Genomic DNA, 576,716 nt, shown 5'->3' with positions numbered 1-576,716 from the left:
TGTCCGTTGCTCAAGGAGTAGTGCACTCAGTGTTTGCTCTTGCACTCTTATTGTGCTCTCCCGGGTACGTTTTAGTCTAGCCGCTATCCGAATCAATTTACCGCGAATAGTAGCCTTATGGACCGCCCAGGTAATGGTTGGGGACGTATCACCCGGCCTATTTTCCTGGAAAAACTGTTTAATATCTAGTTCAATTTCCCCCAGGACCCCAGGGTCATTAAGTAAAGCCGCGTTAAGCCGCCACGGAGAAGGACCCTGAGTGGACCACAAAGCCGAAAACGGCACTAATACCGGTGAATGATCGGACCAAGAAGTCGCCAGAATCTGTGCAGAGCACACGCATGAGGCAAGGGCAGAGCTGGCAAACACGTGATCTATGCGAGAGTAGGTACCATGGACATGAGAAAAATGTGTGTAGTCTCTCTGAGTCGGTTTATATTCCCTCCACAGGTCCAGCAAATCCCAGTCGTGAAGAAGTCGGGCCAATTTGGAACCGCTCTTCGGTGCATGTCTATACCTGGGCACGCCCCGGACGGACTTGTCCAGTGTATTCTCTAGAGGGAGGTTGCTATTCCCCCTTAGGATCACCCTGCCCTGCACTTTGGGAAGCAACGTGAGCAGAATATCCTGAAAAAATGCTATCTGACCTGTGTTAGGGGTATAATAAGAGACACAAGAGACCAGTTGATCATGAACAAGGCCCACCACCATGAGGTACCGACCCTTTCTATCCCCAACCACCGTGACCGGAGTAAATTGGACCCCACGAGAAAAACAGATAGCTACTCCCCGCTTCTTGTCCTGACCCGAGGATAGATAAAATTGGGGATAATGAGCCGAGAGGTATTTAGGCGCAGAAGTTTTAGAAAAATGAGTTTCCTGCAACAGCAAAATGTCCGCTTTCTGGCGTTGGTATTGTAGGAAGGCCTTGGTGCGCTTCAGTGGAGAATTAAAGCCCTGCACATTATGTGATATCAGTGTGAATCTAGAGGAACCCGGGGGTGACATGGTGGTTTGGCAGTGCACTCTTACCTGGTCGCAGCGTAATAAGTCCCAGCTTGGCAAAATTCAACATCCCTCCGTCCGGGGAGTCTGGGAGCAGCAGCACGGGGCTAGCACACAGAGCCTGGGTCCAAGAGAAGGAAAAAGAAAGTTAGAGAAAGAATAGGAGAGGGCAGGAGGATTTACCCCCCATGCCGATAAGGCACTAATGCAATACACAATAGAAAGTACTTGGGAATTGTGTTCCCCCAGTTCCCAAACCTGAGGCATGTGTCGTGAGGTTGCCCCCATCACAAGAGGAGGGCAAGTTCACAGGAGTGGCACACGGTAACATCCCGATCAACAATCCGAAAAACATATAAAGGCAGGGAGTCAAGGCGGCGCCGCCGGGATTGACAGGGAAGGGAATCAACATTTCAACGAACATAAGTCAGGTAAAATAGAAAAGCTTGGACAAGCAAAAGTAATCCTGGCTACATTTCAGGTCTTGCGCCCCTACCTGCCCCCTTGCTGCCCAGCGGAGGGGGTGCCTCGATGTGACCACACCGGGGATAGCGGGCGATCAGGCTGGGCAGCCGATGGTGACTGTGGAGAACGCGGTTCTCTGGACAAGATGCCTAGTTTCAGAAGCAAATCCTCTCCGGCATGGAAAATGGTGAATGAGTGGTTCTTGCCGTTGAAAGTAAATGACAGCCGAAAGGGGAAGGACCAACGATATTTGATATGATTGTCCATCAAACATTGAAGCAAAGGCTTAAGAGTGCGGCTCTTCTGCACTGTGGAAGGGGCAAGGTCCGTGAACAGCTGTATTGGGGAGCCAAGCAGAGTGAGGTCCCGGCGGTTCCTGGCCGCTGACATCATCTTCTCCTTAACTTTGTAGTAGTGCGGCTTTAAAATGATGTCACGGGGAAGACCATCCGGCCGCGGTGCAGTCAGGGCCCTCTGCACCCTGTCCACTTCCATTTGATGTGGAGAAATGTCCGGAATCAAGTCTCTCATAAGGTCCTGGACTGCCGTTTCCAGGTCTTGGTGCGTCTCAGGAAGACCCCTTATGCGCACATTATAACGGCCCGATCCGTTTTCCAGATCCTCAATTTTGAAATAGGCCTCCTCCAACCGTTCATGAAGCTCAGGCACTAATTTAGTATTCTGATTGACCTGGAGCAGAGAGCCATCCACCTTGCTTTTAATAGTGTCAAGTCTTGCCCCAAAACTCTGAAGATCCTGTTTGATATCAGTCGTGATGATGGAACATGCTTTGGACAGTTCCTGCTGGAGCATTGTGGAAAACCTTGCTAATAACACTGCATCACCCGAAAAGGGGCCTGGGGGGGGGGGCGCCAGATTATCTCCCGTGGGGCTAGGCTGGCTGGACAGTGAATCCGCCATTTCAGCCATGTTCCGGTCCATCGAGGAGCCCGGGGAGCCTGACATTTTCGGGGGCGGTGGGAGGGTAGCTGGTAACTCACCCCGGCGCCCGGAGATCTCCCGGATGCCCCCGATGCCTGTGAGGAGAAGGGGTCACCCAAGTCCTCCACTGAGGGGGAATCGGCTGCCAAGTTGGGAGATGCTGGAGTGGGAGGCCGTTCCAGGGCCGCGTCCCGACCGCACGGAGTGCTCTGCTTGCCCCTTGCCATCTTTGGGGAGGGAGTTTTCCCGGAGGAGATAGGCCGCAGTCCATCCCTCTGGTTGCCGCGCTTGTAGGGCCTTTTCCTGGGCAGTCCACCCGATCCCCGCCGCATGACCACCTCACGAACCTTCCGGGAGAGAGCCCAGCCACCACTTAGACTCCCGCCGCTGTATTTAGCTGGATTGTCTGTGGTGATGTGCGGAGCGCGACTAGAAAATGTCCGTTCTCGTGCCCGCGCTCATGCGCACTGTACATGCCCCCTTTCAATGTAGTGACCAGCATACATGCCCCTCAATGTAGTGACCAGCATGCCCCCTTTCAATGCAGCGTGCGTGCCCCCTTCAAAGCAGACAGTACTGTACTGGGCTAGTGGGCTGGCAAGTGGCAATGGATGGAGAATGGTGCTGGATGGTAGAGTGCTGGGTGAGGTTCATGCATGGCTGCACTGTGCACAGTGGTGGGTATGGGAGGGGGGGGGGTGTCCGTTGCTGACACCAGTGTTGCCATCTGCAGCCTTTGCAGTCAATGCATAAGTCGTGGTAAGCCCAACACTCACCTAGGGACAACCGCCTTAAGAAGGCACCTGAAATCCCATCACCAAGCCCAGTGGGAGCAAAACTGTCAGAACCCATAAAGCCACACTCCATGCTCTCACCGTCCAGCCTCTTCTCCTTCTCCTCCTCCTTCTACTTCTCCTCACAGTTGTCTAACACTCAACCTTCCATGATGCTGTCGTCACGTTGTTCTGGAAAAAGGCAGGCTTCTGTGGCTCAAATGTTGGAGCGTAAAAAAAAAGATGTCCGTTCAACCCATGTGAGCTCATGTTTGCGGCCTAAACAGCCCGCCACCAACTTGTGTATACTGTGAACGCCTACTGTACCTCTAGCCATCATATACTACGTTCTTTACTGTTAGTTCAACCCATGTGAGCTCATGTTTGTAATGCCGAGACTGCAGCAGAAGAGGGAGCAGGATGAGCCAGAGACGTTTCTTGGTTTTGAAGGTGTCTACTCCACTGCAGCTCGTGCTTTGCACTTAGATGCCTGATCATGCAGGTTGTGCTCAGGTTGAGAAGGTTTATGCCTCACTTCAGGCTCTGATTGCACAGGGTGCAAACCACTCGTGTCCTGTCATCAGCACATTTTCTAAAGAACTTCCACGCTAGAGAACTCCTTTGAGCTGACTTTGGTGCGCTCGTTCCCTTGCTGCGTTGGGCAGTAGCAGGCGTAGTGTCTAGGGCACGGGCGCTCCGCTTCTGCACCCTGCTCCCTCTTCTGCTGTGCTGGTGGCTCTGTGCGACCACCGCCTCTTCCTCCAAACTACTCAGGTCACCTGCATGATGTTCATTCCATGTGGGGTCGAGGACCTCATCGTCCTCCACATCATCTTCCACCCAGTCTTCACCCCTGCCCTCCTTGTCGGTCTCCACAATGCTGAACGCCGCAGCAGTTGGCACCTGCGTTTCAACATCATCGGAGACGTGCTGCGATGGTCCTTGCATGTACTCATCTTGAGAAATGAGTGGTTGGGCATCGCTGCACTCAATCTCTTCCACTTCTGGGGCAGGGCTAGGTGGATGGCCCTGGGAAACCCTGCTGACAGAGTCCTCAAAAAGAAGAAGAGACTGCTGTATGGCTTGGGGCTCAGACTGCTTGCCTGATTTGCAAGGGGGTGAGGTGAAAGACAGTTGGACATTGGCTGCAGGTGCCAACTCTGACCTTTCTGCAGTAGACTGGGTGGGAGACAATGTGAAGGAACTGGAGGCACTGTCAGCAGCAAACCAATCTACTATCGCCTCTCTGTGTTCTGGCCTCATCACTTCTAGAGGCGTATGATGCCCTACCAAATACTGATGCAGGTTTTGTCGCCTACTAACACTTGAGGAAGGTGTTTCACTTGTGCGTGTAGCTGGCACAGATCGACCACATCCTCTCCTTGCAACAGGAGCTCTACCAGCAGCACCACGACCCAGGCCACGGCCCCTATTTGACGGTCTCCTCATATTTTTGTAATTTATGATCTTGCCCTAGAAAGGTGTTTATTGAATAGCGGAACAAAACAACAACAGTATTGCACGGGTGTATATGTCAAATATGCAAACTATGCCGCAATTTAATGTTTTTTTACCCCAAAAGGGTGTATATTGAATAGCGGAATAGAAAAAAGGATAAAAAAACGGTGTATCTCACACGTACAAACACAGACTAGGCCCCGATTAAAATTTTTTGTACCCTAAAGGGAGGATGAGGAAGAGGAGTAGGAGGAGTTGGGGACAGGAGGCAAACTGAAGCGCCCTGCAATCCTTGGCGGTGGAAGGAGATGCAAAAAACAAATTTAAAAGGTGTATCTCACACGTACTGATACAGACTATGCCGTAATTTAATTTTCTTACACTCCAAAAGGGTGTATATTGAATAGCGGAATAGGAAAAATGTTATAATACGGTGTATCTCACACGTACAAACACAGACTAGGCCCCGATTACAATTTTTTGTACCCTAAAGGCAGGATGAGGAAGAGGAGTAGGAGGAGTTGGGAACAGGAGGCAAACTGAAGCGTCCTGCAATCCTCGGTGGTAGAAGGAGATGCGCCAAAAAAATTTAAAAAGGTGTATCTCACATGTACCGATACAGACTATCCCGCAATTTCATTTTTTACACTCAAACAGGGTGTATATTGAATAGCGGAATAGGACAAATTTTACAAAACGGTGTATCTCACACGTACAAACACCAACTAGGCCCCAATTACAATTTTTTGTACCCTAAAGGCAGGATGAGGAGTAGGAGGAGTTCGGAACAGGCAGGAGGCAGACTGAAGCACCCTCAAATCCTCGGCAGTATGAGATGCATCCCAAAAATTGGAAAGGTGTATCTCACACGTACCGACACAGACTATCCCGCAATTTAATTGTTTATACCCAAAGGTTTTGATTAAATAGCGGAATAGAAAATATGATCAAAAAAAGTGTATGTGGGGCATGGTCTGACCGCGCGGGTTGATGGCTGCTTGTTAGGAGAGCTCCCGCCGCCACGAGCCTACTACGCTTCTTAGCAGGGTCAGCTCACCTCCGATCGTGCCGGTAAGGATGTCCTCCACACCCCGGTCCTCTTCTGTCACTCGCTCCCGCTCCCCGAGAGATTCGGGCACCAGGCTCAGCCCCAGCATACCGGAGCTGTTCCGCTCCCAGACAGCAAACATGGCGCCGACGGGCCGCACCTCTCCTACCGCCACCGCCACGGCTCCATCTGCTCGATCCTATGCCGCTGTCACCTCAGGGGACCCTGATCCCGGCCCAGCTATACCACCACCGCCCAGACAACTCTGCATGGACGACCTCCGCGCCATTGCAGCAGACATAAAGGACACGCTGGGGGCCGCCATATTGGACCTGAAGGCAGACATTCACTCCCTCACTGGCAGGGTGCAGGAGACGGAGCGGGTGAATGCTCTGCAGGACTCAGCCATAAATGACTTGTATTACAGAGCTGACGCGCACACTGCCCAAATGAGGGACATGCAACGCCATATGGAGGACCTGGATAATCGTGGCAGACGCCACAACCTCCGGCTTAGAGGGGTGCCTGAATCGATAGAGGGGGACCTCTTGACCCCCACCATTACATCGCTGTTCAACTCACTCCTGGACAGGCCTCCCCAATCCCCCATCGATATGGAACGTATACATAGGGCCCTACGTCCAAAAGGTAGGGAGGGTGACCCCCCGAGAGACATAGTGTGCTGCTTGGTTGACTATCGCCTGAAGGAGGATATCCTGAGGAAGGCCAGGAACAGGCCGCGTATTGAGTTGGAAGGGGCCACTGTCCAGATTTACCAGGACCTCTCCGGCATCACATTACAGCACCGCAGGGAGCTGAGACCACTGCTGGAAACCCTGCAAGCCAAAAACATTGTATATCGCTGGAAATTTCCATTTTGTCTTTCGGCCTCCGCTAAGGGTCGCACAGCACTTCTCCGAGTCCCCGAGGATTTACCACACTTTTGTTCTACCCTGGGCATCCCCTACATGCCCCTGCCTAACTGGTACGCTGAGTTCCGCCCTGTCTCTTCCTCACTGGTCGCCTCTGCTATGGAACCCATGGACGCCCAGGATGTTCGCTTCAGACGACATCGCTCCCCATCTGAGTCCCGTCCAGCTAAGGCTCCCACATCTTCAGCTCACACCAACAGCCCTACCAAACCTCCGAAGGACCGCCGAGCTAGGCTGGAGGCCTAACTCAGGCTCTTTGCCGCCTATGGCATACAGACCTTGATACCGACAGGCCTCGTTCACTCCCATTACTTCCCCTGGTTTCTGTGTTTCTCAAACTCCGATGCTGTTTTTCTTTTTTTTTTTTTTTCTCCTTCCCTAACTGTCTGATGAACTTTCTCCATTAAGTGTCGTTTTTTCCACAGCTTGGAGGACTACTACAGCAAAAGCCTGACTCTGTGCCGTCGTGTCGTGCCGACACCTTACAACCGTTGAACTATGTCCACCAACCTCTCACTTTCCGGCTTCTGGATCAGTAACGTATCATCGACTCCCTGTTCCCATGCCTTTCCTTTTTTTTTTGTGCCCGTCACCACTCTCCCCCTGTGATCCTCAATGCCCAGGACTCTACTTCCCTCTGACTGTGGGACCCACGTTTCTCCTGATTGTACGCAAATACTTGCATCGGGGCCTCTCCTCCATGTAGCCCCCCGATCTGCCTTTATGCATTGTACTGTCCTACATGATTTTTTTTTTTTTCTGGAAAAAGTTGCAGTATTCCTATATGTTTTCCTTAAACTTTACCATTTTGTCTGCAATGCGTGGTGCCTTCCACGGGGGTCGGACACGATCATCTCCACCATGGTGGGGTGTGTGCTCTTGCCCCCTTTGGGAGACCTTACAATATTAACAAGCTCTGTGGGCAATGTATGCTGGTTTGCACCGTGTTAACTTACTGCTCACCTGGTGGGACTGACCGCTGTCTGACGCTGATCGCCCCTCCGTTGCTTTAGGGACGGTGGCGGACTTGGGGCCGGGGGCATCAATTCCGTCCTTGCCTGACTATGCCTGTACATACAGCCAGGTGATGCACAAACAATGCTTTATCTTGTTTCTCCCTTCGCAGAGACACGGCATACTCCTCTCACACTGGTTAATCGAAGTGGACTCTGCTCAGGCCCCCGGGTAACCTCGACACTCTTTTTTTTTTCTTTTCTTTCAACGGGACCCTTCTTTCTTGTGTTTGGACGTTTCCTCCACGTTTTTGCTGTCTCGTACCCCTCCTGCGCCGGTTTATATGGGCCCCCGGCAGGGTCTCTGCGAGCCTCCCTTTCACTCTCCGTACCCTTGGGGTTCCCATTGTTACCCTCCTGCCGAATTGCTACGGTCTACATTGACGTCACCGGGAACATGATTGAGCTACTCCATCTTCACGGTGTGACAGGACAATGCATGGGAATTTATTGGGTTTGGTATTAGCTCTACAGTTTTTTCAGGGTTTTTTTTTTTTTTTTTTCTCTTTCAAGTTTTGATATTGTCTATTATTATTCTCTGTTGCATGGTTAAGCTGACGGTTAATTTTTCCCTCACCACCTCCCGTTCCTATCACGGTTCTACTAACCTGGCCTTTTTGCTCCACTACCCCACCGGCTATGTCCGCAGCACAGACCCCTCATCCGTCACGGAGCTACACCCAGAACGTTTAGAGCCACCTGCCCTTCCATGGATCAGGGGTCGCTTGCACCCACGACTACCCTCCCGTAGGCTGCTCATACAATTGATTTTACGCCTGGTATTTATGGATACCCTGTGGTGCCTTCCCCCTCACCTTTCCGTACTTATGTGCTGCACCTTCACCCTGTCCTCCACGCTTCTCATCCGCTGATCTCTGGCTCGTGGCTGGGCTCCCCCTATCTGAGTGCCTACCGTAGCCTCCTCTTCCCGCTAGGCCCTCGCCAACCCCCGCTAGTGGCCCAAGTGAACCTCCTTTTTCTGGTTCTATTCCACCCCCTCTTAATCTGCCACTACCCCCGTGATTACATCCCACTCCACTCCGTTCAGTCCCGGCCGGCCGGACTAGGTAGTGGTCACCCCACCCGCTCCTGACTCCTTCCTCCCCTCCCGCTGTCCCCCCTATCTCACCCTCCCTGTGCTGTACACTTCCTCTTTCCCTTTGTGTCCACTTTCCCTCTTCCCTACCCACAGCCTTCCAGACACCCGACCTTATGCATACCACACTGAAACTCTACTACCTTAATGTACGGGGCCTTAACATTCCTGAAAAGCGCTCTAAACTCGCCATCGCCTTGCGTAAGGCGAAAGCAGACATCGTGCTCCTTCAGGAAACACACTACAGGTCAGATAGTTTCCAAAAACTTCCGTCCTCAATCTATCTTGAAACTTTTCACGCTGCCTCTGCCGACTCCAAATCAAAGGGGGTCTCTATACTCCTCTCCAAACATTGCCAGTTCAGGGTCTCTGATTCCTTGGCTGACGACCAAGGTTGTTTCCTCTTCATCAAAGGAACGCTGCACGGACGCCCTCTTACACTGGCCAATATTTATGCCCCTAATAAAAATATAGTCCCCTTCTTCAGATCTACCCTCCAGCAACTTTCGGATTTCTGTTCCGGACAGATAATTCTGGGTGGGGACTTTAATGTCGCCTTGTCCCCGCTTGTTGACACGTCGGCGGGTTCCTCTTCTATGCCGTACGCTGCCCTGCGCTCCATCAAATCCCTACTTCTGAACCTTCTTCTCCATGACTCCTGGCGCACTTTACACCCGGACACCAAAGACTTTACCTTTTACTCGTCCCCTCATAACCGCTACTCCCACATTGACTACCTCTTCGTTTCCCAGGACCTCCTATCATCCCTCCACTCTGCCTCCATAGAGCCGATGTATCTTTCGGATCACAATCCACTTTGTGTTACCCTGGCATTCCCCACCCATTCACACACCTCGCGGGCGTGGCGTTTAGATAGTTCCCTTCTTTCGGATGCTGCCTGCGTCTCGGCACTTACAGATCGCCTTACCCATTACTTTGCTGAAAATAGGTCCTCGGACACTTCCGTTACCACACTCTAGGCTGCACACAAGTGCGTCATTCGGGGGGAACTCATAGCATTGGCATCTAAACGTAGAAAGGAACGAACGGCGCAAACTGAGTCCCTCCTTCTTAGAATTAACTCTCTCGAGGGAGCCCACAAGCGTTCCCTGGCATCATCTACCCTCGCAGACCTCACCCTAGCCCGAACTGAGCTGCTGGAGATCCTAGGGCGGTCGGTCCGCCGCAAATTTGCCCTTTCTCGGGTTTTTTTCTACGAGCATGCTAATAAATCGGGCAGGCTCTTGGCGAGAGCCCTTCAGAAAAAAAGGGCTGCTAATACAATTCATTCTATCACCGACCCCTCCGGCAAATCTTTGGTCTCAAACCCGGATATTGCCGCCCAATTTGTTGACTACTACTCCAAACTGTACAATTTGCCGGGGACGGACTCCCCGGGATCCCAGCAGTCCAGACTTCTCGCTATTCGGCAGTTCTTAAGTCAACATTCCCCTTCTCCCCTTGCGGACGATGTGCTTGTGGCTCTGGATGCTCCCATTAAATCGCAGGAGGTCCTCCTGGCACTGAAGCAATCTAAGCCGGGCAAATCCCCGAGCCCGGATGGCCTCCCAGTAGGCTATTACAAGACCTTCCAGGATCTCCTGGTGCCACACATGGTGAACGCGTTCAACGCTTTCCCTGACATGGATTCCCTTGGTCCGGATTTCCTGGAGGCACACATTGCAGTTATCCCTAAACCGGACAGGGATGCCTCCCTAGTCCCCAATTATCGACCTATATCCCTCCTTAACGTGGACGTCAAATTGTATGCTAAAGTCCTAGCCAATCGCCTCCTCCCTTCTGTCCCTGGTGTTATCTCTCTTAACCAAGTTGGGTTCGTCCCCGGTCGAGAAGCAAGAGATAACACCACCAAAGCCCTTCATCTCCATCACTGGCTCACCACTACCAACACCCCTGGCTTTTTCCTCTCGTTCGACGCGGAGAAAGCGTTCGACAGGGTTGCCTGGGATTATATGACGGAAACTCTCAAGGCTCTGGGCTTGACAGGCCGATTTTTACAATATGTCTCGATCCTTTATTCTAATCCTACGGCCAGAGTTCGAGTGAATGGCACCCTCTCGGACGCCTTCTCCGTGTCGAATGGGACAAGACAGGGCTGTCCCCTGTCCCCCTTGATTTATATTCTCACCCTGGAACCTTTGCTACGCCAAATCCAGGAGGACCCAAACATCAAGGGAGTTTCTCTCCATGGGAAAAACTACAAACTAGCAGCATACGTGAATGATGTCCTTTTGTTCATCACTGAGCCCTTAGTGTCCATCCCCAATCTCCTCTTGGCCCTTACATGATTTCGCACTCTTTCCAACTTAAAAATTAATTACTCCAAATCCCGTGCCCTTAATATTTCCTTGCCCCCATCGCTCTTGCGACTCTGCCAAACCAACTTCCCCTTTCAATGGGACCCCCGTGCCATCACATACCTAGGTGTCAGACTACCCAGTAACCTTGCAGACTTGTACGCTCAGAACCACCTAGCAATTCTACAATCGGTCAAAAGTGACCTCTTGTCTTGGTCGCCGGGCTCTTTCTCTTGGTTTGGCAGGGTCGCAATCGTGAAAATGAACATCCTCCCCCGTCTACTCTACATCCTGCAAGCTCTCCCTATACATGTCCCCCCAGCCTTCTTTAAATCCTACCAACGTCTCTGCTCTGACTTTGTCTGGGGTTCCCAGAAATCGAGGCTTCGATGGGACACGCTTACCCGCCCCAAATTAGAGGGAGGAGCGGGACTACCTCACCTGCTCAAATATTACTGGGCATGCCACCTTTCTCGCATAATCGACTGGCACGCCCATGCGAAATCCAAAGATTGGGTAAACTTAGAGTCTGCGATTGCCACTCTACCTGCACGTAACCTCCCTTGGGTGACTCCCTCTAACACGCCAGGCCCGATCCTACTTCATCCTGTTACCGGAGCAACTCTACGCCTCTTCCAAGTGATTCGTAAAAAACTAGACCTCTCACCGAAGTTTAGCCCGCTCTTATCATTATGCTCTTCCCCTGATTTCCGTCCGGATCTTCCGTACGTCCCCTCCACTGGTCCTTCCTCTGAGATACCCTTTCAAGCACGCCACTTTTTCACGGATTCCCGACCCCTTTCTTACCAGGACCTCCGCCTTAAGTACCCTTCAGCCAATATTCCTTTCTATAGCTTCTTACAAATAAGACACTTCCTTCACAACACGCAGCCCGTAGGGGATTGGACCCGATCCCTCACAGCTTTTGAACGACTTTGTGATGTTCCGGGTCCGCATCGCCATTTAGTGTCGATACTTTACACCATGCTCTTCCCGACTGCCCACGCCCACACTGATTTACTCCGCTCTCGTTGGGAGGGGGACCTGGGGCTGACCCTCTCCTCGGAGGACTGGGATAACATATATTATCACATGCACAAGGGATCCTTGAACGTACTTGCCCAAGAAACGGGGTTCAAACTTTACACCAAATGGTACAGAACACCTGAACTACTACACAGGTTTTCGACAACCAACTCTCCCAATTGTTGGAGATGTGGCTTGCATAGAGGCTCCCTTCTGCATGTATGGTGGGAGTGTCCCCTCATCCAGCCATTCTGCGCGGAGGTACACTCCATAATTCCCCGCATTACTACCTACACACCTGACTTTACCCCGGCGCAATATTTGCTTCACCACACCTCTTTATCCTTCTCCAGCTACAAAAAATCCCTTACTTTACACCTCATAAACGCAGCCAGGATGTGTGTACCCTGCCGCTGGTTATCCACCGCCCCTCCCACAGTCGCCCAATGGCTGAATCGAGTGAAAAGGGTTGCAGAGATGGAAGACATTGTTGCCCAGGCCAAAGACACCACTGACAAATACTACAAATCGTGGGCACCTTGGATACATTTTACGACCCTACCAGAATTTCAGAGTCTTAGTGCTGCCCCATAACCCGACACCACCGCCTGCTGCTTGCTTCCCTAAATCGGTATTTGGTATTCTCCCCTCAGGGTTAGCTGCTACAATTTTCTATATTTCACTGTCAGCTCCTCTGTAACCCTTTATTCCTTCACACCCCTTTTCAACCTCCCCCCACCCAGTTCTCCCTCCCTCAGTTCCCCCCTCCCATCTCCCCTCTCTCCTTTCCTCCCCCTCCTCCCTCTCCCCGCCCCTCACTGACAGACCCGTATCGCTTATGGGCCGCCAAGCTTTACCCTCACTGATGGTCCCTACCGGCCGGTTCTTGCCGATCAGCACTAGCTTGGGTACTATACCTGAATGGTGACTGCCCCCTGTGCTCTGACACAGCAAGTTCCCCGTTGGGGGTGTCGGTACACAGGTGGCACCGCCGCCGCCCGCATTTGCTCTAATACCCACTGCCTCCATGTTCCTGCGGAGGTTGTCGCTGCTGTGGCCCAGGGGACAAACCCTTAGCCCCAATCAGTACTACAGTCACCCACATGACTTCAGTACGATTGTGGTCGTACCATTGCAAACTCATAACCGTCATGTATGTTTCTGTGGTTTTGTAAGCGACCGAGTTCGGGTCTGTTTCACCCCGTCTCGTCTAGCACCATGTTCTTCTAACTCATGTTATTGTTCCTTCATTCAATGTGTGCTTTCCGACTGTCCGATTATCTGATGTTTTGTACATTTGCTTTACTGAGATTTCAATAAAATGTTTTTCCCTGCCTTCCTTCCCCTCCCCATGTTGTCCTTTCCCCCCCGTCCCCCCTAGACCTAACCTCATATTAGTGCTTTTGGGGCAACTCCCCATATTCTACACTTAGGGGTGATTTTCGTGCTCAAATTTTGCTATCTTTTGTTTTTTGTTATGAGGGTGCCGGGCTGGTGCCCTATGGCCGGAGAGGCTTTAATGTGCCTCCTCCTGTCAGACGTTAGATGATTTCATCTGGCCTCCCTCAGGGAATGTGTCCTGACTAGTTCAGGACGCATCCTTACACGTGATGCGGCTTTCTCATCCCTTGGCAAGTCTATGGACTTGCTACTTTCTTCTTCCTCTGGTGTCTTCTTTTTTCTCTTTTTCTCCCTTTACTGGTGTCTTTTTCTTCCCCTTAGGTTCCTGCGGTCCTTCTGGTTCCCTGTTGCTCCTGACAAGCCTGCTGACGCTGTGAATAGTCTCCTCCGAGGATGCTCTCGGGATCCCGCCGGATCACCTACACCAGCGTGCCTCCTCCCCGCGCAACATGCAGCCTAATGTGAGTACGGTCTCTTCTCTACAGGTGGCATCACACAACACCCAGGGCTTAAATTCACCTGTTAAGCATAGAAAGGCATTTCAACATTACCATTCTCAAGGATTGGGGGTCCTCCTGCTTCAGGAGACTCACTTCCCGGAATCCTACCAACCGACATATGTCCACCATAGATACCCCTTGTTTTACCTAGCCAATGCCCCCTCCAAACAGAGAGGGGTGGCCATATTTTTTGCTAAATCCCTTCCCTTCTCGCACCTGCACACCGTAAGGGACCCTCAGGGTCGATTTATTCTGGCCACATACAAGGAGTGTTATACACATTTATTTCTTACTATGCCCCTAACAAAGGTCAGGCGAAATTCCTCTCTGAGATGTTTCTCCTTCTCTCTCCCCACTTCGAGGGCCGCGTTCTCATTGGAGGGGATTCTAACTTAGCCCTCGACTGCTCCCTTGATAAATCCCAATCCTCCGGTGGTAAGCTTCGCCGACCATCGAAGCAAAGCCTTCGGGTGGCTAGATCGCTCCATGCATTGGGTCTGATAGATATTTGGCAGGAGTTGAACCCATCTACTCGAGATTACACACATTTCTCGGCCCCTCATGAAACGTTTGCGCGGATTGACCACATTTTCATCCCCACGACTGATATCCCTTCTGCCTAGAAGTCTAAAATTAGAGACGTCCCTTGGTCGGACCATTCCATGGTCACACTTCAGCTCTCCTGCTCTCTATTTCCCTGAGGCCCCTCTCCATGGAGAATTAATGAATCTATTCTGAGCGATCCGGCTAGATGCTCCATGATAGACACTGCACTTCGCGAATACTTCACGCTTAATGATCTCCCAGACACGTCCCCTACTACCTTATGGGGGGCCCACAAGGCTGTCCTGCGAGGCTACCTCATCCAGCTGGGGGCGAAAATTAAAAAGGAAAGACTAGTTGATGTCACCCACTTGGAGTCAGAATATACTCGCCTCCGTAGAGCCCACAAGCGCTCCCCTAATCCTTCCTCTTGCCAAACTGGATGCGATTAAATTGTCACTTAACCTGGCCCTAACTTCCAGGGCCGAAAAGGCCTTGCGCTGGAAAGGGGCTCGCGCTTATGCTTTTAGAGATAAAATGGGTACGAAATTGGCATCGAAGCTCTCCCCTCAGTTTCGGGCGATTTCCATGCCCAAAATAAAATCCCCCTCTGGTGTTCTTTCGAGCAACCCTACATCCATCATGGATTCCTTCCACTCCTTCTATTCCCGACTTTATGCGGCCCCCACCCCCCATAAGGGGGACGATCCTGACTCGTTCCTAGATAACGTGCCTCTCCCCCGCCTCACGGATACGCATATATCCCTTTTGGAATCCCCTGTTGACGAACGGGAGGTGCTGGAAGTGATCAAGTCTCTTCGACCCAATTCCACCCCAGGTCCTGACGGTTTTTCCAATTCCTATTATAAGACATTTGCGTCGTTCCTGTCTCCTTATCTGGTCAGGTTCTTCAATGCCCACAGGGGCGGAGCTCGCCTGGATGAAGCCGCTAATAAAGCTTACATTTCAGTTATCCCCAAGCCGGGGAAGGATCCCTCCGATGTGGGCAATTACAGACCTATATCTCTCATTAATAATGATCTCAAGATATTGACCAAAATTTATGCTAATCGCTTATCCAGCTTTATTGCCAAATACATTCATAAGGATCAGGTGGGGTTCATTCCGGGTAGGCAGGGACCTGACCAGATAAGGAGGGTAGTTGATGTCATCTCTCTGCTAAATTCAGGGTGGGACGGCGGCCCTTCCCAACCTGGTTTTCTCCTGTCATTGGACCTACAAAAAGCCTTTGACTCCTTTTCATGGCCGTTCCTCTTCCGTACCCTCGAACAATGGGGTTTTGGTCCCTCTTTCATTACTACACTACGAGCCCTTTACTCCCAGCCGGCAGCTCAGGTCAGAATGCAGGGATACTACTCTGCAGACATTCAGATCCAGAGGGGAACGAGACAGGGATGCCCCCTCTCCCCGCTCCTTTTCGCTGTAGCCCTTGAATCTCTTGCTTCGGCGATCCGTCTTCACCCTGATATACATGGCATACAGTGCGGGTCCAAGTTCCACAAATGCGCGTTGTTCGTGGATGATATAATGCTCTTTGTTAAGGCCCCTATTGATCTCTCTTCCCAATATTGTTTCCCTCTTGGACACCTTTGGGGCGGCTTCTGGCTTGCGAGTAAACATAACTAAGTCACTGGCCCTTAATATCACTCTCCCTGGGCCACTGGTGGATCGTCTGAAAGACCATTTCCCCTTCTCCTGGCAATCAAATTATATTCCTTACCTTGGAGTCTCCTTGACTCCCACCATAGATAAAATCTATTCGACCAACTATCCGCCCCTGATACAACGACTAAAACGGGATCTCTCTGACTGGTCTCGCTGTCACATTTCCTGGTTAGGGAGAATCAATGCAGTTAAGATGACCCTCTTGCCACGTATTCTTTATTTTTTCCGGTCGCTCCCAATCCCGGTGCGGAAATCCCACATCCAAAACTTACAAGGACACATCTTTAAATGTATCTGGGGAGCGAAGGGATATAGAATTAATAGACTTACGCTTCTACGCTCCCGGAAACAGGGGGGCTTAGGAGTTCCGGACCTTTGGAAATATTATCTGGCAGCACAGTTGACTCAGTTTTCCGTCATTTATTCCAGAGGGGGGAAGCCTGACTGGTACTTTATGGAACGCCAAGCAGTCCCTCGACACACCATTGACTACCTGCTTTGGAGACCTGCTCAAGCCCGCCCCCCAGTGCTGGCCCCTACCCTTTCACATTCTTTATCCATCTGTGATCGCATACACAAAACACATAAAGTCACTTCGCCTTGGGCTCCCCTCACTCACCTATTCCATAATCCGGCCTTTACTCCAGGTGAAGACATAGGGGCATTTAAATGGTGGACTGACAAAGGCATGTACAGAATTGGCCACTTTTTGGATAGCTCGGGTCCTATCACTCTTTCTCATTGTACCACAAAGTTGAAGATGCCGCCTGTAGAGAAATTCCGTCTTACCCAAATTTCACACTTTATTAACTCTCTTAGGTCCAAATTCTCTGAACCCCTACGGGTAACGCCTTATGAACAGTGGTGTGCTCAAATTTCTGATGTCAAGGGGGGAATCTCCCTCATTTACGCTCTACTGAACGATGCACAAACCAAATCTGCCTATATGTTTAAATGGGAGCAGGACCTCAAATTAGACTGGGACCTCTCTAACTGGCACGCTAATGTTGGGCGCTCTTTCCGGGGTATTCATAATATTGGTCTCATGGAAGCTAATCTTAAAGTTCTCTTGAGGTGGTACATGGTGCCGGCCAGATTGGCCACCATCTTTCCCTACCTGCTTCCGGGGATGTGACCTGGCTGCCACCATTCTCCACATCTTTTGGGAATGCCCCAAACTAAGGTAGTTTTGGCAGCGCATTTACGGTATTGTTCGTCGGATTTCTGGTCTCACGGTGCATCCATCCCCTGCTCAAGCCCTGTTGAGCCAACGCATCCCTAAGCTCCCTAAACACACCCAATCCCTCATATTCTACATCTTCCTCGGTGCCAAGATGGCGATAGCCAGGCAGTGGAAGATGCCTTTGGTTCCACTCCACTTGGCTAAGTGTAAGATTTCGTGGATAATGGCACAGGAGAAGATGTATAGTATCCTGGACGACTCCAGAGAGAAGTTTGAAAGTATCTGGGAACCCTGGGCAGCATACATGAATGTTAGTATTTGATGTTTTCTTTGCACTGGACTGTGGGGTAACAATTATTTCCTTTTCCCTCCCATTACCCTTTTACCAATATGTCTCACAGTGTCTTCAGGAACTGGTCCGCAGGAACCTCCGTCCCCCCTTTTTGCATTCCCTTCTCTTTTCTTTCTTCTTTCTTCGTATGCTGTCTGCCTTCTTTCTTCTCTCTTTTTCTTTTTCCTATTCTTTGCCTGTTCAACTCTTGGTTTTACTGTACTTATAGCCAACTGTTGACAATCCAAATTGTTTAGGACTCTAGGAAGTGATTTGGAGACTATGTTTTTTTATTTCGGTGGAGCTTTCATCGTACCTTTACACACCTGAAGTTGGGGCCCCGTGCCTCTTTCATCTAGGGTTGGTAGATGGCATTCTTGTAGGTTGTTCTCCCTTGCAGTTTATTTTTTTTTTTTTGGGTCACTATACGATTTTGCAGTTCACACGTGGTGTGCCTCCTCCGAGACACAGTTTGCTCCCTTTAGGGGTGTCTTGGGTGGGGGCTCCCTACGGTTTTGGGGGCTATCCCCTGCACTTACTAGATGGTGACCACTTTTTGTTCTCTTATAGCATGTAGGTTTGTCTACTTTTCTCATGACTTAACCCTAGATGTTTTCATAGCATTGAGGGCTGGGTATCCACCTGCTACAGTTGACCTCCATTTTTCAACCATTATTTGTTGTAAAATAGCCTTCACTATTGTATCACTTCCATTGTTATTTGTCTTTGTTACTCTCTAATAAAAATGTATTGAAATTAAAAACTTGGAAAGGTGGATCTCACACGTACCAACACAAACTATCCCGCAATTTAATTGATCCCCAAAGGTTTTTATTGAATAGCGGAATAGGAAATATGATCAAAAAAAGTGTATGTATCTCACACGTACAGAAGCACACTAGGCCCCAATTACTATTGTTTGTACCCCTAAAAGGCTGAATGAGGAGTAGGAGGAGTATGGAACAGGCAGCACCCTGAAATCTTAAGAAGTATGAGATGAACCCCAAAAACTTGGAAAGGTGGATCTCACACGTACCAACACAGACTATCCCGCAATTTAATTGATCCCCAAAGGTTTTTATTGAATAGCGGAATAGGAAATATGATCAAAAAAAGTGTATGTATCTCACACGTACAGAAGCACACTAGGCCCCAATTACTATTGTTTGTACCCCTAAAAGGCTGAATGAGGAGTAGGAGGAGTATGGAACAGGCAGCACCCTCAAATCTTCAGAAGTATGAGATGAACCCCAAAAAGATTGTGTTCACTGCAGCCCACACACAGCAAAATGGATATGGACCACTGACACCTGCCTATCTCCTATCCCAACCCACACAGCAATATCGATTGTAGTTTGTAGAACACACTGTCTGACCCTAAAAATCAGCAGACTCTGTCTCTAAAAGGATTGCTAAGATCGTAGATCGGTCACTGCAAACCCCACCCCACACAGCAATATCGATTGTAGTTTGTAGAACACACTGTCTGACCCTAAAAATCAGCAGACTCTGTCCCTAAAAGGATTGCTAAGATCGTAGATCGGTCACTGCAAACCCCACCCCACACAGCAATATCGATTGTAGTTTGTAGAACGCACTGTCTGGCCCTAAAAATCAGCAGACTCTGTCCCTAAAAGGATTGCTAAGATCGTAGATCGGTCACTGCAAACCCCACCCCACACAACAATATTGATTGTAGTTTGTAGAACACACTGACCCTAAAAATCAGCAGACTCTCTCCCTAAAATGCCTACAACTCGCCCTGCCTAACACACTCCGACCTGTCCCTCAATTCTATCCGGACACAAATGTTTTTTTTTTTTTCCTGTCTGTCCCTAATCAGCAGGCAGCACGTTGATGTGTGCTCTCTCCCTGAACTAAACAGCAGAATGACGCCGCAGCGGCGCTGCCTCAAACTTATAAAGACTTGGTCACATGCTTCAGACGGCCAATCACAGCTACTGATACATTTGTAGGCATGGCTGGGATGGCTTAGGCACACCAGTTAAACGCTTGTTGATTGGCTGTTGAAAGCCCGCCATGAAAAAGCGCGCCAAAGAATGCAAAACCCGGAAATAAAACGACCGAACACGGATTTTTACCCGAATATACAGTAAAGTTTTTGGGTCCGTGTTCGGGTAACAAAAATCCAATTATTCGGTACGAACACGAATAATACAGTCCGTGTTCGCTCAACCCTAGATATGGGACCTACATCTCTCTCTCTCTGAAAATATGTCATTTTCTAGGTTCTTCAAAGTAGCCACCTTTTGCTTTGAATACTGCTTTGCACACTCTTGGCATTCTCTTGATGAGCTTCAAGAGGTAGTCACCTGAAATGGTCTTCCAACTGTCTTGAAGGAGTTCCCAGAGATGCTTAGCACTTGTTGGCCCTTTTGCCTTCACTCTACGATCCAGCTCACCCCAAACCATCTAAATTGGCTTCAGGTCCGGTGACTGTGGAGGCCAGGTCATCTGGCGCAGCACCCCATCACTCTCCTTCTTGGTCAAACAGCCCTTACAAAGCCTGGAGGTGTGTTTGGGGTCATTGTCCTGTTGAAAAATAAATGATGGTCCAACTAAACGCAAACCTGATGGAATAGCATGCCGCTGCAAGATGCTGTGGTAGCCATGCTGGTTCAGTATGCCTTCAATTTTGAATAAATCCCCAACAGTGTCACCAGCAAAGCACCCCCACACCATCACACCTCCTCCATGCTTCACAGTAGGAACCAGGCATGTAGAGTCCATCCGTTCACCTTTTCTGCGTCGCACAAAGACATAGTGGTTGGAACCAAAGATCTCAAATTTGGACTCATCAGACCAAAGAACAGATTTCCACTGGTCTAATGTCCATTCCTTGTGTTCTTTAGCCCAAACAAGTCTCTTCTGCCACTCGTTTTCCTGTACTTAGTTGCTTTTTTCTTGCTATAATACAAATTCTAACCAGGGCCGTCTTTATTCTTAATTGGACCCTGGGCAAAAATTTTCTTGGGCCCTCTTGAATCCACTTATCAACTATTTGGGGACTCAAGGGGCAGCTGCTTTGGGCCCCACAACAATGACTAGACCTGGGGCAGCTTCCCCTTTTGCCCTGTGTTAAAGACAGCCCTGATTCTAACAATCTATTCAGTAGGATTCGCTTCATCCACAGTTGGGATGAGGGGGGATCTCCATCTCCGCAGCACGGTCAGTCTAGCTGCAAGAAGGAAATTGGTGACTACATTCCTTAGAGGGTGGGGTACTTTGTTTATCTCCAGGTTTAGCAATGCCAAGCCTGGGTCAGGGATCATGGGGATTTTCATAATTTGACTTAGGAGATGAAATAAAGTGCGCCAGAATTGAATCATCTGTCTGCATGCCCATAATAGGTGGTGTAGAGTTCCCACCTGTGCACAACCTCTCCAACATAAGTTAGATGTGTGGGGATAAAATGTAGATATCCTAAAGGGGGTCAGGTACCATCTATGGGTTATTTTGTACATCATTTCCCAGTGGTTGGCATTTCTCGTGTATTTGTAAATGGAGGAAGCGGCCTCCCTCCACTGGTCTATAGAATAAGTCACCCTCAAGTCTTCCTCCCATGCATGCATGGTGTTGGACTTGACAAAGTCTAGTTTGCTACCTAGTATTGAGTCGGCAAGGGAAATACCACCCCTCACCTCCCCCACTCGTTGGAGATATTGTAAGAGTTTGGAGGGAATTTTGTAGGTTGTGGGCGTGGAAGGGCGCATGAGGGAAGTTATTCGCATATATGCAAACAATTCGCCGTCTGGCAGGTTCAATTCATTTTGGAGTGAGGCAAAGGATTTAACTCGACTAGTGGAGAACAATTGCCGAAGCCAGTGAATGCCTCGTGCATGCCAGTTAAGCAGGGAGAGATCTGGTGTAAGAACATTACACACTGCTAGTGGTATGGGAACATCACTCAGAGGGCCCATTTGTCGGTGTTGAAGGACGTGTTTCCACACGTTCAGGGTTGCCATGACTGTGAAGGGGATGTTCCCCAATGTAGTGGAGGGCATAGCCTGCGATACCAGGAGAGCCAATAGGTCTTTCCCAGGAGTCGCCCCCGTCTCCAAAGATGGCCATCGGTTAGGTTGGATTGGGAGAAACCAGTATCTGATTTGTGCTAGCAAGGAAGCAATATAATAATCCTGGATAACTACGTGTCCCAAGCCTCCTGCTTTCCTGTGTTTAATTAGTTTGGCAAAAGCACACCGGGATCTTCTGTTGTTCCACAGGAATGCGTTTACCATAGATTGTGTTTTGCGGAAAAAGTGGATTGGGATAGGAATAGGGAGGGTTCTAAACAAATATAATAGCTTAGGAAGGACTACCATCTTGAAGGCTGCCAGTCTACCCAGCCACAAGAACTCAGATTTAGATATTGCCGCTAGGGCGGAAGGGAGAGACTGTAGAAAAGGGGCAAATTTGATCTATAGAGGCCATGTGCATTACTTGTAAGTGTAATGCCTAGATATTTAATACCATCATTCTGCCAGCTGAAGGGGAACCTGCTCGATAGTGATCTTCTAGTGGGAATCGCAACACCTAAATCCAAAATATAGGACTTAGCGGAATTCACCTTGTAGTATGACACAACTTGAAATGTGGATAACGACTCGGAGACAGCCGGCAAGGAGGAGGCCACATTGGACAACATCAATAGAATGTCATCAGCAAAAAGACTGATAACGTGCTGAGAACGATCCACCTCCACCCCTGAGATGGCTGGGTGCGTGCGGATGGATGCCGCCAGCGGTTCCACTGCCAGGTTAAATATTAGCGGGGATAATTGACACCCCTGTCTGGTGCCATTGGAAATCTTGAATGGTTGCGAGAGCAAACCATCCACATACACCCTAGCCGAAGGGCCGGAGTATAGGGCCATGATTGCAGAAAGTATGCTACCCTGGAAGCCAAACCTCCAAAGCACCTCGTACAGATATCCTCAGTGCACCCAGGTCAAACGCCTCCAAAAGCTAGGAGCAGAGAAGGTTGGTTTGACCGGGTGGCATGGTGGATGACGTTCAGCACCCGCCTAGTTGCATCAGAGGTCTGTCTGCCTTTTGTAAATCCGGAGTGATCCGGGTGCAGCAGTGTAGGCAGAATATCCACTAATCGCATAGCAATTAATTTGGCATAGATCTTCAAATGGATATTGAGCAGGGATATTGGCCTAAAGTTTTGCGGGACAAATCCGGAGACTTCCCCGGTTTTCGGGAGAGTGATAACCAGAGCATTCAACATTTCCTGGGGAAAAGAAGAGGAGGCAGCCGCAGCACCGAACACATCTAATAGGAAGGGAGCCAGGATATCGCTAAATTGCCTATAATATTCCCCACAAAAACCATCGGGCCCTGGCACCTTGTTGTGAGGGAGAGATCTAATAACCGATTGAATTTCAGGAATAGAAAATGGGGAGTTGAGAAGATAAAGTTGCTTTGTGGACAGCTTAGGCAAGGAAACTGCATCTAAAAACTCTGCTATGGCTCTAGGGGAAGGTTGCTGAGTGGATGGGTCATCCCTTAAGTTATATAGTGCACCATAGTAGGAGCTAAAAGCATCTGCTATTTCCTATAGATTAAAGAGCTTAGCGCCCGTAACCGGGTGCATGATATGGGGGTATCTTGAATTTGGTCCTATGGCCCCGTAGCCTACTGGCGAGGAGCTTTCCTGCTTTATTACCACTTGTGTAGTAATGCATTCTAGTTTTCCTAAGGGCCCTTTCATGTATCTCCAAGAGCAAGGCTCGTAAGTCTGACCTTAGAGATAGTAATTTGGAGCCCAGGGATGGGGAAGGGTCTGACTTGTTTACAGCCTCAAGTGTATGGATCTCAGAGAGCAATGCGTCGATGCGCCGCTGCCTCCTCCTCTTAACCCTGGCTCCCTGCTGTATAAAAATACCCCTTATAAAAAAAAACTTGTGTGCATTCCAGAGAGTGTGAGGATCAGACACTGAGCCTGAATTCAATTGGAAGAAGTCCTTTAGGTGCTGTTCCAGAATAGGCCTAGTTTCAGGGTTTTGGAGTAGGGCTGCATTGGTTTTCCAAACATAGGTGGTCTGGGGGGCTAAGGAGTCTGCAAGTGACAATAACACAGGGGCATGATCTGACCAGGTGATGCCTTTCATGGTCACGTCCTGAATCTTTTGTAGTAGCCACTGGTCAGAAAGAAACAGGTCAATCCTGGTATACGATCCATGGGGGGCAGAAAAGAAAGTATAGTCCCTCTCCGTAGGGTGCAGGCACCTCCATGAATCATACAGATGGTTGGTGTGTAAGAAAGGTTGCAAGGACGGTGTCGATTTGCGATGGGTAGACATAGAGTCAATATCAGGGTCCGGGAGTAGATTGAAGTCCCCACACATTACAAGCAGCCCCTGTTTAAGGGATTCCAGTCTCCTGGCAAGTTTGTGGAGGAAAGAAATTTGATGATGGTTCGGTGCATACACATTAACCAGTGTGTATCTAGTAGAGTTGATGTCGCAGACAAGGATGAGAAACCTGCCCACAGGGTCTTTAATTTCCTGGATGAGTTGGAATGCCAAAGTGTCCCTGATGACCACCATAACTCCACGCTTCTTTTTGGTAAATGATGCTGTAAAGATATGTGGGAATTTAGGATGGGAACACTGCGGAGCTTGTAGATCTGCAAAGTGGGTCTCCTGCACGCAAACCACATCCAATTTAAACTGTATAGCATCACGCCAAAGAGAGCGGCGTTTGGCTGGGTGATTCAGCCCCTTCGCATTGTAGGACAGGACGTTAACGGCCATGGTAAGTACGGGAGTGAAGCATGGTGTAGCTCAGCTTGCACAAGAATGTGTTACACAGCATGTAATCCGCTTGAGGCAGAGTTGTGGGTGAACGGCATAACAATAACAATTTGGTGGTCTTTGTAGGCATCAGCATGTGAATGGTTAAACCTCCAGAATCGACAAACTGAAACAAGTGATCAAGGGGGAGGGTAAACGTCAGGTAAGACTAAACAGAAGAATGGATATGACATCCAGAAGCAGAATCATGAGTCTCAGCATCAGTGGAGGGGGGTAACAGTTCACTGAACAGCGGCATAAATGTAAGGCACTAAGCCTGGGTTCCAAGATCGGTAACGTTGGAAGATCAAGGCACCTTTAATGGCGGTGGTTAGAGTGCGCACACTACAGGTAATGGATACACTCAGGTGGACGCTTAGGTGTTGCCCGCATCCGTGCTCCTAGGAGGTTCCGGTATGATGCCCCATTTTTTTCAGAAGCTGTAGGCCTGACTCCAAAGTGGTGTTATCTGAGTAAACTTTTTCAAGTGTATTTGTGTCATGCAACAATATTGCCTAGTTTGCTGAGTGAAGTCTGGTACACACAGCGCCTAACTCACTGGCCAATTTTTTAAACTGGTGTGCTACACCAATGCCACATACTGAAGTGGGGTGTTATTTAACAGTATAATTTCCTAAGAGTGTATTTTAGTCCTGCAAAAATGCGGCCTCTCGCTGTGTAAACAGTGCTACACACAGTGACAACAGTTACTGGCCAATTATTTGTAGAACTGGTGTAATAAACCTGTGCCCCCCTCCCCCCCTCCCAATGCCACATATTGAATTGAGGTGTTATGCAACAGTATACTTTTCTAAGATTGTATTTTAGAACTGCAAACATTTGGCCTCTTTTGCTGTGTTCACTCTGCTACACACAGTGACAACAGTTACTGGCCAATTATTTGTAGAACTGGCGGACTGACGGACCGGCAGATAGGGAGGAGAGGCAGGCAGAACTTGCATTGCAGAAGAGGTAGAAAGAAGACTGGAAATGTATCAGGAGCGAGCCATCAACCATTTACAGTCACATCTGGCACTCCCAGGACGCCGGAACATGGCTCTGCAGTGTGGGCTTTTATTAATGTGTCCGTTGCGGACACCAGTGTTGCCATCTGCAGCCTTTGCAGTCAACGCATAAGTCGCGGTAAGCCCAACACCCACCTAGGGACAACCGCCTTAAGAAGGCACCTGAAATCCCATCACCAAGCCCAGTGGGTGCAAAACTGTCAGAACCCACAAAGCCACACTCCATGCTCTCACCATCCAGCCTCTTCTCCTTTTCCTCCCTATCAACAGGAGTCAAGACAGGAATTATCCGCTCTGGGAAGGGGGAGGGGGCATGGGTAGGGAGGGGAGGGAGTGAGATAGAGTAGGGAGGCCCGCGGCGGAGGCAACAAGAGGGCCGCGGCCCTTGTACCACCTACGCCACGGGTCCCAACTCCCTTCAAAGGTTTCGTAGGATGGAGTTCTCAGAGCCAGGAGCCTTTCATATTGGTAGTTGAGCTGTACCTGTGAGATCACTTCGGACGGGTTGGGGGGTGAGGAGGTGCGCCAGTGTCTAGCAATGGCCAGCGTGGAGGCTAGTAGAATGTGGGAGACTAACGTGCGTTGTGCTGGTGGAAAAGCGTCAATCCCCAAGAGCAGCAGGGCAAGAGCAGAGTCCGGGTTTGTGTTAGTACCCGTGATTTGTGATACAATGGAAAAAATTTTGTGCCAGTAACTGGTGAGTGACTTACAAGTCCAAAAGATGTGGAAAATAGAACCCAGTTGTCCACAGTCCCTCCAGCAGCAGGGCGATAGAGACGAATAGAACCGGGCCAGTAATTGGGGGGTCCTGTACCATCTGGTCAGTAGTTTCTGGTAGGTTTCCCAGTGGTTAATACAGTGGGATGAGGCGTATGCCGACTTAAGTGCACAGGCCCACTGGTGTAAAGAGAATTCCTTGGCGAGGTCCGACTCCCAAGCAGTCATCAGGGGGGTCTTGGACAACTGGGTTTTTTGGTGTAGGAGAGAGTAGAAGAGGGTAATGCCTTTATTACGTGAGTTTGGGTTGGTCATGTGGTTCCAAGCTTGAGAGTCTAGTTTTATGTCAGGGGGAGGGTATTTGAGCAGAAAGGACGAGATTTGGGTGTAGGAGAAGAGGGCCTTAGCTGGAAGGTGATGATTCAGGGAGAGAGTTTTGTAGGGTATTAGACCTCTGCCAGCATAAAGCTGGTCGATCCACAAGATGTCTGCTGACCTAAAGAGGGTAAGGGACAAATGAGGGATGAGGATCTCTAACGTCCGTAGAGGAAGCCTAACTTTGGTGCTGTTAGTATTCGGAGTCGAGTGGAAGAGCAGGGAACGCCATGCCAGGATGGAGGCATGTGTAGGGGGAGAAAGATTAGTGAGGTTAAGTGGCTTCCAAGCATCCGCTAGGAGCAACAGTGAGAGGTCGGACGTATAGGAACAGGACGCTTCCAGGGAGGTCCAGCATGAGAGGTCTGGGTCTGCAAACCAGTGGGGCAGTTGTGCTAGAATCGAGGCTGTGTAGTAGTCCCCAATGTCAGGCAGGCCGAGACCTCCTGCACGTCTATGTAGTGTGAGATATTTAAGGGCACATCTGGCCTTTTTACTCTGCCACAAGAAGCGTTTCATGCAAGCAGTCAATTTGTTGAGTCGGTGAGCGGAAATAGGGATGGGAAGGGTCCTGAACAGGTACAGGACTTTGGGTAATAGGAGCATTTTAAAGGTGGCGACCCTGCCCACCCACGAAAGTTCATGTCTGGCCAGGGCCGCCAGATCCTTGTTGAGCTGGAGCAGCAGGCGATCCAAATTTAAGGAGGACATTTTGGGGATGGAAGGGGCTAGGGAGATTCCTAAATATGATATGCTGTGGTCAGTCCAAATGTAGGGGAGGGAGGAGGAGAGGTGTGACTTGGCATGAGGGTTGACACCCAAATTCAGAATGATCGATTTAGAAAAGTTCACCTTGTAAAAGGACACAGCACTGAACTGTTGGAGAAGGTCATGGGCGAAGGGGAGGGACACCGTTGGGCGAGTGAGGGAGAGGATGATATCATCCGCAAAGAGGTTAATGGTGTGGGAACGTTGGTTTAATTTAAAACCTGTGATGTGTGGATGCGACCGAACAGCTTCGGCAAGTGGTTCTATGGCCAAATTGAATATAGAAGGGGATAGGGGGCAGCCCTGACGGGTACCGTTTGTAATCCTGAACAATTTGGAGAGCATACCATTAGTAAGTACTTTGGCCGAGGGGCACGAGTACAACGCTAATATAGAGGAGAGGATGAGGCCTTGGAAACCAAATTTGTGAAGGGTTGCTTTTAGATAGCCCCAGTGAACCCTGTCGAACGCCTTCTCCGCATCAATAGAGAGAAGGAGAGAAGGCGTCCGACAGGACTTGGCGTGGTGGATAAGATTGATCATCCGGGGGGTGTGGCTTGGTCCCGATCCAAGATGGCTGCTTAGCTCCGAGCTCCTGCACCTCACGGCCCGATCTTCTCTCTTTGCTGCCCAAAATCACCCCTTACCCGCTACCTAACCATGGGGAGTACGTCACGGAGCTCTTCGGCTACCCGATCCCGGTCCTCGCGGGAACCGGAGTCCCAGCCCAGCCGGAATATACCCGAAATCTTCCGCACCCAGAACAGGGATCCTCAGCGGCCTACTACCTCTCCCTCCAGCCTACCTCGTTCCCGCTCGCCGAGTAGGGCCCCCCCGAGTGTTGATGCCTCACCGCCTGAAGCGAGCGCTCCCAGACCAGTGGCTTCCCTGTCGTTTGCTGACCTGCAGCTGGTGGCCACGGATATCAAAATGGACATTAAAGCCACCTTCTCTGCGGCCATTGCGGACCTCCGGAGTGACTTTCAGGCCATGGCCATGCGTGTGGATGAGGTGGAATCTACAACTGTCCGCCATGATGCCTCACTGTGTCATGTTCAGCAGGTCACGGAATCCCACGCAGTACTCTTGAGGGATTTGAATCGCCACGTGGAGGACCTGGATAATAGGGGTCGGCGAAAGAACTTGCGGGTTCGGGGTGTCCCGGAGAGTGTAGAACACCAGAACCTTCCACAAGCTGTGGCGGCCATATGCAACGATCTGCTGGGGAGACCCCCTGAAACGCCGGTCGTCCTGGAGCGGATCCACCGTGCCTTACGCCCTCGGGGCAGGGACAATGATCCACCTAGAGAAGTGGTCTGCTGCCTGGCGAACTTCCAGGTGAAGGAAGACGTTCTAAGGAATGCCAGAGTCCGACAACATCTTACATATAATGGCGCCGAAATTAAGATGTTCCAAGACCTCTCTAACATCACTTTGCAGCGACGGAGAGAACTGCGCCCCCTGCTGGAGGAGCTCCGCTCTAGAGCCATCGTCTACCGCTGGAAGTTTCCCTTCGGGCTCTCGGCCACCTCTCAGGGTCGCACCGCTCTGCTTCGGGTCCCGGAGGACCTGGAACACTTTTGCTCCATGCTGGACATCCCCTACGTCCACTTACCGGATTGGTACAGTGAATTTCGTCTCTCGCCACTTCACCGTGATGCTCCGATGGAGGGAGTGCATCCTGCAGGCAACTTCCACTTCAGCGTCGGCAGACGCAGAGCTCACCCGCCTTCTTCTCCTCCGGCTGAGGGAGCTGGCCCACCCCGCAATGGCAGTCCGATGGCTTCCCCTGACCACCGCCGAGCACGATACACGCCGTGATCTGTGCGGCGTCTTGGTGTGAGTACCTGATGTCCCCTGTGTCCGTTGCCCTGGATTCTCCTACGTTTCTCTGGCTGTAGCCTGGCTGCCTAATGTATGTTTCCATCACCCACGCACTGTGACTGCCCTTTACATAGCCTGGACACTGAGAAGCCGCTTTGATCGACGGGGCCCCCCGTCCACTTAATCCCCCCCCCCCCTCCTGAACGCTATGCTGAGCTGTACCCCTGTTGGTCTCTTCCATGGATTCATTGCTCCCTGGGGCGTTCGTCCCCCCCCCCGCCCTGCTTTATCTTCGACAGACGTTACATGTCGGTACTGTGGCGGTGGCCCTCCCCCCCCCCTCCTCTGCCAGACTCTGTCACCGTTCCCTGTGCTGTGCTTAGAGGGATTAGGTATATACTGTTTTGCACGATACCCTATGCAGTCACCTCCTGGGATTTGTACTTGCCTTCTGACTTTGCTTGCCCCGCAGCCTCCTGCTTTTTTGGACTTGGAGTTTCGCCCTGGGCACCTAGCACCACATCTTTCAGCATGCCTCTGCTCATACAGCGGCCCTCTCGGATGATACTGGCTGCTGATATCGCTGACTTTCCCTGGGTGTGATGCTGGTCATGTTTGCTCCGGAAGGATTTGCTTTTTCACTGTCATTGCGGTGTCGTGCACTGAGGGCTGCGGGCTGTGTCTTGCATTGCCATGCCGGCTGGCTCCCTCGGTGTATGACCCCTATTTGACAGTCTTTTGGGTGGCACTGTTCTGTAGTGATCGAGATCTTCTGGTGGGGTTGGAGGGGTGGGGTGGGGGATGTTGGTGGGGAGGGGGGGGGGGGCTGGGGGTCTCGAACTGGGCCTATTCTGTTGTTACCTTTTCATGATCCACTATGTCTCTTAACCCTCTGTCCTCCTGCCGTTCCCTTGGCGGTGTTGATGTTTCCACCGCCTGGGAATTGCCTGAGTGCAGACTAGCTCTGTGGAAGTGCCTTACTGGCTCCTTGGTGGGAAACAATTTTGTGATGTTGTGATTTTCATGCACACTAATGGTCTTATCTCTACAGGTGTTATGCTTTAAGGTTGGGGCACAGGCTTCTCTCTCCCTTGTTTTAGGGTGACATTAGGTACTCCATGGGTTTCTCCTTCCCTTCCCCCATCCCCTTTTGTCTAGACACTGATACACGGCTCACGGTTACTTTGGGTTGGGTTATGTTATTTTTTTGGCCAAATTTGTCCAGACTGTTGCATATTTTGCTGTGTTCTACCCCCTCCTCCGTTCTCTACCTCTGTACTCCTATATTTCGGGCTGCCCCCTCGCCCTTTCCTTATGGGACTGGGCTGTATGCCCCTGTATTTAGGCTTGTATGCCAGAACTGCTCCCCTGGTTTCCTTGCGTTTATAGGGCTCTTTTTTCAGCTTTCAGGGCCTTCCAGGTGCCTGGTGCTGACTCCCATTTTTGGATACTCTACCTTCCACACTCGCCAACGGCTGAGGTGATTTACCTCTCCCGAACTTGATCCGATATTTTTTCTCCCCTCCCTTCCCTAGTTGGGTAAGGTAGCAGGTCTACTTACACCCTCGGTTTTTGTCCCCTATCTGCTCCCCCCCCTCCCTGCTTGTTCCCCTCCCTTACCTCTTAGCCCTTTCTCTTTCCACTCTCTTCTCCCCCCCCCTCTTTTTTTTTTTTTTTCCTAGGGTTTTGGCTCCTACCAGTTGCTAACATGCCACGTGCCCCTTCGTTGGGCCCCGACGCCCAAACACTGAAAATAGTTTCCTTTAACGCTAAGGGTCTTAACACCCCACAGAAGCGGTCAACGGTTCTAACGTACATGCGCAGACTCAGAGCGGACGTGGTCTTTCTTCAGGAGACGCACTTTCGCTCTGATGCTATTCCCCGCTGCCACAACAAGTATTATCTTACCGTTTTTCATGCTACGTCGGCAGACTCTAAGACTAAGGGGGTTTCGATTCTGATTGCCAAGTCTGTTCCTTTCACCATCTCGGCCTCTTTAGCGGACCCCTTGGGTCGCTACCTCTTTTTGACTGGATCTATTCGTGACCAGCCTCTCACTCTGGTGAATGTTTATAGTCCGAATTGCTCCCAAGTTTCTTTTTTCCGTGCTGTGGTTGCTGAACTGATTCCCTTCCAGAAGGGCACTCTCATTTTTGGGGGTGATTTCAATGTCCCTTTGGACCCTCTGTTGGACACTTCCACGGGTTCCTCTTGCCTTCCCTACAAGGCTCTGAAACAAATTAAATTGGGCCTTCAGGAATTGTCCCTGCACGATTCTTGGCGCACTATGCATGCACGTGATAAAGATTTTACTTTTTTCTCCCCGCTGCACCGGAAGTATTCCAGGATAGATTATATCTTTCTATCCCAAAAGGATTTGATTTATCTTGTGGATGCTACAATTGAACCATCTATTATCTCCGATCATAACCCGATTACGATGACACTGTCTCTGCCTATCTCTGTCCCACGGGACAGAATCTGGAGGCTGGACGCCTCCCTGCTGACGGACCCTACCCGACTGTCCGAAATCCGCTCCTGCCTAGTGGATTACTTTCGCTGTAATTCGACTCCCGATACGTCTCTGGTCACTCAGTGGGCTGCACACAAGTGTGTGGTCCGAGGTAAACTCTTGGCGCTAGCCTCTGCGCTGCGGAAGCAGAGGGAGGCGACCATCTCTGAGTACTTGTCTCAAATCTCTGCCCTGGAGAGGGCTCACAAGAAGACGCTGGCTCAGGCCACGCATGACACTCTCATGGACACTAGAGAAAAGCTTCAGTTGGAGTTAGACAGGAGGACACGCAGGAGCTTTTTGCTTTCCCAGAAGCTTTTTTTATGAGCATGGCAATAAGAGTGGCCGCCTCCTTGCGAGAGCCTTGCATGCCCGGAAAGCCAAAACGGTCGTCCACCACCTTCGCTCGGATTCTGGCTCGCGTATCTCTAACAATAGGGATATAGCTGGCGCATTTGAGAGGTTCTATTGTCAGCTATATAACTTACCACGTGAGAAATCTCCCTCCTCTACCCCTGAATCGAGAGTGCGTGCTCTCGACGACTTCCTCTCCAGGAATCTGACTCAGGGGATTTCGTCGGATTCCAGGGCTTCTCTTGACACCCCCATCACCCTTCTTGAATGGACGTCGGCACTCAAGCAGCTTAAGCCAAACAGGAGTCCGGGCCCGGATGGCCTGTCTGCGGCTTACTATAAATCTTTTGCCGATGTTCTATCCACCCCATTTCTGGCGGCGTTTAATTCTCTTTCGGCTGATCAGCCCCTATCCCCATGTATGCTTGAAGCGCACATAGTTGTTATCCCGAAGGAGGGGAAGGACTCGACCGCTCCGTCCAATTATAGACCGATTTCGTTGTTGAACGTGGATATAAAAATCTTTGCTCGAATCATGGCTAACAGGTTGCTTCCTCTCCTCTCTAAAGGGATACATCTTGATCAAGTTGGCTTTATCCCTGGCCGGGAGGCCAGGGATAACACCATTAAAGCTATTAACCTTCACCACGTCCTTTCAATGTCTCGGCAGAGGGGGTTCCTCCTTTCCCTGGATGCCGAGAAGGCGTTTGACGGGGTGTCGTGGGACTATATGGAGGCTGCCCTTCGCGCTTGGGGGTTGGGCCCGCGCATGTTGTGCTTCCTTATGTCTCTCTACGCTAATCCGAGTGCCCGGGTCCGGGTAAACGACACCCTGTCAAATGCCTTCCCTGTCCGCAATGGAACTAGACAGGGGTGCCCTTTGTCCCCCCTACTTTTTGTTATGACATTGGAACCTTTCTTGAACAGTATTAGAAGTAATCCATCTATTCGTGGGGTCAAGTCTGCTTCCAAGGAATACAAGGTGGCCGCTTACGCAGACGATCTCTTGCTGTTTTTGACTGAACCTGTTACTACTCTGCCTTCGGTCATGCGGGAGTTTCGTCAATTTTCCTCTTTGTCTAACATGAAAATCAATTTTGCCAAATCTTTTGCACTGAATGTCTCCTTATCCCCTCAAGAGGTGCAAATGTGCAAGACCAACTTCCGCTTTGTTTGGAAGCAAGACTCCTTGACATATTTGGGCATACAGATTCCGGCTGATCTGCGTAATTTGTTCCTTCGGAACTTTCCCCCGATTCTCTCCAAAATTAAACAGGATCTCCTCGCTTGGACTCGTTTGCCTCTATCTTGGTTTGGGCGAGCTGCGGTCTTAAAAATGAATGTTCTACCCAGGCTGCTATATGTTCTCCAAACAGTTCCCGTGGCAATTCCGCGGTCCTTCTTTGGGGACTATAAACGTCTTGTGTCCGCGTTCTTATGGAATAATAAACATCCCCGTATACATTACAACCTCCTCTGCTTGCCCAAACACAAAGGAGGTATTGGTCTTCCTGACGCTCGGAATTATCACATGGCGTGTCACTTAACTAGAATCATTGATTGGAACGTTCATGAGCCGTATAAGGACTGGGTGTCCCTGGAAGGTGGCTTCACTACACTTGATTTGGCTACGTCCCCGTGGTTGAGTCCCACTCACTTGCCGCCCTCTCTTCGGCTTCACCCTTTGATCGGCCCTACTCTCCTATCTTTCCGCACAACGTGCAAAACGCATGGTGTTTCGAGGGCTCAGGGTCCGATGACCCCGCTCAAACTCAATCCTAACTTTCCCCCCGGCATGCACCAACATTACTTACTTGACCACTGGCCGCAGGCACGACTGCGCATTCACCATGTCAGCGACGGAGAGGAGGTCTTTTCGGCCTCTTCTATTGCTCAGAAAGCAAAGAAACCCCTTGTTCCACCTTGGTCCTATCTTTTGCTGGCCCACTATGTGCGAACATTCATTAGAAAGTTCCCCTGTCGGGATTCCCCGACCACGTTTGACGGGCTCTGTCAGCAGGAAGGCCCCCTCCGTAGGCTTATCTCCGTCACGCACTCTCTCCTGTTTGAGGACACGGGTCAGCTTGTTCGGACCCGCTGTGCTGCCTGGGAGAGGGAACTGGCCTGTTCGTTCTCTGAAGACGAATGGGAGCAGATCTTCTTGAAAAACCATAAATGTTCGCGGAACGTTACGACCCAAGAAAACGGTTATAAAATTGTTTCTCGGTGGTACCGCACCCCGACGCTCCTTCACAAGATTACACCTTCCATACCCTCCACTTGCTGGAGGTGTCTGGCGGACACTGGCTCTCTCCTCCATATTCTGTGGTCTTGCCCTCGATTGACGGCCTTTCTGGCGGAGGTCCACCGAATCATCAAACAGGTGACTACGGATGATCTGGACTTCTCACCGGCTCAATTCCTACTGCACCACTCCCCCTCCTCACATGCTTCCTACACAAAATCGCTTACTGTCCAGATGATCAACGCGGCGCGCCAATGCGTTCCTGTTCTGTGGAATTCAATGCAGGCACCTACGATTAAACAGTGGCTGCGTAGAATTGCTGTTATCGCGGAGATGGAGGAGCTCATCCATGTTGCCAATGACACCCCCACTAAACATCACAAGAAATGGGCATGCTGGGCTCACTTCACAACCACACCGGAATTTGCTACACTTAACGCTTAAGCTACGCTTATTTCTTTGGTGATACACCTTGGTTTGGTATCATATTTTGGGGCTACTTAGATGGTACATTGGTTTTCCGAATCGACACCCTCTTTCCCAATGTTTCTATTATTGTTGGCTATCATTACATACGAATTGGCATTAGCTCCCCCCCCCTTTTTTTTTTCTCTCTCTCTCTCTCTCCTCTCTTTCTCCTGTCTCCCCCTTCCTTTCCCCGCCTTCCCCTTCCCCCTCCTTGCCCTGCCTCCCTCCTTCTTCCTCCCTGCCCCCGACCTCCTTTAGGTGCTCTGACCTGTCTGGCTGGTCCACACGGCTCGCACCTTTCCTCAGCCCTTCCTGATGACCATTTTTTGTTCTTTCTTTTATTTTCTCCCTCTTTTTGATTCCCCCCTCCCTACCGTTGCTGTGCCTGGGCCGGTTGGGCCCGGAGCGCGCTCATGTGCAAGGTCATGACCCTTTTGGCTTAGAGTGCCTCACAGTGGTTCTCCTTTTCTTTTGTGTTCCTAAGCTGTACGGGTTTGTTACTGGTTTTCTGTACCCCCTCACATTGTTGGATATGGGGATTCTGGATCTGAACCTTCCCCTCTCGGGGTTTGGTATATCATTACAGGTTACACATTCTATGCCAGATTTGACAGATGCTCCTGGACCGATGCGCATAGCTTTGAGCTTGCGACGCCTTACGTTGGTCCTGGGTCTTATTGGCCTTTTTATGTCTGCAACTGTGGGTGGGGAACTCAATTGTTTTGATATATACTGTATATGTATATTTACTTGCATATGGTTGTCATTTTTGCTGTATTGTATCTTTATTATTCAATAAAACGTTTGGAAAAAAAAAAAAAAAAAAAAAAAAGATTGATCATCCGACGTGTGGCATCCGAGGGTTGGCGTCCTAACATAAAGCCGGACTGATCTAGGGCAATGAGGGAGGGGAGGACATGATGGAGTCTATTTGCCAGGAGTTTGGCGTAGATCTTTACATCCACATTAAGAAGGGATATTGGGTGGAAATTTGAGGGGGTATCTGGTGTTTTCCCCGGTTTCGGGATGGTCACCACATGGGCCAGCAGCATCTCCTCTGGAAAGGAACCCTTGGCAGCCGAGGATAGGAAAACAGCAAGGAGTTGGGGGGACAGAACGGGGAGATATGTTTTAAAGTACTCTGAAGGAAGGCCGTCTGGGCCCGGGGACTTACCATTGGGCAGGGAGCATATCACTTTAGCGACTTCCTCCGCAGTAAAAGGTTGGTTCAGGGAATCTAATTGGGATGGAGAGAGGGAGGGGAGGTGTAGGTTAGAGAGGAAATCAGCAATTTTTGTCTCAGTGGGTTGGGGGGTAGAGGGACAGGAGGAAAGATTGTAGAGGGAGCCATAGTAGTCCGAGAACGTGTCAGCAATGGCTTGGGGATTTGTTAGGGGAGTTTGGGTGTGGGGATGGGTGAGGGAAGAGATCTTCGATTTAGATCGCCTGGACTTTAGGCGATTAGCCAAAAGCTTACCAGCTCTATTATTGTTAGCGTAGTAGTCTAGCTTTAGTTTACGCATGTAGTGGTCATGTTGGGAGGACAAATGTTCCCTGAGGGATTGGCGAAGGGTGGCTATCTTGTCCGCTAAGGCTTGTGTTGGGGAGATTTGATTTTGGCCGTCCAGAGTGCGGATGTCCGCAAGGAGAGTGTCAAGCTTGGAGCGAAAGGCTTTACGGGAGCGGGCATTTAGTTGAAGGAGAATACCTCTGATAAAGGCCTTGTGGGCACACCAGTTATTAAAGGCAGTGGTATCAGAGGCTGAATTAAGGGAAAATAAGTGGTGTAGGTGTTGAGAAATTATTTGTTTAGTGGCAGGGTCCTGGAAAAGGGACGTGTTGCACCTCCATACTCTCGCCGTGGCAAAGGAGTTTCCATCTTCAGGAACAAAGAAATCGGGGCGTGATCCGACCATACAATGTCGTGAATGGTAGCTTTGGAAACTCTCTGCAACAAGATTTTATCAACCAAGAAAAAATCAAGGCGCGAGTAGGAGTTGTGACACGGGGAATAGTATGTGTAAGATCTGTCATTAGAGTTCAAGCATCGCCAAGCGTCATAAAGATCCTCCGACTCGAGGAGGCCCGCTAGAGAAGGGGAGCCTCTGCCTCGAGGGGAGGATGTATCGAGGCTGGGATTCACAGGTGCATTAAGGTCACCACAAACAATGAGATTACCATACCTAGGATTAGACACTTTTTTCAACAGTTTAACTAGAAAGCGTTTCTGTCTCACATTGGGAGCATAGGCAGACACAATGGTAAGAGGTAAGCTATTAATAATGCACTTCAAGATAATATACCGACCGTCCGGATCGATCGTGGAGTCCATAAGGGTAAAGGTGACAGTATCACAAACTGCGATCAGGACTCCTCTTTTCTTTTCGCTTGCAGAGGCAAGGAAGACATGAGGGAATGAAGGGTGGGAACAGTTCGGTGTCGCATGGATGTCAAAGTGGGTCTCCTGGGCCGTAAGAATATCCGCTTTCAGGTGGAGTGCCTCCTGCCATAGGGATCTCTGTTTGGCCGGGTGGTTGAGACCCCTGGCGTTAACCGAAACAACTTTTATACCCATGGCATCGGAGGAAAAGAAGTGTCAGAGTTCCGTAGAGATTGGTCTGGGAATGCAGGAGTGGAGTAGGTAGCAGGGAGCACGAATGAAAGCACTTTGAAGAGAAGGTGTTGGTCATCCAAGAATTGCAGAAGAGGGTGGAGTCAGGAACAAACAGCGGTTGACATGAGGTAGAGGTAAAAACAAACTGCAGCTTAAGCGTAGAAATGGGTATCCTGAGAAAGGTGATTTGTTGAGTACAGACATGCTCGACCAAAAAGGCGCTGGAGACCCCAACAAAAAAAAGGGTCAACAGCGAAAAAGTGAACAAAAACAAAAAAAAACGAAGAGCTTAAAAAAGCGGCCTCGGGAAGGCCAGGGCAGTGATTACTGCCAGGTGTGGAGGGGAACGGGTACATCAGCGAGTACCCGCTGTACGCTCAGGGGACAGTAGGTGCTAGAGAGAAAAGTAGAGCCTCCTTGGCCCCCTTGTGTTTCTTGGAGGACCTCTGGTGGGAAACCATGTGCCACTCTTGGCGAAGATGAGCCGGGGGTGAGGGGGCAGCCATGGCTTGCCCATCCTGTTCGTCTGGAAGGATATTCCAAAGTCGGAGCAGGCGGAAGCCCTCATCCAGGGTGTTGACATAATGTTTGGAGCCCTCGTGGGATATTTCCAGCTTGGCTGGATATTTCCAGCGATATATTACCTTGTGATTGCGCAAGGCCTTTGTAATGGATGAGAGGTTACGGCGTCTCTGCAGAGTGAATTGGGAAAGGTCGGGTAGAACTTGCAGGTTAGCAGCTTGGGGGGGGGGGGGGTAAATCTTTGCGTTGGCGAAAGGCTGAGAGTAGATTTTCTTTCACTTGGAAAAAATGAATGCGCAGCAGCACATCTCTAGGGGTTTCTGCAGGTAGGAAGGAGGGTTTAGGAACTCTATGAATCCTGTCGATAGTGAGATCAGCGTTTGTGAGGGACGGGATTACTGCCAGAAAAAGATCTTTGGCAGAGTGAGGGAGTTGTTGTGGCAGGATATGTTCAGGGATCCCACGTATCTTCAGGTTGTTCCTGCGAGACCTATCCTCCAAATCAGCAATCTTTGCCTGCATAGAGAAGATGACCTCATGGTGTGAGGAGTGTGAGTCCACTAGAGAGTTAAATGAAGATGTGACTTTGCTCATCTGAATTTCAACTTGGTTGACTCTATCGCCAAGATGTGCGATATCAGCCTTGCATTCCCTAAGGCATGATTGTGTATCCATATGGATGGAGGTGCGGAGTGTCCGCAGCATGTCCTTCATTAAGGACACAGAGAGTGGTTGGTCCGAGGATGGAAAGTCCTGAAAGGGGTCTGCAGAGGGGGCCGCATGAGTGTCCATGGGTGATGAATAGGCCTCATGTGGAGGGGGCTCAAACCTGGGCCTAGATTTGGCTGGGCTTCTGGAGGTAGAGGATGAGGGCTCCGAGGGAGGGGAGGAGGAGGGAGGTGGAGGACTTGCCTGGAAGTTGTGCTGCTGCTGCTCCCGATCCGATTCCACCTCGGATGGATGAGGGAGAAGTGCCGGAGGACGGGTCCCGGAGCCGGCGCCATTTTGGCTGCTTCCTCGCAGCATGGGGGGAAAGAATGCGGAGAGCTTCTTCACTGGCGGCGGATCTAGGCGGCGGCGCCGCATATCCGGAGCAGCGGTGAGGTGAGAAGGAGTGTAGCGGTCCGGTGGAGTGTGGCAGGCGGGTGCGGGAGGCTCGATGGCGGTAGATGTGTCCCTGAGCGGAGCGGAGCTCTAGCAGTGTGCGGCCATGATCGTCGGCGGTCGCCACGCCCCCCCCGCCAAACAAATTTAAAAAGGTGTATCTCACATGTACCGGTACAGACTATCCCGCAATTTAATTTTTTACACTCAAAGAGGGTGTATATTGAATAGCGGAATAGGACAAATTTTACAAAACGGTGTATCTCACACGTACAAACACAAACTAGGCCCCGATTACAATTTTTTCTACCCTAAAGGCAGGATGAGGAGTAGGAGGAGTTCGGAACAGGCAGGAGGCAGACTGAAGCACCCTCAAATCCTCGGCAGTATGAGATGCGCCCCAAAAATTGGAAAGGTGTATCTCACACGTACCGACACAGACTATCACGCAATTTAATTGTTTATACCCAAAGGTTTTGATTACATAGAGGAATAGAAAATATGATCCAAAAAAAAGTGTATGTATATCACACGTACACAACCACACTAGGCCCCAATTACTATTGTTTGTACCCCTAAAGGCAGGATGAGGAGTAGGAGGAGTATGGAACAGGCAGCACTCTCAAATCTTCAGAAGTATGAGATGAACCCCAAAAACTTGGAAAGGTGGATCTCTCTCACACGTACCAACACAGACTATCCCCCAATTTAACTGATCCCCAAAGGTTTTTGATTAAATAGCGGAATAGAGAATATGATCAAAAAAAGTGTATGTATATCACACGTACACAACCACACTAGGCCCCAATTACTATTGTTTGTACCCCTAAAAGGCTGGATGAGGAGTAGGGGGAGTATGGAACAGGCAGCACCCTCAAATCTTCAGAAGTATGAGATGAACCCCAAAAACCCCAAATATCATTCAGCTCTGCTGCAGGCCACAACTTAATTTTTTTTTAACCCAAGGCTGTATATTGAATAGTGGAATAGAAAAAAAGTGTATGATTTTTGAAACCACTCAATATTAGCACATGTGAACTGAACACAGCAGTGTATGATCAGTCACTCAGCACAGCACAGCTGAAGGAAAAAGGCTGCACACAGTGCCTGATAGAAAAATACTTTTCTCCCTCCTCCTCAGTGGGCAAAAAACATTGTGTTCACTGCACCCCAAAAAGATTGTGTTCACTGTACCCCAAAAAGATTGCGTTCACTGCACCCCAAAAAGATTGTGTTCACTGCACCCCAAAAAGATTGTGTTCACTGCAGCCAACACACAGCAAAATGGATGTGGACCACTGACACCTGCCTATCTCCTATCCCACACCACACAGCAATATCGATTGTAGTTTGTAGAACACACTTTCCCTAAAAATCAGCAGACTCTATCCCTAACAGGATTGATAAGATCGTAGATCAGGTGACTGCAAACCCCACCCCACACAGCAATATCGATTGTAGTTTGTAGAACACACTTTCCCTAAAAATCAGCAGACTCTCTCCCTAACAGGATTTATAAGATTGTAGATCGGGTGACTGCAAACCCCCCCCCCCCACACAGCAATGTCGATTGTAGTTTGTAGAACACACTGTCCCTAAAATCAGCAGACTCTCTCCCTAAAATGCCTACAACTTGCCCTGCCTAACACACTCCGACCTGTCCCTCAATTCTATGCGGACACAAATGAGTTTTGCCTGCCTTTCTGTCCCTAATCAGCAGCCAGCACGTTGATGTGTGCTCTCTCCCTGATCTAAACAGCAGAATGACGCCGCAGCGGTGCTGCCTCGAACTTATAAAGACTTGGTCACATGCTTCAGACGGCCAATCACAGCTACTGATACATTTGCAGGCATGGCTGGGATGGCTTAGGCACACCAGTTAAACGCTTGTTGATTGGCTGTTGAAAGCCCGCCATGAAAAGCGCGCCAAAGCATGTAAAACCCGGAAATAAAACGACCGAACACGGATTTTTACCCGAATATACAGTAAAGTGTTTGTGTCCGTGTTCGGGTAAAAAAATCCAATTATTCGGTACGAACACGAATAATACAGTCCGTGTTCGCTCAACACTAATCGGGAGTGGTATTAGTGTCGAAGAATTCTCGCAATTGGGCCTGTATGTGTGTGAGTGACTCAGGATCAGAGAGGAGAGAATTATTGCATCGCCATACAAAGGAAGAAGGGGTAGTGGGGCTAGTTAGATAGTGACATGAGAACCGCAGCGTGGTCGGACCACGTGATAGGGGATATAGAAGTGTCCAGCACAAGCGGTAACAATGTAGAGTCCACTAGGAACATGTCTATCCTAGTGTACGTATTATGGCAAGGTGAAAAAAAGTAATAGTCCCGCTCTTCCACGTGTTGGTAACGCCACACGTCATGGAGCCCCTCAGCATGTGCCAGAGAAGCTAGAGAAGGCAGTTTTGATGCGCCCCTGGAGGAGGAGTCCATGACATGGTCCATCACCAAGTTGTAATCACCGCACATGATCTGTCTACCCACTTTTAGTTTAGATACCTTCATACAAAGTTTACGTAAGAAGTAGTTGGTGTCTATTGGGGGCATACACGTTAACTAAGGTGTACGGACAATTATCTATGACACAAACAAGAATTATGTATCTGCCCTCTACGTCCTGCACCAGCTTGGAGTAGGAGAAGGATACAGAAGAACGAAGCGCCAGCATCACACCCCTCTTTTTCTCTGTAGAGGAGGCCTGGAAGTTGTGAGGATAGTCCGGGTGTGTGCAACGAGGACTGTGGTCTTGTTTAAAGTGCGTCTCTTGTACCGCTAGTACATCTGCCCTAGCTGTAGTCGCCTCCCGCCACATAGAGTAGCGATTCACAGGGTGATTTAGCCCCTTAGCGTTCAGAGAGAGAAGTTGAAGGGTCATGGTAGCATTGGGTAAAGGGTATGATTGAAGCAGGAGGTGTTGTGCAAAAGTTCAGGAGGCAGCTCCTCCGGGGATGGGTTGCGGCTGGGATGAATGTCATTCCAGTAACAGATGGAATGTGGGAAGGAGCAGATAAGAGAGAGTACCTGAGGGGCCAGTCGACGTGGGTCTTCGGACAGGATAGTAGCAGTGCATTGCAGGAGCACAAAGAGACGACTCCGGTCCACCCCTGGAGGAAGGCGAAGATGGTGACTCGAGCGAGTGTCAATGAAAGGTTCCAAACCAGGAATCACAGGATGTAACTGCAAAAAATTGGCAAAAACAAAAACGACACACAAAAAACAAGAAAAGAGTAGGGTAGGGTAAAAAATACTTGGCCTTTTACGACCAGGTGTACAACAGGCATTGCAAAGGCATCAGGGGTGAAAAGCACGGTGGTATGTGCTCATTCAGCAAATTGGGGTCTGATCCACAAAACGAGGGTAAGGAAAACTGCTGTCACTTGTGGCGTGATCTGGATCTAGAGGATCTTGACACGACGTTCCACTCGGGTTGAACATGCCGGGGCGGAAGTGTGGTGGTGTTGCGTTGGGGATCCTGAGGTTCTGGTACAATTCCCCATTGGCGGAGCAATCGGATCCCTTGATCCAGGGAAGTGATATGGGATGTAGTACCTTGGTGAGTCACGCAGAGTCTCGCAGGATATTTCCATTTATAAACAACTTTGTGGTTGCGGAGGGCCTTGGTGACGGTGTTCAAATTGCGCCTAAGTTGCAGAGTGTATAGAGAATAGTCTGGAAGAACCTGCAGTGATCCAATTTGGTCAGGTAGGCGATCTCTGCGCCTGAAAGCTTCCAGATTTTTTTCTTTGGCTTGAAAGAAATGGATCCTGAGCAGCACGTCTCTGGGCACTTCTTGTCGGAGGAAGGATGGCTTGGGGATGCAGTGAATCCGATCTATTGTTAAGTCCGCATTAGTGAGTTCCGGAACCGCTTTTTGAAAAAGGTCCCTCGCGAAAGACGGTAGTTGGTTAGGTAAAAGTGACTCCGGGACGCCACGGATCTTAAGATTGTTGCGTCTGGATCTGTCTTCCAGATCTGCAATTTTTGCTTGGATTTTGTGGATGTCTTCCTGATGGGAGACGTGAGAGTCCACTAATACATTATAGGAGGATGTGAATTCCTCCATCTTGTCTTCCAGATTGTGTACCCGGTCCCCCAAGCCATGCAGCTCTTTCTGGCAGTAGGAGATATATGCAGCAATGTTAGCCTGCATGGAGTTGTTAAGCATGGACATCATCTCCTTGAGCGTGGTGTCTGACACTGGCTGCCCTGTGGTGGTAATGGCAGCAAAGGGGTCTGGAGGCGGTATATAGGCCCAAGGCAGAGGGCTGGTGGATGATTGAGTGCTCACCTCCATGTCCGGTGTTTCATATGTCGCATGGCTGCTGTCCCATCTAGGCCTGGATTTCGCAGGGCTTTGCGTGGAGGGAGTGGATGGAGAGGAGTCCCCTGTGCAGGATGATCGCATCTGGGTCGGTGAGCCGTGCTGCCCGGGGCTCGCCTGATGCAGGTGCGGCCGCCGCTAGAGGGCTGGCGCGCTGCGGCAATGGCTGGGAGCCGGCACCATTTTTTTAAGACTGGGAGTCGCCGGCCGAAAGAAGTCCGAGAGTTTGCGGACTGTTGGGGCCTCGGTCTTCCGTCTTGCCATCTCTGGGGTGTGCGGGGAGTGATCACGCACTCGTTCCCGAAGAGCTGAGTTGTGAACAGCAGTTGTTGCGGGCCGTAGATCCGGAATTTGCCGGGTGGGATCAGGAGCTCCGGCTCTATGCGGCCATACTAGTTGGCGGTCGCCACGCCCCCCCCTCTGCCTGTCATGTTTTTTTTTTTTTTTTATAAATTTTATTGAAAATTTCTTCACAGTACAGTAACCACAATCAAAACAACATGTAATGAATGAAGGTACAGTCGTGTACAGACAGTCGCATTATTGCACCAATAATAAACCGAGAACAGGTAAATAGCAGTATTACTGCATGAAGGTGGGGGGGTGGTGGGGTGAAAAGTAGGGAACCTGGGGGGGGGGGGGGGGTAAAGACTACGGAGGACAGCCATAAGTAGTTTGAGGACACCTAGAGTAGAGATAAAATATGCAAATATTCAGATAGTAAAGTGGGACCATCAATTCAATAGTGCCATAGGTAACATTGGCAGATGGATGGACTGACAATAATAACTGATGTTACATTGAGCCCGTCCTTTTCAGCTTAGCAAGATGAACAGTATGGTACGCTGGCCGATTGTGAAGGTCCAGTTGTTCCTGATTTGTGAGCGTAGTAAGGATAAAAGCATTCCAGCGGTCGGAGAAGCGATTAAAAGAGGCAACACTCCCAACGTCCATGGACAATCTTTCATTATAGAGACACAGTTTTATGTGTGTGATTTTGGGGCACAAATGGGAGGTCCATTTGTTCAGTATGCATTTCCTGGCTATAAGGATGCAAAGTAAGATCCATTCCTTATGGGGGAGACCGGTGTCCGGGGGTCTGGAAAGAACTTGCGGGTCCCAATATCCGAAGAGCAAAAGGAAGGGATCCTTGGGTATGCGGACTTGCGTGACTCCAAAAATGAAAGAGAGAACGTGGTCCCAGAAGTTGGATATAGCCGTGCATTGCCAAAAGTGGTGGGCCAGGGTGGGGCGTGGAACTTTGCAGTGTGGGCATGTCGCACCCTGTGGGTTATGAGGATCCGTAGAGAACGGCATATAGGCACGGTGCAAAATGCGCAACTGAGTTTCCCTCCAAATTTCATTCGGTGTCAGGCAAAGAGTTGCAATAAGTCCTGTTCGAAGTCGGAGGAAAAGATCTGGATGTGGAAAGGCTGTACCCCAGTTCAGAACTGTTGAGTCAGATAGGGGGGGGGCGTGGACTTCAAAAGGATCGGTTTATATATGCCCGAAATAGTGTTTATATTGTCAGCAATAAAATTGTCTAGGATGGAGAGGCGGAAGCGATCAAAGTCAGAGCTACACGACTTGTGAATAAAGCTCAAGCATTGTCTGTAGTAGAAATGATGAGAAGGTGGCAGGGAGAAGGCTTTGGCTACAGCAGAAAAATCCAAGGGGGTGCCAGAGGTACTGTCACACAGATCCGAAAATTTTGTGAGGCCGTTGGTTTTCCAGAGGTAAAAGATACCAGAGTCCATGCCCAGTGAGAACATAGGGTTTCCCTGAATCGGGAGGTGCCGAGACATGTGGAGAGGAAGATGTAGAAGCTTTCTGAGTTCCCTCCATGCAATGGCCGTATCACGGAGCAGTACATTATGTTGGAGGACAGGGGCCAAGGTTTTCCATTTGCAGTGTAGCAAGGCAGATAGGGAGACAGGGTACACCATAGCGGCCTCCAATGTATACAAAGAGCAGTGGGTAGACTGAGTTAGCCAATCAATACATATCCTAAGTAAGCATGATAAGTTGTAAACTCTTATGTTGGGGAGACCAATTCACCCCTCTCTCCTGGGCAGCTGCAATTTCTTAAGAGATATCCGTGAACGCCTGCCTCTCCAAATAAAATGAGAGATAGCCTTGTTCAAAAGCTGAACATCTTTATGTTTAAGCAACAGAGGCAGGGTTTGCATTGGATAGAGCAGTTTAGCGAAGCTGACCATCTTGACCAGGTGACATCTGCCAAGGAGAGAGAGAGGCAATTCCATCCAGCTGCCCAATTCCTGTACAATTTTGGTTATCAACGGTGGAAAATTTAGTGTGTAAAGTGAGGAAGGGGTCTTACCAATTTTTATTCCTAAATAGGTTATGTGAGTTTTGGCTATAGAGAATATAGAAGTCTGTGGCCATTGACGGGTTGGACAACAGGTGAGAGGTAGTATTTCGCTTTTTTGATAATTAATGCAGAGACCCGCACATATTTTAAAAGTGTCAAAGATAGATTTTATAGTGGGTAGATCAGAAGCCGGATTGGACGTGAAAATAAGCACGTCATCAGCAAAAAGGGCCGTACGGAGGTCGTGCTCACCCACCTTGATGCCATGTAAAGGGGCTTGTTCTGCTAGGTATCGGGATAAAGGTTCCAAGGCTAAATTAAAGAGTAGGGGTGAGAGGGGGCAACCTTGTCTCGTACCTTTATGCAGGCTAAATTCCCCCGTGAGGAGACCCTCCACCACCAGTCTGGCTGTAGGTGCCTTATACATGGAATCAATCAAATGGGTGAAGACCCCAGAGAAGCCCATGTCGGAAAGGACCATCGACAACCAGTGAAAACCCACGTTGTCGAAGGCTTTCTCGGCATCCAGGGTGATGATTGCCAGGTCTTCCCCAGGGTGGAGCCGGGCCTGTTCCAAAACCACAAGATATTTAGCATGGCCGTTCTACCTTTCACAAAACCTGATTGTGAAAGGATTAAATGGATGGCCGAAGAGGGTAAAAGGTTAGCCAATCTGGTCGCCACTAGTTTTGACAAAATGTTTACATCCAAATTACATCCAAATTAAGTAGGGAAATTGGGCGGTAAGCACCTGGGTCAAGAGGGTCTTTACCTTTTTTAGCTAAGAGTTTAATTAAGGCTTGATTACCGGTCGGCAGATATTCGCCGCCTTCCCAAATGTTGGTGTAAACCTGATGTAGAGTGGGTTGGATCACTTCGCGAAAGGATTTGAAAAATTTGCCGGTAAAGCCGTCAGGGCCAGGGGCTTTATTAGAGGGCAGGGATTTTATGACCAAACTCAGTTCATCTGGTGAAATTGGAGCATTAAGAGTTTCCAGCTGTGAAGGGGTCACCTTAGGCAGCTTAGTGCGTTGCAAGAACTCGCGGGTGGTCGGGGGGTCAATGGGGTCTCTAGAGTAAAGCCTGGAATAGTATTCCAGCATTGCCTCACTGATCCGCTTAGGGGGAAGTTGAGGGAAATTCAGGAGGTGTGCGATGAGTTTCTCGAAAAATGGTTTGTCCGGTGTGTTCAGAGCATAAACATTGGATATTAACAACTCCGTGGAGCCAATCTGGATGTGAGCCGTACAAAAACGACCATGGTCGTCAGATGTGACTGACAAAACATTACAGGATAGATTTTTATGGATCAGTATAATGACCCCAGCCTTGCGACCTAGAGCTGCTGATCTCAGCACCTCACCCACCCAGAGCTTCCTAAGCCGGTGGAAGTCTGAGGGGGCGAGGTGTGTCTCTTGCAGTAGGGCAATGTCTGCATGCAGTCTGTGCAAGTGACGTAAAATTTTCATGCGCTTGAGAGGGGACCGGAGGCCCTTAACATTCCATGATATTAACTTCAGGGAGGGTAATCAGGGGAGAGAACTGGTTGCAGGAGTGGGAATGAACACGCCTTAGCTGGAAGCTCAGAGAGTAAGTATCTGACTCTAGATGGGGTAAGAGCAAAGATATGCAAATAAATTGGGCCAGGGCCTTCACCACAATTAGTGAGGGAAGCGAGGTAAAGGGTGAGATATAAGGAGAAGGGGTAGGGGAATACAAAAAAACAACATACAAAAACCAGTACTAACTTCTCTTTTTTCCACATGGGGTCACAATCGAGGGGGTCTCCCACTCACAACGGCCCACGCAGATGCACACAAAATCGCCCCAAGGGAGTCAAAGAGGATGACTTCTCCTGCTGTAAAAAAAAAAAAAAAAACACAGGGGGAGAAATAATGTGTGCCCTGGGAGGGATGGAGCGAGCGGCAGGGCCAACAACCCAGGGGGGAAAAGAAGCATGGCAAAACATAGCAATGTAATCACATGTAAATACATAGAGAAAATAAAACATGTTCCCTAGGGAGCGGAGTCCTGTAAAAAAAAAAAATGAATAAGGCATGGGAGTGAGGTAATTGAGGGTTTGATCAACAGTCAGGTGAGCGAGTACTCGCGTGAAAGGAGAATGAAGATGGAGGACAAAGTCCAACTACAGTACCTTTAGCTGCAGAACAGGCAGGTCCGAGTCCGAGACCTGGGAAAACATATGTAAAGCATACCACAAAATTACTGCGATTGAAGATTGAACATTGAAGATGCAGGAGAAAGTTCAACGGTGTTTAGTGCGGTAAGACGGATCAGCGAAGCGCTGGCGCTTCGGCGAGTCCTTTCGGGGGCTCCGTTGATCCATAGGTCGAGGGAAAGAGAGAGGCCTAGGGGTAAACTGTTGCTGATTGTCTGGATTCAAAGAGCGCAAATAATCTTCCGCCTCAGAGGGATCCTGGAATGACAGCTGCTCACCAGTAGATGATTTCAGATGCAGAATGGCGGGGTAGGCAAGGGTGAACTTTATGTGTTGTTGGAAAAGCTGGGAGCAGATTTGCTGAAAGGCTTTCCGTTTTTTTGACACTTCAATGGAGTAATCAGCAAATATTAAAACTTTGACCCCATCCACCTGAAGGGATTTGGATTGTCTGTATTTCTGCAGTAGCAAGTTCTTGTCAGCATAATTAAGAAATTTAGCAATGATGGGCCTAGGGGTCTTGCGGTCCTTAGAATGAGCCCCAATGCGGTGAGCTCGTTCTACCACATGAACACCGGTCAGACCAAGCGCCTCCGGGATGCGGCGGGAGCAGAAGTCAATCAGCTCTGAAGAAAGTAGCGATTCTGGGACTCCCACAAAACGCAAGTTGCTGCGTCTGGCTCGGTTTTCCAAGTCTTCAAGTTTCTGTGACAGGAATACATTCGTCTTTTCCTGCATTTGTTCTTGGGCCTGCATGTGATAAAGTTCATCCTCCAGGCTGGAAATACGCTGCTCAGCCTCGTTTAACCTGGTGACATGTTCCCGCAGCTCCTTCTTTATTTGCAGCATGCCAGACTGCACTGCTTTCTCCACAGTGCTTTGTATGGTAGGGGACAGGAGAGAGGCAACAGCCTGTGCGATCCGTTCAATGAACCCCGGATCGATGTGCGGAGTATGGGAGGAGGAGGGGCCGCCCACCTCCATGGCTGGCTCCGAGGCCTCTGCCGGCTGCTGTGAGGAAAGCGCGGCTTGGACAGCGGGCGGTTCCTGGGCTGCCCGCGGACCCGATTTCTCCAGGAAACGATCCATCATGGTGGCGGGTGAGTGCACGGCCGGGCTGCGGGTCCCCGATGGGTACAATAGCGGGCGAATGGCAGATTTTTAAGCCGGGCGCGGGAGCTGAGGTGGAGTGTGACTACTCCATGCGGCGCCGGAACCGAAAGCCATGTTTTTTAATTACCCTGTGACAAAAGTCTCTAGAGAATTGCAGTATATCTGGAAAAAAGGTATACAACACCTCACTTCAATCTGTGGTATTGGGGGGCCACAGTTTTATCACACCAGTTCTACAAATAATTGGCTAGTAACTGTTGTCACTGTGTGTAGCACAGTTAATACAGCAACAGAGGCCAAAAGTTTACAGGACTAAAATACACTCTTAGAAAAGTATACTGTTAAATAACATGCCACTTCAATATGTGGTATTGGGGGCCACTGGTCTATCACACCAGTTGTTCAAAAAATTGGCCAGGGAGTTTGGCACTGTGTATATCAGATTGAATGCAGCAAAAGAGGCAATATTGTTGCAGGACACAAATACACTCGTAAAAGTATACTCAGATAACACCCCACTGCAATATGTGGTATTGGGGGGGGGGGGGCAATTGGTCTATCACACCAGTTATAATACATTAAAAGTGCTTTTGTCACTGTTTGTAGTCAGGGCTAGCCTTAGGTGTTCAGGCGCCCTGTGCGAGCTAATCCTGTGCACCTTTTTTGCACTTTATTTGACTTTTCTTTTTTATGATCACTAATAACTTAGCCCCCCTTACATCAGAGAACCCCCGCACATCAGAGACCCCCCCACACAAAGTCCCCTTAATTTAGAGCCCCCCTACATCAGAGAGCCCCCCTCACATCAGCGACCCACCTCACATCAGAGACCCCCACACAGAGCCCCCTCACATCAGAGACCCCACACAAAGAGCCCCCCCCTAAGGCCGGCCCTGTTTTTAGTATTGCTGCAGCAACGCTCAGTCACCACACTTGTCACAATGCTGCACAGTGCACAATAATACCACTGATCCACTATAATATGCTTTCTACGAACTATATTATACCGTGGATTACCCTCCCCCCCCCTTATATGGTGCACTGCACAGCAATACCAAAAAAATTGCAGCCCTTTAAATGGCTTTTGTGGACATTAACAGAGTGATTTGTGTGACTGTTGCCGATCTCTAACTTCCCCTAAAGCACAGACTGGATACCTGTCCTTAAACTCAAAAGAGACTGTAGTAGACCTATACCAAAATATCAGTCCTGAAAAGGACTTTTGTGGACATTAACAGAGCGTTTTGTGTCACTGCTGCCGATCTCTAACTGCCCCTAAAGCACTGACTGGATACCTGCCCCTAACTTGAAAAAGATACTAGTAGACCTATACCGAAATACCAGCCCTGAAAAGGACTTTTTTGGATCTTAACAGAGCTATTTTTCCCTTACAATCTCTCCCTGATGCATGCAGCAGACCTCTCCCTACGCTGACAAAAAGCAGAATGTGAAATGGCCGCCTGCTCTGGTCTATTTATAGGATAGGAGGCATGTACATGTGCTGAAATGTTTCAATGGCTGTCCCGTTCCACCTGATGGCTGTGTCATGGGTCAAAATTCTCCCCAATGTAAACTAATATGGCCGCCACGAACAACACCATGTGTTCGAAAATTGGCGGGTAGCGAACAAGCAAAATTTGCCGCGAACCGACCGCCGGGCGAACCGCAAGGCCATCTCTAGTGGGCACCCCTCCAATCAGATATGGTCACCTCTGTTGTCATACAGGTACCTCTGCTGTGACATGGGCCATGTCACAGCAGAGGTACCTGTATGACAACAGAAGTGACCATATTTGATTGGAGGTGCCCACATCACATCAGCGTGCCATATTCACACCAGGCCAGCAGTCCTCAAATCACACCAAAAGTGTCCAGACCATATATGGAGCTAAGTGCCTGTAACAAAGCTGTATTAGTCCAGACAAGTAACTGTTATGATTGATCTGTTATGACCATAGACACACATGTTTTCAGCATGGCTCTTTATGATGGAACAGATGGCAGAGCAGGAGGATGACAGCAAAATGAAGAGTTTTTAATACAGTGGCCTGTGGGTGTCAAACTGGTGGCCCTGCAGCTGTTGCGGAACTACAAGTTCTATCATGCTTCTGCCTGTGGGAGTCATGCTTGTAACTGTCAGCCTCGCAATTCCTCATGGGACTTGTAGTTCTGTAACAGCTGGAGGGCCGCCTGTTTGACACCTGTACAAGGAACTACAGAACCCAGCACTGCCCTGCTTCCCTATACTGTATGCTGTAACTAGGATAGATTTACAAATCTTACAGAGCAGAAGATATGTATGTCTGCAGAAAGATGGTCTGTGGGTGGTACTACTTTGTTCCTCATTGGTTCTAAAATCATCCTAATAGAGACTATTGTATTAATAAACTCAGAATTCTGTAAAAAAAAAAAAAAAAAAAAAAACATATAAAAAAATTTGAAAAAAAATGTGTAGATATTAGTAAAAGGTGCTACACATGTCCAATGATAAAGGAAACATTTTCTACTTCAAACTTCTATAAAGGACTGTGTGCTGTCCGAGGTGATATTGTGATCATATTTGTATGTAGCTGATACTTTGTACATATTTTGTGTCATTTACCTATCAGGCAGCTTATGGCTTTATCTATGGACATCAATCTGCTGTTGATGATGGAAATAGATACAAATAGACTGGGCTGGGCTGATGGAATAAATACAATGTTTCGTTTATCTTGCTTCTTTTCTCTTGTAAGAATGTGTGAGCGCGGCATAAATGTTTATTCAGCTCTGCCACCTTGTGGTGATTCCTGGTAGAACAGTTGGGTATGTGTGCAGTACAAGGCGATGAATTGGGAATGTATAGAGGCAGAAAGTGGGGATGATCTCCGCAATAAATCTAGAATCAGGACGGTTCGATCCATTCCCCACAGTACTTCTCTACTAAATGTCATTATTATTAGTTTCCCACCCAAGAGCCGGACATAATTGGATTTATTTTCTTTATCAAGTAATATTTTATTGTGATAAATTGTATAATTAAAGTGCACTCTACAGGCAAACACTTTGTCTTCTTATCACACTCAGACTTGTAATACAGGTGAGTAGTAATGAGAGGAAATGTGATCACAGAACTTCATTCTCTCTCATCTCTTTTATTTCCAATCTATCTATGCTGATCGTCTACTCACCGCTAAACTCCTCCAACCAAATCCATCCCTCCTACGTCACATCACATTATAATTCATAGTTCAGGACATTATTTACTCTCTTGGCTATTAATAGACCACGCCTATAATGGATCAGAGTTGCTTCTTTTAAATCTCCCGCCGTTATTCGACTGGCCAATAGGAAGATTCAGCCGCATTATCCCGCTAAACTCGACATTGTAGAAGTTCTATTCATAGATTCGCTCATCTTCCTCCAAATCACATCACTCGTGTCGCCTTTCAGGTTCCAAATATTCAATCAATTATTTTCTATTCCCAAACACCTCCATCCTTTAATTCTGCTGAATAATTTCTGGAGATCAGAGATCATTGAATATTAAATACCAAACAAACATCCCCCATCTGAAAAGGAACACAGATCTCAGATCCCCCTTCACACTCCTTGGAAGAAAAATACATTTTATTATGGGAAGAAACCGCCCAGAACTGTGATTGGTGCAATTTTCACATTTTAAAATTTAAATTTCCCGCCGGAATTCTATGGAACGTTCCAATTATCTCAGATAGAATAATCCGACACTAAAATCTGATATCTTTTCCTCCGGGAACATCGATCAACCGTCCTCTGAATTGTCGGGCAGTTTATCTAACCAAGAATAATAAATACGTTAGAAATATTAGGTTCAGTTTCAACATAAACGATATATTCTCCTCACCCAGCAGCCAGCTCGGAAAATCGGCTCCATCACCCGGAGTGCGGACTCTACAATCAACTATAACAATGCATCAACTGCCCAACCAATGTAATTTGTAATATTGTTCTGTTCTTCCATAGCTTTGTTAAACGTAAAACAGATCGAACAATCAGATCGCAGAGTGTATGGGCAGCTAGACATCGCAGCACTCCATTTCTTAGTGAAAAGAAATGAGCGGCAGTTCCTATGGTTACACAATAAATGTGTAGAAATGAGTGTTGGGAGTTGTGAATGATCAGCCCTTTTTTACTCTAGTTTTAATATGGGGGAAATCTGTAACTGTTACATCTCTGAAAAAGGGAACATTAATTATCGGCCAGTTCCACGATCATATACAGATGATCTCAGGTCTCAGTGTCGGATTTGGCGGTATAATAGGGCTGAGTATTTCTCTGTAACGTTCTTCACAATTCAGGCGGCAAATTTAAAAAAAGAGCTATGTGAAATCTGGGCCAATCAGAGCCGTGGGCGTTTCCCTCTTAAGCCTCTACTTCATAGAAATCTATTCTGAGATCTTTCTCCGTTTCCCCCCTAGAAAATACTTGTTCAGTAGACTTTTCTTTGATCTCTATAGGAAACATTCTCTAGCAGGGCGGAGTCTGTATTGTAAAGTAAAAGAAAAGCTTGGAAGAAATGTGACATTTATATTTCTAACGTATTTATTATTCTTGGTTAGATAAACTGTCCGACAATTCAGAGGACGGATGATCGATGTTCCCGGAGGAAGAGATATCAGATTTTAGTGTCGGATTATTCTTTGTGAGATAATTGGAACGTTCCATAGAATTCCGGCGGGAAATCTGAATTTTAGAATGTAAAAATTGCACCAATCACAGTTCTGGACGTTTTCTTCTGATAATAAAATGTATTTTTCGTCCAAGCAGTGTAAAGGAGGATCTGAAATTTTTGTTGCTTTTCAGATGAGGGATGTTTGTTATTCAGCAGAATTAAAGGATGACGGAAAATGAAAACTAACCCCTATAAGGAGATCACATCGTTCCTTATACGATATAAACAATTAGAGGCTATATATATATATATATATATATATATATATATATATATATATATATATATATATATATATATATATATATATATATTTATTCTAATTTGAACAGACAGGTGTCATTATAGCACATTGTCCCCCCACCCGGATCACAATCTTAGGTGTATAAATATACGATCAGATCTCCTAAACATGTATGTCCGGCTCCTTCTTAGGCTCTGGGAAGATCTGTTGGATTTGGAAATAGAAAATAATTGATTCGGATTACTTGGCGCCAGACTTGTGTCAGTAATCATCGAGAATTTAACCGGTTTGGAAGAAATATTTGGAACCTGAAAAGCGACACAAGTGATGTGATTTTGAAGAAGATGAGCAGATCTATGAATAGAACTTCTACAATGTCGAGTTTAGCGGGATAATGCATCTGAATCTTCCTATCGTCCAGAAGGAGCACCTTTACTAATATATACACATTTATAGATGAATCAACATTAGCAGATTAAAAACTTAAAGTTTTAGTAATAAAGGAGCTAAGGAATAAAGGCATCCTCGTAGGGTGGTACTGTAAATGCAGTGCCGGTACAAGGTCATCCAGCGCCCAGGGCGAACATTTCAAATTGCGCCCCCCCCCCCCCCCCGGCCACGCATGACTAATCATCATCTTACCTATACCTGTTAGCCACACATATAGTGCAGAATTCAAGGTTTGGATAAATTACAAAGTTCAAGGGTTGGAAGCAAAAAAAATAGTGTGAGTGCAGGAGTCAGGAACGGGGTTATTTTTAAAATAATAAATTGGGACCTGCTTCTAGAGGAAAGTGCAGTGTGTGGCAAAAATTGGATGCGGCTTTCACTGTGCTGACTATTGGGTGTGGCAAGAGATGCAAGGGCTCAGTAGCAAATGACGCAGAGTTCAGACTTTTATGATTGTGGAAGGGGGGCATTCAGAAGGTCCAAAGGTTTTTAGGGTGGGGAGGGTCCACTTTAAAGTTTTTTTACTGTTTGTTCCGAATATCTACAATACTTTAGGGTGCATGAACTGGGGAGTGGTTCACTTAAAGAAATAATTACCTGAAAACCAAAAATGTAATATATTGCAGCTTACCAATCATTAAATGTGGTGGCTGCATTCGTTTTCTTTTCTTAGGCTTTTTTTCCACGGTTTTTCATCTGGTGCTCTGGCCAGTAGCACACCTGCTTTATTAGAGCGCTCCCACTCTGGATGAAGAAGCTCAGGCAGCCCAGCAGACAGCAGTGCTGTCAGTCTGGGGGGAGGGGAGTGTTAGATGAACTCGCAGATTTAGATACACTAACAAATTGAAGCCAAACTCCAGCTCCCACTTTATAATCATTTACTGTAACATTTGTTTTTCTTTTAGTATAAAGGTTTTACTTAAATATATGCTGACCTTTGTAAGCACCCCTGCCAGTGGTAAATGGTTTGTCATATCTCTGTAACTGCAAGTGAGCTTGTTCTTTTGAAAAACAGACTTGCTGGCTGGATCACCAGATAAAAACAAACGGAAGAAAGAAAGCCTAAAAAAGGAAAACAAATTCAGCCTTCACAACTAAGAATTGGTAACCTGCAATATAATGTTTACTAGTGTATTTAATGCCACTTTAATGTCTTCTTTACACTGGTGACCCTGTTGCTGGTGACAGGTTTGCTAGTGAGAGCAGAGAACATCATCACCTGACATTGCCACCATGCTGACAAACTGTGGAATGTCCTTTGTCAGTCTGGCTGATGAGGGATCGATGCTGTAGGATCGGGTCAGTAGTTTTCCTGTCCTCTCCTGTTGCTGGCTAGTTGACACCGATACCAGGATCACAATTGAGACAAAATATACTTTGAATTTGGTTTGCTAGGAGTTTAGTAATCCTGACAGTTTGATCTGTTACTACATTCCTTCTAGTTTCTAGACCAATTCACAACATAAATCACTAGCCTATGGAAAACCGGAGCCACCACTCCGCACTTCAGCACACCTCTGCTTTCTGCTCACCTGTTTGAAGTGAATCTGGGAAAGAGAATGAGGAGGTCACACAGGGAGCTCTGATTCCCAACAAGGACTCTATGGCATTTGCAGCTTGCTGAAATGTTTTTCTACAGCTAGAAACTCCCAAGATTTCTCCCCAGCACTGCCCCAGTCTGTACATGAAGAGCTCTGTGCTTCAGGACAACTCCTCCATCTTTGCTGAGATCCTGGGGCTATCAGAGCAATTCTGCACATTTCCTGTGCCTGCACGGAGCTGTAATGTAGAGGCAGGGGATGAATGAAGCAGGACACACAGGAGGGAGATCGGGGGATGAATGAAGCAGGACACACAGGAGGGACATCAGGAGAACTGACACTGCCATGTGCATGAAGAGCACAGAGAAAAGAAACTTACAATGGCCACCAATTCTCACTGTGCTCTATCACCACTATATCCATCTTTGCTGCCTGCAGCTACAAGTGTCAGTCACAGAATGGAATGGAGTTATTTTACACTTTGTGGAATACTGAAACATCTCAGTATATTCCCACCATATGAATCCATTTTACTTTCACTTTCACATTTAGCAAAGTAAAGGACAAGTTTACAGCACAGCCAGGTACAGTTTGGAAGGCAGAATAGATCTGGACTCACAGGTGCAGAAGACATCCATCCATCCATCCTGGCTGTCACATCTTCATTCTGCCATTTGCTGAGCTCTGATGTCTTCAGTGCTGGGCGAGTGGGCGGGAGTAATGATCGGGGCTGCAGTGTAGTGTCCTCTTCTTGCTCCGCCCCCCTGCAGAGAAGCTCTGCCTGTTACAGCCCCGATCTGGCCACACTGAGGAACTAAAGCCCGGGAGAAAGCTCCCTTCTCCCTTCTGTAAAGACATGTGAGTCCCCCCTGTACAGAGGAGGCAGCCACTGGGTGAGGGCGCATCTTTAGCCCTGTTTTTGGACTGGCAGTTGCAGCATTCAGAGGAGTGAAAGCCATTGTGTGAGTCTTCTTACTGGCAACCCAGCGCCCCTCCCATACTCCGCCCAGGGCACCCGCCCCCCCCTTGTACCGGCCCTGTGTAAATGCGAGCATAAAAAGGTGCCACATCCCAAATTGAATAGCAAAATTGATCAGTGAACTCTTATGGCCTGTTTAGGCACCAAACTACACAAAATGTCTTACAAATGATACATTTTATTGCATTTTGTTCTTGAAATAGAAAGAGCAAATAAAATACTTGCGGTATGATACAACCCAAATATTCATAGCCACATGACCTTATATATACAGACCAATAGCTTACATGCCCGTACTTCTTGAATTGTATATTTGTTTGCTCTCTGAGCAATCCAATTTGTATACATGCTATACTTTGAGAATGTATCTTCTCATTTCATTTTTTGTTTCCTTTACATCTTTAAAAAAAAAAAAAAAAAATCAAATACAAAATTAAAGTAATAATAATAATTAAAAAAAAAAAAAAAAAAAAAAAGATCACTTAAGACACATACTTTTTTCTTTATTTTAGTTGGAGTGGAAAGGGATAGGACCCCCTGACAGGTTTTTAATTCTGCTTGTGTCCCCATTGAGGGGGGTATTTACCCTCTCTATCTGTCCTGTTTACCATTTTCACTGAGCTTGAAAGTAAAAGAAAATCTCAAATGTTGGGTTATCACCGGAACAGTAGTAGAGTGGAATTCTTTCACACTGGACACTAGTTCTGGTGTGAATCAGGGATCCCCTCACTTTGCAAGGATTTCTTCTCACTCCCCGTTTAGCTATGGGACCAAAGATGGTAAAAATACATTTTTCATGGGGTTTATTATAACCCTCCCTTATTTTATATATTGAAATAAAATGGAAAAATAAATAAAAAATGATTATTATTATTAATAATAATAATAATAATAATAATAAAGACGATTAACACCAACCTCTGCCTTACTTACATCCTCTTTTTGCCCCGTGTGAAGGAATGTGTAGATTTTACCTCTGATTCTAGATACAAGGAAACATTCTACCTGAGTAGTCTATATAGCTGTGTAGTAATATGTGCTAATAAAGTTACTCAGAATATCCAGTGACAATATATTTGTAATGATGAGCAGAAAATGATACAAAGATGATGAGAACATGTAATGTTTAATGTACTGACACCTTCGAAATCTCTAACAATCTCTCCCATCACATCACACAGGGATCTGATGTCCCCGGCTGATGTTTTTGTTCCAGGCTCCTTCTACTCAGCTATAGACGAGCAGATTTGTGTGTTGGAGGGAAATGTTTCCTGATCTTCTCTCTTCACTCATGTAATGTGGAGATGATTTAGTTGGAGATGTGAGAAGATTGTTTTCTGATGGGAATGTGTGTAGAAAAGCAGGTAGAAGGAGGAATGGGACACACACTCATGAGGTTGGAGGTGTTTGCAGCCTCTGTGTTCAGCCTCCTGAGCAGATGATGAGAGCGGTAAGTGAGAGATCGATAAGTGACAGTCCAGTGAGCAGATCGGGTCCCCGATAAAGATCGGCCATCCTTCCATTTCATATTTAAATCGTTTATCTCTCTGACGGGGAAACACAAGAAGAGAGAGAAGATTCTCCAACACTGAAATAAGAATTAGTGGGCGTGTTTAAGGTGTAACCAATAGCAGCGCAGAAGACAAATTCTATATCAACCAATAGCGGCGCAGAACGTCTGTATATAAGGCAGAGCGCCATCCCAGAATGATGTTTCTATTATCTGTTTTAAAAACTCCCTGAGAATCATGACGGAGACTGAGAGCGCCCCAGCCGCCGCTCCTCCAGCGGAGCCCGCCGCCAAGAAGAAGGCGACTAAGAAGGCGGCAGCCGGAGGAGCCAAGAAAGGCAGCAAGAAGCCGTCCGGTCCCAGCGTGTCCGATCTCATCGTCACAGCCGTGGCCGCTTCCAAGGAGCGCAGCGGGGTCTCCCTGGCCGCCCTCAAGAAGCTCCTGGCCGCCGGAGGATACGATGTGGAGAAGAACAACAGCCGTCTGAAGATCGCCGTCAGGGCGCTGGTGACCAAGGGGAGCCTCGTCCAGGTGAAAGGACATGGAGCCTCCGGATCCTTCAAAATCAACAAGAAGCAGCAAGAGGGCGACAAGGCCAAGAAAACCGCCAAGAAGCCATTGGCTGCTGCTAAGAAGCCGGCCAAGTCCCCCAAGAAACCGGCGGCCAAATCACCCAAGAAGCCGGCGAAGTCCCCTAAGAAGAAGGCGGCCAGTAAAGCGGCCAAGAGCCCCAAAAAACCGGCAAAGGCTGCAGCTGCCAAGAAGGCGACAAAGAGCCCCAAGAAGCCCAAAGCTGCAGCCAAACCGAAAAAAGCCGCCAAGAGTCCGGCTAAGAAGGCGGCCAAAGCCAAGACAGCAGCCAAGCCCAAGAAGGCCGCTCCGAAGAAGAAATAAATCCCAGCAGCCGGAGATTTCCATCTACACCCCCCAAAGGCTCTTCTCAGAGCCACCCACCTCTGCATAACAGAGCCACACATACCTACCTACACCCCACCTCCTAACAGCTACACCTACCTACCTACACCCATCTCCTCCTATCAGAGCTACACCTACCTACCTACACCCATCTCCTCCTAACAGAGCCACACAAGATATTTCAGTATGTAATGCGGCCATTATGAACGTTCTAAGAAGAATCATTGTAATGATCGTGAGATCTCATCCTCCTCTATGGGCTGATCGATCCTCAGATCTCTAAGCACTATTCCTAGCGATTCTGTTTGGAATAAGAAATGACGTTTCTAGAAAATACAAGAATGTGTCTCCTGAGAGAATCCAAACATTGTTCAATCTGTTCCTAGGAAGTGATTTGTTTTGCCGTTAAATATTGTCCCAATGTATCTCTTAGGGAAGATATTGAGGAAGTGTGAATTGTTACTCTGTAATTGTTAGTAATGTTACAGATGAGTTCCATTGTATTTAGGGACCAATAAATCGGTAAAAGGATCTCCTTTATAGATGAGAAATGTGAATTTCTCTGGGGTCGGTTTAGAAATGTTACAGATGAGCTTTACTTCCACACTGAGGAGCGGAGAGAAAAGAGAAATGCAGTGAAGCTGATGGCCGGGAAAGTGTAGAAATGTAGTAGCGGGGATTGGCAGCATGTAGTAGGAGTGATGAGGTAGTATGGAGCTCTTTGTGAGGCGGATGTGGTGGCTCTGAAAAGAGCCTTTGTGCTGTGTACAGATAGTATGGTGGAGATAAGAATGTATTTAGGCCCTCTCTCCGCGGATGCGGCGTGCCAGCTGTATGTCTTTGGGCATGATGGTGACCCTCTTGGCGTGGATGGCGCAGAGGTTGGTGTCCTCGAAGAGTCCTACGAGATAAGCCTCGGAGGCTTCCTGCAGAGCCATGACGGCGGAGCTCTGGAAGCGCAGGTCGGTCTTGAAGTCCTGGGCGATCTCTCGGACGAGGCGCTGGAAGGGCAGCTTGCGGATGAGCAGCTCGGTGGATTTCTGGTAGCGGCGGATCTCCCGGAGAGCCACGGTGCCGGGCCTGTAGCGGTGAGGCTTCTTGACTCCGCCGGTAGCCGGGGCGCTCTTGCGGGCGGCTTTGGTGGCCAGCTGCTTGCGGGGAGCTTTCCCTCCGGTGGACTTACGAGCGGTCTGCTTGGTTCTTGCCTTGGCGGAGAAACTCTTCTAATCTCCAGACGGAACAGAAGTGTGAGAACACGGGCTGTGCGGCGTCTATTTATACAGACCGCGCTCCGCGTTTATTGGTTAGTGCTGACCACGCCTTCTTAGGTTTAATTGGACTATTTCTTAGAGCTCTAATCAGCCAATGACTGAGTTGTGTGATTCAGCTTTCAGTGGGGCGGGGCTTTCCCAGCAAGAGGTCACATGGGACAGATTAACCCGAACCTGCCCGGAAAGCTGTGCGCGCCATTCCTGAAATAGGAGACATTAGAAATATTGTGAAGATGAAATGCTTTGTGAAATCCACTAAAGGACAATTTTACTATAAACTGCCCAGGAAGGATCATCGGGAAATGTTTTATTGAATCGGAAATAATTTCTGGCTTTATAAAGTCGTTTTTTTCTTAGTGATCAGTAAGGTGTCAGAGTTTAGATTTGATTTTCAGGTAAAATCTCTAATGAAGGTTTCTATGAAACGTGTAATACTTCCTATCCCATCATATAGAAAGGTAAAGTTCTATGAGAAAAGTCATCTCACTATCATGTTCTGTATGTAGCAATGGGGGAGGGGATTCTGCATTCTGAGGACTTGGAATAAAAGAGAAGATATGGAAATGTTTTACATTATTCAATCATCTTCACATTCCATTTCTATTCATCTTCTTGATAATAAAGAATTGATGAGATTTCTCGGTTAAATGTCTCATCTGATGATCTCAGGTTTCAGTGTCGGATTTGGCGGTATAATAGGGCTGATTATTTCTCTGTAACGTTCTTTACAATTCAGGCGGCAAATTTAAAAAGGAGCAATTTGAAATCTGAGCCAATCACAGCTGTGGGCGTTTCCTTCTTCAGTCAATAATGTCTTTCTTATAAGGATTTTAAAGAAATGCATTCTGAAATCTTTAATCGTTCCCCCCCCCCCCCCCAAAAAAAAATACTTGTTCAGTAGACTTTTCATTAATTTCTATAGGAAACCTTCTCTAGAAGGGCGAATTCTGGATTGTGAAGTAAAAGAAAAGACTGGAAGAAATGAACATTTATATTTCTAACGTATTTATTATTCTTGGTTAGATAAACTGCCCGACAATTCAGAGGACGGTTGATGGATGTTCCCGAAGGAAGAGATGTCAAATTTTAGTGTCGGATTATTCTATTTGAGATAATTGCAACGTTCCATAGAATTTGAATTATATAATGTGAAAATTTCACCAATCACAGTTCTCTGTCTCTAATTCTGCTGAATATCTTCTGGAGATGAAAGGATGGAGGGAAATGTCAGCCAGTCCCTGTAAGGAGATCACATCCTTCCTTCACATTAAATACGATATAAACAAATATAATAACTAAATAAATATATAGCACGTTGTTCCCTCAGCCGGGTCACAATCTTAGGTGAGGAAATCTACAATCAGATCTCCTAAACATCTATATGCCGCACTCACACATTCTTACAATAAAACATCCTCCACAATCTCCCGCCTTACATTGTTACTTTATCTCAAATCACACGTTGGGAAGATCGCGGAGCTTTTATCCCACAACACAATGGAGGAGAGAAGCAAGAGAAACGATACATTGTATCTATTCAATCAGCCCAGCCAAATCTTTGTCTATTTGTATCTATTTCCATCACCAACAGCAGATCGATGTCCATAGATAAAGCCATAAGCTGCCTGATAGGTAAATGACACAAAATATGTACAAAGTATCAGCTACATACAAATCTGATCACAATATCACCTCAGACAGCACACAGTCCTTTATAAAAGTTAGAAATAGAAAAATGTTCCTACGTCATTCCACATGTTTAACACAATTACTAATATCTACACATTTATAGATGAATCATCATTAGCAGATTAAAAACTTAAAGTGTTAGTAATAAAGGAGCTAGGGAATAAAGGCCTCCTCACAGGGTGGTACTGTGAATGCGAGCATAAAAAGGTGCCACATCCCAAATATAATAGTAAATTGATCAGTGAACTCTTATGGACTTTTTAGGCACCAAACTACACAAAATGTTTTAAAAATTATACCTGTTGTTACATTTTGTTCTTAAAACTAGTGATCGACCGTTATAGTTTTTTTTTTTTTTTATTGCCGATACCGATAGTTTGGTCATCGCATATCGGTAAATATCAACCGATATTTTCGTACATTAAAATAAATAAAAAAAAAAAATATATATATATATATATACATATATGTTTTATTATTATTTTTTTTACAGGTACTCTTGTGGAGGGATCTGGGGGTCTAAAAGACCCCAAACCCCTCCTCTGCGCTTGGAAACATTCAAAACGCCACGTTTGGCTGTTTTATATGCTGTAATTTATTAGAATTTTGCGCAGAATGTGGGGAAGTCCCCTCCCCCTCCTTGTAATGGCAGGCTGTCCAATGACTTCATTGGAGAATTGTCTTCTTCTATAAAGGACTGTGTGCTGTCCGAGGTGATATTGTGATCAGATTTTTGTGTAGCTGATACTTTGTACATATTTTGTGTCATTTACCTATCAGGTAGCTTATGGCTTTATCTATGGACATCGATTTGCTGTTGGTGATGGAAATATATACAAATAGACAAAGATTTGGCTGGGCTGATTGAATAGATAAATGTTTCATTTTTCTTGTTTCTCTCCCCCATTGTGTTGTGGGATAAAAGCTCCGCGATCTTCCCAACGTGTGATTTGAGATAAAGTAACAATGTAAGGCGGAGGATGTTTTATTGTAAGAATGTGTGAGTTCGGCATATACATGTTTATTCAGCTCTGCCGCCTTGTGGTGATTCCTGGTAGAACAGTCGGGTGTGTGTGCATTACGAGGCGATGAATAGGGAATGTATAGAGGCAGAAAGTGGAGATAGATCTCCGCAATAAATCTAGAATCAGGATGGGAATAGAAGGAAGGTTCGATCCACTCCCCTCCCAGTCTAGGCGATCTACAGTACTTATCTAAAGATAATTTAAAGAGAAAAGTTTTCTATTTTCTAAAAATTAATTAACTTCCTAAATGACAAAACACATAAAGATCGGAGTAGAGCTCTGCTGTGATGTCTGTGGGTGGCTCTTAGAAGAGCCTTTGTGTGTTGTTGGGGTGATGGATGGGGGAAGGGTATTACTTGGCGCTGGTGTACTTGGTGACGGCCTTGGTGCCCTCGGAGACGGCGTGCTTGGCCAGCTCTCCGGGCAGGAGGAGGCGGACAGCCGTCTGTATCTCCCGGGAGGTGATGGTGGAGCGCTTGTTGTAATGAGCCAGGCGGGAAGCTTCGCCGGCGATGCGCTCGAAGATGTCATTGACGAAGGAGTTCATGATGCTCATGGCCTTGGAGGAGATGCCGGTGTCGGGGTGGACCTGCTTGAGCACCTTGTAGACGTAGATGGCATAACTCTCCTTCCTGCTCTTCCTCCGCTTCTTGCCGTCCTTCTTCTGGCTCTTGGTCACGGCTTTCTTGGAGCCCTTCTTGGGCGCCGGGGCGGACTTGGCTGGTTCAGGCATGATCAAGGATAAGAATGTTTCCTCCGCTCTGAGAAGAGAAAGTGTACTGGCGCCGCCCTCATGTGCTGCTTATATAGGCGGTCCTATGCAAATGAGCCTCCTCCCTCCTCACTCTTCTATTGGAGGACTCAGCCATGTGATGGGGAGTGACGTCATGCTTTCCTACCTCTTTTACCGATTGGTCTAGATACAAACCTAGAGGTTATTGGCTGGCTTCAAACGTGGCCAATCACAGGGCGAGACGTCATATCATTCAGAGTATAACAGGAAAGGGAGCGGCTCCAGCCATTCACATCTCTTTGAGAACTCCAATATCACAGAATCATGTCTGGCCGCGGTAAACAAGGAGGAAAGGTTCGGGCTAAGGCCAAGACCCGATCGTCCCGGGCTGGTCTGCAGTTCCCAGTCGGTCGTGTTCACCGCCTGCTCAGGAAGGGTAACTATGCCGAGCGGGTCGGGGCCGGAGCTCCCGTCTATCTCGCCGCTGTTCTCGAGTATCTCACCGCTGAAATCCTCGAGCTGGCCGGCAACGCCGCCCGCGACAACAAGAAGACCCGCATCATCCCCCGACACCTCCAGCTCGCCGTCCGCAACGACGAGGAGCTCAACAAGCTGCTCGGGGGCGTCACCATCGCCCAGGGAGGAGTCCTGCCCAACATCCAGGCCGTGCTGCTGCCCAAGAAGACCGAGAGCCACAAGGCCGCCAAGACCAAGTAATCCCCAACTCCTCTTCCTCACCAAACACAAAGGCTCTTCTCAGAGCCACCCACAACTACATACAAAGAGCCTCATACCTCATTCTGTGTCTTATAACAAATCACATCTATCACTCAGTAGGAAAAGTTTTTCATTCCTACAAATACCTCTAAAAAGCAAACAACTTGCTTATTAACCCTTCTAATACCGGGGACTTGTAGTGAGAACATTTCCTACATCTAAAGAGAGCCTTCCACTCATTATTGGAGAATCTCCTAAAGTTCTCATCTCCCTCCAGGAACTCCTCGTCATTCCCCATCCTTTATTCCTGCTGAATGGATTCTACAAATCAGCAATTACCAAACAAAACATCTTCCCAAGGATCTCCAATATCATTCAAGTCAGGATTCTCCTGTAAAGGAAGACAAAACGTTCAGAACTGTGATTGGCTCAAATTTCCCGCAGGAATAGCATGGAAAGTTACAATCCTCCCTGATTGGCTGATCTGACATAAAATCTCCCTTCCGGGGAAAATTCATCAACGGTCAGCCTCTGCTTCCAGGCAGTTTTATAAGCATTGAAATGTTACATTGTTTTAGGGTTTGATTTTACTACAGAATCCTCAGCCATTACTGGCGGATGAAAGGAACGCCCACAGCTCTGATTGGCTCAGATTTTAAATTTGCCCGCCTGAATTGTGGAGAACGTTACAGAGAAATAATCAGCCCTATTATACCGCCAAATCCGACATTTATCCGAGAAATATCAACACTTCATAGTTTTATTTTCACCGCTTAGTGAGGAATGACTACAAATGGAATCTGAAGATGAAAGAAAAGAGAACATATGAAAATGTTTTACATTATTTAAAGTCCTCAGAATCCCCCTCCCCCACACACAACATGAGAGGACTTCTCTCATAGATCTCTACCTTTCTATATGATGGGAAATAAAGGATTGCATGTTTCATTATCAGATCTGTGTAGAACTATATCTCCCCTCTGCCTGATATACAATTTGTACATATAGCAGATGCACAGATTTCTTCTTCCTGTATTACAATCGGAATGTTCACAAAAATTCTATTTCTAGAATCATCTCAGTATTAGTGATCTCCATTCTTTTCATAATGAAATATACATTTTTAGGTTCAGTTCCAGGATAAACTATGATCTATTCTCCTGACTCAGCAATCGGCTCCACCACCCTGAGTGCTGACTGTACAATCTCCTATAGATCTACTGACCGCCCAATAAGATTCCACATATAATATTGTCCTGTTCTAACATCTATTGTTCAATCTGCTTTATGTTTAGCAGAGTGTATGGGCAGCCAGACATCACTCCATTCAATTTCTTACTGAAACAATTAGCGGAAGTTCTTATTGTTACACGATAAATATATAGAAATTACATTTCTGAGTTATGAATCATCATCAGCCCTTTGTGTGAGAAGGTGGGTGGCCCTGAGAAGGACCTTTGTTGGGGTGAAGTGGGGTAAGCGGTGGGTGTCAGGGTTTAGCCTCCGAATCCGTAGAGAGTGCGGCCCTGGCGTTTTAGGGCATAGACGACATCCATGGCGGTGACGGTCTTCCTCTTGGCGTGCTCGGTGTAGGTGACGGCATCGCGGATGACATTCTCCAGGAAGACTTTGAGCACTCCGCGGGTCTCCTCATAGATGAGTCCGGAGATGCGCTTGACACCCCCTCTGCGGGCCAAACGTCGGATGGCGGGTTTGGTGATGCCCTGGATGTTGTCCCGGAGCACTTTCCTGTGGCGCTTAGCGCCTCCTTTCCCCAGACCCTTTCCTCCTTTACCGCGCCCAGACATGATGATTCTCTGCTACAAAGACAGACTGAGATCAGCTGTCTGCCCGCCCTCCTTATATACAGCCTGAGCGGACCAGATGGAAACCTTCCTGCGAAAGAGGCGGAGTCACACCATTCATACAAAATAAAGATAATCTTATTCATTTATAAGGCTCCTAATCATTATATTATATTCAGATACATTAATGTTGCATTACATACACAGCAATACATTTCCAGAAGATTCATGTATTCCTTCTTCTCATTTATTTTCGATTTATTCCTGGAGATTACACGAACAGGAAACTTAACACTTTATTACCAGAAACAAAGTAACCAGTTTCATGAAATTGTTCATAGTAATTTCATATAATTTAAATTTATAAATATTGTGAAAAGGAAACAAAGACACACATCTTCAGACATTTCACAGGCTGAGCGGACCTGATGGGAGACATGCTGAGAAGGGGGCGGGGTTCAGTCATTTATTACACTGCAGAGAAGTTAATTTATTTAGAAGCTTTTAAATGTTTTACTGAATAGAAACGGGTGTAATTTATCAGAAGCGCAATGTTTCCTTTATTGATCCACTGTACATTTTTTTCTGACATATCATGATGATGATATATATATATATATATATATATATATATATATATATATATATATATATATTTATTTATTTATTTATTTCCCTTACTTAGAAACATTGTCAATATTTTGCTATTTCTATTTACAAAACGGGACCGATAAAATAGAAACATTTGTTTTATTAATTCATTGTACATATGTATCTGGCAGTGTCATTATTACTACATATTTCTACCAACACTTTCACTTTTTTATTCTGGTTTTAATATGAGGGAAATCTGTAACTACTTCATCTCTGAAAGACAGAACACTAATTATCGACCAGTTCCACGATCATATACAGAAGTGTATATGTTAATTTTCTCGGATATATGTCTCATCTGATGATCTCAGTGTCGGATTTGGCGGTACAATAGAGCTGATTATTTCTCTGTAACGTTCTTCACAATTCAGGCGGCAAATTCAAAACAGAGCAATATAAAATCTGAGCCAATCAGAGATGTGGGCGTTTCCTTCTTTAGCCAGTAATGTCTTTCTTATAAGGATTTCAAAGAAATGTATTCTGAGATCTTTCTCCGTTTCCCCCCCAGAAAATACTTGTTCAGTAGACTTTTCTTTGATCTCTATAGGAAACATTCTCTAGCAGGGCGGATTCTGTATTGTGAAGTAAAAGAAAAAAGACTGGAAGAAATGTGACATTTATATTTCTAACGTATTTATTATTCATGGTTAGATAAACTGCCCGACAATTCAGAGGACGGTTGATCGATGTTCCCGGAGGAAGAGATATGAGATTTTAGTGTGGGATTATTCTATCTGAGATAATTGGAACGTTCCATAGAATTCCGGCGGGAAATATGAGTTATAAAATGCGAACATTGCACCAATCACAGTTCTGGGCGTTTTCTTCCGATAATAAAATGTATTTTTCCTTCCAAGGAGTGTGAAGGGGGATCTGAGATCTGTGTTCCTTTTCAGATGGGGGATGTTTGTTTGGTATTTAATATTCAATGATCTCTAATGCTGTTGAATATCTTCTGGAGATCAAAGGATGGAGGAAAATGACAGCCAGTCCCTGTAAGGAGACCACATCCTTCCTTCACACATAAATACGATATAAACAAATATAAATAAATAAATAAATATATAGCACGTTGTTCCCTCACCCGGATCACAATAGGAAACCTACAATCAGATCTCCTAAACATCTATATGCCGCACTCACACATTCTTACAATAAAACATCATCCACAATCTCCCGCCTTACATTGTTACTTTATCTCAAATCACACGTTGGGAAGATCACGGAGCTTTTATCCCACAACACAATGGGGGAGAGAAGCAAGAAAAACTAAACATTATATCTTTGTCTATTGGTATCTATTTCCATCATCAACAGCAGATCGATGTCCATAGATAAAGGCATAAACTGCCTGATAGGTAAATGACACAAAATATGTACAAAGTATCAGCTACATACAAATCTGATCACAATATCACCTCGGACAGCACACAGTCCTTTATAGAAGTTAGAAGTAGGAAATTGTCCAATAAAGTCATTTGACATGTTTACTAACATCTACATATCTGCATCTACATGCATTTCTTGTTTTGGATAAAATGTCACTTCTCCTGCAGTGAGATAGTCTTGCGGTCTCACTACTGCTTTATTTTTCTCTTGTTATTTTGAATTACCTTTTTATTCACAATAAAATATATTGAGGAGAAAAAAAAGGCCTGCATTCTTGCTTATAAGAAAAAACTGACCTGATGGAAGACTGATGGAAGGGGCGGGGTCACAGCCATTCAATGATCTGCAGAGAATTTAATTTACTTAGACACATTGTTAAAATGTTTCCGATTTCTATTTACAAATAAGAGACTGAAATGAAACAACTGTGTTTATTGATTCGTTGTATATATATTTATCTGGCAGTGTCATGATTACTACAGATTTCTACCAGCCCTTTCACTTTTTGTTTATTTTAGGATGTAGGGGGGAATCCGTAACGGCTACATGTCATGTCTGAAAGATGAAACATTAATTATCGGTCAGTTCCCCGATCATATACAGATCTGATAATGAAACATGTAATACTTTATTTCCCATCATATAGAAAGGTAGAGATCTATGAGAGGAGTCATCTCACTATCATGTTCTGTATGTAGCAGTGGAAGGGGGGGGGGGGGGGGGTTCTGCATTCTGAGATCATATGGAAATGCTTTACACTATTCAATAATCTTCCAATTTTATTTCTGTTTATTCCGTACTAATCAATTAATCTGCCTGAAAATAAAGTGTTACAGATATTTATTGGATACATATCTCATCTGATTATCTCAGTTCTCAGTGTGGGATTTGGTGTTATAATGGGACTGGTTATTTGTCTGTAACGTTTTTCACAATTCAAGCGGGAAGATTTGAAAATGGCTAATTCAGATCTGAGCCAATCAGAACTGTGAGCGGTTTCATTATCAGCCTTCATTGGTCAGCGATGTCTTTATGAGGAATCCAAAGAATTGTATTCGGAGATTTTTCTCGGTTTTCAGCCCAGAAAAGATTTGTTCCATAGACTTTTTATAGATCTCTATAACAAACTATCTCTATAACAGAGCAAATTCTGTATTCTGATGTGCAAAATCAAACCTTAAAACAGAACAATAATATTTCAACATATATATTTCCTGGAAGTGAAGGGACAGTCCCGGAAAGAGTGATATTTTCTATGAATAATTTTCAGTGTCGGATTAGCCGATCTGAGATGATTGAGCAGATACAATGTTTCACTTTTCTTGCTTCTATCCTCCATTGTGTTGTGGAATAAAAGCTCCTTTTCAAAAAAGTTTTTTTTCAGCAAAAACATGCCCCCCTTCTCCTGGGCACCCAGTTCTTCCATGACATATTTGGGCATTCAACTCACCTCCCAGTCCTGGGCAGCACCCTCAAATCTTCAGAAGTATGAGATGAACCCCAAAAACTTGGAAAGGTGGATCTCACACGTACCAACACAGACTATCCCCCAATTTAACTGATCCCCAAAGGTTTTTGATTAAATAGCGGAATAGAAAATATAATCCAAAAAAGTGTATGTATCTCACACGTACACAACCACACTAGGCCCCAATTACTATTGTTTGTACCCCTAAAAGGCTGGATGAGGAGTAGGGGGAGTATGGAACAGGCAGCACCCTCAAATCTTCAGAAGTATGAGATGAACCCCAAAAACTTGGAAAGGTGGATCTCACACGTACCAACACAGACTATCCCCCAATTTAACTCATCCCAAAAGGTTTTTGATTAAATAGCGGAATAGAAAATATGATCCAAAAAAGTGTATGTATCTCACACGTACACAACCACACTAGGCCCCAATTACTATTGTTTGTACCCCTAAAAGGCTGGATGAGGAGTAGGGGGAGTATGGAACAGGCAGCACCCTCAAATCTTCAGAAGTATGAGATGAACCCCAAAAACTTGGAAAGGTGGATCTCACACGTACCAACACAGACTATCCCCCAATTTAGGGGAAAAAATATATAATAGACAGATAGAGGGAGAGCCGAGACTCAGGAGGATTAGCACAATGTATTTTGGGGTGTCATTTTTGCTATGTGCATACTATGTGTTTGAAATATCTTATAAATCAGGGGTCTTCAAACTATGGCCATCAAGTTGTTTAGGAACTACAATTCCCATCATGCCTAGTCATGTCTGTGAATATCAGAGTTTTACAATGCTTCATGGGACATGTAGTTCCGCAACAGCTGGAGGGCCATCGTTTGAGGATCCCTGTTATAAATGAACAACTTTGTGTAAAAAAAATGCACTTTAATTTTCTTTTCATATTTTCCAAAAACTTGAAAAGAAATTACATGTTCAAAAGACTCATTATGCTTAACAGAATATACGTTTGGGTGTTTACTTTGCTAAATGGGGTAATTTTGTGGGCGTTTCATTTGCACTGGTGCTCAAGGGCCTTCTTTTTTTTTTAAACATAAATTTTTATTGAAAGTTTTTCAGATAATACAGTAATAACAAAGTATAGGGTAAGGCCGTGATTACATAAACAGAAGCATTAACATCAGCTTCAAATGTGCAAATACAGGAAAAATTGTCAATGAGCAAAAAAAGGCATGTTGAGAGCCCCTAACATAGGGAACCCCCAACCATAATTGCATTATAGGCATACCAGTAAGAGTAGTACCTCAATAAACCATGGGCGAGGGCGGACCTAGAACCCGAACGGAGTGGGAAGATGAAAAGAGGAGTACCTGTCCCCCCCAATGGGAACACACTGTGAACAGGTAGTCCCCAGCGTCGCTTACTGGACAAAGCGGGCTGCCACTACCCGCCCCCTCACTCTGGGGTCCAGGCCGCCAGCGTGTGGTGAGCCCATTACGAAGCAAATGGTGAGCACCATTTACTACTAGCAGACAATTGGAAACCTCAAAACATGCCAGACTTGTTGATTACAATGAGAATCGCCATCGCAGCCTGGAGGGAACTACATAAACACACAAATGTAGGAGATGCCCATTGTAAACAAAGACTACCTATCCGACTACTAGACATCTTGATCCCATGTCTATCTACCCTAAAATGGAAGGACAGTGACATCCACTGGATTGACGACCTCTTTAGCGACATCGACTGAAACCATTTACTTCCCTCACTCAACAATACCAAATCCCTCGTTCGGAACTATAGACTTACACTCGTATCTCCACGTTCCTGACTAAAAACCCACCAGCACCCATCACTATTCCATACCCAGTATACCAGTTCCTCACAACCCCTCCTGGGTCGATAAAAGGCATCACCTTCTTCTATAACATATTCCATGCCAAAAAAAACTTTTCAAAAATGAAATCCCATGATTAAGTGGGAGGGCGACCTCCAACGACCTTTCTCACCACAACAGTGGACCCACACCTTCCGGCACTCGTACGGGGTGTCGAAATGCACCAACCACTGGGAACTGTCGTAGAAAATTCTCTCCCGCTGGTACCTTACACCATATAGGCTGTCTCAATTCTACCCAGCACACTCCCCGCTCTGCTGGCGAGAGTGTGGCCAGGTTGGCAACTTATACCACATCTTGTGGACATGTAAAAACCTTACAAGCTTCTGGAACCAGGTCTTTGGCCTCATCTCCTCTGTAACACAATCGCCCATTAAGCTAAATCCGGCTTTGGCACTCAATACCCTGGCCATCGATCTGCTTCCTAGTAAGGTCAGATGGGTTGTTTCACACATTTTGCTGGCCGCTAGGGCCACCATTACTAGGAGATGGAAAAAAAAAAAGAAGCACCAAACCTATTGGAGGTTGTAGCCTCAGTGACACTCACATTTGAATTTAAGAAATCACTAGCATTACAGTCCCATTCTCTTAGGACACATACCAAACACTGGGAACCATGGATCACTTGGAATGATAAATGAGTGTTAATTGTTTCTGACTATATCTCTCGAATAACAATACCTTGTATTACTTGTTGTTTATGTAAATTTATTTTTTCTGTTGTGTCTTTTGACACCTTGAATGCATTTCTTGTATCTGCTGTTTATAACCAATAAAAATCTGTTTGGAAAAAAAAAAGAAGTAAGTGTCGGCCATAAAAGGCCCCAAAAATTAGCCCACATGGGTTTAACTGACAGCAAAGAACTTAGTATTTGATGGCTAGAGGTACAGTAGGCATTCACAGTATACAGAAGTAAGTGTCGGCCTGTATAGGCTCCAAAAAAATTAGCTCACATGGTTTGAACTGACAGCAAATAACTTAGTATTTGATGGCTAGAGGTACAGTAGGCATGCACAGTATACAGAAGTAAGTGTTGGCCTGTATAGGCTCCAAAAATTAGCTCACATGGGTTTAACTGACAGACCATTGTTAGACCATGTGTCTGTGGTCAGATGTATCTTGGCACCAACACTGTGTGCCAGAGATATATTCACTTGCCGCTGAACATGGCCATACAGCTCTGGAATGCCCTTTTGCGAGAAATATTTCCTGCTTGGGACCTCCCATTGTGTTGTTCCAATGGCCACAAATTTACAAAAGGCCTCCAAGTCCCACAGTTGATATGGCAGTAGTTTGCGGGCTATCAGTTCCGACAAGCCAGCAGTCAAACGTTGGGCAAGAGGGTTATCCGGCATCATTATTTATTTCCACTCCAACATTTGGACCACAGAAGCCTGCCTTTTTCCAGAACAACGTGATGACGGCATCATGGAAGGGGGAGTGGAGGGCAAATGTGAGGAGAGATGAGAAGGAGAAGGGGCTGGACGATGAGAGCCTGGAGTGTTGCTTTGTGGGTTCTGATGGTGTTGCTCCCACTGGGCTCGGTTATGGGAGTTCAGGTGCCTTCTTAAGGCGGTGGTCCCTAGGTGAGTGTTGGGCTTACCGCGACTTATGCATGGACTGCAAAGGCTGCAGATGACAACACTGTTGTCAGCAACGGACACATTAAAAAAAACCCACACTGCGGAGCCATGTGCCGGCGTCCTGCTAATGCCAGATGTGACTGTACATGGTTGATGGCTCACTCCTGATACATTTGCAGTCTGCTTTCTACCTCTTGTGCAATGCAAATTCTGCCTGCCTCTCCTCCCTATCTGCCGGCCCGTCTCCCCCTCTGAACTCCCTTCCTCTTTCTCTCTTGTGGACTCCCACGTGATGTCCATAGGCTCGTCATCATCCACGTCACCTTCCCCACTACTAACATTCAAGATCTCTGAGTAGGCAGCAACAGCGGGGACCAACCTCCTTGGGCTGATCTGGGTACTGTCGTCAGACTGCTGAGTGGTGGCTGTTGCTACCTCCTCTTCCTGATCCAATGCCAACAATGGCTGTGCATCGCAAACGTCTTGTGATGGATTGGAAAATAATTCCAGTGACTCAAGTGGAGGGTATGTGGTGGTGGTGTCTTTGGGGGTGCACACAGCAGAGCGTGAAGAGGGTGCAGATAGAGAGGATGAGGAGGGTGCAGAAGAGGAAGGCTGAGTGACCCACTCAACCAAGTCTGGTGCGTCCTTTGCCGTAATTGCACGCGCCTTTTGAAACTTCACAGTTAGGCTCCGGGCTATTGCTCCTGCCCTACCACTACCACCCCTGCGTACATCTCTGTCTCTTCCTCTGCCTGTCATGTTTTTTAATTACCCTGTGACAAAAGTCTCTAGAGAATTGCATTATATCTGGAAAAAGGTAGATAACACCCCACTTCAATATGTGGTATTGGGGTATCTATCACACCAGTTCTACAAATAATTGGCCAGTAACTGTTGTCACTTTGTGTAGCACAGTCAACACAGCAAGAGAGGACAATTTTTTGCAGGACTAAAGTACACTCTTAGAAAAGTATACTGTTAAAAAACACCCCACTTCAATATGTGGTATTGTGGGGCCACTGGTCTATCACACCAGTTGTTGAAAAAAATGGCCAGGGAGTTTATCGCTGTGTGTATCAGACTTAACTCAGCAAAAGAGGCAATATTGTTGCAGGACACAAATGCACTTGTAAAAGTATACTCAGATAACACCCCACTTCAATATGTGGTATTGGGGGGGCACTGGTCTATCACACCAGTTCTACAAATAATTGGCTAGGGAGTTTGTCACTGTGTGTAGTATTGCTGCAGCAATGCTCAGTCAGCACACCTGTCACAATGCTGCACAGTGCACAATACTACTACTAATCCACTATAATATGCTTTCTACAAAGTATATTATACTGTAGATTAACCCCCTCCCCCACCCCCTTTTTAGTGCACTGCACAGCAATACCAAAAAAATTGCAGCCCTTTAAATGACTGTTGTGGACATTAACAGAGCAATTTGTGTCACTGCTGACGATCTCTAACTGCCCCTACAGCACAGACTGGATACCTGCCCCCAATACTAAAGAGACTGTAATAGACCCTATACCGACATTGCAGCACTTTAAATGACTTTTGTGGACATTAACAGAGCGATTTGTGTCACTGCAGATGACGATCTCTAACTGCCCCTACAGCACAGACTGGATAACATGTCCCTATACTGAAGAAAGACTGGACCTATACCGATATACCAGCCCTGAAAAGGACTATTGTGGACATTAACATAGCAATTTGTGTGACTGCAGCCAATCTCTAACTACCCCTAAAGCAACCCCTGGATACCTGTCCCTAACCTGAAAAGAGACTGTAGAAGGCCTATACGGAAATACCAGCCCTGAAAAGGTCTTTTGTGGATCTTCACAGTGCTATATGTGTCTAGCAAACTCTCACTGATGAGCACAGCAGACCTCTCCCTACAGGTCTATTTATAGGGTAGGGGGACTGTCCATGTGCTGAAATGTTTCAATTGGCTGTCCTGTTCCACCTGACGGCTGTGTCATGGGTCAAAGTTCTCCCCAATGTAAACTAATATGGCCGTTGCAAACTACGCCATGTGTTTGCAAATTTGTCGGGTAGCGAACAAGCAAAATTTGCCGTGAACCGACCGCCGGGCGAACCGCAAGGCCATCTCTATTAAGTGGTTAATGTTAGCAGCAATATACTGTTTGAACCAATAATGTGTTAGTTTATAGACAATATATGAGCAGCAAACACCACTTGTTGAAGATTTCATTGCTTGGTGGGTGAACCTTCTCGAAAGGGGCAAACTTGATCTTTGGACACATTTGTGTGTTTGTGTGTGTGTGTGTGTGTGGGGGGGGGGGGGGGTTATTTTTGTATAATTTTCAGGTCATTAATCTCTTTTCTTGTGCTTTTCAGGGGTTTTATTGCTCTAGTTGACTAAATTCAAATGTCCATATTTACTCTGTAACACTTAAAACCCTAACTAAAAAACAAACAAAAAAAAAAAAAAACATAAATTATAATACATTTAAAAAAGAGCACTTTTGAGAGTGCGCATGCGCGGGAGCTCCGACATGGCGCCTTAGTCCGGAGCTCCGCGCCTCCCCGGTCTCCCGAGAGCCCCAGCACCGGCAGCTTCGCGCACTACGCCCCGCGACCGTTACATCTGACTGCCCCTTCCTCCGGCGGACCTTCATTGAATGTCGGCGGGCCGCCGTAGTGAGGTATCCCGCCGTCTTCTCTTCTCCTCACCAGAGCGGGACGCTCTCAAGATGGCGACCGCACCTCACATCTCCTCAGATGTCCGCAGCCAGCCGGAGGTAGGAAACTTTCCCATTGCTCCTATGGACTCCCCGGCACCATCTCCAGACCCCTGGCCATCTCCCTCCACCTCCACTTACTTCCATCAGGCCCCCCTGGCCTCTCCAGCTTCTACGGAGTCACTTATCAGCAGAACTCTGGAACAGGCCCCAGGGATCCCGGGGATGCAATCACCTGAGGCCCTGGCTTTGCCTCATTTACTAGGCCCTAACATGCCTGGTCACTTCCCAGACCTGTCTTTGCTAATGGCTAAGTTCTCAGAGATGCTAGCCTCTGGCCTGGCTCACAATGCCTCACAAATTACTGAATCCATTAAGGCAGAACTCCAGAACCTTGGGTCCAGAATAGATGCGATTGAGAGCACCGTGGATCAAACTGTCGCAAGGGCCAATCAGAACACTGCTAGCATCCAGACTATGCAGGATCAGCTTGACACCGCACTCAGTAAATTGGATGACCTGGAGAACAGGAGTAGACGTTTAAATTTCAGGGTCCGGGGGATCCCCGAAACCATCACGGATATCCCTGTCACTGTCAAAGCTTTTATTAAGGATCTTCTCCCAGACATCCCAGACCATCGCCTCGAGCTTGACCGAGCTCACAGGGCCCTTCAATTGCCCCGCAAAGATGGCCTGCCCAGGGACGTTATTGTCAAAACACATTTTTACGGTGTTAAGGAGGAACTTATGAGAAAGAGCAGGGGTAGAGAGGATTTGTCCATTCAAGGCCACAAGATCCAAATATTTGCAGACCTCTCCCCCTTTACCATTCAACGCCGTAGAGCATTGAAGCCGCTTACATTATCTCTATCTGCTAGGGCACTGAAATACTGGTGGTCCTTCCCGTTCCGTCTGAATTTCCACTTTCAGAACAAGACTTACAGTTTTACCAACTTCCAGGATGGCGAACACATGTTGATGCAAATGGGAATTATCGCTAGGGACCCTGTCCCCACCTCTTCTACCTCCAGGAGAGATTCTGCCAAGCGGCCTCCACCGATCAGCCCTGTCTCCCCGGTATGGAACAAGCAGCAAACAAAGCGCCACCGAGATGTCAAGCCTCCCTGATGCCTGCGGGGACCCTACTACTACTCTTCTTCCAGGCTATTGGAGTTTACTCCTCTCCGCCTGATTTGGGTTCCTCGACGATCCCTGCCTTTACTTTTTGACCCCTTTTTGGGTCCAAGTTTGGACTGTTTTCTACGATTTTTTTTTTTTTTTTTTTTTTTAGCAAACTAACTCTTTATATTTTGGGTCATGATTGGTGTTGACTTTCTGCTACGAAACTGGTAGCCCCTTTTTTTTTTTTTTTTTTTTTTTTTTTTTTTTTAAAGGGACTACTACTCATTACTTTTGAATGTCTTTAATGCTATATTGCTTATGGTTCCCTTCTCCTCCCTCCCACTACCTCTTAACTCTGCCCCTCCCTGTCCTCCCTCCTTCCCCGCCTCCCCCCTGTCCCTTCACCCATCCCTCTTCCCTTATTTTCTTTCACTCCCTATCCGCGGAGTCCTTCCCCACTTGTTTACCCTACTCCCATAATCCTCATGGTGTATGCTGAGCAGTTGATCCCGCATTTTTAATGGCGATATTGTAGTGCCTTGATGTTGCTTTTTTTCTTTTTTATAGGATTGCTGGGCTGGTGCTCTTTGACCGGGGAGGTATCATTGCGCCTCCTCCTGTTGGACGTAAGTTGGTTACCTCTTGCCTCCCACAGGAATGTGCCCTGACTGGCTCAGGGCGCATCCGTACGTCTGATGGGGGACTGTGGGCTTTGCCTGCTGTCGCCTCATCCCGGCGCAAGATCTTGCTCTTGCGTCTTTCTTCTCCTTTCACTGTCCTCCTCACTTTCTTTTTCTCCTTTCACTGGTATTTTTTTCTTTTCAGAGGGTTCCTGCGGTCCGATTGGTTTGCTCACGTCTCTTCTATTCCTGCCGCTCCTGTGCCTGACTTCTCCCAAGGGTTCCATTGGGAATCCACTACTACACTCCCCCCAGCGCATTCCATGACGGAACACCATGACGACTAACGTGAGTACGGTATCTTCTTTGCAGGTGGCATCACACAACACCCAGGGCTTAAATTCACCGGTTAAACGTAGGAAGGCATTCCAACATTATCACTCCCAGGGATTGGGGGTTCTCCTGCTTCAGGAGACTCACTTTCCGGAGTCTTATCAACCTACATATGTCCACCACAAATACCCCTTGTTTTATCTTGCCAATGCCCCCACTAAGCAGAGAGGGGTGGCCATATTCTTTGCTAAATCCCTCTCCTTCTCCCATCTGCACACAATTCGGGACCCCCACGGACGTTTCATTTTAGTTAAAGGTCACATTCAAGGGGAGTTATACACGTTTGTCTCCTATTATGCGCCCAACAGGGGTCAGTCGAAATTCTTCTCCGACATGTTCCTCATCCTGTCTCCTCACCTTGAGGGTCGAGTTCTCATTGGGGGGGATTCCAACTTAGCTCTTGATTGCACCCTTGATAAATCTAACTCCTCTGGTGGTAGGCTTCGCCGCCCCTCCAAGCAGAGTCTTCGAGTAGCTCGAACTCTTCACTCGTTAGGTTTGATTGACATCTGGCGGGAACTTAACCCTTCCTCCCGCGATTATACGCACTTCTCGGCGCCCCATCATACGTTTGCGCGTATAGATCACATATTCATCCCCACAACTGACGTCCCCTCTGCGCAGAAGTCTAAAATTAAGGATATCCCTTGGTCGGACCACTCCATGGTTTTGCTTCGGCTTTCCTGCTCCTTGCCTCCCCGAGGCCCTTCGCCTTGGAGAATCAACGAGTCCATCCTGAGCGACCCCGCTATTTGTTCCCAGGTAGAGGCGGCACTCCGCGACTACTTCACGCTCAATGATATTCCTGATACGTCCCCCTCTACCCTCTGGGGGGCCCATAAGGCGGTTATCAGGGGCTACCTCATTCAACTGGGGGCGAAAATTAAAAAAGAAAGACTGGTCGACATTGCCCGTTTGGAGAAGGAATATGATCATCTCCGTAGAGCCCATAAGAGATCCCCTAACCCTACCTCGTTGGCAGAACTTGATGCGGTTAAGCTATCATTGAACCTAGCCCTGACTTCTAGGGCAGAGAAGGCCCTTAGGTGGCAAAATGCTCGCTCTTATGCTTCCCGGGACAAATTGGGCACGCATTTAGCGCTGAGACTATCCCCCAAATTTCGAGCGATCTCCATGCCTAAGATTAAGTCCCCCTCTGGCGTTCTCTCGAGTAACCCCGATTCCATCATGGACTCCTTCCACTCCTTCTATTCACATCTCTATGCGGCCCCTGCCCCCCACAAGGGGAATGATCCTGAATCGTTCTTGAAAGATGTACCTCTTCCCCGCCTATCAGCTACACATAGATCCCTTATGGAAGCCCCTATTGATGAACAGGAGGTGTTGGATGTTATCAAGAACCTTCGGCCCAATTCTGCCCCAGGCCCTGACGGCTTTTCAAATTCTTATTACAAGACCTTTGTATCGGTCCTATCTCCTTATCTGGTCCGGTTCTTTAATGCCCTCAGGGGCGGAGCTAGCCTTGAAGAAGTTTCTAATAAAGCTTACATTTCGGTTATCCCCAAGCCTGGGAAGGACCCCTCAGAGGTGGGCAATTACAGGCCAATTTCGCTTATTAATAATGATCTCAAGATCCTGACCAAAATTTTCGCTAATCGTTTCTCCAGCTTTATTGCCAAATACATTCATAAGGATCAGGTGGGGTTCATTCCAGGTAGGCAGGGACCTGACCAGGTAAGGAGGGTGATTGATGTCATCTCTCTGTTAAACTCTGGGTGGGATGGTGGCCCTCCCCAACATGGTTTTCTTCTGTCCCTAGATCTACAAAAGGCCTTTGACTCCCTCTCTTGGCCGTTCCTCTTCCGCACTCTAGAATGTTGGGGCTTTGGCCCCTCTTTCCTCACCACTCTTCAGGCCCTTTACTCTCACCCAGTGGCTCAGGTTCGGATGCAGGGTTACTACTCGGCGAACATTCCCATCCGGAGAGGCACGAGACAGGGATGCCCCCTTTCCCCGCTCCTATTTGCGGTGGCTCTTGAATCCTTGGCAACAGCCATCCGCCTTCATCCGGATATTCATGGCATACAATGCGGACCCGCAACCCACAAATGCGCGCTGTTTGCAGACGACATTATGCTTTTTGTCACCTCCCCATTGATCTCTCTCCCCAATATCGTCTCCCTCCTAGATGCCTTTGGGGCAGCCTCAGGTTTACGAGTAAACATGTCCAAATCTCTTGCCCTTAATTTAAACCTCTCCTCTTCCCTTGTGGATCGGCTGAAGGACCACTTCCCTTTCTCCTGGCACTCGGATTCCATCCCCTACCTAGGGGTGTCGTTAACCCCTACTATAGACAAACTCTACCCATCCAATTACCCGCCCATGTTCCGACGACTGAAGCGGGATCTCTCGGATTGGTCTCGCTATCGCATCTCCTGGTTAGGGAAAGTCAATGCTGTTAAAATGACTCTTTTACCGCGTATTCTCTATTTATTCCGATCTCTCCCGATCCCTGTGCGTAAATCCCATGTTCAGAGTTTACAAGGCCACATCTTTAAATTTATCTGGGGACGGAAGGGACATAGAATTAACAAACATACACTTCTACGCTCCAGGAGACAGGGGGGATTGGGTGTCCCGGACCTCTGGAATTACTATCTAGCAGCTCAACTAACACAGTTCTCCGTTATCTACTCCAGGGGTGGAAAGCCCGACTGGTGCCATATAGAACGTCAGGCTGTCCCCCGACACACTATCGATTACTTACTGTGGTGCCCAGCCTCCTCCCGCCCCCCAGTATTATCTCCTACCCTATCACATTCTTTCTCCATTTGTGATCGCATACATAAATCGCATAAAGTGACTTCACATTGGGCTCCACTCACTCACTTATTCCATAACCCGGCCTTCCCTCCTGGGGAAAACATAGGGGCATTTAAATGGTGGACTGACAAAGGCATGTATAGAATCGGACACTTTGTAGATAGCTCTGGTCCTATAACCTTATCACATTGTACTTCCAAGTTGGGGATGCCGCCTGTAGAGAGGTTCCGTCTGACTCAAATTTCACACTTTATTAACTCCATCAAGTCCAAATCTCCTGCTCCCCTTCGGGCATCGCTTTATGAGCAATGGTGTGCCCAAATGACTGATGTTAAGGGGGGTATCTCCCTCATTTACGCACTTCTAAACGACACCCAATATAAACCAGCCTACATGCTCAAATGGGAACAGGACCTCAATATAGACTGGAACCTACCTGACTGGCACGCATGTGTTGGGCGTTCTTTCCGGGGTATTCACAATGTTGGTCTCATGGAAGCTAACCTAAAAGTGCTCATGAGGTGGTATATGGTGCCCGCTAGGCTGGCCACCATCTATCCCTCCATGCAACCCACCTGCTTTCGTGACTGCAACCTGATGGGTACTATTCTACACATTTTTTGGGAATGCCCCAAACTGCGTTCGTTTTGGGGGCGCATTTATAGTATAATAAGGCGAATTACTGGTCTTATAGTACACCCGTCCCCTACGCATGCTCTCCTAGGTCAGCGCATTCCTAATGTTCCCAAACACACTCAGGCCCTCGTTTTCTACATTTTCCTCGGTGCCAAAATGGCGATAGCCAGGCAATGGAAAAAACCTTCTGTTCCGCTCTATTTAGCTAAGCGCAAGATCTCATGGATAATGGCGCAGGAGAAGATGTATAGTATTCTTGATGACTCCAGAACAAAATTTGAACGGATCTGGGAACCCTGGGCGGCCTACGTTCATGTTACCATTTAGCCGAGGTGAGACCGCTGGAGCCCTCTACCCCCTCTTGCTCTCCCTCCTGTTATCTTTTCTCTGTCTTTGCTTTTTGTCAGCTTCCTTTTCTGTCACCTCTACCCTCTTCTTCTTCTTTCTTTTCCTTCTTACTGCTCTCCCATTGGTACTGCTGTACTCATAGTGTTTTGTCGATGACTATACCTGGGGGGGGGGGGGTCTCTGGGTTTGGGCCCAGAGCCCCTGCCAATGACTTAAAATGGGTTTTTGAATTGTTAGAATTTTCTCTTTTACTATTCATATTTACAATTTGGAATACGGGTCCCTTGCTAGGTTGGCTTGGGACTGGGAATTGCATGCCTCTGTCCAGTTCTCCTTTGCAGTTCTCGTGTTTGGGATACCACATGGTTTACTATTAGAGGTTGGGCGCGCCTCCTCCGGGACACAGTTTGCTCCCTTTAGGGGTGTCTCGAGGGTGGCGCCCTACCGTTGTGGGGGTTGCTCCCGTCACCTATTAGCTGGTACCCTCCCTTTTTTTTTTTTTTCTCTTTTCCTTGTCTAGGTTTTCTGGATCGAGGCATGGTCCCATTTGCTCTGAATCACTACTGGATACTATATATTTGAGCTTAGTTTGCTACATACCCACCACACTATGCTGTTCTACCTGTATCCATTAGCCTTTTTAGTGATTCAGTTTTCATTCCTGTACCATTTTTGCATTTGTCTGTACTTGTTATTCTTGAATAAAATTTATTGAAAGAAAAAAAAAAAAAGAGCACTTTTTATTTTTTTATTTTCCCAGCCTTGTTCCCAGAGACTTTAATGACGTTCGTTGTTCAGCTCCGAAGTTATGTGATGTTCGGAAGTTATGGAACGATGGGGGGGTCCAGGATTGGAGATTATATGTAACTTCACCAATAAATGAGCTAAACATTTCAGTGAAACAATTTTCTACTTCTAACTTATATAAAGGACTGTTATCCGAGGTGATATTATTGTAATAAGATTTGTATGTAGCAGATACTTTGTACATATTTTTGTCATTTACATATCAGGCAGCTCATTGATTTAGCTATGTACAATGATCTGTTGCTTATTCATTAAATAGATACAGATAGACAAAGATTTGACTGGGCTGACCGAGTAGATACAATGTTTCGTTTTTCTTGCTTCTATTCCCCATTGTGTTGCGAGTTAAAAGCTCCACGATCTTCCCAAATACAAAGTAACAAATTTATGGCGGGAGATTGTTGAGAATCTGTTATTGTAACAATGTTTGAGTGAGGCATAAAAGTTTAGTAACCTCTGCCACCTTGTGGTCATTCCAGGTACAACACCTCGGTGTGTGCAGTACAAGGAGATGAATAGGAAATGGCTAGAAAGTGGAGATGATCTCCGCAAAAAAATATAGAATATATAGAAATAAATTATTATGACTATTATATATTTATTGAAGCCTCACAAACATGTCACCCACATCTCTGTACACAGAGCCGGACATACGCAGCATTTATTCCTATTCTTAAATAAGGATATATTTTATTAATGTGATAAATTGTATTATTACTGTCAGATGAAGTGCACTCTAAAGGCAAACACTTTGTCTTCTTATCGCACTCAGACTTGTAATACAGGTGAATAGTAATGAGGGGAAATGTGATCACAGGACATCATTCTCTCATCTCTTTTACTTCCAATCTTTTCTATGCTGATCGTCTACTCACCGCTAAACTCCTCCAACCAAAACCATGCACACCTACATAGAGCTCCAATGTCAGAACACATTGTACTCCATATTTCCAGAAATTATTTCCCCAATTTGCTATTAATAGACCACGCCTATGATGGCTCCGAGTTGCTATATTTAAATCTCCCGCCATAATTCTACTGGCCGTTAGGAAGATTCAGCCGCATTATACCGCTAAAGCCGACATTGTAGAAGTTCTATTCATAGATCTGTTCATCTTCCTCCAAAATGACGTCACTTGTGTCGGTTTTCAGCTTTCAAATATTTTCTCCAAAGCTGTAAAATCCTCGAATATTACTGCCACAAGCCCGCCAAGTAAACCCAATCATTTTTTTTTTTTTTTTTTTTTTTTTTTTTTTTTTTAATTACCAAACCCAACGGATCTTCTCAGAGTCACCCACTTCTATCTAAGAAGGAGCCGGACATACATGTGTGGGAGATCTGATTGTATAATTAGACACCGAAAATTGTGATCCGGGTGGGGGGACAATGTGCTATAATGACACCTGTCCGTCCTAACAGCAATTAAGTTTTTTTTTTATATGATTTTAAAGTCTAATATAACACATTGAATTGATGTGAGTTTAGATAAGCAGGTGATCTCCTTGGTGTCCATTGCCCTCCATCCTTTAGATTAGACACATTGTTGGGATATGGGACCCATAATCCAATGATAAGGTGCAGAGAACCGTTTGATGGATCAGTAGATGACAACGGGGTGACATAGTCGGAGCTCAGCACTAACTGCAATACATTTTGCTGTTTTTAAACATATTTGTGATGATCTAATAGAGACAACATTGATTGATTTTCCTTCCACCTATTCTGGAGCTGTTGTAGGGTCAGGAAAATTTGCATTACCCTAATTCTATTTTTCACATTATATGGGGGAGGGGGTGGGACTACAACAATAAATAGAAGACTTTACTTGCACAAGTAATAGAAATGAAGGAAACAGTGAATTGTACAGAAATCCTCTCTTCATCCATTCCCTGTTCATATTTGGCGCTATTCTTCCTTTACTGCGGTTTCCTCGTTCTTCCTTGGAGATTACACAGAAAACATTCATCTGTCACACATCATAACAATTTCATATTTATACAATATTACTGTAAAAAAAAAAAAAAAAAAAAGGCCTGCATTCTTGCTTATAAGAAAAAGCTGACCTGATGGAAGACTGATGGAAGGGGCGGGGTCACAGCCATTCAATACTCTGCAGAGAATTTCACTTACTTAGACACATTGTTAACATTTTTCTGATATCTAGTTACAAAAACTGTGTTTATTGATTATTTGTATATATTTATCTGGCGGTGTTGTGATTACTACAGATTTTTACCAGCCCTTTCACTTTTCCTTTATTTTAGGATGTAGGGGGGAAATCCGTAACGGCTACATGTCATGTCTGAAAAATGAAACATTAATTATCGGCCAGTTCCCCGATCATATACAGATCTGATAATGAAACATGTAATACTTTATTTCCAATCACATAGAAAGGTAGAGATCTATGAGAGAAGTAATCTCACTATCATGTTCTGTATGTAGCAGTGTGTGTGTGTGGGGGGGGGGGGGGGGGGGGGTAGGGATTCTGCATTTTGAACATATGGAAATGTTTTACATTATTCAATAATCTTTCATTTCTATTTCTGTTTATTCCATATTAATCGAATCTGCCTGAAAATAAAGTGTTAAAGATATTTATCGGATAAATATCTCCTCTGATGATCTCAGTGTGGGATTTGGTGTTATAATGGGGTTGATTATTTCTCTGTAACGTTTTCACAATTCAGGCGGGAAATTTGAAAATAGCTATTTCAGATCTGAGCCAATCAGAACTGTGAGCGGTTTCATTATCAGTCTTATTTAGGCAGCGATGTCTTTATGAGGAATCCAAAGAATTTTATTAGGAGATTTATCTCCGTTTTCAGCCTAGAAAATATTTGTTCCGTAGACTTCTCATAGTTCTCTATAACAAACATCCAATAACAGAGCAACTTCTGTATTCTGATGTGCAAAATCAAACCTTAAAACAGAACAATAATATTTCTACATATATATTTCCTGGAATTGAAGGGACTGTCCGGGAAAGAGTGATATTTTCTATGAATAATTGTCAGTGTCGGATTAGCCGATCTGAGATGACTGAGCAGATATAATGTTTCACTTTTCTTGCTTCTATCCCCCATTGTGTTGCGGAATAAAAGCTCCAGGATCTTCCCAGATAAAGGAACAATGTAAGGCGGGAGATTGCGGAGAATCTCTCATTGTAACAATGCAGCAGAGGCGATTAGAGCAGTTGGGTGTGTGCAGTACAAGGCGAGGAATAGGAAATGTATAGAGCCAGAAAGGGGAGACGATCTCCGCAATAAAGAAGGATGAGATTAGAAGGAAGGTTTTATTCATTCCCCTTCCAGTCTGACCGACCTACTTCTCATCTCAAGATTATTAATGATGCCATTTTGAGTTCATTTTAAATTATCCGAAGAGCTAAAACTTGTAAAAGTAATAAATTGTACGATACATAAAAATTGTATGACAGCTCGGTTGTGTAGTATGTGGGTGGCTCTTAGAAGAGCCTTTGTGTGTTGTTGGGGTGATGGGTGGGGGAGGGGTATTACTTGGCGCTGGTGTACTTGGTGACAGCCTTGGTGCCCTCGGAGACGGCGTGCTTGGCCAGCTCTCCGGGCAGGAGGAGGCGGACAGCGGTCTGTATCTCCCGGGAGGTGATGGTGGAGCGCTTGTTGTAATGAGCCAGGCGGGAAGCTTCGCCGGCGATGCGCTCGAAGATGTCATTGACGAAGGAGTTCATGATGCTCATGGCCTTGGAGGAGATGCCGGTGTCGGGGTGGACCTGCTTGAGCACCTTGTAGACGTAGATGGCATAACTCTCCTTCCTGCTCTTCCTCCGCTTCTTGCCGTCCTTCTTCTGGCTCTTGGTCACGGCTTTCTTGGAGCCCTTCTTGGGCGCCGGGGCGGACTTGGCTGGTTCAGGCATGATAAGGGATAAGAATGTTTTCTCCGCTCTGAGAAGATAAAGTGTACTGGCGCCGCCCTCATGTGCTGCTTATATAGGCTGTCCTATGCAAATGAGCTTCCTTCCTCCTCACTCTTCTATTGGAAGACATGGTCATGTGATGGGGAGTGACGTCATGCTTTCCTTCCTCGTTTACCGATTGGTCTAGATGCAAACCTAGAGAGCATTGGCTGGCTTCAAACGTGGCCAATCATAGAGCGAGACGTCATATCATTCAAAGTATAACAGGAAAGGGAGCGGCTGCAGCCATTCATATCTCTTTGAGAACTCCAATATCACAGAGACATGTCTGGCCGCGGCAAACAAGGAGGAAAGGTTCGGGCTAAGGCCAAGACCCGATCATCCCGGGCTGGTCTGCAGTTCCCAGTCGGTCGTGTTCACCGTCTGCTCAGGAAGGGTAACTATGCCGAGCGGGTTGGGGCCGGAGCTCCCGTTTATCTGGCCGCCGTCCTCGAGTATCTCACCGCTGAGATCCTCGAGCTGGCCGGTAACGCCGCCCGCGACAACAAGAAGACCCGCATCATCCCCCGACACCTCCAGCTGGCAGTCCGCAACGACGAGGAGCTCAACAAGCTGCTCGGGGGCGTCACCATCGCCCAGGGAGGAGTCCTACCCAACATCCAGGCCGTGCTGCTGCCCAAGAAGACCGAGAGCCACAAGGCCGCCAAGACCAAGTAATCCCCACCGGTTCATCCACGTCACCCAACACAACGGCTCTTTTCAGAGCCACCCACCCATCCATACATAGAGCTGCATACATCTACATTGTTATTCGGAGATCTAATTGTAACAATGAAAGATTGCATTTATTTTCCAGGTAGGAAATAAAATACTTACTATGACTAGAAGGTGTGATTCCCCATGGGGGGGAACAATGTCTTAGGATGACACGTGGCAGTAATAAGAAATGATGATAGATGTTTATATTGGAACGCTTTCAGTGTCCCTTTTTATAGAGCAATGTCCTCTCATTACAGGGACTCCTCTTCATTCTCCTCCATCCTTTACTTCAAATCATTCTAGAAATAACAATCCCCCCCCCCCCCTCCTTCACTCTCACCGCAACACAAATATACATTGTCATGTCATCTCTCATGGAATCTCACAGTTCTGATTGCTGCAATCTTCATGTTTCCCGCCACAATTCTCTTTACACTTCCCATCTACCATCACGATAATCATACAGCAGCTTCTATTGTGGAACATTCATCAACGGTCCCTTTATTTCACAACGATAATCCATACATTGATAAACGTCCGTTTTGTTGTTTGATACTTCAGAGTCCGCCCTGCTGTAGAGATGATTAGAAAGTCACTGAACACGTGACCTCTACTCTGAGAAAGGAGAGGGAGCGCACACTTTCTTTGTACTCATAGGAAAGACATTAGTGGCTGGCTGTGGGATCTCCCACAACTCTGATTGGCCAATATTTCAAATTTCACCCGCCTGAATTGTGTAAATTACACAAAAATCCATTTCTTTTATACCGCCAAATCCGACCCTGAATATTGAGATCAGCAGAGGAGAACTTTGATTGGAAAAACATCAACACTTTAATTTCAATCAGATTAGAGAGGGGTGACCGGATTATTACTGACCAAAAAATGTCCTTTATTGCAAGTGCTCGGAATCCACCGCTATACACAGAACACGACAGTCACATGACTTCTACCTTTCTTTATGATGAGAAAATAGAGTAATGATCATCTAGAAATGTCACTGAGCGATATTTATTGTCCCCTTATCACACCCCGAAGTTTTCTATAAAGAAATGTGAGGTGACTGGAAATAATGCCTAAGAAAGGGGTTTATCGGTGTCTCAACAAGCTAGCTGAAAAATAATAAAGTGATCTAACGATATTGTAAGCGGAGAGAATATAAATATTGTTGAGCGAACACGGACTGTATTATTCGTGTTCGTACCGAATAATTGGATTTTTTGTACCCGAACACGGACACGGACACTTTACTGTATGTTCGGGTAAAAATCCGTGTTCGGTCGTTTTATTTCCGGGTTTTGCATGCTTTGGCGCTCTTTTCATGGCGGGCTTTCAACAGCCAATCAACAATCGTTTAACTGGTGTGCCTTAAGCCATCCCAGCCATGCCTGCAAATGTCTCAGTAGCTGTGATTGGCCGTCTGAAGCATGTGACCAAGTCTTTATAAGTTCGAGGCAGCCGCAGCGGCGTCATTATGCTGCTTAGATTCAGGGACAGAGCACACATCAACGTGCTGGCTGCTGATTAGGGAAAGATAGGCAGGAAAAAACCATTTGTGTCCGGATAGAATTGAGGGACAGGTCGGAGTGTTTAGGCAGGGCGAGTTGTAGGCATTTTAGGGATAGAGTCTGCTGAATTATATAGGGTCAGTGTCTTCTACAAACTACAATCGATATTGCTGTGTGGGGGGTGGGGTCTGCACTCAATCCTGATCTACGATCTCTTCTCAATCCTGTTAGGGACAGAGTCTGCTGAATTTTAGGGAAACTGTGTTCTACAAACTACAATCGATATTGCTGTGTGGTGTGGGATTGGAGATAGGCAGGTGTCAGTGATCCACATCCATTTTTCTGTGTGTGAGCTGCAGTGAACACAATCTTTTTGGGCTGCAGTGAACACAATCTTTTTGGGCTGCAGTGAACACAATCTTTTTGGGCTGCAGTGAACACAATCTTTTTGGGCTGCAGTGAACACAATCTTTTTGGGCTGCAGTGAACACAATCTTTTTGGGGTGCAGTGAACAAAATATTTTTGGGGTGCAGTGAACACAATCCTTTTTGGTGTGCAGTGAACACAATCTTTGTGGGGTGCAGTGAACAAAATCCTTTGTGGGGTGCAGTGAACACAATCTTTTTGGGGTGCAGTGAACAAAATCCTTTTTGGGGTGCAGTGAACAACATCCTTTTTGGGGTGCAGTGAACACAATCTTTTTGGGGTGCAGTGAACAAAATCCTTTGTGGGGTGCAGTGAACACAATCTTTTTGGGGTGCAGTGAACACAATCTTTTTGGGGTGGAGTGAACAACATCCTTTTTGGGGTGCAGTGAACAAAATCCTTTTTGGGGTGCAGTGAACAAAATCATTTTTGGGGTGCAGTGAACACAATCTTTTTGGGGTGCAGTGAACACAATCTTTGTGGGGTGCAGTGAACACAATCTTTTTGGGGTGGAGTGAACAACATCCTTTTTGGGGTGCAGTGAACAACATCCTTTTTGGGGTGCAGTGAACACAATCTTTTTGGGGTGCAGTGAACACAATCTTTGTGGGGTACAGTGAACAGAATCTTTGTGGGGTGCAGTGAACACAATCTTTGGGGGGTACAGTGAACACAATCTTTGTGAGGTGCAGTGAACACAATCTTTGTGGGGTGCAGTGAACACAATCATTGTGGGGTGCAGTGAACTCAATCTTTGTGGGGTACAGTGAACACAATCTCATACTGAAGGTTTGAGGGTGCTGCCTGTTCCATACTCCCCCTACTCCTCATCTAGCCTTTTAGGGGTACAAACAATAGTAATTGGGGCCTAGTGTGGTTGTGTACGTGTGATATACATACACTTTTTTGGGATCATATTTTCTATTCCGCTATTTAATCAAAAACCTTTGGGGATCAGTTAAATTGGGGGATAGTCTGTGTTGGTACGTGTGAGAGAGATCCACCTTTCCAAGTTGTTGGGGTTCATCTCATACTTCTGAAGGTTTGAGGGTGCTGCCTGTTCCATACTCCCCCTACTCCTAGCCTTTTAGGGGTACAAACAATAGTAATTGGGGCCTAGTGTGGTTGTGTACGTGTGATATACATACACTTTTTTGGGATCATATTTTCTATTCCGCTATTTAATCAAAAACCTTTGGGGATCAGTTAAATTGGGGGATAGTCTGTGTTGGTACGTGTGAGAGAGATCCACCTTTCCAAGTTGTTGGGGTTCATCTCATACTTCTGAAGGTTTGAGGGTGCTGCCTGTTACATACTCCCCCTACTCCTAGCCTTTTAGGGGTACAAACAATAGTAATTGGGGCCTAGTGTGGTTGTGTACGTGTGATATACATACACTTTTTTGGGATCATATTTTCTATTCCGCTATTTAATCAAAAACCTTTGGGGATCAGTTAAATTGGGGGATAGTCTGTGTTGGTACGTGTGAGAGAGATCCACCTTTCCAAGTTGTTGAGGTTCATCTCATACTTCTGAAGGTTTGAGGGTGCTGCCTGTTCCATACTCCCCCTACTCCTAGCCTTTTAGGGGTACAAACAATAGTAATTGGGGCCTAGTGTGGTTGTGTACGTGTGATATACATACACTTTTTTGGGATCATATTTTCTATTCCGCTATTTAATCAAAAACCTTTGGGGATCAGTTAAATTGGGGGATAGTCTGTGTTGGTACGTGTGAGAGAGATCCACCTTTCCAAGTTGTTGAGGTTCATCTCATACTTCTGAAGGTTTGAGGGTGCTGCCTGTTACATACTCCCCCTACTCCTAGCCTTTTAGGGGTACAAACAATAGTAATTGGGGCCTAGTGTGGTTGTGTACGTGTGATATACATACACTTTTTTGGGATCATATTTTCTATTCCGCTATTTAATCAAAAACCTTTGGGGATCAGTTAAATTGGGGGATAGTCTGTGTTGGTACGTGTGAGAGAGATCCACCTTTCCAAGTTGTTGGGGTTCATCTCATACTTCTGAAGGTTTGAGGGTGCTGCCTGTTACATACTCCCCCTACTCCTAGCCTTTTAGGGGTACAAACAATAGTAATTGGGGCCTAGTGTGGTTGTGTACGTGTGATATACATACACTTTTTTGGGATCATATTTTCTATTCCGCTATTTAATCAAAAACCTTTGGGGATCAGTTAAATTGGGGGATAGTCTGTGTTGGTACGTGTGAGAGAGATCCACCTTTCCAAGTTGTTGAGGTTCATCTCATACTTCTGAAGGTTTGAGGGTGCTGCCTGTTCCATACTCCCCCTACTCCTCATCTAGCCTTTTAGGGGTACAAACAATAGTAATTGGGGCCTAGTGTGGTTGTGTACGTGCGAGATACATACACTTTTTTTGATCATATTTCCTATTCCGCTATTCAATAAAAACCTTTGAGGATCAATTGAATTGCGGGATAGTCTGTGTCGGTACGTGTGAGAGAGATCCACCTTTCCAAGTTGTTGGGGTTCATCTCATACTTCTGAAGGTTTGAGGGTGCTGCCTGTTCCATACCCCCCCTACTCCTCATCTAGCCTTTTAGGGGTACAAACAATAGTAATTGGGGCCTAGTGTGGTTGTGTACGTGCGAGATACATACACTTTTTTTGATCATATTTCCTATTCCGCTATTCAATAAAAACCTTTGAGGATCAATTGAATTGCGGGATAGTCTGTGTCGGTACGTGTGAGAGAGATCCACCTTTCCAAGTTGTTGGGGTTCATCTCATACTTCTGAAGGTTTGAGGGTGCTGCCTGTTCCATACCCCCCCTACTCCTCATCTAGCCTTTTAGGGGTACAAACAATAGTAATTGGGGCCTAGTGTGGTTGTGTACGTGCGAGATACATACACTTTTTTTGATCATATTTCCTATTCCGCTATTCAATAAAAACCTTTGAGGATCAATTGAATTGCGGGATAGTCTGTGTCGGTACGTGTGAGAGAGATCCACCTTTCCAAGTTGTTGGGGTTCATCTCATACTTCTGAAGGTTTGAGGGTGCTGCCTGTTCCATACCCCCCCTACTCCTCATCTAGCCTTTTAGGGGTACAAACAATAGTAATTGGGGCCTAGTGTGGTTGTGTACGTGCGAGATACATACACTTTTTTTGATCATATTTCCTATTCCGCTATTCAATAAAAACCTTTGAGGATCAATTGAATTGCGGGATAGTCTGTGTCGGTACGTGTGAGAGAGATCCACCTTTCCAAGTTGTTGGGGTTCATCTCATACTTCTGAAGGTTTGAGGGTGCTGCCTGTTCCATACCCCCCCTACTCCTCATCTAGCCTTTTAGGGGTACAAACAATAGTAATTGGGGCCTAGTGTGGTTGTGTACGTGCGAGATACATACACTTTTTTTGATCATATTTCCTATTCCGCTATTCAATAAAAACCTTTGAGGATCAATTGAATTGCGGGATAGTCTGTGTCGGTACGTGTGAGAGAGATCCACCTTTCCAAGTTGTTGGGGTTCATCTCATACTTCTGAAGGTTTGAGGGTGCTGCCTGTTCCATACCCCCCCTACTCCTCATCTAGCCTTTTAGGGGTACAAACAATAGTAATTGGGGCCTAGTGTGGTTGTGTACGTGCGAGATACATACACTTTTTTTGATCATATTTCCTATTCCGCTATTCAATAAAAACCTTTGAGGATCAATTGAATTGCGGGATAGTCTGTGTCGGTACGTGTGAGAGAGATCCACCTTTCCAAGTTGTTGGGGTTCATCTCATACTTCTGAAGGTTTGAGGGTGCTGCCTGTTCCATACCCCCCCTACTCCTCATCTAGCCTTTTAGGGGTACAAACAATAGTAATTGGGGCCTAGTGTGGTTGTGTACGTGCGAGATACATACACTTTTTTTGATCATATTTCCTATTCCGCTATTCAATAAAAACCTTTGAGGATCAATTGAATTGCGGGATAGTCTGTGTCGGTACGTGTGAGAGAGATCCACCTTTCCAAGTTGTTGGGGTTCATCTCATACTTCTGAAGGTTTGAGGGTGCTGCCTGTTCCATACCCCCCCTACTCCTCATCTAGCCTTTTAGGGGTACAAACAATAGTAATTGGGGCCTAGTGTGGTTGTGTACGTGCGAGATACATACACTTTTTTTGATCATATTTCCTATTCCGCTATTCAATAAAAACCTTTGAGGATCAATTGAATTGCGGGATAGTCTGTGTCGGTACGTGTGAGAGAGATCCACCTTTCCAAGTTGTTGGGGTTCATCTCATACTTCTGAAGGTTTGAGGGTGCTGCCTGTTCCATACCCCCCCTACTCCTCATCTAGCCTTTTAGGGGTACAAACAATAGTAATTGGGGCCTAGTGTGGTTGTGTACGTGCGAGATACATACACTTTTTTTGATCATATTTCCTATTCCGCTATTCAATAAAAACCTTTGAGGATCAATTGAATTGCGGGATAGTCTGTGTCGGTACGTGTGAGAGAGATCCACCTTTCCAAGTTGTTGGGGTTCATCTCATACTTCTGAAGGTTTGAGGGTGCTGCCTGTTCCATACCCCCCCTACTCCTCATCTAGCCTTTTAGGGGTACAAACAATAGTAATTGGGGCCTAGTGTGGTTGTGTACGTGCGAGATACATACACTTTTTTTGATCATATTTCCTATTCCGCTATTCAATAAAAACCTTTGAGGATCAATTGAATTGCGGGATAGTCTGTGTCGGTACGTGTGAGAGAGATCCACCTTTCCAAGTTGTTGGGGTTCATCTCATACTTCTGAAGGTTTGAGGGTGCTGCCTGTTCCATACCCCCCCTACTCCTCATCTAGCCTTTTAGGGGTACAAACAATAGTAATTGGGGCCTAGTGTGGTTGTGTACGTGCGAGATACATACACTTTTTTTGATCATATTTCCTATTCCGCTATTCAATAAAAACCTTTGAGGATCAATTGAATTGCGGGATAGTCTGTGTCGGTACGTGTGAGAGAGATCCACCTTTCCAAGTTGTTGGGGTTCATCTCATACTTCTGAAGGTTTGAGGGTGCTGCCTGTTCCATACCCCCCCTACTCCTCATCTAGCCTTTTAGGGGTACAAACAATAGTAATTGGGGCCTAGTGTGGTTGTGTACGTGCGAGATACATACACTTTTTTTGATCATATTTCCTATTCCGCTATTCAATAAAAACCTTTGAGGATCAATTGAATTGCGGGATAGTCTGTGTCGGTACGTGTGAGAGAGATCCACCTTTCCAAGTTGTTGGGGTTCATCTCATACTTCTGAAGGTTTGAGGGTGCTGCCTGTTCCATACCCCCCCTACTCCTCATCTAGCCTTTTAGGGGTACAAACAATAGTAATTGGGGCCTAGTGTGGTTGTGTACGTGCGAGATACATACACTTTTTTTGATCATATTTCCTATTCCGCTATTCAATAAAAACCTTTGAGGATCAATTGAATTGCGGGATAGTCTGTGTCGGTACGTGTGAGAGAGATCCACCTTTCCAAGTTGTTGGGGTTCATCTCATACTTCTGAAGGTTTGAGGGTGCTGCCTGTTCCATACCCCCCCTACTCCTCATCTAGCCTTTTAGGGGTACAAACAATAGTAATTGGGGCCTAGTGTGGTTGTGTACGTGCGAGATACATACACTTTTTTTGATCATATTTCCTATTCCGCTATTCAATAAAAACCTTTGAGGATCAATTGAATTGCGGGATAGTCTGTGTCGGTACGTGTGAGAGAGATCCACCTTTCCAAGTTGTTGGGGTTCATCTCATACTTCTGAAGGTTTGAGGGTGCTGCCTGTTCCATACCCCCCCTACTCCTCATCTAGCCTTTTAGGGGTACAAACAATAGTAATTGGGGCCTAGTGTGGTTGTGTACGTGCGAGATACATACACTTTTTTTGATCATATTTCCTATTCCGCTATTCAATAAAAACCTTTGAGGATCAATTGAATTGCGGGATAGTCTGTGTCGGTACGTGTGAGAGAGATCCACCTTTCCAAGTTGTTGGGGTTCATCTCATACTTCTGAAGGTTTGAGGGTGCTGCCTGTTCCATACCCCCCCTACTCCTCATCTAGCCTTTTAGGGGTACAAACAATAGTAATTGGGGCCTAGTGTGGTTGTGTACGTGCGAGATACATACACTTTTTTTGATCATATTTCCTATTCCGCTATTCAATAAAAACCTTTGAGGATCAATTGAATTGCGGGATAGTCTGTGTCGGTACGTGTGAGAGAGATCCACCTTTCCAAGTTGTTGGGGTTCATCTCATACTTCTGAAGGTTTGAGGGTGCTGCCTGTTCCATACCCCCCCTACTCCTCATCTAGCCTTTTAGGGGTACAAACAATAGTAATTGGGGCCTAGTGTGGTTGTGTACGTGCGAGATACATACACTTTTTTTGATCATATTTCCTATTCCGCTATTCAATAAAAACCTTTGAGGATCAATTGAATTGCGGGATAGTCTGTGTCGGTACGTGTGAGAGAGATCCACCTTTCCAAGTTGTTGGGGTTCATCTCATACTTCTGAAGGTTTGAGGGTGCTGCCTGTTCCATACTCCCCCTACTCCTCATCTAGCCTTTTAGGGGTACAAACAATAGTAATTGGGGCCTAGTGTGGTTGTGTACGTGTGATATACATACACTTTTTTTGGATCATATTTTCTATTCCGCTATTTAATTTAACTGGGCCTCCATGCGAGACCTGTGTGCCTTGTTGCGCTGTTTTGAGTACTCCACCAACATGGCCAGTGGCAATGACGCCGTTCTCAGCTTAACTATCCCACTTCTATGCCTCCTTGAAAAAACAATTCGGGCGATGATGGAAGAGGATGTGGCACAGGATGAGGAGGAGGAGGAGGATGAAGAGGTAACATTTCCAAGGCTTTCAGGGCAGTCATTCGCAAGGGGCTCCGAGGGTGGGTTCCTGCACACGCAAACGCCAGGGACGCAATTGTCCAGCAGGGGCACAGTTCTGGAGGATGAGGAGGATGAGGAGGAGGAGGAGCTGGAGGAGGAGATGGAACCATGTTCACAGCAGGGTGGCACCCAGGCCAGCTCATGGCCATCACTGGTGCGTGGCTGGGGGGATACAGAGGACACGGACCATACACCTCCCACAGAGGACAGCCTTTCGTTGCCTCTGGGCAGCCTGGCACACATGAGCGATTACATGCTGCAGTGTCTCCACAACGACCGCCGAGTTGCCCACATTCTAACTTGTGCTGATTACTGGGTGGCCACGCTGCTGGATCCCCGTTACAAGGACAACGTACCGTCCTTAATTCACTCACTGGAGCGCGATCGCAAGATGCGCGAGTACAAGCGCACGCTGGTAGACGCCATGCTGCTGGCATTCCCATCTGACAGCGGGGCCACAGTGGAAGCACAAGGCAGAGGAGGAGGAGGAGGAGGTCGCCAACGCAACCAGGGCACCGCCAGCACCTCAGAAGGCAGGGTTAGCATGGCCGAAATGTGGAAAAGCTTTGTCAGCACGCCACAACAAACAGCAGCACCAGCAGCTCAGATGGAACGTCTTAGCAGGAGGCAGCATTTTACCAACATGGTGGAGCAGTATGTGTGCACACGCCTACATGTAGTGAATGACGGGTCTGCCCCCTTCAACTTCTGGGTCTCCAAATTGGGCACATGGCCTGAGCTTGCCCTTTACGCCTTGGAGGTGCTGGCGTGCCCTGCAGCCAGTGTATTATCTGAACGGGTATTTAGCACGGCTGGGGGCGTTATAACAGACAAGCGCAGCCGCCTGTCCAGAGACAATGTGGACAAGCTCACGTTCATTAAAATGAACCAGGCATGGATCCCACGGGACTTTTCCGTACCTTATGCAGAATAGCAATGGATACCGACCTTACCCACCCATTGTTCCATTTTTGCTCTTTCTCACTCTTTTGGGGTGTACCCTCATTTAAAATTTGTGAAAAGAAGCAGTGTTGGCTACCTCGTCCTCCTCCTCAGGGCCAGATTAATGTAGGGTCTATTGGAGCTGCAGCTCCAGGCCCCTACCTTTTATATAGGCCCCGGGTTGGCCATATTCACTGTTACCGCTCTTCTGTCACTTGTAAACACAGAAGTCTGGCTTCTATGCTCGCTTCCCCAGGCAGCACCCTCAGAACCTCCCCACACAGCGTGAAGGCCGGACAAGGAGGGACAGTTGGCGATGCATGGATGTGTTTATGGGCTTCAGAGACAGCATCCCATGTTGAATTAGGCATGCATGGCTGCACCCTTCCTCCTCTGGGTGCATGGCAAGGCACGGCCCTAAGGCCCTTCAAAATCCTCAGCACCAAGCCCATGATGCTGTTAATCCGGCCCTGGTCCTCCTCCACCGCCGCTTCCACCTACACCGCCCATAGGTGTGCGCAGCCTATTGCATTAAGGTGTGCACCCCAAAGTTGAAATACACATGCATGTGTTTGCCAGCAGGGAGAGTAATGTATCGGGGCCATGTACCTGTAGGCAAGGAGAAATAGAGCAGAGCAGGTCCCAGGGAGATCTTTCCCATCTCCTCACTGGCAATGCTATGTGCCCTAGGTGATTAGGGTGTGCCCAGGCACACCCAGCACACCCTGTGCGCACGCCTATGTCACCGCCACATCCACCACCACCTCAACCTCCCTCCTACTCCATATGGGCCTCGTCCTTCAGAGATGAAGAAGAACATTGTTTTATTTTTCTGTTTTTTTTTGTTGTTTTAAGTTATTTCCCTATCCACATTTGTTTGCAGAGCACTTGCCATGCTCTTAATTACGTTTTGCTGCCATTTGCAGCACTCTAGCCCTTTCCTTTGGTGTTTTAGAGCCATTTTAGTGCCTTAAAGTTCGGGTCCCCATTGACTTCAATGGGGTTCGGTGTCCGGGAAAAGTTCGGTAAAAGTCCGGGACACGGACCCGGACTTTTTTTTAAAGTTCGGCCGAACCCGTCGAACACGGACATCTAGGTGTCCGCTCAACCCTAATTGTGACATCTAGAACCCTTTGCTGATCTCTCACAAGTCATGTTCCCCCAGAGTCCTGGAACAGATGAGATGTCACACAATGTATTATGTCTCCAGAATCCCGGATCTCTCATCATCTTCTATTAGAATGGGATAGGACCCTGCACAGCTGCTGCACATAACCAGAGGGGTACAAACCAATTCCATCCCTCAGTGCTCATACACCAACCAATCTCACCACATCATTGCACTGTATCAGTTAATGTGTTATTCTGCAGCAATACACCCTGGATCAAACATGCCCCATTCTCAGCAATCAGATCTTTTAGCCTACTTGTTTAATTAGAAGTGTACCACTGTATAGACAAATTGATCATTCATTACAGATCGATCTTAGATCCACATAAGATGACAGACAGACAGACAGACAGACAGACAGACAGACAGACAGACAGACAGACAGACAGACAGACAGACAGACAGACAGACAGACAGACAGACAGACAGACAGACAGACAGACAGACAGACAGACAGACAGACAGACAGACAGACAGACAGACAGACAGACAGACAGACAGACAGACAGACAGACAGACAGACAGACAGACAGACAGACAGACAGACAGACAGACAGACAGACAGACAGACAGACAGACAGACAGACAGACAGACAGACAGACAGACAGACAGACAGACAGACAGACAGACAGACAGACAGACAGACAGACAGACAGACAGACAGACAGACAGACAGACAGACAGACAGACAGACAGACAGACAGACAGACAGACAGACAGACAGACAGACAGACAGACAGACAGACAGACAGACAGACAGACAGACAGACAGACAGACAGACAGACAGACAGACAGACAGACAGACAGACAGACAGACAGACAGACAGAAAATCTATCTATCTATGTGTGAAAGGTGCAGTAGCGGCACACCTATTATAATTATTACACAGGGATTTGATTGAAAGGGGAATTCAGCAATAGGTGTTAGGATTTAATACTGATCCACATGGGACATTTAGAAATAATGATCGCACCGAGCGATCCCTCATCTGCCGACTTCTAAAGGTTTTATCTGACACAAAAAAAACATGCAAAATAATCCGATAAATTTTGCAGTCTGGATGCCATTTCCTCAGATCTTCAGCTATGAATTGTAATTCTGTTATCAAACTGCACACACTAATCCGTTTTATTCTGTTCCTATGGATTCGGAAAGGAAGCCATGAAATTACATTGTATCTCTTCACAGATCCCCGCACGGAAGTCATTCCTCTTTTTACCAGCAGGTGTCAGTGTTTCTCCTCCATAGAGAATACATTGGAGCAGTTTAGTTCAATTTCATTCAAATGGATCTGATAGAAAACTTCCTGAGCGCTGATCCATCTGGAAACAATGACACCGACTGATCCCAGATCTGCCCGGAGCAGGGAGGGCAATGCTGGGGGGACGATTCATTGTCTGCTCAGAGATCTGTCCCTCCATGTTAGTACAGAATTGTGCTGGATGGAATAAGCTGTGCAAGTCAACTTTCTACTTGTTATTCACTAAGAACGGAATAATCAGATCAGTGAGATCGGAGGAGGATTTTCTGTCATCTCATTTACTGTATTATGGAGAAAAACTGTCCAATCTCAGATCTTCTAATTCTTACACCGATTAGGAATCTCCGATCTTTTTTATTTTATATCATATTTCTGATGAATATTTTCTCATTTGGCAGGAAGGAAAACTGATAGAAAGGATCCTCAGCCATTCAATACTCCGAAGAGAATTTCATTTACTTTGTAACTAGAAACCAGCAACATGTTTACAATGTTTCTAAGAGGGGACAGATCTGCTTCTTCAGACATGAAATATTTGTGTTATTGATTCATTGTACATATCTGGCAGTGCCATGATTTCTACCAGTCATTTCACTTTTTTCTTATTCTAGTTTTAATATGAGGAAATCTATAACTGCTACATGTCTGATAGAGGTCAGTTCCATGATCCTACACAGATCTGATAACGAAACATGGAATCCTTTATTTCCCATCATATAGAAAGGTAGAGATCTACCGCCAGTCCATTCTCACAGTCTATAATTCCTAAATCTATAAAGATATGTCTGATGAATGTTTTCTCTTTTTGAGAATAGAGATCGCTTGTATGATGTAAAGTAACTCCCCTCCCCCATCCCACACAAAGATGGTGACTCTACTTACAAAGATAACGTACAGATTTTGGCGGGCATTTTAAAAATGCCGCTTTTTTTAAGAAAACCAATCATTGAAAGGCGTGTGAGTTACTTGTCCAATCGGAAGGCAGTGCTGTGTATAAATGGCTCCGCAGAGCGGCAATGCCTCACATTCACTGTTCCAGCAGAGAGTTGAGTAAAGATGGCGAGAACCAAGCAGACCGCCCGGAAGTCCACCGGAGGGAAAGCTCCCCGCAAGCAGCTGGCCACCAAAGCCGCCCGCAAGAGCGCCCCGGCCACCGGCGGAGTCAAGAAGCCTCACCGCTACAGGCCCGGCACCGTGGCTCTCCGAGAGATCCGCCGCTACCAGAAATCCACCGAGCTGCTCATCCGCAAGCTGCCCTTCCAGCGCCTCGTCCGAGAGATCGCCCAGGACTTCAAGACCGACCTGCGCTTCCAGAGCTCCGCCGTCATGGCTCTGCAAGAGGCTTCAGAGGCTTATCTCGTCGGACTCTTCGAGGACACCAACCTCTGCGCCATCCACGCCAAGAGAGTCACCATCATGCCCAAAGACATACAGCTGGCACGCCGCATCCGCGGAGAGAGGGCATAGAAGGGGAGGGCACCACCACTCCTACTACTACTCCCATCATCCCAACACAAAGGCTCTTTTCAGAGCCACCACATCCTCCTATATACAGAGCTCTATATATATATATATATATACTACCTCATCACACCGACTACATGCTGGAAAATACCGGCTACTACATTCCTATACATTCCCCGGGATCACCTTCACCACATCTTTCTTTTCTCTCCCTTCTCTGCGCTCCGAAGCTCAGTGTGGAAGTAAAGCTCACCTCTAATATAATTACACAGAAAACATTCCCATTTCTCATCTAGAAGGGACATCCTTTCTCTTGCCGATTTATTGTAATAAATACAATGGAACTCATCTGTAACACAATTCACACTTCCTCTATATCTTCCCTAATAGATACAATGTTACAATATTTAACGGTAAAACACACTTTCCTAGGAACAGATTAAACAATCTTTGTCTCTTTGGTTCCCATTCTCTCAGGAGACACATAGTTGCATTTTCTAGAAACGTAATAATTTCTTATTTCAAACAATGGAATCGATCTCGAGTCATTAGGAATCGTGCTTAGAGAGCTGATGACCAATCAGCCCATTTAATTTGTGGGGGGAGGGGGGTAAACCTTACACAGTCCACATGGAGATGTCACTATGGGGATCAGGAGGGATTTTCCTCTATCTCCCCTCCCCCCATACTAGAACTGTGTCATCACAGGAGATCACACACGGACACATTACAGGGAAGAATACATCCGGGATTGGAGAGGAAAACAATTCATCTGTATGGAGATTCATTTTCCTGCCCATCCCTCACTCAGCACTATTGTGTACGGATATGAGGATAGGGGGGGGGGGGGGGGGTTACGAGCAGTAGTTTCTCTTTACTTATTATCGCACGACGCCCATGTTGGGGGTTCCACTGTTACTGCAAATATTTTAAACCATTAAAATATTGGCAGGCAATTGAATATAAATTATATATATATCAGCCAATAGGAGCTTTTAGGTAATCATACAGATTTATCTTCTCAAAAAGTTAACATTCTCAACACAGGAGACTTCCTAATCATTGTAAGATGAGCGGAGGATGAGATCTCCCGATCATTAGAATGATTCTCCTTTAAACTTTTACATACTAAAACAAGTGAATGATCTAGAAGAGGAAATATTGATCAGCGCCCATCTCTGATGTCTGTGTGCTATTAGATGTGTAGAAGAGATGCGGAGCACTGTGTGCCGTGGGTGTAGGTAGGTATGTGTGGCTCTGTTAGGAGGAGGTGGGTGTAGGTAGGTATGTGTGGCTCTGTTAGGAGGAGGTGGGTGTAGGTAGGTATGTGTGGCTCAGTTAGGAGGAGGTGGGTGTAGGTAGGTATGTGTGGCTCTGTTAGGATGAGGTGAGTGTAGGTAGGTATGTGTAGCTCTGTTAGGAGGAGGTGGGTGTAGGTAGGTATGTGTGGCTCTGTTAGGAGGAGGTGGGTGTAGGTAGGTATGTGTGGCTCTGTTAGGAGGAGGTGGGTGTAGGTAGGTATGTGTGGCTCAGTTAGGAGGAGGTGGGTGTAGGTAGGTATGTGTGGCTCTGTTAGGATGAGGTGAGTGTAGGTAGGTATGTGTGGCTCTGTTAGGAGGAGGTGGGTGTAGGTAGGTATGTGTGGCTCTGTTAGGAGGAGGTGGGTGTAGGTAGGTATGTGTAGCTCTGTTAGGAGGAGGTGGGTGTAGGTAGGTATGTGTGGCTCTGTTAGGATGATGTGGGTGTAGGTAGGTGTGGCTCTGTTAGGAGGAGGTGGGTGTAGGTAGGTATGTGTGGCTCTGTTAGGAGGAGGTGGGTGTAGGTAGGTATGTGTGGCTCTGTTAGGAGGAGATGGGTGTAGGTAGGTATGTGTAGCTCTGTTAGGAGGAGGTGGGTGTAGGCAGGTATGTGTAGCTCTGTTAGGAGGAGGTGGGTGTAGGTAGGTATGTGTGGCTCTGTTAGGAGGAGGTGGGTGTAGGTAGGTATGTGTGGCTCTGTTAGGAGGAGGTGGGTGTAGGTAGGTATGTGTGGCTCTGTTAGGATGAGGTGGGTGTAGGTAGGTATGTGTGGCTCTGTTAGGAGGAGGTGGGTGTAGGTAGGTATGTGTGGCTCAGTTAGGAGGAGGTGGGTGTAGGTAGGTATGTGTGGCTCTGTTAGGAGGAGGTGGGTGTAGGTAGGTATGTGTGGCTCTGTTAGGAGGAGGTGGGTGTAGGTAGGTATGTGTGGCTCTGTTAGGAGGAGGTGGGTGTAGGTAGGTATGTGTGGCTCTGTTAGGAGGAGGTGGGTGTAGGTAGGTATGTGTGGCTCAGTTAGGAGGAGGTGGGTGTAGGTAGGTATGTGTGGCTCTGTTAGGATGAGGTGAGTGTAGGTAGGTATGTGTAGCTCTGTTAGGAGGAGGTGGGTGTAGGTAGGTATGTGTGGCTCTGTTAGGAGGAGGTGGGTGTAGGTAGGTATGTGTGGCTCTGTTAGGAGGAGGTGGGTGTAGGTAGGTATGTGTGGCTCAGTTAGGAGGAGGTGGGTGTAGGTAGGTATGTGTGGCTCAGTTAGGAGGAGGTGGGTGTAGGTAGGTATGTGTGGCTCAGTTAGGAGGAGGTGGGTGTAGGTAGGTATGTGTGGCTCAGTTAGGAGGAGGTGGGTGTAGGTAGGTATGTGTGGCTCAGTTAGGAGGAGGTGGGTGTAGGTAGGTATGTGTGGCTCAGTTAGGAGGAGGTGGGTGTAGGTAGGTATGTGTAGCTCTGTTAGGAGGAGGTGGGTGTAGGTAGGTATGTGTGGCTCTGTTAGGAGGAGGTGGGTGTAGGCAGGTATGTGTAGCTCTGTTAGGAGGAGGTGGGTGTAGGTAGGTATGTGTGGCTCTGTTAGGAGGAGGTGGGTGTAGGTAGGTATGTGTAGCTCTGTTAGGAGGAGGTGGGTGTAGGTAGGTATGTGTAGCTCTGTTAGGAGGAGGTGGGTGTAGGTAGGTATGTGTGGCTCAGTTAGGAGGAGGTGGGTGGCTCTGAGAAGAGCCTTTGGGGGGTGTAGATGAAGGAGGCCTCCGGCTGCTTGGATTTATTTCTTCTTCGGAGCGGCCTTCTTGGGCTTGGCTGCTGCCTTGGGTTTGGCCGCCTTCTTAGCCGGACTCTTGGCGGCTTTTTTGGGCTTGGGTGCAGCTTTGGGCTTCTTGGGGCTCTTTGTCACCTTCTTGGCAGCTGCAGCCTTTGCCGGTTTCTTGGGGCTCTTGGCCGACTTCTTGGGGGATTTTACTGCCTTCTTGGGGGACTTGGCCGCCGGTTTCTTAGGGGACTTGGCTGGCTTTTTGGCCGCAGCTGATGGCTTCTTTTTGGGGGCTTTCTTGGCCTTGTCGCCCTCTTGCTGCTTCTTGTTGATCTTGAAGGATCCGGAGGCTCCATGTCCTTTCACCTGGACGAGGCTCCCCTTAGTCACCAGCGCCCTGATGGCGACCTTGAGGCGGTTGTTGTTCTTCTCCACATCGTATCCTGAGGCGGCCAGGAGCTTCTTGAGGGCGGCCAGGGAGACCCCGCTGCGCTCCTTGGAAGCGGCCACGGCTGTGACGATGAGATCGGACACGCTGGGACCGGACGGCTTCTTGCTGCCTTTCTTCCCTCCTCCGGCTGCCGCCTTCTTAGTCGCCTTCTTCTTGGCGGCGGGCTCCGCTGGAGGAGCGGCGGCTGGGGCGCTCTCAGTCTCAGACATGATTCTAGAAAGTCTATTGGACAGATAAACTTCCCCACTCACCTCTTCTGGGATTATATAGTTAAACGTCCTGCACTGCTATTGGTCGGTACACAACAATCCTCCTGCTCTGCTATTGGTTACACATCAGACACGCCCACTCAGTATCATGGAGTAGTTGGAGAATCTTCTCTCTCTTGTTGTGTTTCCCCAGTAGATAGAAAACCGACTTTTATGTGAAATAGAACGCTGTCCGATCTTCATCGGGGACCCGATCTGCTCACTGGACTGTCACTTATCGGGGGTCACTTACAGCTGTCAGGAGCTGCTGAGGAGGCTGAACACAGAGGCTGCAAACACCTCCATCCTCCTGAGTGTGTGTCCCATTCTTCCTTCTATCTTCTTTTCTACACAAATTCTACACAGAAAACAATCTTCTCACATCTCCCTCTAGAATGATCTTCACATTAGATGAGTAAAGAGTGACCACCAGGAAACATTTCCCTCTAATACAGAACTCTGCTCATTTATAGCTGAGTAGAAGGAGCCTGGAAGAAAAACATCAGCCGGTGACATGAGATCCTTGTGTGATGTGATGGGAGAGATTGTTATACATACAAATGTCTCAGCTGATTACACAATGTCATGTTTAATATACAATGTATCATTATCTGCTCACCATGATAAACATGTTTTTATACAAATACTCTGAGTATGTTTATTGTCACATATTGCTGCAAATCTATACTGGCGGCTACTCAGGTATAATGTCATATAGAGGTAAAGAAGTCACTCTGGAAGACCTCGCCTCTATTAAAATGTAATCTGCCCCCCTCCATTCCAAGCACCGCTCTTCTAGTGTTAATCAATTCCGGCTAATCCGGAAAATATACAGCGCCAAGAAAAAAGCTTTCCATGATCCTAATCACATCAAAAGTCCATGTATCTCATAATTCAACAAATTTCCAAATTTACAGTGAAAGGAGGAAAATAGTCAAATACGATATATTTATCGAAGCATCACAAACGTGTCACCCACATCTCTGTACAAAGAGCCGGACATACGCAGTTTTTATTCCTATTCTTCAAAAAGGATATATTTTATCAATGTGATAAATTGTATTATTACTGTCAGATGAAGTGCACTCTAAAGGCAAACACTTTGTCTTCTTATCGCACTCAGACTTGTAATGCAGGTGAATAGTAATGAGGGGAAATGTGATCACAGGACATCATTCTCTCATCTCTTTTCATTCCAATCTTTCTATGCTGATCGTCTACTCACCGCTAAACTCATCCAACCAAAACCATGCACACCTACATAGAGCTCCAATGTCAGAACACATTGTACTCCATATTTCCAGAAATTATTTTCCCTCTTGGCTATTAATAGACCACGTCTATGATGGCTCCTAGTTGCTATATTTAAATCTCCCGCCATAATTCTACTGGCCGTTAGGAAGATTCAGCCGCATTATACCGCTAAATCCGACATTGTAGAAGTTCTATTCATAAATCTGTTCATCTTCCTCCAAATGACATCACTTGTGTCGGTTTTCAGCTTCCAAATATTTCCTCCAAAGCGGTAAAATCCTCGAAGATTCCTTCCACAAGCCCGCCAAGTAAACCCAATCAATTATTTTCTATTACCAAACCCAATGGATCTTCTCAGAGCCACCCACTTCTATCTAAGAAGGAGCCGGACATGCATGTTTGGGAGATCTGATTGTATAATTAGACACCGAAGATTGTGATCCGGGGGGGGGGGGGGGGGCAATGTGTTATAATGACACCTGTCTGTCCTAACAGCAATTATGAGTCTCTATGATTTTATTGTCTAATATAACACATTGAATTGATGTGAATTTAGATAAGCAGATGATCTCCTTATAGGGACTGGTTTCCATTGTCCTCCATCCTTTGGATTAGACACATTGCTAGGATATGGGACCCAAATCCAGGTTCAGGATTCAGAGTAAAGCTGGATACACACTATCCAACTTTTGTGGTTAGATTTCCTTCAGATTCACCTTTTCTATGTAGTGCAAGGGCCTGCCAGATTGCATACAAATTGAAAGTGTATAGGTATGACCTCATATTATATGGTTTTGGTAAGTCTGAAGGAAAAAAGTCTTCAGAAAATCTTATAGTGTGTATGGCCCTTTAGACGCTGTGCATGCAGATCTTAATTTATATATATATAATTGTCATTGCAGGTGAGAAGGAAATAGTGAGAGAGGGTCGGAAAGCATTGGATCAGATTCCTCTTTCTGCATTTTGATGAAAATGCATCCAATCAATGGGAGGAAAGGAGAGTAAGAGTATCCAGGAGACACCTTCATACCTCAGAAAGGGACTTTGCCACCTCTCCCTCGTCCTCCTGCACAGTGCTGGATGGAGGGCCCAGTCTGGATCCTCACTGCAAATGGCTTCTGAAAAGATAAGTGTGCCTTTATTTGCAGGTTAAGGAAATCTTAACCAACGGAAATCTGCTGCCATTCTAAACACTGGCCACATACTATGCAATCTTTTTTAAAAATCGTCGGTTAGCTATAAAGTGCCTTTTAGTTTTGTACTAAAGAAAAATGTACAATCGGATCTTTTAGTGTATGTTCAGCTAAAAAGAACCTTCTTTCTCCACAAATTTGTTCTAAAATTGCTAGAAACTCACATAACTCCGGTAGCAATGTATAAATATCAACATAGACAGCCCTTTGTATGAGAAGGTGGGTGGCCCTGAGAAGGACCTTTGTTGGGGTGAAGTGGGTAGGTGTTGGCGTTTATCCTCCGAATCACCAGATATTATTGTCAAAAACGATGTCATATTTATAGAATATTACTCTAAAAAAGAAATTATATATACGAATAACACCTCTTCCCTGATTAAACCTGAGCGGACCTGATAGGAGACTAATCGAAAGGGGCGTGGCCACAACATATTCGTATTCTGTAGAGAATTTTACGTTCTTAGAACCTTGTAACATTTGGCGGATTGTGTGATACAAAGAGGAAACCGATCTGGTTCTTAAGGCATGAAATAGTTTCTTTATTCATTCATTGTACATATTTATGTGTCATGGTTACTACCAGACATTTCTTGTTATACATATTCTGCTTGTGATATGAGGACAATCTTTCACTGATAAATGTCTGAAAGAGACATAAATTGATGATCAGATCTGTATGTGATGATTTCCCCATCATATATAGAAAAGTAGAGATCTATAATAGAATACATTTCTCTATCATGCTGTGTGTGTAGCAGTGGTGAGATCCTGGATTCTGAGAACATATTGAAGTGTTTTCTCATGGTTTAGTAACAGAGAATCCTTCTGTACGAATGGCATTGGAGTAATAATGGGATTTAGCCGATAAATGTCTCATCTGATGATCTCCTCCGTGTCGGATTTGGCGGTATAAAAGGGCTGAATATTTCTATGTAACGATCTACACAATTCTGGCGGGCAAATTTGAAAACTGCTATTGGAAATCTGAGCCAATCACAGCTGTGGGCGTCTCCTTCATCAGCCAGTAATAATGTCTTCTTATGAGGAATCCAAAGAAATGTATTGTGAGATCTCTCTGTTCTCAGCCCAGAAAATACTTGTTCTGTAGACTTTCTATTGATCTCTATAGCAGGGCGGATTCTGTATTGTGAAATGAAACATCCTGAAATTATTATTTCCAACGTATTTCTTATTCTCGGTTCATGAATCCCCCTGAGTTGATCAATGTTCCCGGTAAGGTCGGCTGAGTGGATCGGAGATGACTGTAACGGTCTATGGAATTCCTGGGATCCATTTATAGGAAGGAATTGGAAAGTTGATCCAATCGCAGTTGTGGGAGATTCCTTCAGATAGGATTTTGTCTTCTGATGAGTGTGAAGGAGGTGATGAGATTTGTGTTCCTTTTCAGTTGGAAGGATTCTTGTTTGGAATGTATAGAATATGTAATCATCCATCAGAAGTAAAGGATGGAGAGCAATGAGGATCAGTCCCTGTAATGTTGTACAATAAGAAGATCCAATCCCATCCCCCAACAACAATGCTGATATATTGTAATGAAAAGAGATGAGAGATTTCCCCTCATTACTATTCACCTGTATTACAAGTCTGAGTGTGAATAAGAAGACAAAGTGTTTGCCTTTAGAGTGCCCTTTTCCTGACAGTAATAATACAATTTATCACATTAATAAAGAATGAGAGAAACATGTATTGTGGTCGTACTGTTTATTTTTTTTGTTTTTTTATAAAAGAGAAGGAAAACTTTTCAATAAAATGATATTTGAAAAAAAAAAAAAAAGAATGAGACAAAAAAAAAAACACATATGTGGGGCTCTTTGTATGGTTGGGTGGAAATACATTCTCCTAAAGACTCTTCTAAGCCGATATTTCTACTATCACAGCTCTCATCCCATCCCCATGCACTATAACATTCACTAACTTTCATTGTATGCACATTTGGTAATAATAAATATATTAAATCACTCATCACGATCAGAAAATGACATTCCTGCTAGGAAAAAAAAAAAAAATAATAATGATGAACAAATGTGTAGACACACACTTAAAGGGGGTTGAAACAATCAGATTTTTTTAAATTTTTAAATGGTTTGATCCAATGATTTTTATGTATTTCCTTTGGAGCCGCATTTATTGTCTTTGTTCTACGATTACAGCGTAAAAAAAATAAATCATCCTGTTGCTGTTTGATGAAATGGCCGCACGGTGGCAGTGTTGTGTTGATCTTTTGTGCCAGTATTTCCCCTAAATACTGTAACTGTCCGATCAGAACAATATGGAGCTCAGTATTAGAATTGAGGTATGTTTGGGGGAATAAAAAAAAAAAAATAATTAAGTTTTTTTTTTTTTTTTTTATGACATTTAAGTCATTTATTTTTATGGTACGTTTGTGATTTCTGCCTCTTTCACGCCTCAGCTGTGTCCTCTCCTCTGCAGGGCTCTGGATGCCTCCAGATTTTCTTCTAGTCGCATCCTGATTCTCTCTGGATTGTGGAGATCATCTCCACATTCTGACTGTATATATTCCTCTATTCTACTGCAAACACACCAAAGTGTTATACCCCGACTGACCACTAGGTGTCAGCACTGAGTGAACATTTATGCTGCACTCAGAAACATTGTTACAATTTTAAATCCCACAATCACCCACCTTACATTGTTACTTTATATGAAATCACAACCTGGAAAAGATACGAGAGTAGACTAGAGAATACCCCAGGAAGAATGAAGAACAAGAGGACACTTCTCTTTCTCCTAGGCAGTCTCTGTACACTAGAGCAGAAGATTATAACTGAAACAATCCATGTAAGAGAACACCACAAAGCCAGCAAATATAAGGGCCTTCTGGAGTAAAGAGAATCTGCATGTATTCACTGGGGCACAGAATTCTGGTCAGTACTCACAATGTTTTAGGGTCAGCGGTTGCCTCCTTCCAATTTTCAACGGGCACTCTTTAGTCAGGGAGAAACCAAGCTCACAATACTACAAGAGGATAGAGACAGGAAGGAGAGGAGTGAACAGAGTGGACACATCAATATGTGCCCCAAAGATGGGGCACTATTCATTTCACTAACACAAGTGATGGAGCACTATTCCTCTCACTAACACAAGTGATGGAGCACTATTCCTCTCACTAACACAAGTGATGGAGGCCAGGGCCGGTACAAGGGGTGGGCGGCAGGGTCGGCTGCCCTGGGCGTCGTTAGCATGGGAGGTGGAGGGGGCGCTGCCAAGAGTGTTTCTGTGGCTATTAGTTGAGAGGAGAGAGCGGGATGTACTCTCTCTCTCTCTTCTCGCCAGGCTTCACACTGACTCCTATCACTGTAGCGGTCGTCAGATCGGGACTTCGGCTTTTCCTTCTCATCTTCATATGTCAGAGCGGAGGAGGAGCGGAGGAGGAGCCTAGGAGAAGACATTTCCTAAACCTTTGCACGGACAGCTGGGCTAGCGGAGAGATGCGGCTTCAGAAGGGGAAGAAGATTGCGGCTCAGGAATGACACTGGATGTCAGATCGGGACTATACAGAGTTTGTTACCCGCCCCCTTTCCACATTTTTTGCTGGGAGGAGAGGGGATAACAAACTCTGTATAGTCCCGATCTGACATCCAGTGTCATTCCTGAGCCGCAATCTTCTCCCCTTCTGCAGCCGCATCTCTCCGTGCAAAGCTTGAGGAATTGTCTTCTCCTAGGCTCCTCCTCCGCTCTGACATATGAAGATGAGAAGGAGCCAGTCAGAAGAGGAGGATCACAGATTGATGTGCCGCGCTGTATCTGAGGTCTGGAGGAAAGGGTGAACTGTCTGCACCGGGGGCACAAATCTTATCCTGTCACCTCTCAAATTCCACCATCTCAGCACAATCCCCCCCCCCCTCTCCCATATCGATCCCACCATGAAGTAATCATCTCCTCCCCACCCCTCCTAGTACAAATTCTCTTATCCCCCCCCTCCCCAGGACAATCCCCCCAAAAGTATTTGTACTAGGAGGGGTGGGGAGAAAATGATTACTTCTAGGTGGGATCGATATGGGGGGGGGGGGGGGGGGATGTGCTGGGATGGGGAATTTGAGAGATGACAAGATAAGATTTCTTCTAGCAGGGAAATTGGGGGGAGGGTGCTGGGGGGGGGGGGGTGAGGATTTGTGCCAGGAGGGGGGACTTGGGGATTGTCTTTGAAGAGATTATTGGGATGGGGTGGGGGGATTTGTGCCAGAACAGGAAGTCTTGGGGCTGTTAAAAAGGGGTATTTGGGGGGGGGGGGGGGGTTGTGCCAGTAGGAATGATGGGGGGATTTGTGCTAGGGGGAAATTAAGACTTGTTATAGAAGGGGAACATTTGGGGGGTACTAGGAGGGTGATTTAGGGAGATGGGGGGGAGGATTTGTGCCAGGAGGGGGGGACTTATGCGGTGGGGTTGGGGGAAGAGGATTTGTGCCAGGAGGGGGGATATGTGCTGGGTAGATGGGGGAAGAGGGTTTGTGCTAGGAGGGGGGATTTGTGCTGCTGGGATGGGGGGGGGAGAGGATTTGTGCCAGGAGGGGGGATTTTTGCTGTGTGGATGGAGGGAAGAGAATTTGTGCCAGGAGGGATATTTGTGCTGTGGGAAGGGGGGGGGCAGAGGATTTGTGCCAGGAGGGGGTATTTTTGCTGTGGGGATGGAGGGAAGAGGATTTGTGCCAGGAGGGGGGATTTGTGCTGGGGGGATGGGAGGGATTTGGGCTAAGAGGGTATTTGGGGGGTTTGGCTAGAAGAGGTGATGGGGTATTTGTGCCAGGATGGGGAGTTTTTGGGCTGTTAGAAATGGGAAAGGGGGGGATTTATGCTAGTAGGGATGATTGGGGGTATTTGTGCTAGAGGGGAAATTTGGGGGTAGGATTTGTGCTAGGAGGGGGAATTTGGTGGGATGTGCTAGGAGGAGGAATTTGGGGGGTTTGTGCTGGGGGGATGGGGGAAGAGGATTTGTGCTAAGAGGGGGGATTTGTGCTAGGATGGGGGATTTGGTGGGATGGGCTAGGAGGAGGAATTTGGGGGGTTTGTGCTGGGGGGATGGGGAAGAGGATTTGTGCTAGGAGGGGGGATTCGTGCAAGAAGGGAAAACATTTTTTTTGGAGGGGGGGGGGGGATTTGGGGGAGAGGATTTGTGCTAGTAGGAAAATTGATGGGTATTTGTGTTAGGAGGGGACATTTGGGGGAGGAGAAGATTTGTGCTGGGAGGGGGGATTTGGAGAGGGGAGAATTTGTGTTTGGAGGGGAAATTTGAGGGGTGAGAATGTGCGCTAACAGAGCTTTTTTGAGTAGTGATAGTTGTGCTAGCAGGGAACATTTGGGAAGAGAGAGGCTTTGAGCTTAGAGAGGATGGGGGGAAAGATTTGTGCAGGGAGGGGGATTTCAGCAGGGAGAGATGTGTACTGGGAGGAGGGAGGATATTTGTTTGTGGAAATATTTGGCTTGGAAAGGGAATATCTGCTTAGGGCTAAGTGTGCCAATTAGTGCTCAATTCTCTTTTTTATATTGCTAAAACATTATGTTCCTACATCTTGGGGGGGGGCGCAGTTTGGTGTCTTCGCCCTGGGTGCTGGATGGCCTTGTCCCAGCTCTGATGGAGGCACTATTCCTTTCATTGATACCAATGATGGGACACTATTCCTCCTACTGATACCAATGATCGGACACTATTCCTCTCATTGATACCAATGATGGGGCATTATTCCTCCCATTGATGTCAATGATGGGGCACTATTCCTCACACTGATACCAATGATGGGGCACTATTCCTCCTGCTGAGACCAAGAATAGAGTACTATTCCTCCCACTGATGTCAATGATGGGGCACTATTCCTCCCACCGATAGCAATGATGGGACACTATTCCTCCTGCTGAGACCAAGAATAGAGTACTATTCCTCCCACTGATGCCAATGACGGGGCACTATTCCTTTCATTGATACCAATGATAGGACACTATTCCTCCCACTGATACCAATGATGGGGCACTATTGCTCTCATTGATACCAATGATGTGGCACTATTTCCTTCCACTCCACTGATACCAATGATGGGGCACTATTTCCCCCACTGATACCAATGATGGGACACTATTCCTCCCACTGATGCCAATGATGGGACACTATTCCTCCCACTGATACCAATGATGGGGCTCTATTCCTCCCACTGACAACAATGATGGGACACTATTCCTCCCACCTACACCAATGATGGGGCACTATTCCTCCAACTGATAAAAATAATGGGGCACTATTCCTGCCACTGATACCAATGATGGGGCACTATTTCTCCCACTAATACCAATGATGGGGTACTGTTCCTCCCACTAATACCAGTGATAGGGCAAGATTCCCCCCATGATAGCAATGATGGGGCACTATTCCTCCCACTGATGCCAATAACGTGGCACTATTCCTCTCACTAACAACAAGGATGGTTCGCTATTCCTCTCGCTGATGCCAATGATAGGAACACTATTCCTGCCCCTGATACCAACGATAGGACACTATTTCTCTCACTGTCAATACTAATGATGGGACACTATTCCTCCCACTGATGCCAATGATGGGGCACTAAACCTCCCACTCACACCAATGATGGAGTACTGTTCTTCTCTCTGATACCAGTGATGGCGCAATAGTCTCCCTCCTACATACTACAGATTCTATGTAATTTGATTTACTCCCATTGACCATCAAGCCTAAGGCAGTGTTTATTTTCAGAGTTGCCAGAGGATTTTCTACTCTTACTGGCCACAATCTAGCCATCTAAAGTCTGAAGGACTTTACATTAGATTACACCACATTGTACAACCCACTACCACCTAGCAGAAAGTACTAAACACAGTTTACCTGAGTACAGTTGTTGCACCTATGTCTGTGTAAACAGCCTGCTAGCACCCATAGATGGCACAAGCGATTACATTCCAGGACCAACAGGCAGGGTATAAAAGAATATTTTTAGAACCAGCAGATAGTATAGGAGGCCAGGCTCCACAACTAAGAAACACCTCATTGTGTACTTTTGGGCCCTTTCCTTACTTTCTTTAGCCCTTCACTTGTACTGCCATTGTTAGCCCTTCACTTGTAGTTTCATGTCAGGACTGCAAATGATAACAGCCAGTCTTAAGATGTAAAATAACAACAGAATACATGCGCAAAACTAGAAAGCTGTCACCAAGATCACCATGTGTTTGAGCTCCAGTCCACTTGAGTGTTAAACTTATTTTTAAATTACAAGAATTCCCAATTCCCAGATTTATTGATTATGAATGAATCATTCTGTTTATTTAGTTATTGTGTTAACTCTGACATCATTCTTCACTTTAAAACTCATAAATCTTATAGCAGAACTCATAAATGTCTGTTTGATGTCCTTGTTTCTGAGAAAGTATATAATGGGGTTGCATATATGTGGTACATAGGAGTATACACAAAGGACAAACACGCTAAAGTCTGCATTAAAAACCAGGTTGAACTCGTTGGCCAGGAACACAAACACCCCGGAAAACCGTCAGGCCCAGGGGCCTTGGTGGGATGTAATCCCTTAATCGCCTGTAGTACCTCCGATTCCGCGATCTGCTCATTCATGAGATCGACGTGGGACTGTAACAGCGAGGGCAGATTCAGGTCGGCAAAAAATGAGTCTCCGATCGTAGGTCGTTGGAGCCCGGTAAAGTTTGGAATAGAACCTTGTGAATTCAGATGTAAGCAGGGTAGGATTGCGAGAGAGGACCCCCTGTCCGCAACCGTAACCTGGGTAGGGCAGCCGTAAAGGGGCGAGGGGCCAGCTTCCGCGCCAATAGAGTGGTAGGCCTATCTCCCATAGTATAGTATCTATGACGGGACCACCGAAGGTACTTCTCCGCTTGGGTCGTGAGAATCAAATTCAGCGCCAGCCTGGCCACATCAATTTTGTGTCTAATATCTACGTGGGGGTGTGTCCGTTGCTCAAGGAGTAGTGCACTCAGTGTTTGCTCTTGCACTCTTATTGTGCTCTCCCGGGTACGTTTTAGTCTAGCCGCTATCCGAATCAATTTACCGCGAATAGTAGCCTTATGGACCGCCCAGGTAATGGTTGGGGACGTATCACCCGGCCTATTTTCCTGGAAAAACTGTTTAATATCTAGTTCAATTTCCCCCAGGACCCCAGGGTCATTAAGTAAAGCCGCGTTAAGCCGCCACGGAGAAGGACCCTGAGTGGACCACAAAGCCGAAAACGGCACTAATACCGGTGAATGATCGGACCAAGAAGTCGCCAGAATCTGTGCAGAGCACACGCATGAGGCAAGGGCAGAGCTGGCAAACACGTGATCTATGCGAGAGTAGGTACCATGGACATGAGAAAAATGTGTGTAGTCTCTCTGAGTCGGTTTATATTCCCTCCACAGGTCCAGCAAATCCCAGTCGTGAAGAAGTCGGGCCAATTTGGAACCGCTCTTCGGTGCATGTCTATACCTGGGCACGCCCCGGACGGACTTGTCCAGTGTATTCTCTAGAGGGAGGTTGCTATTCCCCCTTAGGATCACCCTGCCCTGCACTTTGGGAAGCAACGTGAGCAGAATATCCTGAAAAAATGCTATCTGACCTGTGTTAGGGGTATAATAAGAGACACAAGAGACCAGTTGATCATGAACAAGGCCCACCACCATGAGGTACCGACCCTCTCTATCCCCAACCACCGTGACCGGAGTAAATTGGACCCCACGAGAAAAACAGATAGCTACTCCCCGCTTCTTGTCCTGACCCGAGGATAGATAAAATTGGGGATAATGAGCCGAGAGGTATTTAGGCGCAGAAGTTTTAGAAAAATGAGTTTCCTGCAACAGCAAAATGTCCGCTTTCTGGCGTTGGTATTGTAGGAAGGCCTTGGTGCGCTTCAGTGGAGAATTAAAGCCCTGCACATTATGTGATATCAGTGTGAATCTAGAGGAACCCGGGGGTGACATGGTGGTTTGGCAGTGCACTCTTACCTGGTCGCAGCGTAATAAGTCCCAGCTTGGCAAAATTCAACATCCCTCCGTCCGGGGAGTCTGGGAGCAGCAGCACGGGGCTAGCACACAGAGCCTGGGTCCAAGAGAAGGAAAAAGAAAGTTAGAGAAAGAATAGGAGAGGGCAGGAGGATTTACCCCCCATGCCGATAAGGCACTAATGCAATACACAATAGAAAGTACTTGGGAATTGTGTTCCCCCAGTTCCCAAACCTGAGGCATGTGTCGTGAGGTTGCCCCCATCACAAGAGGAGGGCAAGTTCACAGGAGTGGCACACGGTAACATCCCGATCAACAATCCGAAAAACATATAAAGGCAGGGAGTCAAGGCGGCGCCGCCGGGATTGACAGGGAAGGGAATCAACATTTCAACGAACATAAGTCAGGTAAAATAGAAAAGCTTGGACAAGCAAAAGTAATCCTGGCTACATTTCAGGTCTTGCGCCCCTACCTGCCCCCTTGCTGCCCAGCGGAGGGGGTGCCTCGATGTGACCACACCGGGGATAGCGGGCGATCAGGCTGGGCAGCCGATGGTGACTGTGGAGAACGCGGTTCTCTGGACAAGATGCCTAGTTTCAGAAGCAAATCCTCTCCGGCATGGAAAATGGTGAATGAGTGGTTCTTGCCGTTGAAAGTAAATGACAGCCGAAAGGGGAAGGACCAACGATATTTGATATGATTGTCCATCAAACATTGAAGCAAAGGCTTAAGAGTGCGGCTCTTCTGCACTGTGGAAGGGGCAAGGTCCGTGAACAGCTGTATTGGGGAGCCAAGCAGAGTGAGGTCCCGGCGGTTCCTGGCCGCTGACATCATCTTCTCCTTAACTTTGTAGTAGTGCGGCTTTAAAATGATGTCACGGGGAAGACCATCCGGCCGCGGTGCAGTCAGGGCCCTCTGCACCCTGTCCACTTCCATTTGATGTGGAGAAATGTCCGGAATCAAGTCTCTCATAAGGTCCTGGACTGCCGTTTCCAGGTCTTGGTGCGTCTCAGGAAGACCCCTTATGCGCACATTATAACGGCCCGATCCGTTTTCCAGATCCTCAATTTTGAAATAGGCCTCCTCCAACCGTTCATGAAGCTCAGGCACTAATTTAGTATTCTGATTGACCTGGAGCAGAGAGCCATCCACCTTGCTTTTAATAGTGTCAAGTCTTGCCCCAAAACTCTGAAGATCCTGTTTGATATCAGTCGTGATGATGGAACATGCTTTGGACAGTTCCTGCTGGAGCATTGTGGAAAACCTTGCTAATAACACTGCATCACCCGAAAAGGGGCCTGGGGGGGGGGGGGGCGCCAGATTATCTCCCGTGGGGCTAGGCTGGCTGGACAGTGAATCCGCCATTTCAGCCATGTTCCGGTCCATCGAGGAGCCCGGGGAGCCTGACATTTTCGGGGGCGGTGGGAGGGTAGCTGGTAACTCACCCCGGCGCCCGGAGATCTCCCGGATGCCCCCGATGCCTGTGAGGAGAAGGGGTCACCCATGTCCTCCACTGAGGGGGAATCGGCTGCCAAGTTGGGAGATGCTGGAGTGGGAGGCCGTTCCAGGGCCGCGTCCCAACCGCACGGAGTGCTCTGCTTGCCCCTCGCCATCTTTGGGGAGGGAGTTTTCCCGGAGGAGATAGGCCGCAGTCCATCCCTCTGGTTGCCGCGCTTGTAGGGCCTTTTCCTGGGCAGTCCACCCGATCCCCGCCGCATGACCACCTCACGAACCTTCCGGGAGAGAGCCCAGCCACCACTTAGCCTCCCGCCGCTGTATTTAGCTGGATTGTCTGTGGTGATGTGCGGAGCGCGACTAGAAAATGTCCGTTCTCGTGCCCGCGCTCATGCGCACTGTACATGCCCCCTTTCAATGTAGTGACCAGCATACATGCCCCTCAATGTAGTGACCAGCATGCCCCCTTTCAATGCAGCGTGCGTGCCCCCTTCAAAGCAGACAGTACTGTACTGGGCTAGTGGGCTGGCAAGTGGCAATGGATGGAGAATGGTGCTGGATGGTAGAGTGCTGGGTGAGGTTCATGCATGGCTGCACTGTGCACAGTGGTGGGTATGGGAGGGGGGGGGTGTCCGTTGCTGACACCAGTGTTGCCATCTGCAGCCTTTGCAGTCAATGCATAAGTCGTGGTAAGCCCAACACTCACCTAGGGACAACCGCCTTAAGAAGGCACCTGAAATCCCATCACCAAGCCCAGTGGGAGCAAAACTGTCAGAACCCATAAAGCCACACTCCATGCTCTCACCGTCCAGCCTCTTCTCCTTCTCCTCCTCCTTCTACTTCTCCTCACAGTTGTCTAACACTCAACCTTCCATGATGCTGTCGTCACGTTGTTCTGGAAAAAGGCAGGCTTCTGTGGCTCAAATGTTGGAGCGTAAAAAAAAAGATGTCCGTTCAACCCATGTGAGCTCATGTTTGCGGCCTAAACAGCCCGCCACCAACTTGTGTATACTGTGAACGCCTACTGTACCTCTAGCCATCATATACTACGTTCTTTACTGTCAGTTCAACCCATGTGAGCTCATGTTTGTAATGCCGAGACTGCAGCAGAAGAGGGAGCAGGATGAGCCAGAGACGTTTCTTGGTTTTGAAGGTGTCTACTCCACTGCAGCTCGTGCTTTGCACTTAGATGCCTGATCATGCAGGTTGTGCTCAGGTTGAGAAGGTTTATGCCTCACTTCAGGCTCTGATTGCACAGGGTGCAAACCACTCGTGTCCTGTCATCAGCACATTTTCTAAAGAACTTCCACGCTAGAGAACTCCTTTGAGCTGACTTTGGTGCGCTCGTTCCCTTGCTGCGTTGGGCAGTAGCAGGCGTAGTGTCTAGGGCACGGGCGCTCCGCTTCTGCACCCTGCTCCCTCTTCTGCTGTGCTGGTGGCTCTGTGCGACCACCGCCTCTTCCTCCAAACTACTCAGGTCACCTGCATGATGTTCATTCCATTTCATTCCATGTGGGGTCGAGGACCTCATCGTCCTCCACATCATCTTCCACCCAGTCTTCACCCCTGCCCTCCTTGTCGGTCTCCACAATGCTGAACGCCGCAGCAGTTGGCACCTGCGTTTCAACATCATCGGAGACGTGCTGCGATGGTCCTTGCATGTACTCATCTTGAGAAATGAGTGGTTGGGCATCGCTGCACTCAATCTCTTCCACTTCTGGGGCAGGGCTAGGTGGATGGCCCTGGGAAACCCTGCTGACAGAGTCCTCAAAAAGAAGAAGAGACTGCTGTATGGCTTGGGGCTCAGACTGCTTGCCTGATTTGCAAGGGGGTGAGGTGAAAGACAGTTGGACATTGGCTGCAGGTGCCAACTCTGACCTTTCTGCAGTAGACTGGGTGGGAGACAATGTGAAGGAACTGGAGGCACTGTCAGCAGCAAACCAATCTACTATCGCCTCTCTGTGTTCTGGCCTCATCACTTCTAGAGGCGTATGATGCCCTACCAAATACTGATGCAGGTTTTGTCGCCTACTAACACTTGAGGAAGGTGTTTCACTTGTGCGTGTAGCTGGCACAGATCGACCACATCCTCTCCTTGCAACAGGAGCTCTACCAGCAGCACCACGACCCAGGCCACGGCCCCTATTTGACGGTCTCCTCATATTTTTGTAATTTATGATCTTGCCCTAGAAAGGTGTTTATTGAATAGCGGAACAAAACAACAACAGTATTGCACGGGTGTATATGTCAAATATGCAAACTATGCCGCAATTTAATGTTTTTTTACCCCAAAAGGGTGTATATTGAATAGCGGAATAGAAAAAAGGATAAAAAAACGGTGTATCTCACACGTACAAACACAGACTAGGCCCCGATTAAAATTTTTTGTACCCTAAAGGGAGGATGAGGAAGAGGAGTAGGAGGAGTTGGGGACAGGAGGCAAACTGAAGCGCCCTGCAATCCTTGGCGGTGGAAGGAGATGCAAAAAACAAATTTAAAAGGTGTATCTCACACGTACTGATACAGACTATGCCGTAATTTAATTTTCTTACACTCCAAAAGGGTGTATATTGAATAGCGGAATAGGAAAAATGTTATAATACGGTGTATCTCACACGTACAAACACAGACTAGGCCCCGATTACAATTTTTTGTACCCTAAAGGCAGGATGAGGAAGAGGAGTAGGAGGAGTTGGGAACAGGAGGCAAACTGAAGCGTCCTGCAATCCTCGGTGGTAGAAGGAGATGCGCCAAAAAAATTTAAAAAGGTGTATCTCACATGTACCGATACAGACTATCCCGCAATTTCATTTTTTACACTCAAACAGGGTGTATATTGAATAGCGGAATAGGACAAATTTTACAAAACGGTGTATCTCACACGTACAAACACCAACTAGGCCCCAATTACAATTTTTTGTACCCTAAAGGCAGGATGAGGAGTAGGAGGAGTTCGGAACAGGCAGGAGGCAGACTGAAGCACCCTCAAATCCTCGGCAGTATGAGATGCATCCCAAAAATTGGAAAGGTGTATCTCACACGTACCGACACAGACTATCCCGCAATTTAATTGTTTATACCCAAAGGTTTTGATTAAATAGCGGAATAGAAAATATGATCAAAAAAAGTGTATGTGGGGCATGGTCTGACCGCGCGGGTTGATGGCTGCTTGTTAGGAGAGCTCCCGCCGCCACGAGCCTACTACGCTTCTTAGCAGGGTCAGCTCACCTCCGATCGTGCCGGTAAGGATGTCCTCCACACCCCGGTCCTCTTCTGTCACTCGCTCCCGCTCCCCGAGAGATTCGGGCACCAGGCTCAGCCCCAGCATACCGGAGCTGTTCCGCTCCCAGACAGCAAACATGGCGCCGACGGGCCGCACCTCTCCTACCGCCACCGCCACGGCTCCATCCGCTCGATCCTATGCCGCTGTCACCTCAGGGGACCCTGATCCCGGCCCAGCTATACCACCACCGCCCAGACAACTCTGCATGGACGACCTCCGCGCCATTGCAGCAGACATAAAGGACACGCTGGGGGCCGCCATATTGGACCTGAAGTCAGACATTCACTCCCTCACTGGCAGGGTGCAGGAGACGGAGCGGGTGAATGCTCTGCAGGACTCAGCCATAAATGACTTGTATTACAGAGCTGACGCGCACACTGCCCAAATGAGGGACATGCAACGCCATATGGAGGACCTGGATAATCGTGGCAGACGCCACAACCTCCGGCTTAGAGGGGTGCCTGAATCGATAGAGGGGGACCTCTTGACCCCCACCATTACATCGCTGTTCAACTCACTCCTGGACAGGCCTCCCCAATCCCCCATCGATATGGAACGTATACATAGGGCCCTACGTCCAAAAGGTAGGGAGGGTGACCCCCCGAGAGACATAGTGTGCTGCTTGGTTGACTATCGCCTGAAGGAGGATATCCTGAGGAAGGCCAGGAACAGGCCGCGTATTGAGTTGGAAGGGGCCACTGTCCAGATTTACCAGGACCTCTCCGGCATCACATTACAGCACCGCAGGGAGCTGAGACCACTGCTGGAAACCCTGCAAGCCAAAAACATTGTATATCGCTGGAAATTTCCATTTTGTCTTTCGGCCTCCGCTAAGGGTCGCACAGCACTTCTCCGAGTCCCCGAGGATTTACCACACTTTTGTTCTACCCTGGGCATCCCCTACATGCCCCTGCCTAACTGGTACGCTGAGTTCCGCCCTGTCTCTTCCTCACTGGTCGCCTCTGCTATGGAACCCATGGACGCCCAGGATGTTCGCTTCAGACGACATCGCTCCCCATCTGAGTCCCGTCCAGCTAAGGCTCCCACATCTTCAGCTCACACCAACAGCCCTACCAAACCTCCGAAGGACCGCCGAGCTAGGCTGGAGGCCTAACTCAGGCTCTTTGCCGCCTATGGCATACAGACCTTGATACCGACAGGCCTCGTTCACTCCCATTACTTCCCCTGGTTTCTGTGTTTCTCAAACTCCGATGCTGTTTTTCTTTTTTTTTTTTTTTCTCCTTCCCTAACTGTCTGATGAACTTTCTCCATTAAGTGTCGTTTTTTCCACAGCTTGGAGGACTACTACAGCAAAAGCCTGACTCTGTGCCGTCGTGTCGTGCCGACACCTTACAACCGTTGAACTATGTCCACCAACCTCTCACTTTCCGGCTTCTGGATCAGTAACGTATCATCGACTCCCTGTTCCCATGCCTTTCCTTTTTTTTTTGTGCCCGTCACCACTCTCCCCCTGTGATCCTCAATGCCCAGGACTCTACTTCCCTCTGACTGTGGGACCCACGTTTCTCCTGATTGTACGCAAATACTTGCATCGGGGCCTCTCCTCCATGTAGCCCCCCGATCTGCCTTTATGCATTGTACTGTCCTACATGATTTTTTTTTTTTTCTGGAAAAAGTTGCAGTATTCCTATATGTTTTCCTTAAACTTTACCATTTTGTCTGCAATGCGTGGTGCCTTCCACGGGGGGTCGGACACGATCATCTCCACCATGGTGGGGTGTGTGCTCTTGCCCCCTTTGGGAGACCTTACAATATTAACAAGCTCTGTGGGCAATGTATGCTGGTTTGCACCGTGTTAACTTACTGCTCACCTGGTGGGACTGACCGCTGTCTGACGCTGATCGCCCCTCCGTTGCTTTAGGGACGGTGGCGGACTTGGGGCCGGGGGCATCAATTCCGTCCTTGCCTGACTATGCCTGTACATACAGCCAGGTGATGCACAAACAATGCTTTATCTTGTTTCTCCCTTCGCAGAGACACGGCATACTCCTCTCACACTGGTTAATCGAAGTGGACTCTGCTCAGGCCCCCGGGTAACCTCGACACTCTTTTTTTTTTCTTTTCTTTCAACGGGACCCTTCTTTCTTGTGTTTGGACGTTTCCTCCACGTTTTTGCTGTCTCGTACCCCTCCTGCGCCGGTTTATATGGGCCCCCGGCAGGGTCTCTGCGAGCCTCCCTTTCACTCTCTGTACCCTTGGGGTTCCCATTGTTACCCTCCTGCCGAATTGCTACGGTCTACATTGACGTCACCGGGAACATGATTGAGCTACTCCATCTTCACGGTGTGACAGGACAATGCATGGGAATTTATTGGGTTTGGTATTAGCTCTACAGTTTTTTCAGGGTTTTTTTTTTTTTTTTTCTCTTTCAAGTTTTGATATTGTCTATTATTATTCTCTGTTGCATGGTTAAGCTGACGGTTAATTTTTCCCTCACCACCTCCCGTTCCTATCACGGTTCTACTAACCTGGCCTTTTTGCTCCACTACCCCACCGGCTATGTCCGCAGCACAGACCCCTCATCCGTCACGGAGCTACACCCAGAACGTTTAGAGCCACCTGCCCTTCCATGGATCAGGGGTCGCTTGCACCCACGACTACCCTCCCGTAGGCTGCTCATACAATTGATTTTACGCCTGGTATTTATGGATACCCTGTGGTGCCTTCCCCCTCACCTTTCCGTACTTATGTGCTGCACCTTCACCCTGTCCTCCACGCTTCTCATCCGCTGATCTCTGGCTCGTGGCTGGGCTCCCCCTATCTGAGTGCCTACCGTAGCCTCCTCTTCCCGCTAGGCCCTCGCCAACCCCCGCTAGTGGCCCAAGTGAACCTCCTTTTTCTGGTTCTATTCCACCCCCTCTTAATCTGCCACTACCCCCGTGATTACATCCCACTCCACTCCGTTCAGTCCCGGCCGGCCGGACTAGGTAGTGGTCACCCCACCCGCTCCTGACTCCTTCCTCCCCTCCCGCTGTCCCCCCTATCTCACCCTCCCTGTGCTGTACACTTCCTCTTTCCCTTTGTGTCCACTTTCCCTCTTCCCCTCTTCCCTACCCACAGCCTTCCAGACACCCGACCTTATGCATACCACACTGAAACTCTACTACCTTAATGTACGGGGCCTTAACATTCCTGAAAAGCGCTCTAAACTCGCCATCGCCTTGCGTAAGGCGAAAGCAGACATCGTGCTCCTTCAGGAAACACACTACAGGTCAGATAGTATCCAAAAACTTCCGTCCTCAATCTATCTTGAAACTTTTCACGCTGCCTCTGCCGACTCCAAATCAAAGGGGGTCTCTATACTCCTCTCCAAACATTGCCAGTTCAGGGTCTCTGATTCCTTGGCTGACGACCAAGGTTGTTTCCTCTTCATCAAAGGAACGCTGCACGGACGCCCTCTTACACTGGCCAATATTTATGCCCCTAATAAAAATATAGTCCCCTTCTTCAGATCTACCCTCCAGCAACTTTCGGATTTCTGTTCCGGACAGATAATTCTGGGTGGGGACTTTAATGTCGCCTTGTCCCCGCTTGTTGACACGTCGGCGGGTTCCTCTTCTATGCCGTACGCTGCCCTGCGCTCCATCAAATCCCTACTTCTGAACCTTCTTCTCCATGACTCCTGGCGCACTTTACACCCGGACACCAAAGACTTTACCTTTTACTCGTCCCCTCATAACCGCTACTCCCACATTGACTACCTCTTCGTTTCCCAGGACCTCCTATCATCCCTCCACTCTGCCTCCATAGAGCCGATGTATCTTTCGGATCACAATCCACTTTGTGTTACCCTGGCATTCCCCACCCATTCACACACCTCGCGGGCGTGGCGTTTAGATAGTTCCCTTCTTTCGGATGCTGCCTGCGTCTCGGCACTTACAGATCGCCTTACCCATTACTTTGCTGAAAATAGGTCCTCGGACACTTCTGTTACCACACTCTAGGCTGCACACAAGTGCGTCATTCGGGGGGAACTCATAGCATTGGCATCTAAACGTAGAAAGGAACGAACGGCGCAAACTGAGTCCCTCCTTCTTAGAATTAACTCTCTCGAGCGAGCCCACAAGCGTTCCCTGGCATCATCTACCCTCGCAGACCTCACCCTAGCCCGAACTGAGCTGCTGGAGATCCTAGGGCGGTCGGTCCGCCGCAAATTTGCCCTTTCTCGGGTTTTTTTCTACGAGCATGCTAATAAATCGGGCAGGCTCTTGGCGAGAGCCCTTCAGAAAAAAAGGGCTGCTAATACAATTCATTCTATCACCGACCCCTCCGGCAAATCTTTGGTCTCAAACCCGGATATTGCCGCCCAATTTGTTGACTACTACTCCAAACTGTACAATTTGCCGGGGACGGACTCCCCGGGATCCCAGCAGTCCAGACTTCTCGCTATTCGGCAGTTCTTAAGTCAACATTCCCCTTCTCCCCTTGCGGACGATGTGCTTGTGGCTCTGGATGCTCCCATTAAATCGCAGGAGGTCCTCCTGGCACTGAAGCAATCTAAGCCGGGCAAATCCCCGAGCCCGGATGGCCTCCCAGTAGGCTATTACAAGACCTTCCAGGATCTCCTGGTGCCACACATGGTGAACGCGTTCAACGCTTTCCCTGACATGGATTCCCTTGGTCCGGATTTCCTGGAGGCACACATTGCAGTTATCCCTAAACCGGACAGGGATGCCTCCCTAGTCCCCAATTATCGACCTATATCCCTCCTTAACGTGGACGTCAAATTGTATGCTAAAGTCCTAGCCAATCGCCTCCTCCCTTCTGTCCCTGGTGTTATCTCTCTTAACCAAGTTGGGTTCGTCCCCGGTCGAGAAGCAAGAGATAACACCACCAAAGCCCTTCATCTCCATCACTGGCTCACCACTACCAACACCCCTGGCTTTTTCCTCTCGTTCGACGCGGAGAAAGCGTTCGACAGGGTTGCCTGGGATTATATGACGGAAACTCTCAAGGCTCTGGGCTTGACAGGCCGATTTTTACAATATGTCTCGATCCTTTATTCTAATCCTACGGCCAGAGTTCGAGTGAATGGCACCCTCTCGGACGCCTTCTCCGTGTCGAATGGGACAAGACAGGGCTGTCCCCTGTCCCCCTTGATTTATATTCTCACCCTGGAACCTTTGCTACGCCAAATCCAGGAGGACCCAAACATCAAGGGAGTTTCTCTCCATGGGAAAAACTACAAACTAGCAGCATACGTGAATGATGTCCTTTTGTTCATCACTGAGCCCTTAGTGTCCATCCCCAATCTCCTCTTGGCCCTTACATGATTTCGCACTCTTTCCAACTTAAAAATTAATTACTCCAAATCCCGTGCCCTTAATATTTCCTTGCCCCCATCGCTCTTGCGACTCTGCCAAACCAACTTCCCCTTTCAATGGGACCCCCGTGCCATCACATACCTAGGTGTCAGACTACCCAGTAACCTTGCAGACTTGTACGCTCAGAACCACCTAGCAATTCTACAATCGGTCAAAAGTGACCTCTTGTCTTGGTCGCCGGGCTCTTTCTCTTGGTTTGGCAGGGTCGCAATCGTGAAAATGAACATCCTCCCCCGTCTACTCTACATCCTGCAAGCTCTCCCTATACATGTCCCCCCAGCCTTCTTTAAATCCTACCAACGTCTCTGCTCTGACTTTGTCTGGGGTTCCCAGAAATCGAGGCTTCGATGGGACACGCTTACCCGCCCCAAATTAGAGGGAGGAGCGGGACTACCTCACCTGCTCAAATATTACTGGGCATGCCACCTTTCTCGCATAATCGACTGGCATGCCCATGCGAAATCCAAAGATTGGGTAAACTTAGAGTCTGCGATTGCCACTCTACCTGCACGTAACCTCCCTTGGGTGACTCCCTCTAACACGCCAGGCCCGATCCTACTTCATCCTGTTACCGGAGCAACTCTACGCCTCTTCCAAGTGATTCGTAAAAAACTAGACCTCTCACCGAAGTTTAGCCCGCTCTTATCATTATGCTCTTCCCCTGATTTCCGTCCGGATCTTCCGTACGTCCCCTCCACTGGTCCTTCCTCTGAGATACCCTTTCAAGCACGCCACTTTTTCACGGATTCCCGACCCCTTTCTTACCAGGACCTCCACCTTAAGTACCCTTCAGCCAATATTCCTTTCTATAGCTTCTTACAAATAAGACACTTCCTTCACAACACGCAGCCCGTAGGGGATTGGACCCGATCCCTCACAGCTTTTGAACGACTTTGTGATGTTCCGGGTCCGCATCGCCATTTAGTGTCGATACTTTACACCATGCTCTTCCCGACTGCCCACGCCCACACTGATTTACTCCGCTCTCGTTGGGAGGGGGACCTGGGGCTGACCCTCTCCTCGGAGGACTGGGATAACATATATTATCACATGCACAAGGGATCCTTGAACGTACTTGCCCAAGAAACGGGGTTCAAACTTTACACCAAATGGTACAGAACACCTGAACTACTACACAGGTTTTCGACAACCAACTCTCCCAATTGTTGGAGATGTGGCTTGCATAGAGGCTCCCTTCTGCATGTATGGTGGGAGTGTCCCCTCATCCAGCCATTCTGCGCGGAGGTACACTCCATAATTCCCCGCATTACTACCTACACACCTGACTTTACCCCGGCGCAATATTTGCTTCACCACACCTCTTTATCCTTCTCCAGCTACAAAAAATCCCTTACTTTACACCTCATAAACGCAGCCAGGATGTGTGTACCCTGCCGCTGGTTATCCACCGCCCCTCCCACAGTCGCCCAATGGCTGAATCGAGTGAAAAGGGTTGCAGAGATGGAAGACATTGTTGCCCAGGCCAAAGACACCACTGACAAATACTACAAATCGTGGGCACCTTGGATACATTTTACGACCCTACCAGAATTTCAGAGTCTTAGTGCTGCCCCATAACCCGACACCACCGCCTGCTGCTTGCTTCCCTAAATCGGTATTTGGTATTCTCCCCTCAGGGTTAGCTGCTACAATTTTCTATATTTCACTGTCAGCTCCTCTGTAACCCATTATTCCTTCACACCCCTTTTCAACCTCCCCCCACCCAGTTCTCCCTCCCTCAGTTCCCCCCTCCCATCTCCCCTCTCTCCTTTCCTCCCCCTCCTCCCTCTCCCCGCCCCTCACTGACAGACCCGTATCGCTTATGGGCCGCCAAGCTTTACCCTCACTGATGGTCCCTACCGGCCGGTTCTTGCCGATCAGCACTAGCTTGGGTACTATACCTGAATGGTGACTGCCCCCTGTGCTCTGACACAGCAAGTTCCCCGTTGGGGGTGTCGGTACACAGGTGGCACCGCCGCCGCCCGCATTTGCTCTAATACCCACTGCCTCCATGTTCCTGCGGAGGTTGTCGCTGCTGTGGCCCAGGGGACAAACCCTTAGCCCCAATCAGTACTACAGTCACCCACATGACTTCAGTACGATTGTGGTCGTACCATTGCAAACTCATAACCGTCATGTATGTTTCTGTGGTTTTGTAAGCGACCGAGTTCGGGTCTGTTTCACCCCGTCTCGTCTAGCACCATGTTCTTCTAACTCATGTTATTGTTCCTTCATTTAATGTGTGCTTTCCGACTGTCCGATTATCTGATGTTTTGTACATTTGCTTTACTGAGATTTCAATAAAATGTTTTTCCCTGCCTTCCTTCCCTTCCCCATGTTGTCCTTTCCCCCCCGTCCCCCCTAGACCTAACCTCATATTAGTGCTTTTGGGGCAACTCCCCATATTCTACACTTAGGGGTGATTTTCGTGCTCAAATTTTGCTATCTTTTGTTTTTTGTTATGAGGGTGCCGGGCTGGTGCCCTATGGCCGGAGAGGCTTTAATGTGCCTCCTCCTGTCAGACGTTAGATGATTTCATCTGGCCTCCCTCAGGGAATGTGTCCTGACTAGTTCAGGACGCATCCTTACACGTGATGCGGCTTTCTCATCCCTTGGCAAGTCTATGGACTTGCTACTTTCTTCTTCCTCTGGTGTCTTCTTTTTTCTCTTTTTCTCCCTTTACTGGTGTCTTTTTCTTCCCCTTAGGTTCCTGCGGTCCTTCTGGTTCCCTGTTGCTCCTGACAAGCCTGCTGACGCTGTGAATAGTCTCCTCCGAGGATGCTCTCGGGATCCCGCCGGATCACCTACACCAGCGTGCCTCCTCCCCGCGCAACATGCAGCCTAATGTGAGTACGGTCTCTTCTCTACAGGTGGCATCACACAACACCCAGGGCTTAAATTCACCTGTTAAGCATAGAAAGGCATTTCAACATTACCATTCTCAAGGATTGGGGGTCCTCCTGCTTCAGGAGACTCACTTCCCGGAATCCTACCAACCGACATATGTCCACCATAGATACCCCTTGTTTTACCTAGCCAATGCCCCCTCCAAACAGAGAGGGGTGGCCATATTTTTTGCTAAATCCCTTCCCTTCTCGCACCTGCACACCGTAAGGGACCCTCAGGGTCGATTTATTCTGGCCACATACAAGGAGTGTTATACACATTTATTTCTTACTATGCCCCTAACAAAGGTCAGGCGAAATTCCTCTCTGAGATGTTTCTCCTTCTCTCTCCCCACTTCGAGGGCCGCGTTCTCATTGGAGGGGATTCTAACTTAGCCCTCGACTGCTCCCTTGATAAATCCCAATCCTCCGGTGGTAAGCTTCGCCGACCATCGAAGCAAAGCCTTCGGGTGGCTAGATCGCTCCATGCATTGGGTCTGATAGATATTTGGCAGGAGTTGAACCCATCTACTCGAGATTACACACATTTCTCGGCCCCTCATGAAACGTTTGCGCGGATTGACCACATTTTCATCCCCACGACTGATATCCCTTCTGCCTAGAAGTCTAAAATTAGAGACGTCCCTTGGTCGGACCATTCCATGGTCACACTTCAGCTCTCCTGCTCTCTATTTCCCTGAGGCCCCTCTCCATGGAGAATTAATGAATCTATTCTGAGCGATCCGGCTAGATGCTCCATGATAGACACTGCACTTCGCGAATACTTCACGCTTAATGATCTCCCAGACACGTCCCCTACTACCTTATGGGGGGCCCACAAGGCTGTCCTGCGAGGCTACCTCATCCAGCTGGGGGCGAAAATTAAAAAGGAAAGACTAGTTGATGTCCGCCACTTGGAGTCAGAATATACTCGCCTCCGTAGAGCCCACAAGCGCTCCCCTAATCCTTCCTCTTGCCAAACTGGATGCGATTAAATTGTCACTTAACCTGGCCCTAACTTCCAGGGCCGAAAAGGCCTTGCGCTGGAAAGGGGCTCGCGCTTATGCTTTTAGAGATAAAATGGGTACGAAATTGGCATCGAAGCTCTCCCCTCAGTTTCGGGCGATTTCCATGCCCAAAATAAAATCCCCCTCTGGTGTTCTTTCGAGCAACCCTACATCCATCATGGATTCCTTCCACTCCTTCTATTCCCGACTTTATGCGGCCCCCACCCCCCATAAGGGGGACGATCCTGACTCGTTCCTAGATAACGTGCCTCTCCCCCGCCTCACGGATACGCATATATCCCTTTTGGAATCCCCTGTTGACGAACGGGAGGTGCTGGAAGTGATCAAGTCTCTTCGACCCAATTCCACCCCAGGTCCTGACGGTTTTTCCAATTCCTATTATAAGACATTTGCGTCGTTCCTGTCTCCTTATCTGGTCAGGTTCTTCAATGCCCACAGGGGCGGAGCTCGCCTGGATGAAGCCTCTAATAAAGCTTACATTTCAGTTATCCCCAAGCCGGGGAAGGATCCCTCCGATGTGGGCAATTACAGACCTATATCTCTCATTAATAATGATCTCAAGATATTGACCAAAATTTATGCTAATCGCTTATCCAGCTTTATTGCCAAATACATTCATAAGGATCAGGTGGGGTTCATTCCGGGTAGGCAGGGACCTGACCAGATAAGGAGGGTAGTTGATGTCATCTCTCTGCTAAATTCAGGGTGGGACGGCGGCCCTTCCCAACCTGGTTTTCTCCTGTCATTGGACCTACAAAAAGCCTTTGACTCCTTTTCATGGCCGTTCCTCTTCCGTACCCTCGAACAATGGGGTTTTGGTCCCTCTTTCATTACTACACTACGAGCCCTTTACTCCCAGCCGGCAGCTCAGGTCAGAATGCAGGGATACTACTCTGCAGACATTCAGATCCAGAGGGGAACGAGACAGGGATGCCCCCTCTCCCCGCTCCTTTTCGCTGTAGCCCTTGAATCTCTTGCTTCGGCGATCCGTCTTCACCCTGATATACATGGCATACAGTGCGGGTCCAAGTTCCACAAATGCGCGTTGTTCGTGGATGATATAATGCTCTTTGTTACGGCCCCTATTGATCTCTCTTCCCAATATTGTTTCCCTCTTGGACACCTTTGGGGCGGCTTCTGGCTTGCGAGTAAACATAACTAAGTCACTGACCCTTAATATCACTCTCCCTGGGCCACTGGTGGATCGTCTGAAAGACCATTTCCCCTTCTCCTGGCAATCAAATTATATTCCTTACCTTGGAGTCTCCTTGACTCCCACCATAGATAAAATCTATTCGACCAACTATCCGCCCCTGATACAACGACTAAAACGGGATCTCTCTGACTGGTCTCGCTGTCACATTTCCTGGTTAGGGAGAATCAATGCAGTTAAGATGACCCTCTTGCCACGTATTCTTTATTTTTTCCGGTCGCTCCCAATCCCGGTGCGGAAATCCCACATCCAAAACTTACAAGGACACATCTTTAAATGTATCTGGGGAGCGAAGGGATATAGAATTAATAGACTTACGCTTCTACGCTCCCGGAAACAGGGGGGCTTAGGAGTTCCGGACCTTTGGAAATATTATCTGGCAGCACAGTTGACTCAGTTTTCCGTCATTTATTCCAGAGGGGGGAAGCCTGACTGGTACTTTATGGAACGCCAAGCAGTCCCTCGACACACCATTGACTACCTGCTTTGGAGACCTGCTCAAGCCCGCCCCCCAGTGCTGGCCCCTACCCTTTCACATTCTTTATCCATCTGTGATCGCATACACAAAACACATAAAGTCACTTCGCCTTGGGCTCCCCTCACTCACCTATTCCATAATCCGGCCTTTCCTCCAGGTGAAGACATAGGGGCATTTAAATGGTGGACTGACAAAGGCATGTACAGAATTGGCCACTTTTTGGATAGCTCGGGTCCTATCACTCTTTCTCATTGTACCACAAAGTTGAAGATGCCGCCTGTAGAGAAATTCCGTCTTACCCAAATTTCACACTTTATTAACTCTCTTAGGTCCAAATTCTCTGAACCCCTACGGGTAACGCCTTATGAACAGTGGTGTGCTCAAATTTCTGATGTCAAGGGGGGAATCTCCCTCATTTACGCTCTACTGAACGATGCACAAACCAAATCTGCCTATATGTTTAAATGGGAGCAGGACCTCAAATTAGACTGGGACCTCTCTAACTGGCACGCTAATGTTGGGCGCTCTTTCCGGGGTATTCATAATATTGGTCTCATGGAAGCTAATCTTAAAGTTCTCTTGAGGTGGTACATGGTGCCGGCCAGATTGGCCACCATCTTTCCCTACCTGCTTCCGGGGATGTGACCTGGCTGCCACCATTCTCCACATCTTTTGGGAATGCCCCAAACTAAGGTCGTTTTGGCAGCGCATTTACGGTATTGTTCGTCGGATTTCTGGTCTCACGGTGCATCCATCCCCTGCTCAAGCCCTGTTGAGCCAACGCATCCCTAAGCTCCCTAAACACACCCAATCCCTCATATTCTACATCTTCCTCGGTGCCAAGATGGCGATAGCCAGGCAGTGGAAGATGCCTTTGGTTCCACTCCACTTGGCTAAGTGTAAGATTTCGTGGATAATGGCACAGGAGAAGATGTATAGTATCCTGGCCGACTCCAGAGAGAAGTTTGAAAGTATCTGGGAACCCTGGGCAGCATACATGAATGTTAGTATTTGATGTTTTCTTTGCACTGGACTGTGGGGTAACAATTATTTCCTTTTCCCTCCCATTACCCTTTTACCAATATGTCTCACAGTGTCTTCAGGAACTGGTCCGCAGGAACCTCCGTCCCCCCTTTTTGCATTCCCTTCTCTTTTCTTTCTTCTTTCTTCGTATGCTGTCTGCCTTCTTTCTTCTCTCTTTTTCTTTTTCCTATTCTTTGCCTGTTCAACTCTTGGTTTTACTGTACTTATAGCCAACTGTTGACAATCCGAATTGTTTAGGACTCTAGGAAGTGATTTGGAGACTATGTTTTTTTATTTCGGTGGAGCTTTCATCGTACCTTTACACACCTGAAGTTGGGGCCCCGTGCCTCTTTCATCTAGGGTTGGTAGATGGCATTCTTGTAGGTTGTTCTCCCTTGCAGTTTATTTTTTTTTTTTTGGGTCACTATACGATTTTGCAGTTCACACGTGGTGTGCCTCCTCCGAGACACAGTTTGCTCCCTTTAGGGGTGTCTTGGGTGGGGGCTCCCTACGGTTTTGGGGGCTATCCCCTGCACTTACTAGATGGTGACCACTTTTTGTTCTCTTATAGCATGTAGGTTTGTCTACTTTTCTCATGACTTAACCCTAGATGTTTTCATAGCATTGAGGGCTGGGTATCCACCTGCTACAGTTGACCTCCATTTTTCAACCATTATTTGTTGTAAAATAGCCTTCACTATTGTATCACTTCCATTGTTATTTGTCTTTGTTACTCTCTAATAAAAATTTATTGAAATTAAAAACTTGGAAAGGTGGATCTCACACGTACCAACACAAACTATCCCGCAATTTAATTGATCCCCAAAGGTTTTTATTGAATAGCGGAATAGGAAATATGATCAAAAAAAGTGTATGTATCTCACACGTACAGAAGCACACTAGGCCCCAATTACTATTGTTTGTACCCCTAAAAGGCTGAATGAGGAGTAGGAGGAGTATGGAACAGGCAGCACCCTGAAATCTTAAGAAGTATGAGATGAACCCCAAAAACTTGGAAAGGTGGATCTCACACGTACCAACACAGACTATCCCGCAATTTAATTGATCCCCAAAGGTTTTTATTGAATAGCGGAATAGGAAATATGATCAAAAAAAGTGTATGTATCTCACACGTACAGAAGCACACTAGGCCCCAATTACTATTGTTTGTACCCCTAAAAGGCTGAATGAGGAGTAGGAGGAGTATGGAACAGGCAGCACCCTCAAATCTTCAGAAGTATGAGATGAACCCCAAAAAGATTGTGTTCACTGCAGCCCACACACAGCAAAATGGATATGGACCACTGACACCTGCCTATCTCCTATCCCAACCCACACAGCAATATCGATTGTAGTTTGTAGAACACACTGTCTGACCCTAAAAATCAGCAGACTCTGTCTCTAAAAGGATTGCTAAGATCGTAGATCGGTCACTGCAAACTCCACCCCACACAGCAATATCGATTGTAGTTTGTAGAACACACTGTCTGACCCTAAAAATCAGCAGACTCTGTCCCTAAAAGGATTGCTAAGATCGTAGATCGGTCACTGCAAACCCCACCCCACACAACAATATTGATTGTAGTTTGTAGAACACACTGACCCTAAAAATCAGCAGACTCTCTCCCTAAAATGCCTACAACTCGCCCTGCCTAACACACTCCGACCTGTCCCTCAATTCTATCCGGACACAAATGTTTTTTTTTTTTTTCCTGTCTGTCCCTAATCAGCAGGCAGCACGTTGATGTGTGCTCTCTCCCTGAACTAAACAGCAGAATGACGCCGCAGCGGCGCTGCCTCAAACTTATAAAGACTTGGTCACATGCTTCAGACGGCCAATCACAGCTACTGATACATTTGTAGGCATGGCTGGGATGGCTTAGGCACACCAGTTAAACGCTTGTTGATTGGCTGTTGAAAGCCCGCCATGAAAAAGCGCGCCAAAGAATGCAAAACCCGGAAATAAAACGACCGAACACGGATTTTTTCCCGAATATACAGTAAAGTTTTTGGGTCCGTGTTCGGGTAACAAAAATCCAATTATTCGGTACGAACACGAATAATACAGTCCGTGTTCGCTCAACCCTAGATATGGGACCTACATCTCTCTCTCTCTGAAAATATGTCATTTTCTAGGTTCTTCAAAGTAGCCACCTTTTGCTTTGAATACTGCTTTGCACACTCTTGGCATTCTCTTGATGAGCTTCAAGAGGTAGTCACCTGAAATGGTCTTCCAACTGTCTTGAAGGAGTTCCCAGAGATGCTTAGCACTTGTTGGCCCTTTTGCCTTCACTCTACGATCCAGCTCACCCCAAACCATCTAAATTGGCTTCAGGTCCGGTGACTGTGGAGGCCAGGTCATCTGGCGCAGCACCCCATCACTCTCCTTCTTGGTCAAACAGCCCTTACAAAGCCTGGAGGTGTGTTTGGGGTCATTGTCCTGTTGAAAAATAAATGATGGTCCAACTAAACGCAAACCTGATGGAATAGCATGCCGCTGCAAGATGCTGTGGTAGCCATGCTGGTTCAGTATGCCTTCAATTTTGAATAAATCCCCAACAGTGTCACCAGCAAAGCACCCCCACACCATCACACCTCCTCCATGCTTCACAGTAGGAACCAGGCATGTAGAGTCCATCCGTTCACCTTTTCTGCGTCGCACAAAGACATAGTGGTTGGAACCAAAGATCTCAAATTTGGACTCATCAGACCAAAGAACAGATTTCCACTGGTCTAATGTCCATTCCTTGTGTTCTTTAGCCCAAACAAGTCTCTTCTGCCACTCGTTTTCCTGTACTTAGTTGCTTTTTTCTTGCTATAATACAAATTCTAACCAGGGCCGTCTTTATTCTTAATTGGACCCTGGGCAAAAATTTTCTTGGGCCCTCTTGAATCCACTTATCAACTATTTGGGGACTCAAGGGGCAGCTGCTTTGGGCCCCACAACAATGACTAGACCTGGGGCAGCTTCCCCTTTTGCCCTGTGTTAAAGACAGCCCTGATTCTAACAATCTATTCAGTAGGATTCGCTTCATCCACAGTTGGGATGAGGGGGGATCTCCATCTCCGCAGCACGGTCAGTCTAGCTGCAAGAAGGAAATTGGTGACTACATTCCTTAGAGGGTGGGGTACTTTGTTTATCTCCAGGTTTAGCAATGCCAAGCCTGGGTCAGGGATCATGGGGATTTTCATAATTTGACTTAGGAGATGAAATAAAGTGCGCCAGAATTGAATCATCTGTCTGCATGCCCATAATAGGTGGTGTAGAGTTCCCACCTGTGCACAACCTCTCCAACATAAGTTAGATGTGTGGGGATAAAATGTAGATATCCTAAAGGGGGTCAGGTACCATCTATGGGTTATTTTGTACATCATTTCCCAGTGGTTGGCATTTCTCGTGTATTTGTAAATGGAGGAAGCGGCCTCCCTCCACTGGTCTATAGAATAAGTCACCCTCAAGTCTTCCTCCCATGCATGCATGGTGTTGGACTTGACAAAGTCTAGTTTGCTACCTAGTATTGAGTCGGCAAGGGAAATACCACCCCTCACCTCCCCCACTCGTTGGAGATATTGTAAGAGTTTGGAGGGAATTTTGTAGGTTGTGGGCGTGGAAGGGCGCATGAGGGAAGTTATTCGCATATATGCAAACAATTCGCCGTCTGGCAGGTTCAATTCATTTTGGAGTGAGGCAAAGGATTTAACTCGACTAGTGGAGAACAATTGCCGAAGCCAGTGAATGCCTCGTGCATGCCAGTTAAGCAGGGAGAGATCTGGTGTAAGAACATTACACACTGCTAGTGGTATGGGAACATCACTCAGAGGGCCCATTTGTCGGTGTTGAAGGACGTGTTTCCACACGTTCAGGGTTGCCATGACTGTGAAGGGGATGTTCCCCAATGTAGTGGAGGGCATAGCCTGCGATACCAGGAGAGCCAATAGGTCTTTCCCAGGAGTCGCCCCCGTCTCCAAAGATGGCCATCGGTTAGGTTGGATTGGGAGAAACCAGTATCTGATTTGTGCTAGCAAGGAAGCAATATAATAATCCTGGATAACTACGTGTCCCAAGCCTCCTGCTTTCCTGTGTTTAATTAGTTTGGCAAAAGCACACCGGGATCTTCTGTTGTTCCACAGGAATGCGTTTACCATAGATTGTGTTTTGCGGAAAAAGTGGATTGGGATAGGAATAGGGAGGGTTCTAAACAAATATAATAGCTTAGGAAGGACTACCATCTTGAAGGCTGCCAGTCTACCCAGCCACAAGAACTCAGATTTAGATATTGCCGCTAGGGCGGAAGGGAGAGACTGTAGAAAAGGGGCAAATTTGATCTATAGAGGCCATGTGCATTACTTGTAAGTGTAATGCCTAGATATTTAATACCATCATTCTGCCAGCTGAAGGGGAACCTGCTCGATAGTGATCTTCTAGTGGGAATCGCAACACCTAAATCCAAAATATAGGACTTAGCGGAATTCACCTTGTAGTATGACACAACTTGAAATGTGGATAACGACTCGGAGACAGCCGGCAAGGAGGAGGCCACATTGGACAACATCAATAGAATGTCATCAGCAAAAAGACTGATAACGTGCTGAGAACGATCCACCTCCACCCCTGAGATGGCTGGGTGCGTGCGGATGGATGCCGCCAGCGGTTCCACTGCCAGGTTAAATATTAGCGGGGATAAAGGACACCCCTGTCTGGTGCCATTGGAAATCTTGAATGGTTGCGAGAGCAAACCATCCACATACACCCTAGCCGAAGGGCCGGAGTATAGGGCCATGATTGCAGAAAGTATGCTACCCTGGAAGCCAAACCTCCAAAGCACCTCGTACAGATATCCTCAGTGCACCCAGGTCAAACGCCTCCAAAAGCTAGGAGCAGAGAAGGTTGGTTTGACCGGGTGGCATGGTGGATGACGTTCAGCACCCGCCTAGTTGCATCAGAGGTCTGTCTGCCTTTTGTAAATCCGGAGTGATCCGGGTGCAGCAGTGTAGGCAGGATATCCACTAATCGCATAGCAATTAATTTGGCATAGATCTTCAAATGGATATTGAGCAGGGATATTGGCCTAAAGTTTTGCGGGACAAATCCGGAGACTTCCCCGGTTTTCGGGAGAGTGATAACCAGAGCATTCAACATTTCCTGGGGAAAAGAAGAGGAGGCAGCCGCAGCACCGAACACATCTAATAGGAAGGGAGCCAGGATATCGCTAAATTGCCTATAATATTCCCCACAAAAACCATCGGGCCCTGGCACCTTGTTGTGAGGGAGAGATCTAATAACCGATTGAATTTCAGGAATAGAAAATGGGGAGTTGAGAAGATAAAGTTGCTTTGTGGACAGCTTAGGCAAGGAAACTGCATCTAAAAACTCTGCTATGGCTCTAGGGGAAGGTTGCTGAGTGGATGGGTCATCCCTTAAGTTATATAGTGCACCATAGTAGGAGCTAAAAGCATCTGCTATTTCCTATGGATTAAAGAGCTTAGCGCCCGTAACCGGGTGCATGATATGGGGGTATCTTGAATTTGGTCCTATGGCCCCGTAGCCTACTGGCGAGGAGCTTTCCTGCTTTATTACCACTTGTGTAGTAATGCATTCTAGTTTTCCTAAGGGCCCTTTCATGTATCTCCAAGAGCAAGGCTCGTAAGTCTGACCTTAGAGATAGTAATTTGGAGCCCAGGGATGGGGAAGGGTCTGACTTGTTTACAGCCTCAAGTGTATGGATCTCAGAGAGCAATGCGTCGATGTGCCGCTGCCTCCTCCTCTTAACCCTGGCTCCCTGCTGTATAAAAATACCCCTTATAAAAAAAAACTTGTGTGCATTCCAGAGAGTGTGAGGATCAGACACTGAGCCTGAATTCAATTGGAAGAAGTCCTTTAGGTGCTGTTCCAGAATAGGCCTAGTTTCAGGGTTTTGGAGTAGGGCTGCATTGGTTTTCCAAACATAGGTGGTCTGGGGGGCTAAGGAGTCTGCAAGTGACAATAACACAGGGGCATGATCTGACCAGGTGATGCCTTTGATGGTCACGTCCTGAATCTTTTGTAGTAGCCACTGGTCAGAAAGAAACAGGTCAATCCTGGTATACGATCCATGGGGGGCAGAAAAGAAAGTATAGTCCCTCTCCGTAGGGTGCAGGCACCTCCATGAATCATACAGATGGTTGGTGTGTAAGAAAGGTTGCAAGGACGGTGTCGATTTGCGATGGGTAGACGTAGAGTCAATATCAGGGTCCGGGAGTAGATTGAAGTCCCCACACATTACAAGCAGCCCCTGTTTAAGGGATTCCAGTCTCCTGGCAAGTTTGTGGAGGAAAGAAATTTGATGATGGTTCGGTGCATACACATTAACCAGTGTGTATCTAGTAGAGTTGATGTCGCAGACAAGGATGAGAAACCTGCCCACAGGGTCTTTAATTTCCTGGATGAGTTGGAATGCCAAAGTGTCCCTGATGACCACCATAACTCCACGCTTCTTTTTGGTAAATGATGCTGTAAAGATATGTGGGAATTTAGGATGGGAACACTGCGGAGCTTGTAGATCTGCAAAGTGGGTCTCCTGCACGCAAACCACATCCAATTTAAACTGTGTAGCATCACGCCAAAGAGAGCGGCGTTTGGCTGGGTGATTCAGCCCCTTCGCATTGTAGGACAGGACGTTAACGGCCATGGTAAGTACGGGAGTGAAGCATGGTGTAGCTCAGCTTGCACAAGAATGTGTTACACAGCATGTAATCCGCTTGAGGCAGAGTTGTGGGTGAACGGCATAACAATAACAATTTGGTGGTCTTTGTAGGCATCAGCATGTGAATGGTTAAACCTCCAGAATCGACAAACTGAAACAAGTGATCAAGGGGGAGGGTAAACGTCAGGTAAGACTAAACAGAAGAATGGATATGACATCCAGAAGCAGAATCATGAGTCTCAGCATCAGTGGAGGGGGGTAACAGTTCACTGAACAGCGGCATAAATGTAAGGCACTAAGCCTGGGTTCCAAGATCGGTAACGTTGGAAGATCAAGGCACCTTTAATGGCGGTGGTTAGAGTGCGCACACTACAGGTAATGGATACACTCAGGTGGACGCTTAGGTGTTGCCCGCATCCGTGCTCCTAGGAGGTTCCGGTATGATGCCCCATTTTTTTCAGAAGCTGTAGGCCTGACTCCAAAGTGGTGTTATCTGAGTAAACTTTTTCAAGTGTATTTGTGTCATGCAACAATATTGCCTAGTTTGCTGAGTGAAGTCTGGTACACACAGCGCCTAACTCACTGGCCAATTTTTTAAACTGGTGTGCTACACCAATGCCACATACTGAAGTGGGGTGTTATTTAACAGTATAATTTCCTAAGAGTGTATTTTAGTCCTGCAAAAATGCGGCCTCTCGCTGTGTAAACAGTGCTACACACAGTGACAACAGTTACTGGCCAATTATTTGTAGAACTGGTGTAATAAACCTGTGCCCCCTCCCCCCCTCCCAATGCCACATATTGAATTGAGGTGTTATGCAACAGTATACTTTTCTAAGATTGTATTTTAGAACTGCAAACATTTGGCCTCTTTTGCTGTGTTCACTCTGCTACACACAGTGACAACAGTTACTGGCCAATTATTTGTAGAACTGGCGGACTGACGGACCGGCAGATAGGGAGGAGAGGCAGGCAGAACTTGCATTGCAGAAGAGGTAGAAAGAAGACTGGAAATGTATCAGGAGCGAGCCATCAACCATTTACAGTCACATCTGGCACTCCCAGGACGCCGGAACATGGCTCTGCAGTGTGGGCTTTTATTAATGTGTCCGTTGCGGACACCAGTGTTGCCATCTGCAGCCTTTGCAGTCAACGCATAAGTCGCGGTAAGCCCAACACCCACCTAGGGACAACCGCCTTAAGAAGGCACCTGAAATCCCATCACCAAGCCCAGTGGGTGCAAAACTGTCAGAACCCACAAAGCCACACTCCATGCTCTCACCATCCAGCCTCTTCTCCTTTTCCTCCCTATCAACAGGAGTCAAGACAGGAATTATCCGCTCTGGGAAGGGGGAGGGGGCATGGGTAGGGAGGGGAGGGAGTGAGATAGAGTAGGGAGGCCCGCGGCGGAGGCAACAAGAGGGCCGCGGCCCTTGTACCACCTACGCCACGGGTCCCAACTCCCTTCAAAGGTTTCGTAGGATGGAGTTCTCAGAGCCAGGAGCCTTTCATATTGGTAGTTGAGCTGTACCTGTGAGATCACTTCGGACGGGTTGGGGGGTGAGGAGGTGCGCCAGTGTCTAGCAATGGCCAGCGTGGAGGCTAGTAGAATGTGGGAGACTAACGTGCGTTGTGCTGGTGGAAAAGCGTCAATCCCCAAGAGCAGCAGGGCAAGAGCAGAGTCCGGGTTTGTGTTAGTACCCGTGATTTGTGATACAATGGAAAAAATTTTGTGCCAGTAACTGGTGAGTGACTTACAAGTCCAAAAGATGTGGAAAATAGAACCCAGTTGTCCACAGTCCCTCCAGCAGCAGGGCGATAGAGACGAATAGAACCGGGCCAGTAATTGGGGGGTCCTGTACCATCTGGTCAGTAGTTTCTGGTAGGTTTCCCAGTGGTTAATACAGTGGGATGAGGTGTATGCCGACTTAAGTGCACAGGCCCACTGGTGTAAAGAGAATTCCTTGGCGAGGTCCGACTCCCAAGCAGTCATCAGGGGGGTCTTGGACAACTGGGTTTTTTGGTGTAGGAGAGAGTAGAAGAGGGTAATGCCTTTATTACGTGAGTTTGGGTTGGTCATGTGGTTCCAAGCTTGAGAGTCTAGTTTTATGTCAGGGGGAGGGTATTTGAGCAGGAAGGACGAGATTTGGGTGTAGGAGAAGAGGGCCTTAGCTGGAAGGTGATGATTCAGGGAGAGAGTTTTGTAGGGTATTAGACCTCTGCCAGCATAAAGCTGGTCGATCCACAAGATGTCTGCTGACCTAAAGAGGGTAAGGGACAAATGAGGGATGAGGATCTCTAACGTCCGTAGAGGAAGCCTAACTTTGGTGCTGTTAGTATTCGGAGTCGAGTGGAAGAGCAGGGAACGCCATGCCAGGATGGAGGCATGTGTAGGGGGAGAAAGATTAGTGAGGTTAAGTGGCTTCCAAGCATCCGCTAGGAGCAACAGTGAGAGGTCGGACGTATAGGAACAGGACGCTTCCAGGGAGGTCCAGCATGAGAGGTCTGGGTCTGCAAACCAGTGGGGCAGTTGTGCTAGAATCGAGGCTGTGTAGTAGTCCCCAATGTCAGGCAGGCCGAGACCTCCTGCACGTCTATGTAGTGTGAGATATTTAAGGGCACATCTGGCCTTTTTACTCTGCCACAAGAAGCGTTTCATGCAAGCAGTCAATTTGTTGAGTCGGTGAGCGGAAATAGGGATGGGAAGGGTCCTGAACAGGTACAGGACTTTGGGTAATAGGAGCATTTTAAAGGTGGCGACCCTGCCCACCCACGAAAGTTCATGTCTGGCCAGGGCCGCCAGATCCTTGTTGAGCTGGAGCAGCAGGCGATCCAAATTTAAGGAGGACATTTTGGGGATGGAAGGGGCTAGGGAGATTCCTAAATATGATATGCTGTGGTCAGTCCAAATGTAGGGGAGGGAGGAGGAGAGGTGTGACTTGGCATGAGGGTTGACACCCAAATTCAGAATGATCGATTTAGAAAAGTTCACCTTGTAAAAGGACACAGCACTGAACTGTTGGAGAAGGTCATGGGCGAAGGGGAGGGACACCGTTGGGCGAGTGAGGGAGAGGATGATATCATCCGCAAAGAGGTTAATGGTGTGGGAACGTTGGTTTAATTTAAAACCTGTGATGTGTGGATGCGACCGAACAGCTTCGGCAAGTGGTTCTATGGCCAAATTGAATATAGAAGGGGATAGGGGGCAGCCCTGACGGGTACCGTTTGTAATCCTGAACAATTTGGAGAGCATACCATTAGTAAGTACTTTGGCCGAGGGGCACGAGTACAACGCTAATATAGAGGAGAGGATGAGGCCTTGGAAACCAAATTTGTGAAGGGTTGCTTTTAGATAGCCCCAGTGAACCCTGTCGAACGCCTTCTCCGCATCAATAGAGAGAAGGAGAGAAGGCGTCCGACAGGACTTGGCGTGGTGGATAAGATTGATCATCCGGGGGGTGTGGCTTGGTCCCGATCCAAGATGGCTGCTTAGCTCCGAGCTCCTGCACCTCACGGCCCGATCTTCTCTCTTTGCTGCCCAAAATCACCCCTTACCCGCTACCTAACCATGGGGAGTACGTCACGGAGCTCTTCGGCTACCCGATCCCGGTCCTCGCGGGAACCGGAGTCCCAGCCCAGCCGGAATATACCCGAAATCTTCCGCACCCAGAACAGGGATCCTCAGCGGCCTACTACCTCTCCCTCCAGCCTACCTCGTTCCCGCTCACCGAGTAGGGCCCCCCCGAGTGTTGATGCCTCACCGCCTGAAGCGAGCGCTCCCAGACCAGTGGCTTCCCTGTCGTTTGCTGACCTGCAGCTGGTGGCCACGGATATCAAAATGGAGATTAAAGCCACCTTCTCTGCGGCCATTGCGGACCTCCGGAGTGACTTTCAGGCCATGGCCATGCGTGTGGATGAGGTGGAATCTACAACTGTCCGCCATGATGCCTCACTGTGTCATGTTCAGCAGGTCACGGAATCCCACGCAGTACTCTTGAGGGATTTGAATCGCCACGTGGAGGACCTGGATAATAGGGGTCGGCGAAAGAACTTGCGGGTTCGGGGTGTCCCGGAGAGTGTAGAACACCAGAACCTTCCACAAGCTGTGGCGGCCATATGCAACGATCTGCTGGGGAGACCCCCTGAAACGCCGGTCGTCCTGGAGCGGATCCACCGTGCCTTACGCCCTCGGGGCAGGGACAATGATCCACCTAGAGACGTGGTCTGCTGCCTGGCGAACTTCCAGGTGAAGGAAGACGTTCTAAGGAATGCCAGAGTCCGACAACATCTTACATATAATGGCGCCGAAATTAAGATGTTCCAAGACCTCTCTAACATCACTTTGCAGCGACGGAGAGAACTGCGCCCCCTGCTGGAGGAGCTCCGCTCTAGAGCCATCGTCTACCGCTGGAAGTTTCCCTTCGGGCTCTCGGCCACCTCTCAGGGTCGCACCGCTCTGCTTCGGGTCCCGGAGGACCTGGAACACTTTTGCTCCATGCTGGACATCCCCTACGTCCACTTACCGGATTGGTACAGTGAATTTCGTCTCTCGCCACTTCACCGTGATGCTCCGATGGAGGGAGTGCATCCTGCAGGCAACTTCCACTTCGGCATCGGCAGACGCAGAGCTCACCCGCCTTCTTCTCCTCCGGCTGAGGGAGCTGGCCCACCCCGCAATGGCAGTCCGATGGCTTCCCCTGACCACCGCCGAGCACGATACACGCCGTGATCTGTGCGGCGTCTTGGTGTGAGTACCTGATGTCCCCTGTGTCCGTTGCCCTGGATTCTCCTACGTTTCTCTGGCTGTAGCCTGGCTGCCTAATGTATGTTTCCATCACCCACGCACTGTGACTGCCCTTTACATAGCCTGGACACTGAGAAGCCGCTTTGATCGACGGGGCCCCCCGTCCACTTAATCCCCCCCCCCTCCTGAACGCTATGCTGAGCTGTACCCCTGTTGGTCTCTTCCATGGATTCATTGCTCCCTGGGGCGTTCGTCCCCCCCCGCCCTGCTTTATCTTCGACAGACGTTACATGTCGGTACTGTGGCGGTGGCCCTCCCCCCCCCCCCTCCTCTGCCAGACTCTGTCACCGTTCCCTGTGCTGTGCTTAGAGGGATTAGGTATATACTGTTTTGCACGATACCCTATGCAGTCACCTCCTGGGATTTGTACTTGCCTTCTGACTTTGCTTGCCCCGCAGCCTCCTGCTTTTTTGGACTTGGAGTTTCGCCCTGGGCCACTAGCACCACATCTTTCAGCATGCCTCTGCTCATACAGCGGCCCTCTCGGATGATACTGGCTGCTGATATCGCTGACTTTCCCTGGGTGTGATGCTGGTCATGTTTGCTCCGGAAGGATTTGCTTTTTCACTGTCATTGCGGTGTCGTGCACTGAGGGCTGCGGGCTGTGTCTTGCATTGCCATGCCGGCTGGCTCCCTCGGTGTATGACCCCTATTTGACAGTCTTTTGGGTGGCACTGTTCTGTAGTGATCGAGATCTTCTGGTGGGGTTGGAGGGGTGGGGTGGGGGATGTTGGTGGGGAGGGGGGGGGGGGGCTGGGGGTCTCGAACTGGGCCTATTCTGTTGTTACCTTTTCATGATCCACTATGTCTCTTAACCCTCTGTCCTCCTGCCGTTCCCTTGGCGGTGTTGATGTTTCCACCGCCTGGGAATTGCCTGAGTGCAGACTAGCTCTGTGGAAGTGCCTTACTGGCTCCTTGGTGGGAAACAATTTTGTGATGTTGTGATTTTCATGCACACTAATGGTCTTATCTCTACAGGTGTTATGCTTTAAGGTTGGGGCACAGGCTTCTCTCTCCCTTGTTTTAGGGTGACATTAGGTACTCCATGGGTTTCTCCTTCCCTTCCCCCATCCCCTTTTGTCTAGACCCTGATACACGGCTCACGGTTACTTTGGGTTGGGTTATGTTGTTTTTTTGGCCAAATTTGTCCAGACTGTTGCATATTTTGCTGTGTTCTACCCCCTCCTCCGTTCTCTACCTCTGTACTCCTATATTTCGGGCTGCCCCCTCGCCCTTTCCTTATGGGACTGGGCTGTATGCCCCTGTATTTAGGCTTGTATGCCAGAACTGCTCCCCTGGTTTCCTTGCGTTTATAGGGCTCTTTTTTCAGCTTTCAGGGCCTTCCAGGTGCCTGGTGCTGACTCCCATTTTTGGATACTCTACCTTCCACACTCGCCAACGGCTGAGGTGATTTACCTCTCCCGAACTTGATCCGATATTTTTTCTCCCCTCCCTTCCCTAGTTGGGTAAGGTAGCAGGTCTACTTACACCCTCGGTTTTTGTCCCCTATCTGCCCCCCCCCCCTCCCTGCTTGTTCCCCTCCCTTACCTCTTAGCCCTTTCTCTTTCCACTCTCTTCTCCCCCCCCCTCTTTTTTTTTTTTTTTCCTAGGGTTTTGGCTCCTACCAGTTGCTAACATGCCACGTGCCCCTTCGTTGGGCCCCGACGCCCAAACACTGAAAATAGTTTCCTTTAACGCTAAGGGTCTTAACACCCCACAGAAGCGGTCAACGGTTCTAACATACATGCGCAGACTCAGAGCGGACGTGGTCTTTCTTCAGGAGACGCACTTTCGCTCTGATGCTATTCCCCACTGCCACAACAAGTATTATCCTACCGTTTTTCATGCTACGTCGGCAGACTCTAAGACTAAGGGGGTTTTGATTCTGATTGCCAAGTCTGTTCCTTTCACCATCTCGGCCTCTTTAGCGGACCCCTTGGGTCGCTACCTCTTTTTGACTGGATCTATTCGTGACCAGCCTCTCACTCTGGTGAATGTTTATAGTCCGAATTGCTCCCAAGTTTCTTTTTTCCGTGCTGTGGTTGCTGAACTGATTCCCTTCCAGAAGGGCACTCTCATTTTTGGGGGTGATTTCAATGTCCCTTTGGACCCTCTGTTGGACACTTCCACGGGTTCCTCTTGCCTTCCCTACAAGGCTCTGAAACAAATTAAATTGGGCCTTCAGGAATTGTCCCTGCACGATTCTTGGCGCACTATGCATGCACGTGATAAAGATTTTACTTTTTTCTCCCCGCTGCACCGGAAGTATTCCAGGATAGATTATATCTTTCTATCCCAAAAGGATTTGATTTATCTTGTGGATGCTACAATTGAACCATCTATTATCTCCGATCATAACCCGATTACGATGACACTGTCTCTGCCTATCTCTGTCCCACGGGACAGAATCTGGAGGCTGGACGCCTCCCTGCTGACGGACCCTACCCGACTGTCCGAAATCCGCTCCTGCCTAGTGGATTACTTTCGCTGTAATTCGACTCCCGATACGTCTCTGGTCACTCAGTGGGCTGCACACAAGTGTGTGGTCCGAGGTAAACTCTTGGCGCTAGCCTCTGCGCTGCGGAAGCAGAGGGAGGCGACCATCTCTGAGTACTTGTCTCAAATCTCTGCCCTGGAGAGGGCTCACAAGAAGACGCTGGCTCAGGCCACGCATGACACTCTCATGGACACTAGAGAAAAGCTTCAGTTGGAGTTAGACAGGAGGACACGCAGGAGCTTTTTGCTTTCCCAGAAGCTTTTTTTATGAGCATGGCAATAAGAGTGGCCGCCTCCTTGCGAGAGCCTTGCATGCCCGGAAAGCCAAAACGGTCGTCCACCACCTTCGCTCGGATTCTGGCTCGCGTATCTCTAACAATAGGGATATAGCTGGCGCATTTGAGAGGTTCTATTGTCAGCTATATAACTTACCACGTGAGAAATCTCCCTCCTCTACCCCTGAATCGAGAGTGCATGCTCTCGACGACTTCCTCTCCAGGAATCTGACTCAGGGGATTTCGTCGGATTCCAGGGCTTCTCTTGACACCCCCATCACCCTTCTTGAATGGACGTCGGCACTCAAGCAGCTTAAGCCAAACAGGAGTCTGGGCCCGGATGGCCTGTCTGCGGCTTACTATAAATCTTTTGCCGATGTTCTATCCACCCCATTTCTGGCGGCGTTTAATTCTCTTTCGGCTGATCAGCCCCTATCCCCATGTATGCTTGAAGCGCACATAGTTGTTATCCCGAAGGAGGGGAAGGACTCGACCGCTCTGTCCAATTATAGACCGATTTCGTTGTTGAACGTGGATATAAAAATCTTTGCTCGAATCATGGCTAACAGGTTGCTTCCTCTCCTCTCTAAAGAGATACATCTTGATCAAGTTGGCTTTATCCCTGGCCGGGAGGCCAGGGATAACACCATTAAAGCTATTAACCTTCACCACGTCCTTTCAATGTCTCGGCAGAGGGGGTTCCTCCTTTCCCTGGATGCCGAGAAGGCGTTTGACGGGGTGTCGTGGGACTATATGGAGGCTGCCCTTCGCGCTTGGGGGTTGGGCCCGCGCATGTTGTGCTTCCTTATGTCTCTCTACGCTAATCCGAGTGCCCGGGTCCGGGTAAACGACACCCTATCAAATGCCTTCCCTGTCCGCAATGGAACTAGACAGGGGTGCCCTTTGTCCCCCCTACTTTTTGTTATGACATTGGAACCTTTCTTGAACAGTATTAGAAGTAATCCATCTATTCGCGGGGTCAAGTCTGCTTCCAAGGAATACAAGGTGGCCGCTTACGCAGACGATCTCTTGCTGTTTTTGACTGAACCTGTTACTACTCTGCCTTCGGTCATGCGGGAGTTTCGTCAATTTTCCTCTTTGTCTAACATGAAAATCAATTTTGCCAAATCTTTTGCACTGAATGTCTCCTTATCCCCTCAAGAGGTGCAAATGTGCAAGACCAACTTCCGCTTTGTTTGGAAGCAAGACTCCTTGACATATTTGGGCATACAGATTCCGGCTGATCTGCGTAATTTGTTCCTTCGGAACTTTCCCCCGATTCTCTCCAAAATTAAACAGGATCTCCTCGCTTGGACTCGTTTGCCTCTATCTTGGTTTGGGCGAGCTGCGGTCTTAAAAATGAATGTTCTACCCAGGCTGCTATATGTTCTCCAAACAGTTCCCGTGGCAATTCCGCGGTCCTTCTTTGGGGACTATAAACGTCTTGTGTCCGCGTTCTTATGGAATAATAAACATCCCTGTATACATTACAACCTCCTCTGCTTGCCCAAACACAAAGGAGGTATTGGTCTTCCTGACGCTCGGAATTATCACATGGCGTGTCACTTAACTAGAATCATTGATTGGAACGTTCATGAGCCGTATAAGGACTGGGTGTCCCTGGAAGGTGGCTTCACTACACTTGATTTGGCTACGTCCCCGTGGTTGAGTCCCACTCACTTGCCGCCCTCTCTTCGGCTTCACCCTTTGATCGGCCCTACTCTCCTATCTTTCCGCACAACGTGCAAAACGCATGGTGTTTCGAGGGCTCAGGGTCCGATGACCCCGCTCAAACTCAATCCTGACTTTCCCCCCGGCATGCACCAACATTACTTACTTGACCACTGGCCGCAGGCACGACTGCACATTCACCATGTCAGCGACGGAGAGGAGGTCTTTTCGGCCTCTTCTATTGCTCAGAAAGCAAAGAAACCCCTTGTTCCACCTTGGTCCTATCTTTTGCTGGCCCACTATGTGCGAACATTCATTAGAAAGTTCCCCTGTCGGGATTCCCCGACCACGTTTGACGGGCTCTGTCAGCAGGAAGGCCCCCTCCGTAGGCTTATCTCCGTCACGCACTCTCTCCTGTTTGAGGACACGGGTCAGCTTGTTCGGACCCGCTGTGCTGCCTGGGAGAGGGAACTGGCCTGTTCGTTCTCTGAAGACGAATGGGAGCAGATCTTCTTGAAAAACCATAAATGTTCGCGGAACGTTACGACCCAAGAAAACGGTTATAAAATTGTTTCTCGGTGGTACCGCACCCCGACGCTCCTTCACAAGATTACACCTTCCATACCCTCCACTTGCTGGAGGTGTCTGGCGGACACTGGCTCTCTCCTCCATATTCTGTGGTCTTGCCCTCGATTGACGGCCTTTCTGGCGGAGGTCCACCGAATCATCAAACAGGTGACTACGGATGATCTGGACTTCTCACCGGCTCAATTCCTACTGCACCACTCCCCCTCCTCACATGCTTCCTACACAAAATTGCTTACTGTCCAGATGATCAACGCGGCGCGCCAATGCGTTCCTGTTCTGTGGAATTCAATGCAGGCACCTACGATTAAACAGTGGCTGCGTAGAATTGCTGTTATCGCGGAGATGGAGGAGCTCATCCATGTTGCCAATGACACCCCCACTAAACATCACAAGAAATGGGCATGCTGGGCTCACTTCACAACCACACCGGAATTTGCTACACTTAACGCTTAAGCTACGCTTATTTCTTTGGTGATACACCTTGGTTTGGTATCATATTTTGGGGCTACTTAGATGGTACATTGGTTTTCCGAATCGACACCCTCTTTCCCAATGTTTCTATTATTGTTGGCTATCATTACATACGAATTGGCATTAGCTCCCCCCCCCTTTTTTTTTTTTCTCTCTCTCTCTCCTCTCTTTCTCCTGTCTCCCCCTTCCTTTCCCCGCCTTCCCCTTCCCCCTCCTTGCCCTGCCTCCCTCCTTCTTCCTCCCTGCCCCCGACCTCCTTTAGGTGCTCTGACCTGTCTGGCTGGTCCACACGGCTCGCACCTTTCCTCAGCCCTTCCTGATGACCATTTTTTGTTCTTTCTTTTATTTTCTCCCTCTTTTTGATTCCCCCCTCCCTACCGCTGCTGTGCCTGGGCCGGTTGGGCCCGGAGCGCGCTCATGTGCAAGGTCATGACCCTTTTGGCTTAGAGTGCCTCACAGTGGTTCTCCTTTTCTTTTGTGTTCCTAAGCTGTACGGGTTTGTTACTGGTTTTCTGTACCCCCTCACATTGTTGGATATGGGGATTCTGGATCTGAACCTTCCCCTCTCGGGGTTTGGTATGTCATTACAGGTTACACATTCTATGCCAGATTTGACAGATGCTCCTGGACCGATGCGCATAGCTTTGAGCTTGCGACGCCTTACGTTGGTCCTGGGTCTTATTGGCCTTTTTATGTCTGCAACTGTGGGTGGGGAACTCAATTGTTTTGATATATACTGTATATGTATATTTACTTGCATATGGTTGTCATTTTTGCTGTATTGTATCTTTATTATTCAATAAAACGTTTGAAAAAAAAAAAAAAAGATTGATCATCCGACGTGTGGCATCCGAGGGTTGGCGTCCTAACATAAAGCTGGACTGATCTAGGGCAATGAGGGAGGGGAGGACATGATGGAGTCTATTTGCCAGGAGTTTGGCGTAGATCTTTACATCCACATTAAGAAGGGATATTGGGCGGAAATTTGAGGGGGTATCTGGTGTTTTCCCCGGTTTCGGGATGGTCACCACATGGGCCAGCAGCATCTCCTCTGGAAAGGAACCCTTGGCAGCCGAGGATAGGAAAACAGCAAGGAGTTGGGGGGACAGAACGGGGAGATATGTTTTAAAGTACTCTGAAGGAAGGCCGTCTGGGCCCGGGGACTTACCATTGGGCAGGGAGCATATCACTTTAGCGACTTCCTCCGCAGTAAAAGGTTGGTTCAGGGAATCTAATTGGGATGGAGAGAGGGAGGGGAGGTGTAGGTTAGAGAGGAAATCAGCAATTTTTGTCTCAGTGGGTTGGGGGGTAGAGGGACAGGAGGAAAGATTGTAGAGGGAGCCATAGTAGTCCGAGAACGTGTCAGAAATGGCTTGGGGATTAGTTAGGGGAGTTTGGGTGTGGGGATGGGTGAGGGAAGAGATCTTCGATTTAGATCGCCTGGACTTTAGGCGATTAGCCAAAAGCTTACCAGCTCTATTATTGTTAGCGTAGTAGTCTAGCTTTAGTTTACGCATGTAGTGGTCATGTTGGGAGGACAAATGTTCCCTGAGGGATTGGCGAAGGGTGGCTATCTTGTCCGATAAGGCTTGTGTTGGGGAGATTTGATTTTGGCCGTCCAGAGTGCGGATGTCCGCAAGGAGAGTGTCAAGCTTGGAGCGAAAGGCTTTACGGGAGCGGGCATTTAGTTGAAGGAGAATACCTCTGATAAAGGCCTTGTGGGCACACCAGTTATTAAAGGCAGTGGTATCAGAGGCTGAATTAAGGGAAAATAAGTGGTGTAGGTGTTGAGAAATTATTTGTTTAGTGGCAGGGTCCTGGAAAAGGGACGTGTTGCACCTCCATACTCTCGCCGTGGCAAAGGAGTTTCCATCTTCAGGAACAAAGAAATCGGGGCGTGATCCGACCATACAATGTCGTGAATGGTAGCTTCGGAAACTCTCTGCAACAAGATTTTATCAACCAAGAAAAAATCAAGGCGCGAGTAGGAGTTGTGACACGGGGAATAGTATGTGTAAGATCTGTCATTAGAGTTCAAGCATCGCCAAGCGTCATAAAGATCCTCCGACTCGAGGAGGCCCGCTAGAGAAGGGGAGCCTCTGCCTCGAGGGGAGGATGTATCGAGGCTGGGATTCACAGGTGCATTAAGGTCACCACAAACAATGAGATTACCATACCTAGGATTAGACACTTTTTTCAACAGTTTAACTAGAAAGCGTTTCTGTCTCACATTGGGAGCATAGGCAGACACAATGGTAAGAGGTAAGCTATTAATAATGCACTTCAAGATAATATACCGACCGTCCGGATCGATCGTGGAGTCCATAAGGGTAAAGGTGACAGTATCACAAACTGCGATCAGGACTCCTCTTTTCTTTTCGCTTGCAGAGGCAAGGAAGACATGAGGGAATGAAGGGTGGGAACAGTTCGGTGTCGCATGGATGTCAAAGTGGGTCTCCTGGGCCGTAAGAATATCCGCTTTCAGGTGGAGTGCCTCCTGCCATAGGGATCTCCGTTTGGCCGGGTGGTTGAGACCCCTGGCGTTAACCGAAACAACTTTTATACCCATGGCATCGGAGGAAAAGAAGTGTCAGAGTTCCGTAGAGATTGGTCTGGGAATGCAGGAGTGGAGTAGGTAGCAGGGAGCACGAATGAAAGCACTTTGAAGAGAAGGTGTTGGTCATCCAAGAATTGCAGAAGAGGGTGGAGTCAGGAACAAACAGCGGTTGACATGAGGTAGAGGTAAAAACAAACTGCAGCTTAAGCGTAGAAATGGGTATCCTGAGAAAGGTGATTTGTTGAGTACAGACATGCTCGACCAAAAAGGCGCTGGAGACCCCAACAAAAAAAAAGGGTCAACAGCGAAAAAGTGAACAAAAACAAAAAAAACCGAAGAGCTTAAAAAAGCGGCCTCGGGAAGGCCAGGACAGTGATTAGTGCCAGGTGTGGAGGGGAACGGGTACATCAGCGAGTACCCGCTGTACGCTCAGGGGACAGTAGGTGCTAGAGAGAAAAGTAGAGCCTCCTTGGCCCCCTTGTGTTTCTTGGAGGACCTCTGGTGGGAAACCATGTGCCACTCTTGGCGAAGATGAGCCGGGGGTGAGGGGGCAGCCATGGCTTGCCCATCCTGTTCGTCTGGAAGGATATTCCACAGTCGGAGCAGGCGGAAGCCCTCATCCAGGGTGTTGACATAATGTTTGGAGCCCTCGTGGGATATTTCCAGCTTGGCTGGATATTTCCAGCGATATATTACCTTGTGATTGCGCAAGGCCTTTGTAATGGATGAGAGGTTACGGCGTCTCTGCAGAGTGAATTGGGAAAGGTCGGGTAGAACTTGCAGGTTAGCAGCTTGGGGGGGGTAAATCTTTGCGTTGGCGAAAGGCTGAGAGTAGATTTTCTTTCACTTGGAAAAAATGAATGCGCAGCAGCACATCTCTAGGGGTTTCTGCAGGTAGGAAGGAGGGTTTAGGAACTCTATGAATCCTGTCGATAGTGAGATCAGCGTTTGTGAGGGACGGGATTACTGCCAGAAAAAGATCTTTGGCAGAGTGAGGGAGTTGTTGTGGCAGGATATGTTCAGGGATCCCACGTATCTTCAGGTTGTTCCTGCGAGACCTATCCTCCAAATCAGCAATCTTTGCCTGCATAGAGAAGATGACCTCATGGTGTGAGGAGTGTGAGTCCACTAGAGAGTTAAATGAAGATGTGACTTTGCTCATCTGAATTTCAACTTGGTTGACTCTATCGCCAAGATGTGCGATATCAGCCTTGCATTCCCTAAGGCATGATTGTGTATCCATATGGATGGAGGTGCGGAGTGTCCGCAGCATGTCCTTCATTAAGGACACAGAGAGTGGTTGGTCCGAGGATGGAAAGTCCTGAAAGGGGTCTGCAGAGGGGGCCGCATGAGTGTCCATGGGTGATGAATAGGCCTCATGTGGAGGGGGCTCAAACCTGGGCCTAGATTTGGCTGGGCTTCTGGAGGTAGGGGATGAGGGCTCCGAGGGAGGGGAGGAGGAGGGAGGTGGAGGACTTGCCTGGAAGTTGTGCTGCTGCTGCTCCCGATCCGATCCCACCTCGGATGGATGAGGGAGAAGTGCCCGGAGGACGGGTCCCGGAGCCGGCGCCATTTTGGCTGCTTCCTCGCAGCATGGGGGGAAAGAATGCGGAGAGCTTCTTCACTGGCGGCGGATCTAGGCGGCGGCGCCGCATATCCGGAGCAGCGGTGAGGTGAGAAGGAGTGTAGCGGTCCGGTGGAGTGTGGCAGGCGGGTGCGGGAGGCTCGATGGCGGTAGATGTGTCCCTGAGCGGAGCGGAGCTCTAGCAGTGTGCGGCCATGATCGTCGGCGGTCGCCACGCCCCCCCCGCCAAACAAATTTAAAAAGGTGTATCTCACATGTACCGGTACAGACTATCCCGCAATTTAATTTTTTACACTCAAAGAGGGTGTATATTGAATAGCGGAATAGGACAAATTTTACAAAACGGTGTATCTCACACGTACAAACACAAACTAGGCCCCGATTACAATTTTTTCTACCCTAAAGGCAGGATGAGGAGTAGGAGGAGTTCGGAACAGGCAGGAGGCAGACTGAAGCACCCTCAAATCCTCGGCAGTATGAGATGCGCCCCAAAAATTGGAAAGGTGTATCTCACACGTACCGACACAGACTATCACGCAATTTAATTGTTTATACCCAAAGGTTTTGATTACATAGAGGAATAGAAAATATGATCCAAAAAAAAGTGTATGTATATCACACGTACACAACCACACTAGGCCCCAATTACTATTGTTTGTACCCCTAAAGGCAGGATGAGGAGTAGGAGGAGTATGGAACAGGCAGCACTCTCAAATCTTCAGAAGTATGAGATGAACCCCAAAAACTTGGAAAGGTGGATCTCTCTCACACGTACCAACACAGACTATCCCCCAATTTAACTGATCCCCAAAGGTTTTTGATTAAATAGCGGAATAGAGAATATGATCAAAAAAAGTGTATGTATATCACACGTACACAACCACACTAGGCCCCAATTACTATTGTTTGTACCCCTAAAAGGCTGGATGAGGAGTAGGGGGAGTATGGAACAGGCAGCACCCTCAAATCTTCAGAAGTATGAGATGAACCCCAAAAACCCCAAATATCATTCAGCTCTGCTGCAGGCCACAACTTAATTTTTTTTTAACCCAAGGCTGTATATTGAATAGTGGAATAGAAAAAAAGTGTATGATTTTTGAAACCACTCAATATTAGCACATGTGAACTGAACACAGCAGTGTATGATCAGTCACTCAGCACAGCACAGCTGAAGGAAAAAGGCTGCACACAGTGCCTGATAGAATAATACTTTTCTCCCTCCTCCTCAGTGGGCAAAAAACATTGTGTTCACTGCACCCCAAAAAGATTGTGTTCACTGTACCCCAAAAAGATTGCGTTCACTGCACCCCAAAAAGATTGTGTTCACTGCACCCCAAAAAGATTGTGTTCACTGCAGCCAACACACAGCAAAATGGATGTGGACCACTGACACCTGCCTATCTCCTATCCCACACCACACAGCAATATTGATTGTAGTTTGTAGAACACACTTTCCCTAAAAATCAGCAGACTCTATCCCTAACAGGATTGATAAGATCGTAGATCAGGTGACTGCAAACCCCACCCCACACAGCAATATCGATTGTAGTTTGTAGAACACACTTTCCCTAAAAATCAGCAGACTCTCTCCCTAACAGGATTTATAAGATTGTAGATCGGGTGACTGCAAACCCCCCCCCCCCCCACACAGCAATGTCGATTGTAGTTTGTAGAACACACTGTCCCTAAAATCAGCAGACTCTCTCCCTAAAATGCCTACAACTTGCCCTGCCTAACACACTCCGACCTGTCCCTCAATTCTATGCGGACACAAATGAGTTTTGCCTGCCTTTCTGTCCCTAATCAGCAGCCAGCACGTTGATGTGTGCTCTCTCCCTGATCTAAACAGCAGAATGACGCCGCAGCGGTGCTGCCTCGAACTTATAAAGACTTGGTCACATGCTTCAGACGGCCAATCACAGCTACTGATACATTTGCAGGCATGGCTGGGATGGCTTAGGCACACCAGTTAAACGCTTGTTGATTGGCTGTTGAAAGCCCGCCATGAAAAGCGCGCCAAAGCATGTAAAACCCGGAAATAAAACGACCGAACACGGATTTTTACCCGAATATACAGTAAAGTGTTTGTGTCCGTGTTCGGGTAAAAAAATCCAATTATTCGGTACGAACACGAATAATACAGTCCGTGTTCGCTCAACACTAATCGGGAGTTTGTGTCGAAGAATTCTCGCAATTGGGCCTGTATGTGTGTGAGTGACTCAGGATCAGAGAGGAGAGAATTATTGCATCGCCATACAAAGGAAGAAGGGGTAGTGGGGCTAGTTAGATAGTGACATGAGAACCGCAGCGTGGTCGGACCACGTGATAGGGGATATAGAAGTGTCCAGCACAAGCGGTAACAATGTAGAGTCCACTAGGAACATGTCTATCCTAGTGTACGTATTATGGCAAGGTGAAAAAAAGTAATAGTCCCGCTCTTCCACGTGTTGGTAACGCCACACGTCATGGAGCCCCTCAGCATGTGCCAGAGAAGCTAGAGAAGGCAGTTTTGATGCGCCCCTGGAGGAGGAGTCCATGACATGGTCCATCACCAAGTTGTAATCACCGCACATGATCTGTCTACCCACTTTTAGTTTAGATACCTTCATACAAAGTTTACGTAAGAAGTAGTTGGTGTCTATTGGGGGCATACACGTTAACTAAGGTGTACGGACAATTATCTATGACACAAACAAGAATTATGTATCTGCCCTCTACGTCCTGCACCAGCTTGGAGTAGGAGAAGGATACAGAAGAACGAAGCGCCAGCATCACACCCCTCTTTTTCTCTGTAGAGGAGGCCTGGAAGTTGTGAGGATAGTCCGGGTGTGTGCAACGAGGACTGTGGTCTTGTTTAAAGTGCGTCTCTTGTACCGCTAGTACATCTGCCCTAGCTGTAGTCGCCTCCCGCCACATAGAGTAGCGCTTCACGGGGTGATTTAGCCCCTTAGCGTTCAGAGAGAGAAGTTGAAGGGTCATGGTAGCATTGGGTAAAGGGTATGATTGAAGCAGGAGGTGTTGTGCAAAAGTTCAGGAGGCAGCTCCTCCGGGGATGGGTTGCGGCTGGGATGAATGTCATTCCAGTAACAGATGGAATGTGGGAAGGAGCAGATAAGAGAGAGTACCTGAGGGGCCAGTCGACGTGGGTCTTCGGACAGGATAGTAGCAGTGCATTGCAGGAGCACAAAGAGACGACTCCGGTCCACCCCTGGAGGAAGGCGAAGATGGTGACTCGAGCGAGTGTCAATGAAAGGTTCCAAACCAGGAATCACAGGATGTAACTGCAAAAAATTGGCAAAAACAAAAACGACACACAAAAAACAAGAAAAGAGTAGGGTAGGGTAAAAAATACTTGGCCTTTTACGACCAGGTGTACAACAGGCATTGCAAAGGCATCAGGGGTGAAAAGCACGGTGGTATGTGCTCATTCAGCAAATTGGGGTCTGATCCACCCAGCGAGGGTAAGGAAAACTGCTGTCACTTGTGGCGTGATCTGGATCTAGAGGATCTTGACACGACGTTCCACTCGGGTTGAACATGCCGGGGCGGAAGTGTGGTGGTGTTGCGTTGGGGATCCTGAGGTTCTGGTACAATTCCCCATTGGCGGAGCAATCGGATCCCTTGATCCAGGGAAGTGATATGGGATGTAGTACCTTGGTGAGTCACGCAGAGTCTCGCAGGATATTTCCATTTATAAACAACTTTGTGGTTGCGGAGGGCCTTGGTGACGGTGTTCAAATTGCGCCTAAGTTGCAGAGTGTATAGAGAATAGTCTGGAAGAACCTGCAGTGATCCAATTTGGTCAGGTAGGCGATCTCTGCGCCTGAAAGCTTCCAGATTTTTTTCTTTGGCTTGAAAGAAATGGATCCTGAGCAGCACGTCTCTGGGCACTTCTTGTCGGAGGAAGGATGGCTTGGGGATGCAGTGAATCCGATCTATTGTTAAGTCCGCATTAGTGAGTTCCGGAACCGCTTTTTGAAAAAGGTCCCTCGCGAAAGACGGTAGTTGGTTAGGTAAAAGTGACTCCGGGACGCCACGGATCTTAAGATTGTTGCGTCTGGATCTGTCTTCCAGATCTGCAATTTTTGCTTGGATTTTGTGGATGTCTTCCTGATGGGAGACGTGAGAGTCCACTAATACATTATAGGAGGATGTGAATTCCTCCATCTTGTCTTCCAGATTGTGTACCCGGTCCCCCAAGCCATGCAGCTCTTTCTGGCAGTAGGAGATATATGCAGCAATGTTAGCCTGCATGGAGTTGTTAAGCATGGACATCATCTCCTTGAGCGTGGTGTCTGACACTGGCTGCCCTGTGGTGGTAATGGCAGCAAAGGGGTCTGGAGGCGGTATATAGGCCCAAGGCAGAGGGCTGGTAGATGATTGAGTGCTCACCTCCATGTCCGGTGTTTCATATGTCGCATGGCTGCTGTCCCATCTAGGCCTGGATTTCGCAGGGCTTTGCGTGGAGGGAGTGGATGGAGAGGAGTCCCCTGTGCAGGATGATCGCATCTGGGTCGGTGAGCCGTGCTGCCCGGGGCTCGCCTGATGCAGGTGCGGCCGCCGCTAGAGGGCTGGCGCGCTGCGGCAATGGCTGGGAGCCGGCACCATTTTTTTTAAGACTGGGAGTCGCCGGCCGAAAGAAGTCCGAGAGTTTGCGGACTGTTGGGGCCTCGGTCTTCCGTCTTGCCATCTCTGGGGTGTGCGGGGAGTGATCACGCACTCGTTCCCGAAGAGCTGAGTTGTGAACAGCAGTTGTTGCGGGCCGTAGATCCGGAATTTGCCGGGTGGGATCAGGAGCTCCGGCTCTATGCGGCCATACTAGTTGGCGGTCGCCACGCCCCCCCCCCCCCCCCCCTCTGCCTGTCATGTTTTTTTTTTTTTTTCATAAATTTTATTGAAAATTTCTTCACAGTACAGTAACCACAATCAAAACAACATGTAATGAATGAAGGTACAGTCGTGTACAGACAGTCGCATTATTGCACCAATAATAAACCGAGAACAGGTAAATAGCAGTATTACTGCATGAAGGTGGGGGGGTGGTGGGGTGAAAAGTAGGGAACCTGGGGGGGGGGGGGGGGGTAAAGACTACGGAGGACAGCCATAAGTAGTTTGAGGACACCTAGAGTAGAGATAAAATATGCAAATATTCAGATAGTAAAGTGGGACCATCAATTCAATAGTGCCATAGGTAACATTGGCAGATGGATGGACTGACAATAATAACTGATGTTACATTGAGCCCGTCCTTTTCAGCTTAGCAAGATGAACAGTATGGTACGCTGGCCGATTGTGAAGGTCCAGTTGTTCCTGATTTGTGAGCGTAGTAAGGATAAAAGCATTCCAGCGGTCGGAGAAGCGATTAAAAGAGGCAACACTCCCAACGTCCATGGACAATCTTTCATTATAGAGACACAGTTTTATGTGTGTGATTTTGGGGCACAAATGGGAGGTCCATTTGTTCAGTATGCATTTCCTGGCTATAAGGATGCAAAGTAAGATCCATTCCTTATGGGGGAGACCGGTGTCCGGGGGTCTGGAAAGAACTTGCGGGTCCCAATATCCGAAGAGCAAAAGGAAGGGATCCTTGGGTATGCGGACTTGCGTGACTCCAAAAATGAAAGAGAGAACGTGGTCCCAGAAGTTGGATATAGCCGTGCATTGCCAAAAGTGGTGGGCCAGGGTGGGGCGTGGAACTTTGCAGTGTGGGCATGTCGCACCCTGTGGGTTATGAGGATCCGTAGAGAACGGCATATAGGCACGGTGCAAAATGCGCAACTGAGTTTCCCTCCAAATTTCATTCGGTGTCAGGCAAAGAGTTGCAATAAGTCCTGTTCGAAGTCGGAGGAAAAGATCTGGATGTGGAAAGGCTGTACCCCAGTTCAGAACTGTTGAGTCAGATAGGGGGGACGTGGACTTCAAAAGGATCGGTTTATATATGCCCGAAATAGTGTTTATATTGTCAGCAATAAAATTGTCTAGGATGGAGAGGCGGAAGCGATCAAAGTCAGAGCTACACGACTTGCGAATAAAGCTCAAGCATTGTCTGTAGTAGAAATGATGAGAAGGTGGCAGGGAGAAGGCTTTGGCTACAGCAGAAAAATCCAAGGGGGTGCCAGAGGTACTGTCACACAGATCCGAAAATTTTGTGAGGCCGTTGGTTTTCCAGAGGTAAAAGATACCAGAGTCCATGCCCAGTGAGAACATAGGGTTTCCCTGAATCGGGAGGTGCCGAGACATGTGGAGAGGAAGATGTAGAAGCTTTCTGAGTTCCCTCCATGCAATGGCCGTATCACGGAGCAGTACATTATGTTGGAGGACAGGGGCCAAGGTTTTCCATTTGCAGTGTAGCAAGGCAGATAGGGAGACAGGGTACACCATAGCGGCCTCCAATGTATACAAAGAGCAGTGGGTAGACTGAGTTAGCCAATCAATACATATCCTAAGTAAGCATGATAAGTTGTAAACTCTTATGTTGGGGAGACCAATTCACCCCTCTCTCCTGGGCAGCTGCAATTTCTTAAGAGATATCCGTGAACGCCTGCCTCTCCAAATAAAATGAGAGATAGCCTTGTTCAAAAGCTGAACATCTTTATGTTTAAGCAACAGAGGCAGGGTTTGCATTGGATAGAGCAGTTTAGCGAAGATGACCATCTTGACCAGGTGACATCTGCCAAGGAGAGAGAGAGGCAATTCCATCCAGCTGCCCAATTCCTGTACAATTTTTTTTACAATTTTTAGTGTGTAAAGTGAGGAAGGGGTCTTACCAATTTTTATTCCTAAATAGGTTATGTGAGTTTTGGCTATAGAGAATATAGAAGTCTGTGGCCATTGACGGGTTGGACAACAGGTGAGAGGTAGTATTTCGCTTTTTTGATAATTAATGCAGAGACCCGAACATATTTTAAAAGTGTCAAAGATAGATTTTATAGTGGGTAGATCAGAAGCCGGATTGGACGTGAAAATAAGCACGTCATCAGCAAAAAGGGCCGTACGGAGGTCGTGCTCACCCACCTTGATGCCATGTAAAGGGGCTTGTTCTGCTAGGTATCGGGATAAAGGTTCCAAGGCTAAATTAAAGAGTAGGGGTGAGAGGGGGCAACCTTGTCTCGTACCTTTATGCAGGCTAAATTCCCCCGTGAGGAGACCCTCCACCACCAGTCTGGCTGTAGGTGCCTTATACATGGAATCAATCAAATGGGTGAAGACCCCAGAGAAGCCCATGTCGGAAAGGACCATCGACAACCAGTGAAAACCCACGTTGTCGAAGGCTTTCTCGGCATCCAGGGTGATGATTGCCAGGTCTTCCCCAGGGTGGAGCCGGGCCTGTTCCAAAACCACAAGATATTTAGCATGGCCGTTCTACCTTTCACAAAACCTGATTGGGCCGAATGGATTAAATGGATGGCCGAAGAGGGTAAAAGGTTAGCCAATCTGGTCGCCACTAGTTTTGACAAAATTTTTACATCCAAATTAAGTAGGGAAATTGGGCGGTAAGCACCTGGGTCAAGAGGGTCTTTACCTTTTTTAGCTAAGAGTTTAATTAAGGCTTGATTACCGGTCGGCAGATATTCGCCGCCTTCCCAAATGTTGGTGTAAACCCGATGTAGAGTGGGTTGGATCACTTCGCGAAAGGATTTGAAAAATTTGCCGGTAAAGCCGTCAGGGCCAGGGGCTTTATTAGAGGGCAGGGATTTTATGACCGAACTCAGTTCATCTGGTGAAATTGGAGCATTAAGAGTTTCCAGCTGTGAAGGGGTCACCTTAGGCAGCTTAGTGCGTTGCAAGAACTCGCGGGTGGTCGGGGGGTCAATGGGGTCTCTAGAGTAAAGCCTGGAATAGTATTCCAGCATTGCCTCACTGATCCGCTTAGGGGGAAGTTGAGGGAAATTCAGGAGGTGTGCGATGAGTTTCTCGAAAAATGGTTTGTCCGGTGTGTTCAGAGCATAAACATTGGATATTAACAACTCCGTGGAGCCAATCTGGATGTGAGCCGTACAAAAACGACCATGGTCGTCAGATGTGACTGACAAAACATTACAGGATAGATTTTTATGGATCAGTATAATGACCCCAGCCTTGCGACCTAGAGCTGCTGATCTCAGCACCTCACCCACCCAGAGCTTCCTAAGCCGGTGGAAGTCTGAGGGGGCGAGGTGTGTCTCTTGCAGTAGGGCAATGTCTGCATGCAGTCTGTGCAAGTGACGTAAAATTTTCATGCGCTTGAGAGGGGACCGGAGGCCCTTAACATTCCATGATATTAACTTCAGGGAGGGTAATCAGGGGAGAGAACTGGTTGCAGGAGTGGGAATGAACACGCCTTAGCTGGAAGCTCAGAGAGTAAGTATCTGACTCTAGATGGGGTAAGAGCAAAGATATGCAAATAAATTGGGCCAGGGCCTTCACCACAATTAGTGAGGGAAGCGAGGTAAAGGGTGAGATATAAGGAGAAGGGGTAGGGGAATACAAAAAAACAACATACAAAAACCAGTACTAACTTCTCTTTTTTCCACATGGGGTCACAATCGAGGGGGTCTCCCACTCACAACGGCCCACGCAGATGCACACAAAATCGCCCCAAGGGAGTCAAAGAGGATGACTTCTCCTGCTGTAAAAAAAAAAAAAAACACAGGGGGAGAAATAATGTGTGCCCTGGGAGGGATGGAGCGAGCGGCAGGGCCAACAACCCAGGGGGGAAAAGAAGCATGGCAAAACATAGCAATGTAATCACATGTAAATACATAGAGAAAATAAAACATGTTCCCTAGGGAGCGGAGTCCTGTAAAAAAAAATGAATAAGGCATGGGAGTGAGGTAATTGAGGGTTTGATCAACAGTCAGGTGAGCGAGTACTCGCGTGAAAGGAGAATGAAGATGGAGGACAAAGTCCAACTACAGTACCTTTAGCTGCAGAACAGGCAGGTCCGAGTCCGAGACCTGGGAAAACATATGTAAAGCATACCACAAAATTACTGCTATTGAAGATTGAACATTGAAGATGCAGGAGAAAGTTCAACGGTGTTTAGTGCGGTAAGACGGATCAGCGAAGCGCTGGCGCTTCGGCGAGTCCTTTCGGGGGCTCCGTTGATCCATAGGTCGCGGGAAAGAGAGAGGCCTAGGGGTAAACTGTTGCTGATTGTCTGGATTCAAAGAGCGCAAATAATCTTCCGCCTCAGAGGGATCCTGGAATGACAGCTGCTCACCAGTAGATGATTTCAGACGCAGAATGGCGGGGTAGGCAAGGGTGAACTTTATGTGTTGTTGGAAAAGCTGGGAGCAGATTTGCTGAAAGGCTTTCCGTTTTTTTGACACTTCAATGGAGTAATCAGCAAATATTAAAACTTTGACCCCATCCACCTGAAGGGATTTGGATTGTCTGTATTTCTGCAGTAGCAAGTTCTTGTCAGCATAATTAAGAAATTTAGCAATGATGGGCCTAGGGGTCTTGCGGTCCTTAGAATGAGCCCCAATGCGGTGAGCTCGTTCTACCACATGAACACCGGTCAGACCAAGCGCCTCCGGGATGCGGCGGGAGCAGAAGTCAATCAGCTCTGAAGAAAGTAGCGATTCTGGGACTCCCACAAAACGCAAGTTGCTGCGTCTGGCTCGGTTTTCCAAGTCTTCAAGTTTCTGTGACAGGAATACATTTGTCTTTTCCTGCATTTGTTCTTGGGCCTGCATGTGATAAAGTTCATCCTCCAGGCTGGAAATACGCTGCTCAGCCTCGTTTAACCTGGTGACATGTTCCCGCAGCTCCTTCTTTATTTGCAGCATGCCAGACTGCACTGCTTTCTCCACAGTGCTTTGTATGGTAGGGGACAGGAGAGAGGCAACAGCCTGTGCGATCCGTTCAATGAACCCCGGATCGATGTGCGGAGTATGGGAGGAGGAGGGGCCGCCCACCTCCATGGCTGGCTCCGAGGCCTCTGCCGGCTGCTGTGAGGAAAGCGCGGCTTGGACAACGGGCGGTTCCTGGGCTGCCCGCGGACCCGATTTCTCCAGGAAACGATCCATCGTGGTGGCGGGTGAGTGCACGGCCGGGCTGCGGGTCCCCGATGGGTACAATAGCGGGCGAATGGCAGATTTTTAAGCCGGGCGTGGGAGCTGAGGTGGAGTGTGACTACTCCATGCGGCGCCGGAACCGAAAGCCATGTTTTTTAATTACCCTGTGACAAAAGTCTCTAGAGAATTGCAGTATATCTGGAAAAAAGGTATACAACACCTCACTTCAATCTGTGGTATTGGGGGGGCCACAGTTTTATCACACCAGTTCTACAAATAATTGGCTAGTAACTGTTGTCACTGTGTGTAGCACAGTTAATACAGCAACAGAGGCCAAAAGTTTACAGGACTAAAATACACTCTTAGAAAAGTATACTGTTAAATAACATGCCACTTCAATATGTGGTATTGGGGGCCACTGGTCTATCACACCAGTTGTTCAAAAAATTGGCCAGGGAGTTTGGCACTGTGTATATCAGATTGAATGCAGCAAAAGAGGCAATATTGTTGCAGGACACAAATACACTCGTAAAAGTATACTCAGATAACACCCCACTGCAATATGTGGTATTGGGGGGGGGGGGGCAATTGGTCTATCACACCAGTTATAATACATTAAAAGTGCTTTTGTCACTGTTTGTAGTCAGGGCTAGCCTTAGGTGTTCAGGCGCCCTGTGCGAGCTAATCCTGTGCACCTTTTTTGCACTTTATTTGACTTTTCTTTTTTATGATCACTAATAACTTAGCCCCCCTTACATCAGAGAACCCCCGCACATCAGAGACCCCCCACACAAAGTCCCCTTAATTTAGAGCCCCCCTACATCAGAGAGCCCCCCTCACATCAGCGACCCACCTCACATCAGAGACCCCCACACAGAGCCCCCTCACATCAGAGACCCCACACACAGAGCCCTGTTTTTAGTATTGCTGCAGCAACGCTCAGTCACCACACTTGTCACAATGCTGCACAGTGCACAATAATACCACTGATCCACTATAATATGCTTTCTACGAACTATATTATACCGTGGATTACCCTCCCCCCCCCCCCCCCCTTATATGGTGCACTGCACAGCAATACCAAAAAAATTGCAGCCCTTTAAATGGCTTTTGTGGACATTAACAGAGTGATTTGTGTGACTGTTGCCGATCTCTAACTTCCCCTAAAGAACAGACTGGATACCTGTCCTTAAACTCAAAAGAGACTGTAGTAGACCTATACCGAAATACCAGCCCTGAAAAGGACTTTTTTGGATCTTAACAGAGCTATTTTTCCCTTACAATCTCTCCCTGATGCATGCAGCAGACCTCTCCCTACGCTGACAAAAAGCAGAATGTGAAATGGCCGCCTGCTCTGGTCTATTTATAGGATAGGAGGCATGTACATGTGCTGAAATGTTTCAATGGCTGTCCCGTTCCACCTGATGGCTGTGTCATGGGTCAAAATTCTCCCCAATGTAAACTAATATGGCCGCCACGAACAACACCATGTGTTCAAAAATTGGCGGGTAGCGAACAAGCAAAATTTGCCGCGAACCGACCGCCGGGCGAACCGCAAGGCCATCTCTAGTGGGCACCCCTCCAATCAGATATGGTCACCTCTGTTGTCATACAGGTACCTCTGCTGTGACATGGGCCATGTCACAGCAGAGGTACCTGTATGACAACAGAAGTGACCATATTTGATTGGAGGTGCCCACATCACATCAGCGTGCCATATTCACACCAGGCCAGCAGTCCTCAAATCACACCAAAAGTGTCCAGACCATATATGGAGCTAAGTGCCTGTAACAAAGCTGTATTAGTCCAGACAAGTAACTGTTATGATTGATCTGTTATGACCATAGACACACATGTTTTCAGCATGGCTCTTTATGATGGAACAGATGGCAGAGCAGGAGGATGACAGCAAAATGAGGAGTTTTTAATACAGTGGCCTGTGGGTGTCAAACTGGTGGCCCTGCAGCTGTTGCGGAACTACAAGTTCTATCATGCTTCTGCCTGTGGGAGTCATGCTTGTAACTGTCAGCCTCGCAATTCCTCATGGGACTTGTAGTTCTGTAACAGCTGGAGGGCCGCCTGTTTGACACCTGTACAAGGAACTACAGAACCCAGCACTGCCCTGCTTCCCTATACTGTATGCTGTAACTAGGATAGATTTACAAATCTTACAGAGCAGAAGATATGTATGTCTGCAGAAAGATGGTCTGTGGGTGGTACTACTTTGTTCCTCATTGGTTCTAAAATCATCCTAATAGAGACTATTGTATTAATAAACTCAGAATTCTGTAAAAAAAAAAACAGATATAAAAAAATTTGAAAAAAAAATGTGTAGATATTAGTAAAGGTGCTACACATGTCCAATGATAAAGGAAACATTTTCTACTTCAAACTTCTATAAAGGACTGTGTGCTGTCCGAGGTGATATTGTGATCAGATTTGTATGTAGCTGATACTTTGTACATATTTTGTGTCATTTACCTATCAGGCAGCTTATGGCTTTATCTATGGACATCAATCTGCTGTTGATGATGGAAATAGATACAAATAGACTGGGCTGGGCTGATGGAATAAATACAATGTTTCGTTTATCTTGCTTCTTTTCTCTTGTAAGAATGTGTGAGCGCGGCATAAATGTTTATTCAGCTCTGCCACCTTGTGGTGATTCCTGGTAGAACAGTTGGGTATGTGTGCAGTACAAGGCGATGAATTGGGAATGTATAGAGGCAGAAAGTGGAGATGATCTCCGCAATAAATCTAGAATCAGGACGGTTCGATCCATTCCCCACAGTACTTCTCTACTAAATGTCATTATTATTAGTTTCCCACCCAAGAGCCGGACATAATTGGATTTATTTTCTTTATCAAGTAATATTTTATTGTGATAAATTGTATAATTAAAGTGCACTCTACAGGCAAACACTTTGTCTTCTTATCACACTCAGACTTGTAATACAGGTGAGTAGTAATGAGAGGAAATGTGATCACATAACTTCATTCTCTCTCATCTCTTTTACTTCCAATCTATCTATGCTGATCGTCTACTCACCGCTAAACTCCTCCAACCAAATCCATCCCTCCTACGTCACATCACATTATAATTCATAGTTCAGGACATTATTTACTCTCTTGGCTATTAATAGACCACGCCTATAATGGATCAGAGTTGCTTCTTTTAAATCTCCCGCCGTTATTCGACTGGCCAATAGGAAGATTCAGCCGCATTATCCCGCTAAACTCATCATTGTAGAAGTTCTATTCATAGATTCGCTCATCTTCCTCCAAATCACATCACTCGTGTCGCCTTTCAGGTTCCAAATATTCAATCAATTATTTTCTATTCCCAAACACCTCCATCCTTTAATTCTGCTGAATAATTTCTGGAGATCAGAGATCATTGAATATTAAATACCAAACAAACATCCCCCATCTGAAAAGGAACACAGATCTCAGATCCCCCTTCACACTCCTTGGAAGAAAAATACATTTTATTATGGGAAGAAACCGCCCAGAACTGTGATTGGTGCAATTTTCACATTTTAAAATTTAAATTTCCCGCCGGAATTCTATGGAACGTTCCAATTATCTCAGATAGAATAATCCGACACTAAAATCTGATATCTTTTCCTCCGGGAACATCGATCATCCGTCCTCTGAATTGTCGGGCAGTTTATCTAACCAAGAATAATAAATACGTTAGAAATATTAGGTTCAGTTTCAACATAAACGATATATTCTCCTCACCCAGCTCGGAAAATCGGCTCCATCACCCGGAGTGCGGACTCTACAATCAACTATAACAATGCATCAACTGCCCAACCAATGTAATTTGTAATATTGTTCTGTTCTTCCATAGCTTTGTTAAACGTAAAACAGATCGAACAATCAGATCGCAGAGTGTATGGGCAGCTAGACATCGCAGCACTCCATTTCTTAGTGAAAAGAAATGAGCGGCAGTTCCTATGGTTACACAATAAATGTGTAGAAATGAGTGTTGGGAGTTGTGAATGATCAGCCCTTTGTGTGAGAAGGTGGGTGGCCCTGAAAAGGACCTTTGTTGTGATGAAGTGGGGTAAGCGGTGGGGTTTTTTTAACCTCCGAATCCGTAGAGAGTGCGCCCCTGGCGTTTGAGAGCATAGACGACATCCATGGCGGTGACGGTCTTCCTCTTGGCGTGCTCGGTGTAGGTGACGGCATCGCGGATGACATTCTCCAGGAAAACCTTCAGCACTCCGCGGGTCTCCTCATAGATGAGTCCGGAGATGCGCTTGACACCCCCTCTGCGGGCCAAACGTCGGATGGCAGGTTTGGTGATGCCCTGGATGTTGTCCCGGAGCACCTTCCTGTGCCGCTTAGCGCCTCCTTTCCCCAGACCCTTTCCTCCTTTACCGCGACCAGACATGATGATTCTCTGCTACAAAGACAGACTAAGCTCAGCTGTCTGCCCGCCCTCCTTATATACAGCCTGAGCGGACCAGATGGAAACCTTCCTGGGAAAGAGGCGGAGTCACACCGTTCATACAAAAATAAGACAATTTAATTCATTTATAAGGCACCTAATTATTATATTATATTCCGATACATTAATGCAACAGCAATACATTTCCGGAAGATGCATTTATTCCTTCTTATCATGTATTTCTATTTATAGCTGGAGATTACACAGAGAAAGGGAATCTTTAACACTTCATAACAGAAACACAATCACCAGTTTTAATTGTTCAAAGTAATTTAATATTTATAAAATATTGTTTTGAAAAGGAAACAATGACACGTTTTCCCGACATCTCACCTTCCTGGGTGTAAGGCTGGGCGGACCTGATGGGAGACATGCTGAGAAGGGGGCGCTGTCAGTCATTTATTACACTGCAGATAATTGCATTTATTTAGAATATTTTCATGAATGGAAACGGATGTAATTTATCAGAAGCGAGATATTTTCTTTATTGATTCATTGTACATTTTTTTCTGACATGTCATAATTTGATATATTTATATAAGTTTTTTCTTTCTTCATTTACTAGTTGGAAACATTGTTAACAGTTTGCTGATTTTAAAGTTACAAAGAGGGAGCCGATCAGACATGAAACATTTGTTTCATTGTACATATGTATCTGGCAGTGTAATCATTGCTACATATCTCTACCAGCACTTTCACTTTTTTATTCTAGTTTTAATATGGGGAAAATCTGTAACTGTTACATCTCTGAAAAAGGGAACATTAATTATCGGCCAGTTCCACGATCATATACAGATGTGATGACGAAACGTGTAATACTTCTTATCCCATCATATAGAAAGGTAGAGATCTATGAGAGAAGTCATCTCACTATCATGTTCTCTGTGTATCAGTGTGTGTGTGTGTGTGTGTGGGGGGGGGGGGGGGGGTTGGATTCTGCATTCTGAGGACTTGGAATAAAAGAGAACATATGGAAATGTTTTACATTATTCAATCATCTTCACATTCCATTTCTATTCATCTTCTTGATAATAAAGCATTGATAAGATTTCTCGGATAAATGTCTCATCTGATGATCTCAGGTCTCAGTGTCGGATTTGGCGGTATAATAGCACTGATTATTTCTCTGTAACGTTCTTTACAATTCAGGCGGCAAATTTAAAAAAGGAGCTATGTGAAACCTGGGCCAATCAGAGCTGTGGGCGTTTCCCTCTTAAGCCAGTTATGTCTTTCTTATGAGGATTTCATAGAAATCTATTCTGAGATCTTTCTCCGTTTCCCCCCTAGAAAATACTTGTTCAGTAGACTTTTCTTTGATCTCTATAGGAAACATTCTCTAGCAGGGCGGAGTCTGTATTGTAAAGTAAAAGAAAAGCTTGGAAGAAATGTGACATTTATATTTCTAACGTATTTATTATTCTTGGTTAGATAAACTGTCCGACAATTCAGAGGACGGATGATCGATGTTCCCGGAGAAAGAGATAACAGATTTTAGTGTCTGATTATTCTTTGTGAGATAATTGGAACGTTCCATAGAATTCCGGCGGGAAATCTGAATTTTAGAATGTAAAAATTGCACCAATCACAGTTCTGGACGTTTTCTTCTGATAATAAAATGTATTTTTCGTCCAAGCAGTGTAAAGGAGGATCTGAAATTTTTGTTGCTTTTCAGATGAGGGATGTTTGTTTGGTATTTAATACTGAAAGATCTCTGATCTCCAGAGGATATTCAGCAGAATTAAAGGATGACGGAAAATGAAAACTAACCCCTATAAGGAGATCACATCGTTCCTTATACGATATAAACAATTAGATGCTATATATATATATATATATATATATATAATATATATATATATATATATATATATATATATATATATATATATATATATATATATATATATTCTAATTTGAACAGACAGGTGTCATTATAGCACTTTGCCCCCCCCCACCCGGATCACAATCTTAGGTGTATAAATATACGATCAGATCTCCTAAACATGTATGTCCGGCTCCTTCTTAGGCTCTGGGAAGATCTGTTGGATTTGGAAATAGAAAATAATTGATTCGGATTACTTGGCGCCAGACTTGTGTCAGTAATCATCGAGAATTTAACCGGTTTGGAAGAAATATTTGGAACCTGAAAAGCGACACAAGTGATGTGATTTTGAAGAAGATGAGCAGATCTATGAATAGAACTTCTACAATGTCGAGTTTAGCGGGATAATGCATCTGAATCTTCCTATCGTCCAGAAGGAGCACCTTTACTAATATATACACATTTATAGATGAATCAACATTAGCAGATTAAAAACTTAAAGTGTTAGTAATAAAGGAGCTAAGGAATAAAGGCATCCTCGTAGGGTGGTACTGTAAATGCGAGCATAAAAAGGTGCCACATCCCAAATTGAATAGCAAAATTGATCAGTGAACTCTTATGGCCTGTTTAGGCACCAAACTACACAAAATGTCTTACAAATGATACATTTTATTGCATTTTGTTCTTGAAATAGAAAGAGCAAATAAAATACTTGCGGTATGATACAACCCAAATATTCATAGCCACATGACCTTATATATACAGACCAATAGCTTACATGCCCGTACTTCTTGAATTGTATATTTGTTTGCTCTCTGAGCAATCCAATTTGTATACATGCTATACTTTGAGAATGTATCTTCTCATTTCATTTTTTGTTTCCTTTACATCTTTAAAAAAAAAAAAAAAAATCAAATACAAAATTAAAGTAATAATAATAATTAAAAAAAAAAAAAAAAAAAAAAAAGATCACTTAAGACACATACTTTTTTCTTTATTTTAGTTGGAGTGGAAAGGGATAGGACCCCCTGACAGGTTTTTAATTCTGCTTGTGTCCCCATTGAGGGGGGTATTTACCCTCTCTATCTGTCCTGTTTACCATTTTCACTGAGCTTGAAAGTAAAAGAAAATCTCAAATGTTGGGTTATCACCGGAACAGTAGTAGAGTGGAATTCTTTCACACTGGACACTAGTTCTGGTGTGAATCAGGGATCCCCTCACTTTGCAAGGATTTCTTCTCACTCCCCGTTTAGCTATGGGACCAAAGATGGTAAAAATACATTTTTCATGGGGTTTATTATAACCCTCCCTTATTTTATATATTGAAATAAAATGGAAAAATAAATAAAAATGATTATTATTAATAATAATAATAATAATAAAGACGATTAACACCAACCTCTGCCTTACTTACATCCTCTTTTTGCCCCGTGTGAAGGAATGTGTAGATTTTACCTCTGATTCTAGATACACGGAAACATTCTACCTGAGTAGTCTATATAGCTGTGTAGTAATATGTGCTAATAAAGTTACTCAGAATATCCAGTGACAATATATTTGTAATGATGAGCAGAAAATGATACAAAGATGATGAGAACATGTAATGTTTAATGTACTGACACCTTCGAAATCTCTAACAATCTCTCCCATCACATCACACAGGGATCTGATGTCCCCGGCTGATGTTTTTGTTCCAGGCTCCTTCTACTCAGCTATAGACGAGCAGATTTGTGTGTTGGAGGGAAATGTTTCCTGATCTTCTCTCTTCACTCATGTCATGTGGAGATGATTTAGTTGGAGATGTGAGAAGATTGTTTTCTGATGGGAATGTGTGTAGAAAAGCAGGTAGAAGGAAGAATGAGACACACACTCAGGAGGTTGGAGGTGTTTGCAGCCTCTGTGTTCAGCCTCCTGAGCAGATGATGAGAGCGGTAAGTGAGAGATCGATAAGTGACAGTCCAGTGAGCAGATCGGGTCCCCGATAAAGATCGGCCATCCTTCCATTTCATATTAAAATCGTTTATGTCTCTGACGGGGAAACACAAGAAGAGAGAGAAGATTCTCCAACACAGAAATAAGAATTAGTGGGCGTGTTTAAGGTGTAACCAATAGCGGCGCAGAAGACAAATTCTATATCAACCAATAGCGGCGCAGAACGTCTGTATATAAGGCAGAGCGCCATCCCAGAATGATGTTTCTATTATCTGTTTTAAAAACTCCCTGAGAATCATGACGGAGACTGAGAGCGCCCCAGCCGCCGCTCCTCCAGCGGAGCCCGCCGCCAAGAAGAAGGCGACTAAGAAGGCGACAGCCGGAGGAGGGAAGAAAGGCAGCAAGAAGCCGTCCGGTCCCAGCGTGTCCGATCTCATCGTCACAGCCGTGGCCGCTTCCAAGGAGCGCAGCGGGGTCTCCCTGGCCGCCCTCAAGAAGCTCCTGGCCGCCTCAGGATACGATGTGGAGAAGAACAACAACCGCCTCAAGGTCGCCATCAGGGCGCTGGTGACCAAGGGGAACCTCGTCCAGGTGAAAGGACATGGAGCCTCCGGATCCTTCAAGATCAACAAGAAGCAGCAAGAGGGCGACAAGGCCAAGAAAACCGCCAAGAAGCCATTGGCTGCTGCTAAGAAGCCGGCCAAGTCCCCCAAGAAACCGGCGGCCAAATCACCCAAGAAGCCGGCGAAGTCCCCTAAGAAGGCGGCCAGCAAAGCGGCCAAGAGCCCCAAAAAACCGGCAAAGGCTGCAGCTGCCAAGAAGGCGACAAAGAGCCCCAAGAAGCCCAAAGCTGCAGCCAAACCGAAAAAAGCCGCCAAGAGTCCGGCTAAGAAGGCGGCCAAAGCCAAGACAGCAGCCAAGCCCAAGAAGGCCGCTCCGAAGAAGAAATAAATCCAAGCAGCCGGAGATCTCCATCTACACCCCCCAAAGGCTCTTCTCAGAGCCACCCACCTCCTCCTAACAGAGCTACACATACCTACCTACACCCCACCTCCTAACAGCTACACCTACCTACACCCATCTCCTCCTATCAGAGCTACACCTACCTACACCCATCTCCTCCTAACAGAGCCACATATGATATTTCAGTATGTAATGCGGCCATTATGAACGTTCTAAGAAGAATCATTGTAATGATCGTGAGATCTCATCCTCCTCTATGGGCTGATCGATCCTCAGATCTCTAAGCACTATTCCTAGCGATTCTGTTTGGAATAAGAAATGACGTTTCTAGAAAATACAAGAATGTGTCTCCTGAGAGAATCCAAACATTGTTCAATCTGTTCCTAGGAAGTGATTTGTTTTACCGTTAAATATTGTCCCAATGTATCTCTTAGGGAAGATATTGAGGAAGTGTGAATTGTTACTCTGTAATTGTTAGTAATGTTACAGATGAGTTCCATTGTATTTAGGGGACAATAAATCGGTAAAAGGATCTCCTTTATAGATGAGAAATGTGAATTTCTCTGGGATCGGTTTAGAAATGTTACAGATGAGATTTACTTCCACACTGAGGATCGGAGCGGAGAGAAAAGAGAAATGCAGTGAAGCTGATGGCCGGGAAAGTGTAGAAATGTAGTAGCGGGGATTGGCAGCATGTAGTAGGAGTGATGAGGTAGTATGGAGCTCTTTGTGAGGCGGATGTGGTGGCTCTGAAAAGAGCCTTTGTGCTTTGTAGATATAGTATGGAGGGAGATAAGAATGTATTTAGGCCCTCTCTCCGCGGATGCGGCGTGCCAGCTGTATGTCTTTGGGCATGATGGTGACCCTCTTGGCGTGGATGGCGCAGAGGTTGGTGTCCTCGAAGAGTCCTACGAGATAAGCCTCGGAGGCTTCCTGCAGAGCCATGACGGCGGAGCTCTGGAAGCGCAGGTCGGTCTTGAAGTCCTGGGCGATCTCTCGGACGAGGCGCTGGAAGGGCAACTTGCGGATGAGCAGCTCGGTGGATTTCTGGTAGCGGCGGATCTCCCGGAGAGCCACGGTGCCGGGCCTGTAGCGGTGAGGCTTCTTGACTCCGCCGGTAGCCGGGGCGCTCTTGCGGGCGGCTTTGGTGGCCAGCTGCTTGCGGGGAGCTTTCCCTCCGGTGGACTTACGAGCGGTCTGCTTGGTTCTTGCCATGGCGGAAAAACTCTTCTAATCTCCAGACGTAACAGAAGTGTGAGAACACGGGCTGTGCGGCGTCTATTTATACAGACCGCGCTCCGCGTTTATTGGTTAGTGCTGACCACGCCTTCTTAGGTTTAATTGGACTATTTCTTAGAGCTCTAATCAGCCAATGACTGAGTTGTGTGATTCAGCTTTCAGTAGGGCGGGGCTTTCCCAGCAAGAGGTCACATGGGGCAGATTAACCCGAACCTGCCCGGAAAGCTGTGCGCGCCATTCCTGAAATAGGAGACATTAGAAATATTGTGAAGATGAAATGCTTTGTGAAATCCACTAAAGGACAATTTTACTATAAACTGCCCAGGAAGGATCATCGGGAAATGTTTTATTGAATCGGAAATAATTTCTGGCTTTATAAAGTCGTTTTTTTCTTAGTGATCAGTAAGGTGTCAGAGTTTAGATTTGATTTTCAGGTAAAATCTCTAATGAAGGTTTCTATGAAACGTGTAATACTTCCTATCCCATCATATAGAAAGGTAGAGTTCTATGAGAAAAGTCATCTCACTATCATGTTCTGTATGTAGCAATGGGGGAGGGGATTCTGCATTCTGAGGACTTGGAATAAAAGAGAAGATATGGAAATGTTTTACATTATTCAATCATCTTCACATTCCATTTCTATTCATCTTCTTGATAATAAAGAATTGATGAGATTTCTCGGTTAAATGTCTCATCTGATGATCTCAGGTTTCAGTGTCGGATTTGGCGGTATAATAGGGCTGATTATTTCTCTGTAACGTTCTTTACAATTCAGGCGGCAAATTTAAAAAGGAGCAATTTGAAATCTGAGCCAATCACAGCTGTGGGCGTTTCCTTCTTCAGTCAATAATGTCTTTCTTATAAGGATTTTAAAGAAATGCATTCTGAAATCTTTAATCGTTCCCCCCCCCCCCCCCCAAAAAAAAAAAAAAATACTTGTTCAGTAGACTTTTCATTAATTTCTATAGGAAACCTTCTCTAGCAGGGCGAATTCTGGATTGTGAAGTAAAAGAAAAGACTGGAAGAAATGAACATTTATATTTCTAACGTATTTATTATTCTTGGTTAGATAAACTGCCCGACAATTCAGAGGACGGTTGATCGATGTTCCCGAAGGAAGAGATGTCAAATTTTAGTGTCGGATTATTCTATTTGAGATAATTGCAACGTTCCATAGAATTACGGCGGGAAATTTGAATTATATAATGTGAAAATTTCACCAATCACAGTTCTCTGTCTCTAATTCTGCTGAATATCTTCTGGAGATGAAAGGATGGAGGGAAATGTCAGCCAGTCCCTGTAAGGAGATCACATCCTTCCTTCACATTAAATACGATATAAACAAATATAATAACTAAATAAATATATAGCACGTTGTTCCCTCAGCCGGGTCACAATCTTAGGTGAGGAAATCTACAATCAGATCTCCTAAACATCTATATGCCGCACTCACACATTCTTACAATAAAACATCCTCCACAATCTCCCGCCTTACATTGTTACTTTATCTCAAATCACACGTTGGGAAGATCGCGGAGCTTTTATCCCACAACACAATGGAGGAGAGAAGCAAGAGAAACGATACATTGTATCTATTCAATCAGCCCAGCCAAATCTTTGTCTATTTGTATCTATTTCCATCACCAACAGCAGATCGATGTCCATAGATAAAGCCATAAGCTGCCTGATAGGTAAATGACACAAAATATGTACAAAGTATCAGCTACATACAAATCTGATCACAATATCACCTCAGACAGCACACAGTCCTTTATAAAAGTTAGAAATAGAAAAATGTTCCTACGTCATTCCACATGTTTAACACAATTACTAATATCTACACATTTATAGATGAATCATCATTAGCAGATTAAAAACTTAAAGTGTTAGTAATAAAGGAGCTAGGGAATAAAGGCCTCCTCACAGGGTGGTGCTGTGAATGCGAGCATAAAAAGGTGCCACATCCCAAATATAATAGTAAATTGATCAGTGAACTCTTATGGACTTTTTAGGCACCAAACTACACAAAATGTTTTAAAAATTATACCTGTTGTTACATTTTGTTCTTAAAACTAGTGATCGACCGTTACAGTTTTTTTTTTTTTTTTTTTTTTTTTTTTTTTTTTATTGCCGATACCGATAGTTTGGTCATCGCATATCGGTAAATATCAACCGATATTTTCGTACATTAAAATAAATACAAAAAAAAAAAAAAAAAATATATATATATATATATATATATATATACATATATGTTTTATTATTATTTTTTTTACAGGTACTCTTGTGGAGGGATCTGGGGGTCTAAAAGACCCCAAACCCCTCCTCTGCGCTTGGAAACATTCAAAACGCCACGTTTGGCTGTTTTATATGCTGTAATTTATTAGAATTTTGCGCAGAATGTGGGGAAGTCCCCTCCCCCTCCTTGTAATGGCAGGCTGTCCAATGACTTCATTGGAGAATTGTCTTCTTCTATAAAGGACTGTGTGCTGTCCGAGGTGATATTGTGATCAGATTTTTGTGTAGCTGATACTTTGTACATATTTTGTGTCATTTACCTATCAGGTAGCTTATGGCTTTATCTATGGACATCGATTTGCTGTTGGTGATGGAAATATATACAAATAGACAAAGATTTGGCTGGGCTGATTGAATAGATAAATGTTTCATTTTTCTTGTTTCTCTCCCCCATTGTGTTGTGGGATAAAAGCTCCGCGATCTTCCCAACGTGTGATTTGAGATAAAGTAACAATGTAAGGCGGAGGATGTTTTATTGTAAGAATGTGTGAGTTCGGCATATACATGTTTATTCAGCTCTGCCGCCTTGTGGTGATTCCTGGTAGAACAGTCGGGTGTGTGTGCATTACGAGGCGATGAATAGGGAATGTATAGAGGCAGAAAGTGGAGATAGATCTCCGCAATAAATCTAGAATCAGGATGGGAATAGAAGGAAGGTTCGATCCACTCCCCTCCCAGTCTAGGCGATCTACAGTACTTATCTAAAGATAATTTAAAGAGAAAAGTTTTCTATTTTCTAAAAATTAATTAACTTCCTAAATGACAAAACACATAAAGATCGGAGTAGAGCTCTGCTGTGATGTCTGTGGGTGGCTCTTAGAAGAGCCTTTGTGTGTTGTTGGGGTGATGGGTGGGGGAGGGGTATTACTTGGCGCTGGTGTACTTGGTGACGGCCTTGGTGCCCTCGGAGACGGCGTGCTTGGCCAGCTCTCCGGGCAGGAGGAGGCGGACAGCGGTCTGTATCTCCCGGGAGGTGATGGTGGAGCGCTTGTTGTAATGAGCCAGGCGGGAAGCTTCGCCGGCGATGCGCTCGAAGATGTCATTGACGAAGGAGTTCATGATGCTCATGGCCTTGGAGGAGATGCCGGTGTCGGGGTGGACCTGCTTGAGCACCTTGTAGACGTAGATGGCATAACTCTCCTTCCTGCTCTTCCTCCGCTTCTTGCCGTCCTTCTTCTGGCTCTTGGTCACGGCTTTCTTGGAGCCCTTCTTGGGCGCCGGGGCGGACTTGGCTGGTTCAGGCATGATAAGGGATAAGAATGTTTCCTCCGCTCTGAGAAGAGAAAGTGTACTGGCGCCGCCCTCATGTGCTGCTTATATAGGCGGTCCTATGCAAATGAGCCTCCTCCCTCCTCACTCTTCTATTGGAGGACTCAGCCATGTGATGGGGAGTGACGTCATGCTTTCCTACCTCTTTTACCGATTGGTCTAGATACAAACCTAGAGGTTATTGGCTGGCTTCAAACGTGGCCAATCACAGGGCGAGACGTCATATCATTCAGAGTATAACAGGAAAGGGAGCGGCTCCAGCCATTCACATCTCTTTGAGAACTCCAATATCACAGAATCATGTCTGGCCGCGGTAAACAAGGAGGAAAGGTTCGGGCTAAGGCCAAGACCCGATCGTCCCGGGCTGGTCTGCAGTTCCCAGTCGGTCGTGTTCACCGCCTGCTCAGGAAGGGTAACTATGCCGAGCGGGTCGGGGCCGGAGCTCCCGTCTATCTCGCCGCTGTTCTCGAGTATCTCACCGCTGAAATCCTCGAGCTGGCCGGCAACGCCGCCCGCGACAACAAGAAGACCCGCATCATCCCCCGACACCTCCAGCTCGCCGTCCGCAACGACGAGGAGCTCAACAAGCTGCTCGGGGGCGTCACCATCGCCCAGGGAGGAGTCCTACCCAACATCCAGGCCGTGCTGCTGCCCAAGAAGACCGAGAGCCACAAGGCCGCCAAGACCAAGTAATCCCCAACTCCTCTTCCTCACCAAACACAAAGGCTCTTCTCAGAGCCACCCACAACTACATACAAAGAGCCTCATACCTCATTCTGTGTCTTACAACAAATCACATCTATCACTCAGTAGGAAAAGTTTTTCATTCCTACAAATACCTCTAAAAAGCAAACAACTTGCTTATTAACCCTTCTAATACCGGGGACTTGTAGTGAGAACATTTCCTACATCTAAAGAGAGCCTTCCACTCATTATTGGAGAATCTCCTTTCTAAAGTTCTCATCTCCCTCCAGGAACTCCTCGTCATTCCCCATCCTTTATTCCTGCTGAATGGATTCTACAAATCAGCAATTACCAAACAAAACATCTTCCCAAGGATCTCCAATATCATCCAAGTCAGGATTCTCCTGTAAAGGAAGAAAAAACGTTCAGAACTGTGATTGGCTCAAATTTCCCGCAGGAATAGCATGGAAAGTTACAATCCTCCCTGATTGGCTGATCTGACATAAAATCTCCCTTCCGGGGAAAATTCATCAACGGTCAGCCTCTGCTTCCAGGCAGTTTTATAAGCATTGAAATGTTACATTGTTTTAGGGTTTGATTTTACTACAGAATCCTCAGCCATTACTGGCGGATGAAAGGAACGCCCACAGCTCTGATTGGCTCAGATTTTAAATTTGCCCGCCTGAATTGTGGAGAACGTTACAGAGAAATAATCAGCCCTATTATACCGCCAAATCCGACATTTATCCGAGAAATATCAACACTTCATAGTTTTATTTTCACCGCTTAGTGAGGAATGACTACAAATGGAATCTGAAGATGAAAGAAAAGAGAACATATGAAAATGTTTTACATTATTTAAAGTCCTCAGAATCCCCCTCCCCCACACACAACATGAGAGGACTTCTCTCATAGATCTCTACCTTTCTATATGATGGGAAATAAAGGATTGCATGTTTCATTATCAGATCTGTGTAGAACTATATCTCCCCTCTGCCTGATATACAATTTGTACATATAGCAGATGCACAGATTTCTTCTTCCTGTATTACAATCGGAATGTTCACAAAAATTCCATCTTTGAAACATTCTATTTCTAGAATCATCTCAGTATTAGTGATCTCCATTCTTTTCATAATGAAATATACATTTGTAGGTTCAGTTCCAGGATAAACTATGATCTATTCTCCTGACTCAGCAATCGGCTCCACCACCCTGAGTGCTGACTGTACAATCTCCTATAGATCTACTGACCGCCCAATAAGATTCCACATATAATATTGTCCTGTTCTAACATCTATTGTTCAATCTGCTTTATGTTTAGCAGAGTGTATGGGCAGCCAGACATCGCTCCATTCAATTTCTTACTGAAACAATTAGCGGAAGTTCTTATTGTTACACGATAAATATATAGAAATTACATTTCTGAGTTATGAATCATCATCAGCCCTTTGTGTGAGAAGGTGGGTGGCCCTGAGAAGGACCTTTGTTGGGGTGAAGTGGGGTAAGCGGTGGGTGTCAGGGTTTAGCCTCCGAATCCGTAGAGAGTGCGGCCCTGGCGTTTTAGGGCATAGACGACATCCATGGCGGTGACGGTCTTCCTCTTGGCGTGCTCGGTGTAGGTGACGGCATCGCGGATGACATTCTCCAGGAAGACTTTGAGCACTCCGCGGGTCTCCTCATAGATGAGTCCGGAGATGCGCTTGACACCCCCTCTGCGGGCCAAACGTCGGATGGCGGGTTTGGTGATGCCCTGGATGTTGTCCCGGAGCACCTTCCTGTGCCGCTTGGCGCCTCCTTTCCCCAGACCCTTCCCTCCTTTACCGCGCCCAGACATGATGATTCTCTGCTACAAAGACAGACTGAGATCAGCTGTCTGCCCGCCCTCCTTATATACAGCCTGAGCGGACCAGATGGAAACCTTCCTGCGAAAGAGGCGGAGTCACACCATTCATACAAAATAAAGATAATCTTATTCATTTATAAGGCTCCTAATCATTATATTATATTCAGATACATTAATGTTGCATTACATACACAGCAATACATTTCCAGAAGATTCATGTATTCCTTCTTCTCATTTATTTTCGATTTATTCCTGGAGATTACACGAACAGGAAACTTAACACTTTATTACCAGAAACAAAGTAACCAGTTTCATGAAATTGTTCATAGTAATTTCATATAATTTAAATTTATAAATATTGTGAAAAGGAAACAAAGACACACATCTTCAGACATTTCACAGGCTGAGCGGACCTGATGGGAGACATGCTGAGAAGGGGGCGGGGTTCAGTAATTTATTACACTGCAGAGAAGTTAATTTATTTGGAAGCTTTTAAATGTTTTACTGAATAGAAACGGGTGTAATTTATCAGAAGCGCAATGTTTCCTTTATTGATCCACTGTACATTTTTTTCTGACATATCATGATGATGATATATATATATATATATATATATATATATATATATATATATATATTTATTTATTTATTTCCCTTACTTAGAAACATTGTCAATATTTTGCTATTTCTATTTACAAAACGGGACCGATAAAATAGAAACATTTGTTTTATTAATTCATTGTACATATGTATCTGGCAGTGTCATTATTACTACATATTTCTACCAACACTTTCACTTTTTTATTCTGGTTTTAATATGAGGGAAATCTGTAACTACTTCATCTCTGAAAGACAGAACACTAATTATCGACCAGTTCCACGATCATATACAGAAGTGTATATGTTAATTTTCTCGGATATATGTCTCATCTGATGATCTCAGTGTCGGATTTGGCGGTACAATAGAGCTGATTATTTCTCTGTAACGTTCTTCACAATTCAGGCGGCAAATTCAAAACAGAGCAATATAAAATCTGAGCCAATCAGAGATGTGGGCGTTTCCTTCTTTAGCCAGTAATGTCTTTCTTATAAGGATTTCAAAGAAATGTATTCTGAGATCTTTCTCCGTTTCCCCCCCAGAAAATACTTGTTCAGTAGACTTTTCTTTGATCTCTATAGGAAACATTCTCTAGCAGGGCGGATTCTGTATTGTGAAGTAAAAGAAAAAAGACTGGAAGAAATGTGACATTTATATTTCTAACGTATTTATTATTCATGGTTAGATAAACTGCCCGACAATTCAGAGGACGGTTGATCGATGTTCCCGGAGGAAGAGATATGAGATTTTAGTGTGGGATTATTCTATCTGAGATAATTGGAACGTTCCATAGAATTCCGGCGGGAAATATGAGTTATAAAATGCGAACATTGCACCAATCACAGTTCTGGGCGTTTTCTTCCGATAATAAAATGTATTTTTCCTTCCAAGGAGTGTGAAGGGGGATCTGAGATCTGTGTTCCTTTTCAGATGGGGGATGTTTGTTTGGTATTTAATATTCAATGATCTCTAATGCTGTTGAATATCTTCTGGAGATCAAAGGATGGAGGAAAATGACAGCCAGTCCCTGTAAGGAGACCACATCCTTCCTTCACACATAAATACGATATAAACAAATATAAATAAATAAATAAATATATAGCACGTTGTTCCCTCACCCGGATCACAATAGGAAACCTACAATCAGATCTCCTAAACATCTATATGCCGCACTCACACATTCTTACAATAAAACATCATCCACAATCTCCCGCCTTACATTGTTACTTTATCTCAAATCACACGTTGGGAAGATCACGGAGCTTTTATCCCACAACACAATGGGGGAGAGAAGCAAGAAAAACTAAACATTATATCTTTGTCTATTGGTATCTATTTCCATCATCAACAGCAGATCGATGTCCATAGATAAAGGCATAAACTGCCTGATAGGTAAATGACACAAAATATGTACAAAGTATCAGCTACATACAAATCTGATCACAATATCACCTCGGACAGCACACAGTCCTTTATAGAAGTTAGAAGTAGGAAATTGTCCAATAAAGTCATTTGACATGTTTACTAACATCTACATATCTGCATCTACATGCATTTCTTGTTTTGGATAAAATGTCACTTCTCCTGCAGTGAGATAGTCTTGCGGTCTCACTACTGCTTTATTTTTCTCTTGTTATTTTGAATTACCTTTTTATTCACAATAAAATATATTGAGGAGAAAAAAAAGGCCTGCATTCTTGCTTATAAGAAAAAACTGACCTGATGGAAGACTGATGGAAGGGGCGGGGTCACAGCCATTCAATGATCTGCAGAGAATTTAATTTACTTAGACACATTGTTAAAATGTTTCCGATTTCTATTTACAAATAAGAGACTGAAATGAAACAACTGTGTTTATTGATTCGTTGTATATATATTTATCTGGCAGTGTCATGATTACTACAGATTTCTACCAGCCCTTTCACTTTTTGTTTATTTTAGGATGTAGGGGGGAATCCGTAACGGCTACATGTCATGTCTGAAAGATGAAACATTAATTATCGGTCAGTTCCCCGATCATATACAGATCTGATAATGAAACATGTAATACTTTATTTCCCATCATATAGAAAGGTAGAGATCTATGAGAGGAGTCATCTCACTATCATGTTCTGTATGTAGCAGTGGAAGGGGGGGGGGGGGGGTTCTGCATTCTGAGATCATATGGAAATGCTTTACACTATTCAATAATCTTCCAATTTTATTTCTGTTTATTCCGTACTAATCAATTAATCTGCCTGAAAATAAAGTGTTACAGATATTTATTGGATACATATCTCATCTGATTATCTCAGTTCTCAGTGTGGGATTTGGTGTTATAATGGGACTGGTTATTTGTCTGTAACGTTTTTCACAATTCAAGCGGGAAGATTTGAAAATGGCTAATTCAGATCTGAGCCAATCAGAACTGTGAGCGGTTTCATTATCAGCCTTCATTGGTCAGCGATGTCTTTATGAGGAATCCAAAGAATTGTATTCGGAGATTTTTCTCGGTTTTCAGCCCAGAAAAGATTTGTTCCATAGACTTTTTATAGATCTCTATAACAAACTATCTCTATAACAGAGCAAATTCTGTATTCTGATGTGCAAAATCAAACCTTAAAACAGAACAATAATATTTCAACATATATATTTCCTGGAAGTGAAGGGACAGTCCCGGAAAGAGTGATATTTTCTATGAATAATTTTCAGTGTCGGATTAGCCGATCTGAGATGATTGAGCAGATACAATGTTTCACTTTTCTTGCTTCTATCCTCCATTGTGTTGTGGAATAAAAGCTCCTTTTCAAAAAAGTTTTTTTTCAGCAAAAACATGCCCCCCTTCTCCTGGGCACCCAGTTCTTCCATGACATATTTGGGCATTCAACTCACCTCCCAGTCCTGGGCAGCACCCTCAAATCTTCAGAAGTATGAGATGAACCCCAAAAACTTGGAAAGGTGGATCTCACACGTACCAACACAGACTATCCCCCAATTTAACTGATCCCCAAAGGTTTTTGATTAAATAGCGGAATAGAAAATATAATCCAAAAAAGTGTATGTATCTCACACGTACACAACCACACTAGGCCCCAATTACTATTGTTTGTACCCCTAAAAGGCTGGATGAGGAGTAGGGGGAGTATGGAACAGGCAGCACCCTCAAATCTTCAGAAGTATGAGATGAACCCCAAAAACTTGGAAAGGTGGATCTCACACGTACCAACACAGACTATCCCCCAATTTAACTCATCCCAAAAGGTTTTTGATTAAATAGCGGAATAGAAAATATGATCCAAAAAAGTGTATGTATCTCACACGTACACAACCACACTAGGCCCCAATTACTATTGTTTGTACCCCTAAAAGGCTGGATGAGGAGTAGGGGGAGTATGGAACAGGCAGCACCCTCAAATCTTCAGAAGTATGAGATGAACCCCAAAAACTTGGAAAGGTGGATCTCACACATACCAAAACAGACTATCCCCCAATTTAACTGATCTCCAAAGGTTTTTGATTAAATAGCGGAATAGAAAATATGATCCAAAAAAGTGTATGTATCTCACACGTACACAACCACACTAGGCCCCAATTACTATTGTTTGTACCCCTAAAACGCTGGATGAGGAGTAGGGGGAGTATGGAACAGGCAGCACCCTCAAATCTTCAGAAGTATGAGATGAACCCCAAAAACTTGGAAAGGTGGATCTCACACGTACCAACACAGACTATCCCCCAATTTAGGGGAAAAAATATATAATAGACAGATAGAGGGAGAGCCGAGACTCAGGAGGATTAGCACAATGTATTTTGGGGTGTCATTTTTGCTATGTGCATACTATGTGTTTGAAATATCTTATAAATCAGGGGTCTTCAAACTATGGCCATCAAGTTGTTTAGGAACTACAATTCCCATCATGCCTAGTCATGTCTGTGAATATCAGAGTTTTACAATGCTTCATGGGACATGTAGTTCCGCAACAGCTGGAGGGCCATCGTTTGAGGATCCCTGTTATAAATGAACAACTTTGTGTAAAAAAAATGCACTTTAATTTTCTTTTCATATTTTCCAAAAACTTGAAAAGAAATTACATGTTCAAAAGACTCATTATGCTTAACAGAATATACGTTTGGGTGTTTACTTTGCTAAATGGGGTAATTTTGTGGGCGTTTCATTTGCACTGGTGCTCAAGGGCCTTCTTTTTTTTTTAAACATAAATTTTTATTGAAAGTTTTTCAGATAATACAGTAATAACAAAGTATAGGGTAAGGCCGTGATTACATAAACAGAAGCATTAACATCAGCTTCAAATGTGCAAATACAGGAAAAATTGTCAATGAGCAAAAAAAGGCATGTTGAGAGCCCCTAACATAGGGAACCCCCAACCATAATTGCATTATAGGCATACCAGTAAGAGTAGTACCTCAATAAACCATGGGCGAGGGCGGACCTAGAACCCGAACGGAGTGGGAAGATGAAAAGAGGAGTACCTGTCCCCCCCAATGGGAACACACTGTGAACAGGTAGTCCCCAGCGTCGCTTACTGGACAAAGCGGGCTGCCACTACCCGCCCCCTCACTCCGGGGTCCAGGCCGCCAGCGTGTGGTGAGCCCATTACGAAGCAAATGGTGAGCACCATTTACTACTAGCAGACAATTGGAAACCTCAAAACATGCCAGACTTGTTGATTACAATGAGAATCGCCATCGCAGCCTGGAGGGAACTACATAAACACACAAATGTAGGAGATGCCCATTGTAAACAAAGACTACCTATCCGACTACTAGACATCTTGATCCCATGTCTATCTACCCTAAAATGGAAGGACAGTGACATCCACTGGATTGACGACCTCTTTAGCGACATCGACTGAAACCATTTACTTCCCTCACTCAACAATACCAAATCCCTCGTTCGGAACTATAGACTTACACTCGTATCTCCACGTTCCTGACTAAAAACCCACCAGCACCCATCACTATTCCATACCCAGTATACCAGTTCCTCACAACCCCTCCTGGGTCGATAAAAGGCATCACCTTCTTCTATAACATATTCCATGCCAAAAAAAACTTTTCAAAAATGAAATCCCATGATTAAGTGGGAGGGCGACCTCCAACGACCTTTCTCACCACAACAGTGGACCCACACCTTCCGGCACTCGTACGGGGTGTCGAAATGCACCAACCACTGGGAACTGTCGTAGAAAATTCTCTCCCGCTGGTACCTTACACCATATAGGCTGTCTCAATTCTACCCAGCACACTCCCCGCTCTGCTGGCGAGAGTGTGGCCAGGTTGGCAACTTATACCACATCTTGTGGACATGTAAAAACCTTACAAGCTTCTGGAACCAGGTCTTTGGCCTCATCTCCTCTGTAACACAATCGCCCATTAAGCTAAATCCGGCTTTGGCACTCAATACCCTTGCCATCGATCTGCTTCCTAGTAAGGTCAGATGGGTTGTTTCACACATTTTGCTGGCCGCTAGGGCCACCATTACTAGGAGATGGAAAAAAAAAAGAAGCACCAAACCTATTGGAGGTTGTAGCCTCAGTGACACTCACATTTGAATTTAAGAAATCACTAGCATTACAGTCCCATTCTCTTAGGACACATACCAAACACTGGGAACCATGGATCACTTGGAATGATAAATGAGTGTTAATTGTTTCTGACTATATCTCTCGAATAACAATACCTTGTATTACTTGTTGTTTATGTAAATTTATTTTTTCTGTTGTGTCTTTTGACACCTTGAATGCATTTCTTGTATCTGCTGTTTATAACCAATAAAAATCTGTTTGGAAAAAAAAAAGAAGTAAGTGTCGGCCATAAAAGGCCCCAAAAATTAGCCCACATGGGTTTAACTGACAGCAAAGAACTTAGTATTTGATGGCTAGAGGTACAGTAGGCATGCACAGTATACAGAAGTAAGTGTTGGCCTGTATAGGCTCCAAAAATTAGCTCACATGGGTTTAACTGACAGACCATTGTTAGACCATGTGTCTGTGGTCAGATGTATCTTGGCACCAACACTGTGTGCCAGAGATATATTCACTTGCCGCTGAACATGGACATACAGCTCTGGAATGCCCTTTTGCGAGAAATATTTCCTGCTTGGGACCTCCCATTGTGTTGTTCCAATGGCCACAAATTTACAAAAGGCCTCCAAGTCCCACAGTTGATATGGCAGTAGTTTGCGGGCTATCAGTTCCGACAAGCCAGCAGTCAAACGTTGGGCAAGAGGGTTATCCGGCATCATTATTTATTTCCACTCCAACATTTGGACCACAGAAGCCTGCCTTTTTCCAGAACAACGTGATGACGGCATCATGGAAGGGGGAGTGGAGGGCAAATGTGAGGAGAGATGAGAAGGAGAAGGGGCTGGACGATGAGAGCCTGGAGTGTTGCTTTGTGGGTTCTGATGGTGTTGCTCCCACTGGGCTCGGTTATGGGAGTTGAGGTGCCTTCTTAAGGCGGTGGTCCCTAGGTGAGTGTTGGGCTTACCGCGACTTATGCATGGACTGCAAAGGCTGCAGATGACAACACTGTTGTCAGCAACGGACACATTAAAAAAAACCCACACTGCGGAGCCATGTGCCGGCGTCCTGCTAATGCCAGATGTGACTGTACATGGTTGATGGCTCACTCCTGATACATTTGCAGTCTGCTTTCTACCTCTTGTGCAATGCAAATTCTGCCTGCCTCTCCTCCCTATCTGCCGGCCCGTCTCCCCCTCTGAACTCCCTTCCTCTTTCTCTCTTGTGGACTCCCACGTGATGTCCATAGGCTCGTCATCATCCACGTCACCTTCCCCACTACTAACATTCAAGATCTCTGAGTAGGCAGCAACAGCGGGGACCAACCTCCTTGGGCTGATCTGGGTACTGTCGTCAGACTGCTGAGTGGTGGCTGTTGCTACCTCCTCTTCCTGATCCAATGCCAACAATGGCTGTGCATCGCAAACGTCTTGTGATGGATTGGAAAATAATTCCAGTGACTCAAGTGGAGGGTATGTGGTGGTGGTGTCTTTGGGGGTGCACACAGCAGAGCGTGAAGAGGGTGCAGATAGAGAGGATGAGGAGGGTGCAGAAGAGGAAGGCTGAGTGACCCACTCAACCAAGTCTGGTGCGTCCTTTGCCGTAATTTTGAAACTTCACAGTTAGGCTCCGGCCTATTGCTCCTGCCCTACCACTACCACCCCTGCGTACATCTCTGTCTCTTCCTCTGCCTGTCATGTTTTTTAATTACCCTGTGACAAAAGTCTCTAGAGAATTGCATTATATCTGGAAAAAGGTAGATAACACCCCACTTCAATATGTGGTATTGGGGTATCTATCACACCAGTTCTACAAATAATTGGCCAGTAACTGTTGTCACTTTGTGTAGCACAGTCAACACAGCAAGAGAGGACAATTTTTTGCAGGACTAAAGTACACTCTTAGAAAAGTATACTGTTAAAAAACACCCCACTTCAATATGTGGTATTGTGGGGCCACTGGTCTATCACACCAGTTGTTGAAAAAAATGGCCAGGGAGTTTATCGCTGTGTGTATCAGACTTAACTCAGCAAAAGAGGCAATATTGTTGCAGGACACAAATGCACTTGTAAAAGTATACTCAGATAACACCCCACTTCAATATGTGGTATTGGGGGGCCACTGGTCTATCACACCAGTTCTACAAATAATTGGCTAGGGAGTTTGTCACTGTGTGTAGTATTGCTGCAGCAATGCTCAGTCAGCACACCTGTCACAATGCTGCACAGTGCACAATACTACTACTAATCCACTATAATATGCTTTCTACAAAGTATATTATACTGTAGATTAACCCCCTCCCCCACCCCCTTTTTAGTGCACTGCACAGCAATACCAAAAAAATTGCAGCCCTTTAAATGACTGTTGTGGACATTAACAGAGCAATTTGTGTCACTGCTGACGATCTCTAACTGCCCCTACAGCACAGACTGGATACCTGCCCCCAATACTAAAGAGACTGTAATAGACCCTATACCGACATTGCAGCACTTTAAATGACTTTTGTGGACATTAACAGAGCGATTTGTGTCACTGCAGATGACAATCTCTAATTGCCCCTACAGCACAGACTGGATAACATGTCCCTATACTGAAGAAAGACTGGACCTATACCGATATACCAGCCCTGAAAAGGACTATTGTGGACATTAACATAGCAATTTGTGTGACTGCAGCCAATCTCTAACTACCCCTAAAGCAACCCCTGGATACCTGTCCCTAACCTGAAAAGAGACTGTAGAAGGCCTATACGGAAATACCAGCCCTGAAAAGGACTTTTGTGGATCTTCACAGTGCTATATGTGTCTAGCAAACTCTCACTGATGAGCACAGCAGACCTCTCCCTACAGGTCTATTTATAGGGTAGGGGGACTGTCCATGTGCTGAAATGTTTCAATTGGCTGTCCTGTTCCACCTGACGGCTGTGTCATGGGTCAAAGTTCTCCCCAATGTAAACTAATATGGCCGTTGCAAACTACGCCATGTGTTTGCAAATTTGTCGGGTAGCGAACAAGCAAAATTTGCCGTGAACCGACCGCCGGGCGAACCGCAAGGCCATCTCTATTAAGTGGTTAATGTTAGCAGCAATATACTGTTTGAACCAATAATGTGTTAGTTTATAGACAATATATGAGCAGCAAACACCACTTGTTGAAGATTTCATTGCTTGGTGGGTGAACCTTCTCGAAAGGGGCAAACTTGATCTTTGGACACATTTGTGTGTTTGTGTGTGTGTGTGTGTGTGTGTGGGGGGGGGGGGGGGTTATTTTTGTATAATTTTCAGGTCATTAATCTCTTTTCTTGTGCTTTTCAGGGGTTTTATTGCTCTAGTTGACTAAATTCAAATGTCCATATTTACTCTGTAACACTTAAAACCCTAACTAAAAAACAAACAGAAAAAAAAAAAAACATAAATTATAATACATTTAAAAAAGAGCACTTTTTATTTTTTTTATTTTCCCAGCCTTGTTCCCAGAGACTTTAATGACGTTCGTTGTTCAGCTCCGAAGTTATGTGATGTTCGGAAGTTATGGAACGATGGGGGGGTCCAGGATTGGAGATTATATGTAACTTCACCAATAAATGAGCTAAACATTTCAGTGAAACAATTTTCTACTTCTAACTTATATAAAGGACTGTTATCCGAGGTGATATTATTGTAATAAGATTTGTATGTAGCAGATACTTTGTACATATTTTTGTCATTTACATATCAGGCAGCTCATTGATTTAGCTATGTACAATGATCTGTTGCTTATTCATTAAATAGATACAGATAGACAAAGATTTGACTGGGCTGACCGAGTAGATACAATGTTTCGTTTTTCTTGCTTCTATTCCCCATTGTGTTGCGAGTTAAAAGCTCCACGATCTTCCCAAATACAAAGTAACAAATTTATGGCGGGAGATTGTTGAGAATCTGTTATTGTAACAATGTTTGAGTGAGGCATAAAAGTTTAGTAACCTCTGCCACCTTGTGGTCATTCCAGGTACAACATCTCGGTGTGTGCAGTACAAGGAGATGAATAGGAAATGGCTAGAAAGTGGAGATGATCTCCGCAAAAAAATATAGAATATATAGAAATAAATTATTATGACTATTATATATTTATTGAAGCCTCACAAACATGTCACCCACATCTCTGTACACAGAGCCGGACATACGCAGCATTTATTCCTATTCTTAAATAAGGATATATTTTATTAATGTGATAAATTGTATTATTACTGTCAGATGAAGTGCACTCTAAAGGCAAACACTTTGTCTTCTTATCGCACTCAGACTTGTAATACAGGTGAATAGTAATGAGGGGAAATGTGATCACAGGACATCATTCTCTCATCTCTTTTACTTCCAATCTTTTCTATGCTGATCGTCTACTCACCGCTAAACTCCTCCAACCAAAACCATGCACACCTACATAGAGCTCCAATGTCAGAACACATTGTACTCCATATTTCCAGAAATTATTTCCCCAATTTGCTATTAATAGACCACGCCTATGATGGCTCCGAGTTGCTATATTTAAATCTCCCGCCATAATTCTACTGGCCGTTAGGAAGATTCAGCCGCATTATACCGCTAAAGCCGACATTGTAGAAGTTCTATTCATAGATCTGTTCATCTTCCTCCAAAATGACGTCACTTGTGTCGGTTTTCAGCTTTCAAATATTTTCTCCAAAGCTGTAAAATCCTAGAATATTACTGCCACAAGCCCGCCAAGTAAACCCAATCATTTTTTTTTTTTTTTTTTTTTTTTTTTTTTTTTTAATTACCAAACCCAACGGATCTTCTCAGAGTCACCCACTTCTATCTAAGAAGGAGCCGGACATACATGTGTGGGAGATCTGATTGTATAATTAGACACCGAAAATTGTGATCCGGGTGGGGGGACAATGTGCTATAATGACACCTGTCCGTCCTAACAGCAATTAAGTTTTTTTTTTTATATGATTTTAAAGTCTAATATAACACATTGAATTGATGTGAGTTTAGATAAGCAGGTGATCTCCTTGGTGTCCATTGCCCTCCATCCTTTAGATTAGACACATTGTTGGGATATGGGACCCATAATCCAATGATAAGGTGCAGAGAACCGTTTGATGGATCAGTAGATGACAACGGGGTGACATAGTCGGAGCTCAGCACTAACTGCAATACATTTTGCTGTTTTTAAACATATTTGTGATGATCTAATAGAGACAACATTGATTGATTTTCCTTCCACCTATTCTGGAGCTGTTGTAGGGTCAGGAAAATTCGCATTACCCTAATTCTATTTTTCACATTATATGGGGGAGGGGGTGGGACTACAACAATAAATAGAAGACTTTACTTGCACAAGTAATAGAAATGAAGGAAACAGTGAATTGTACAGAAATCCTCTCTTCATCCATTCCCTGTTCATATTTGGCGCTATTCTTCCTTTACTGCGGTTTCCTCGTTCTTCCTTGGAGATTACACAGAAAACATTCATCTGTCACACATCATAACAATTTCATATTTATACAATATTACTGTAAAAAAAAAAAAAAAAAAAGGCCTGCATTCTTGCTTATAAGAAAAAGCTGACCTGATGGAAGACTGATGGAAGGGGCGGGGTCACAGCCATTCAATACTCTGCAGAGAATTTCACTTACTTAGACACATTGTTAACATTTTTCTGATATCTAGTTACAAAAACTGTGTTTATTGATTATTTGTATATATTTATCTGGCGGTGTTGTGATTACTACAGATTTTTACCAGCCCTTTCACTTTTCCTTTATTTTAGGATGTAGGGGGGAAATCCGTAACGGCTACATGTCATGTCTGAAAAATGAAACATTAATTATCGGCCAGTTCCCCGATCATATACAGATCTGATAATGAAACATGTAATACTTTATTTCCAATCACATAGAAAGGTAGAGATCTATGAGAGAAGTAATCTCACTATCATGTTCTGTATGTAGCAGTGTGTGTGTGTGTGTGTGTGTGGGGGGGGGGGGGGGGTAGGGATTCTGCATTTTGAACATATGGAAATGTTTTACATTATTCAATAATCTTTCATTTCTATTTCTGTTTATTCCATATTAATCGAATCTGCCTGAAAATAAAGTGTTAAAGATATTTATCGGATAAATATCTCCTCTGATGATCTCAGTGTGGGATTTGGTGTTATAATGGGGTTGATTATTTCTCTGTAACGTTTTCACAATTCAGGCGGGAAATTTGAAAATAGCTATTTCAGATCTGAGCCAATCAGAACTGTGAGCGGTTTCATTATCAGTCTTATTTAGGCAGCGATGTCTTTATGAGGAATCCAAAGAATTTTATTAGGAGATTTATCTCCGTTTTCAGCCTAGAAAATATTTGTTCCGTAGACTTCTCATAGTTCTCTATAACAAACATCCAATAACAGAGCAACTTCTGTATTCTGATGTGCAAAATCAAACCTTAAAACAGAACAATAATATTTCTACATATATATTTCCTGGAATTGAAGGGACTGTCCGGGAAAGAGTGATATTTTCTATGAATAATTGTCAGTGTCGGATTAGCCGATCTGAGATGACTGAGCAGATATGTTTCACTTTTCTTGCTTCTATCCCCCATTGTGTTGCGGAATAAAAGCTCCAGGATCTTCCCAGATAAAGGAACAATGTAAGGCGGGAGATTGCGGAGAATCTCTCATTGTAACAATGCAGCAGAGGTGATTAGAGCAGTTGGGTGTGTGCAGTACAAGGCGAGGAATAGGAAATGTATAGAGCCAGAAAGGGGAGACGATCTCCGCAATAAAGAAGGATGAGATTAGAAGGAAGGTTTTATTCATTCCCCTTCCAGTCTGACCGACCTACTTCTCATCTCAAGATTATTAATGATGCCATTTTGAGTTCATTTTAAATTATCCGAAGAGCTAAAACTTGTAAAAGTAATAAATTGTACGATACATAAAAATTGTATGACAGCTCGGTTGTGTAGTATGTGGGTGGCTCTTAGAAGAGCCTTTGTGTATTGTTGGGGTGATGGGTGGGGGAGGGGTATTACTTGGCGCTGGTGTACTTGGTGACGGCCTTGGTGCCCTCGGAGACGGCGTGCTTGGCCAGCTCTCCGGGCAGGAGGAGGCGGACAGCGGTCTGTATCTCCCGGGAGGTGATGGTGGAGCGCTTGTTGTAATGAGCCAGGCGGGAAGCTTCGCCGGCGATGCGCTCGAAGATGTCATTGACGAAGGAGTTCATGATGCTCATGGCCTTGGAGGAGATGCCGGTGTCGGGGTGGACCTGCTTGAGCACCTTGTAGACGTAGATGGCATAACTCTCCTTCCTGCTCTTCCTCCGCTTCTTGCCGTCCTTCTTCTGGCTCTTGGTCACGGCTTTCTTGGAGCCCTTCTTGGGCGCCGGGGCGGACTTGGCTGGTTCAGGCATGATAAGGGATAAGAATGTTTTCTCCGCTCTGAGAAGATAAAGTGTACTGGCGCCGCCCTCATGTGCTGCTTATATAGGCTGTCCTATGCAAATGAGCTTCCTTCCTCCTCACTCTTCTATTGGAAGACATGGTCATGTGATGGGGAGTGACGTCATGCTTTCCTTCCTCGTTTACCGATTGGTCTAGATGCAAACCTAGAGAGCATTGGCTGGCTTCAAACGTGGCCAATCATAGAGCGAGACGTCATATCATTCAAAGTATAACAGGAAATGGAGCGGCTGCAGCCATTCATATCTCTTTGAGAACTCCAATATCACAGAGACATGTCTGGCCGCGGCAAACAAGGAGGAAAGGTTCGGGCTAAGGCCAAGACCCGATCATCCCGGGCTGGTCTGCAGTTCCCAGTCGGTCGTGTTCACCGTCTGCTCAGGAAGGGTAACTATGCCGAGCGGGTTGGGGCCGGAGCTCCCGTTTATCTGGCCGCCGTCCTCGAGTATCTCACCGCTGAGATCCTCGAGCTGGCCGGTAACGCCGCCCGCGACAACAAGAAGACCCGCATCATCCCCCGACACCTCCAGCTCGCCGTCCGCAACGACGAGGAGCTCAACAAGCTGCTCGGGGGCGTCACCATCGCCCAGGGAGGAGTCCTGCCCAACATCCAGGCCGTGCTGCTGCCCAAGAAGACCGAGAGCCACAAGGCCGCCAAGACCAAGTAATCCCCACCGGTTCATCCACGTCACCCAACACAACGGCTCTTTTCAGAGCCACCCACCCATCCATACATAGAGCTGCATACATCTACATTGTTATTCGGAGATCTAATTGTAACAATGAAAGATTGCATTTATTTTCCAGGTAGGAAATAAAATACTTACTATGACTAGAAGGTGTGATTCCCCATGGGGGGGAACAATGTCTTAGGATGACACGTGGCAGTAATAAGAAATGATGATAGATGTTTATATTGGAACGCTTTCAGTGTCCCTTTTTATAGAGCAATGTCCTCTCATTACAGGGACTCCTCTTCATTCTCCTCCATCCTTTACTTCAAATCATTCTAGAAATAACAATCCCCCCCCCCCCCCTCCTTCACTCTCACCGCAACACAAATATACATTGTCATGTCATCTCTCATGGAATCTCACAGTTCTGATTGCTGCAATCTTCATGTTTCCCGCCACAATTCTCTTTACACTTCCCATGTACCATCATGATAATCATACAGCAGCTTCTATTGTGGAACATTCATCAACGGTCCCTTTATTTCACAACGATAATCCATACATTGATAAACGTCCGTTTTGTTGTTTGATACTTCAGAGTCCGCCCTGCTGTAGAGATGATTAGAAAGTCACTGAACACGTGACCTCTACTCTGAGAAAGGAGAGGGAGCGCACACTTTCTTTGTACTCATAGGAAAGACATTAGTGGCTGGCTGTGGGATCTCCCACAACTCTGATTGGCCAATATTTCAAATTTCACCCGCCTGAATTGTGTAAATTACACAAAAATCCATTTCTTTTATACCGCCAAATCCGACCCTGAATATTGAGATCAGCAGAGGAGAACTTTGATTGGAAAAACATCAACACTTTAATTTCAATCAGATTAGAGAGGGGTGACCGGATTATTACTGACCAAAAAATGTCCTTTATTGCAAGTGCTCGGAATCCACCGCTATACACAGAACACGACAGTCACATGACTTCTACCTTTCTTTATGATGAGAAAATAGAGTAATGATCATCTAGAAATGTCACTGAGCGATATTTATTGTCCCCTTATCACACCCCGAAGTTTTCTATAAAGAAATGTGAGGTGACTGGAAATAATGCCTAAGAAAGGGGTTTATCGGTGTCTCAACAAGCTAGCTGAAAAATAATAAAGTGATCTAACGATATTGTAAGCGGAGAGAATATAAACACTAGATCGCTTCGATCTGTTGTATTCCAAGTAAAATAAAGTTGTACAATCGGATTAATATGTGTTTAGCTAAAAAGCTTTCATTCCGACGTGATAAAAGTTGATCTAAGAGAAATAAATGGTTACAGCTCTTTGTAGGAGAAGGTGGGTGGCCCTGAGAAGGACCTTTGTTGGGGTGAAGTGGGTCGGTGGATGTTGGGGTTTAGCCTCCGAATCCGTAGAGAGTGCGGCCCTGGCGTTTGAGCGCATAGACGACATCCATGGCGGTGACGGTCTTCCTCTTGGCGTGCTCGGTGTAGGTGACGGCATCGCGGATGACATTCTCTAGGAAGACTTTGAGCACTCCGCGGGTCTCCTCATAGATGAGACCGGAGATGCGCTTGACACCCCCTCTGCGGGCCAAACGTCGGATGGCGGGTTTGGTGATGCCCTGGATGTTGTCCCGGAGCACCTTCCTGTGGCGCTTAGCGCCTCCTTTCCCCAGACCCTTTCCTCCTTTACCGCGACCAGACATCTCCAAGCTCTTCGTGTATCAGACGAATGTGAAGTAAAAGCACCCAGCCTCGCTTTATATGCAGCATATGCGGACCTGATGGAGAATAAGGGGGAGGGGTTGGAGGAGGGCGCGTCCAGACGTCACAATAAGTCCGCCTCTCTGTGCTCTCAATCATCCAATCCTCAGCAGTTCCGTGATTTGAATTTCCCGCTCGATGATGCTCTTTGTTCAATAGAAAGAACAACATTTCACTCCTTTTGGGTGACCATTGGATGTTACCTGATCATCATTACTGGTGATGTCATGTCTCTGACGTCACCCAGGATCCTCCAAATAAATGTCCTCACTACATACTCAGACATCGGAATATTCACATTCAGTGAATAAAATATAATAGTATCCTTATATAAAAAAAGAATATATAAAATAATATATTATGAAGTACATAGAAATCGCAAAAATACCATAAAATGCAGCATTTGTAACACCCCCACCCCACCCAAAACGAGACATAATACCTCCCAGCTTTTAGTAGAGTGCAGATCTCCTAGATAAATGACCCCAACCGGAAAAAAGAAAGAAGAATACCAGAGATGTGAGCGCACTCAAATGTCCATACAACTGCCCTCCCCCTTTTTTTCCATCAATATGGAAACTAAAATTCTTCTAGCCACCCCAACATTTAGACAATTGTCTTATGAAGAATTATCAGTTTTCCAATATTTTCTAGAAATCCATTTCCTTCCCAATAATTATCACAATCGTTTAGCCGACTTTTTATTACATATTTTGACCAGAGAAGACTTCATAGACCATTAACGCTTCCTGCATATAAAGTTCTCCCCTCAATCCATCCTCCTGTTTATAACAGATGTTCTAACACCTTCCACTGGTGACCTTCCTATCCAGATTACTATATAAAGTCCCCACAATGAACGCTCGGCTCTGGGTTCCTTCAGGTCATACACTGCACGGATAGATTGTGACATCTAGAACCCTTTGCTGATCTCTCACAAGTCATGTTCCCCCAGAGTCCTGGAACAGATGAGATGTCACACAATGTATTATGTCTCCAGAATCCCGGATCTCTCATCATCTTCTATTAGAATGGGATAGGACCCTGCACAGCTGCTGCACATAACCAGAGGGGTACAAACCAATTCCATCCCTCAGTGCTCATACACCAACCAATCTCACCACATCATTGCACTGTATCAGTTAATGTGTTATTCTGCAGCAATACACCCTGGATCAAACATGCCCCATTCTCAGCAATCAGATCATTTAGCCTACTTGTTTAATTAGAGGTGTACCACTGTATAGACAAATTGATCATTCATTACAGATCGATCTTAGATCCACATAAGATGATAGACAGATAGACAGATAGATAGATAGATAGATAGATAGATAGATAGATAGATAGATAGATAGATAGATAGATAGATAGATAGATAGATAGATAGATAGATAGATAGATAGATAGACCGAAAATCTATCTATCTATGTGTGAAAGGTGCAGTAGCGGCACACCTATTATAATTATTACACGGGGATTTGATTGAAAGGGGAATTCAGCAATAGGTGTTAGGATTTAATACTGATCCACATGGGACATCTAGAAATAATGATCGCACCGAGCGATCCCTCATCTGCCGACTTCTAAAGGTTTTATCTGACACAAAAAAAACATGCAAAATAATCCGATAAATTTTGCAGTCTGGATGCCATTTCCTCAGATCTTCAGCTATGAATTGTAATTCTGTTATCAAACTGCACACACTAATCCGTTTTATTCTGTTCCTATGGATTCGGAAAGGAAGCCATGAAATTACATTGTATCTCTTCACAGATCCCCGCACGGAAGTCATTCCTCTTTTTACCAGCAGGTGTCAGTGTTTCTCCTCCATAGAGAATACATTGGAGCAGTTTAGTTCAATTTCATTCAAATGGATCTGATAGAAAACTTCCTGAGCGCTGATCCATCTGGAAACAATGACACCGACTGATCCCAGATCTGCCCGGAGCAGGGAGGGCAATGCTGGGGGGACGATTCATTGTCTGCTCAGAGATCTGTCCCTCCATGTTAGTACAGAATTGTGCTGGATGGAATAAGCTGTGCAAGTCAACTTTCTACTTGTTATTCACTAAGAACGGAATAATCAGATCAGTGAGATCGGAGGAGGATTTTCTGTCATCTCATTTACTGTATTATGGAGAAAAACTGTCCAATCTCAGATCTTCTAATTCTTACACCGATTAGGAATCTCCGATCTTTTTTATTTTATATCATATTTCTGATGAATATTTTCTCATTTGGCAGGAAGGAAAACTGATAGAAAGGATCCTCAGCCATTCAATACTCCGAAGAGAATTTCATTTACTTTGTAACTAGAAACCAGCAACATGTTTACAATGTTTCTAAGAGGGGACAGATCTGCTTCTTCAGACATGAAATATTTGTGTTATTGATTCATTGTACATATCTGGCAGTGCCATGATTTCTACCAGTCATTTCACTTTTTTCTTATTCTAGTTTTAATATGAGGAAATCTATAACTGCTACATGTCTGATAGAGGTCAGTTCCATGATCCTACACAGATCTGATAATGAAACATGGAATCCTTTATTTCCCATCATATAGAAAGGTAGAGATCTACCGCCAGTCCATTCTCACAGTCTATAATTCCTAAATCTATAAAGATATGTCTGATGAATGTTTTCTCTTTTTGAGAATAGAGATCGCTTGTATGATGTAAAGTAACTCCCCTCCCCCATCCCACACAAAGATGGTGACTCTACTTACAAAGATAACGTACAGATTTTGGCGGGCATTTTAAAAATGCCGCTTTTTTTAAGAAAACCAATCATTGAAAGGCGTGTGAGTTACTTGTCCAATCGGAAGGCAGTGCTGTGTATAAATGGCTCCGCAGAGCGGCAATGCCTCACATTCACTGTTCCAGCAGAGAGTTGAGTAAAGATGGCGAGAACCAAGCAGACCGCCCGGAAGTCCACCGGAGGGAAAGCTCCCCGCAAGCAGCTGGCCACCAAAGCCGCCCGCAAGAGCGCCCCGGCCACCGGCGGAGTCAAGAAGCCTCACCGCTACAGGCCCGGCACCGTGGCTCTCCGAGAGATCCGCCGCTACCAGAAATCCACCGAGCTGCTCATCCGCAAGCTGCCCTTCCAGCGCCTCGTCCGAGAGATCGCCCAGGACTTCAAGACCGACCTGCGCTTCCAGAGCTCCGCCGTCATGGCTCTGCAAGAGGCTTCAGAGGCTTATCTCGTCGGACTCTTCGAGGACACCAACCTCTGCGCCATCCACGCCAAGAGAGTCACCATCATGCCCAAAGACATACAGCTGGCACGCCGCATCCGCGGAGAGAGGGCATAGAAGGGGAGGGCACCACCACTCCTACTACTACTCCCATCATCCCAACACAAAGGCTCTTTTCAGAGCCACCACATCCTCCTATATACAGAGCTCTATATATATATACTACCTCATCACACCGACTACATGCTGGAAAATACCGGCTACTACATTCCTATACATTCCCCGGGATCACCTTCACCACATCTTTCTTTTCTCTCCCTTCTCTGCGCTCCGAAGCTCAGTGTGGAAATAAAGCTCACCTCTAATATAATTACACAGAAAACATTCCCATTTCTCATCTAGAAGGGACATCCTTTCTCTTGCCGATTTATTGTAATAAATACAATTGAACTCATCTGTAACACAATTCACACTTCCTCTATATCTTCCCTAATAGATACAATGTTACAATATTTAACGGTAAAACACACTTTCCTAGGAACAGATTAAACAATCTTTGTCTCTTTGGTTCCCATTCTCTCAGGAGACACATAGTTGCATTTTCTAGAAACGTAATAATTTCTTATTTCAAACAATGGAATCGATTTCGAGTCATTAGGAATCGTGCTTAGAGAGCTGATGACCAATCAGCCCATTTAATTTGTGGGGGGAGGGGGGTAAACCTTACACAGTCCACATGGAGATGTCACTATGGGGATCAGGAGGGATTTTTCCTCTATCTCCCCTCCCCCCATACTAGAACTGTGTCATCACAGGAGATCACACACGGACACATTACAGGGAAGAATACATCCGGGATTGGAGAGGAAAACAATTCATCTGTATGGAGATTCATTTTCCTGCCCATCCCTCACTCAGCACTATTGTGTACGGATATGAGGATAGGCGGGGGGGGGTTACGAGCAGTAGTTTCTCTTTACTTATTATCGCACGACGCCCATGTTGGGGGTTCCACTGTTACTGCAAATATTTTAAACCATTAAAATATTGGCAGGCAATTGAATATAAATTATATATATCAGCCAATAGGAGCTTTTAGGTAATCATACAGATTTATCTTCTCAAAAAGTTATAACATTCTCAACACAGGAGACTTCCTAATCATTGTAAGATGAGCGGAGGATGAGATCTCCCGATCATTAGAATGATTCTCCTTTAAACTTTTACATACTAAAACAAGTGAATGATCTAGAAGAGGAAATATTGATCAGCGCCCATCTCTGATGTCTGTGTGCTATTAGATGTGTAGAAGAGATGCGGAGCACTGTGTGCCGTGGGTGTAGGTAGGTATGTGTGGCTCTGTTAGGAGGAGGTGGGTGTAGGTAGGTATGTGTGGCTCAGTTAGGAGGAGGTGGGTGTAGGTAGGTATGTGTAGCTCTGTTAGGAGGAGGTGGGTGGCTCTGAGAAGAGCCTTTGGGGGGTGTAGATGAAGGAGGCCTCCGGCTGCTTGGATTTATTTCTTCTTCGGAGCGGCCTTCTTGGGCTTGGCTGCTGCCTTGGGTTTGGCCGCCTTCTTAGCCGGACTCTTGGCGGCTTTTTTGGGCTTGGGTGCAGCTTTGGGCTTCTTGGGGCTCTTTGTCACCTTCTTGGCAGCTGCAGCCTTTGCCGGTTTCTTGGGGCTCTTGGCCGACTTCTTGGGGGATTTTACTGCCTTCTTGGGGGACTTGGCCGCCGGTTTCTTAGGGGACTTGGCTGGCTTTTTGGCCGCAGCTGATGGCTTCTTTTTGGGGGCTTTCTTGGCCTTGTCGCCCTCTTGCTGCTTCTTGTTGATCTTGAAGGATCCGGAGGCTCCATGTCCTTTCACCTGGACGAGGCTCCCCTTAGTCACCAGCGCCCTGATGGCGACCTTGAGGCGGTTGTTGTTCTTCTCCACATCGTATCCTGAGGCGGCCAGGAGCTTCTTGAGGGCGGCCAGGGAGACCCCGCTGCGCTCCTTGGAAGCGGCCACGGCTGTGACGATGAGATCGGACACGCTGGGACCGGACGGCTTCTTGCTGCCTTTCTTCCCTCCTCCGGCTGCCGCCTTCTTAGTCGCCTTCTTCTTGGCGGCGGGCTCCGCTGGAGGAGCGGCGGCTGGGGCGCTCTCAGTCTCAGACATGATTCTAGAAAGTCTATTGGACAGATAAACTTCCCCACTCACCTCTTCTGGGATTATATAGTTAAACGTCCTGCACTGCTATTGGTCGGTACACAACAATCCTCCTGCTCTGCTATTGGTTACACATCAGACACGCCCACTCAGTATCATGGAGTAGTTGGAGAATCTTCTCTCTCTTGTTGTGTTTCCCCAGTAGATAGAAAACCGACTTTTATGTGAAATAGAACGCTGTCCGATCTTCATCGGGGACCCGATCTGCTCACTGGACTGTCACTTATCGGGGGTCACTTACAGCTGCCAGGAGCTGCTGAGGAGGCTGAACACAGAGGCTGCAAACACCTCCATCCTCCTGAGTGTGTGTCCCATTCTTCCTTCTATCTTCTTTTCTACACAAATTCTACACAGAAAACAATCTTCTCACATCTCCCTCTAGAATGATCTTCACATTAGATGAGTAAAGAGTGACCACCAGGAAACATTTCCCTCTAATACAGAACTCTGCTCATTTATAGCTGAGTAGAAGGAGCCTGGAAGAAAAACATCAGCCGGTGACATGAGATCCTTGTGTGATGTGATGGGAGAGATTGTTATACATACAAATGTCTCAGCTGATTACACAATGTCATGTTTAATATACAATGTATCATTATCTGCTCACCATGATAAACATGTTTTTATACAAATACTCTGAGTATGTTTATTGTCACATATTGCTGCAAATCTATACTGGCGGCTACTCAGGTATAATGTCATATAGAGGTAAAGAAGTCACTCTGGAAGACCTCGCCTCTATTAAAATGTCATCTGCCCCCCTCCATTCCAAGCACCGCTCTTCTAGTGTTAATCAATTCCGGCTAATCCGGAAAATATACAGCGCCAAGAAAAAAGCTTTCCATGATCCTAATCACATCAAAAGTCCATGTATCTCATAATTCAACAAATTTCCAAATTTACAGTGAAAGGAGGAAAATAGTCAAATACGATATATTTATCGAAGCATCACAAACGTGTCACCCACATCTCTGTACAAAGAGCCGGACATACGCAGTTTTTATTCCTATTCTTCAAAAAGGATATATTTTATCAATGTGATAAATTGTATTATTACTGTCAGATGAAGTGCACTCTAAAGGCAAACACTTTGTCTTCTTATCGCACTCAGACTTGTAATGCAGGTGAATAGTAATGAGGGGAAATGTGATCACAGGACATCATTCTCTCATCTCTTTTCATTCCAATCTTTCTATGCTGATCGTCTACTCCCCGCTAAACTCATCCAACCAAAACCATGCACACCTACATAGAGCTCCAATGTCAGAACACATTGTACTCCATATTTCCAGAAATTATTTTCCCTCTTGGCTATTAATAGACCACGTCTATGATGGCTCCTAGTTGCTATATTTAAATCTCCCGCCATAATTCTACTGGCCGTTAGGAAGATTCAGCCGCATTATACCGCTAAATCCGACATTGTAGAAGTTCTATTCATAAATCTGTTTGTCGATTTGTGGTGCCTCAGGTCAGGTATGGGATTTTAAGGGCAGGAGTAAAACGAGTAAACAGTAGTAGTACAATTTGTATAAAATTTATTCGCATGTATAATTATATACAGAGATTTGAGTGAATTAATGGGTAAAGTCCCATTGTGATAGTGAAGAGAAAAGAGTAGTAGGTGTGGTTACACGTGAAAATAGTGACTTAGACAAAAAAGGTAAATGGTCCTGCTCTGCTGTTCCTCATATCAAAGAATGGGAAGATGGTTGCAGAGAGGGGCCTGATCGGTATTCCAACATGTTTCGGCCTAGTAGCGGCCTTTATCAAGGATGTTACCGATTCTAGGAATAAGTACAATGAATTGTCAGAAATAGTAGCATATATTTGCTCAAGTTTAAGTTATATATAGAGAAGTAGATAAACATACATATTTTTTGTCCACTTTCTGGAGTATTGCTTTCCCAGACTTTTTCCAGGAGCTGCAGGAACAATGCTGTATTGGGTGAGAAAAGTGCGGTATAGTTGTAGTTGGAGCCACAAGTGAAACAACCTGAAGAGTTGTTGGTGAAAAGTAGTATAAAAATATAATAATAATAATTACTTCTTGGGCCACGTGTTTTCTGGTCCAATGTAGTTCAATGTGGCTATAGTGTATAACTTTCCACATTGATGGAGATCATCTGTGGTGTTTGCACATTGATGGGAGTCATCTGAGGTGCAAGGTATATAAGAAAGATGCATAGTAAAGTAAAGGATGGTTTGAGGTAAAATTAAATAAACATCCTTGAATGCCGTACTGAAGGTTTGAAAAGTAAGGACTTGATGGAGAGATGTTGGTACATCTTTTCAAGTCCATGCTTACGTTTTGTAGAAGGTATTGGTATGGTGTTGCAGCATGTTGCCTCCAGGTCCTGTCCTCCTGCGATCCGGGAGAGACTGAGGATCTGGAGGTGTTCCCCGGCCTTTTAAAGGCTGTCGCACATGCGCAGTGATGCGCTGTGTGACGCCTATGGGCGGTGTCCGTGGTCTGACGTGAGATGCGTCTGCCGCGGCAGATGCGGCATCCCTTGTAGCCGTGCGGACGTGCCCCTGCGGCCGCCGACACGGAGGAAAGCCAAAAAATCCCAAAGGGGATAGTGGAGGGTGCAGGACCGACCGATTGGCTTAAAAATGCCCCGATCCAAAAGGGGAATCGGGGCTTTCCGTGCCGGGAGTTCCTGGAGTGCAGGAAATAAGCAAAAGAAGTGGATGAACAGTGTCATGGCAGTATATGTACAGACGTGTAAATACCAATTAAGTACATATGAAGAGGATTAATTGAATAAACAAGATATAATATATATTGATATATATAGAGTTGCAGCAATAATAATCATGAAGAGAGAGGGGATGTGAGACGGTCTGGATAGGGTCCGAGTAGGGAGGGTATTCTATGGTCAGGTATCCCAGTATCATGTTTTCAGCATGTATAGGGGAGTAGGATGGCCAGAAAATGGCCAATTGTAGGTTGATCTAAATGGAGGTGGATTTCCTTGGTATGAATTTAGTCTTTTTTGCCTGAAGAGAAACCTGGGAGAAATGGACGATAACTTTGGGCTTCATTTAGCCCTGGTGGGATGGTGGCCTTGAGAAGAGTAATCCAGCGCATTTCTAGTTGTAATAACGTTTTGTTCCAGTCCCCCCCACCCACGTAGTGGGATGTGGATCCTGTCCAGGGCCATGAAGTTAGTTTTGGGCATTTTGTAGTTGTGCTTGTCCCTTACGTGTCTGCCTAAAGGCACATAGAAATTGCCAATGTGCATAGTTTGGAGGTGTTGGTTGACCCTCTTCCCAAATTCCTGTCGGGTCTTTCCTATGTAGAAGGACCCGCATTCGCAAGTCATCATGTATATTATTCCTTTGGTTTTGCAGTTGCAAAAGTGCTTGGGTTGAAATGGTTCTCCATTCGGTAAGATAGTATTGGTTATTTGGCGGATGACAGGGCATTGAGCGCAGTCTCCGCATGGAAAGGTGCCTTTGTTTTTGCATGGGTCTCTTTTTGATCCTTCCTGGAATTCACTACGTACCAGTTGTTGTTGGAGGGAACCTGCTTTCCTAAAGGTAATAGGTGGGTGGTGTGGTAAGAACTTTGAAGTGCTGGGTTCTTCCATAAGGATAGGCCAATTCTTAGTAAAGATGTTTCTAATTTCCTGGTGTTCGTTGGTGAATCTGATGATAATGCGAGTATCAATTCCAGTTTTGTTGGATTGCTTGTTTTTGAAGAGAAGCATTTCTCTATCTTTGTTGTTGGCCCGATTGTATGCCTTGCGTAGAGAGGTTTTGGTGTAGCCTCTTTCTAGGAATCGGGAAGTGAGTGCATCAGCTTCCAATTTGAAGTTGGCTGGATCATTACAATTTCTCTTGATTCTGAGGTATTGGCTGTAGGGTATGGAGTGAATGAGGGGTTGTGGATGAAAGCTTGAGGCATGAAGAATGGAATTGCCTGCTGTCTCCTTTCTATAGAGGGTGGTGGAGATTTTTCCTGTGGGGTCTTTATATATTAGGGTATAATATATGGAAGACCTCGCCTCTATTAAAATGTCATCTGCCCCCCTCCATTCCAAGCACCGCTCTTCTAGTGTTAATCAATTCCGGCTAATCCGGAAAATATACAGCGCCAAGAAAAAAGCTTTCCATGATCCTAATCACATCAAAAGTCCATGTATCTCATAATTCAACAAATTTCCAAATTTACAGTGAAAGGAGGAAAATAGTCAAATACAATATATTTATCGAAGCATCACAAACGTGTCACCCACATCTCTGTACAAAGAGCCGGACATACGCAGTTTTTATTCCTATTCTTCAAAAAGGATATATTTTATCAATGTGATAAATTGTATTATTACTGTCAGATGAAGTGCACTCTAAAGGCAAACACTTTGTCTTCTTATCGCACTCAGACTTGTAATGCAGGTGAATAGTAATGAGGGGAAATGTGATCACAGGACATCATTCTCTCATCTCTTTTCATTCCAATCTTTCTATGCTGATCGTCTACTCCCCGCTAAACTCATCCAACCAAAACCATGCACACCTACATAGAGCTCCAATGTCAGAACACATTGTACTCCATATTTCCAGAAATTATTTTCCCTCTTGGCTATTAATAGACCACGTCTATGATGGCTCCTAGTTGCTATATTTAAATCTCCCGCCATAATTCTACTGGCCGTTAGGAAGATTCAGCCGCATTATACCGCTAAATCCGACATTGTAGAAGTTCTATTCATAAATCTGTTCATCTTCCTCCAAATGACATCACTTGTGTCGGTTTTCAGCTTCCAAATATTTCCTCCAAAGCGGTAAAATCCTCGAAGATTCCTTCCACAAGCCCGCCAAGTAAACCCAATCAATTATTTTCTATTACCAAACCCAATGGATCTTCTCAGAGCCACCCACTTCTATCTAAGAAGGAGCCGGACATGCATGTTTGGGAGATCTGATTGTATAATTAGACACCGAAGATTGTGATCCGGGTGGGGGCAATGCGTTATAATGACACCTGTCTGTCCTAACAGCAATTATGAGTCTCTATGATTTTATTGTCTAATATAACACATTGAATTGATGTGAATTTAGATAAGCAGATGATCTCCTTATAGGGACTGGTTTCCATTGTCCTCCATCCTTTGGATTAGACACATTGCTAGGATATGGGACCCAAATCCAGGTTCAGGATTCAGAGTAAAGCTGGATACACACTATGCAACTTTTGTGGTTAGATTTCCTTCAGATTCACCTTTTCTATGTAGTGCAAGGGCCTGCCAGATTGCATACAAATTGAAAGTGTATAGGTATGACCTCATATTATATGGTTTTGGTAAGTCTGAAGGAAAAAAGTCTTCAGAAAATCTTATAGTGTGTATGGCCCTTTAGACGCTGTGCATGCAGATCTTAATTTATATATATATAATTGTCATTGCAGGTGAGAAGGAAATAGTGAGAGAGGGTCGGAAAGCATTGGATCAGATTCCTCTTTCTGCATTTTGATGAAAATGCATCCAATCAATGGGAGGAAAGGAGAGTAAGAGTATCCAGGAGACACCTTCATACCTCAGAAAGGGACTTTGCCACCTCTCCCTCGTCCTCCTGCACAGTGCTGGATGGAGGGCCCAGTCTGGATCCTCACTGCAAATGGCTTCTGAAAAGATAAGTGTGCCTTTATTTGCAGGTTAAGGAAATCTTAACCAACGGAAATCTGCTGCCATTCTAAACACTGGCCACATACTATGCAATCTTTTTTAAAAATCGTCGGTTAGCTATAAAGTGCCTTTTAGTTTTGTACTAAAGAAAAATGTACAATCGGATCTTTTAGTGTATGTTCAGCTAAAAAGAACCTTCTTTCTCCACAAATTTGTTCTAAAATTGCTAGAAACTCACATAACTCCGGTAGCAATGTATAAATATCAACATAGACAGCCCTTTGTATGAGAAGGTGGGTGGCCCTGAGAAGGACCTTTGTTGGGGTGAAGTGGGTAGGTGTTGGCGTTTATCCTCCGAATCACCAGATATTATTGTCAAAAACGATGTCATATTTATAGAATATTACTCTAAAAAAGAAATTATATATACGAATAACACCTCTTCCCTGATTAAACCTGAGCGGACCTGATAGGAGACTAATCGAAAGGGGCGTGGCCACAACATATTCGTATTCTGTAGAGAATTTTACGTTCTTAGAACCTTGTAACTTTGGCGGATTGTGTGATACAAAGAGGAAACCGATCTGGTTCTTAAGGCATGAAATAGTTTCTTTATTCATTCATTGTACATATTTATGTGTCATGGTTACTACCAGACATTTCTTGTTATACATATTCTGCTTGTGATATGAGGACAATCTTTCACTGATAAATGTCTGAAAGAGACATAAATTGATGATCAGATCTGTATGTGATGATTTCCCCATCATATATAGAAAAGTAGAGATCTATAATAGAATACATTTCTCTATCATGCTGTGTGTGTAGCAGTGGTGAGATCCTGGATTCTGAGAACATATTGAAGTGTTTTCTCATGGTTTAGTAACAGAGAATCCTTCTGTACGAATGGCATTGGAGTAATAATGGGATTTAGCCGATAAATGTCTCATCTGATGATCTCCTCCGTGTCGGATTTGGCGGTATAAAAGGGCTGAATATTTCTATGTAACGATCTACACAATTCTGGCGGGCAAATTTGAAAACTGCTATTGGAAATCTGAGCCAATCACAGCTGTGGGCGTCTCCTTCATCAGCCAGTAATAATGTCTTCTTATGAGGAATCCAAAGAAATGTATTGTGAGATCTCTCTGTTCTCAGCCCAGAAAATACTTGTTCTGTAGACTTTCTATTGATCTCTATAGCAGGGCGGATTCTGTATTGTGAAATGAAACATCCTGAAATTATTATTTCCAACGTATTTCTTATTCTCGGTTCATGAATCCCCCTGAGTTGATCAATGTTCCCGGTAAGGTCGGCTGAGTGGATCGGAGATGACTGTAACGGTCTATGGAATTCCTGGGATCCATTTATAGGAAGGAATTGGAAAGTTGATCCAATCGCAGTTGTGGGAGATTCCTTCAGATAGGATTTTGTCTTCTGATGAGTGTGAAGGAGGTGATGAGATTTGTGTTCCTTTTCAGTTGGAAGGATTCTTGTTTGGAATGTATAGAATATGTAATCATCCATCAGAAGTAAAGGATGGAGAGCAATGAGGATCAGTCCCTGTAATGTTGTACAATAAGAAGATCCAATCCCATCCCCCAACAACAATGCTGATATATTGTAATGAAAAGAGATGAGAGATTTCCCCTCATTACTATTCACCTGTATTACAAGTCTGAGTGTGAATAAGAAGACAAAGTGTTTGCCTTTAGAGTGCCCTTTTCCTGACAGTAATAATACAATTTATCACATTAATAAAGAATGAGAGAAACATGTATTGTGGTCGTACTGTTTATTTTTTTTGTTTTTTTATAAAAGAGAAGGAAAACTTTTCAATAAAATGATATTTGAAAAAAAAAAAAAAAAAAGAATGAGACAAAAAAAAAAACACATATGTGGGGCTCTTTGTATGGTTGGGTGGAAATACATTCTCCTAAAGACTCTTCTAAGCCGATATTTCTACTATCACAGCTCTCATCCCATCCCCATGCACTATAACATTCACTAACTTTCATTGTATGCACATTTGGTAATAATAAATATATTAAATCACTCATCACGATCAGAAAATGACATTCCTGCTAGGAAAAAAAAAAAAAAATAATAATGATGAACAAATGTGTAGACACACACTTAAAGGGGGTTGAAACAATCAGATTTTTTTTAATTTTTAAATGGTTTGATCCAATGATTTTTATGTATTTCCTTTGGAGCCGCATTTATTGTCTTTGTTCTACGATTACAGCGTAAAAAAATAAATCATCCTGTTGCTGTTTGATGAAATGGCCGCACGGTGGCAGTGTTGTGTTGATCTTTTGTGCCAGTATTTCCCCTAAATACTGTAACTGTCCGATCAGAACAATATGGAGCTCAGTATTAGAATTGAGGTATGTTTGGGGGAATAAAAAAAAAAAAAATAATTAAGTTTTTTTTTTTTTTTTTTTATGACATTTAAGTCATTTATTTTTATGGTACGTTTGTGATTTCTGCCTCTTTCACGCCTCAGCTGTGTCCTCTCCTCTGCAGGGCTCTGGATGCCTCCAGATTTTCTTCTAGTCGCATCCTGATTCTCTCTGGATTGTGGAGATCATCTCCACATTCTGACTGTATATATTCCTCTATTCTACTGCAAACACACCAAAGTGTTATACCCCGACTGACCACTAGGTGTCAGCACTGAGTGAACATTTATGCTGCACTCAGAAACATTGTTACAATTTTAAATCCCACAATCACCCACCTTACATTGTTACTTTATATGAAATCACAACCTGGAAAAGATACACGAGTAGACTAGAGAATACCCCAGGAAGAATGAAGAACAAGAGGACACTTCTCTTTCTCCTAGGCAGTCTCTGTACACTAGAGCAGAAGATTATAACTGAAACAATCCATGTAAGAGAACACCACAAAGCCAGCAAATATAAGGGCCTTCTGGAGTAAAGAGAATCTGCATGTATTCACTGGGGCACAGAATTCTGGTCAGTACTCACAATGTTTTAGGGTCAGCGGTTGCCTCCTTCCAATTTTCAACGGGCACTCTTTAGTCAGGGAGAAACCAAGCTCACAATACTACAAGAGGATAGAGACAGGAAGGAGAGGAGTGAACAGAGTGGACACATCAATATGTGCCCCAAAGATGGGGCACTATTCATTTCACTAACACAAGTGATGGAGCACTATTCCTCTCACTAACACAAGTGATGGAGCACTATTCCTCTCACTAACACAAGTGATGGAGGCCAGGGCCGGTACAAGGGGTGGGCGGCAGGGTCGGCTGCCCTGGGCGTCGTTAGCATGGGAGGTGGAGGGGGCGCTGCCAAGAGTGTTTCTGTGGCTATTAGTTGAGAGGAGAGAGCGGGATGTACTCTCTCTCTCTCTTCTCGCCAGGCTTCACACTGACTCCTATCACTGTAGCGGTCGTCAGATCGGGACTTCGGCTTTTCCTTCTCATCTTCATATGTCAGAGCGGAGGAGGAGCGGAGGAGGAGCCTAGGAGAAGACATTTCCTAAACCTTTGCACGGACAGCTGGGCTAGCGGAGAGATGCGGCTTCAGAAGGGGAAGAAGATTGCGGCTCAGGAATGACACTGGATGTCAGATCGGGACTATACAGAGTTTGTTACCCGCCCCCTTTCCACATTTTTTGCTGGGAGGAGAGGGGATAACAAACTCTGTATAGTCCCGATCTGACATCCAGTGTCATTCCTGAGCCGCAATCTTCTCCCCTTCTGCAGCCGCATCTCTCCGTGCAAAGCTTGAGGAATTGTCTTCTCCTAGGCTCCTCCTCCGCTCTGACATATGAAGATGAGAAGGAGCCAGTCAGAAGAGGAGGATCACAGATTGATGTGCCGCGCTGTATCTGAGGTCTGGAGGAAAGGGTGAACTGTCTGCACCGGGGGCACAAATCTTATCCTGTCACCTCTCAAATTCCACCATCTCAGCACAATCCCCCCCCCCCCTTCTCACATATCGATCCCACCATGAAGTAATCATCTCCTCCCCACCCCTCCTAGTACAAATTCTCTTATTCCCCCCCCCCCCCCCCAGGACAATCCCCCCAAAAGTATTTGTACTAGGAGGGGTGGGGAGAAGATGATTACTTCTAGGTGGGATCGATATGGGGGGGGGGGGGGGGTTGATGTGCTGGGATGGGGAATTTGAGAGATGACAAGATAAGATTTCTTCTAGCAGGGAAATTGGGGGGAGGGTGCTGGGGGGGTGAGGATTTGTGCCAGGAGGGGGGACTTGGGGATTGTCTTTGAAGAGATTATTGGGATGGGGTGGGGGGATTTGTGCCAGAACAGGAAGTCTTGGGGCTGTTAAAAAGGGGTATTTGGGGGGGGGGGGGTTGTGCCAGTAGGAATGATGGGGGGATTTGTGCTAGGGGGAAATTAAGACTTGTTCTAGAAGGGGAACATTTGGGGGGTACTAGGAGGGTGATTTAGGGAGATGGGGGGGGAGGATTTGTGCCAGGAGGGGGGGACTTATGCGGTGGGGTTGGGGGAAGAGGATTTGTGCCAGGAGGGGGGATATGTGCTGGGTAGATGGGGGAAGAGGGTTTGTGCTAGGAGGGGGGATTTGTGCTGCTGGGATGGGGGGGGGAGAGGATTTGTGCCAGGAGGGGGGATTTTTGCTGTGTGGATGGAGGGAAGAGAATTTGTGCCAGGAGGGATATTTGTGCTGTGGGAAGGGGGGGGGGCAGAGGATTTGTGCCAGGAGGGGGTATTTTTTGCTGTGGGGATGGAGGGAAGAGGATTTGTGCCAGGAGGGGGGATTTGTGCTGGGGGGATGGGGGGGATTTGGGCTAAGAGGGTATTTGGGGGGTTTGGCTAGAAGAGGTGATGGGGTATTTGTGCCAGGATGGGGAGTTTTTGGGCTGTTAGAAATGGGAAAGGGGGGGATTTATGCTAGTAGGGATGATTGGGGGTATTTGTGCTAGAGGGGAAATTTGGGGGTAGGATTTGTGCTAGGAGGGGGAATTTGGTGGGATGTGCTAGGAGGAGGAATTTGGGGGGTTTGTGCTGGGGGGATGGGGGAAGAGGATTTGTGCTAAGAGGGGGGATTTGTGCTAGGATGGGGGATTTGGTGGGATGGGCTAGGAGGAGGAATTTGGGGGGTTTGTGCTGGGGGGATGGGGAAGAGGATTTGTGCTAGGAGGGGGGATTCGTGCAAGAAGGGAAAACATTTTTTTTGGAGGGGGGGGGGGATTTGGGGGAGAGGATTTGTGCTAGTAGGAAAATTGATGGGTATTTGTGTTAGGAGGGGACATTTGGGGGAGGAGAAGATTTGTGCTGGGAGGGGGGATTTGGAGAGGGGAGAATTTGTGTTTGGAGGGGAAATTTGAGGGGTGAGAATGTGCGCTAACAGAGCTTTTTTGAGTAGTGATAGTTGTGCTAGCAGGGAACATTTGGGAAGAGAGAGGCTTTGAGCTTAGAGAGGATGGGGGGAAAGATTTGTGCAGGGAGGGGGATTTCAGCAGGGAGAGATGTGTACTGGGAGGAGGGAGGATATTTGTTTGTGGAAATATTTGGCTTGGAAAGGGAATATCTTCTTAGGGCTAAGTATGCCAATTAGTGCTCAATTCTCTTTTTTATATTGCTAAAACATTATGTTCCTACATCTTGGGGGGGCGCAGTTTGGTGTCTTCGCCCTGGGCGCTGGATGGCCTTGTCCCAGCTCTGATGGAGGCACTATTCCTTTCATTGATACCAATGATGGGACACTATTCCTCCTACTGATACCAATGATCGGACACTATTCCTCTCATTGATACCAATGATGGGGCATTATTCCTCCCATTGATGTCAATGATGGGGCACTATTCCTCACACTGATACCAATGATGGGGCACTATTCCTCCTGCTGAGACCAAGAATAGAGTACTATTCCTCCCACTGATGTCAATGATGGGGCACTATTCCTCCCACCGATAGCAATGATGGGACACTATTCCTCCTGCTGAGACCAAGAATAGAGTACTATTCCTCCCACTGATGCCAATGACGGGGCACTATTCCTTTCATTGATACCAATGATAGGACACTATTCCTCCCACTGATACCAATGATGGGGCACTATTGCTCTCATTGATACCAATGATGTGGCACTATTTCCTTCCACTCCACTGATACCAATGATGGGGCACTATTTCCCCCACTGATACCAATGATGGGACACTATTCCTCCCACTGATGCCAATGATGGGACACTATTCCTCCCACTGATACCAATGATGGGGCTCTATTCCTCCCACTGACAACAATGATGGGACACTATTCCTCCCACCTACACCAATGATGGGGCACTATTCCTCCAACTGATAAAAATAATGGGGCACTATTCCTGCCACTGATACCAATGATGGGGCACTATTTCTCCCACTAATACCAATGATGGGGTACTGTTCCTCCCACTAATACCAGTGATAGGGCAAGATTCCCCCCATGATAGCAATGATGGGGCACTATTCCTCCCACTGATGCCAATAACGTGGCACTATTCCTCTCACTAACAACAAGGATGGTTCGCTATTCCTCTCGCTGATGCCAATGATAGGAACACTATTCCTGCCCCTGATACCAACGATAGGACACTATTTCTCTCACTGTCAATACTAATGATGGGACACTATTCCTCCCACTGATGCCAATGATGGGGCACTAAACCTCCCACTCACACCAATGATGGAGTACTGTTCTTCTCTCTGATACCAGTGATGGCGCAATAGTCTCCCTCCTACATACTACAGATTCTATGTAATTTGATTTACTCCCATTGACCATCAAGCCTAAGGCAGTGTTTATTTTCAGAGTTGCCAGAGGATTTTCTACTCTTACTGGCCACAATCTAGCCATCTAAAGTCTGAAGGACTTTACATTAGATTACACCACATTGTACAACCCACTACCACCTAGCAGAAAGTACTAAACACAGTTTACCTGAGTACAGTTGTTGCACCTATGTCTGTGTAAACAGCCTGCTAGCACCCATAGATGGCACAAGCGATTACATTCCAGGACCAACAGGCAGGGTATAAAAGAATATTTTTAGAACCAGCAGATAGTATAGGAGGCCAGGCTCCACAACTAAGAAACACCTCATTGTGTACTTTTGGGCCCTTTCCTTACTTTCTTTAGCCCTTCACTTGTACTGCCATTGTTAGCCCTTCACTTGTAGTTTCATGTCAGGACTGCAAATGATAACAGCCAGTCTTAAGATGTAAAATAACAACAGAATACATGCGCAAAACTAGAAAGCTGTCACCAAGATCACCATGTGTTTGAGCTCCAGTCCACTTGAGTGTTAAACTTATTTTTAAATTACAAGAATTCCCAATTCCCAGATTTATTGATTATGAATGAATCATTCTGTTTATTTAGTTATTGTGTTAACTCTGACATCATTCTTCACTTTAAAACTCATAAATCTTATAGCAGAACTCATAAATGTCTGTTTGATGTCCTTGTTTCTGAGAAAGTATATAATGGGGTTGCATATATGTGGTACATAGGAGTATACACAAAGGACAAACACGCTAAAGTCTGCATTAAAAACCAGGTTGAACTCGTTGGCCAGGAACACAAACACCCCGGAAAACCGTCAGGCCCAGGGGCCTTGGTGGGATGTAATCCCTTAATCGCCTGTAGTACCTCCGATTCCGCGATCTGCTCATTCATGAGATCGACGTGGGACTGTAACAGCGAGGGCAGATTCAGGTCGGCAAAAAATGAGTCGGCTAGTCTCCGATCGTAGGTCGTTGGAGCCCGGTAAAGTTTGGAATAGAACCTTGTGAATTCAGATGTAAGCAGGGTAGGATTGCGAGAGAGGACCCCCTGTCCGCAACCGTAACCTGGGTAGGGCAGCCGTAAAGGGGCGAGGGGCCAGCTTCCGCGCCAATAGAGTGGTAGGCCTATCTCCCATAGTATAGTATCTATGACGGGACCACCGAAGGTACTTCTCCGCTTGGGTCGTGAGAATCAAATTCAGCGCCAGCCTGGCCACATCAATTTTGTGTCTAATATCTACGTGGGGGTGTGTCCGTTGCTCAAGGAGTAGTGCACTCAGTGTTTGCTCTTGCACTCTTATTGTGCTCTCCCGGGTACGTTTTAGTCTAGCCGCTATCCGAATCAATTTACCGCGAATAGTAGCCTTATGGACCGCCCAGGTAATGGTTGGGGACGTATCACCCGGCCTATTTTCCTGGAAAAACTGTTTAATATCTAGTTCAATTTCCCCCAGGACCCCAGGGTCATTAAGTAAAGCCGCGTTAAGCCGCCACGGAGAAGGACCCTGAGTGGACCACAAAGCCGAAAACGGCACTAATACCGGTGAATGATCGGACCAAGAAGTCGCCAGAATCTGTGCAGAGCACACGCATGAGGCAAGGGCAGAGCTGGCAAACACGTGATCTATGCGAGAGTAGGTACCATGGACATGAGAAAAATGTGTGTAGTCTCTCTGAGTCGGTTTATATTCCCTCCACAGGTCCAGCAAATCCCAGTCGTGAAGAAGTCGGGCCAATTTGGAACCGCTCTTCGGTGCATGTCTATACCTGGGCACGCCCCGGACGGACTTGTCCAGTGTATTCTCTAGAGGGAGGTTGCTATTCCCCCTTAGGATCACCCTGCCCTGCACTTTGGGAAGCAACGTGAGCAGAATATCCTGAAAAAATGCTATCTGACCTGTGTTAGGGGTATAATAAGAGACACAAGAGACCAGTTGATCATGAACAAGGCCCACCACCATGAGGTACCGACCCTCTCTATCCCCAACCACCGTGACCGGAGTAAATTGGACCCCACGAGAAAAACAGATAGCTACTCCCCGCTTCTTGTCCTGACCCGAGGATAGATAAAATTGGGGATAATGAGCCGAGAGGTATTTAGGCGCAGAAGTTTTAGAAAAATGAGTTTCCTGCAACAGCAAAATGTCCGCTTTCTGGCGTTGGTATTGTAGGAAGGCCTTGGTGCGCTTCAGTGGAGAATTAAAGCCCTGCACATTATGTGATATCAGTGTGAATCTAGAGGAACCCGGGGGTGACATGGTGGTTTGGCAGTGCACTCTTACCTGGTCGCAGCGTAATAAGTCCCAGCTTGGCAAAATTCAACATCCCTCCGTCCGGGGAGTCTGGGAGCAGCAGCACGGGGCTAGCACACAGAGCCTGGGTCCAAGAGAAGGAAAAAGAAAGTTAGAGAAAGAATAGGAGAGGGCAGGAGGATTTACCCCCCATGCCGATAAGGCACTAATGCAATACACAATAGAAAGTACTTGGGAATTGTGTTCCCCCAGTTCCCAAACCTGAGGCATGTGTCGTGAGGTTGCCCCCATCACAAGAGTAGGGCAAGTTCACAGGAGTGGCACACGGTAACATCCCGATCAACAATCCGAAAAACATATAAAGGCAGGGAGTCAAGGCGGCGCCGCCGGGATTGACAGGGAAGGGAATCAACATTTCAACGAACATAAGTCAGGTAAAATAGAAAAGCTTGGACAAGCAAAAGTAATCCTGGCTACATTTCAGGTCTTGCGCCCCTACCTGCCCCCTTGCTGCCCAGCGGAGGGGGTGCCTCGATGTGACCACACCGGGGATAGCGGGCGATCAGGCTGGGCAGCCGATGGTGACTGTGGAGAACGCGGTTCTCTGGACAAGATGCCTAGTTTCAGAAGCAAATCCTCTCCGGCATGGAAAATGGTGAATGAGTGGTTCTTGCCGTTGAAAGTAAATGACAGCCGAAAGGGGAAGGACCAACGATATTTGATATGATTGTCCATCAAACATTGAAGCAAAGGCTTAAGAGTGCGGCTCTTCTGCACTGTGGAAGGGGCAAGGTCCGTGAACAGCTGTATTGGGGAGCCAAGCAGAGTGAGGTCCCGGCGGTTCCTGGCCGCTGACATCATCTTCTCCTTAACTTTGTAGTAGTGCGGCTTTAAAATGATGTCACGGGGAAGACCATCCGGCCGCGGTGCAGTCAGGGCCCTCTGCACCCTGTCCACTTCCATTTGATGTGGAGAAATGTCCGGAATCAAGTCTCTCATAAGGTCCTGGACTGCCGTTTCCAGGTCTTGGTGCGTCTCAGGAAGACCCCTTATGCGCACATTATAACGGCCCGATCCGTTTTCCAGATCCTCAATTTTGAAATAGGCCTCCTCCAACCGTTCATGAAGCTCAGGCACTAATTTAGTATTCTGATTGACCTGGAGCAGAGAGCCATCCACCTTGCTTTTAATAGTGTCAAGTCTTGCCCCAAAACTCTGAAGATCCTGTTTGATATCAGTCGTGATGATGGAACATGCTTTGGACAGTTCCTGCTGGAGCATTGTGGAAAACCTTGCTAATAACACTGCATCACCCGAAAAGGGGCCTGGGGGGGGGGGGGGGGCGCCAGATTATCTCCCGTGGGGCTAGGCTGGCTGGACAGTGAATCCGCCATTTCAGCCATGTTCCGGTCCATCGAGGAGCCCGGGGAGCCTGACATTTTCGGGGGCGGTGGGAGGGTAGCTGGTAACTCACCCCGGCGCCCGGAGATCTCCCGGATGCCCCCGATGCCTGTGAGGAGAAGGGGTCACCCATGTCCTCCACTGAGGGGGAATCGGCTGCCAAGTTGGGAGATGCTGGAGTGGGAGGCCGTTCCAGGGCCGCGTCCCGACCGCACGGAGTGCTCTGCTTGCCCCTCGCCATCTTTGGGGAGGGAGTTTTCCCGGAGGAGATAGGCCGCAGTCCATCCCTCTGGTTGCCGCGCTTGTAGGGCCTTTTCCTGGGCAGTCCACCCGATCCCCGCCGCATGACCACCTCACGAACCTTCCGGGAGAGAGCCCAGCCACCACTTAGCCTCCCGCCGCTGTATTTAGCTGGATTGTCTGCGGTGATGTGCGGAGCGCGACTAGAAAATGTCCGTTCTCGTGCCCGCGCTTATGCGCACTGTACATGCCCCCTTTCAATGTAGTGACCAGCATACATGCCCCTCAATGTAGTGACCAGCATGCCCCCTTTCAATGCAGCGTGCGTGCCCCCTTCAAAGCAGACAGTACTGTACTGGGCTAGTGGGCTGGCAAGTGGCAATGGATGGAGAATGGTGCTGGATGGTAGAGTGCTGGGTGAGGTTCATGCATGGCTGCACTGTGCACAATGGTGGGTATGGGAGGGGGGGGGGGGGGTGTCCGTTGCTGACACCAGTGTTGCCATCTGCAGCCTTTGCAGTCAATGCATAAGTCGTGGTAAGCCCAACACTCACCTAGGGACAACCGCCTTAAGAAGGCACCTGAAATCCCATCACCAAGCCCAGTGGGTGCAAAACTGTCAGAACCCATAAAGCCACACTCCATGCTCTCACCGTCCAGCCTCTTCTCCTTCTCCTCCTCCTTCTACTTCTCCTCACAGTTGTCTAACACTCAACCTTCCATGATGCTGTCGTCACGTTGTTCTGGAAAAAGGCAGGCTTCTGTGGCTCAAATGTTGGAGCGTAAAAAAAAAGATGTCCGTTCAACCCATGTGAGCTCATGTTTGCGGCCTAAACAGCCCGCCACCAACTTGTGTATACTGTGAACGCCTACTGTACCTCTAGCCATCATATACTACGTTCTTTACTGTCAGTTCAACCCATGTGAGCTCATGTTTGTAATGCCGAGACTGCAGCAGAAGAGGGAGCAGGATGAGCCAGAGACGTTTCTTGGTTTTGAAGGTGTCTACTCCACTGCAGCTCGTGCTTTGCACTTAGATGCCTGATCATGCAGGTTGTGCTCAGGTTGAGAAGGTTTATGCCTCGCTTCAGGCTCTGATTGCACAGGGTGCAAACCACTCGTGTCCTGTCATCAGCACATTTTCTAAAGAACTTCCACGCTAGAGAACTCCTTTGAGCTGACTTTGGTGCGCTCGTTCCCTTGCTGCGTTGGGCAGTAGCAGGCGTAGTGTCTAGGGCACGGGCGCTCCGCTTCTGCACCCTGCTCCCTCTTCTGCTGTGCTGGTGGCTCTGTGCGACCACCGCCTCTTCCTCCAAACTACTCAGGTCACCTGCATGATGTTCATTCCATTTCATTCCATGTGGGGTCGAGGACCTCATCGTCCTCCACATCATCTTCCACCCAGTCTTCACCCCTGCCCTCCTTGTCGGTCTCCACAATGCTGAACGCCGCAGCAGTTGGCACCTGCGTTTCAACATCATCGGAGACGTGCTGCGATGGTCCTTGCATGTACTCATCTTGAGAAATGAGTGGTTGGGCATCGCTGCACTCAATCTCTTCCACTTCTGGGGCAGGGCTAGGTGGATGGCCCTGGGAAACCCTGCTGACAGAGTCCTCAAAAAGAAGAAGAGACTGCTGTATGGCTTGGGGCTCAGACTGCTTGCCTGATTTGCAAGGGGGTGAGGTGAAAGACAGTTGGACATTGGCTGCAGGTGCCAACTCTGACCTTTCTGCAGTAGACTGGGTGGGAGACAATGTGAAGGAACTGGAGGCACTGTCAGCAGCAAACCAATCTACTATCGCCTCTCTGTGTTCTGGCCTCATCACTTCTAGAGGCGTATGATGCCCTACCAAATACTGATGCAGGTTTTGTCGCCTACTAACACTTGAGGAAGGTGTTTCACTTGTGCGTGTAGCTGGCACAGATCGACCACATCCTCTCCTTGCAACAGAAGCTCTACCAGCAGCACCACGACCCAGGCCACGGCCCCTATTTGACGGTCTCCTCATATTTTTGTAATTTATGATCTTGCCCTAGAAAGGTGTTTATTGAATAGCGGAACAAAACAACAACAGTATTGCACGGGTGTATATGTCAAATATGCAAACTATGCCGCAATTTAATGTTTTTTTACCCCAAAAGGGTGTATATTGAATAGCGGAATAGAAAAAAGGATAAAAAAACGGTGTATCTCACACGTACAAACACAGACTAGGCCCCGATTAAAATTTTTTGTACCCTAAAGGGAGGATGAGGAAGAGGAGTAGGAGGAGTTGGGGACAGGAGGCAAACTGAAGCGCCCTGCAATCCTTGGCGGTGGAAGGAGATGCAAAAAACAAATTTAAAAGGTGTATCTCACACGTACTGATACAGACTATGCCGTAATTTAATTTTCTTACACTCCAAAAGGGTGTATATTGAATAGCGGAATAGGAAAAATGTTATAATACGGTGTATCTCACACGTACAAACACAGACTAGGCCCCGATTACAATTTTTTGTACCCTAAAGGCAGGATGAGGAAGAGGAGTAGGAGGAGTTGGGAACAGGAGGCAAACTGAAGCGTCCTGCAATCCTCGGTGGTAGAAGGAGATGCGCCAAAAAAATTTAAAAAGGTGTATCTCACATGTACCGATACAGACTATCCCGCAATTTCATTTTTTACACTCAAACAGGGTGTATATTGAATAGCGGAATAGGACAAATTTTACAAAACGGTGTATCTCACACGTACAAACACCAACTAGGCCCCAATTACAATTCTTTGTACCCTAAAGGCAGGATGAGGAGTAGGAGGAGTTCGGAACAGGCAGGAGGCAGACTGAAGCACCCTCAAATCCTCGGCAGTATGAGATGCATCCCAAAAATTGGAAAGGTGTATCTCACACGTACCGACACAGACTATCCCGCAATTTAATTGTTTATACCCAAAGGTTTTGATTAAATAGCGGAATAGAAAATATGATCAAAAAAAGTGTATGTGGGGCATGGTCTGACCGCGCGGGTTGATGGCTGCTTGTTAGGAGAGCTCCCGCCGCCACGAGCCTACTACGCTTCTTAGCAGGGTCAGCTCACCTCCGATCGTGCCGGTAAGGATGTCCTCCACACCCCGGTCCTCTTCTGTCACTCGCTCCCGCTCCCCGAGAGATTCGGGCACCAGGCTCAGCCCCAGCATACCGGAGCTGTTCCGCTCCCAGACAGCAAACATGGCGCCGACGGGCCGCACCTCTCCTACCGCCACCGCCACGGCTCCATCCGCTCGATCCTATGCCGCTGTCACCTCAGGGGACCCTGATCCCGGCCCAGCTATACCACCACCGCCCAGACAACTCTGCATGGACGACCTCCGCGCCATTGCAGCAGACATAAAGGACACGCTGGGGGCCGCCATATTGGACCTGAAGGCAGACATTCACTCCCTCACTGGCAGGGTGCAGGAGACGGAGCGGGTGAATGCTCTGCAGGACTCAGCCATAAATGACTTGTATTACAGAGCTGACGCGCACACTGCCCAAATGAGGGACATGCAACGCCATATGGAGGACCTGGATAATCGTGGCAGACGCCACAACCTCCGGCTTAGAGGGGTGCCTGAATCGATAGAGGGGGACCTCTTGACCCCCACCATTACATCGCTGTTCAACTCACTCCTGGACAGGCCTCTCCAATCCCCCATCGATATGGAACGTATACATAGGGCCCTACGTCCAAAAGGTAGGGAGGGTGACCCCCCGAGAGACATAGTGTGCTGCTTGGTTGACTATCGCCTGAAGGAGGATATCCTGAGGAAGGCCAGGAACAGGCCGCGTATTGAGTTGGAAGGGGCCACTGTCCAGATTTACCAGGACCTCTCCGGCATCACATTACAGCACCGCAGGGAGCTGAGACCACTGCTGGAAACCCTGCAAGCCAAAAACATTGTATATCGCTGGAAATTTCCATTTTGTCTTTCGGCCTCCGCTAAGGGTCGCACAGCACTTCTCCGAGTCCCCGAGGATTTACCACACTTTTGTTCTACCCTGGGCATCCCCTACATGCCCCTGCCTAACTGGTACGCTGAGTTCCGCCCTGTCTCTTCCTCACTGGTCGCCTCTGCTATGGAACCCATGGACGCCCAGGATGTTCGCTTCAGACGACATCGCTCCCCATCTGAGTCCCGTCCAGCTAAGGCTCCCACATCTTCAGCTCACACCAACAGCCCTACCAAACCTCCGAAGGACCGCCGAGCTAGGCTGGAGGCCTAACTCAGGCTCTTTGCCGCCTATGGCATACAGACCTTGATACCGACAGGCCTCGTTCACTCCCATTACTTCCCCTGGTTTCTGTGTTTCTCAAACTCCGATGCTGTTTTTCTTTTTTTTTTTTTTTTCTCCTTCCCTAACTGTCTGATGAACTTTCTCCATTAAGTGTCGTTTTTTCCACAGCTTGGAGGACTACTACAGCAAAAGCCTGACTCTGTGCCGTCGTGTCGTGCCGACACCTTACAACCGTTGAACTATCTCCACCAACCTCTCACTTTCCGGCTTCTGGATCAGTAACGTATCATCGACTCCCTGTTCCCATGCCTTTCCTTTTTTTTTTGTGCCCGTCACCACTCTCCCCCTGTGATCCTCAATGCCCAGGACTCTACTTCCCTCTGACTGTGGGACCCACGTTTCTCCTGATTGTACGCAAATACTTGCATCGGGGCCTCTCCTCCATGTAGCCCCCCGATCTGCCTTTATGCATTGTACTGTCCTACATGATTTTTTTTTTTTTCTGGAAAAAGTTGCAGTATTCCTATATGTTTTCCTTAAACTTTACCATTTTGTCTGCAATGCGTGGTGCCTTCCACGGGGGTCGGACACGATCATCTCCACCATGGTGGGGTGTGTGCTCTTGCCCCCTTTGGGAGACCTTACAATATTAACAAGCTCTGTGGGCAATGTATGCTGGTTTGCACCGTGTTAACTTACTGCTCACCTGGTGGGACTGACCGCTGTCTGACGCTGATCGCCCCTCCGTTGCTTTAGGGACGGTGGCGGACTTGGGGCCGGGGGCATCAATTCCGTCCTTGCCTGACTATGCCTGTACATACAGCCAGGTGATGCACAAACAATGCTTTATCTTGTTTCTCCCTTCGCAGAGACACGGCATACTCCTCTCACACTGGTTAATCGAAGTGGACTCTGCTCAGGCCCCCGGGTAACCTCGACACTCTTTTTTTTTTCTTTTCTTTCAACGGGACCCTTCTTTCTTGTGTTTGGACGTTTCCTCCACGTTTTTGCTGTCTCGTACCCCTCCTGCGCCGGTTTATATGGGCCCCCGGCAGGGTCTCTGCGAGCCTCCCTTTCACTCTCTGTACCCTTGGGGTTCCCATTGTTACCCTCCTGCCGAATTGCTACGGTCTACATTGACGTCACCGGGAACATGATTGAGCTACTCCATCTTCACGGTGTGACAGGACAATGCATGGGAATTTATTGGGTTTGGTATTAGCTCTACAGTTTTTTCAGGGTTTTTTTTTTTTTTTTTCTCTTTCAAGTTTTGATATTGTCTATTATTATTCTCTGTTGCATGGTTAAGCTGACGGTTAATTTTTCCCTCACCACCTCCCGTTCCTATCACGGTTCTACTAACCTGGCCTTTTTGCTCCACTACCCCACCGGCTATGTCCGCAGCACAGACCCCTCATCCGTCACGGAGCTACACCCAGAACGTTTAGAGCCACCTGCCCTTCCATGGATCAGGGGTCGCTTGCACCCACGACTACCCTCCCGTAGGCTGCTCATACAATTGATTTTACGCCTGGTATTTATGGATACCCTGTGGTGCCTTCCCCCTCACCTTTCCGTACTTATGTGCTGCACCTTCACCCTGTCCTCCACGCTTCTCATCCGCTGATCTCTGGCTCCTGGCTGGGCTCCCCCTATCTGAGTGCCTACCGTAGCCTCCTCTTCCCGCTAGGCCCTCGCCAACCCCCGCTAGTGGCCCAAGTGAACCTCCTTTTTCTGGTTCTATTCCACCCCCTCTTAATCTGCCACTACCCCCGTGATTACATCCCACTCCACTCCGTTCAGTCCCGGCCGGCCGGACTAGGTAGTGGTCACCCCACCCGCTCCTGACTCCTTCCTCCCCTCCCGCTGTCCCCCCTATCTCACCCTCCCTGTGCTGTACACTTCCTCTTTCCCTTTGTGTCCACTTTCCCTCTTCCCCTCTTCCCTACCCACAGCCTTCCAGACACCCGACCTTATGCATACCACACTGAAACTCTACTACCTTAATGTACGGGGCCTTAACATTCCTGAAAAGCGCTCTAAACTCGCCATCGCCTTGCGTAAGGCGAAAGCAGACATCGTGCTCCTTCAGGAAACACACTACAGGTCAGATAGTATCCAAAAACTTCCGTCCTCAATCTATCTTGAAACTTTTCACGCTGCCTCTGCCGACTCCAAATCAAAGGGGGTCTCTATACTCCTCTCCAAACATTGCCAGTTCAGGGTCTCTGATTCCTTGGCTGACGACCAAGGTTGTTTCCTCTTCATCAAAGGAACGCTGCACGGACGCCCTCTTACACTGGCCAATATTTATGCCCCTAATAAAAATATAGTCCCCTTCTTCAGATCTACCCTCCAGCAACTTTCGGATTTCTGTTCCGGACAGATAATTCTGGGTGGGGACTTTAATGTCGCCTTGTCCCCGCTTGTTGACACGTCGGCGGGTTCCTCTTCTATGCCGTACGCTGCCCTGCGCTCCATCAAATCCCTACTTCTGAACCTTCTTCTCCATGACTCCTGGCGCACTTTACACCCGGACACCAAAGACTTTACCTTTTACTCGTCCCCTCATAACCGCTACTCCCACATTGACTACCTCTTCGTTTCCCAGGACCTCCTATCATCCCTCCACTCTGCCTCCATAGAGCCGATGTATCTTTCGGATCACAATCCACTTTGTGTTACCCTGGCATTCCCCACCCATTCACACACCTCGCGGGCGTGGCGTTTAGATAGTTCCCTTCTTTCGGATGCTGCCTGCGTCTCGGCACTTACAGATCGCCTTACCCATTACTTTGCTGAAAATAGGTCCTCGGACACTTCCGTTACCACACTCTAGGCTGCACACAAGTGCGTCATTCGGGGGGAACTCATAGCATTGGCATCTAAACGTAGAAAGGAACGAACGGCGCAAACTGAGTCCCTCCTTCTTAGAATTAACTCTCTCGAGCGAGCCCACAAGCGTTCCCTGGCATCATCTACCCTCGCAGACCTCACCCTAGCCCGAACTGAGCTGCTGGAGATCCTAGGGCGGTCGGTCCGCCGCAAATTTGCCCTTTCTCGGGTTTTTTTCTACGAGCATGCTAATAAATCGGGCAGGCTCTTGGCGAGAGCCCTTCAGAAAAAAAGGGCTGCTAATACAATTCATTCTATCACCGACCCCTCCGGCAAATCTTTGGTCTCAAACCCGGATATTGCCGCCCAATTTGTTGACTACTACTCCAAACTGTACAATTTGCCGGGGACGGACTCCCCGGGATCCCAGCAGTCCAGACTTCTCGCTATTCGGCAGTTCTTAAGTCAACATTCCCCTTCTCCCCTTGCGGACGATGTGCTTGTGGCTCTGGATGCTCCCATTAAATCGCAGGAGGTCCTCCTGGCACTGAAGCAATCTAAGCCGGGCAAATCCCCGAGCCCGGATGGCCTCCCAGTAGGCTATTACAAGACCTTCCAGGATCTCCTGGTGCCACACATGGTGAACGCGTTCAACGCTTTCCCTGACATGGATTCCCTTGGTCCGGATTTCCTGGAGGCACACATTGCAGTTATCCCTAAACCGGACAGGGATGCCTCCCTAGTCCCCAATTATCGACCTATATCCCTCCTTAACGTGGACGTCAAATTGTATGCTAAAGTCCTAGCCAATCGCCTCCTCCCTTCTGTCCCTGGTGTTATCTCTCTTAACCAAGTTGGGTTCGTCCCCGGTCGAGAAGCAAGAGATAACACCACCAAAGCCCTTCATCTCCATCACTGGCTCACCACTACCAACACCCCTGGCTTTTTTCTCTCGTTCGACGCGGAGAAAGCGTTCGACAGGGTTGCCTGGGATTATATGACGGAAACTCTCAAGGCTCTGGGCTTGACAGGCCGATTTTTACAATATGTCTCGATCCTTTATTCTAATCCTACGGCCAGAGTTCGAGTGAATGGCACCCTCTCGGACGCCTTCTCCGTGTCGAATGGGACAAGACAGGGCTGTCCCCTGTCCCCCTTGATTTATATTCTCACCCTGGAACCTTTGCTACGCCAAATCCAGGAGGACCCAAACATCAAGGGAGTTTCTCTCCATGGGAAAAACTACAAACTAGCAGCATACGTGAATGATGTCCTTTTGTTCATCACTGAGCCCTTAGTGTCCATCCCCAATCTCCTCTTGGCCCTTACATGATTTCGCACTCTTTCCAACTTAAAAATTAATTACTCCAAATCCCGTGCCCTTAATATTTCCTTGCCCCCATCGCTCTTGCGACTCTGCCAAACCAACTTCCCCTTTCAATGGGACCCCCGTGCCATCACATACCTAGGTGTCAGACTACCCAGTAACCTTGCAGACTTGTACGCTCAGAACCACCTAGCAATTCTACAATCGGTCAAAAGTGACCTCTTGTCTTGGTCGCCGGGCTCTTTCTCTTGGTTTGGCAGGGTCGCAATCGTGAAAATGAACATCCTCCCCCGTCTACTCTACATCCTGCAAGCTCTCCCTATACATGTCCCCCCAGCCTTCTTTAAATCCTACCAACGTCTCTGCTCTGACTTTGTCTGGGGTTCCCAGAAATCGAGGCTTCGATGGGACACGCTTACCCGCCCCAAATTAGAGGGAGGAGCGGGACTACCTCACCTGCTCAAATATTACTGGGCATGCCACCTTTCTCGCATAATCGACTGGCACGCCCATGCGAAATCCAAAGATTGGGTAAACTTAGAGTCTGCGATTGCCACTCTACCTGCACGTAACCTCCCTTGGGTGACTCCCTCTAACACGCCAGGCCCGATCCTACTTCATCCTGTTACCAGAGCAACTCTACGCCTCTTCCAAGTGATTCGTAAAAAACTAGACCTCTCACCGAAGTTTAGCCCGCTCTTATCATTATGCTCTTCCCCTGATTTCCGTCCGGATCTTCCGTACGTCCCCTCCACTGGTCCTTCCTCTGAGATACCCTTTCAAGCACGCCACTTTTTCACGGATTCCCGACCCCTTTCTTACCAGGACCTCCGCCTTAAGTACCCTTCAGCCAATATTCCTTTCTATAGCTTCTTACAAATAAGACACTTCCTTCACAACACGCAGCCCGTAGGGGATTGGACCCGATCCCTCACAGCTTTTGAACGACTTTGTGATGTTCCGGGTCCGCATCGCCATTTAGTGTCGATACTTTACACCATGCTCTTCCCGACTGCCCACGCCCACACTGATTTACTCCGCTCTCGTTGGGAGGGGGACCTGGGGCTGACCCTCTCCTCGGAGGACTGGGATAACATATATTATCACATGCACAAGGGATCCTTGAACGTACTTGCCCAAGAAACGGGGTTCAAACTTTACACCAAATGGTACAGAACACCTGAACTACTACACAGGTTTTCGACAACCAACTCTCCCAATTGTTGGAGATGTGGCTTGCATAGAGGCTCCCTTCTGCATGTATGGTGGGAGTGTCCCCTCATCCAGCCATTCTGCGCGGAGGTACACTCCATAATTCCCCGCATTACTACCTACACACCTGACTTTACCCCGGCGCAATATTTGCTTCACCACACCTCTTTATCCTTCTCCAGCTACAAAAAATCCCTTACTTTACACCTCATAAACGCAGCCAGGATGTGTGTACCCTGCCGCTGGTTATCCACCGCCCCTCCCACAGTCGCCCAATGGCTGAATCGAGTGAAAAGGGTTGCAGAGATGGAAGACATTGTTGCCCAGGCCAAAGACACCACTGACAAATACTACAAATCGTGGGCACCTTGGATACATTTTACGACCCTACCAGAATTTCAGAGTCTTAGTGCTGCCCCATAACCCGACACCACCGCCTGCTGCTTGCTTCCCTAAATCGGTATTTGGTATTCTCCCCTCAGGGTTAGCTGCTACAATTTTCTATATTTCACTGTCAGCTCCTCTGTAACCCTTTATTCCTTCACACCCCTTTTCAACCTCCCCCCACCCAGTTCTCCCTCCCTCAGTTCCCCCCTCCCATCTCCCCTCTCTCCTTTCCTCCCCCTCCTCCCTCTCCCCGCCCCTCACTGACAGACCCGTATCGCTTATGGGCCGCCAAGCTTTACCCTCACTGATGGTCCCTACCGGCCGGTTCTTGCCGATCAGCACTAGCTTGGGTACTATACCTGAATGGTGACTGCCCCCTGTGCTCTGACACAGCAAGTTCCCCGTTGGGGGTGTCGGTACACAGGTGGCACCGCCGCCGCCCGCATTTGCTCTAATACCCACTGCCTCCATGTTCCTGCGGAGGTTGTCGCTGCTGTGGCCCAGGGGACAAACCCTTAGCCCCAATCAGTACTACAGTCACCCACATGACTTCAGTACGATTGTGGTCGTACCATTGCAAACTCATAACCGTCATGTATGTTTCTGTGGTTTTGTAAGCGACCGAGTTCGGGTCTGTTTCACCCCGTCTCGTCTAGCACCATGTTCTTCTAACTCATGTTATTGTTCCTTCATTTAATGTGTGCTTTCCGACTGTCCGATTATCTGATGTTTTGTACATTTGCTTTACTGAGATTTCAATAAAATGTTTTTCCCTGCCTTCCTTCCCCTCCCCATGTTGTCCTTTCCCCCCCGTCCCCCCTAGACCTAACCTCATATTAGTGCTTTTGGGGCAACTCCCCATATTCTACACTTAGGGGTGATTTTCGTGCTCAAATTTTGCTATCTTTTGTTTTTTGTTATGAGGGTGCCGGGCTGGTGCCCTATGGCCGGAGAGGCTTTAATGTGCCTCCTCCTGTCAGACGTTAGATGATTTCATCTGGCCTCCCTCAGGGAATGTGTCCTGACTAGTTCAGGACGCATCCTTACACGTGATGCGGCTTTCTCATCCCTTGGCAAGTCTATGGACTTGCTACTTTCTTCTTCCTCTGGTGTCTTCTTTTTTCTCTTTTTCTCCCTTTACTGGTGTCTTTTTCTTCCCCTTAGGTTCCTGCGGTCCTTCTGGTTCCCTGTTGCTCCTGACAAGCCTGCTGACGCTGTGAATAGTCTCCTCCGAGGATGCTCTCGGGATCCCGCCGGATCACCTACACCAGCGTGCCTCCTCCCCGCGCAACATGCAGCCTAATGTGAGTACGGTCTCTTCTCTACAGGTGGCATCACACAACACCCAGGGCTTAAATTCACCTGTTAAGCATAGAAAGGCATTTCAACATTACCATTCTCAAGGATTGGGGGTCCTCCTGCTTCAGGAGACTCACTTCCCGGAATCCTACCAACCGACATATGTCCACCATAGATACCCCTTGTTTTACCTAGCCAATGCCCCCTCCAAACAGAGAGGGGTGGCCATATTTTTTGCTAAATCCCTTCCCTTCTCGCACCTGCACACCGTAAGGGACCCTCAGGGTCGATTTATTCTGGCCACATACAAGGAGTGTTATACACATTTATTTCTTACTATGCCCCTAACAAAGGTCAGGCGAAATTCCTCTCTGAGATGTTTCTCCTTCTTTCTCCCCACTTCGAGGGCCGCGTTCTCATTGGAGGGGATTCTAACTTAGCCCTCGACTGCTCCCTTGATAAATCCCAATCCTCCGGTGGTAAGCTTCGCCGACCATCGAAGCAAAGCCTTCGGGTGGCTAGATCGCTCCATGCATTGGGTCTGATAGATATTTGGCAGGAGTTGAACCCATCTACTCGAGATTACACACATTTCTCGGCCCCTCATGAAACGTTTGCGCGGATTGACCACATTTTCATCCCCACGACTGATATCCCTTCTGCCTAGAAGTCTAAAATTAGAGACGTCCCTTGGTCGGACCATTCCATGGTCACACTTCAGCTCTCCTGCTCTCTATTTCCCTGAGGCCCCTCTCCATGGAGAATTAATGAATCTATTCTGAGCGATCCGGCTAGATGCTCCATGATAGACACTGCACTTCGCGAATACTTCACGCTTAATGATCTCCCAGACACGTCCCCTACTACCTTATGGGGGGCCCACAAGGCTGTCCTGCGAGGCTACCTCATCCAGCTGGGGGCGAAAATTAAAAAGGAAAGACTAGTTGATGTCACCCACTTGGAGTCAGAATATACTCGCCTCCGTAGAGCCCACAAGCGCTCCCCTAATCCTTCCTCTTGCCAAACTGGATGCGATTAAATTGTCACTTAACCTGGCCCCAACTTCCAGGGCCGAAAAGGCCTTGCGCTGGAAAGGGGCTCGCGCTTATGCTTTTAGAGATAAAATGGGTACGAAATTGGCATCGAAGCTCTCCCCTCAGTTTCGGGCGATTTCCATGCCCAAAATAAAATCCCCCTCTGGTGTTCTTTCGAGCAACCCTACATCCATCATGGATTCCTTCCACTCCTTCTATTCCCGACTTTATGCGGCCCCCACCCCCCATAAGGGGGACGATCCTGACTCGTTCCTAGATAACGTGCCTCTCCCCCGCCTCACGGATACGCATATATCCCTTTTGGAATCCCCTGTTGACGAACGGGAGGTGCTGGAAGTGATCAAGTCTCTTCGACCCAATTCCACCCCAGGTCCTGACGGTTTTTCCAATTCCTATTATAAGACATTTGCGTCGTTCCTGTCTCCTTATCTGGTCAGGTTCTTCAATGCCCTCAGGGGCGGAGCTCGCCTGGATGAAGCCTCTAATAAAGCTTACATTTCAGTTACCCCCAAGCCGGGGAAGGATCCCTCCGATGTGGGCAATTACAGACCTATATCTCTCATTAATAATGATCTCAAGATATTGACCAAAATTTATGCTAATCGCTTATCCAGCTTTATTGCCAAATACATTCATAAGGATCAGGTGGGGTTCATTCCGGGTAGGCAGGGACCTGACCAGATAAGGAGGGTAGTTGATGTCATCTCTCTGCTAAATTCAGGGTGGGACGGCGGCCCTTCCCAACCTGGTTTTCTCCTGTCATTGGACCTACAAAAAGCCTTTGACTCCTTTTCATGGCCGTTCCTCTTCCGTACCCTCGAACAATGGGGTTTTGGTCCCTCTTTCATTACTACACTACGAGCCCTTTACTCCCAGCCGGCAGCTCAGGTCAGAATGCAGGGATACTACTCTGCAGACATTCAGATCCAGAGGGGAACGAGACAGGGATGCCCCCTCTCCCCGCTCCTTTTCGCTGTAGCCCTTGAATCTCTTGCTTCGGCGATCCGTCTTCACCCTGATATACATGGCATACAGTGCGGGTCCAAGTTCCACAAATGCGCGTTGTTCGTGGATGATATAATGCTCTTTGTTACGGCCCCTATTGATCTCTCTTCCCAATATTGTTTCCCTCTTGGACACCTTTGGGGCGGCTTCTGGCTTGCGAGTAAACATAACTAAGTCACTGGCCCTTAATATCACTCTCCCTGGGCCACTGGTGGATCGTCTGAAAGACCATTTCCCCTTCTCCTGGCAATCAAATTATATTCCTTACCTTGGAGTCTCCTTGACTCCCACCATAGATAAAATCTATTCGACCAACTATCCGCCCCTGATACAACGACTAAAACGGGATCTCTCTGACTGGTCTCGCTGTCACATTTCCTGGTTAGGGAGAATCAATGCAGTTAAGATGACCCTCTTGCCACGTATTCTTTATTTTTTCCGGTCGCTCCCAATCCCGGTGCGGAAATCCCACATCCAAAACTTACAAGGACACATCTTTAAATGTATCTGGGGAGCGAAGGGATATAGAATTAATAGACTTACGCTTCTACGCTCCCGGAAACAGGGGGGCTTAGGAGTTCCGGACCTTTGGAAATATTATCTGGCAGCACAGTTGACTCAGTTTTCCGTCATTTATTCCAGAGGGGGGAAGCCTGACTGGTACTTTATGGAACGCCAAGCAGTCCCTCGACACACCATTGACTACCTGCTTTGGAGACCTGCTCAAGCCCGCCCCCCAGTGCTGGCCCCTACCCTTTCACATTCTTTATCCATCTGTGATCGCATACACAAAACACATAAAGTCACTTCGCCTTGGGCTCCCCTCACTCACCTATTCCATAATCCGGCCTTTCCTCCAGGTGAAGACATAGGGGCATTTAAATGGTGGACTGACAAAGGCATGTACAGAATTGGCCACTTTTTGGATAGCTCGGGTCCTATCACTCTTTCTCATTGTACCACAAAGTTGAAGATGCCGCCTGTAGAGAAATTCCGTCTTACCCAAATTTCACACTTTATTAACTCTCTTAGGTCCAAATTCTCTGAACCCCTACGGGTAACGCCTTATGAACAGTGGTGTGCTCAAATTTCTGATGTCAAGGGGGGAATCTCCCTCATTTACGCTCTACTGAACGATGCACAAACCAAATCTGCCTATATGTTTAAATGGGAGCAGGACCTCAAATTAGACTGGGACCTCTCTAACTGGCACGCTAATGTTGGGCGCTCTTTCCGGGGTATTCATAATATTGGTCTCATGGAAGCTAATCTTAAAGTTCTCTTGAGGTGGTACATGGTGCCGGCCAGATTGGCCACCATCTTTCCCTACCTGCTTCCGGGGATGTGACCTGGCTGCCACCATTCTCCACATCTTTTGGGAATGCCCCAAACTAAGGTCGTTTTGGCAGCGCATTTACGGTATTGTTCGTCGGATTTCTGGTCTCACGGTGCATCCATCCCCTGCTCAAGCCCTGTTGAGCCAACGCATCCCTAAGCTCCCTAAACACACCCAATCCCTCATATTCTACATCTTCCTCGGTGCCAAGATGGCGATAGCCAGGCAGTGGAAGATGCCTTCGGTTCCACTCCACTTGGCTAAGTGTAAGATTTCGTGGATAATGGCACAGGAGAAGATGTATAGTATCCTGGACGACTCCAGAGAGAAGTTTGAAAGTATCTGGGAACCCTGGGCAGCATACATGAATGTTAGTATTTGATGTTTTCTTTGCACTGGACTGTGGGGTAACAATTATTTCCTTTTCCCTCCCATTACCCTTTTACCAATATGTCTCACAGTGTCTTCAGGAACTGGTCCGCAGGAACCTCCGTCCCCCCTTTTTGCATTCCCTTCTCTTTTCTTTCTTCTTTCTTCGTATGCTGTCTGCCTTCTTTCTTCTCTCTTTTTCTTTTTCCTATTCTTTGCCTGTTCAACTCTTGGTTTTACTGTACTTATAGCCAACTGTTGACAATCCGAATTGTTTAGGACTCTAGGAAGTGATTTGGAGACTATGTTTTTTTATTTCGGTGGAGCTTTCATCGTACCTTTACACACCTGAAGTTGGGGCCCCGTGCCTCTTTCATCTAGGGTTGGTAGATGGCATTCTTGTAGGTTGTTCTCCCTTGCAGTTTATTTTTTTTTTTTTTGGGTCACTATACGATTTTGCAGTTCACACGTGGTGTGCCTCCTCCGAGACACAGTTTGCTCCCTTTAGGGGTGTCTTGGGTGGGGGCTCCCTACGGTTTTGGGGGCTATCCCCTGCACTTACTAGATGGTGACCACTTTTTGTTCTCTTATAGCATGTAGGTTTGTCTACTTTTCTCATGACTTAACCCTAGATGTTTTCATAGCATTGAGGGCTGGGTATCCACCTGCTACAGTTGACCTCCATTTTTCAACCATTATTTGTTGTAAAATAGCCTTCACTATTGTATCACTTCCATTGTTATTTGTCTTTGTTACTCTCTAATAAAAATTTATTGAAATTAAAAACTTGGAAAGGTGGATCTCACACGTACCAACACAAACTATCCCGCAATTTAATTGATCCCCAAAGGTTTTTATTGAATAGCGGAATAGGAAATATGATCAAAAAAAGTGTATGTATCTCACACGTACAGAAGCACACTAGGCCCCAATTACTATTGTTTGTACCCCTAAAAGGCTGAATGAGGAGTAGGAGGAGTATGGAACAGGCAGCACCCTGAAATCTTAAGAAGTATGAGATGAACCCCAAAAACTTGGAAAGGTGGATCTCACACGTACCAACACAGACTATCCCGCAATTTAATTGATCCCCAAAGGTTTTTATTGAATAGCGGAATAGGAAATATGATCAAAAAAAGTGTATGTATCTCACACGTACAGAAGCACACTAGGCCCCAATTACTATTGTTTGTACCCCTAAAAGGCTGAATGAGGAGTAGGAGGAGTATGGAACAGGCAGCACCCTCAAATCTTCAGAAGTATGAGATGAACCCCAAAAAGATTGTGTTCACTGCAGCCCACACACAGCAAAATGGATATGGACCACTGACACCTGCCTATCTCCTATCCCAACCCACACAGCAATATCGATTGTAGTTTGTAGAACACACTGTCTGACCCTAAAAATCAGCAGACTCTGTCTCTAAAAGGATTGCTAAGATCGTAGATCGGTCACTGCAAACCCCACCCCACACAGCAATATCGATTGTAGTTTGTAGAACACACTGTCTGACCCTAAAAATCAGCAGACTCTGTCCCTAAAAGGATTGCTAAGATCGTAGATCGGTCACTGCAAACCCCACCCCACACAGCAATATCGATTGTAGTTTGTAGAACGCACTGTCTGGCCCTAAAAATCAGCAGACTCTGTCCCTAAAAGGATTGCTAAGATCGTAGATCGGTCACTGCAAACCCCACCCCACACAACAATATCGATTGTAGTTTGTAGAACACACTGACCCTAAAAATCAGCAGACTCTCTCCCTAAAATTCCTACAACTCGCCCTGCCTAACACACTCCGACCTGTCCCTCAATTCTATCCGGACACAAATGTTTTTTTTTTTTTCCTGTCTGTCCCTAATCAGCAGGCAGCACGTTGATGTGTGCTCTCTCCCTGAACTAAACAGCAGAATGACGCCGCAGCGGCGCTGCCTCAAACTTATAAAGACTTGGTCACATGCTTCAGACGGCCAATCACAGCTACTGATACACAAGTTGATCAGAGCATCGGACATTGCTGAGACTGTTCCAGGCCTCCCTTCAGCCACTTGCAAAGTGGTCTGGAGGAATGTTTCTTCAAAGAGACTCACCAACAGGCATAAAGATCTGGCGTGGATGGCTGTCCAGGGGGGTTTGCCACTCAGGACATTTATGCATGCCAGAAACTTGTGCAGATACAGGCACTGCCCCTTTTGTATCATCCATGAGGAAACGTCTTACCACGTTTTCTGGGAGTGCTCATTTGCACAGAGCCTGTTGAGGGCCTTGGAACCTGAACTGAGAGACTTTGTCCCACAGACTGCCATCACACATTTTGCTGTGCTGAATGGACTTTTTCATGGGACTTTTTCCCAAGAGGACATTGACAACGCCTGGCGGGTGTTGTGCTGCTTTAAGGACGCTTTATGGTGCGCCAGAAAGCGCCTTATCCACCAGCGGGAGAGGATGTCCATTGAGGACTGTCGCAGACTGGTTCACAGTCTGCTCAGAGACTATAACCTGATGGATCTCATGGAGGAAGAGGAGGTCTGAAGATTTCCCCTTCCCCCACTCTCCCTTGTGTGTCTTTGTCCATTCAATAAAGCTTCGGGCCTGTGATTTCATTCCCCTCCCCTTACCCCACTCTCCCACTCCCCTATCACACCTGTTGCTTTTTGAAATGTAATATTGTTTGATTGATTCATGCTACGTATAGATAACGTTTCTTAGTTTCATGCTTATAGGGGTATTGCGGCGTCATGCATGATGTGATGGCTCGGGGTATCCTTACTCCGCACACCACATCAGGCATCATACCGCAGAATGAATGTATGTGATTGAATGTATTTATTAGTATGACCGGAAATGTATTGTAATGTAGTGTATTTATGCGCTGCGTCGCAGTACAGGGGAGAATGTACCCCGACAAAAGTATTGTTTTTTGTATATCTTTTATGCAAATAAAGATTACATTTTCAACCAAAAAATTTGTAGGCATGGCTGGGATGGCTTAGGCACACCAGTTAAACGCTTGTTGATTGGCTGTTGAAAGCCCGCCATGAAAAAGCGCGCCAAAGAATGCAAAACCCGGAAATAAAACGACCGAACACGGATTTTTACCCGAATATACAGTAAATTTTTTGGGTCCGTGTTCGGGTAACAAAAATCCAATTATTCGGTACGAACACGAATAATACAGTCCGTGTTCGCTCAACCCTAGATATGGGACCTACATCTCTCTCTCTCTGAAAATATGTCATTTTCTAGGTTCTTCAAAGTAGCCACCTTTTGCTTTGAATACTGCTTTGCACACTCTTGGCATTCTCTTGATGAGCTTCAAGAGGTAGTCACCTGAAATGGTCTTCCAACTGTCTTGAAGGAGTTCCCAGAGATGCTTAGCACTTGTTGGCCCTTTTGCCTTCACTCTACGATCCAGCTCACCCCAAACCATCTAAATTGGCTTCAGGTCCGGTGACTGTGGAGGCCAGGTCATCTGGCGCAGCACCCTATCACTCTCCTTCTTGGTCAAACAGCCCTTACAAAGCCTGGAGGTGTGTTTGGGGTCATTGTCCTGTTGAAAAATAAATGATGGTCCAACTAAACGCAAACCTGATGGAATAGCATGCCGCTGCAAGATGCTGTGGTAGCCATGCTGGTTCAGTATGCCTTCAATTTTGAATAAATCCCCAACAGTGTCACCAGCAAAGCACCCCCACACCATCACACCTCCTCCATGCTTCACAGTAGGAACCAGGCATGTAGAGTCCATCCGTTCACCTTTTCTGCGTCGCACAAAGACATAGTGGTTGGAACCAAAGATCTCAAATTTGGACTCATCAGACCAAAGAACAGATTTCCACTGGTCTAATGTCCATTCCTTGTGTTCTTTAGCCCAAACAAGTCTCTTCTGCCACTCGTTTTCCTGTACTTAGTTGCTTTTTTCTTGCTATAATACAAATTCTAACCAGGGCCGTCTTTATTCTTAATTGGACCCTGGGCAAAAATTTTCTTGGGCCCTCTTGAATCCACTTATCAACTATTTGGGGACTCAAGGGGCAGCTGCTTTGGGCCCTACAACAATGACTAGACCTGGGGCAGCTTCCCCTTTTGCCCTGTGTTAAAGACAGCCCTGATTCTAACAATCTATTCAGTAGGATTCGCTTCATCCACAGTTGGGATGAGGGGGGATCTCCATCTCCGCAGCACGGTCAGTCTAGCTGCAAGAAGGAAATTGGTGACTACATTCCTTAGAGGGTGGGGTACTTTGTTTATCTCCAGGTTTAGCAATGCCAAGCCTGGGTCAGGGATCATGGGGATTTTCATAATTTGACTTAGGAGATGAAATAAAGTGCGCCAGAATTGAATCATCTGTCTGCATGCCCATAATAGGTGGTGTAGAGTTCCCACCTGTGCACAACCTCTCCAACATAAGTTAGATGTGTGGGGATAAAATGTAGATATCCTAAAGGGGGTCAGGTACCATCTATGGGTTATTTTGTACATCATTTCCCAGTGGTTGGCATTTCTCGTGTATTTGTAAATGGAGGAAGCGGCCTCCCTCCACTGGTCTATAGAATAAGTCACCCTCAAGTCTTCCTCCCATGCATGCATGGTGTTGGACTTGACAAAGTCTAGTTTGCTACCTAGTATTGAGTCGGCAAGGGAAATACCACCCCTCACCTCCCCCACTCGTTGGAGATATTGTAAGAGTTTGGAGGGAATTTTGTAGGTTGTGGGCGTGGAAGGGCGCATGAGGGAAGTTATTCGCATATATGCAAACAATTCGCCGTCTGGCAGGTTCAATTCATTTTGGAGTGAGGCAAAGGATTTAACTCGACTAGTGGAGAACAATTGCCGAAGCCAGTGAATGCCTCGTGCATGCCAGTTAAGCAGGGAGAGATCTGGTGTAAGAACATTACACACTGCTAGTGGTATGGGAACATCACTCAGAGGGCCCATTTGTCGGTGTTGAAGGACGTGTTTCCACACGTTCAGGGTTGCCATGACTGTGAAGGGGATGTTCCCCAATGTAGTGGAGGGCATAGCCTGCGATACCAGGAGAGCCAATAGGTCTTTCCCAGGAGTCGCCCCCGTCTCCAAAGATGGCCATCGGTTAGGTTGGATTGGGAGAAACCAGTATCTGATTTGTGCTAGCAAGGAAGCAATATAATAATCCTGGATAACTACGTGTCCCAAGCCTCCTGCTTTCCTGTGTTTAATTAGTTTGGCAAAAGCACACCGGGATCTTCTGTTGTTCCACAGGAATGCGTTTACCATAGATTGTGTTTTGCGGAAAAAGTGGATTGGGATAGGAATAGGGAGGGTTCTAAACAAATATAATAGCTTAGGAAGGACTACCATCTTGAAGGCTGCCAGTCTACCCAGCCACAAGAACTCAGATTTAGATATTGCCGCTAGGGCGGAAGGGAGAGACTGTAGAAAAGGGGCAAATTTGATCTATAGAGGCCATGTGCATTACTTGTAAGTGTAATGCCTAGATATTTAATACCATCATTCTGCCAGCTGAAGGGGAACCTGCTCGATAGTGATCTTCTAGTGGGAATCGCAACACCTAAATCCAAAATATAGGACTTAGCGGAATTCACCTTGTAGCATGACACAACTTGAAATGTGGATAACGACTCGGAGACAGCCGGCAAGGAGGAGGCCACATTGGACAACATCAATAGAATGTCATCAGCAAAAAGACTGATAACGTGCTGAGAACGATCCACCTCCACCCCTGAGATGGCTGGGTGCGTGCGGATGGATGCCGCCAGCGGTTCCACTGCCAGGTTAAATATTAGCGGGGATAAAGGACACCCCTGTCTGGTGCCATTGGAAATCTTGAATGGTTGCGAGAGCAAACCATCCACATACACCCTAGCCGAAGGGCCAGAGTATAGGGCCATGATTGCAGAAAGTATGCTACCCTGGAAGCCAAACCTCCAAAGCACCTCGTACAGATATCCTCAGTGCACCCAGGTCAAACGCCTCCAAAAGCTAGGAGCAGAGAAGGTTGGTTTGACCGGGTGGCATGGTGGATGACGTTCAGCACCCGCCTAGTTGCATCAGAGGTCTGTCTGCCTTTTGTAAATCCGGAGTGATCCGGGTGCAGCAGTGTAGGCAGGATATCCACTAATCGCATAGCAATTAATTTGGCATAGATCTTCAAATGGATATTGAGCAGGGATATTGGCCTAAAGTTTTGCGGGACAAATCCGGAGACTTCCCCGGTTTTCGGGAGAGTGATAACCAGAGCATTCAACATTTCCTGGGGAAAAGAAGAGGAGGCAGCCGCAGCACTGAACACATCTAATAGGAAGGGAGCCAGGATATCGCTAAATTGCCTATAATATTCCCCACAAAAACCATCGGGCCCTGGCACCTTGTTGTGAGGGAGAGATCTAATAACCGATTGAATTTCAGGAATAGAAAATGGGGAGTTGAGAAGATAAAGTTGCTTTGTGGACAGCTTAGGCAAGGAAACTGCATCTAAAAACTCTGCTATGGCTCTAGGGGAAGGTTGCTGAGTGGATGGGTCATCCCTTAAGTTATATAGTGCACCATAGTAGGAGCTAAAAGCATCTGCTATTTCCTATGGATTAAAGAGCTTAGCGCCCGTAACCGGGTGCATGATATGGGGGTATCTTGAATTTGGTCCTATGGCCCCGTAGCCTACTGGCGAGGAGCTTTCCTGCTTTATTACCACTTGTGTAGTAATGCATTCTAGTTTTCCTAAGGGCCCTTTCATGTATCTCCAAGAGCAAGGCTCGTAAGTCTGACCTTAGAGATAGTAATTTGGAGCCCAGGGATGGGGAAGGGTCTGGCTTGTTTACAGCCTCAAGTGTATGGATCTCAGAGAGCAATGCGTCGATGCGCCGCTGCCTCCTCCTCTTAACCCTGGCTCCCTGCTGTATAAAAATACCCCTTATAAAAAAAAACTTGTGTGCATTCCAGAGAGTGTGAGGATCAGACACTGAGCCTGAATTCAATTGGAAGAAGTCCTTTAGGTGCTGTTCCAGAATAGGCCTAGTTTCAGGGTTTTGGAGTAGGGCTGCATTGGTTTTCCAAACATAGGTGGTCTGGGGGGCTAAGGAGTCTGCAAGTGACAATAACACAGGGGCATGATCTGACCAGGTGATGCCTTTGATGGTCACGTCCTGAATCTTTTGTAGTAGCCACTGGTCAGAAAGAAACAGGTCAATCCTGGTATACGATCCATGGGGGGCAGAAAAGAAAGTATAGTCCCTCTCCGTAGGGTGCAGGCACCTCCATGAATCATACAGATGGTTGGTGTGTAAGAAAGGTTGCAAGGACGGTGTCGATTTGCGATGGGTAGACATAGAGTCAATATCAGGGTCCGGGAGTAGATTGAAGTCCCCACACATTACAAGCAGCCCCTGTTTAAGGGATTCCAGTCTCCTGGCAAGTTTGTGGAGGAAAGAAATTTGATGATGGTTCGGTGCATACACATTAACCAGTGTGTATCTAGTAGAGTTGATGTCGCAGACAAGGATGAGAAACCTGCCCACAGGGTCTTTAATTTCCTGGATGAGTTGGAATGCCAAAGTGTCCCTGATGACCACCATAACTCCACGCTTCTTTTTGGTAAATGATGCTGTAAAGATATGTGGGAATTTAGGATGGGAACACTGCGGAGCTTGTAGATCTGCAAAGTGGGTCTCCTGCACGCAAACCACATCCAATTTAAACTGTATAGCATCACGCCAAAGAGAGCGGCGTTTGGCTGGGTGATTCAGCCCCTTCGCATTGTAGGACAGGACGTTAACGGCCATGGTAAGTACGGGAGTGAAGCATGGTGTAGCTCAGCTTGCACAAGAATGTGTTACACAGCATGTAATCCGCTTGAGGCAGAGTTGTGGGTGAACGGCATAACAATAACAATTTAGTGGTCTTTGTAGGCATCAGCATGTGAATGGTTAAACCTCCAGAATCGACAAACTGAAACAAGTGATCAAGGGGGAGGGTAAACGTCAGGTAAGACTAAAAAGAAGAATGGATATGACATCCAGAAGCAGAATCATGAGTCTCAGCATCAGTGGAGGGGGGTAACAGTTCACTGAACAGCGGCATAAATGTAAGGCACTAAGCCTGGGTTCCAAGATCGGTAACGTTGGAAGATCAAGGCACCTTTAATGGCGGTGGTTAGAGTGCGCACACTACAGGTAATGGATACACTCAGGTGGACGCTTAGGTGTTGCCCGCATCCGTGCTCCTAGGAGGTTCCGGTATGATGCCCCATTTTTTTCAGAAGCTGTAGGCCTGACTCCAAAGTGGTGTTATCTGAGTAAACTTTTTCAAGTGTATTTGTGTCATGCAACAATATTGCCTAGTTTGCTGAGTGAAGTCTGGTACACACAGCGCCTAACTCACTGGCCAATTTTTTAAACTGGTGTGCTACACCAATGCCACATACTGAAGTGGGGTGTTATTTAACAGTATAATTTCCTAAGAGTGTATTTTAGTCCTGCAAAAATGCGGCCTCTCGCTGTGTAAACAGTGCTACACACAGTGACAACAGTTACTGGCCAATTATTTGTAGAACTGGTGTAATAAACCTGTGCCCCCCTCCCCCCCTCCCAATGCCACATATTGAATTGAGGTGTTATGCAACAGTATACTTTTCTAAGATTGTATTTTAGAACTGCAAACATTTGGCCTCTTTTGCTGTGTTCACTCTGCTACACACAGTGACAACAGTTACTGGCCAATTATTTGTAGAACTGGCGGACTGACGGACCGGCAGATAGGGAGGAGAGGCAGGCAGAACTTGCATTGCAGAAGAGGTAGAAAGAAGACTGGAAATGTATCAGGAGCGAGCCATCAACCATTTACAGTCACATCTGGCACTCCCAGGACGCCGGAACATGGCTCTGCAGTGTGGGCTTTTATTAATGTGTCCGTTGCGGACACCAGTGTTGCCATCTGCAGCCTTTGCAGTCAACGCATAAGTCGCGGTAAGCCCAACACCCACCTAGGGACAACCGCCTTAAGAAGGCACCTGAAATCCCATCACCAAGCCCAGTGGGTGCAAAACTGTCAGAACCCACAAAGCCACACTCCATGCTCTCACCATCCAGCCTCTTCTCCTTTTCCTCCCTATCAACAGGAGTCAAGACAGGAATTATCCGCTCTGGGAAGGGGGAGGGGGCATGGGTAGGGAGGGGAGGGAGTGAGATAGAGTAGGGAGGCCCGCGGCGGAGGCAACAAGAGGGCCGCGGCCCTTGTACCACCTACGCCACGGGTCCCAACTCCCTTCAAAGGTTTCGTAGGATGGAGTTCTCAGAGCCAGGAGCCTTTCATATTGGTAGTTGAGCTGTACCTGTGAGATCACTTCGGACGGGTTGGGGGGTGAGGAGGTGCGCCAGTGTCTAGCAATGGCCAGCGTGGAGGCTAGTAGAATGTGGGAGACTAACGTGCGTTGTGCTGGTGGAAAAGCGTCAATCCCCAAGAGCAGCAGGGCAAGAGCAGAGTCCGGGTTTGTGTTAGTACCCGTGATTTGTGATACAATGGAAAAAATTTTGTGCCAGTAACTGGTGAGTGACTTACAAGTCCAAAAGATGTGGAAAATAGAACCCAGTTGTCCACAGTCCCTCCAGCAGCAGGGCGATAGAGACGAATAGAACCGGGCCAGTAATTGGGGGGTCCTGTACCATCTGGTCAGTAGTTTCTGGTAGGTTTCCCAGTGGTTAATACAGTGGGATGAGGCGTATGCCGACTTAAGTGCACAGGCCCACTGGTGTAAAGAGAATTCCTTGGCGAGGTCCGACTCCCAAGCAGTCATCAGGGGGGTCTTGGACAACTGGGTTTTTTGGTGTAGGAGAGAGTAGAAGAGGGTAATGCCTTTATTACGTGAGTTTGGGTTGGTCATGTGGTTCCAAGCTTGAGAGTCTAGTTTTATGTCAGGGGGAGGGTATTTGAGCAGGAAGGACGAGATTTGGGTGTAGGAGAAGAGGGCCTTAGCTGGAAGGTGATGATTCAGGGAGAGAGTTTTGTAGGGTATTAGACCTCTGCCAGCATAAAGCTGGTCGATCCACAAGATGTCTGCTGACCTAAAGAGGGTAAGGGACAAATGAGGGATGAGGATCTCTAACGTCCGTAGAGGAAGCCTAACTTTGGTGCTGTTAGTATTCGGAGTCGAGTGGAAGAGCAGGGAACGCCATGCCAGGATGGAGGCATGTGTAGGGGGAGAAAGATTAGTGAGGTTAAGTGGCTTCCAAGCATCCGCTAGGAGCAACAGTGAGAGGTCGGACGTATAGGAACAGGACGCTTCCAGGGAGGTCCAGCATGAGAGGTCTGGGTCTGCAAACCAGTGGGGCAGTTGTGCTAGAATCGAGGCTGTGTAGTAGTCCCCAATGTCAGGCAGGCCGAGACCTCCTGCACGTCTATGTAGTGTGAGATATTTAAGGGCACATCTGGCCTTTTTACTCTGCCACAAGAAGCGTTTCATGCAAGCAGTCAATTTGTTGAGTCGGTGAGCGGAAATAGGGATGGGAAGGGTCCTGAACAGGTACAGGACTTTGGGTAATAGGAGCATTTTAAAGGTGGCGACCCTGCCCACCCACGAAAGTTCATGTCTGGCCAGGGCCGCCAGATCCTTGTTGAGCTGGAGCAGCAGGCGATCCAAATTTAAGGAGGACATTTTGGGGATGGAAGGGGCTAGGGAGATTCCTAAATATGATATGCTGTGGTCAGTCCAAATGTAGGGGAGGGAGGAGGAGAGGTGTGACTTGGCATGAGGGTTGACACCCAAATTCAGAATGATCGATTTAGAAAAGTTCACCTTGTAAAAGGACACAGCACTGAACTGTTGGAGAAGGTCATGGGCGAAGGGGAGGGACACCGTTGGGCGAGTGAGGGAGAGGATGATATCATCCGCAAAGAGGTTAATGGTGTGGGAACGTTGGTTTAATTTAAAACCTGTGATGTGTGGATGCGACCGAACAGCTTCGGCAAGTGGTTCTATGGCCAAATTGAATATAGAAGGGGATAGGGGGCAGCCCTGACGGGTACCGTTTGTAATCCTGAACAATTTGGAGAGCATACCATTAGTAAGTACTTTGGCCGAGGGGCACGAGTACAACGCTAATATAGAGGAGAGGATGAGGCCTTGGAAACCAAATTTGTGAAGGGTTGCTTTTAGATAGCCCCAGTGAACCCTGTCGAACGCCTTCTCCGCATCAATAGAGAGAAGGAGAGAAGGCGTCCGACAGGACTTGGCGTGGTGGATAAGATTGATCATCCGGGGGGTGTGGCTTGGTCCCGATCCAAGATGGCTGCTTAGCTCCGAGCTCCTGCACCTCACGGCCCGATCTTCTCTCTTTGCTGCCCAAAATCACCCCTTACCCGCTACCTAACCATGGGGAGTACGTCACGGAGCTCTTCGGCTACCCGATCCCGGTCCTCGCGGGAACCGGAGTCCCAGCCCAGCCGGAATATACCCGAAATCCTCCGCACCCAGAACAGGGATCCTCAGCGGCCTACTACCTCTCCCTCCAGCCTACCTCGTTCCCGCTCGCCGAGTAGGGCCCCCCCCGAGTGTTGATGCCTCACCGCCTGAAGCGAGCGCTCCCAGACCAGTGGCTTCCCTGTCGTTTGCTGACCTGCAGCTGGTGGCCACGGATATCAAAATGGACATTAAAGCCACCTTCTCTGCGGCCATTGCGGACCTCCGGAGTGACTTTCAGGCCATGGCCATGCGTGTGGATGAGGTGGAATCTACAACTGTCCGCCATGATGCCTCACTGTGTCATGTTCAGCAGGTCACGGAATCCCACGCAGTACTCTTGAGGGATTTGAATCGCCACGTGGAGGACCTGGATAATAGGGGTCGGCGAAAGAACTTGCGGGTTCGGGGTGTCCCGGAGAGTGTAGAACACCAGAACCTTCCACAAGCTGTGGCGGCCATATGCAACGATCTGCTGGGGAGACCCCCTGAAACGCCGGTCGTCCTGGAGCGGATCCACCGTGCCTTACGCCCTCGGGGCAGGGACAATGATCCACCTAGAGACGTGGTCTGCTGCCTGGCGAACTTCCAGGTGAAGGAAGACGTTCTAAGGAATGCCAGAGTCCGACAACATCTTACATATAATGGCGCCGAAATTAAGATGTTCCAAGACCTCTCTAACATCACTTTGCAGCGACGGAGAGAACTGCGCCCCCTGCTGGAGGAGCTCCGCTCTAGAGCCATCGTCTACCGCTGGAAGTTTCCCTTCGGGCTCTCGGCCACCTCTCAGGGTCGCACCGCTCTGCTTCGGGTCCCGGAGGACCTGGAACACTTTTGCTCCATGCTGGACATCCCCTACGTCCACTTACCGGATTGGTACAGTGAATTTCGTCTCTCGCCACTTCACCGTGATGCTCCGATGGAGGGAGTGCATCCTGCAGGCAACTTCCACTTCGGTGTCGGCAGACGCAGAGCTCACCCGCCTTCTTCTCCTCCGGCTGAGGGAGCTGGCCCACCCCGCAATGGCAGTCCGATGGCTTCCCCTGACCACCGCCGAGCACGATACACGCCGTGATCTGTGCGGCGTCTTGGTGTGAGTACCTGATGTCCCCTGTGTCCGTTGCCCTGGATTCTCCTACGTTTCTCTGGCTGTAGCCTGGCTGCCTAATGTATGTTTCCATCACCCACGCACTGTGACTGCCCTTTACATAGCCTGGACACTGAGAAGCCGCTTTGATCGACGGGGCCCCCCGTCCACTTAATCCCCCCCCCCCCTCCTGAACGCTATGCTGAGCTGTACCCCTGTTGGTCTCTTCCATGGATTCATTGCTCCCTGGGGCGTTCGTCCCCCCCCCCCCCCCGCCCTGCTTTATCTTCGACAGACGTTACATGTCGGTACTGTGGCGGTGGCCCTCCCCCCCCCCTCCTCTGCCAGACTCTGTCACCGTTCCCTGTGCTGTGCTTAGAGGGATTAGGTATATACTGTTTTGCACGATACCCTATGCAGTCACCTCCTGGGATTTGTACTTGCCTTCTGACTTTGCTTGCCCCGCAGCCTCCTGCTTTTTTGGACTTGGAGTTTCGCCCTGGGCCACTAGCACCACATCTTTCAGCATGCCTCTGCTCATACAGCGGCCCTCTCGGATGATACTGGCTGCTGATATCGCTGACTTTCCCTGGGTGTGATGCTGGTCATGTTTGCTCCGGAAGGATTTGCTTTTTCACTGTCATTGCGGTGTCGTGCACTGAGGGCTGCGGGCTGTGTCTTGCATTGCCATGCCGGCTGGCTCCCTCGGTGTATGACCCCTATTTGACAGTCTTTTGGGTGGCACTGTTCTGTAGTGATCGAGATCTTCTGGTGGGGTTGGAGGGGTGGGGTGGGGGATGTTGGTGGGGAGGGGGGGGGGGGCTGGGGGTCTCGAACTGGGCCTATTCTGTTGTTACCTTTTCATGATCCACTATGTCTCTTAACCCTCTGTCCTCCTGCCGTTCCCTTGGCGGTGTTGATGTTTCCACCGCCTGGGAATTGCCTGAGTGCAGACTAGCTCTGTGGAAGTGCCTTACTGGCTCCTTGGTGGGAAACAATTTTGTGATGTTGTGATTTTCATGCACACTAATGGTCTTATCTCTACAGGTGTTATGCTTTAAGGTTGGGGCACAGGCTTCTCTCTCCCTTGTTTTAGGGTGACATTAGGTACTCCATGGGTTTCTCCTTCCCTTCCCCCATCCCCTTTTGTCTAGACACTGATACACGGCTCACGGTTACTTTGGGTTGGGTTATGTTGTTTTTTTGGCCAAATTTGTCCAGACTGTTGCATATTTTGCTGTGTTCTACCCCCTCCTCCGTTCTCTACCTCTGTACTCCTATATTTCGGGCTGCCCCCTAGCCCTTTCCTTATGGGACTGGGCTGTATGCCCCTGTATTTAGGCTTGTATGCCAGAACTGCTCCCCTGGTTTCCTTGCGTTTATAGGGCTCTTTTTTCAGCTTTCAGGGCCTTCCAGGTGCCTGGTGCTGACTCCCATTTTTGGATACTCTACCTTCCACACTCGCCAACGGCTGAGGTGATTTACCTCTCCCGAACTTGATCCGATATTTTTTCTCCCCTCCCTTCCCTAGTTGGGTAAGGTAGCAGGTCTACTTACACCCTCGGTTTTTGTCCCCTATCTGCTCCCCCCCCTCCCTGCTTGTTCCCCTCCCTTACCTCTTAGCCCTTTCTCTTTCCACTCTCTTCTCCCCCCCCCCTCTTTTTTTTTTTTTTTCCTAGGGTTTTGGCTCCTACCAGTTGCTAACATGCCACGTGCCCCTTCGTTGGGCCCCGACGCCCAAACACTGAAAATAGTTTCCTTTAACGCTAAGGGTCTTAACACCCCACAGAAGCGGTCAACGGTTCTAACGTACATGCGCAGACTCAGAGCGGACGTGGTCTTTCTTCAGGAGACGCACTTTCGCTCTGATGCTATTCCCCGCTGCCACAACAAGTATTATCCTACCGTTTTTCATGCTACGTCGGCAGACTCTAAGACTAAGGGGGTTTCGATTCTGATTGCCAAGTCTGTTCCTTTCACCATCTCGGCCTCTTTAGCGGACCCCTTGGGTCGCTACCTCTTTTTGACTGGATCTATTCGTGACCAGCCTCTCACTCTGGTGAATGTTTATAGTCCGAATTGCTCCCAAGTTTCTTTTTTCCGTGCTGTGGTTGCTGAACTGATTCCCTTCCAGAAGGGCACTCTCATTTTTGGGGGTGATTTCAATGTCCCTTTGGACCCTCTGTTGGACACTTCCACGGGTTCCTCTTGCCTTCCCTACAAGGCTCTGAAACAAATTAAATTGGGCCTTCAGGAATTGTCCCTGCACGATTCTTGGCGCACTATGCATGCACGTGATAAAGATTTTACTTTTTTCTCCCCGCTGCACCGGAAGTATTCCAGGATAGATTATATCTTTCTATCCCAAAAGGATTTGATTTATCTTGTGGATGCTACAATTGAACCATCTATTATCTCCGATCATAACCCGATTACGATGACACTGTCTCTGCCTATCTCTGTCCCACGGGACAGAATCTGGAGGCTGGACGCCTCCCTGCTGACGGACCCTACCCGACTGTCCGAAATCCGCTCCTGCCTAGTGGATTACTTTCGCTGTAATTCGACTCCCGATACGTCTCTGGTCACTCAGTGGGCTGCACACAAGTGTGTGGTCCGAGGTAAACTCTTGGCGCTAGCCTCTGCGCTGCGGAAGCAGAGGGAGGCGACCATCTCTGAGTACTTGTCTCAAATCTCTGCCCTGGAGAGGGCTCACAAGAAGACGCTGGCTCAGGCCACGCATGACACTCTCATGGACACTAGAGAAAAGCTTCAGTTGGAGTTAGACAGGAGGACACGCAGGAGCTTTTTGCTTTCCCAGAAGCTTTTTTATGAGCATGGCAATAAGAGTGGCCGCCTCCTTGCGAGAGCCTTGCATGCCCGGAAAGCCAAAACGGTCGTCCACCACCTTCGCTCGGATTCTGGCTCGCGTATCTCTAACAATAGGGATATAGCTGGCGCATTTGAGAGGTTCTATTGTCAGCTATATAACTTACCACGTGAGAAATCTCCCTCCTCTACCCCTGAATCGAGAGTGCGTGCTCTCGACGACTTCCTCTCCAGGAATCTGACTCAGGGGATTTCGTCGGATTCCAGGGCTTCTCTTGACACCCCCATCACCCTTCTTGAATGGACGTCGGCACTCAAGCAGCTTAAGCCAAACAGGAGTCCGGGCCCGGATGGCCTGTCTGCGGCTTACTATAAATCTTTTGCCGATGTTCTATCCACCCCATTTCTGGCGGCGTTTAATTCTCTTTCGGCTGATCAGCCCCTATCCCCATGTATGCTTGAAGCGCACATAGTTGTTATCCCGAAGGAGGGGAAGGACTCGACCGCTCCGTCCAATTATAGACCGATTTCGTTGTTGAACGTGGATATAAAAATCTTTGCTCGAATCATGGCTAACAGGTTGCTTCCTCTCCTCTCTAAAGGGATACATCTTGATCAAGTTGGCTTTATCCCTGGCCGGGAGGCCAGGGATAACACCATTAAAGCTATTAACCTTCACCACGTCCTTTCAATGTCTCGGCAGAGGGGGTTCCTCCTTTCCCTGGATGCCGAGAAGGCGTTTGACGGGGTGTCGTGGGACTATATGGAGGCTGCCCTTCGCGCTTGGGGGTTGGGCCCGCGCATGTTGTGCTTCCTTATGTCTCTCTACGCTAATCCGAGTGCCCGGGTCCGGGTAAACGACACCCTGTCAAATGCCTTCCCTGTCCGCAATGGAACTAGACAGGGGTGCCCTTTGTCCCCCCTACTTTTTGTTATGACATTGGAACCTTTCTTGAACAGTATTAGAAGTAATCCATCTATTCGCGGGGTCAAGTCTGCTTCCAAGGAATACAAGGTGGCCGCTTACGCAGACAATCTCTTGCTGTTTTTGACTGAACCTGTTACTACTCTGCCTTCGGTCATGCGGGAGTTTCGTCAATTTTCCTCTTTGTCCAACATGAAAATCAATTTTGCCAAATCTTTTGCACTGAATGTCTCCTTATCCCCTCAAGAGGTGCAAATGTGCAAGACCAACTTCCGCTTTGTTTGGAAGCAAGACTCCTTGACATATTTGGGCATACAGATTCCGGCTGATCTGCGTAATTTGTTCCTTCGGAACTTTCCCCCGATTCTCTCCAAAATTAAACAGGATCTCCTCGCTTGGACTCGTTTGCCTCTATCTTGCTTTGGGCGAGCTGCGGTCTTAAAAATGAATGTTCTACCCAGGCTGCTATATGTTCTCCAAACAGTTCCCGTGGCAATTCCGCGGTCCTTATTTGGGGACTATAAACGTCTTGTGTCCGCGTTCTTATGGAATAATAAACATCCCCGTATACATTACAACCTCCTCTGCTTGCCCAAACACAAAGGAGGTATTGGTCTTCCTGACGCTCGGAATTATCACATGGCGTGTCACTTAACTAGAATCATTGATTGGAACGTTCATGAGCCGTATAAGGACTGGGTGTCCCTGGAAGGTGGCTTCACTACACTTGATTTGGCTACGTCCCCGTGGTTGAGTCCCACTCACTTGCCGCCCTCTCTTCGGCTTCACCCTTTGATCGGCCCTACTCTCCTATCTTTCCGCACAACGTGCAAAACGCATGGTGTTTCGAGGGCTCAGGGTCCGATGACCCCGCTCAAACTCAATCCTGACTTTCCCCCCGGCATGCACCAACATTACTTACTTGACCACTGGCCGCAGGCACGACTGCGCATTCACCATGTCAGCGACGGAGAGGAGGTCTTTTCGGCCTCTTCTATTGCTCAGAAAGCAAAGAAACCCCTTGTTCCACCTTGGTCCTATCTTTTGCTGGCCCACTATGTGCGAACATTCATTAGAAAGTTCCCCTGTCGGGATTCCCCGACCACGTTTGACAGGCTCTGTCAGCAGGAAGGCCCCCTCCGTAGGCTTATCTCCGTCACGCACTCTCTCCTGTTTGAGGACACGGGTCAGCTTGTTCGGACCCGCTGTGCTGCCTGGGAGAGGGAACTGGCCTGTTCGTTCTCTGAAGACGAATGGGAGCAGATCTTCTTGAAAAACCATAAATGTTCGCGGAACGTTACGACCCAAGAAAACGGTTATAAAATTGTTTCTCGGTGGTACCGCACCCCGACGCTCCTTCACAAGATTACACCTTCCATACCCTCCACTTGCTGGAGGTGTCTGGCGGACACTGGCTCTCTCCTCCATATTCTGTGGTCTTGCCCTCGATTGACGGCCTTTCTGGCGGAGGTCCACCGAATCATCAAACAGGTGACTACGGATGATCTGGACTTCTCACCGGCTCAATTCCTACTGCACCACTCCCCCTCCTCACATGCTTCCTACACAAAATTGCTTACTGTCCAGATGATCAACGCGGCGCGCCAATGCGTTCCTGTTCTGTGGAATTCAATGCAGGCACCTACGATTAAACAGTGGCTGCGTAGAATTGCTGTTATCGCGGAGATGGAGGAGCTCATCCATGTTGCCAATGACACCCCCACTAAACATCACAAGAAATGGGCATGCTGGGCTCACTTCACAACCACACCGGAATTTGCTACACTTAACGCTTAAGCTACGCTTATTTCTTTGGTGATACACCTTGGTTTGGTATCATATTTTGGGGCTACTTAGATGGTACATTGGTTTTCCGAATCGACACCCTCTTTCCCAATGTTTCTATTATTGTTGGCTATCATTACATACGAATTGGCATTAGCTCCCCCCCCCCCTTTTTTTTTTTTTTTTTCTCTCTCTCTCTCCTCTCTTCCTCCTGTCTCCCCCTTCCTTTCCCCGCCTTCCCCTTCCCCCTCCTTGCCCTGCCTCCCTCCTTCTTCCTCCCTGCCCCCGACCTCCTTTAGGTGCTCTGACCTGTCTGGCTGGTCCACACGGCTCGCACCTTTCCTCAGCCCTTCCTGATGACCATTTTTTGTTCTTTCTTTTATTTTCTCCCTCTTTTTGATTCCCCCCTCCCTACCGTTGCTGTGCCTGGGCCGGTTGGGCCCGGAGCGCGCTCATGTGCAAGGTCATGACCCTTTTGGCTTAGAGTGCCTCACAGTGGTTCTCCTTTTCTTTTGTGTTCCTAAGCTGTACGGGTTTGTTACTGGTTTTCTGTACCCCCTCACATTGTTGGATATGGGGATTCTGGATCTGAACCTTCCCCTCTCGGGGTTTGGTATATCATTACAGGTTACACATTCTATGCCAGATTTGACAGATGCTCCTGGACCGATGCGCATAGCTTTGAGCTTGCGACGCCTTACGTTGGTCCTGGGTCTTATTGGCCTTTTTATGTCTGCAACTGTGGGTGGGGAACTCAATTGTTTTGATATATACTGTATATGTATATTTACTTGCATATGGTTGTCATTTTTGCTGTATTGTATCTTTATTATTCAATAAAACGTTTGGAAAAAAAAAAAAAAAGATTGATCATCCGACGTGTGGCATCCGAGGGTTGGCGTCCTAACATAAAGCCGGACTGATCTAGGGCAATGAGGGAGGGGAGGACATGATGGAGTCTATTTGCCAGGAGTTTGGCGTAGATCTTTACATCCACATTAAGAAGGGATATTGGGCGGAAATTTGAGGGGGTATCTGGTGTTTTCCCCGGTTTCGGGATGGTCACCACATGGGCCAGCAGCATCTCCTCTGGAAAGGAACCCTTGGCAGCCGAGGATAGGAAAACAGCAAGGAGTTGGGGGGACAGAACGGGGAGATATGTTTTAAAGTACTCTGAAGGAAGGCCGTCTGGGATGGTGTCCTCGAAGAGTCCTACGAGATAAGCCTCGGAGGCTTCCTGCAGAGCCATGACGGCGGAGCTCTGGAAGCGCAGGTCGGTCTTGAAGTCCTGGGCGATCTCTCGGACTAGGCGCTGGAAGGGGAGCTTGCGGATGAGCAGCTCGGTGGATTTCTGGTAGCGGCGGATCTCCCGGAGAGCCACGGTGCCGGGCCTGTAGCGGTGAGGCTTCTTGACTCCGCCGGTAGCCGGGGCGCTCTTGCGGGCGGCTTTGGTGGCCAGCTGCTTGCGGGGAGCTTTCCCTCCGGTGGACTTACGAGCGGTCTGCTTGGTTCTTGCCATGGCGGAGAAACTCTTCTAATCTCCAGACGGAACAGAAGTGTGAGAACACGGGCTGTGCGGCGTCTATTTATACAGACCGCGCTCCGCGTTTATTGGTTAGTGCTGACCACGCCTTCTTAGGTTTAATTGGACTATTTCTTAGAGCTCTAATCAGCCAATGACTGAGTTGTGTGATTCAGCCTTCAGTAGGGCGGGGCTTTCCCAGCTAGAGGTCACATGGGACAGATTAACCCGAACCTGCCCGGAAAGCTGTGTGCGCCATTCCTGAAATAGGAGACATTAGAAATATTGTGAAGATGAAATGCTTTGTGAAATCCACTAAAGGACAATTTTACTATAAACTGCCCAGGAAGGATCATCGGGAAATGTTTTATTGAATCGGAAATAATTTCTGGCTTTATAAAGTCGTTTTTTTCTTAGTGATCAGTAAGGTGTCAGAGTTTAGATTTGATTTTCAGGTAAAATCTCTAATGAAGGTTTCTATGAAACGTGTAATACTTCCTATCCTATCATATAGAAAGGTAGAGATCTATGAGAAAAGTCATCTCACTATCATGTTCTGTATGTAGCAATGGGGGAGGGGATTCTGCATTCTGAGGACTTGGAATAAAAGAGAAGATATGGAAATGTTTTACATTATTCAATCATCTTCACATTCCATTTCTATTCATCTTCTTGATAATAAAGAATTGATGAGATTTCTCGGTTAAATGTCTCATCTGATGATCTCAGGTTTCAGTGTCGGATTTGGCGGTATAATAGGGCTGATTATTTCTCTGTAACGTTCTTTACAATTCAGGCGGCAAATTTAAAAAGGAGCAATTTGAAATCTGAGCCAATCACAGCTGTGGGCGTTTCCTTCTTCAGTCAATAATGTCTTTCTTATAAGGATTTTAAAGAAATGCATTCTGAAATCTTTAATCGTTTCCCCCCCCCCCCCCCCAAAAAAAAAAAAATACTTGTTCAGTAGACTTTTCATTAATTTCTATAGGAAACCTTCTCTAGCAGGGCGAATTCTGGATTGTGAAGTAAAAGAAAAGACTGGAAGAAATGAACATTTATATTTCTAACGTATTTATTATTCTTGGTTAGATAAACTGCCCGACAATTCAGAGGACGGTTGATCGATGTTCCCGAAGGAAGAGATGTCAAATTTTAGTGTCGGATTATTCTATTTGAGATAATTGCAACGTTCCATAGAATTACGGCGGGAAATTTGAATTATATAATGTAAAAATTTCACCAATCACAGTTCTCTGTCTCTAATTCTGCTGAATATCTTCTGGAGATCAAAGGATGGAGGGAAATGTCAGCCAGTCCCTGTAAGGAGATCACATCCTTCCTTCACATTAAATACGATATAAACAAATATAATAACTAAATAAATATATAGCACGTTGTTCCCTCAGCGGGGTCACAATCTTAGGTGAGGAAATCTACAATCAGATCTCCTAAACATCTATATGCCGCACTCACACATTCTTACAATAAAACATCCTCCACAATCTCCCGCCTTACATTGTTACTTTATCTCAAATCACACGTTGGGAAGATCGCGGAGCTTTTATCCCACAACACAATGGAGGAGAGAAGCAAGAGAAACGATACATTGTATCTATTCAATCAGCCCAGCCAAATCTTTGTCTATTTGTATCTATTTCCATCACCAACAGCAGATCGATGTCCATAGATAAAGCCATAAGCTGCCTGATAGGTAAATGACACAGAATATGTACAAAGTATCAGCTACATACAAATCTGATCACAATATCACCTCAGACAGCACACAGTCCTTTATAAAAGTTAGAAATAGAAAAATGTTCCTACGTCATTCCACATGTTTAACACAATTACTAATATCTACACATTTATAGATGAATCATCATTAGCAGATTAAAAACTTAAAGTGTTAGTAATAAAGGAGCTAGGGAATAAAGGCCTCCTCACAGGGTGGTGCTGTGAATGCGAGCATAAAAAGGTGCCACATCCCAAATATAATAGTAAATTGATCAGTGAACTCTTATGGACTTTTTAGGCACCAAACTACACAAAATGTTTTAAAAATTATACCTGTTGTTACATTTTGTTCTTAAAACTAGTGATCGACCGTTATAGTTTTTTTTTTTTTTTTTTTATTGCCGATACCGATAGTTTGGTCATCGCATATCGGTAAATATCAACCGATATTTTCTAAAATTAAAATAAATTAAAAAAAAATAATATATATATATACATATATGTTTTATTATTATTTTTTTTACAGGTACTCTTGTGGAGGGATCTGGGGGTCTAAAAGACCCCAAACCCCTCCTCTGCGCTTGGAAACATTCAAAACGCCACGTTTGGCTGTTTTATATGCTGTAATTTATTAGAATTTTGCGCAGAATGTGGGGAAGTCCCCTCCCCCTCCTTGTAATGGCAGGCTGTCCAATGACTTCATTGGAGAATTGTCTTCTTCTATAAAGGACTGTGTGCTGTCCGAGGTGATATTGTGATCAGATTTTTGTGTAGCTGATACTTTGTACATATTTTGTGTCATTTACCTATCAGGTAGCTTATGGCTTTATCTATGGACATCGATTTGCTGTTGGTGATGGAAATATATACAAATAGACAAAGATTTGGCTGGGCTGATTGAATAGATAAATGTTTCATTTTTCAAATCAATCAAAACAAATCACATCTATCACTCAGTAGGAAAAGTTTTTCATTCCTACAAATACCTCTAAAAAGCAAACAACTTGCTTATTAACCCTTCTAATACCGGGGACTTGTAGTGAGAACATTTCCTACATCTAAAGAGAGCCTTCCACTCATTATTGGAGAATCTCCTTTCTAAAGTTCTCATCTCCCTCCAGGAACTCCTCGTCATTCCCCATCCTTTATTCCTGCTGAATGGATTCTACAAATCAGCAATTACCAAACAAAACATCTTCCCAAGGATCTCCGATATCATCCAAGTCAGGATTCTCCTGTAAAGGAAGAAAAAACGTTCAGAACTGTGATTGGCTCAAATTTCCCGCAGGAATAGCATGGAAAGTTACAATCCTCTCTGATTGGCTGATCTGACATAAAATCTCCCTTCCGGGGAAAATTCATCAACGGTCAGCCTCTGCTTCCAGGCAGTTTTATAAGCATTGAAATGTTACATTGTTTTAGGGTTTGATTTTACTACAGAATCCTCAGCCATTACTGGCGGATGAAAGGAACGCCCACAGCTCTGATTGGCTCAGATTTTAAATTTGCCCGCCTGAATTGTGGAGAACGTTACAGAGAAATAATCAGCCCTATTATACCGCCAAATCCGACATTTATCCGAGAAATATCAACACTTCATAGTTTTATATATATATATGTATATTTATTTATTTATTTATTTCCCTTACTTAGAAACATTGTCAATATTTTGCTATTTCTATTTACAAAACGGGACCGATAAAATAGAAACATTTGTTTTATTAATTCATTGTACATATGTATCTGGCAGTGTCATTATTACTACATATTTCTACCAACACTTTCACTTTTTTATTCTGGTTTTAATATGAGGGAAATCTGTAACTACTTCATCTCTGAAAGACAGAACACTAATTATCGACCAGTTCCACGATCATATACAGAAGTGTATATGTTAATTTTCTCGGATATATGTCTCATCTGATGATCTCAGTGTCGGATTTGGCGGTACAATAGAGCTGATTATTTCTCTGTAACGTTCTTCACAATTCAGGCGGCAAATTCAAAACAGAGCAATATAAAATCTGAGCCAATCAGAGATGTGGGCGTTTCCTTCTTTAGCCAGTAATGTCTTTCTTATAAGGATTTCAAAGAAATGTATTCTGAGATCTTTCTCCGTTTCCCCCCCAGAAAATACTTGTTCAGTAGACTTTTCTTTGATCTCTATAGGAAACATTCTCTAGCAGGGCGGATTCTGTATTGTGAAGTAAAAGAAAAAAGACTGGAAGAAATGTGACATTTATATTTCTAACGTATTTATTATTCATGGTTAGATAAACTGCCCGACAATTCAGAGGACGGTTGATCGATGTTCCCGGAGGAAGAGATATGAGATTTTAGTGTGGGATTATTCTATCTGAGATAATTGGAACGTTCCATAGAATTCCGGCGGGAAATATGAGTTATAAAATGCGAACATTGCACCAATCACAGTTCTGGGCGTTTTCTTCCGATAATAAAATGTATTTTTCCTTCCAAGGAGTGTGAAGGGGGATCTGAGATCTGTGTTCCTTTTCAGATGGGGGATGTTTGTTTGGTATTTAATATTCAATGATCTCTAATGCTGTTGAATATCTTCTGGAGATCAAAGGATGGAGGAAAATGACAGCCAGTCCCTGTAAGGAGACCACATCCTTCCTTCACACATAAATACGATATAAACAAATATAAATAAATAAATATATAGCACGTTGTTCCCTCACCCGGATCACAATAGGAAACCTACAATCAGATCTCCTAAACATGTATATGCCGCACTCACACATTCTTACAATAAAACATCCTCCACAATCTCCCGCCTTACATTGTTACTTTATCTCAAATCACACCATAGATAAAGGCATAAGCTGCCTGATAGGTAAATGACACAAAATATGTACAAAGTATCAGCTACATACAAATCTGATCACAATATCACCTCGGACAGCACACAGTCCTTTATAGAAGTTAGAAGTAGGAAATTGTCCAATAAAGTCATTTGACATGTTTACTAACATCTACATATCTGCATCTACATGCATTTCTTGTTTTGGATAAAATGTCACTTCTCCTGCAGTGAGATAGTCTTGCGGTCTCACTACTGCTTTATTTTTCTCTTGTTATTTTGAATTACCTTTTTATTCACAATAAAATATATTGAGGAGAAAAAAAAGGCCTGCATTCTTGCTTATAAGAAAAAACTGACCTGATGGAAGACTGATGGAAGGGGCGGGGTCACAGCCATTCAATGATCTGCAGAGAATTTAATTTACTTAGACACATTGTTAAAATGTTTCCGATTTCTATTTACAAATAAGAGACTGAAATGAAACAACTGTGTTTATTGATTCGTTGTATATATATTTATCTGGCAGTGTCATGATTACTACAGATTTCTACCAGCCCTTTCACTTTTTGTTTATTTTAGGATGTAGGGGGGAATCCGTAACGGCTACATGTCTTGTCTGAAAGATGAAACATTAATTATCGGTCAGTTCCCCGATCATATACAGATCTGATAATGAAACATGTAATACTTTATTTCCCATCATATAGAAAGGTAGAGATCTATGAGAGGAGTCATCTCACTATCATGTTCTGTATGTAGCAGTGGAAGGGGGGGGGGGGGGGGGGTTGGGTTTCTGCATTCTGAGATCATATGGAAATGCTTTACACTATTCAATAATCTTCCAATTTTATTTCTGTTTATTCCGTACTAATCAATTAATCTGCCTGAAAATAAAGTGTTACAGATATTTATTGGATACATATCTCATCTGATTATCTCAGTTCTCAGTGTGGGATTTGGTGTTATAATGGGACTGGTTATTTGTCTGTAACGTTTTTCACAATTCAAGCGGGAAGATTTGAAAATGGCTAATTCAGATCTGAGCCAATCAGAACTGTGAGCGGTTTCATTATCAGCCTTCATTGGTCAGCGATGTCTTTATGAGGAATCCAAAGAATTGTATTCGGAGATTTTTCTCCATTTTCAGCCCAGAAAAGATTTGTTCCATAGACTTTTTATAGATCTCTATAACAAACTATCTCTATAACAGAGCAAATTCTGTATTCTGATGTGCAAAATCAAACCTTAAAACAGAACAATAATATTTCTACATATATATTTCCTGGAAGTGAAGGGACAGTCCCGGAAAGAGTGATATTTTCTATGAATAATTTTCAGTGTCGGATTAGCCGATCTGAGATGATTGAGCAGATACAATGTTTCACTTTTCTTGCTTCTATCCTCCATTGTGTTGTGGAATAAAAGCTCCTTTTCAAAAAAGTTTTTTTTCAGCAAAAACATGCCCCCCTTCTCCTGGGCACCCAGTTCTTCCATGACATATTTGGGCATTCAACTCACCTCCCAGTCCTGTGCAGCACCCTCAAATCTTCAGAAGTATGAGATGAACCCCAAAAACTTGGAAAGGTGGATCTCACACGTACCAACACAGACTATCCCCCAATTTAACTGATCCCAAAAGGTTTTTGATTAAATAGCGGAATAGAAAATATGATCCAAAAAATTGTATGTATCTCACACGTACACAACCACACTAGGCCCCAATTACTATTGTTTGTACCCCTAAAAGGCTGGATGAGGAGTAGGGGGAGTATGGAACAGGCAGCACCCTCAAATCTTCAGAAGTATGAGATGAACCCCAAAAACTTGGAAAGGTGGATCTCACACGTACCAAAACAGACTATCCCCCAATTTAACTGATCTCCAAAGGTTTTTGATTAAATAGCGGAATAGAAAATATGATCCAAAAAAGTGTATGTATCTCACACGTACACAACCACACTAGGCCCCAATTACTATTGTTTGTACCCCTAAAACGCTGGATGAGGAGTAGGGGGAGTATGGAACAGGCAGCACCCTCAAATCTTCAGAAGTATGAGATGAACCCCAAAAACTTGGAAAGGTGGATCTCACACGTACCAACACAGACTATCCACCAATTTAGGGGAAAAAATATATAATAGACAGATAGAGGGAGAGCCGAGACTCAGGAGGATTAGCACAATGTATTTTGGGGTGTCATTTTTGCTATGTGCATACTATGTGTTTGAAATATCTTATAAATCAGGGGTCTTCAAACTATGGCCATCCAGTTGTTTAGGAACTACAATTCCCATCATGCCTAGTCATGTCTGTGAATATCAGAGTTTTACAATGCTTCATGGGACATGTAGTTCCGCAACAGCTGGAGGGCCATCGTTTGAGGATCCCTGTTATAAATGAACAACTTTGTGTAAAAAAAATGCACTTTAATTTTCTTTTCATATTTTCCAAAAACTTGAAAAGAAATTACATGTTCAAAAGACTCATTATGCTTAACAGAATATACGTTTGGGTGTTTACTTTGCTAAATGGGGTAATTTTGTGGGCGTTTCATTTGCACTGGTGCTCAAGGGCCTTCTTTTTTTTTTAAACATACATTTTTATTGAAAGTTTTTCAGATAATACAGTAATAACAAAGTATTGGGTAAGGCCGTGATTACATAAACAGAAGCATTAACATCAGCTTCAAATGTGCAAATACAGGAAAAATTGTCAATGAGCAAAAAAAGGCATGTTGAGAGCCCCTAACATAGGGAACCCCCAACCATAATTGCATTATAGGCATACCAGTAAGAGTAGTACCTCAATAAACCATGGGCGAGGGCGGACCTAGAACCCGAACGGAGTGGGAAGATGAAAAGAGGAGTACCTGTCCCCCCCCAATGGGAACACACTGTGAACAGGTAGTCCCCAGCGTCGCTTACTGGACAAAGCGGGCTGCCACTACCCGCCCCCTCACTCCGGGGTCCAGGCCGCCAGCGTGTGGTGAGCCCATTACAAAGCAAATGGTGAGCACCATTTACTACTAGCAGACAATTGGAAACCTCAAAACATGCCAGACTTGTTGATTACAATGAGAATCGCCATCGCAGCCTGGAGGGAACTACATAAACACACAAATGTAGGAGATGCCCATTGTAAACAAAGACTACCTATCCGACTACTAGACATCTTGATCCCATGTCTATCTACCCTAAAATGGAAGGACAGTGACATCCACTGGATTGACGACCTCTTTAGCGACATCGACTGAAACCATTTACTTCCCTCACTCAACAATACCAAATCCCTCGTTCGGAACTATAGACTTACACTCGTATCTCCACGTTCCTGACTAAAAACCCACCAGCACCCATCACTATTCCATACCCAGTATACCAGTTCCTCACAACCCCTCCTGGGTCGATAAAAGGCATCACCTTCTTCTATAACATATTCCATGCCAAAAAAAAAAACTTTTCAAAAATGAAATCCCATGATTAAGTGGGAGGGCGACCTCCAACGACCTTTCTCACCACAACAGTGGACCCACACCTTCCGGCACTCGTACGGGGTGTCGAAATGCACCAACCACTGGGAACTGTCGTAGAAAATTCTCTCCCGCTGGTACCTTACACCATATAGGCTGTCTCAATTCTACCCAGCACACTCCCCGCTCTGCTGGCGAGAGTGTGGCCAGGTTGGCAACTTATACCACATCTTGTGGACATGTAAAAACCTTACAAGCTTCTGGAACCAGGTCTTTGGCCTCATCTCCTCTGTAACACAATCGCCCATTAAGCTAAATCCGGCTTTGGCACTCAATACCCTGGCCATCGATCTGCTTCCTAGTAAGGTCAGATGGGTTGTTTCACACATTTTGCTGGCCGCTAGGGCCACCATTACTAGGAGATGGAAAAAAAAAAGAAGCACCAAACCTATTGGAGGTTGTAGCCTCAGTGACACTCACGTTTGAATTTAAGAAATCACTAGCATTACAGTCCCATTCTCTTAGGACACATACCAAACACTGGGAACCATGGATCACTTGGAATGATAAATGAGTGTTAATTGTTTCTGACTATATCTCTCGAATAACAATACCTTGTATTACTTGTTGTTTATGTAAATTTATTTTTTCTGTTGTGTCTTTTGACACCTTGAATGCATTTCTTGTATCTGCTGTTTAAAACCAATAAAAATCTGTTTGGGGAAAAAAAAGAAGTAAGTGTCGGCCATAAAAGGCCCCAAAAATTAGCTCACATGGTTTGAACTGACAGCAAATAACTTAGTATTTGATGGCTAGAGGTACAGTAGGCATGCACAGTATACAGAAGTAAGTGTTGGCCTGTATAGGCTCCAAAAATTAGCTCACATGGGTTTAACTGACAGACCATTGTTAGACCATGTGTCTGTGGTCAGATGTATCTTGGCACCAACACTGTGTGCCAGAGATATATTCACTTGCCGCTGAACATGGCCATACAGCTCTGGAATGCCCTTTTGCGAGAAATATTTCCTGCTTGGGACCTCCCATTGTGTTGTTCCAATGGCCACAAATTTACAAAAGGCCTCCGAGTCCCACAGTTGATATGGCAGTAGTTTGCGGGCTATCAGTTCCGACAAGCCAGCAGTCAAACGTTGGGCAAGAGGGTTATCCGGCATCATTATTTATTTCCGCTCCAACATTTGGACCACAGAAGCCTGCCTTTTTCCAGAACAACGTGATGACGGCATCATGGAAGGGGGAGTGGAGGGCAAATGTGAGGAGAGATGAGAAGGAGAAGGGGCTGGACGATGAGAGCCTGGAGTGTTGCTTTGTGGGTTCTGATGGTGTTGCTCCCACTGGGCTCGGTTATGGGAGTTCAGGTGCCTTCTTAAGGCGGTGGTCCCTAGGTGAGTGTTGGGCTTACCGCGACTTATGCATGGACTACAAAGGCTGCAGATGACAACACTGTTGTCAGCAACGGACACATTAAAAAAAACCCACACTGCGGAGCCATGTGCCGGCGTCCTGCTAATGCCAGATGTGACTGTACATGGTTGATGGCTCACTCCTGATACATTTGCAGTCTGCTTTCTACCTCTTGTGCAATGCAAATTCTGCCTGCCTCTCCTCCCTATCTGCCGGCCCGTCTCCCCCTCTGAACTCCCTTCCTCTTTCTCTCTTGTGGACTCCCACGTGATGTCCATAGGCTCGTCATCATCCACGTCACCTTCCCCACTACTAACATTCAAGATCTCTGAGTAGGCAGCAACAGTGGGGACCAACCTCCTTGGGCTGATCTGGGTACTGTTGTCAGACTGCTGAGTGGCGGCTGTTGCTACCTCCTCTTCCTGATCCAATGCCAACAATGGCTGTGCATCGCAAACGTCTTGTGATGGATTGGAAAATAATTCCAGTGACTCAAATGGAGGGTATGTGGTGGTGGTGTCTTTGGGGGTGCACACAGCAGAGCGTGAAGAGGGTGCAGATAGAGAGGATGAGGAGGGTGCAGAAGAGGAAGGCTGAGTGACCCACTCAACCAAGTCTGGTGTGTCCTTTGCCGTAATTGCACGCGCCTTTTGAAACTTCACAGTTAGGCTCCGGCCTATTGCTCCTGCCCTACCACTACCACCCCTGCATACGTCTCTGTCTCTTCCTCTGCCTGTCATGTTTTTTAATTACCGTGTGACAAAAGTCTCTAGAGAATTGCATTATATCTGGAAAAAGGTAGATAACACCCCACTTCAATATGTGGTATTGGGGTATCTATCACACCAGTTCTACAAATAATTGGCCAGTAACTGTTGTCACTTTGTGTAGCACAGTCAACACAGCAAGAGAGGACAATTTTTTGCAGGACTAAAGTACACTCTTAGAAAAGTATACTGTTAAAAAACACCCCACTTCAATATGTGGTATTGTGGGGCCACTGGTCTATCACACCAGTTGTTGAAAAAAATGGCCAGGGAGTTTATCGCTGTGTGTATCAGACTTAACTCAGCAAAAGAGGCAATATTGTTGCAGGACACAAATGCACTTGTAAAAGTATACTCAGATAACACCCCACTTCAATATGTGGTATTGGGGGGCCACTGGTCTATCACACCAGTTCTACAAATAATTGGCTAGGGAGTTTGTCACTGTGTGTAGTATTGCTGCAGCAATGCTCAGTCAGCACACCTGTCACAATGCTGCACAGTGCACAATACTACTACTAATCCACTATAATATGCTTTCTACAAAGTATATTATACTGTAGATTAACCCCCTCCCCCACCCCCTTTTTAGTGCACTGCACAGCAATACCAAAAAAATTGCAGCCCTTTAAATGACTGTTGTGGACATTAACAGAGCAATTTGTGTCACTGCTGACGATCTCTAACTGCCCCTACAGCACAGACTGGATACCTGCCCCCAATACTAAAGAGACTGTAATAGACCCTATACCGACATTGCAGCACTTTAAATGACTTTTGTGGACATTAACAGAGCGATTTGTGTCACTGCAGATGACGATCTCTAACTGCCCCTACAGCACAGACTGGATAACATGTCCCTATACTGAAGAAAGACTGGACCTATACCGATATACCAGCCCTGAAAAGGACTATTGTGGACATTAACATAGCAATTTGTGTGACTGCAGCCAATCTCTAACTACCCCTAAAGCAACCCCTGGATACCTGTCCCTAACCTGAAAAGAGACTGTAGAAGGCCTATACGGAAATACCAGCCCTGAAAAGGACTTTTGTGGATCTTCACAGTGCTATATGTGTCTAGCAAACTCTCACTGATGAGCACAGCAGACCTCTCCCTACACTGGCAAAAAGAGGAACGTGAAATGGCCGCCAGGTCAGGTCTATTTATAGGGTAGGGGGACTGTCCATGTGCTGAAATGTTTCAATTGGCTGTCCTGTTCCACCTGACGGCTGTGTCATGGGTCAAAGTTCTCCCCAATGTAAACTAATATGGCCGTCGCAAACTACGCCATGTGTTTGCAAATTTGTCGGGTAGCAACCAAGCAAAATTTGCCGTGAACCGACCGCCGGGCGAACCGCAAGGCCATCTCTATTAAGTGGTTAATGTTAGCAGCAATATACTGTTTGAACCAATAATGTGTTAGTTTATAGACAATATTTGAGCAGCAAACACCACTTGTTGAAGATTTCATTGCTTGGTGGGTGAACCTTCTCGAAAGGGGCAAACTTGATCTTTGGACACATTTGTGTGTGTGTGTGTGTGTGTGTGTGTGTGTGGGGGGGTGATTTTTGTATAATTTTCAGGTCATTAATCTCTTTTCTTGTGCTTTTCAGGGGTTTTATTGCTCTAGTTGACTAAATTCAAATGTCCATATTTACTCTGTAGCACTTAAAACCCTAACTAAAAAAAAAAAAAAAAAAAAAAAAAAAACATAAATTATAATACATTTAAAAAAGAGCACTTTTTTTTTTTATTTTCCCAGCCTTGTTCCCAGAGACTTTAATGACGTTCGTTGTTCAGCTCCGAAGTTATGTGATGTTCGGAAGTTATGGAACGATGGGGGGGTCCAGGATTGGAGATTATATGTAACTTCACCAATAAATGAGCTAAACATTTCAGTGAAACAATTTTCTACTTCTAACTTATATAAAGGACTGTTATCCGAGGTGATATTATTGTAATCAGATTTGTATGTAGCTGATACTTTGTACATATTTTTGTCATTTACATATCAGGCAGCTCATTGATTTAGCTATGTACAATGATCTGTTGCTTATTCATTAAATAGATACAGATAGACAAAGATTTGACTGGGCTGACCGAGTAGATACAATGTTTCGTTTTTCTTGCTTCTATTCCCCATTGTGTTGCGAGTTAAAAGCTCCACGATCTTCCCAAATACAAAGTAACAAATTTATGGCGGGAGATTGTTGAGAATCTGTTATTGTAACAATGTTTGAGTGAGGCATAAAAGTTTAGTAACCTCTGCCACCTTGTGGTCATTCCAGGTACAACACCTCGGTGTGTGCAGTACAAGGAGATGAATAGGAAATGGCTAGAAAGTGGAGATGATCTCCGCAAAAAAATATAGAATATATAGAAATAAATTATTATGACTATTATATATTTATTGAAGCCTCACAAACATGTCACCCACATCTCTGTACAAAGAGCAGGACATACGCAGCATTTATTCCTATTCTTAAATAAGGATATATTTTATTAATGTGATAAATTGTATTATTACTGTCAGATGAAGTGCACTCTAAAGGCAAACACTTTGTCTTCTTATCGCACTCAGACTTGTAATACAGGTGAATAGTAATGAGGGGAAATGTGATCACAGGACATCATTCTCTCATCTCTTTTACTTCCAATCTTTTCTATGCTGATCGTCTACTCCCCGCTAAACTCCTCCAACCAAAACCATGCACACCTACATAGAGCTCCAATGTCAGAACACATTGTACTCCATATTTCCAGAAATTATTTCCCCAATTTGCTATTAATAGACCACGCCTATGATGGCTCCGAGTTGCTATATTTAAATCTCCCGCCATAATTCTACTGGCCGTTAGGAAGATTCAGCCGCATTATACCGCTAAAGCCGACATTGTAGAAGTTCTATTCATAGATCTGTTCATCTTCCTCCAAAATGACGTCACTTGTGTCGGTTTTCAGCTTTCAAATATTTTCTCCAAAGCGGTAAAATCCTCGAATATTACTGCCACAAGCCCGCCAAGTAAACCCAATCTTTTTTTTTTTTTTTTTAATTACCAAACCCAACGGATCTTCTCAGAGTCACCCACTTCTATCTAAGAAGGAGCCGGACATACATGTGTGGGAGATCTGATTGTATAATTAGACATCGAAAATTGTGATCCGGGTGGGGGGACAATGTGCTATAATGACACCTGTCCGTCCTAACAGCAATTAAGTTTTTTTTTTATATGATTTTAAAGTCTAATATAACACATTGAATTGATGTGAGTTTAGATAAGCAGGTGATCTCCTTGGTGTCCATTGCCCTCCATCCTTTAGATTAGACACATTGTTGGGATATGGGACCCATAATCCAATGATAAGGTGCAGAGAACCGTTTGATGGATCAGTAGATGACTCCGGGGTGACATAGTCGGAGCTCAGCACTAACTGCAATACATTTTGCTGTTTTTAAACATATTTGTGATGATCTGATAGAGACAACATTGATTGATTTTCCTTCCACCTATTCTGGAGCTGTTGTAGGGTCAGGAAAATTCGCATTACCCTAATTCTATTTTTCACATTATATGGGGGAGGGGGTGGGACTACAACAATAAATAGAAGACTTTACTTGCACAAGTAATAGAAATGAAGGAAACAGTGAATTGTACAGAAATCCTCTCTTCATCCATTCCCTGTTCATATTTGGCGCTATTCTTCCTTTACTGCGGTTTCCTCGTTCTTCCTTGGAGATTACACAGAAAACATTCATCTGTCACACATCATAACAATTTCATATTTATACAATATTACTGTAAAAAAAAAAAAAAAAAAAAGGCCTGCATTCTTGCTTATAAGAAAAAGCTGACCTGATGGAAGACTGATGGAAGGGGCGGGGTCACAGCCATTCAATACTCTGCAGAGAATTTCACTTACTTAGACACATTGTTAACATTTTTCTGATATCTAGTTACAAAAACTGTGTTTATTGATTATTTGTATATATTTATCTGGCAGTGTTGTGATTACTACAAATTTTTACCAGCCCTTTCACTTTTCCTTTATTTTAGGATGTAGGGGGGAAATCCGTAACGGCTACATGTCATGTCTGAAAAATGAAACATTAATTATCGGCCAGTTCCCCGATCATATACAGATCTGATAATGAAACATGTAATACTTTATTTCCAATCACATAGAAAGGTAGAGATCTATGAGAGAAGTAATCTCACTATCATGTTCTGTATGTAGCAGTGTGTGTGTGTGTGTGTGTGTGTGTGTGTGTGTGGGGGGGGGGGGGTAGGGATTCTGCATTTTGAACATATGGAAATGTTTTACATTATTCAATAATCTTTCATTTCTATTTCTGTTTATTCCATATTAATCGAATCTGCCTGAAAATAAAGTGTTAAAGATATTTATCGGATAAATATCTCCTCTGATGATCTCAGTGTGGGATTTGGTGTTATAATGGGGTTGATTATTTCTCTGTAACGTTTTCACAATTCAGGCGGGAAATTTGAAAATAGCTATTTCAGATCTGAGCCAATCAGAACTGTGAGCGGTTTCATTATCAGTCTTATTTAGGCAGCGATGTCTTTATGAGGAATCCAAAGAATTTTATTAGGAGATTTATCTCCGTTTTCAGCCTAGAAAATATTTGTTCCGTAGACTTCTCATAGTTCTCTATAACAAACATCCAATAACAGAGCAACTTCTGTATTCTGATGTGCAAAATCAAACCTTAAAACAGGAAAATAATATTTCTACATATATATTTCCTGGAATTGAAGGGACTGTCCGGGAAAGAGTGATATTTTCTATGAATAATTGTCAGTGTCGGATTAGCCGATCTGAGATGACTGAGCAGATATAATGTTTCACTTTTCTTGCTTCTATCCCCCATTGTGTTGCGGAATAAAAGCTTCACGATCTTCCCAGATAAAGGAACAATGTAAGGCGGGAGATTGCGGAGAATCTCTCATTGTAACAATGCAGCAGAGGTGATTAGAGCAGTTGGGTGTGTGCAGTACAAGGCGAGGAATAGGAAATGTATACAGCCAGAAAGGGGAGACGATCTCCGCAATAAAGAAGGATGAGATTAGAAGGAAGGTTTTATTCATTCCCCTTCCAGTCTGACCGACCTACTTCTCATCTCAAGATTATTAATGATACCATTTTGAGTTCATTTTAAATTATCCGAAGAGCTAAAATTTGTAAAAGTAATAAATTGTACGATACATAAAAATTGTATGACAGCTCGGTTGTGTAGTATGTGGGTGGCTCTTAGAAGAGCCTTTGTGTGTTGTTGGGGTGATGGATGATGGGGAGATTACTTGGCGCTGGTGTACTTGGTGACAGCCTTGGTGCCCTCGGAGACGGCGTGCTTGGCCAGCTCTCCGGGCAGGAGGAGGCGGACAGCCGTCTGTATCTCCCGGGAGGTGATGGTGGAGCGCTTGTTGTAATGAGCCAGGCGGGAAGCTTCGCCGGCGATGCGCTCGAAGATGTCATTGACGAAGGAGTTCATGATGCTCATGGCCTTGGAGGAGATGCCGGTGTCGGGGTGGACCTGCTTGAGCACCTTGTAGACGTAGATGGCATAACTCTCCTTCCTGCTCTTCCTCCGCTTCTTGCCGTCCTTCTTCTGGCTCTTGGTCACGGCTTTCTTGGAGCCCTTCTTGGGCGCCGGGGCGGACTTGGCTGGTTCAGGCATGATAAGGGATAAGAATGTTTTCTCCGCTCTGAGAAGATAAAGTGTACTGGCGCCGCCCTCATGTGCTGCTTATATAGGCTGTCCTATGCAAATGAGCTTCCTTCCTCCTCACTCTTCTATTGGAAGACATGGTCATGTGATGGGGAGTGACGTCATGCTTTCCTTCCTCGTTTACCGATTGGTCTAGATGCAAACCTAGAGAGCATTGGCTGGCTTCAAACGTGGCCAATCATAGAGCGAGACGTCATATCATTCGAAGTATAACAGGAAAGGGAGCGGCTGCAGCCATTCATATCTCTTTGAGAACTCCAATATCACAGAGACATGTCTGGCCGCGGCAAACAAGGAGGAAAGGTTCGGGCTAAGGCCAAGACCCGATCATCCCGGGCTGGTCTGCAGTTCCCAGTCGGTCGTGTTCACCGTCTGCTCAGGAAGGGTAACTATGCCGAGCGGGTTGGGGCCGGAGCTCCCGTTTATCTGGCCGCCGTCCTCGAGTATCTCACCGCTGAGATCCTCGAGCTGGCCGGTAACGCCGCCCGCGACAACAAGAAGACCCGCATCATCCCCCGACACCTCCAGCTGGCAGTCCGCAACGACGAGGAGCTCAACAAGCTGCTCGGGGGCGTCACCATCGCCCAGGGAGGAGTCCTGCCCAACATCCAGGCCGTGCTGCTGCCCAAGAAGACCGAGAGCCACAAGGCCGCCAAGACCAAGTAATCACCACCGGTTCATCCACGTCACCCAACACAACGGCTCTTTTCAGAGCCACCCACCCATCCATACATAGAGCTGCATACATCTACATTGTTATTCGGAGATCTAATTGTAACAATGAAAGATTGCATTTATTTTCCAGGTAGGAAATAAAATACTTACTATGACTAGAAGGTGTGATTCCCCATGGGGGGGAACAATGTCTTAGGATGACACGTGGCAGTAATAAGAAATGATGATAGATGTTTATATTGGAACGCTTTCAGTGTCCCTTTTTATAGAGCAATGTCCTCTCATTACAGGGACTCCTCTTCATTCTCCTCCATCCTTTACTTCAAATCATTCTAGAAATAACAATCCCCCCCCCCCCTCCTTCACTCTCACCGCAACACAAATATACATTGTCATGTCATCTCTCATGGAATCTCACAGTTCTGATTGCTGCAATCTTCATGTTTCCCGCCACAATTCTCTTTACACTTCCCATCTACCATCACGATAATACAGCAGCTTCTATTGTGGAACATTCATCAACGGTCCCTTTATTTCACAACGATAATCCATACATTGATAAACGTCCGTTTTGTTTGATACTTCAGAGTCCGCCCTGCTGTAGAGATGATTAGAAAGTCACTGAACACGTGACCTCTACTCTGAGAAAGGAGAGGGAGCGCACACTTTCTTTGTACTCATAGGAAAGACATTAGTGGCTGGCTGTGGGATCTCCCACAACTCTGATTGGCCAATATTTCAAATGCCTGAATTGTGTAAATCGTTACACAAAAATCCATTTCTTTTATACCGCCAAATCCGACCCTGAATACTGAGATCAACTTTGATTGGAAAAACATCAACACTTTAATTTCAATCAGATTAGAGAGGGGTGACCGGATTATTACTGACCAAAAAATGTCCTTTATTGCAAGTGCTCGGAATCCACCGCTATACACAGAACACGACAGTCACATGACTTCTACCTTTCTTTATGATGAGAAAATGGAGTAATGATCATCTAGAAATGTCACTGAGCGATATTTATTGTCCCCTTATCACACCCCGAATTTTTCTATAAAGAAATGTGAGGTGACTGGAAATAATGCCTAAGAAAGGGGTTTATCGGTGTCTCAACAAGCTAGCTGAAAAATAATAAAGTGATCTAACGATATTGTAAGCGGAGAGAATATAAACACTAGATCGCTTCGATCTGTTGTATTCCAAGTAAAATAAAGTTGTACAATCGGATTAATATGTCTTTAGCTAAAAAGCTTTCATTCTGACGTGATAAAAGTTGATCTAAGAGAAATAAATGGTTACAGCTCTTTGTAGGAGAAGGTGGGTGGCCCTGAGAAGGACCTTTGTTGGGGTGAAGTGGGTCGGTGGATGTTGGGGTTTAGCCTCCGAATCCGTAGAGAGTGCGGCCCTGGCGTTTGAGCGCATAGACGACATCCATGGCGGTGACGGTCTTCCTCTTGGCGTGCTCGGTGTAGGTGACGGCATCGCGGATGACATTCTCTAGGAAGACTTTGAGCACTCCGCGGGTCTCCTCATAGATGAGACCGGAGATGCGCTTGACACCCCCTCTGCGGGCCAAACGTCGGATGGCGGGTTTGGTGATGCCCTGGATGTTGTCTCGGAGCACCTTCCTGTGGCGCTTAGCGCCTCCTTTCCCCAGACCCTTTCCTCCTTTACCGCGACCAGACATCTCCAAGCTCTTCGTGTATCAGACGAATGTGAAGTAAAAGCACCCAGCCTCGCTTTATATGCAGCATATGCGGACCTGATGGAGAATAAGGGGGAGGGGTTGGAGGAGGGCGCGTCCAGACGTCACAATAAGTCCGCCTCTCTGTGCTCTCAATCATCCAATCCTCAGCAGTTCCGTGATTTGAATTTCCCGCTCGATGATGCTCTTTGTTCAATAGAAAGAACAACATTTCACTCCTTTTGGGTGACCATTGGATGTTACCTGATCATCATTACTGGTGAGGTCATGTCTCTGACGTCACCCAGGATCCTCCAAATAAATGTCCTCACTACATACTCAGACATCGGAATATTCACATTCAGTGAATAAAATATAATAGTATCCTAATATAAAAAAATAATATATAAAATAATATATTATGAAGTACATAGAAATCGCAAAAATACCATAAAATGCAGCATTTGTAACACCCCCACTCCACCCAAAACGAGACATAATACCTCCCAGCTTTTAGTAGAGTGCAGATCTCCTAGATAAATGACCCCAACCGGAAAAAAGAAAGAAGAATACCAGAGATGTGAGCGCACTCAAATGTCCATACAACTGCCCTCCCCCTTTTTTTTCCATCAATATGGGAACTAAAATTCTTCTAGCCACCCCAACATTTAGACAATTGTCTTATGAAGAATTATCAGTTTTCCAATATTTTCTAGAAATCCATTTCCTTCCCAATAATTATCACAATCGTTTAGCCGACTTTTTATTACATATTTTGACCAGAGAAGACTTCATAGACCATTAACGCTTCCTGCATATAAAGTTCTCCCCTCAATCCATCCTCCTGTTTATAACAGATGTTCTAACACCTTCCACTGGTGACCTTCCTATCCAGATTACTATATAAAGTCCCCACAATGAACGCTCGGCTCTGGGTTCCTTCCGGTCATACACTGCACGGATAGATTGTGACATCTAGAACCCTTTGCTGATCTCTCACAAGTCATGTTCCCCCAGAGTCCTGGAACAGATGAGATGTCACACAATGTATTATGTCTCCAGAATCCCGGATCTCTCATCATCTTCTATTAGAATGGGATAGGACCCTGCACAGCTGCTGCACATAACCAGAGGGGTACAAACCAATTCCATCCCTCAGTGCTCATACACCAACCAATCTCACCACATCATTGCACTGTATCAGTTAATGTGTTATTCTGCAGCAATACACCCTGGATCAAACATGCCCCATTCTCAGCAATCAGATCTTTTAGCCTACTTGTTTAATTAGAGGTGTACCACTGTATAGACAAATTGATCATTCATTACAGATCGATCTTAGATCCACATAAGATGATAGACAGATAGATAGATAGATAGATAGATAGATAGATAGATAGATAGATAGATAGATAGATAGATAGATAGATAGATAGATAGATAGATAGATAGATAGACCGAAAATCTATCTATCTATGTGTGAAAGGTGCAGTAGCGGCACACCTATTATAATTATTACACAGGGATTTGATTGAAAGGGGAATTCAGCAATAGGTGTTAGGATTTAATACTGATCCACATGGGACATCTAGAAATAATGATCGCACCGAGCGATCCCTCATCTGCCGACTTCTAAAGGTTTTATCTGACACAAAAAAAACATGCAAAATAATCCGATAAATTTTGCAGTCTGGATGCCATTTCCTCAGATCTTCAGCTATGAATTGTAATTCTGTTATCAAACTGCACACACTAATCCGTTTTATTCTGTTCCTATGGATTCGGAAAGGAAGCCATGAAATTACATTGTATCTCTTCACAGATCCCCGCACGGAAATCATTCCTCTTTTTACCAGCAGGTGTCAGTGTTTCTCCTCCATAGAGAATACATTGGAGCAGTTTAGTTCAATTTCATTCAAATGGATCTGATAGAAAACTTCCTGAGCGCTGATCCATCTGGAAACAATGACACCGACTGATCCCAGATCTGCCCGGAGCAGGGAGGGCAATGCTGGGGGGACGATTCATTGTCTGCTCAGAGATCTGTCCCTCCATGTTAGTACAGAATTGTGCTGGATGGAATAAGCTGTGCAAGTCAACTTTCTACTTGTTATTCACTAAGAACGGAATAATCAGATCAGTGAGATCGGAGGAGGATTTTCTGTCATCTCATTTACTGTATTATGGAGAAAAACTGTCCAATCTCAGATCTTCTAATTCTTACACCGATTAGGAATCTCCGATCTTTTTTATTTTATATCATATTTCTGATGAATATTTTCTCATTTGGCAGGAAGGAAAACTGATAGAAAGGATCCTCAGCCATTCAATACTCCGAAGAGAATTTCATTTACTTTGTAACTAGAAACCAGCAACATGTTTACAATGTTTCTAAGAGGGGACAGATCTGCTTCTTCAGACATGAAATATTTGTGTTATTGATTCATTGTACATATCTGGCAGTGCCATGATTTCTACCAGTCCTTTCACTTTTTTCTTATTCTAGTTTTAATATGAGGAAATCTATAACTGCTACATGTCTGATAGAGGTCAGTTCCATGATCCTACACAGATCTGATAATGAAACATGGAATCCTTTATTTCCCATCATATAGAAAGGTAGAGATCTACCGCCAGTCCATTCTCACAGTCTATGATTCCTAAATCTATAAAGATATGTCTGATGAATGTTTTCTCTTTTTGAGAATAGAGATCGCTTGTATGATGTAAAGTAACTCCCCTCCCCCATCCCACACAAAGATGGTGACTCTACTTACAAAGATAACGTACAGATTTTGGCGGGCATTTTAAAAATGCCGCTTTTTTTAAGAAAACCAATCATTGAAAGGCGTGTGAGTTACTTGTCCAATCGGAAGGCAGTGCTGTGTATAAATGGCTCCGCAGAGCGGCAATGCCTCACATTCACTGTTCCAGCAGAGAGTTGAGTAAAGATGGCGAGAACCAAGCAGACCGCCCGGAAGTCCACCGGAGGGAAAGCTCCCCGCAAGCAGCTGGCCACCAAAGCCGCCCGCAAGAGCGCCCCGGCCACCGGCGGAGTCAAGAAGCCTCACCGCTACAGGCCCGGCACCGTGGCTCTCCGAGAGATCCGCCGCTACCAGAAATCCACCGAGCTGCTCATCCGCAAGCTGCCCTTCCAGCGCCTCGTCCGAGAGATCGCCCAGGACTTCAAGACCGACCTGCGCTTCCAGAGCTCCGCCGTCATGGCTCTGCAAGAGGCTTCAGAGGCTTATCTCGTCGGACTCTTCGAGGACACCAACCTCTGCGCCATCCACGCCAAGAGAGTCACCATCATGCCCAAAGACATACAGCTGGCACGCCGCATCCGCGGAGAGAGGGCATAGAAGGGGAGGGCACCACCACTCCTACTACTACTCCCATCATCCCAACACAAAGGCTCTTTTCAGAGCCACCACATCCTCCTATATACAGAGCTCTATATATATATATATATATACTACCTCATCACACCGACATGCTGGAAAATACCGGCTACTACATTCCTATACATTCCCCGGGATCACCTTCACCACATCTTTCTTTTCTCTCCCTTCTCTGCGCTCCGAAGCTCAGTGTGGAAGTAAAGCTCACCTCTAATATAATTACACAGAAAACATTCCCATTTCTCATCTAGAAGGGACATCCTTTCTCTTGCCGATTTATTGTAATAAATACAATGGAACTCATCTGTAACACAATTCACACTTCCTCTATATCTTCCCTAATAGATACAATGTTACAATATTTAACGGTAAAACACACTTTCCTAGGAACAGATTAAACAATCTTTGTCTCTTTGGTTCCCATTCTCTCAGGAGACACATAGTTGCATTTTCTAGAAACGTAATAATTTCTTATTTCAAACAATGGAATCGATTTCGAGTCATTAGGAATAGTGCTTAGAGAGCTGATGACCAATCAGCCCATTTAATTTGTGGGGGGAGGGGGGTAAACCTTACACAGTCCACATGGAGATGTCACTATGGGGATCAGGAGGGATTTTCCTCTATCTCCCCTCCCCCCATACTAGAACTGTGTCATCACAGGAGATCACACACGGACACATTACAGGGAAGAATACATCCGGGATTGGAGAGGAAAACAATTCATCTGTATGGAGATTCATTTTCCTGCCCATCCCTCACTCAGCACTATTGTGTACGGATATGAGGATGGGGGGGGGGGGGGGGGGATTACGAGCAGTAGTTTCTCTTTACTTATTATCGCACGACGCCCATGTTGGGGTTCCACTGTTACTGCAAATATTTTAAACCATTAAAATATTGGCAGGCAATTGAATATAAATTATATATATATCAGCCAATAGGAGCTTTTAGGTAATCATACAGATTTATCTTCTCAAAAAGTTATAACATTCTCAACACAGGAGACTTCCTAATCATTGTAAGATGAGCGGAGGATGAGATCTCCCGATCATTAGAATGATTCTCCTTAGAACTTTTACATACTAAAACAAGTGAATGATCTAGAAGAGGAAATATTGATCAGCGCCCATCTCTGATGTCTGTGTGCTATTAGATGTGTAGAAGAGATGCGGAGCACTGTGTGCCGTGGGTGTAGGTAGGTATGTGTGGCTCAGTTAGGAGGAGGTGAGTGTAGGTAGGTATGTGTAGCTCTGTTAGGAGGAGGTGGGTGTAGGTAGGTATGTGTGGCTCTGTTAGGATGATGTGGGTGTAGGTAGGTATGTGTAGCTCTGTTAGGAGGAGGTGGGTGTAGGTAGGTATGTGTGGCTCTGTTAGGAGGAGGTGGGTGTAGGTAGGTATGTGTGGCTCTGTTAGGATGAGGTGGGTGTAGGTAGGTATGTGTGGCTCTGTTAGGATGAGGTGGGTGTAGGTAGGTATGTGTGGCTCTGTTAGGAGGAGGTGAGTGTAGGTAGGTATGTGTGGCTCAGTTAGGAGGAGGTGGGTGTAGGTAGGTATGTGTGGCTCAGTTAGGAGGAGGTGGGTGTAGGTAGGTATGTGTGGCTCTGTTAGGAGGAGGTGGGTGTAGGTAGGTATGTGTGGCTCAGTTAGGAGGAGGTGGGTGTAGGTAGGTATGTGTGGCTCAGTTAGGAGGAGGTGGGTGTAGGTAGGTATGTGTAGCTCTGTTAGGAGGAGGTGGGTGGCTCTGAGAAGAGCCTTTGGGGGGTGTAGATGAAGGAGGCCTCCGGCTGCTTGGATTTATTTCTTCTTCGGAGCGGCCTTCTTGGGCTTGGCTGCTGCCTTGGGTTTGGCCGCCTTCTTAGCCGGACTCTTGGCGGCTTTTTTGGGCTTGGGTGCAGCTTTGGGCTTCTTGGGGCTCTTTGTCACCTTCTTGGCAGCTGCAGCCTTTGCCGGTTTCTTGGGGCTCTTGGCCGACTTCTTGGGAGATTTTACTGCCTTCTTGGGGGACTTGGCCGCCGGTTTCTTAGGGGACTTGGCTGGCTTTTTGGCCGCAGCTGATGGCTTCTTTTTGGGGGCTTTCTTGGCCTTGTCGCCCTCTTGCTGCTTCTTGTTGATCTTGAAGGATCCGGAGGCTCCATGTCCTTTCACCTGGACGAGGCTCCCCTTAGTCACCAGCGCCCTGATGGCGACCTTGAGGCGGTTGTTGTTCTTCTCCACATCGTATCCTGAGGCGGCCAGGAGCTTCTTGAGGGCGGCCAGGGAGACCCCGCTGCGCTCCTTGGAAGCGGCCACGGCTGTGACGATGAGATCGGACACGCTGGGACCGGACGGCTTCTTGCTGCCTTTCTTCCCTCCTCCGGCTGCCGCCTTCTTAGTCGCCTTCTTCTTGGCGGCGGGCTCCGCTGGAGGAGCGGCGGCTGGGGCGCTCTCAGTCTCAGACATGATTCTAGAAAGTCTATTGGACAGATAAACTTCCCCACTCACCTCTTCTGGGATTATATAGTTAAACGTCCTGCACTGCTATTGGTCGGTACACAACAATCCTCCTGCTCTGCTATTGGTTACACATCAGACACGCCCACTCAGTATCATGGAGTAGTTGGAGAATCTTCTCTCTCTTGTTGTGTTTCCCCAGTAGATAGAAAACCGACTTTTATGTGAAATAGAACGCTGTCCGATCTTCATCGGGGACCCGATCTGCTCACTGGACTGTCACTTATCGGGGGTCACTTACAGCTGTCAGGAGCTGCTGAGGAGGCTGAACACAGAGGCTGCAAACACCTCCATCCTCCTGAGTGTGTGTCCCATTCTTCCTTCTATCTTCTTTTCTACACAAATTCTACACAGAAAACAATCTTCTCACATCTCCCTCTAGAATGATCTTCACATTAGATGAGTAAAGAGTGACCACCAGGAAACATTTCCCTCTAATACAGAACTCTGCTCATTTATAGCTGAGTAGAAGGAGCCTGGAAGAAAAACATCAGCCGGTGACATGAGATCCTTGTGTGATGTGATGGGAGAGATTGTTATACATACAAATGTCTCAGCTGATTACACAATGTCATGTTTAATATACAATGTATCATTATCTGCTCACCATGATAAACATGTTTTTATACAAATACTCTGAGTATGTTTATTGTCACATATTGCTGCAAATCTATACTGGCGGCTACTCAGGTATAATGTCATATAGAGGTAAAGAAGTCACTCTGGAAGACCTCGCCTCTATTAAAATGTAATCTGCCCCCCTCCATTCCAAGCACCGCTCTTCTAGTGTTAATCAATTCCGGCTAATCCGGAAAATATACAGCGCCAAGAAAAAAGCTTTCCATGATCCTAATCACATCAAAAGTCCATGTATCTCATAATTCAACAAATTTCCAAATTTACAGTGAAAGGAGGAAAATAGTCAAATACGATATATTTATCGAAGCATCACAAACGTGTCACCCACATCTCTGTACAAAGAGCCGGACATACGCAGTTTTTATTCCTATTCTTCAAAAAGGATATATTTTATCAATGTGATAAATTGTATTATTACTGTCAGATGAAGTGCACTCTAAAGGCAAACACTTTGTCTTCTTATCGCACTCAGACTTGTAATGCAGGTGAATAGTAATGAGGGGAAATGTGATCACAGGACATCATTCTCTCATCTCTTTTCATTCCAATCTTTCTATGCTGATCGTCTACTCACCGCTAAACTCATCCAACCAAAACCATGCACACCTACATAGAGCTCCAATGTCAGAACACATTGTACTCCATATTTCCAGAAATTATTTTCCCTCTTGGCTATTAATAGACCACGTCTATGATGGCTCCTAGTTGCTATATTTAAATCTCCCGCCATAATTCTACTGGCCGTTAGGAAGATTCAGCCGCATTATACCGCTAAATCCGACATTGTAGAAGTTCTATTCATAAATCTGTTCATCTTCCTCCAAATGACATCACTTGTGTCGGTTTTCAGCTTCCAAATATTTCCTCCAAAGCGGTAAAATCCTCGAAGATTCCTTCCACAAGCCCGCCAAGTAAACCCAATCAATTATTTTCTATTACCAAACCCAATGGATCTTCTCAGAGCCACCCACTTCTATCTAAGAAGGAGCCGGACATGCATGTTTGGGAGATCTGATTGTATAATTAGACACCGAAGATTGTGATCCGGGTGGGGGCAATGCGTTATAATGACACCTGTCTGTCCTAACAGCAATTATGAGTCTCTATGATTTTATTGTCTAATATAACACATTGAATTGATGTGAATTTAGATAAGCAGATGATCTCCTTATAGGGACTGGTTTCCATTGTCCTCCATCCTTTGGATTAGACACATTGCTAGGATATGGGACCCAAATCCAGGTTCAGGATTCAGAGTAAAGCTGGATACACACTATGCAACTTTTGTGGTTAGATTTCCTTCAGATTCACCTTTTCTATGTAGTGCAAGGGCCTGCCAGATTGCATACAAATTGAAAGTGTATAGGTATGACCTCATATTATATGGTTTTGGTAAGTCTGAAGGAAAAAAGTCTTCAGAAAATCTTATAGTGTGTATGGCCCTTTAGACGCTGTGCATGCAGATCTTAATTTATATATATATAATTGTCATTGCAGGTGAGAAGGAAATAGTGAGAGAGGGTCGGAAAGCATTGGATCAGATTCCTCTTTCTGCATTTTGATGAAAATGCATCCAATCAATGGGAGGAAAGGAGAGTAAGAGTATCCAGGAGACACCTTCATACCTCAGAAAGGGACTTTGCCACCTCTCCCTCGTCCTCCTGCACAGTGCTGGATGGAGGGCCCAGTCTGGATCCTCACTGCAAATGGCTTCTGAAAAGATAAGTGTGCCTTTATTTGCAGGTTAAGGAAATCTTAACCAACGGAAATCTGCTGCCATTCTAAACACTGGCCACATACTATGCAATCTTTTTTAAAAATCGTCGGTTAGCTATAAAGTGCCTTTTAGTTTTGTACTAAAGAAAAATGTACAATCGGATCTTTTAGTGTATGTTCAGCTAAAAAGAACCTTCTTTCTCCACAAATTTGTTCTAAAATTGCTAGAAACTCACATAACTCCGGTAGCAATGTATAAATATCAACATAGACAGCCCTTTGTATGAGAAGGTGGGTGGCCCTGAGAAGGACCTTTGTTGGGGTGAAGTGGGTAGGTGTTGGCGTTTATCCTCCGAATCACCAGATATTATTGTCAAAAACGATGTCATATTTATAGAATATTACTCTAAAAAAGAAATTATATATACGAATAACACCTCTTCCCTGATTAAACCTGAGCGGACCTGATAGGAGACTAATCGAAAGGGGCGTGGCCACAACATATTCGTATTCTGTAGAGAATTTTACGTTCTTAGAACCTTGTAACATTTGGCGGATTGTGTGATACAAAGAGGAAACCGATCTGGTTCTTAAGGCATGAAATAGTTTCTTTATTCATTCATTGTACATATTTATGTGTCATGGTTACTACCAGACATTTCTTGTTATACATATTCTGCTTGTGATATGAGGACAATCTTTCACTGATAAATGTCTGAAAGAGACATAAATTGATGATCAGATCTGTATGTGATGATTTCCCCATCATATATAGAAAAGTAGAGATCTATAATAGAATACATTTCTCTATCATGCTGTGTGTGTAGCAGTGGTGAGATCCTGGATTCTGAGAACATATTGAAGTGTTTTCTCATGGTTTAGTAACAGAGAATCCTTCTGTACGAATGGCATTGGAGTAATAATGGGATTTAGCCGATAAATGTCTCATCTGATGATCTCCTCCGTGTCGGATTTGGCGGTATAAAAGGGCTGAATATTTCTATGTAACGATCTACACAATTCTGGCGGGCAAATTTGAAAACTGCTATTGGAAATCTGAGCCAATCACAGCTGTGGGCGTCTCCTTCATCAGCCAGTAATAATGTCTTCTTATGAGGAATCCAAAGAAATGTATTGTGAGATCTCTCTGTTCTCAGCCCAGAAAATACTTGTTCTGTAGACTTTCCATTGATCTCTATAGCAGGGCGGATTCTGTATTGTGAAATGAAACATCCTGAAATTATTATTTCCAACGTATTTCTTATTCTCGGTTCATGAATCCCCCTGAGTTGATCAATGTTCCCGGTAAGGTCGGCTGAGTGGATCGGAGATGACTGTAACGGTCTATGGAATTCCTGGGATCCATTTATAGGAAGGAATTGGAAAGTTGATCCAATCGCAGTTGTGGGAGATTCCTTCAGATAGGATTTTGTCTTCTGATGAGTGTGAAGGAGGTGATGAGATTTGTGTTCCTTTTCAGTTGGAAGGATTCTTGTTTGGAATGTATAGAATATGTAATCATCCATCAGAAGTAAAGGATGGAGAGCAATGAGGATCAGTCCCTGTAATGTTGTACAATAAGAAGATCCAATCCCATCCCCCAACAACAATGCTGATATATTGTAATGAAAAGAGATGAGAGATTTCCCCTCATTACTATTCACCTGTATTACAAGTCTGAGTGTGAATAAGAAGACAAAGTGTTTGCCTTTAGAGTGCCCTTTTCCTGACAGTAATAATACAATTTATCACATTAATAAAGAATGAGAGAAACATGTATTGTGGTCGTACTGTTTATTTTTTTTTGTTTTTTTTTATAAAAGAGAAGGAAAACTTTTCAATAAAATGATATTTGAAAAAAAAAAAAAAAAAAAGAATGAGACAAAAAAAAAAACACATATGTGGGGCTCTTTGTATGGTTGGGTGGAAATACATTCTCCTAAAGACTCTTCTAAGCCGATATTTCTACTATCACAGCTCTCATCCCATCCCCATGCACTATAACATTCACTAACTTTCATTGTATGCACATTTGGTAATAATAAATATATTAAATCACTCATCACGATCAGAAAATGACATTCCTGCTAGGAAAAAAAAAAAAAAATAATAATGATGAACAAATGTGTAGACACACACTTAAAGGGGGTTGAAACAATCAGATTTTTTTAAATGGTTTGATCCAATGATTTTTATGTATTTCCTTTGGAGCCGCATTTATTGTCTTTGTTCTACGATTACAGCGTAAAAAAATAAATCATCCTGTTGCTGTTTGATGAAATGGCCGCACGGTGGCAGTGTTGTGTTGATCTTTTGTGCCAGTATTTCCCCTAAATACTGTAACTGTCCGATCAGAGCAATATGGAGCTCAGTATTAGAATTGAGGTATGTTTGGGGGAATAAAAAAAAAGAATTAAGGTTTTTTTTTTTTTTTTTTTTTTTTTTTTTTATGACATTTAAGTCATTTATTTTTATTGTACGTTTGTGATTTCTGCCTCTTTCATGCCTCAGCTGTGTCCTCTCCTCTGCAGGGCTCTGGATGCCTCCAGATTTTCTTCTAGTCGCATCCTGATTCTCTCTGGATCGTGGAGATCATCTCCACATTCTGACTGTATATATTCCTCTATTCTACTGCACACGCACCAAAGTGTTATACCCCGACTGACCACTAGGTGTCAGCACTGAGTGAACATTTATGCTGCACTCAGAAACATTGTTACAATTTTAAATCACCCACCTTACATTGTTACTTTATATGAAATCACAACCTGGAAAAGATACAAGAGTAGACTAGAGAATACCCCAGGAAGAATGAAGAACAAGAGGACACTTCTCTTTCTCCTAGGCAGTCTCTGTACACTAGAGCAGAAGATTATAACTGAAACAATCCATGTAAGAGAACACCACAAAGCCAGCAAATATAAGGGCCTTCTGGAGTAAAGAGAATCTGCATGTATTCACTGGGGCACAGAATTCTGGTCAGTACTCACAATGTTTTAGGGTCAGCGGTTGCCTCCTTCCAATTTTCAACGGGCACTCTTTAGTCAGGGAGAAACCAAGCTCACAATACTACAAGAGGATAGAGACAGGAAGGAGAGGAGTGAACAGAGTGGACACATCAATATGTGCAGAGATGTATAGTAACGAAGTAGAACTACTTAAGTACTGTACTTAAGTACCGAAATGCGGTATCTGTACTTTCCTAGAGTAGAATTTTTTTCTCCTACTTCTACTTTTACTTCACTACATTTTTTTGATGATTTCGATACTTCTACTCAAGTATTTTTTTTTTGTGCTGCATAGTTACTAGTTACTTTAAAAAAAATTACCACTGCCAAAACAGTAGATGGCAGGTTGCATAAAGCTCAAAAAAATATGTATAATGTCATTTGTAAATCAGCGCATACGAAAATAAAGGCTGTGTATAATAAAAGCTGCTATACCAAATCTTTCCAATAAAAAGAAAATATGAAACAAACAAATAAATGGTGCTACAGCGCTTAAAGTGCATCAAGAAACTACTAACAAACACAGGTTAATCATTTGAATAAATCATTTGAAATAATAAAAACAATATGATGTTCAAACTTTTGACTTATTTCTTTAATAACTACATAACACAGTACTTGTACTTCTACTTTCAGTACTTGAGTAGAATTTTTTTTTCAAAACTACTGGTACTTTTTACTTTTAGTACTTAAGTAGCAAATTTTTGGAAAAAACTACTTGCAATACTTAAGTAAAAAAAATGTTGAATACTTTAGTACTTCTACTTAAGTAACTTTTTCTGCGAGCACTTCCACTTCTACTCAAGTAATTTTTTGATCGAGCACTTGTACTTTTACTCAAGTAGAAATTTCGAGTACTTTATACAAGTCTGAATATGTGCCCCAAAGATGGGGCACTATTCATTTCACTAACACAAGTGATGGAGCACTATTCCTCTCACTAACACTAGTGATGGAGGCCAGGGCCGGTACAAGGGGTGGGCGGCAGGGTCGGCTGCCCTGGGCGTCGTTAGCATGGGAGGTGGAGGGGGCGCTGCCAAGAGTGTTTCTGTGGCTATTAGTTGAGAGGAGAGAGCGGGATGTACTCTCTCTCTTCTCGCCAGGCTTCACACTGACTCCTATCACTGTAGCGGTCGTCAGATCGGGACTTCGGCTTTTCCTTCTCATCTTCATATGTCAGAGCGGAGGAGGAGCGGAGGAGGAGCCTAGGAGAAGACATTTCCTAAACCTTTGCACGGACAGCTGGGCTAGCGGAGAGATGCGGCTTCAGAAGGGGAAGAAGATTGCGGCTCAGGAATGACACTGGATGTCAGATCGGGACTATACAGAGTTTGTTACCCGCCCCCTTTCCACATTTTTTGCTGGGAGGAGAGGGGATAACAAACTCTGTATAGTCCCGATCTGACATCCAGTGTCATTCCTGAGCCGCAATCTTCTCCCCTTCTGCAGCCGCATCTCTCCGTGCAAAGCTTGAGGAATTGTCTTCTCCTAGGCTCCTCCTCCGCTCTGACATATGAAGATGAGAAGGAGCCAGTCAGAAGAGGAGGATCACAGATTGATGTGCCGCGCTGTATCTGAGGTCTGGAGGAAAGGGTGAACTGTCTGCACCGGGGGCACAAATCTTATCCTGTCACCTCTCAAATTCCACCATCTCAGCACAATCCCCCCCCCCCTCTCCCATATCGATCCCACCATGAAGTAATCATCTCCTCCCCACCCCTCCTAGTACAAATTCTCTTATTCCCCCCCCCCCAGGACAATCCCCCCAAAATTATTTGTACTAGGAGGGGTGGGGAGAAGATGATTACTTCTAGGTGGGATCGATATGGGGGGGGGGGGGGGGGATGTGCTGGGATGGGGAATTTGAGAGATGACAAGATAAGATTTCTTCTAGCAGGGAAATTGGGGGGAGGGTGCTGGGGGGGGGGTGAGGATTTGTGCCAGGAGGGGGGACTTGGGGATTGTCTTTGAAGAGATTATTGGGATGGGGTGGGGGGATTTGTGCCAGAACAGGAAGTCTTGGGGCTGTTAAAAAGGGGTATTTGGGGGGGGGGGTTGTGCCAGTAGGAATGATGGGGGGATTTGTGCTAGGGGGAAATTAAGACTTGTTCTAGAAGGGGAACATTTGGGGGGTACTAGGAGGGTGATTTAGGGAGATGGGGGGGGGGAGGATTTGTGCCAGGAGGGGGGGACTTATGCGGTGGGGTTGGGGGAAGAGGATTTGTGCCAGGAGGGGGGATATGTGCTGGGTAGATGGGGGAAGAGGGTTTGTGCTAGGAGGGGGGATTTGTGCTGCTGGGATGGGGGGGGGGGGAGGATTTGTGCCAGGAGGGGGGATTTTTGCTGTGTGGATGGAGGGAAGAGAATTTGTGCCAGGAGGGATATTTGTGCTGTGGGAAGGGGGGGGGGCAGAGGATTTGTGCCAGGAGGGGGGATTTGTGCTGGGGGGATGGGGGGGATTTGGGCTAAGAGGGTATTTGGGAGGTTTGGCTAGAAGAGGTGATGGGGTATTTGTGCCAGGATGGGGAGTTTTTGGGCTGTTAGAAATGGGAAAGGGGGGGATTTATGCTAGTAGGGATGATTGGGGGTATTTGTGCTAGAGGGGAAATTTGGGGGTAGGATTTGTGCTAGGAGGGGGAATTTGGTGGGATGTGCTAGGAGGAGGAATTTGAGGGGTTTGTGCTGGGGGGATGGGGGAAGAGGATTTGTGCTAAGAGGGGGGATTTGTGCTAGGATGGGGGATTTGGTGGGATGGGCTAGGAGGAGGAATTTGGGGGGTTTGTGCTGGGGGGATGGGGAAGAGGATTTGTGCTAGGAGGGGGGATTCGTGCAAGAAGGTAAAACATTTTTTTTGGAGGGGGGGGGGATTTGGGGGAGAGGATTTGTGCTAGTAGGAAAATTGATAGGTATTTGTGTTAGGAGGGGACATTTGGGGGAGGAGAAGATTTGTGCTGGGAGGGGGGATTTGGAGAGGGGAGAATTTGTGTTTGGAGGGGAAATTTGAGGGGTGAGAATGTGCGCTAACAGAGCTTTTTTGAGTAGCGATAGTTGTGCTAGCAGGGAACATTTGGGAAGAGAGAGGCTTTGAGCTTAGAGAGGATGGGGGGAAAGATTTGTGCAGGGAGGGGGATTTCAGCAGGGAGAGATGTGTACTGGGAGGAGGGAGGATATTTGTTTGTGGAAATATTTGGCTTGGAAAGGGAATATCTGCTTAGGGCTAAGTGTGCCAATTAGTGCTCAATTCTCTTTTTTATATTGCTAAAACATTATGTTCCTACATCTTGGGGGGGGCGCAGTTTGGTGTCTTCGCCCTGGGCGCTGGATGGCCTTGTCCCGGCTCTGATGGAGGCACTATTCCTTTCATTGATACCAATGATGGGACACTATTCCTCCTACTGATACCAATGATCGGACACTATTCCTCTCATTGATACCAATGATGGGGCATTATTCCTCCCATTGATGTCAATGATGGGGCACTATTCCTCACACTGATACCAATGATGGGGCACTATTCCTCCTGCTGAGACCAAGAATAGAGTACTATTCCTCCCACTGATGTCAATGATGGGGCACTATTCCTCCCACCGATAGCAATGATGGGACACTATTCCTCCTGCTGAGACCAAGAATAGAGTACTATTCCTCCCACTGATGCCAATGACGGGGCACTATTCCTTTCATTGATACCAATGATAGGACACTATTCCTCCCACTGATACCAATGATGGGGCACTATTGCTCTCATTGATACCAATGATGTGGCACTATTTCCTTCCACTCCACTGATACCAATGATGGGGCACTATTTCCCCCACTGATACCAATGATGGGACACTATTCCTCCCACTGATGCCAATGATGGGACACTATTCCTCCCACTGATACCAATGATGGGGCTCTATTCCTCCCACTGACAACAATGATGGGACACTATTCCTCCCACCTACACCAATGATGGGGCACTATTCCTCCAACTGATAAAAATAATGGGGCACTATTCCTGCCACTGATACCAATGATGGGGCACTATTTCTCCCACTAATACCAATGATGGGGTACTGTTCCTCCCACTAATACCAGTGATAGGGCAAGATTCCCCCCATGATAGCAATGATGGGGCACTATTCCTCCCACTGATGCCAATAACGTGGCACTATTCCTCTCACTAACAACAAGGATGGTTCGCTATTCCTCTCGCTGATGCCAATGATAGGAACACTATTCCTGCCCCTGATACCAACGATAGGACACTATTTCTCTCACTGTCAATACTAATGATGGGACACTATTCCTCCCACTGATGCCAATGATGGGGCACTAAACCTCCCACTCACACCAATGATGGAGTACTGTTCTTCTCTCTGATACCAGTGATGGCGCAATAGTCTCCCTCCTACATACTACAGATTCTATGTAATTTGATTTACTCCCATTGACCATCAAGCCTAAGGCAGTGTTTATTTTCAGAGTTGCCAGAGGATTTTCTACTCTTACTGGCCACAATCTAGCCATCTAAAGTCTGAAGGACTTTACATTAGATTACACCACATTGTACAACCCACTACCACCTAGCAGAAAGTACTAAACACAGTTTACCTGAGTACAGTTGTTGCACCTATGTCTGTGTAAACAGCCTGCTAGCACCCATAGATGGCACAAGCGATTACATTCCAGGACCAACAGGCAGGGTATAAAAGAATATTTTTAGAACCAGCAGATAGTATAGGAGGCCAGGCTCCACAACTAAGAAACACCTCATTGTGTACTTTTGGGCCCTTTCCTTACTTTCTTTAGCCCTTCACTTGAACTGCCATTGTTAGCCCTTCACTTGTAGTTTCATGTCAGGACTGCAAATGATAACAGCCAGTCTTAAGATGTAAAATAACAACAGAATACATGCGCAAAACTAGAAAGCTGTCACCAAGATCACCATGTGCTTGAGCTCCAGTCCACTTGAGTGTTAAACTTATTTTTAAATTACAAGAATTCCCAATTCCCAGATTTATTGATTATGAATGAATCATTCTGTTTATTTAGTTATTGTGTTAACTCTGACATCATTCTTCACTTTAAAACTCATAAATCTTATAGCAGAACTCATAAATGTCTGTTTGATGTCCTTGTTTCTGAGAAAGTATATAATGGGGTTGCATATATGTGGTACATAGGAGTATACACAAAGGACAAACATGCTAAAGTCTGCATCAAAAACCAGGTTGAACTCGTTGGCCAGGAACACAAACACCCCGGAAAACCGTCAGGCCCAGGGGCCTTGGTGGGATGTAATCCCTTAATCGCCTGTAGTACCTCCGATTCCGCGATCTGCTCATTCATGAGATCGACGTGGGACTGTAACAGCGAGGGCAGATTCAGGTCGGCAAAAAATGAGTCGGCTAGTCTCCGATCGTAGGTCGTTGGAGCCCGGTAAAGTTTGGAATAGAACCTTGTGAATTCAGATGTAAGCAGGGTAGGATTGCGAGAGAGGACCCCCTGTCCGCAACCGTAACCTGGGTAGGGCAGCCGTAAAGGGGCGAGGGGCCAGCTTCCGCGCCAATAGAGTGGTAGGCCTATCTCCCATAGTATAGTATCTATGACGGGACCACCGAAGGTACTTCTCCGCTTGGGTCGTGAGAATCAAATTCAGCGCCAGCCTGGCCACATCAATTTTGTGTCTAATATCTACGTGGGGGTGTGTCCGTTGCTCAAGGAGTAGTGCACTCAGTGTTTGCTCTTGCGCTCTTATTGTGCTCTCCCGGGTACGTTTTAGTCTAGCCGCTATCCGAATCAATTTACCGCGAATAGTAGCCTTATGGACCGCCCAGGTAATGGTTGGGGACGTATCACCCGGCCTATTTTCCTGGAAAAACTGTTTAATATCTAGTTCAATTTCCCCCAGGACCCCAGGGTCATTAAGTAAAGCCGCGTTAAGCCGCCACGGAGAAGGACCCTGAGTGGACCACAAAGCCGAAAACGGCACTAATACCGGTGAATGATCGGACCAAGAAGTCGCCAGAATCTGTGCAGAGCACACGCATGAGGCAAGGGCAGAGCTGGCAAACACGTGATCTATGCGAGAGTAGGTACCATGGACATGAGAAAAATGTGTGTAGTCTCTCTGAGTCGGTTTATATTCCCTCCACAGGTCCAGCAAATCCCAGTCGTGAAGAAGTCGGGCCAATTTGGAACCGCTCTTCGGTGCATGTCTATACCTGGGCACGCCCCGGACGGACTTGTCCAGTGTATTCTCTAGAGGGAGGTTGCTATTCCCCCCTAGGATCACCCTGCCCTGCACTTTGGGAAGCAACGTGAGCAGAATATCCTGAAAAAATGCTATCTGACCTGTGTTAGGGGTATAATAAGAGACACAAGAGACCAGTTGATCATGAACAAGGCCCACCACCATGAGGTACCGACCCTCTCTATCCCCAACCACCGTGACCGGAGTAAATTGGACCCCACGAGAAAAACAGATAGCTACTCCCCGCTTCTTGTCCTGACCCGAGGATAGATAAAATTGGGGATAATGAGCCGAGAGGTATTTAGGCGCAGAAGTTTTAGAAAAATGAGTTTCCTGCAACAGCAAAATGTCCGCTTTCTGGCGTTTGTATTGTAGGAAGGCCTTGGTGCGCTTCAGTGGAGAATTAAAGCCCTGCACATTATGTGATATCAGTGTGAATCTAGAGGAACCCGGGGGTGACATGGTGGTTTGGCAGTGCACTCTTACCTGGTCGCAGCGTAGTAAGTCCCAGCTTGGCAAAATTCAACATCCCTCCGTCCGGGGAGTCTGGGAGCAGCAGCACGGGGCTAGCACACAGAGCCTGGGTCCAAGAGAAGGAAAAAGAAAGTTAGAGAAAGAATAGGAGAGGGCAGGAGGATTTACCCCCCATGCCGATAAGGCACTAATGCAATACACAATAGAAAGTACTTGGGAATTGTGTTCCCCCAGTTCCCAAACCTGAGGCATGTGTCGTGAGGTTGCCCCCATCACAAGAGGAGGGCAAGTTCACAGGAGTGGCACACGGTAACATCCCGATCAACAATCCGAAAAACATATAAAGGCAGGGAGTCAAGGCGGCGCCGCCGGGATTGACAGGGAAGGGAATCAACATTTCAACGAACATAAGTCAGGTAAAATAGAAAAGCTTGGACAAGCAAAAGTAATCCTGGCTACATTTCAGGTCTTGCGCCCCTACCTGCCCCCTTGCTGCCCAGCGGAGGGGGTGCCTCGATGTGACCACACCGGGGATAGCGGGCGATCAGGCTGGGCAGCCGATGGTGACTGTGGAGAACGCGGTTCTCTGGACAAGATGCCTAGTTTCAGAAGCAAATCCTCTCCGGCATGGAAAATGGTGAATGAGTGGTTCTTGCCGTTGAAAGTAAATGACAGCCGAAAGGGGAAGGACCAACGATATTTGATATGATTGTCCATCAAACATTGAAGCAAAGGCTTAAGAGTGCGGCTCTTCTGCGCTGTGGAAGGGGCAAGGTCCGTGAACAGCTGTATTGGGGAGCCAAGCAGAGTGAGGTCCCGGCGGTTCCTGGCCGCTGACATCATCTTCTCCTTAACTTTGTAGTAGTGCGGCTTTAAAATGATGTCACGGGGAAGACCATCCGGCCGCGGTGCAGTCAGGGCCCTCTGCACCCTGTCCACTTCCATTTGATGTGGAGAAATGTCCGGAATCAAGTCTCTCATAAGGTCCTGGACTGCCGTTTCCAGGTCTTGGTGCGTCTCAGGAAGACCCCTTATGCGCACATTATAACGGCCCGATCCGTTTTCCAGATCCTCAATTTTGAAATAGGCCTCCTCCAACCGTTCATGAAGCTCAGGCACTAATTTAGTATTCTGATTGACCTGGAGCAGAGAGCCATCCACCTTGCTTTTAATAGTGTCAAGTCTTGCCCCAAAACTCTGAAGATCCTGTTTGATATCAGTCGTGATGATGGAACATGCTTTGGACAGTTCCTGCTGGAGCATTGTGGAAAACCTTGCTAATAACACTGCATCACCCGAAAAGGGGCCTGGGGGGGGGGGGGGGGGCGCCAGATTATCTCCCGTGGGGCTAGGCTGGCTGGACAGTGAATCCACCATTTCAGCCATGTTCCGGTCCATCGAGGAGCCCGGGGAGCCTGACATTTTCGGGGGTGGTGGGAGGGTAGCTGGTAACTCACCCCGGCGCCCGGAGATCTCCCGGATGCCCCCGATGCCTGTGAGGAGAAGGGGTCACCCATGTCCTCCACTGAGGGGGAATCGGCTGCCAAGTTGGGAGATGCTGGAGTGGGAGGCCGTTCCAGGGCCGCGTCCCGACCGCACGGAGTGCTCTGCTTGCCCCTCGCCATCTTTGGGGAGGGAGTTTTCCCGGAGGAGATAGGCCGCAGTCCATCCCTCTGGTTGCCGCGCTTGTAGGGCCTTTTCCTGGGCAGTCCACCCGATCCCCGCCGCATGACCACCTCATGAACCTTCCAGGAGAGAGCCCAGCCACCACTTAGCCTCCCGCCGCTGTATTTAGCTGGATTATCTGTGGTGATGTGCGGAGCGCGACTAGAAAATGTCCGTTCTCGTGCCCGCGCTCATGCACACTGTACATGCCCCCTTTCAATGTAGTGACCAGCATACATGCCCCTCAATGTAGTGACCAGCATGCCCCCTTTCAATGCAGCGTGCGTGCCCCCTTCAAAGCAGACAGTACTGTACTGGGCTAGTGGGCTGGCAAGTGGCAATGGATGGAGAATGGTGCTGGATGGTAGAGTGCTGGGTGAGGTTCATGCATGGCTGCACTGTGCACAGTGGTGGGTATGGGAGGGGGGGGGGGTGTCCGTTGCTGACACCAGTGTTGCCATCTGCAGCCTTTGCAGTCAATGCATAAGTCGCGGTAAGCCCAACACTCACCTAGGGACAACCGCCTTAAGAAGGCACCTGAAATCCCATCACCAAGCCCAGTGGGAGCCAAACTGTCAGAACCCATAAAGCCACACTCCATGCTCTCACCGTCCAGCCTCTTCTCCTTCTCCTCCTCCTTCTACTTCTCCTCACAGTTGTCTAACACTCAACCTTCCATGATGCTGTCGTCACGTTGTTCTGGAAAAAGGCAGGCTTCTGTGGCTCAAATGTTGGAGCGTAAAAAAAAAGATGTCCGTTCAACCCATGTGAGCTCATGTTTGCGGCCTAAACAGCCCGCCACCAACTTGTGTGTACTGTGAACGCCTACTGTACCTCTAGCCATCATATACTACGTTCTTTACTGTCAGTTCAACCCATGTGAGCTCATGTTTGTAATGCCGAGACTGCAGCAGAAGAGGGAGCAGGATGAGCCAGAGACGTTTCTTGGTTTTGAAGGTGTCTACTCCACTGCAGCTCGTGCTTTGCACTTAGATGCCTGATCATGCAGGTTGTGCTCAGGTTGAGAAGGTTTATGCCTCGCTTCAGGCTCTGATTGCACAGGGTGCAAACCACTCGTGTCCTGTCATCAGCACATTTTCTAAAGAACTTCCACGCTAGAGAACTCCTTTGAGCTGACTTTGGTGCGCTCGTTCCCTTGCTGCGTTGGGCAGTAGCAGGCGTAGTGTCTAGGGCACGGGCGCTCCGCTTCTGCACCCTGCTCCCTCTTCTGCTGTGCTGGTGGCTCTGTGCGACCACCGCCTCTTCCTCCAAACTACTCAGGTCACCTGCATGATGTTCATTCCATTTCATTCCATGTGGGGTCGAGGACCTCATCGTCCTCCACATCATCTTCCACCCAGTCTTCACCCCTGCCCTCCTTGTCGGTCTCCACAATGCTGAACGCCGCAGCAGTTGGCACCTGCGTTTCAACATCATCGGAGACGTGCTGCGATGGTCCTTGCATGTACTCATCTTGAGAAATGAGTGGTTGGGCATCGCTGCACTCAATCTCTTCCACTTCTGGGGCAGGGCTAGGTGGATGGCCCTGGGAAACCCTGCTGACAGAGTCCTCAAAAAGAAGAAGAGACTGCTGTATGGCTTGGGGCTCAGACTGCTTGCCTGATTTGCAAGGGGGTGAGGTGAAAGACAGTTGGACATTGGCTGCAGGTGCCAACTCTGACCTTTCTGCAGTAGACTGGGTGGGAGACAATGTGAAGGAACTGGAGGCACTGTCAGCAGCAAACCAATCTACTATCGCCTCTCTGTGTTCTGGCCTCATCACTTCTAGAGGCGTATGATGCCCTACCAAATACTGATGCAGGTTTTGTCGCCTACTAACACTTGAGGAAGGTGTTTCACTTGTGCGTGTAGCTTGCACAGATCGACCACATCCTCTCCTTGCAACAGGAGCTCTACCAGCAGCACCACGACCCAGGCCACGGCCCCTATTTGACGGTCTCCTCATATTTCTGTAATTTATGATCTTGCCCTAGAAAGGTGTTTATTGAATAGCGGAACAAAACAACAACAGTATTGCACGGGTGTATATGTCAAATATGCAAACTATGCCGCAATTTAATGTTTTTTTACCCCAAAAGGGTGTATATTGAATAGCGGAATAGAAAAAAAGGATAAAAAAACGGTGTATCTCACACGTACAAACACAGACTAGGCCCCGATTAAAATTTTTTGTACCCTAAAGGGAGGATGAGGAAGAGGAGTAGGAGGAGTTGGGGACAGGAGGCAAACTGAAGCGCCCTGCAATCCTTGGCGGTGGAAGGAGATGCGAAAAACAAATTTAAAAGGTGTATCTCACACGTACTGATACAGACTATGCCGTAATTCAATTGTCTTGTTCAAACGTTTTATTAAGGTTTACAGGTGAAAAGAAGCGTCAGAAGAACAATGAACAGAAGAATAAATACAACAATGTGCAGAATAACATAGTGTTACAGAAACCACAAATACAAAACCCAACTGTAAATACAGGCGGTTGCAAAAGCAAGCCGCAAGTAACCAGGATGAGAGGAGGTGGGGCTGTCGTCGCCGGCACACAGGCACCCCGTAAAGGGAACAAGCTGTGCCCGCGCTGGGCGATGCGACCTCCCGCCCGCTATTACGTAGATAGAGGCGGCTCCGAGACTCATATACATACAAAGTAAAATATTATTGAGAAAAGAGAGCGACAAAAGTGAAGCCAACAACTATAGTGGTAAAAACAGGGGTTACATATTCAGATTGAAAAACATAGACAGGAATTGTGGTGAGTGCAAAAGCATAACCATGCCATTGAGGCACATCACGTCTAGGACGCATTTAGTAAACACATGAGTGCACGTAAAGGGGAAGAGAGGAAAGAGGGAGAAAGAAAGAGGGAGGGAGGAAAAGAGAGAATCAGGGGGAACGGAGAGAGAAAAGGTAGGAGGGGCGTCGCCGGGGGGTAGAGCACTGGCATCAGATAAGTAACATAAGGAAGCTGAAGGAGGAGTATCATGGCAACAAAAGAGAGGAATCAAAATCAGGTGGGAGGAAATGATCAACCCAAGGTTGCCAAATCCTGTTATATTTATCCACTTTGTCCAGCAGCACTGCTTCTATTTTGGCATGAATCATCGCCTTAGTGATCCTGTGTTTTACCTCAGGTATGGGTAAGTGTGGGGATTTCCAGGCCTTCGCTATAGTCTGTTTGGCTGCAGTGGTTACCTGTAGGAACAGTTTTTGTCTGGATTTGGAGACTTTGTCCGGTTTCATATTCAGAAGGGCCAGAGAAGGGTCTGGGAGGATGGACGTATCCATCAGAGTAGAAAGGATGCGGAAGACAGCCTCCCAGAATTCTTGTACTTTAGGGCACGTCCACCATATGTGTAAGTGGGTGCCTGCGTTTATGCAACCTCGAAAACAAGTCGAGGGGTAGGATGCCAGAAATTTTGCTATGCGAGCGGGTACCAGGTACCAACGCATTAGGACCTTGTAGTTAGTTTCAGAAGCCACGATATTCTGGGAGGCTGCCTTAGTCGCTTGCCAAATGTTGGACCAGTCTACAAAGTCTAGGTGCAATGACAAGTCTTGTTCCCACTTATTGGCGTAGGCGGGTAGAGTCCGGTCGGGGGAGTCCGAGAGCCTGGAATAGAGAAGGGAGACAAGGCCTCGGGAGTGTGGGTCATGTAAGCAGACATGTTCGAAGGATGTGAGATTAGGTAAGGTCGAATCAGTGTGGGTGCATTGTGTTAGAAAATGCTTGATCTGGAGGTACCGAAATATTTCGGAGCTCGGTAAACCATGGGCTTCACAGAGGGTTGGGAACGGTCTGATCGAATTGGATACCATAAGTGAGTGGGCTCGGATAAGACCAGCCGCCGACCACCGATGAAATGAGGTAGGGGATTCCCACGCAGGGGGAAAGGATGGGTTATGCAAGTATGACAGCAGAGGGTTATGGGGTGATTGGAGCTTGTATTTGAACTTCAGGGTATCCCACAGGCGTAAAGAGTGACGTATAACAGGATTAACAACTGACTTACGGTCCACGGGCTTCAGCCACAGAAGATTGGCCATAGAGAGAGGGTCGCAGTCAACTGCTTCCAAAGCTACCCAAAGGGGAACTTCCTGGGCCGCATGCCACTTAGTGAGTTGGGCCAGCTGTGCAGCCTGATAATACTTAGCGTATTGCGGAAGACCCAGTCCGCCTTGGAGTTTGTGGAGATACAGAACCCTACGTGGTACCCTAGGGCGGGTTTTTCCCCATATATAGCGAAAGGTTCGGCTCTGAAGTTGGCGTAGATAATAGGACGGGACTCGAATGGGTAAGACCCGAAAGAGGTATATAATCTTTGGCAAAATAGCCATTTTGGCAACCGTGATACGTCCCAGCCAAGACAGGGGTAAGGAGGCCCAGGAGTAGGGTTGAGCGGACACCTAGATGTCCGTGTTCGACGGGTTCGGCCGAACTTTAAAAAAAAGTCCGGGTCCGTGTCCCGGACTTTTACCGAACTTTTCCCGGACACCGAACCCCATTGAAGTCAATGGGGACCCGAACTTTAAGGCACTAAAATGGCTCTAAAACACCAAAGGAAAGGGCTAGAGTGCTGCAAATGGCAGCAAAACGTAATTAAGAGCATGGCAAGTGCTCTGCAAACAAATGTGGATAGGGAAATAACTTAAAACAACAAAAAAAAACAGAAAAATAAAACAATGTTCTTCTTCATCTCTGAAGGACGAGGCCCATATGGAGTAGGAGGGAGGTTGAGGTGGTGGTGGATGTGGCGGTGACATAGGCGTGCGCACAGGGTGTGCTGGGTGTGCCTGGGCACACCCTAATCACCTAGGGCACATAGCATTGCCAGTGAGGAGATGGGAAAGATCTCCCTGGGACCTGCTCTGCTCTATTTCTCCTTGCCTACAGGTACATGGCCCCGATACATTACTCTCCCTGCTGGCAAACACATGCATGTGTATTTCAACTTTGGGGTGCACACCTTAATGCAATAGGCTGCGCACACCTATGGGCGGTGTAGGTGGAAGCGGCGGTGGAGGAGGACCAGGGCCGGATTAACAGCATCATGGGCTTGGTGCTGAGGATTTTGAAGGGCCTTAGGGCCGTGCCTTGCCATGCACCCAGAGGAGGAAGGGTGCAGCCATGCATGCCTAATTCAACATGGGATGCTGTCTCTGAAGCCCATAAACACATCCATGCATCGCCAACTGTCCCTCCTTGTCCGGCCTTCACGCTGTGTGGGGAGGTTCTGAGGGTGCTGCCTGGGGAAGCGAGCATAGAAGCCAGACTTCTGTGTTTACAAGTGACAGAAGAGCGGTAACAGTGAATATGGCCAACCCGGGGCCTATATAAAAGGTAGGGGCCTGGAGCTGCAGCTCCAATAGACCCTACATTAATCTGGCCCTGAGGAGGAGGACGAGGTAGCCAACACTGCTTCTTTTCACAAATTTTAAATGAGGGTACACCCCAAAAGAGTGAGAAAGAGCAAAAATGGAACAATGGGTGGGTAAGGTCGGTATCCATTGCTATTCTGCATAAGGTACGGAAAAGTCCCGTGGGATCCATGCCTGGTTCATTTTAATGAACGTGAGCTTGTCCACATTGTCTCTGGACAGGCGGCTGCGCTTGTCTGTTATAACGCCCCCAGCCGTGCTAAATACCCGTTCAGATAATACACTGGCTGCAGGGCACGCCAGCACCTCCAAGGCGTAAAGGGCAAGCTCAGGCCATGTGCCCAATTTGGAGACCCAGAAGTTGAAGGGGGCAGACCCGTCATTCACTACATGTAGGCGTGTGCACACATACTGCTCCACCATGTTGGTAAAATGCTGCCTCCTGCTAAGACGTTCCATCTGAGCTGCTGGTGCTGCTGTTTGTTGTGGCGTGCTGACAAAGCTTTTCCACATTTCGGCCATGCTAACCCTGCCTTCTGAGGTGCTGGCGGTGCCCTGGTTGCGTTGGCGACCTCCTCCTCCTCCTCCTCTGCCTTGTGCTTCCACTGTGGCCCCGCTGTCAGATGGGAATGCCAGCAGCATGGCGTCTACCAGCGTGCGCTTGTACTCGCGCATCTTGCGATCGCGCTCCAGTGAGTGAATTAAGGACGGTACGTTGTCCTTGTAACGGGGATCCAGCAGCGTGGCCACCCAGTAATCAGCACAAGTTAGAATGTGGGCAACTCGGCGGTCGTTGTGGAGACACTGCAGCATGTAATCGCTCATGTGTGCCAGGCTGCCCAGAGGCGACGAAAGGCTGTCCTCTGTGGGAGGTGTATGGTCCGTGTCCTCTGTATCCCCCCAGCCACGCACCAGTGATGGCCATGAGCTGGCCTGGGTGCCACCCTGCTGTGAACATGGTTCCATCTCCTCCTCCAGCTCCTCCTCCTCCTCATCCTCCTCATCCTCCAGAACTGTGCCCCTGCTGGACAATTGCGTCCCTGGCGTTTGCGTGTGCAGGAACCCACCCTCGGAGCCCCTTGCGAATGACTGCCCTGAAAGCCTTGGAAATGTTACCTCTTCATCCTCCTCCTCCTCCTCATCCTGTGCCACATCCTCTTCCATCATCGCCCGAATTGTTTTTTCAAGGAGGCATAGAAGTGGGATAGTTAAGCTGAGAACGGCGTCATTGCCACTGGCCATGTTGGTGGAGTACTCAAAACAGCGCAACAAGGCACACAGGTCTCGCATGGAGGCCCAGTTATTGGTGGTGAAGTGGTGCTGTTCCGCAGAGCGACTCACGCGTGCGTGCTGCAGCTGAAACTCCACTATGGCCTGCTGCTGCTCGCACAGTCTTTCCAGCATGTGCAAGGTGGAGTTCCACCTTGTGGGCACGTCACATATGAGGAAGGCCGAAGTTACGCTGCAGCGCTGCCAGGCGAGCAGCAGCAGGGTGAGAACGCCGAAAGTGCGCACAAACGGCCCGCACTTTCTGCAGCAGCTCTGACATATCGGGGTAGTTTTTAAGGAACCTCTGCACCACCAAATTCAGCACATGCGCCAGGCAAGGGATGTGCGTCAAACCGGCTAGGCCCAGAGCTGCTATGAGATTTCGCCCGTTATCGCACACCACCAGGCCGGGCTTGAGGCTCGCTGGCAGCAACCACTCATTTGTCTGCTGTTCCATGCTCCTCCACAACTCCTGCGCGGTGTGTGGTTTGTCCCCCAAACAGGCAAGTTGTAAAACTGCCTGCTGTCGTTTACCCCTGGCCGTGCTGAAGTTGGTGGTGAAGGTGTTACGCTGTCCGGATGAGGAGGCGGTAGAGGATGAGGAAGCGGAGTAGGAGGAGTTAGGAACAGGAGGCAAACTGAAGCGCCCTGCAATCCTCGGTGGTGGAAGGACATGCGCCAAATTGCTATCCGCCTCAGGCCCATCCGCCACTGCATTTACCCAGTGTGCCGTTAGGGAGATATAACGCCCCTGACCGTGCTTACTGGTCCACGTATCCGTAGTTAGGTGGACCTTGGCACAGATGGCGTTGCGCAGTGCACACCTGATTTTTTCCCCCACTTGGTTGTGCAGGGAAGGGATGGCTTGCCTGGAAAAGTAGTGGCGGCTGGGCACGACGTACTGTGGGACAGCCACCGACATAAGGTTTTTAAAACTGTGCGTCTCCACCAGACGGAATGACAGCATTTCAAAGGCCAATAATTTTGAAATGCTGGCATTCAGGGCCAGGGATCGCGGGTGGGTAGGGGGGTACTTCCTCTTCCTCTCAAGTGTTTGGGAGATGGAAAGCTGAACGCTTCCACGGGACATTGTGGAGATGGTTGTTGGTGACCCAGGTGGTGGTGTTGCTGACAGATCGTCTGTTTGCGGGGTGGCAGGTGCCGGTATCACTACAGATGTGGCTGGAGCGGCCGAGACTGCAGCAGAAGAGGAAGCAGGATGAGCCAGAGACGTTTCTTGGTTTTGAAGGTGTGTACTCCACTGCAGCTCGTGCTTTGCACTTAGATGCCTGATCATGCAGGTTGTGCTCAGGTTGAGAAGGTTCATGCCTCGCTTCAAGCTCTGATTGCACAGGGTGCAAACCACTCGTGTCCTGTCATCAGCACATTTTCTAAAGAACTTCCACGCTAGAGAACTCCTTTGAGCTGACTTTGGTGCGCTCGTTCCCTTGCTGCGTTGGGCAGTAGCGGGCGTAGTGTCTAGGGCACGGCCGCTCCGCTTCTGCACCCTGCTCCCTCTTCTGCTGTGCTGGTGGCTCTGTGCGACCACCGCCTCTTCCTCCAAACTACTCAGTTCACCTGCATGACGTTCATTCCATGTGGGGTCGAGGACCTCATCGTCCTCCACATCATCTTCCACCCAGTCTTCACCCCTGCCCTCCTTGTCGGTCTCCACAATGCTGAACGCCGCAGCAGTTGGCACCTGCGTTTCGTCATCATCGGAGACGTGCTGCGATGATCCTTGCATGTACTCATCTTGAGGAATAAGTGGTTGGGCATCGCTGCACTCAATCTCTTCCACTTCTGGGGCAGGGCTAGGTGGATGGCCCTGGGAAACCCTGCTGACAGAGTCCTCAAAAAGAATAAGAGACTGCTGTATGGCTTGGGGCTCAGACTGCTGGCCTGATTTGCAAGGGGGTGAGGTGAAAGACGGTTGGACATTGGCTGCAGGTGCCAACTCTGACCTTTCTGCAGTAGACTGGGTGGGAGACAATGTGAAGGAACTGGAGGCACTGTCAGCAGCAAACCAATCTACTATCGCCTCAACTTGTTCTGGCCTCATCACTTCTAGGGGCGTTTGATGCCCTACCAAATACTGATGCAGGTTCTGTCGCCTACTCACACTTGAGGAAGGTGTTTCACTTGTGCGTGTAGCTGGCACAGATCGACCATGTCCTCTCCTTGCAACAGGAGCTCTACCAGCAGCACCACGACCCAGGCCACGGCCCTTATTTGACGGTCTCCTCATATTTCTGTAATTTAAGATCTTGCCCTAGAAAGGTTTTTATTGAATAGCGGAATAGAAAATATGATCCAAAAAAAGTGTATGTATATCACACGTACACAACCACACTAGGCCCCAATTACTATTGTTTGTACCCCTAAAAGGCTAGATGAGGAGTAGGGGGAGTATGGAACAGGCAGCACCCTCAAACCTTCAGAAGTATGAGATGAACCCCAACAACTTGGAAAGGTGGATCTCTCTCACACGTACCGACACAGACTATCCCGCAATTCAATTGATCCTCAAAGGTTTTTATTGAATAGCGGAATAGGAAATATGATCAAAAAAAGTGTATGTATCTCGCACGTACACAACCACACTAGGCCCCAATTACTATTGTTTGTACCCCTAAAAGGCTAGATGAGGAGTAGGGGGGGTATGGAACAGGCAGCACCCTCAAACCTTCAGAAGTATGAGATGAACCCCAACAACTTGGAAAGGTGGATCTCTCTCACACGTACCGACACAGACTATCCCGCAATTCAATTGATCCTCAAAGGTTTTTATTGAATAGCGGAATAGGAAATATGATCAAAAAAAGTGTATGTATCTCGCACGTACACAACCACACTAGGCCCCAATTACTATTGTTTGTACCCCTAAAAGGCTAGATGAGGAGTAGGGGGAGTATGGAACAGGCAGCACCCTCAAACCTTCAGAAGTATGAGATGAACCCCAACAACTTGGAAAGGTGGATCTCTCTCACACGTACCGACACAGACTATCCCGCAATTCAATTGATCCTCAAAGGTTTTTATTGAATAGCGGAATAGGAAATATGATCAAAAAAAGTGTATGTATCTCGCACGTACACAACCACACTAGGCCCCAATTACTATTGTTTGTACCCCTAAAAGGCTAGATGAGGAGTAGGGGGAGTATGGAACAGGCAGCACCCTCAAACCTTCAGAAGTATGAGATGTACCCCAACAACTTGGAAAGGTGGATCTCTCTCACACGTACCGACACAGACTATCCCGCAATTCAATTGATCCTCAAAGGTTTTTATTGAATAGCGGAATAGGAAATATGATCAAAAAAAGTGTATGTATCTCGCACGTACACAACCACACTAGGCCCCAATTACTATTGTTTGTACCCCTAAAAGGCTAGATGAGGAGTAGGGGGGGTATGGAACAGGCAGCACCCTCAAACCTTCAGAAGTATGAGATGAACCCCAACAACTTGGAAAGGTGGATCTCTCTCACACGTACCGACACAGACTATCCCGCAATTCAATTGATCCTCAAAGGTTTTTATTGAATAGCGGAATAGGAAATATGATCAAAAAAAGTGTATGTATCTCGCACGTACACAACCACACTAGGCCCCAATTACTATTGTTTGTACCCCTAAAAGGCTAGATGAGGAGTAGGGGGGGTATGGAACAGGCAGCACCCTCAAACCTTCAGAAGTATGAGATGAACCCCAACAACTTGGAAAGGTGGATCTCTCTCACACGTACCGACACAGACTATCCCGCAATTCAATTGATCCTCAAAGGTTTTTATTGAATAGCGGAATAGGAAATATGATCAAAAAAAGTGTATGTATCTCGCACGTACACAACCACACTAGGCCCCAATTACTATTGTTTGTACCCCTAAAAGGCTAGATGAGGAGTAGGGGGGGTATGGAACAGGCAGCACCCTCAAACCTTCAGAAGTATGAGATGAACCCCAACAACTTGGAAAGGTGGATCTCTCTCACACGTACCGACACAGACTATCCCGCAATTCAATTGATCCTCAAAGGTTTTTATTGAATAGCGGAATAGGAAATATGATCAAAAAAAGTGTATGTATATCACACGTACACAACCACACTAGGCCCCAATTACTATTGTTTGTACCCCTAAAAGGCTAGGAGTAGGGGGAGTATGGAACAGGCAGCACCCTCAAACCTTCAGAAGTATGAGATGAACCCCAACAACTTGGAAAGGTGGATCTCTCTCACACGTACCAACACAGACTATCCCCCAATTTAACTGATCCCCAGAGGTTTTTGATTAAATAGCGGAATAGAAAATATGATCCCAAAAAAGTGTATGTATATCACACGTACACAACCACACTAGGCCCCAATTACTATTGTTTGTACCCCTAAAAGGCTAGGAGTAGGGGGAGTATGGAACAGGCAGCACCCTCAAACCTTCAGAAGTATGAGATGAACCCCAACAACTTGGAAAGGTGGATCTCTCTCACACGTACCAACACAGACTATCCCCCAATTTAACTGATCCCCAAAGGTTTTTGATTAAATAGCGGAATAGAAAATATGATCCCAAAAAAGTGTATGTATATCACACGTACACAACCACACTAGGCCCCAATTACTATTGTTTGTACCCCTAAAAGGCTAGGAGTAGGGGGAGTATGGAACAGGCAGCACCCTCAAACCTTCAGAAGTATGAGATGAACCCCAACAACTTGGAAAGGTGGATCTCTCTCACACGTACCAACACAGACTATCCCCCAATTTAACTGATCCCCAAAGGTTTTTGATTAAATAGCGGAATAGAAAATATGATCCCAAAAAAGTGTATGTATATCACACGTACACAACCACACTAGGCCCCAATTACTATTGTTTGTACCCCTAAAAGGCTAGGAGTAGGGGGAGTATGGAACAGGCAGCACCCTCAAACCTTCAGAAGTATGAGATGAACCCCAACAACTTGGAAAGGTGGATCTCTCTCACACGTACCAACACAGACTATCCCCCAATTTAACTGATCCCCAGAGGTTTTTGATTAAATAGCGGAATAGAAAATATGATCCCAAAAAAGTGTATGTATATCACACGTACACAACCACACTAGGCCCCAATTACTATTGTTTGTACCCCTAAAAGGCTAGGAGTAGGGGGAGTATGGAACAGGCAGCACCCTCAAACCTTCAGAAGTATGAGATGAACCCCAACAACTTGGAAAGGTGGATCTCTCTCACACGTACCAACACAGACTATCCCCCAATTTAACTGATCCCCAGAGGTTTTTGATTAAATAGCGGAATAGAAAATATGATCCCAAAAAAGTGTATGTATATCACACGTACACAACCACACTAGGCCCCAATTACTATTGTTTGTACCCCTAAAAGGCTAGGAGTAGGGGGAGTATGGAACAGGCAGCACCCTCAAACCTTCAGAAGTATGAGATGAACCCCAACAACTTGGAAAGGTGGATCTCTCTCACACGTACCAACACAGACTATCCCCCAATTTAACTGATCCCCAGAGGTTTTTGATTAAATAGCGGAATAGAAAATATGATCCCAAAAAAGTGTATGTATATCACACGTACACAACCACACTAGGCCCCAATTACTATTGTTTGTACCCCTAAAAGGCTAGGAGTAGGGGGAGTATGGAACAGGCAGCACCCTCAAACCTTCAGAAGTATGAGATGAACCCCAACAACTTGGAAAGGTGGATCTCTCTCACACGTACCAACACAGACTATCCCCCAATTTAACTGATCCCCAGAGGTTTTTGATTAAATAGCGGAATAGAAAATATGATCCCAAAAAAGTGTATGTATATCACACGTACACAACCACACTAGGCCCCAATTACTATTGTTTGTACCCCTAAAAGGCTAGGAGTAGGGGGAGTATGGAACAGGCAGCACCCTCAAACCTTCAGAAGTATGAGATGAACCCCAACAACTTGGAAAGGTGGATCTCTCTCACACGTACCAACACAGACTATCCCCCAATTTAACTGATCCCCAGAGGTTTTTGATTAAATAGCGGAATAGAAAATATGATCCCAAAAAAGTGTATGTATATCACACGTACACAACCACACTAGGCCCCAATTACTATTGTTTGTACCCCTAAAAGGCTAGGAGTAGGGGGAGTATGGAACAGGCAGCACCCTCAAACCTTCAGAAGTATGAGATGAACCCCAACAACTTGGAAAGGTGGATCTCTCTCACACGTACCAACACAGACTATCCCCCAATTTAACTGATCCCCAAAGGTTTTTGATTAAATAGCGGAATAGAAAATATGATCCCAAAAAAGTGTATGTATATCACACGTACACAACCACACTAGGCCCCAATTACTATTGTTTGTACCCCTAAAAGGCTAGGAGTAGGGGGGAGTATGGAACAGGCAGCACCCTCAAACCTTCAGAAGTATGAGATGAACCCCAACAACTTGGAAAGGTGGATCTCTCTCACACGTACCAACACAGACTATCCCCCAATTTAACTGATCCCCAGAGGTTTTTGATTAAATAGCGGAATAGAAAATATGATCCCAAAAAAGTGTATGTATATCACACGTACACAACCACACTAGGCCCCAATTACTATTGTTTGTACCCCTAATAGGCTAGGAGTAGGGGGAGTATGGAACAGGCAGCACCCTCAAACCTTCAGAAGTATGAGATGAACCCCAACAACTTGGAAAGGTGGATCTCTCTCACACGTACCAACACAGACTATCCCCCAATTTAACTGATCCCCAGAGGTTTTTGATTAAATAGCGGAATAGAAAATATGATCCCAAAAAAGTGTATGTATATCACACGTACACAACCACACTAGGCCCCAATTACTATTGTTTGTACCCCTAAAAGGCTAGGAGTAGGGGGAGTATGGAACAGGCAGCACCCTCAAACCTTCAGAAGTATGAGATGAACCCCAACAACTTGGAAAGGTGGATCTCTCTCACACGTACCAACACAGACTATCCCCCAATTTAACTGATCCCCAAAGGTTTTTGATTAAATAGCGGAATAGAAAATATGATCCCAAAAAAGTGTATGTATATCACACGTACACAACCACACTAGGCCCCAATTACTATTGTTTGTACCCCTAAAAGGCTAGGAGTAGGGGGAGTATGGAACAGGCAGCACCCTCAAACCTTCAGAAGTATGAGATGAACCCCAACAACTTGGAAAGGTGGATCTCTCTCACACGTACCAACACAGACTATCCCCCAATTTAACTGATCCCCAAAGGTTTTTGATTAAATAGCGGAATAGAAAATATGATCCCAAAAAAGTGTATGTATATCACACGTACACAACCACACTAGGCCCCAATTACTATTGTTTGTACCCCTAAAAGGCTAGGAGTAGGGGGAGTATGGAACAGGCAGCACCCTCAAACCTTCAGAAGTATGAGATGAACCCCAACAACTTGGAAAGGTGGATCTCTCTCACACGTACCAACACAGACTATCCCCCAATTTAACTGATCCCCAAAGGTTTTTGATTAAATAGCGGAATAGAAAATATGATCCCAAAAAAGTGTATGTATATCACACGTACACAACCACACTAGGCCCCAATTACTATTGTTTGTACCCCTAAAAGGCTAGGAGTAGGGGGAGTATGGAACAGGCAGCACCCTCAAACCTTCAGAAGTATGAGATGAACCCCAACAACTTGGAAAGGTGGATCTCTCTCACACGTACCAACACAGACTATCCCCCAATTTAACTGATCCCCAAAGGTTTTTGATTAAATAGCGGAATAGAAAATATGATCCCAAAAAAGTGTATGTATATCACACGTACACAACCACACTAGGCCCCAATTACTATTGTTTGTACCCCTAAAAGGCTAGATGAGGAGTAGGGGGAGTATGGAACAGGCAGCACCCTCAAACCTTCAGTATGAGATTGTGTTCACTGTACCCCACAAAGATTGAGTTCACTGCACCCCACAATGATTGTGTTCACTGCACCCCACAAAGATTGTGTTCACTGCACCTCACAAAGATTGTGTTCACTGTACCCCCCAAAGATTGTGTTCACTGCACCCCACAAAGATTCTGTTCACTGTACCCCACAAAGATTGTGTTCACTGCACCCCAAAAAGATTGTGTTCACTGCACCCCAAAAAGGATGTTGTTCACTGCACCCCAAAAAGGATGTTGTTCACTCCACCCCAAAAAGATTGTGTTCACTGCACCCCACAAAGATTGTGTTCACTGCACCCCAAAAAGATTGTGTTCACTGCACCCCAAAAATGATTTTGTTCACTGCACCCCAAAAAGGATTTTGTTCACTGCACCCCAAAAAGGATGTTGTTCACTCCACCCCAAAAAGATTGTGTTCACTGCACCCCAAAAAGATTGTGTTCACTGCACCCCACAAAGGATTTTGTTCACTGCACCCCAAAAAGATTGTGTTCACTGCACCCCAAAAAGGATGTTGTTCACTGCACCCCAAAAAGGATTTTGTTCACTGCACCCCAAAAAGATTGTGTTCACTGCACCCCACAAAGGATTTTGTTCACTGCACCCCACAAAGATTGTGTTCACTGCACACCAAAAAGGATTGTGTTCACTGCACCCCAAAAAGATTTTGTTCACTGCACCCCAAAAAGATTGTGTTCACTGCAGCCCAAAAAGATTGTGTTCACTGCAGCCCAAAAAGATTGTGTTCACTGCAGCCCAAAAAGATTGTGTTCACTGCAGCCCAAAAAGATTGTGTTCACTGCAGCCCAAAAAGATTGTGTTCACTGCAGCTCACACACAGAAAAATGGATGTGGATCACTGACACCTGCCTATCTCCAATCCCACACCACACAGCAATATCGATTGTAGTTTGTAGAACACAGTTTCCCTAAAATTCAGCAGACTCTGTCCCTAACAGGATTGAGAAGAGATCGTAGATCAGGATTGAGTGCAGATTCACCCCACCCCCCACACAGCAATATCGATTGTAGTTTGTAGAACACAGTTTCCCTAAAATTCAGCAGACTCTGTCCCTAACAGGATTGAGAAGAGATCGTAGATCAGGATTGAGTGCAGATTCACCCCACCCCCCACACAGCAATATCGATTGTAGTTTGTAGAACACAGTTTCCCTAAAATTCAGCAGACTCTGTCCCTAACAGGATTGAGAAGAGATCGTAGATCAGGATTGAGTGCAGATTCACCCCACCCCCCACACAGCAATATCGATTGTAGTTTGTAGAAGACACTGACCCTATATAATTCAGCAGACTCTATCCCTAAAATGCCTACAACTCGCCCTGCCTAAACACTCCGACCTGTCCCTCAATTCTATCCGGACACAAATGGTTTTTTCCTGCCTATCTTTCCCTAATCAGCAGCCAGCACGTTGATGTGTGCTCTGTCCCTGAATCTAAGCAGCATAATGACGCCGCTGCGGCTGCCTCGAACTTATAAAGACTTGGTCACATGCTTCAGACGGCCAATCACAGCTACTGAGACATTTGCAGGCATGGCTGGGATGGCTTAAGGCACACCAGTTAAACGATTGTTGATTGGCTGTTGAAAGCCCGCCATGAAAAGAGCGCCAAAGCATGCAAAACCCGGAAATAAAACGACCGAACACGGATTTTTACCCGAACATACAGTAAAGTGTCCGTGTCCGTGTTCGGGTACAAAAAATCCAATTATTCGGTACGAACACGAATAATACAGTCCGTGTTCGCTCAACACTACCCAGGAGTCCATGAGTTTGGTAAGATGTTGGAGCATAGGAGGGTAGTTAGCAGAGTAGAGTTCCAGTGGGTCGGAGGTGAACTGAATGCCCAAATAGGAGAGATGATGAGTAGCCCAGGAGAAGGGGAGAACCGACTGTAGATGGGAAAGGAGTGGAGGGGATAAAGATATATTGAGGGCTTTGGATTTTTGGGGGTTGACAATCAGACCCGAAAGTCCTGCGAATTGATCTAGAATAGCTAGGAGGTTAGGAGCGGAGGTAAGGGGGGATGTGAGAAACAGGAGGATGTCATCAGCAAATAAGCATAGTTTATGTTGATGACCCCCAAGTTCTATACCTTTAACATTAGGGTTGGAGCGGATTTTCAGGGCGAGGGGTTCGATGGCGAGTGCAAAGAGGAGCGGGGAAAGGGGGCAACCCTGTCTAGTGCCACAACGGATCGGGAAGGTATGGGATTTGAAGCCCGCATAGCGGATGTAGGCTGATGGGGTGGAGTATAGACTCGAGATCCAAGTCAGGAAATGAGGCCCGAAACCCCATGCGCGCAATACATATTGTAAGTAAGACCAAGATAGAGTATCAAAGGCCTTTTTGATATCTAAAGAGATAAAGCAGGAAGGGATGCGTCGGGTGCGTGCATGGTGAGCCAGGTGAACCGCCCTGCGTACATTATCCCCTGCTTGTCTGCATGGGATGAAGCCTGTTTGGTCTTTGTGTATAAGGGAGCCTATGATGGAGTTAAGGCGGGTGGACAGAATTTTGGTCAGCAGTTTAATATCAATGTTGAGGAGTGAGATTGGGCGGTAGTTTGTCCAGGACGAATCATCAGTTTGCGGTTTGGGGATCATCGTGATAGCTGCATGAAGAGAGTCAGCCCCGAAGGAGTGACCTTTAAGGATCGAGTTAAAGGCTTCGGATAGCATAGGGGTGAGGAGATCAGAAAAGTGCTTATAATATGAGGCCGTAAAGCCATCTGGACCGGGCCTCTTATTAAGTTTAAGGGACTTAATTGCAATGCGGATTTCCTGTTCCGAAATTGGTTTGTCCAATTCTTCCCGTTGAGAGGAGGACATGGAGGGCATGGAGAGATCTGAAAAGAATTCAGCTACTTGGGAGTCTGCTAAAGGCGTAGTATTAGAGTACAATTTAGAGTGATGTAAGCGGAAAGTCTCGAGTATTTTAGCAGGGTTACTAGTGTGCCCACCTAAGGGGGTCCTTAGGCGGATCGGTTTCTTAACCAAGTTAGCGTTGCGAAGTGAAAGGGCCAGGAAGGTATCAGGTTTATTGGCCTTGGTGTAAAGTTGATGTTGGGAACGTCTTATTGCCTTTTCAGCTGATTCAGTGAGAAAGAGATCCAGCTCTAGTCTTGCTTTGTCAAGAGAGTTTTTGTTATCGGGGGTGGGGTGTGACTGAAATTGGTTATGAGCTTGGTTAAAATTTGAATTTAGGGTTTGATAGAGGAGTTTACGTTCTTTCTTACGGCGGGAGGCCAGACTTATGAGGGTTCCTCTAAGTACAGACTTGTGGGCTTCCCAGATCGTAAGTGGGGTCACATCCGTGGTGACGTTATGGGAGATGTAGTCTTTGATTGCTGTGGCTACTTCTAGTCTATGGGAGGGATGGGTCAGAAGAGTATCATTCAGAGACCAGGAGAAGCCGTGTTGTTTGGGTACCAGGGAATCAAAGGTAGAGATGACTGCACTATGATCGGACCAAGAGATTGGCAAAATAGAGGAGAGAAGGAGCGACGGAGAGGTCGCTACCGACGTGAGGATGTGGTCTATGCGTGAGAAAGTCTTGTGGGGATTAGAGTAGTACGTGTATTGTCGCCGGACGGGGTTAAGTTCACGCCACGTGTCCACAAGCGAGTGGTGGTGGAGTAATTGTTGGAATGAGAGCTTGTGGGGGGTTGAGGGGGGTGAGATAGGGGTTTTGTCCAAAAAGGGGTAAATTACCTGATTAGAATCCCCGCACAACAGGACCGTGCCTTTCTTATGCTGCGCTACTATTTGCAAGAAATGGGAGAGGAAGGAGTGCGGCCTGGAGTTGGGTGCATAATAGGAAGCTATAGTCACGTCAGTATCTAGTAGCGAACCAGTGAGTATCAGGTACCTACCCTCAGGGTCAACGATGGAGGAGTAGAGCGTGAACGGAGTTGTTTTATGAAAAGCTATCAGAACCCCTCTCTTCTTGACTGTAGCTGAGGCTGTGAAGAACTGTGGATAAGAGGCAGTTAAGTATTTAGGCGTATGGGAGGCGGTAAAATGAGTTTCCTGCAAACACGTGACATGAGCATTGATGGAAGCAAAGAATTTAATTTTCTTACACTCCAAAAGGGTGTATATTGAATAGCGGAATAGGAAAAATGTTATAATACGGTGTATCTCACACGTACAAACACAGACTAGGCCCCGATTACAATTTTTTGTACCCTAAAGGCAGGATGAGGAAGAGGAGTAGGAGGAGTTGGGAACAGGAGGCAAACTGAAGCGTCCTGCAATCCTCGGTGGTAGAAGGAGATGCGCCAAAAAAATTTAAAAAGGTGTATCTCACATGTACCGATACAGACTATCCCGCAATTTCATTTTTTACACTCAAACAGGGTGTATATTGAATAGCGGAATAGGACAAATTTTACAAAACGGTGTATCTCACACGTACAAACACCAACTAGGCCCCAATTACAATTTTTTGTACCCTAAAGGCAGGATGAGGAGTAGGAGGAGTTCGGAACAGGCAGGAGGCAGACTGAAGCACCCTCAAATCCTCGGCAGTATGAGATGCATCCCAAAAATTGGAAAGGTGTATCTCACACGTACCGACACAGACTATCCCGCAATTTAATTGTTTATACCCAAAGGTTTTGATTAAATAGCGGAATAGAAAATATGATCAAAAAAAGTGTATGTGGGGCATGGTCTGACCGCGTGGGTTGATGGCTGCTTGTTAGGAGAGCTCCCGCCGCCACGAGCCTACTACGCTTCTTAGCAGGGTCAGCTCACCTCCGATCGTGCCGGTAAGGATGTCCTCCACACCCCGGTCCTCTTCTGTCACTCGCTCCCGCTCCCCGAGAGATTCGGGCACCAGGCTCAGCCCCAGCATACCGGAGCTGTTCCGCTCCCAGACAGCAAACATGGCGCCGACGGGCCGCACCTCTCCTACCGCCACCGCCACGGCTCCATCCGCTCGATCCTATGCCGCTGTCACCTCAGGGGACCCTGATCCCGGCCCAGCTATACCACCACCGCCCAGACAACTCTGCATGGACGACCTCCGCGCCATTGCAGCAGACATAAAGGACACGCTGGGGGCCGCCATATTGGACCTGAAGGCAGACATTCACTCCCTCACTGGCAGGGTGCAGGAGACGGAGCGGGTGAATGCTCTGCAGGACTCAGCCATAAATGACTTGTATTACAGAGCTGACACGCACACTGCCCAAATGAGGGACATGCAATGCCATATGGAGGACCTGGATAATCGTGGCAGACGCCACAACCTCCGGCTTAGAGGGGTGCCTGAATCGATAGAGGGGGACCTCTTGACCCCCACCATTACATCGCTGTTCAACTCACTCCTGGACAGGCCTCCCCAATCCCCCATCGATATGGAACGTATACATAGGGCCCTACGTCCAAAAGGTAGGGAGGGTGACCCCCCGAGAGACATAGTGTGCTGCTTGGTTGACTATCGCCTGAAGGAGGATATCCTGAGGAAGGCCAGGAACAGGCCGCATATTGAGTTGGAAGGGGCCACTGTCCAGATTTACCAGGACCTCTCCGGCATCACATTACAGCACCGCAGGGAGCTGAGACCACTGCTGGAAACCCTGCGAGCCAAAAACATTGTATATCGCTGGAAATTTCCATTTTGTCTTTCGGCCTCCGCTAAGGGTCGCACAGCACTTCTCCGAGTCCCCGAGGATTTACCACACTTTTGTTCTACCCTGGGCATCCCCTACATGCCCCTGCCTAACTGGTACGCTGAGTTCCGCCCTGTCTCTTCCTCACTGGTCGCCTCTGCTATGGAACCCATGGACGCCCAGGATGTTCGCTTCAAACGACATCGCTCCCCATCTGAGTCCCGTCCAGCTAAGGCTCCCACATCTTCAGCTCACACCAACAGCCCTACCAAACCTCCGAAGGACCGCCGAGCTAGGCTGGAGGCCTAACTCAGGCTCTTTGCCGCCTATGGCATACAGACCTTGATACCGACAGGCCTCGTTCACTCCCATTACTTCCCCTGGTTTCTGTGTTTCTCAAACTCCGATGCTGTTTTTCTTTTTTTTTTTTTTTTCTCCTTCCCTAACTGTCTGATGAACTTTCTCCATTAAGTGTCGTTTTTTCCACAGCTTGGAGGACTACTACAGCAAAAGCCTGACTCTGTGCCGTCGTGTCGTGCCGACACCTTACAACCGTTGAACTATGTCCACCAACCTCTCACTTTCCGGCTTCTGGATCAGTAACGTATCATCGACTCCCCGTTCCCATGCCTTTCCTTTTTTTTTTGTGCCCGTCACCACTCTCCCCCTGTGATCCTCAATGCCCAGGACTCTACTTCCCTCTGACTGTGGGACCCACGTTTCTCCTGATTGTACGCAAATACTTGCATCGGGGCCTCTCCTCCATGTAGCCCCCCGATCTGCCTTTATGCATTGTACTGTCCTACATGATTTTTTTTTTTTTCTGGAAAAAGTTGCAGTATTCCTATATGTTTTCCTTAAACTTTACCATTTTGTCTGCAATGCGTGGTGCCTTCCATGGGGGTCGGACACGATCATCTCCACCATGGTGGGGTGTGTGCTCTTGCCCCCTTTGGGAGACCTTACAATATTAACAAGCTCTGTGGGCAATGTATGCTGGTTTGCACCGTGTTAACTTACTGCTCACCTGGTGGGACTGACCGCTGTCTGACGCTGATCGCCCCTCCGTTGCTTTAGGGACGGTGGCGGACTTGGGGCCGGGGGCATCAATTCCGTCCTTGCCTGACTATGCCTGTAGATACAGCCAGGTGATGCACAAACAATGCTTTATCTTGTTTCTCCCTTCGCAGAGACACGGCATACTCCTCTCACACTGGTTAATCGAAGTGGACTCTGCTCAGGCCCCCGGGTAACCTCGACACTCTTTTTTTTTTTTTTTTTCTTTTCTTTCAACGGGACCCTTCTTTCTTGTGTTTGGACGTTTCCTCCACGTTTTTGCTGTCTCGTACCCCTCCCGCGCCGGTTTATATGGGCCCCCGGCAGGGTCTCTGCGAGCCTCCCTTTCACTCTCTGTACCCTTGGGGTTCCCATTGTTACCCTCCTGCCAAATTGCTACGGTCTACATTGACGTCACCGGGAACATGATTGAGCTACTCCATCTTCACGGTGTGACAGGACAATGCATGGGAATTTATTGGGTTTGGTATTAGCTCTACAGTTTTTTCAGGGTTTTTTTTTTTTTTTTTTCTCTTTCAAGTTTTGATATTGTCTATTATTATTCTCTGTTGCATGGTTAAGCTGACGGTTAATTTTTCCCTCACCACCTCCCGTTCCTATCACGGTTCTACTAACCTGGCCTTTTTGCTCCACTACCCCACCGGCTATGTCCGCAGCACAGACCCCTCATCCGTCACGGAGCTACACCCAGAACGTTTAGAGCCACCTGCCCTTCCATGGATCAGGGGTCGCTTGCACCCACGACTACCCTCCCGTAGGCTGCTCATACAATTGATTTTACGCCTGGTATTTATGGATACCCTGTGGTGCCTTCCCCCTCACCTTTCCGTACTTATGTGCTGCACCTTCACCCTGTCCTCCACGCTTCTCATCCGCTGATCTCTGGCTCGTGGCTGGGCTCCCCCTATCTGAGTGCCTACCGTAGCCTCCTCTTCCCGCTAGGCCCTCGCCAACCCCCGCTAGTGGCCCAAGTGAACCTCCTTTTTCTGGTTCTATTCCACCCCCTCTTAATCTGCCACTACCCCCGTGATTACATCCCACTCCACTCCGTTCAGTCCCGGCCGGCCGGACTAGGTAGTGGTCACCCCACCCGCTCCTGACTCCTTCCCCCCCTCCCGCTGTCCCCCCTATCTCACCCTCCCTGTGCTGTACACTTCCTCTTTCCCTTTGTGTCCACTTTCCCTCTTCCCCTCTTCCCTACCCACAGCCTTCCAGACACCCGACCTTATGCATACCACACTGAAACTCTACTCCCTTAATGTACGGGGCCTTAACATTCCTGAAAAGCGCTCTAAACTCGCCATCGCCTTGCGTAAGGCGAAAGCAGACATCGTGCTCCTTCAGGAAACACACTACAGGTCAGATAGTATCCAAAAACTTCCGTCCTCGATCTATCTTGAAACTTTCCACGCTGCCTCTGCCGACTCCAAATCAAAGGGGGTCTCTATACTCCTCTCCAAACATTGCCAGTTCAGGGTCTCTGATTCCTTGGCTGATGACCAAGGTTGTTTCCTCTTCATCAAAGGAACGCTCCATAGAGCCGATGTATCTTTCGGATCACAATCCACTTTGTGTTACCCTGGCATTCCCCACCCATTCACACACCTCGCGGGCGTGGCGTTTAGATAGTTCCCTTCTTTCGGATGCTGCCTGCGTCTCGGCACTTACAGATCGCCTTACCCATTACTTTGCTGAAAATAGGTCCTCGGACACTTCCGTTACCACACTCTGGGCTGCACACAAGTGCGTCATTCGGGGGGAACTCATAGCATTGGCATCTAAACGTAGAAAGGAACGAACGGCGCAAACTGAGTCCCTCCTTCTTAGAATTAACTCTCTCGAGCGAGCCCACAAGCGTTCCCTGGCATCATCTACCCTCGCAGACCTCACCCTAGCCCGAACTGAGCTGCTGGAGATCCTAGGGCGGTCGGTCCGCCGCAAATTTGCCCTTTCTCGGGTTTTTTTCTATGAGCATGCTAATAAATCGGGCAGGCTCTTGGCGAGAGCCCTTCAGAAAAAAAGGGCTGCTAATACAATTCATTCTATCACCGACCCCTCCGGCAAATCTTTGGTCTCAAACCCGGATATTGCCGCCCAATTTGTTGACTACTACTCCAAACTGTACAATTTGCCGGGGACGGACTCCCCGGGATCCCAGCAGTCCAGACTTCTCGCTATTCGGCAGTTCTTAAGTCAACATTCCCCTTCTCCCCTTGCGGACGATGTGCTTGTGGCTCTGGATGCTCCCATTAAATCGCAGGAGGTCCTCCTGGCACTGAAGCAATCTAAGCCGGGCAAATCCCCGAGCCCGGATGGCCTCCCAGTAGGCTATTACAAGACCTTCCAGGATCTCCTGGTGCCACACATGGTGAACGCGTTCAACGCTTTCCCTGACATGGATTCCCTTGGTCCGGATTTCCTGGAGGCACATATTGCAGTTATCCCTAAACCGGACAGGGATGCCTCCCTAGTCCCCAATTATCGACCTATATCCCTCCTTAACGTGGACGTCAAATTGTATGCTAAAGTCCTAGCCAATCGCCTCCTCCCTTCTGTCCCTGGTGTTATCTCTCTTAACCAAGTTGGGTTCGTCCCCGGTCGAGAAGCAAGAGATAACACCACCAAAGCCCTTCATCTCCATCACTGGCTCACCACTACCAACACCCCTGGCTTTTTCCTCTCGCTCGACGCGGAGAAGGCGTTCGACAGGGTTGCCTGGGATTATATGACGGAAACTCTCAAGGCTCTGGGCTTGACAGGCCGATTTTTACAATATGTCTCGATCCTTTATTCTAATCCTACGGCGAGAGTTCGAGTGAATGGCACCCTCTCGGACGCCTTCTCCGTGTCGAATGGGACAAGACAGGGCTGTCCCCTGTCCCCCTTGATTTATATTCTCACCCTGGAACCTTTGCTACGCCAAATCCAGGAGGACCCAAACATCAAGGGAGTTTCTCTCCATGGGAAAAACTACAAACTAGCAGCATACGTGGATGATGTCCTTTTGTTCATCACTGAGCCCTTAGTGTCCATCCCCAATCTCCTCTTGGCCCTTACATCATTTCGCACTCTTTCCAACTTAAAAATTAATTACTCCAAATCCCGTGCCCTTAATATTTCCTTGCCCCCATCGCTCTTGCGACTCTGCCAAACCAACTTCCCCTTTCAATGGGACCCCCGTGCCATCACATACCTAGGTGTCAGACTACCCAGTAACCTTGCGGACTTGTACGCTCAGAACCACCTAGCAATTCTACAATCGGTCAAAAGTGACCTCTTGTCTTGGTCGCCGGGCTCTTTCTCTTGGTTTGGCAGGGTCGCAATCGTGAAAATGAACATCCTCCCCCGTCTACTCTACATCCTGCAAGCTCTCCCTATACATGTCCCCCCAGCCTTCTTTAAATCCTACCAACGTCTCTGCTCTGACTTTGTCTGGGGTTCCCAGAAATCGAGGCTTCGATGGGACACGCTTACCCGCCCCAAATTAGAGGGAGGAGCGGGACTACCTCACCTGCTCAAATATTACTGGGCATGCCACCTTTCTCGCATAATCGACTGGCACGCCCATGCGAAATCCAAAGATTGGGTAAACTTAGAGTCTGCGATTGCCACTCTACCTGCACGTAACCTCCCTTGGGTGACTCCCTCTAACACGCCAGGCCCGATCCTACTTCATCCTGTTACCGGAGCAACTCTACGCCTCTTCCAAGTGATTCGTAAAAAACTAGACCTCTCACCGAAGTTTAGCCCGCTCTTATCATTATGCTCTTCCCCTGATTTCCGTCCGGATCTTCTGTACGTCCCCTCCACTGGTCCTTCCTCTGAGATACCCTTTCAAGCACGCCACTTTTTCACGGATTCCCGACCCCTTTCTTACCAGGACCTCCGCCTTAAGTACCCTTCAGCCAATATTCCTTTCTATAGCTTCTTACAAATAAGACACTTCCTTCACAACACGCAGCCCGTAGGGGATTGGACCCGATCCCTCACAGCTTTTGAACGACTTTGTGATGTTCCGGGTCCGCATCGCCATTTAGTGTCGATACTTTACACCATGCTCTTCCCGACTGCCCACGCCCACACTGATTTACTCCGCTCTCGTTGGGAGGGGGACCTGGGGCTGACCCTCTCCTCGGAGGACTGGGATAACATATATTATCACATGCACAAGGGATCCTTGAACGTACTTGCCCAAGAAACGGGGTTCAAACTTTACACCAAATGGTACAGAACACCTGAACTACTACACAGGTTTTCGACAACCAACTCTCCCAATTGTTGGAGATGTGGCTTGCATAGAGGCTCCCTTCTGCATGTATGGTGGGAGTGTCCCCTCATCCAGCCATTCTGCGCGGAGGTACACTCCATAATTCCCCGCATTACTACCTACACACCTGACTTTACCCCGGCGCAATATTTGCTTCACCACACCTCTTTATCCTTCTCCAGCTACAAAAAATCCCTTACTTTACACCTCATATACGCAGCCAGGATGTGTGTACCCTGCCGCTGGTTATCCACCGCCCCTCCCACAGTCGCCCAATGGCTGAATCGAGTGAAAAGGGTTGCAGAGATGGAAGACATTGTTGCCCAGGCCAAAGACACCACTGACAAATACTACAAATCGTGGGCACCTTGGATACATTTTACGACCCTACCAGAATTTCAGAGTCTTAGTGCTGCCCCATAACCCGACACCACCGCCTGCTGCTTGCTTCCCTAAATCAGTATTTGGTATTCTCCCCTCAGGATTAGCTGCTACAATTTTCTATATTTCACTGTCAGCTCCTCTGTAACCCTTTATTCCTTCACACCCCTTTTCAACCTCCCCCCACCCAGTTCTCCCTCCCTCCCTTCCCCCCTCCCATCTCCCCTCTCTCCTTTCCTCCCCCTCCTCCCTCTCCCCGCCCCTCACTGACAGACCCGTATCGCTTATGGGCCGCCAAGCTTTACCCTCACTGATGGTCCCTACCGGCCGGTTCTTGCCGATCAGCACTAGCTTGGGTACTATACCTGAATGGTGACTGCCCCCTGTGCTCTGACACAGCAAGTTCCCCGTTGGGGGTGTCGGTACACAGGTGGCACCGCCGCCGCCCGCATTTGCTCTAATACCCACTGCCTCCATGTTCCTGCGGAGGTTGTCGCTGCTGTGGCCCAGGGGACAAACCCTTAGCCCCAATCAGTACTACAGTCACCCACATGACTTCAGTACGATTGTGGTCGTACCATTGCAAACTCATAACCGTCATGTATGTTTCTGTGGTTTTGTAAGCGACCGAGTTCGGGTCTGTTTCACCCCGTCTCGTCTAGCACCATGTTCTTCTTTTTTTTTTTTTTTTAAACATATTTTATTGATTTTTCTACTGATGAACAAAACATGTTATCAATAAGGCAATGCACAATAGACAGTATATTGAAATACTTAACAACAACTGTAACATTCAATAGGTTATGCCCAGAAGCTATATCCCACAGTTCCCAAAGAGGCAGGTGCGTATACTGGACATAGCTTCTTGAGGCTGGTCAAGAGATAAGATATCAATGGGTTGCAAATATACATCATAAAGTTCGGGGGAGAGGATAGGAGGAATGTGGGGTTAGATTGAGGATGAGTAGGTGGGTGAAGGAAGGGGGAAGGGGGGGGAGAGGGGGGGGGGCAAGCACCATCACATGAAAAGCTGAACAACACTATCAGATGCCGGTGTCTTAAACATAGTAGTCAAGTGTAGGAGGTTATTATAATGCTTCATAAAAATGAACCCTTGTCAAGACCTGAGTTTCTGGAGATCCCACAGGTGGGTGATGAGACTCGATCTGCGGAAGCACATATGAGTAGGATTCCCAGCAATGTTGGAATGGCAAGAATACAGTTGTAGCCATTTGCGGCAGTACAGAGTTAATTGATAGAACAAGTGTTGATAGTCCGTTAATAGCATTCTAGCAGGTGGCAAATCAGATCGTGCAGGTGGTGGCTCAAGTCGGAGCAGCTGGTGGTCCACACATGTTTGCAGGCGGCAATGTGCGCAGAAAAGGGTCCCATTTGCGATTGAATTTATCCAAAGTGGGGGTAGAAGAAGATTTGAGCTCAAGGGCTTCCATGCCATGAAGTTGTTGCAGGCCGGAGATAACTTCGGCTAAAGTCGGTGGTGAAGTACGTATCCACTTTGTCAGAATGGCTCTCTTAGCAATCATGTAGCAGGTTAATAGCCACTTCTTATAAGACTTGATGAGGAGACACTGACTTTTTGGAAGTTTGGCAAGGGAAAAGTCTAAGTTTCGAAACAGGAGGGGGTATGGGTCGTTCAGAGGGGTCAGTCCTGTAACAGCTGTAACATAGTTTTCCACTGAGGTCCAGAAGGTAGATATGTGTGAACAGGTCCAAAGTCTATGGGCGAGGGTAGGTTTGGGAGTCTTACATAGCGGGCAGCATAATGACTGTGTATTTTGAATATTCCTAGAGTATGGCATATACGTGCGGTGCATAATTTTGAACTGTTGTTCCCTCCAGAATTCATTGGTGATGGCTTTGTGCGTTGCCAGGTACCCTGCCAGGATGAGTTTGTGGGCATCGGGATTAGGGAAATCTTTATCCCATGTAGATGAGTGGAAAGAAGATTTGCTGATAGACGGAGAAGATAGGAGGGTTTTGTAGATATCCGATATTTTATGAAGGCCTTTTTCCAGGAACTTGTCTGCCAGGGTGAGGGGGAACCGATGCAGAGGGTTGGGGCACGTTTTGACCACAAAGCTGATAGCCTGCATGATGCCTAAGGTGTGTCCTGTGGGGAGGTTGTAACGGTCCATAATCACTGAGGTGGGTAAAGGTGTACCCAGGACAGGGTCAAACAGTTGTGCGAAATGGCGAAGGTTCCGTGTATACCAGTCCCGGAACGGCAGGTAACGTTGTGCCTGTGTGAAAAGAGGATGACCACAGATAGGCAGATGTCGAGACATGGTGTGAGAAGATTTAGTTTTGCGATGTATTTCCCTCCAAGCTATAATAGTGTCTCTGAAAAGGACATTGTTCTTCAATGCGGGTGGTAGTTCACTGTGCTTGCAATGAAGGATGGCTGCAAGGTCGTAAGGAGAGGCTTGGTGGGACTCAAGCATAAGATTAGAGTATCTGGAAGTTTTGCCAATCCAGTCTAGCCCCACTCTAAACACACAGGCGAGGTTGTAGAGACGGGCGTTAGGAAGCGCCACCCCTCCCTCCCTCCTCGGCAGATACAATTTCTGAAGGGCAATACGAGGCCTTCTGCCTTGCCACAGAAAGGCGGTGACAGCCTTAGTCAGTTTTTGCATGTCAACATGCCTCACCAAAAGCGGTATCGTCTGGAGAGGATACAGCAGCTTGGGAAAGCCCACCATTTTGTATAAATGACATCTGCCGAAGAGGGAAAGAGGGAGGCCCATCCATGTTTCTAAAGTGGAGATAATTTTGGATATAGTGGGAGGAATGTTTAAATTGTATATAGAGGACGGGGTGCGTCCAATCTTGATGCCCAGGTATTTGATAGAGGTTTTAGCTATAGTGAAGGGAGGGGTGAAGGGCCAAGGATTATGAGCCGCATGTCGGAGAGGAAGGAGTTCACTTTTCGAGAAGTTGATTTTGAGACCTGAACAGAGTTGGAAGTCATTAAAGATTTTGTGTACCAATTTGGAGTCTCGGACAGGGTCAGATGTAAATATGAGTATATCATCAGCAAATAAGGTTATGCGCAAATCTGAATTACCTATGGGAATACCATGAAGGTCGGGGTGTTTTAGAATATACCTAGCTAGGGGCTCCAAAGCTAAGTTGAAGAGTAGAGGGGACAGTGGGCATCCCTGTCTGGTTCCCCGACGTAAAGAGAACGGTGCAGAAATATGACCATTGGCCACCACGCAAGCTGAAGGGTTTGTGTACATTGCTGTGATAAGGTGGACAAAGGGGCCCTGGAACCCAAAACGTTGAAGGACCAATTGAAGCCATGCAATGTCCACCCTATCAAAGGCCTTTTCGGCATCAAGGGAGATAATCGCCATGTCGGATGAGGGGCTAGTTTGGGATGCCTCCAGAGCCGCCAGAACTTTTCTGATATTGGCCGTGGCGGATCTACCGGAAGTGAAACCGGCTTGGGCAGGGTGAATCAACGTGGGCATGATAGGTGCAAGCCTATTAGCAACTATTTTTGATAAAATTTTACCATCTAAATTTAGAAGGGAAATGGGGTGGTAGGAGCCAGGTTCGGTTGGGTCCTTACCGGGTTTTGGTATCAGTTTGACGTGTGCCTGTAGACCCGTTGGAAAATAAGGATGGCCCTCTAGAACGTGCTGATAAAGAGACTGAAGAGTCGGTGCAATTACATCAACGGACGCTTTGTAGAAATCGGAAGTGAATCCGTCGGGACCGGGCGCTTTACCGGGGGGTAGTCGTGCTATGGTGGATCTAATTTCTTCCAACGAGATTGGAGCATTTAGGGAGGAAAGTCGATCGTCCGCAATAGTGGGAAGGGTAATGGAATCCAGCCAAGATGTAGCTGTTTGTACGTCATGACTCTCCAGGCTATACAAGTCGGAGAAGAAATTGGATAGTGAGTCAGCTATCTCAGTTGGGGATGTGGTCAGGACCCCTGTGCTGGATTTTAACGCTGTGATGTGTGTGGGGGTGTAAGATCCCTTGCATAGCTTAGATAGCAGTTTACCCGGTTTATTACCAAACTTATGGTATTGGAGATCTTGGATAGAGGAATACAATTTCTCCTGTGCTGCCGCCCAAGTGTCAAAATTCAGTTTAGCCTCTTGCCAGAGTTGTCTGTGAGAGTGCGTGTTTGATTGCGACAGTGCCAAGTGGGCATCGCGTAGCCGTGCACTGGCTTCAGCGTATGCTTTTTTTATGACCCGTTTACGGCCGGCGGCGTAAGAGAGGATGCGTCCCCTTAATACAGCTTTCCCCGTCTCCCAAAACAGGGTAGGGTTTGAGGCGTGGGAGGCATTAGTGTGTTGGAATTCTTTCCAAGTTTCCTCTATAATGGTTGCCAATCGAGCATCATGTGCCAAAAATGAGGGAAAACGCCAGCTGTTCGAAGGAGGTTTGGGGAATGCTTCCAAAAGATCTACGGATACAGGGGCGTGATCAGAAATCACCAAATCATGAATCGTGGAGTCCGTAATTAAAGGCTGAGACAGGGAGTTAACAAAGAAATAGTCTATCCTGGAAAGGGAGCTGTGGGGATTAGAGAAGAATGTAAAGTCCCTGTCTGTGGGGTGGAAAAGACGCCAAATGTCAGTGAGTTGGGCATGTTCTGCAAAATCGGATAGGTGGCTAGAATGGGCAGGTCGATCAGGTGAATTGTAAGGTAGTGGACGGGACCTGTCCTCCCTTTCGTCCATGACCGCGTTCAAATCTCCCGCAAGGATTAGGGGGGCATGGAGGAAAGGTGCCAGTTGGGAAGCCAATTTTTGAAAATATTGAATTGATGGTGAGTTGGGTGCGTACGTGGTAGCCAGTGTCCATTCCCGCTGTCCTGAGGATAAGGTCATTGCGATGAATCTACCCTCTGTATCAGTGGTGGAAGATAAAACTGTGCAGGGGAAGTTTTTATGTATAAGGATGAGAACGCCCGCTTTACCTTTAACTGCGGGGGAACCTAATACTGTGCCAACCCAGAGTTTCTTCATGCGTATAAAATCCTGTTCAGAGAGATGAGACTCCTGTAGGACCGCAATGTCCGTTCGGAGTCGTTTCAGATGACGAAGAATCGCCATTCGTTTATGGGGGGAACGCAGGCCTTTCACGTTCCATGTTACTAATTTAACCATATTCTGATCTAAGTAGACTTATTTGGAAGGAATTTATAGTGTTAACCTCCATTGCAGTGACACGGTTCAGACGGCCGGGCGATGGCGTAGATGTGTAGCTAGGGCATGTTTGATGGTGCAGGGAAATAGAGGGGGGGGGGGGGGGGTAGAAGGTGAATTGGCAAGACTTGTACAATGAAAATATAACAATACAGAGCATAGTTAGGGCACTCGCGAGCCCATGGAAGCCTGAACTTCACTTCTTCCCACATGTGACAACCACCTACAGTAGCGCTACCAGGGAAGGTCAAAGTGCAGGCCCGAGCGGCGTAACCGCAGACACACTCACGATTAGATGGGGTATAGATGAAAACCCAGCCAGGCATCTCCAACAACAAAGTGGTCATATCTTGCTGTGTCGGAGCAGACAAACCTCGGTAGCACCCTGTGAGGAGGTGAGTAGTAAAAGAAAATAAAACAGTCAGTTAAATAACTTCAGATAATCATCCTGTAACTGTCAGGTAAACATAACAAACTGTGGAAGTCATTAGAAGGGTGGTGATCAGGGGATACATAACCCGAAAATGAAGAAGTAGAGGGGTGCTGCCAGGCATAGGACAGCTTGATGAGAATCCTTCTGGATAGCGGTCGTGTGAGGTCCGCAAGGTCGGGAGTAACATCACAATACTGCTGCAGACGTGAGGACGAGCTGCGCATCTAGAGCTGGAGGTGTACCTAAGGTGGCGATCATGCAGAGTGATACTTTCCAGAGAGGTCCGTCAGTCTTAGCTTTTTGGCTGGGTCCCCACGCGGGCTTCGCTGGTCCCTGGACTGTTGCTGCCTGACGGAGCGTTGTGCCGGCGGTGCTGAAGTGTCCATTGGGAGTCTCAGGTGGGAATTAAGATAATCCCAAGCATCGTCAGGGTGTGTGAAAGCTTTAGAGGAGCCTGAAGGGTCCGTAAACCGAAGCGTCGCTGGGTACGCCAGTGTGAATTTAATTCCCTGCTGGTAGAGGGCGTTGCATATTGGCTGTAAGGCCTTGCGACGGCGGGAGACCTCTTGTGAATAATCAGCGAACAGCAATAGTTTGTGTCCATCAACTTGCAGAGCTTTCGAATTGCGATAGGATTTCATCAAATTATTCCTGTCAGCGAGGGGCGGAGCGACCGCGGACGTGTATGGCCGCATGAGTTAGGAGCTCCGGCACAGGACCAGGGAATCTACCTCTACGTTGCCGAATCCCTCTCTCTACTCGCACCCCCTGAACGGTAGTGCACCCGAGCAAGTAGCGGAGATGTCTAGAAGACAGCGGGACCCGCCACAGCCGCGAAAACTGACCCTGTACTTCCCACCAGCAGCGGGCCGCTCGAGCCAAAATGGCGCCCGGACCTCACTAAACAAGGACGCAGCCAGCGCCCTGGCAGCAGCAACTCTCCTGCGAGATGCACAGCTCTCGGCGGATAATGATCCGGACCCAGCCTCAGGTCAGTCGACTCCCTCCACTCACAGCCCTGCTAAAAGCAAGCAGAGGCGCTCTTCTTTATCGGACCTAGCTAGCCCTATGTATGGGGGGAACATGGCGGGGGAAACACCAGACATGGAAACCTCCATCCCGGACCCTATTGCAGCCTTCCCAACTACAGGGCAGCCCATATCTGATACAGCCCTTAAAGATATTGTGATGCTGCTGCGTTCTTCTTTGCAAGCTGATTTATATTCTGGCCTGAAAGACTGTAAGAGAAGTGTACAAGTTGTGGAATCCAGGGTTGATCATATGGAGGACCAAATGACAGACTTTGCAACCTCATTTAATACCATGGTGGACGCCCACGCGTCCCAGGCAGATGACATATCATGGATTAAATCTAAACTAGCGGATCTGGAGGACAGATCTAGAAGGAGCAATCTCAAGATACGCGGCATCCCTGAAACAGTCTCCTCTAACCAACTCCCGCACTTTGCAAGAGATCTTTTTTTGGCTGCGGTTCCTGGGTTTTCTCCCACAGATGTGACAATTGACCGTATACACCGCATCCCCAAGCCACCACATCTCCCTGCGGAAGTGCCAAGAGACGTGCTACTTAAACTGCACTACTACCAGGCTAAAGAAGGTATACTCCTAGCCTTTAAGCAAAAGGACCAACTGCCTGAGCATGCAAAAAATCTACAAGTTTTTCCCGACTTCTCCCGATACACGATGCAACGCCGCAACAATCTGCTAACTATCACCAAGGCCCTGCGCAACCATGATATTCCTTATAAATGGAAATATCCGGCGAGTCTGATAATTACCAAAGAAGGTTCCACCAAAACAATACACTCATTGGAAGCTGGATTAGAACTTCTCCACACCTGGAATATCATTCCCCCCCAACCCCCAACCCATACGCCACCTCAGAAGACGAACTCGTCCCTTGGATGGTCCAAGTCTGCTCGCAAACACCGCTCTAAATATTAAAGGCACTCCTCAGACTCTATCCTGCTTTACGGACTTCCCTGGTCCAGTGCCCTAGTACAAACCACCGTACCTTCACCCTGCTAAATGTTGCAGGCTTGCCTGCCCGAATCCCTTCCGAGGAATTCCCTTTTTTACGCCTGGCAACGGGCTTCTCTGTTACTCCCGTTGGAGTTAGTTGATACCGTCCAACAGTATTCAACTTACTGCTTTGATGACTACGTCAGCAACACCCGAAGCCCTAGCTCTCATGATCCAATGTCTACTGTTAACTCTGGACTTTTTCACATATTCCTTATTATTTGCCGACCCGAAAGATCGCCAAGATTCACGGTGGTGCGCCATGGACCAAACGATCCAATCTCCGAGCTCAAGAAATACAGATCATCTTGCCCATCTCTTCAGGTGTCTTCCCCATGGGTCTGAAAATACTGTCTATTAACTCCAATGGCCTTAACCATCCAGCCAAACGGAGGACCCTATGGAAAGACGCCATCTCGCAAAAGGTGGACATTCTAGTAGTACAGGAAACGCACTTCCAGGTGGACGCAGCTCCCTACTGTCAACATAAGAACTTTCCCCACACCTTCTTCGCCTCGGCTCCTGTGAAGAAGAACGGCATTCTGATCGCCATCAGAGACTCAGTGGTGTTCACCCTCAAATCGTCTCACCTTGATCCGGAGGGTAGATATGTCATATTGATATGTGTAATTGACAATGTTCCTTTAACGTTGGTAGCAGTATATGCTCCTAATGTTAAACAAATGTGCTTCCTGCGAAAGGTCCTCAAAAAGGCTCGGGTGCTGAGGGAGGGTCGCCTCATTATGTGCGGCGACTTTAACTTAACCCCCGACCCTCGGATTGACACTTCCTCTAGGTGCGGTAGGCGCTCTCCTGTACTGGGGAACCTGCTGCATCGGGAGGACCTCTACGACGCTTGGCGTTGTTTTCATGCGGAAGAGAGGGATTTTACTTTCTTCTCGACCCGACATAAGTCATACTCACGAATCGACCTTTTTATTATTGATTCTTGGTTACTGCATCGTACGTCTGAGGTTAAGATACATGACATCACGTGGTCGGATCACGCAGCTGTTTCCATCATACTCCACCTGGAGAAGCCTGGTCCTGGCTTCTCCACCTGGAGATGTGACAATAGGCTGATCCAACTCCAAAAACATTTTACTGCTCTTCAAAACCACCTTAAATCGTTCTTTCAGCTCAATGACGACCCATCTGTTTCTCCACAGACTCTATGGAACACACACAAAGCTGTTATGAGAGGCATACTGATCCAGCTTAAGTCCAGGGAACGGAAATCACACAAGACGGCTGTGGAGTCCTTGTTGGCGGATATCCATAAATTGGAGATTGCCAACAAGGCCTCCACCACAGACGCACAATCGACTGCCTTGACCAAGCTCAGACATGAACTGCGCTTACTCCTGATTAGAGATCATGATAAGGCTATGCGATCTCTCAAACTAGTATTCTATTCACAACACAACAAGGCTGGGAAATTCCTCGCCAACCGCTTGAGAGCCCGTAGGACGAAATGCAAAATTCCCCATATTTTCCACCCTTTCACCAAACAGAAACTCCTAAAACCCCAAGAGATCGCAGACGCGTTCTCTGATTACTATGGGGCGCTGTATAACTTGAAAGATGATCCCTCCTGCCCTACTCCATCTGACCAGTGTATTAAGACATTTCTTGATGACATTGGCCTCCCCACCCTGTCCAATGCCCAGCTCCTAACTTTAAATTCTCCCTTCTCTACTGAGGAAATTGCCCATGCTATCAACCACCTACCTAATGACAAATCTCCAGGCCCTGACGGTTTTACTAACGAATATTTCAAGCGATTCCAGGACGTACTTTCTCCATACATGCTTAGACTATACCGGACCATCTCCGAATCGGGCGCTTTCCCACTGGAGATGCTCAAGGCGCATATAGTGGCTCTTCCGAAACCAGGCAAAACACCAGACGCCCCTGAAAATTTTCGCCCAATATCCCTGCTTAATGCAGACGTGAAAATATATGCCAAAATAATCGCCACCCGCCTCTCCTCTATCTTGCCCACGCTAATAAATCCTGACCAGCTAGGATTCATGACGAATAGACAAGCGGCAGATGCCACACGTAGAGTCATCAACCTAATCCACTACGCAGAAATAACGAAAACTCCCTCCCTTCTCTTATCTATCGACGCTGAAAAAGCCTTCGATAGGGTATACTGGAGATATATGCGGTTGGTTCTGGAGAAGTTTGGATTCCAGGGACTGATTTTATCGGCCATCCTGGCACTATATTCTACTCCCTCAGCCCAGGTGTTCTTATCGGGCATATTATCCAAGCCCTTCTCCATAACCAACGGCACCCGCCAAGGCTGTCCACTATCCCCGAGCATATTCAATCTTATGATGGAGCCATTAGCAGAACGTATTCGCTCTTACCCCCATATCTCCGGCTTTCGTATAAAAGGTATCCCCCATAAAATAACACTATTCGCTGATGACGTCATTCTCTCCATCACCAACCCCATAGTGTCCATGCCCTTTCTACACCGACTCTTGGAGTCATTTTCAGCTATATCATATTATAAAGTAAATTTTACTAAATCGCTTATCCTCAACTTGGGCATACAAAAACACACCAGACAACACTTGGAATCACAATTTCCATATATATGGACTGACCGCAAAATCTCATACTTGGGGCTAAAACTGACGCCAACGGTTTCCTCTATGATAGAGGCCAACTATAAGCCACTGATTACAGACATACAGTCGGATCTTACAAAAAAATCATATCAAGAACTATCATGGTTGGGCAGACTAGCTGCCTTCAAAATGATGGCCCTCCCCAAAATACTGTATATTTTTCGAACTCTCCCGTTGCCTCTCCCACCAGCACTGATCAGCTCTCTAAACCGGGTTCTCAAACAATATATATGGCAAGGGAAACACCCTAGATGTTCATGGGCTCACCTTATAAGACACAAGAAAGTGGGGGGAACTGGTATGATACATCTGTATGACTACTTTCTAGCGTCCCAACTAACCCAGCTACGACCGTGGTTCCCAGAACACTCTGGCATCCACTGGTCACACATAGAAGCTGCACACAGCAAGGTGGATCACTTATACGTGCTACTCCTGGCAGACATGTGGAAGCCCCAAAACATGACAGACCTACTGATTACAACCAAGACATCCTTACTGGCTTGGAGAGAATTACAAAAACATACTAACGTGGAAGAAGCCCAATATAAACAGAGATTACCCATCAACCTCCTAGACGTACTGATCCCGTGCCTCTCCACCCTGAGATGGAGAGATAGGGGCATACTCTGGATCGATAGCCTCTATACTACAGACAGATTGAAACCCTTCACGACGCTCGCACATGAATATGAACTCCCGAACTCAGAACTTTATACATATACCCGAATCACCACGTTCCTGACTAAACATCCCCCTCCCAGGATCACTTTCCCACTACCGACAATTAGATTCCTAAACAACCTCTCTGGATCAATAAAAGGCATCACACTCTTCTACAACATGTTTAATGCTAAGACCACATTTACCAAGACCGGTCCCATGATCAAATGGGAAGGCGACCTCAAACGTTCTTTCTCACGATCTCAGTGGTTGTGTGCGTTCCGGCATTCATATGGGGTGTCGGGATGCACCAACCATTGGGAACTATCCCAAAAAATCTTGTCCAGGTGGTATCTGACGCCATACAGGTTGTCCCGATTTTACCCGACTCATTCCCCGCTCTGCTGGCGGGAATGTGGCCAAGTGGGCAACATGTACCATATTCTTTGGACATGCAAAAACTTAACTAGTTTCTGGAACCAAATCTTTGGCCTCCTTTCGACGGTGACACAAACTCCTGTTACACCGAACCCTGCCTTGGCTCTCCTCACTCTAGACATTGACGTAATAGCCCACAAACACAGGTGGGTTACAGCACATATATTGCTGGCTGCTAGGGCGACCATCACCAGGAGGTGGAAAAATACAGAGGCTCCAAACTTATCTGAAGTGGTAGCATCAGTGAATCTGACATATGAATATGAGAAATCACTGGCACTACGTTCCAACTCCATTACTAAACACAATAGACATTGGGATTCATGGATCACTTGGAATGACAATTGAAAGTTGAATGTATTTACCACATCTTATGACTTTTTATGACATGTTTTATGGTTGCGATGTGCCTTACTTTTCTGTTATATGTTGAACTGTTGAATGCATTTATTGTACCTGATATTTCAAAATTAATAAAAATTATTTTGGAAAAAAAAAAATTATTCCTGTCAGCGAAATTGAGAAACTTCACAATCACAGGGCGTGGGGTGCGCCTTTCATTTGATGGGAGTCCCACTCGGTGCGCACGCTCAACCACGCATGGGGTAGAGATGCCCAGGGCCTGGGGGACACGTTGAGAGCACAGGTCAGTCAGGGATTCTGCTCCATAAGACTCCGGAAGGCCTATTATGCGCAGGTTATTTCTGCGAGACCTGTTTTCCAGGTCATCCACTTTTTCTAATAAGTATTGCTGCGTTTGCTGGAATTGCTTCTCGGTGTGGAAAGAGGCTTGAGTTTCCTCCTCAATTTCTGACACCCTGCTCTCAAGGTCAGTGAGGCGCAGCGCGTGTTCTCCCAGGTCCTTCCTTATCTGTGCAATGCCTGCTGCCATGGCTTTGTCTACTGCCTCGGTAATTGTGGGGGATAGAAGCGCAGCTACAGCTTGTGCTATTCCCGTATAGTGCTCTGGTGATACCGCACTGGTCATTTGTGGGGTGGCCGCTACCGCAGCGTAGCTGGTCCCAGGCGGATGCTGGCTGAGAGACTGAGCCGCGCCCTCCGCCATCTTGTCAGTCTGTGAGGCGGCGGGAGAAGAGCCTGCGTGTAGCGGGGAGTGAGCGGCGGAGGGTCCGTGGACCAAGAATTTGTCCATGTGAGGTTCCCCTATCCGACCGGAGGTACGGGGGCTGCTGCGGTGGAGCCGATCGGGCAGTGGAGAGGATTTTTTACGCCGATGTACCCGGAGCTGCTACTTCCTGCTCCCTCACATCTGGCGCCGGAACCGGAAGCACCATGTTCTTCTAACTCATGTTATTGTTCCTTCATTTAATGTGTGCTTTCTGACTGTCCGATTATCTGATGTTCTGTACATTTGCTTTACTGAGATTTCAATAAAATGTTTTTCCCTGCCTTCCTTCCCTTCCCCATGTTGTCCTTTCCCCCCCGTCCCCCCTAGACCTAACCTCATATTAGTGCTTTTGGGGCAACTCCCCATATTCTACACTTAGGGGTGATTTTCGTGCTCAAATTTTGCTATCTTTTGTTTTTTGTTATGAGGGTGCCGGGCTGGTGCCCTATGGCCGGAGAGGCTTTAATGTGCCTCCTCCTGTCAGACGTTAGATGATTTCATCTGGCCTCCCTCAGGGAATGTGTCCTGACTAGTTCAGGACGCATCCTTACACGTGATGCGGCTTTCTAATCCCTTGGCAAGTCTATGGACTTGCTACTTTCTTCTTCCTCTGGTGTCTTCTTTTTTCTCTTTTTCTCCCTTTACTGGTGTCTTTTTCTTCCCCTTAGGTTCCTGTGGTCCTTCTGGTTCCCTGTTGCTCCTGACAAGCCTGCTGACGCTGTGAATAGTCTCCTCCGAGGATGCTCTCGGGATCCCGCCGGATCACCTACACCAGCGTGCCTCCTCCCCGCGCAACATGCAGCCTAATGTGAGTACGGTCTCTTCTCTACAGGTGGCATCACACAACACCCAGGGCTTAAATTCACCTGTTAAGCATAGAAAGGCATTTCAACATTACCATTCTCAAGGATTGGGGGTCCTCCTGCTTCAGGAGACTCACTTCCCGGAATCCTACCAACCGACATATGTCCACCATAGATACCCCTTGTTTTACCTAGCCAATGCCCCCTCCAAACAGAGAGGGGTGGCCATATTTTTTGCTAAATCCCTTCCCTTCTCGCACCTGCACACCGTAAGGGACCCTCAGGGTCGATTTATTCTGGCCACATACAAGGTGTGTTATACACATTTATTTCTTACTATGCCCCTAACAAAGGTCAGGCGAAATTCCTCTCTGAGATGTTTCTCCTTCTCTCTCCCCACTTCGAGGGCCGCGTTCTCATTGGAGGGGATTCTAACTTAGCCCTCGACTGCTCCCTTGATAAATCCCAATCCTCCGGTGGTAAGCTTTGCCGACCATCGAAGCAAAGCCTTCGGGTGGCTAGATCGCTCCATGCATTGGGTCTGATAGATATTTGGCAGGAGTTGAACCCATCTACTCGAGATTACACACATTTCTCGGCCCCTCATGAAACGTTTGCGCGGATTGACCACATTTTCATCCCCACGACTGATATCCCTTCTGCCTAGAAGTCTAAAATTAGAGACGTCCCTTGGTCGGACCATTCCATGGTCACACTTCAGCTCTCCTGCTCTCTATTTCCCTGAGGCCCCTCTCCATGGAGAATTAATGAATCTATTCTGAGCGATCCGGCTAGATGCTCCATGATAGACACTGCACTTCGCGAATACTTCACGCTTAATGATCTCCCAGACACGTCCCCTACTACCTTATGGGGGGCCCACAAGGCTGTCCTGCGAGGCTACCTCATCCAGCTGGGGGCGAAAATTAAAAAGGAAAGACTAGTTGATGTCACCCACTTGGAGTCAGAATATACTCGCCTCCGTAGAGCCCACAAGCGCTCCCCTAATCCTTCCTCTTGCCAAACTGGATGCGATTAAATTGTCACTTAACCTGGCCCTAACTTCCAGGGCCGAAAAGGCCTTGCGCTAGAAAGGGGCTCGCGCTTATGCTTTTAGAGATAAAATGGGTACGAAATTGGCATCGAAGCTCTCCCCTCAGTTTCGGGCGATTTCCATGCCCAAAATAAAATCCCCCTCTGGTGTTCTTTCGAGCAACCCTACATCCATCATGGATTCCTTCCACTCCTTCTATTCCCGACTTTATGCGGCCCCCACCCCCCATAAGGGGGACGATCCTGACTCGTTCCTAGATAACGTGCCTCTCCCCCGCCTCACGGATATGCATATATCCCTTTTGGAATCCCCTGTTGACGAACGGGAGGTGCTGGAAGTGATCAAGTCTCTTCGACCCAATTCCACCCCAGGTCCTGACGGTTTTTCCAATTCCTATTATAAGACATTTGCGTCGTTCCTGTCTCCTTATCTGGTCAGGTTCTTCAATGCCCTCAGGGGCGGAGCTCGCCTGGATGAAGCCTCTAATAAAGCTTACATTTCAGTTATCCCCAAGCCGGGGAAGGATCCCTCCGATGTGGGCAATTACAGACCTATATCTCTCATTAATAATGATCTCAAGATATTGACCACAATTTATGCTAATTGCTTATCCAGCTTTATTGCCAAATACATTCATAAGGATCAGGTGGGGTTCATTCCGGGTAGGCAGGGACCTGACCAGATAAGGAGGGTAGTTGATGTCATCTCTCTGCTAAATTCAGGGTGGGACGGTGGCCCTTCCCAACCTGGTTTTCTCCTGTCATTGGACCTACAAAAAGCCTTTGACTCCTTTTCATGGCCGTTCCTCTTCCGTACCCTCGAACAATGGGGTTTTGGTCCCTCTTTCATTACTACACTACGAGCCCTTTACTCCCAGCCGGCAGCTCAGGTCAGAATGCAGGGATACTACTCTGCAGACATTCAGATCCAGAGGGGAACGAGACAGGGATGCCCCCTCTCCCCGCTCCTTTTCGCTGTAGCCCTTGAATCTCTTGCTTCGGCGATCCGTCTTCACCCTGATATACATGGCATACAGTGCGGGTCCAAGTTCCACAAATGCGCGTTGTTCATGGATGATATAATGCTCTTTGTTACGGCCCCTATTGATCTCTCTTCCCAATATTGTTTCCCTCTTGGACACCTTTGGGGCGGCTTCTGGCTTGCGAGTAAACATGACTAAGTCACTGGCCCTTAATATCACTCTCCCTGGGCCACTGGTGGATCGTCTGAAAGACCATTTCCCCTTCTCCTGGCAATCAAATTATATTCCTTACCTTGGAGTCTCCTTGACTCCCACCATAGACAAACTCTATTCGACCAACTATCCGCCCCTGATACAACGACTAAAACGGGATCTCTCTGACTGGTCTCGCTGTCACATTTCCTGGTTAGGGAGAATCAATGCAGTTAAGATGACCCTCTTGCCACGTATTCTTTATTTTTTCCGGTCGCTCCCAATCCCGGTGCGGAAATCCCACATCCAAAACTTACAAGGACACATCTTTAAATGTATCTGGGGAACGAAGGGATATAGAATTAATAGACTTACGCTTCTACGCTCCCGGAAACAGGGGGGCTTAGGAGTTCCGGACCTTTGGAAATATTATCTGGCAGCACAGTTGACTCAGTTTTCCGTCATTTATTCCAGAGGGGGGAAGCCTGACTGGTACTTTATGGAACGCCAAGCAGTCCCTCGACACACCATTGACTACCTGCTTTGGAGACCTGCTCAAGCCCGCCCCCCAGTGCTGGCCCCTACCCTTTCACATTCTTTATCCATCTGTGATCGCATACACAAAACACATAAAGTCACTTCGCCTTGGGCTCCCCTCACTTACCTATTCCATAATCCGGCCTTTCCTCCAGGTGAAGACATAGGGGCATTTAAATGGTGGACTGACAAAGGCATGTACAAAATTGGCCACTTTTTGGATAGCTCGGGTCCTATCACTCTTTCTCATTGTACCACAAAGTTGAAGATGCCGCCTGTAGAGAAATTCCGTCTTACCCAAATTTCACACTTTATTAACTCTCTTAGGTCCAAATTCTCTGAACCCCTACGGGTAACGCCTTATGAACAGTGGTGTGCTCAAATTTCTGATGTCAAGGGGGGAATCTCCCTCATTTACGCTCTACTGAACGATGCACAAACCAAATCTGCCTATATGTTTAAATGGGAGCAGGACCTCAAATTAGACTGGGACCTCTCTAACTGGCACGCTAATGTTGGGCGCTCTTTCCGGGGTATTCATAATATTGGTCTCATGGAAGCTAATCTTAAAGTTCTCTTGAGGTGGTACATGGTGCCGGCCAGATTGGCCACCATCTTTCCCTCCACATCCCCTACCTGCTTCCGGGGATGTGACCTGGCTGCCACCATTCTCCACATCTTTTGGGAATGCCCCAAACTAAGGTCGTTTTGGCAGCGCATTTACGGTATTGTTCGTCGGATTTCTGGTCTCACGGTGCATCCATCCCCTGCTCAAGCCCTGTTGAGCCAACGCATCCCTAAGCTCCCTAAACACACCCAATCCCTCATATTCTACATCTTCCTCGGTGCCAAGATGGCGATAGCCAGGCAGTGGAAGATGCCTTCGGTTCCACTCCACTTGGCTAAGTGTAAGATTTCGTGGATAATGGCACAGGAGAAGATGTATAGTATCCTGGACGACTCCAGAGAGAAGTTTGAAAGTATCTGGGAACCCTGGGCAGCATACATGAATGTTAGTATTTGATGTTTTCTTTGCACTGGACTGTGGGGTAACAATTATTTCCTTTTCCCTCCCATTACCCTTTTACCAATATGTCTCACAGTGTCTTCAGGAACTGGTCCGCAGGAACCTCCGTCCCCCCTTTTTGCATTCCCTTCTCTTTTCTTTCTTCTTTCTTCGTATGCTGTCTGCCTTCTTTCTTCTCTCTTTTTCTTTTTCCTATTCTTTGCCTGTTCAACTCTTGGTTTTACTGTACTTATAGCCAACTGTTGACAATCCGAATTGTTTAGGACTCTAGGAAGTGATTTGGAGACTATGTTTTTTTATTTCGGTGGAGCTTTCATCGTACCTTTACACACCTGAAGTTGGGGCCCCGTGCCTCTTTCATCTAGGGTTGGTAGATGGCATTCTTGTAGGTTGTTCTCCCTTGCAGTTTATTTATTTTTTTTTTGGGTCACTATACGATTTTGCAGTTCACACGTGGTGTGCCTCCTCCGAGACACAGTTTGCTCCCTTTAGGGGTGTCTTGGGTGGGGGCTCCCTACGGTTTTGGGGGCTATCCCCTGCACTTACTAGATGGTGACCACTTTTTGTTCTCTTATAGCATGTAGGTTTGTCTACTTTTCTCATGACTTAACCCTAGATGTTTTCATAGCATTGAGGGCTGGGTATCCACCTGCTACAGTTGACCTCCATTTTTCAACCATTATTTGTTGTAAAATAGCCTTCACTATTGTATCACTTCCATTGTTATTTGTCTTTGTTACTCTCTAATAAAAATTTATTGAAATTAAAAACTTGGAAAGGTGGATCTCACACGTACCAACACAAACTATCCCGCAATTTAATTGATCCCCAAAGGTTTTTATTGAATAGCGGAATAGGAAATATGATCAAAAAAAAAGTGTATGTATCTCACACGTACAGAAGCACACTAGGCCCCAATTACTATTGTTTGTACCCCTAAAAGGCTGAATGAGGAGTAGGAGGAGTATGGAACAGGCAGCACCCTGAAATCTTAAGAAGTATGAGATGAACCCCAAAAACTTGGAAAGGTGGATCTCACACGTACCAACACAGACTATCCCGCAATTTAATTGATCCCCAAAGGTTTTTATTGAATAGCGGAATAGGAAATATGATCAAAAAAAGTGTATGTATCTCACACGTACAGAAGCACACTAGGCCCCAATTACTATTGTTTGTACCCCTAAAAGGCTGAATGAGGAGTAGGAGGAGTATGGAACAGGCAGCACCCTCAAATCTTCAGAAGTATGAGATGAACCCCAAAAAGATTGTGTTCACTGCAGCCCACACACAGCAAAATGGATATGGACCACTGACACCTGCCTATCTCCTATCCCAACCCACACAGCAATATCGATTGTAGTTTGTAGAACACACTGTCTGACCCTAAAAATCAGCAGACTCTGTCCCTAAAAGGATTGCTAAGATCGTAGATCGGTCACTGCAAACCCCACCCCACACAGCAATATCGATTGTAGTTTGTAGAACACACTGTCTGACCCTAAAAATCAGCAGACTCTGTCCCTAAAAGGATTGCTAAGATCGTAGATCGGTCACTGCAAACCCCACCCCACACAGCAATATTGATTGTAGTTTGTAGAACGCACTGTCTGGCCCTAAAAATCAGCAGACTCTGTCCCTAAAAGGATTGCTAAGATCGTAGATCGGTCACTGCAAACCCCACCCCACACAACAATATTGATTGTAGTTTGTAGAACACACTGACCCTAAAAATCAGCAGACTCTCTCCCTAAAATGCCTACAACTCGCCCTGCCTAACACACTCCGACCTGTCCCTCAATTCTATCCGGACACAAATGTTTTTTTTTTTTTTTCCTGTCTGTCCCTAATCAGCAGGCAGCACGTTGATGTGTGCTCTCTCCCTGAACTAAACAGCAGAATGACGCCGCAGCGGCGCTGCCTCAAACTTATAAAGACTTGGTCACATGCTTCAGACGGCCAATCACAGCTACTGATACATTTGTAGGCATGGCTGGGATGGCTTAGGCACACCAGTTAAACGCTTGTTGATTGGCTGTTGAAAGCCCGCCATGAAAAAGCGCGCCAAAGAATGCAAAACCCGGAAATAAAACGACCAAACACGGATTTTTACCCGAATATACAGTAACGTTTTTGGGTCCGTGTTCGGGTAACAAAAATCCAATTATTCGGTACGAACACGAATAATACAGTCCGTGTTCGCTCAACCCTAGATATGGGACCTACATCTCTCTCTCTCTGAAAATATGTCATTTTCTAGGTTCTTCAAAGTAGCCACCTTTTGCTTTGAATACTGCTTTGCACACTCTTGGCATTCTCTTGATGAGCTTCAAGAGGTAGTCACCTGAAATGGTCTTCCAACTGTCTTGAAGGAGTTCCCAGAGATGCTTAGCACTTGTTGGCCCTTTTGCCTTCACTCTACGATCCAGCTCACCCCAAACCATCTAAATTGGCTTCAGGTCCGGTGACTGTGGAGGCCAGGTCATCTGGCGCAGCACCCCATCACTCTCCTTCTTGGTCAAACAGCCCTTACAAAGCCTGGAGGTGTGTTTGGAGTCATTGTCCTGTTGAAAAATAAATGATGGTCCAACTAAACACAAACCTGATGGAATAGCATGCCGCTGCAAGATGCTGTGGTAGCCATGCTGGTTCAGTATGCCTTCAATTTTGAATAAATCCCCAACAGTGTCACCAGCAAAGCACCCCCACACCATCACACCTCCTCCATGCTTCACAGTAGGAACCAGGCATGTAGAGTCCATCCGTTCACCTTTTCTGCGTCGCACAAAGACATAGTGGTTGGAACCAAAGATCTCAAATTTGGACTCATCAGACCAAAGAACAGATTTCCACTGGTCTAATGTCCATTCCTTGTGTTCTTTAGCCCAAACAAGTCTCTTCTGCCACTCGTTTTCCTGTACTTAGTTGCTTTTTTCTTGCTATAATACAAATTCTAACCAGGGCCGTCTTTATTCTTAATTGGACCCTGGGCAAAAATTTTCTTGGGCCCTCTTGAATCCACTTATCAACTATTTGGGGACTCAAGGGGCAGCTGCTTTGGGCCCCACAACAATGACTAGACCTGGGGCAGCTTCCCCTTTTGCCCTGTGTTAAAGACAGCCCTGATTCTAACAATCTATTCAGTAGGATTCGCTTCATCCACAGTTGGGATGAGGGGGGATCTCCATCTCCGCAGCACGGTCAGTCTAGCTGCAAGAAGGAAATTGGTGACTACATTCCTTAGAGGGTGGGGTACTTTGTTTATCTCCAGGTTTAGCAATGCCAAGCCTGGGTCAGGGATCATGGGGATTTTCATAATTTGACTTAGGAGATGAAATAAAGTGCGCCAGAATTGAATCATCTGTCTGCATGCCCATAATAGGTGGTGTAGAGTTCCCACCTGTGCACAACCTCTCCAACATAAGTTAGATGTGTGGGGATAAAATGTAGATATCCTAAAGGGGGTCAGGTACCATCTATGGGTTATTTTGTACATCATTTCCCAGTGGTTGGCATTTCTCGTGTATTTGTAAATGGAGGAAGCGGCCTCCCTCCACTGGTCTATAGAATAAGTCACCCTCAAGTCTTCCTCCCATGCATGCATGGTGTTGGACTTGACAAAGTCTAGTTTGCTACCTAGTATTGAGTCGGCAAGGGAAATACCACCCCTCACCTCCCCCACTCGTTGGAGATATTGTAAGAGTTTGGAGGGAATTTTGTAGGTTGTGGGCGTGGAAGGGCGCATGAGGGAAGTTATTCGCATATATGCAAACAATTCGCCGTCTGGCAGGTTCAATTCATTTTGGAGTGAGGCAAAGGATTTAACTCGACTAGTGGAGAACAATTGCCGAAGCCAGTGAATGCCTCGTGCATGCCAGTTAAGCAGGGAGAGATCTGGTGTAAGAACATTACACACTGCTAGTGGTATGGGAACATCACTCAGAGGGCCCATTTGTCGGTGTTGAAGGACGTGTTTCCACACGTTCAGGGTTGCCATGACTGTGAAGGGGATGTTCCCCAATGTAGTGGAGGGCATAGCCTGCGATACCAGGAGAGCCAATAGGTCTTTCCCAGGAGTCGCCCCCGTCTCCAAAGATGGCCATCGGTTAGGTTGGATTGGGAGAAACCAGTATCTGATTTGTGCTAGCAAGGAAGCAATATAATAATCCTGGATAACTACGTGTCCCAAGCCTCCTGCTTTCCTGTGTTTAATTAGTTTAGCAAAAGCACGCCGGGATCTTCTGTTGTTCCACAGGAATGTGTTTACCATAGATTGTGTTTTGCGGAAAAAGTGGATTGGGATAGGAATAGGGAGGGTTCTAAACAAATATAATAGCTTAGGAAGGACTACCATCTTGAAGGCTGCCAGTCTACCCAGCCACAAGAACTCAGATTTAGATATTGCCGCTAGGGCGGAAGGGAGAGACTGTAGAAAAGGGGCAAAATTTGATCTATAGAGGCCATGTGCATTACTTGTAAGTGTAATGCCTAGATATTTAATACCATCATTCTGCCAGCTGAAGGGGAACCTGCTCGATAGTGATCTTCTAGTGGGAATCGCAACACCTAAATCCAAAATATAGGACTTAGCGGAATTCACCTTGTAGTATGACACAACTTGAAATGTGGATAACGACTCGGAGACAGCCGGCAAGGAGGAGGCCACATTGGACAACATCAATAGAATGTCATCAGCAAAAAGACTGATAACGTGCTGAGAACGATCCACCTCCACCCCTGAGATGGCTGGGTGCGTGCGGATGGATGCCGCCAGCGGTTCCACTGCCAGGTTAAATATTAGCGGGGATAAAGGACACCCCTGTCTGGTGCCATTGGAAATCTTGAATGGTTGCGAGAGCAAACCATCCACATACACCCTAGCCGAAGGGCCGGAGTATAGGGCCATGATTGCAGAAAGTATGCTACCCTGGAAGCCAAACCTCCAAAGCACCTCGTACAGATATCCTCAGTGCACCCGGTCAAACGCCTCCAAAAGCTAGGAGCAGAGAAGGTTGGTTTGACCGGGTGGCATGGTGGATGACGTTCAGCACCCGCCTAGTTGCATCAGAGGTCTGTCTGCCTTTTGTAAATCCGGACTGATCCGGGTGCAGCAGTGTAGGCAGGATATCCACTAATCGCATAGCAATTAATTTGGCATAGATCTTCAAATGGATATTGAGCAGGGATATTGGCCTAAAGTTTTGCGGGACAAATCCGGAGACTTCCCCGGTTTTCGGGAGAGTGATAACCAGAGCATTCAACATTTCCTGGGGAAAAGAAGAGGAGGCAGCCGCAGCACCGAACACATCTAATAGGAAGGGAGCCAGGATATCGCTAAATTGCCTATAATATTCCCCACAAAAACCATCGGGCCCTGGCACCTTGTTGTGAGGGAGAGATCTAATAACCGATTGAATTTCAGGAATAGAAAATGGGGAGTTGAGAAGATCAAGTTGCTTTGTGGACAGCTTAGGCAAGGAAACTGCATCTAAAAACTCTGCTATGGCTCTAGGGGAAGGTTGCTGAGTGGATGGGTCATCCCTTAAGTTATATAGTGCACCATAGTAGGAGCTAAAAGCATCTGCTATTTCCTATGGATTAAAGAGCTTAGCGCCCGTAACCGGGTGCATGATATGGGGGTATCTTGAATTTGGTCCTATGGCCCCGTAGCCTACTGGCGAGGAGCTTTCCTGCTTTATTACCACTTGTGTAGTAATGCATTCTAGTTTTCCTAAGGGCCCTTTCATGTATCTCCAAGAGCAAGGCTCGTAAGTCTGACCTTAGAGATAGTAATTTGGAGCCCAGGGATGGGGAAGGGTCTGACTTGTTTACAGCCTCAAGTGTATGGATCTCAGAGAGCAATGCGTCGATGCGCCGCTGCCTCCTCCTCTTAACCCTGGCTCCCTGCTGTATAAAAATACCCCTTATAAAAAAAAACTTGTGTGCATTCCAGAGAGTGTGAGGATCAGACACTGAGCCTGAATTCAATTGGAAGAAGTCCTTTAGGTGCTGTTCCAGAATAGGCCTAGTTTCAGGGTTTTGGAGTAGGGCTGCATTGGTTTTCCAAACATAGGTGGTCTGGGGGGCTAAGGAGTCTGCAAGTGACAATAACACAGGGGCATGATCTGACCAGGTGATGCCTTTGATGGTCACGTCCTGAATCTTTTGTAGTAGCCACTGGTCAGAAAGAAACAGGTCAATCCTGGTATACGATCCATGGGGGGCAGAAAAGAAAGTATAGTCCCTCTCCGTAGGGTGCAGGCACCTCCATGAATCATACAGATGGTTGGTGTGTAAGAAAGGTTGCAAGGATGGTGTCGATTTGCGATGGGTAGACGTAGAGTCAATATCAGGGTCCGGGAGTAGATTGAAGTCCCCACACATTACAAGCAGCCCCTGTTTAAGGGATTCCAGTCTCCTGGCAAGTTTGTGGAGGAAAGAAATTTGATGATGGTTCGGTGCATACACATTAACCAGTGTGTATCTAGTAGAGTTGATGTCGCAGACAAGGATGAGAAACCTGCCCACAGGGTCTTTAATTTCCTGGATGAGTTGGAATGCCAAAGTGTCCCTGATGACCACCATAACTCCACGCTTCTTTTTGGTAAATGATGCTGTAAAGATATGTGGGAATTTAGGATGGGAACACTGCGGAGCTTGTAGATCTGCAAAGTGGGTCTCCTGCACGCAAACCACATCCAATTTAAACTGTATAGCATCACGCCAAAGAGAGCGGCGTTTGGCTGGGTGATTCAGCCCCTTCGCATTGTAGGACAGGACGTTAACGGCCATGGTAAGTACGGGAGTGAAGCATGGTGTAGCTCAGCTTGCACAAGAATGTGTTACACAGCATGTAATCCGCTTGAGGCAGAGTTGTGGGTGAACGGCATAACAATAACAATTTGGTGGTCTTTGTAGGCATCAGCATGTGAATGGTTAAACCTCCAGAATCGACAAACTGAAACAAGTGATCAAGGGGGAGGGTAAACGTCAGGTAAGACTAAACAGAAGAATGGATATGACATCCAGAAGCAGAATCATGAGTCTCAGCATCAGTGGAGGGGGGTAACAGTTCACTGAACAGCGGCATAAATGTAAGGCACTAAGCCTGGGTTCCAAGATCGGTAACGTTGGAAGATCAAGGCACCTTTAATGGCGGTGGTTAGAGTGCGCACACTACAGGTAATGGATACACTCAGGTGGACGCTTAGGTGTTGCCCGCATCCGTGCTCCTAGGAGGTTCCGGTATGATGCCCCATTTTTTTCAGAAGCTGTAGGCCTGACTCCAAAGTGGTGTTATCTGAGTAAACTTTTTCAAGTGTATTTGTGTCATGCAACAATATTGCCTAGTTTGCTGAGTGAAGTCTGGTACACACAGCGCCTAACTCACTGGCCAATTTTTTAAACTGGTGTGCTACACCAATGCCACATACTGAAGTGGGGTGTTATTTAACAGTATAATTTCCTAAGAGTGTATTTTAGTCCTGCAAAAATGCGGCCTCTCGCTGTGTAAACAGTGCTACACACAGTGACAACCGTTACTGGCCAATTATTTGTAGAACTGGTGTAATAAACCTGTGCCCCCCTCCCCCCCTCCCAATGCCACATATTGAATTGAGGTGTTATGCAACAGTATACTTTTCTAAGATTGTATTTTAGAACTGCAAACATTTGGCCTCTTTTGCTGTGTTCACTCTGCTACACACAGTGACAACAGTTACTGGCCAATTATTTGTAGAACTGGTGGACTGACGGACCGGCAGATAGGGAGGAGAGGCAGGCAGAACTTGCATTGCAGAAGAGGTAGAAAGAAGACTGGAAATGTATCAGGAGCGAGCCATCAACCATTTACAGTCACATCTGGCACTCCCAGGACGCCGGAACATGGCTCTGCAGTGTGGGCTTTTATTAATGTGTCCGTTGCGGACACCAGTGTTGCCATCTGCAGCCTTTGCAGTCAACGCATAAGTCGCGGTAAGCCCAACACCCACCTAGGGACAACCGCCTTAAGAAGGCACCTGAAATCCCATCACCAAGCCCAGTGGGTGCAAAACTGTCAGAACCCACAAAGCCACACTCCATGCTCTCACCATCCAGCCTCTTCTCCTTTTCCTCCCTATCAACAGGAGTCAAGACAGGAATTATCCGCTCTGGGAAGGGGGAGGGGGCATGGGTAGGGAGGGGAGGGAGTGAGATAGAGTAGGGAGGCCCGCGGCGGAGGCAACAAGAGGGCCGCGGCCCTTGTACCACCTACGCCACGGGTCCCAACTCCCTTCAAAGGTTTCGTAGGATGGAGTTCTCAGAGCCAGGAGCCTTTCATATTGGTAGTTGAGCTGTACCTGTGAGATCACTTCGGACGGGTTGAGGGGTGAGGAGGTGCGCCAGTGTCTAGCAATGGCCAGCGTGGAGGCTAGTAGAATGTGGGAGACTAACGTGCGTTGTGCTGGTGGAAAAGTGTCAATCCCCAAGAGCAGCAGGGCAAGAGCAGAGTCCGGGTTTGTGTTAGTACCCGTGATTTGTGATACAATGGAAAAAAATTTGTGCCAGTAACTGGTGAGTGACTTACAAGTCCAAAAGATGTGGAAAATAGAACCCAGTTGTCCACAGTCCCTCCAGCAGCAGGGCGATAGAGACAAATAGAACCGGGCCAGTAATTGGGGGGTCCTGTACCATCTGGTCAGTAGTTTCTGGTAGGTTTCCCAGTGGTTAATACAGTGGGATGAGGCGTATGCCGACTTAAGTGCACAGGCCCACTGGTGTAAAGAGAATTCCTTGGCGAGGTCCGACTCCCAAGCAGTCATCAGGGGGGTCTTGGACAACTGGGTTTTTTGGTGTAGGAGAGAGTAGAAGAGGGTAATGCCTTTATTACGTGAGTTTGGGTTGGTCATGTGGTTCCAAGCTTAAGAGTCTAGTTTTATGTCAGGGGGAGGGTATTTGAGCAGGAAGGACGAGATTTGGGTGTAGGAGAAGAGGGCCTTAGCTGGAAGGTGATGATTCAGGGAGAGAGTTTTGTAGGGTATTAGACCTCTGCCAGCATAAAGCTGGTCGATCCACAAGATGTCTGCTGACCTAAAGAGGGTAAGGGACAAATGAGGGATGAGGATCTCTAACGTCCGTAGAGGAAGCCTAACTTTGGTGCTGTTAGTATTCGGAGTCGAGTGGAAGAGCAGGGAACGCCATGCCAGGATGGAGGCATGTGTAGGGGGAGAAAGATTAGTGAGGTTAAGTGGCTTCCAAGCATCCGCTAGGAGCAACAGTGAGAGGTCGGACGTATAGGAACAGGACGCTTCCAGGGAGGTCCAGCATGAGAGGTCTGGGTCTGCAAACCAGTGGGGCAGTTGTGCTAGAATCGAGGCTGTGTAGTAGTCCCCAATGTCAGGCAGGCCGAGACCTCCTGCACGTCTATGTAGTGTGAGATATTTAAGGGCACATCTGGCCTTTTTACTCTGCCACAAGAAGCGTTTCATGCAAGCAGTCAATTTGTTGAGTCGGTGAGCGGAAATAGGGATGGGAAGGGTCCTGAACAGGTACAGGACTTTGGGTAATAGGAGCATTTTAAAGGTGGCGACCCTGCCCACCCACGAAAGTTCATGTCTGGCCAGGGCCGCCAGATCCTTGTTGAGCTGGAGCAGCAGGCGATCCAAATTTAAGGAGGACATTTTGGGGATGGAAGGGGCTAGGGAGATTCCTTTTTTTTTTAAAACAGTGAGGTTTATTGAAATTTTGGTACAATACAAAAATAAACCGTGCATTGAAACTGCGATCAGATTCATAACACATTGGGGTACAAAAATACAAATATACAAAGTGATTAACACCGAGAAACAGAACAGACATAGTAAAAACAAGGCAGTAGTCAGTGGCTCTCCGTCGGTCCAACACTCGAACAGAAAATATTGGTTTAACAGGGGCGGTCAACATAAAGTGGTTACCCACTGCATTACTGAGCCGTATCAGGGCACTGCACCCATTTGTCCCAAATCTTGTTGAACTTCTGAGGGCACCCCCTATGTTTATATAAAAGTTTATGAAATGGGATGACACTATTAACTTCCTTAATCCACAATCCTAGAGTAGGAGGAGTAGGTCTCATCCACCTCCTGGCTATCAGTTTACGTGCTATAAACAAAGTTTCCTGAAGAAATATGACAGTGGATTTGGGCATCTCTCCATCCGGGTAAACCCCCAGGAGACACTCCTTAGGGGAGAGTTGCAGAGGAGACCCCATCTTGTCATGCAGGAACGTGACTACTTGTTGCCATAGAGTCTGTAATTGGGGACAGCTCCACAATAGATGAAAGAAGGAAGCGTCAGGGTCTCCGCACATAGGACAAGAAGGGACCAAGTCAGGGTGATATTTGGACAGTCTAAGTGGGGTGAGATAAGCCTGGTGTATTATAAAGGTCTGAGTTAGGCGATCCGACAGTTTTGGCGACACTCTGCGGCACGTCTCCAGGGCATCCTCCCATTCCTCATCCTCCATGGCCCCCACACTGCGCTCCCAGCGGGTCTTAAGTGCAAAAGCCAAAGTGGTCGAGGAAGGTGTGTGAAGTTCAGAGTAGAACATGGAAATAAGGTGACTGGGTACCGTACTTTTAACAATCTCAAGGGTGGTAACCGATTCTAGCTCAGGAGGGCCGTCAGGGAATTGAGATCTATAGGCATGGGAGAGCTGTAAGTATCTGTAGTGCATGGGGCCCTGGATCGCAAACTGATCCTGCAAGGTCTCGTAAGACCGCAGACCAGTGGTCGTGGAGATATGGCTAAGGAGAAGAATACCCCTCCCGCTCCATACCGACAGGTCAGGGATGGAAAGGAACTCGCGTAATGCACTATTATGCCACAGAGGGGTGAATGTGTGAAATGGAGGGCACCGAAGCCTGGACGCTACCACCTCCCAGATCCGACAATAGTGGTATAGAAGGGATCTGGGGCACAGGGGCTCCAGCGAGCCCCTGACGCCCCTAAGGATAACTAGGAGGGGGTCCCCGAGGGGATGAGCCCACCCAGGGCAGAGCAGGGTCAAGAAGCGTTCTCTATCCGTTTTATCTATGTGAAAGAACTGGGACAACTGAGCTGCCAGATAGTACAGATTAAAATCCGGCAGGGCCAATCCCCCTAGATTTGTAGGATTCTTGAGTTTGCGCCAGGAGATCTTGTGCCGGTTAGCACCCCAAACAAAGGTCTTGAGGAGTGATTCCATCTGCTTAAACAGCTTGAGTGGCAGGTAAATAGGAGAGTGCCATACAACATAAAGTATTTTGGGAAGGAGAATCATTTTAATTAAATTGACTCTACCCATCACTCCCAGAGGTAATTTGGACCATACTTGAATTTTAGCCTTAAGCAGAGGGAACAGGGGTTGAACGTTATCTGGGACATAATCTGCTGAGTTAGCTGTCACTTGAATCCCTAAGTATTTAATGCGGGATACACATTGTAAGGCCGGGTTTGCGGGGGCGATCGCCTGCGGGCTCTCGTCAAGCGGGAGAATTTGTGACTTATCCCAGTTTATCTGAAAACCGGAGAATCGTCCATACCGTTCAATTAAAGAAAGGGCCGTGAGTAGGGATTCGCGAGAGTCTTCCAAATATAACAAAGTGTCATCCGCATACATGCTGATCTTCTCCTCCAGCGGTCCCTTACGTAGGCCTCGAATCCCGGGATGTGCTCTAATGGCCATCGCCAGAGGCTCCGCGGCCAGGGCATACAGCAGGGGGGAGAGGGGGCACCCCTGTCGAGTGCCACGGGATAAAGGGAAGGCGGTCGACTGCCAGCCATTTGCCAGGACCCTAGCCACCGGGGCGCTATATAGAAGTTTGACCCACTTAATGAAATTAGGTCCAAAGCCGTATCGGTCCAAACAGGTCCACAGAAACGGCCACTCTACCGAGTCAAATGCTTTAGCCGTGTCCAATGAGACCACCACCCTGCCACCCATTCCGTCGTGCTGTGCCTGGAGATTCATGTATAACCGGCGAAGGTTAAATGAGGTGTTCCTCCCAGGCATGAACCCGGCCTGGTCCGAGTGTATGAGTGAAAGGATCACCTTGTTAAGACGGAGGGATAAAATTTTCGCAAGGATTTTAGTGTCTACTGGGAGCAAAGAGATGGGACGGTAAGACTCCGGGGCGTGTACATCTTTGCCCGGCTTGGGAATGAGCACAATTAGCGCCTCCCGCATGGAAGGGGGTAGGGTTGCATCTTTGAATAGAGATTGAAACAAAGCCAATAATTTAGGAGAAAGGAGTTCCGAATATTGGGAGAAAAATTCAATCGGGAGGCCGTCTAGGCCGGGGGCCTTAGATCTAGGGAACTTGGACACGGCTGCTGCAATCTCTTCCACAGAGATGGGTGCCTCGAGGGCCGCCAACTGGTCGGGTGTCAAAGTGGGAAAGTCAATAGAGTCCAGAAAGTCATGCATGTCAGTGCAGTCAGCGGGAGCCCTAGAGGTGTAAAGTGTACTAAAAAATGTTCGGAAACACTGTGTCACCGCAGCAGGATCAGTGATCTCATTACCCAGGTCATCCCTCAAAGTAATAACTACCGGGGGCCTATCCTCACAATGAACTAAGTATGCGAGGAGTTTCCCCGCCCGCTCACCATGTGCAAACAGATTCTGCTTCTGAAAAAACATCTTAGATTTCGCCCTCTCATAGTCAAGTTGGGAAAGGACTTTAGAGGTCAATTTATACTGAGATTCATGTGCCGGAGTCGGGTCCCCCATAAAGGCCTGTTCAGCTTCAATTAGATTTGTCGTTGCCCTGGAGATCTCCTCAGCAGCCCGCGCTCTAACAGCCTTGATTTTGGAAATCATAGTGGATCTGGCGAACAGTTTAAATGCCTCCCACACCGCAGCCGGGGAGGCAGTGCCCTCATTGTCAGAGAAGAATTGTGTCCAGGTCCCCTCAATGTCGTTCCCATCCGACACCAAGGGGAGCCAGGCGGGGTTCAGGCGCCAGGCCGGGGGAGGTCTATTGCAGGGCAAGGACAGCAGTATCCAATAAGGGCAGTGATCAGACAGAGTCCGTGGGGCGAAGCCTGCCGTCAGTAACCTGGGGAGCAGGGTTCGAGACAGCAATATCAGATCAATGCGTGACATAGAGTGGTGTGCAGCCGAAAAACAGGAGTACGCGCGCTGAGCGGGGTATTTGCTGCGCCAAGAGTCGGCCAAACCAAAGCTCTCCAACAATCGGGAGAACCTGGTCGGGGACGACCCCGGCGGCGCCTGGGAGGCGCCACCGGACCTATCCAGACCCGAGTCCATCACATTGTTAAAGTCACCCAGCCAGATCACCGGGGCCCCTGGGCTCTGTGCCATAAACGCCAGTCCCTCCATAATAATCACAGCAGAGTAAGGGGGGGGCACATAGAAAGCCATCAGTAGCATCAGTTCCCCATAGACTGACGTTTTGAGAAAGACATATCTACCCATTGGGTCGACCTGAGATCCTAGGAGCTGGAAATGTACCGATTTGGCCACCAGTAGCGCCACACCCCTGGAGTGTGAGCTATAAGCAGAGTGCTGCACCCAACCAACCCAGGGTCGTTTGAGAGACTGTTGTACACGGCCCTCCAAATGTGTCTCCACCAGAACTATAATATCAGCCCGTACACGGCGTAGAACATTAAAGACAGCCGTTCGTTTAATCTTATCGCGCATACCCCTGACATTCCACGTCAACAATTTCAATGCGGCCATGGCAGGGGTAATACGGAGCGTGGAGCGGAAGCTCCCAGGATCTCAGGCAGTAAGGCCACAGAACTAACAAGTCCACGGTCATACACTAGCAGTAATAAACGGCAGCAAAAGAGCAGATAATTATTACTTGAGGTCAATGTGCATAGAACAGAAACAGTATAGAGATTGTACCAAATATAAACCGTAAACAATGGTAATACCCCAATCCCCCCTCCCTGCCCTGCACCAACCCCAACTTGTGCGGGCATGTTCCCAAACAAGTGCCTCAACCAGAACAGGCCCACATGCGACTGGTAAAGAGCAAGATCAGGAGGCCAGGGACCCCCAGGGTATTCAGCAAAAATGCAGCAAAATACAATTAGGATAAGCAAGGGGGCCCGGGGGCCCAGGTCCAGCAGAAGTCGCAGGGGGCAACAGGGGAGTTGGGCACAAACACACGCCTTAGCGGGTGTAGGGGGCGAAAACCAACAGGTGTATCGCTGGGTAGCAAAGCCTATGGGCAGGTGGAAATCCATAGGAAGAGAACAGAGAAATCAGTTCCATCTGTGGAGCTAGGGCGCTCCGCCGGTCAAACACAGGAGCAATAGTGCAGGAAAATGAGGGGGGAGGGGGGGGGGGAAGGGGGATGCAAAGTCTTGAGTTCCGCAGGATCTACAAAACCCCCCTCCACCCCTGCAGCAGCTTGAGGTATAGGCAATCAGGGAGAAAGCATCATGAAGTCGCCAGGGCAAGGTGGTCAGGCTCTAGCTTCCAGTCCTTCTAGCCAGGAGATGGCGGCTTCCGGATCCTCAAAGAAGTGGGCTCGGTCCTCACCCTCCACTCTAAGACGGGCCGGATACAACATAGAGTATTTGATATTCTTGACACGCAGCCTGCGTTTGACCTCCAAAAAGCTCTTGCGGCGCCTCTGGACCTCAGCAGAGAAGTCGGGGAAAATCGCTATTTTGTGATTTCCAAATGGAATGTTCCCCTTAACCCTGGCCAGGCGCAATATGGCATCTCTGTCCCGATAGTTCAGGAATTTAGCGATGAACGTGCGGGGGGGTGCACCCTGAGGGGGGGGACGCCCTGAGAGGCGATGTGCACGTTCCACAACAAAAGTGGGTGAAAAGGATTCTCTGCCATAAGTCTGAGTGAGCAATTGTTCCAGATAGGATGAGGGGTCTGCACCTTCAGAGCCCTCCGGGAGGCCAATGAACCGCAGGTTACAGCGGCGCAGTCTATTCTCCATGTCATCTTGTTTTTGGAGGATAAGGTGTACTTGTTGCTGCAGCCTGTCTGAGGAGCTTTGCAATGGGGGGAGGGAGTCTTCCACCTCACTAATTCTGTGTTCAGCCTCACCAACTCTGTCCCTTAGCTTCTGCATATCCTGACGCATCAAAGATATATCTACCTTCACCTCCTCGATTTTAGTTGTCAGCATGGTCTGGCAAGTGGCAATCGCTTCCAAAACCTTGGATGTAGCAGGGCTCTCAGGCTCCTCCACCACGAGCGACGGGCCGGCGCCATCTTGGATCGGGGCCTCCTTCTCCAGCCTCCGGAATGCAGCCAGTTTTGCCGCGGCTTCAGAGCCTTTCTTCGGCGGAGACATGCGGAGGTCAGTGCCGCGGGTGGGCGGGAGGTGAAGGAAGGGTTATCGTGCCCGAAGGGCTACAGGATTAGCGGTAAAGGATATCGGTCCGGCGGAGCTCCTCTCACACACGTCCTCTCACATGCTGCGCCAGGCCACGCCCCCGGGCTAGGGAGATTCCTAAATATGATATGCTGTGGTCAGTCCAAATGTAGGGGAGGGAGGAGGAGAGGTGTGACTTGGCATGAGGGTTGACACCCAAATTCAGAATGATCGATTTAGAAAAGTTCACCTTGTAAAAGGACACAGCACTGAACTGTTGGAGAAGGTCATGGGCGAAGGGGAGGGACACCGTTGGGCGAGTGAGGGAGAGGATGATATCATCCGCAAAGAGGTTAATGGTGTGGGAACGTTGGTTTAATTTAAAACCTGTGATGTGTGGATGCGACCGAACAGCTTCGGCAAGTGGTTCTATGGCCAAATTGAATATAGAAGGGGATAGGGGGCAGCCCTGACGGGTACCGTTTGTAATCCTGAACAATTTGGAGAGCATACCATTAGTAAGTACTTTGGCCGAGGGGCACGAGTACAACGCTAATATAGAGGAGAGGATGAGGCCTTGGAAACCAAATTTGTGAAGGGTTGCTTTTAGATAGCCCCAGTGAACCCTGTCGAACGCCTTCTCCGCATCAATAGAGAGAAGGAGAGAAGGCGTCCGACAGGACTTGGCGTGGTGGATAAGATTGATCATCCGGGGGGTGTGGCTTGGTCCCGATCCAAGATGGCTGCTTAGCTCCGAGCTCCTGCACCTCACGGCCCGATCTTCTCTCTTTGCTGCCCGAAATCACCCCTTACCCGCTACCTAACCATGGGGAGTACGTCACGGAGCTCTTCGGCTACCCGATCCCGGTCCTCGCGGGAACCGGAGTCCCAGCCCAGCCGGAATATACCCGAAATCTTCCGCACCCAGAACAGGGATCCTCAGCGGCCTACTACCTCTCCCTCCAGCCTACCTCGTTCCCGCTTGCCGAGTAGGGCCCCCCCGAGTGTTGATGCCTCACCGCCTGAAGCGAGCGCTCCCAGACCAGTGGCTTCCCTGTCGTTTGCTGACCTGCAGCTGGTGGCCACGGATATCAAAATGGACATTAAAGCCACCTTCTCTGCGGCCATTGCGGACCTCCGGAGTGACTTTCAGGCCATGGCCATGCGTGTGGATGAGGTGGAATCTACAACTGTCCGCCATGATGCCTCACTGTGTCATGTTCAGCAGGTCACGGAATCCCACGCAGTACTCTTGAGGGATTTGAATCGCCACGTGGAGGACCTGGATAATAGGGGTCGGCGAAAGAACTTGCGGGTTCGGGGTGTCCCGGAGAGTGTAGAACACCAGAACCTTCCACAAGCTGTGGCGGCCATATGCAACGATCTGCTGGGGAGACCCCCTGAAACGCCGGTCGTCCTGGAGCGGATCCACCGTGCCTTACGCCCTCGGGGCAGGGACAATGATCCACCTAGAGACGTGGTCTGCTGCCTGGCGAACTTCCAGGTGAAGGAAGACGTTCTAAGGAATGCCAGAGTCCGACAACATCTTACATATAATGGCGTCGAAATTAAGATGTTCCAAGACCTCTCTAACATCACTTTGCAGCGACGGAGAGAACTGCGCCCCCTGCTGGAGGAGCTCCGCTCTAGAGCCATCGTCTACCGCTGGAAGTTTCCCTTCGGGCTCTCGGCCACCTCTCAGGGTCGCACCGCTCTGCTTCGGGTCCCGGAGGACCTGGAACACTTTTGCTCCACGCTGGACATCCCCTACGTCCACTTACCGGATTGGTACAGTGAATTTTGTCTCTCGCCACTTCACCGTGATGCTCCGATGGAGGGAGTGCATCCTGCAGGCAACTTCCACTTCGGCGTCGGCAGACGCAGAGCTCACCCGCCTTCTTCTCCTCCGGCTGAGGGAGCTGGCCCACCCCGCAATGGCAGTCCGATGGCTTCCCCTGACCACCGCCGAGCACGATACACGCCGTGATCTGTGCGGCGTCTTGGTGTGAGTACCTGATGTCCCCTGTGTCTGTTGCCCTGGATTCTCCTACGTTTCTCCGGCTGTAGCCTGGCTGCCTAATGTATGTTTCCATCACCCACGCACTGTGACTGCCCTTTACATAGCCTGGACACTGAGAAGCCGCTTTGATCGACGGGGCCCCCCGTCCACTTAATCCCCCCCCCCTCCTGAACGCTATGCTGAGCTGTACCCCTGTTGGTCTCTTCCATGGATTCATTGCTCCCTGGGGCGTTCGTCCTCCCCCCCCCGCCCTGCTTTATCTTCGACAGACGTTACATGTCGGTACTGTGGCGGTGGCCCTCCCCCCCCCCCCTCCTCTGCCAGACTCTGTCACCGTTCCCTGTGCTGTGCTTAGAGGGATTAGGTATATACTGTTTTGCACGATACCCTATGCAGTCACCTCCTGGGATTTGTACTTGCCTTCTGACTTTGCTTGCCCCGCAGCCTCCTGCTTTTTTGGACTTGGAGTTTCGCCCTGGGCCACTAGCACCACATCTTTCAGCATGCCTCTGCTCATACAGTGGCCCTCTCGGATGATACTGGCTGCTGATATTGCTGACTTTCCCTGGATGTGATGCTGGTCATGTTTGCTCCGGAAGGATTTGCTTTTTCACTGTCATTGCGGTGTCGTGCACTGAGGGCTGCGGGCTGTGTCTTGCATTGCCATGCCGGCTGGCTCCCTCGGTGTATGACCCCTATTTGACAGTCTTTTGGGTGGCACTGTTCTGTAGTGATCGAGATCTTCTGGTGGGGTTGGAGGGGTGGGGTGGGGGATGTTGGTGGGGAGGGGGGGGGGGGCTGGGGGTCTCGAACTGGGCCTATTCTGTTGTTACCTTTTCATAATCCACTATGTCTCTTAACCCTCTGTCCTCCTGCCGTTCCCTTGGCGGTGTTGATGTTTCCACCGCCTGGGAATTGCCTGAGTGCAGACTAGCTCTGTGGAAGTGCCTTACTGGCTCCTTGGTGGGAAACAATTTTGTGATGTTGTGATTTTCATGCACACTAATGGTCTTATCTCTACAGGTGTTATGCTTTAAGGTTGGGGCACAGGCTTCTCTCTCCCTTGTTTTAGGGTGACATTAGGTACTCCATGGGTTTCTCCTTCCCTTCCCCCATCCCCTTTTGTCTAGACACTGATACACGGCTCAGGGTTACTTTGGGTTGGGTTATGTTGTTTTTTTGGCCAAATTTGTCCAGACTGTTGCATATTTTGCTGTGTTCTACCCCCTCCTCCGTTCTCTACCTCTGTACTCCTATATTTCGGGCTGCCCCCTCGCCCTTTCCTTATGGGACTGGGCTGTATGCCCCTGTATTTAGGCTTGTATGCCAGAACTGCTCCCCTGGTTTCCTTGCGTTTATAGGGCTCTTTTTTCAGCTTTCAGGGCCTTCCAGGTGCCTGGTGCTGACTCCCATTTTTGGATACTCTACCTTCCACACTCGCCAACGGCTGAGGTGATTTACCTCTCCCGAACTTGATCCGATATTTTTTCTCCCCTCCCTTCCCTAGTTGGGTAAGGTAGCAGGTCTACTTACACCCTCGGTTTTTGTCCCCTATCTGCTCCCCCCCCCTCCCTGCTTGTTCCCCTCCCTTACCTCTTAGCCCTTTCTCTTTCCACTCTCTTCTCCCCCCCCCCTCTTTTTTTTTTTTCCTAGGGTTTTGGCTCCTACCAGTTGCTAACATGCCACGTGCCCCTTCGTTGGGCCCCGACGCCCAAACACTGAAAATAGTTTCCTTTAACGCTAAGGGTCTTAACACCCCACAGAAGCGGTCAACGGTTCTAACGTACATGCGCAGACTCAGAGCGGACGTGGTCTTTCTTCAGGAGACGCACTTTCGCTCTGATGCTATTCCCCGCTGCCACAACAAGTATTATCCTACCGTTTTTCATGCTACGTCGGCAGACTCTAAGACTAAGGGGGTTTCGATTCTGATTGCCAAGTCTGTTCCTTTCACCATCTCGGCCTCTTTAGCGGACCCCTTGGGTCGCTACCTCTTTTTGACTGGATCTATTCGTGACCAGCCTCTCACTCTGGTGAATGTTTATAGTCCGAATTGCTCCCAAGTTTCTTTTTTCCGTGCTGTGGTTGCTGAACTGATTCCCTTCCAGAAGGGCACTCTCATTTTTGGGGGTGATTTCAATGTCCCTTTGGACCCTCTGTTGGACACTTCCACGGGTTCCTCTTGCCTTCCCTACAAGGCTCTGAAACAAATTAAATTGGGCCTTCAGGAATTGTCCCTGCACGATTCTTGGCGCACTATGCATGCACGTGATAAAGATTTTACTTTTTTCTCCCCGCTGCACCGGAAGTATTCCAGGATAGATTATATCTTTCTATCCCAAAAGGATTTGATTTATCTTGTGGATGCTACAATTGAACCATCTATTATCTCCGATCATAACCCGATTACGATGACACTGTCTCTGCCTATCTCTGTCCCACGGGACAGAATCTGGAGGCTGGACGCCTCCCTGCTGACGGACCCTACCCGACTGTCCGAAATCCGCTCCTGCCTAGTGGATTACTTTCGCTGTAATTCGACTCCCGATACGTCTCTGGTCACTCAGTGGGCTGCACACAAGTGTGTGGTCCGAGGTAAACTCTTGGCGCTAGCCTCTGCGCTGCGGAAGCAGAGGGAGGCGACCATCTCTGAGTACTTGTCTCAAATCTCTGCCCTGGAGAGGGCTCACAAGAAGACGCTGGCTCAGGCCACGCATGACACTCTCATGGACACTAGAGAAAAGCTTCAGTTGGAGTTAGACAGGAGGACACGCAGGAGCTTTTTGCTTTCCCAGAAGCTTTTTTATGAGCATGGCAATAAGAGTGGCCGCCTCCTTGCGAGAGCCTTGCATGCCCGGAAAGCCAAAACGGTCGTCCACCACCTTCGCTCGGATTCTGGCTCGCGTATCTCTAACAATAGGGATATAGCTGGCGCATTTGAGAGGTTCTATTGTCAGCTATATAACTTACCACGTGAGAAATCTCCCTCCTCTACCCCTGAATCGAGAGTGCGTGCTCTCGACGACTTCCTCTCCAGGAATCTGACTCAGGGGATTTCGTCAGATTCCAGGGCTTCTCTTGACACCCCCATCACCCTTCTTGAATGGACGTCGGCACTCAAGCAGCTTAAGCCAAACAGGAGTCCGGGCCCGGATGGCCTGTCTGCGGCTTACTATAAATCTTTTGCCGATGTTCTATCCACCCCATTTCTGGCGGCGTTTAATTCTCTTTCGGCTGATCAGCCCCTATCCCCATGTATGCTTGAAGCGCACATAGTTGTTATCCCGAAGGAGGGGAAGGACTCGACCGCTCCGTCCAATTATAGACCGATTTCGTTGTTGAACGTGGATATAAAAATCTTTGCTCGAATCATGGCTAACAGGTTGCTTCCTCTCCTCTCTAAAGGGATACATCTTGATCAAGTTGGCTTTATCCCTGGCCGGGAGGCCAGGGATAACACCATTAAAGCTATTAACCTTCACCACGTCCTTTCAATGTCTCGGCAGAGGGGGTTCCTCCTTTCCCTGGATGCCGAGAAGGCGTTTGACGGGGTGTCGTGGGACTATATGGAGGCTGCCCTTCGCGCTTGGGGGTTGGGCCCGCGCATGTTGTGCTTCCTTATGTCTCTCTACGCTAATCCGAGTGCCCGGGTCCGGGTAAACGACACCCTGTCAAATGCCTTCCCTGTCCGCAATGGAACTAGACAGGGGTGCCCTTTGTCCCCCCTACTTTTTGTTATGACATTGGAACCTTTCTTGAACAGTATTAGAAGTAATCCATCTATTCGCGGGGTCAAGTCTGCTTCCAAGGAATACAAGGTGGCCGCTTACGCAGACGATCTCTTGCTGTTTTTGACTGAACCTGTTACTACTCTGCCTTCGGTCATGCGGGAGTTTCGTCAATTTTCCTCTTTGTCTAACATGAAAATCAATTTTGCCAAATCTTTTGCACTGAATGTCTCCTTATCCCCTCAAGAGGTGCAAATGTGCAAGACCAACTTCCGCTTTGTTTGGAAGCAAGACTCCTTGACATATTTGGGCATACAGATTCCGGCTGATCTGCGTAATTTGTTCCTTCGGAACTTTCCCCCGATTCTCTCCAAAATTAAACAGGATCTCCTCGCTTGGACTCGTTTGCCTCTATCTTGGTTTGGGCGAGCTGCGGTCTTGAAAATGAATGTTCTACCCAGGCTGCTATATGTTCTCCAAACAGTTCCCGTGGCAATTCCGCAGTCCTTCTTTGGGGACTATAAACGTCTTGTGTCCGCGTTCTTATGGAATAATAAACATCCCCGTATACATTACAACCTCCTCTGCTTGCCCAAACACAAAGGAGGTATTGGTCTTCCTGACGCTCGGAATTATCACATGGCGTGTCACTAAACTAGAATCATTGATTGGAACGTTCATGAGCCGTATAAGGACTGGGTGTCCCTGGAAGGTGGCTTCACTACACTTGATTTGGCTACGTCCCCGTGGTTGAGTCCCACTCACTTGCCGCCCTCTCTTCGGCTTCACCCTTTCATCGGCCCTACTCTCCTATCTTTCCACACAACGTGCAAAACGCATGGTGTTTCGAGGGCTCAGGGTCCGATGACCCCGCTCAAACTCAATCCTGACTTTCCCCCCGGCATGCACCAACATTACTTACTTGACCACTGGCCGCAGGCACGACTGCGCATTCACCATGTCAGCGACGGAGAGGAGGTCTTTTCGGCCTCTTCTATTGCTCAGAAAGCAAAGAAACCCCTTGTTCCACCTTGGTCCTATCTTTTGCTGGCCCACTATGTGCGAACATTCATTAGAAAGTTCCCCTGTCGGGATTCCCCGACCACGTTTGACGGGCTCTGTCAGCAGGAAGGCCCCCTCCGTAGGCTTATCTCCGTCACGCGCTCTCTCCTGTTTGAGGACACGGGTCAGCTTGTTCGGACCCGCTGTGCTGCCTGGGAGAGGGAACTGGCCTGTTCGTTCTCTGAAGACGAATGGGAGCAGATCTTCTTGAAAAACCATAAATGTTCGCGGAACGTTACGACCCAAGAAAACGGTTATAAAATTGTTTCTCGGTGGTACCGCACCCCGACGCTCCTTCACAAGATTACACCTTCCATACCCTCCACTTGCTGGAGGTGTCTGGCGGACACTGGCTCTCTCCTCCATATTCTGTGGTCTTGCCCTCGATTGACGGCCTTTTGGGCGGAGGTCCACCGAATCATCAAACAGGTGACTACGGATGATCTGGACTTCTCACCGGCTCAATTCCTACTGCACCACTCCCCCTCCTCACATGCTTCCTACACAAAATCGCTTACTGTCCAGATGATCAACGCGGCGCGCCAATGCGTTCCTGTTCTGTGGAATTCAATGCAGGTACCTACGATTAAACAGTGGAATTGCTGTTATCGCGGAGATGGAGGAGCTCATCCATGTTGCCAATGACACCCCCACTAAACATCACAAGAAATGGGCATGCTGGGCTCACTTCACAACCACACCGGAATTTGCTACACTTAACGCTTAAGCTACGCTTATTTCTTTGGTGATACACCTTGGTTTGGTATCATATTTTGGGGCTACTTAGATGGTACATTGGTTTTCCGGTTTTCCGAATCGACACCCTCTTTCCCAATGTTTCTATTATTGTTGGCTATCATTACATACGAATTGGCATTAGCTCCCCCCCCCCCTTTTTTTTTTTTCTCTCTCTCTCTCCTCTCTTTCTCCTGTCTCCCCCTTCCTTTCCCCGCCTTCCCCTTCCCCCTCCTTGCCCTGCCTCCCTCCTTCTTCCTCCCTGCCCCCGACCTCCTTTAGGTGCTCTGACCTGTCTGGCTGGTCCACACGGCTCGCACCTTTCCTCAGCCCTTCCTGATGACCCTTTTTTGTTCTTTCTTTTATTTTCTCCCTCTTTTTGATTCCCCCCTCCCTACCGTTGCTGTGCCTGGGCCGGTTGGGCCCGGAGCGCGCTCATGTGCAAGGTCATGACCCTTTTGGCTTAGAGTGCCTCACAGTGGTTCTCCTTTTCTTTTGTGTTCCTAAGCTGTACGGGTTTGTTACTGGTTTTCTGTACCCCCTCACATTGTTGGATATGGGGATTCTGGATCTGAACCTTCCCCTCTCGGGGTTTGGTATATCATTACAGGTTACACATTCTATGCCAGATTTGACAGATGCTCCTGGACCGATGCGCATAGCTTTGAGCTTGTGACGCCTTACGTTGGTCCTGGGTCTTATTGGCCTTTTTATGTCTGCAACTGTGGGTGGGGAACTCAATTGTTTTGATATATACTGTATATGTATATTTACTTGCATATGGTTGTCATTTTTGCTGTATTGTATCTTTATTATTCAATAAAACGTTTGGAAAAAAAAAAAAAAAAAGATTGATCATCCGACGTGTGGCATCCGAGGGTTGGCGTCCTAACATAAAGCCGGACTGATCTAGGGCAATGAGGGAGAGGAGGACATGATGGAGTCTATTTGCCAGGAGTTTGGCGTAGATCTTTACATCCACATTAAGAAGGGATATTGGGCGGAAATTTGAGGGGGTATCTGGTGTTTTCCCCGGTTTCGGGATGGTCACCACATGGGCCAGCAGCATCTCCTCTGGAAAGGAACCCTTGGCAGCCAAGGATAGGAAAACAGCAAGGAGTTGGGGGGACAGAACGGGGAGATATGTTTTAAAGTACTCTGAAGGAAGGCCGTCTGGGCCCGGGGACTTAACATTGGGCAGGGAGCATATCACTTTAGCGACTTCCTCCGCAGTAAAAGGTTGGTTCAGGGAATCTAATTGGGATGGAGAGAGGGAGGGGAGGTGTAGGTTAGAGAGGAAATCAGCAATTTTTGTCTCAGTGGGTTGGGGGGTAGAGGGACAGGAGGAAAGATTGTAGAGGGAGCCATAGTAGTCCGAGAACGTGTCAGCAATGACTTGGGGATTTGTTAGGGGAGTTTGGGTGTGGGGATGGGTGAGGGAAGAGATCTTCGATTTAGATCGCCTGGACTTTAGGCGATTAGCCAAAAGCTTACCAGCTCTATTATTGTTAGCGTAGTAGTCTAGCTTTAGTTTACGCATGTAGTGGTCATGTTGGGAGGACAAATGTTCCCTGAGGGATTGGCGAAGGGTGGCTATCTTGTCCGCTAAGGCTTGTGTTGGGGAGATTTGATTTTGGCCGTCCAGAGTGCGGATGTCCGCAAGGAGAGTGTCAAGCTTGGAGCGAAAGGCTTTACGGGAGCGGGCATTTAGTTGAAGGAGAATACCTCTGATAAAGGCCTTGTGGGCACACCAGTTATTAAAGGCAGTGGTATCAGAGGCTGAATTAAGGGAAAATAAGTGGTGTAGGTGTTGAGAAAATATTTGTTTAGTGGCAGGGTCCTGGAAAAGGGACATGTTGCACCTCCATACTCTCGCCGTGGCAAAGGAGTTTCCATCTTCAAGGAACAAAGAAATCGGGGCGTGATCCGACCATACAATGTCGTGAATGGTAGCTTCGGAAACTCTCTGCAACAAGATTTTATCAACCAAGAAAAAATCAAGGCGCGAGTAGGAGTTGTGACACGGGGAATAGTATGTGTAAGATCTGTCATTAGAGTTCAAGCATCGCCAAGCGTCATAAAGATCCTCCGACTCGAGGAGGCCCGCTAGAAAAGGGGAGCCTCTGCCTCGAGGGGAGGATGTATCGAGGCTGGGATTCACAGGTGCATTAAGGTCACCACAAACAATGAGATTACCATACCTAGGATTAGACACTTTTTTCAACAGTTTAACTAGAAAGCGTTTCTGTCTCACATTGGGAGCATAGGCAGACACAATGGTAAGAGGTAAGCTATTAATAATGCACTTCAAGATAATATACCGACCGTCCGGATCGATCGTGGAGTCCATAAGGGTAAAGGTGACAGTATCACGAACTGCGATCAGGACTCCTCTTTTCTTTTCGCTTGCAGAGGCAAGGAAGACATGAGGGAATGAAGGGTGGGAACAGTTCGGTGTCGCATGGATGTCAAAGTGGGTCTCCTGGGCCGTAAGAATATCCGCTTTCAGGTGGAGTGCCTCCTGCCATAGGGATCTCCGTTTGGCCGGGTGGTTGAGACCCCTGGCGTTAACCGAAACAACTTTTATACCCATGGCATCGGAGGAAAAGAAGTGTCAGAGTTCCGTAGAGATTGGTCTGGGAATGCAGGAGTGGAGTAGGTAGCAGGGAGCACGAATGAAAGCACTTTGAAGAGAAGGTGTTGGTCATCCAAGAATTGCAGAAGAGGGTGGAGTCAGGAACAAACAGCGGTTGACATGAGGTAGAGGTAAAAACAAACTGCAGCTTAAGCGTAGAAATGGGTATCCTGAGAAAGGTGATTTGTTGAGTACAGACATGCTCGACCAAAAAGGCGCTGGAGACCCCAACAAAAAAAAGGGTCAACAGCGAAAAAGTGAACAAAAACAAAAAAAAACGAAGAGCTTAAAAAAGCGGCCTCGGGAAGGCCAGGGCAGTGATTACTGCCAGGTGTGGAGGGGAACGGGTACATCAGCGAGTACCCGCTGTACGCTCAGGGGACAGTAGGTGCTAGAGAGAAAAGTAGAGCCTCCTTGGCCCCCTTGTGTTTCTTGGAGGACCTCTGGTGGGAAACCATGTGCCACTCTTGGCGAAGATGAGCCGGGGTGAGGGGGCAGCCATGGCTTGCCCATCCTGTTCGTCTGGAAGGATATTCCACAGTCGGAGCAGGCGGAAGCCCTCATCCAGGGTGTTGACATAATGTTTGGAGCCCTCGTGGGATATTTCCAGCTTGGCTGGATATTTCCAGCGATATATTACCTTGTGATTGCGCAAGGCCTTTGTAATGAATGAGAGGTTACGGCGTCTCTGCAGAGTGAATTGGGAAAGGTCGGGTAGAACTTGCAGGTTAGCAGCTTGGGGGGGGTAAATCTTTGCGTTGGCGAAAGGCTGAGAGTAGATTTTCTTTCACTTGGAAAAAATGAATGCGCAGCAGCACATCTCTAGGGGTTTCTGCAGGTAGGAAGGAGGGTTTAGGAACTCTATGAATCCTGTCGATAGTGAGATCAGCGTTTGTGAGGGACGGGATTACTGCCAGAAAAAGATCTTTGGCAGAGTGAGGGAGTTGTTGTGGCAGGATATGTTCAGGGATCCCACGTATCTTCAGGTTGTTCCTGCGAGACCTATCCTCCAAATCAGCAATCTTTGCCTGCATAGAGAAGATGACCTCATGGTGTGAGGAGTGTGAGTCCACTAGAGAGTTAAATGAAGATGTGACTTCGCTCATCTGAATTTCAACTTGGTTGACTCTATCGCCAAGATGTGCGATATCAGCCTTGCATTCCCTAAGGCATGATTGTGTATCCATATGGATGGAGGTGCGGAGTGTCCGCAGCATGTCCTTCATTAAGGACACAAAGAGTGGTTGGTCCGAGGATGGAAAGTCCTGAAAGGGGTCTGCAGAGGGGGCCGCATGAGTGTCCATGGGTGATGAATAGGCCTCATGTGGAGGGGGCTCAAACCTGGGCCTAGATTTGGCTGGGCTTCTGGAGGTAGGGGATGAGGGCTCCGAGGGAGGGGAGGAGGAGGGAGGTGGAGGACTTGCCTGGAAGTTGTGCTGCTGCTGCTCCCGATCCGATCCCACCTCGGATGGATGAAGGAGAAGTGCCGGAGGACGGGTCCCGTAGCCGGCGCCATTTTGGCTGCTTCCTCGCAGCATGGGGGGAAAGAATGCGGAGAGCTTCTTCACTGGCGGCGGATCTAGGCGGCGGCGCCGCATATCCGGAGCAGCGGTGAGGTGAGAAGGAGTGTAGCGGTCCGGTGGAGTGTGGCAGGCGGGTGCGGGAGGCTCGATGGCGGTAGATGTGTCCCTGAGCGGAGCGGAGCTCTAGCAGTGTGCGGCCATGATCGTCGGCGGTCGCCACGCCCCCCCCGCCAAACAAATTTAAAAAGGTGTATCTCACATGTACCGGTACAGACTATCCCGCAATTTAATTTTTTACACTCAAAGAGGGTGTATATTGAATAGCGGAATAGGACAAATTTTACAAAACGGTGTATCTCACACGTACAAACACAAACTAGGCCCCTTAGCGTTCAGAGAGAGAAGTTGAAGGGTCATGGTAGCATTGGGTAAAGGGTATGATTGAAGCAGGAGGTGTTGTGCAAAAGTTCAGGAGGCAGCTCCTCCGGGGATGGGTTGCGGCTGGGATGAATGTCATTCCAGTAACAGATGGAATGTGGGAAGGAGCAGATAAGAGAGAGTACCTGAGGGGCCAGTCGACGTGGGTCTTCGGACAGGATAGTAGAAGTGCATTGCAGGAGCACAAAGAGACGACTCCGGTCCACCCCTGGAGGAAGGCGAAGATGGTGACTCGAGCGAGTGTCAATGAAAGGTTCCAAACCAGGAATCACAGGATGTAACTGCAAAAAATTGGCAAAAACAAAAACGACACACAAAAAACAAGAAAAGAGTAGGGTAGGGTAAAAAATACTTGGCCTTTTACGACCAGGTGTACAACAGGCATTGCAAAGGCATCAGGGGTGAAAAGCACGGTGGTATGTGCTCATTCAGCAAATTGGGGTCTGATCCACCCAGCGAGGGTAAGGAAAACTGCTGTCACTTGTGGCGTGATCTGGATCTAGAGGATCTTGACACGACGTTCCACTCGGGTTGAACATGCCGGGGCGGAAGTGTGGTGGTGTTGCGTTGGGGATCCTGAGGTTCTGGTACAATTCCCCATTGGCGGAGCAATCGGATCCCTTGATCCAGGGAAGTGATATGGGATGTAGTGCCTTGGTGAGTCACGCAGAGTCTCGCAGGATATTTCCATTTATAAACAACTTTGTGGTTGCGGAGGGCCTTGGTGACGGTGTTCAAATTGCGCCTAAGTTGCAGAGTGTATAGAGAATAGTCTGGAAGAACCTGCAGTGATCCAATTTGGTCAGGTAGGCGATCTCTGCGCCTGAAAGCTTCCAGATTTTTTTCTTTGGCTTGAAAGAAATGGATCCTGAGCAGCACGTCTCTGGGCACTTCTTGTCGGAGGAAGGATGGCTTGGGGATGCAGTGAATCCGATCTATTGTTAAGTCCGCATTAGTGAGTTCCGGAACCGTTTTTTGAAAAAGGTCCCTCGCGAAAGAAGGTAGTTGGTTAGGTAAAAGTGACTCCGGGACGCCACGGATCTTAAGATTGTTGCGTCTGGATCTGTCTTCCAGATCTGCAATTTTTGCTTGGATTTTGTGGATGTCTTCCTGATGGGAGACGTGAGAGTCCACTAATACATTATAGGAGGATGTGAATTCCTCCATCTTGTCTTCCAGATTGTGTACCCGGTCCCCCAAGCCATGCAGCTCTTTCTGGCAGTAGGAGATAGATGCAGCAATGTTAGCCTGCATGGAGTTGTTAAGCATGGACATCATCTCCTTGAGCGTGGTGTCTGACACTGGCTGCCCTGTGGTGGTAATGGCAGCAAAGGGGTCTGGAGGCGGTATATAGGCCCAAGGCAGAGGGCTGGTGGATGATTGAGTGCTCACCTCCATGTCCGGTGTTTCATATGTCGCATGGCTGCTGTCCCATCTAGGCCTGGATTTCGCAGGGCTTTGCGTGGAGGGAGTGGATGGAGAGGAGTCCCCTGTGCAGGATGATCGCATCTGGGTCGGTGAGCCGTGCTGCCCGGGGCTCGCCTGATGCAGGTGCGGCCGCCGCTAGAGGGCTGGCGCGCTGCGGCAATGGCTGGGAGCCGGCACCATTTTTTTTAAGACTGGGAGTCGCCGGCCGAAAGAAGTCCGAGAGTTTGCGGACTGTTGGGGCCTCGGTCTTCCGTCTTGCCATCTCTGGGGTGTGCGGGGAGTGATCACGCACTCGTTCCCGAAGAGCTGAGTTGTGAACAGCAGTTGTTGCGGGCCGTAGATCCGGAATTTTCCGGGTGGGATCAGGAGCTCCGGCTCTATGCGGCCATACTAGTTGGCGGTCGCCACGCCCCCCCCCCCCCCCTCTGCCTGTCATGTTTTTTTTTTTTTTTATAAATTTTATTGAAAATTTCTTCACAGTACAGTAACCACAATCAAAACAACATGTAATGAATGAAGGTACAGTCGTGTACAGACAGTCGCATTATTGCACCAATAATAAACCGAGAACAGGTAAATAGCGGTATTACTGCATGAAGGTGGGGGGGGTGGTGGGGTGAAAAGTAGGGAACCTGGGGGGGGGGGGGGTAAAGACTACGGAGGACGGCCATAAGTAGTTTGAGGACACCTAGAGTAGAGATAAAATATGCAAATATTCAGATAGTAAAGTGGGACCATCAATTCAATAGTGCCATAGGTAACATTGGCAGATGGATGGACTGACAATAATAACTGATGTTACATTGAGCCCGTCCTTTTCAGCTTAGCAAGATGACCAGTATGGTACGCTGGCCGATTGTGAAGGTCCAGTTGTTCCTGATTTGTGAGCGTAGTAAGGATAAAAGCATTCCAGCGGTCGGAGAAGCGATTAAAAGAGGCAACACTCCCAACATCCATGGACAATCTTTCATTATAGAGACACAGTTTTATGTGTGTGATTTTGGGGCACAAATGGGAGGTCCATTTGTTCAGTATGCATTTCCTGGCTATAAGGATGCAAAGTAAGATCCATTCCTTATGGGGGAGACCGGTGTCCGGGGGTCTGGAAAGAACTTGCGGGTCCCAATATCCGAAGAGCAAAAGGAAGGGATCCTTGGGTATGCGGACTTGCGTGACTCCAAAAATGAAAGAGAGAACGTGGTCCCAGAAGTTGGATATAGCCGTGCATTGCCAAAAGTGGTGGGCCAGGGTGGGGCGTGGAACTTTGCAGTGTGGGCATGTCACACCCTGTGGTTTATGAGGATCCATAGAGAACGGCATATAGGCACGGTGCAAAATGCGCAACTGAGTTTCCCTCCAAATTTCATTCGGTGTCAGGCAAAGAGTTGCAATAAGTCCTGTTCGAAGTCGGAGGAAAAGATCTGGATGTGGAAAGGCTGTACCCCAGTTCAGAACTGTTGAGTCAGATAGGGGGGGCGTGGACTTCAAAAGGATCGGTTTATATATGCCCGAAATAGTGTTTATATTGTCAGCAATAAAATTGTCTAGGATGGAGAGGCGGAAGCGATCAAAGTCAGAGCTACACGACTTGCGAATAAAGCTCAAGCATTGTCTGTAGTAGAAATGATGAGAAGGTGGCAGGGAGAAGGCTTTGGCTACAGCAGAAAAATCCAAGGGGGTGCCAGAGGTGAGTGGATGCTACGTTATTTTGGTTGACATAACATATGCTACGCAATGGAGGCTTATCCTTTATTCTAGTGACCAGGAAGTGTCGAGGCATTGGCCGAGAGAGTGCGGTAAGCAGCGGTGTTTTTGGTGGGGCATCCACCAACGCCATAACTTTGCTTGTTTATTTGTCTCCTTAATCACTACACGTGGTTCTTGGCATTATCAGCACTCGGCACTTTATATGTACAACATATGATGTTTACAATGTGGCACACTAAGCACAGCCCATAAATGGCACGTAGCACTTTATATACTATACATATATTTTATATTTTATATCTTATTGGGTGCACTTTAGCACTATATGCACTTTTCTAATTTGCACATGCACGATTTAAAGTGGTAGCGCCGGGTCCAACTTTTTTGCATTTTTTCTATTTTACTGCCTCAGAGGTAGGTTGGAGGCAGCTTACACCACCATTTGAGCCTGATTCAGTACAACTCCATAGCGCTGGTATACAATCCCTTTTATTTACTTGCCAGAGGTACTGTCACACAGATCCGAAAATTTTGTGAGGCCGTTGGTTTTCCAGAGGTAAAAGATACCAGAGTCCATGCCCAGTGAGAACATAGGGTTTCCCTGAATCGGGAGGTGCCGAGACATGTGGAGAGGAAGATGTAGAAGCTTTCTGAGTTCCCTCCATGCAATGGCCGTATCACGGAGCAGTACATTATGTTGGAGGACAGGGGCCAAGGTTTTCCATTTGCAGTGTAGCAAGGCAGACAGGGAGACAGGGTACACCATAGCGGCCTCCAATGTATACAAAGAGCAGTGGGTAGACTGAGTTAGCCAATCAATACATATCCTAAGTAAGCATGATAAGTTGTAAACTCTTATGTTGGGGAGACCAATTCACCCCTCTCTCCTGGGCAGCTGCAATTTCTTAAGAGATATCCGTGAACGCCTGCCTCTCCAAATAAAATGAGAGATAGCCTTGTTCAAAAGCTGAACATCTTTATGTTTAAGCAACAGAGGCAGGGTTTGCATTGGATAGAGCAGTTTAGCGAAGCTGACCATCTTGACCAGGTGACATCTGCCAAGGAGAGAGAGAGGCAATTCCATCCAGCTGCCCAATTCCTGTACAATTTTGGTTATCAACGGTGGAAAATTTAGTGTGTAAAGTGAGGAAGGGGTCTTACCAATTTTTATTCCTAAATAGGTTATGTGAGTTTTGGCTATAGAGAATATAGAAGTCTGTGGCCATTGACGGGTTGGACAACAGGTGAGAGGTAGTATTTCGCTTTTTTGATAATTAATGCAGAGACCCGAACATATTTTAAAAGTGTCAAAGATAGATTTTATAGTGGGTAGATCAGAAGCCGGATTGGACGTAAAAATAAGCACGTCATCAGCAAAAAGGGCCGTACGGAGGTCGTGCTCACCCACCTTGATGCCATGTAAAGGGGCTTGTTCTGCTAGGTATCGGGATAAAGGTTCCAAGGCTAAATTAAAGAGTAGGGGTGAGAGGGGGCAACCTTGTCTCGTACCTTTATGCAGGCTAAATTCCCCCGTGAGGAGACCCTCCACCACCAGTCTGGCTGTAGGTGCCTTATACATGGAATCAATCAAATGGGTGGAGACCCCAGAGAAGCCCATGTCGGAAAGGACCAATCGACAACCAGTGAAAACCCACGTTGTCGAAGGCTTTCTCGGCATCCAGGGTGATGATTGCCAGGTCTTCCCCAGGGTGGAGCCGGGCCTGTTCCAAAACCACAAGATATTTAGCATGGCCGTTTTACCTTTCACAAAACCTGATTGGGCCGAATGGATTAAATGGATGGCCGAAGAGGGTAAAAGGTTAGCCAATCTGGTCGCCACTAGTTTTGACAAAATTTTTACATCCAAATTAAGTAGGGAAATTGGGCGGTAAGCACCTGGGTCAAGAGGGTCTTTACCTTTTTTAGCTAAGAGTTTAATTAAGGCTTGATTACCGGTCGGCAGATATTCGCCGCCTTCCCAAATGTTGGTGTAAACCCGATGTAGAGTGGGTTGGATCACTTCGCGAAAGGATTTGAAAAATTTGCCGGTAAAGCCGTCAGGGCCAGGGGCTTTATTAGAGGGCAGGGATTTTATGACCAAACTCAGTTCATCTGGTGAAATTGGAGCATTAAGAGTTTCCAGCTGTGAAGGGGTCACCTTAGGCAGCTTAGTGCGTTGCAAGAACTCGCGGGTGGTCGGGGGGTCAATGGGGTCTCTAGAGTAAAGCCTGGAATAGTATTCCAGCATTGCCTCACTGATCCGCTTAGGGGGAAGTTGAGGGAAATTCAGGAGGTGTGCGATGAGTTTCTCGAAAAATGGTTTGTCCGGTGTGTTCAGAGCATAAACATTGGATATTAACAACTCCGTGGAGCCAATCTGGATGTGAGCCATACAAAAACGACCATGGTCGTCAGATGTGACTGACAAAACATTACAGGATAGATTTTTATGGATCAGTATAATGACCCCAGCCTTGCGACCTAGAGCTGCTGATCTCAGCACCTCACCCACCCAGAGCTTCCTAAGCCGGTGGAAGTCTGAGGGGGCGAGGTGTGTCTCTTGCAGTAGGGCAATGTCTGCATGCAGTCTGTGCAAGTGACGTAAAATTTTCATGCGCTTGAGAGGGGACCGGAGGCCCTTAACATTCCATGATATTAACTTCAGGGAGGGTAATCAGGGGAGAGAACTGGTTGCAGGAGTGGGAATGAACACGCCTTAGCTGGAAGCTCAGAGAGTAAGTATCTGACTCTAGATGGGGTAAGAGCAAAGATATGCAAATAAATTGGGCCAGGGCCTTCACCACAATTAGTGAGGGAAGCGAGGTAAAGGGTGAGATATAAGGAGAAGGGGTAGGGGAATACAAAAAAACAACATACAAAAACCAGTACTAACTTCTCTTTTTTCCACATGGGGTCACAATCGAGGGGGTCTCCCACTCACAACGGCCCACGCAGATGCACACAAAATCGCCCCAAGGGAGTCAAAGAGGATGACTTCTCCTGCTGTAAAAAAAAAAAAAAAACACAGGGGGAGAAATAATGTGTGCCCTGGGAGGGATGGAGCGAGCGGCAGGGCCAACAACCCAGGGGGGAAAAGAAGCATGGCAAAACATAGCAATGTAATCACATGTAAATACATAGAGAAAATAAAACATGTTCCCTAGGGAGCGGAGTCCTGTAAAAAAAATGAATAAGGCATGGGAGTGAGGTAATTGAGGGTTTGATCAACAGTCAGGTGAGCGAGTACTCGCGTGAAAGGAGAATGAAGATGGAGGACAAAGTCCAACTACAGTACCTTTAGCTGCAGAACAGGCAGGTCCGAGTCCGAGACCTGGGAAAACATATGTAAAGCATACCACAAAATTACTGCGATTGAAGATTGAACATTGAAGATGCAGGAGAAAGTTCAACGATGTTTAGTGCGGTAAGACGGATCAGCGAAGCGCTGGCGCTTTGGCGAGTCCTTTCGGGGGCTCCGTTGATCCATAGGTCGCGGGAAAGAGAGAGGCCTAGGGGTAAACTGTTGCTGATTGTCTGTATTCAAAGAGCGCAAATAATAAGGGATCCTGGAATGACAGCTGCTCACCAGTAGATGATTTCAGACGCAGAATGGCGGGGTAGGCAAGGGTGAACTTTACGTGTTGTTGGAAAAGCTGGGAGCAGATTTGCTGAAAGGCTTTCCGTTTTTTTGACACTTCAATGGAGTAATCAGCAAATATTAAAACTTTGACCCCATCCACCTGAAGGGATTTGGATTGTCTGTATTTCTGCAGTAGCAAGTTCTTGTCAGCATAATTAAGAAATTTAGCAATGATGGGCCTAGGGGTCTTGCGGTCCTTAGAATGAGCCCCAATGCGGTGAGCTCGTTCTACCACATGAACACCGGTCAGACCAAGCGCCTCCGGGATGCGGCGGGAGCAGAAGTCAATCAGCTCTGAAGAAAGTAGCGATTCTGGGACTGCCACAAAACGCAAGTTGCTGCGTCTGGCTCGGTTTTCCAAGTCTTCAAGTTTCTGTGACAGGAATACATTCGTCTTTTCCTGCATTTGTTCTTGGGCCTGCATGTGATAAAGTTCATCCTCCAGGCTGGAAATACGCTGCTCAGCCTCGTTTAACCTGGTGACATGTTCCCCCAGCTCCTTCTTTATTTGCAGCATGCCAGACTGCACTGCTTTCTCCACAGTGCTTTGTATGGTAGGGGACAGGAGAGAGGCAACAGCCTGTGCGATCCGTTCAATGAACCCCGGATCGATGTGCGGAGTATGGGAGGAGGAGGGGCCGCCCACCTCCATGGCTGGCTCCGAGGCCTCTGCCGGCTGCTGTGAGGAAAGCGCGGCTTGGACAGCGGGCGGTTCCTGGGCTGCCCGCGGACCCGATTTCTCCAGGAAACGATCCATCGTGGTGGCGGGTGAGTGCACGGCCGGGCTGCGGGTCCCCGATGGGTACAATAGCGGGCGAATGGCAGATTTTTAAGCCGGGCGCGGGAGCTGAGGTGGAGTGTGACTACTCCATGCGGCGCCGGAACCGAAAGCCATGTTTTTTAATTACCCTGTGACAAAAGTCTCTAGAGAATTGCAGTATATCTGGAAAAAAGGTATACAACACCTCACTTCAATCTGTGGTATTGGGGGGGCCACAGTTTTATCACACCAGTTCTACAAATAATTGGCTAGTAACTGTTGTCACTGTGTGTAGCACAGTTAATACAGCAACAGAGACCAAAAGTTTACAGGACTAAAATACACTCTTAGAAAAGTATACTGTTAAATAACATGCCACTTCAATATGTGGTATTGGGGGCCACTGGTCTATCACACCAGTTGTTCAAAAAATTGGCCAGGGAGTTTGGCACTGTGTATATCAGATTGAATGCAGCAAAAGAGGCAATATTGTTGCAGGACACAAATACACTCGTAAAAGTATACTCAGATAACACCCCACTGCAATATGTGGTATTGGGGGGGGCAATTGGTCTAACACACCAGTTATAATACATTAAAAGTGCTTTTGTCACTGTTTGTAGTCAGGGCTAGCCTTAGGTGTTCAGGCGCCCTGTGCGAGCTAATCCTGTGCACCTTTTTTGCACTTTGACTTTTCTTTTTTATGATCACTAATAACTTAGCCCCCCTTACATCAGTGAACCCCCGCACATCAGAGACCCCCCACACAAAGTCCCCTTAATTTAGAGCCCCCCTACATCAGAGAGCCCCCCTCACATCAGAGACCCCCACACAGAGCCCCCTCACATCAGAGACCCCACACACAGAGCCCCCCCCTAAGGCCGGCCCTGTTTGTAGTATTGCTGCAGCAACGCTCAGTCACCACACTTGTCACAATGCTGCACAGTGCACAATAATACCACTGATCCACTATAATATGCTTTCTACGAACTATATTATACCGTGGATTACCCTCCCCCCCCCCCCCTTATATGGTGCACTGCACAGCAATACCAAAAAAATTGCAGCCCTTTAAATGGCTTTTGTGGACATTAACAGAGTGATTTGTGTGACTGTTGCCGATCTCTAACTTCCCCTAAAGCACAGACTGGATACCTGTCCTTAAACTCAAAAGAGACTGTAGTAGACCTATACCAAAATACCAGCCCTGAAAAGGATTTTTGTGGACATTAACAGAGCGTTTTGTGTCACTGCTGCCGATCTCTAACTGCCCCTAAAGCACTGACTGGATACCTGCCCCTAACTTGAAAAAGATACTAGTAGACCTATACCGAAATACCAGCCCTGAAAAGGACTTTTTTGGATCTTAACAGAGCTATTTTTCCCTTACAATCTCTCCCTGATGCATGCAGCAGACCTCTCCCTACGCTGACAAAAAGCAGAATGTGAAATGGCCGCCTGTTCTGGTCTATTTATAGGATAGGAGGCATGTACATGTGCTGAAATGTTTCAATGGCTGTCCCGTTCCACCTGATGGCTGTGTCATGGGTCAAAATTCTCCCCAATGTAAACTAATATGGCCGCCACGAACAACACCATGTGTTCGAAAATTGGCGGGTAGCGAACAAGCAAAATTTGCCGCGAACCGACCGCCGGGCGAACCGCAAGGCCATCTCTAGTGGGCACCCCTCCAATCAGATATGGTCACCTCTGTTGTCATACAGGTACCTCTGCTGTGACATGGGCCATGTCACAGCAGAGGTACCTGTATGACAACAGAAGTGACCATATTTGATTGGAGGTGCCCACATCACATCAGCGTGCCATATTCACACCAGGCCAGCAGTCCTCAAATCACACCAAAAGTGTCCAGACCATATATGGAGCTAAGTGCCTGTAACAAAGCTGTATTAGTCCAGACAAGTAACTGTTATGATTGATCTGTTATGACCATAGACACACATGTTTTCAGCATGGCTCTTTATGATGGAACAGATGGCAGAGCAGGAGGATGACAGCAAAATGAGGAGTTTTTAATACAGTGGCCTGTGGGTGTCAAACTGGTGGCCCTGCAGCTGTTGCGGAACTACAAGTTCTATCATGCTTCTGCCTGTGGGAGTCATGCTTGTAACTGTCAGCCTCGCAATTCCTCATGGGACTTGTAGTTCTGTAACAGCTGGAGGGCCGCCTGTTTGACACCTGTACAAGGAACTACAGAACCCAGCACTGCCCTGCTTCCCTATACTGTATGCTGTAACTAGGATAGATTTACAAATCTTACAGAGCAGAAGATATGTATGTCTGCAGAAAGATGGTCTGTGGGTGGTACTACTTTGTTCCTCATTGGTTCTAAAATCATCCTAATAGAGACTATTGTATTAATAAACTCAGAATTCTGTAAAAAAAAAAAAAAAAAAAAAAAAAAACAGATATAAAAAAATTTGAAAAAAAAATGTGTAGATATTAGTAAAGGTGCTACACATGTCCAATGATAAAGGAAACATTTTCTACTTCAAACTTCTATAAAGGACTGTGTGCTGTCCGAGGTGATATTGTGATCAGATTTGTATGTAGCTGATACTTTGTACATATTTTGTGTCATTTACCTATCAGGCAGCTTATGGCTTTATCTATGGACATCAATCTGCTGTTGATGATGGAAATAGATACAAATAGACTGGGCTGGGCTGATGGAATAAATACAATGTTTCGTTTATCTTGCTTCTTTTCTCTTGTAAGAATGTGTGAGCGCGGCATAAATGTTTATTCAGCTCTGCCACCTTGTGGTGATTCCTGGTAGAACAGTTGGGTATGTGTGCAGTACAAGGCGATGAATTGGGAATGTATAGAGGCAGAAAGTGGAGATGATCTCCGCAATAAATCTAGAATCAGGACGGTTCGATCCATTCCCCACAGTACTTCTCTACTAAATGTCATTATTATTAGTTTCCCACCCAAGAGCCGGACATAATTGGATTTATTTTCTTTATCAAGTAATATTTTATTGTGATAAATTGTATAATTAAAGTGCACTCTACAGGCAAACACTTTGTCTTCTTATCACACTCAGACTTGTAATACAGGCGAGTAGTAATGAGAGGAAATGTGATCACAGAACTTCATTCTCTCTCATCTCTTTTATTTCCAATCTATCTATGCTGATCGTCTACTCACCGCTAAACTCCTCCAACCAAATCCATCCCTCCTACGTCACATCACATTATAATTCAAAGTTCAGGACATTATTTACTCTCTTGGCTATTAATAGACCACGCCTATAATGGATCAGAGTTGCTTCTTTTAAATCTCCCGCCGTTATTCGACTGGCCAATAGGAAGATTCAGCCGCATTATCCCGCTAAACTCGACATTGTAGAAGTTCTATTCATAGATTCGCTCATCTTCCTCCAAATCACATCACTCGTGTCGCCTTTCAGGTTCCAAATATTCAATCAATTATTTTCTATTCCCAAACACCTCCATCCTTTAATTCTGCTGAATAATTTCTGGAGATCAGAGATCATTGAATATTAAATACCAAACAAACATCCCCCATCTGAAAAGGAACACAGATCTCAGATCCCCCTTCACACTCCTTGGAAGAAAAATACATTTTATTATGGGAAGAAACCGCCCAGAACTGTGATTGGTGCAATTTTAACATTCTAAAATTTAGATTTCCCGCCGGAATTCTATGGAACGTTCCAATTATCTCACAAAGAATAATCAGACACTAAAATCTGATATCTCTTCCTCCGGGAACATCGATCATCCGTCCTCTGAATTGTCGGACAGTTTATCTAACCAAGAATAATAAATACGTTAGAAATATAAATGTCACATTTCTTCCAAGCTTTTCTTTTACTTTACAATACAGACTCCGCCCTGCTAGAGAATGTTTCCTATAGAGATCAAAGAAAAGTCTACTGAACAAGTATTTTCTAGGGGGGAAACGGAGAAAGATCTCAGAATAGATTTCTATGAAATCCTCATAAGAAAGACATAACTGGCTTAAGAGGGAAGTTCTGGGCGTTTTCTTCTGATAATAAAATGTATTTTTCGTCCAAGCAGTGTAAAGGAGGATCTGAAATTTTTGTTGCTTTTCAGATGAGGGATGTTTGTTTGGTATTTAATACTGAAAGATCTCTGATCTCCAGAGGATATTCAGCAGAATTAAAGGATGACGGAAAATGAAAACTAACCCCTATAAGGAGATCACATCGTTCCTTATACGATATAAACAATTAGATGCTATATATATATATATATATATATATATATATATATATATATATATATTCGAATTTGCTGTTAGAACAGACAGGTGTCATTATAGCACATTGTCCCCCCACCCGGATCACAATCTTAGGTGTATAAATATACGATCAGATCTCCTAAACATGTATGTCCGGCTCCTTCTTAGGCTCTGGGAAGATCTGTTGGATTTGGAAATAGAAAATAATTGATTCGGATTACTTGGCGCCAGACTTGTGTTAGTAATCATCGAGAATTTAACCGGTTTGGAAGAAATATTTGGAACCTGAAAAGCGACACAAGGGATGTGATTTGGAGGAAGATGAGCAGATCTATGAATAGAACTTCTACAATGTCGAGTTTAGCGGGATAATGCATCTGAATCTTCCTATCGTCCAGAAGGAGCACCTTTACTAATATATACACATTTATAGATGAATCATCATTAGCAGATTAAAAACTTAAAGTGTTAGTAATAAAGGAGCTAGGGAATAAAGGCCTCCTCACAGGGTGGTGCTGTGAATGCGAGCATAAAAAGGTGCCACATCCCAAATGTAATAGCAAAATTGATCAGTGAACTCTTATGGACTTTTTAGGCACCAAACTACACAAAATGTCTTAAAAATTATACCTGTTGTTACATTTTGTTCTTAAAACTAGTGATCGACCGTTAGTTTTTTTTTTTTTTTTTTTTTTATTGCCGATACCGATAGTTTGGTCATCGCATATCGGTAAATATCAACCGATATTTTCGTACATTAAAATTAAAAAAAAAAATAAATATATATATATATATATATATATATATATTATATATATTATTATTATTATTCTTTTACAGGTACTCTTGTGGAGGGATCTGGGGGTCTAAAAGACCCCAAACCCTTCCTCTGCGCTTGGAAACATTCAAAACGCCACGTTTGGCGGTTTTATATGCTGTAATTTATTAGAATTTTTTAGCGTAGAATGTGGGGAAGTCCCCTCCCCCTCCTTGTAATGGCAGACTTCATTGGAGAATTGTCTTATTCTATAAAGGACTGTGTGCTATCCGAGGTGATATCGTGATCAGATTTGTATGTAACTGATACTTTGTACATATTTTGTGTCATTTACCTATCAGGCAGCTTATGGCTTTATCTATGGACATCGATCTGCTGTTGATGATGGAAATAGATACAAATAGAGAAAGATTTGGCTGGGCTGATTGAATAGATAAATGTTTCATTTTTCTTGTTTCTCTCCCCCATTGTGTTGTGGGATAAAAGCTCCGCGATCTTCCCAACGTGTGATTTGAGATAAAGTAACAATGTAAGGCGGGAGATTGTGGAGGATGTTTTATTGTAAGAATGTGTGAGTGCGGCATATAGATGTTTATTCAGCTCTGCCGCCTCGTGGTGATTCCTGGTAGAACAGTCGGGTATGTGTGCAGTACGAGGCGATGAATAGGGAATGTATAGAGGCAGAAAGTGGAGATAGATCTCCGCAATAAATCTAGAATCAGGATGGGAATAGAAGGAAGGTTCGATCCATTCCCCTCCCAGTCTAGGCGATCTACAGTACTTATCTAAAGATAATTTAAAGAGAAAAGTTTTCTATTTTCTAAAAATTAATTAACTTCCTAAATAACAAAACACATGAAGATCAGAGTAGAGCTCTGCTGTGATGTCTGTGGGTGGCTCTTAGAAGAGCCTTTGTGTGTTGTTGGGGTGATGGGTGGGGGAGGGGTATTACTTGGCGCTGGTGTACTTGGTGACAGCCTTGGTGCCCTCGGAGACGGCGTGCTTGGCCAGCTCTCCGGGCAGGAGGAGGCGGACAGCGGTCTGTATCTCCCGGGAGGTGATGGTGGAGCGCTTGTTGTAATGAGCCAGGCGGGAAGCTTCGCCGGCGATGCGCTCGAAGATGTCATTGACGAAGGAGTTCATGATGCTCATGGCCTTGGAGGAGATGCCGGTGTCGGGGTGGACCTGCTTGAGCACCTTGTAGACGTAGATGGCATAACTCTCCTTCCTGCTCTTCCTCCGCTTCTTGCCGTCCTTCTTCTGGCTCTTGGTCACGGCTTTCTTGGAACCCTTCTTGGGCGCCGGGGCGGACTTGGCTGGTTCAGGCATGATAAGGGTTAATGTGTTCTCTCCGCTGTGTGCAGTGACTGTGAGCTGGATCCGCCCTCATGTGCTGCTTTTATAGGCGTCCTATGCAAATCACTGCTCCTCCTCCTCACTCTTCTATTGGAGGATTCAGTCATGTGATGGGGAGGGGTGGAATGATTTCCTTCCTTGTTTACCGATTGGTATAGAAACAAGTCAGAACGCTATTGGGTGGCTTCAAATGTAACCAATCACAGAATGTGACGTCAGAGCAGTGACTGTATAAATAAAAGGAAGGGACCAGGAATTTGGTAACTTCGTCTGACGACTCTCTCATCTCACAATGTCTGGCCGCGGTAAACAAGGAGGAAAGGTTCGGGCTAAGGCCAAGACCCGATCATCCCGGGCTGGTCTGCAGTTCCCAGTCGGTCGTGTTCACCGCCTGCTCAGGAAGGGCAACTATGCCGAGCGGGTCGGGGCCGGAGCTCCCGTCTATCTCGCCGCTGTCCTCGAGTATCTTACCGCTGAAATCCTCGAGCTGGCCGGTAACGCCGCCCGCGACAACAAGAAGACCCGCATCATCCCCCGACACCTCCAGCTCGCCGTCCGCAACGACGAGGAGCTCAACAAGCTGCTCGGGGGCGTCACCATCGCCCAGGGAGGAGTCCTGCCCAACATCCAGGCCGTGCTGCTGCCCAAGAAGACCGAGAGCCACAAGGCTGCCAAAGCCAAGTAATCGCAAACAACTCCCCCTATCACCCTCTCACCAAACACAAAGGCTCTTCTAAGAGCCACCCACATACATCACAGCAGAGCTCTACTCTCATTTCAATGGTGTGCAAAACTGATTTTATTTATTTCTTCTATTTTGGGTTAGGTGAAGATGTATCAAATACGATAAACCCAAATATGTTTTAGTGCGATTTTCTGGTCTAAATAAATTCTTATGTATTCTGAGTAGCACAGATCATAAATCTAGATGTCCGCCTTTACCTTCTCTCTCATCCTTATACTGCAGCACAAAAGCTTTTCTCAGTCTCCCACATCTCTATAGAGAGCACAGAGATCCCCGATTGTGTCTACGGCAAGCAGCCAATTATTGGTTTAAATGCCCCAAACCGCAGATTGTTTATTCACACTTCTAATACAGGGAAATTGTACTGAGAACATTTCCTAACTATAAATATGCGGAAATTCATTGGGAGATCTGATTGGACATTTGGATATCTAAAGATTTCACCTTGGTGGGGAGCACAATGGGCGATCATGAGACGTGTCAGTGCTTCCAGCCATTGCCAGTTCTATCCTATTATAAAGATTTATAGAACAATGTCTTCTTACAGAGACTCCTCCTCATTGTCCTCCATACTTTACTTTTACTACATTTCTTCTACAGATCAGAAATTATTCATTATATACCAAACATCCCCACCTGAAACATCAACACAGATCAGTCAGAGCCTCCATCAGATTTTTTTTTTTGTTTAAAAAAAATATATATTTTCCTCCAAGGAGTGTGAAGGGGGATCTGAGATCTGTGTTCCTTTTCAGATGGGGGATGTTTGTTTGCTATTTAATATTCAATGATCTCTAATTCTGCTGAATATCTTCTGGAGATCAAAGGATGGAGGAAAATGACAGCCAGTCCCTGTAAGGAGATCACATCCTTCCTTCACATTAAATACGATATAAACAAATATTAAAAAATAAATAAATATATAGCACGTTGTTCCCTCACCCGGGTCACAATCTTAGGTGAGGAAATCTACAATCAGATCTCCTAAACATCTATATGCCGCACTCACACATTCTTACAATAAAACATCCTCCACAATCTCCCGCCTTACATTGTTACTTTATCTCAAATCACACGTTGGGAAGATCGCAGAGCTTGTATCCCACAACACAATGGAGGAGAGAAGCAAGAAAAAGGAAACATTGTATCTATTCAATTAGCCCAGCCAAATCTTTGTCTATTTGTATCTATTTCCATCATCAACAGCAGATCGATGTCCATAGATAAAGCCATAAGCTGTCTGATAGGTAAATGACACAAAATATGTACAAAGTATCAGCTACACACAAATCTGATCACAATATCACCTCGGACAGCACACAGTCCTTTATAGAAGTTAGAAGTAGACAATTGTCCAATGAAGTCATTGGACATGTTTAGCACCTTTACTAATATATACATATTATACATATTTATAGATGGATCTTCATTAGCAGATTAAAAACCTAAATTGTTAGTATTAAAGGAGCTAGGGAATAAAGGCCTCCTCACAAGGTGGTGCTGTGAATGTGAGCCGAAAAAGGTGTCACATCCCAAATTTAATAGCAAAATTGATCAGTGAACTTATGGACTTTTAGGCACCAAACTACACAAAATGTTTAAAAAATTATATATTTCATTACATTTTGTTCTTAAAACTAGTGATCGACCGTTATCGTTTTTTTTTATTGCCGAAAACAATATTTTGGTCATCGCATATCAGTATCGGCCGATATTGACCGATATTTTCGTACAAACAAAAATTGTTTTATTTTTTTTTTTACAGGTACTCTTGTGGTGGGATCTGGGGGTCTAAAAGACCCTAAACCCCTCCTCTGCGCTTAAAAGCATTCAAAATGCCAAGTTTGCGTTTTGAATGCTGTAATTTTTTTGAATTTGGCACCGAGTACCCGAAAGTGATGTCATGACTATGGATGGCCTTGCAGTTCGCCCAGCGGTCGGTTTGCGCAAATTTTGCTTTTTCGCAGCCTGACAATTTTGTGAACATATGGTGTTGTTGTTCGCAGTGGCCATACTGTAGTAGTTTACATTGGGGAGAACTTTGACCCATGACACACCTGTCAGGTGGAATGGGACAGCCAATTGAAACATTTTAGCACATGGAGATGCCTCCTACCTTATAAATAGACCAGAGCTGGCGGCCATTTCACATTCTGCTTTTTGTCAGCGTAGGGAGAGGTTGGCGAGTGCCTGTAGAGATGGACGAACATCGGCCGGGGCCGTTCATGAATGTCAGCCGCAAATTTCCTCAAAAGTTTGCGAACCGCGATTTTGCGGCGGGCCCCATTGACTTTAATGGGAGGCAAACTTTAAAAACCTTTAGGTCATATTTGCAGCCACAAAATACTTACTCACTGTACACAAACAGCCCCAGCACATGGACAATGTGATAACAGAAGTATTGCAAATGAAAAAGTTGCCCTAATTTTTTTTTTTTACAGCAATTTTTTTTTTCATAAATCAGCCAGAACTGACAGCAGCTGGTAAATACATTGTCTAATATATATAGGGTCCATTCACACATCTGTAAAATGGGTCCGCATCCGATTAACATAGGGCGAGCCGAGCAAGCTGGACGCTTTGGAGGGGAGCTCCGTCTAACCAGCTTTCTAATCCATCGCCATCCACCGCTCAAACCCCATCCACAGCCTCCACACCATCGAGGAACATCCTCTGAGACCCGCTGTACAGGTCAGTACAAGTCTTGGGAGTCTCGCTGGCGATAATCCGGGGATCCGGATTCGGGGCCTACATCACCTCCGAAGCCGCGGCCTTTCCTAGCGGCCGCCGCGATCCGACGTCCGGTCCAGCGGCGGCTCTCCGGGCTCCTACGGTCTCCCTAACTGCAATCTGGAGACTCCCTCCACCTGCCTGGGCACCCCGGGACCGCCATCCACCTTCTGGGATGCGAAATACGTCTGCAGAGTGGCGCCTGAGGTTGCGGCCTAGCTGTCCTAGAAGTCGTGGCCTCTCCTACCACTGTGCTCCACACGCCGGGCGCCGGGTAAGCATTATACCCCAACTGACCTTATACCTCAGCAGCTGCATCCAGACTCTTTGCCCGCACTATATCCTACCTGCTGCAGTGACGTATATCCAACTACCTACCCTGTACATTGCAACCACCTGACCATATCCAGGCTCAGTCTCCAACCAGCAAGATATAGCAGGATCTCCCCCCAGAATGACATTAACTCTCCTCGGCTGTATCTATGCTTTTTAATCTCTTGCTCATGTCTACATTACATTGATGTAGTAACTTTAGTCCAACATTTAAGCTCTCTTCTCACACGGGTGCATGGTCTGCCGCAGACCATGATGATTGCGTGAGTCAGGCACTCCGCTCCATGTTCCGGATCCACTGCAACCTGAAGCCACATCCCCAAGTCGCACATCACCCCATTGACCACCCTCACACAGGCAAGGCGTCAGGGTATGCCGCACCGCGGTTACAAACCGCCTGCACCTCGCCGCCTCACTGACTATTTCAACGCCACCAATATGCGGCCTCCACAGCATGGTGCCGACAACGAGACCGGCCGGTCTCCAACTCCCTCCACTACCCAGGAGCAACATCCCAAGGCATCGCCTCCATCGAGCGACCCTCTCACATCCATCAGTGCTGGAGAGATGGACACTACAGCGCCACCTGACATCACCATGTCGGGACTCACATCAGACAGAGGTAAGAGGCTCGCTTCCTCCCCCGCCCAATCTCCATATAAAGGCCCACATCCTAAGAAGCAATTATGGTCCGCAGACACAGACAGCGACAGAGCCCCAGCTTTGGCAGCACTTCCCGCTTCAGATAATCCAGCGTCAGAGGCTGCTATTAAATCCATGCTACTCACCTTCCAGAAAGATCTGCACAGGGAGCTTCAATTATCCCTATCACAAGTTCAAGACAGAATAGATTGCCTGGAGGTCAGAACTGACAACTTAGAAGACACTGTTCAGGAGCACGTTAGAGCGCACAATGAAGTATTGGATACTCAGGATTACCAAGCAGAAGAGCTACATCGCATCAAATTGAAACTTGCAGACCTGGAGGATCGCTCCAGGCGTAATAATATAAAATTCAGAAATATTCCTGAATCTGTTAAACCTAATGAACTGACCCAGTATCTACAGCGTTTGTTCTCCGTGCTCCTTCCAAGCTTGGATACACGCGACTTGCTTATTGACAGAGCCCACCACATCGCTAAACCTTCTCACCTACCTGCTGACGTGCCCAGGGATGTGCTGGCAAGAATTCACTTTTTTCCATGTGAAGGAACAAATCCTCCACACAGCTAGGGTGTCGAAACCCCTGCCGGCCCCATACACCGATTTGGCTCTCTTCAGCGACTTGTCACCGGCCACAATGGAGATGCGTAAAGCTGTCACACCTATCACGTCCATCCTTCAAGAAAGAAAAATAATCTACAAATGGGGTTTCCCTACCAAACTCCTGGTAACTTACCAGCAACAAATGGACCCTATCCTGTCACCTAAAGATGAATACAAGAAGCTGACAAATTGGGGTCTCCTCTCGCTTCCCCCTCTCACCCCTCACCATGGCAAGTCTCACCCTAATACGTCCTCTCAACAAGGTCCCTCTCCTGACAGGAACAAAACCTAATGGCTTCCCCTTCCAACGTATTCCATGCCACTACTGGATCCGGTGTGGTTGTTGAATCACCACTCTACCCACACCTTCGAGGTATAGTGTGCCAAGCACACTTGTCAATTTTTCTTTTACTCTTGCTATTACAATTTTCCTCTTACTGGTTTATTGCATTGAGTCACAGGCTTAGAGGCAGTTTTGCGCCTCTTTATATCTCCAATTTGGTATTGTCTAGTCATTAATTGTTACCCTTACCACATAGATACTATTGTGCAGTATCTCTTGATATCTCATATTATTTGTTTATTAGTTTGTTGACTGTTACGTGTATTACAGTTTGATACTTCCCGTTTCCCTCTCCAAGGGGATCGGGAGCCTGTGGTCCCGTTCTTCCACTCACTAGTATCCACCTACAGAACTCATCATGACACTCAATATCACCTCTATCAATGCTAAGGGCCTCAATTCCCCATTTAAAAGACACCTCTTATGGAAGGAAGCCCTATCCTCTCAAGCACATGTTATTTGTGTACAAGAAACACACTTTCTACAATCCAATCCTCCAAAATGCTCTCACAAACAATTCCCTCACTGCTTCTTTGCCAACGCCCCAAAGAAAAAAAGAGGGGTAATGATCGGCATACGAGACTCCATCACGTTTGCACTACACCATTGTGAAATTGACCCCGAAGGTAGATACTTAATTTTATCCGCTACCTTTGGACACTCTCGGATGACCCTAGTAAATGTGTACGCCCCCAACACAGCCCAAAATAAATTTTACTCTCTCCTATTTGCCAAATTGGCACCATTCAGATCAGATCCAATTCTTCTTTGTGGCGATTTTAATGATATTGTAGATATTAATTTAGACACTTCCAACCCTATAAGTCGCAGACCCTCAGCCCTTGCTGCCCTTCTGACAAATGAGGACATGTATGAACCCTGGAGGTGCTTACATGGTGATGAACGGGACTACACATTTTTCTCTCACCCTCAACAGTCTTACTCTCGAATTGACCTCTTTCTGACCGATAAACACACCTTGCAATTGGTCACAGAAGCCACTATTGGTTCTATAACGTGGTCGGACCACGCACCGATTTCCCTCAAAATTTTAGAAAGGGGTGCTTCGCCACCACACACCATTTGGAGGCTAAATTCCTCTCTAATTACAAACCCCACATATGAATCCGAGATTCGATCCGAGATTGAGACCTTTTTTGAACTAAATGGTGACTCTGTACCTGCTCATTCCATTACCTGGAATGCGCATAAAGCCTTCCTACGGGGGTTGTTCATCAAATTAGGGTCCCAGGAACGCAAAAAACGCTCAGCCACCACAAATTCCCTTCTTACTCGTATTAGGGACCTGGAAAAAATCCACAGACAAAACGTGTCTGATATCACACACGCAGAATTGAAATCTGCTCGTTCCCAACTAAGTACCCACCTTCACCAAAACTTTGATCTATACATTAAATGCCTTAAACTGCAGTTCTATACCTCTGCCAACAAAGCGGGCGCTTTCCTTGCCAAACTGTCCAAGCATCAGACAGCCAAAACCAAAATCCAATACCTCACGAACTCCGCGGGTAATCGTCTGCGCAACCCCCTGGACATTGCTAATGAATTTAGCACTTTTTATGCACAACTGTACAACTTAAAAGATAAAGATCCATCCCCTCCCCCCTCGCCAGCTGACATCTCCCACTTCCTATCTTCTGTCCAACTCCCGCATGTATCACCTACACAATTGGAATCCTTATCTGCCCCATTCTCTCAAGCAGAAGTTCTTGCAGCTATTAAATCTCTTCCCCTCCACAAGGCTCCTGGCCCAGATGGATATTCTAATGAATATTATAAACACTTTGCCCCCCAAACTCGCTCCACATCTTTGCAAAGCATACAACCACTACGTCTCCACTGGCAACATGCCTAAGGAATCATTAGAGGCCCTGATAGTCACATTCCCCAAACCAGGTAAATCCCCTGACAGTCCTGCCAACTATCGTCCGATCTCCCTGTTGAACACGGACACAAAACTATATGCGAAATTGCTAGCCCAACCCCTCTCTACAATCCTTCCCCAACTCATTCACCCAGATCAAGTGGGTTTTATACCAGGTAGGCAGGCGGCGGATGGCACTCGCCGCCTCGTCGACCTTATCCAACACGCGGAGCACTGTCGGACGCCTTCTCTCTTCCTTTCCCTGAACGCGGAGAAGGCGTTCGACAGGGTCCACTGGAAATATATGGAGGAAGTCCTCTCCAAATTCGGATTATCAGGCCCTTTTCTCACTGCTATTATGAATCTGTACTCCTCTCCCAGTGCACGGGTTTGGACTTCCGGGATCACCTCTGACCCGTTCCCAATAACAAATGGCACACGCCAAGGATGCCCACTCTCCCCCTTGATTTTTGCTATGGTTATGGAACCTTTGGCACAAGCCATCAGAACGTCGCAAACGATTTCCGGCGTCGTCATTGGAGACACGGAGCATAAAATAGGCCTATACGCTGACGATGTCATCCTCACACTCACTAACCCTGTAGAATCGCTGTCGTAAGTTATCCACTTATTAAACACGTTCAGTTCAATATCCCTGTACAAACTAAATCACTCTAAATCCACTATGCTAAATATCGGTATAGCTCCTGACGTGGCACGCACCATCTCTTCCACTACCTCATTCCAATGGTCTGCTAACGCGTCTTTGTCATACCTGGGCATTATCCTGACCTCCCCAAGTCGCAACATCCTAAAATACAATTTTGACACCCTCGTGGGAAGGCTGACGCAACTCTCCAAGGACTTGGACCACCTTTCTGTCTCATGGGCAGGTCGGATCGCCCAAGCAAAAATGTACCTTCTTCCCCATATATTGTACTTCCTTCGAACCATCCCACTTCCTTTTTTGACTTCTCAAATCTATAAGCTACAAGGTTTAATCAACACATTTATCTGGCAACACAAAAAGCCTTGGATAAAAAAGTCACTTCTCCTTACCCCAGTTTCTCGAGGAGGCTTGGGAGCCCCGGACATTAAGCAATACTATAGAGCGATCGTATTGGATCAAATTAGAGAATGGTGGTCCCCACACTCAACAAAATTGTGGAAACACATTGAAACCGCAGCTATAGGAGTGGATCCACAACTCCTCCTCACAGCTATGCTACTTAACTTTAAACCCCAACACCATCATCTAGGATCTGTCAATACAGCGACAAGGGTTTGGTTAGCCACGACTAAGTCTGAGAAAGGACTACCACGGTCTATACTCACTCACCTTCCTATCTCAGCTTTGGGGCTGCTATCCCCGGACCTCCCCATCTTTACCTGGTCTGCCAAAGGTCTAAACAACCTGAACCACATCCTCTCGAGCTTTGGCATACAGTCCTTCTGTGACCTTCAAAATTCCTTTGATTTGCCGCCCAACTCCCTTTTCCCATACCTAAGGATTCATTCACTCCTCTCCAAAATCCAACTGACGTCTGAACCTTCCATATTGGATCCAATCATGAAATTCTACAACACTCCCAAACCTGCAGTTAAGGGCATATCCCTCATATATACTATGCTCTTACAATCTACACAAAATGCATCCTCTTCATCTATGGTCTTTTTGTCTTCGATGGTACCCAGCTCCCCACCCCCACATGTGTGGCACCGAGCACTGCTCATACCATTAAAAGCCTCAAGGTGCATATCCCATTGGGAATCTTTACAAAAACTTTTCCATAAATGGTACTTTACCCCCCCTAGGCTTGCAACTATGTATCCTACCTCGTCTCTGTTATGCTGGCGGGGATGTCAAGGCGTAGGCTCACTTCAACATATATGGTGGGACTGCACGCATATTAAACCTTTCTGGGATTCCATCTCCGCATTTCTCTCCTCCCTATGCAACATTTCCTCCCCACTTTCCCCTCTGGATCTCCTCCTGGGTCTCTCAATTCCAACATGGCCCTCTCCCATCAGAGTCCTGGCTACCCATGTCCTCATAGCAGCTCGCCTAGCATTGGCGAAAGCCTGGAAATCACCAAAACCCCCCACACTAGCGGACACCATTATATTGCTAAACAATCATCCTCGAATTGAATTTGCCTTCGCTAAAGCCAACATGACCACCACCTCTTTCTACGAACACTGGGCACCCTGGCTATCTGATCATAGGAGTGCTAACCTATGAACTTCCACCAGTCTCAATGTAACTGTCTCCTGTAATACGCCCCCCAGATAACCTACATCATCCCAAATTTATTCTGCTTGGGGAATTCAATGCACCCCCACGGACTGGGGACACTCCCACACTTTTTTGCATCAGAGGTCCACCTACTAATCAGAACATCTTCCTCTTTTCCTCTTGTTTTTTTTTCCTTTTGTGGAACCCTGCCGGTACATGTTTCCTTCTCTCGTTGCTCCCCCGCGTATTGACCTACCACTAGTTAATCATTGATGACCCCAACCTATAATACTCCCCATGTTGTACCCTGACTACAGTTGGTTCCCATGTGGGGTAGTCAGAGCCCGGTGTACCTTAATGTTTGGCCCTCATAGGGTGGAAGCTCAACACACTCATATGTCACCGGCAAGGTTCATCTGAATTGCCTTGACTCGACCTGTTGTTATGTTCATGTTTCTTGTTTTATAGCTGTGACCAATGTGATAATTGTTCTATTCTTTATTATGCTAATGCTAATGCTAATTGTATCTAACCTTTTTGCAAAAATTCAATAAAAATTTGGTTATAACAAAAAAAAAAAAAAAATGGGTCCGCATCCATTCCACAATTTGGCAGAACCTTTACAGACCCATTGTTTTTCATTTCCAGTCTGAAAAATTAGGCATTCACAGGAGAAAGAAGAAAGTGTCGGCCATTCCAGGCCCCAAAAATTAGCCCACATGCATTTACCTGACAGCTACGATAGTAGTATTCTGTGGCTGAAGGTACATTAGGCATTCACAGGATACAGAAGTAAGTGTCGGCCAGTATTGGCCCCAAAAATTAGCCCACATGGGTTTAACTGACAGCAAAGAACTTAGTATTTGATGACTAGAGGTACAGTAGGCATTCACAGTATACAGAAGTAAGTGCCGGCCTGTATAGGCTCCAAAAATTAGCTCACAGGGGTTGAACTGACAGCAAAGAACATAGTATTCGCTGGCTGGAGATAGAGTAGTCATTCACAGTATATTGAAGTAAGTGTCAGCCTGTAAAGGCTGCAAAAAAAAGCCCACATGGGTGTAGCAAAGTTTGTAGCGAAGCCAAGGACCAGGAATTGCTGTGGGTGGATGGCGGTCTGGCGGATATTTGTGGCCTGGCATGAGGAATTTCGATGAAACATGGTCTACTGGTCACGTGTTGAATTCCTCAGAGATCCGTGCGCTTATCGGTCACAATCCCCCCTGCTGCGCTGAACGTCCTTTCAGACAGGACACTGGACGGGGGCAAGCCAAAATTTCCATTGCAAATTGTGCAAGCTCTGGCCAGAGGTCAAGCCGGCCCACCCAGTAGTCCGGGGGATTATCACTCCTCAGAGCGTCCATATCGGCCGTTAACCCGATGTAGTCGGACACCTATCGGTCTAGGCGTTCCCTCATGCTGGATCCGGAGTACAGCTGTCAATGGTTCGGCTGAAAGAAGGATCTCATATCTGAAGTGACCAAGACATCTTCAAACCGCCCTCTTCTTGCAGACGCTGTTGGATTGCTACCCGCAACTGTCTCTCTGTAACTGGAAATTCCTCTGCGAGCGCACGGAAAAGCAGAATGCAGCATTTCCCTCAGCAAGGCCTGGAAGTGCTGCATTCTGACCGCCCTCTGTGATTGTGGTAACATTTCCACCATTTTGTGTTTGTACCGGGGGTCTAAGTATGTTGCCACCCAGTACTGGTCCTTTGCCTTTATGCCTTTTATACGGGGATCCCTCTTAAAACAATGGAGCATGTAGGCCCCCATTCACAATAAACTGGAAGCGGTGTAGTAGCCTGCTTCCAGTATTTGATGGCTAGAGGTACATTAGGCATTCAGACAGTATACAGAAGTGTCGGCCTGTATAGGCTGCAAAAATTAGCTCACATGGGTTGAACTGACAGCAAAGAACATAGTATTTGATGGCTAGAGGTACATTAGGCATTCACACAGTATACAGAAGTGTCGACCTGTATAGGCTGCAAAAATTAGCTCACATGGGTTGAACTGACAGCAAAGAACTTAGTATTTGATGGCTAGAGGTACATTAGGCTTTCACAGGATACAGAAGTGTCGGCCTGTATAGGCCCCAAAAATTAGCTCACATGGGTTGAACTGACAGCAAATAACGTAGTATTTGCTGGCAGGAGGTACAGTAGGCAGTCACAGTATACAGAAGTAAGTGTTGACCTGAATAGGCCCCAAAAATTAGCTCATATGTAGGGTTGAGCGAACACGGACTGTATTTTTCGTGTTCGTACCGAATAATTGGATTTTTGTTACCCGAACACGGACCCGAAATCTTTACTGTATGTTCGGGTAAAAATCCGTGTTCGGTCATTTTATTTCCGGGTTTTGCATGCATTGGCACGCTTTTCATGGTGGGCTTTCAACAACCAATCAACAAGCATTTAACTGGTGTGCCTAAGCCATCCCAGCCATGCCTACAAATGTATTAGTAGCTGTGATTGGCCGTCTGAAGCATGTGACCAAGTCTTTATGAGTTCGAGGCAGCGCCGCTGCGGCGTCATTCTGCTGTGTACTAGTTCAGGGACAGAGCACACATAAGTGCTGGCTGCTGATTAGGGACAGACAGGCAGGCAAAACTCATTTGTGTCCGCATAGAATTGAGGGACAGGTCGGAGTGTGTTAGGCAGGGCGAGTTGTAGGCATTTTAGGGTGAGGCTGCTGCTGATTTTTAGGGTCAGTGTGTGTCTGGATAGAATTGAGGAACAGGTCGCAGTGTGTTAGGCAGGGCGAGTTGTAGGCATTTTAGGGCGAGGCTGCTGCTGATTTTTAGGGTCAGTGTGTTCTACAAACTACAATCGATATTGCTGTGTGGGGTGGGGTTTTCAGTCACCCGATCTACGATCATCATCTTATCAATCCTTTTAGGGAGAGAGTCTTCTGATTTTTAGGGTCAGTGTGTTCTACAAACTACAATCGATATTGCTGTGTGGGGTGGGGTTTTCAGTCACCCGATCTACGATCATCATCTTATCAATCCTTTTAGGGAGAGAGTCTGCTGATTTTTAGGGTCAGTGTGTTCTACAAACTACAATCGATATTGCTGTGTGGGGTGGGGTTTGCAGTCACCCGATCTACGATCATCATCTTATCAATCCTTTTAGGGAGAGAGTCTGCTGATTTTTAGGGTCAGTGTGTTCTACAAACTACAATCAATATTGCTGTGTGGGGTGGGGTTTGCAGTCACCCGATCTACGATCATCATCTTATCAATCCTTTTAGGGAGAGAGTCTGCTGAATTTTAGGGTCAGTGTGTTCTACAAACTACAATCAATATTGCTGTGTGGGGTGGGATAGGAGATAGGCAGGTGTCAGTGGTCCACATCCATTTTGCTGTGTGTGGGCTGCAGTGAACACAATCTTTTTGGGGTGCAGTGAACACAATCTTTTTGGGGTGCAGTGAACACAATCTTTTTGGGGTGCAGTGAACACAATATTTTTTGCCCACTGAGGAGGAGGGGGAAAAGTATTTTTCTATCAGTCACTGTGTGCAGCATTTTTCCTTCAGTTGTGCTGTGCTGACTGATCATACACTGCTGTGTTCAGTTCACATGTGCTATTATTGAGTGGTTTCAAAAATCATACACTTTTTTCTATTCCACTATTCAATATACAGCCTTGGGTTAAAAAAAATTAAATTGTGGCCTGAAGCAGAGCTGAATGATATTTGGGGTTTTTGGGGTTCATCTCATACTTCTGAAGATTTGAGGGTGCTGCCTGTTCCATACTCCTCCTACTCCTCATTCAGCCTTTTAGGGGTACAAACAATAGTAATTGGGGCCTAGTGTGCTTCTGTACGTGTGAGATACATACACTTTTTTTGATCATATTTCCTATTCCGCTATTCAATAAAAACCTTTGGGGATCAATTAAATTGCGGGATAGTTTGTGTTGGTACGTGTGAGATCCACAGGGGATTTCTTCCTAACTAACTTACACTATCTACCTCTGCATACTAAGGACTGTTACTATGAAAGCACTATTCCTATCATCTGCATAACTTCATAGATTGCTAGCTCTTGAGCCTACCATCATCTACATCATTGCACTAGGTTACTCTCTCTTCTATACTTCATCTGCTGTCCCCTACCACCTGTTACTATACATGATTGCTAAACCTATCTGCATACTACCTATCATCACCTACCACTCTCCTGAATATTACTACTGAGTGCTCACCATTTCTAACGCCTGTCTCTCACCTCTATACTGTCATATACATCCTATCGCTCCAGGAACATCATATTGAGTGTGTGTATATTTGCATAAAACAGGCTGTGCACGGTGATGAGTCCTGAGAGTTGGATATGTTTGTTCAACACATCTCTACATGACTACTGAGTGTAATAATTCTGCAGCTGCAAATCCATTCACTAACAAAAAACGCAAGAGCGTTATATGGAGGCATCAAGGGTCTAAAAGACCCTAGACCCCTCCACTACACTTGCATGTATGCAAAACGTCGAAAACTGCGTTTTTGCATACAGACGTTTTTCAAATTTGCCGCCTTTTGCAGCACAGTAAACCGGAAGTGACGTCACGGACGCCGCCTCCGGGTTACGTCATCGGAGACCCGATCAATGCCGTTTCCGGCATTCATCAGGACTCCATCCAGCCTGCGGATGTGCCGGCTGGGTGCTCGGGGCTCCTGGTGGGACGGGAGCCCCGATCAAAGCCACGGAAGGCGGCGGGAGGGAGGGGGCGTCCCCTCCCGCTCACCCGGGTAACGATCGAGCGGCTCCCGAGCCGCATCGGTCATTACCGACGGAAAGCCGACCGTCAGCTCAGCTTCAAACCACGGTACCGGGATGATGCCTCTAGCAAGAGGCACCATTCCGGTATAACCCTGCAAAGTTACCCGACGTACGGGTAATGTTAGTATGCGGTAAGTGGTTAACTGCACGTTTCTGCTGGAGCAGCCTATCAAGCATATGCAACGTTGAGTTCCATCGTGTCGGGCAGTCACAAATAAGACGCCTGAGGGGCAGGTTGTGTCGCCGCTGAATGTCAGCAAGGCCAGCCATGGCTGTGTAAGATCTTCTGAAATGGCCCTATATTTTCCTGGCCTGCTGCAAGACGTCCTGGACCCCAGGGTATTTGGCAACAAATCGCTGCACCACCAAGTTCAGGACATGTGCCATGCATGGCACATGTGTTATTTTGCCCTGTTTCGGCGCGCTCAGCAGATTGGCACCATTGTCGCACACAACTTTACCAACTGTCAAGTTCGGTGGTGTCAGCCACTGATCTGCCTGTGAACGCACAGCTGAAAGGAGTGCAGGACCAGTGTGGCTCTTGGCTTCCAGGCACAACAGACGCAGCACAGCATGGCAACGTCTCACCTGGCATGTGGAATAGGTTCTGGGGATCTTGGGTGGCACAGCGGAAGAGACGGTAGCAGCGGAAAAGGAGGAGAGGGAGGATGGAGGAGGAGGAGAAGAAGAGGCAGGCCTGCATGCAAACCGTAGCTGTACAACCAAATCTACACAGGTTACATGCTTGACGGCCGTCAGAAGGTTTACCCAGTGGGCAGTAAAAGTGACATACCTTCCCTGCCCGTGTTTGCTAGACCATGTGTCTGTGGTCAGATGTATCTTGGCACCAACACTTTGTGCCAGAGATATATTCACTTGCCGCTGAACATGGCCATACAGCTCTGGAATGCCCTTCTGCAAGAAATATTTCCTGCCTGGGACCTTCCATTGCGGTGTTCCAATGGCCACAAATTTGTGAAAGGTCTCAGAGTCCACCAGTTGATATGGCAGTAGTTGGCGGGCTATCAGTCCTGACAAGCCAGCAGTCAAATGTTGGGCAAGAGGATTATCCATCATTTTTTTATGCTCCAACATTTGGGCCACAGAAGCCTGCCTTTTTCCAGAACAAAGTGACGACGGCATCATGGAAGGTGGAGTGGAGGACGAAGGAGAAGAGGCTGAATGGTGAGAGCCTGGAGTGTGGCTTTGTGGGTTCTGACGGTATTGCTCCCACTGGGCTCGGTGATGGGAGTTCAGGTGCCTTCTTAAGGCGGTCGTCCTTAGGTGAGTGTTGGGCTTACCGCGACTTATGCGTTGACTGCAAAGGCTGCAGATGGCAACACTGTTATCAGCAACGGACACATTAAAAAAAGCCCACACTGCGGAGCCATGTGCCGGCGTCCTGGGAGCGCCAGATGAGACTGTACATGGTTGATGGCTCCCTCCTGATACATGTGCAGTCTGCTTTGTACCTCTTGTGCAATGCAAGTTCTGCCTTCCTCTCCTCCCTATATACCGGTCCGTCTCTCCCTCTGAACTCACTGCCTCTTCCTCTCTTGTGGCCACCCAACGTGATGTCTATAGACACATCATCATCCACGTCACCTTCCCCACCACTAACAATCAAGATCTCGGAGTAGGCAGCAACAGCGGGGACCAACCTCCTTGGGTTGATCTGGGTACTGTTGTCAGACTGCTGAGTGACGGCTGTAGCTACCTTCTCTTACTGATCCAATGCCAACAATGGCGGCACATCACAAATGTCTTGTGATGGATCGGAAAATAATTCCAGAGACTCAAGCGGAGGCTATGTGGTGGTGGTGGTGGTGTTTGTGGTGGTGTCTTTGGAGGTGCACACAGCAGAGAGTGAAGAGGGTGCAGATAGAGAGGATGAGTTGGGTGCAGAAGAGGAAGGCTGAGTGAGCCACTCAACCAAGTCTGGTGCATCCTTTGACGTAATATAATGTGCCTTCTGAAACTTCACACTTTGGCTCCGGCCTACTGCTCCTGCCCTACCCCTACCACCCCTGCATAAGTGTCTGCCTCTTTCTCTGCCTGTCATGTTTTTTAATTACCCTGTGACAAAAGTCTCTAGAGAATTGCAGTATATCTGGAAAAAGGTATATAACACCTCACTTGAATCTGTGGTATTGGGGGGCCACAGTTTTATCACACCAGTTCTACAAATAATTGGCCAGTAACTGTTGTCACTGTGTGTAGCACAGTTTACACAGCAACAGAGGCCAAATATTTGCAGGACTAAAATACACTCTTAGAAAAGTATACTGTTAAATAACACCCCACTTCAATATGTGGTATTGAGGGCCACTGGTCTATCACACCAGTTGTTCAAAAAATTGGCCAGGGAGTTTGGCACTGTGTATATCAGATTGAATGCAGCAAAAGAGGCAATATTGTTGCAGGACACAAATACACTTGTAAAAGTATACTCAGATAACACCCCACTTCAATATGTGGTATGGGGGGGGGGGGGGGGGATTGGTCTATCACACCAGTTATAATACATTAAAAGTGCTTTTGTCACTGTTTGTAGTATTGATGCAGCAACGCTCAGTCACCACACCTGTCACAATGCTGCACAGTGCACAATAATACTACTAATCCACTATAAAATGCTTAAAATTGCAGCCCTTTAAATGACTTTTGTGGACATTAACAGAGTGATTTGTGTGACTGCTGTCAATCTCTAACTGCCCCTAAAGCACAGACTGGATACCTGTCACTAAACTCAAAAGAGACTGTAGTAGACCTATACCAAAATACCAGCCCTGAAAATGACTTTTGTGGATCTTAACAGAGCTATTTTTCCCTTGCAATTTCTCCCTGATGCATACAGCAGACCTCTCCCTACACTGACAAAAAGCAGAATGTAAAATGGCCGCCTGCTCTGGTCTATTTATAGGATAGGAGGCATGTACATGTGCTGAAATGTTTCAATTGGCTGTCCCGTTCAACCTGACGGCTGTGTCATGGGTCAAAATTGTCCCCAATGTAAACTAATATGACCGCTACGACCAACGCCATGTGTTCGCAAAATTGGCGGGTAGCGAACAAGCAAAATTTGCCGCAAACCGACCGCCGGGCGAACCGCAAGGCCATCTCTAGTGGGCACCTCCAATCAGATATGGTCACTTCTGTTGTCGTACAGGTACCTCTGCTGTGACATGGGCCATGTCACAGCAGAGGTACCTGTATGACAACAGAAGTGACCATATCTGATTGGAGGTGCCCACATCACATCAGCGTGCCATATTCACACCAGGCCAGCAGTCCTCAAATCACACCAAAAGTGTCCAGACCATATATGGAGCTAAGTGCCTGTAACAAAGCTGTATTAGTCCAGACAAGTAACTGTTATGATTGATCTGTTATGACCATAGACACACATGTTTTCAGCATGGCTCTTTATGATGGAGCAGATGGCAGAGCAGGAGGATGACAGCAAAATTAGGAGTTTTTAATACAGTGCTGTGGGTGTCAAACTGGTGGCCCTGCAGCTGTTGCAGAACTACAAGTCCTATCATGCTTCTGCCTGTGGGAGTCATGCTTGTAACTGTCAGCCTTGCAAATCCTCATCATGGGACTTGTAGTTCTGTAACAGCTGGAGGGCCGCCTGTTTGACACCTGTACAAGGAACTACAGAACCCAGCACTGCCCTGCTTCCCTATACTGTAACTAGGATAGATTTACAAATCTTACAGAGCAGAAGATATGTATGTCTGCAGAAAGATGGTCTGTGGGTGGTACTACATCGTTCTTCATTGGTTCTCAAATCATCCTAATAGAGACTATTGTATTAATAACTCAGAATTCCGACTTTCAAACTCAGAATTCTGTAAAAAAAAAAATTATATATATATCAAGCTCAGAAATATTTGATTTTTTTTTTTTTTTTAATGATGGCCCCAGGGCTCTTAGATTGTTTTTAACTAATCTCCCAAAAAAAAAAAAACATATAAAAAATGTGTAGATATTAGTAAAGGTGCTACACATGTCCAATGACAAAGGAAACATTTTCTACTTCCAACTTCTATAAAGGACTGTGTGCTGTCCGAGGTGATATTGTGATCAGATTTTTATGTAGCTGATACTTTGTACATATTTTGTGTCATTTACCCATAAGGCAGCTTATGGCTTTATCTATGGACATCAATCTGCTGTTGATGATGGAAATAGATACAAATAGACAAAGATTTGGCTGGGCTGATGGAATAGATACAATGTTTCGTTTTTCTTGCTTGTTTTATTGTAAGAATGTGTGAGTGCGGCATAAGTGTTTATTCAGCTCTGCCACCTTGTGGTGATTCGTGGTAGAACAGTTAGGTGTGTGCAGTACAAGGCGATGAATAGGGAATGTATAGAGGCAGAAAGTGGAGATGATCTCCGCAATAAATCTACAATCAGGATGGGAATAAAAGGAAGGTTCGATCCATTCCCCTCCCAGTCTGATCGATCTACAGTACTTCTCTACTAAATATCATTATTATTAGTTTCCCACTCAAGAGCCGGACATAACTGGGTTTAATTTATTTTCTTTATTAAGTAATATTTTATTGTGATAAATTGTATTAATAAAATGCACTTTACAGGCAAACACTTTGTCTTCTTATCACACTCAGACTTGTGAAACAGATGAGTAGTAATGAGGGGAAATGTGATCACAGAACTTCATGCTCTCATCTCTTTTACTTCCAATCTATCTATGCTGATCGTCTACTCACCGCTAGACACCTACAACCAAATCCATCCCTCCTACATAGACCTCCAATGTCACATCACATTATAATTCATAGTTCAGGACATTATTTACTCTCTTGGCTATTAATAGACGACGCCTATGATGGATCAGAGTTGCTTCTTTTAAATCTCCCGCCGTTATTCTACTGGCCAATAGGAAGATTCAGCCGCATTATCCCGCTAAACCCTACATTGTAGAAGTTCTATTCATAGATCTGCTCATCTTCCTCCAAATCACATCACTTGTGTCGCTTTTCAGGTTCCAAATATTTCCTCAAAACCGGTAAAATCCTCGAAGATTCCTGCCACAAATACACCAAATAATCCGAATCAATTATTTTCTATTCCCAAACCCAACGGATCTTCTCAGAGCCACCCACTTCTATCTAAGGAGTCGGACATACATGTTTAGGAGATCTGATTGTATATCTGTACACCTAAGACTGTGATCCGGATCCGCATTATAATTCAGATTTTAGTGTCTGCTTATTCTATCTGAGATAATTGAAACGTTCCATAGAATTCCGGCGGGAAATTTGAATTATAGAATGTGAAAATGGCACCAATCACAGTTCTGGGTGTTTTCTTCCGTTAATAAAATGTATTTTCCTTCCAAGGAATGTGAAGGGGGATCTGAGATCTGTGTTCCTTTTTAGATGGGGGATGTTTGTTTGGTATTTAATATTCAATGATCTCTAATTCTGCTGAATATCTTCTGGAGATGAAAGGGTGGATGGAAATGACAGCCAGTCCCCGTAAGGAGATCACATCCTTCCTTCACATTGAATACGATATACATAAATATAAAATAAATAAATATATAGCACATTGTCCCCTCGCCCGGATCACAATCTTAGATAAGGAAATCTACAATCAGATCTCCTAAACATGTATATGCCGCACTCACACATTCTTACAATAAAACATCCTCCACAATCTCCCGCCTTACATTGTTACTTTATCTCAAATCACACGTTGAGAAGACCGAGTAGCTTTTATTCCACAACACAATGGGGGGGAGAAGCAAGAGAAATGAAACATTGTATCTATTCAATCAGCCCAGCCAAATCTTTGTCTATTTGTATCTATTTCCATCATCAACAGCAGATCGATGTCCATAGATAAAGCCATAAGCTGCCTGATAGGTAAAAGACACAAAATATGTACAAAGTATCAGCTACATACAAATCTGATCACAATATCACCTCGGACAGCACACAGTCCTTTATAGAAGATAGAAGTAGGAAATTGTTCCTACGTCAGTGGACATGTTTAACACAATTACTAATATCTACACATTTATAGGTGAATTTACACATGACCATTGTTTTCCAATTATTCCCCAGTTTCTGAAAGATTTTATAATTTAATTTTAATATTTAGGGATTTAAAAAGCTAAATAGTATTAACTACTATTTCTGACATTTTTTGCTTACAAGTTAAAATCAGTATTTTTGCTATAAAATTACTTAGAACCCCCAAGCAACTTTTTTTTTTTTTTTTTTTTTTTTTAAGCAGAGACCCTAGAATATAAAATGAAGATTGTTGCAAAACTTTATGGCACACCGTATTAGCGCAAAAATCTTACAAACATGTGTTTTTTTTTTTTTTTTTTTTTAATACATTTGTTTTCAAAAATAAGAAAACAGTAAAGTTAGATCATTTCTTTTGTAAAACGTGAAAGATGTTATGACTGACCAAATATCTAAAATCTAAACTGAACAAATATCTAAAATCATACCTTGATGCTTTACTTGTAGCCCCAACACCTAAACATTTCCCGTTAGATACAATAACAGCCTCCCAGAGAGTTTGGACAGCGATCCCTCAGATGTTGAAGGGATTACCTCATACTATCCTGCCCTACTTGCCAATCAAAATCAATGCACTTATACTTCCAGATCTACAGCTACAGCTCACGATAGAAGCCGGTATCCACACTATATGAAATCTCTTACCTTCATCAAACGTAATGACTTTTGCAAACTTCCAAGCCAAATACGGCCTTTCTTCCAGAACATTCAATGTTTAATTCAGGATCAGATCTTTGCTTACTAAAACACATTGGGTTACACAGGAAAAGATCCTTTACCTTCTGTTAAATTTCCTATAAATTGGACGATAAACTACTCTAAGGCATCTCATACATCTATGATCTCTTCTCACAACCATTAGGGGAATCTATCCAGAACCGAAAATTGTAACGGTCTACGCATGTACCCTCTGCCCCACCACCGTGCCAATGGTACAAGGCATTATTGTTACCTGAACTGCTCTCCCATTGTACCACACATTGGGAACCCCTACAAACACTCTTTCAGCAGTGGTACTATACCCCTACCAGACTTGTTATTATTAGCCCAACACCTTTAATTTGTGCTAGAGAAAGTGTGATCTCCCAGGAACTCGTTTCCACATATGGGGGGAATGCCCAGTCATTCTCATTGCTGCACAAATGGCAAAAGCTAGATAATGAAAATGTCTGCAGCCTCCGTCCCTCCAAGACGTGACCATAATAATAATCAACCATCTTAAAATGTAATATTTTTTCTCCAAAGCCATACTTACCACAGAAAAATTCGACAAAGACTGGGATCTGTGTCTCAAAGACCCCAGAAATACAAATCTAGACTGACCAATTAGGGTTCCTTCTGAGGTTTCTAGGGGTTCCTTAAGCAATGGGCAATTTCTGCCTCTCCGATATGTTCCCAATGACACCATTATTCCTTTTAGCTATCTGTAAGGGGGTAATTCTTCCCAACGATGACAAGAATAAGGAGAATTCTTCCCACTGACTGTCACACTAATGTGTCACATAAGTTGTAGATTTTTAATTTTTAGCAGGGGTTCCCCGACACCAGAAATTTATTTCAATGGTTCCTCTGTGTTGAAAAGGTTGAGAAATCAGCACTATGCACCTACCAATACTGCATAATAGATCTACATGTGTGATTGCCTGCGGGTTCCAATTATTATTTGAACTCAAAATAAAAATTAATATAGGTTCTGCATTGTTACCCTTCAATTTGTTTTGCCTAATAGCCATCATATATACAGACCAGTGGCTTACATACCTCTACTTTTTGTATTGTATATGTGTTTGCTATCTGAGCAATCCACTTTGTATACATGCAATACTTTGAGAATGCATCTTCTCATTTCCTTTGTTGTTTTCTTTAGATCTTTAAGAAAATCAAATACAGAATTCAAGAAATAATAATAATATAAAAAAAAAAAAAATAGATCACTAAAGATAAAGACACATAGTGGAGAGGGATAGAACCCCCTGACAGGTTTTTATTGCTGTTTGTGTCCCCATTGGGGAGATTCTCTATCTGTCCTGTTACAATTTTCATTGAGCTTTGAAAGTAAAAGAAAATACCAAATGTAGTCCCCACCCAGTAGAGTGGAATTCTTTCACTGTGGACACTAGTTCTGGTGTGAATCAGGGATCCCCTCACTTTGGAGGGATTTCTTCTCACTCTCTGATTGGTTATCGGACCAAAGATGGTAAAAATACATTTTACATGGGGTTTATTATAACCCTCCCTTATCTTATATATTTAAAAAAAAAAAAATGGAAAAAATATAATAATAATAAAAAGATGATTGACACCAACCTCTGCCTTACTGACATCCTCTTTTTGCCCCGTGTGAAGGAATGTGTAGATTTTACCTCTGATTCTAGATACAAGGAAACATTCTACCTGAGTAGTCTATATAGCTGTGTAGTAATATGTGGCAATAAAATTACTCAGAATATTCAGATGACAATATATGTGTGATGATGAGCAGAATGTGATACAAAGTATATTAAATATGACATGTTCCCATCATCTGACACCTTTGTATCTCTAACAATCTCTCCCATCACATCACACAAGGATCTGATGTCCCCGGCTGATGTTTTTGTTCCAGGCTCCTTCTACTCAGCTATAGACGAGCAGATTTGTGTATTGGAGGGAAATGTTTCCTGATCTTCTCTCTTCACTCATGTTATGTGAAGATGATTGTAGTTGGAGATGTGAGAAGATTGTTTTCTGATGGGAATGTGTGTAGAAAAGCAGGTAGGAGGAGGAATGGGACACACACTCAGGAGGTTGGAGGTGTTTGCAGCCTCTGTGTTAAGCCTCCTGAGCAGATCATGAGAGCGGTAAGTGAGAGATCGATAAGTGACAGTCCAGTGAGCAGATCGGGTCCCCGATAAAGATCGGCCATCCTTCCATTTCATATTAAAATCGTTTTTCTCTCTGCAGGGAAACACAAGAAGAGAGAGAAGATTCTCCAACAGTGGAATGACAGTCAGTGGGCGTGTCTAAAGTGTAACCAATAGCAGTGCAGAAGGCAAGTTCTATATCAGCCAATAGCGGCGCAGAACGTCTGTATATAAGACAGAGCGCCATTCGAGCATTATATTTCTATTATCTAATTTAGAAACTCGCTGAGAATAATGACCGAGACTGAGAGCGCCCCAGCCGCCGCTCCTCCAGCGGAGCCCGCCGCCAAGAAGAAGCCGGCTAAGAAGGCGGCAGCCGGAGGAGCCAAGAAAGGCAGCAAGAAGCCGTCCGGTCCCAGCGTGTCCGATCTCATCGTCACAGCCGTGGCCGCTTCCAAGGAGCGCAGCGGGGTCTCCCTGGCCGCCCTCAAGAAGCTCCTGGCCGCCGGAGGATACGATGTGGAGAAGAACAACAACCGCCTCAAGGTCGCCGTCAGGGCGCTGGTGACCAAGGGGAACCTCGTCCAGGTGAAAGGACATGGAGCCTCCGGATCCTTCAAGATCAACAAGAAGCAGCAAGAGGGCGACAAGGCCAAGAAAACCGCCAAGAAGCCATTGGCTGCTGCTAAGAAGCCGGCCAAGTCCCCCAAGAAAACGGCGGCCAAATCACCCAAGAAGCCGGCGAAGTCCCCTAAGAAGAAGGCGGCCAGCAAAGCGACCAAGAGCCCCAAGAAACCGGCAAAGGCTGCAGCTGCCAAGAAGGTGACAAAGAGCCCCAAGAAGCCCAAAGCTGCAGCCAAACCGAAAAAAGCCGCCAAGAGTCCGGCTAAGAAGGCGGCCAAACCCAAGGCAGCAGCCAAGCCCAAGAAGGCCGCTCCGAAGAAGAAATAAATCCAAGCAGCCGGAGATCTTCTTCATCTACACCCCCCAAAGGCTCTTCTCAGAGCCACCCACCTCCTCCTAACAGAGCTACACATACCTACCTACACCCCACCTCCTAACAGCTACACCTACCTACACCCACCTCCTCCTAACAGAGCTACACCTACCTACCTACACTCACCTCCTCCTAACAGAGCTACACATACCTACCTACACCCACCCCCTCCTAACAGAAGTACACCTATCTACCTACACTCACCTCCTCCTAACAGAGCCACACCTACCTACACCCATCTAATCCTGACAGAGCTACACACACCTCCTCCTAAAATAGCCACACCTACCTACACCCACCTCCTCCTCCCAACAGAGCTACACCTACCTACACACACCCATCTCATCCTATCAGAGCCACACCTACCTACACCCATCTAATCCTGACAGAGCTACACACACCTACCCACCTCCTATCAGAGCCACACCTACCTACCTCCATCTCCTCCTAACAGGGGCAGGATAGACTTTGCATAGTATAGAGGAGCTCAGATGTTCCCCATCACACATTGTACATTTATCCCTTGCAGATCATCTCATAATCTACATTTTATAGGAGAAATCACTGGAAGAGATCGGAGATCCCTCCTGATATAAAGGATCTTTAGGAACCCCACCAGACACATCTGTTGTGCGGATCGGTGACAATTCCCGCACACTATGTGTGAGATCTCCGAGAGGGGGAGGGGATACATTTCCCCTAAAAAATAGAAATCGGTTTAGCAGCGCCGATGTTCCGTTCGGATAGAAATTCCATCTCTCGGCTCCACTTTTACAAAGTTCACCGTGTGATGCTATAAACGTTCTTATTGGCTGACACAGGCCGATCGGGGAAATTTGAATTTGCCCGCCGAAATCTCATCGCCGCGAAGTTTGCAAAGACAGATAGGGAATGGTGCTGTGCACACTCACTGTACATATCGCTGTGTGCTGATCGGCTGAGAACGATCGATTGGAATGAGAAATGTCCAATTCTCTCCAGGGTGCCAATAATTGTGTTGTGTAGATAATGAATGAGAAGAGCATAATAAAGAGTGTAAGCTCTGCTGGTGAGAAGTTTAGGAATGTGCAGCTGTGTCCCCTCCCCCTGTGTGTGAAAGGGAAGATTGTAGAAAGTTGGAGAACATCAGAGGAGAGATTCCTGTGATAGATCGGGGAGAGGAAGCAGAAGAATGAGGAGTGAGTGTGAGATTTATTAGCAGTGAGTTGTAGGATTTATACACCCGAGCTGAGAAATCGGTGATCCCGGGGAGTGTTCAGGAGGGGGAGGGGAGAACAGATTTCCTCTCTCTGATCTCCTGGTAGTGATGAGAGAAGAAGTAAAGATCCTGTTTATAGGAACGTTTGTTTTACTGCCAAATATTGTTCCATTGTATCTATATAGAAGTGTGAATTGTTACTCTGTAATTGTTAGTAATGTTACAGATCAGTTCCATTGTATTTAGGGGACAATAAATCGGTAAAAGAAAGGATCTCCTTTATAGATGAGAAATGTGAATGATTTCTCTGGAATCGGTTTATAAATGTTACAGAGGAGCTTCGCTCACCATGAAATATTCCTCCATTGTATCTATTAGGGAAGATATAGAGAAGTGTGAATGGTTAGAAATGTTACCGATGAGATTTCCTTCCACACTGAGGATCAGAGCGCAGAGAAAAGAGAAATGCAGTGAAGCCGATGGCCGGGAAAGTGTAGAAATGTAGTAGCGGGGATTGGCAGCATGTAGTAGCGGGATGAGGGGGGGGGGTAGAAATGTAGTATCTGTGATGCGGTAGTATGGAGCTCTCTGTGAGGCGGATGTGGTGGCTCTGAAAAGAGCCTTTGTGCTGTGTAGAGATAGTATGGAGGGAGATAAGAATGTATTTAGGCCCTCTCTCCGCGGATGCGGCGTGCCAGCTGTATGTCTTTGGGCATGATGGTGACCCTCTTGGCGTGGATGGCGCAGAGATTGGTGTCCTCGAAGAGTCCTACGAGATAAGCCTCGGAGGCTTCCTGCAGAGCCATGACGGCGGAGCTCTGGAAGCGCAGGTCAGTCTTGAAGTCCTGGGCGATCTCTCGGACGAGGCGCTGGAAGGGCAGCTTGCGGATGAGCAGCTCGGTGGATTTCTGGTAGCGGCGGATCTCCCGGAGAGCCACGGTGCCGGGCCTGTAGCGGTGAGGCTTCTTAACTCCGCCGGTGGCCGGGGCGCTCTTGCGGGCGGCTTTGGTGGCCAGCTGCTTGCGGGGAGCTTTCCCTCCGGTGGACTTACGAGCGGTCTGCTTGGTTCTTGCCATGGCGGAGAAACGCTTCTAATCTCCAGACGGAACAGAAGTGTGAGAACACGGGCTGTGCGGCGTCTATTTATACAGACCACGTTCCGCGTTTATAGGTTAGTGCTGACCACGCCTTCTTAGGTTTAATAGGACCATTTCTTAGAGCTCTAATCAGCCAATGACTGAGTTGTGAGATTCAGCATTCAGTAGGGCGGGGCTTTCCCAGCCAGAGGTCACATGGGACAGATTAACCCGAACCTGCCCGGAAAGCTGTGCGCGCCATTGTTGAAATAGGAGACATTAGAAATATTGTGAAGATGAAATGCTTTGTGAGATCCACTAAAGGACAATTTTACTATAAACTGCCCAAGAAGGATCATCGGGAAATGTTTTATTGAATCGGAAATAATTTCTGGCTTTATAAATACGTTTTTTCTTAGTGATCAGTAAGGTGTCAGAGTTTAGATTTGATTTTCAGGAACAATCTCTAATGAAGGTTTCTATGAAACGTGTAATACTTCCTATCCCATCATATAGAAAGGTAGAGTTCTATGAGAAAAGTCATCTCACTATTATGTTCTGTATGTAGCAGTGGGGGAGGGGATTCTGCATTCCGAGGACTTGGAATAAAAAAGAAGATATGGAAATGTTTTACATTATTCAATCATCTTCACATTCCATTTCTATTCATCTTCTTAATAAAGCATTGATGATATTTCCCAGATAAATGTCTCGTCGGATTTGGCGGTATAATAGGGCTGATTATTCGTAACGTTCTCAACATTTCAGGCGGGAAAATTTAAAAGTAGTAATTTGAAATCTGAGCCAATCAGAGCTGTGGGCGTTTCCTTAATCAGCCAGAAATGTCTGCTGAGGCGTCCAAAAGGAAAAGTGTTCTGAGATAATTCTCCGTTTCCCCCCCAGAAAATACTTGTTCAGCAGACTTTCCATTGATCTCCATAGGAAACATTATCTAGCAGGGCGGATTCTGTATTGTGATGTATAAAATGAAATCCTAAAACAACAATAAAATTGAAGGATTTTTTTTTTATTCCTAAACTACCGCTAAAAGGATCGGTGATTGTTTCCCGGAAGAAGAGGATTCTATGGGAGGAATTTGAAAGATTAACCAATCACATCTGATATAGATATATATATATATATATATATATATATATATATATATATATATATATATATATATATATATATTTTTTTTTTTTTTAAACAAAAAAAAAAATCTGATGGAGGCTCTGACTGATCTGTGTTGATGTTTCAGGTGGGGATGTTTGGTATATAATGAATAATTTCTGATCTGTAAAAGAAATGTAGTAAAAGTAAAGTATGGAGGACAATGAGGAGGAGTCTCTGTAAGAAGACATTGTTCTACAAATCTTTATAATAGAATAGAACTGGCAATGGCTGGAAGCACTGACACGTCTCATGATCGCCCATTGTGCTGCAGTATAAGGATGAGAGAGAAGGTAAAGGCGCACATCTAGATTTATGATCTGTGCTACTCCGAATACATAAGAATTTATTTAGACCAGAAAATCGCACCAAAACTTATGAGTTTATAGTATTTAAAACATCTTCACCTAGCTAAAAAAAATAACAATTTAGCACACTATTAAAATGAGAGTAGAGCTCTGCTGTGATGTATGTGGGTGGCTCTTAGAAGAGCCTTTGTTTGGTGAGGGGGTGATAGGGGAAGTTGTTGGCGATTACTTGGCTTTGGCGGCCTTGTGGCTCTCGGTCTTCTTGGGCAGCAGCACGGCCTGGATGTTGGGCAGGACTCCTCCCTGGGCGATGGTGACGCCCCCGAGCAGCTTGTTGAGCTCCTCGTCGTTGCGGACAGCCAGCTGGAGATGTCGGGGGATGATGCGGGTCTTCTTGTTGTCGCGGGCGGCGTTACCGGCCAGCTCGAGGATTTCAGCGGTGAGATACTCGAGGACTGCGGCCAGATAGACGGGAGCTCCGGCCCCAACCCGCTCGGCATAGTTGCCCTTCCTGAGCAGGCGGTGAACACGACCGACTGGGAACTGCAGCCCAGCCCGGGATGATCGGGTCTTAGCCTTTGCCCGAACCTTTCCTCCTTGTTTACCGCGGCCAGACATTGTGAGATGAGAGTCGTCAGACGAAGATACCAAATTCCTGCCCCTTCCTTCTATTTATACAGTCACTGCTCTGACGTCACATTCTGTGATTGGTTACATTTGAAGCCACCCAATAGTTATCTGAATTGTTTCTAGACCAATCGGTAAACGAGGAAGGTAATCATTCCACCCCCTCCCCATCACATGACTTAATCCTCCAATAGAAGAGTGAGGAGGAGGAGCAGTGATTTGCATAGGACGCCTATAAAAGCAGCACATGAGGGCGGATCCAGCACTCATTTCCTGCACACAGCGGAGAGAACACATTAACCCTTATCATGCCTGAACCAGCCAAGTCCGCCCCGGCGCCCAAGAAGGGCTCCAAGAAAGCCGTGACCAAGAGCCAGAAGAAGGACGGCAAGAAGCGAAGGAAGAGCAGGAAGGAGAGTTATGCCATCTACGTCTACAAGGTGCTCAAGCAGGTCCACCCCGACACCGGCATCTCCTCCAAGGCCATGAGCATCATGAACTCCTTCGTCAATGACATCTTCGAGCGCATCGCCGGCGAAGCTTCCCGCCTGGCTCATTACAACAAGCGCTCCACCATCACCTCCCGGGAGATACAGACCGCCGTCCGCCTCCTCCTGCCCGGAGAGCTGGCCAAGCACGCCGTCTCCGAGGGCACCAAGGCCGTCACCAAGTACACCAGCGCCAAGTAATACCCCTCCCCCACCCATCACCCCAACAACACACAAAGGCTCTTCTAAGAGCCACCCACAGACATCACAGCAGAGCTCTACTCAGTATAACTATCTTTATTTCATAAGTAAAAATATGTGAAACTATATATGTGGGTGGGCAATCATGAGACATGTCAGTGCTTCCAGCCATTGCCAGTTCTATTCTATTATAAAGATTTATAGAACAATGTCTTCTTACAGAGACTCCTCCTCATTGTCCTCCATACTTTACTTTTACTACATTTCTTCTACAGATCAGAAATTATTCATTATATTCCAAACATCCACACCTGAAAAAGGAACACATATTAGTAAAAACATCCATCAGAATTTTTATTAAAAAAGAAAAATATCAAATGTGATGGACTAAACATTCAAATTTTTCAGATAGAATGTTCTTCCAGGAAACAATCACCGGTCCCTTTAGCGGTAGTTTAGGAATACAAACATTTGTTAAAATATTATTGTTTTAGTGTTTGATTTTATACATCAGACTACAGAATCCGCCCTGCTAGGGAACGTTTCCTATAGAGATCAATGGAAAGTAGAAGTATTTTCTGGGGGGAAAACGGAGAATTATCTCAGAACACATTTCCTTTGGGACGCCTCAGCAGACATTACTGGCTGATTAAGGAAACGCCCACCGCTCTGATTGGCTCAGATTTCAAATTGCTACTTTTAAATTTGGCCGCCTGAAATGTTGAGAACGTTACAAATAATCATCCCTATTATACCCCCAAATCCGACACGGAGATCATCAGATGAGACATTTATCCGGGAAATATCAATGCTTTATTAAGAAGATGAATAGAAAATGGAATGTGAAGATGATTGAATAATGTAAAACATTTCCATATGTTCTCTTTTATTCCAAGTCCTCAGAATGCAGAATCCCCCTCCCCCACTGTTACATACAGAACATGATAGTGAGATGACTTCTCTCATAAATCTCTACCTTTCTATAGGATGGGATAGGAAGTATAACACGTTTCATAATCACATCTGTATAGAAATATGCAACTAAAGATCAAATTTCGACTTCCGGTTTCCGGCGCCGAATGAGGTAGGAGCGCTCTCCCTCGGCTCCCGCGGTCGGACCCGTAATCGGCATATAAAATCGGCCTATTTGATCAATAAGAGTCCGCATCCGGCTCCCCCACCTCCGGGCAACCCCCAGGACCAGCTATATTGCCGCAATGGACAAATTTTTGGAAAAAAGCGGCCCGCGCGTTCCGCCGGGCCAGCCGCAAATCGAGGCCCCGGTCTCGGCCCTCCCCGCGGCGGAGGCCTCACAAATGGACATAGCGGCTCCACCATCCCCAGAACTGCCATCCCTGGGAGACCCACAGTCGGACCGCATTGCCCAGATTGTGGTGGCCCTTCTCTCCCCCACTATTTCTGCTGCAGTTCAGTCGGCTGTAGCAGCTGGTATGCAGGACATCAAAAAGCAGCTTGCTGCTCAATCGCACAGGCTGAATGAGGTGGAAACTCGGGTGGCCAGCATAGAGGAGGAGATATACAGCTCCCACAATTTTGAAATAACCCAGGACAAAACCAACCAGTTTCTGCTGCAAAAGGTGGAGGACTTGGAGAATAGAGCGCGTAGGAGTAACCTCCGCTTTATTGGAATACCGGAATCCGTGCCGCCATCATCCATCCCGGACCTTTGCTCCAAACGGATCCCGGAGGCGCTGGGTCTGCATGGCATCTGCGTGGTTGAAAGGGCCCACCGCATGGGGATTCACTCCTCTGACAGAACCACGCCGCGTCCGATCATAGCTAAATACTTAAATTACGCCGACAAATCCGCTATCCTCCAAAAATTCAGACAATCCAAATCTCTTCAGATCGATGGTGTTAAAGTCCTGATTTTTGCTGATTATTCGGTGGAAGTGGCCAAGAAGAGGAAGGCTTTCCAGACTGTATGCTCAAAGCTGCACCAAGCTCAAATCAAATTCACATTGGCATACCCGGCGACACTTCGGCTACGCGCACCCTCTGGCGAACAATTGTCTTTCCAAGACCCCTCGGAGGCGGAAGCTTTCGCTCGCTCTCTCCAGGCGGGTGGGTCGGACACCTGTTCATCTAAAACCCCTCCAACCCAGCGCACCCTGGTCCCGTGGAGCCCTCGCAAGGAACCCCCCAAGAGGCAGAAGTACTCGGACGTTGTTGGCGGCAGCCGTTTCCTCCCGAACCGCTGAGGAGTCCTGGACCCCTGCGTGTGTCTCTCTCCTCTTCTGAGGGCGTTGATTGGGATCACGTAAAGTATCACCCCCTTGCATAGTTATTCTCTCCTGCCATATGTCCCCCCCGGTCCATCCTGGGGGCCGTGTGGTGATCCCACCCTCCTCCTTATCGCTCTTAATGTTTATATGCATACATATGATGTATTGATGTTTTTCAGACGGTTATTGTTATCATGGGTTGAAATGTTTTGTCATGTCATCTTTGGCTTCACGTCTGGGTTTCCTAGATGCTGCACTGTGCCTGCTTTTGGCATTAAGTTACTCGCATACGGGCCATGTTTTTGGGGAGCCCAAACTACCACTCCCCCTCCCCCCCCCACATTTGGGGGGCCGGGGATGAGGCGGTGCCAGACCTGCTCGGGTCCGCACCTAGGGCTTCGCCGGTGGATACGGTCGCAGCATTCGGAAAAAAGTGAGGTCCATGCTTTATGCTTTTTTGTTTATCCATTTGTTTATCCTTCTCCCACTACCCCTAACCCTTTCCTTTATACCTCTCCTCTCACCTTTACCTATGGCTCCGAGGAAGGGGACGGTTCCTATCAAGTGTCACATGTCACCCTATTGCCACTACTTCCCTACAGCTCTCATCTCCCTTTATGCTACCCTGCCGGACGCACTTGCCTACACGGGTACCCCAATGTCAGCTACACACCCCCTCCCCCCTGACCCTCCATGAGGATTCTGTCATGGAATGTCAGGGGTCTGAGGTCCCCGATCAAACGGATGAAGGTTTTGAGACATCTTAAAAGGCTCAAGACTGACATTGCCTTGTTGCAGGAGTCCCACCTCTCCTCCGATGACTTCCTCCGGATGCGGAAGTTGTGGGTTGGCACGGTGGTGGGTTCGGCCGCCCTAGGTCGCAAAGCAGGTGTTTTAATACTTATTCATAAACGGCTCTCCTGTGACGTCCTATCCGTTACCGCTGACTCTAAAGGACGCTATGTCTCCGCTCATTTAAAAATAAATGACAGGGAAATACTGCTAACGAACGTGTACGCTCCCAACGTCCCAGACCAGTCCTTCTATAGAGACCTCTCCGCACATCTTCTCAAGTATCCCCAAGTTCCACATCTCATAGGGGGGGACTTTAATGCCCTCATGGACCCACTCTTAGACAAGTCTTTGACAAAAAATAGACGCAAGGGTTCGGCCCCTCTGACCCCGGGTCCCCTGGCGCAATTAATAGATTCCCTTCACCTTACGGACGTATGGCGCCTCCACAACCCTACCGACAGGGACTTTACATTCTACTCCCACCCGCACAAGGTATTTACCAGAATAGACTACTTTTTCTCCTCGACCGATGTTCTTCACAGAATTGAGGATCCAGACATCCATGATATTGTTATATCTGACCATGCTCCCATATCCCTGACGCTAGATCCGCCTGATAAGCAGGCTGACACCAGGCTATGGCGATTTCCGAGCTGTCTCCACACTGACAAAGGATTCCAGGCGTACTTGGCTAAGGCATGGGAGGAATTTGCAGAGCTCAACGCTTCGCACGTCTCGCAGCCCAACCTGTTCTGGGAGACGGGCAAAGCTTACCTTCGTGGTAAAATTATATCCTATGCCTCGGCCTATAGGAAAAACGCCTCTGAAAGTTACCGACGGGCCAGCGAGAGGCTTCAGGTAGCTCAACGGCTGCTGCTGACCGCAGACTCCCCCGAATATCGGCAGGAATGGACCTTAGCCAAGCAGGCCTTTGACTCGTGGGCAGACAACCTGGAAAACATTAAACGCGCTCGTTTCTCGGCCCTGATGCATAAATATGGGAACAAAGCAGGAAAGCTCTTGGCGAGACTTTGCGGGACTCCCTACAAACCCACACATATTGCTTCCCTCCGTAGCTCATCAGGCATTACTGTATCCACCCCCCCCCGGAGGTGAAGAAAACAATGAGAGACTTTTATGCCTCTCTGTATTCCCCAGACCCTTTTGACGACCGACTAGCCAGTTTCTTCCTAGACAATGTCACCCTTCCTAAAATTTCTCCGTCACAACTAGAGACACTAAACGCTCCAGTGACCCTTCAAGAGATCCATGACACGATAAAAAGCCTTGCCCCCAACAAAGCCCCAGGCCCTGACGGCCTCACCGGGGAATTCTATAAAAACGCCATAGACATAATCGGCCCCACACTTCTAGAGGTGTACTCAGCCTTGTGGAATGGGGGTTGCTACCCTCCCACTGGCAACCAAGCCATAATAAAATTATTAGCGAAAAAAGGGAAGGATCCTCTGGAACCAGGATCCTACCGACCCATTTCCTTGTTAAACTTGGATGTTAAAATCCTGTCAAAAATACTGGCATCCCGACTGGCACTCATCATGCCGTCCTTGATACACCCAGCCCAGTCGGGGTTTACCAAGGGGAGGTCAGCTGCCTCTAATATCCGTAAGGTTCTCTTGGCTTTAGACCAGGCCGCGGCTTCCTCGGGGGGGGATCTGGCTATCATCACCCTGGACGCGGAGAAGGCCTTTGACAACGTGGGTTTTGCCTGGTTATCCAAGGTTCTAACTTCTTTTGGCTTCTCGGGGCCGTTCACTCACGTTGTCGGGGCCATGTATGCTTCTCCTGCGGCCAGGTTGTGGGTAGCGGGGTCCCTTACCGACGAGTTCCGCTTATTCAAGGGCACGAGACAGGGATGTCCCCTGTCTCCTCTCCTCTTTAATCTGGCCCTAGAACCATTGTCCAGGTTTCTTTTGGACAAGGCGCCTCTCCATGGTATCCTGATTGGTAGTCACGAATTACGAATATCCCTTTTCGCCGATGATGTGTTAATATTTACCAGAAATCCCTCCTCGGACATGCACACCATCATATCGATCTTTGATAACTTTAAACTATGTTCGGGCCTGCGGATAAATTACGCTAAAAGCGAAATCCTCCCCCTGGGCAACGCACCCAAACCCGCATGGGTCTCCTCTTCTCCTTTCACCGTGGCGCAATCCCACATAACGTACTTGGGTATCAAAATAGGCAAAATCCCCTCTTCTGTCTATACTCTGAACTATCCCCCTCTTTTCCATAAGATCTCTCGTGAACTAGATAGTTGGATGGATCTGCCTCTCTCGCTCCTGGGAAGATGTCATCTGGTGAAAATGGTCAGTTTTGCGCGACTTTTATACCCTTTACAAACGCTTCCTCTGTTATTAAAACACAAAGATATCAAGTCGCTGACCTCCAGTATCTCTAGATTTGTGTGGCGAGGCAAAAGGCCCCGCATCTCCTACAGCAAACTCTGTCTTCCCAGGGGCGAGGGGGGAGCTAGTCTTCCTAATATTAGATTATATAATCTGTCATGCCTACTCAGAATCTCCCTGGACTGGCTCTCGAGGGCTTCTCTCTACTCCAATTTTGTACTTGAATCGCAAATGTCTGCTCCCTTCTCGCTGGCAGCCCTCCTCCATGTTAAATGGAAGTCTATGCCCTCTCAACTGCAGCACAATGTTCTCCTGCGAGACACGGTGATCGCTTGGAGGGAGTCCAGGAAACTTCTGAGGCTCCCCCCCTCCATGTCCAAGCACTTGCCTATACAGGGCAACCCTGCATTTACTCCCGGACTGCATTCGGACTACTTTGCTCTATGGCGTCGAAAAGGCCTATCGAACTTCTCTGATCTCTGTAATCACGCTACGGGTAAGCCCCGACCACTTCAAGATATTCTGGATGATTACCACCTTCCGGCCTCGCACGTTTTTCCTATCATGCAGTGCTTTAGTTTTCTTCGTTCATCGGGTGCCTCGATTACCAAAAGGTTCAGTGATCCCTTGCTGGACCCTCTGTTGTTATCCGGCACTTATAGCATCTCTGACATATACAAGCCCTTTCAGAAACTTACGTCCTCAAACCTCGCTGGGTCATCGGCCGCCAACTGGGCCAAGGACTTTCCCATGGAGAATTTGGTCACGAAGTTATTCCAAGGATACAAATGCACTGTGCGACTGACACCTAATGAAACGTGGAGGGAGACGCAGCTGAAAATACTGCACAGAGCCTATATTCCTTTCACGTCAAACGAACAGTCCCCCTCAGCGCGTCTATGCCCCCTTTGCAAAACTACCCGTCCATCACTACGCCACAGATTTTGGTCATGCTCATTTATATCTACATTTTGGGACCAGGTGCTGGCGTTCATCCACCAAATCACGCTCCTTCAGCTCCCTAAAGACCCTCTATTACTTGTCTTTGGATACTGGGACAAACGTCTCCAAATATGGACTAGCCGTCCTCTACCTCACCCTCGGACATGGATCCTAACCTGTTTACTGATAGCCCGCAGGGTTATCCTTGCCAATTGGATTGCAAACGAGGGCCCTACTGTTTCACAAGTACATCGTGAGCTTCTAAGCCTTATGACTAAAGACCGGCTTAACATGGACTCCGACTCTTCATCCTCTTCTGCTCGTTTCTCCAGCAAATGGCAGGACTTCCTTGCCTCACTACCCACAAATGCCGTTTCTGCACTGACTGCGGACACTTTTGTATATGCTGATACTGGGTAGTGGAAATCAATACTGTAGGAAATGTGTCAAAATCTGAGTGGTATATCTCACAGGCATTCCTCCCCTCTTCATGTCCCCCCCCCCCCCACCTCCTTACCTCTAATCCTCCCCTGTCCCCCCCCAGTTACAACTTCCCCCCCCATGGCACCAATCCCCCCTAGTTAATCAAGATCCATCCAACTAGGGTTCTAGTATATTCTGTATTTCTGTATTTGACATGGTTACCCTTATTGCTCTTCCGGGTCAGAATTGAGCTCTTTCTTTTGCTCAGCTTTTGACCCCAAAAAAATGTTAAAATGTGTTGTACAATGTTATAACTTTCTCTTTGTACCGTTCATTGACTTTAATAAAGTTTCTTTAAAAAAAAAAAAAAAAAAAAAAAACTTCTCTAAAAACATAGTTACAGGACTATGATACTCCTAAAAAAAAAAAAAAAAAAAAAAAAAAAGATCAAATTTCTCTCCCCTCTTTCGGATCTAGAATTTGTACATATAGCAGATGCACAGATTTGTTCTTCCTGTATCAAAATCGGAATGTTCACAGATATTATATCTGTTATATAATCATCTCAGTATTAGTGATCTCCATTATTTTAATCATGAAATAATGACTTAGGTTCAGTTCCAACATAAACGATATATTCTCACTCAGCAGCCACCTCGGAAAATCGGCTCCATCACTGAGTGCTGACTCTACAATCTCCTATACATTAACTGCCCAACCAAATAAATTTAATATTTTTTCTGTTCCTTATCTTTGGTAAATGTAAAGCAGATCGAACAATCAGATCGCAGAGTGTATGGGCAGCTAGACATCGCAGCACTCCATTGCTTAGTGAAACAAAGAGCGGAAGTTCCTATTGTTACACAATAAATGTGTAGAAATGAGTGTTGGGAGTTGTGAATGATCAGCCCTTTTGTGTGAGAAGGTGTGTGAGAAGGTGGGTGGCCCTGAGAAGGGCCTTTGTTGTGATGAAGTGGGTAAGCGGTGGGATTATCCTCCGAATCCGTAGAGAGTGCGCCCCTGGCGTTTGAGAGCATAGACGACATCCATGGCGGTGACGGTCTTCCTCTTGGCGTGCTCGGTGTAGGTGACGGCATCGCGAATGACATTCTCCAGGAAAACCTTGAGCACTCCGCGGGTCTCCTCATAGATGAGTCCGGAGATGCGCTTGACACCCCCTCTGCGGGCCAAACGTCGGATGGCGGGTTTGGTGATGCCCTGGATGTTGTCCCGGAGCACCTTCCTGTGCCGCTTGGCGCCTCCTTTCCCCAGACCCTTCCCTCCTTTACCGCGCCCAGACATGATGATTCTCTGCTACAAAGACAGACTGAGCTCAGCTGTCTGCCCGCCCTCATTATATACAACCTGAGCGGACCAGATGGAAACCTTCCTGGGAAAGAGGCGGGGTCACAACATTCATTGCAAAATAAAGATCATTTCATTAATTTATAAGGCTCCTAAATATTCTGTTATATTCAGACACATTAATGCAACAGCAATACATTTCCAAGAAGATTATTTTATTCCTTCTTCTCATGTATTTTCGATTTATTCCTGGAGATTACATGGAGAACAGGAAACTTATCACATTATACCAGAAACAAAGTAACCAGTTTCCATTGTTCATAGTAATTTCATATTTATAAAGCATTATTGTGAAAAGAGAACAAATACACACATCTTCAGACAGTTCACAGGCTGAGCGGACCTGATGGGAGACATGCTGAGAAGGGGGCGGGGTTCAGTCATTTATTACACTGCAGAGAAGTTCATTTATTTAGAAGCTTTTACATATTTTTTTTTTTTTTCTGAATGGAAACTGATGTAATTCATTAGAAGCGCAATAGTTTATTTATTGATTCATTGCACATTTTTTCTGACATGCCATAATTTTATATATATATATATATATATATATATATATATATATATATATATATATATATATATATATATATATATATATATATATATATATATATATATATATATATATTCTTAATTTACTAAGAAACAGTGTTATTTCTAATGAGGGGGCCGATCAGACATGAAACAATATTGTACAATACTTGTTCAGTAGACTTTTCATTGATCTCTATAGGAAACATTCTCTAGCAGGGCGGATTCTGTATTGTGAAGTAAAAGAAAAGACTGGAAGAAATGTGACATTTATATTTCTAACGTATTTATTATTCATGGTTAGATAAACTGCCCGACAATTCAGAGGATGGATGATCGATGTTCCCGGAGGAAAAGATATCAGATTTTAGTGTCGGATTATTCTATCTGAGATAATTGGAACGTTTCATAGAATTCCGGCGGGAAATTTGAATTATAGAATGTGAAAATTGCACCAATCACAGTTCTGGGCGTTTTCTTCCAATAATACAATGTATTTTTCTTCCAAGGAGTGTGAAGCAGGGTGTGAGATCTGTGTTCCTTTTCAGATGGGGGATGTTTGTTTGGTATTTAATATTGAATGATCTCTGATCTCCAGAAGATATTCAGCAGAATGAAAGGATGGAGGAAAATAAAATCCAATCCCTGCAAGTAGATCACATCGTTCCTGCACATTAAATACGAAATAAACAATTATTTATAACCTAAAAAAAAAAAAAAATATATATATATATATATATATATATATATATATATATATATATATATACTCGAATTCGCTGTTAGGACGGACAGGTGTCATTGTAGCACATTGTCCCCCCACCCGGATCACAATCTTCGGTGTGTAAATATAAAATCAAATCTCCTAAACATGTATGTCCGGATCCTAAGATAGAAGTGGGTGGCTCTGAGAAGATCCGTTGGGTTTGAGAATATAAAATAATTGATTCGGATTAATTTGCGGATTTGTGGCAGTAATCGTCGAGGATTTGGTGTTGATGTGATTTGGAGGAAGATGAGCAGATCTATGAATAGAACTTCTACAATGTCGGGTTGCGGCTAGATCTTCCTATTGGCCAGTAGAATTATGGCGGGAGATTTAAAAGTAGAAACTCTGATCCATCATAGGCGTAGTCTTTTAATAGCCAAGAGAAGAAATAATTTCCTGAACAATGAATTATAATGTGATGTGACATTGCGGGTCTATGAAGGAGGGTATGGTTTTGGTTGGAGGAGTTTAGCGGTGAGTAGACGATCAGCATAGAAAGATTAGAATGAAAAGAGATGAGAGAATGATGTTCTATGATCACATTTCCTCTCATTACTGCTCACCTGTATAACAAGTCTGAGTGTGATAAGGAGACAAAGTGTTTGCCTGTAGAGTGCACTTTATTAATACATTTTATCACAATAAAAATATATTACTTAATAAAGAAAATAAATAATTAAAGCCAGGTATGTCCGGCTCTTGGGGGGGGCAATAACAATGATATTTAGAAGAGAAGTACTGTAAATCGATCAGACTGGGAGGGGAATGGATCGAACTTTCCTCCTATTCCCATCCTGATTCTAGATTTATTGCGGAGATCATCTCCACTTTCTGCCTCTATACTTTCCCTATTCATCGCCTTGTACTGCACACACACCCAACTGTTCTACCATGAATCACCACAAGGTGGCAGAGCTGAATAAAAAATACCCACACATTCTTACAATAAAACATCCTCCACAATCTCCCGCCTTACATTGTTACTTTATCTCAAATCACACGTTGGGAAGATCGCGGAGCTTTTATCCCACAACACAATGGGGGAGAGAAGCAAGAAAAACGAAACATTGTATCTATTCAATCAGCCCAGCCAAATCTTTGTCTATTTGTATCTATTTCCATCATCAACAGCAGATCGATGTCAATAAATAAAGCCATAGCTGCCTGATAGCTAAATGACACAAAATATGTACAAAGTATCAGCTACATACAAATCTGATCGCAATATCACCTCGGACAGCACACAGTCCTTTATAGAAGTAAAAACTAGAAGATTTTTCCTTTGTCATTGTACATGTTTAGCATCTTTACCAATATCTACACTTTTTTTTTTTTTTTTTTTTTTTTAATATCTGTTTATTTGGAAGATTAGTGGAGACTATGGAAGAGCCCTGGGGCCATCATTAAAAAAAAAAAAAAAAAAAAAAAAATTCTGAACTTGTTTTTTTTTGTTTTTGTTTTACATAATTCTGAGTTTGAAAGTCAGAATCCTGAGTTTATTAATGCAATAGTCTCTATTAGGATGATTTTAGAACCAATGAGGAACAAAGTAGTAACACCCACAGACCATCTTTCTGCAGACATACATATCTTCTGCTGTGTAAGATTTGTAAATCTATCCTAGTTACAGCATACAGTATAGGGAAGCAGGGCAGTGCTGGGTTCTGTGGTTCCTTGCACAGGTTTCAAACAGGTGGCCCTCCAGCTGTTAAGGAACTACAAGTCTCATGATGCATTGTGAGGCTGACAGTTACAAGCATGATTCCCACAGGCAGAGGCATGATAGGACTTGTAGTTTCCGCAACAGCTGCAGGGCCACCAGTTTGACACCCCTGCCGGGTCTACTGTATTAAACACTCCTCATTTTGCTGTCATCCTCCTGTAGTGATGGACGAACATTAGCAGGGGCGGTTCGCGAACGTTAGCGGCAAACCTTCTCAAATGTCCCGAACCGCAAGTTTGCGGCGGGCCCCATTGATTTAAATGGGGGGCAAACTTCAAAAAAGCTTTAGGACATATTTGCAGCCACAAAAAGACTTATTAGCTGTGTACAAATAGTCCCACCACATGGACAATGTCATAACAGAAGTAACAGAAGTATTGCAATTGGAAAAGTTGTCCTATTTTTTTTTTTTTTTTTTACAGCACCAGAACTGACAGCAGCCGGTAAATACATGGCCCTGAAGAACACATGGAAAGGGCTAGAGGGCTGCAAATGGCAGCAACATCTTCTTAAGAGCATGGCAAGTGCTCTGCAAAAAAATGTGGATAGGGAAATAACTTAAAATAACATAAAATACATACAAATAAAAAATAATAATCTTGAATGATGTAGGAGGAGGACGAGGCCCATATGGAGTAGGAGGTTGAGGTGACGGTGGATATGGCAGTGTAGGTGGAAGCAGCGGCAGCGGTGGAGGAGGACAAGGTAGCCAACACTGGTTTTGGTTTTTAATTATTATTTTTTTTTTTTAAATTAGGGTACACCCCAAAAGAGTAAGAAAGATCAAATACAACAATGGCTGGGTAAGGCTGTTAGACATGTCTATTCTGCTCAAGGTACAGACAAATCCTGTGGGATCCATGCCTGGTTCATTTTAATGAACGTGAGCTTGTCCACATTGGCTCTGGACAGGCGGCTGCGCTTGTCTGTTATAACGCCCCCAGACGTGCTAAATACACATTCAGATAATACACTGGCTGCAGGGCAGGCCAGCACTTCCAAGGCATAAAGGGCAAGCTCAGGCCATGTGCCCAACTTGGAGATCCAGAAGTTGAAGGGGGCAGACCCCACATTTAGTACGTCTAGGCGTGTGCACACATACTGCTCCACCATGTTAGTGAAATTCTGCCTCCTGCTAAGACGTTCCATATCAGCTGGTGGTGCTGCTGCTTGTTGTGGCGTGCTGACAAAGCTTTTCCACATTCCGGCAATGCTAACCCTTACTTCTGAGGTGCTGGCGGTACCTTGGCTGCGTTGGCGACCTATTCCTCGTTCTCTGCCTTGGCCTTGTGCTTCCACTCTGCCCCCTCTGTCAGGTGGAAATGCCACCAGCAGTGTGTTTACCAGCGTGCGCTTGTACTCGTGCATCTTCCAATCACGCTCCAGTGAGGGAATTAAGGACGGTGCATTGTCCTTGTAACGGGGATCCAGCAGCATGGCCACCCAGTAATCGGCACAAGTTACAATGTGGGAAACTCGAGGATCATTGCGGAGACACTGCAGCATGTAATCGCTCATGTGTGCCAGGCTGCCCAGAGGCAACAAAAAGCTGTCCTCTGTGGGAGGTGTATTGTCTTTGTCTTCTTTATCCCCCCAGCCAGTGATGGCAATGAGCTGGCCTGGGTGCCACCCTGCTGTGAACATGGTTCCATCTCCTCCTCCATCTCCTCCTCCTCATCCTCGTCATTCTCCATAACTGTGCCCCTGCTGGACAATTGTGTACCTGGTGTTTGTGGGTGTAGGAACCCACCCTCGGTGCCAGTTGTGAATGACTGCCCTGAAAGCCTTGGAAATGTTACCTCTTCATCCTCCTCCTCCTCCTACTCATCCTGTGCCACATCCTCTTCCATCATCGCCCGAAGCGTTTTTTCAAGAAGGCATAGAAGTGGGATAGTTAAGTTGAGAACGGCGTCATCGGCACTGGCCATGTTGGTGGAGTACTCGAAACAGTGCAACAAGACACACAGGTCTCGTTATTGGTGGTGAAGTGGTGCTGTTCCGCAGAGCGACTCACGCGTGCGTGCTGCAGCTGAAACTCCACTATGGCCTGCTGCTGCTCACACAGTCTGGCCAGCATGTGCAAGGTGGTGTTCCACCTTGTGGGCATGTCACATATGAGGCGGTGAGCGGGAAGGCCGAAGTTACGCTGCAGTGCTGACAGGCGAGCAGCAGCAGGGTGAGAACGCCAAAAGTGCGCACATACGGCCCACACTTTCTGCAGCAGCTCTGACATATCGGGGTAATTTCTAAGGAACCTCTGCACCACCAAATTCAGCACATGCGCCAGGCAAGGGATGTGTGTCAAACCGGCTAGGCCCAGAGCTGCTGCGAGATTTCGCCCGTTATCGCACACCACCAGGCCGGGCTTGAGGCTCACTGGCAACAACCACTCATCGGTCTGCTGTTGAATGCCCCTCCACAACTCCTGTGCGGTGTGGGTGGGTTTTTCCCCCAAAAAGGCAAGTTTTAAAACTGCCTGCTGTTGTTTACCCCTGGCTGTGCTGAAGTTGGTTGTGAAGGTGTTACGCTGACCGGATGAGGAGGCGGTAGAGGATGAGGAAGCGGAGTAGGAGGAGTTAGGAACAGGAGGCAAACTGAAGCACCCTGCAATCCTCGGTGGTGGAAGGACATGCACCAAACTGCTATCCGTCTCAGGCCCAGCCGCCACTGCATTTACCTAGTGTGCTGTTAGGGAGATATAACGCCCCTGACCGTGCTTACTGGTCCACATATCGGTAGTTAGGTGGACCTTGCCACAGATGGCGTTGCGCAGTGCACACCTGATTTTTTTCCCCCACTTGGTTGTGCAGGGAAGGGATGGCTTGCCTGGAAAAGTAGTGGCGGCTGGGCACGACATACTGTGGGACAGCCACCGACATAAGGCTTTTAAAACTGTGTGTCTCCACCAGTGATGGAAGTAACTGCATTAAAGTAAACGGCGTTACTTAACGCAGTTACTTTAGAGGGTAACGAGTAATCTAACTGACTACTCGTCCCGTCAAGGTAATGCAGTTGAAATTACTTTGGCTTCCTTACCGCAATTACATCTACCGCCACTAGATGGCAGTAGTGTAATTCCTCCTCTCCTCTATGACCGAGGCCAGCGCTGTCCGCAGCACTGGCCTCAGTCAATGAGAGAGAGAGAGAAGCAACAGCACAGGCCTGGAGGAGGAGGACGCAGCCAGCCCAGTGTGCTTGGCTGGCCACCAGCAGCCAGGCAGCACCTCCACCAGCAGCCAGGCAGCCTGCATCTCCACCAGCAGCCAGGCAGCCAGCATCTCCACCAGCAGCCAGCATCTCCACCAGCAGCCAGGCAGCCCGCATCTCCACCAGCAGCCAGTCAGCCAGCATCTCCACCAGCAGCCAGGCAGCCAGCATCTCCACCAGCAGCACAACAGGTACCAAAACAAAAAAAACTCAGTAACAGACAGTCAAGACAGGAGGACCCCCACAGTGCACCACACCACCATCAGCCACCACCACTACCACCTACCCACCCTATACACCCATTGACGCCTATATACACCTACCCACCCACCCTATACACCCACTGACCCCTATATACACCTACCCACCCTCCCTATACACCCACTGACCCCTATATACACCTACCCACCCACTCTATACACCCACTGACCCCTATATACACCTACCCACCCTCCCTATACACCCACTGACCCCTCTATACACCCACTGACCCCTATATACACCTATCTACCCACTCTATACACCCACTGACCCCCAAATACACCTACCCACCCACCCTATACACCAGCAGTTTACCACGCAGGTAGCACAATGCCACTCTCAGCAAATACCACGCAGGTACCACTAACCAAATACCACGCATACAAGGGGCATATAAATTATTTGACATATTTAAATATTTTTTTTAAAGTAACGCAATAGTTACTTTCCCTGGTAATTAGTTACTTTTTACTTTCAATAGATTTTTATTAATTTTATAAAACAGTACAACAAATTATGAAGGTAATCAGATTCATATATATAACGTTTCCGAACAAAACATAAAGAGGTACATTTTCAGAACTCAGTCATCAAGAAAGTTTAGTGAGTATACCCGTGGTGACCGAAAGAACCTCAAACACCCTCCTCCAAAAGCTGGTTAAACTTTTACAATGCCAGAAGATATGGGAAATAGTGCCAACTTGATCACAGTTGCGCCAGCAAAGCGGGCTCTGGGAATTAAAGAAGTTAGACAGGCGGTACGGTGTAAGGTACCACCTGGTCAGAGGTTTTTGCATTTGTTCCCAGTGGTTTATGCATCGGGAGGCAGCGTAGGACGTTTGAATCGCCGTTTTCCACTGGGAATCGGAATAGGGTGTGTGAAGTTCTCCCTCCCACTTGACCATGTGTGACGTTTTGTGGAAAGTGTTCTTGCAGCCCATAAAGTTGTAAAAGAGGGAGATGCCTTTTACAGGGGTCTCTGTATTAGTAAGGAATCGCCACAAGGGGGAAGTTATCCGTAGTTGGGGCAGGGGATTCTTGCGTAAGAAACTGACTATGGCGTTATATGAGAACATAGCTTTGTGGGGGAGATTAAATTCAATTTGGAGGTCATGGAAGGATTTGAGTGAGTCTTGCTGATACAGTTGGGATACTGTCTGTACGCCCGCGGCCGTGAACACGTTGGTCGTCGTATACGGAAGAAGAACATTAAACACTTTTAAAGGTACAGGGATCAACAAGTCTGTCGGATGTGTGGGCTTCCGTGCGATAAGGACCCGCCAGGAGCGCAGTGACGCTTGAGATGTAATTGGCAATGTCCTCAGATCTAGAGGTTTCCATGCATCTGCAAGAAGCAATAAACTAAGATCCGGCGATCGCGTTAGCGCCGCTTCTATTGGTAACCAGGGGAGGCGGTCTGTGGAGGAGAACCAGTATTGGAGGGGGGTTAGTCTTGTCGCGTGGTAGTAGTCCGTTATATCCGGTAGCCCTAGCCCTCCTGCCTTTTTGTGACGTATCATATGTGAGTAAGAACACCTGGCCCTTTTCCTTTGCCATATGAATGTGCGAAGGATTTTGGATATGGAAGTGAAGTATGTACCAGTAATTTGTACCGGGAGGGTGCGAAATATATATAAAATTTTTGGTAGGCAAAGCATTTTGAATGCCGCTATTCGTCCCGTCCAGGAGAATTCGGATGACTTGATACCGTTAGTATCTGCTGTTAGAGTGGAGAGTAGGGATTTCATGTTGGAATGTAACAAATTGGATGTAGGGAATGCTAGCTGGATCCCTAGATATTTTAGCGTTCCAGATGTCCATGTGTATGATAGTTGTGTTTGGAGGTGTTTGCGGGTATTTTCAAGTATATTCATGCCTAAGATTTCGGATTTTCCAAAATTTACTTTATAGAAGGACACATTGCTAAAGTCCTGAAGAATTTTATGAGCCGCTGGGAGGGACACTATAGGGTTTGTTAGGCTCAAGATAACGTCGTCCGCAAATAGGGTGATGACATGCCTGGAGGAGCCAAATTTGAAGCCTGATACCATGGAGGAGGTGCGGAGCAGTTCCGCCAGTGGTTCTATTAGCAAGTTGAAGATGAGGGGCGACAAGGGGCACCCCTGCCGCGTACCATTGGTGATATTAAAGGATTTAGAGAGCATGCCAGCGGAGAGCACCTTGGCGGATGGGGAGGAATATAAAGCCACAATGGCAGACAGGATCTGACCTGAGAACCCAAACTTACGTAGAACCAAGTCCATGTAGCCCCAGTGGATCCGGTCGAACGCCTTCTCTGCGTCTATGGAAAGAAGCAGAGAAGGCGTTTTGGAACTCTCGGCATGGTGCATTAGGTTGATCACCCTTCTGGTCGAGTCAGGGGCTTGCCTTCCCCGGACAAAGCCCATTTGGTCTCCCCCAAGCAATGTCGGCAAAAACCGTGCGAGGCGGTTAGCGAGGAGTTTAGCATATAGTTTGACTTGGTTATTTAGCAGGGATATGGGTCTAAAGTTTGCCGGGGTAGTAGGGGGTTTACCCAGTTTGGGGAGGGTTATAATGTTTGCCTGGAGCATCTCCGCAGGGAAGATGCCCGAGGCAGCAGCTGAGGAGAAAGCTGACAGCATGTGGGGTGAGAGAATGTCCTAGAGTGACCTGTAGTACTCATTTGTCAATCCGTCTGGGCCCAGAGATTTATTTAAAGGTGTACACTTAATAGTCTGAGAAAGTTCCTTAGACGTGAAGGGGGCATTGAGGGATGCTAGGTCTTCAGGCGTAAGGGTGGGCAAGTTCATGCGATTTAGGAAGGTGTGGATTTCAGACGTCGACGGGTTGTGTGTGGCCGTGTCATCGCGAAGGTTATATAGGGATCCGTAGTAGTCGACGAAAGCGTCCGCAATTTGTTGGGGGTGAGTGTGTTTTTTACCCGTGTGGGGGGTGGGTGACGAACGCTATCTTAGATTTGACTCTCCTGGCTTTAAGCCTGGAGGCTAGAAACTTGCCAGCCTTGTTGTGTGCCAAATAATATTGGAGACGGAGCTTCACCAGCATTTTGTCATGGTTGACAAGCAGGAGCCTGCGAAGTTCTGTCCTAAGGGTAGACAATTTGGAGGCTAGTGTTTGGGAGGGGTGTTGTTTGCTGGCCTCTTCCAGGGATTTGATGTCCTCGAGGGTGTCTCTAAGCGATTTCTGATACTTATTTTTTAACCTGGACGCTAATTGTATGAGGATTCCTCTTACATAGTCCTTATGGGCATTCCAAAGCGTGAATGGGTCTGTGTCTGGGATGGCGTTGTGTGTGAAGAAGTCCCTGAGTTGGGTTTGGAGATGTTTGAGGGAGTCGGGGTCTGACAGGATTGAGTTGTTACATCTCCATATGTAGGACGACGGCTGGGAAGCCGAGGTAGAAATGGACATATGTATGGCTGCATGGTCTGACCACGTGATGGGGGAGATGGACGTGTGTAGCACCAAGGGCAGGGTCGTCGAATCTGTCAGAAACATGTCAATCCTGGAGTAGGTTAAGTGGCTAGCCGAGAAGAAGGTATAGTCCCTCTCCTCTGCATGTTGGTATCTCCAAATGTCATGTAGATTTTCCGCGTGTAGGAGAGCTGCCATGGATGAGGACAAGGTTTTACCTCCGGAGGTCGAGTCCATGGCAGGGTCTGCTACAGTGTTAAAATCTCCACATATGATCAGTTTGCCTACTGTGAGTTTACAAATTTTTGCAAATAGTTTTCTCAGGAATTTGATCTGGTGTCGGTTGGGGGCATACACATTTACAATAGTATAATCACATTCATCAATATTACAGTTCAAAATAATGAATCTCCCGTCTGTGTCCTCCACCACCCTAGAATAGGTGAAGGTCACAGAGTTGCTAATAGCCAGCAGGGTTCCTCGTTTCTTTTCAGGGGAGTTTGCCATAAAGACACGGGGGTAGTCCGGGTGTGAGCAGCGAGGTGCGGAGCCTTGCTTAAAATGGGTTTCCTGAATGGCTAGGACATCCGCCTTGTGTGACTTTGCCTCCTTCCACATTGAGAAACGTTTCACGGGGTAGTTTAGCCCCTTAACATTCAACGACAAAAGTTGCAAGGACATGGCTGGGTTTGTGGAAGTTCAGAAAGTCCGTAGTGGGACCTTGGTGTAAGGGCATGAGTAAAACATAAGAACATGGTGTGGGAGAAGACTTAGAGGTACCTGGTAGGAGGTCACAGAAGCAGCTGTGAGATGAAGAGTGGAGACCATCCAGGGATCGGTCGCATGAAGGTTGGCGGTATGTGTAGATGAAGATGAGATGGAAGTCCGGAACACATTGTGGAGAACTGGAACAACTTTTCATGGGTGTTGCTACATTCGTAGCTGAGTCCTGTTCTGAAAAAAATTGTGTAAAACAAGACAAAACAAGAAAGGTAAAAAGAACACGGTCCTGATGGACCATAAGAGCAGCTGTTGCTGCACGGTCGGTGGGGTTGCTAGCACGTTAGCAGGTGCTTCAAAGAGCGGGAGGGCCAGTGTGCCCAGCCTCAAGTGTAAATGTCACCATCACTTTGAGCTATGAGAGGACCTGGATCTGGAAGGCCTAGACACTGTGTGCCATTCAGGTTGCAATCGTGGTAGTGGAGGGTCTGAAGGTCTAGGTCGTTGGTCGGTGGCGTCTGGGAGGATGTGCCACTGCTTGAGGAGACGGAGGCCTTGCTCCATAGAAGTGATTTGGGAGGTGGACCCCATGTGGGTCACGCACAACTTGGCGGGATATTTCCACTTATATATGATTTTATTGTTCCTCAGGGCCATAGTTATGGAATTCGGATTCCTTCTCAATTGGAGTGTATATTGAGAGTAATCAGGTAGGACCTGAAGGGTCGATGCAATATCCGGGAGGCGATCTTTCCTCCTGAATGAGTCCAATATCTTCTCCTTAGCTTGAAAGAAGTGTATCCTCATGAGGACATCTCTAGGTATGTCTTGCGGCAGGAAGGATGGCTTGGGGATTCGGTGAATGCGGTCTATAGTGAGGTCCTCATTAGAAAGTTCAGGCACCACTTTATGAAACAGATCACGAACAAAGGAGGGCAATTGGTTGGGTTGGACCGTTTCAGGGATCCCTCTTATTTTGAGGTTGTTACGCCTCAATCTGTCCTCAAGGTCTGCAATCTTTGCCTGCATGCGGTGTATGTCTTCCTGGTGGGATGTGTGAGCGTCTACTAGGGTATTGTAGGATACAGTGAATTCCTCCATCCTTTCCTCTACATTCTGCACCCTTTCTCCTAGGCCATGCAGTTCCCTCTGGCAATAGGAGATGGAGGCTTGGATATTAGCCTGCATGGACGAGTGTAGCATTGACAGCATGTCCTTAAGGGTAGTGTCTGATACTGGTTGTCCCGTGGTTGCTATGTTTGCAAACGGTTCTGGTGGTGGAGAGTAGGCCCAAGGTGTGCATGGGGCGTTAGACGTGTTGCTCACCTCCATGGATGATGTGGTCGCCTGCATCGTCAAGGAGTCTCTCCGTGGACGAGATTTCGCCGGGCTCTGGGCCGACGGGGTGGAGGGAGAAGAGTCCGCTGACCGCGCCAGCCGCATCGGGAGTGTGTCCTGTGTCCGCGCCGCAATTGGCGCCGTTGTGACGTCACCCGCTCGCGACTCGGGCGGTAGAGGACGCGGCTGGCCGGATTATGGGATGTCTCCGCCGCCATGTTGGCGGAGACCAGGCGGCAGCGGTCCGAAGAATTCGGACAGTTTGCGGACCGGCGGGACTCCCTTGTTCCTTCGGGTCATCTCGGTGGTGCGCACTGGCTGTTCCCCCACAAGGATTGGCTGCTTCCGAGGTCGTGGAGTGGCTATGTCGGGCCGTAGATATGATTAAGGCTGAGCACTGGCTGGAGCTCCTCGGTCAAGCGGCCATCTTGCTCGGCGGTCACCACGCCCCCCAGAATCTTGTATCCATTTTCTTGCGTAGTTACATTGATAGAAGTCTGGTGGACGGAGCGGCATATGGACTCCAAATCCCTCTCAGGGAGAGAGAGTTGTAGATCCCGAGACCAGGCCTGGGCAAATGAGGCTGAGGATGCCAGGGGCGCGTCAAGCAGGTGGCCATAGAGTTCAGAGATCAGGTGCCGTTGTGGTCTGGCTCGGGTGCAAAGGGCCTCAGGGGGCATCAGGGGTCTCGCCCAGTCCCTGGAGGAAGACGTGGTCGAAAGAAAGTGGCGTATCTGAAAGTACGACCATAGAGGAAGAGTGTTAGAATTCAGGGAGCGGTTAATCGTCTCCCAGGACATGAGAGTGCCATCGCTGAAAAAGTGCATGGCAAACACATCGCAGTGAGGCCAACAATGTCTAAGAAAGTTGGCCGACATGCCGGGTGTTAAGGCAGGGTTCCTTCTGAGGGAGGTCAGGGGACCCGCACGCGGGTCTATCTGTAGTTTTTTATGCCACTTGTCATGCACCATAAGAGGGGGGCCAATCAGCGGGTGGCGCTTGAGGGCCTGGGGTACGGCTGATAGGGGCATCCAGGCAAGCAGGTGTAATGGGGTCAGCGAGAAAGCATTTTCAAGTTCCACGACCGCTTTACAAGAGGAATGGAGGCTCCAGTCCAGAAGCCGAGTAAGGAGACAGGCTTTATAGTAACTCGAAATGTCGGGGATTCCCAGGCCTCCTCTGTGTTTAGGTGCCATTAGGCGAGAGAATATGATTCTGGGGGGTTTACTATTCCAAATAAATTGTGAGCTGCTGGACCGAAGAGTCGAGAAAAACGACTGAGGAAGGTGGATCGGCACCACTTGGAAGAGATACAAAAGCCTCGGAAGGATGGACATCTTGAGCAAGGTTGCTCTTCCAAACCATGAGATTCGGAGGTTCCTCCAGGAGCGAAGATCCGAGCAAATAGATGACAGGAGGGTTTTGTAGTTGGCATCAAAGAGGGAAGAGAGGGTGCGTGGTATGTGGATGCCCAGATAGGGGATAGAGGAGGACGCCCAAAGGAAAGGAAAGTTGGCTTGGCATCTCACCACTTCCGCGGCAGGGAGAAGGCTCCAAAAATAAGCTCACATGGGTTGAACTGACAGCAAAGAACGTAGTATTTCATGGCTAGAGGTACAGTAGGCATTCACAGGATACAGAAGTGTCATAGAAACATAGAAACATAGAATGTGTCGGCAGATAAGAACCATTTGGCCCATCTAGTCTGCCCAATATATCTGAATCCTATGAATAGTCCCTGGCCCTATCTTACATGAAGGATAGCCTTATGCTTATTCCATGCATGCTTAAACTCCTTCACTGTATTTGCAGCTACCACTTCTGCAGGAAGGCTATTCCATGCATCCACTACTCTCTCAGTAAAGTAATACTTCCTCATATTACTTTTAAACCTTTGCCCCTCTAATTTAAAACGGTGTCCTCTTGTGGTAGTTTTTCTTCTTTTAAATATGCTCTCCTCCTTTACCGAGTTGATTCCCTTTATGTATTTAAAAGTTTCTATCATATCCCCTCTGTCTCTTCTTTCTTCCAAGCTATACATGTTAAGGTCCTTTAACCTTTCCTGGTAAGTTTTTTCCTGCAATCCATGTACTAGTTTAGTAGCTCTTCTCTGAACTCTCTCTAGAGTATCTATATCCTTCTGGAGATATGGCCTCCAGTACTGCGCACAATACTCCAAGTGAGGTCTCACCAGTGTTCTGTACAGCGGCATAAGCACTTCTCTCTTTCTACTGCTTATACCTCTCCCTATACATCCAAGCATTCTGCTGGCATTTCATGCTGCTCTATTACATTGTCTTCCCACCTTTAAGTCTTCTGAAATAATTACTCCTAAATCCCTTTCCTCAGATACTGAGGTCAGGACTGTGTCAAATATTCTATATTCTGCACTTATCCACATTAAATTTCAGTTGCCAGAGTTCTGACCATTCTTCTAGTTTTCCTAAATCTTTTTTCCATTTGGCGTCTCCCTCCAGGAACATCAACCCTGTTACATATCTTTGTGTCATCAGCAAAAAGACAAACCTTACCATCGAGGCCTTTTGCAATATCACTTATGAAGATATTAAACAAAATTTGTCCCAGTACAGATCCCTGAGGTATCCCACTGGTAACATAACCTTGTTCTGAATGTTCTCCATTGATTACAACCCTCGGTTGTCTGTCACTCAGCCACTGCCTAATCCTTTCAAATAGTTTTTATTGATTTTTCAAACATACAGAGTAAGAAACATGTGAACAAAAATTTGGGGAACAAAGGGGGAGCAGGCTTAACACAAATTAGCGTACTCAAAAGAAGATAAGATAAGAATATCCATTATAACCAGCAACCACAGTATAAACTATTTTGCATTCTCATACTACCTAGTATGGCCTAGGGTGCCATCTAGTGGCACAATACAATATTGCCTAACATTCCTGTGATCATAAGGTAAGATGGGAGGAATACCAATCTGTCCATGTCTGCCACCATGACATTTCTCTTGTATATGCATCGTGAGTAGGTGCCATGAGTAGCTCAAACATTTTATGAGTTTGGGTTGTGGCTATTACCTCTGAGATAGACGGTGGTTGGGGATCTTTCCACCTCCTTGTAATATTTAGTTTAGTTGCCAGCAGTATATTAATCACCATTTTGCGGGACCTCAGCGGGATGTTATCTATCGGGATATGGAGCAGAGCCAGACTAGGGGAGGGCTGCACTTGGAGCTCCAGTAGTCGTGATATCAGGGCGAACACTTCCCTCCAAAGTGCCAGTATGGGGGGGCATGTCCACAGTATATGTAACAGATTGCCCTGAGAGCCGCAACCCCGCCAGCAGGTGGGTTGGGCTGACGGAGCAAATTTTGCTTTCACGTTCGGCGTGATGTACCATCTCAGGGACACTTTTAGGTAGAGTTCTCTCAGGGAGGCGCTTAACGTGGCTTTTTGACTCGACACTATGGCTTTTTTCCACTGTGATGAAGAGAAGGTGCACTCCAGATCTCGTTCCCATTTTATAAGGGGGTTAGTTTTGGTGAATACCTCCTTTTCACTCAAGGGGGAGTAAAAAAGCGAGATGCCCTTAGCGGACCTTAGGGGTGTGGTTAGGAAGTGCCAGACATTAACAGGGACTCTGGCTCGGAGCTGCGGGTTTTTGCGAATGCAAGAGAGTATTTGGTTATAACAGAGCCATTCTCCTTTACCTAGGTGCAATTCAGCTGTCAGTGTTTCAAATGATTTTTCCTTGCTATTGTGGTGTAAGTCACTCAGGTATATAGGGGGGTATTCCCGCCAAGCATGGAGGTCTAAGTTAGGTATTAGTTGAGATAATCCCATTACCGGAAAGGGGATTTCGATAAGTGGGGTGTTCTTCCATTTAGTGTGTGTGAGGTGCAGCCACGCCACTACTGTTGCTCTAATAGTTGGCGATACATATTTGGGAAGGCAATCGCCTTGCTTCCTGCTGCAGAGCCAGGTGCGTAAATTGGCTTCAGGGGTCGTTGCCCGTTCCATCAGGCCCCAGGTAGTATCTGGAGTCGGTAGGAACCAAGTTCGCATTTGTGACAGTATGGTAGCCCAATAGTAATCCAACAGATTTGGCACAGATGCACCTCCCACACTCCTGGATTTCATCAGTATGAATCTAGCGCATCTAGCGCGTTTGCCTTGCCAGAGGTATCTGGACAGCATAACCTGGAGGGAACTAATGTATGTTTTGGGTACAGGTATCGGTAAGGACCTGTATAAGTACAGCAGCTTAGGCAATGTGCACATTTTGAAGGCTGCCAGTCTCCCGGACCAAGTAAGTTCAAACTTGGAGAGAGATTGGAGTTCAGTGGAGAGTTGCGATTTAAAAGGGACATAGTTGGCTCTAAATAAGCTGTCTGTGGTCCTAGTGAGTGTGATTCCCAGGTAGGTAATGCCCTGATCAGACCATTTGTACGGGAAGGATCGGGTTATAAGGTTTCTAGTAATGCCATCTACACCCAGGTCTAGGGTGTTAGATTTGTTCTCATTGACTTTGTACAGGGATATGTCCCCAAAGTCCGTGAGGATTTGCTTTATGCGCGGTAAGGAGGTGGTTGGTGGGTGATGCGCTTCAGAAGTGGATATAAAGTAAAAATATAAATATAATATAATAAATGTATAAACTGGCGTGGTAAAAAGTGTTCTAGTGATAAAAGGTGTTGATGTTGGTTAATAAAGGGTGGTCCAATACTTCATATATATCTCATATATATATATATCAATATAAATAAACTATTCCAGTTATCTTCTATACAATAAAGTGCTGAGTGTTTATACTTTCCTAAAAGGTATCAATAAATAAACCGTAGACAAGATAAAAATAAAGATACTTCAAAAAAAGATACAAAGTGCTGTGTGCTCATTTGCTTAGATCAAAAAATGAATAAATAAATAAAGTGCTGTGTTTATAGTGTCCATATATATAGAAATCCAAAATCAGGTGTCATTCCCTTCGATATCATTAAATAAAACAAGGTGCTCTCATGCAGAGTATGGGTGTTGTGACTTGTTGCCTCCACCAGGTGTCACATCTAGGTGCTCTATATTCTCACCTCAATAAGGTGTATATTGCGCCTGTATACAAAGCTTAGTCTCCGAATATCATATAGGCTTTACTTATTCCGGTATCTTGCTCCTCCTTCAAGTGTTTCCTGTCCTGTCCTGTTTAGTATTTTGGGGTGCATACACTTTCCGTCCTTAATTCCATATCGTGGCCTCGGGCTAGAGGTTATCCTATTCCTCTGTAAGGTTTTACCATCATTTGGAGAGAACACAAGAGCACTGCCCTATTCTTGGGCACTATCTTTTGGCTCCGTGGTGTCTGACACTAGCAGCAGTGACACCTCTGCCGAGATCAGCTCCAGCCCTCCACATTCAGCCCTCACGAGTCAGCTGACCTTTAGTCTCCGCCCCCCGGCCAGGCTCCGGGGGGCGGAGACTAAAGGTCAGCTGACTCGTGAGGGCTGAATGTGGAGGGCTGGAGCTGATCTCGGCAGAGGTGTCACTGCTGCTAGTGTCAGACACCACGGAGCCAAAAGATAGTGCCCAAGAATAGGGCAGTGCTCTTGTGTTCTCTCCAAATGATGGTAAAACCTTACAGAGGAATAGGATAACCTCTAGCCCGAGGCCACGATATGGAATTAAGGACGGAAAGTGTATGCACCCCAAAATACTAAACAGGACAGGACAGGAAACACTTGAAGGAGGAGCAAGATACCGGAATAAGTAAAGCCTATATGATATTCGGAGACTAAGCTTTGTATACAGGCGCAATATACACCTTATTGAGGTGAGAATATAGAGCACCTAGATGTGACACCTGGTGGAGGCAACAAGTCACAACACCCATACTCTGCATGAGAGCACCTTGTTTTATTTAATGATATCGAAGGGAATGACACCTGATTTTGGATTTCTATATATATGGACACTATAAACACAGCACTTTATTTATTTATTCATTTTTTGATCTAAGCAAATGAGCACACAGCACTTTGTATCTTTTTTTGAAGTATCTTTATTTTTATCTTGTCTACGGTTTATTTATTGATACCTTTTAGGAAAGTATAAACACTCAGCACTTTATTGTATAGAAGATAACTGGAATAGTTTATTTATATTGATATATATATATATGAGATATATATGAAGTATTGGACCACCCTTTATTAACCAACATCAACACCTTTTATCACTAGAACACTTTTTACCACGCCAGTTTATACATTTATTATATTATATTTATATTTTTACTTTATATCCACTTCTGAAGCGCATCACCCACCTAAACTGTATACATTGTATTAACTGGTTCCTGGTACCAGTACTGTGGTGCAGCAGTAAGAAGGGAAAAACACATATCCTCAGATAGCGCAGGAACCACCCATACATATAAGGAGGTGGTTGGGTTCGATATCATAAGAATGACATCGTCTGCGAAGAGACTGATGCGATGTTCTAAAGAGTCTGCTGTGATGCCCGAAATTTGCGGGTCCGACCTGATCTTTTGGGCAAGGGGTTCTATCGCCAGGTTGAAAATGAGAGGAGACAGGGGGCATCCCTGCCTCGTCCCATTCGTGATTGCGAATGGTGCCGATAGTGTGTTGTCCACCAGGACCTGGGCTGAGGGATTAGCATACAAGGCCATGATCGTGGAGAACATGGTTCCTCTTATACCAAAATGTTGGAGAACTTCCCTCAGGTAGCCCCAGTGTACTCGGTCAAACGCCTTCTCTGCATCCAAAGATAGGAGCAGAGAAGGCGTTCTGGAGGCATGAGCGGCGTGTATGATGTTAATGAGTCGCCTTGTGGCGTCTGCAGATTGCCTGCCTTTAGTGAATCCTGCCTGATCCTTGTGGATAAGTTGTGGCATGTAAGTCATTAATCTAGTGGCAACCGTCTTGGCATAGATTTTCACGTCCGTATTTAATAAGGATATTGGGCGGAAATTTTGTGGGGTATCGGGATTCTTGCCGGGTTTAGGAAGGGTGACAATTGTGGCAGTAAGCATCTCTGAGGGGAAGGAGGACGATAGTGCTGCCTCATTGAAGACCGCGCACAGGTGCGGGGCTAGAATATCACTGAGAAGATGGTAGTACTCATTGATCACCCCGTCCGGGCCAGGAGATTTCCCGGACGGCAGTGATGCAATGGCTGTTTTTACTTCATCTACTGTAAAGGGCCGATTGAGCTGTGCGAGTTGTGCGGGAAGTAATTTAGGAAGCTCTATGGAATCTAAGAATGCGTTGATGAGTTCCGGTGTGGGTGAAGATGGTTGGGACGCTTGGAGGTTATACAAGGAATCGTAGTAGCTGCTGAACGCGTTAGCTATGTCCTTGGGGTCATGCAGCTTGGCTCCGGTAAATGGGTGTTTAATGGAATTAATCCTATTTTTAGTACGCTGGCCTTTCAGTTTGGCTGCAAGCAGTTTGCCCGCCTTGTTGCTGGTGGCGTAGTATCTCGCCCTGGATCTACGGAGGTCACGTTCATAGGAATCTAGCAGGTAGGACCTGAGTTCCTGTCTAAGAGCCATAAGTTGGTGTTTAAGGGCCATTGAGGGGGCAGATTGATTTTGAGTCTCTACCGTAACTATCTCCCTTGTAAGTCTATCAATTGCTTGGGTCCTTTTTTTGTTCAGTCTATGTTGCAGTTGTATTAACACACCTCTACTAAATGCTTTATGGGCATTCCAGAGGACAGCGGACTCCGATACCGACCCCGTATTGGTCTGGAAGAATTCTAGCACTGAATGTTTGAGGCTATCAGCAGTATCTGGGTTTTTGAGAACTTCTGCTCTCGCCCTCCACGGCTTAGATGTGGAGGTCTTAGGTGAGATTGTTAGGGTAATACTGATCGGGGCATGGTCGGACCAGGTTATAGGAGCTATCTCGGAGTCCACTGCCCTCCGTAGGATTGCCTTGTCAGTCAAAATCACGTCAATACGAGCATACGAGTTATGCACAGCAGAATGGTGAGAGAACATCCTGTCGGAGGGGTGGTGACACCTCCACACGTCGAACAAGTCGTGCTTGTGGATAAATCCTTGCAGTGAGGGCTGGAGCCTAGAGGAGCTGGCGGTAGAGTCGAGGGTCCTGTCCGGTGGCAAGTTAAAGTCTCCGCACAGTATCAGAGATCCTTTTTGAGCCCGTCTAACAGTTTTGAGTGTGCGATTGAGGAACCGCAACTGGTGCACATTGGGGGCATAAACGGAAGCAATGGTGAGCGGCAGTCCATCTATAAGGCACGTCAATATAAGGAATCGACCGTTGGGATCAGCGATGGAGGATAGGAGGGAGAAGTCCACAGACTTGTGTACGGCTATTAATACCCCTTTCCTCTTTTTCGGGCAAGATGCAGTGTAGACGGTGGGAAAATCTCTATGTGCACAGGAGGGGGTATGTGAGTCTAGGAAGTGAGTCTCTTGAACGCAGACTATCTGTGCTTTGTGACTCAACGCTGTACGCCACAGAGAGGCTCTCTTGGCTGGATGGTTCAAGCCGTTAGCATTCAGTGACAGTATTTTAACCGTCATTGAGGTCTAAGGGAGTGTGTGCGGTGTGGTTACTCACAGATCCGATGATACCAGATGGTGGCTGGAGGCAGAGATGAAGGACTGGTGGAAAGTGGAGCATAGGGTTTTCAGAAGCTTGCAGATGATTCAGAAGAGTTCGTGGTCTCCTGTTGGAGTGCCAGCTGGAGAGGTGGACTTTCGCAGTAGTCACATCGTCATGGATAAAAGGGTGCCTGCTGGATGGGAAGGGGGAAAACAAAAGACAAAAGGTAGAACAAAACAGCATGAAGAACAATAAGGAGATCATTGGTATATGACCGTTAGAGATGTATAGAACTGTTCGCCGGCAAACAGTTCCCGGCAAACTTAGCATGTTCGCGTTCGCCGCTGCCGGCGAACATATGCGATGTTCGGTCCGCCCCCTATAAGACATCATTGAGGCAAACTTTGACCCTGAACTTTACAGTCAGCAGACACATTTCCAGCCAATCAGCGTACCTCCCTCCCACACCCTCCCACCTCCTATAAATAAGCAAGGGCAGCATCCATCTTAGATCATTCTGAAGCAGTGTGTGTAGTGAGAGTAGGGAGAGCTGCTGCTGCTGCTGCTGCTGCTGCTGTTAAGCTAGGGACAGTTAGTCAGTGTTCCTGGTCTTGCAGTGTTCTTGGTCCACTACTGCTGTAATATCAGCACCCCAAAAAGCCCTTCTAAGGGCTGGTATTTGTGTTTTTATATATATATATATATATATATATATATATATATATATATATATATATATATATATATATACCTAGCGTCCCCAAAAGCCCTTTTAAGGGCTTTTAAGGGCTGGTAATTGAGGATTTTTTTATTTATATATATACATATATATATATATATATATATATATAGTGTCCCCAAAAGCCCTTTTAAGGGCTGGTAAGGTAATAGATTTTTTTCTTTATATATATATATATATATATATATATATATATATATATATATATATATATATATATATATATCTATTGTACACTGCAGTTGCCTGCCCGCTGTGTGTGAGAGGCCACAGACCTACCACAGACTGTACTGTGTGCACACCACACTCATTTCGGGTGGCACAGGCACAGTACCTGGCATTTTAATTTTTTTTTTTTTTCCTCTGTCATAATTGCAGTGAGTGCTGTGTCAGGTCCACAGAGTGCACTGTACCCACTGCAGTGCACTGCCCACCACTGATATATATACGTTGGCACAGCATCTTGTTGCAATAAACTGAAAAAAAAATATTTTTTATTATTGCAGTTGCCTGGGCTGCCAGTGACTGTCAGGTCCACAGAGTGTACTGTGCCCACTGCAGTGCCACTGTGTGCCCACCCACCACTGATATATAAGGTGGCACAGCAGCTTGCAAAGTAAAAAATATATATATTTTTTTTTTTAAATTGCAGTTGCCTGGGTGCCAGTGACTGCTGTCAGGTCCACAGAGAGTGTACTGTGCCACTGCCCACCCACCACTGATATATAAGGTGGCACAGCAGCTTGCAAAGTAAAAAAAATATATATATATTTTTTTAAATTGCAGTTGCCTGGGTGCCAGTGACTGCTATCAGGTCCACAGAGAGTGTACTGTGCCACTGCCCACCCACCACTGGTATATAAGGTGGCACAGCAGCTTGCAAAGTAAAAAATATATATATATTTTTTTAAATTGCAGTTGCCTGGGTGCCAGTGACTGCTGTCAGGTCCACAGAGAGTGTACTGTGCCACTGCACACCCACCACTGATATATAAGGTGGCACAGCAGCTTGCAAAGTAAAAAAATATATATATTTTTTTAAATTGCAGTTGCCTGGGTGCCAGTGACTGCTGTCAGGTCCACAGAGAGTGTACTGTGCCACTGCACACCCACCACTGATATATAAGGTGGCACAGCAGCTTGCAAAGTAAAAAAAATATATATATTTTTTTTAAATTGCAGTTGTCTGGGTGCCAGTGACTGCTGTCAGGTCCACAGAGAGTGTACTGTGCCACTGCCCACCCACCACTGATATATAAGGTGGCACAGCAGCTTGCAAAGTAAAAAAAAATATATATATTTTTTAAATTGCAGTTGCCTGGGTGCCAGTGACTGCTGTCAGGTCCATAGAGAGTGTACTGTGCCACTGCCCACCCACCACTGATATATAAGGTGGCACAGCAGCTTGCACTCATAGTACAACAGTAACAACACATTAAAAAAAAAATGACAGGCAGAGGCAGGCCACCCCGCAAGGGCCGTCGTGGTCGTGGTGCTGTGATTTCCTTAGGCCCTAGAATAATGCCCAGTGTTCAGAGGCCACCACAGACCCTGAACTCAAAAAATTCTGAGGCCATAGTTGACTGGCTTACACAGGACACCCAATCGTCTACAGCTTCCGCTCGGAACCTTAATGCACCATCCTCCTCCAGCTCAGCTTCGGGCACCTCTCAATTTACCATTCGCCAGCCCGCCGGCACCACCACCAACACTAGCACCACAGCCGCTTCACTTGATCCGTCAGAGGAGTTATTTTCACATCAGTTTGAAGAAATAAGTGATGCGCAACTATTAGTGCCAGAGGATGTAGATAACGGGGATATGTCTCAGTCAGGCAGCATTATACACATGGACGTACATTGTGATGATGATGATGTTGTACCTGCTGCTGCTGCCTTTGCTGAGTTGTCAAGTGAAGCGGCTGATGATGACGATGTGTCTGTGGATGTCACCTGGGTGCCTGCTCGAAGAGCAGAAGAAGAGGGGGAAAGTTCAGATGGGGAGACAGAGAGGAGGAGGAGACGAGTTGGAAGCAGGGGGAGGAGGTCATCGCAAGGAGCTAGTGGCGCAGTCAGACAGCATGTAGATTCGGCACCCGGGGTCAGCCAGACAGCACGCCAATCAACGCAAGCTGTTGCCACCACCAGAATGCCGTCCTTGCAAAGCTCAGCAGTGTGGCATTTTTTTTGTGTGTCTGCCTCTGATATCAGCGATGCCATTTGTAACCTGTGCCAAAAGAAACTGAGTCGTGGGAAGTCCAACACCCACCTAGGTACAACTGCTTTGCGAAGGCACATGATCTCACATCACAAACGCCTATGGGATCAACACATGAGTAAAAGCAGCACACAAACTGAAAGCCACCATCCTCCTCCTGGTCCAGCATCTTCAGCCACGTCAACCACTGCTGTCCTCCATGCCCCCTATCAACAACCCGCCCCTCCGCCTCTCACCTTCAGCAGTTCCTGCTCGTCACCTGCCCACAGTCAGGTGTCTGTGAAGGAAATGTTTGAGCGTAAAAAGCCAATCTCGCAGAGTCACCCCCTTGCCCGGCGTCTGACAGCTGGCTTGTCGGAACTCTTAGCCCGCCAGCTTTTACCATACAAGCTGGTGGAGTCTGAGGCCTTCAAAAAATTTGTCGCTATTGGGACACCGCAGTGGAAGGTACCCGGCCGAAATTATTTTTCACAAAAGGCAATCCCCAACCTGTACTCTATTGTGGAAAAGGAAATCATGTCACGTCTGGCACACAGTGTTGGGGCAAGGGTCCATCTGACCACTGATAGCTGGTCTGCAAAGCACGGTCAGGGCAGGTATATAACGTACACTGCGCATTGGGTAAACCTGCTGGCGGCTGCCAAGCATGGAATGCGTGGCTCTGCTGCAGAGGAGTTGGTGACACCGCCACGACTTGCAGGCAGGCCTGCTGCCACCTCCTCTACTCCTCCTACTCCATCCTCTTTGCTAACCTCCTCGGCTGAGTCCTCTTCTGCTGTTGCGTCTTGCTCCACACCAACTGCACCCCCCCAGCTCCCCAGGGGCTATTCCACATGCCGGATACGACAGTGTCACGCTGTCTTGGGGTTGACTTGCCTGAAAGCAGAGAGTCACACCGGACCAGCACTACTGTCCGCCCTGAATGCACAGGTGGATCAGTGGCTGACCCCGCACCAACTGGAGATCGGCAAAGTGGTGTGTGACAACGGGAGCAATTTGTTGGCGGCATTGAATTTGGGCAAGTTGACACATGTGCCGTGCATGGCACATGTGTTGAATCTGATTGTGCAACGTTTTGTGCAGAAGTACCCAGGCTTACAGGACGTCCTCAAGCAGGCCAGGAAGGTGTGTGGCCATTTCAGGCGTTCCTACACGGCCATGGCGCACTTTGCAGATATTCAGCGGCGAAACAACATGCCAGTGAGGCGCTTGATTTGCGACAGCCCGACACGTTGGAATTCAACACTGCTAATGTTCGACCGCCTGCTCCAACAAGAAAAAGCGGTCAACGAGTATTTGTATGACCGGGGTGCTAGGACAGCCTCTGCGGAGCTGGGTATTTTTTTGCCACGCTACTGGACGCTCATGCGCAATGCCTGTAGGCTCATGCGTCCTTTTGAGGAGGTGACAAACCTAGTGAGTCGCACTGAAGGCACCATCAGCGACATCATCCCATATGTTTTTTTCCTGGAGCGTGCCCTGCGAAGAGTGCTGGATCAGGCCGTAGATGAGCGTGAAGAGGAAGAGGAAGAGTTGTGGTCACCATCACCACCACCAGAAACAGCCTTACCATCGATTGCTGGACCTGCGGCAACACTGGAAGAGGAGTGTGAGGAAGAGGAGTCAGAGGAGGAATGTGGCTTTGAGGAGGAGGAACACCAACCACAGCAGGCATCCCAGGGTGCTCGTTGTCACCTATCTGGTACCCGTGGTGTTGTACGTGGCTGGGGGGAAGAACACACCTTCAATGACATCAGTGAGGACGAGGAATTGGACATGAGTAGCTCGGCATCCAACCTTGTGCAAATGGGGTCTTTCATGCTGTCATGCCTGTTGAGAGACCCTCGTATAAAAAGGCTGAAGGAGAACGACCTGTACTGGGTGGCCACGCTACTAGACCCCCGGTATAAGCAGAAAGTCTGTGATATGTTACCCAATTACCGGCAGTCGCAAAGGATGCAGCAGCTACAAAATAAGTTAAAAACTATGCTCTACACAGCGTATAAGGGTGATGTCACAGCACAACGGGAATCCAACAGGGGAAGAGGTGAAAGTAATCCTCCTCCTACCACCACAACCACGCCGGCAAGGACAGGACGCTTTACAGACGTCTTGCTGATGGAGGACATGCGGAGCTTTTTTAGTCCTATGCATCGCCACAGCCCTTCGGGGTCCACCCTCAGAGAACGACTCGACCGACAGGTAGCAGACTACCTTGCCTTAACTGCAGATATCGACACTCTGAGGAGCGATGAACCCCTTGACTACTGGGTGTGCAGGCTTGACCTGTGGCCTGAGCTATCCCAGTTTGCCATTGAACTTCTGGCCTGCCCCGCTTCAAGTGTGCTGTCAGAAAGGACCTTCAGCGCAGCAGGAGGTATTGTCACTGAGAAGAGAAGTCGCCTAGGTCAAAAAAGTCTTGATTACCTCACGTTTATTAAGATGAATGAGGCATGGATCCCGAAGGGACTGACAGTGGGGGATGCATTTGACTAAAAAAGGCCTGGTGATGACTGAGATGCCTTGGCCTAAAAATGGTCCACACGCTGCTGTATATAATCATTCTCTGCATGCCGGATGACTTACGTGACGTCTCCGCCACCAACTACGGTTCAAGCCGCAATGTTTTAGTGCACTTTCTGCCTTAAAACCTCAATTTTTCAGGCCGCTGCTACAGCAGCGGCTGCAACAATACCTACTTTTTCATGCATGTGTACATGCCTAATTTTTCTGGCCTCTGGTGATACACTGTGGCTGCAAAAAACCAAAAAACAAAAAAAAAGGCACATACATGTGTCAATTCCCCTTCGTGATCGTTACCTTGTCGTGGTGAAGGGGCTTGCGTATCACAATGAAGCGATCACCTCTAGGATTGTGTTGGCACACCCCAGATGATAAGGTCGTTGCTTCATTGTGTACAGACCAAAAGCGATCCGCAGGATAATTTTTCATAAAAAAAAAACATTCATTTTCTTTCATTCTTTCTGCGGAGCTGGGTATTTTTTGGCCGCGTTACTGAATGCTCATGAACAATGGCTGTAGGCTCATGCGTCCTTTTGCGGAGATGACAACCCTGGTGGTCAGTCGAACCCAAGACAACATCATCGACCACATCCCATATGGGTTTTTTCTGGAGCGTGCCCTGCGAAGAGTACTGGATCAGGCTGTAGATGAGCATGAAGAGGAAGAGTTGTGGTCCTCATCACCACCAGAAGCAGCCTTGTCGTTGTCAATTGCTGGACCTGTGGCAACGCAGAGAGAGGAGTCTGAAGAAGAGAAGTCAGAGGAGGAAGGTGGCTTTGAGGAGGTGGAATACCAGCCACAGCAGGCGTCCCAGGGGGCTTGTTCTCACCTTTCGGGGACCCTTGGTGTTGTATGTGGCTGGGTGGAGGAAGAGACCTTCAATGATGTCAGTGAGGACAAGGAACGGGACATGGCTAGCTTGGTATCCAACCTTGTGCAAATTGGGAGTTTGCGGTTGTGCAAATGGACTGACTGACTGTTAAACGGGGAGTTTGGTCTGTCAGAGTTTGGTCTGTCACTGTGAAGCGGGCGACGGGCGTAACCCTTACACTACTTGACCGATAAAACATCATACCTGATCGTATTCACACACTGGATGTTTTAGTGCTGGTTTACACTGCCGCTACCACTAAAGTAGCGTCGCTTCCAGTGCGACTTTGGCGCGACTTTGGCGCGACCTCATCGCGAGGTGACTTTTTATTTGGCCAATCACAATATCATGTTTTGTGACCGTCACCTAATTTCCTTTTCCTGTTTTTTGTTTTACATATTTCCCCATGTGTGCAGTGTTGTCTGTGTCATAGCTCAACTGATAGGCATGTTTGCCTTGGCATATCATATTTCAGCTTGCCAGAAAGAAAAAAAGACAGCTGGAAAGACACTGCATTAGTTTTCTACTAAAAATCATAAGAAAAATGCTGTTTTTTTTGGGTTGTGGACATACTACAGAGCTGAAACTTGACAGGTACACTTTTTAGACCCCCCAGACACTAAATACAAAAAATGACATGCCTGCCTAAAAAAATTCCCGATAAATGCCTGCAAGAGAAAAAGACAGCCACAGAGAAGCCGTATTCCTGAAAATATAAGAAAAATGCTGTTTTTTAGGGGTTCTGGACATGCTACAGAGCTGAAACTTGACAGGTACACTTTTGAGACCCCCCAGACACTAAATACAAAAAATGACATGCCTGCCTAAAAAAATGCCCGATAAATGCCTGCAAGAGAAAAAGACAGCCGCAGAGAAGCCGTATTCCTGAAAATATAAGAAAAATGCTGTTTTTTAGGGGTTCTGGACATGCTACAGAGCTGAAACTTGACAGGTACACTTTTTAGACCCCCCAGACACTAAATACAAAAAATGACATGCCTGCCTAAAAAAATGCCTGCAAGAGAAAAAGACAGCCGCAGAGAAGCCGTATTCCTGAAAATATAAGAAAAATGCTGTTTTTTAGGGGTTCTGGACATGCTACAGAGCTGAAACTTGACAGGTACACTTTTTAGACCCCCCAGACACTAAATACAAAAAATGACATGCCTGCCTAAAAAAATGCCCGATAAATGCCTGCAAGAGAAAAAGCCAGCCGCAGAGAAGCCGTATTACTGAAAATATAAGAAAAATGCTGTTTTTTAGGGGTTCTGGACATGCTACAGAGCTGAAACTTGACAGGTACACTTTTTAGACCCCCCAGACACTAAATACAAAAAATGACATGCCTGCCTAAAAAAATGCCCGATAAATGCCTGCAAGAGAAAAAGACAGCCGCAGAGAAGCCGTATTCCTGAAAATATAAGAAAAATGCTGTTTTTTAGGGGTTCTGGACATGCTACAGAGCTGAAACTTGACAGGTACACTTTTTAGACCCCCCCAGACACTAAATACAAAAAATGACATGCCTGCCTAAAAAAATGCCCGCTAAATGCCTGCAAGAGAAAAAGCCAGCCGCAGAGAAGCCGTATTCCTGAAAATATAAGAAAAATGCTGTTTTTTAGGGGTTCTGGACATGCTACAGAGCTGAAACTTGACAGGTACACTTTTTAGACCCCCCAGACACTAAATACAAAAAATGACATGCCTGCCTAAAAAAATGCCCGCTAAATGCCTGCAAGAGAAAAAAGCCAGCCGCAGAGAAGCCATATTCCTGAAAATATAAGAAAAATTCTGTTTTTTAGGGGTTCTGGACATGCTACAGAGCTGAAAATTGACAGGTACACTTTTTAGACCCCCCAGACACTAAATACAAAAAATGACATGCCTGCCTAAAAAAATGCCCGATAAATGCCTGCAAGAGAAAAAGACAGCCGCAGAGAAGCCATATTCCTGAAAATATAAGACAAATGCTGTTTTTTAGGGGTTCTGGACATGCTACAGAGCTGAAACTTCACAGGTACACTTTTTAGACCCCCCAGATGCTAAATCCAAAGAAATTTTTTATTTTTATTTTTTTTTAATTTTTCCAATAATTGGCTCTCTATCAAAAAATTATAATTTTTAAGAACTTTTTTTTGCGTGATCCCTCTCCGGCATGCCACAGTCCAGGTGTTAGTCCCCTTGAAACAACTTTTCCATCACTATTGTGGCCAGAAAGAGTCCCTGTGTGTTTTAAAATTCGCCTGCCTATTGAAGTCTATGGCGGTTCGCCCGGTTCGCCGGTTCGCGAACATTTGCCGATGTTCGCGTTCGCCGTTCGCGAACGGCGAATTTTAGGTTCGCGACATCACTAATGACCGTCTCCTGGTTGGGGTAAAACAGTTAATCAGCCAAGCAGGCTAGGTGGTCCAGGTATATCCATTTTGCTTGGTAGACATCCAGAATAATGCGGAAGAAAGGTAAACGTAACCAGAAAGAACCAGACTCGGAAGCCGGTGTGTATAATCAAGTGTCTCTCAGGTTTTGGTGGGGCACAGTGTGCCATTGCTGAGGGATCTTGCTTGGGGGTTTCTTGGCCCCAGCCGGGGGTGCAGCTTCGGGGATGATACCCCATGTTTGTAGCAGTGACAGACCTCTCTCAAGGTTGGTAATGGAATGGGATGATCCGTTCCTCTCTACCACTATTTTGGAAGGATGCTTCCATTTATAGGGAAGGTTGTGGTTTCTGAGTGCTTTCGTTATAGTGGACAACTGCCGCCTCATGTCCAGAGTGTGCTTGGAGAGGTCGGCAAATATTTGTATAGTGGCGTATGGGTCGGGAAATTGGCCCAGTGATCTAGATTTTTGCAGTATGGATTCCTTGATGTGGTAATAGTGCACCCGTAACAGGGTGTCTCTGGGAGTGTGCTGAGGCAGAAATGGAGGTTTAGGAACCCGGTGTATGCGGTCAATGGTTAAGTCCAGAGGAGTAGCTCCAGGAAGAATCGTGGAGAAAACTTCCAGGGCAAATTTGTGTAGCTCTGCGGGCGGGACCGATTCAGGTATGCCCCGGATCTTTAAATTGTTTCGCCTAGAGCGATCCTCTAGGTCTGCTATTTTCGCTTTAAGCCACAGGTGTTCCGATACGTGTTCGTCATGTGCTTCAACTAGATCATTTACAGTAGATACCATGTCAGACATGGAGGACTCCACATTATGGACTCTATCCCCAAGGGAGTGGACCTCAGTAGTGAATCTATTAGCCAGGGCCACTATGTCAGATTGCAAGGAGGTATGGAGTGCAAACATCATATCTTTTAGGGCAGTGTCCAGTATGGGTTGTCCCACAGTAGGGAAAGCGGCAATAGGAGATACCCCCAGGGATACTGGTAGCAGAGAGGAGGTGGTGCGGCCTGAGTATGAGGCCTGTGCCTGTGCATCCAGCCGGAGCTTGGATTTGGCTGGACTGCTGCACGTAGGGCTGGAAGGCTCAGGGGTGCAGGGGGACACAGTACCTGTCTGCGGAGGATCGCAGGGAGGTCGATCTTCCGGCAGATCCGAATAGTGCTCCCGCTGTCTCTCCGGAACGGCAAGGCCCGAGCCGCCGGCGCCATCTTGTCGGCCGCTCCGGGATGGCGGCGGGAAGAAGGCCGTCAGTTTCTTCGGTCCCTTCTCGTTTTTGCGCTTCCCGGTCATGGCTGCAGGTGCAGGAGTGATAGGGCGATGCTGCCCGGTAAAAAAGAAGGCTGGATGCCGCTTGTAGGTGTGCGGATGTCGCTGGATGCGGAGCCCTGGAGCCGGAGCGAGGGATCAAGCTGCCATCAAGGTCCCGCGCCGGCCACGCCCCCCCAGCCACTGCCTAATCCACTCAACAATATGGGAGTCCATGCTCAATGACTGCAGTTTATTGATAAAACTTCTATGTGGGACAGTGTCAAAAGCCTTACTAAAATCTAGATATGCAATGTCTACTGCACCTCCACCGTCTATTATTTTAGTCACCCAGTCAAAAAAATCTATAAGATTTGTTTGACATGATCTCCCTGAAGTAAACCCATGTTGTTTTTCATCTTGCAATCCATGGGATTGAAGATGTTCCACAATCCTATCCTTTAATAGGGTTTCCATTAATTTGCCTACTATTGATGTCAGACTCACTGGTCTATAGTTGCTCGATTCCTCCCTACTACCCTTCTTGTGAATGGGCACGACATTTGCCAATTTCCAATCTTCCGGGACGACTCCTGTTACTAATGATTGGTTAAATAAACCTGTTAATGGTTTTGCCAGCTCACCACTAAGCTCTTTTAATAATTTTGAGTGTATCTCATCAGGACCCTGTGTCGGCCTTTATAGGCCCCAAAAAAATAGCTCACATGGGTTGAACTGACAGCAAATAACGTAGTATTTGCTGGCTGTAGGTACAGTAGGCTTTCATAGTATACAGAAGTAAGTGTGAGCATGAATAGCATGAATTTTCGAAATTGGACCTGAAAGGGGCATACAACCTAATCCGAATCCGTGATGGGGATGAATGGAAGACAGCATTCAGAACCAGATACGGATTGTTCGAGTACCTTGTGATGCCATTCGGGTTGTGTAATGCTCCCGCAGCCTTTCAACGATTCATAAATGACATCTTCAGAGACTTACTTGATGTTTGTGTTGTAGTATATCTGGACGATATACTTATTTATTCTCAATCTTTATCTGAACACATAAAACATGTAAGACTCAGGGCGTGGCTTCCAGCACTGAAGATGGCCGCTTAGTCCTTCAGCTCCGCTCGGCCACCCGGGACATCTTCCGACTACAGCCTCCACAGCGGGCGCTAAATGCCGCAAGCTCTCCCTATCGACTCCGGGAACGATGAGGAACAAGAAGGGACCATCCCAGTCTCGCAAGCTGGACAGATTTCTTATCTCCAGCTCGGCTGGACTCCGGCAAGATGGCGCCGGCCGGCCCCCGCAGCACGCACCCAGCCGAGGAGGGAGTCAGGGCGGCGGAGTACAGCCATACAGGCAAGTAGCCAACCCGGATAGTGGCAACTCCTCCGGTGCCTCCACTCCCCCTTCTCCCTCCTCAAGGAGCCCGGCCAAGCAGCGTCCCCGCTGGGGCTCTCCCCCCCCGATCCCGCTCAGCCATGCGGGATGGATCAATCTGCACCCTCCTCTGGGGAGCCCGGGGGATTGAGCACAATGCCTGCGGATCCTTTTGCCGCTTTCCCAGTGGGTGATCATCCGATTTCTGGCACTCTACTTAAAGGAATGCTCCATTCCCTCTGGTCATCACTGCATACGGATTTGATGCAGGGCCTTACCCGGACAAGACATGATGTGCAGCAGCTGGAGGTGAGAATGGATGCTGCTAAGGCCTCCATGTCTAAATGCTCTTTGTCTCTCAATACCCTCATCTCAGCTCATAATGATCACACGGATGACATAGATTGGATAAAGGACAAGCTTGCAGACCTGGAGGACAGGTCTCGGAGGAACAATTTAAAGTTAAGGGGAATCCCCGAATCTGTGCAGCCCCAACATCTGCGTAAAATGGCTACTGATCTCTTCTCTGCACTGGTTCCTACTCTAACTGCAGCAGAATTGGAGATAGACAGAATCCACAGGATTCCTAAGCCTCACTTCATTGCACAAGACCTGCCTCGGGATGTGCTCCTCCGTGTGCATTTTTTCCAGACAAAGGACAGAATCCTTCTGGCCTCTAGACAACTTCAGGCTCTCCCTGGGGACTTTCCGCAGGCCAAGATACTGCCAGACTTATCCAGGCACATGCTCCAGAAGCGTAGGAATCTCGCCACCATAACAAAAGCCCTGAGGAACCACCAAATCGTGCATAAATGGAAGCACCCGGCTCAATTGTCTATTACCCATCAAGGCAATACTGTGACGATCGCTTCTCTAGAAGAAGGTATGGCCCTTTTGCATCGCTGGTAGAGATGTATAGAACTGTTCGCCGGCGAACAGTTCCCGGCGAACTTAGCATGTTCGCGTTCGCCGCTGCCGGCGAACATATGCGATGTTCGGTCCGCCCCCCATAAGACATCATTGAGGCAAACTTTGACCCTGAACTTTACAGTCAGCAGACACATTTCCAGCCAATCAGCGTACCTCCCTCCCACACCCTCCCACCTCCTATAAATAAGCAAGGGCAGCATCCATCTTAGATCATTCTGAAGCAGTGTGTGTAGTGAGAGTAGGGAGAGCTGCTGCTGCTGCTGCTGCTGTTAAGCTAGGGACAGTTAGTCAGTGTTCCTGGTCTTGCAGTGTTCTTGGTCCACTACTGCTGTAATATCAGCACCCCAAAAAGCCCTTCTAAGGGCTGGTATTTGTGGTTTTTTATATATATATATATATCTTTATCTATCTAGTGTCCCCAAAAGCCCTTTTAAGGGCTGGTAATTGAGGATTTTTTTATTTATATATATACATATATATATATATATATAGTGTCCCCAAAAGCCCTTTTAAGGGCTGGTAAGGTAATAGATTTTTTTCTTTATATATATATATATATATATATATATATCTATTGTACACTGCAGTTGCCTGCCCGCTGTGTGTGAGAGGCCACAGACCTACCACAGACTGTACTGTGTGCACACCACACTCATTTCGGGTGGCACAGGCACAGTACCTGGCATTTTAAAAAAAAATTTTTTTTCCTCTGTCATAATTGCAGTGAGTGCTGTGTCAGGTCCACAGAGTGCACTGTACCCACTGCAGTGCACTGCCCACCACTGATATATATACGTTGGCACAGCATCTTGTTGCAATAAATTGAAAAAAAAAATATTTTTTATTATTGCAGTTGCCTGGGCTGCCAGTGACTGTCAGGTCCACAGAGTGTATTGTGCCCACTGCAGTGCCACTGTGTGCCCACCCACCACTGATATATAAGGTGGCACAGCAGCTTGCAAAGTAAAAAAAATATATATATTTTTTTAAATTGCAGTTGCCTGGGTGCCAGTGACTGCTGTCAGGTCCACAGAGAGTGTACTGTGCCACTGCCCACCCACCACTGATATATAAGGTGGCACAGCAGCTTGCAAAGTAAAAAAAATATATATTTTTTTTTTAAATTGCAGTTGCCTGGGTGCCAGTGACTGCTGTCAGGTCCACAGAGAGTGTACTGTGCCACTGCCCACCCACCACTGATATATAAGGTGGCACAGCAGCTTGCAAAGTAAAAAATATATATATATATTTTTTAAATTGCAGTTGCCTGGGTGCCAGTGACTGCTGTCAGGTCCACAGAGAGTGTACTGTGCCACTGCACACCCACCACTGATATATAAGGTGGCACAGCAGCTTGCAAAGTAAAAAAATATATATATATTTTTTAAATTGCAGTTGTCTGGGTGCCAGTGACTGCTGTCAGGTCCACAGAGAGTGTACTGTGCCACTGCCCACCCACCACTGATATATAAGGTGGCACAGCAGCTTGCAAAGTAAAAAAAAAATATATATATATTTTTTAAATTGCAGTTGCCTGGGTGCCAGTGACTGCTGTCAGGTCCACAGAGAGTGTACTGTGCCACTGCCCACCCACCACTGATATATAAGGTGGCACAGCAGCTTGCACTCATAGTACAACAGTAACAACACATTAAAAAAAAAATGACAGGCAGAGGCAGGCCACCCCGCAAGGGCCGTCGTGGTCGTGGTGCTGTGATTTCCTTAGGCCCTAGAATAATGCCCAGTGTTCAGAGGCCACCACAGACCCTGAACTCAAAAAATTCTGAGGCCATAGTTGACTGGCTTACACAGGACACCCAATCGTCTACAGCTTCCGCTCGGAACCTTAATGCACCATCCTCCTCCAGCTCAGCTTCGGGCACCTCTCAATTTACCACTCGCCAGCCCGCCGGCACCACCACCAACACTAGCACCACAGCCGCTTCACTTGATCCGTCAGAGGAGTTATTTTCACATCAGTTTGAAGAAATAAGTGATGCGCAACTATTAGTGCCAGAGGATGTAGATAACGGGGATATGTCTCAGTCAGGCAGCATTATACACATGGACGTACATTGTGATGATGATGATGTTGTACCTGCTGCTGCTGCCTTTGCTGAGTTGTCAAGTGAAGCGGCTGATGATGACGATGTGTCTGTGGATGTCACCTGGGTGCCTGCTCGAAGAGCAGAAGAAGAGGGGGAAAGTTCAGATGGGGAGACAGAGAGGAGGAGGAGACGAGTTGGAAGCAGGGGGAGGAGGTCATCGCAAGGAGCTAGTGGCGCAGTCAGACAGCATGTAGATTCGGCACCCGGGGTCAGCCAGACAGCACGCCAATCAACGCAAGCTGTTGCCACCACCAGAATGCCGTCCTTGCAAAGCTCAGCAGTGTGGCATTTTTTTTGTGTGTCTGCCTCTGATATCAGCGATGCCATTTGTAACCTGTGCCAAAAGAAACTGAGTCGTGGGAAGTCCAACACCCACCTAGGTACAACTGCTTTGCGAAGGCACATGATCTCACATCACAAACGCCTATGGGATCAACACATGAGTAAAAGCAGCACACAAACTGAAAGCCACCATCCTCCTCCTGGTCCAGCATCTTCAGCCACGTCAACCACTGCTGTCCTCCATGCCCCCTATCAACAACCCGCCCCTCCGCCTCTCACCTTCAGCAGTTCCTGCTCGTCACCTGCCCACAGTCAGGTGTCTGTGAAGGAAATGTTTGAGCGTAAAAAGCCAATCTCGCAGAGTCACCCCCTTGCCCGGCGTCTGACAGCTGGCTTGTCGGAACTCTTAGCCCGCCAGCTTTTACCATACAAGCTGGTGGAGTCTGAGGCCTTCAAAAAATTTGTCGCTATTGGGACACCGCAGTGGAAGGTACCCGGCCGAAATTATTTTTCACAAAAGGCAATCCCCAACCTGTACTCTATTGTGGAAAAGGAAATCATGTCACGTCTGGCACACAGTGTTGGGGCAAGGGTCCATCTGACCACTGATAGCTGGTCTGCAAAGCACGGTCAGGGCAGGTATATAACGTACACTGCGCATTGGGTAAACCTGCTGGCGGCTGCCAAGCATGGAATGCGTGGCTCTGCTGCAGAGGAGTTGGTGACACCGCCACGACTTGCAGGCAGGCCTGCTGCCACCTCCTCTACTCCTCCTACTCCATCCTCTTTGCTAACCTCCTCGGCTGAGTCCTTTTCTGCTGTTGCGTCTTGCTCCACACCAACTGCACCCCCCTTAGCTCCCCAGGGGCTATTCCACATGCCGGATACGACAGTGTCACGCTGTCTTGGGGTTGACTTGCCTGAAAGCAGAGAGTCACACCGGACCAGCACTACTGTCCGCCCTGAATGCACAGGTGGATCAGTGGCTGACCCCGCACCAACTGGAGATCGGCAAAGTGGTGTGTGACAACGGGAGCAATTTGTTGGCGGCATTGAATTTGGGCAAGTTGACACATGTGCCGTGCATGGCACATGTGTTGAATCTGATTGTGCAACGTTTTGTGCAGAAGTACCCAGGCTTACAGGACGTCCTCAAGCAGGCCAGGAAGGTGTGTGGCCATTTCAGGCGTTCCTACACGGCCATGGTGCACTTTGCAGATATTCAGCGGCGAAACAACATGCCAGTGAGGCGCTTGATTTGCGACAGCCCGACACGTTGGAATTCAACACTGCTAATGTTCGACCGCCTGCTCCAACAAGAAAAAGCGGTCAACGAGTATTTGTATGACCGGGGTGCTAGGACAGCCTCTGCGGAGCTGGGTATTTTTTTGCCACGCTACTGGACGCTCATGCGCAATGCCTGTAGGCTCATGCGTCCTTTTGAGGAGGTGACAAACCTAGTGAGTCGCACTGAAGGCACCATCAGCGACATCATCCCATATGTTTTTTTCCTGGAGCGTGCCCTGCGAAGAGTGCTGGATCAGGCCGTAGATGAGCGTGAAGAGGAAGAGGAAGAGTTGTGGTCACCATCACCACCACCAGAAACAGCCTTACCATCGATTGCTGGACCTGCGGCAACACTGGAAGAGGAGTGTGAGGAAGAGGAGTCAGAGGAGGAATGTGGCTTTGAGGAGGAGGAACACCAACCACAGCAGACATCCCAGGGTGCTCGTTGTCACCTATCTGGTACCCGTGGTGTTGTACGTGGCTGGGGGGAAGAACACACCTTCAATGACATCAGTGAGGACGAGGAATTGGACATGAGTAGCTCTGCATCCAACCTTGTGCAAATGGGGTCTTTCATGCTGTCATGCCTGTTGAGAGACCCTCGTATAAAAAGGCTGAAGGAGAACGACCTGTACTGGGTGGCCACGCTACTAGACCCCCGGTATAAGCAGAAAGTCTGTGATATGTTACCCAATTACCGGCAGTCGCAAAGGATGCAGCAGCTACAAAATAAGTTAAAAACTATGCTCTACACAGCGTATAAGGGTGATGTCACAGCACAACGGGAATCCAACAGGGGAAGAGGTGAAAGTAATCCTCCTCCTACCACCACAACCACGCCGGCAAGGACAGGACGCTTTACAGACGTCTTGTTGATGGAGGACATGCGGAGCTTTTTTAGTCCTATGCATCGCCACAGCCCTTCGGGGTCCACCCTCAGAGAACGACTCGACCGACAGGTAGCAGACTACCTTGCCTTAACTGCAGATATCGACACTCTGAGGAGCGATGAACCCCTTGACTACTGGGTGTGCAGGCTTGACCTGTGGCCTGAGCTATCCCAGTTTGCCATTGAACTTCTGGCCTGCCCCGCTTCAAGTGTGCTGTCAGAAAGGACCTTCAGCGCAGCAGGAGGTATTGTCACTGAGAAGAGAAGTCGCCTAGGTCAAAAAAGTCTTGATTACCTCACGTTTATTAAGATGAATGAGGCATGGATCCCGAAGGGACTGACAGTGGGGGATGCATTTGACTAAAAAAGGCCTGGTGATGACTGAGATGCCTTGGCCTAAAAATGGTCCACACGCTGCTGTATATAATCATTCTCTGCATGCCGGATGACTTACGTGACGTCTCCGCCACCAACTACGGTTCAAGCCGCAATGTTTTAGTGCACTTTCTGCCTTAAAACCTCAATTTTTCAGGCCGCTGCTACAGCAGCGGCTGCAACAATACCTGCTTTTTCATGCATGTGTACATGCCTAATTTTTCTGGCCTCTGGTGCTACACTGTGGCTGCAAAAAAACAAAAAACAAAAAAAAAGGCACATACATGTGTCAATTCCCCTTCGTGATCGTTACCTTGTCGTGGTGAAGGGGCTTGCGTATCACAATGAAGCGATCACCTCTAGGATTGTGTTGGCACACCCCAGATGATAAGGTCGTTGCTTCATTGTGTACAGACCAAAAGCGATCCGCAGGATAATTTTTCATTAAAAAAAAACATTCATTTTCTTTCATTCTTTCTGCGGAGCTGGGTATTTTTTGGCCGCGTTACTGAATGCTCATGAACAATGGCTGTAGGCTCATGCGTCCTTTTGCGGAGATGACAACCCTGGTGGTCAGTCGAACCCAAGGCAACATCATCGACCTCATCCCATATGCGTTTTTTCTGGAGCGTGCCCTGCGAAGAGTACTGGATCAGGCTGTAGATGAGCATGAAGAGGAAGAGTTGTGGTCCTCATCACCACCAGAAGCAGCCTTGTCGTTGTCAATTGCTGGACCTGTGGCAACGCAGAGAGAGGAGTCTGAAGAAGAGAAGTCAGAGGAGGAAGGTGGCTTTGAGGAGGTGGAATACCAGCCACAGCAGGCGTCCCAGGGGGCTTGTTCTCACCTTTCGGGGACCCTTGGTGTTGTATGTGGCTGGGTGGAGGAAGAGACCTTCAATGATGTCAGTGAGGACAAGGAACGGGACATGGCTAGCTTGGTATCCAACCTTGTGCAAATTGGGAGTTTGCGGTTGTGCAAATGGACTGACTGACTGTTAAACGGGGAGTTTGGTCTGTCAGAGTTTGGTCTGTCACTGTGAAGCGGGCGACGGGCGTAACCCTTACACTACTTGACCGATAAAACATCATACCTGATCGTATTCACACACTGGATGTTTTAGTGCTGGTTTACACTGCCGCTACCACTAAAGTAGCGTCGCTTCCAGTGCGACTTTGGCGCGACTTAGCGCGACTTTGGCGCGACCTCATCGCGAGGTGACTTTTTATTTGGCCAATCACAATATCATGTTTTGTGACCGTCACCTAATTTCCTTTTCCTGTTTTTTGTTTTACATATTTCCCCATGTGTGCAGTGTTGTCTGTGTCATAGCTCAACTGATAGGCATGTTTGCCTTGGCATATCATATTTCAGCTTGCCAGAAAGAAAAAAAGACAGCTGGAAAGACACTGCATTAGTTTTCTACTAAAAATCATAAGAAAAATGCTGTTTTTTTTGGGTTGTGGACATACTACAGAGCTGAAACTTGACAGGTACACTTTTTAGACCCCCCAGACACTAAATACAAAAAATGACATGCCTGCCTAAAAAAATGCCCGATAAATGCCTGCAAGAGAAAAAGACAGCCGCAGAGAAGCCGTATTCCTGAAAATATATGAAAAATGCTGTTTTTTAGGGGTTCTGGACATGCTACAGAGCTGAAACTTGACAGGTACACTTTTTAGACCCCCCAGACACTAAATACAAAAAATGACATGCCTGCCTAAAAAAATGCCCGATAAATGCCTGCAAGAGAAAAAGCCAGCCGCAGAGAAGCCGTATTCCTGAAAATATAAGAAAAATGCTTTTTTTTTAGGGGTTCTGGACATGCTACAGAGCTGAAACTTGACAGGTACACTTTTTAGACCCCCCAGACACTAAATACAAAAAATGACATGCCTGCCTAAAAAAATGCCCGATAAATGCCTGCAAGAGAAAAAGACAGCCGCAGAGAAGCCGTATTCCTGAAAATATAAGAAAAATGCTGTTTTTTAGGGGTTCTGGACATGCTACAGAGCTGAAACTTGACAGGTACACTTTTTAGACCCCCCAAACACTAAATACAAAAAATGACATGCCTGCCTAAAAAAATGCCCGATAAATGCCTGCAAGAGAAAAAGACAGCCTCAGAGAAGCCATATTCCTGAAAATATAAGAAAAATGCTGTTTTTTAGGGGTTCTGGACATGCTACAGAGCTGAAACTTGACAGGTACACTTTTTAGACCCCCCAGACACTAAATACAAAAAATGACATGCCTACCTAAAAAAATGCCCGATAAATGCCTGCAAGAGAAAAAGACAGCCGCAGAGAAGCCGTATTCCTGAAAATATAAGAAAAATGCTGTTTTTTAGGGGTTCTGGACATGCTACAGAGCTGAAACTTGACAGGTACACTTTTTAGACCCCCCAAACACTAAATACAAAAAATGACATGCCTGCCTAAAAAAATGCCCGATAAATGCCTGCAAGAGTAAAAGACAGCCTCAGAGAAGCCGTATTCCTGAAAATATAAGAAAAATGCTGTTTTTTAGGGGTTCTGGACATGCTACAGAGCTGAAACTTGACAGGTACACTTTTTAGACCCCCCAGACACTAAATACAAAAAATGACATGCCTACCTAAAAAAATGCCCGATAAATGCCTGCAAGAGAAAAAGACAGCCGCAGAGAAGCCGTATTCCTGAAAATATAAGAAAAATGCTGTTTTTTAGGGGTTCTGGACATGCTACAGAGCTGAAACTTGACAGGTACACTTTTTAGACCCCCCAGACACTAAATACAAAAAATGACATGCCTGCCTAAAAAAATGCCCGATAAATGCCTGCAAGAGTAAAAGACAGCCTCAGAGAAGCCGTATTCCTGAAAATATAAGAAAAATGCTGTTTTTTAGGGGTTCTGGACATGCTACAGAGCTGAAACTTGACAGGTACACTTTTTAGACCCCCCAGACACTAAATACAAAAAATGACATGCCTACCTAAAAAAATGCCCGATAAATGCCTGCAAGAGAAAAAGACAGCCGCAGAGAAGCCGTATTCCTGAAAATATAAGAAAAATGCTGTTTTTTAGGGGTTCTGGACATGCTACAGAGCTGAAACTTGACAGGTACACTTTTTAGACCCCCCAGACACTAAATACAAAAAATGACATGCCTGCCTAAAAAAATGCCCGATAAATGCCTGCAAGAGAAAAAGACAGCCGCAGAGAAGCCGTATTCCTGAAAATATAAGAAAAATGCTGTTTTTTAGGGGTTCTGGACATGCTACAGAGCTGAAACTTGACAGGTACACTTTTTAGACCCCCCAGACACTAAATACAAAAAATGACATGCCTGCCTAAAAAAATGCCCGCTAAATGCCTGCAAGAGAAAAAGCCAGCCGCAGAGAAGCCATATTCCTGAAAATATAAGAAAAATGCTGTTTTTTAGGGGTTCTGGACATGCTACAGAGCTAAAAATTGACAGGTACACTTTTTAGACCCCCAGACACTAAATACAAAAAATGACATGCCTGCCTAAAAAAATGCCCGATAAATGCCTGCAAGAGAAAAAGCCAGCCGCAGAGAAGCCATATTCCTGAAAATATAAGAAAAATGCTGTTTTTTAGGGGTTCTGGACATGCTACAGAGCTGAAAATTGACAGGTACACTTTTTAGACCCCCCAGACACTAAATACAAAAAATGACATGCCTGCCTAAAAAAATGCCCGATAAATGCCTGCAAGAGAAAAAGCCAGCCGCAGAGAAGCCATATTCCTGAAAATATAAGAAAAATGCTGTTTTTTAGGGGTTCTGGACATGCTACAGAGCTGAAACTTCACAGGTACACTTTTTAGACCCCCCAGATGCTAAATCCAAAGAAATTTTTTATTTTTATTTTTTTTTAATTTTTCCAATAATTGGCTCTCTATCAAAAAATTATAATTTTTAAGAACTTTTTTTTGCGTGATCCCTCTCCGGCATGCCACAGTCCAGGTGTTAGTCCCCTTGAAACAACTTTTCCATCACTATTGTGGCCAGAAAGAGTCCCTGTGTGTTTTAAAATTCGCCTGCCTATTGAAGTCTATGGCGGTTCGCCCGGTTCGCCGGTTCGCGAACATTTGCCGATGTTCGCGTTCGCCGTTCGCGAACGGCGAATTTTAGGTTCGCGACATCACTAATCGCTGGGGCATCATTCCAGATCCGCCAGCCGCTCAGTCGCGGTCTTCCAGATCTCCCTCGCCGCGGACCCTCCCAGATGATTGGCAAGTGGTATCCCGCAAACGGTCCAGTTCCAAACACTTCTCACCCGGAGGTGAACGCATCACAACCCCTGTTCAACGCTAGTCCCTGGCCTAGGTAATGTTGACCTACTGGCCCTTCTCTTTTTGTTGCAGGTTTTACCTGCCCCCAGACACTTTTTTATTGTTTGTCAGACTTTCCCAGCCTCCCTGCCTTTCCTCCCCTTCTCCTCGTTTTGCTCCAGTCGGACTATTGGACTTATTGTTACTGAACGCACTGCACTACCCTTGGCCCCCGTCCAGACCATCCGCTCCGTCTCTCCGATGATTCCATGACCATCAAATTCTTGTCGTTAAATGTGAACGGTTTGAACCATCCAGTTAAGCGGTTCTCCCTGTGGACCGAGTTATGCAACAGTAGTGCCGATGTGGTATGCATTCAAGAGACCCACTTTAAGCTTCACCACCAGCCCAAGTTCTCACACAGGAACTTTCCTACTTTGTTTTTCGCCAACGCCTCGGAGAAGAAACGTGGAGTACTGATAGCTCTGAGAGACTCGATTGCCTTCTCGATGCGCAAGCTGACTCAAGATCCTGACGGCAGATACCTCATCCTGCAGGGTGACTTCAACGCAATGCCATTAACCCTGGTGGCTGTCTATGCTCCCAATACTCATCAAAAACGCTTCCTTTCTAGGTTGATGAAAAAAGTTTCCGGTGACATCTACGGTAATCTGGTGATCTGTGGCGATATGAACTCGGTGGTCGACCCAGGGCTTGACACCTCGGTGCCCGCCCGGGGCCGACAACTCTCCTTGGGCTCTCTTTTAGCCTCGGAACAACTATTTGATGTATGGCGCTGCCAACATGGTTCAGAAAGGGACTATTCGTTTTATTCCTCAAGACATAATTCGTACTCACGTATTGATATGTTCTGGGCTGATCTCCCTTTACTGGGTAAAGTCTCCTCCTCGGCTATCAAAAACATCACGTGGTCCGACCACGCGGCTGTTGAGATGGTCCTGGAGGAGTCTGGACCCAGGGAACGGACGTCGGTATGGCGTTGTGATGTCAAGGTACTCCAGGATCCAGCTGCTGGTAAGGTAATTAGAGAGCAGCTTTCTGAATATTTTAATCTCAATGCTCCCTCCGTGTCGGACCCCTGGGTGCTCTGGGGAGCGCACAAGGCGGTCATTCGCGGTGTGTGCATTCAACAGTCTGCTAGGATGCGTAGGGCTTACAGCCGCAAACTCACGGCTCTCCTAACCGAGATACGCGATCTTGAGACTACACACAAATCCACTCCCACACAAGCCATAGCCTCGCAGCTTTCCAGAGTGAGGGACTCTCTGAAGTCCCACCTCATGGAACGCTACGACCGCCAATTGAGGGTGCTTAAGCTCAAATATTACGCGCAGGCGAATAGGGCGGGCAAGGATCAAGCAACGCAGGGTCTCCACACGTATCTCCCACCTTTCCCAGCGCTCTACTGGCTCCAGACTAACCCATCCCCGGGATATAGCGAATGAATTTGCGGACTTCTACGGGTCCCTATACAATCTGGCCCTAGACCCAAACACTACCCAACCGACAACAGCTCTCATTCGTCAGTTCCTAGACAAACTACAATTGCCGTCCCTGACTGGGGATCAGCTGCAATCCTTATCATCCCCATTCACCCTGACTGAAGTATCTAAAGCCATAAGACTGCTCCCCACTGGGAAATCACCGGGTCCAGATGGTCTTTGTAATGAATATTACAAAATTCACGTCGACACCTTGGGCCCCCATCTAGTTGAGGTATTCAACCTGGCGATCCGCAGGGCTGAATTCCCTAGAGAGATGTTGACATTACCACTATCCCCAAACCCGGCAAGCATGCCAGTCTCCCAGCAAACTATCATCCCATTTCTTTATTGAACAGCGACCTCAAGATTTACGCCAAAATCTTGACGTCCAGACTTCAGCCCCTCCTCCCCCAGCTTGTGAGGAACGACCAGATGGGCTTTATGCCGGGCAGGCAAACGTCTGATGCCACCGGGCGAATCATAAATTTAGTCCACCTTGCGGAGATGTCTAAAACGCCTACTCTGCTCCTCACCTTGGACGCAGAGAAGGCGTTTGATAGGGTGAACTGGTTGTTCATGCGACTCACGCTGGAAAAGTTTGGTTTCTCGGGTAGTATACTCTCTGCGATTCTTGCCCTTTACTCATGTCCCTCAGCTCAGGTCCTCACTGCTGGCACAACCTCGATTCCGTTTAAAATAACTAATGGCACCCGCCAGGGCTGTCCCCTCTCACCTACGATCTTCAATTTGATGATCGAACCCCTGGCGGAGGCCATTAGATCGGATAATGATGTGATGGGATTTCAGCTGGGTTCCGTCTCCCATATGGTTAATTTGTTCGCGGACGACGTTGTGCTCGCCCTCACCAATCCGAGCCAGTCCCTCCCGGCCGTCCATAGAATTCTTTCAGACTTTAGCTCAATATCCTACCATAAGGTGAACACGTCCAAGTCTTTAGTACTGAACATGGGTGTTAGCAAGCGAGATGCTGACCGCCTTCAGAGCGACTTTCCCTACCCCTGGACCGAGGTCTCCATCCCCTATTTAGGTATACATATCACCCCCTCCACCAAACGCCTACTCCCTGCTAATATTGACGCCTTATTGAAAAAAACTTCTAAAGAAATGTCGGTAATGTCCAAAACAGAACTCTCCTGGGGTGGCCGGATGGCCGCCTACAAAATGTCAATATTGCCTCAAATATTATATCTCTTTAGAGCGCTCCCCCTCACCTTTCCCAAAAAACATCTGGATGCTCTCTCTAGGAATATGCGTGACTTCATATGGGGTGGTAAGAGAGCCCGTGTGGCTACCTCTACCTTAGCCCTTCCAAAACCTTGGGCGGTGCTAAACTCCCTGACTTAGCCCTTTATCTATGGTCCACTAGATTGGTTCAGATCCAAACTTGGTTCTCTACCTCCCACACCCTTCCATGGGTTCACCTTGAACGCCATCTCACTCCCACTAGGGATCTCCGCCTGTTTCTCCTCGGCGACTTATGGATCCCCTGGTCCTTAGCTCAGTTGCCACCCACGACGCAGTCTTCGCTTATGGCGTGGCGTAAACTTGCTCTCTCCGGCGAGAGGCAGGCGGATAGACATTCTCATGCTTCCTTGTCGCTCCCTGTTTCCATCCTGGCTGCCCACCTTCCCTCCCTGCAGTTGACCCAACTAATTAATCTAGGAATGACCTCTCTCTCTCACTTTTATTTACACGGTACACTACGCTCTCCGGCCTCCTTGGTAAGGGATTTCAGTATCCCTCCCACGCTAATCTTCACGATTCATCGTATACACAGCTTCCTAGTCAAACACCCTCCAACGACGGCCCATGTCCCCGCCAAATCCTGGGAGTACTACCATGTGGAACCTAGTCCGCCCAAAGGTATCTCCCTTTTTTATGAGAACCTACTCCAATCTGCAGATAACCCTAAGTCTATGTCAATGCTAAGGTGGGAGAAAGATTTAGCGACCACTTTTACTACAACTCAATGGTCCAGAGCTTTGTTGTCCACATATCGGTACTCGCATTGTACTTCCCACTGGGAATTAATGCTCAAGATCACGAACCGGTGGTATTATACCCCATTTCGGCTCTCGAAGCTGTTCCCCTCCACTTCAGCTCACTGTTGGCGTGAGTGTGGGGGAACGGGTACACTGGTACATATCCTCTGGGAGTGTCCTTCACTCACGAGTTATTGGAAGAAAATATTTTGTTGTATAGCGGATTGCACGGGAATCCTTAGTCCCCCTAGAAAGGAGCTTGCGCTGTTGAATCTGGGCATCGACGGCTACCCACTGCTTTTCCGACAAATGGTGGTGCATATCCTGTTAGCGGCAAGAACGCTCATTCTACGTAGGTGGAAATCGCTGGAGATTCCAGGTTTCTCTGACCTGGTCTCACTAGTGAACGATAATTATCGCTTGGAAAAAGCCCTGGCAACCAATGATGTCTCTTTGCATAAATTTGCCGAATCCTGGCGTTATTGGAAATATCACCAATAATGACCTTGACGCTTGGTGGCGTGGTGGGGTTCAGCCTCTTCCCTGGCAAGTATGTTCCCATTGGGATGTCAGGGGAAGGGCGGTCAAATCCCTCCGGGCCGGCCCCCGGCCTCATGGTCCCTCTTCCTTTTATCTCTGTTTTAGGCCCTTCACAAGTCAGTTGGGTCTTGGAGTACATTCTGGTTTGTTTTGGGATATGATCTAGGGCTGAATGACGAGCATTATTTTTATGGCTTGTTCTTTTCTCTTTTTTGGGTCATACAAGACAGTGTCCATATCTGTTTGAATTTCCGCTGTTCACCTGTTGGCCATTAACTGGTTGTGGCATCTGACCTTCTTCTTTGCCTATTTGTTTCATGACTGTTATTGGACTTTATTGATATTTTGTTAGGTCCAGTCTGGAGTAATGCTACCCCCCCTCCCCCCCCTTTCCCTTCTCTCCTCCCTTCCCTCCTTCTTCCCTCCCCTCCCCTCCCCCCCCCCACATCGTTGCCTTATAGAGTTATGCTCTACATGTCCTGTTAACTATGCTTATGCTCTTTGAATGTTTGTATTACCTTTTTTTCCTATGAAAAATCAATAAAAATTACTGTTTAAAAAAAAAAAAACATGTAAGACTCGTGTTGTCCAGACTACTTGCACACAACTTATACGTAAAATTAAAAAAATGTTTATTCCATAAAGAAGAAGTACTATTCCTAGGATACATCATATCTAAAAATGGAATCAAAATGGATATGAGCAAGATATCCTGTATTCTAGATTGGCCTGTGCCAACAACTCGTAAAGCATTACAAAGATTCCTCGGATTTTCTAACTTCTATAGGAAGTTCATCAAGAACTTCTCTGCTATTGTGAGACCTCTCACACAACTCACAAGTATTAAAAAAAAACATTCAAATGGTCAGAAGAAGCAAATGGAGCTTTCCACTTGTTAAAATCAAGCTTTACTTCTGCTCCCATACTACGCCATCCAGACCCATCCCTTCAATACATCCTGGAGGTAGATGCGTCAAATATGGCAGTAGGAGCAGTTCTCTCCCAACGACCAACAAATACTTCACCACTTCACCCAGTTGCTTTTTTCTCAAAATCACTAAGCAGCCCCGAGGTGAATTACCCAGTGGGTGAAAAAGAGTTGCTTGCAATAAATTTGGCATTGGAGAATTGGCGACACCTACTTGAGGGTACTCGATTACCAGTTCTCATATACACAGATCATAAAAATCTTCAATACCTTCAGACTAACAAGACTCTTTCCCACCGGCAGGTACGATGGTCCTTATTCTTTTTAAGATTCAACTTTTTGGTGACCTACACTCCTGCAGACAAAAATAAAAAGGCGGATGCGCTGTCACGATTAACAGAGGATAACTACGCCGAAATACCTTCAATTCCTATAATACCCTATGAACGTATTGTCGGTGTTGTTCGTTCCCTGAAGGAAGAGATTTTGCACAGCATAGGATTGGATTCACCTCCACCACAACTAAGTGCTGATGCAGAAGGCTTCCTCTATTACAACGACAAACTTTACATACCCCCTACTATGCGTACCAAGATTTTGGAATTGTTGCATGATGTGCCTATGGCAGGACATATGGGTATGACTAAAACATTTAATTTACTTACTAGGCAGTTTTGGTGGCCTGACATAAAGACGACCGTACAAAAATTTGTTTCTTCTTGTGACATCTGTGCAAGGTCCAAAATTGACACTACAAAACCATCTGGTCTACTTTGTAGTCTACCAATACCCCAGGTTCCATGGGAAGTTGTGTCCTTAGACTTCATAGTAGAACTACCACCTTCCAAAGGATTTAACACCATCCTAGTGTCAGTGGACCATCTGACCAAGATGGCACATTTTATTTCTATTCGAAGATTACCCTCATCCAAGCAAACAGCGGAATTGCTAGTGAAACATGTCTTTAAGTTACATGGTATTCCAAAGACCCTTCTGTCTGACCGTGGTTCACAGTTCATCTCCAAGTTTTGGCAAGCTCTATGTCAGATACTACGAATAGAGCGAAAACTTACTTCTCCTTACCACCCTCAGACCAACGGACAAACAGAAAGAGTCAACCAGTGCATTGAGCAATATCTACGTTGCTACACCTCATACCTACAGGACGATTGGGTGGACCTCCTCCCGCTGGCGGAATTCGCTTATAACAACGCAACCCACAGTACTACTAAGCAAAGTCCATTCTACTTGAACTATGGGTTTCATCCCACTCTTCTTCCACCATGCATCCTTCCATCAAGTAACCCAGTGGCCTCTGATTATCTCACCCAAATAAAGGACTCTCTGGGTTTACTCAACACCACCATATCACATGCCCATAGTCAACAAAAAAGGTACTACGACCTACGTAGAAAACCCTCTTCTCAATATGCTATTGGGGATCTTGTTTGGCTATCTACAAAAAATTTGAGATTAAAGATCCCTAGTAAAAAACTTGGACCTTTATTTCTGGGACCCTTCCCAATTAAGAAACTCATTGGAAAAGCTGCAGTGCAACTCACCTTACCGGCAGATCTCAAAATACATCCCATCTTTCATGTGTCGCTACTAAAACCACATGTTCCTAACCAAGGAATAAGGCCTACCATCTTGCCTCCACCTCCAGTACAAGTTGAAGGCGGAGAAGAATATGAGATCAAGGAGATTCTGGATTCTCGTATCCAGAGGAAGACTCCAATATCTCATAAGATGGAAGAACTATGGACCCCAAGACGACACCTGGTTGGATACTGCTGATGTTCATGCACCTAGGCTTATACGAACATTTCACTCGAAATACCCGGAAAAAACAGTGCTATAGGCCTTCCGGAGCCGGCCTTAAGGGGGGGGGGGGTACTGTAAGATTCTGGTACCTTTGGTACCCTTATTTCCCATTTCTACCTTAATATTGCGTCCCACCTTGCTAACTAGGTGGAACGCATACACCTTTAAGAACGATGACATCATCGCCGAGCGCCGCTATGAGCGGCTATTTCAATCGCCGGTCTTCTCTCACTCATTGCTCGTTCAAACCGCATGCTTGACCAGTCTTGTCCTATGCTGCCAGAGCTTCTAGCTATTCCTTTGCCTGAACAAAACCGGAACCTCGCTACCGATCCCGTATCTCGCTACCGGATCACTCTCTTGTTACTGGACCTTGCTACTACTAACCCAACTTGTGATAAGTACCCCACAGGGGATTTCTTCCTAACTAACTTACACTATCTACCTCTGCATACTAAGGACTGTTACTATGAAAGCACTATTCCTATCATCTGCATAACTTCATAGATTGCTAGCTCTTGAGCCTACCATCATCTACATCATTGCACTAGGTTACTCTCTCTTGTATACTTCATCTGCTGTCCCCTACCACCTGTTACTATACATGATTGCTAAACCTATCTGCATACTACCTATCATCACCTACCACTCTCCTGAATATTACTACTGAGTGCTCACCATTTCTAACGCCTGTCTCTCACCTCTATACTGTCATATACATCCTATCACTCCAGGAACATCATATTGAGTGTGTGTATATTTGCATAAAACAGACTGTGCACGGTGATGAGTCCTGAGAGTTGGATATGTTTGTTCAACACATCTCTACATGACTACTGAGTGTAATAATTCTGCAGCTGCAAATCCATTCACTAACAAAAAACGCAAGAGCGTTATATGGAGGCATCAAGGGTCTAAAAGACCCTAGACCCCTCCACTACACTTGCATGTATGCAAAACGCCGAAAACTGCGTTTTTGCATACAGCCGTTTTTCAAATTTGCCGCCTTTTGCAGCACAGTAAACCGGAAGTGACGTCACGGACGCCGCCTCCGGGTTACGTCATCGGAGACCCGATCAATGCCGTTTCCGGCATTCATCAGGACTCCATCCAGCCTGTGGATGTGCCGGCTGGGTGCTCGGGGCTCCTGGTGGGACGGGAGCCCCGATCAAAGCCACGGAAGGCGGCGGGAGGGAGGGGGGCGTCCCCTCCCGCTCACCCGGGTAACGATCGAGTGGCTCCCGAGCCGCATCGGTCATTACCGACGGAAAGCCGACCGTCAGCTCAGCTTCAAACCACGGTACCGGGATGATGCCTCTAGCAAGAGGCACCATTCCGGTATAACCCTGCAAAGTTACCCGACGTACGGGTAATGTTAGTATGCGGTAAGTGGTTAACTGCACGTTTCTGCTGGAGCAGCCTATCAAGCATATGCAACGTTGAGTTCCATCGCGTCGGGCAGTCACAAATAAGACGCCTGAGGGGCAGGTTGTGTCGCCGCTGAATGTCAGCAAGGCCAGCCATGGCTGTGTAAGATCTTCTGAAATGGCCCTATATTTTCCTGGCCTGCTGCAAGACGTCCTGGACCCCAGGGTATTTGGCAACAAATCGCTGCACCACCAAGTTCAGGACATGTGCCATGCATGGCACATGTGTTATTTTGCCCTGTTTCGGCGCGCTCAGCAGATTGGCACCGTTGTCGCACACAACTTTACCAACTGTCAAGTTCGGTGGTGTCAGCCACTGATCTACCTGTGAACGCACAGCTGAAAGGAGTGCAGGACCAGTGTGGCTCTTGGCTTCCAGGCACAACAGACGCAGCACAGCATGGCAACGTCTCACCTGGCATGTGGAATAGGTTCTGGGGATCTTGGGTGGCACAGCGGAAGAGACGGTAGCAGCGGAAAAGGAGGAGAGGGAGGATGGAGGAGGAGGAGAAGAAGAGGCAGGCCTGCATGCAAACCGTAGCTGTACAACCAAATCTACACAGGTTACATGCTTGACGGCCGTCAGAAGGTTCACCCAGTGGGCAGTAAAAGTGACATACCTTCCCTGCCCGTGTTTGCTAGACCATGTGTCTGTGGTCAGATGTATCTTGGCACCAACACTTTGTGCCAGAGATATATTCACTTGCCGCTGAACATGGCCATACAGCTCTGGAATGCCCTTCTGCAAGAAATATTTCCTGCCTGGGACCTTCCATTGTGGTGTTCCAATGGCCACAAATTTGTGAAAGGTCTCAGAGTCCACCAGTTGATATGGCAGTAGTTGGCGGGCTATCAGTCCTGACAAGCCAGCAGTCAAACGTTGGGCAAGAGGATTATCCATCATTTTTTTATGCTCCAACATTTGGGCCACAGAAGCCTGCCTTTTTCCAGAACAAAGTGACGACGGCATCATGGAAGGTGGAGTGGAGGACGAAGGAGAAGAGGCTGAATGGTGAGAGCCTGGAGTGTGGCTTTGTGGGTTCTGACGGTATTGCTCCCACTGGGCTCGGTGATGGGAGTTCAGGTGCCTTCTTAAGGCGGTCATCCTTAGGTGAGTGTTGGGCTTACCGCGACTTATGCGTTGACTGCAAAGGCTGCAGATGGCAACACTGTTATCAGCAACGGACACATTAAAAAAAGCCCACACTGCGGAGCCATGTGCCGGCGTCCTGGGAGCGCCAGATGAGACTGTACATGGTTGATGGCTCCCTCCTGATACATGTGCAGTCTGCTTTGTACCTCTTGTGCAATGCAAGTTCTGCCTTCCTCTCCTCCCTATATACCGGTCCGTCTCTCCCTCTGAACTCACTGCCTCTTCCTCTCTTGTGGCCACCCAACGTGATGTCCATAGACACATCATCATCCACGTCACCTTCCCCACCACTAACAATCAAGATCTCGGAGTAGGCAGCAACAGCGGGGACCAACCTCCTTGGGTTGATCTGGGTACTGTTGTCAGACTGCTGAGTGACGGCTGTAGCTACCTTCTCTTACTGATCCAATGCCAACAATGGCGGCACATCACAAATGTCTTGTGATGGATCGGAAAATAATTCCAGAGACTCAAGCGGAGGCTATGTGGTGGTGGTGGTGGTGTTTGTGGTGGTGTCTTTGGAGGTGCACACAGCAGAGAGTGAAGAGGGTGCAGATAGAGAGGATGAGTTGGGTGCAGAAGAGGAAGGCTGAGTGAGCCACTCAACCAAGTCTGGTGCATCCTTTGACGTAATATAATGTGCCTTCTGAAACTTCACACTTTGGCTCCGGCCTACTGCTCCTGCCCTACCCCTACCACCCCTGCATAAGTGTCTGCCTCTTTATCTGCCTGTCATGTTTTTTAATTACCCTGTGACAAAAGTCTCTAGAGAATTGCAGTATATCTGGAAAAAGGTATATAACACCTCACTTGAATCTGTGGTATTGGGGGGCCACAGTTTTATCACACCAGTTCTACAAATAATTGGCCAGTAACTGTTGTCACTGTGTGTAGCACAGTTTACACAGCAACAGAGGCCAAATATTTGCAGGACTAAAATACACTCTTAGAAAAGTATACTGTTAAATAACACCCCACTTCAATATGTGGTATTGAGGGCCACTGGTCTATCACACCAGTTGTTCAAAAAATTGGCCAGGGAGTTTGGCACTGTGTATATCAGATTGAATGCAGCAAAAGAGGCAATATTGTTGCAGGACACAAATACACTTGTAAAAGTATACTCAGATAACACCCCACTTCAATATGTGGTATGGGGGGGGGGATTGGTCTATCACACCAGTTATAATACATTAAAAGTGCTTTTGTCACTGTTTGTAGTATTGATGCAGCAACGCTCAGTCACCACACCTGTCACAATGCTGCACAGTGCACAATAATACTACTAATCCACTATAAAATGCTTAAAATTGCAGCCCTTTAAATGACTTTTGTGGACATTAACAGAGCGATTTGTGTGACTGCTGCCAATCTCTAACTGCCCCTAAAGCACAGACTGGATACCTGTCACTAAACTCAAAAGAGACTGTAGTAGACCTATACCAAAATACCAGCCCTGAAAATGACTTTTGTGGATCTTAACAGAGCTATTTTTCCCTTGCAATTTCTCCCTGATGCATACAGCAGACCTCTCCCTACACTGACAAAAAGCAGAATGTAAAATGGCCGCCTGCTCTGGTCTATTTATAGGATAGGAGGCATGTACATGTGCTGAAATGTTTCAATTGGCTGTCCCGTTCAACCTGACGGCTGTGTCATGGGTCAAAATTGTCCCCAATGTAAACTAATATGACCGCTACGACCAACGCCATGTGTTCGCAAAATTGGCGGGTAGCGAACAAGCAAAATTTGCCACAAACCGACCGCCGGGCGAACCGCAAGGCCATCTCTAGTGGGCACCTCCAATCAGATATGGTCACTTCTGTTGTCGTACAGGTACCTCTGCTGTGACATGGGCCATGTCACAGCAGAGGTACCTGTATGACAACAGAAGTGACCATATCTGATTGGAGGTGCCCACATCACATCAGCGTGCCATATTCACACCAGGCCAGCAGTCCTCAAATCACACCAAAAGTGTCCAGACCATATATGGAGCTAAGTGCCTGTAACAAAGCTGTATTAGTCCAGACAAGTAACTGTTATGATTGATCTGTTATGACCATAGACACACATGTTTTCAGCATGGCTCTTTATGATGGAGCAGATGGCAGAGCAGGAGGATGACAGCAAAATTAGGAGTTTTTAATACAGTGCTGTGGGTGTCAAACTGGTGGCCCTGCAGCTGTTGCGGAACTACAAGTTCTATCATGCTTCTGCCTGTGGGAGTCATGCTTGTAACTGTCAGCCTTGCAAATCCTCATCATGGGACTTGTAGTTCTGTAACAGCTGGAGGGCCGCCTGTTTGACACCTGTACAAGGAACTACAGAACCCAGCACTGCCCTGCTTCCCTATACTGTAACTAGGATAGATTTACAAATCTTACAGAGCAGAAGATATGTATGTCTGCAGAAAGATGGTCTGTGGGTGGTACTACATCGTTCTTCATTGGTTCTCAAATCATCCTAATAGAGACTATTGTATTAATAACTCAGAATTCCGACTTTCAAACTCAGAATTCTGTAAAAAAAAAATTATATATATATATATATATATATATATATATATATATATATATATATATATATCAAGCTCAGAAATATTTGATTTTTTTTTTTAATGATGGCCCCAGGGCTCTTAGATTGTTTTTAACTAATCTCCCAAAAAAAAAAAAAAAAAAAAAAAACAGATATAAAAAATGTTAAAAAATGTGTAGATATTAGTAAAGGTGCTACACATGTCCAATGACAAAGGAAACATTTTCTACTTCCAACTTCTATAAAGGACTGTGTGCTGTCCGAGGTGATATTGTGATCAGATTTTTATGTAGCTGATACTTTGTACATATTTTGTGTCATTTACCTATCAGGCAGCTTATGGCTTTATCTATGGACATCAATCTGCTGTTGATGATGGAAATAGATACAAATAGACAAAGATTTGGCTGGGCTGATGGAATAGATACAATGTTTCGTTTTTCTTGCTTGTTTTATTGTAAGAATGTGTGAGTGCGGCATAAGTGTTTATTCAGCTCTGCCACCTTGTGGTGATTCGTGGTAGAACAGTTAGGTGTGTGCAGTACAAGGCGATGAATAGGGAATGTATAGAGGCAGAAAGTGGAGATGATCTCCGCAATCAATCTACAATCAGGATGGGAATAAAAGGAAGGTTCGATCCATTCCCCTCCCAGTCTGATCGATCTACAGTACTTCTCTACTAAATATCATTATTATTAGTTTCCCACTCAAGAGCCGGACATAACTGGGTTTAATTTATTTTCTTTATTAAGTAATATTTTATTGTGATAAATTGTATTAATAAAATGCACTTTACAGGCAAACACTTTGTCTTCTTATCACACTCAGACTTGTGAAACAGATGAGTAGTAATGAGGGGAAATGTGATCACAGAACTTCATGCTCTCATCTCTTTTACTTCCAATCTATCTATGCTGATCGTCTACTCACCGCTAGACTCCTACAACCAAATCCATCCCTCCTACATAGACCTCCAATGTCACATCACATTATAATTCATAGTTCAGGACATTATTTACTCTCTTGGCTATTAATAGACGACGCCTATGATGGATCAGAGTTGCTTCTTTTAAATCTCCCGCCGTTATTCTACTGGCCAATAGGAAGATTCAGCCGCATTATCCCGCTAAACCCGACATTGTAGAAGTTCTATTCATAGATCTGCTCATCTTCCTCCAAATCACATCACTTGTGTCGCTTTTCAGGTTCCAAATATTTCCTCAAAACCGGTAAAATCCTCGAAGATTCCTGCCACAAATACACCAAATAATCCGAATCAATTATTTTCTATTCCCAAACCCAACGGATCTTCTCAGAGCCACCCACTTCTATCTAAGGAGCCGGACATACATGTTTAGGAGATCTGATTGTATATCTGTACACCTAAGACTGTGATCCGAATCCGCATTATAATTCAGATTTTAGTGTCTGCTTATTCTATCTGAGATAATTGAAACGTTCCATAGAATTCCGGCGGGAAATTTGAATTATAGAATGTGAAAATGGCACCAATCACAGTTCTGGGTGTTTTCTTCCGTTAATAAAATGTATTTTCCTTCCAAGGAGTGTGAAGGGGGATCTGAGATCTGTGTTCCTTTTTAGATGGGGGATGTTTGTTTGGTATTTAATATTCAATGATCTCCAATTCTGCTGAATATCTTCTGGAGATGAAAGGGTGGATGGAAATGACAGCCAGTCCCCGTAAGGAGATCACATCCTTCCTTCACATTGAATACGATATACATAAATATAAAATAAATAAATATATAGCACATTGTCCCCTCACCCGGATCACAATCTTAGATAAGGAAATCTACAATCAGATCTCCTAAACATGTATATGCCGCACTCACACATTCTTACAATAAAACATCCTCCACAATCTCCCGCCTTACATTGTTACTTTATCTCAAATCACACGTTGAGAAGACCGAGTAGCTTTTATTCCACAACACAATGGGGGGAGAAGCAAGAAAAATGAAACATTGTATGTATTCAATCAGCCCAGCCAAATATTTGTCTATTTGTATCTATTTCCATCATCAACAGCAGATCGATGTCCATAGATAAAGCCATAAGCTGCCTGATAGGTAAAAGACACAAAATATGTACAAAGTATCAGCTACATACAAATCTGATCACGATATCACCTCGGACAGCACACAGTCCTTTATAGAAGTTAGAAGTAGGAAATTGTTCCTACGTCATTGGACATGTTTAACACAATTACTAATATCTACACATTTATAGGTGAATTTACACATGACCATTGTTTTCCAATTATTCCCCAGTTTCTGAAAGATTTTATAATTTAATTTTAATATTTAGGGATTTAAAAAGCTAAATAGTATTAACTACTATTTCTGACATTTTTTGCTTACAAGTTAAAATCAGTATTTTTGCTATAAAATTACTTAGAACCCCCAAGCAACTTTTTTTTTTTTTTTTTTTTTTTTTTTTTTAAGCAGAGACCCTAGAATATAAAATGAAGATTGTTGCAAAACTTTATGGCACACCGTATTAGCGCAAAAATCTTACAAACATGTGTTTTTTTTTTTTTTTTTTTTTTAATACATTTGTTTTCAAAAATAAGAAAACAGTAAAGTTAGATCATTTCTTTTGTAAAACGTGAAAGATGTTATGACTGACCAAATATCTAAAATCTAAACTGAACAAATATCTAAAATCATACCTTGATGCTTTACTTGTAGCCCCAACACCTAAACATTTCCCGTTAGATACAATAACAGCCTCCCAGAGAGTTTGGACAGCGATCCCTCAGATGTTGAAGGGATTACCTCATACTATCCTGCCCTACTTGCCAATCAAAATCAATGCACTTATACTTCCAGATCTACAGCTACAGCTCACGATAGAAGCCGGTATCCACACTATATGAAATCTCTTACCTTCATCAAACGTAATGACTTTTGCAAACTTCCAAGCCAAATACGGCCTTTCTTCCAGAACATTCAGTGTTTAATTCAGGATCAGATCTTTGCTTACTAAAACACATTGGGTTACACAGGAAAAGATCCTTTACCTTCTGTTAAATTTCCTATAAATTGGACGATAAACTACTCTAAGGCATCTCATACATCTATGATCTCTTCTCACAACCATTAGGGGAATCTATCCAGAACCGAAAATTGTAACGGTCTACGCATGTACCCTCTGCCCCACCACCGTGCCAATGGTACAAGGCATTATTGTTACCTGAACTGCTCTCCCATTGTACCACACATTGGGAACCACTACAAACACTCTTTCAGCAGTGGTACTATACCCCTACCAGACTTGTTATTATTAGCCCAACACCTTTAATTTGTGCTAGAGAAAGTGTGATCTCCCAGGAACTCGTTTCCACATATGGGGGGAATGCCCAGTCATTCTCATTGCTGCACAAATGGCAATAGCTAGATAATGAAAATGTCTGCAGCCTCCGTCCCTCCAAGACGTGACCATAATAATAATCAACCATCTTAAAATGTAATATTTTTTCTCCAAAGCCAAACTTACCACAGAAAAATTCGACAAAGACTGGGATCTGTGTCTCAAAGACCCCAGAAATACAAATCTAGACTGACCAATTAGGGTTCCTTCTGAGGTTTCTAGGGGTTCCTTAAGCAATGGGCAATTTCTGCCTCTCCGATATGTTCCCAATGACACCATTATTCCTTTTAGCTATCTGTAAGGGGGTAATTCTTCCCAACGATGACAAGAATAAGGAGAATTCTTCCCACTGACTGTCACACTAATGTGTCACATAAGTTGTAGATTTTTAATTTTTAGCAGGGGTTCCCCGACACCAGAAATTTATTTCAATGGTTCCTCTGTGTTGAAAAGGTTGAGAAATCAGCACTATGCACCTACCAATACTGCATAATAGATCTACATGTGTGATTGCCTGCGGGTTCCAATTATTATTTGAACTCAAAATAAAAATTAATATAGGTTCTGCATTGTTACCCTTCAATTTGTTTTGCCTAATAGCCATCATATATACAGACCAGTGGCTTACATACCTCTACTTTTTGTATTGTATATGTGTTTGCTATCTGAGCAATCCACTTTGTATACATGCAATACTTTGAGAATGCATCTTCTCATTTCCTTTGTTGTTTTCTTTAGATCTTTAAGAAAATCAAATACAGAATTCAAGAAATAATAATAATATAAAAAAAAAAAAAATAGATCACTAAAGATAAAGACACATAGTGGAGAGGGATAGAACCCCCTGACAGGTTTTTATTGCTGTTTGTGTCCCCATTGGGGAGATTCTCTATCTGTCCTGTTACAATTTTCATTGAGCTTTGAAAGTAAAAGAAAATACCAAATGTAGTCCCCACCCAGTAGAGTGGAATTCTTTCACTGTGGACACTAGTTCTGGTGTGAATCAGGGATCCCCTCACTTTGGAGGGATTTCTTCTCACTCTCTGATTGGTTATCGGGCCAAAGATGGTAAAAATACATTTTACATGGGGTTTATTATAACCCTCCCTTATCTTATATATTTAAAAAAAAAATGGAAAAAATATAATAATAATAAAAAGATGATTGACACCAACCTCTGCCTTACTGACATCCTCTTTTTGCCCCGTGTGAAGGAATGTGTAGATTTTACCTCTGATTCTAGATACAAGGAAACATTCTACCTGAGTAGTCTATATAGCTGTGTAGTAATATGTGGCAATAAAATTACTCAGAATATTCAGATGACAATATATGTGTGATGATGAGCAGAATGTGATACAAAGTATATTCAATATGACATGTTCCCATCATCTGACACCTTTGTATCTCTAACAATCTCTCCCATCACATCACACAAGGATCTGATGTCCCCGGCTGATGTTTTTGTTCCAGGCTCCTTCTACTCAGCTATAGACGAGCAGATTTGTGTGTTGGAGGGAAATGTTTCCTGATCTTCACTCTTCACTCATGTTATGTGAAGATGATTGTAGTTGGAGATGTGAGAAGATTGTTTTCTGATGGGAATGTGTGTAGAAAAGCAGGTAGGAGGAGGAATGGGACACACACTCAGGAGGTTGGAGGTGTTTGCAGCCTCTGTGTTCAGCCTCCTGAGCAGATCATGAGAGCGGTAAGTGAGAGATCGATAAGTGACAGTCCAGTGAGCAGATCGGGTCCCCGATAAAGATCGGCCATCCTTCCATTTCATATTAAAATCGTTTTTCTCTCTGCAGGGAAACACAAGAAGAGAGAGAAGATTCTCCAACAGTGGAATGACAGTCAGTGGGCGTGTCTAAAGTGTAACCAATAGCAGTGCAGAAGGCAAGTTCTATATCAGCCAATAGCGGCGCAGAACGTCTGTATATAAGACAGAGCGCCATTCGAGCATTATATTTCTATTATCTAATTTAGAAACTCGCTGAGAATCATGTCTGAGACTGAGAGCGCCCCAGCCGCCGCTCCTCCAGCGGAGCCCGCCGCCAAGAAGAAGCCGGCTAAGAAGGCGGCAGCCGGAGGAGCCAAGAAAGGCAGCAAGAAGCCGTCCGGTCCCAGCGTGTCCGATCTCATCGTCACAGCCGTGGCCGCTTCCAAGGAGCGCAGCGGGGTCTCCCTGGCCGCCCTCAAGAAGCTCCTGGCCGCCTCAGGATACGATGTGGAGAAGAACAACAGCCGTCTGAAGAGCGCCGTCAGGGCGCTGGTGACCAAGGGGAACCTCGTCCAGGTGAAAGGACATGGAGCCTCCGGATCCTTCAAGATCAACAAGAAGCAGCAAGAGGGCGACAAGGCCAAGAAAACCGCCAAGAAGCCATTGGCTGCTGCTAAGAAGCCGGCCAAGTCCCCCAAGAAAACGGCGGCCAAATCACCCAAGAAGCCGGCGAAGTCCCCTAAGAAGAAGGCGGCCAGCAAAGCGACCAAGAGCCCCAAGAAACCGGCAAAGGCTGCAGCTGCCAAGAAGGTGACAAAGAGCCCCAAGAAGCCCAAAGCTGCAGCCAAACCGAAAAAAGCCGCCAAAAGTCCGGCTAAGAAGGCGGCCAAACCCAAGACAGCAGCCAAGCCCAAGAAGGCCGCTCCGAAGAAGAAATAAATCCAAGCAGCCGGAGATCTCCATCTACACCCCCCAAAGGCTCTTCTCAGAGCCACCCACCTCCTCCTAACAGAGCTACACATACCTACCTACACCCACCTCCTCCTAACAGAGCCACACCTACCTACCCACACCCATCTCATCCTATCAGAGCCACACCTACCTACACCCACCTCCTCCTAACAGGGGCAGGATAGACTTTGCATAGTATAGAGGAGCTCAGATGTTCCCCATCACACATTGTACATTTATCCCTTGCAGATCATCTCATAATCTACATTTTATAGGAGAAATCACTGGAAGAGATCGGAGATCCCTCCTGATATAAAGGATCTTTAGGAACCCCACCAGACACATCTGTTGTGCGGATCGGCGACAATTCCCGCACACTATGTGTGAGATCTCCGAGAGGGGGGAGGGGATACATTTCCCCTAAAAAATAGAAATCGGTTTAGCAGCGCCGATGTTCCGTTCGGATAGAAATTCCATCTCTCGGCTCCACTTTTACAAAGTTCACCGTGTGATGCTATAAACGTTCTTATTGGCTGACACAGGCCGATCGGGGAAATTTGAATTTGCCCGCCGAAATCTCATCGCCGCGAAGTTTGCAAAGACAGATAGGGAATGGTGCTGTGCACACTCACTGTACATATCGCTGTGTGCTGATCGGCTGAGAACGATCGATTGGAATGAGAAATGTCCAATTCTCTCCAGGGTGCCAATAATTGTGTTGTGTAGATAATGAATGAGAAGAGCATAATAAAGAGTGTAAGCTCTGCTGGTGAGAAGTTTAGGAATGTGCAGCTGTGTCCCCTCCCCCTGTGTGTGAAAGGGAAGATTGTAGAAAGTTGGAGAACATCAGAGGAGAGATTCCTGTGATAGATCGGGGAGAGGAAGCAGAAGAATGAGGAGTGAGTGTGAGATTTATTAGCAGTGAGTTGTAGGATTTATACACCCGAGCTGAGAAATCGGTGATCCCGGGGAGTGTTCAGGAGGGGGAGGGGAGAACAGATTTCCTCTCTCTGATCTCCTGGTAGTGATGAGAGAAGAAGTAAAGATCCTGTTTATAGGAACGTTTGTTTTACTGCCAAATATTGTTCCATTGTATCTATATAGAAGTGTGAATTGTTACTCAGTAATTGTTAGTAATGTTACAGATCAGTTCCATTGTATTTAGGGGACAATAAATCGGTAAAAGAAAGGATCTCCTTTATAGATGAGAAATGTGAATGATTTCTCTGGGATCGGTTTAGAAATGTTACAGAGGAGCTTCGCTCACCATGAAATATTCCTCCATTGTATCTATTAGGGAAGATATAGAGAAGTGTGAATGGTTAGAAATGTTACCGATGAGATTTCCTTCCACACTGAGGATCGGAGCGCAGAGAAAAGAGAAATGCAGTGAAGCCGATGGCCGGGAAAGTGTAGAAATGTAGTAGCGGGGATGAGGGGGGGATGTGTAGAAATGTAGTAGCGGGGATGCGGTAGTATGGAGCTCTCTGTGAAGAGGATGTGGTGGCTCTGAAAAGAGCCTTTGTGCTGTGTAGAGATAGTATGGAGGGAGATAAGAATGTATTTAGGCCCTCTCTCCGCGGATGCGGCGTGCCAGCTGTATGTCTTTGGGCATGATGGTGACCCTCTTGGCGTGGATGGCGCAGAGGTTGGTGTCCTCGAAGAGTCCTACGAGATAAGCCTCGGAGGCTTCCTGCAGAGCCATGACGGCGGAGCTCTGGAAGCGCAGGTCGGTCTTGAAGTCCTGGGCGATCTCTCGGACGAGGCGCTGGAAGGGCAGCTTGCGGATGAGCAGCTCGGTGGATTTCTGGTAGCGGCGGATCTCCCGGAGAGCCACGGTGCCGGGCCTGTAGCGGTGAGGCTTCTTAACTCCGCCGGTGGCCGGGGCGCTCTTGCGGGCGGCTTTGGTGGCCAGCTGCTTGCGGGGAGCTTTCCCTCCGGTGGACTTACGAGCGGTCTGCTTGGTTCTTGCCATGGCGGAAAAACTCTTCTAATCTCCAGACGGAACAGAAGTGTGAGAACACGGGCTGGGCGCCGTCTATTTATACAGACCGCGCTCCGCGTTTATTGGTTATTGCTGACCACGCCTTCTTAGGTTTAATAGGACCATTTCTTAGAGCTCTAATCAGCCAATGACTGAGTTGTGAGATTCAGCATTCAGTAGGGCGGGGCTTTCCCAGCCAGAGGTCACATGGGACAGATTAACCCGAACCTGCCCGGAAAGCTGTGCGCGCCATTGTTGAAATAGGAGACATTAGAAATATTGTGAAGATGAAATGCTTTGTGAGATCCACTAAAGGACAATTTTACTATAAACTGCCCAAGAAGGATCATCGGGAAATGTTTTATTGAATCGGAAAGAATTTCTGGCTTTATAAATACGTTTTTTCTTAGTGATCAGTAAGGTGTCAGAGTTTAGATTTGATTTTCAGGAACAATCTCTAATGAAGGTTTCTATGAAACGTGTAATACTTCCTATCCCATCCTATAGAAAGGTAGAGATCTATGAGAAAAGTCATCTCACTATTATGTTCTGTATGTAGCAATGGGGGAGGGGATTCTGCATTCTGAGGACTTGGAATAAAAGAGAAGATATGGAAATGTTTTACATTATTCAATCATCTTCACATTCCATTTCTATTCATCTTCTTAATAAAGCATTGATGATATTTCCCAGATAAATGTCTCATCGGATGTGTCGGATTTGGCGGTATAATAGGGCTGATTATTCGTAACGTTCTCAACATTTCAGGCGGGCAAATTTAAAAGTAGTAATTTGAAATCTGAGCCAATCAGAGCTGTGGGCGTTTCCTTAATCAGCCAGAAATGTCTGCTGAGGCGTCCAAAAGGAAAAGTGTTCTGAGATATTTCTCCGTTTCCCCCCCAGAAAATACTTGTTCAGCAGACTTTCCATTGATCTCTATAGGAAACATTCTCTAGCAGGGCGGATTCTGTATTGTGATGTATAAAATGAAATCCTAAAACAACAATAAAATTGAAGGATTTTGTTTTTATTCCTAAACTACCGCTAAAAGGATCGGTGATTGTTTCCCGGAAGAAGAGGATTCTATGGGAGGAATTTGAAAGATTAACCAATCACATCTGATATAGATATCTATATATATATATAGTTTTTTTTTTAAACAAAAAAAAAAAATCTGATGGAGGCTCTGACTGATCTGTGTTGATGTTTCAGGTGGGGATGTTTGGTATATAATGAATAATTTCTGATCTGTAAAAGAAATGTAGTAAAAGTAAAGTATGGAGGACAATGAGGAGGAGTCTCTGTAAGAAGACATTGTTCTATAAATCTTTATAATAGGATAGAACTGACAATGGCTGGAAGCACTGACACGTCTCATGATCGCCCATTGTGCTGCAGTATAAGGATGAGAGAGAAGGTAAAGGCGCACATCTAGACTCCGAATACATAAGAATTTATTTAGACCAGAAAATCGCACCAAAACTTATGAGTTTATAGTATTTAAAACATCTTCACCTAGCTAAAAAAAATAACAATTTAGCACACTATTAAAACGAGAGTAGAGCTCTGCTGTGATGTATGTGGTGGCTCTTATGGCGCTTTTCCACTGCATGGAACCGTACCAGTTCGGCCTGCTTTTGTGCTTTTCCACTGCTGGTACCGCATGGTATAGGGTCGGAACGGTTCGGTACGGTACGGTACGGTATAGGTTTGCTTTTCCACTGCATGGAACCGAACGGTACGGCCCTGAAAAACAGTACCTACTCGATTGTGGTTCCAACAGGTACCAAACTGGTACCATATCCCACAATCCTTTGCATGCAGTCACTACTAGCCACTGATTGGTCAGAGAATCCCACCCACCCCGTTGTTATCCCACCCACTTAACTTTAGTACTACTTTAGTGGAAAAGCAAACCTATACCATACCGTACCGAACCGTTCCGACACTATATCATGCAGTACCAGCAGTGGAAAAGCAAACCAGGCCAAGCAGGGCCGAGTAGAGCCGACCTGGTACGAGCCGGTACTTGCAGTGGAAAAGTGCCATTAGAAGAGCCTTTGTGTTTGGTGAGGGGGTGATAGGGGGAGTTGTTGGCGATTACTTGGCTTTGGCAGCCTTGTGGCTCTTGGTCTTCTTGGGCAGCAGCACGGCCTGGATGTTGGGCAGGACTCCTCCCTGGGCGATGGTGACGCCCCCGAGCAGCTTGTTGAGCTCCTCGTCGTTGCGGACAGCCAGCTGGAGGTGTCGGGGGATGATGCGGGTCTTCTTGTTGTCGCGGGCGGCGTTACCGGCCAGCTCGAGGATTTCAGCGGTAAGATACTCGAGGACAGCGGCCAGATAGACGGGAGCTCCGGCCCCGACCCGCTCGACATAGTTGCCCTTCCTGAGCAGACGGTGAACACGACCGACTGGAAACTGCAGACCAGCCCGGGATGATCGGGTCTTGGCCTTAGCCCGAACCTTTCCTCCTTGTTTACCGCGGCCAGACATTGTGAGATGAGAGAGTCGTCAGACGAAGAGACCAAATTCCTGCCCCTTCCTTCTATTTATACAGTCACTGCTCTGACGTCACATTCTGTGATTGGTTACATTTGAAGCCACCCAATAGTTATCTGAATTGTTTCTAGACCAATCGGTAAACTAGGAAGGAAATCATTCCACCCCCTCCCCATCACATGACTTAATCCTCCAATAGAAGAGTGAGGAGGAGGAGCAGTGATTTGCATAGGACGCCTATAAAAGCAGCACAGGATGCATAGGACGCCTATAAAAGCAGCGGATCCAGCTCACATTCCCTGCACACAGCGGAGAGAACACATTAACCCTTATCATGCCTGAACCAGCCAAGTCCGCCCCGGCGCCCAAGAAGGGCTCCAAGAAAGCCGTGACCAAGAGCCAGAAGAAGGACGGCAAGAAGCGGAGGAAGAGCCGGAAGGAGAGTTATGCCATCTACGTCTACAAGGTGCTCAAGCAGGTCCACCCCGACACCGGCATCTCCTCCAAGGCCATGAGCATCATGAACTCCTTCGTCAATGACATCTTCGAGCGCATCGCCGGCGAAGCTTCCCGCCTGGCTCATTACAACAAGCGCTCCACCATCACCTCCCGGGAGATACAGACGGCTGTCCGCCTCCTCCTGCCCGGAGAGCTGGCCAAGCACGCCGTCTCCGAGGGCACCAAGGCCGTCACCAAGTACACCAGCGCCAAGTAATACCCCTCCCCCATCCATCACCCCAACAACACACAAAGGCTCTTCTAAGAGCCACCCACAGACATCACAGCAGAGCTCTACTCAGTATAACGATCTTTATTTCGTAAGTAAAAATATGTGAAACTATATATGTGGGTGGGCAATCATGAGACATGTCAGTGCTTCCAGCCATTGTCAGTTCTATCCTATTATAAAGATTTATAGAACAATGTCTTCTTACAGAGACCCCTCCTCCTTGTCCTCCATACTTTACTTTTACAGATCAGAAATTATTCATTATATACCAAACATCCACAACTGAAAAAGGAACACATATTAGTAAAAACCTCCATCAGAATTTTTATTAAAAAAGAAAAATATCAAATGCGATGGACTAAACATTCAAATTTTTCAGATAGAATGTTCTTCCAGGAAACAATCACCGGTCCCTTTAGCGGTAGTTTAGGAATACAAACATTTGTTAAAATATTATTGTTTTAGTGTTTGATTTTATACATCAGACTACAGAATCCGCCCTGCTAGGGAACGTTTCCTATAGAGATCAATGGAAAGTAGAAGTATTTTCTGGGGGGGAAACGGAGAATTATCTCAGAACACATTTCCTTTGGGACGCCTCAGCAGACATTACTGGCTGATTAAGGAAACGCCCACAGCTCTGATTGGCTCAGATTTCAAATTGCTACTTTTAAATTTGGCCGCCTGAAATGTTGAGAACGTTACAAATAATCATCCCTATTATACCGCCAAATCCGACACGGAGATCATCAGATGAGACATTTATCCGGGAAATATCAATGCTTTATTAAGAAGATGAATAGAAAATGGAATGTGAAGATGATTGAATAATGTAAAACATTTCCATATGTTCTCTTTTATTCCAAGTCCTCAGAATGCAGAATCCCCCTCCCCCACTGTTACATACAGAACATGATAGTGAGATGACTTCTCTCATAGATCTCTACCTTTCTATAGGATGGGATAGGAAGTATAACACGTTTCATAATCACATCTGTATAGAAATATGCAACTAAAGATCAAATTTCTCTCCCCTCTTTCGGATCTAGAATTTGTACATATAGCAGATGCACAGATTTGTTCTTCCTGTATCAAAATCGGAATGTTCACAGATATTATATCTGTTATATAATCATCTCAGTATTAGTGATCTCCATTATTTTAATCATGAAATAATGACTTAGGTTCAGTTCCAACATAAACGATATATTCTCACTCAGCAGCCACCTCGGAAAATCGGCTCCATCACTGAGTGCTGACTCTACAATCTCCTATACATTAACTGCCCAACCAAATAAATTTAATATTTTTCTGTTCCTTATCTTTGGTAAATGTAAAGCAGATCGAACAATCAGATCGCAGAGTGTATGGGCAGCTAGACATCGCAGCACTCCATTGCTTAGTGAAACAAAGAGCGGAAGTTCCTATTGTTACACGATAAATGTGTAGAGAAAGGAGTGTTGGGAGTTGTGAATGATCAGCCCTTTTGTGTGAGAAGGTGGGTGGCCCTGAGAAGGGCCTTTGTTGTGATGAAGCGGGTAACCGGTGGGATTATCCTCCGAATCCGTAGAGAGTGCGCCCCTGGCGTTTGAGAGCATAGACGACATCCATGGCGGTGACGGTCTTCCTCTTGGCGTGCTCGGTGTAGGTGACGGCATCGCGGATGACATTCTCTAGGAAGACTTTGAGCACTCCGCGGGTCTCCTCATAGATGAGCCCGGAGATGCGCTTGACACCCCCTCTGCGGGCCAAACGTCGGATGGCGGGTTTGGTGATGCCCTGGATATTGTCCCGGAGCACCTTCCTGTGCCGCTTGGCGCCTCCTTTCCCCAGACCCTTTCCTCCTTTACCGCGACCAGACATGATGATTCTCTGCTACAAAGACAGACTGAGCACAGCTGTCTGCCCGCCCTCCTTATATACAGCCTGAGCGGACCAGATGGAAACCTTCCTGGGAAAGAGGCGGAGTCACACCATTCATTGCAAAATAAAGATCATTTCATTAATTTATAAGGCTCCTAAATATTCTGTTATATTCAGACACATTAATGCAACAGCAATACATTTCCCAGAAGATTATTTTATTCCTTCTACTCATTTATTTTCGATTTATTCCTGGAGATTACATGGAGAACAGGAAACTTATCACATTATACCAGAAACAAAGTAACCAGTTTCCATTGTTCATAGTAATTTCATATTTATAAAGCATTATTGTGAAAAGAGAACAAATACACACATCTTCAGACAGTTCACAGGCTGAGCGGACCTGATGGGAAACATGCTGAGAAGGGGGCGGGGTTCAGTCATTTATTACACTGCAGAGAAGTTAATTTATTTAGAAGCTTTTACATTTTTTTTTTTTTTTTTCTGAATGGAAACTGATGTAATTCATCAGAAGCGCAATAGTTTATTTATTGATTCATTGCACATTTTTTCTGACATGCCATGATTATATATATATATTTATTTATTTTTTCCTAATTTACTAAGAAACAGTGTTATTTCTAATGAGGGAGCCGATCAGACATGAAACAATATTGTACAATACTTGTTCAGTAGACTTTTCATTGATCTCTATAGGAAACATTCTCTAGCAGGGCGGATTCTGTATTGTGAAGTAAAAGAAAAGACAGGAAGAAATGTGACATTTATATTTCTAACGTATTTATTATTCTTGGTTAGATAAACTGCCCGATAATTCAGAGGACGGATGATCGATGTTCCCGGAGGAAGAGATATCAGATTTTAGTGTCGGATTACTTTATCTGAGATAATTGGAACGTTCCATAGAATTCCGGCGGGAAATTTGAATTATAGAATGTGAAAATTGCACCAATCACAGTTCTGGGCGTTTTCTTCCGATAATACAATGTATTTTTCTTCCAAGGAGTGTGAAGCAGGGTGTGAGATCTGTGTTCCTTTTCAGATGGGGGATGTTTGTTTGGTATTTAATATTGAATGATCTCTGATCTCCAGAAGATATTCAGCAGAATGAAAGGATGGAGGAAAATAAAATCCAATCCCTGCAAGTAGATCACATCGTTCCTGCACATTAAATACGAAATAAACAATTATTTATAACCTAAAAAATAAATAAATACATATACATATATATATATATATATATATATATATATATATATATATATATATATATATATATATATATATATAAAAACTCGAATTCGCTGTTAGGACGGACAGGTGTCATTGTAGCACATTGTCCCCCCACCCGGATCACAATCTTCGGTGTGTAAATATAAAATCAAATCTCCTAAACATGTATGTCCGGCTCCTAAGATAGAAGTGGGTGGCTCTGAGAAGATCCGTTGGGTTTGAGAATATAAAATAATTGATTCGGATTAATTTGCGGATTTATGGCAGTAATCGTCGAGGATTTGGTGTTGATGTGATTTGGAGGAAGATGAGCAGATCTATGAATAGAACTTCTACAATGTCGGGTTGCGGCTAGATCTTCCTATTGGCCAGTAGAATTATGGCGGGAGATTTAAAAGTAGAAACTCTGACCCATCATAGGCGTAGTCTTTTAATAGCCAAGAGAAGAAATAATTTCCTGAACAATGAATTATAATGTGATGTGACATTGCGGGTCTATGTAGGTGTGCATGGTTTTGGTTGGAGGAGTTTAGCGGTGAGTAGACGATCAGCATAGATAGATTGGAATGAAAAGAGATGAGAGAATGACGTTCTATGATCACATTTCCTCTCATTACTGCTCACCTGTATGACAAGTCTGAGTGTGATAAGGAGACAAAGTGTTTGCCTGTAGAGTGCACTTTATTAATACATTTTATCACAATAAAAATATATTACTTAATAAAGAAAATAAATAATTAAAGCCAGGTATGTCCGGCTCTATGGGGGGGGGGGGGGCAATAATAATGATATTTAGTAGAGAAGTACTGTAAATCGATCAGACTGGGAGGGGAATGGATCGAACTTTCCTTCTATTCCCATCCTGATTCTAGATTTATTGCGGAGATCATCTCCACTTTCTGCCTCTATACATTCCCTATTCATCGCCTTGTACTGCACACATACCCAACTGTTCTACCATGAATCACCACAAGGTGGCAGAGCTGAATAAAAAATACCCACACATTCTTACAATAAAACATCCTCCACAATCTCCCGCCTTACATTGTTACTTTATCTCAAATCACACGTTGGGAAGATCGCGGAGCTTTTATCCCACAACACAATGGGGGAGAGAAGCAAGAAAAACGAAACATTGTATCTATTCAATCAGCCCAGCCAAATCTTTGTCTATTTGTATCTATTTCCATCATCAACAGCAGATCGATGTCCATAGATAAAGCCATAGCTGCCTGATAGGTAAATGACACAAAATATGTACAAAGTATCAGCTACATACAAATCTCATCACAATATCACCTCGGACAGCACACAGTCCTTTATAGAAGTTAAAACTAGAAGATTTTTCCTTTGTCATTGTACATGTTTAGCATCTTTACCAATATCTACACATTTTTTTTTTTTATATCTGTTTATTTGGAAGATTAGTGGAGACTATGGAAGAGCCCTGGGGCCATCATAAAAAAAAAAAAAAAAAAAAAAAAAAAAAATTTCTGACCTTTTTTTTTTGTTTTACATAATTCTGAGTTTGAAAGTCAGAATCCTGAGTTTATTAATGCAATAGTCTCTATTAGGATGATTTTAGAACCAATGAGGAACAAAGTAGTAACACCCACAGACCATCTTTCTGCAGACATACATATCTTCTGCTGTGTAAGATTTGTAAATCTATCCTAGTTACAGCATACAGTATAGGGAAGCAGGGCAGTGCTGGGTTCTGTGGTTCCTTGCACAGGTTTCAAACAGGTGGCCCTCCAGCTGTTAAGGAACTACAAGTCCCATGATGCATTGTGAGGCTGACAGTTACAAGCATGACTCCCACAGGCAGAGGCATGATAGGACTTGGAGTTCCGCAACAGCTGCAGGGCCACCAGTTTGACACCCCTGCCGGGTCTACTGTATTAAACACTCCTCATTTTGCTGTCATCCTCCTGTAGTGATGGACGAACATTGGCAGGGGCGGTTCGCGAACGTTAGCGGCAAACCTTCTCAAATGTCCCCGAACCGCAAGTTTGCGGCGGGCCCAATTGATTTAAATGGGGGGCAAACTTCAAAAAAGCTTTAGGACATATTTGCAGCCACAAAAAGACTTATTAGCTGTGCACAAATAGTCCCACCACATGGACAATGTCATAACAGAAGTAACAGAAGTATTGCAATTGGAAAAGTTGTCCTAATTTTTTTTTTTTTTTTACAGCACCAGAACTGACAGCAGCCGGTAAATACATGGCCCTGAAGAACACATGGAAAGGGCTAGAGGGCTGCAAATGGCAGCAACATCTTCTTAAGAGCATGGCAAGTGCTCTGCAAAAAAATGTGGATAGGGAAATAACTTAAAATAACATAAAATACATACAAATAAAAAATAATAATCTTGAATGATGTAGGAGGAGGACGAGGCCCATATGGAGTAGGAGGTTGAGGTGACGGTGGATATGGCGGTGTAGGTGGAAGCAGCGGCAGCGGTGGAGGAGGACAAGGTAGCCAACACTGGTTTTGGTTTTTAATTATTATTATTTTTTTTTAATTAGGGTACACCCCAAAAGAGTAAGAAAGATCAAATACAACAATGGCTGGGTAAGGCTGATAGACATGTCTATTCTGCACAAGGTACAGACAAATCCTGTGGGATCCATGCCTGGTTCATTTTAATGAAGTGAGCTTGTCCACATTGGCTCTGGACAGGCGGCTGCGCTTGTCTGTGATAACGCCCCCAGAAGTGCTAAATACACATTCAGATAATACACTGGCTGCAGGGCAGGCCAGCACTTCCAAGGCATAAAGGGCAAGCTCAGGCCATGTGCCCAACTTGGAGACCCAGAAGTTGAAGGGGGCAGACCCCACATTTAGTACGTCTAGGCGTGTGCACACATACTGCTCCACCATGTTAGTGAAATTCTGCCTCCTGCTAAGATGTTCCATATCAGCTGGTGGTGCTGCTGCTTGTTGTGGCGTGCTGACAAAGCTTTTCCACATTCCGGCAATGCTAACCCTTACTTCTGAGGTGCTGGCGGTACCTTGGCTGCGTTGGCGACCTCTTCCTCGTTCTCTGCCTTGGCCTTGTGCTTCTACTCTGCCCCCGCTGTCAGGTGGAAATGCCACCAGCAGTGCGTCTACCAGCGTGCGCTTGTACTCGTGCATCTTCCAATCACGCTCCAGTGAGGGAATTAAGGACGGTGCGTTGTCCTTGTAATGGGGATCCAGCAGCATGGCCACCCAGTAATCGGAACAAGTTACAATGTGGGAAACTCGAGGATCATTGCGGAGACACTGCAGCATGTAATCGCTCATGTGTGCCAGGCTGCCCAGAGGCAACAAAAAGCTGTCCTCTGTGGGAGGTGTATTGTCTTTGTCTTCTTTATCCCCCCAGCCAGTGATGGCAATGAGCTGGCCTGGGTGCCACCCTGCTGTGAACATGGTTCCATCTCCTCCTCCATCTCCTCCTCCTCATCCTTGTCATCCTCCATAACTGTGCCCCTGCTGGACAATTGTGTACCTGGTGTTTGTGGGTGCAGGAACCCACCCTCGGTGCCAGTTGTGAATGACTGCCCTGAAAGCCTTGGAAATGTTACCTCTTCATCCTCCTCCTCCTCCTACTCATCCTGTGCCACATCCTCTTCCATCATCGCCCGAAGCGTTTTTTCAAGAAGGCATAGAAGTGGGATAGTTAAGCTGACAACGGCGTCATCGGCACTGGCCATGTTGGTGGAGTACTCGAAACAGTGCAACAAGACACACAGGTCTCGCATGGAGGCCCAGTTATTGGTGGTGAAGTGGTGCTGTTCCGCAGAGCGACTCACGCGTGCGTGCTGCAGCTGAAACTCCACTATGGCCTGCTGCTGCTCACACAGTCTGGCCAGCATGTGCAAGGTGGTGTTCCACCTTGTGGGCATGTCACATATGAGGCGGTGAGCGGGAAGGCCGAAGTTACGCTGCAGTGCTGACAGGCGAGCAGCAGCAGGGTGAGAACGCCAAAAGTGCGCACATACGGCCCACACTTTCTGCAGCAGCTCTGACACATCGGGGTAATTTCTAAGGAACCTCTGCACCACCAAATTCAGCACATGCGCCAGGCAAGGGATGTGTGTCAAACCGGCTAGGCCCAGAGCTGCTGCGAGATTTCGCCCGTTATCGCACACCACCAGGCCGGGCTTGAGGCTCACTGGCAACAACCACTCATCGGTCTGCTGTTGAATGCCCCTCCACAACTCCTGTGCGGTGTGGGTGGGTTTTTCCCCCAAAAAGGCAAGTTTTAAAACTGCCTGCTGTTGTTTACCCCTGGCTGTGCTGAAGTTGGTTGTGAAGGTGTTACGCTGACCGGATGAGGAGGCGGTAGAGGATGAGGAAGCGGAGTAGGAGGAGTTAGGAACAGGAGGCAAACTGAAGCACCCTGCAATCCTCGGTGGTGGAAGGACATGCGCCAAACTGCTATCCGTCGCAGGCCCAGCCGCCACTGCATTTACCTAGTGTGCTGTTAGGGAGATATAAAGCCCCTGACCGTGCTTACTGGTCCACATATCGGTAGTTAGGTGGACCTTGCCACTGATGGCGTTGCGCAGTGCACACCTGATTTTTTTCCCCCACTTGGTTGTGCAGGGAAGGGATGGCTTGCCTGGAAAAGTAGTGGCGGCTGGGCACGACATACTGTGGGACAGCCACCGACATAAGGCTTTTAAAACTGTGTGTCTCCACCAGTGATGGAAGTAACTGCGTTAAAGTAAACGGCGTTACTTAACGCAGTTACTTTAGAGGGTAACGAGTAATCTAACTGACTACTCGTCCCGTCAAGGTAATGCAGTTGAAATTACTTTGGCTTCGTTACCGCAATTACATCTACCGCCACTAGATGGCAGTAGTGTAATTCCTCCTCTCCTCTATGACCGAGGCCAGCGCTGTCCGCAGCACTGGCCTCAGTCAATGAGAGAGAGAGAAGCAACAGCACAGGCCTGGAGGAGGAGGACGCAGCCAGCCCAGTGTGCTTGGCTGGCCACCAGCAGCCAGGCAGCCTGCATCTCCACCAGCAGCCAGGCAGCCAGCATCTCCACCAGCAGCCAGCATCTCCACCAGCAGCCAGGCAGCCAGCATCTCCACCAGCAGCCAGGCAGCCAGCATCTCCACCAGCAGCACAACAGGTACCAAAACAAAAAAAAACTCAGTAACAGACAGCCAAGACAGGAGGACCCCCACAGTGCACCACACCACCATCAGCTACCACCACCATATACACCCATTGACGCCTCTATACACCTACCCACCCACCCTATACACCCACTGACCCCTATATACACCTACCCACCCTCCCTATACACCCACTGACCCCTATATACACCTACCCGCCCACTCTATACACCCACTGACCCCTATATACACCTACCCACCCTCCCTATACACCCACTGACCCCTATATACACCTACCCACCCACTCTATACACACACTGACCTCTATATACACCTACCCACCCACCCTATACACCCACTGACCCCTATATACACCTACTCACCCACCGTATACACCCACTGACCCCTATATACACCTACCCACCCTCCCTATACACCCACTGACCCCTATATACACCTACCCACCCACTCTATACACACACTGACCTCTATATACACCTACCCACCCACCCTATACACCCACTGACCCCTATATACACCTACTCACCCACTGTATACACCCACTGACCCCTATATACACCTACCCACCCTCCCTATACACCCACTGACCCCTATATACACCTATCTACCCACCCTATACACCCACTGACCCCTATATACACCTACCCACCCACTCTATACACCCACTGACCCCTATATACACCTACCCACTGACCCCTATATACACTTACACACCCACTCTATACACCCACTGACCCCTATATACACCTACCCACCCACTCTATACACCCACTGACCCCTATATACACCTACCCATCCACTGTATACACCCACTGACCCCTATATACACCTACCCACCCACTCTATACACCCACTGACCCCTATATACACCTATTCACCCTCCCTATACACCCACTGACCCCTATATACACCTACCCACCCACTCTATACACACACTGACCCCTATATACACCTACCCACCCTCCCTATACACCCACTGACCCCTCTATACACCCACTGACCCCTATATACACCTATCTACCCACCCTATACACCCACTGACCCCCAAATACACCTACCCACCCACCCTATACACCAGCAGTTTACCACGCAGGTAGCACAATGCCACTCTCAGCAAATACCACGCAGGTACCACTAACCAAATACCATGCATACAAGGGGCATATAAATTATTTGACATATTTAAATATTTTTTAAAGTAACTTTCCCTGGTAATTAGTTACTTTTTACTTTCAATAGATTTTTATTAATTTTATAAAACAGTACAACAAATTATGAAGGTAATCAGATTCATATATATAAAGTTTCCGAACAAAACATAAAGAGGTACATTTTCAGAACTCAGTCATCAAGAAAGTTTATCATCTCAAAAGTAAACATTAACAATCTCTAGCTGTTTTACGTCGTTCCAACTGTGATTGCGCTTATGTCATGTATGGCCCATCCCCGTTCAGGGGGTGGGGGTGAAATATTTGCTGGTGGTCCACACTTGCCAAGCAGAGTGGAAAGTAGTTCCCTTGTGGGTCGAGTAGGCGTATGTCTTCTCCATGGAATATTGGAAGTTGACCATTCTGATTACTTCCAGGTGGGAAGGGGATATGGCCTGCTTCCAGTGTTTAGCATAGTTACATAGTTACATAGTTACATAGTTAGTGAGGCTGAAAAAAGACACAAGTCCATCCAGTTCAACCTATGTGTGTGTGTTTGCTTTTAACCGTACATTGTATACCCCTGTATGTTGTGGTCTTTAAGGTGTCCATCCAATAGCAATTAATGTTCTGGCAGCCACCAGGATGTGGAAGCATACCGTTCTCATGTTTAAGGGTATGTTGTGTATTCCCAGGTTTAGTAGAGCCATGGCCATGGAGGGTTTGGTGAGTATACCCGTGGTGACCGAAAGAACCTCAAACACCCTCCTCCAAAAGCTCCATAAACTTTTACAATGCCAGAAGATATGGGAAAATAGTGCCAACTTGATCACAGTTGTGCCAGCAAAGCGGGCTCTGGGAATTAAAGAAGTTAGACAGGCGGTACGGTGTAAGGTACCACCTGGTCAGAAGTTTTTGCATTTGTTCCCAGTGGTTTATGCATCGGGAGGCAGCGTAGGACGTTTGAATCGCAGTTTTCCACTGGGAATCGGAATAGGGTGTCTGAAGTTCTCCCTCCCACTTGACCATGTGTGACGTTTTGTGGAAAGTGTTCTTGCAGCCCATAAAGTTGTAAAAGAGGGAGATGCCTTTTACAGGGGTCTCTGTATTAGTAAGGAATCGCCACAAGGGGGAAGTTATCCGTAGTTGGGGCAGGGGATTCTTGCGTTAGAAACTGACTATGGCGTTATATGAGAACATAGCTTTGTGGGGGAGATTAAATTCAATTTGGAGGTCATGGAAGGATTTGAGTGAGTCTTGCTGATACAGTTGGGATACTGTCTGTACGCCCGCGGCCGTGAACGCGTTGGTCGTCGTATACGGAAGAAGAACATTAAACACTTTTAAAGGTACAGGGATCAACAAGTCTGTCGGATGTGTGGGCTTCCGTGCGATAAGGACCCGCCAGGAGCGCAGTGACGCTTGAGATGTAATTGGCAATGTCCTCAGATCTAGAGGTTTCCATGCATCTGCAAGAAGCAATAAACTCAGATCCGGCGATCGCGTTAGCGCCGCTTCTATTGGTAACCAGGGGAGGCGGTCTGTGGAGGAGAACCAGTATTGGAGGGGGGTTAGTCTCGTCGCGTGGTAGTAGTCCGTTATATCCGGTAGCCCTAGCCCTCCTGCCTTTTTGTGACGTATCATATGTGAGTAAGAACACCTGGCCCTTTTCCTTTGCCATATGAATGTGCGAAGGATTTTGGATATGGAAGTGAAGTATGTACCAGTAATTTGTACCGGGAGGGTGCAAAATATATATAAAATGTTTGGTAGGCAAAGCATTTTGAATGCCGCTATTCGTCTCGTCCAGGAGAATTCGGATGAATTGATACCGTTAGTATCTGCTGTTAGAGTGGAGAGTAGGGATTTCATGTTGGAATGTAACAAATTGGATGTAGAGAATGCTAGCTGGATCCCTAGATATTTTAGCGTTCCAGATGTCCATGTGTATGATAGTTGTGTTTGGAGGTGTTTGCGGGTATTTTTAAGTATATTCATGCCTAAGATTTCGGATTTTCCAAAATTTACTTTATAGAAGGACACATTGCTAAAGTCCTGAAGAATTTTATGAGCCGCTGGGAGGGACACTATAGGGTTTGTTAGGCTCAAGATAACGTCGTCCGCAAATAGGGTGATGACATGCCTGGAGGAGCCAAATTTGAAGCCTGATACCATGGAGGAGGTGCGGAGCAGTTCCGCCAGTGGTTCTATTAGCAAGTTGAAGATGAGGGGCGACAAGGGGCACCCCTGCCGCGTACCATTGGTGATATTAAAGGATTTCGAGAGCATGCCAGCGGAGAGCACCTTGGCGGATGGGGAGGAATATAAAGCCACAATGGCAGACAGGATCTGACCTGAGAACCCAAACTTACGTAGAACCAAGTCCATGTAGCCCCAGTGGATCCGGTCAAACGCCTTCTCTGCGTCTATGGAAAGAAGCAGAGAAGGCGTTTTGGAACTCTCGGCATGGTGCATTAGGTTGATCACCCTTCTGGTCGCGTCAGGGGCTTGCCTTTCCCGGACAAAGCCCATTTGGTCTCCCCCAAGCAATGTCGGCAAAAACCGTGCGAGGCGGTTAGCGAGGAGTTTAGCATATAGTTTGACGTGGTTATTTAGCAGGGATATGGGTCTAAAGTTTGCCGGGGTAGTAGGGGGTTTACCCGGTTTGGGGAGGGTTATAATGTTTGCCTGGAGCATCTCCGCAGGGAAGATGCCCGAGGCAGCAGCTGAGGAGAAAGCTGACAGCATGTGGGGTGAGAGAATGTCCTGGAGTGACCTGTAGTACTCATTTGTCAATCCGTCTGGGCCCGGAGATTTATTTAAAGGTGTACACTTAATAGTCTGAGAAAGTTCCTTAGACGTGAAGGGGGCATTGAGGGATGCTAGGTCTTCAGGCGTGAGGGTGGGCAAGTTCATGCGATTTAGGAAGGTGTGGATTTCAGACGTCGACGGGTTGTGTGTGGCCGTGTCATCGCGAAGGTTATATAGGGTGAGTGTGTTTTTTACCCGTGTGGGGGTGGGTGACGAACGCTATCTTAGATTTGACCCTCCTGGCTTTAAGCCTGGAGGCTAGAAACTTGCCAGCCTTGTTGTGTGCCGAATAATATTGGAGACGGAGCTTCGCCAGCATTTTGGTTAGGTAGGGAGACATTGTCTAGGAAGAAGCGCACCTGTTCAACGTCGAAAGGGTCTGGAGAGTACAGGGATGCATAGAAGTCTCTCATCGTCTTTTTAACGTTGGTGGGGGTAGACACAGTCTTGCCCCGACGGGGCCCGGAGTGAGGCAATGTGTGTAGGAGTGTAAGGCGCCCCACACAACCTAGCCAGTAATTTACCTGCCTTGTTCCCAAATTTATGTAGCGTGGCAGAGAAGCGTGCACTCTTAATACCTTCCAACTTATCCGCCCAAGTGTCAAAGGCCTGCTTGGCTAGGGACCATTCTTGTTGGTTTGCGGGAGAGTCTGCGGACAACAACAGTCTTTGAGCCAGGCGAAGACGCTCACTGGCCTGAAAATAGCTTTTAGATGCGTTTTTCCGATATGCCGAGGCGTATGATATAATTTTGCCACGCAGAAAAGCCTTGCCTGCCTCCCAAAACAAATTGGGTTGAGAGGTATGCAGGACATTCGCCTCAGAGTACTCCGCCCATGCCCTAGCCAGGTAGGCCTGAAAGTCCGCATTATTGTATAAGTACCCCGGGAATCTCCACAAACTAGTGTCCGCTCGCTTGTCGGGGGGGGGTCTAAGGTCAGGGATACATGGGCATGGTCGGAAATTACAATTTCATGGATCTCTGGATCCTCAATTCTCCTTAGGACGTTGGCCAAGACAAAGAAATAATCTATCCTAGTAAACACATTGTGAGGGTGAGAATAAAAAGTAAATTCCCTGTCGGCAGGGTGGTGTAGTCGCCACACATCTGTGAGGTGGAGGGATTCTACTAACTGAGCTAGAGGACTAGAGGTGGACATATCAGATTTATTCGTTCTAGGTTTAGACCAAGACTTATCCAGGAGGGGGTCCATAAGGGAGTTAAAATCACTGCCTATGATGTGTGGAATCTGAGGATATGTAAGCAAGTGAGAGGACAATTCTTTATAAAAGGACTGGTCCGGGGTGTTGGGAGCATATACATTTCTCAATAGTATTTCGCTATCATTGATCTTCATAAGCGCTGAGACAAATCTACCGCTAGTGTCGGTGGAGAGGGAAAGGATGTTACAGGAGAGTCGCTTGTGGATAAGGATCAGAACTCCGGCCTTCCGTCCCAGAGCTGCCGATCCCACCACTGTGCCCACCCACAACTTTTTCATCCGGAAAAAATCATCTGAAGACAAATGGGACTCCTGTAGCAATGCACTGTCCGTTTTAAGCCTCTTGAGATGTCTCAATACCTTCATCCTTTTAATTGGGGACCTCAAGCCCCTGACATTCCATGACAAAATCCTCATGGAGGGTCTGTCAGATGAGGGTATGGAAAATGACAATACATCCGCTTATAGATGTAGACGGCAGGAATGGGTGCGTGTACTACCATATATGTTATGGACATGTGCCTAAAACTTAGTGAACACTGATACCACAGGGGAGCTGATTCCAACCGTGGAACCAAAGAGGCTGGAGGGGAAGAGGAGGGGATAGACATGGGTGAAAAGTTCAGGGGGAGGGAAACAAAATACAGAAAGGCATCTGGAAAAAATACATCATGTACTTCACTTTTTTCCGAATGCTGTAACTGTGTAAGGCGACAAGTCCCTTGATATGGACGTCAGCAGGTCTGTTAACAATACCAACCCAAATCACCTCTATATAAAAAGAAAAAAAAAAAAAAGGGAAAAACAGAGGGGGGTAAGGAACCCTGAACCCCTACCCACAATAGTAGAGGGGAGTGCCCGGGTCCTCCACAGTGACAGCATAAAACAGCATTATAACTCATCAGCCATAACAAGTAATTTTATGGGACTATAACCAATGAGTATAGCACAGATTAACAAAACAAAATAGTGCAGAGAGAAATGGGTCAGAGGTAACTACCTCCAATGCCCGCATCTTTCCGGTGACAACCTGAAATAGGCAAAAGCAATGTAGAAGAGAAGATACATTACGTGTCCACAGGGTCTCCTAGGAGGAGGTAAGAATTACAAATGGCGGTCCATGTCCTGTCAACGATGCGGAAGAAAGCGCCCTCCGCTAACTGCCTCAGAGTATTTTTGCCTTTTGGGAGATTCTTTACGCGGGCTCCTTGGGATCAGGGAGCGTTGGGCCGAGGACGGCTTGTTGGACATGGGGTCAGACCCGTCCGTACGGAGTGATGGTATGAAGCCTTCCACCTCCGAGGGGTCCTGGAATGACAGTTGTTCACCTGAAGGTGCCCGTAGCCGTAGAATTGCCGGGTATGCCAACGTGAATTTGATCTGGGATTGATGCAGTTGTGAGCACACTGCCTGGAAAGACTTTAGTTTCTTGGCCACTTCAATGGAGTAGTCCGCAAAAATCAGGACTACTGTACCGTCTATCTGGAAAGATTTGGATTGCCTGAATTTCTGGAGGATCACCGATTTATCGGCGTAGTTCAGGTACTTGGCTATGATCGGGCGCGGTGAAGAGTGTTCTGAGGAGTGTATCCCCATACGATGGGCGCGTTCGACCACGCAGATTCCTTTCAGTCCCAAAGCCTCCGGAATCCTTTTGGAGCACAGGTCAGGGATCGCAGAGGGTGGCACAGTCTCCGGTATCCCAATAAAGCGGAGGTTACTCCTTCGTGCTCTGTTTTCCAAATCTTCCACTTTTTGGAGCAAGAATTGATTTGTCTTTTCCTGTACCTGCTCAAATCCATGAGAGCTGTAGATTTCCTCCTCCACACTTGCCACACGATGTTCCACTTCTTGCAGCCTGTGTGAATGGTCAGTGAGCTGTTTTTTTATGTCCTGCATGCCCGCCGCCACTGCCGTTTGCATGGCCGCTGTTATGGTGGGGGATAGCAGTGCCACCACAGTCTGCACTATACGATCTGACTGGGGGTCACCCAGGGTGGGCACTGTGGGAGCCGTGGAAGCTGCTGTGTCCATGCGGGAGGCGTCCGCCTTGTCCGCATTGAGGGCCGAGACCGGGACCTCGATTTGCGGCGGACCCGGCGGATTGCGTGGGCCGCCTTTCTCCAAGAATTTGTCCATGCCGGTTATGGGATGGCACCGGGGGATCGCCCGGGGGTGGATGGAGCTGTGGAAGATCCGAGGGATGTGGGTTAGCCGGTATTTTATGACGATTTTAAGTCCGAACGCGGGAGCCGGCTTGGAGGGCGACTACTGCATTCGGCGCCGTAACCTGAAGTAGAACTTCATTTTTGATGGCAAGAGGTACAGTTGGCGTTCACAGGATACAGAAGTAAGTGTTGGCCTGTATAGGCCCCAAAAATTAGCTCACATGGGTTGAACTGACAGCAAATAACGTAGTATTTGCTGGCTGGAGGTACAGTAGGCATTCACAGTATACAGAAATAAGTGTCGGCCTTTATAGGCCCCAAAAATTAGCCCACATTGGTTTAACTGACAGCAAAGAACATAATGTATTTGATGGCTGGAGGTACAGTAGGCATTCACAGTATACAGAACCGTTGGCCTGTATAGGCTCCAAAAATTAGCTCACATGGGTTGAACTGACAGCAAAGAACTTAGTATTTGATGGCTAGAGGTACATTAGGCATTCACACAGTATACAGAAGTGTCGCCCTGCATAGGCTGCAAAAAATAGCTCACATGGGTTGAACTGACAGCAGTGGCGGCTGGTGCTCAAAATTTTTGGGGGGGCGCAAAAAGAAAAATGTAATAGGTATTGCTTTGCGTCAAAAAACGCAGTAAAAAATTGCGTGACTTTGAAGTCATGGTACAGGCATGGCACAGGTGATGGTATAGGCATGGCATAGGTGATGGTACAGGCATGGCACAGGTGATGGTACAGGAGATGGTATAGGCATGGCACAGATATGGTATAGGCATGGCACAGGTCATGGTACAGGAGATGGTATATGCCCCCTTTCAATGCAGAGACCAGCGTACATGCCCCCTTTCAATGCAGAGACCAGCGTACATGCCCCCTTCAATGCAGAGTTCAGCGTGCGTGCCCCCTTCAATGCAATGAACACTGTGCTATGCCCCTTCAATGCAATAAACACTGTGCTGTGCCCCCTTCAATGCAATAAACACTGTGCTGTGCCCCCACAATGCAATGAACACTGTGCTGTGCCCCCTTCAATGCAATAAACACTGTGCTGTGCCCCCTTCAATGCAATAAACACTGTGCTGTGCCCCCTTCAATGCAATGAACTCTGTGCTGTGCCCCAACAATGCAGAGTTCAGCGTGCATGCCCCCTTCAATGCAACTGTGCTGTGCCCCCTTCAATGCAATGAACATTGTGCTGTGCCCCCTTCAATGCAATGAACACTGTGCTATGCCCCCTTCAATGCAATAAGCACTGTGCCGTGCCCCCTTCAATGCAATAAACACTGTGCTGTGCCCCCTTCAATGCAATAAACACTGTGCTGTGCCCCCTTCAATGCAATGAACACTGTGCTGTGCCCCCTTCAATGCAATGAACACTGTGCTGTGCCCCCTTCAATGCAATGAACACTGTGCTATGCCCCTTCAATGCAATGAACACTGTGCTGTGCCCCCTTCAATGCAATAAACACTGTGCTGTGCCCCCACAATGCAATGAACACTGTGCTGTGCCCCCTTCAATGCAATAAACACTGTGCTGTGCCCCCTTCAATGCAATGAACTCTGTGCTGTGCCCCAACAATGCAGAGTTCAGCGTGCATGCCCCCTTCAATGCAACTGTGCTGTGCCCCCTTCAATGCAATGAACATTGTGCTGTGCCCCCTTCAATGCAATGAACACTGTGCTATGCCCCCTTCAATGCAATAAGCACTGTGCCGTGCCCCCTTCAATGCAATAAACACTGTGCTGTGCCCCCTTCAATGCAATAAACACTGTGCTGTGCCCCCTTCAATGCAATGAACACTGTGCTGTGCCCCCTTCAATGCAATGAACACTGTGCTGTGCCCCCTTCAATGCAATGAACACTGTGCTATGCCCCTTCAATGCAATGAACACTGTGCTGTGCCCCCTTCAATGCAATAAACACTGTGCTGTGCCCCCACAATGCAATGAACACTGTGCTGTGCCCCCACAATGCAATGAACACTGTGCTGTGCCCCCTTCAATGCAATAAACACTGTGCTGTGCCCCCTTCAATGCAATGAACTCTGTGCTGTGCCCCAACAATGCAGAGTTCAGCGTGCATGCCCCCTTCAATGCAACTGTGCTGTGCCCCCTTCAATGCAATGAACAATGTGCTGTGCCCCTTCAATGCAATGAACACTGTGCTATGCCCCCTTCAATGCAATAAACACTGTGCCGTGCCCCCTTCAATGCAATGAACACTGTGCTATGCCCCCTTCAATGCAATAAACACTGTGCTGTGCCCCCACAATGCAGAGTTCAGCGTGCATGCCCCCTTCAATGCAACTGTGCTGTGCCCCCTTCAATGCAATGAACAATGTGCTGTGCCCCCTTCAATGCAATAAACACTGTGCTGTGCCCCCTTCAATGCAATGAACACTGTGCTGTGCCCCCTTCAATGCAATGAACACTGTGCTGTGCCCCAACAATGCAGAGTTCAGTGTGCATGCCCCCTTCAATGCAACACTGTGCTGTGCCCCCTTCAATGCAATAAACACTGTGTTGTGCCCCCTTCAATGCAATAAACACTGTTCTGTGCCCCCTTCAATGCAATAAACACTGTGCTGTGCCCCCTTCAATGCAATGAACACTGTGCTGTGCCCCCTTCAATGCAATAAACACTGTGCTGTGCCCCCTTCAATGCAATGAACACTGTGCTGTGCCCCCACAATGCAATGAACACTGTGCTGTGCCCCCTTCATTGCAATGAACACTGTGCTGTGCCCCCACAATGCAATGAATACTGTGCTGTGCCCCCTTCAATGCAATAAACACTGTGCTGTGCCCCCTTCAATGCAATAAACACTGTGCTGTGCCCCCTTCAATGCAATAAACACTGTGCTGTGCCCCCTTCAATGCAATGAACTCTGTGCTGTGCCCCAACAATGCAGAGTTCAGCGTGCATGCCCCCTTCAATGCAATAAACACTGTGCTGTGCCCCCTTCAATGCAATAAACACTGTGCTGTGCCCCCTTCAATGCAATAAACACTGTGCTGTGCCCCCTTCAATGCAATTAACTCTGTGCTGTGCCCCAACAATGCAGAGTTCAGCGTGCATGCCCCCTTCAATGCAATAAACACTGTGCTGTGCCCCCTTCAATGCAATAAACACTGTGCTGTGCCCCCTTCAATGCAATTAACTCTGTGATGTGCCCCAACAATGCAGAGTTCAGCGTGCATGCCCCCTTCAATGCAACTGTGCTGTGCCCCCTTCAATGCAATAAACACTGTGCAGAGTTCAGCGTGCGTGCCCCCTTCAATGCAACTGTTCCGTGCCCCCATCAATGCAGAGTTCAGCGTGCAAGCCCCTTTCTTTTTTTTTTTCAACTTGTAATTTTTATTTTGTTTATCAGTTCAGTAGCATATAACAACTGAGTATAACAAGAAGTCAACATGACTGCATAAAACAATTACATAGCATGTCCAATAAAGATCATGTACAACAACAATTGAATAATAACATACATTGGCAAACGTGTTGGTTTAAACTAGAAACCAGAAAAAGGAAAAAAGAAAAATATGGTCTCAGCGGTGGGTGTAATGGAAGAGTCACATATGAGCTCCAAAAAAGATAAGTTAGAGCACTCCCAGACGAGGGTATCCTTTGTATGGTATGAGTAAATCATAGGCAGGAGCTTCGCTATAAAGATTGATATATTCTCAATAGATTCGGAAACAACTACAGTGGGAAGGTAGGCAGCATTGGTTAATGAGTTACATGTGCTTGCCGTTCAAGGGGCCAGGAGGGAGAGCCGTAAAGTTTATGTAATGTCCAAACTACTATCAGGATTTCTAAGCCAATGGCTCCACCATGTGAAGAATTTTGTTAGGCTGTAGTGAGCTTTCGCAAACATGTATTCCATATGCATGTTCTGGTTTAGAATAAGTATACACTGTCGCAATGTAGGCGTGTGGCGGGATTTCCAATTTCTGGCTATCGCCAATCGTGCCACTATCAAGATGTGTGTGATGACAGGGTGGAAGTCTATGTGCCAGTTATGAAGCCCCACTCCCAGTAGGGCAGTCTGCGGCTCCAATGAAATCTGTCGTCCCGTAATTTGTTTGATGAGCGAGTCAATTGCTCTCCAGAATGCAGTGATCTCGTGGCAGTACCACTAAATATGCGATGCCGAGCCGAATTGTCCACACTCCCTCCAGCAGCGATTTGATTGTGTTGGGAAGATGCGTGACAATTTTTCTGGTGTGTAGTACCAAAAATGGAGAATTTTAAGAGCCGATTCCCAATGTGACAAACATTTGGAGAATTTTAGAGGGTATCTCATAGCTTGGTGCCACCCTTTGGTGTCTTCCGTGAAATGTAGATGGTGTTCCCATTTGTCCATGGAAGGAAGCTTTTGCTGATCTGATCCATTTGCCAACAGCTTATAAAAAAAGGAGATCCCTCTGCGGGATTTAGACGGTTGTAGATAATTTTGAATAATCTGTAGTGGAAGTGGCGAGGAAGACCACAGGTTTTTTTCCAAAGAGTGCCGAATACGCAGATATTTAAAGAAGTCTTTATTTGGTATATGAGACCTGGTTTGTAGTGCAGAGAAGGTGGATAGCTGGCCTTGGTTGTATAAGTCTCCAATCGAGGTTAGACCGATAGTCACCCAAGAGTCGATCCCTAGGTCCTGACACAATAAGGTTAAAGCTTGCAGTGGTAGTAGCTTAAGAGTTGTTGCTGAGATGCCCTGAGACATTTGTGAAATGGATTGCCAGACTCGGATAGTCGCATTAACTGAGGATAGGGGAAATTTTGACGGCTGTAATTGTAGCCATAGAGCTGCAAGCATGTGCTTGGGTGGGCAATCCAGTACTTCTTGCTCGATCTGAAGCCACCTATGTTGCTTTGAATGAGTCCACCAATATTTGGATTGGTCTAGAATAGTGGCCTTGTAATACCTTTTTATGTCAGGAGCACCCAAACCAGCTGAGGAGGTTGGAGCATACAAAGTGGATCGGTGGACTCTCGGGTGTTTACCATTCCATATAAATGAGTTAAGTGCTTTTTGGAGTCTGTTCAATTGATCTTGACTAAAAGCCAGCGGGATAGCTCTAAATAAATAAAGTATATGTGGCATGAGAAACATTTTAGCAAGTGCAATTCTCCCTGCCCAGGACGCTTTGACAGTACGGAGGCTCAGAGATAATTCCAATAGCTTCTTAAGTACTCTTTCCAGATTGAACCTCACCTGGGTGGTCGAAGGCACTGTAAGGTCAATTCCTAAGTATTTCAGAGACGAAGCTGGGGCCCAAGGGAAAGGGGAGATCTCAGAAATTTGTTTTTTTAAACCGTTTTCAAGGCAAATGCCTAACATAACAGACTTGGAGCAATTGAGTTTGTACATGGAAACCATGCCAAATTGGGTCAGTAAGTCAGTGAGTGCTGGGAGTGATTGGGTAGGATTTGTAAGTGCTATAATAATGTCGTCGGCGTAAAGACCGATTTTATGAACGGATTTCCCAACTGTTAACCCTTCGATATTGGGGTGCGATCTAATTGCTGTCGCTAACGGTTCCATTATTAAGGCGAAAAGTAGGGGGGACAACGGACAACCCTGTCTGGTCCCATTGGTGATTCCAAATGGTTTGGATGTAAGCCCTGAAGTCCGAACCCTGGCAGAGGGGCAGGAGTATAGATTCATGACTGCATCGTAGAAGGGACCCTGTATACCGAATCTTTGAAGTACTGTTGAGAGGTACCCCCAATGCACCCTATCAAACGCCTTCTCTGCGTCCAAAGATAGGAGCAGAGAAGGCGTTCAGTGATGCTCAGCCCACTGTATGAGGTTAATAATCCGCCTAGTGCCATCCGGAGCCTGCCTCTGTGGTATGAAGCCAACCTGGTCCGGATGCACCAGATCAGCGAGGCCAAGATTTTTGCATATAATTTGGTGTCCGTATTGAGCAGTGATATGGGTCTATAATTTGCAGGATCCTCCTGGGGTTTTTTTACGGGTTTGGGTATGGTTACAATCAATGCCTCAAGAGATTCCTTGGGCATATGTCCCGATGCTACATAGGAATTAAATATGTTGCATAGATGTGGGCTGAGGAGGGGGAAGAAGGTACGATAGTATTCATTACAGAATCCATCCGGGCCAGGGGCTTTATGTAGGGGAAGGTCACGTATCGCTTCACATACCTCTGCTTCCGAGAAGGGAGTGTTGAGTTGTGAGGTTTGGTCTAGTGTCAATGTCGGCAAGTGCAAGGACTGTAAAAAGTCATTAATTCGGTCTACAGTAGGTGAAGGTTCCGCAGGGTTGTCTTTTAAATTATATAATTTAGAGTAAAAATCGCTAAAGCAATCCGCTATGTCTTTAGGGTTACTCAGTCTGTGTCCTTGGGAAGAAGTCATATAGGGAATCCGGTGAAGGGCTTCCTTTCGCTTGACTTGCCTAGCTAAAAGGGCACCCGGTTTATTATTGTGAACGTACCAGTCAAGTCTGAGTTTTTTAATATGGTGATCAAATGTCGCATGTAAAAAGGTGCTAAGGTCTTCTCTAAGGTGACGCAGTGTATTAATATTGTGGTCAGAGGGGCTGATCTTATTAGAGCATTCTACCTGTTTAATCTGTGCCATTAGGGCAACGATCTTTTCCGATCTCTTACGTTTCTCCTGGGCTCCCAGCTTCATAAACAAACCTCGAATAAAGGCCTTATGCGCATTCCATAATAATGAATCATCATCTACCGACCCAGCATTTACTTCGAAATAGGTCTCTATTGCCGTCTTGATCTCCGCCTGGCAGGGCCGGTACAAGGGGGGGGCGGGAGGGGCGGGTGCCCTGGGCGGAGTATGGGAGGGGCGCTGGGTTGCCAGTAAGAAGACTCACACAATGGCTTTCACTCCTCTGAATGCTGCAACTGCCAGTCCAAAAACGGGGCTAAAGATGCGCCCTCACCCACTGGCTGCCTCCTCTGTACAGGGGGGACTCACATGTCTTTACAGAAGGGAGAAGGGAGCTTTCTCCCGGGCTTTAGTTCCTCAGTGTGGCCAGATCGGGGCTGTAACAGGCAGAGCTTCTCTGCAGGGGGGCGGAGCAAGAAGAGGACACTACACTGCAGCCCCGATCATTACTCCCGCCCACTCGCCCAGCACTGAAGACATCAGAGCTCAGCAAATGGCAGAATGAAGATGTGACAGCCAGGATGGATAGATGGATGGATGTCTTCTGCACCTGTGAGTCTAGATCTATTCTGCCTTCCAAACTGTACCTGGCTGTGCTGTAAACTTGTCCTGTACTTTGCCAAATGTGAAAGTGAAAGTAAAATGGATTCATATGGTGGGAATATACTGAGATGTTTCAGTATTCCACAAAGTGTAAAATAACTCCATTCCATTATGTGACTGACACTTGTAGCTGCAGGCAGCAAAGATGGATAAAGATGGATGAAGCACAGTGAGAATTGGTGGCCATTGTAAGTTTCTTTTCTCTGTGCTCTTCATGCACATGGCATTGTCAGCTCTCCTGATGTCCCTCCTGTGTGTCCTGCTTCATTCATCCCCTGATGTCCCTCCTGTGTGTCCTGCTTCATTCATCCCCTGATGTCCCTCCTGTGTGTCCTGCTTCATTCATCCCCTGATGTCCCTCCTGTGTGTCCTGCTTCATTCATCCCCTGATGTCCCTCCTGTGTGTCCTGCTTCATTTATCCCCTGATGTCCCTCCTGTGTGTCCTGCTTCATTTATCCCCTGATGTCCCTCCTGTGTGTCCTGCTTCATTTATCCCCTGATGTCCCTCCTGTGTGTCCTGCTTCATTCATCCCCTGATGTCCCTCCTGTGTGTCCTGCTTCATTCATCCCCCGATCTCCCTCCTGTGTGTCCTGCTTCATTCATCCCCTGCCTCTACATTACAGCTCAGTGCAGGCACAGGAAATGTGCAGAATTGCTCTGATAGCCTCAGGATCTCAGCAAAGATGGAGGAGTTGTCCTGAAGCACAGAGCTCTTCATGTACAGACTGGGGCAGTGCTGGGGAGAAATCTTGGGAGTTTAGCTGTAGAAAAACATTTCAGCAAGCTGCAAATGCCATAGAGTCCTTGTTAGGAATCAGAGCTCCCTGTGTGACCTCCTCATTCTCTTTCCCAGATTCACTTCAAACAGGTGAGCAGAAAGCAGAGGTGTGCTGAAGTGTGGAGTGGTGGCTCCGGTTTTCCATAGGCTAGTGATGTATGTTGTGAATTGGTCTAGAAACTAAAAGGAATGTAGTAACAGATCAAACTGTCAGGATTACTAAACTCCTAGCAAACCAAACTCAAAGTATATTTTGTCTCAATTGTGATCCTGGTATCGGTGTCAACTAGCCAGCAACAGGAGAGGACAGGAAAACTACTGACCCGATCCTACAGCATCGATCCCTCATCAGCCAGACTGACAAAGGACATTCCACAGTTTGTCAGCATGGTGGCAATGTCAGGTGATGATGTTCTCTGCTCTCACTAGCAAACCTGTCACCAGCAACAGAGTCACCAGTGTAAAGAAGACATTAAAGTGGCATTAAACCCACTAGTAAACATTATATTGCAGGTTACCAATTCTTAGTTGTGAAGGCTGAATTTGTTTTCCTTTTTTAGGCTTTCTTTCTTCCGTTTGTTTTTATCTGGTGATCCAGCCAGCAAGTCTGTTTTTCAAAAGAACAAGCTCACTTGCAGTTACAGAGATGTGACAAACCATTTACCACTGGCAGGGGTGCTTACAAAGGTCAGCATATATGTAAGTAAAACCTTTATACTAAAAGAAAAACAAATGTTACAGTAAATGATTATAAAGTGGGAGCTGGAGTTTGGCTTCAATTTGTTAGTGTATCTAAATCTGCGAGTTTAACTAACACTCCCCTCCCCCCAGACTGACAGCACTGCTGTCTGCTGTGCTGCCTGTGCTTCTTCATCCAGAGTGGGAGCGCTCTAATAAAGCAGGTGTGTTACTGGCCAGAGCACCAGACGAAAAACAGTGGAAAAAAAGCCTAAGAAAAGAAACCGAATGCAGCCACCACATTTAATGATTGGTAAGCTGCAATATATTACATTTTTGGTTTTCAGGTAATTATTTCTTTAAGTGAACCACTCCCCAGTTCATGCACCCTAAAGTATTGTAGATATTCGGAACAAACAGTAAAAAAACTTTAAAGTGGACCCTCCCCACTCTAAAAACCTTTGGACCTTCTGAATGCCCCCCTTCCACAATCATAAAAGTCTGAACTCTGCGTCATTTGCTACTGAGCCCTTGCACTGTTCCTGCCCTTGCATCTCTTGCCACACCCAATAGTCAGCACAGTGAAAGCCGCATCCAATTTTTGCCACACACTGCACTTTCCTCTAGAAGCAGGTCCCAATTTATTATTTTAAAAATAACCCCGTTCCTGACTCCTGCACTCACACTTTTTTTTTGCTTCCAACCCTTGCACTTTGTAATTTTATCCAATCCTGAATTCTGCACTATATGTGGCTAACAGGTATAGGTAAGATGATGATTAGGCATGCGTGGCTGGGGGGGGCGCAATTTGAAATGTTCGCCCTGGGCACTGGATGACCTTGTACCGGCACTGCCGCCTGGTACTGTGGGTTAGATAAAATGGTGGTATTCATACGCCACAGAGAGTTTCTCGTGATATGGTGTCCCTGTGCCAGGTTTAAAGTGACCGGCGCATGGTCAGACCATGTGATGGATCCGATGGACACTTTGGAAACAGACTGTAGTGCGAGGGCATGTACCAGGAAGAGATCAATTCTGGAATAGGATTTTTGTGCTGCTGAAAAATAAGTATAGTCTCTTTCAGTGCCATGAAGGCAACGCCAAGGGTCATAAAAATTTTCTGTATGTATCATGTTGGAAAGAGCCGAGGATCTAGGTCTTGTTGGATTAGAGGTATCTAGAGTGTTGTCAGGAATGTCATTAAAATCTCCGCAAAGGATCACTTGTTCCTTGGGGAATGGCTGTAATTTGTATAGCAGAGTTTTGAAAAAAGATTTACGTCTCGTGTTGGGAGCATAGACAGTAGCAATCACCAACGGAGAATTGTTAACCGAGGCAGAGAGAATAATATATCTGCCTAAGGGATCAGTTTCTACATGTTGAGATTGGAAAGCAACAGTATTACGTATAGCTATCATCACACCTTTCGTCTTATTGGGTGCACAGGCAAAGAATTGGTGTGGGAAGAGTCTGTGAGTGCATGAGGGGGCTTTATCCTGTGCAAAATGCGTTTCCTGGACGCATAATATGTCTGTGTTGAGAGATAATGCCTCCCTCCATAGTCTGGAACGCTTGAAGGGGCTATTAAGCCCCTTCGCGTTGATGGTGGTAATATTAAGGGACATATCTGAAGTAGCTGGTGTTGCCTGTGTGGCCCCTGATAGGAGTTCTCTGAGTTGAGCAGGAGAAAGTTATATTCTGACAACAAAGGATATCTTTCGTATCAATATACAAGTAGTACCCGCTGATAACCAATACAATCAAGAAATTGTATAACGTGCCTAAACAACAACAAGTGTGAGTAGTAGGTGGCAGATATAAGAATAAAAAAAAAAATAAAAAAACAAAAGAAAACAGGTAGGAATGTTTTCACGTGTGCGTGGCACACTTCTTACACGGGGTGTGTAAACAAAGGAGAGTGACCGAGCCTCCAGAGGGGATTGTGTGGCTTATTTCCCCCTTGGGGGAAGCCCGATAAAATATGGGATTTAGGTTCATCACGGGGGGAATGGTAGTTGATTACCATGCTCCGGCGGCCCACGGGTGTCCTTTGATGAATGTGAACCTTGTTGCTCGCCCATGTGCGACGCCGGGGAGGGGACCAATCCCCAGTTGTGCAGCTGTTTGTATCCCTCTTTTGGGGTTGTCATAGCAACTTGTTGGCCTTAATACGTGACCAAAAGCTTTGTGGGGAAACCCCAGCGGTAGTTTAGGTTGTTATCCTGCAGTATTTTCGTCACCGGCCCAAATTCCCTCCTCCTCTGAGCTGTTGCAGGCGATATATCTTGATAAAGGGAAACACCTGCGTACGGGGACGGCAGCACTCGGGCATTCCTGGCAGCCCTGAGAATGAGATCCTTGATATGATAGTAGTGTACTCTCGCCAGAATGTCCCTCGGAACTGAGTCTGGGAGGTGTGGTGGTTTTGAGATTCTATGCGCACGGTCTATAAGTAGGTCTCTAGGCGATATGTCTGGGGATAGTTTCAGCATAAGTTGTTTCAAATAGGGGACGATTTCCTGTGGCTTAACGGTCTCAGGGACACTCCTAAATTTAATATTATTTTGTCGCGACCTATCCTCTAGGTCTGCGACTTTTAATTGCAATTTCTGAATCGCTTCAGCCTGAAACTCATGTATGTCTACCACCTCATTGTGCGCTGCTGCCATGTCTGAGAACTGTAGCTCCATATTGTGTGCCCGTTCCTCCAGGCTGTCCACTCTAACTGACAATTTGTTTGTAGATAAGTGGAGCTCTCTTTGGAAGCCTGATTGAAGGGAGAGGAGCATTGCCTTCAGTGTAGCTTCAGTGGCTGGGACGTCTCCCGCAGGAAAGGCAGAGAGAGGGTTAATGCAGGGCTCTGATAAGTCTGCGGCCTGTTTATTGCTGTTAGCCCCGTGTTGTTTTTTCACTGAGGGAGTCTTAGTGGGGGAGGAAGCTGGAGATACCACTGCTCTCTTATATCTATCAGCCGAAGATGAGAGGTTAGCATCTGAGGAGGATTCCTCCATGTCAGACTCCGGGTCTGTGAGGTGAACTGCTTGAGCAGACCTTTCTGCTCCTTGACTCCCGGCCCCCCCAGCGCCATCTTTGTCAGAGCGCTGCGTCTGCATCTTGAAGAAATCCGTGAGACGGCGGGGACCCGAGGACGGCAATCGCCGGCGGGTCATACTCCGGGTAAGTGCGGCTTTCTTTCCCTGTGATGACAGGGCGGGATTGTCGGGCTGCGGCGCTGCGATCAAAGCTTTTCCCCCTGAGAGGCTACGGAGCAGTAAGTTAAGCGGCCATACTGCTCAGCGGCCAGGACACGCCCCCCCGTGCAAGCCCCTTTCAATGCAGAGCGCCACAGCATTGTCCCCAATCACTGCAGAGTGCCACAGCATTGTCCCCAATCACTGCAGAGCGCCACAGCATTGTACCCCAATGATTGCAGAGTGCCACAGCATTGTCCCCCAATGATTGCAGAGCGCCACAGCATTGTCCCCCAATGATTGCAGAGTGCCACAGCATTGTCCCCCAATGATTGCAGAGCGCCACAGCATTGTCCCCCAATGATTGCAGAGTGCCACAGCATTGTCCCCCAATTATTGCAGAGTGCCACAGCATTGTCCCCCAATGATTGCAGAGCGCCACAGCATTGTCCCCCAATGATTGCAGAGTGCCACAGCATTGTCCCCCAATTATTGCAGAGCGCCACAGCATTGTCCCCCAATGATTGCAGAGCGCCACAGCATTGTCCCCCAATGATTGCAGAGTGCCAGCTTTGTCCCCCAATGATTGCAGAGCGCCACAGCATTGTCCCCCAATGATTGCAGAGCGCCACAGCATTGTCCCCCAATGATTGCAGAGTGCCAGCATTGTCCCCCAATTATTGCAGAGCGCCACAGCATTGTCCCCCAATGATTGCAGAGTGCCAGCATTGTCCCCCAATTATTGCAGAGTGCCACAGCATTGTCCCCCAATGATTGCAGAGCACCACAGCATTGTCCCCCAATGATTGCAGAGTGCCAGCATTGTCCCCCAATTATTGCAGAGTGCCAGCATTGTCCCCCAATTATTGCAGAGTGCCAGCATAGTACCCCAAATCATGGTGCAATCATGGCTCTCAGTGTTGTCTGGTTTGGAGCGCAGAAGTTGTCACATCAGACGCCTCCTCCATGGGCACATAGGGAGGGTTCTCTATACCTGGGCACATAGGGGACCTCCCCAGTGCATCAGGACTACCTCTGCGCTAAGAAGCCTCTGACCTTCCCACTTTCTAAACTGTGCTGTAATTTACATACTTAAGTTCTGACTGCTGTACTTTCATTTTGCCGCTGAGAAGGACTCACTTACCGCCCGGTGGTGATCGATCGAGTCTTCTCTTGCACTTGCAGTCCAGATGACCTCCGGCTCCACTCCTCTGGAGACGCTGCGGCCTGGTGAGGTGACTGCCTGGTCGGGTGGGTCTCTCTCTGAAGCCGATTCCTCTCCGCTGACTGAGTCCGCTCCGCTCTGCAGTGCCCGTCCGTCCACCGCACTGACTCGTGACTGACCGATGTCAGCGGGGTCACGGGTCAGCATCGGATGCCCTGGATGATGATTGGTCCAGGCTGGAGACTGGACCAATCACAGCCAGGACATTCCGAAAGTGGGGGTTTCCTAGCGCTGTACCCTGCGCCCAGGTTACGCCCCAAAAGGCAGCCAATCGGCACCTCTTCTGGGTCGTAAACCCCACCCCCCCACAGCCTCCACATAGGCCAGCGAACACAATTTTTTTTTTTTTTGAAAACTTTATTGATCTTTTTGTCATTTTTTTTTCTTTTTTTAGGGGGGGCGGCGCCCTGGCGCCCCCTATGCACAGGCCGCCACTGACTGACAGCAAATAACTTAGTATTTGATGGCTAGAGGTACAGTAGTCATTCACAGTATACAGAAGTAAGTGTTGGCCTGTATAGGCTGCAAAAATTAGCTCAGATGGGTTGAACTGACGGCAAAGAACTTAGTATTTGATGGCTAGAGGTACAGTAGGCTTTCACAGGATACAGAAGTGCCGCCCTGTATAGGCCCCAAAAATTAGCCCACATGGGTTTACCTGACAGATAAGTACGTATTATTCTGTGGCTGAAGGTACATTAGGCATTCACACAGAATATAGAAGTAAGTGTCGGCCTATATAGGCCCCAAAAATTATCCCACATAGGTTCAACTGACAGCAAAGAACATAGTATTTGATGGCTGGAGGTGCAGTAGGCATTCACAGTATACAGAAGTAAGTGTCGGCCTGTATAGGCTGCAAAAATTAGCTCAGATGGGTTGAACTGACAGCAAAGAACTTTGTATTTGATGGTTAGAGGTACTGTAGGCGTTCACAGGATACAGAAGTGTCAGCCTGTATAGGCCCCAAAAATTAGCCCACGTGAGTTTAACTGACAGCAAAGAATGTTGTTTATTTGATGGCTGGAGGTACAGTAGGTGTTCACAGGATACAGAAGTGTCCGCCTGTATAGGCCCCAGAAATTAGCCCACATGGGTTTAACTGACAGCAAAGAACATAGTATTTGGTGACTGGAGGTACATTAGGCATTCACAGAAAAAAATAATTGTCGGCTTTGAAAGCCCCCAAACATTTGCCTTCAATGGACATGAAATGCCTTTTATGCCGCTGTTTGTAGCTAAGCCAAGGACCAGGAATTGCTGTGGGTGGATGGCGGTCTGGCGGATATTTGTGGCCTGGCATGAGGAATTTCGATGAAACATGGTCTACTGGTCACATGTGTTGAATTCCTCAGAGATCCGTGCGCTTATCGGTCACAATCCCCCCTGCTGCGCTGAACGTCCTTTCAGACAGGACACTGGACGGGGGGCAAGCCAAAATTTCCATTGCAAATTGTGCAAGCTCTGGCCAGAGGTCAAGCCTGCCCACCCAGTAGTCCGGGGGATCATCACTCCTCAGAGCGTCCACATCGGCCGTTAACCCAATGTAGTCGGACACCTGTCGGTTTAGGCGTTCCCTCATGCTGGATCCGGAGTACAGCTGTCAATGGTTCGGCTGAAAGAAGGATTTCATATCTGAAGTGACCAAGACATCTTCAAACCGCCCTCTTCTTGCCGGTGCTGTTGGATTGCTACCCGCAACTGTCTCTCTGTAACTGGAAATTCCTCTGCCAGCTCACGGAAAAGTAGAATGCAGCATTTTCCCCAGCAAGGCCTGGAAGTGCTGCATTCTGACCGCCCTCTGTGATTGTGGTAACATTTCCACCATTTTGTGTTTGTACCGGGGGTCTAAGTATGTTGCCACCCAGTACTGGTCCTTGGCCTTTATGCCTTTTATACGGGGGTCCCCCTTAACCACCTCAATACCGGCCCATTGTAGATATACGTCCTGAGTTTAAAGCTAAATACCGGTGTTATGGCAGCAGATAGCTGCCATAACCCTGGTATTTTTTAAACTGCAGGCGATCGGCTTTCCGATAAGGGTCCCAGCGGCGGATTTGCCGCGAGATCACCCTCCGGGATGGCGGAAGGGGTGCCCCCCCTCCCGCCGCGTCCCGGTCCTTTTCCCCGCTTACCGGACCCGCCGGCAGCGGGAAAAACGATCGGGTCCCGGATCCTCACAGACAGGATGTCGAGTGAGGGCAAGCTTGCCCTCACTCGACTCTATTGTCTTGGAGGATCGGAGCGACGGCAAACGTTGTTGCCGAGCAACGACGTTAATGGTCTTTTTTTTTTTTTTTTTTTTCATTTTTTTTTTTTCCTTTCTATCTTTATTAGTGTACTTGTGAAATCTGAGGACTTTTTGACCCCAGATCTCACAAAAAAGAGGTCCTGTCTTTCCTATTTCTATTACAAGGAATGTTTACATTCCTTGTATTAGAAATAAAAATGATCAATTTTTTTTTTTTTTTTTAAACGGTGTAAAAATAAAAAATAATAAATAAAATAAATATTAAAAAAAAATTAAAGCGTCCTGTCCCCGTTAGCTCGCGCGCAGAAGCGAACGCACACGGAAACTCCGCCCACATATGTAAACGGCGTTCAAACCACACATGTGAGGTATTGCCGCGATCATTAGAGCGAGAGCAATAAATTGAGCCCTAGACCTCCTCTGTAACTTTAAGATGGCAACCTGTAGAAATTTTTAAAGTGTCGCCTATGGGGATTTTTACTTTCAATGGTGTTTATTGAGTGTTCAAAACACAGGTATGACAAAACAAAATACAGGGGGTAAACAGAAAAAAAAAAAATACAATGCACAGTACAGAGTATGTATGGTTGCAACAGTTCTTGTGCAGTCAGTAAATTCTACCAATTATAATACATTTGTATAACAACCGAGTGCGGTAATGCTGCAAACAACAGAACGGGGTAATTTATGTTATAATGGTATGAACTGTCAAAATGTGACATAACATAATACAACACAATGCTCTGACTAAAGTTGAAACTGTCAACAGGACAGGGTAAAATATTTGCTTTGCATCCAAATTGACCAATCTTTGTGGAATTTGGGGCATTGAAGAATATATGAGGCATAAGCTTTCTCAAAAGAAAATTGGAGATTGATTTGTCTGATGGCCTCTAGGTGCGAAGGAGCAACTGGCTGCCTCCAGCATCTGGCTATGATTGTTCTAGCTGCGATTAGTATATGAGTTATAACAGTGTGTATGGTGGGCGAAAGTGAGTCCAAGCCCAAGGAAGGAAGTGCTAAGGCCGGGTCTGGGTTACGTAAAATACCAGTGGTATCTGATAGAATTTCGAAGATTTTTCCCCAAAAACTGGTCAGACCCTTACAGTGCCAGAAGATGTGAACAATTGTGCCCACCTGGTCGCAGTTGCGTCAACAGAGGGGGCTTTGAGCATCGAATATCTTAGAGAGTCGGTATGGGGTTAAATACCAGCGAGTCAACAGTTTTTGCGCCTGTTCCCAATGAGATACACACTTGGAGGCCTTATAAGTGGCACGGATGGCTACTTGCCATTGGGCATCCGAGAAGGTTTGTTTGAGTTCACCTTCCCAGGCGATCATATGTGGGGACTTACGGAATATTGTTTTTTGTTTGATGGTGTTGTAGAATAGGGATATTCCTTTCGTAGAGCATAAGGGGGTTGGTAAGGAATTGCCATATTTGAGGGGATATGAGAATCTCGGGCAGGGGGTGCTTACGCAAGAAGCTGGAGATGCTGTTATATGCAAAGGTAGCTTGTGCTGAGAGGGAAAATTCACTGGTGAGTGCTGTGAATGGTTTGGGAGTGCCACCCTGGTAGAGTTGTGATATGGAGGTGATGCCTGCTGAGTAGAATTTGGTAAAATTGACACAGGGGAGGAGAACGCTCAAAGAAGCAAGTGGGATTGGTATTTTGACAGGGGTCGTAGATCCTGGAAGGTGTTGGTATAACATTCTCCATGACAGTAAGGGGGCTTGTGTTGGTAGGGGGAGCATGTGAAGGGAAATTTGTTTCCACTTGTCTGCTAACAGTAAGTCGCTGAGGGTAGTTACATTGGAGAGTGCTTTCTCTATAGGGATCCATGGGAGATCGGAGCGTTTGGAAAACCATTGGCGAAGGGAGGTAAGATGGGCTGCAGAGTGATAATCAAATAGGTCGGGCAGACCGATGCCTCCAACAGATTTGTGGCGGATTGTGTGGGCGTAAGAGCATCTCGCCCTCTTTTTTTGCCAAACAAAAGCACGAAGGAGTGACGAGAGAGGTTTAATGAGTTTCTGGGGAATGTAAACTGGAAGAGTACAAAAGAGGTACAGAACTTTGGGTAAACATACCATTTTGAAGTCAGCAATTCTGCCAGTCCATGAAAGTTCAGCTGTTGTAAGTTTGGCTATGTCTGCGGAGATGGTCGAGACGAGAGGTTTGATATTGGAGGTGACTAAATGGGCAGAGGGAAACGTGAGGTTAATACCTAAGTAGCAAAGCGGCAATGGGGACCAAGTGTATGGGAGAGTAGCTTGTAGGTGAGTACGTGCTGTGTCGTGTACGCCCATATTGAGAATAACCAATTTGCTAAAGTTGACTTTGTAATATGAGAGTTTGCTGAAATTTTGCAGTATATCGTGAGCTGCCGGGAGGGACACAATAGGGTTTGTGAGACTAAGAATCACATCATCGGCGAATAGCCTAATGACGTGGCTCGAGCGATTGATCTTAAAGCCTGAGACCAGGGAATTTTGTCTAAAGGAAGCTGCTAGTGGTTCGATGAGAAGGTTGAAGATAAGGGGAGATAAGGGGCATCCCTGATGGGTACCATTAGTTATAGAAAAGGGTTTAGAGAGGACTCCAGCTGACAGGACCTTGGCTGATGGTGAAGAGTAAAGGGAGAGTATGGCAGACATGATTGGGCCCGAGAAGCCGAACTTCTGTAGCACCACTTTCATGTATCCCCAATGGACGCGATCGAACACCTTCTCTGCATCTATAGAGAGGAGCAGAGAAGGCGTTCTGGAATGTTCCGCGTGGTGGATCAGGTTAACCACTCTTCTGGTAGCGTCCGGAGCTTGTCTACCCTTTACAAAACCCATCTGATCCATGCCTACTAACGTGGGGAGGATTGTTGCGAGTCTATTAGCTATTAATTTGGCAAAGATTTTTACGTCTGTGTTTAATAGCGAAATAGGCCTGAAATTTGCAGGGGTGGACGGTGGTTTACCGGGTTTGGGGAGGGTGGTAATATTGGCTAGGAGCATTTCTGGTGGGAGACTACCGGTTTGGATGGCTGCAGAAAATAAGAGCAGCATATGTGGCATTAGAGTATCTTGCATGGTATGATAATATTCATTTGTCAGACCGTCCGGACCTGGGGATTTACGGGGGGGGGGGGGGGGCTCGGAGAGTCTTGGCCAATTCCTGGGTTGAGAAGGGGCGATTCAGGTAAGAGAGAGAGTCAGTGGATAGTGCTGGTAGAGCAAGGCGGTCGAGAAACGATTGTATGTCACAGTCAGTAGGTTGAGGGGTATCTCTGTCATCTCGCAAATTATAGAGGGAGCCGTAGTAATCCGCGAAGGCATCAGCAATTTTGAGGGGGTGGGTAAATTTTTCGCCAGTGTGTGGGTGAGTAATGGAGTCTATACGTGTTTTTACTCGTTTGGCTTTCAGCCTAGAGGCCAAGAATTTGCCTGCCTTGTTATGGGATGAGTAATACTGTAAACGCCAACATTTTATCGTGACGGTCAATCAGGAGTCGCCGGAGATCTGATCGCAGGGATGTGAGTTTGGAAGCGTTAGCGGGAGAGGGCGAGGTTTTGTTGATGGTGTCCAGGGATTGAATTTCTGCAGTAAGGGCCTGTAACTTCTGTTGGCATCTCTTTTTTAGGCGAGAGCCTATCTGTATAAGGATCCCCCTAATGAACGCCTTGTGGGTGTTCCAGAGGGTGGTTGGGCTGATGTCAGGGGTGTCGTTGACCTCAAAGAATTCCCACAGTTGCATTTGTAGGTGTTTAAGGGAATCAGGGTCAGACAAAATAGAGTTATTACAGCGCCAAATAAATGAGGATGGGTTAGCAGGGCTGGTGGAGATTGTCATGTGTATTGCCGCATGGTCGGACCACGTGATAGGGGAAAGATCAGTGTCAACTACTAGGGGCAGGGTGGCAGAATCTACCAAGAATAGGTTGATTCTGGTGTAAGTGTTGTGACAGGGTGAAAAATAAGTGTAACCTCTTTCTTCCGTGTGTTGGTATCTCCACACGTCATGGAGTCCTTCAGCATGTGTTAGTGTAGCCAGTGAAGGCAATTTCGACTTGAGTTTAGAGGAGGAGTCCATGACGCGGTCTGACACCAAGTTGAAGTCCCCACATACGATCAGCTTACCTACAGTCAATTTTTTAACCTTAGCATACAGTTTACGCAGAAAACGCAGTTGGTGGGTATTAGGCACATATACATTTACTATCGTGTAGGGACAATTATCCAAAGTACAGTTAATAATAAGGTATCGTCCCTCCGTGTCCTGCACCACCCTGGAGTAGGCGAAGGACACAGAGGCACAGAAAGCCATCAACACCCCCCTCTTCTTTTCGTTGGACAAAGCCAGAAAAACGTGCGGGAACTCCTGGTGGGAACATTTGGGGGTGTATCCTAGCTTGAAGTGCATCTCCTGGACTGCAAGAATGTCCGCTTTAGAGGAGAGTGCTTCCTGCCACATGGAGTAGCGCTTTGCCAGGTGGTTGAGACCCTTAACGTTCATTGAGAGGAAATGTAAGGGTGTCATGGGGATAGATAGGGGAACACAGATGTGCCAGGGTCAGTGAAGTGAAGCAGTCTTCCGGGGCTTAGAGATATGTCCATCGAGAGCGGAAAGAAGGCGAGGAACAAAGGGCAAGGCCATGGCACAACATGTATGGGAGCAGCACTGTAAAAAAAAGTACCTGAGTGGAAGGTAGTCATTGAAGGCCGTATGCAGGAGATGAGGTGAGCAGCAGAGGGCTGAATGCCGGAACAAATCCAACGATGAATCAAGACAATAGGTGCAGTCCAGCAGTGTGTGCAGCAGATAGAGTCAAAACTGGAGTCACGTTCTGGAGCTGTAGAAAAGGAAAAAATAAAGGGGACAAACAAAACAAAACACAAGAGACACAACAAACAAAGAGGGAGGGAAAGGTAAAAAGGACTTGGTCCGTTAGGACCAGGTGAGCAATCTGTATTGCGGAGATTGCGGGGTTCATGGACACGGTGTTGGGTGTCCATCAGAGACAGCAGGCTGGGTGTACCCGTCAGGTTGACACACGTGGTCTTCATTTATGACGGTGAGATGATCTGGATGATCTGGATGCGACTTGCCAATCCGGTTGGACGTGAGTAGGCAGTAGTGGGGCGCTGCTGCTTGAAGAGTTGTCTGGAGGCTCTGGAACTATACCCCATTGCAGTAGTAAACAAATCCCTTGATCAATTGTGGTTATTTGGGACGTTGTTCCCTGGTAGGTGATGCAAAGTTTGGCCGGATACTTCCACTTATAGATGATCTTGTGGTTTCTAAGGGCTTTAGTCACAGAGTTAAGGTTGCGTCGTTGTTGTAGCGTATATTGGGAATAGTCAGGGAGTATCTGGAGAGTGGTAGCTTGGTCTGGTAAGCGATCTTTGCGTCGGAATGTCTCTGGAATCTTCTCTTTCGCCTGAAAAAAATGTACCCTGAGCAAAACATCCCGGGGAATTTCTTGTGGGAGAAAGGAGGGTTTAGGGATGTGATGAATTCTGTCAATCGTTAAGTCCGCATTAGTGAGCTCAGGAACAGATTTCTGGAAAAGGTCTCTCACAAAGGTAGGCAATTGGTTAGGGAGAACAGACTCCGGAATACCGCAAATTTTCAAGTTGTTTCGCCTTGAACGGTCTTCAAGGTCTGCCAATTTGGCCTGGATGCGGTGGAGATCAGTTTGTTGAGCTGTGTGGGAGTCTACAAGGGTGTTATAAGACGCTGTAAATTCTCCCATTTTGTCTTCAATAGTATGCACTCTATCCCCTATCCCATGTAATTCTCTTTGGCAGTATGTGATTGATGCAGTGATGTTAGCTTGTAGGGATGTATGCAGCATGGACATCATGTCCTTCAAGCCGTATCCGAAATAGGCTGGCCCGTGGTGACCAGGGAAGCAAAGGGATCAGGGGAGGGAATGTAGGCCTCAGTGTGGGCAGTGTGGCTTGCAGCAGCGCTCACCTCCATATTAGGGTGCTCCAGGGCCGGCAGAGCCTCTTCCCACCTAGGTCGGGATTTGGCCGGGCTTTGCGTGGAAGGTGTAGAGGGCGAGGAGTCAGAGGAGCGAGATGGCCGCATTGGTATCGGCTGTGCAGAGAGCCCGGGAGCCGCAGGGGGAGCCGCGTCATCAGTGTGCGCCGCCGCAAGAGGGCGGACGCGCTAAGGCAAGGGAGAGGTGCCGGCGCCATTTTGTTGAAGACCGGCGGCGGCCGGCTTGAAGAATTCTGAGAGTTTCCGCACGACAGGCTGTTCCAGCTTCCTCCTTGTCATGGTCGATGGGTGCAGCGCCGGTTCAGACACCCAAATCTGTTAAGTAGAGGCAGTGATCGTCGCTGTGGTAGGCTGTGGAGATTGTAATGAGCGGGTACATGCCGGAGCTCAAGGTCTAAGCGGCCATCTTAGCCAGCGGTCGCCACATTCCCCCGCCTATGGGGATTTTTAAGTACCAAAGTTCGTCTCCATTCCGTGAGCGTGCGCAATTTTGAAGCATGACATGTTGGGTATCTATTTACTCTGTGTAACATTATCTTTCACATTATGGAAAAAAATTGGGCAAACTTTACTGGATTCTTATTTTTTAATTCAAAAAAGTGATTTTTTTCCAAAAAAAATTGCGTTTGGAAGACCGCTGCGCAAATACGGTGTGATAAAAAATATTTCAATAATCTCCATTTTATTCTCTAGGGTCTCTGCTAAAAAAATATATATATATAATGTTTGGGGGTTCTAAGTAGTTTTCTAGCAAAAACAACTGATTTTTTTAGCTTCCGGTTCCGGCGCCGCATGGAGTAGTCACACTCCACCTCAGCTCCCGCGCCCGGCTTAAAAATCTGCCATTCGCCCGCTATTGTACCCATCGGGGACCCGCAGCCCGGCCGTGCACTCACCCGCCACCACGATGGATCGTTTCCTGGAGAAATCGGGTCCGCGGGCACCCCAGGAACCGCCCGCTGTCCAAGCCGCGCTTTCCTCACAGCAGCCGGCAGAGGCCTCGGAGCCAGCCATGGAGGTGGGCGGCCCCTCCTCCTCCCATACTCCGCACATCGATCCGGGGTTCATTGAACGGATCGCACAGGCTGTTGCCTCTCTCCTGTCCCCTACCATACAAAGCACTGTGGAGAAAGCAGTGCAGTCTGGCATGCTGCAAATAAAGAAGGAGCTGGGGGAACATGCCACCAGGTTAAACGAGGCTGAGCAGCATATTTCCAGCCTGGAGGATGAACTTTATCACATGCAGGCCCAAGAACAAATGCAGGAAAAGACAAATGTATTCCTGTCACAGAAACTTGAAGACTTGGAAAACCGTGCCAGACGCAGTAACTTGCGTTTTGTGGGAGTCCCAGAATCGCTACTTTCTTCAGAGCTGATTGACTTCTGCTCCCGCCGTATCCCGGAGGCGCTTGGTCTGACCGGTGTTCATGTGGTAGAATGAGCTCACCGCATTGGGGCTCATTCTAAGGACCGCAAGACCCCTAGGCCCATCATTGCTAAATTTCTTAATTATGCTGACAAGAACTTGCTACTGCAGAAATACAGACAATCCAAATCCCTTCAGGTGGATGGGGTCAAAGTTTTACTATTTGCTGATTACTCCATTGAAGTGTCAAAAAAACGGAAAGCCTTTCAGCAAATCTGCTCCCAGCTTTTCCAACAACACGTAAAGTTCACCCTTGCCTACCCCGCCATTCTGCGTCTGAAATCATCTGCTGGTGAGCAGCTGTCATTCCAGGATCCCTCTGAGGCGGAAGATTACTTGCGCTCTTTGAATCCAGACAATCAGCAACAGTTTACCCCTAGGCCTCTCTCTTTCCCGCGACCTATGGATCAACGGAGCCCCCAAAAGGACTCACCAAAGCGCCAGCGCTTCGCTGATCCGTCTTACCGCACTAAACACCGTTGAACTTTCGCCTGCATCTTCAATGTATCTTCAATTGCAGCAATTTTGTGGTATGCTTTACATATGTTTTCCCAGGTCTCGGACCTGCCTATTCTGCAGCTAAAGGTACTGTAGTTGGACTTTGTCCTCCATCTTCATTCTCCTTTCACGCGAGTACTCGCTCACCTGACTGTTGATCAAACCCTCAATTACCTCACTTCCATGCCTTATTCACTTTTTTTTTTACAGGACTCCGCTCCCTAGGGAACATGTTTTATTTTCTCTATGTATTTACATGTGATTACATTGCTATGTTTTGCCATGCTTCTTTTCCCCCCTGGGTCGTTGGCCCTGCCGCTCGCTCCATCCCTCCCAGGGCACACATTATTTCTCCCCCTGTGTTTTTTTTTTTTTTTACAGCAGGAGAAGTCATCCTCTTTGACTCCCTTGGGGCGATTTTGTGCGCATCTGCGTGGGCCGTTGTGAGTGGGAGACCCCCTCGATTGTGACCCCATGTGGAAAAAAGAGAAGTTAGTACTGGTTTTTGTATGTTGTTTTTTTGTATTCCCCTACCCCTTCTCCTTATATCTCACCCTTTACCTCGCTTCCCTCACTAATTGTGGTGAAGGCCCTGGCCCAATTTATTTGCATATCTTTACTCTTACCCCATCTAGAGTCAGATACTTACTCTCTGAGCTTCCAGCTAAGGCGTGTTCATTCCCACTCCTGCGACCAGTTCTCTCCCCTGATTACCCTCCCTGAAGTTAATATCATGGAATGTTAAGGGCCTCCGGTCCCCTCTCAAGCGCATGAAAATTTTACGTCACTTGCACAGACTGCATGCAGACATTGCCCTACTGCAAGAGACACACCTCGCCCCCTCAGACTTCCACCGGCTTAGGAAGCTCTGGGTGGGTGAGATGCTGGGATCAGCAGCTCTAGGTCGCAAGGCTGGGGTCATTATACTGATCCATAAAAATCTATCCTGTAATGTTTTGTCAGTCACATCTGACGACCATGGTCGTTTTTGCACGGCTCACATCCAGATTGGCTCCACGGAGTTGTTAATATCCAATGTTTATGCTCTGAACACACCGGACAAACCATTTTTCGAGAAACTCATCGCACACCTCCTGAATTTCCCTCAACTTCCCCATCTTGTAGGCGGCGATTTTAATACCGTTATGCACTCCTTAGACGATCGGTCCTCTCCTAAATCGGCGCGTCCCACCTCCGCGGAACCGGCGCCTACACTCCTTGCCTCCCTTGTTGACACGCTTCATCTCACGGACTTTTGGCGTCTCCATCATCCCACGGATAGGGACTTCACCTTTTACTCCTCACCCCATCATGTTTTCTCGCGGATTGACTACCTCCTGGGTACTGATGATCTCATGCATTATGTAACCCTCCCGACCATCCATGACATTGCAGTGTCCGACCATGCACCAATATCTGTTGACCTTGACTTCCCGGACACTCCCTCCACCCCGACTATATGGCGATTCCCCTCTTATCTAGCCCAAAACAAGGACTTCCAGTCCTACTTGACGAAGGCATGGGAGGACTACGAACTGACTAATGCCCCCTCGACTGACAACCCCCATCTGTTTTGGGAAGCTGGCAAGGCTTTCCTTAGAGGCAAAATTATTTCTTATGCTAGTGCCTACAAAAGACAATCCATGCAACGATACAAGGCAGCAAGCTCACGCCTGAGACTAGCCCAAAGAGCCCTTCTCACGCAATCTAACCCAACAGCCAAAGGTGAATGGCAGGAAGCCAAACGCGCTTTTGACTCTTGGACTACCACACTGGAACTTATCAAACATAACCGCTTCGCAGCTACTCTGCATAGATTTGGTAACAAAGCTGGAAAGCTCTTATCCAGGCTGTGTAAACCTCCTTTCCGTCCCACTCATATTGTAGCTTTACGTAACTCCAACGGTACAGTAGAACGCACCCCTAAGCGGATCAGTGAGGCAATGCTGGAATACTATTCCAGGCTTTACTCTAGAGACCCCATTGACCCCCCGACCACCCGCGAGTTCCTGCAACGCACTAAGCTGCCTAAGGTGACCCCTTCACAGCTGGAAACTCTTAATGCTCCAATTTCACCAGATGAACTGAGTTTGGTCATAAAATCCCTGCCCTCTAATAAAGCCCCTGGCCCTGACGGCTTTACCGGCAAATTTTTTAAATCCTTTCGCGAAGTGATCCAACCCACTCTACATCGGGATTACACCAACATTTGGGAAGGTGGTGAATATCTGCCGACCGGTAATCAAGCCTTAATTAAACTCTTAGCTAAAAAAGGTAAAGACCCTCTTGACCCAGGTGCTTACCGCCCAATTTCCCTACTTAATTTGGATGTAAAAATTTTGTCAAAACTAGTGGCGACCAGATTGGCTAACCTTTTACCCTCTTTAATCCATTCGGCCCAATCAGGTTTTGTGAAAGGTAGAACGGCCATGCTAAATATCCGCAAGGTTCTTGTGGTTTTGGAACAGGCCCGGCTCCACCCTGGGGAAGACCTGGCAATCATCACCCTGGATGCCGAGAAAGCCTTCGACAATGTGGGTTTTCACTGGTTGTCGATGGTCCTTTGCTACATGGGCTTCTCTGGGGCCTTCACCCATTTGATTGATTCCATGTATAAGGCACCTACAGCCAGACTGGTGGTGGCGGGTCTCCTCACGGGGGAATTTAGCCTGCATAAAGGTACGAGACAAGGTTGCCCCCTCTCGCCCCTACTCTTTAATTTAGCCCTGGAACCTTTATCCCGATACCTAGCAGAACAAGCCCCTTTACATGGCATCAAGGTGGGTGAGTTCGACCTCCGTACGGCCCTTTTTGCTGATGACGTGCTTATTTTCACGTCCAATCCGGCTTCTGATCTACCCACTATAAAATCTATCTTTGACACTTTTAAAATATGTTTGGGTCCCCGCATTAATTATCAAAAAAGCGAAATACTACCTCTCACCTGTTGTCCAACCCGTCAATGGCCACAGACTTCTATATTCTCTATAGCCAAAACTCACATAACCTATTTAGGAATAAAAATTGGTAAGACCCCTTCCTCACTTTACACACTAAATTTTCCACCGTTGATAACCAAAATTGTACAGGAATTGGGCAGCTGGATGGAATTGCCTCTCTCTCTCCTTGGCAGATGTCACCTGGTCAAGATGGTCAGCTTCGCTAAACTGCTCTATCCAATGCAAACCCTGCCTCTGTTGCTAAAACATAAAGATGTTCAGCTTTTGAACAAGGCTATCTCTCATTTTATTTGGAGAGGCAGGCGTTCACGGATATCTCTTAAGAAATTGCAGCTGCCCAGGAGAGAGGGGGGTATTGGTCTCCCCAACATAAGAGTTTACAACTTATCATGCTTACTTAGGATATGTATTGATTGGCTAACTCAGACTACCCACTGCTCTTTGTATACATTGGAGGCCGCTATGGTGTACCCTGTCTCCCTATCTGCCTTGCTACACTGCAAATGGAAAACCTTGGCCCCTGTCCTCCAACATAATGTACTGCTCCGTGATACGGCCATTGCATGGAGGGAACTCAGAAAGCTTCTACATCTTCCTCTCCACATGTCTCGGCACCTCCCGATTCAGGGAAACCCTATGTTCTCACCGGGCATGGACTCTGGTATCTTTTACCTCTGGAAAACCAACGGCCTCACAAAATTTTCGGATCTGTGTGACAGTACCTCTGGCACCCCCTTGGATTTTTCTGCTGTAGCCAAAGCCTTCTCCCTGCCACCTTCTCATCATTTCTACTACAGACAATGCTTGAGCTTTATTCGCAAGTCGTGTAGCTCTGACTTTGATCGCTTCCGACACTCCATCCTAGACGATTTTATTGCTGACAATATAAACACTATTTCGGGCATATATAAACCGATCCTTTTGAAGTCCACGCCCCCCCTATCTGACTCAACAGTTCTGAACTGGGGTACAGCCTTTCCACATCCAGATCTTCTCCTCCGACTTCGAACAGGACTTATTGCAACTCTTTGCCTGACACCGAATTAAATTTGGAGGGAAACTCAGTTGCGCATTTTGCACCGTGCCTATATGCCGTTCTCTACGGATCCTCATAACCCACAGGGTGCGACATGCCCACACTGCAAAGTTCCACGCCCAACCCTGGCCCACCGCTTTTGGCAATGCACGGCTATATCCAACTTCTGGGACCACGTTCTCTCTTTCATTTTTGGAGTCACGCAAGTCCGCATACCCAAGGATCCCTTCCTTTTGCTCTTCGGATATTGGGACCCGCAAGTTCTTTCCAGACCCCCGGACACCAGTCTCCCCCATAAGGAATGGATCTTACTTTGCCTTCTTATATCCAGGAAATGCATACTGAACAAATGGACCTCCCCTCTGTGCCCCAAAATCACACACATAAAACAAGTGCTACTACTGTGTCTCTATAATGAAAGATTGTCCATGGATGTTGGGAGTGTTGCCTCCTTTAATCGCTTCTCCGACCGCTGGAATGCTTTTATCCTTACTACGCTCACAAATCAGGAACAACTGGACCTTCACAATCGGCCAGCGTACCATACTGGTCATCTTGCTAAGCTGAAAAGGACGGGCTCAATGTAACATCAGTTATTATTGTCAGTCCATCCATCTGCCCATGTTACCTATGGCACTATTGAATTGATGGTCCCACTTTACTATCTGAATATTTGCATATTTTATCTCTACTCTAGGTGTCCTCAAACTACTTATGGCCGCCCTCCGTAGTCTTTACCCCCCCCCCCCCCCAGGTTCCCTACTTTTCACCCCACCACCCCCCCACCTTCATGCAGTAATACTGCTAGTTACCTGTTCTCGGTTTATTATTGGTGCAATAACGTGACTGTCTGTACACGACTGTACCTTCATTCATTACCTGTTGTTTTGATTGTGGTTACTGTACTTTGAAGAAATTTTCAATAAAATTTATTAAAAAAAAAAAAAAAAAAACAACTGATTTTAGCTTATAAACACCAAATGTCAAAAAAAGGCCTAGTAGGCAAGTGGTTAAAACACTGGAGCATGTAGTCCCCCATTCGCAATAAACTGGAAGTGGTGTAGTAGCCTGCTTCCAGTTCATCATCCAGGATAATGTCATCCTCATTCTCCTCCCCCCATCCACGGATAACACCAGGGATCCCAGAAAGGTTTAAAACATGCTCTTCTTGCTCCTCCTCATCCCCCCAGCACCATCCTCATCTGACTCCTCTTCAGGCTCCTGCTTTTGATTTGTCTCAGATGGAGTAGCACCCCCTGGGAATTCATCCATCATTGCGACTTCCTCATCTTCCTGCTCCTCGACGGCTTGATCAATGACACAACGCAATACACGCTACAGAAAGAAGGCGTAAGGTATGATGTCACTTATGTCGCCCTGGCCGTGACTGGCCAGTTTGGTGATCTCATCGAATGGCCGCAGAAGTCCGCATGCGTCTCGCATGAGCAGCCACTGGCGAGGTGAAAAAAAAACCCAAGCTCCCCAGAATCTGTCCTGCCGCAGAGTTTGAACAGGTAGTCGTTAACTGCACGTTTCTGCTGGAGCAGCTTATCAAGCATATGCAACATTGAGTTCCATCGCGTCGGGCAGTCACAAATAAGACGCCTGAGGGGCAGGTTGTGTCGCCGCTGAATGTCAGCAAGGCCAGCCATGGCTGTGTAAGATCTTCTGAAATGGCCCAATATTTTCCTTGTTGTTGCAAGACGTCCTGGACCCCAGGGTATTTGGCAACGAATCGCTGCACCACCAAGTTCAGGACATGCGCCATGCATGGCACATGTGTTATTTTGCCCTGTTTCGGCGCGCTCAGCAGATTGGCACCGTTGTTGCACACGACTTTACCAACTGTCAAGTTCGGCGGTGTCAGCCACTGATCTGCCTGTGAACGCACAGCTGAAAGGAGTGCATGACCAGTGTGGCTCTTGGCTTCCAGGCACAACAGACGCAGCACAGCATGGCAACGTCTCACCTGGCATGTGGAATAGGTTCTGGGGATCTTGGGCGGCGCAGCGGAAGAGACGGTAGCAGCAAAAAAGGAGGAGAGGGAGGATGGAGGAGGAGGAGAAGAAGAGGCAGGCCTGCATGCAATCCGTGGCGGTACAACCAAATATACACAGGTTACATGCTTGACGGCCGGCAGAAGGTTCACCCAGTGGGCAGTAAAAGTGATATACCTTCCCTGCTTGTGTTTGCTAGACCATGTGTCTGTGGTCAGATGTATCTTGGCACCAACACTTTGTGCCAGAGATATATTCACTTGCCACTGAACATGGCCATACAGCTCTGGAATGCCCTTCTGCAAGCCAGCAGTAAAACGTTGGGCAAGAGGGTTATCCAGCGTCATCATTTTTTTATGCTCCAACATTTGGGCCACAGAAGCCTGCCTTTTTCCAGAACAAAGTGACAACGGCATCATGGAAGGTGGAGTGGAGGACGAAGGAGAAGGAGAAGAGGCTGGGTGGTGAGAGCCTGGAGTGTGGCTTTGTGGGTTCTGACAGTATTGCTCCCACTGGGCTCGTTGATGGGAGTTCAGGTGCCTTCTTAAGGTGGTCCTCCTTAGGGGAGTGTTGGGCTTACCGCGACTTATGCGTTGACTGCAAAGGCTGCAGATGGCAACACTGTTGTCAGCAACGGACACATTAAAAAAAGCCCACACTGCGGAGCCATGTGCCGGAGTCCTGGGAGCGCCAGATGTGACTGTACATGGTTGATGGCTCCCTCCTGATACATGTGCAGTCTGCTTTGTACCTCTTGTGCAATGCAAGTTCTGCCTGCCTCTCCTCCCTATCTGCCGGTCCGTCTCTCCCTCTGAACTCACCGCCTCTTCCTCTCTTGTGGCCACCCAACGTGACGTCCATAGACCCATCATCATCCACATCACCTTCCCCACCACTAACAATCAAGATCTCGGAGTAGGCAGCAACAGCGGGGACCAACCTCCTTGGGTTGATCTGGGTACTGTTGGGTACTGATCAGACTGCTGAGTGACGGCTGTAGCTACCTTCTCTTACTGATCCAATACCAACAATGGCGGCACATCGCAAATGTCTTGTGATGGATCGGAAAATAATTCCAGAGACTCAAGCGGAGGCCTTTGTGGTGGCGGTGGTGTTTGTGGTGGTGTCTTTGGAGGTGCACACAGCAGAGAGTGAAGAGGGTGCAGATAGAGAGTATGAGTTGGGTGCAGAAGAGGAAGGCTGAGTGAGCCACTCAACCAAGTCTGGTGCATCCTTTGACGTAATCTAATGCGCCTTCTGAAACTTCACACTTTGGCTCCGGCCTACTGCTCCTGCCCTACCCCTACCACCCCTGCGTAAGTGTCTGCCTCTTTCTCTGCCTGTCATGTTTTTTAATTAACAACAATATCTCTCGTGCGCTCAAGTGGTATGCGGGAAGGTGAATCTTCTAGGCGGTTTTATGACACAAAAGAAGTGGTCTTGCTGCCCCCCTCAGGACCAAGGGTATCCAAAAGGCACTACAAGAAGGTGTGCCCTTCTCTTGTTGTTTTCTTGTAATGTTTTTTTAATTACCCTGTGACAAAAGTCTCTAGAGAATTGCAGTATATCTGAAAAAAGGTATATAACACCTCACTTCAATCTGTGGTATTGGGGGTGGGGGGGGCACAGTTTTATCACACCAGTTCTACAAATAATTGGCCAGTAACTGTTGTCACTGTGTGTAGCACAGTTTACACAGCAACAGAGGCCAAATGTTTGCAGGACTAAAATACACTCTTAGAAAAGTATACTGTTAAATAACACCCCACTTCATTATGTGGTATTGGGGCCCACTGGTCTATCACACCAGTTGTTCAAAAAATTGGCCAGGGAGTTTGGCACTGTGTATATCAGATTGAATGCAGCAAAAGAGGCAATATTGTTGCAGGACACAAATACACTTGTAAAAGTATACTCAGATAACACCCCACTTCAATATGTGGTATTGGGGGGGGGGGGCAATTGGTCTATCACACCAGTTATAATACATTAAAAGTGCTTTTGTCACTGTTTGTAGTATTGCTACAGCAACGCTCAGTCACAACACCTGTCACAATGCTACACAGTGCACAATACTACTACTAATCCACTATAAAGTGCTTAAAATTGCAGCCCTTTAAATGACTTTTGTGGACATTAACAGAGTGATTTGTGTGACTGCTGCCAATCTCTAACTGCCCCTAAAGCAGTGCACAGACTGGATACCTGTCCCTAAACTCAAAAGAGACTGTAGTAGACCTATACCAAAATACCAGCCCTGAAAAGGACTTTTGTGGATCTTAACAGAGCTATTTTTCCCTTGCAATCTCTCCCTGATGCATACAGCAGACCTCTCCCTACACTGACAAAAAGCAGAATGTAAAATGGCCGCCTGCTCTGGTCTATTTATAGGATAGGAGGCATGTACATGTGCTGAAATGTTTCAATTGGCTGTCCCGTTCCACCTGACGGCTGCGTCATGGGTCAAAATTGTCCCCAATGTAAACTAATATGGCCACCACGACCAACGCCATGTGTTCGCAAAATTGGCGGGTAGCGAACAAGCAAAATTTGCCGCAAACCAACCGCCGGGCGAACCGCAAGGCCATCTCTAGTGGGCACCTCCAATGAGATATGGTCACTTCTGTTGTCGTACAGGTACCTCTGCTGTGACATGGGCCATGTCACAGCAGAGGTACCTGTATGACAACAGAAGTGACCATATCTCATTGGAGGTGCCCACATCACATCAGCGTGCCATATTCACACCAGGCCAGCAGTCCTCAAATCACACCAAAAGTGCCCAGACCATATATGGAGCTAAGTGCCTGTAACAAAGCTGTATTAGTCCAGACAAGTAACTGTTATGATTGATCTGTTATGACCATAGACACACATGTTTTCAGCATGGCTCTTTATGATGGAGCAGATAGCAGAGCAGGAGGATGACAGCAAAATGAGGAGTTTTTAATACAGTGCTGTGGGTGTCAAACTGGTGGCCCTGCAGCTGTTGCGGAACTACAAGTTCTATCATGCTTATGCCTGTGGGAGTCATGCTTGTAACTGTCAGCCTCGCAATTCCTCATGGGACTTGTAGTTCGGTAACAGCTGGAGGCCGCCTGTTTGACACCTGTACAAGGAACCACAGAACCCAGCACTGCCCTGCTTCCCTATACTGTATGCTGTAACTAGGATAGATTTACAAATCTTACAGAGCAGAAGATATGTATGTCTGCAGAAAGATGGTCTGTGGGTGGTACTACTTTGTTCCTCATTGGTTCTAAAATCATCCTAATAGAGACTATTGTATTAATAACTCAGAATTCCGACTTTCAAACTCAGAATTCTGTAAAAAAAAAAGTTATATATATATATATATATAAAGCTCAGAAATCTTTCATTTTTTTTAATCATGGCCCCAGGGCTCTTAGATTGTTTTTAACTAATCTCCCAAAAAAAAAAAAAATGATATAAAATTTTTTAAAAAATGTGTAGATATTAGTAAAGGTGCTACACATGTCCAATGACAAAGGAAACATTTTCTACTTCTAACTTCTATAAAGGATTGTCTGCTGTCCGAGGTGATATTGTGATCAGATTTGTATGTAGCTGATACTTTGTACATATTTTGTGTCATTTACCTATCAGGCAGCTTATGGCTTTATCTATGGACATCGATCTGCTGTTGATGATGGAAATAGATACAAATAGACAAAGATTTGGCTGGGCTGATGGAATAGATACAATGTTTCGTTTTTCTTGCTTGTTTTATTGTAAGAATGTGTGAGTGCGGCATAAGTGCTTATTCAGCTCTGCCACCTTGTGGTGATTCATGGTAGAACAGTTGGGTGTGTGTTCAGTACAAGGCGATGAATAGGGAATGTATAGAGGCAGAAAGTGGAGATGATCTCCGCAATAAATCTACAATCAGAATGGGAATAGAAGGAAGGTTCGATCCAATCCCCTCCCAGTCTGATCGATCTACAGTACTTCTCTACTAAATATCAATATTATTATTAGTTTCCCACCCAAGAGCCGGACATAACTGGGTTTAATTTATTTTCTTTATTAAGTAATATTTTATTGTGATAAATTGAATTAATAAAATGCACTTTACAGGCAAACACTTTGTCTTCCTATCACACTCAGACTTGTGAAACAGATGAGTAGTAATGAGAGGAAATGTGATCACCGAACTTCATTCTCTCATCTCTTTTACTTCCAATCTATCTATGCTGATCGTCTTCTCACCGCTAAACTCCTCCAACCAAATCCATCCCTCCTACATAGACCTCCAATGTCACATCACATTATAATTCAGGACATTATTCCCTCTCTTGGCTATTAATAGACCACGCCTATGATGGATCAGAGTTGCTTCTTTTAAATCTCCCGCCGTTATTCTACTGGCCAATAGCAAGATTCAGCCGCATTATCCCGCTAAACCCGACATTGTAGAAGTTCTATTCATAGATTCGCTCATCTTCCTCCAAATCACATCACTTGTGTCGCTTTTCAGGTTCCAAATATTTCCTCCAAACCGGTAAAATCCTCGAATATTTCTACAACAAATCTGCCAAATAATCCGAATCAATTATTTTCTATTCCCAAACCCCTCCACCCTTTAATTCTGCTGAATATTTTCTGGAGATCAGAGATCATTGAATATTAAATACCAAACAAACATCCCCCATCTGAAAAGGAACACAGATCTCAGATCCCCCTTCACACTCCTTGGAAGAAAAATACATTTTATTATGGGAAGAAACCGCCCAGAACTGTGATTGGTGCAATTTTCACATTTTATAATTTAAATTTCCCGCCGGAATTCTATGGAACGTTCCAATTATCTCAGATAGAATAATCCGACACTAAAATCTGATATCTCTTCCTCCTGGAACATCGATCATCCGTCCTCTGAATTGTCGGGCAGTTTATTTAACCAAGAATAATAAATACGTTAGAAATATTAGGTTCAGTTCCAACAAACGATATATTCTCACTCAGCAGCCAGCTCGAAAAATCGGCTCCATCAATCTGAGTGCGGACTCTACAATCTCCTATACATCAACTGCACGACCAATGTAATTTGTAATATTGTTCTGTTCTTCCATATCTTTGGTAAATGTAAAGCAGATTGAACAATCAGATCGCAGAGTGTATGGGCAGCTAGACATCGCAGCACTCCATTTCTTAGTGAAAAGAAATGAGCGGCAGTTCCTATGGTTACACAATAAATGTGTAGAAATGAGTGTTGGGAGTTGTGAATGATCAGCCCTTTGTGTGAGAAGGTGGGTGGCCCTGAAAAGGACCTTTGTTGTGATGAAGTGGGTAAGCGGTGGGGTTTTTTTAACCTCCGAATCCGTAGAGAGTGCGCCCCTGGCGTTTGAGAGCATAGACGACATCCATGGCGGTGACGGTCTTCCTCTTGGCGTGCTCGGTGTAGGTGACGGCATCGCGGATGACATTCTCCAGGAAAACCTTCAGCACTCCGCGGGTCTCCTCATAGATGAGTCCGGAGATGCGCTTGACACCCCCTCTGCGGGCCAAACGTCGGATGGCGGGTTTGGTGATGCCCTGGATGTTGTCCCGGAGCACCTTCCTGTGCCGCTTGGCGCCTCCTTTCCCCAGACCCTTCCCTCCTTTACCGCGCCCAGACATGATGATTCTCTGCTACAAAGACAGACTGAGCTCAGCTGTCTGCCCGCCCTCCTTATATACAGCCTGAGCGGACCAGATGGAAACCTTCCTGGGAAAGAGGCGGAGTCACACCATTCATTACAAAATAAAGATAATTGCATTCATTTATAAGGCTCCTAAATATTATATTATATTCAGATACATTAATGCAACAGCAATACATTTCCAGAAGATTAAATTATTCATTCTTCTTATTTCTTTCTATTTATAGCTGGGGAAGAGGAATCTTTAACACTTCATATCAGAAACACAATCACCAATTTTAATTGTTCAAAGTAATTTTATATTAATAAAATATTATTTTGAAAAGGAAACAAAGACACATCATTTTCCGACATCTCATCTTCCTGGGTATAAGGCTCAGCGGACCTGATGGGAGACATGCTGAGAAGGGGGCGGGGTTCAGTCATTTATCACACTGCAGAGAATTTCATTTATTTAGAAGCTTTTAAATGTTTTACTGAATGGCAACAGATGTAATCTATCAGAAGCGCAATATTGCCTTTATTGATTCATTATACATTTTTTTCTGACATATCATGATGATGATGATGATGATATATATGTATATATACATATACATGAATAAATAGAAGGAAAAACATATAAATATTTATTAATTTCTTTCTTTTATTTACTTAGAAACATTGTTAACATTTTGCTGATTTCTACTTACAAAAAGGGACCGATCAGATATGAAACATTTATTTGTACATATATATCTGGCAGTGTCATCATTGCTACATGTTTCTACCAACACTTTCACTTTTTTTTTTTTTTTATTCTGGTTTTAATATGGGGGGTCTCAGGTTTCAGTGTCGGTTTGGCGGATTAGAGCTGATTATTTCTCTGTAACGTTCTTCACAATTCAGGCTGCAAATTCAAAAAGGAGCAATATAAAATCTGAGCCAATCAGAGCTGTGGGCGTTTCCTTCTTCAGCCAGTAATGTCTTTCTTATGAGGATTTCATAGAAATGTATTCTGAGATCTTTCTCCGTTTCCCCCCAGAAAATACTTGTTCAGTAGACTTTTCATTGATCTCTATAGGAAACATTCTCTAGCAGAGCGGATTCTGTATTGTGAAGTAAAAGAAAAGACTGGAAGAAATGTGACATTTATTATATTTCTAACGTATTTATTATTCATGGTTAGATAAACTGCCCGACAATTGAGAGGACGGATGATCGATGTTCCCGGAGGAAGAGATATCAGATTTTAGTGTCGGATTACTTTATCTGAGATAATTGGAACGTTCCATAGAATTCCGGCGGGAAATTTGAATTATAGAATGTGAAAATTGCACCAATCACAGTTCTGGGTGTTTTCTTCCGATAATAAAATGTATTTTCCTTCCAAGGAGTGTGAAGGGGGATCTGAGATCTGCGTTCCTTTTCAGATGGGGGATGTTTGTTTGGTATTTAATATTCAATGATCTCTAATTCTGCTGAAAATCTTCTGGAGATCAAAGGATGGATGGAAATGACAGCCAGTCCCTGTAAGGAGATCACATCCTTCCTTCACATTGAATACGATATACACAAATATAAAATAAATAAATATATAGCACATTGTCCCGTCACCCGGATCACAATCTTAGGTAAGGATCTCCTAAACATGTATATGCCGCACTCACACATTCTTACAATAAAACATCCTCCACAATCTCCCGCCTTACATTGTTACTTTATCTCAAATCACACGTTGGGAAGATCGCGGAGCTTTTATCCCACAACACAATGGGGGAGAGAAGCAAGAAAAACGAAACATTGTATCTATTCAATCAGCCCAGCCAAATCTTTGTCTATTTGTATCTATTTCCATCACCAACAGCAGATCGATGTCCATAGATAAAGCCATAAGCTGCCTGATAGGTAAAAGACACAAAATATGTACAAAGTATCAGCTACATACAAATCTGATCACAATATCACCTCGGACAGCACACAGTCCTTTATAGAAGTTAGAAGTAGGAAATTGTTCCTACGTCATTGGACATGTTTAACACAATTACTAATATCTACACATTTATAGGTGAATTTACACATGACCATTGTTTTCCAATTATTCCCCAGTGTCTGAAAGATTGTATACTTTTATTTTAATATTTAGGGATTTAAAAAGCTAAATAGTATTAACTACTATTTCTGACATTTTTGCTTACAAGTTAAAATCAGTATTTTTGCTATAAAATTACTTAGAATCCCCGAGCAACTTTTTTTTTTTTTTTTTGATTTTTTTTTTAAGCAGAGACCCTAGAATATAAAATTAAGATTGTTGCAAAACTTTATGGCACACCGTATTAGCGCAACAATCTTACAAACATGTTTTTTTTTTTTTTTTTTTAAATACATTTGTTTTTAAAAATAAGAAAACAGTAACGTTAGAATATTTTTTTTGTAAAACGTGAAAGATGTTATGACTGACCAAATATCTAAAATCTAAACTGAACAAATATCTAAAATCATACCTTGATGCCTTACTTGTAGCCCCAACACCTAAACATTTCCCGTTAGATACAATAACAGCCTCCCAGAGAGTTTGGACAGCGATCCCTCAGATGTTGAAGGGATTACCTCATACTATCCTGCCCTACTTGCCAATCAAAATCAATGCACTTATACTTCCAGATCTACAGCTACAGCTCACGATAGAAGCCGGTATCCACACTATATGAAATCTCTTACCTTCATCAAACGTAATGACTTTTGCAAACTTCCAAGCCAAATACGGCCTTTCTTCCAGAACATTCAATGTTTAATTCAGGATCAGATCTTTGCTTACTAAAACACATTGGGTTACACAGGAAAAGATCCTTTACCTTCTGTTAAATTTCCTATAAATTGGACGATAAACTACTCTAAGGCATCTCATACATCTATGATCTCTTCTCACAACCATTAGGGGAATCTATCCAGAACCGAAAATTGTAACGGTCTACGCATGTACCCTCTGCCCCACCACCGTGCCAATGGTACAAGGCATTATTGTTACCTGAACTGCTCTCCCATTGTACCACACATTGGGAACCCCTACAAACACTCTTTCAGCAGTGGTACTATACCCCTACCAGACTTGTTATTATTAGCCCAACACCTTTAATTTGTGCTAGAGAAAGTGTGATCTCCCAGGAACTCGTTTCCACATATGGGGGGAATGCCCAGTCATTCTCATTGCTGCACAAATGGCAAAAGCTAGATAATGAAAATGTCTGCAGCCTCCGTCCCTCCAAGACGTGACCATAATAATAATCAACCATCTTAAAATGTAATATTTTTTCTCCAAAGCCAAACTTACCACAGAAAAATTCGACAAAGACTGGGATCTGTGTCTCAAAGACCCCAGAAATACAAATCTAGACTGACCAATTAGGGTTCCTTCTGAGGTTTCTAGGGGTTCCTTAAGCAATGGGCAATTTCTGCCTCTCCGATATGTTCCCAATGACACCATTATTCCTTTTAGCTATCTGTAAGGGGGTAATTCTTCCCAACGATGACAAGAATAAGGAGAATTCTTCCCACTGACTGTCACACTAATGTGTCACATAAGTTGTAGATTTTTAATTTTTAGCAGGGGTTCCCCGACACCAGAAATTTATTTCAATGGTTCCTCTGTGTTGAAAAGGTTGAGAAATCAGCACTATGCACCTACCAATACTGCATAATAGATCTACATGTGTGATTGCCTGCGGGTTCCAATTATTATTTGAACTCAAAATAAAAATTAATATAGGTTCTGCATTGTTACCCTTCAATTTGTTTTGCCTAATAGCCATCATATATACAGACCAGTGGCTTACATATCTGTACTTTTTGTATTATATATTAGTTTGCTATCTGAGCAATCCAATTTGTATACATGCAATACTTTGAGAATGCATCTTCTCATTTCCTTTGTTGTTTCCTTTAGATCTTTAAGAAAATCAAATACAGAATTCAAGAAATAATAATAATATAAAAAAAAAATAGATCACTAAAGATAAAGACACATAGTGGAGAGGGAGATTGGGGAGATTCTCTATCTGTCCTGTTTACAATTTTCATTGAGCTTTGAAAGTAAAAGAAAATACCAAATGTAGTCCCCACCCAGTAGAGTGGAATTCTTTCACTGTGGACACTAGTTCTGGTGTGAATCAGGGATCTCCTCACTTTGGAGGGATTTCTTATCACTCTCTGTTTGGTTATCGGACCAAAGATGGTAAAAATACATTTTACATGGGGTTTATTATAACCCTCCCTTATCTTTTATATTAAAAAAATGGAAACAAATATAAATAAAAATAATAATAAAAAGATGATTGACACCAACCTCTACCTTACTGACATCCTCTTTTTGCCCCGTGTGAAGGAATGGGTAGATTTTACCTCTGATTCTAGATACAAGGAAACATTCTACCTGAGTAGTCTATATAGCTGTGTAGTAATATGTGGCAATAAAATTACTCAGAATATTCAGATGACAATATATGTGTGATGATGAGCAGAATGTGATACAAAGTACATTAAATATGACATGTTCCCATCATCTGACACCTTTGTATCTCTAACAATCTCTCCCATCACATCACACAAGGATCTGATGTCCCCGGCTGATGTTTTTGTTCCAGGCTCCTTCTACTCAGCTATAGACGAGCAGATTTGTGTATTGGAGGGAAATGTTTCCTGATCTTCACTCTTCACTCATGTCATGTGGAGATGATTGTAGTTGGAGATGTGAGAAGATTGTTTTCTGATAGGAATGTGTGTAGAAAAGCAGGTAGAAGGAGGAATGAGACACACACTCAGGAGGTTGGAGGTGTTTGCAGCCTCTGTGTTCAGCCTCCTGAGCAGAGCATGAGAGCGGTAAGTGAGAGATCGATAAGTGACAGTCCAGTGAGCAGATCGGGTCCCCGATAAAGATCGGCTATCCTTCCATTTCATATTAAAATCGTTTTTCTCTCTGCAAGGGAAACACAAGAAGAGAGAGAAGATTCTCCAACAGTGGAATGACAGTCAGTGGGCGTGTCTAAAGTGTAACCAATAGCAGTGCAGAAGGCAAGTTCAATATCAACCAATAGCAGCCCAGAACGTCTGTATATAAGGCAGAGCGCCATTCGAGCATTATATTTCTCTTATCTATTATAGAAACTCGCTGAGAATAATGACTGAGAGCGCCCCAGCCGCCTCTCCTCCAGCGGAGCCCGCCGCCAAGAAGAAAGCGAATAAGAAGGCGGCAGCCGGAGGAGCCAAGAAAGGCAGCAAGAAGCCGTCCGGTCCCAGCGTGTCCGATCTCATCGTCACAGCCGTGGCCGCTTCCAAGGAGCGCAGCGGGGTCTCCCTGGCCGCCCTCAAGAAGCTCCTGGCCGCCGGAGGATACGATGTGGAGAAGAACAACAGCCGTCTGAAGGTCGCCATCAGGGCGCTGGTGACTAAGGGGAGCCTCGTCCAGGTGAAAGGACATGGAGCCTCCGGATCCTTCAAGATCAACAAGAAGCAGCAAGAGGGCGACAAGGCCAAGAAAACCGCCAAGAAGCCATTGGCTGCTGCTAAGAAGCCGGCCAAGTCCCCCAAGAAACCGGCGGTCAAATCACCCAAGAAGCCGGCGAAGTCCCCTAAGAAGAAGGCGGCCAGCAAAGCGACCAAGAGCCCCAAGAAACCGGCAAAGGCTGCAGCTGCCAAGAAGACAAAGAGCCCCAAGAAGCCCAAAGCTGCAGCCAAACCGAAAAAAGCCGCCAAGAGTCCGGCTAAGAAGGCGGCTAAACCCAAGGCAGCAGCCAAGCCCAAGAAGGCCGCTCCGAAGAAGAAATAAATCCCAGCAGCCGGAGGCCTCCTTCATCTACACCCCCCAAAGGCTCTTCTCAGAGCCACCCACCTCCTCCTAACAGAGCCACACATACCTACCTACACCCCACCTCCTAACAGCTACACCTACCTACACCCACCCCCTCCTAACAGAGCCACACATACCTACCTACACCCACCTCATCCTAACAGAGCCACACATACCTACCTACACCCACCTCCTCCTAACAGAGCCACACATACCTACCTACACCCACCTCCTCCTAACAGAGCCACACATACCTACCTACACCCACCTCCTCCTAACAGAGCCACACATACCTACCTACACCCACCTCATCCTAACAGAGCCACACATACCTACCTACACCCACCTCCTCCTAACTGAGCCACACATACCTACCTCTACACCCACCTCCTCCTAACTGAGCCACACATACCTACCTACACCCACCTCCTCCTAACTGAGCCACACATACCTACCTACACCCACCTCCTCCTAACAGAGCCACACATACCTACCTACACCCACCTCATCCTAACAGAGCCACACATACCTACCTACACCCACCTCCTCCTAACAGAGCCACACATACCTACCTACACCCACCTCCTCCTAACAGAGCCACACATACCTACCTACACCCACCTCATCCTAACAGAGCCACACATACCTACCTACACCCACCTCCTCCTAACTGAGCCACACATACCTACCTCTACACCCACCTCCTCCTAACTGAGCCACACATACCTACCTACACCCACCTCATCCTAACTGAGCCACACATACCTACCTACACCCACCTCCTCCTAACTGAGCCACACATACCTACCTACACCCACCTCCTCCTAACTGAGCCACACATACCTACCTACACCCACCTCCTCCTAACTGAGCCACACATACCTACCTACACTCACCTCATCCTAACTGAGCCACACATACCTACCTACACCCACCTCCTTTGCACAGTGTAAAGGAGCTCAGATGTTCCCCATCACACATTTATCCCTTGCAGATCATCTTATAATCTGCATTTTATGGGAGAAATCACTGGAAGAGATCGGAGATCCCTCCTGATATAAAGGATCTTTAGGAACCCCACCAGACACATGTTTAGTGCGGATCGGAGACAATTCCCGCACACTATGTGAGATCTCCGAGAGGGGGGAGGGGATACATTTCCTCTTCAATATTTAATGTGACCGTTATAAGGGAAATAATTGCACACTCACTGTACATATCGCTGTGTGCTGATCGGCTGAGAACGATCGATTGGAATGAGAAATGTCCAATTCTCTCCAGGGTGCCAATAATTGTGTTGTGTGGACAATGAATGAGAAGAGCATAATAAAGAGTGTAAGCTCTGCTGGTGAGAAGTTTAGGAATGTGCAGCTGTGTCCCCTCCCCCTGTGTGTGAAAGGGAAAGTTGGAGAACATCAGAGGAGAGATTCCTGTGATAGATCGGGGAGAGGAAGCAGAAGAATGAGGAGTGAGTGTGAGATTTATTAGCAGTGAGTTGTAGGATTTATACACCCGAGCTGAGAAATCGGTGATCCCGGGGAGTGTTCAGGAGGGGGAGGGGAGAACAGATTTCCTCTCTCTGATCTCCTGGTAGTGATGAGAGAAGAAGTAAAGATCCTGTTTATAGGAACGTTTGTTTTACTGCCAAATATTGTTCCATTGTATCTATATAGAAGTGTGAATTGTTACTCTGTAATTGTTAGTAATGTTACAGATCAGTTCCATTGTATTTAGGGGACAATAAATCGGTAAAAGAAAGGATCTTCTTTATAGATGAGAAATGTGAATGATTTCTCTGGGATCGGTTTAGAAATGTTACAGAGGAGCTTCGCTCACCATGAAATATTCCTCCATTGTATCTATTAGGGAAGATATAGAGAAGTGTGAATGGTTAGAAATGTTACCGATGAGATTTCCTTCCACACTGAGGATCGGAGCGCAGAGAAAAGAGAAATGCCGGGAAAGTGTAGAAATGTAGTAGCGGGGATTGGCAGCATGTAGTAGCGGGATGAGGGGGGGGTAGAAATGTAGTATCTGTGATGCGGTAGTATGGAGCTCTTTGTGAGGCGGATGTGGTGGCTCTGAAAAGAGCCTTTGTGCTGTGTAGAGATAGTATGGTGGAGATAAGAATGCATTTAGGCCCTCTCTCCGCGGATGCGGCGTGCCAGCTGTATGTCTTTGGGCATGATGGTGACCCTCTTGGCGTGGATGGCGCAGAGGTTGGTGTCCTCGAAGAGTCCTACGAGATAAGCCTCGGAGGCTTCCTGCAGAGCCATGACGGCGGAGCTCTGGAAGCGCAGGTCGGTCTTGAAGTCCTGGGCGATCTCTCGGACGAGGCGCTGGAAGGGCAGCTTGCGGATGAGCAGCTCGGTGGATTTCTGGTAGCGGCGGATCTCCCGCAGGGCCACGGTGCCGGGCCTGTAGCGGTGAGGCTTCTTAACTCCGCCGGTGGCCGGGGCGCTCTTGCGGGCGGCTTTGGTGGCCAGCTGCTTGCGGGGAGCTTTCCCTCCGGTGGACTTACGAGCGGTCTGCTTGGTTCTTGCCATGGCGGAGAAACTCTTCTAATCTCCAGACGGAACAGAAGTGTGAGAACACGGGCTGTGCGGCGTCTATTTATACAGACCGCGCTCCGCGTTTATTGGTTAGTGCTGACCACGCCTTCTTAGGTTTAATAGGACCATTTCTTAGAGCTCTAATCAGCCAATGACTGAGTTGTGTGATTCAGCTGTCAGTAGAGCGGGGCTTTCCCAGCCAGAGGTCACATGGGACAGATTAACCCGAACCTGCCCGGAAAGCTGTGCGCGCCATTCCTGAAATAGGAGACATTAGAAATATTGTGAAGATGAAATGCTTTGTGAAATCCACTAAAGGACAATTTTACTATAAACTGCCCAGGAAGGATCATCGGGATTTTTTTTTATTGAATCGGAAATAATTTCTGGCTTTATAAATTAGTTTTTTCTTAGTGATCAGTAAGGTGTCAGAGTTCAGATTTGATTTTCAGGAACAATCTCTAATGAAGGTTTCTATGAAACGTGTAATACTTCCTATCCCATCATATAGAAAGGTAGAGATCTATGAGAAAAGTCATCTCACTATCATGTTCTGTATGTAGCAATGGGGGAGGGGGATTCTGCATTCTGAGGACTTGGAATAAAAGAGAAGATATGGAAATGTTTTACATTATTCAATCATCTTCACATTCCATTTTCTATTCATCTTCTTAATAAAGCATTGATATTTCCCGGATAAATGTCTCATCTGATGATCTCAGGTCTCAGTGACGGATTTGGCGGTATAATAGGGCTGATTATTTGTAACGTTCTCAACATTTCAGGCGGGCAAATTTAAAAGTAGCAATTTGAAATCTGAGCCAATCAGAGCTGTGGGCGTTTCCTTAATCAGCCAGTAATGTCTGCTGAGGCGTCCAAAAGGAAAAGTGTTCTGAGATAATTCTCAGTTTTCAGCCCAGAAAATACTTCTACTTTCCATTGATCTCTATAGGAAACCTTCTCTAGCAGGGCGGAGTCTGTATTGTGATGTATAAAATGAAATCCTAAAACAACAATAAAATGTAACAATTTTTTTTTTTATTCCTAAACTACCGCTAAAAGGATCGGTGATTGTTTCCCGGAAGAAGAGGATTCTATGGGAGGAATTTGAAAGATTAACCAATCACATCTGATTATATATATACGATCGATATTTTATATATTGTTTTTTTTTTTAAACAAAAAAAAATCTGATGGAGGCTCTGACTGATCTGTGTTGATGTTTCAGGTGGGGATGTTTGGTATATAATGAATAATTTCTGATCTGTAGAAGAAATGTAGTAAAAGTAAAGTATGGAGGACAATGAGGAGGAGTCTCTGTAAGAAGACATTGTTCTATAAATCTTTATAATAGGATAGAACTGGCAATGGCTGGAAGCACTGACACGTCTCATGATCGCCCATTGTGCTCCCCACCAAGGTGAAATCTTTAGATATCCAAATGTCCAATCAGATCTCCCAATGGATTTCCGCATATTTATAGTTAGGAAATGTTCTCAGTACAATTTCCCTGTATTAGAAGTGTGAATAAACAATCTGCGGTTTGGGGCATTTAAACCAATAATTGGCTGCTTGCCGTAGACACAATCGGGGATCTCTGTGCTCTCTATAGAGATGTGGAAGACTGAGAAAAGCTTTTGTGCTGCAGTATAAGGATGAGAGAGAAGGTAAAGGCGGACATCTAGATTTATGATCTGTGCTACTCAGAATACATAAGAATTTATTTAGACCAGAAAATCGCACTAAAACATATTTGGGTTTATCGTATTTGATACATCTTCACCTAACCCAAAATAGAAGAAATAAATAAAATCAGTTTTGCACACCATTGAAATGAGAGTAGAGCTCTGCTGTGATGTATGTGGGTGGCTCTTAGAAGAGCCTTTGTGTTTGATGAGAAGGGGGAGTTGTTAGCGATTACTTGGCTTTGACAGCCTTATGGCTCTCCGTCTTCTTGGGCAGCAGCACGGCCTGGATGTTGGGCAGGACTCCTCCCTGGGCGATGGTGACGCCCCCGAGCAGCTTGTTGAGCTCCTCGTCGTTGCGGACGGCGAGCTGGAGGTGTCGGGGGATGATGCGGGTCTTCTTGTTGTCGCGGGCGGCGTTACCGGCCAGCTCGAGGATTTCAGCGGTAAGATACTCGAGGACAGCGGCGAGATAGACGGGAGCTCCGGCCCCGACCCGCTCGGCATAGTTGCCCTTCCTGAGCAGGCGGTGAACACGACCGACTGGGAACTGCAGACCAGCCCGGGATGATCGGGTCTTGGCCTTAGCCCGAACCTTTCCTCCTTGTTTACCGCGACCAGACATTGTGAGATGAGAGAGTCGTCAGACGAAGTTACCAAATTCCTGGTCCCTTCCTTTTATTTATACAGTCACTGCTCTGACGTCACATTCTGTGATTGGTTACATTTGAAGCCACCCAATAGCGTTCTGACTTGTTTCTATACCAATCGGTAAACAAGGAAGGAAATCATTCCACCCCTCCCCATCACATGACTGAATCCTCCAATAGAAGAGTGAGGAGGAGGAGCAGTGATTTGCATAGGACGCCTATAAAAGCAGCACATGAGGGCGGATCCAGCTCACAGTCACTGCACACAACGGAGAGAACACATTAACCCTTATCATGCCTGAACCAGCCAAGTCCGCCCCGGCGCCCAAGAAGGGTTCCAAGAAAGCCGTGACCAAGAGCCAGAAGAAGGACGGCAAGAAGCGGAGGAAGAGCAGGAAGGAGAGTTATGCCATCTACGTCTACAAGGTGCTCAAGCAGGTCCACCCCGACACCGGCATCTCCTCCAAGGCCATGAGCATCATGAACTCCTTCGTCAATGACATCTTCGAGCGCATCGCCGGCGAAGCTTCCCGCCTGGCTCATTACAACAAGCGCTCCACCATCACCTCCCGGGAGATACAGACCGCTGTCCGCCTCCTCCTGCCCGGAGAGCTGGCCAAGCACGCCGTCTCCGAGGGCACCAAGGCCGTCACCAAGTACACCAGCGCCAAGTAATACCCCTCCCCCATCCATCACCCCAACAACACACAAAGGCTCTTCTAAGAGCCACCCACAGACATCACAGCAGAGCTCTACTCAGTATAACTATCTTTATTTCCTAAGTAAAAGGATGTGGGTGGGCGATCATGAGACGTGTCAGTGCTTCCAGCCATTGCCAGTTCTATCCTATTATAAAGATTTATAGAACAATGTCTTCTTACAGAGACTCATCCTCATTGTCCTCCATGCTTTACTTTTACTACATTTCTTTTACAGATCAGAAATTATTCATTATATACCAAACATCCCCACCTGAAACATCAACACAGATCAGTCAGAGCCTCCATCAGAATTTTTATTAAAGAAAAATATCAAATGTGATGGACTAAACATTCAAATTTTTCAGATAGAATGTTCTTCCAGGAAACAATCACCGGTCCCTTTAGCGGTAGTTTAGGAATACAAACATTTGTTAAAATATTATTGTTTTAGTGTTTGATTTTATACATCAGACTACAGAATCCGCCCTGCTAGGGAACGTTTCCTATAGAGATCAATGGAAAGTAGAAGTATTTTCTGGGGGGAAAACGGAGAATTATCTCAGAACACATTTCCTTTTGGACGCCTCAGCAGACATTACTGGCTGATTAAGGAAACGTCCACGGCTCTGATTGGCTCAGATTTCAAATTGCTACTTTTAAATTTGGCCGCCTGAAATGTTGAGAACGTTACAAATAATCATCCCTATTATACCGCCAAATCCGACACGGAGATCATCAGATGAGACATTTATCCGGGAAATATCAATGCTTTATTAAGAAGATGAATAGAAAATGGAATGTGAAGATGATTGAATAATGTAAAACATTTCCATATCTTCTCTTTTATTCCAAGTCCTCAGAATGCAGAATCCCCTCCCCCATTGCTACATACAGAACATGATAGTGAGATGACTTTTCTCATAGATCTCTACCTTTCTATAGGATGGGATAGGAAGTATAACACGTTTCATAATCACATCTGTATAGAAATATGCAACTAAAGATCAAATTTCTCTCCCCTCTTTCGGATCTAGAATTTGTACATATAGCAGATGCACAGATTTGTTCTTCCTGTATCAAAATCGGAATGTTCACAGATATTATATCTGTTATATAATCATCTCAGTATTAGTGATCTCCATTATTTTAATCATGAAATAATGACTTAGGTTCAGTTCCAACATAAACGATATAATCTCACTCAGCAGCAACCTCGGAAAATCGGCTCCATCACTGAGTGCTGACTCTACAATCTCCTATACATTAACTGCCCAACCAAATAAATTTAATATTTTTCTGTTCCTTATCTTTGTTAAACGTAAAACAGATCGAACAATCAGATCGCAGAGTGTATGGGCAGCTAGACATCGCAGCACTCCATTGCTTAGTGAAACAATGAGCGGAAGTTCCTATTGTTACACAATAAATGTGTAGAAATGAGTGTTGGGAGTTGTGAATGATCAGCCCTTTCTGTGAGAATGTGGGTGGCCCTGAGAAGGACCTTTGTTGGGGTGAAGTGGGGTAAGCGGTGGGTGTTGGGGGGAGGAGTTTATCCTCCGAATCCGTAGAGAGTGCGCCCCTGGCGTTTGAGAGCATAGACGACATCCATGGCGGTGACGGTCTTCCTCTTGGCGTGCTCGGTGTAGGTGACGGCATCGCGGATGACATTCTCCAGGAAAACCTTCAGCACTCCGCGGGTCTCCTCATAGATGAGTCCGGAGATGCGCTTGACACCCCCTCTGCGGGCCAAACGTCGGATGGCGGGTTTGGTGATGCCCTGGATGTTGTCCCGGAGCACCTTCCTGTGGCGCTTGGCGCCTCCTTTCCCCAGACCCTTCCCTCCTTTACCGCGACCAGACATGATGATTCTCTGCTACAAAGACAGACTGAGCTCAGCTGTCTGCCCGCCCTCCTTATATACAGCCTGAGCGGACCAGATGGAAACCTTCCTGGGAAAGAGGCGGAGTCACACCATTCATTACAAAAATAAGACAATTTAATTCATTTATAAGGCACCTAATTATTATATTATATTCCGATACATTAATGCAACAGCAATACATTTCCGGAAGATGCATTTATTCCTTCTTATCATGTATTTCTATTTATAGCTGGAGATTACACGGAGAACAGGGATCTTTAACACTTCATAACAGAAACACAATCACCAGTTTTAATTGTTCATATTATTTTCATATTTATAAAACATTATTTTGAAAAGGAAACAAAGTCACACGTTTTTTTCCGATATCTCACCTTCCTGGATGAAAGGCTGAGCGGACCTGATGGGGGACATGCTGAGAAGGGGGCGGGGTTCAGTCATTTCTTACACACTTATTTTCCTAAATGGAAACAGATGTAATTCATCAGAAGCCAATATTTTCTGTTTTGATTAATTGTACATTGTTTTCCGACATGTAATGATTATATATATAATTGTGTTTCTTAATTTACTTTGTAACTAAAAATCAGCAAACTGTTAACAAACATGAAACATTTGTTTCATTGTACATATGCATCTGGCAGTGTCATCATTACTACATATTTCTACGAACGCTTTCACCTTTTTTATTCTGCTTTTAATATGGGGGAAATCTGTAACTGTTACATCTCTGAAAGAGGGAACATTAATTATCGGCCAGTTCCACGATCATATACAGATGTGATGATGAAACGTGTAATACTTCTTATCCCATCATATAGAAAGGTAGAGATCTATGAGAGAAGTCATCTCACTATCATGTTCTGTATGTAGCAGTGGGGGAGGGGATTCTGCATTCTGAGGACTTGGAATAAAAGAGAAGATATGGAAATGTTTTACATTATTCAATCATCTTCACATTCCATTTCTATTCATCTTCTTGATAATAAAGCATTGATAAGATTTCTCGGATAAATGTCTCATCTGATGATCTCAGTGTCGGATTTGGCGGTATAATAGAGCTGATTATTTCTCTGTAACGTTCTTCACAATTCAGGTGGCAAATTCAAAAAGAAGCAATATGAAATCTGAGCCAATCAGAGCTGTGGGCGTTTCCTTCTTCAGCCAGTAATGTCTTTCTTATAAGGATTTCAAAGAAATGTATTCTGAGATCTTTCTCCGTTCCCCCCCCCCCCCCCCCCCAGAAAATACTTGTTCAGTAGACTTTTCTTTGATCTCTATAGGAAACATTCTCTAGCAGGGCGGATTCTGTATTGTGAGGTAAAAGAAAAGACTGGAAGAAATGTGACATTAATATTTCTAACGAATTTATTATTCTTGGTTAGATAAACTGCCCGACAATTCAGAGGACGGATGATCGATGTTCCCGGAGGAAGAGATATCAGATTTTAGTGTCGGTTTATTCTATCTGAGATAATTGGAACGTTCCATAGAATTCCGGCGGGAAATTTGAGTTATATAATGTGAAAATTACACCAATCACAGTTCTGGGCGTTTTCTTCCGATAATAAAATGTATTTTTCCTTCCAATAAGTGTGAAGGGAGATCTGAGATCTGTGTTCCTTTTCAGATGGGGGATGTTTGTTTTTTTGTATTTAATATTCAATGATCTCTAATGCTGCTGAATATCTTCTGGAGATCAAAGGAAGAAGGAAAATGACAGCCAGTCCCTGTAAGGAGATCACATCCTTCCTTCACATAAATACGATATAAACAAATATAAAAAAAAATATATATATATAGCACGTTGTTCCCTCACCCGGGTCACAATCTTAGGTGAGGAAATCTACAATCAGATCTCCTAAACATCTATATGCCGCACTCACACATTCTTACAATAAAACATCCTCCACAATCTCCCGCCTTACATTGTTACTTTATCTCAAATCACACGTTGGGAAGATTTTATCTCACAACACAATGGGGAATAGACGCAAGAAAAAGGAAACATTGTATCTATTCAATCAGCCCAGCCAAATCTTTGTCTATTTGTATCTATTTCCATCATCAACAGCAGATTGATGTCCATAGATAAAGCCATGAGCTGTCTGATAGGTAAATGACACAAAATATGTACAAAGTATCAGCTACACACAAATCTGATCACAATATCACCTCGGACAGCACACAGTCCTTTATAGAAGTTAGAAAATTATCCAATCAAGTCATTGGACATGTTTGGCACATTTACTAATATCTACATATTTATAAATAAAAACTTAAAGTGTTATTATTAAAGGAGCTAGGGAAATAAAGGCCTCCTCAGAAGGTGGTGCTGTGAATGCGAGCATAAAAAGGTGCCACATCCCAAATATAATAGCAAAATTGATCTGTGCACTCTTATGGACTTTTAAGCACCAAACTACACAAAATGTCTTAAAAATTATACATTTTATTACATTTTGTTCTTAAAACTAGTGATTGACCTTTATAGTGTTTTTTATTGCAGATACCGATATTTTGGTCATCACATATCGGTATCGGCTGATTTTGACCGATATTTTTGTACAAAGAAAAAAAAAAAAAATATATATATATATATATATATATATTTTTTTTTTACAGGTACTCTTGTGAAGGGATCTGGGGGTCTAAAAGACCCCAAACCCCTCCTATGCACTTAAAAGTAGAGATGGCCGGGGCGTGGCGACCGCCGAGTAAGATGGCCGCTTGATCCGGGAGCTCCAGCCAGTGCTCAGCCTTTTCAATATCTACGGCCCGAAACAGCCGTCCTACGGCCCTGGGAACGACATTGCCCTGCGGGGGAACAGCCAGAGCACACCGCAAGCATGACCCAGAGAAACAAAGGAGCTCCACCGGTCCGCAAATTGTCCGAGTTTTTCGGACCGCTCCAACCCGGTCTCCGCCAACATGGCGGCGGAGACATCCCAGCGTCCGGCCAGCCGCACCCTCTACCGCACGAGTCGCGGGCGTATGACGTCACGTCAGCGCCGACAGTGGCGCGAACGCAGACTACGATCCCGATGCGGCTGGCAAGGTCTGCGGACTCCTCTCCCTCCACGCCTTCTGTACAGAGTCCGGCAAAGTCTCGCCCGAGGAGGGACTCATTAACAGAGCGAGCATCTACATCCATGGAGGTGAGCACTGCATCCACCGCCCCATGCACACCTTGTGACTACTCTCCACCACCAGACCCATTTGCAAACTTACCCACTACCGGGCAGACAGTATCAGACACTACCCTAAAGGACATGCTATCCATGCTACACTCGTCCATGCAGGCCAATATCCAGGCATCCATCTCCTATTGCCAGAGGGAATTACATGGCCTAGGTGACAGGGTACACACCGTGGAGGGGAGGATGGAGGAATTTACAGTGTCTTACAACACCCTAGTGGACGCCCACACTTCCCATCAGGGCGACATACACCGCATGCAAGCGAAGAAAGCAGACCTTGAGGATAGATCGAGGCGTAACAACCTCAAGATACGGGGGATCCCTGAAACAATCCAACCCAACCAACTGCCCACCTTTGTACGTGATTTGTTTCAGAAAGTGGTGCCTGAACTCACCAGTGCGGATCTCACTATAGACCGTATCCATGGAATCCCCAAACCATCATTCCTGCCGCAAGACATCCCTAGGGATGTCCTCATGAGGATTCATTTTTTTTAAGCTAAGGAAAAGATATTAGAGTCATTCAGGAGGAAAGATCGCCTCCCAGAAATTGCATCGACCCTCCAGGTCCTGCCTGACTATTCTCAATATACACTCCAACTGAGAAGGAATCTAAATTCCATCACTAAGGCCCTGAGGAACAATAAAATCATATATAAGTGGAAATACCCCGCCAAGCTGTGCGTGACCCACATGGGATCCACTTCCCAAATCACGTCTATGGAACAAGGTCTCCGTCTCCTCAAGCAGTGGCACATCCTCCCTGACACATCCGACCAACGTCCTAGACCCCCTGATCCTCCACTTCCACGTATGCAACCTGACTGGCATACAGTGTCTAGGCCTTCCAGATCCAGGTCCTCTCACCGCTCAAAATGATGATGACACTTATTTCCAAGGCTGGGCGCACTGGCCCTCCCGCTCTCTGTAGCACCTGAAATCGTGCTAGCAACCTCACCGACCGCGCAGCAACAGCTGCCCTTATGGTCCTTCAGGACCGTATCCTTTTTTACTTGTTTTGTTTTTTCTTGTTTTTTACAACTCTTTTTCAGAACAGGACTCGGCTACGGTTGTAGCAACATCCATGAACAGTTGTTTCCCTCATCGACATTGTGTTCCGGACTTCCATCCAGTCTTCTTCTATGCCACTCACCGACATCCGCAACAGTGTTGCCAACCCCCGAGAGGGAAATTTACTGGCAGAACGTCCAAAATTTACGGACGGCACCAATTTTTTACTGGCAGTGCAAAAATGTACATAAACAGGCTGTTTTCAGTGCTAAACCGTGCAAATATCAATACTTAAACTATAAACATGTAGATAGAGCTATTAGCAACGTGTTTAGGTTAAACAAAAGTCAAAAACCATATTTCTCCATTAACATGAAGATCAGGTTAATATAACCCAGCCAGCACAGCGTTCCCCCATATATCAGAGTCCACTGCATTCTCCTTTACATCAGAGTTCCCTTTTAAATCAGGGTCCGCAGAGTTCCCTCTTCGCACTGTAAGGGGAGAATCCTGCAGACTCTGATGTAAAGGGGAACGCCAGGAACTCTGATGTGGGGGGCAATCTTGTGACCAGAGACCACCTTACACAGAGTGAATACATTAAGATATGGGGGGGGGGAGGTTACTAATATAGAGGGATCTTTATATCAGTGCCCCCTTACATCAGTGACCCCCCCCCATCAGACTGGTCTGGCGGCTCTGTCACTGACCTCCTCTCAGGTGCACTGTGCAGGGCTCAGTCAGATGGCCCCTGTCTCCACTCCGCAGGCCCCGCACATCTGACTCCTCCTGTGACCCCCCATCCTGGCAGCGCTCTCACTCTTGACTCCTCTCCAGAGTCCAGACTCCCCTGCAGACATGATAAAAGACAAGAGATGGTCAAAGACTGCGGACATGGTACAGGAAGTGGTCAGAGACTGCAGACATGGTAGAGGGGGTGGTCAGAGACTGCGGAAATGGTACAGGAGGTGGTCAGAGACTGCGGACATGGTACAGGAGGTGGTCAGAGACTGCGGACATGGTACAGGAGGTGGTCAGAGACTGCGGACATGGTACAGGAGGTGGTCAGAGACTGCGGACATGGTACAGGAGGTGGTCAGAGACTGCGGACATGGTACAGGAGGTGGTCAGAGACTGCGGACATGGTACAGGGGGTGGTCAGAGACTGCGGACATGGTAAAGGGGGTGGTCAGAGACTGCGGACATGGTAAAGGGGGTGGTCAGAGACTGCAGACATGGTAAAGGGGGTGGTCAGAGACTGCGGACATGGTAAAGGGGGTGGTCAGAGACTGCGGACATGCTAAAGGGGGTGGTCAGAGACTGCGGACATGGTAAAGGGGGTGGTCAGAGACTGAGGACATGGTAAAGAGGGTGGTCAGAGACTGCGGACATGGTACAGAGGGGTGGTCAGGGACTGCGGACATGATACAGAGGGGTGGTCAGTGACTGCGGACATGGTACAGAGGGGTGGTCAGGGACTGCAGACATGGTACAGAGGGGTGGTCAGGGACTGCAGACATGGTACAGAGGGGTGGTCAGGGACTGCAGACATGGTACAGAGGGGTGGTCAGGGACTGCAGACATGGTACAGAGGGGTGGTCAGGGACTGCAGACATGGTACAGAGGGGTGGTCAGGGACTGCGGACATGGTACAGAGGGGGGGTCAGGGACTGCGGACATGGTACAGAGGGGGGGTCAGGGACTGCGGACATGGTACAGAGGGGGGGGGTCAGGGACTGCGGACATGGTACAGAGGGGGGTCAGGGACTGCGGACATGGTACAGAGGGGTGGTCAGGGACTGCGGACATGGTACAGAGGGGGGGGTCAGGGACTGCGGACATGGTACAGAGGGGGGGTCAGGGACTGCGGACATGGTACAGAGGGGGGGTCAGGGACTGCGGACATGGTACAGAGGGGGGGTCAGGGACTGCGGACATGGTACAGAGGGGGGGTCAGGGACTGCGGACATGGTACAGAGGGGGGGTCAGGGACTGCGGACATGGTAAAGAGGGGGGGTCAGGGACTGCGGACATGGTACAGAGGGGGGGTCAGGGACTGCGGACATGGTACAGAGGGGGGTCAGGGACTGCGGACATGGTACAGAGGGGGGGTCAGGGACTGCGGACATGGTACAGAGGGGGGGGGGTCAGGGACTGCGGACATGGTACAGAGGGGGGGTCAGGGACTGCGGACATGGTACAGAGGGGGGGTCAGGGACTGCGGACATGGTACAGTGGGGTGGTCAGGGACTGTGTACATGGTACAGGAGATGGTCAGAGCTCTCCACATGAGTGTCCTCCTCCTAAGTCCCCTTCACCTCTCCACAGCCACAAACATCAGTGACATTACTAGTGCAGAGTGAAGCTGTGACACTGCCTGTGGAGAGGTGAAGGGGGCACAGGAGCAGGACACTGATGTCCTCTGCCCCCTGACTCATCTCTCTACTCCAGTCTGCTCCTGCTAGCTGTCGGAGGCTCGGAGCCCCAGCACTTACCAGTCCTCTGCCTCGGCTGTCAGTCTGCGACTGCTCTGTCCACTCCACCAGGCATCCATTTAGCGGCAGCATCTCCTAGTCCACTCCAGATAGAGTGACTCTGCATGGCCGGTGCGGCGGCGGCGGCGGGAAAACTTAAATTATGGCAGGGGCGGGGGCGGACTTAGGGGCGGGCGCAGGCGGGCAGTGCAGTGACACTCGACCAACGAACAGTGCGAGTCTGGCAGTCTGCATCGCTGCGAGTGCAAGAGTCGAGAGAAGAACTCGGGGATCTCCGGAACTGCGCGCCGCGCATGCGCAGTTCTGACAGTGCCGCCGCCACAGTAGATTTACGGGCACTTTTCTCCTGCTACGGGCATTTACGGGCAGGAGAAAAGTGCCCTTTTTTTACGGGCTGTCCGTAAATCTACGGGCGGTTGGCAACACTGATCCGCAAGTGCCTTAACCGTCTCGTCCTTGATATCCAGCGCCTGGCAGCTTCTGCGACCTCTCTCCAGGTACCCCTATGTATTACCCTACATCATGTACCATGTGGACTGTTTTTGCCCCCAGCAACGAGCCCACTACGGACTCTCTGAACTTCCGCGAGCTCCAACATGTCTTTGCAGCTTTTGTCATTGAATGTTAAGGGGCTGAACCACCCCGCAAAATGATTCTCGATGTGGAAGGAAGCAAAGTCTCACAAGGCAGATGTCCTGGCTATTCAGGAAACCCATTTCAAGCTCGGTTCAGTACCTCGTTGCTCTCACCCGGACTATCCCCATGTCTTTATGGCAAACTCCCATGAAAAGAAGCGAGGTACCCTGTTGGCCGTCAGTAACTCTGTGACCTTCACCTACTCTCGGGTGGTGGAGGACACAGACGGAAGATTCATTATCCTAAACTGTAATATTGATGATTGTGATTATACTATCGTAAATGTGTATGCTCCCAACCGCCACCAGCTCAAATTCTTGAGGAAGTTATTTGCAAAGGTTTGTAAACTCACGGTAGGCAAACTGATCATATGTGGAGATTTTAACTCTGTAGCAGACCCTGCCATGGACTCGACTTCCAGTGGTAAAACCATATCTACTTCTTTGGCGGCTCTCCTACATGCGGAAAATCTACATGATATATGGAGATACCAACACGCGGAGGAGAGGGACTATATCTTCTTCTCGACGAGTCACCTCACTTACTCCAGGATCGACATGTTTTTGATAGACTCGACGATCCTGCCCTTGGTACTGCACACATCCATATGCACACATCCACACATCCATCACATGGTCAGACCACGCCGCCATACATATGTCCATATCCACGTCAGCTCCCCAGCCGTCTTCGTTCATATGGAGATGTAATAATTCAACCCTGTCAGACCCCAATTCTATCAAGCACCTCCAAACTCAGCTTAGGGAATTCTTCACAAACAACGCCACCCCTGACATAGACCCCTTCATGCTTTGGAATGCCCACAAGGCTTATGCGAGAGGAATTCTCATTCAATTAGCCTCTAGAACGAAAAAGAAATATCTGAAAACGCTTTGAGATACCCTCGAAAACATTAAATCCCTGGAAGAGACCAATAAACAACGCCCCTCACAAATATTATCATCCAAGCTCACAGCTCTTAGAGCAGAACTCCGCAGGCTTTTGCTTGTAAACCACGACAAAATGCTGGCGAAACTCCGCCTCCAGTATTACTCGAACCATAATAAGGCAGGCAAGTTTCTGGCCTCCAGGCTTAAAGCCAGGAGAGTCAAATCTAAAATAGCGTTTGTGACTCACCCCCATACAGGCAAAAAACACACACACCCTCAACAAATTGCAGACGCTTTCGCCGACTATTATGGCTCCCTGTACAACCTACGTAATGACTCGACCACACATAGCCCGTCGACGTCGGAAATCCTCGCCTTCTTGAGTCGTATGAACCTTCCCTCTCTCACGCCCGATGACCTATCATCCCTGAATGCCCCCTTTACGCCAAAAGAACTTTCCCAGACTATTCTAGGTACTCCTTTAAATAAATCACCAGGCCCTGACGGGTTACCAAATGAATATTACAGATCACTCCACGACGTACTCTCGCCCCACATGTTGCCCGCATTTTCCTCGGCCATTGCCACGGGCACTTTCCCAGGGGAGATGCTCCAGGCGAACATCATAACCCTTCCTAAACCAGGTAAACCCCCTACCGCCCCAGCGAACTTTAGGCCCATATCCCTCCTAAATAATGATATCAAACTATACGCTAAACTTCTCGCCAACCGCCTAGCAAAACTCTTGCCGAAGCTGCTGGGGGGAGACCAAATGGGATTTGTCAAGGAAGGGAAACCCCAGATGCGACCAGAAGGGTGATTAATTTAATGCATCATGCCGAGATCTCCAGAACGCCTTCTCTGCTTCTTTCCATAGACGCAGAGAAGGCGTTCGACCGTATCCACTGGGAATACATGGAATTGGTTCTACGCAAATTTGGATTCTCGGGTCCGATCCTGTCGGCCATAGTGGCCTTATACTCCTCTCCATCTGCTAAGGTACTGTCCGCTGGCATGCTTTCTAAACCCTTTAGCATCACCGCGACAAGGGTGCCCTCTCTCGCCCCTCATTTTTAACCTTTTAATAGAGCCACTGGCGGAACTGCTACGCTCCTCCCCCATGGTATCCGGCTTTAAATTTGGATCCTCCAAGCACATCATCACTCTGTTTGCTGACGATGTCATTTTGAGTCTGACGAACCCCGTGGTGTCCCTTCCAGCAGCTCATAACATTCTTCAGGACTTCAGTAAGGTGTCCTTCTATAAAGTACATTTTGGAAAATCCGAAATCTTAGGTATGAATATACCCGACAACACCCGCAAGCATCTCCAAACACAGCTCCCATACGCCTGGACTTCTGACTCTCTAAAATATCTAGGGATCCAACTAGCATTCCCCACATCCAAATTGTTGAACTCCAACATGAAATCCCTACTATCCACCCTAACAGCAGATACCGCTGGTATCAAGTCGACCGAAATCTCCTGGGCGGGACGAATAGCGGCATTCAAAATGCTCTGCCTTCCAAAAATCCTATACATGTTCCGCACTCTCCCAATACATATCACCGGTGCATACCTTACCTCCCTGTCCAAAATACTTTGCACATTTGTATGGCAACGAAAGAGAGCCAGGTGTTCTCATACACATATGATTCGTCACAAAAAAGCAGGGGGACTGGGGCTACCAGACATAACGGACTACTAACACGCAACGAGACTGACCCCCCTCCAACACTGGTTCTCCAACTCGCGAAACCTTCCCTGGCTACCGATAGAAGCGGCATTGACACGATCGTCGGATCTTAGTTTATTGCTTCTAGCTGATGCATGGAAACCCCTAGATGTGAGGTCATTGCCAATCACGTCTCAAGCGACGCTGCGCTCCTGGCGAGTCCTCGTTGCACGGAAATCCGAGCATCCGACGGATATGTTGATCCCTATGCCTCTAACCGTATTCAATGTTCTGCTTCCGTTCGCAAAAACCACTATGTTCACGGCCGCTGGAATTCAGTCGGTTTCTCAACTTTACCGCCAGGACTCACTTAAACCCTTCCTTGACCTCCACACAGAATTCAAACTCCCCCACAAAGCCATGTTTTCCTATAACGCTATAGCTAGCTTCTTACGCAAAAACCCCCTGCCCAAGGTACGGTTGCCCACCGCACTATGGCAATTCCTCACGAACATAGAGGCCCCAATAAAAGGCATCTCCCTCATATACAACCTTTTGGGGTGCAAAAACACTTTCCATAAAACATCACACATGATCAAGTGGGAGAGTGAGCTTCAGACACCCTACTCCGAATACCAGTGGAAAACGGCGATCCACACCTCCTTCACGGCCTCCCGATGCGTAAACCACTGGGAACAAATGCAGAAACTTCTAACCAGATGGTACCTCACACCGTATCCCCTGTCTAAATTCTTCAGTTCCCAAAGCCCGCTTTGCTGGCGCAATTGTGACCAAACAGGCACCATCTCCCATATTTTTTGGAAATGTAAAAGCCTAACCAGCTTTTGGAGTAGGGTGTTTGAGGTGCTTTCGACCACTACGGGCATACTTACCAAACCCAATATGGACATGGCATTACTAAACTTGGGAATGCATAATATACCCTTAAATATGAGAACAGTATGCTTCCACATCCTGGTAGCGGCCAGGACACTTATTGCCAAACACTGGAGGCAGACCACATCCCCATCCCACCTAGAAGTTATCAGGATGGTTAATTTTCAATACACTATGGAAAAGGCCTACGCCTACTCGATTCACGGTGGAACCAAATTCCACTCTACTTGGCACATATGGACCACTAGCAAATATTTCACCCCCGCCCCATGACAGGGGCTGGGTCACCCGGAACACGAGTACAACCACTGCAGAAACAACTTGAATAGATATAGCTTGTTAACGTTTACTTTTGAGATGATAACCCTTCTTTCCTTTGTTGATGACTGAGTTCTGAAATTCTAATTCAATGTGTTTTGTTGGAAACATTGTGATTGCGACTATGTATACCTTCATGATTCTTGTTGTACTGTTTTATAAACTAATAAAAATTTATTTAAAGTAAAAGTAGAGATGGCCTTGCGGTTCGCGGCAAATTTTGCTTGTTGGCTACCCGCCAAATTTGCGAACACAGGGTGTCGTTCATGGCGGCCATATTAGTTTACATTGGGGAGAACTTTGACCCATGACACAGCCGTCAGGTGGAACGGGACAGCCAATTGAAACATTCCAGCACATGGACAGTCCTCCTACCCTATAAATAGACCTGAACTGTTGGCCATTTCACATTCCACTTTCTGCCAGTGTAGGGAGAGGTCTGCAGTTCTCATGAGGGAGAGATAGCGCCGTGAAGATCCACAAAAGTCCTTTTCAGGGCTGGTATTTCGGTATAGGTCTACTAGTATATTTTGAGTTTAGGGAGAGGCAGGGCCGCTGTTAGAAATCCTTTGGCCCCCTACAGCCTACCTGATGGGGCCCCCTTTGATCCCAGGCCCTGCCCTCTGCCCCACCCCTCCCTTGACTCCGCCTGTTCAGTTTGTGTTTGCATGCACCATACAATGTACAAGGGTGGAATTGTGGTGGCTCTATGGGTGACCATTTGTAAATCTGCTCTGGAAAAAAAAAGAAAAAAGATGCAGTCCTTTTCCATAGTTTTTTCTATTCTGAACGGACATAGACGTAGGTGTAGACCAGGCATGTCCAACCTGCAGCCCGGAACTGCAGGCAATGCGGCCCACTGCTCCCTGACAATTTTTATTTTTTAACTGGGGAGGAAGGAAGTTAAGTCGGGGGCACAGCCACAATGGCTTCCAACTAACTGTAGGCAGAGGCTGCCTCGGAGGGGAGGGGAGGGGGAGCGATGTGCGAGAAGGACGTGGCGCTGTTTTATTACTTATATACCTTAACTATAGTATATATTTTATATGCAGCCCGAGAAAATTTCTCTACACTCAATGTGGCCCAGAGAAGCCTAAAAGGTTGGACACCCATGGTGTACACCTAAATAGTGCTTTCAATTAGGTCCACATGAAAAACTGACAGGTGGCCCTAACTGGAAATCTTGGAAAGTTCTTATCCTCTTCACGCGGGACGCATGCATCAATACAGCCTCTTGGCGGGTGGACCAGAATGTACACATTGCTGTGCGGAAATCATGTGCCCTGTGCACTCCCTGGAAGTTATTGGCAATTAATGGAAAGCTCCTAATCTCTATTTGCGATTGGGAGCTTTCAGATCATGTGTCCGCCAATCATGGTCAGGAACACTGTCCCACCTCCCAGCATCAATAACCTCTTAAAAAGCTTGGAGGCACTGGCATTAGGGGTTAAAGAGTGGTTGGGGCAGTAAAAATGCACATCCCCTCCCCCCAAAACACAAATTTAAAGTATACTCTTACTGTGTCTTCTGTACATCAGCATTAGTATATACACTCAGTACAGCAGGCTCACAGCACATCACATGGCAGTTCATTGCTGACTTTATCATGGCTGTACTGGGCTGCAGCCTGTAACACTCAGTATAGCCATAATTGAACAAAGTCAGCAATGAACTGCCATGTGATGCGCTATGACAGAGCTATAGATTGCATGCTGTACTCTGTGTATATCCTAATGCTGATGTTCAGAAGACACACTGAGGATTCTGGGGACTGTATCCCAATACTAGTGTCACTCACTCTGTGTGATGCTGCCATGCCGCTGCAGCTGGAAAGTGTGGGAGTTGTGAATGATCAGCCCTTTGTGTGAGAAGGTGGGTGGCTCTGAGAAGAGCCTTTGTTGTGATGAAGTGGGTAAGCAGTGGGTGTTGGGGGGAGGGGTTTATCCTCCGAATCCGTAGAGAGTGCGCCCCTTGCGTTTGAGAGCATAGACGACATCCATGGCGGTGACGGTCTTCCTCTTGGCGTGCTCGGTGTAGGTGACAGCATCGCGGATGACATTCTCAAGGAAAACCTTGAGCACTCCGCGGGTCTCCTCATAGATGAGTCCGGAGATGCGCTTGACACCCCCTCTGCAGGCCAAACGTCGGATGGCGGGTTTGGTGATGCCCTGGATGTTGTCCCGGAGCACCTTCCTGTGCCGCTTGGTGCCTCCTTTCCCCAGACCCTTCCCTCCTTTACCGCGACCAGACATGATGATTCTCTGCTACAAAGACAGACTGAGCTCAGCTGTCTGCCCGCCCTCCTTATATACAGCCTGAGCGGACCGGATAGAAACCTTCCTGGGAAAGAGGCGGAGTCACACCATTCATTAAAAAATAAAGATCATTTAATTCATTTATAAGGCTCCTAAATATTCTGTTATATTCGAGGGGCGTGGCCGGGATGTGAGACTGAGTGGACGTGCGGCGCCGGAGCTCCGATCCTGATCTCATCCTTCTGCCTCATTGAGCTACCTGTTTATCCTCAGCACCCCCTTTTACCACCCTGGGTCCCCCCAAGAAGTCGAGCGGTACGCAGCGGGTACCTCCGCTATCGCCTGGGCGGCTTAGATCCTCGGCTGCGCCCGCTTCTTCTCCCTGTCCCCCGGGACGTCCGGCGGCCATCTTGGACACAAGGCCTTATCCCTCCAGCATGTCGGCTAGTACTCAGATGGAGGCAGGCCCCAGCCAGCAGCGGGATCCCTCTCCATCGGACATCCTGGAAGCGATAAAGGCTTGCAAGGACACCCTAACGGTCAAAATAGATTACCTGGCCACAGACATTAGCCTGATCAGGCACGATCTAGACAAATTCCGCTCGCGGGTATCTGAAGCAGAGGATCGCATCTCCCGCTTGGAGGATAACACCAGGGAGGACTCCAGGGACCTCCATGCTCTGCAAGTGCAGGTTAAGGCTCTCCAAGATAAAGGCTTGCAAGGACACCCTAACGGTCAAAATAGATTACCTGGCCACAGACATTAGCCTGATCAGGCACGATCTAGACAAATTCCGCTCGCGGGTATCTGAAGCAGAGGATCGCATCTCCCGCTTGGAGGATAACACCAGGGAGGACTCCAGGGACCTCCATGCTCTGCAAGTGCAGGTTAAGGCTCTCCAAGACAGGGCGATCGACACCGAAAACCGCCTGCAAAGGAACAACATCTGCATCTTGGGGCTGCCGGAGCGTGCGGAAGGCCCCAGACCTGCAGAATTTGCTGAAACCTTTCTGCCGCAGCTGCTGGATCTCCCCGCTATGCCGCCAACCTTTGTGGTGGAGATTGCCCACAGGGTCCCCTCGGGTCCTCCGATTCCCGGAGCACCCCCCAGGCCTTTCTTGCTGCGCCTTCTCAACTACCGGGACTGTGACCATCTCCTGGCTGCGGCCCGAGCCAAGAAGGAACTCCGCTATGAGGACGCCTGCATTATGCTGTTCCCGGATTATTCCCCTGAGGTGCAACAGAAACGCCGCCAGTTCACTGACATCCGCAAGCGTCTCCGCGATCTGGGTATTAAGTACAGTCTCCTCTATCCCAGCAGACTCCGAGTGATCGATGGGGATCGCACCAGATTTTTTGATACCCCTGACCTGGCGGCCTCCTGGCTGGACGTTCGCTGATCCGGATTCCCCCTGTAACCGGGTTGTGCAAGTATACCCTTTTTTACTGTTGCCCCCCCCCCTTTTTTGTTACTTTTATGACTCTGATTGCCCTCTCTTGACCTCGTTCCCTACCATCCTGCCATTTTTCCCTTTTTTCTCCTGGACCCCCGCCCCTTCTTCCTGTTTGTGCCTTACGTACTGCCACTGCTCATCTCTGACTGTTCATAGTAGCTCACTGTTTTGGAGCTGGACCGGCTGCCGAGATGCACACTGTTACATAGGATCCCCCGCTTGTTTTTTTTTTTTTTTTTGTTTTTTTTTTGGTGGATTTTTTATTTTTCTCTTTTTTGGACTCTTCATCTGTGCTGCCCACCCCGGCTCCCCCTGCTCTCACTGGGGTGCTCTGCCCTCCAGGCTGGGTGCCCTACCCTTTGGTGGAGTGGGAGTGACCCCCTACTGCTGAGGTCTATGCTCCAGGCCTAGCAGCGGTTCTGGACTCTGTGTTTAGTTTAGTTTTTAGCTATCCCTGGCTCCTCCCGGGGGGACTCGTTTGGTCCACCCTGTTTTTTCTCGGGGGAATGCTGAGGCTTGGCAGGATAGGCACTTCGTGCCTGGGTATTTTTGTTATGTTTGAATGTATAGCTGTGTTCACTGTTCTGCAGTTGTGTTTACGGTGCTTGGGTTCGCCTGCTCTTGCTGCTCCCCAGATGCTGACGATGGTTCCCACGGGGTCCCCTCCCATTTTATTCCGGTACAGTTGTTATGACCTCACGTGACCTGCAAACCTTCTCCGTCCTTTCCTGGAATGTTCGAGGCCTCAATTCAAAATTTAAGCGGGCTCTTATGTTCCAGTATTTAAATTCCCACAAACCGTCGATAGTGATATTACAGGAAACGCATCTGGTGGGCAGCAAACTGTTGTCCCTCAAGAAAACGTGGGTGCACAAGTCGTTCCATGCTTCCTACTCCAGCTACGCAAGGGGGGTCTCGATCTTGATTCGTAAGTCCCTTCCCTGTGGGGTGGAGGTGGTCCACACGGACCCTATGGGCCGTTATGTTGTGCTAGTTCTCACTCTGTGGCAACGTAGATATGTGATAGTGGGCCTGTACGTCCCCCCGCCCTTTAAACCCGATGTGCTGTATTCCATATTAGACAGGGTGTCCCCGTACTGCCCTGCCAGGCTGCTTTGGATGGGGGATTTCAACGCCATTCTCTCCCCGTCCCTGGACAGGCCGTCCACCCCTAAATCCTTTTCGGAGGATCTGTTACACTGGTCGGAGGCCGCGGGGTTGACGGAGGTCTGGCGTTGGAAACACCCCGATCAGCGGGGTTACTCATGCTTCTCGACTTCTTACAAGACCTCCTCCAGAATTGACCTGGCCTTCGCCAATCCGGCGGTGATATCTGACGTGATATCGGTACGGTATTTGCCGGCGGGGCTGTCTGATCACTGCCCCTTGGAGCTTACTTTGCGTTCTACTGCGGCCCGTTGTGGCTCCATGTGGGCTCTCAATGGGTGGACCACCGGGACGTCTCCTCTCAGATCCCACCACTTCTGCAGGAGTATTGGAAGAATAACGCAGAGACGTCCTCGCCCAGTGTGGTATGGGACACCTTTAAGGCTTACACCAGGGGCCATTATATGTCTACCATCAAGGCGGTTAAGGTCCAGCATTCCGCCACGCTGACCCGTCTGGAGGGGGAGGTGGAGGGGGCCACTGCCACGTATGGCCTGGACCACTTAGCTGCTAACTTTGAGACGCTGCAGGCGAAAAAAAGGGATTTGCATCTGCACATGTCGGAGATTACGAGGTTGGCAATGTACCACTCCCGACAGTCCTTTTTCGAACAGGGGGACAGGAACGGTAGGTTTCTGGCGCTGATATCTCAACATGATTTACCCCAGACGGTGATTCCGGAGCTCACCTCTCCCACAGTAGAGGCCCTCACCTCCCCCGAGGATATACTGGAAGCCTTTAGATCATACTATAGCACACTCTACACTATCACTCTTCCCCCGGACTTTAGCCCAAGTGACCTACACTCCCTCCTGGACCCAGTGGCCCTGGGCTGGCTCTCGGACCAGGAGAGAGATTGGCTGGTACGTCCGGTCACGACTGATGAGGTTTCGGCCATAATTTCGACCATACCAGGAGGCAAGGCCCCGGGTCCGGATGGTCTGCCCATAGGATTTTACAAGACACACTTGGGACTTCTGGCCCCGCTGTTGGCCGCGACCTTTACCAGGTGTCTCGAGGAGGGGTCTTTGCCCCCCTCGATGGCGGAAGCCCATGTCATCCTTATTTACAAACCCCCTAAGGACCCCAAGCTCTGCGCCTCTTACAGGCCTATAGCACTGCTTAACAATGACCTGAAAATCTTGACCAAGCTGCTAGCTACTCGACTCCAGCCCTTACTTCCCTCGGTAGTGGATCAGGACCAAACAGGCTTTATGGCTCATAGGTCCACGGACGTCAACCTTCGCATACTGTACACCAACCTACAAGCACAGCATCTTAACGTAGGGACTAGAGTGGTTGCCTCACTTGACATAGAAAAGGCATTTGATTCGGTGGAGTGGCCTTTCCTGTGGGAGACTTTCCGGAGAATGGGGTTCCCCCTAATTTTCATCCGTTGGTTACAAACCATATACCGTGCACCAGTGGCTTCTTGTAACGCTCCTGCGTTTTATGTATGATGTGGATTTTCAGCTGCAGAAATATTCCACTTCAGTAGTCATGTAGAGAAACTCTGAGACACCATTCCCAACTCTCAATGACTCATCATGTGTGGAGGATCTCAATTCAGCAAGTAAATACACACACTCAATAAGATGTTTCCTAGAGTGACTTATGTATATAGTAACACAGTGATGATAGGCTGAAGAGACAGGTTGGGTAGAGATGGTAGATGATAGACACTTGAAAGGAAATGTTCTTGAAAGTAAGATAGTAGCAGATGAGATGCAGATAGGTTTAGCAATCATGTATGGTAGCAGATGACAGAGTAGCAGGTGGACATACAAGAGAGATCAACCCAGTGCAAGAACAGGTGGTAGTAGGCTCAAGAGCTAGCAATCTTAGATAATGCAGATGTAGTAATAGTCCTTAGTATGCAGAGCTAGATAGTGTAAGCTTTAGTATGAAAGTTATAGAGGTTTCCCCTACGGGGTACTTATCACTAATAGCAATGTAGCAGAGGAGAGGTTCGGCAAGAGCGGATGATCCGGTAGCGGGATACAGGGATCAGCGCAGCGTGGTTCCGACAGCGAGGTATGCTTGCAAGCATGAGAGCTTCAAGACAGGTTAGCATCAAAGCACAAAGCAGTTTGAACGAACACATGTGAGTGAGAGCCGGCGATCTAAATAGCCATCAGTCCGGCGCTCAGTGATGACAGCATCAGTCTTAAAGGTGTATGCGCACCTTACCAAAAGAGAATGGTGGGGCGCATACACTTATGAAAGAGTAATTAGGGTACCCAAAGGTACCAGAACATTACAGTACCCCCCCTTTAAGGCCGGCTCCTGAAGGCCTCTGGAGCTGGTTTGTCTGGGTACTTCGCATGAAAATTGCGGATTAATCTAGAGGCATGTATGTCAGAGGTGTTTAGCCAGGTGTCGTCTTGGGGCCCATAGTTCTTCCATCGAACCAAGTACTGAAGTCTTCCTCTGTGGATACGAGAATCCAGAATCTCTTTTATCTCATATTCTTCTCCACCTTCAACTTGTACAGGAGGAGGAGGTGGGATAGTAGGCCTTATTCCTTGGTCAGGAACATGGGGCTTCAGTAGCGACACATGGAAAATGGGATGTATTTTGAGGTCTATTGGCAATGTAAGCTGTACTGCAGCTTTTCCAATAAGTTTCTTGATTGGGAAAGGTCCCAAGAACAGAGGTCCAAGCTTTTTGCTAGGGATTTTCAGTCTTAAATTTTTTGTTGAGAGCCAAACGAGGTCCCCGATAGCGTACTGAGGAGAAGGTCTTCTGTGAAGATCATAGTATTTCTTTTGTTGACTATGAGCGTGTGCAATGGTAGTATTAAGCAAACCCAGAGAGTCCTTTATTTGGGTAAGATAGTCTGAAGCTACTGGGTTATTTGAAGGAAGGATGCGTGGTGGAAGAATAGAGGGATGAAACCCATAGTTCAAGTAGAACGGACTCTGCTTGGTCGTACTGTGGGTTGCGTTGTTGTAGGCAAATTCTGCCAGAGGGAGAAGATCCACCCAATCATCCTGTTGGTAAGAAGTGTAACAACGTAAATATTGCTCGATGCATTGGTTGACTCTTTCAGTCTGTCCGTTGGTCTGCGGATGGTAAGGAGAAGTGAGCTTCCGCTCGATCTGTAGTATGTGACATAGTTCTTGCCAGAACTTGGAAATAAATTGTGATCCACGGTCAGACAGAAGAGTTTTTGGGATACCATGTAACTTAAAGACATGTTTCATCAGGAGTTCTGCCGTTTGTTTGGACGAAGGTAGTCTGCGAATAGCAATGAAATGTGCCATTTTTGTCAGATGGTCCACTGACACTAAGATGGTATTAAATCCTTTGGAAGGAGGCAATTCCACTATAAAGTCCAAGGACACAACTTCCCATGGAGTTTGGGGTATATGTAGACTGCATAGTAGACCGGATGGTCTCGTAGTTTCAATTTTGGACCTGGCACAGACATTGCATGAAGAGACGAATTTTTGTATAGATGTTTTCATGTCAGGCCACCAGAATTGCCTGGCAATCAGATTAATAGTCTTTGTCATACCCATATGTCCTGCCATTGGCACATCATGCGATAATTCCAAGATCTTGGTGCGTATGGTAGGTGGTATGTAAAGTTTGTCGTTGTAGTAGAGGAAGCCTTCTGCATCAGTATTTAGTTGTGGTGGGGTTGAATCCAAACTTATACCATGCAAAACCTCTTCCTTCAAGGAACGGACAACTCCAATAATGCGTTTGTGAGGTATTATAGGAACGGAAGGGATTTCGAAGTAGTTTTCTTCAGTTAGTCGTGATAGTGCATCCGCCTTTTTGTTCTTAGCTGCTGTGGAAGAAGTGGAAGGTCTAATAAAACCTTTTTCCAAATTCTCATCCAAATAGTCTTTGAGATGGGAAAGTTCATTCTGTGAAAGAGGATAAACATGACTGAACGGCAATTTGCTATTTGGGAGTAGATCAATGCTACAATCATAGTCTCGATGGGGAGGTAGTGCTTGAGCATTTTTCTCAAGAAAAACCTCAGAGAGATCCTGATAACATAGTGGTGCAATCTCATCTGTCACCACAGACAGGATCTTCCCGAAAGACGAGAGGTTACACTTACCCTCGCAATAGCAAGAGAGGAAGGTCAGGGTCCGTTCCTTCCAATCTATGGTTGGTTGATGTGTGTGCAACCAGGGAAGTCCCAAAACAATGGGAAAGTGGGGTGAAGATATTAGATCGAAGGTAGTGGTCTCCATATGAGACCCGTTAGTAGTGACTAGGAGTGCCTGTGTCTGATCAGTGATCGGACCAGAGGATAAAGGAACACCGTTAATAAGACTCACTGAGACAGGTTTAAGTTTAGAAATAATAGGAACTTTATTTAAAGCAGCAAAACGTATGTCAATATAATTTCCACAAGATCCTGTGTCAATCATGGCCTTAGTAGTAATCCTGTTCTGGTCCCACTGTAATGTCAAGCAAACAAAAAGGTAAGGGTTAGTGATTGAAGTTGTCAATCCCCCTAGGAGGACATGTGAACACTCACCCTTCTTTTTGTAGACTAGGGGACAGACGTTTAGCTTGTGATCCGGGGATGCACAGTACAAGCAGAGATTACCAGATCGTCTTCTGGCTCTTTCCATAGTTGATAGAGGTGGGCGTATGGTTCCTATCTCCATAGAAACGGGGTCAACGGCCGAAATCCGAGAAGAACTGGATAATGGCATTCCCATTTTCTCAGCCTTTCTTTCTCGTAGTCTTCTATCTATGGTGATACTGAGTTGTATCAATGCATCCAGGGTTTTTGGCAGATCCGCTCGGGCGAGGTCGTCTTTAACGGCCTCTGATAGGCCAAGCCTAAATTGGGTTTTCAGAGATGCATCATTCCATTCTGAATCAAGGGTCCATTTCTTGAATTCTGCGACAAAGTCTTCTACAGGTCTCCCACCCTGTTTCAAGGATCTTAATTGATGATCGGCAGTACTCTGCCTATTGGGATCATCATATAGGCTAGTGAGTTCTGCTAGGAACAAGGCATAGGAGTTGAGAAGCTGATCGCTTTTCTCAAAAAGAGAGTCTGCCCAGGCCCGAGGATCGCCTGTTAGGTAAGAAATAATAGTACAAACCTTAATGTGATCAGTAAGGTAGGTACGGGGTTTTAGCAAGAAAAGTAACTCACATGCGTTTTTAAATTCGCGAAATTTTTTGCGATCGCCTGTAAATACCAAAGGAGGATTTATTTTGGGTTCAGGGGACTGAGCAGTGGTAAGTTGTGTCAGTCTAATTACCTGCTGTGACAGAGCCTGATTGTCTTCTTTTAATTCAGCAAATGCGTGTATTAACGCAGTTACTTGCTGTTTTAATTGTGTCATCTGAGTGGTTATTTCTGCTGAATCCATTTGTGGTTCGTTCAATCTGTAACGCTCCTGCGTTTTATGTATGATGTGGATTTTCAGCTGCAGAAATATTCCACTTCAGTAGTCATGTAGAGAAACGCTGAGACACCATTCCCAACTCTCAATGACTCATCATGTGTGGAGGATCTCAATTCAGCAAGTAAATACACACACTCAATAAGATGTTTCCTAGAGTGACTTATGTATATAGTAACACAGTGATGATAGGCTGAAGAGACAGGTTGGGTAGAGATGGTAGATGATAGACACTTGAAAGGAAATGTTCTTGAAAGTAAGATAGTAGCAGATGAGATGCAGATAGGTTTAGCAATCATGTATGGTAGCAGATGACAGAGTAGCAGGTGGACATACAAGAGAGATCAACCCAGTGCAAGAACAGGTGGTAGTAGGCTCAAGAGCTAGCAATCTTAGATAATGCAGATGTAGTAATAGTCCTTAGTATGCAGAGCTAGATAGTGTAAGCTTTAGTATGAAAGTTATAGAGGTTTCCCCTACGGGGTACTTATCACTAATAGCAATGTAGCAGAGGAGAGGTTCGGCAAGAGCGGATGATCCGGTAGCGGGATACAGGGATCAGCGCAGCGTGGTTCCGACAGCGAGGTATGCTTGCAAGCATGAGAGCTTCAAGACAGGTTAGCATCAAAGCACAAAGCAGTTTGAACGAACACATGTGAGTGAGAGCCAGCGATCTAAATAGCCATCAGTCCGGCGCTCAGTGATGACAGCATCAGTCTTAAAGGTGTATGCGCACCTTACCAAAAGAGAATGGTGGGGCGCATACACTTATGAAAGAGTAATTAGGGTACCCAAAGGTACCAGAACATTACACTTCTATTCGTTTGGGTGGACAGTTGTCCTCTAGGTTCAATCTCACCAGGGGCACGAGACAGGGCTGCCCTCTTTCTCCAGCCTTGTTTGCCATTGCCATGGAGCCGGTGGCGGAGGCCCTCCTCATTTCCCCGCATGTCAGGGGCCTGCGGATTGCCGGGCTGGAGGAGAGGGTGGCCCTGTATGCGGACGACCTCCTGCTGTTCCTGAACGATGCTGACTCTTCCCTCCGGGGGGCGCTGCTCGTTCTGAACACCTTCTCCAAGGTGACCGGGTTGAGGGTCAACTGGTCTAAGTCGCAGCTGTTGGCGATTGAGCAGGGGGCCAGACACTCGGCACTGCCGGATGTCTTGTTGCAATGGGTGGAGGACATGGTTTACCTGGGGGGTGCGGGTGTCTCGGGACGTCAACGCCTTTATTTTGCTTAATCTGGACCCGGTGGTCGCCGCAGTTAGGGCAAGATTGAAGGCACTCCCCGCAGTGGATACCTAAGTCATTTTTCACAGCACTGAATAAGCTATTTCTTTCTTGTGGGGGTCGTGCCCGCCTAGGTATAAATTCTCCACCCTTATGCGCCCCCTTTCCCAGGGGGGGCTGGCTTTTCCGGATTGTCACAAATACTTCCTAGCATCTCAACTAGTCAGGGCCGTTTGGTGGCTGAATCCTGACCTTTACAACTCAGCGGTCGCGGTGGAGGCAGCGGTGCTCGGATCTGTGGAAGCACTCACTCACATGCTTTTTAGGGGCCCCAAGGCCCCACACGGGCTCACTACCTCCATGTCTATGGTATTGCGAGCCTGGAAACTCGGGTTGCAGCTCCAGGGTTATCCGGGCACGGCTGTCTCCCCCAATGCGCCTCAGTGGCACAATCCTGCATTGCCGCATCTCTACATCCTTCCTGACCCGGTGGTGTGGACTAAATTTAACTTAAAGAAACTCTCGGATGTGTCGCCCGATCTCACCTTCCCTCCATTGTCCCACTTTGTTGATACGTTTAATGTCCCGCCATCCCTAGTGTTCAGATACCTGCAGTTCTCTCATGCCTTCAGAGCCCAGTTCCCGCCCAATAGTTCTCAGCTGGTGCAACCGGACCTGGAACGGGTTCTGCGACACGATTGCTCGGAGCGAGCGGTGTCGGTTCTGTACGCGCACCTTCTCCGGGTCCGCTCTCCGGAACTCTCTGGCCTCTATGAGCGTTGGGCCCGGGACATTCCGGACTTGGACTCGGAGGATTGGATCAATGTGTGGGAGGTCCCCTTTAAGATGTTGGTCTCTCTTAGGGACAGACTCATTCAATTTAAAATAGTCCATAGAGCCTATCTCACCCCATACCGTCTCCACAAGATGCATGTCTCTCATTCCCCGGAGTGCTGGCGGTGCGGCCAGGTTCCGGGGGACTTCTTTCACATATTCTGGACCTGCCCCCATCTCTCTGACTTTTGGTCCGGGGTGCTCCAACTGATTGAAAAGGTATCTCAAATTAAACTTGACCCCAGCCCAAGGATTTGCATATTGGGTTTGCTTGATGACCTGGTGCCCCGGGTGGCAGATCGGACGTTGCTGGGTCTCCTGCTTTATTATGCCAGGAAGTCCATTGTTTTGCACTGGCGACGACGATCTCCACCCATGGTACTGCAATGGAAGATACTGGTGAACTCGGTACTTCCTCTTTACAAAGACATGTATACGCACAGAGGCATGACAGGGTGTGGAAGAGGTGGCTCTCCGATCCCTCCACGGCCGCGAGCGGCTGATGCGGGCCTCGCCCTAGGGCGTCCGGGGACGCTCGCGTCGGTCTACTTTGAGGTGCCCCCCCCTGTGCCTCTGCAGCATATCTTGTCTCTGGATGGCCCCCTGTGCAGAAAACGGGTTCCATGGGATAGAGGTGTTTGCCCTTTATGTTGCATTTGCTGCTGATGTTTCCCATTTGGACCCCTGCGTGGGTACCGTGCCTTAATGTCTGTAATGCCTAGTAGTTTGGGTCAGTGTGGACCCTAGCACCGTGGTTAGTTTCTGTTGTTCTGTTGTTTTGTTCTTTCTGTTGAAAATTCAATAAAAAAGATTAAAAAAAAAAAAAAATATTCTGTTATATTCAGATATATTAATGCAACAGCAATACATTTCCAGAAGTTGAATTTATTCCTTCTTCCCATTTATTTTCTATTTATTCCTGGAGATTACACGGAGAACAGGAAACTTAACACTTTATACAAGAAACAAAGTAACCAGTTTCAATTGTTCATATTTATAAAGCATTATTGTGAAAAGGAAACAAAGACACATCTTCAGACATTTCACAGGCTGAGCGGACCTGATGGGAGACATGCTGAAAAGGGGGCAGGGTTCAGTCATTTATTACACTGCAGAGATTTAAGCCCCAGCTCTATTTCGGACACTTTTTGTTTACAAGTTAAAACCAGTATTTTTTCCTAGAAAACTACTTAGAACCCCCAAACATTATATACATTTTTTTAGCAAAGACTCTGGAGAATAAAATGTCGGTTGTTGCAATATTTTTTGTCAAGCGGTATTTGCGCAGCGGTCTTTAAGGTCCGGTTCACACTTATGCGATGCGGGAAGGCTGCGAATCTGCAGCCTGTTCCCACATCGCACACGCACCCCCGGCAGTTCACACTGCCATATGCGATACGCTGGGGGTGTCAATGTAATCTTAACGACACCCCCAGTTTGATCGCATATCGCAGTGCGATCTTGCAGTTCGCACAGGATCGAATCGCACAAGTGTGAACCGCTGTGCGATCCGATCCTGATGCGGCTGCCAAAAAGGGTCCCTGTGCGTGTTTGCTGCAGGTGCGGTGCGAATTTAGCCATACAAAGTGTATGGCTAAACTCGCACCGCACAGCCGATCGCATGTAATGAAGGAGCAGTGCGCTCCGACATTACATGCGAACCCCGCACTCGCATCAGTGTGAACCGGGGCTTAAACGCCATTTTTTTTAAAAAAATTTTAAAAATCACTTTTCACTGCATTTAAAAAATACTAAACAGTAAAGTTAGCCCATTTTTTTTTTGTATATTGTGAAAGATGATGTCACGCCGAGTAAATATGTTACGGTTTTAAATCGCGCACACCCGTGGGATGGTGACAAACTACGGTCAATAGAGATCTCAATAGGCGACGCTTTACATTTTTTTAATGGTTACCAGTTTAGAGTTAGAGCGTAGCTCTTTTTTTTAAATTATTGCTCATGCTCTGGCGATCGCGGCGATACCTAACATGTGTGGTTTGAACAGCGATTTCATTTGCGGCTCGACTTCCGTATACGTTTTTTTTTTTGTGCGCGAGCTAACGGTGATGGGGGCGGCTAATTTTTTTTTTTCCTATTTATTTATTTTTTTAATTTTATTTTATTACAGGTTTTTAAAAAAAAAAAAAAAACTGATCACTTTTATTGCTGTCACAAGCAATGTATACATCCCTTGTGACACCAATATGCAGTGACAGGTACTCTTTATGGAGGGATCGAGGGTCTAAAAGACCCTAGACCCCTCCACTACACTTCCATGTATGCAAAACGCCGAAAACGGGTGCTCGGGGCTCCCGTGGGAAGGGAGCCCCGAGCAAAGTCACGGAAGGCGGCGGGAAGGGGGGACGTCCCCTCCAGCTCACACGGGTAACGATCGACCATCATCCCGGTATAACACCGCAAAGTTAGCCGACGTACCCCTACGTCACTTTGCGGTAAGTGGTTAAAAGCTTTTAAATATTTTACTGAATGGAAACAGATGTAATTTATCCAGTGGCGGCCCGTGCATAGGGGGCGCCAGGGCGCCGCCCCCCTAAAAAAAAAAGGAAAAAAAAAAAAAAAGACAAAAAAAAACAATAAAGTTAGGAAAAAAAAATAATTGGGTTCGCCGGCCTGACCGGCTTATGTGGTGGCTAAAGGGGGGGGTGGGGTTTACGACCCAGAAGAGGCGCCGATTGGCTGCCTTCTGGGGCGTAACCTGGGTGCAGAAAAGAGCGCTTGGCCACCCCCACCTGGCTGTGATTGGTCCAGACTCCAGCCTGGACCAATCACAGAAGGACATCATCTGGTCACGTGACGCGTGGGGCGGTGCACTGCCCCGGCGTCACGATCACCGACACCGCTTCCGCCTTCCGGGTTCCATTCCTTCCCGGGCCGCGGCTGAGAGAAGATAGAAGACTCCCGAGTCCCATCCGCTCAGAGCACTCGCCGACGCTGAGTCGGCGCCTGACCAGGAGGACCAGTGCAGGACCAGGAGGAGACCAGGAGTCGGATCAGGTGGCGGCGGCGGGCCTTCTTCGTGGACGGACGGCAGACAGCATTCAGATCCAGGCCTCAGGTCGGAAGAGAGAGAAGAGTCCAGCCCTGTGCAGCAGCCCGGTAAGTCCTCAGTCGTCCTCCTCCTCCTCAGGCCTCTGTCCACTCACAAAAAAATGCATGCCTTGCCATTGCCATCCATGCCATTGCCATCCATGCCATTGCCAGCCATCCATCCATGCCATCCATCCATGCCATTGCCATCCATCCATGCCATTGCCATCCATCCATGCCATTGCCATCCATGCCATTGCCTGCCATCCATGCCATTGCCATCCATGCCATTGCCAGCCATCCATCCATGCCATTGCCATCCATGCCATTGCCAGCCATCCATGCCATTGCCATCCATGCCATTGCCAGCCATCCATCCATGCCATTGCCATCCATGCCATTGCCATCCATCCATGCCATTGCCATCCATGCCATTGCCAGCCATCCATCCATGCCATCCATCCATGCCATTGCCATCCATCCATGCCATTGCCATCCATGCCATTGCCATCCATGCCATTGCCATCCATCCATGCCATTGCCATCCATGCCATTGCCATCCATCCATGCCATTGCCATCCATCCATCCATGCCTTTGCCATCCATCCATGCCATTGCCATCCATGCCATTGCCATCCATGCCATTGCCATCCATTGCCTGCCATCCATGCCATGCCATTGCCATCCATTGCCTGCCATCCATGCCATGCCATTGCCTGCCATCCATGCCATGCCATTGCCTGCCATCCATGCCATGCCATTGCCTGCCATCCATGCCATGCCATTGCCATCCATTGCCTGCCATCCATGTCATTGCCATCCATTGCCTGCCATCCATGCCATGCCATTGCCATCCATTGCCTGCCATCCATGCCATGCCATTGCCATCCATGCCATGCCATTGCCATCCATTGCCTGCCATCCATGCCATTGCCATCCATTGCCTGCCATCCATGCCATTGCCATCCATTGCCTGCCATCCATGCCATTGCCATCCATTGCCTGCCATGCCATCCATGATGATAATGATATCTGCTGCAGATATCATCATCATGGATGGATGGATGGATGGACGGACCCAGGCCAGAACAGGTAGGTACAGGCAGGTCACGGTGCAAGATTTATCAAGTTACCCAGGCCGGGCCCAGACCAGAGTGTGCAGATATCATTATATATATCATCATGATATCCATCCATCCATGATGATATATATAATTATATCTGCACACTCTGGTCTGGGCCTGGCTTGGGATATTATTCTTGCACCGTGACCTGCCTGTACCTACCTGTTCTGGCCTGGCCTGGGTCCATCCATCCATCCATCCATGATGATATATATAATGATATCTGCACACTCTGGTCTGGGCCCGGCCTGGGTAACTTGATAAATCTTGCACGGTGACCTGCCTGTACCTACCTGTTCTGGCCTGGCTTGGGTCCATTCATCCATGATGGATGGATAGACCCAGGCCAGAACAGGTAGGTACAGGCAGGACATGTATGCTGGTCACTACATTGAAAGGGACATGTACGCTGGTCACTACATTGAAAGGGGCATGTACGCTGGTCACTACATTGAAAGGGGCCTGTACGCTGGTCACTACATTGAAAGGGGGCATGTACGCTGGTCACTACATTGAAAGGGGGCATGTACGCTGGTCACTACATTGAAAGGGGCATGTACGCTGGTCACTACATTGAAAGGGACATGTATGCTGGTCACTACATTGAAAGGGACATGTAAGCTGGTCACTACATTGAAAGGGGGCATGTGCACTGGTCACTACATTGAAAGGGACATGTATGCTGGTCACTACATTTAAAGGGGGCATGTACGCTGGTCACTGCATTGAAAGGGACATGTATGCTGGTCACTGCATTGAAAGGGGCCTGTACGCTGGTCACTACATTGAAAGGGGGCATGTACGCTGGTCACTACATTGAAAGGGACATGTATGCTGGTCACTACATTGAAAGGGGCATGTATGCTGGTCACTGCATCGAAAGGGGCATGTATGCTGGTCACTACATTGAAAGGGGGCATGTACACTGGTCACTACATTGAAAGGGACATGTATGCTGGTCACTACATTGAAAGGGACATGTATGCTGGTCACTACATTGAAAGGGGGCATGCACACTGGTCACTACATTGAAAGGGGGCATGTACGCTGGTCACTACATTGAAAGGGGGCATGTACTGTGGGGTTAGTGCTAGGGGGGCTGTACTGTGGGATTAGTGCTAGGGGGCCTGTACTGTGGGGTTTGTGCTAGGGGGCCTGTACTGTGGGATTAGTGCTAGGGGGTCTGTACTGTGGGATTAGTGCTAGGGGGCCTGTACTGTGGGGTTTGTGCTAGGGGGCCTGTACTGTGGGGTTTGTGCTAGGGGGCCTGTACTGTGGGATTAGTGCTAGGGGGTCTGTACTGTGGGGTTTGTGCTAGGGGGCCTGTACTGTGGGGTTTGTGCTAGGGGGTCTGTACTGTGGGGTTAGTGCTAGGGGGTCTGTACTGTGGGGTTTGAGCTAGGGGGTCTGTACTGTGGGGTTTGTGCTAGGAGGCCTGTACTGTGGGATTAGTGCTGGCGGGGTCTGTACTGTGGGGTTTGTGCCACTCTCAGTCAGTGTATCCTATAATAGGGTGTCTCTCACAGTATATGCCATAATAGGGCCCCTGCTCCCTATTATGGGATATACTAGTACTGAGAGACCCCTTAATATGTGATATATTGGGAGAATTTGTTCACGCAAGCAAAATATAGGGGACAAAATGGGTGGAGTCTATAAGGGGTGGGGCTTCTGATAAATGGGAGGGGTCAAAATAGAAGGGCGGGGTCTTGCGCCCCCCCATCTTAAAACTTCACCAGCCGCCACTGAATTTATCAGAAGTGCAATATAATCTTTATCGATTCATTGTACATATGTATCTGGCAATGACATCATTGCTACATATTTCTACCAGAACTTTCACTTTTTTTCTAGAAATCTGTAACTGTTACATCTCTGAAAGAGGAAACATTAATCGGCCAGTTCCACGATCATATACAGATGTGATGATGAAACATGTAATACTTCTTATCCCATCCTATAGAAAGGTAGAGATCTATGAGAGAAGTCATCTCACTATCATGTTCTGTATGTAGCAGTGGGGGAGGGGATTCTGAGGACTTGGAATAAAAGAGAAGATATGGAAATGTTTTACATTATTCAATCATCTTCACATTCCATTTCTATTCATTCTGGACTAATCTGCTTACTGGAAGAAATGTGACATTAATATTTCTAACGTATTTATTATTCTTGGTTAGATAAACTGCCCGACAATTCAGAGGACGGATGATCGATGTTCCCGGAGGAAGAGATATCAGATTTTAGTGTCGGATTATTATATCTGAGATAATGTTCTATAGAATTCCGGCGGGAAATTTGAATTATAGAATGTGAAAATTGCACCAATCACAGTTCTGGGAGTTTTCTTTACATAATAAAATGTAGTTTTCTTATAAGGAGAGTGAAGGAGGATCTGAGATCTGTGTTCCTTCTCAGCTTGGGGATGTGTATTTGGTATTTAATATTGAAAGATTTAATGATCTTTAGATGAGAAGTGCTGTAGATCGATCAGACTGGGAGGAGAATGGATCGAACCTTCCTTCTATTCCCATCCTGATTCTAGATTTATTGCGGAGATCATCTCCACTTTCTGCCTCTATACATTCCCTATTCATCGCCTCGTACTGCACACACACCCAACTGTTCTACCAGGAATCACCACAAGGTGGCAGAGCTGAATAAACAATTATGCCGCACTCACACATTCTTACAATAAAACATCCTCCGCCTTACATTGTTACTTTATCTCAAATCACACATTGGGAAGATCGCGGAGCTTTTATCCCACAACACAATGGGGGAGAGAAGCAAGAGAAATGAAACATTGTATCTATTCAATCAGCCCAGCCAAATCTTTGTCTATTTGTATCTATTTTCATCATCAACAGCAGATTGATGTCCATAGATAAAGCCATAAGCTGTCTGATAGGTAAATGACACAAAATATGTACAAAGTATCAGCTACATACAAATCTGATCACAATATCACCTCGGACAGCACACAGTCCTTTATAGAAGTTAGAAGTAGGAAATTGTTCCTAAATCGTTGGACATGTTTAGCACCTTTACTAATATCTACACATTTATAGGTGAATAATTTACACATGATCTCCAATCCTGGAAAAAAAAAATTCCCATTATTCCCCAGTGTCTGAAGGTTTTTATACTTATATGTTTATAAGTTTATTACGGTGCACTGAGGGTGCAAGGGCGCCCCCCCCATCCATGCGTCCGGCCCCCTAATCTGCATGCAGGGGAGCCGAACGCATGGAGTTCAATGGGGCTTTTTTTTTTGGCATCACCTGATTAGAGCCAGAGGCTCTAATAGGGCGATGCAAAGGGTGGGCCCGGGGCGCAGAGCAGTGCGTCCCAAGCCCACCCATTGTGTGACAATAGTGAATGAAAATTTGCTATTGTCACACCGATCCTCCTCCCGGCCAATCAGGAAGCGCGTCCGAGGAGGAGGCGGGAGCAGGAGGACTGGAGGAGACGCGCCGCTGGGACTGAGGAGAAGCCAACACCGAGAGACTGATCAGAAGCCGCCCGCCCGCCGCTGCTGCTCCAGGTAAGTAAGGGGGCACGCATGCTGATCTCTGCATTGGGGGCATGTACGCTGCTCACTGCATTGAAGGGGGCACGCACGCTGATCTCTGCATTGGGGTAATGTATGCTGGTCACTGCATTGGGGGCACGCACGCTGATCTCTGTATTGGGGGCACGCACGCTGATCTCTGCTTTGGGGGAATGTATGCTGGTCACTGTATTGAGGGCATGTACGCTGGTCACTGCATTGGGGGCATGTACGCTGGTCACTGCATTGGGGGCATGTACGCTGGTCACTGCATTGGGGGCATGTATGCTGGTCACTGCATTGGGGGAATGTATGCTGGTCACTGCATTGAAGGGGCATGTACGCTGGTCTCTGCATTGAAAGGGGCATGTACGCTGGTCACTGCATTGAAGGGGGCATGTACGCTGGTCACTGCATTGAAAGGGGGCATGTACGCTGGTCACTGCATTGAAAGGGGGCATGTACGGTGGTCACTGCATTGAAAGGGGGCACGCTGGTCACTGCGCATTGAAAGGGGGCATGCTGGTCACTGTGCATTGAAAGGGGGAACGCTGGTCACTCTGCATTGAAAGGGGGCAAGCTGGTCACTCTGCATTGAAAGGGGGCAAGCTGGTCACTCTGCATTGAAAGGGGGCACGCTGGTCACTCTGCATTGAAAGGGGGCACGCTGGCCTCTCTGCATTGAAAGGGGGCACACTATACCTTATTTACTGGAGGCCCCTTTCACACCTCAAATTCACGCAATTTTTTACAGCATTTTTTGCCGCAAAGCAATGCCTATTACATTTTTCTGTTTGCGCCCCCCCCCCCCCCAAAAAAAAAAAATTTGATCAGCACCAGCTGAGTTTATATATATGTTTCATCCTCTATGAAGGCAGGATGAGCTCTGCAACTTTACCCTTGTAACGTGGATCCAGTAATTATCCCTTTCCTTGATAGCACGAATCCTCTGGTCCTTTCGCAGGCTTTGCAGAATCAGGGAGCCCATGCAACGTAAGTTTGAGGAGGCATGAGCTTCTGAGATCTCTGGGTCACTAAGGATGACATTGTCAGGAGCAACCTCTCCCCAACCATGTACAACTCCTGGGGTTTCTGGGGAATCAAAACCATCCCTTGAAGACTGCTGTATGCTATCCTCTATATCCATGCTGCCGCAATCCTCCTTCTCCTCCTGTGTGTTTTGTGTCCCTGCAGGGATATCTGCATAAAGGGGGCCATGTGAGGAAAGGAAGTCCTCCTCTTTCTCCCACTGTTTTGCCTCAAGTGCCCTGTCCATGATTCCACTCAGCGTGTGCTCCAGCAGGTAGACTAGAGGGATAGTGTCACTGATGCATGCATCTTCCCGGCTCACCATCCTTGTGGCCTCCTCAAATGGTGACAGGACGGTGCATGCATCCTTTATCAAAAGCCACTGGTGTGGCAAAAAAAGCCAAGATCCCCTGACCCTGTCCTTGTGCCATACTCACACAGGTACTCATTGATGGACCTCTGCTGCATGTGCAGCCACTGCAGCATTGCCAATGTTGAGTTCCACCTGGTGGGCATGTCACAAATGAGGCAGTTGGCGGGCAGGTTGAATTCCCGTTGAATGTCAGATAAGCGAGCACTGGCATTGTATAAACGCCAGAAATGGCCACAGATTTTTCTGGCCTGCCTCAGGAGATCTTTGAAGCCCGGATCAATAAACGCTGCACCACCAGATTTAGGACATGTGCCAAGTATGGAACATGTGTCAAGTGTCCCTGAAGGAGGGCGGAGAGAAGGTTGGTGCCATTGTTGCATACAATCGTTCCTGGTTTAAGCTGTCATGGTGTCAACCATCTCTGAGCCTGTTCCTGCAGAGCTGACAGAATCTCTGCCCCGGTGTGACTCCTATCCCCTAGACAGAGCAACTGAAGCACAGCATGGCATCTTTTAGCCTGACTGCTTGCGTAGACCCTTGAACGCTTAGGGAGTACTGCTGCTTCTGAGGACAATTGAGCAGAAGAGGACATGGAGGAAGAAGAAGAGGAGGAGGAGGTGGTGGAGTAACCAGATGTGGCAGAACCAGCACCAGCTTTTTGGAAGCTTTGGTGGTAAAACAAGCTCCAGCAATGAACCCTGTCCTGCATCCTTCCCAGCTGGCAGCGGAGTTACCCAGTGCACCGTGAAAGAAATGTAACGTCCTTGTCCATGCCTGCTGGACCAAGAGTCAGCAGTAATGTGCACCTTCCTGCTGACCACATTGTCCAAGGAGGTCAAAACACTACCTTCCACATGATGGTAAAGAGCCGGAATGGCCTTACGTGAAAAGAAATGCTTTTTTGGGATCTGCCACTGTGGTGCAGAGCATTCCACAAATTTTTCGAAAGGGAGCCGAGTCTACCAGATGAAAAGGCAGCAACTGTAATGCTAGCAATTTGGCCAAGCTAACATTAAGACGCTGAGCATGTGGATGGCTGGGACAGTATTTCTTTCTACAGTTCAGCAACTGGGGTAGTGAAATTTGCCTGCTGCTCAAATCAAGCGGTAGTGTACTGCTAGCAGATTGGGTGCAAGTCTCTGTTATACCTCATGCCTTCTCAAATACCTGCTGGTATTTGAGAAGGCATGAGGTATAGTAGGGTTAGAGATCGCAGATGAGGAGCAAGGTGATATATGCTTGTTTTCATCTGGTGCCTCTTTCAGGTGCTGTTGCCAACGGACTGCATGGCAGGTCGTCATATGTCTTGTCAAGCATGTGGTGCCCAAGTGGCTGGTGTTCTGGCCATGCTTGATCCGCTTTAGACAGATGCTGGTCTATTGCACAGGTGCTGAAAAAAGCCCACACTAATTAACTTTTTGGAGTCCGCAGGGATTTTACAGCACCCTGCACCTGTGGAGCTCTGTGCTGTGATGCAATAGGTTGGCTACTGCTAGGGCGGCCCCTGGAGCACATTCTGCCTCATTGGAGTTGTGCGTCCTCCTCATCCTCCCCCTCCTCCTCCTCCTCTTCCTCCTCCTCTATCCTGTCAGGCACCCAAGTACAGTCAGTGACCTCATCATCCCCTCCCTCCTTGTCACTGGAGCAAACTTGACAATATGCTTCAGCTGTGACAACATGACTGCTGGTTCTGTTGTCCGGCATTGTCACCCCCTCTCTCTAGGCTCACGTTTTTCCCTTCATTAACCTGGGAAACAACATCACAGCTTTCAAAATGCTGCGCATCCTCCAGGAGCATGTCA

The 576,716-nt window shown here is 46.8% G+C and overlaps 38 protein-coding genes across 38 annotated transcripts; 15 read left to right on the top strand and 23 right to left on the bottom strand.

The window, feature by feature from the left end:
* Nucleotides 1–63,702: 63,702 nt before the first annotated feature.
* On the bottom strand, nt 63,703–64,083 carry LOC309564673 (histone H2B 1.1; the record flags this gene model as incomplete). Its single annotated transcript, XM_082269338.1, has 1 exon — nt 63,703–64,083. One exon carries the CDS (start codon nt 64,081–64,083, stop codon nt 63,703–63,705), a length of 381 nt encoding a protein of 126 aa, XP_082125464.1.
* A 324-nt stretch (nt 64,084–64,407) lies between these two features.
* On the top strand, nt 64,408–64,800 carry LOC309564665 (histone H2A type 1-like; the record flags this gene model as incomplete). Its single annotated transcript, XM_082269330.1, has 1 exon — nt 64,408–64,800. One exon carries the CDS (start codon nt 64,408–64,410, stop codon nt 64,798–64,800), a length of 393 nt encoding a protein of 130 aa, XP_082125456.1.
* Nucleotides 64,801–66,296: 1,496 nt separating this feature from the next.
* Nucleotides 66,297–66,608, bottom strand: LOC309564682 (histone H4; the record flags this gene model as incomplete). The annotated part of the gene is made up of 1 exon (XM_082269347.1): nt 66,297–66,608. One exon carries the CDS (start codon nt 66,606–66,608, stop codon nt 66,297–66,299), a length of 312 nt encoding a protein of 103 aa, XP_082125473.1.
* Nucleotides 66,609–86,505: 19,897 nt separating this feature from the next.
* LOC309564675 (histone H2B 1.1) lies at nt 86,506–86,886 on the bottom strand (the record flags this gene model as incomplete). Its single annotated transcript, XM_082269340.1, has 1 exon — nt 86,506–86,886. The coding sequence occupies one exon, from the start codon at nt 86,884–86,886 to the stop codon at nt 86,506–86,508; it is 381 nt and encodes a 126-aa protein (XP_082125466.1).
* A 324-nt stretch (nt 86,887–87,210) lies between these two features.
* LOC309564664 (histone H2A type 1-like) lies at nt 87,211–87,603 on the top strand (the record flags this gene model as incomplete). The annotated part of the gene is made up of 1 exon (XM_082269329.1): nt 87,211–87,603. One exon carries the CDS (start codon nt 87,211–87,213, stop codon nt 87,601–87,603), a length of 393 nt encoding a protein of 130 aa, XP_082125455.1.
* A 13,341-nt stretch (nt 87,604–100,944) lies between these two features.
* LOC309564659 (histone H3.2) lies at nt 100,945–101,360 on the top strand (the record flags this gene model as incomplete). Its single annotated transcript, XM_082269324.1, has 1 exon — nt 100,945–101,360. Exon 1 carries the CDS (start codon nt 100,950–100,952, stop codon nt 101,358–101,360), a length of 411 nt encoding a protein of 136 aa, XP_082125450.1. The 5' UTR covers nt 100,945–100,949.
* Nucleotides 101,361–104,402: 3,042 nt separating this feature from the next.
* On the bottom strand, nt 104,403–105,047 carry LOC309564658 (histone H1B-like; the record flags this gene model as incomplete). Its single annotated transcript, XM_082269323.1, has 1 exon — nt 104,403–105,047. One exon carries the CDS (start codon nt 105,045–105,047, stop codon nt 104,403–104,405), a length of 645 nt encoding a protein of 214 aa, XP_082125449.1.
* A 63,401-nt stretch (nt 105,048–168,448) lies between these two features.
* Nucleotides 168,449–404,022, bottom strand: LOC309564676 (histone H4; the record flags this gene model as incomplete). The annotated part of the gene is made up of 2 exons (XM_082269341.1): nt 403,971–404,022; nt 168,449–168,844 (listed from the first exon to the last, which is right to left on the bottom strand). The coding sequence occupies exon 2, from the start codon at nt 168,758–168,760 to the stop codon at nt 168,449–168,451; it is 312 nt and encodes a 103-aa protein (XP_082125467.1). The 5' UTR covers nt 168,761–168,844; nt 403,971–404,022.
* LOC309564674 (histone H2B 1.1) lies at nt 177,936–178,316 on the bottom strand (the record flags this gene model as incomplete). Its single annotated transcript, XM_082269339.1, has 1 exon — nt 177,936–178,316. One exon carries the CDS (start codon nt 178,314–178,316, stop codon nt 177,936–177,938), a length of 381 nt encoding a protein of 126 aa, XP_082125465.1.
* On the top strand, nt 178,641–179,033 carry LOC309564667 (histone H2A type 1-like; the record flags this gene model as incomplete). Its single annotated transcript, XM_082269332.1, has 1 exon — nt 178,641–179,033. One exon carries the CDS (start codon nt 178,641–178,643, stop codon nt 179,031–179,033), a length of 393 nt encoding a protein of 130 aa, XP_082125458.1.
* LOC309564321 (histone H2B 1.1-like) lies at nt 180,550–194,397 on the bottom strand (the record flags this gene model as incomplete). The annotated part of the gene is made up of 2 exons (XM_082268949.1): nt 180,550–180,873; nt 194,044–194,397. 2 exons carry the CDS (start codon nt 194,395–194,397, stop codon nt 180,550–180,552), a joined length of 678 nt encoding a protein of 225 aa, XP_082125075.1.
* Nucleotides 194,722–195,114, top strand: LOC309564666 (histone H2A type 1-like; the record flags this gene model as incomplete). Its single annotated transcript, XM_082269331.1, has 1 exon — nt 194,722–195,114. One exon carries the CDS (start codon nt 194,722–194,724, stop codon nt 195,112–195,114), a length of 393 nt encoding a protein of 130 aa, XP_082125457.1.
* LOC309564681 (histone H4) lies at nt 196,524–196,835 on the bottom strand (the record flags this gene model as incomplete). The annotated part of the gene is made up of 1 exon (XM_082269346.1): nt 196,524–196,835. One exon carries the CDS (start codon nt 196,833–196,835, stop codon nt 196,524–196,526), a length of 312 nt encoding a protein of 103 aa, XP_082125472.1.
* Nucleotides 199,794–200,209, top strand: LOC309564660 (histone H3.2; the record flags this gene model as incomplete). The annotated part of the gene is made up of 1 exon (XM_082269325.1): nt 199,794–200,209. Exon 1 carries the CDS (start codon nt 199,799–199,801, stop codon nt 200,207–200,209), a length of 411 nt encoding a protein of 136 aa, XP_082125451.1. The 5' UTR covers nt 199,794–199,798.
* On the bottom strand, nt 201,606–202,250 carry LOC309564656 (histone H1B-like; the record flags this gene model as incomplete). Its single annotated transcript, XM_082269321.1, has 1 exon — nt 201,606–202,250. The coding sequence occupies one exon, from the start codon at nt 202,248–202,250 to the stop codon at nt 201,606–201,608; it is 645 nt and encodes a 214-aa protein (XP_082125447.1).
* On the bottom strand, nt 268,837–269,217 carry LOC309563217 (histone H2B 1.1; the record flags this gene model as incomplete). The annotated part of the gene is made up of 1 exon (XM_082267581.1): nt 268,837–269,217. One exon carries the CDS (start codon nt 269,215–269,217, stop codon nt 268,837–268,839), a length of 381 nt encoding a protein of 126 aa, XP_082123707.1.
* LOC309562579 (histone H2A type 1-like) lies at nt 269,542–269,934 on the top strand (the record flags this gene model as incomplete). The annotated part of the gene is made up of 1 exon (XM_082266828.1): nt 269,542–269,934. The coding sequence occupies one exon, from the start codon at nt 269,542–269,544 to the stop codon at nt 269,932–269,934; it is 393 nt and encodes a 130-aa protein (XP_082122954.1).
* On the bottom strand, nt 271,322–271,633 carry LOC309563730 (histone H4; the record flags this gene model as incomplete). The annotated part of the gene is made up of 1 exon (XM_082268329.1): nt 271,322–271,633. One exon carries the CDS (start codon nt 271,631–271,633, stop codon nt 271,322–271,324), a length of 312 nt encoding a protein of 103 aa, XP_082124455.1.
* On the top strand, nt 274,577–274,992 carry LOC309562612 (histone H3.2; the record flags this gene model as incomplete). The annotated part of the gene is made up of 1 exon (XM_082266865.1): nt 274,577–274,992. The coding sequence occupies exon 1, from the start codon at nt 274,582–274,584 to the stop codon at nt 274,990–274,992; it is 411 nt and encodes a 136-aa protein (XP_082122991.1). The 5' UTR covers nt 274,577–274,581.
* On the bottom strand, nt 276,829–277,473 carry LOC309562552 (histone H1B-like; the record flags this gene model as incomplete). The annotated part of the gene is made up of 1 exon (XM_082266802.1): nt 276,829–277,473. One exon carries the CDS (start codon nt 277,471–277,473, stop codon nt 276,829–276,831), a length of 645 nt encoding a protein of 214 aa, XP_082122928.1.
* LOC309564671 (histone H2B 1.1) lies at nt 375,344–375,724 on the bottom strand (the record flags this gene model as incomplete). Its single annotated transcript, XM_082269336.1, has 1 exon — nt 375,344–375,724. One exon carries the CDS (start codon nt 375,722–375,724, stop codon nt 375,344–375,346), a length of 381 nt encoding a protein of 126 aa, XP_082125462.1.
* On the top strand, nt 376,044–376,436 carry LOC309564669 (histone H2A type 1-like; the record flags this gene model as incomplete). Its single annotated transcript, XM_082269334.1, has 1 exon — nt 376,044–376,436. One exon carries the CDS (start codon nt 376,044–376,046, stop codon nt 376,434–376,436), a length of 393 nt encoding a protein of 130 aa, XP_082125460.1.
* LOC309564654 (uncharacterized protein) lies at nt 399,287–399,943 on the top strand (the record flags this gene model as incomplete). Its single annotated transcript, XM_082269319.1, has 1 exon — nt 399,287–399,943. The coding sequence occupies one exon, from the start codon at nt 399,287–399,289 to the stop codon at nt 399,941–399,943; it is 657 nt and encodes a 218-aa protein (XP_082125445.1).
* LOC309564662 (histone H3.2) lies at nt 401,853–402,263 on the bottom strand (the record flags this gene model as incomplete). Its single annotated transcript, XM_082269327.1, has 1 exon — nt 401,853–402,263. The coding sequence occupies one exon, from the start codon at nt 402,261–402,263 to the stop codon at nt 401,853–401,855; it is 411 nt and encodes a 136-aa protein (XP_082125453.1).
* On the bottom strand, nt 403,967–404,359 carry LOC309564663 (histone H2A type 1-like; the record flags this gene model as incomplete). Its single annotated transcript, XM_082269328.1, has 1 exon — nt 403,967–404,359. The coding sequence occupies one exon, from the start codon at nt 404,357–404,359 to the stop codon at nt 403,967–403,969; it is 393 nt and encodes a 130-aa protein (XP_082125454.1).
* Nucleotides 404,360–404,669: 310 nt separating this feature from the next.
* On the top strand, nt 404,670–405,070 carry LOC309564670 (histone H2B 1.1). The gene has a single exon (XM_082269335.1). The coding sequence runs from the start codon at nt 404,677–404,679 to the stop codon at nt 405,055–405,057; it is 381 nt and encodes a 126-aa protein (XP_082125461.1). The 5' UTR covers nt 404,670–404,676; the 3' UTR covers nt 405,058–405,070.
* Nucleotides 405,071–412,825: 7,755 nt separating this feature from the next.
* On the bottom strand, nt 412,826–413,137 carry LOC309564680 (histone H4; the record flags this gene model as incomplete). Its single annotated transcript, XM_082269345.1, has 1 exon — nt 412,826–413,137. The coding sequence occupies one exon, from the start codon at nt 413,135–413,137 to the stop codon at nt 412,826–412,828; it is 312 nt and encodes a 103-aa protein (XP_082125471.1).
* A 59,432-nt stretch (nt 413,138–472,569) lies between these two features.
* LOC309564653 (uncharacterized protein) lies at nt 472,570–473,226 on the top strand (the record flags this gene model as incomplete). Its single annotated transcript, XM_082269318.1, has 1 exon — nt 472,570–473,226. One exon carries the CDS (start codon nt 472,570–472,572, stop codon nt 473,224–473,226), a length of 657 nt encoding a protein of 218 aa, XP_082125444.1.
* Nucleotides 473,227–474,802: 1,576 nt separating this feature from the next.
* On the bottom strand, nt 474,803–475,213 carry LOC309564661 (histone H3.2; the record flags this gene model as incomplete). The annotated part of the gene is made up of 1 exon (XM_082269326.1): nt 474,803–475,213. The coding sequence occupies one exon, from the start codon at nt 475,211–475,213 to the stop codon at nt 474,803–474,805; it is 411 nt and encodes a 136-aa protein (XP_082125452.1).
* A 2,842-nt stretch (nt 475,214–478,055) lies between these two features.
* Nucleotides 478,056–478,436, top strand: LOC309564672 (histone H2B 1.1; the record flags this gene model as incomplete). The annotated part of the gene is made up of 1 exon (XM_082269337.1): nt 478,056–478,436. One exon carries the CDS (start codon nt 478,056–478,058, stop codon nt 478,434–478,436), a length of 381 nt encoding a protein of 126 aa, XP_082125463.1.
* Nucleotides 478,437–480,002: 1,566 nt separating this feature from the next.
* Nucleotides 480,003–480,314, bottom strand: LOC309564677 (histone H4; the record flags this gene model as incomplete). Its single annotated transcript, XM_082269342.1, has 1 exon — nt 480,003–480,314. One exon carries the CDS (start codon nt 480,312–480,314, stop codon nt 480,003–480,005), a length of 312 nt encoding a protein of 103 aa, XP_082125468.1.
* Nucleotides 480,315–528,708: 48,394 nt separating this feature from the next.
* Nucleotides 528,709–529,020, bottom strand: LOC309564678 (histone H4; the record flags this gene model as incomplete). The annotated part of the gene is made up of 1 exon (XM_082269343.1): nt 528,709–529,020. The coding sequence occupies one exon, from the start codon at nt 529,018–529,020 to the stop codon at nt 528,709–528,711; it is 312 nt and encodes a 103-aa protein (XP_082125469.1).
* Nucleotides 529,021–534,195: 5,175 nt separating this feature from the next.
* On the top strand, nt 534,196–534,843 carry LOC309564655 (histone H1.3-like; the record flags this gene model as incomplete). The annotated part of the gene is made up of 1 exon (XM_082269320.1): nt 534,196–534,843. One exon carries the CDS (start codon nt 534,196–534,198, stop codon nt 534,841–534,843), a length of 648 nt encoding a protein of 215 aa, XP_082125446.1.
* Nucleotides 534,844–536,999: 2,156 nt separating this feature from the next.
* On the bottom strand, nt 537,000–537,410 carry LOC309564867 (histone H3.2; the record flags this gene model as incomplete). The annotated part of the gene is made up of 1 exon (XM_082269554.1): nt 537,000–537,410. The coding sequence occupies one exon, from the start codon at nt 537,408–537,410 to the stop codon at nt 537,000–537,002; it is 411 nt and encodes a 136-aa protein (XP_082125680.1).
* A 1,923-nt stretch (nt 537,411–539,333) lies between these two features.
* Nucleotides 539,334–539,726, bottom strand: LOC309564687 (histone H2A; the record flags this gene model as incomplete). Its single annotated transcript, XM_082269352.1, has 1 exon — nt 539,334–539,726. One exon carries the CDS (start codon nt 539,724–539,726, stop codon nt 539,334–539,336), a length of 393 nt encoding a protein of 130 aa, XP_082125478.1.
* A 319-nt stretch (nt 539,727–540,045) lies between these two features.
* Nucleotides 540,046–540,426, top strand: LOC309564584 (histone H2B 1.1; the record flags this gene model as incomplete). Its single annotated transcript, XM_082269233.1, has 1 exon — nt 540,046–540,426. The coding sequence occupies one exon, from the start codon at nt 540,046–540,048 to the stop codon at nt 540,424–540,426; it is 381 nt and encodes a 126-aa protein (XP_082125359.1).
* A 1,575-nt stretch (nt 540,427–542,001) lies between these two features.
* Nucleotides 542,002–542,368, bottom strand: LOC309564561 (histone H4; the record flags this gene model as incomplete). The annotated part of the gene is made up of 1 exon (XM_082269207.1): nt 542,002–542,368. The coding sequence occupies exon 1, from the start codon at nt 542,311–542,313 to the stop codon at nt 542,002–542,004; it is 312 nt and encodes a 103-aa protein (XP_082125333.1). The 5' UTR covers nt 542,314–542,368.
* A 13,028-nt stretch (nt 542,369–555,396) lies between these two features.
* On the bottom strand, nt 555,397–555,708 carry LOC309563760 (histone H4-like; the record flags this gene model as incomplete). Its single annotated transcript, XM_082268360.1, has 1 exon — nt 555,397–555,708. The coding sequence occupies one exon, from the start codon at nt 555,706–555,708 to the stop codon at nt 555,397–555,399; it is 312 nt and encodes a 103-aa protein (XP_082124486.1).
* Nucleotides 555,709–576,716: the final 21,008 nt, after the last annotated feature.

The sequence above is a fragment of the Pelophylax lessonae genome, assembly GCF_965119305.1.
Source record: "Pelophylax lessonae genome assembly, chromosome: 9".
NCBI classification, from domain to species: Eukaryota; Metazoa; Chordata; class Amphibia; order Anura; family Ranidae; genus Pelophylax; species Pelophylax lessonae.
This window is presented reverse-complemented; position numbering and strand designations above follow the sequence as displayed.

Coding starts and splice junctions, on each gene's coding strand:
- LOC309564670 (XM_082269335.1), top strand. CDS start 404,677: ATGCCTGAACCAGCCAAGTCCGCCCCGGCGCCCAAGAAGGGCTCCAAG.